Source organism: Aulonocara stuartgranti, assembly GCF_965226115.1.
Source record: "Aulonocara stuartgranti genome assembly, chromosome: 18".
NCBI lineage: Eukaryota > Metazoa > Chordata > Actinopteri > Cichliformes > Cichlidae > Aulonocara > Aulonocara stuartgranti.
This window is the reverse complement of record NC_138954.1, coordinates 32592398-33169113: the sequence shown is the minus strand read 5'-3', so window position 1 is coordinate 33169113 and position 576716 is coordinate 32592398. Positions and strand designations below refer to the sequence as shown.

Genomic DNA, 576716 nt, shown 5'->3' with positions numbered 1-576716 from the left:
GATGCAGGGAAAAAACTGTTTAATGCCAGGCATTACTTGGAATCCAAGTGGAGACTAAGTGAACTGTGTTCTCTTATAGAGCCAATAAAACCAAACCACACATCAGAGCATGCCAGCGCTCCAGCCCCATAATCCACTTACTAACGGATGAGGATGATGTTATAATGGCACCAGTGCTCCTTATGACTTACACCCCTGTCATGTAACTCCTGAATGGAGGAAAGAAGACATGGCCTTTCTCAGGCTGACGGAGCAGGCATAGTATTAGAGCTGAGCTATCAATCTGTCACTTAGTCTCTGAATGCGAGGCATTAAGAATCAGGAAGGCGGAAAGATCGGGACTATCTGACAGCTACAAGATAGCAAAAGGAAGCTTCTTGCATGGAATATAATAAACTTTATCTCCACTAAAGGGCCGCTGATTGAATTTGATATCAGATTACAATATTAATGGCTGAAACTGATAGTTTTCTAACAATGAATCCTTTCAATGCATTTGTTATTACGCTAGCTCCTAACCTGCAGTTAATGTTGTCAAAATATAACATTGGATACGTACAATGAAATGAAATGGAATGAAGAATGAAATGAAAGTTAGATTGAGAGGATTTTTAGCAATAGGCTTTATGATCCAGTGCAGATTTTGACATTGAACAAATGTGAAAGTCGCAACCCTATTTCACACGTGTCACACAAGGGCCTCTCCACTGGAAATGAATATTAATGACATAACTGGCTTCTATCATTTGATTCAATTTGGTGTATTTCATAAAAGCTAATATAGCATGAAGCCATGATAGTTTGACTCTGTGTGCTAATGGGGTATTAACGTGAATTATGTTACAGTTGTAAGTTGTAGTTGTAATGGTAAAAGTTTTAAATGCTTGAAAGATGTTTTATGCTCGAGCTTTTTATTTTTTTCCATTTCCATTCCACTGCTTTGAAATCCACAGTGGGTTTTGTATGAGATCACATAATTCATTTTATAATGGTGGAAAAATGAGTCCATAGTGTCAAAATGTTATCTTTTGATGTGTTATCTTCAGCCAGTTTATCAGAAACAAACTGGTATATTTTTATATATGTTTAGATGTAGTTTGAAACACGAATTTCTGTTAACGTGACACACAGGGATTGCCAGGCTGTCACAGTGAGTCCAGGACTTTGCTTCTCATAATATAATAACTCATAATTCATGCTTCCCACATCATTAGACTCCAGTCAGCCTATTGTTACTACAAAGTCTCTACAAGCCTGAATTAATGCCTATTAGTAATGCTTATGTTCTGTATTTTAGTGGTGTGAAAAGTTCCTGTTTGTTTGTATGTTTGTCACACTTAAATGTTTCAGATCATCAAACAAATTTAAATGTTAGACACGTTTATTATTAAGGGGGAAAAATCCAAACCTACATGGGCCTATGTGAAAAAGTGATTCACCCATCAACCTAATAACTGGTTGGGCCACCCTTAGCAGCAACAATTACAATCAAGTGTTTATGATAACAAAGCAATGAGTCCTTTACAGCAGCGGTCCCCAACCCCCGGGCCTCGGACCGGTACCGGTCCGTGAGTCGTTTGGTACCGGGCCGCGAGAGTTGAGGCTCAGGTGTGAAATGTCTGGTTTTCAGGGTTTTTATCGGTTTTCAGCGTTATTTTGTTATCGTTTTTATCGTTAACTCGGTTTTCCTGGGTCTTTTCACCTGTGTTATGAATAAATCTTCTGTTTTTCGGTACCGGTACTAGTTTTATTTTGTTGTATTTATCCGCGACACCTTAAAGGCCGGTCCGTGAAAATATTGCCGGGCATAAACCGGTCCGTGGCACAAAAAAGGTTGGAGACCACTGCTTTACAGCACTGTGGAGGAATTTTCTTTACTTGTGTTATCTTTGTTTGATGATCTGAAAGATTTAAGTGTGACAAACATAAAAAGTAGGAAATCAGGGACCACCATAGACAGAGAAGCACAAGTACAACACAGCAAACCCTCTTCATTGAATGTGAGGTGACTGACTATCAGTTACCTAGTTCTATATTTATGTGTAATTCATTGATATTACAGTGTGAGATCCATCAGATTCATCCTAGCAGTTGATTGATGGACAATGTACGCTAACCTTGCAGTAATTAAGCAACATATTTCTGTGCTGGGAAGAAAAAAAAAGATTTTGTCCACTATGACTTTTTCATGTTACTGATGCAAACACATCAAATTTGGTTTGTTAGTTGTCTCTATGTGATTATGCAAAATATTTAAATTCTAATATTTCTGTTTGAACTTCACTAAATAAACCAATCTGTGGCATCACAAATGTAGAACTGTGTAAAAGTTTTGAGTCTTTATACTTTACTTCCAAGGATCCAGATCTTCTCATTATAGTGATCTCGGGCAACATCTCTCCAGGGTATCTGAGCATCTTTCACAGTTTTTCCTTTCGTCACTGGCTGCTTCTTCATGCATTTTCAATCCAGTCCTTGTTTTTTTAATCTTTTTCAGAACAATGCTTTCTTGTTAAGCCAATATACAGTGACCTATAAATTACTATGAATTATACGAAGCGGTGGCAGGCCAAAAGGACTATGTATAACACATGAACATTATCTGAAAATCACATCATTAAGAAACAGGGAAAACCTGAGAAAACCCGAGAAATTCATCTGACCCTTCAGGTGACCCGTCTACAATTCTCTGAAGCCTCATCTGAAATGGTGTTAGTGGCTGTCAAGAAGCCATTCTTAAGGAACTGAAAAAGTCTGAAAAACACCCAGTTACACACTGAAAATCAGTGTTAATGCGTCCTATTTAGTGACTAATGTTAATCAAGTCATCAACGTGTACGGAGCAGGTCAATACAGAGCTACAACCGTGAGTATCAACAAGCAGTCTGCAAAATACAGTGATGGTTTAGGGCTGCATTTCAGCCAGTGGTGTTGGGTATCTTGTGAAATGGAAGAAATTGTGAATGCAAAAAAGTAAAGGAAGATTTTTATGCATCATTCAACTTTTGGGTTGCATGGTGCATAAAAAAGTTCTGGTCAGAGTCCTCCGCTTTCAGGCCCCTCTTCTGTCAAACCAACTTCTCATTTGGACTTGGAAGACAGACCCTCTTTACTTTTCAAGGCTAAAAAGTCTCCTTTCTGATAAAGCTTATAGTCAGACGTGGACCTGATGACCCTGAACTATTCATTAATGATTCTCTAATTATGCTGCTGATGGTGCTTCCCCACGTTTTTCTTCATTGAACTCTTTTTATTCTCGGTGTGTTTATAAACCACTACTATATTTAATCATTAGTTAAACTCTGGCTCTCACTCCTCTGCTCTCTTTCCCCTCGCCCCCAACCGGTCACTGTTGATAGTTCTGCTTGAGGTTTCTCCTTTTTAAAAGGGAGTTTTTCCTCCCCACTGTTGCAAAGTGCTTCCTCACAGAGGAACTGAACTGAATTTAATGCAATACCTTTTATAAAGTGTTTGACTGGATCAGTATGATCCCAGTCTAGAGTGATCGCAAATACACTCTAGCAAAAAGAAAATACCTGGACAGAAAAACACTCAATGAAACAATCACTATTGAGGCAGTGTTGGATCATCGCAACAAAGAATAGACCGAAAGGCAGACAACGTCCAAAGAAGAGTTTTGGAAACTTTTCCTAAATATGACTTAAAGAAAGTACAAGAAAGCTTGTCGAAAAGAATTCAGGCTTGAATTTGGTCATATCAAATACTGACTTTACAAACTCTAGTGTTTGCCTAATTTACTGCATTTCCATCTGTGTTTGCAAGAAACAGTCATTTATTCATGTAGTTTAAAAGGGCAGCCACCCACTGTCGTGCTAGATAAGGGAACATGAAGTAGTGACAGTATTTACATGCACTGAATCAGTTATTGGCTATTCTGCCATTAAGGTCTTATTAGGGTTAAACTCGTGACATGGCCCTATGACACAATGTGATTGAGCATCCTTTCTGTGGAGAATTAGCCAACTGAAGAATACACCCATTAACAGCGCTTGGCAGAAAAATACTGGGAGTAAAAAGCTTGTCCTGAGCAGCTTTGTCCTTCTCTCACAAGAAGAGACAAAAAAACAACAGGAAATGGAAAACAGAGGCCAACGGGGCCAATTATTTCACAGTACAGGAAATAAGGACCAATAACAATATTTAATAAAAACGAAAATAGCTTAATGTCAAACCAAGTGTTGCAAGACTTAAAACAGGCTTTCAGTCCTCTGTGCCATCAGAAATATTTCATATTTATTAGTAAAAAAGATCAAAATAAAGAACAATAGGACAAAAAATAAATATAATTAAAACAATGAAACCTTGTATAAACCTTCTGTGTGAAATTGCATGAAATACCTCCTAATGCTGATCTTTTACTGTCCTGCTACCAACCAGTGCGCTGCTGCTGACGCCTGGTGCAATAAACATGGAACGCTGAAGTAAACAAATCAGCTCCATCGAGCAGCCTGTTGCCAAATATACCTAATCTAACTTTTCGAGTCAGGATCAGATCGATATCAGTTTCATCTTCCCATAATCCAACCATCCCACCGTACAACCAAGAGGACACAAAGGATATGTTGCTAACCACATTTCAAAAGACACTCCCAGGTCCAGTATTCATGTCCTGATAGCTTAGACCTTTTAAAAAGGACACTTTAATTAGGGTCTAAATATAGGAAATATGATTTTCTGTATTCAGTTATAACTGATATATCAGCAAAACTACACACTGAGCCAAAACAATATGAACAATATTCATATATTTAGTTTATATAGTTTTCCCTTTTATCTTCAATGTACCAGATTTTACTTTTATTCATATGCTAAAAATTCATATTAAGCAGGTTTCTGCTCACCTGTGTGCATATCGTTTCCAAAATGTCATCTGCACAAATCCAAAACTCATTTTTACACTTGCTCATGTGTGACTAATTCATTTGGTGGCACTGAATGACAGCTACCAGTTCACTGTGTTTCTACAAATACTCGGAAAATTAGAAGTGTGCTGCAGAATGCAGGGAAAATAATAGTGCAGGTGTTCTGCATAAAACCTTGTGATATTCAGTTAATATTACTGTGGGATGCACCTGTCATGTCCCAATGAACAGAAAGTCATCCAGTGACAGTAGATAAGCACACTTACGGTATCAACTGCTTATTGTTATTATTATTATTTTTATTTGAGTGCTTAAAAAAAACATATTACTTGTGTTTTATTTGAGAACTTCCCTTTACAGCCCTTGGACATTGCTAATTATGCCATCTAAAGAGTATCAGCAAAATCAAATATGGTCAAGGTCAATGCTTTTAATCCCTAAATTGAATCTGTACATTTACAACTATACCATTGATAAATGTGTAGCGAGGTCTGGCACGAACTCTGTTTGGATTACTTTCGGGGTCAGTGCATGTCTCATTTAACCTGATTAACATTTATGGATTAAATCACAGCAGCAGTAAAAACATTTCCTTGTTCCTGTTGGCTCGTGTGGCCATGAAGCAAATATTACGGCAAATATACAGCAGCAGCTTGAAAAAGGGAAAAAAAGTGAAAAGTCATTTTGCATTTTGTGTTTTTATTTTTTTCCTGTCTTTTCTTTCGGTCTGTATAGGAAATTAAATTGAGGCCAAAAGTCCACGGTTCATTTTCTGTTCCTGTAATGTCCTCTACACTTGCAAAGGGACAATAAACCGGTGAAGCAGCATGTAATGTTTCAGCTCCTATGCAAGTCTGATTTATTAAAAGCATGCTGTCTGCTTTATAAGGTACCGGCCCTGGATGAAATCCCAACAGACAGAGGAAATTATTTGATGCTGAAGCCATATCTAGTCTGACTGATTTCTCTTATGTGCGTACTGAGACACAGCTTGATGGCACATGAGCGAAAAGAAGGAATACATATTAGAAAAATTCAATCAAACATAAACAGAGTTTGTGGTTTTCATGCACATAAAGCTCAGAGGTCATTAATGTTAACATTCAGAGTTAAATCTTTATGTTTACTCATAATAATTGGTCACTTGGGGATTTTCTACCACCTTACAAGAGCATGTGATCAGCAAGCATATTTACACATGAATAAGCTGCATCAACATGCATTTTAATTTTTGAGCCAAAGGAAACACATTTTACATAGAGGTGAAGGAAACCACAGGATAATTGCTACAAAGTAGACCTCTTTATTACTGCAGACCTATCCATACAGTTATTGGTCATGTGTTCTGCCCCTTTAAAGCTGTAGCAGACTGCTGAGAAAGCAGTCACTCCTCCACATTTTTCTGCACGTGCAGAAAAGTGCAAATGCAAATTCCTCGCTGACAGTTTAACCAAAATCATTTCCAGTGGAAACTGGCCGACATATCCTCAGCATAACCATGTATAATATCCACAAACTTAAAAACAGCTTATACACACACAGTACGGTAATATTATGTTGAAGCACAGTACGTATCACTCCGCGAGGCTCCGCCTACGATAGCCGTAATGCTCCGACAATCTATCAAGCGGTGCGGCTTCGTAGCTTAGCAAAGTCGTACTAAAACATTTTTTTTTACAGATTTTTGAGCGCCGTGTACATAAAATCGGTTCGAGGTCACCAGAATTCATACATAAGAATTATAAGGGGCACTGTCGATTTTTTCAGAAAATCAAAGGATTTTAAGAGCAACTTATTTTCCGAAAAACACGGTAATAACGACGGCCCGCTAGCATGCGCTACCAAAAATTGTGCTTTGATGTGCATCTGACAGACGAAAGCCAAACCAGTTCCACACCACTGAAGCTGCAGCATTTTTACAAACCAGTTCTGGTTCGTCTGTTTCATTCAACGATCCGCTTTCGCCCTTCTCATTCTCCGTCGCCGCCATGCTTTTTCTGCGTATGAAAACAAAGGCACTGCGCATGCACGTTTTACTCATATTCTATGGCGATATTTCATTTTCTTATCATTGCCCAACATTATACCGGTATTACCGTGAACGGTATGATATGGCCCAGCCCTAGCCAGTACCTATCCCAGCTGTCTCAGGGCGAGAGGCAGGGTACACCCTGGACAGGTCGCGAGTCTGTAGCAGGGCTAACACAGACACAGACAAACATTTGTACTCACATTCACTCACGCATTCACACATATGGGCAATTTAGAGTTTCCAATTGACCTATTCCCACTAACTGCATGTCTTTGGACTGTGGGGGGAAGCCGAGTACACGGAGAGAACCCACACAAACGCGGGGAGAACAATTTCTTCCTCATTTCCTTACTTCTTTGTTTTATTTATATCTTGCACTACTGCAGTACTGTTCATATGTTTGATTTTATATATTCCCTAGATGGTTTCTGAATCTTGAATCATCTTGTCATCCAAATCGGTGTGTAATTTTGGACTTCTATGGCCATGAGATGAGATTACATGAGAAGGAGAATTCTAAATTTGTGCTATCACTGCTGTCCTTGTTCCTCTCCAACACATGCCCAGTAGGCCACATTGTAGCAGTTGCTTTTACTTCTGTGACACTGAAAAACATACAGAAGAATTTTGATGACTATCAAACATCTTCCAAAACTAATGCTGTCTTCACTGTGCAGCTAATTATGGGTGTTAGAAATGATCATCAAATAATTATTTCATGAAAAAGCCATTTTATTCTTTTGATTGGTGGATGCTTAACGGCTGAAAGAAAATAATTATTAGAGGAATGGATGCAAAATCTGCCCCTAGAGCCACCTTAAAGGTGAGGAGTTTTTTGATCTTTTACAAACAGGTGTTTCAAAACTGTAAACACTTGTACAACTTTAAACTAGCTTAAAGGGCTCATCAGTGACCCCACAGTTATTCATCAGGGCAGCTATTAAACTGTTAAAAAACCCACAAAAACAGCAAAAATCGCTGCTCTTCACCACGTCAATGCTTCTGTCAGCTGCTAACAAAATGTAACATGATAAATAATGACTGATTTTTCTTTAACAAACTCATAAATGATTCACTTACTCACACAGGCATATTATTAACTACTGTGCTTCAGCTTTAAAAGGCAAAGCGTCGGCTTTTTTCTTTTAATTAGAACAATGATTTCCATTTGGCTGTTTTGCCTTTGTTGTAAAACCAACCCACAGCGCTCGTTGTCTGCATCAGAGATTCAGCAGCACTACAAATAGGCCAAGCATTTGGGCTGTGTGCCTTCCTGACAGCCCATAGGGAACCTATGGATTGGTTTGTCTCGCTCCGCAGGCTTTTCAAAAACACGCCATGCTGTGATGCACATAGAGCAGCTCTGGAGGCTGGGATCCAGCCGGGGATCCTGCTTTACAAGTGGTCAGGGCCACATTGATTTAAGGTTTATACGATCAATGCTATCAGCATGGGTTTTAGGAGGGTCACCACATGAATGTCAATATCCCCAAGAGCTGAGCTGTGTCACAATGGCCATCCCCTCCCATAAGCTGTTGGTGTGTGTGCACGCGTGTCTTCCCTTAACATTGAAGCTTGTACATTTTCAAAAACACTAACCACTTACTGTGGAATGAACAGTGGTACAACATAAAGGGCTGCCACTGTGATTTCTCTACAGTCATGAGAAAACACTTTATGATTTTGCAATAACATAAACAGAGATTTACCAATTACCATGTTAGCATGTCAAGAGATTCAGGTGGAACCCTGCCAATTTAGTGTGCTACAATTACACTCAAATAAATAAAACATGAGATTTTCACTGGTTTTGGGAGTTTTGGACTTGGTTTAAATAAATCTGTCTGTTTCCCAGAAAAACAAACACATCAACATTTTAACATCGTGTAAGGATTTTATCTTTTATCACGATTACTTTTTCCTTGGCAAAGTTAGACAGCATGAGGTAGGGTGATTAGATAAACACTTACAAACGATACTCTCTCATGTGGTGATTTGATGTTGTTGGTTTATTATTGGCAGTGTAAAGCTAGTGTCAGCAGTGGTGGTGTGGTAGGGAATGTTTCCCTAGTGTAGAAAGTTCCTCACTCGAGGTGAAGGCAGCCTTGACCCTGACCTCTCCTCTAGCTCCCCAACCACAGTTTGATTAGCACCATGTCACTTTGGTTGCAGATGACAGCAGTGGTCACTGATCCTGAGGCCTGCACTACAAAGCAGGATTTGGGCCTATCTGGGTAACTATAGCGATAACCCTGGGTTTCCTGTTCTTCGAAGGTGCCTTACTTCTTACCAGGGAACTAGAGACCGACAGGTAATAACTGCCCACTAACCAATCAGTTTTCCAGAACATAGCATCAGCATTCTTGGAAGATCTCTTAGGACACTACACAGACAGATGGAGGATCTAAAGGTTTTCAATAGTTTCTAATGTCTGAAGAGCATTACTATTAAATATAGATTCTTAGATGCAGCTTTATTTATTTATTTATTGGCTTATTTGGACTCCAAAATCCGCACACAGCTTAGACTAAACCTAAATTTGAATCCTTTTTTCAAATATCTTTTAAACACTGCCAGTTTTCTTTTCCGGCTTCATACAGGCTGAACTTTATTAATATAGTAGATCTTATCCACTCCTACTGCCCTTAAAGTGCACACAAATTCATGCCGCGCTTTTAATACGAAACTACTGTCGAACGCTTTTCCTCTCAAACACACTGTTGCTGTATTTGCAGAAGCTGTGTTGCTTTTACTCTGTGTTATGTTTAATATCTTCATCATTTTCTAACATTACAGTTTTGTCTTCCTTTGTAAATCAGTTGCTTCTGCTGCCAGTACACTTCTCCATAATGGTGATTGGTCAGATGCTGCCAACATCACCCCTTTCATGAGAATGCCAGGAGAAGCCTCATGTGGCTGCTTATTCTGACTGCCAATGTTAGTGTAAGTGAGTCTAGATAATGAAAAGATACCCTGGGTATGTTGGACATCCTTGGTAGTGCAGTCCCTGTTGGGGCCACTGTGTTGCACCCCTCTCGACCCTGTGTTTTGCTGCCCAGTGCTCGATGGTGATCTTGCTTAGGCCTTTTATTGCGATTCAGGTTAAGACTTTTGCATTTCTATGCATTTACCACAAATTTTCTCTATTGTATTTTCTCTAACTGAGTTGCTTGTGTGTGCGCTATTTTCATTTGTGCTCTTTCAGAAGCGTTCTAGTTGTAGCCCTTTGTTTTCATTTAGACATTTTTCTCTCCTTAGTGAGGCAGAACATCATCTTGCTGGGAGGCATATTTGGTGAGCTCCCCTCCCCACAGATATACATGTGATTAATTTCATTGTGTTTGCAGTGAGGCACCACTGGGTACTCCTCAGTGTAGCATGCCCCACAAGTGGGCTAGCTTTTACCTATTATACAATAGTAAACCTTCTTTTTCATTTGATCATATTTGTGATTGTTTCTAAGCCGTTTTCTCCATCCTAGCAGCTTCAACACTGTTCGTAATTGACTTCTGTTTTGTTGAATAAATTGTTAGAATTAGTCTGCCTCTCTGGTATGGGTCTGTGTGCCTTTATTATCCACTGATAATTAAGTTTTGTTAAAGCAATATTTCCTGTGGTGGAGTTCCTCAAGTGGCATTGTTGTTCTCTCTCCTATTTCCACATTATTACCCTCACCACAGTAGGACCTGCAGTCTTATTTCCTTGAGGGTTAATGTCCATCGCACGATGTGTTCAGGCTTGTATCAAGTGCTTATTTCAGTTTATTCTGATGGAGCTCCCACATGACAGTTCATTTTTCCTAGTTAAAGTACATCTGGTGTGCTTTCCACCTTGCTCTTTTTAGAACATCATTTTTAGTCGCAGCTAAAAATGTCTGCTAGCTGACGCATTGCAGCCATCCCACCCATAGTGGAGAACCAGTCTGCCCATAGACAGATTAAAGAGCCTCATCAGCTGGGTTTAGATTTGCTCTAATTGCTGACTCATCAAAGCATTTTCAGCGCCCTGCGCCGTACAGATGTGGGCGCCTTCACCCCAGAGGTGAACATTCCCATCAGAAAAGAAATGTCGAGTAAAGATGGCCACTTGGAACACCTTTGTACTGACTGGCTGTAACCCTTCACTCTCAAAGGGACAACTGATAAAATCCTCAAATCCTTTTTTCCATTTTTTGGTGTGCAGGTTTTTCTTTGAGTTTTTTGCAGGTTTCTTCCTCCTCCAATAGAACCTGACGTTCATGTTTGTTCATCTGCTTTTTTTCAAGTGGGGCTGGATTTTTACTGGAAAAATAACAACCTCCTCCTCAGCTGTGGATTATGTATTATTAAAGTCATCTCTCATAGTGTAGTTCTGCAATAGAAAATTTCAAGCACTGAAACCCATTTTCTTAAAGGTCTTGGAATAATATGTAATATATAACAGCTGGATTTTGGTTTTTTTTAATAGAGTCTCTCTTTGTGGGAAATTGTGAATTAATCTTCTCAGTTTCATATCTTAGCTGCATGACAAAACACAAATCTAAGCATGAAATACCCCCCCACACACACACACAAGCTTGACATCAGAAACAATCATCATTACATTTTTTTCTTTTTGAAAACAGATCTACCAATGCAATTTAGCAAAAGCGTTTAAGAATAAAAGTACTTTTCAGAGAAATAGTTGGCCATCCTAATACTGATAATGATGTAAGCATGAAAAATGTCTACTGGAGAGCCTATTTCAGTCAGACCCAAACGAAGGTTTAGCCTGAGTCGCTGCTGCCATTAACATAGAGCTCTGACACTCTGAATCTAATAAAAACCTCCTAATAACTTCAAAGGAAACGTGTTCCTTGAGGCCTTCGACACAGGTGAGGTAAACAAAATCTGTCCACACCTGCTGACCACCCAGCAGAACTAACCTCGTCAGTAACCTTCCCAACGATTTGCTTCTATCTGTGAAAGAAAACAAATTAATTCCACTTTATCTCATTACTAATTAACTTTTTGTCTTGATTTCTCCATTTTTTTTCAGGCAGCACTATGATGCTTGCTCAAATTAAAAAGTTGTGTTATGGCCTCTGAGGAAAAACAATAGAGCCAAGAGAGATTCACGGGGGGAAAAACATCAAATCTAACCTCTAAGCTTGAGAATATTAGGCATTTATACAATGTAATTGACTCAGTTTGTTCTGGATGCCTCTGTGCTGTATGTGATGATTGGATTGATCCACTGAGGCCCTGTGGCAAAATAGCAGCTTATTAGAATTTGGAAATTAAAAAGGGAGAAATGTGTATAGCAATGATACACTGGAGCTTAAGAGTCTTGACACATAAAACAAACATGCCACACTAAACACATCTTTTTTTTTAAATATATAGGGTATTTATTTGTCTTCATCTGAGTATCGCAGTTTACTTTGAAGCTGTCTGTGCCTGTAGGGTTCAAGCTGAAGTTGAGGACATGTGTTTGAACTGCCAGTGTCTCACCTGGTGTTGATACAGACATGCACAAGGTTAGTCATCTATTATGGATGACCAGCACACAGCCAGCGGAGGACACTGTGGTCACCTTGTTGGATGCGAATGCAACCTCCAACTTTAGAACACAGCGACTGAAAAATAAACCGGCTAAACTACTGAAAATTCATTCGTGTTGTTCCATATAGTCAGAAATAATCCGTAATATTATAGCTCACTTGGAGTCAGGGGGAAAAAAAAGTTCCTGTGGCTTCAGATCCCAACTTTGCTGCAGTCCATTGAACCCGATTGCCTTTTAGGATCAGACCCATAATAAGCCTGGCTTATCCTCAAGCTTTAAAATGATGGAGTCCCCCCCAACAACCACCCCATCCTCCTTCTTAGGTATAAACAGTCTCAACGGTGTGGTGTAGTGGCCAAGCAATGAACTGTGGCTAATTGGACATTCCTGGCTGAGCTGACCTGGCTAAATTGTGCAGACCTGGGACTAATTCCAACTAATTTCATGAGTCTGGTAAAAAGATAGCACTGTAAGACAAATATGAATTTTGCAACCACAGGATACACTTTCTGCGGGCCTTTGGAAAGAATGCAGATTTGAGACGCTTCCAAAGTCGATCTTGTATATACTTATTATGACATCATCAGGCTAAACTGTTGATTTTCTTTTACAACCTCGTTTGTCCACATGGAGATCAGACTTAAGACTGAGGTCTGCAGTCATTAGACTGCAAAATTAGAATTTCAAAAACCTACATCGCCTTGTTCTCAAGTTATTGCAATCACAAGATTTTCAGAAACCCTGACCTTTAGGTCGAGGTCACAGTGATTCGAACTCGAGATTTCTAGTAGATACACCCACGGTATCAAATTGAAACGTCACTTCATTCTCGAGTTTTACAAGCCCGGGTGTCCACGCCCGCCCAGCAGGAGGACGACAATACCCCGACATCTTTTACGGCTGAGGGGTAAAAAGCGAACAAGCACGTATGTATTATCTGCAGCTGGAAGGCACTATCTGAGGACGTCCCCCTACTCTCATAAATGTTTCTGTTTACACCTCTGTGAAACACATTAATCCAACAGTCTGACATGCCTCTTGTTGATGCAGGTCTGGCACAGATATACTCATCTTACCAAGCGATACGGAGTTATCAACATGAGTTTTAGGAGCTATTTGGAGTGTTCAATGTCACTCGATCCCAGCAACTGGTTTGGTAAGTCAAGCATTAAATGTGACACCAAGGTTGAGCTAAACTGTGAATCATTCTTCTTTTCATTGCTGCAGCCTCATTGCATCACCACAGAGTAGAATCGTTTCTAAACATTTGGCTGTGATCTAATGAAAGTGTCTTTTTTGCTGCTTTTATTTAGACATCATCTGCTCTGCGTACTGAGTGCTTCCAACCTGAGGTCTCCTGTGATATACAACAGGAGCAGGTCCAGTTACAGGTGTGCGGTTGAGCTAAAAAGCCTGTAAAGCAGCCTTCACGGGATCTTTTCTGTATCCATAAGGAGCTGAACGAATGACACAGCTTTGGATTTATAGGTCGAGGACTCCAGCCGGGTGGCAAGCTGCAGCGGGGCCCGGGCAGCACAGTGGCAACACCACTTCCATCTGTTTCCATGGTCTGCTCATATCTGCATGCTAATCCTTCTCTACCCACACCTTCATGAAAAACACCCCGGTGGCAGTGCTGCCGCTGCAGCTCGTTCAGGATGAGGAATGAGCGGAGCACGGAGCACAGAGACATGGACCTGAGGTTGATGGGATGTGAAATGCAGATAGAGCAGGGAGTAAAAATCTGAGATTAGTGGAAAACCAAAGGGGCGAGAAGCAGAACTGGCACCCTGGCTATCTAATTTCCACATAAAAATGCTGTCATCACTGAAGCCTGCGCACCTTGTAGATGGACTTGATGTTTGCTAATACATGTAAAACATGCAGAGGAAAGTCAAAGTCAGTTATCCGTCATTATATTAAGGTCTGAAGGTCAATGACATTCAGCGGGTGTTGAAGCACAGCTCCGTGCCTCCGTTCAGCAGATATAGCTGCTGGCAAAAGTCTTCTCAAGCTGACTAATCATTTGTGTATGCAGCTATAATATGCTTTCAATGTCTGAAAATACATATCATCCATCAAAGCACGATTGTAATGTCTTTGGGCTAGAAAAGGGCACTGGGAGTAGGTGTGGCATATCTAAGATCTAATAAATATACATTTCCTCAGGCAAGAAGAGGAAGCTGTGAGATCTAAGGATTCATTTCCTTCTCTGCCGACAGAGCAGATAAGGTTTGATACAGTGTAAGCATGCAAAAATCTATATTTTGCAAGTGAAATGTAGAATTTCACAAGTATATGTTTTGCTGCCATAGTTTATATAGCACTAAAAAGCACTAAATCTACAAGATTTGTCTGCTTTTTCAGAAAAGAAATATGCGGGTTGTGCTGTTTCATTTGGAAGCAAAAACAAAAAAATGTGCCATCTTATCAGAAAAAGACAGATCTCGGAGTCGTTTTGTTTCAGAGAAGAAGAAAAAACAGTGATGTCGTTTCATCAATTTGATCTCATGTCAGTTTTAATTAAAGAAAGAAAAAAAATCTTCCACCAACATTTTTCATTTTGCTAAATTTTGCCCAATTAAAAAGTTCTTATATGTGTCAAAAGAAAATGAACAGCAATATAACATAGCACTTTCCAGTTTTAGCTCTTTTTAGCACTGAGGGTTTACCATCACAGAGATGTGCAGGATGCGGAGCTCCTCCTTCGTAGAGACATTGGCTGGATCCTCAGTCGGTTCTGGGAGGCTCAGGCTGCCGTCTTGGTGATGGATGTGGAAGAGCAGAGTGCCATTCTCCAGCCACTGCTGCCTCCAGCGCACTAGAGGGATGTCCTCCGAGTTCCCAGAGATCTCTTTAAAAACATAAAAGACAAACACAAGGGCACTCAGAAGCTTTCTGTTATTGCACATAAAATATTACCAATATCTTGGAAGAGACCCATTTAAATTTGGACAGTTTACCAGCAAATGGCATCTTCTGATACTGGAAGGTTCAATCGTGCAGATATCAAATATGACAGAAAGTTAGCGAGTGAGCAGTCAAAGGCACGTGCAGTTTTAACTGCACAATAAAAAACACTACAAGCGTTCACTCAACTAACAAAATAAGACAGAAGGGACACATATTCAATTTAATTTAATTTATTTACAGCAGTCCTCCTCTGTCAACAGTCATGTCATGGTGCCTTATTTTGTAAGATAAAGATTCTACAACAAAGAAAACCTCAACAACCAGACAACCCACTACAATCAAGCACTTGGTGATAGCTGGAAGAAAAAACCCGATATCACAGCAAAGTGTGTGATAGACAGGCCGGTCCATCGTGCGCATTTAACACTTCGCTTCTCCAAAACGTGAAATGTACACACATGCAGTAAGATGCAGTAACAGCAGAGGAAGATGTTTTATTTCAGGCCAAAATGAAAATAATCACGGACATTTTAACACATGTACATGTAGATACATATTAGCCTCCTAGCTTAATAGTTTCTGGCGATTAAGGACTCTGGAATGCACTTTATACGTTTTTTACTCAGTACCGACTTCATGCCTTTAAATATGTTATCTCACCCTGCCGGTAATGCAATTCCTGCATGCATGTACATTTCACACTTTGGAGAGGCAAAGCATAAAACACGGTGGACCAGCGTGTCTGTTACAGGTTTTGCCGTGATACTAAGTTGGAAGAAACCATCAGAAGATACAGGCTCAGGGAGGGGCAGCCCCTGTAAGACAATAACAATTATACAACTAAACGTCTTTACGCAGAAACAGAAACATCTGACTTATTTTAACCTCTATTGACAAAACAGTGAAGGTTTGTTTTATGTCAGTTAGGAGACAACAGAGAAAACATGTGACAAGAGAGTGATTGAAATCATCAACCTCTATATTCCACATGATTAAAGTAACATATTTACACACATTCATAGTCCCCAGGGGACGAATCCTCCCACGTCACTCGTGTTTTTCACATTCCACAACAGATCATTGCATACTGGGTGCTAGATGAAGAGTCAAGGTTAATCCCTTTACACTTCCTCTAGTACCACCATCAGGTTGGACTTTCAGAGCATTTAGCTCAAAATGCCACTTTTACTAAGTATAACCCACAGAGATCATCATCTCTGTCACCTCTTGTTTGCATGGGTAACAAAGTTTATTGGCATTGTCGACCAAGACGCCTGCAATCTGATGAGCAATTTCATATTTGCAGCGCTCGGCACCCGTAACCTGAGAGATTCAAGGACAGTCGTGACAGTTGTGACATTTTCTATTACAGTAATTCATTCATTCAGTCTGCATTGTCCGGAAATGATTTATGCAAATACGTCGAAATGGATTGCACTGTTTTAGCGTTTTTCTGATCCCTGCTTATACCACTCCCACAGCTGACAGCCGTTATATCCATGGAAAAAGAAAAAAAAGAAAAAAAATAAACCCACGAGAAAGAAATGAGTAAACAGTGATTTTATGGAAGCAGTGGAGCATGAGAAACATTGTGCTTTGTGTCATACCTCAGCTCCCAAGACAATAAATTCCCCTCCTAGCTATTTGAAATATTAGTGATGTACGCCAAAACACACAGAGTGCAGAAATGGAAAACATTATGAATGCATGGCAGAGCGTTATGGGTGATTTTCTGTTATGTAAGTGTGAAGAGTAGCAAATGCATCAGGTTCATAAGTTAGCAGAAGTCCTGGAAGACATAAATCGAAACAGAGATCACTTAAATTGCAGCTTAAGTGGAATATAGCGTATGTTCCAGATGTGATTTTATGACTGACTTTCAGCAGCACTAAGGAAAGCAAGGATTTGGTGATCAGATCACGGTCTAGGATCAAACTGGTTAGGTATGTTGTACCTGAACACTATATTATATTGCATCAGGTTGGAGTTTCAGAGCATTTAGCTAAAAATGCCACTTTTACTAAGTATAACCCCACAGAGATGCTATCATCTCTGTCACCTCTTGTTTGCATGGGTAACAAATTTTATTGGCATTGACGTGCAAATCAACAGATCATTGCATAAGTGACTTGGACTGTGAGACCTACATTCCGCCTCCAGATTAACACTTTCATTCATTTATTCATGCATTCATTCAGTGAGTGACTTATAAGCCTATAGAGCATGGAATGTGCGGAAGTGCTTCAGGAAGGTGAACGCGCGCAAAGCTACTGGTCCGGACGGGATTCCCGGCCGCGTCCTCAAGTCATGCGCGGCTCAGCTGGCTGGAGTGTTCACACACATCTTCAACCTTTCCCTTTCTCTGTCTGTAGTCCCAGCCTGCTTCAAAATGGCCACCACACTGCAAAAACTCAAAATCTTACCAAGTATATTTGTCTTATTTCAAGTCAAAATATCTAATCACACTTAAAATAAGCCATAATCAGCTAAAGAGTAACGTTTCAGTGAGATATAGGAACTTGTTTTTAGACAGTGCATCTTGGATATCTTAAGTGAAAAACTCTTGAAAACATATTGTTTTGAGTCATATCTCACACGAAACAAGCTTTTTTGGCATTTCATAAACGTTTTAAGCTGCTGTGTTATTTGTAAAAGATGTATCATCTTGTTTCAAGAAATAGACCTAACTTGAATCAGGACATCAAATCTACTTTATTGAGAACTGCAGGTTAATATCATGCCCAACATTGCATTATTATGAGTCTTAGTATCTTAAGCACAGTGTATTTATTTTTCTTACATACCAGTCAAACCATATCAATGTGACATTGAAAAAGAGGCAAAACACTGAAATTGTTTCCCTCACTGAACAGATTGCACCAAAAGTAAAATAAAAAGTAAATAGAACAATTTTTTTGCCAGTCTTTAAAAACCTTATTTCAGCCCACATATTCACAAAAGACTCAAGAATAATGTTTGATGATGTCAGTTAGATCATACTTCACTGGAATGTACTTGCTGTTATTAAAGTTTACATAGTGGTATGCTGTATAATCAACAAGATTTCCAGCATCCACAAAAATATTTGCCTGAGCTAGACAGGGAACTTCTACCTCATAAGCTAAATATTGATCATTCCACCCAACTGTAGAGAGAGGCTGGCATTCAAAACAATACACAGATGCATTTACAATATAGATGTTTTTAACAAGTGCAAACTCTGGAGCATCATTTATGACATCAGAAATAACCAAAGATTTTTCACATGAATGTATATTTCCATGTAGCATAATCCACTGTACAGAAACTACATGTTCAACTTGCTCAATGAAGTCTTTAATCTTGCCTTCTACATAATGAACATTTTTCACCTCTTTGGCTGGACCCATGTCGACTTCACTTGAAAAAATGGGATGTTTCTCATGCACGTTCTGACTACATTCATAAAGTTGGTTGTGCTTCACAAGAGATTTACAAATATTCTTAAAACTACTTTTCAGAGCCCACTGCTTGAAGAAACAATGTTTTGACTCAAAACGCATACACATATGCCTCACTGTAGGACCAAGAGCCTTAATCTGAGAAGGAAGATGCAGTAAATAATGCTGTTTAGGTATAATATTTTCATCTGGAAACAGTTGAAATGTTTTAAATGCTGCTCTATTAAAAGCTTCAATCTGGAGAGAGTTGAGACAGCAATAATAGGTGAAAACAGAATTTTTATGATCTCTAACATGTTACGTAGCATTTGTGTGTAATGATTTTCTCCAATTTTGTCCATAAGAAATGGAAGGATCTTCAACAAAACCAGCATCTGCCCAGCTGACTGTTTCAATTTATTGTCATTTGATGACAGCGTACTGACAGATATGGGGCAAGGCTTATCCCTCACATCAACAGGAGAATAAGGGAAACACAAAATTGCACTATTGAATGAATCTAAGTTCATTTGCCCTGAAAACACAAGATTCTTTAAAACACATTTGATTTCATATGGGGCAACGCCTTCAAGAATAACATGCATGATGTCTTGCGGGGTTTGATTGATTATATCAACGTGAGGAGATTCTGTTAACTTGCTTCTCCTGTTTATACCATACGTTATTTTTAGTTTGTCTTTCAGAAAGTCCGTACTTGCCTTCTCAATGTCATTACATTGCCTGTTATGACTGGCCATGGTCCTTTTAACAAAAAAATCTTCATTAAATTTTTCCTGCATGTCTTCAAAGTGGCATTCGCAGTGCCTGCATTTACTGTAGGCAAAACCCACTCCTTCCTTAAATCCAGCCACTTCATGCTGAGCTAGAGTGTCTCCACACACAGATATGAGTGCCCCATGAATTGTCCTCTCACCACTTGCAGTGACAACTTGGACACCATCACACAGCTCAATTAAGTCACGGTTAATCCTCTCAAATATCTCATCTATACCACAACGGGAAAGATCTTTTGATTTTACCATGGCAAGCAGACGAATAGCAGGAAGTCTTGATCTGTACTTAGGGCTGATGTTACCTAAGGTGTAATAAATCAATAACAGCTTGTTCTTGTTTGCCCGAGATCCAAGAGGATTGCATAGTTCAATTTCATCTGTATATAAAATCAACTGTAATGCTGTAGGGACTTTAATAAACAGTGGGTGCCACTTAAAAATGTCTCCATCAATGAAATCATGAAGAAAGCCATCCTTGCATGGCTTTGGCCTCTCATCAATCATTGCAAGCATTCTTGGATGTGATAGCAGTTCCTCCAAACTTTTCACCAACGGTATGTAATGAAAACAATGGTCTTTAATGGCAAGAACTCTGGAGTCTCCACGCTTCGAATAACAGACTGTTTGTTTTGTGACAATAATCTCTGGTTCAACTGGTTTTAACAGTTCTTTGATGGTCTTGTCCTGCAAATGGGTGGAAGCAATTTGAGTGAAAGGGTCAACAAACTGGTCAAATACCCCCACTCCATCACTCTTTAGTTGATCCAGGTCCCCAGAATGTCTCTCAATCATGTCACTCATTTGTTGTTTTAGGTGCTCCAATAATACGGCCTGATATTGCTGGATTCCACTCACGATGTGGTTAACAGCTCTCTGTGGAAGAGGAAAAAACAAAGGAAAATCCTTAATTACAAAATTCATATGAGAACACAGTCAACATGCAAACTCACAGAGACACAATTTTTGAAAAATGAAACCTTCAGTTACATAAAGTTAGTGAGATGCAATGAGCAAAATAAGTTACCCCCACCACCCAATTTTTTTTGTAAAGAATAATATTGCCTTATGCAACGTTAAAACCTTGTTTTCACTTAATTATAATGCATTTTGAGGAATCGGATCATAGGTGGAAATGCAAATTGAAAATTTGTGTTGTGTGTATTATGTTGTCTCTATTCTTAGCTCATGCTAAGGAAATATAGTGATAGGCAGATTTTGGATGCAACATACATGTCTATTTCCATATATAGTGGGGGAGTGAGATCTGAGTGGTCACCCATGAATTACATGGAGACACATTCGAATGTCAGGTGTTTCACTCGCATACCTATAGCTGTCCATTTATGATCAGATCATTCAAGATGCCAGGTCTGAACAGTGCCCAAGTTATAGCTTGAGCACTGTTAAGCATAAGTTAAGCATATTGCTTTTAGGTTCTCTAACAATGAAATACAATTCAATGGAAAATTAATGGCATAAATTACCTGTGTCAGTCGATGGGTTTCCTTGGCTTGAAGAAGAAATGCAGTTGCATGGTTATAAATGTCAAGATTCAGGTGACCCTCTCCATCTTCTTGAAATCCACTCTGAAACAGAATAACAAAAACATATCTATTAAAACAGAAATAAATAATTGCATTGATAGGTAGAAATCACCAAACAATATTGCATTCATTAGTTAGCTAGATTCATGCCCATAAGGTACAAGGTAGATGTATTTTTACTGACTGATGTCTTTAATTTGAGCTTTTAAAATGACAACTAAAATGACAAACAAAGCAGTACTTGATAATAGATTAATAAGACTAGCAAAGCACATGGAGAGTTCAGTACAGTATAGTTTAAATTCCTTGATCATGCCTGATCACCCCCAAAATTGAATTACTTGTTTATTGGCCCATTTGTGACATTTCCTGAAAATTTAAAATCTGTCCATAACTTTGAGTTATTTTGCTAACAGTCAGACAAATGCCACCAAAAACATAACCTCCTGAGTTACTAAGAAAAAAAGGTAAAGAAAAGAAAAACAAAAGATAGTTTTAGAAAAAAAAGTAACAGTTAATGTTGTCAGTAGTCTTACTGTTACTTCAGAAATGCAAATAGTTATTTATAACTGATTACTCATTTAAAAAATATACAAAATAACTTACTGATTGGTTTGTATGAAAGTAATTAGTTATGTCAGTTATTTACTGTCGGACAAGTTACTGACAATTTGAAATATGTTATATTTAGTAGTTTCACCTTTAAAAAAAAAAAGACCAATACTGACAATAAAAGTAATATTGACTTTAATGCTCTTATTAATGTGAAGATGAGTATTTTTTTGTGTGTTTAAATTTTTTTTTGACAGTAACTCTGAACAAATCATGTAATTTTGGTTTGCTTTGCCTAATAGTCATTCTCTTAGGCTACGTCCACACGTACTCGGGTATTTTTGAAAACGCAGATTTTTCTATGCGTTTGCACCTTTCGTCCACACGTAAACGCCGTTTTTGGTCACTGAAAACGGAGATTTTTAAAAACTCCGGCCAGGGTGGATATTTTCTAAAACTCCGTTTTTGCATTTACATGTGGACAGAAAAATGGAGAAAACGCAGTGTCAAAGGTGTGCTCATTTTTTGACGTCACACTGTGCGCCACGTTATTATTTCGGTGAAATGAATTTCTACAATACTGTTACTTCTACTCTCTGCACTGTTTAAATGCTTACATATACACACAGTTACTGTCCCTCCACACATACCACTTGCTTCTGCTTCTATGCCCCAGCTTTGTTTACTTTTTCCCACCGAGGCTTCTAGACTTCTGATTGGCCAACATTTCTGCACGGTTAGGAATATATCGCCACCTGTTGCTTTGGCATGTTCATAGCAGTGTTTTCCTTCATTTCTGCCTTTACGTGTGGACGGGATTATTTTTTAAAACGAAAACGGAAAATCTCCGTTTTCAAAAATACCCGTGTACGTGTGCACATGGCTTAAATTGACCTTGAACACATATGTAAACATGATAGCGACCTATTCAGTTAGCTGACTGGCTTTTACCAGCTGATTTCAACACGTATTTCAACAATATATCAACTTTTTTTAAACTAATAGGACTTTCTGCAAAGTTTGGATGCATTCACCGGAGCGAACGAACGGATGACTGGGAAAAAAAAAAGTCTGACAAGACTGCAGCTTTGCGTTTCTGCCACAGCTCTCATTTACGTTTCAGGTGAGTTACTTAATTTAGCGAAACAACTAGTTCGACACTCATCACTGTTAAAATAAAAGTACAACATGAGTCTGTCAAAAACAACACATTTAATGGACGTACTTGGATCTGCCAAAGTAAATGCTAACATTATGTTACAGCTTCTGCAGCTCGTTTCTCTGGCTTTTGTTAAAATAACTTACCGTTAGTGCGGGGATGCTTGAGCCCTCGTCAGTTACTGAAGAACTGGCGTTAGTTTGGTTGATTGGGGCCGTCCTTTCACCTGCTCCAGGTAAACCGTGGCGGGTTGATCCATCCTCCTCATCCGCTTCCACTCCGAGAAGGTGACGCGCGTGTGTCCGCTTTACGTGATAGTAGAAAGAGTTATATACTCTGTACTCACTCGGACAGCCATCAATTCCACACACCACGCGAAAGTCAGGGCTGCGGCTGTGCATGGTATTAATGTGACTCAAAAGTTGTCTCAGACTCAATGCTACAAACACGTAGCATATAAAGCAACGCCAGGTCATGTTGGAAGCTAGTATGTTTCATTCGGTAGCGCGGGCTGCAGTTGTGCCGTAAAATAACTCGTTACCATGGTTAAACGCGCCTGCTAAATTGTCGTAAATGTGGGGGATAAAGTAAATTATTTTTTTTATTAACCTATAATAATTAACGTTATTTTGCAATGCACAAAGACAGTTGTTTAGTTTAAAAACCAATCAATCATCCTTTTAGGATTTTTGGGCCAAAGAAATGTCAGGCAAATTGAAGACGAACTTCGTTTCTGGCTGTCGTGAATGATCTGGTGGACATCTTAAGTTCATGTAGACACGTGCCTGCCACTACTGTCCCAGAGTTCTTTGCATTCGCGTTTCATTGGAAGTAAGTTAAAATGTATTATACAGTGCTCATTTTTTGTACATATTACACTCCTTTCGAAAGTTCTAAATGTTTTGGTGTGTTTATATTGTGTAACGTTGCAGCGGAACAGTGACTGGACGAGGCAAGCTAACGCCAAAAAAGCTAACTAGTGTGCTAAGTAGGCTAACAGCATGGAAGGACTGGATGAGGTCACAGTGTCGGTTTTAAAGGGTAATGTATGCAAATTTATTTTTAAACAGATTAAATGGACTTATGTTTTACATAGGTGTATGAACACGGAAGTGTGCAAATTACATTATTTTATAAATAATGTCGTTGATGATGTTTAAGTAATTTTTTTACCTTCCATTTCATGTGATCATTTCCTCATTTTAGGAACATTTGTAGTTATTTGTTTTACTTATGCAAGTGTATTTATTCATCCTTAGAGGTGGATAATTCTCAGTAACATTTACCAATTTACATTTAATTGATTAACTTTTGGGGAAAAAAAGTACTTAAGAGTAGTTTTACTGCACTATAGTTTACACTTTTACTTGAGTAGATTTGTAAAGAAGTAACTGTACTCCACTACATTCCAAAAAGCTCAGTTCCTTTAATAATATCTAAAGCTGGATAAAAATTCAGTGTCCAATATATAAAAAATGAGGTCAACAATGCTACTAAAGTAGTGTGACAATTTGTCTGTAAACAGAATTTTTCCACAGCAGTTAGCCCAGCAGATATATATATTTTTAATTTAATTAAGTAATTTTTTTGAGGAGAATACTTTTTTCTTCTACTTCATTTTATTTTGAAGTAACACTACTTTTACTTAAGTACAGTCTTTTTAGCATGTTGATCATTAGCTCTATACAAAAAACAGTAGCAGACAATGAGGTATCCACATTTCTATACTAAACTAGTTAGCAATAGCAACACAATTTTAATGAAGTGTCAACTTTCATAGTCTCATCTCTCATGCAGTTTCCTTTGTAGGGCATAATTTCATCTTGCTATGTTTTTCTTCCAATGTGTTCATAGCTGCAAACATCAGCGAGGGAATGATGGGCACCCTGTCTCGTGAAGACTTGCAGGATCTTTTCCCAGGCCCAGAGAACTTTTTACGGAGAAAAGCTGTCTGGCGTGCCTGTCAGGATGTACTGGAGGTCAGTTTCTCAGTCACTCACCACCACTTAAAATTGGCATCGTCGTGTTTTTGTCCGATTACAACTAGTTTAACCGCGGGCAGAGTTGAATGGCTCTTCACTATTCCCCCCTCTCCCCACACACACACACACACACACACACACACACACACACACACACACAAAAAAAAAATTGCGTTTTGCTTTTATTCATTATTATTTATTTTATAGGAATCTGGCCAAGATGACTCAAAATCTTCAACCAGGTCCTCCATTAATGAGTCACCCAAGCAACAGACATCCACTACTGTAAATGCAACTGCTTCAAAATGCACAAGTTCTGAAAAGGTTGCGAAGTTATTCTATCCAGAATATGTATTGCACACTGACACTGAGCTTGAGCAAGTCCGCCAACAATACTTTGAGTTGTCAAAGAAAGGTGAAGAGCGCAGCTGCAAAATGTCAAAGGAGCTCAGATGTCGGCTCATCCGAAACACCATGACTAGTATGATTGCAATCCTGAGGGCAAAAGGGGATGGAGAATCGCATAGATACCCATCAAAACCAGAAATTACAGCAATGGCAAAGAGAATAGTGCAGTACTACCCTATGCTACAGGACCAAGGCATCAAGAATACATGGGTAAGTGAAATGCATCCACTTCAATACCAAAGTGTTTCACGTTGGACATTTTAGTAGTGGTTGGAAAAATGTATTAAATGTCCTATACAGGTTACTGTGTACACACAGCTAAACAAAAGACTGCAAAATGTGAGATCCCCCCAAAAAGCCACTCCAGATGGGAGACATTCAAAGAGGTAAGGCTGCAACTAATTAATTATAAATTTAACTATGATAATTCTGTTATTCATTTTCCTCATTAATTGATAAGTTGTTTAGTCAGTACGATGTTTGAAAGTTGTGAAAGTTTTTCCCCAAAAGTCTTCTTTTGTCCACAACCTGACAATTTTAATTTCAACGATAGAGGACAAACAAAAAAGCTAAAATCATGTTTGGGCATTTTATTAAGGAAAGAAAGAAGTGATCCAATGTGATCAATCAAGTATTTGGTGACCTGCTTTTAGTTTCCTCACCTGTTTTAGCATGAAAGGAAGAAGCACTTTGTGTTACACTTTGTATATATGAAAATGGCTATACAATAAAGATATGAATTGATTGAGTTTATAGTTGATAACTAATTGATTAACTGACTAATCTTCGCAGCTCTGCCAAGAGGCGATGTCTTGATCAGCCAAGTGACGTAGAAGAAATGGATTCAAGTGACTCAACAATCATTCTGGATCTGTCCACAGAAGGGAGGAGCAGCCCAGAGTCGGCCAGTAAAACAAGTGAGTTAGAAGGTGAGTTTCAACTTTACATTTACAAACTGTGTGGTCATCATAAAAAAATAAAACAAATATACCTGCATGTTGAGTCAAGATGGCAGTCCTGACATGACAGAAGTAAAAGGCTTTAAAATGGGCATCAGAAAATGATAACTACATCACATTTTTCCTGTTTTATCATCAGTTTGTTAACATTTCTGTGGAAATTAATGTTAATAAAGTATTGGTATTAATAAAAGCCAGTATATTATAAATTTAAAGAGCTGGGTACTGTGGTGTGTTTATAGTATAAGTCTGTGCAACATCACTGTCTCTAACCACTCAGTATATCATGTAAAGTAATGTTTTTAAAAAACAATGTGCCTCACTAGAGGCTTTTTTTTTTCTCTTTTTAGCTGTTTTTTAATTTAGGTTCCAAACTAATTTTTAAAGTGTATTACCCTGACACAAAATATCTCTTTGCTATGTCTTTAAGGAAAAAGGAAAGCACAAAACCTACTTAAGGAGAACCCTCTACCCTGCCAAGTCCTAATAGTGAGTCCATCCAACTGCCGCTGTGTGTGTGTGTGGGCAGTTCTTTATAGGGGTGCACTTGTGTGCCTACATATAATTGTATATGATTGCATGACCATATGTAAATTGGCATTTACATGGTAAATATTTTGAAAAATGAATAAGTATTTAATAGTTAAGTTCAGAGCTGTATTTTTTTTTTTTTTTTAAGATTTAACTCCATTAAAGTATAGTCTGTGGACACTTGTAATTTTAATGACATAATTAATGACAGATTTTTTTTTTAAAGTGAGAGACATTGTTTATGTAATTTTGTGTCTTGCAGCAAACAAGCCTGCAGATATCAACAGTCCAGACACCCACTGTCCAGCAACCTTGGCCAAACACTACAAGACCCTACAAACTTTGTTTAAAAGAAAAAACCCAAACCAGCAGGATGTCTCTCAGCTCCTGGATTTGGAATTTTCAGCCAGAAGAGCATTCATTGATTCAAATACTATTCGCGAGGAGGACAGACACAAAAAGGTTCTAGAAGCATATCCTTGCTTCAAGGACATTGGACATGTAAGTCATTGTTGAATCCATGTGATTCAAGCCAAACAATGTTTATCATACCAACTTCTTGCTCCTCAGTGATGCATTGACATGTTTGTATTGGTATGCTGAATATTTTATAGGTGATGGAGGAGCTTCATCGCATTTTGGATAAAGAAAATGCCAACTTCATCAATGAACTGAAGGGAAGATGGCAAGATTTCTGCCAGAAAGTGCAGTTTTTTGGTGTATGGAAAAAGACGCTGAAGCCCCCAATGGGAATGGATAAAGGTAAGCAATGATGTTTTGGTGTTATTGGTCATCAGAGTATAGTTTGGATCTTTACGGACTACTGCTTTAACATGCTTAAAGTAATGTCACTGAGGACAGGAGGAGGAGAATTTGAAATTTTAAAGGCCTAATCCCCCACCCCCCCTCTCCTTCTTGAAGGAGCTGAAAGCCGCACCTTTACTAGTTATGCGCAGGGAAAACAGACTCAACGCTACAAAAGGTCACTGGCCAAAAATTTGTTGTTGTTGTTTTGTTTTTTTTGATCTTGAGGATTTTGTTTAAGTGTGGTAATGAGATGATGATTCTTTCTTCTGTATAGCTGAACAGGCTCTTGAGATCCTACATGTGCTGCCATCACTGTTCCCATCCACCTCTGCTCCTCCAAAGAGGGCACGTGATGCGAGTGAGGCTCTGGTGCATGTCCTTGAGGTGAGTTGTGTAAAATGTAGCAGTTGTTTTTTGTTTTTGTTCTTTTTGGGACAACAGTATTAAAAAAATGCTTCTTCTGATGAGTGCCAAAGTATTTTATATTCACATATTATATGTTCTAAGCCTTCAAAAGGCACCTAAAACACATTTTTGGAATGAGGGTTCTCACAGGTTAGATCTGTGACCAGTAAATACAAACATGGATGCATTACGTGGTAGCACATTTTTATCACCTCAATGATACCTAATTAAATGTAGCCTTGGTTTTCTGTTTTTCAGGAAGGCTAGACAGATGTGAACAGTAATTCCATCGAGAATAATTAAAAGTAGCAATTTCAGATGTGTTTTCTCAGAACCTCAACTTTTGTTGTAATTTAGCTTTAGTTATGTGTTTGAAACAAAAGTGCATCATCCTTACAAAAGTATGTCCGTGTTATGTGTTAAAGGACCAAGAAGACCCTAATACCTATCTGATGAAACGTCCTCTCTCCTGCCCAGTCCTGATTGTGAGTCCATCCAACTGCATCCTAGCGGTAGGAGATGTGCCAATAACCACGTTTCCAAAAGACTTGGTTACCGAGGGTGCTTTATACCTTATGGCCTACTATTACACCCTTCACCTTACATACCCATACTCTGCTTTCCGTCATACAGACGGAGGTTCTCTTGGACAAAATCCATGAGAGAGATCTCACATCATCTTACAAGAAGAGCATGGCTGAGTGGACTGCTTTTATTGGCCAGTAAAGCCAATATGGTCAGATGGACTATAGGAAAGCACTTCCTCTCTCCTTCCACGGCTACTACAGTCCATGTTGGTTGTGATTGATTTTCGTTTGGCCAGGTTAGTCCAGTGTTATAATTAAGGGTGCACAATAATATTGGCTAACATGCCGGCATTTTGTGTTTGGTTTGTGCAGTGCAGACAGCCTCGCTTTTAGTTAATTTTAAGATTTATTTTTTTTTATTTTATTTTTTTTAATGTTGAGTTTAGACAGAGGACTATTCAGAAAATAGGCTCTACTGTGAAAGAGTAAATTGACTAAGCTGAGACTGACTAGTTTGGTATAAAAGTAAGAATTGCTTTATTGTGTATTGGCTAGTACAACTGTAAAATATTAGATATAGCTGAAAAATCAAATACTGTGCATCCTTAATGATAATTTTATGGTATTGTTTGAAGAATGTGGTCAAATGTTCATGTTAAAAGCACTTTGTAATAATAAACGTTACAGGTTGAGGAGTTTTAGCCTAGCAGTGTTTGTCTGTACTTTGCCTGTGCAATGCACATATGTTACAGGTGTGTTTAGTGTTAGATTGGGCAGGGGAAAAAGTCACTGCAAAATGGCTTTCTTTTATGTAGTCCCCTCTGTTTATGGGGTTTTATCAATAAAGTTGTTGCTTTTGAAGTCTATAGTTCTCTTTTTTTTTTTTTGTCTTATAAGCAGTAGGTAAAAGTCTTGAATATGGGGTAAATTCACTAGAAATAGAGAATTATTACAAAAAAGATTGCCTAATACTAGTAAAAGAATGCTAACTTTAGTACATTTTGTCTCGAAATGCCAATTTCTAATCTTATTTCAAGTAAGGTGTTGGACTTAAATCTAGATGGGTGTCACGTTTTTAGAACTGAAAACAAGTTATATACACTGAAAACAATGAGGATGATGTTGGGAGGTTTATAGAAAAAATGCTTTTTTTGAGGCGAAAATACTACTTTTGAGCACCACAAACTTATTATGAGACACAAAAACTTCACAACACTAGTAAAATATAGCTAAGAATGAGTTTTTCCAGCTAATTTCAAGATCTCGTAAGGCTTGATTCACTGTCTTATTTCAAGAAATCTTGTCAAGAGAATTTTCACTTGTTCCATTGGCAGATTTTTTCACTTATTTCAAGCAAAAAATAACTTGTATTAAGTTTTTTTTTTCTTGTTTTTGGAGGGCCATTTTTTCCAGTGCATCGTCCCTGTACCCAAATCCTCCACCATCTCCTCATTGAACGACTGGCGACCTGTAGCCCTGACCCCCATCGTAAGCAAATGCTTCGAGAAGCTGGTCAGGGACTTCATCTGCTCTGCACTACCCGACTCACTGGACCCTCTACAGTTTGCATACCGCCACAACAGGTCCACTGATGATGCCATAGCCCTGACACTACACACTGCCCTGTCACACCTGGAGAAGAGAGACACGTATGTGAGAATGCTGTTTGTAGATTACAGCTCAGCATTCAATACCATCGTTCCCTCGAAGCTGGACAGGAAACTGCAGGATCTAGGACTGAGCAGCTCCCTCTGCAGCTGGATCCTTAGCTTCCTGTCTGACAGACGCCAGGTGGTCAGACTGGGCAGCATCACCTCATCCCCCATCACACTGAACACTGGTGCTCCACAGGGGTGTGTACTGAGCCCTCTCCTGTACTCACTCTACACCTACGACTGCACAGCCACTAACAGCTCCAACATCATTGTGAAGTTTGCGGACGACACTACAGTGGTGGGTCTTATCACCAACGGTGATGAGACGGCTTACAGGGAGGAGGTCAGCGCCCTGACCCACTGGTGTCAAGACAACCATCTCACCCTCAATGTCGCAAAGACAAAGGAGTTGATAGTGGACTTCCGGAGGTGCAGAGAAGTACACACCCCCATCACCATCAACGGCGCTGCTGTGGAGAGAGTGAGCAGCTTCCGGTTCCTTGGAATACATCTGGCTGAGGATCTTACGTGGTCAGTACACACAAACAAAACAGTGAAGAAGGCGCAGCAGCGCCTCTTCTTTCTCAGGAGACTGAAAAGATTCGGCATGAGCCCCCGCATCCTCAGGACCTTCTATCACTGTGCCATTGAGAGCATCCTCACTGGATGCATCACCACCTAGTATGGCAACAGCACCGCCTACAACTGCAAAGCTCTCCAGCGAGTAGTGCGGTGCTCTGAACGGATAATTGGAGGTGAGCTTCCCTCCCTCCAAGACATCTACAGGAAGCGCTGCCTGAGGAAAGCGGGGAGGATCATCAAGGACTCCAGTCACCCCAGCCATAAACTGTTCAGACTGCTTCCATCAGGAAGGAGGTTCTGCAGCATCCGGTCCCGTACCAGCAGACTGAGAGACAGCTTCTTCCATCAGGCCATCAGACTGCTGAACACGTCATAGACACCTCAGCTTCACTACTGGAACTTTAACATTATGCACTCCATACTGTATATAAATGCCACTTGTTTTGCACATATTCAACTCTGTATATTTTATTATTATTATTATTATTATTTTATTTTTTTTACTATTTAATTTGTAAAAATGTGTATACACACACACACACACACACACACACACACACACACACACACGTAGGAAAATATTTAGTATACACATCCAGAAATGCATACACTATTATATATTGTACATATATTTATTAGTTTCAGGTTGGCCATTCTTGTTTTTTGCTCGTTTGTGTTGTTGTGTTTGCACATCTCTGTTGCTTGTGGGGCTCGCACACAAGAATTTCACTCGCATGTGCTGTGCCAGTGTGCCTGCACATGTGATGTGACAATAAAAGTGATTTGATTTGATTTGGAAGACTCTTTGTCTTTATGTCTCACACAGCTTCATGTTTCTGTCGCAAAAGCATCTTTAACTACTACCAGTTATTTTGACTCTTCATATTCAAGAGTCTCATAAGTAAAGTAAGTAAAAACTCAACTGAAATCTTTTAACATGAGAGTCCTAACAGAGAAAAGAATAAGGGATTACATTTCAGCTTACTGGCTAGTCTTCATTAGCTCCATGAAATCAGTTTACAATCCACATTTACAACTGAATGACCTGACAACCATACATTAAAATCCCCGTATTCCCCATAATATCATACTGTATTCTAACAGAACACTCAGCTCTCAGCAGATCTGTTGACTTATTTGTCGTTTAAAGCGCTTCGAGTGCTGCAGGAGAGTAGAAAAGCGCTATATTAGAATCAGTCCATTTACTTATTTGTGGTACCTAAACTTACCAAAATAGAACAGGAGGCAGAGCTTGTGCTGAACTTGTGCCACATAATAAAATGGGAATGACATGTAAATTCAGTTATATAAAACAAATGAAATGTATATTTATATAACATTTACATGAAAATAAATAGAATTCAGAAATGAACAAACTCTGGATAAAACCCTTTGAATTGTAACCAAAATCCAGTGTCTGAAAACTAAAAACAAAACTCACAAAATCAAGAAAACTTGACAAGTGGAGAAATGTGAGACTTTCACTTGACAGAAACTGAGACTTGTGTACTTTGTGTCTTTGTATTACAGTTTTTATGATTGCTGGCTGGAGCCATTATTTCCATTTAAAATTCTTATTAGGAATTTGCACATCAAGTCCTCTTTACTGCCACCATTTAAAGTATGGTTCACAGTGCACATCCTCACCCTGTTTATGGATTACTTTGGAAACCAATGCCTCTGAAATAGACTATTACGCTAATTGCTAGCATGACCCAGTACAGTGCACAAATCTATTATCTAAATATATTACGCTTGCTCTACTGCTATACAAGCTATCAAATAATTTATACCATAAAGAACTTAACCGAGCAGCAAACACAATGGTAATGCATAGCAGAAATAAAAAGTGAGGATGAACTGAAAGCACCCAGTCCATTAACAAACATTCCATAATTAATCAAAGTCCACAGTGTTTGGTGCAGCGGAGGACTGATTGTTGCAGGGAGAAATCACAATATGCAAATAATAAAGAGGATTAGGCGTGATCAAAAGAATAAGCCCAGGACTCATTGATGAAAACAGTAAAGTAAAACACTCAGTAGGACAGGAACAAGGACTGGGAAAGCATGGGGAGGCTACACAGCAGTGCACTGGCAAAACACGAAAGTGCTAGAAACACCCAGCGCTATCAGCACTAAATCTACTTAAAGCCATGTGTGGAGAGCTTTATATAAACACAGGCTAACCACATTCCACACTAGAGCATTACGCTGATAAGTGGCTGAGACGTAGCTGCAAGCCAGATTTTCCTGCTGATCACAGGCTTTTGCACAGCTTGCCAAACTTCAGGGGCATGTATCACCTTACACAATTTTAGCACCTGCACATCATGGGACCTCACTGATTCAAGGCTTCAAATTCTGTATACGTATATATAAGTTCTATCTTTGCACACATTTCATGTTTCAACATAAAGAGAAAAAAGCAGAGAACCAAAGGGTAAAAGGGAAGAGTAATTTTTACACATAAGCTAGTAATTAGGAGAGTTAGCAGCCTGCAAAGAGCAGTTGCAGACTGTCCCGCGGCACTGGAGCAGCTTTGCCAAGCCAGAGAAAATTTACTTAGGTGATGTCTTCAGGGTTATACAGGTTGATTTTTACATAATTAGCATTATTGCTACGAGTTTTTACTTATTTAGGCTGTTAATCAGCCACAGAAGGTTGAACACATAAATTACTGCATTGAGGATATCAAACACAACTGGATTTGTTGAATAGGTCTTCAGCAAGTGCCAAGCTATAATAAACAGCATGCTTTAAGTATGTGAATGGATTCCATGCCATATATCAGACATCAACTACACAAATACAACAAGACAATCACATTGCTGTTCTGTTGTCGGGTCTTTGGCACCTTGAGGTGACGGATTTGGCAACAGATAAACAAAACAGGACTGAATTGAATTATTTTTTGCTAAATGGAAAAAACAGATTGTAACATTAAGTGTGGGTCTATCCATTTAACGATACACTTATATGTTCTGTTTCAGAACATATGAGTGTATATTCTGGCACATCAATCTCTGAATGTGGGGCAAACACAAATAAATGATTCGTCTCTGTTTCCTGCACAAATCCAGTTTTTTATTTTCATTTAATTTGGAGGCTGTTTACTTTTCAGTTAGATTTGTAACGCTCTGTTTTATTTGTTGCTTGAAAAAGTTTTTATTTATTTATTTATTTTATTTTTTGGAGGGTATGCCCCAGGGCAGCTGTGGCTACAACTGTAGCTGCCTCCACCAGTGTGTGAATGTGAGCGTGAATGAATAATGGAATTGTAAAGCGCTTTGGGTGCCTTGAAAAGCGCTATATCAATCCAATCCATTATTAGTAGTAGTAGTAGTAAGTAATATAAAATACAAATAAAAATGTCATATTCTTATGTGCAAGGATAATGGATAGGGTTAATCACTGATAATGATTTTAAAGGGTTAATTAGTCCCAGTAAAGAGTAAAGTTCTTCTTCTATCACTGGAAGGATTTCATATGTATGCCTGAAAGGCTCTCTCTATAAACACTTACCTGCCTTAAACTATTCATTGAATGAGCTGACGCCATTGATATTTTGTGCACACTCTGTACACGCATAAGATTACAATACAGCACTTCACCTTGTGCTCTGTGAGTGTGCGCCTTCTTCGTCGGACAGCCCATTACACTGATTGCTGGCAAAGGACGCTCTTGCAAGCTTGATAATAGCCACAACCCCTATACAGATTTTAACCTGTTTATAAACCAAAAACACTTCATGCTTTCACCATGACTCAGCTGTGTGCGTGTGCGTGTGCGCTTGCCTGCATTTGTGCGTTTGTAATTGTTTGGCCTGACAGTAACTGATGCCCTCATGTCACAGTGAAGAGGGACTTCCCTCGGCTCATAAATAAGATTTAAGAGTCCCGACTGGTTTTAACCTAAATGCAAATCATGTGCCAGAGTGTGACAGGGCACTTTTTAAAAAGGGGGCTCTCTGTCCCTGGGGACTAGTTTGCCATGAGAGCTGGATTAATGAGACCACCACAGTATTCCCTCTAACCATACACAGTGCCACCCAGCAGAGACGAGGCAGGAGAACAAAAGAAAAAGGAAAAATGGAAGAAAGAAAAAAGAGGAAACGGAGTAGGGAGGCAGGCTGAGACAGAAAATTGGAGAGGAGATGAAGGGAGTGGAGGAGAGGAAGAAAAGTAGCCACCTACCAGCATCAAAATGAATCAAAGTAATCTGATTAGGCTGCATTATTAGTTTACCTCCTCTGAATGCAGATTTGCAGTACCATTTAGTTTAAAGGAGTTTTAGTGCCTTTAGAATTTAATTTAAGTAGCCCTTATCTTAAGCATTTTGAAAGCAGTAACTTTCATGCCAGCATAAACAAATGGATAGCAGCACCACAGAGAATTACAACACGAAGCATTTTAACATTCCCTTGGTTACTGACAGAGCACAGACCACCCAATGTTATTACCGACAATTCAGAGTGTGCTTTGGGGCTGTCACAGATCTCCCTTACATGTGTATCGTTAGCACGTTGAGTGTATTGCATTAAATTCAGTAAAATCTCACTCCACCTCAGGTCGCAATGATTTCTGCTTATTCAAGCACAACTGATGGAATTAGAAAATTCTTAAGGGTTTTTGCATTATATCACCTGTTAGTTATAAAGTCCAGATCAAAAGTTTGAGACCACTTGAAAAATGGCACAAAATCTTTTTTTCTTCTTTTACAAGGTTTCAAGTAGAGTTTCAACATGAAACGAGAAGAAATGGGAGTCAGACATTTTTCAAGTGGTCTTCAACTTTTGATCTGGACTGTATAACATACAGGTGATATAATACAAACCATCTCATTGTTATAAAACATATTTTGATCTGGGGGACTGCACTTTGTTTTCCCAATAAAGTAAACACAGATGTAAAAGAGCTACTAAAAGATGTGACTCGGGCATTAATTGGAATAAACTGTTCATATGAATCTTTTATCCCTGATGCATGTCTGTTTGAATGCATTTTAAGATTCCCTTGGTTACTGAAAGAGCACAGACCACCCCAATGTTATTACCGACAATTCAGAGTGTGCTTTGGGGCTGTCACAGATCTCCCTTACATGTGTATCGTTAGCACGTCGAGTGTATTGCATCAAATTCAGTAAAATCTCACTCCACCTCAGGTCGCAATGATTTCTGCTTATTCAAGCACAACTGATGGAATTAGAAAATTCTTAAGGGTTTTTAAGAATTAAAAAATGAATTTGATATCAAGATTAATGAGACGTGACAGAAGCAAACAAATTTCAGTAAAGCAGTCTGTCTGGTGCAGTTCAAGGAACATGCGGGGAACCTTTTTTCAGCAATATAACACTGTCAGTTTTTAGCACCCAGCAGGGAGGTTTTGTTCTGTTCCAGGCAATAACGTCGCAGCGAAGTGTCAGAGGTGGAATAAAATCATTCATCTTATTGGAGGATGCTTCTGGATAAGATGAGGGGCTGAGTGTTAAACTGGAGCTGCAATAGAGTCGCAGGGGCCCTCCGGGACTTTTGAGGCTAGAGCTGCTGCTAACTGCATTACCAGTCTGTCATTGTAGCTACTGCTGTGACAATAATATATTATCTGGTCAGTTTATCACTGTTGCAAAACAATTTGATCTACTTTGTAGCATTCAACTATGCACATAGTTGATTTGTCCAGATTATAGAGTTTCTGTCTCTAATATAATAAGAGGAAGGTTCTGAAATCATCTGCAGGCAGTGTTGCATACTGCAATCTTTCAAAACAACTCCTGTTATATTTATTATTTGTAGGTGGCAATGTGGACATTTTTAAAGTGGGATCAAATATTTGTTTTCATACTAACCAAACAATGAATTTAATTAATAAAAAAACAGGAAGAGTAGAAAAGGCTTGCTCTTTGCCAGTTAAAAATGAGGATCTTATAATAACTGGTATGGAGTTAATTCATAAAACATGGTACATGCTGCTGTTTTAGGTACTGGACATACTGCACATTGACAGCATGAGGCATCATGGTGCACTCAAAGTCACATTCTGATTTAAAGATTCAGGCTTCGGGCAGCCCAGAGAAGCTTCAGTTCGTCATATCCTGAAAACTACAACCATTGTTTATTAATAGCAACACCGTGATATTTGATTCGACTTATATCTCATATTCTAAACTAGGTACAGGTAACTAAACCTTCCTGTGTGCGTAAATAATTTATACCTATCGGACATCTACAGTATGGGTAATTAATTGCTCTGTTCTAACTGTGCACCTTGGTTTGACTATAATCACCCACAACCAAATCTGACAACCACAGACATTCACTGTTGTCTCCAAAATGCACTCTTCTGATTATTTTCAAATAATAAGTTAATGTGCTTTGAACATTTTATGACCCAGTTCTCAAAGACCACATTTTCTTTTTCTTTCAAATATGAAGGACCTATATATAATATAACCTCCGCACACTGTCCTGCTTAGCATTATTTTTGTTCTGTTACAACGTTTTGGTCTGTGCGCCCTTGGTGAGGTACAGAGAAGGACCTCCAATTCATAGGGTTAAAACTGAAACATCACTAAGGGCTACGTCTCTATTGGCAAATCAAATGGATCACTGTGATAAAAGAAAAAGCAATTAAAAGCAGAGAAAAAGTAGTAATACTAGTAATAATATGTAATAATAATATGTAACAACAGTCCATTATCCTGTACATGCATGGACAATGCATACAAGCATGGAGATTAGGATTTTGGTTGCCTTTTGAAAAAAGACAAAATAATCTCAGTGAGAAACAACAACCACAGTCCATTCATGGCAGCAATTCATATATACATAATAGCCATGGGCACCGGTTTACCTCAGTGTGTGAGCAGGCAACCATAAACTCCGGTTTGAGTCCGACCCTTTGCAGAGTGTCTTTTTTTTTTTTTTTTTTTGTGTCCCGTTTGGATCTTTAGCCATCAGAATTGTTGTCTTAAGGCCAAGAAAGATGCTAAGCGGATTTATTTTACCACGTGGATCATCATGGCCTTGCCATATTGGTCCATTTGATTGACCTTTATTATAATTATGAATTTATTTTATTTTCAGTTGCTACAAACGGGACAGACATGACTGGGGGATAGGACAGGGAGAAAGCGTGTCTTCCCCTCTCTTTCTCCCTGATTTCCTGTCCATCTCTACTTACTATCCAATAAAAAAAGGCAAAACCAAAATACAGTGGCCCCTCGCTATAATGCGGTTCACCTCTCGCGGCCTCGCAATTTCGCGGATTTCGTGTTTTGAAATTTTGCATACTTTTTTTTTCTTTTTTTTTTCTTTTACAGCGAATGGTGTTCTGCGTCCTGATTGGCTGTAGACCATTGTCAGCCAATCTCCTCTGTGCTATGTCTCCTGTACAAATTTACATAAATCTTCGATTGCTAGCAGTGTGACTCTGAAATTGGTTTCATTTTATAATACCGGATTTTTCTACAACGGTTTGAACTTGAGGGTGTTTAAACAGAAGAGAAATATATGTACACACACATCTATCTATCTATCTGCCTGTCTGTCTGTCTGTCTGTCTGTCTGTGTGTGTGTGTGTGTGTGTGTGTAACACCCACATCCACAGCACTATTTAAAAAAGGGTTAAAAACAAAATCCCAAATCTCACTGAAAAATGCAGCTTGTGTCTCAGATGACTCTCCCCAAGGTCACAATGCCACAAGTGTATTCTCTCTCTCTAAACTGTGTTCCACTGAGACCATGATAACAATCATCGCAGAGTTCGGCACCAGAGGGCACGGCGATAAGCAGAAATTACTTTGGAGCTGTTGATTCTGAATTCCCCAAACTTAGCAGTAATAAACGACTGCTAAAGAGAGCACGAGCTGACAGAGAAAGGGTCTGAAGGAGAGACACAGCGTTAATTTCCCGATCATTATTCCAGTATGAACACATGGAGGTTGTCCTTCATGCCTGTCCTCTAGCTGCACCAAAGAGGGGCTGATTTCTCAGGAGGCCTTGAAGTATCCACTTTACAAAGTAAACAGAGCTTTTTAGCCTCGCCAGAATGTTAGAAGACGGCTTTCACATGATAATACATTTAAGTTTTAAAACGTTAGTGGGTTTAAAGTTATCTGAATATGTTTTATAACAATGAGATGGTTTGCATTATATCACCTCAGGGCTCGCAAAATTTCAAAGTCCCTGGTAGCCCTTCGGGCAGGGACTCTTCAGTTTTTGGTAGCCCAAAATAAATTTAAGTAGCCTGAATAAAAAAGAGAGCAATTTTTTGATTGATGTTTTGTTTCCGTTACAATATTATACATTAAAGTATAATATTGTAACGGAAACAAAACATTAATCAAAAAATTGTTGAAACACAAATTATAACATTGTATAAAAATTACAATCATCAACTCAAATACTTGGTTCTAATTGAACAGAAATTTCTATGAACTTGTAAGAACTGTGTAGAACATGAATCAGTCTGTGTCAGATCCTGAATTTGAAATTTCCACTGAAGTCAGGGGTAAGAGGCAAGTGGAACCAAGATCTAGGCCATTTGCTTTTTGAAGTTTGCAAAGACTGCTAAATTGTGCCAGTGATAGTTCACTCTTTGCAACATAGTTCTAAACAGATTTTTCAGGTTTATTTTTAGTATGTTATTTGCAATTAGTGTTTGTTCTGGGAAAGATGCACATTCTGCACCACATCTCTGTGCGTTCATCATTTGTTTGAAGCCAGCTCACCTCCTGCAACCACTTTTCCGAGAACACGTGCTTCTTTTGTGGTTCGGACTCCTGACATTTCTTTGGAGGTGGAGGAGCACCAAAGTAATTGCTTAAAAGAACAGAATTTGATCAAAAACCAAAGAATTTGCATGAAAACAACAGAATTTGAACGGAATTTGAATGAAAACAACAGAATTTGAATGAAATTAGAATGAAAACAACGGAATTTGAGAACAAACAGTAGAATTTGAATGAAAACAATGGAATTAGAATGTATAGAACAGAGTTTGAATGAAAGCAACAGAATTTGAAAACAAACCACGGAATTTGAATGAAAACAACAGAATTTGAATGAAATTAGAATGAAAACAACGGAATTTGAAAACAAACAGTAGAATTTGAATGAAAACAACAGAATTTGAATGAAATTAGAATGAAAACAACGGAATTTGAAAACAAACAGTAGAATTTGAATGAAAACAACAGAATTTGAAAACAAACAACGGAATTAGAATGAAAACAACGGAATTTGAAAACAAACAGTAGAATTTGAATGAAAACAACAGAATTTTAATGAAATTAGAATGAAAACAACGGAATTTGAAAACAAACAGTAGAATTTGAATGAAAACAACGGAATTTGAAAACAAACAACGGAATTAGAATGAAAACAACGGAATTTGAGAATAAACAGTAGAATTTGAATGAAAACAATGGAATTAGAATGTATAGAACAGAGTTTGAATGAAAGCAACAGAATTCTAGAAAAAGTAGAATTTGAATAAAAAGAGTAGAATTAGAATGAAAACAAAAGCATTTGAATGAAAACAACGGAATTTGAATGAAAACAACAGAATTTGAGAACAAACAGTAGAATTTGAATGAAAACAACGGAATTTGAATGAAAACAACAGAATTTGAGAACAAACAGTAGAATTTGAATGAAAACAACAGAATTTGAATGAAAACAACAGAATTTGAGAACAAACAGTAGAATTTGAATGAAAACAACAGAATTTGAATGAAAACAACAGAATTTGAGAACAAACAGTAGAATTTGAATGAAAACAATGGAATTAGAATGTATAGAACAGAGTTTGAATGTAAGCAACAGAATAAAAAAAACAAACAATGGCATTTGAATGAAAACAAAAGAATTTGAATTAAAGGAGCTTCTTCGACATCTTTAAGAGTTCTAAACAAATGTCTGTCCTCGTCCTGAAAATCTTATGCAAGCACGCGTTGCAACTTCTTATCTTGTGCGTGTTTTTTATTTTGACAGCGAATGCGCACCTGCGGACCACTTATGTGCAGCCCTGGTTATTTAGCTCGTCATATTGCAGCCACAGAAATTCTTTTGTCCATGAAACCATAAAGCTGCACTTTCTTTTTGCCTCATAGTCTGATTTGTCATAACTTCTCCGTTTTGTGGTAAGCTTTTCTTTGGCTGTCACTTCTTCACCCTGACCTGTCTTATTTGGCTCAGCAGAACTAAAATATACATCCTGCTGCTTTTACACACGCACTCACATAACGCTCAGTGATTCTCTGCGATCAACCTCTCACATGTTTAAGCTGCGGGAGATTTCACTTGTCATGTTTGCATAGTAAGCTAACGATTAATAAGACAATGTCAGAGGAATTGGTGCACAAATTATCATCACTCACAGATCAGTGCTGTCGCTCTCTATACACAGTTCGCGCGATTGCAAAGTGAAAGCAAAAAAACAAGCGCAAATTCAAACGCGATTTCAATATGTCACATATTGACAGTGGCTCACCGATGCCAATGACATAATTACCCAGCTACATTTCTGAAAGAATGCAAAAGCATTGACATATATTTTTCCTTCCTATGACAGCCTGACGGGCAGGGCAGAGATAGATTTTGGTAGCCCGACTGGAAAAATCGCTAGCCCCGGGACGTCAGGGTTTTGAGAGCCCTGCATCTGTTAGTTATACAGTCTCGATCAAAAGTTTGAGACCACTTGAAAAATGACACAAAATCATATTTTTTTCTTTTACAAGGTTTCGAGTAGAGTAAATGGGAGTCAGCCATTTTTCAAGTGGTCTTCAACTTTTGATCTGGACTGTACAACATACAGGTGATATAGTTCATATGAATCTTTTATCCCTGATGCATGTCTGTTTGAATGCATCGACTGAATGGAAACCATAGAAACCAAACTTAAATAGATCATAAAAACTGTCACTGCAAAAAGGCCAAAGCATAAAAAAAAATACTTAGCTCTCATATTTCAGATTGTACTTGACAATACATAGAATATGACAAAGTGGGGAATCATAGAGTATTTTTTTCTGTTACTTAAAAACCAGAGGCTGTCAAAAAGAGAAAACAAAAGTTAGTCTCCTCACGATGATTAAAGTATCCATAAAAACACTCTGAACAAATGAGACAACAAAAGATTTCATTTTGGACAACAGCGAAGCACAAAATCTTCAACAACACAGGGATGTCACCATCAAGGGAAAGTACCAAAAACGTGTGGGGGCGTGATAGCGGTCGCTTACAACTGCCAAGAAAAAAAGAAATAAAATAAAAGTTTCAGTGAGTTAAAACTCAAGATGAAAGACTTTGGAACACTCTATTAAATCTTTACGGAGTTGGAACTGTTTTATTTTGTTCTCTTATTTTTATTACACTTTCTCTGTCTACTTAAAAAAATGAAGAGGCAACCTTCAAAACAGAAAAATGAAGCCAATTAAGACATGGTGAAACCTGCAGTTCCTCTTTGTGCCACTTGATACTGGCTTCTAAAAGGGGAGATGGATTATGCTTGGCTGAGCTCAACCAGACACATGGGCCGGTCTCCTTGTGGGACGTCCACTCGCCATAGGGTTAGGTGACGTGTGGATTGTGCAGTGGTCGGAAGCCGAGGCCCCGGTGGTCCGGTGGCCGTTTGATAAATCTGGCTACAGGGACACGGCGTGTCAGAAAACAAATCCATTTATACTGAACTAATTCTATTTGCTTTGAGCTAATTAAGATTAGACTAAGTGAGAGCTGACTGAGATTAAAACAGAGATGGAAAGATTGGGGGGGTCAAAGATGATATATTTCAGTGACTGGGAAATACCTGCAGCTCCCACACACGTAACATTTCCGTCCACTGCTTTGAATGCACAGACTAGTCTGCGGTAAGAAATGTTGTTATCTTTTTCCTTCTAAGAGTTTATTAATGTTGAATTAATACTGAGAATTATATATGGCAGTTATTAGAACTTTTTTAGAACACATCAGCTTTTAATGGCTTAAATGGTTTTACGTGATTATATAATAAAGCTCAAACAGTTCCCGAATGTTCTTGCCATTTTCACTTTCAGTAAAATATATATAAGTCAGTATGCCTGTTATGTTTTCACATCTAAAATATAAAACATGATAGTAGATGTTTTTCTTCAAAAGTGAGTTCTGGAAAACCTAAAATAAATACACTCTCCCTGCTCTTGAAACATTCATTAAGGATTAATCACCATTCATTAATTTCAGACAGGCTATTTAAACATTGTACATTGATCTGTAGATCTGAGCAAAACGTGTTAGAACTGCAGTACACTGTGCTTCTCTTTCCTTTCAGACATAAAGTACAGCAATCAGGACTGTAAAACCAGCAAGCAGAGGGCATAGTTAAACTAGTTAACGATTTTAAGCCAGAATGCTTTGATTTTTGCAAAGCAAACAGCACAGTGTCTGGGATCGATTGGTGCTGACTGTCCAAAAGGCCTCCAGGAAACACTTTGATAGTTTATTATTATTACATTTTCATTAGTTTCAAAAGGTGGTTTAATAATATTAAAGGAACGTTGAACAGGAAAACTGAAATTTTATTGTTTTGCCATACCACTGACATCTGCAAATTACTAATCTCAGTGTACTTATTACAAGAAACAAACACCCAACTTTCCAGTTCCGGGGTGCCACCTAAAGGAGTGCACACACCTTAAGCGCTTCATCTAAGAGCCACTAGAGGTCCCTTTGTTTTCATGTATTGCATCCTCATTTGCTAAAGCACATAATGTTCAAAAGGAGAAGAATTGCAACCCAAGCAACCCACTCCCACTTTTGGCAAGTCTTAAAAACAAACAGTATGGAGCTAAAGTAGGAGCGCTACTCTATAGCTGGAGAGTAGCGGCCCAGGTTTGAGTCTGACCCACAGCCATTCGTTGCAAGTCTTCACACTTTCCTGTCTGTTGTCAGGCAGAAAACTAATCATAAAAAAATAAACATGCAGCACAGTGAGTCCTCTGGAAGATGCACAGAAAGATCATCTACACTCGCATGCAGATTCTTTCTCATGCTCGTACCAAGCTGCTAGCTAGCTTACAAGACTGCACACAGCCAAAGTAGTTAGGGATTTATTTGAGCATTACTTTTTTAACATCTTCCATACACAGTCAATTTGGTAGTTGTTCATTTGGAATTCTATTAGCTGCTAACCAGCTAGCCCAAGTGTATTCAGCTCAGTTGATGAGCATTTGAGATGCCATTCAATCCCATACAGCCTCTCATCAGACAGACTCCAACTCCACAGTCATGGACTACAGCTAGCAACGGTAGTCGTTGCCCTGCTCTGGTAATCTGCTCCAAGCTATATGACTAATTCAACCACAGCCTCATTCGAATCCACCTACTCTGAGGTACTGCTGGTACCTGCAGTGGGACGGGAGGAATAACTGGCTTAAGAGACAGCTGATTCTTGCTGTGAAACTATAAGATATTTAGAACTTGAATTTGTGTTTATGCCTATTTAGTTTTTTTATGACACTTGGAAAAAATCAGTTTGTTATACATTTGAAATACGATTTTCCTAAAATATATAAGTAGATAAACTCTCTCTCTGGACCAGCATCTCATGGTAGCTACTATTAAGCTGCATGTGAGCAGGCTTTGTGTAATGGATCATTAATGCTCTACTTTTCATCGTTACAGCTCTAAAGACTGTTCACAGCACAAGGATGCCAGTAGAATGCATGTAGAATTAGCTTTAAGTAAACCTGCCATCATAGAAAAAGAAGGAACGTGTCCCACAATACTTGCTAAGAGGATGCATTAATTTTTGCTTTGAGCTTTGGGTTTCAAAAGAACATAAAACGGCTTAGAGAAGCAAACGCCTGATTATGCCAAGTCCTGCTATCTAGGATACTCACGCACTCTATGGTGCTTTCTCTTCTGTTTCAATTTGTAATTTCTGATTAGTTGATAAATGCCCACCGGAATGCAATTCAAGGATATACAAGGAATCTACAAAGCATCAGGGTTAGAGCTAATGGGTGCTTTATATTTCTAAAGGAGGGAGAATGATTTTTTGTTGGCATGCAGGTGGTGTCTTATTAAAGCAGTATACAGCACATAGTGAGAGTAATCACAAAAGACGAACACTGTAAAGTCGCTTTCCATTTAAATTTTTTTTACTGTGGCCAAGCAGCTGAGAGAGTAATGTGACGATATCGACAAACGCATTATAGGGTGATCGTGGCTCAAAGAGTTGGCAGTTTGTCTTGTAACCGCAAGGTTGCCGGTTCGAGCCCCAGTTCGGACAGTCTCTGTCGTTGTGTCCTTGGGCAAGACACTTCACCTACCGCCTACTGGTGTTGGCCAGAGGGGCCGATGGTGCGATATGGCAGCCTCGCTTCTGTCAGTCTGCCCCAGGGCAGCTGTGGCTACAACTGTAGCTGCCTCCACCAGTGTGTGAATGTGAGAGTGAATGAATAGTGGAATTGTAAAGCGCTTCGAGGGCCCTGAAAAGCGCTTTATAAATGCAATCCATTATTATTATTTATTATTAAAAGCATTCAAAACTAATGAGACAGGTGAAAAGATCTCTTTAGGGGAGATCAGGAGCTGAACAGCAGTCTGAGAGGACTGCTGTTTTCTGAGGCCTGTTTCCCCAGTGGGATATGGGAGAAGGGAGGAGGAGGACCATATGGCTGCGAAGCTGTGCGCTTGTACTGGGATTTAACAGCAACAGAGTGAGGCGTGAGTGTGTGGTGGTAAGAGCTGGTGATTGCTGAAGCTATTCTGCTCACATCCTCATGCGGTGTCAGGGAAAGCTGCCCTCTCTTACTTCTTCTCACAGCGAGGGAAGGGGAGGTAGTAAAGAGGGACGGGGAGGACGGGGGAAGCATTAGAATCGAAGCTGGCATAATGGGAAGAGTAGAGCGAGAATGGTGGAGTAGAGGTTGGATGGGAAAGAAAAACGAGTAAGATAAAGAGCTCGGTTTTTGATAGGAGGTCTAATCTAAATTCAAACTTCAGGGTATGAACCTGCCACCGCTGCGCCAACCCTGCAGCCCCTCCACACACACGAGTTCCCAAACTGTGATCCAGACAGGCATGAATAAGCAGCAGTCCAAATAATTCTTGAATCCTTATCAAAGACATCCCTACCACCAACCACACAGTCACCCACAACACAATCAGCAAAGCAGGGACTGCCAATATAAAGCAATCCAAGAACATGTGAAAACAACTTCTGTGGCAGATTCGCTGCACGATGACGCTGAAAAAGTAAACAGCACGAGCAAAAGAGCAAAACCTTGATGTTAGTGGTGAAAAAAGAATCGAAAAGGTTAATAAATAACAGGCTTTAGTGGGCAAAACAACAAAAAATGTTTGAAACTAAACTAAACAGGAGCCTCTCATTATACGTGCCTAACAGTGACGCCGCCCCATCGTTCAGCTTTTGTTTCAACATCTTAGAACCTCTGAAAAGAAACGTAAAAACAAAAGGTATGAGCACTACAAAAGCTGGAAAAGTCATTCAGACATAAACTCTCCACTGTCCTCAGGGAACGCTTCTGGTCTCGTTTTAAGGTGTCGTTCTGCCTTGCCAATTTTCTACATGAATGAGAATAGGAAACCGCACAATCAATCAAAGTCGCTCTGTTTCCTAACTAGCTACCTAACACGGGACTCGTCATATTAACCAAGACAGCCGGCAAATGGTAATTTGCGGTAGCTTGAGAAGTTCCTCTTTTAAAATTTCATGTTGGATGATTATGTATGGGACACGGAGCATAGAGGACAGGGGGAATGGTCGACTTCAAGGTGAGTTGAGATCACAGGAGGTTCTGCCAGCAGCTGCTGTAAAATACATGGAGCGATCAGTTTGATGAGATTCAACAAGACTGACCCCACTTGGCTGTGATTAGAAATTCCACTCGTGGAAAGTCACACACCCTGCAGAGTTTCTGCGAATGTGATCACACAGATGAATCCCATTAAAAGTGAGGCAGAGCAGATGGATCATATTGTTGCCAAGACTGGGAGCTTCAAAACCACTTTCGACAGGTTGCTAAGCTGTTTAAATGAAAGGTGTTAAGGCGTAATGCATCTCTGTATGTGGAGGCAATCAAAACAAAGCTGGTAATGCTAACTCTGCATTTGCAGCTTTGTTCGGTTCTTTTAAGCCGAAGGGGAATAATTTACTGCGTACCACTGCAAAGATCCAGAATCCACTGATTTGTGCAGGTAGATGGCTTCGAGGAGACTTACATTAAAGACAATAAGAATTACAAGTCTCCCTAATGTTTAGGTAGAAGATGCAATATGCCTCCTTCACACGGTAAAAAACACATTAACTTTCTCTTGATTCAAGATACTTTCCAAGAAGCAATGAGAACACAGCCAGCATGAATTACCAAGAAACTGAAATGACAAAGTAAAAGTCAGCCATCATTCATTTAGTTAATTATTCCTGTGCTTTTCCTGAGGAGAAAATGCTTGTTTTTACCACATTCTTGTGATTTTCATTAACACACCATTTATCTTAAAAATGACTGCAAAAAATATATATTTATATATTTGTGTACTTCCTGCAGAGAAAATGAATCATTTTAGACTCGCAAAAAAAAGAAGGGATTTGGAATGAATAAACCTACCTATAATCTGGAACTGCCTGCTGTGCAATCAACCATGTGTTTCATGAGGTGGAAAAGGTCAACTGAAGGAGTCTCATGGATCGCAATGACCTGCTTTCTGTTTGGCACCATTTGCTTTAATACTATGGTGGCTGTTAAGGCCAGCCGAGCTGTTTGAGCACACAGATACCATGTTTTCACATCTGGAGAGTAGAGCAGCAGGATATTTCATTAAAAGTTCTGAATTAGATAACTATGGCTGCTGTAATGTGTGTTCAGCAGTTCATCTTGATGTTGACAACAAATCTATTCAAATAATATTCTATTTATATGTGCTATTATAGTTTTCTATTTTCTATTAGTTTTTTAGATTACTTTAAGTCAGGTTCCTCAGTTCTGCTGGCTTGAGTTTAGGTTTTACCATTTGAGTTTAGATTGTATTAGTTTCATTCTCAGCTTTAGCCTTTTAAACTACTGATTGGTCCTGCCAGTGACAAGATATACAAAAGTTTCAGAGCAAACATTAGAACACAGTCAATAGATTTTGGAATGATTGTGAATTAACAGCATTTAGACATCTGAGTCTCAATAAACAGATACACCAAAGCCTCATCAGGCTGACTTCAGCCTGTTTTTGTGCCACAATATTGTGATATTGTTCTATATGGGCAAAAAACTGGTCTCATCCTAATTTCTATGATGTGTAATGGCAATTTAATAGAAAGCCAATGTTTCATGGATTGATGAGTAGATTGCAGCTGGAATCAAAGAGTGTGGCTGAATGTAGTCCAGCTTAGTCCTTTCACTCTGTAAATCTTCCTTTTAGTGTCTAAAATTGCATCTGAGGGAGATCAACAAATCTCTGTAAGTCTCTCGCTCTGTATTTCTGCACCACTCTGTGCTACATCACCCATATTCACTCAGCCACGCCCACTCTGACTGGGATCTGCGTTAAATCCCTCTCACAGCTAAACCCAGTCAACATATTTGTTTTCCCACAGAAATAGAAAACATTCACAATTCAGTTTCTGTTGAACTGGACTAAACACAAATCTCTAAGGCATCACCACAACAAAGTAAAACACCTTTTTCCCAGCACCCGCAGATTTTAGAAAAAACCTTCAACTACATTATTCAACCAAAAATGAAGATTCGAATAAAAAACATGCTCTCATATCCTAAAAACAAAGAACCCCACCGTCAACCTGTAGCACAAAACCAATCGCTGCTTTCATATAGAAGGAATTTAACAAAGCAGTCATTCACACACGGACCGCCACTCTCTGTACGGCAGTCTCATTTGGATGTTGACTTAATTCAACATGCACATCAGCTCTCGCAAAGAAGGCACGCACTGTGCAATGAACCAAACAAACACCAAAGCCATTTGCTATTCTGCGACGAATAGCAATTACAATTTTTATGTCTCATTGGTTAACCCATTTGTTGTTCTGCAGAGCCATGGATATGGAAAACAACTTAATCTCCATGTGAAAGAAGTACATGTTGATGGAGGAAAAGATTTTAATCCCCATTTTAGTCACATCCTGGCACAATCAGCTTTCATATGTTGGTCATATTTCACGAGCTTCATTGTCATGCAGATGTGGTATTGTTTTTAGAGCCAGTAGCCAGTTGTTTCAAGTGCATTTCAGTAAAGTCCAAGTCTTTTATTCAAAACAGAGTGAATACAGATCTTCTTCTGAATTCTGTATTCTATACCAGTCCACTTGTTAAAGGACATTTATTTTCCAGGGGCTTACTCCACCAGTTTGTCTGTCCAGTTTTTGTCAGGTCCAACTACAAGTGCCCTGCAGTCCCACTTAAGAAGAAAAAAAGCTTAATGGCTAAAAGAAAACAGGTGAAGTGAGCCTGTTACTCAAGTCACCTTGAACACTTTAACACGGTGTTCAAAGGTACTGAATAAAGGAGTATGCATAATAAAAAGAACAAAAACACTCCAGACTTTGTTTTGTTTTTTTCAAGTTTTTTCAGCCTCCAAATCCTTTTCCAGCTGTCGCACAGCTAGAATCTGTACCAGGATACGACTGAGCACAGGACAGGGTCTTGGGCAGCTGGTTAAAAGTGACTGAACTTAAGCTGTTAGCTAGCTAATCTATATAATCCTCCTTATGTGACCATTATTGTTTTTACACAGATAAAAACAACATAAAGACAGCTAGCAGCTGCTAATAATAATATTAATGTTCACAACTGAATGTCCAAATGCTATTAGAAACATATGTATAGCTTTGATTACCGTAATTGTCGGGCTATAAGCCGCTACTTTTTGCACCAGCTTTGAACCCTGCGGCTTTTAGTCAGGTGCGGCTTTTCTATGGATTGTCCATGATTTTTGTCATATCGTAAGACGATTTGTTTTGTTTGTTCCACTGTTGTACGGCACTACGTTGCCTGGCGGAAGGGCATGTGATCAGACACACAGTATCGGGGTTCAAGAGTGGTATGTTGGTCACGTGTCCGTCCGCCAGGCAACATAGTGCCGTACAAGTAGCGCGAAAAACAAACTTCAAAGTAGCGCTACGCGTTTAGCGGGAGGCGTGGATGATGTGCGGCGATAAACTTGCGAAAACCAAGTTATGCTCAACTCCACCGGTGGATTCTGACAGCGTGGAAAAGTGTGAAAACATCCACGATCACCAACGGATTTCAAAGGGCTGGACTGCTGCATGATGGAGAGGAGGACACCGCCACGGCCCTTCTGAGGGTGTTCGACTCTGACAACGAGGATTTCTTTGGTTTTGTAAGTGACAACGAAGGAAAGGAGCTGAGAGTGGATGACGAAGCCACCCTGAGCCTGTTCGTATCCGACACTGGAGAACAGCCATCTCTTTCCTGACAATTCCCTTTGTGCATATTCGCTTACATATGATAAGTCAACATTGAAACACCTGCGGCTTTTAGTCAGGTGCGGCTAATGTATGTACAAAACAGGATTTTCCCCTGATTTTAGCTTGTGCGGCTAATATTCAGGTGCGCTTTGTAGTCTGGGAAATACGGTACAACATTTCCCGAATCACTTTAAAATAAAGTGGAAATTAAACCACTAAGAAGAGTGGGCAACCTGCTTTACCACCTAAATCTGAAAGTGCCAGGTGTTTCTTAGAACTATTTACTTTTCAAATTAGACGACTCTGCTTGAAAAAAAAAATTTGTGCTTAAATCTTCTTACAGGTTCAGTTCTTTATCTTTTAAGTTCCTGAAATATTTGTGTGAAAACAAAGTAGACCTGCACAGGTTTTCAGCATTAATTGAACTGTATTACTATCACTGTGTTGTGTCGGTGCAGAATCATAGTGTGAAAAGGCTTGCGTTGCAAAGGTGTCTGGGTCACAGGCAGAAGCAACTAAAACCTGGAGAGAAAAGCATCACAACAACTTAACCACAGGCTGGGAAGAGACTCAAAGCTTTCTTCCTTTTTTTCCAGCTGTAGAAAGGTCTGATATAGAAAGTTGCAGAACACGTTTCTTTTTACTCTCATGTCTGCTTGTTAAACTTACACTCCCATAAAACTCAACAGTTTGGAGCAAAAACAGTGTTGTAGATCATTTTTACTATACCCTTCTATGTCAAATATTGAGAATTACAGTGTGAAAGCACAGTTACAGTTGGCTGCTCGAGCAGAATGAAGCCAGCAGGTAGCTCTGCATGTTTGATTTGGCAGATTTTTATGCCAGATGCCCTTTCTGACACAACCCCAGTGGGATTTGTGTTTCTTTCCGGGATCGAATGAGGGACAGTCACTTGTTAGGCAAATGTGTAAACCACTACACTATGGAGCCACTAATCTGAGAAATGTGCATGACGTGCAAAGGTCTGCAGGTGCTTCTTTCTCTTTTCATCTCCAACATCATGCTTTCATAATGCTGCATTTCTCTTGGCATGAAAAATAAACTGTTTTGATATAAGTAATGTGAAAATGAAGGAAAAACAGAAACTGTCAAGGATGTTGTGATTGAGAGTTTGTGTAGTTACTTATAACCCGTGTGATGATTTACAATGTTGTTTATGCTGCTATTTGCTTCTGTACTAACTTTGAAGTAATTAATATGAATTTCCATAATTTTGTGATCTTGATCCAGTAAATTAGCTGCTTGGTGTGTACTTTCTTTTAACTTTTAAAGACAATTTTTGGCCATGCAGATTAATTAGACCAAAGTAAACATACAGTACAGTGTGAATGACAGCTCATTTAGAAGAACCAGACAGATTGCGATGCATCTCCACCAATAATCAATTAAGATTAAGCAACTCCCACGCTCATTAAAAGAGCACTTTAGCAAATTAACACTACATTTTCATACATTTGGCCAACCACAAGAGAGGAGAATTAAAAAAAGAAAAGAAAAAAGAATCAGAGGTTGTGTTTTCAAGCCAAAATAAAAAAAGCAATGGATCCTAAAGTTCCAAAAACAGTGTTTTGTTCATGTGTAAAGGCTGACAGTTCCTCGCCCTTTGCCACTGAAACAACAGCAGATATCCAGAAACAAAGATAACACTATAGTGTTTTGACATGCTAGCCAGTTCTGTGAATAACAAGTAACTTAGTGTATAAAATTACTTATTTTCTTTTAAATCTATTACGATCCTGAATTGTAAGAGCACCATAATAGAAAGGTAATTTTTGAATTTCAGAATTTGTGTACTCTGAATAACTTTATGCTGATGGTCAATAATCTTGGGAGCTGACAATATTTTCCCCATAAATGCATTAAATAACTGCAAAATTCATATTAACAGTGTCCTTGCCAGTGATGACACACAAAATCTGTGTTTTCAAATCATATGAAATCAGGTTCTTTCAGGGTACTCAGGCTTCCTCCCATAGTCCAAAGACATGCAGTTAGTGGGATTAGGTTCATTAATGATTCGGAATTACCCAAAGGTGTGAATGTGAGTGTGAATGGTTGTTGGCCTCTTTGTGTTAGCTCGGTGTCAGACTGGGGACCTGTCCAGGGTGTACCCTGCCTCTCCACCTAAGGTAGTTGGGATAGGCACCAGCCGCCCCTTGACCCTGATAAGGATAAGCAGAAGAAAATGGATGGATATATACGTGCTTTTCGGACCATAAGGCGCACGGGTTATAAGGCACATTAAGCGAAACAAAACAGTCAGATAAATCAAACTTTATTAAACTCATTCTTCTTGCTTCCTCCACTTCTGTACCATTGATTCATTAATGTTGAATTCTCTCACAGCCACTCTATTCCCATGTTGTTGCAGTATATTAATGACTAACTTCGTATTATGGATGGATTATCTCAGTTGTTCTCCTGACTGAGGTTTGGTCCGTTTACAGCATCCTGCCATGCGATTGCATTTGTCCCTAACCATCAGGAACCCTCATGTTAACTTTTATCGAGTGGAAAAAAGTTAACGCTCATCCTCCAGCTTCACTGTGTTTATGTTATGCTAACATAGCTGTGTCGCTAGCAATCACTTAGCACATCATTACATACCCATACATGCCATCCCTCCCAATTTTTCCGTAGAATCCCGAATTTCAGTGACCCTCCCGAAAATGTCCCGGAGCCACCATAGTCCCGAATTTCTCCTGATTTTCCACCCGGACAACAAAAATGAAAAACCATATCCCAGAATTCATAGCCCGGCCCAGCCAATTCCTGTTTCCAACAATGGTGGCAGCTACTTAGTTTTAATATTACTCTTATTACTCTTTCTGGGCCGCAAAATAAACTTTTAGCATATTTTCAGGCAAGAATGTAGCTGTGTAAACCTCAAATATCTGAGCCGGCAAGAACAGCAAACTCCCGGCACATCGTTTTCAAACCCCAGCGGTCTTTCGCTACTCAGGTTAAACATGATATATAAGTCACTTAGATGAGCTAAAAATGTTATTGTTTGACTATTTTCAGTGTAATATTTGTTTGAGAGTAAATCAGTTTGACTGAGATTAAAGTTATGAGATTAAATTAGATTAAATAAAACTTTATTAATCCCTCGGGAGGGTTCCCCTGGGGTTTTCACACAGCTGAATAAACGTCAAACAGAAAACTGATTAAACAGAAGTGTGAGATGGTCGGGAATTTACGCCAGCGTCTGGTTATATTTAGATCGCAAGGAGCAGACGGCGGAGTTTCAATCCACCGAGGGAGCTCGTGACGTAATTCTGAAGGCCAGACCGATCACAGTCTGAATGTGAACAAGGTTCTCCTGCTGGTAAAACCTGCAGCCCACTCCCTCTTCATGCTTGAAGTGGGTAATAAATTCCCCAGTGTGCGTGTCTCTGCCCGCTCCCATCAGCAGCATTAGCACTGTTCTGTTTTTGCATTTGTGCCACACAGCATGCAGTATAGAGGGTGGATGGATGGTGAAATGTTAACCGAGCGCTACATTTTTTCCACATTGTCAGTAAACATCTGGTTACTACTTTGTCAACCAAATTGTCACTTTTATTTTAAAGTAATTATGTTAAACACTTTTTGTAAAAACTGCTTTCTAATGCTCTGCAGAAACGTCACTGACAAAGTTCAGTTAACTGGGCCCATTTTTCAATCTTAAAATAACCATTCAAAAGAAACACACGGAAGCATAGAAATTCAGGTTAATGCCAATACTCATAGCAATAATGCAAAGCAGAAAGGCACTCCCCAGGAAAATGTGCTGCACCTTCTAAGGTTAGAGGACACAACATAATCTGGAAGAGAGTGTTAAACCTTTGAAACCACAGCTGTACAACATAGATACCAAAAGTGGCAAAATAATAAAAAAAAAAAAACAGTAAAACTGATGTACTGTCCAATTAAATTTATTGATTAAACATTTGTTGTCAGTTAAACGAAAACTTTAAAAGTATTGAATTATCCTCAAGTCCTCCTTTACACCTCTTGTTAGATATTCGCTCAAAAGTGCTGAGGTTTCACAAAACTCAGTATAGATGATGCATGGTGCATGTTTTATTTATTCGTATGCAGTGCAAGGTAGATATCTGACCCTGGAAAAGATAATACTATTCTCTATCCACAGAGAGAGAATAGAATCTCTAACCCTTGTACTGCTGCATTGTTCTATCCAAGTAGCTTCATTCTCTCCACCATGCGTTATCCCACTTCAGTGAAAAGCAAAGAGATACAAAAAGCATTGTGATTTGTATAATCCGTGACTCTGGAGTCAGTTGAGCCCCCTCACTGAAGTTAGGCAGGGCCATCCACTGGAAGGGTGGCTTTGGACGAAACATCAATGTTGTATAGATCGAATAACAATGTAAGCTTCTGAGTGTGTCTGAGGCTGTATGCTCAAAACTAAAGGCCCGACATTCCTAATACCAATAAAAAAGAAGTGCAGGCTTTAACACATATGGATTGGATTAATATTGCATTCCCGATGAAAGTTTGATCCTTTTTAACCGAGAACTTTTTATCACTATGCAGGTAAGGCTGAGGTTAAACTACTTCCAAGTGATAAACTGTTCCAAGTACTGAAAATCTCCTGAAAAAACAAGTTGGTCCAATTCAGTGCAGCCAAGGCTGAGGTGTCCTGACTTGCAGGCCTCAAGCAGATCTGTCAATTACATGCAAAGTGTATGTAAATGTATGTTAATGGAAGTTGAAAACATGCATGCAGAATGCACTGTGATCCAAGTGTTATCAAATGTGCTAGATTGCTTGTTGAGGTTTTCGTCTCGCATTGTGATCAGATGCTGGGGTGATAGCAGATACATTAGAAAAGGTGGTCGACCTACCCTAATCATCAGTCAGGCTGGCTGGGAATTTGCCTAATGTTTCACCCAAGTATTCACTACCATTAGTCTTATTTATGTGTTTCTCACTGAAACTTCAACATCAGTGGAAATGCATCATCAGGGGACCAATCTATTATTAATTAAGGTTATCTTTCATACATAAATGCCAACTTTGACCCAATTTTCATTCTTTGGATGTGATGATTTGTTGGATATTTTTGAGACATTTTGGGGACTTTTTAATTTCATAATGACACATTGTATTTTATACAATATACAACATATACAAGTCAATTGTTCAAAACAAATGACAGACTGAGTACTTAAAAAAAACTTAAATATACTGCTTTAAAAACACACACAGACAAACACATGAAAGATTTCACTCCATGGTGCTTTAAACGTTCAAAATCTCCTCATCCAAACATTTACAGTCTTCAACATTTGGCTTGGTAAGTGATGTCAACATGTTCATAAGACTACCCAGCAATCACATTTTGCAGCATTTTTAAAGGCTGACAAAGACTTACCATGACAACTGCAGTTGCTGGAGTACCCTGTTAAGTGCCTTGCTTAAGAGAAGGCAGCATTTCTCTCCCCTTTGGTGGTTTTCAGATCCACTCCAGGATTCTAACTGCTGCTTTTCTTCTTGTAAAAAGCTGTTGGTAGGGTGTGTAATTGGTGTATAAATACAGTGCGGATTCATTGTCTTTTGAGAATCCAAGCAGCGTGTGTTTCCAACGTGGCAAACTTGTACGCCTCTATAATCAGGCTGCTAAATTAGTACTAAACACCCTGAGAGGTGGGAATGACAGTCTGTCAGAACGCTGCGGTCTGACCAGCCGTAAACGGCTTATGATGCGGCTGCTGCAGCTGTTGTTGTGGCTGCGGCAGCGAACTCCCAACGTGCTGGGGCTTATCTAGGGCACGCAGGAGGCACAACAATGAACTTATCACCATCCAGTCACTTGGCGGGATGTAGCTGCAACCCCACCATGCTGCTCCGACCGCAAGCCGGTTCTGGTTCACTGATCATACACACCAGCAGAACCTAATCTAGGGACAGTGAGCCTTTCAAACTGCAGGCTCCAGCTTCGGACTGAGAAAGGACTGAAAAAGGAGAAGCTTTGCCAGGTAATATAAAAAGCTGCTGGTAGGAGAAAAAAAAGCCCAGAGAAACAAGTTCAATAACTTTGCGGGGACCTTCATGGCCTACATGTCAACTAGCTTCCAGGATTTTGATTGAAGCTCTGCACAAGCCCGCAGCAGGGCTTTTCTATTCCTTCTTTCTTCTTTGTTGCCGAATCGGTTACAGTGCCACAAGAATACATAGAAGTTTTAGTAAGAGTGCTACTGTAGGTCAGGGAAAAAAAATCTCTTTTTGGGACAAAACTGTAATACAAACAAAGATGATTCTCAGTCTATTTGCTGGCTGTATAGCTTTGAAGGCAGCAACAAAGGAGGTGTCAGACTGAAAATGAAGAAGCACCATCCCATACAAGCAATTTCAAAAGCATGCAATGTGATTTTATGTGCAGAATAACAAAACGGGCGGGTTACCTTAATACCCAGACAGATGCATTACGATCTGACACAGTTACTGTCAGTGATATTAGATTTATCACGCCCACTGCAGAAAGTACAGAGAAGTCATTCAAGTTGTATATGAGAAACATCAGAGCCTTTTAAACCTAATCTGGTATGAGATTTGGGCAAAATATAGTCTCTCCCTCTCTCTATGTCTGTGTTTCTACAATCGAGCCACACTGGATGCACAGCATGCGTAGGTGTGTACACACATTCCCAGTCGTGAAGCATTTTTTAAATATAGCCTGATAATCAGAAGCTTTTGTAGTTTCTTGCTCAGTAATTCTGATTCCATCAGACCTGACTTCCTACATCCCATCTAAAGGAAGGATTGGATCAAACAGACCACGGTGACTTGCTCCCTTGCAGTCTCGATGTTTCGAGTAAATTGAAGGTGATTTTCAATAACTGCACTGACGAGAGGCAAAAGGCGGATCAGAGTCATTCTCTGAGAGCCTGCAATAAAAGAGACGATGTGATGTTCTTTGTGTTTCAAGTGGATCATAGCCTGGTTTAAGCTGCCTCCTTGAAGAGTTTTTTTTTTTTACCTGCCAGAACATGACGGACATGGTGGCGCATGTGTAAAAAGGTTCCTGATTAAAAATCCTATAATACCGTTTCCCTTTTCTTTGAAAGGGAAACTGAATATGGCTCTTGCGAAACTTTAGAGTAAAGATAGAAAAAGCTTCGTGTCTTCTATGATATTTATTTTTGCTTTCTGTTGTAGAAAAAGTCCCCAATTAATTATCTGACCAAGAGATGCAGCAGTCAATGAGCAGATAACAAGAATTGGATGGAATTAAGACCAGTTACAACTGTTCCACTTGATAGCAATACGCTGTGTAAGCATGTAAATCAATATAAACATGGCATATTGATTTACAGAAATATTTGTCAAGTTTGATATGAAATCAGTGTGATAGTAAACAGTTTGCCTTACCTAGAAAATCAGTCCATCCATCTGTTTAGTTAACCACTTAGCCAACAATTAGTTGGCTAAGTTAACCACTTAGCCAACTAATTCAATCCTCTGAATTAGCCATAAATCTGTGTGTGTGCTGGGCTAGTTAATGCTGGGCAGACACTGTGCGATTTTTTCAGTCACGTTATTCAGCTCCTGCTCAAACTGTACGATTGACTCGCAGGGGTTAGAAGTTCATAGGTCACGATGCAGGGTCTCACACTATACGACCCGATGCTCTGATGCGACCTGAGTGCTCACACTGTGCGTCCATAAAATGAAGGTTATAACAGAAATTCTGTCGCTCGCTCTCCCTCTCTGTCTTTCACTCACACAGACACACACACACCACCACCATCAACTTTGCTAAATTGCTAATGAAAAACATTGATCAGGCAGCTGTGATTGAGCAGCAATGTATAGATCCAACCGTTTTCACGGTTGTTGTGGTCGTGATAATTTTGTGAGGCCACATCGAAAAGGCTCTGATGAGCTTGCCATAGTTCTACAAGTTGTGCCTCCATCGCTTGTGTCCAGATCACACGCTGCACTGCCGTGCTGCACCGTCTTTTTCGCTAACATTTGTGTTTGCGCGTGCGCAGCGTGAGAAACTGCGGTGACACCCTCACGACGGTCGCGAGGATTTCAAACAGGTTTGAAATCCTCACGACCAAGCGATTGATGATCGGGAGCTGGTCGTGAGGTGTCAATCGCTTCTCGTTACCCCACGTATACTACACGATGCACGACGCACGATTAAGGCCAAAATCGGGCCGATCGCCAAAACGGTCGAAACAAATGAAACACAACGAGCCAGAAACCAAAACACAGGGAACAAAGTCCAAAACAACAGCACTGAGGCCCAGGAACAGTCCAAAAGCAAACAAACAAAAGAGCCCATGAAAGGCGCAGAGGCCCAGGCAACAGTCTCGAAAAAGTTCAGGGGCCGGCCCGGAGGCTGACGGCACAAAAGTCCAAACCCGGGCAGTTCAGGGGGGCGGCCCGGAGGCTGACGGCCCAAGAGCCCAGAAAACAGTTCAGGAGGCCGGGCAGGCGGGAGGCACCGGCGGCGACGTAGTTCAGGGGGCCGTCCAATGACGGCGGCATAGTTCAGGGAACCGTCCATGATGGCAACGACGTCCAGTCATCGGCCTGGAAAGCGGCCGAACAGGACGTGCAGGCCGGACGGGACGTGCAGGACGAAGCTAGACAGAGCGAGGCTGGACCAGGCAACACAGAGGCTGAGGCTGGACCAGGCGAGGGTGAAGACTCGGAGGCTGGACCAGGCGAGGGTGAAGACTCGGAGGCTGGACAAGGCAAGGGTGGGAGCCGCAGGTGGTTGCTGGACGGGCCCCTCGGGCCCCCCAGCTGACGAGACAGGAGGCTGGACGGGCCCCTCGGACCCTCCAGCGGGAACAGACAGCCGAAGCGGTTCCTCGGACCCTCCAGCGGGAACAGACAGCCGAAGCGATTCCTCGGACCCTCCAGCGGGAACAGACAGCCGAAGCGGTTCCTCGGACCCCCCAGCGGAGACGGAAGATGGCTGGAGCGGTTCTCCAGAACCCCCAGCGGGAACAACAGGTGGCAGAACAGAAGATTGGAGAGAGGAGCGACGGTGGCGTCGTTTCCTTCTGAATGAGGGAACTGAAACTGGCGGAGAAACTGAGACCTCTTCATCGTCCGACCACATAGCTGCCAGGAAAAATGCAGGTGAAAGAGGTCCCGGCTGGTGTGTGGAAGGAGAGGAAGTCTGTGGTAGCGTTGAGGCCGGTGGTGAGTGTGTGTTGTCCTGGGGCGGCGGAAAAGAAGTGGAGGTGGAGGTAGAGAGAGCAAGCTCGCCAGCCCTGACTTGCTCCCTCCAGGCAGCTATGGAGCTGCCCAGTACAGTGTCCGTAGAAAGCTGAGTAAGCCGAGGGTTGCTCCAAATGATGGCATCTACAGCGCTTAGCCCAACTGCCATGGTCCTCAAATCGTTGGCCTGAGCAATGTGGTCAAAGAGCTCAATCATCCGCTCCATCTCAGCGTTGAATTCAAAAGCTGAAGAGTCTGCGGGGTCCATGTTCTGGTCGTGATCTTCTGTCAGGTTAAAGCTGTGTGCAGGCAGGAGTGGAAGTGGAAGGACCCAAAGTGCAGACACTCGGAGGCGGAAAGTAGCTCAAAACTCAGCTTTTATTGCTGGATGGCAAAAAGTGGCAAAAAGTGGCCAAACGTAACAAAAATCCAAATAAACTTACAAGACCAGGCAGCCGGCACACACAGCATAAATGAGAGTAGATCACAACACAGACACAAAGAAACACAGGGCTTAAATACATAGAGGGAGCAATCAGGGAATGGTTAACAGGAGGGAAACACAACTGGGGCAAATCAGGCCTAACGAGACAAGGGGAAGCAAAACCAGACACATTAACATCAGACATGGACTTTCAAAGTAAAACAGGAAACATAACACAGACTGGACGTGGGAATACAGCAGACAGGGGAGACAGCAACTATGGAACACAGACAGAAAACCAGAACACTAAAACTCTAACCAAACCCCACCCAGAGAACCTTAACTAAGAATAATCCTAAAACCCATAAAGCAAAGATAGAATATAATGAAATAACAAAAATCAAAGAACCAAAAACACAAAACACTGGGTCAACGACCCAGGGACCCTAACATCTGATCCCTATGTAGTCCCAGTTGGGTCTGAAGTAGCCTCTCTTTTCTGTGTTGAAGCAATAACAGTGAAAGTAAATGTGAAAGTTGCTAAAACTCAAACATAAACTACTCAACCTACTTAACTCCACCACCATTTTATCTACACCAACGTTGTAGGTGTAGATAAATGAAACACTGGTCAGCTGGTTTTTAGAAATCTAAAAAATTGTGCCAGTAACCTGAAACAATTTATTTTGAGGGTTTTTCTTGCTTTGTTTTGTTTGTATTTGTTTGTTCTCTAGTCTGTTGCACTTTTACTGAAAATATATATTAGCTGATCCGTTATTGGATATAACATATTAGAAAGATACTGAATAGCCAATATTATGTTAAATAAAAAATTTCAATTAAAAGAAAAGTTACAAAAATGCCGGTCAGTGCTTTCCATTATAGTTATATAGAAATCTATATTTAATCAAGCAGTGTCATTGAGACTGAAGGCAAGGCAAGTTTATTTATATAGCACAATTCACCAGCAAGGTGATTCAAAGTGCTTTACAGAGACATTAAAAAACAAAAAAAATAAAAAGCATAATTTAAAATGAAAAAAAAAAGGAGTACGTTTTGAAATTTAAGCTTAAAGGTAAAACAGTGCGGATTTGGTGCTTTATTCAAATGCAGCTGAGAACAGGTGAGTCTTCAACCTGGATTTAAATAAACCGAGTGTTTCAGCTGATCTGAGGCTTTCTGGGAGTTTGTTCCAGATATATGGAGCATAAAAGCTGAATGCAGCTTCTCTGTGTCTGATTCTGACTCTAGGAACTGATAAAAGACCGGATCCAGATGACCTGAGGGATCTGGAAGGTTCATACTGGGTCAGGAGGTCACTGATGTATTTTGGTCCTAAACCATTCAGAGCTTTATAGACCAGCATCAGAACTTTAAAGTCTATCCTCTGACGGACAGGCAGCCAGTGTAAAGACCTCAGAGCTGGACTGATGTGGTCCACTTTTTTGGTCTTAGTGAGGACTCGAGCAGCAGAGCTCTGAATGAGCTGTAGTTGTCTGACTGATTTTTTAGGTAGACCTGTAAAGATGCTGTTACAGTAATCAAGCCTACTAAAGATGAATACATGGACTAGTTTTTCCAGGTCCTGTTGAGACATCAGATCTTTTATCCTTGAAATATTCTTGAGGTGATAGTAACCTGATATTGTTATTGTCCTAATGTGTCATCACTACACCCAAATTTCTCGCCTGGTTTGTGGTTTTTAGGTGTATAGATTGAAGTTCTCTGGTGACCTGTAATCGTTTTTCTTTGGCTCCAAAGACTAGGGATGGGTATCCGGTATCCGGTTCTGACATAAACGGTAGTAACCAGACCGAAAAGCAGCGCACATTTCGGTGCTTTATTTCGGTGCTTTTTTTTCCTGAGCTGTAATACACTTTAGATTCTAGCCAATCGTTTTATGTTTCCGAGGATAGTAGGTGGGCCCAGGTACGTACGTTCTTTTAGAGCAGAGCTACAGATTAAAAATGCCCGAAGCAAAGCGGTCAAAAGTCTGGCTGACACTTCACAGCAAAAGATGCAAACTCAGCAGCCAGCAACAAGTACTTTAAGGTGATACTGTGCAAAGGAAGTAACACCTCAAATCCGATGAAAAACCTGGCGACGCATAGCGTTTTTTTTAAAAGCCAAGAAACGCGCCGTATTTGATAGCTTGCTGCGAGACCTCACACTGAGCACATCTACCGCGGGTGTGGTGCCTGTTATCAGACCCGACGTTAGCAACATCCCCCAAGAACCCGAAGAGGAGAGTCCTGGCCCCTAGCCCTACCAGTGTAGCAGAAATGATGAGGATGATGATGCAGCAGCAGCCGTTCTTCTCTGCGTGAGTAGCTTAATGTTGTTCGTGTGTAATTTACGCTGAGTAGGCTAACCACGTTATTACATGAATGCATGTAAGGTGAACTAGCAAACACCGTCGTAGTTACATGCAGCTGTCTTCTTGTTTGATGGCAGATACTCCCTTCACCCTGGCCAAAAAGGCTAAAATGACCAAAGAAAAAGTGGAAAACAGTTAAACATGAGAGGTTTTTGGACAAAGTTTGTGTTTTTTTCCATTGTTTAAGCACTGCTTCCAGCCAAGAGTGATACCATATATGCCCCATAGCTGCAGAAAAGGCTAACATTGTTATCTTTTTACAAAAAAACATGAACATGAGAGGTTTTTGGACCAATTTTGTGTTCTCCATTCTTTAAGCACCGGTTTGAGCACCGTTTAAGCACCGGCACCGTTTCAAAAGTACCGGTTTGGCACCGGTATCAGATAAAACCTAAACGATACCCATCCCTACCAAAGACTATTACTTCAGTTTTGTTTTTGTTTAGCTGGAGAAAATTGTGGCACAACCAGCCATTAATTTCCTCAATGCATTTACCAAGAGCCTGTACAGGGCCTCGGTCTCCTGGTGACATTGTGTATATATTTGTGTGTCATCTGCATAGCTATGATAGTTTATTTTGTTGTTCTTTATAATCTGTGCCAGTGGGAGCATGTAAATGTTAAACAGAAGAGGTCCCAAGATGGAACCTTGGGGAACTCCACATGTGATACTTGTCTGCTCAGATGTGAAGTTACCTATTGATACAAAGTATTTCCTGTTTTCTAAGTATGTTTTGAACCAGTTTAGTACAGTTGCTGAAAGACCTGTCCAGTTCTCCAGTCGTTTGAGTAATATGTTGTGGTCAACTGTATCAAATGCTGCACTGAGATCCAGTAAAACTAAGACTGACATTTTTCCACTGAATTCAACAACAACAACAACAGAAAAAGCTCCCCTGGACACTAGAATGAAAATGAGTTGAAATTAATTCTACTTGAATGGGCGTAGTATCTGAGCATGTTACAAATAAAATAGGCCAAGAAAATTTTGACTGATGCATATCTAGCCCATGTAATTCAGTGTTTGACTGTACCTTGATGGCTACAAGTCAAAACAAAGCACACATGATTCAATAATACATCTTTTTTTTCATGATTATTAATATAGTGTGTCTGTGACTGGAGTGTCTGGAGACACGTTTTAATTGGATGATGCACCATTTTTGTGCTCCTGACAGGAACAAGCATGGATGGATAGTGACTGTAGCCTCTTTCCATACAAATTGTCTCACTCCCCTATCTTTTCCTCATTTGATTTTGAATCTTGAACATTTCTGTATAACTCTTTCACAATTTAAAAAAGAATCTTGCATTTTCACTGGCCTTCAGCTAAAGACGTTTCTGCACAATGATTATTCCACAGTACGATTTGCCATGAGAGGCTGTGCTCTTCAAGGTAGTTCTCAAAGAGAAAGAGCACAAGGTTGCTACTGGAAGAACTAATTGCCTATAACAAACACACAGCAACAGTAGATCTTTGATAAATTAGTTACAACAAAACCACAATGTTGCATTCTGGGAGTTCTTCAGTTGGTTAGCTGGTAGCCTCACTGGTAATAAATAAGTAATTGATTCTAAAACAGTGGATGTGTTAATGTAAGCATAACTCCAAGAAAAAAACTAGATCCTTATATCACATATGCAGATTTTATACTAACGACATTATCTTAAAAATAAATAATAATTACATTAATTGTATCTGTGAAGGTTCTCAGTCATCCAGGTCATCGTAGTCGAAGGAGCTTGCAAAGAAAAGCGTCTGGACTTCTTTAAGTTGCTTGAAGACATTTCACCTCTCATCCGAGAAGCTTCTTCAGTTCTAAGATCAAATGGTGGGGAGTCCCAGATTTAAACCTAGTGGGAGTATCCCCCCAAAGTGGGACAAAAGGACCCCCTGATGATCCTCTAACCGCCTGAGCCAAGGTGTGAAAAGGCCAAGGTGTGGGTCCCAATCAGCCAGAGTTTTGGGTGAGCTCATTGGGAAACCTGGCCCCACCTTATCATGCGAATTCCTGATGTCAGATGGCCCAGGATGTGAGTGGGCGTTCAGGCGTCTGGGAGGGATCTCAAAACTGGATTATAGATGACAGAGAGTTGGTGTCGTAAACCCCCGCCTCTGTTCAAAGATGGTCGCTCACAGTGGACATAGATGCTTCTTTCACTCCTCTTTCAAACCATCTGTCCTCTCTGTCCAAAATGTGAACATTGGCATCCTTGAAAGAGTGACCTTTGACCTTTAGATGCAGATGGACTGCTGAGTCTTGTCCTGTGGAGGTGGCTCTTCTATGTTGTGCCATGCGCTTGTGAAGTGGCTGTTTGGTCTCTCCAATGTAGAGGTCTGGGCATTCCTCGCTGCACTGTACAGCATACACCACATTATGCGGTGTATGCTGTACAGTGTAGCGAGGAATTCATTTCAGCCCTTGTATTTGTCATCTTACTCTTTTGGTCATCACCCACATTTCATAATCACAGGTGAATGCTGGAACATAGATGAAGTGGTAAATTGAACGCTAACAATAACTGCATTATATCAAGCTCCAACTTGCTATTACTTGTGAATAAGATGCCAAGATATTTTAACATCCTTGCTTGGCAGCATCTCCCCCTTATCTAGCGTTTCACAATTTTCCAGCAGAGAACCATGGCCTCAGGAAACAATTCCAGTGGATTCTCCAATGCATGCTCTAGGTCACATTTAGATGAAGCTAACAGAACCACTTCATCTGCAAAGGAAGAAATGCTATTCTGAAGTTCCTAACACAAACCTTCCTCAACTTTTCTACACCTTGTGATCCTGTTACTGAATATCACCAACAGGATTTCACACAATGGGCAACCCTGATGGTAGGGCTGCTCAATTAATCGAATTTTAATCACAATTACAATCTGGGCTTTCAACGATCATTAAAAATGACTGAGCCGATTATTAGCCCCTCCCTCATTTATCCGCGACACCTTAAAGGCCAGTCCGTGAAAATATTGTCGGGCATAAACCGGTCCGTGGCGCAAAAAAGGGTGGAGACCGCTGATTAAGAGGACCCAAGGGAAACTCGGAAAGCTAAGCAGAAGTTATTTGGAGAGGAGAGTGACTGCCGTTGGTTGAAAAGAGAGGTAAAAAAAAAACTTCAGTGGTGTTGCACACTATTTTATATTACTTTTTAAAGTCATTATTCAATACATTGTTATTGTTAACCCTTTAAAGCCGGTCAGAGCTGCACGCTCCGTTTTGTGTAACTATTTTTAAATCCCTGTAGAACCTGAACCGCGTAAGCTAGCGAAATATTTTTTTTTTGCATATGAAACCAGAGGAGTTGTACTTGCATCTTATGCCATCAGCTTGTCCTCGGTCACGGTTTCCTTCCACATATAGCTTTGCAAAAATTGCATAAAAAGCGCTTGCAGGAACAAAAACATAATATTCCAGAAACACGCTTTGCCGATCTGATCAGCTGTTTGTAACAGACGTCAGCGCGAACTATGGCATGTCCGCCATTTCCTGCCCGAAACCGGAAGTGACGTCATTTTCGCGGAAAATGTAGTTTTTTACTTGTAGGCCTTATAAAAGCACCAGTATAGGCTTTTAAGTCATTTTTGACTTTTCTGAATAGTTTCTGTGATGCTTAGAACTCTAATTGCACTGCTGGAAATAGTTTATTTTGATGCACATGCTGTTTTCTTTGCAAATTTGCATCATAGGATTGTTTTTTGTTTTTCCTGCAGTATATAAAAATTGGTGTATCTCCAAAATAAAACTATGAAGACACTCAAAATAAATTTCCTGTTGTTGTAAACTATTTTTTGCAACTTTTTTGTATTTAAAGTTTTGAGGGATAAACCTCTTAAATTTCTCCAAGTAGAAGTATATGTAAAAAAAACAAAAACGATTTTCAATTGTTTTGTAGTTTATTGCACTTTTTTGCAATTAATGTAGTTACTATGGACTTAATGCATACATATTATTAAAATATGGGCTATAACAGTTGTATAGCAACTTGAAATGCTCCCACAAATGGCACTACAATATGTAAAAAAAAATAATATAAGCTCTGGCGGACTTGGTTCTATAGTAGGTCGTTAGGGTTAAATAAATATCGTCAAATAATCGAGATCTCAATTTCAGTGAAAATAATCGTGATTATCATTTTTGCCATAATCGAGCAGCCCTACCTGATGGAGTCCAACACCTACTGAAATGTGCTTAACTTTGTGCAGAGAACATGGACACGGTTCTCACTATGATTGCACAAGAACAGAAGGAATCAATGGACTTGGAGTCCCTGGAATCCCTAAAGGTGCCCATTTGGGACCTTCCCCAAGTCCACAAAACACATGTAGATTTCATGGTCAAGTTCCCATGAACGACTCAGAAGTTCTAATAGGGTGAAAATGTTGCAAACTGCTCCACAGCCAGTCAAGCATTGTTTCTCCTGAATCCCAGTTACGTCCTTTTCAGCATCATGGAATAGATATTTTCAGAGCAGTGTGATATGCTCATAATTTGCCACACACCCTTTTAAAAATGGGAATGACCAACCCAGTATGCCTTTCAACAGACACTGTCCCAGACATCCACATGACATTAAAAAGATATGTCAACCAAAGACAGTCCCATATTGTCTCTCAGTTTCTCGTTAATATCCACTTTTCACTTGTTCAATTTCAAAACACCAAAATGCAGACAGCAAAAATGTTGATCTTAATAACATGTTCCAGATACGTCGGACATATGTTATATGGCACATACGAATAACAAACACCAAGTATAATACAAACACTAACAAATACTGACATTTCCTGTTGATAATTTATTAATGTGTTACATACAATTATCATTACTTCCTAAAACTGAGATAAAAACTTGAGATGAGAAAAAATGTTTTATGCTGAACGGACTGGAAAACACTTTGTGGCAACTCTAGGATTTTTGACTGTATAAGTGTAATCCATTTTATCAAGGCATCTCAGCTTGGCTGAGCATACAAGTCCATGTCAATCCTATCTTTACCTCTCGAGATAAGTTATGTGTCAGTGTTTTTAAACAAGTCAGAAAGTCACCCTCAAAAAATAAATAAATAAGTAGAAATAATCACCGGAGCTGGCGGAGTGAATGAAGCCTTTGGGATAGGCTGAACTATATTTTTCTCCGGAAAATAGTGTTTCACGTTTCCCTGCAGACAGACTCACAAGGAGAAAACTGCTTTGTGGCAAGCTGAGTAGAAAAGTACCCATAAATCCACCAAAATGACACCAGGGCTAAACAATCTTCGCTCTGAAACAATCTTGCCTTGGTAAGAAATTGGAGGTGGGGGAGCACTTTGCCTACAACATCACGATCGTCTTCTTCTTCTTCTCATTCTGATCTGCTACCTCTAAATCTGTTTTGCTGCTTAGTCTAAATCAGACATATGACTAATTCACTCAGTAGTAATCAGCAGCCTTGTAATAATCTGTGCTGTGGCGCACATACACTATGGACCTACCATGTCTAAACATATTAAGCAAACAAGCTAATCACATGCAAAGCTGTATCCCACGACAAATTGCCAACAAGCTTGTATTTGGTGTTTACCTTCTGTTTTGTTCAAATGGACTTGGCCAGAAGCGTGGCAGTCACAAAAGCTGCATGGTGGGAAACTACTACAATAATACCTTACTCACAGATGCCACCCATTGTGTCAAAGTCACACACTCAACATGCGTAACCATGCTTAGAATCCAAAGAAAAAGCACCTATTTTGTCAAGAGAGCAGGAAAAAAATGGTTTATCAAATATAATGAAAGGATTAAATGAATGTACTGATTTGTGTTAGGTTGTGATCAACTTTTTAAAATTAACTACATGTGTTAAAAAAAAAAAGAAGAAGGAAAGAAAAAACAGTCTTTCTTCTTTAAAGGGTCAACCCATTGAGTTTACACATTAACCTGTTTAATTGTTATGAAATGTTCTCATTTTACAGTGTAAATTTCCTCTGAAAACTCACGCTACCTTGGTGTCCAAAGGCTATGTCATATAAGTAGTAGATATGAATAACATCGTTATTCTCTATAGGAGCCAGTTTTGCATTGTTTTTGCAATTTTAGCCAGCAGGTGGCACTTCATGTAGCAATAAGGAAAGTCTATTCTATCGACAGTATCTAATCTACTATGCTGTGCAAATTTGGCCCTTAGACATGGTTTGATAAAGTTAGTCTTATGCAAATGCTCTCCCTTTTTTCTGTCTGCAGGTAGACAGATTTACGTGTAACCAGTGATTACCGTAATTCATCCACAAAACAAGCTGCTGATGAATTATGCAAATGCTACATCTGTTTCCCTACAAATTAATCTCTGAAGGAAAATGGCTTTGTCACTGCTTGATAAAATCCATCTTTAGATGACAGCAATGGCCAGATGCCAATGGAAGAAAAAATGTGATACATTTGATAAGTTCTTCTAGCAGACTTGTGGATAGTGAAGAATGATACTGGGCCATCTGCACCACAATATTCTGCTTCTACTCTACCATATACTGTTTTTGCTTTGTAAGTCTTGAGCAAGACTTTCCAGCAAAGTGTTTTTGAAGCAAGGATACTCCAGCCTTTCTGAAAGTTTTTCTGTATGACTATGTTCAGAGGAATACTTTAGTTTATTAAGCCACTTAATACTAACCTATGAATCATTCACAGATAAAAAAAAAAGGCACCAAACTCAAGGGATGTCTATGCATAACAGACAGCTTGAAAAGAACCATTTTAAGTCCTATCTTTATCCACTTTGTTACCAGCAGCCAGAAAATCTAAAGTGCCAGAAACAACACAGTTTGACGGGTATAAAATTGTTTTCTTTTGGGATTTTTTGTGCTAACAAGGTGACTCCCAAAGAGCTTAAAAACCTATCTTGGCATGGTGAAGCTGTGTCATGACAAGATTTGAAGAAACTGGACAATTGAAAAACAAAAGAAAAAAAAAATAACGTAAGGCCAAAAAGTTATCTAGAGCAGTTGAAGAACATCTGAAAGTCATGCCTTAAAAAGCAGGGGAAAAATCCAGACATGACCTGACGTGGGATCTCAGACATGCATCTGGTCTATCAGTTGATTTATCTACAGTTCGCCAAAGCATCATAAAATAGTCGTAGTGGAAGGTTCGCTTTCAACAATTCATTCTCAAAGAGGGGAAACAGGCAGAAAAGGCGGAGGTACACCAAATTACACAAGTCTGAAAATCAGTGGTAACAGGTCTTATGTCATAAATGAATCCAAATTTGAAATTTTTGGTTCAAATCATGCTGGATCAACAGTGAGTGTCTGCATTATGGTTTGATACTAACTTTACAGCCACCTCACTGCATTTTAGCTAGTGGTGTTGGGGATCTGGTCAAAACTGATTTGAAAACTGATTTGTAAATACAAAAGAGTACTGTCAGATTTCGAGCCACCACGCAATACCATTAGCAACAGCCTCACTTTCAGCATGACAATGATCATAAACACACCATTGATGCAAGAAAAGCACACCTGGACAGAAGAACATACAATGTAACACTATCAGCCATGGATTGGCCCAAACCTCAGCATTACTGAATCTGTGTGGGATCATATTCACAGAGAATGGCAGCCAAAATTCAATGAAGAGCTTTGGAATCTTCTTCAAGAAGTCCGGATAACTATGCCTGAAGACCACTTAAAGAAATTAGAAGAAGGCTGTCTACGAGAGTTCAAGCTGTGTTGACGATTAAAAGCGGTCATACCAAATATCGACTTTCAAGCTTATTAGAATTGTACCAACTAGTTTTTTCTGCTTTATATAGTATATTTTCATTTATGTTTGCACATTTTTCTAAAAGTTGTTCCACTTGTGTCTCATTTCCTGGTTCACAATGTTTGTGCAGTACTGTATGATGATTTTCAAACACAGCACTGTCAATACTTTTACAAAAAGCACTTTTTAAAAATTATTAATTCAGTTCCTTTTGCTGCTTCTCTGGTTCTCTGGTTTGCTGCTTCTCAAGTTAATGCTGTTGGTATATTTAAAGAGACTAAGTTGCGTTCATGCACAATACAGCTCTAATTTTCATCTATTTACTCACAATGAGCCGCAGGCTTGCAGTGTCAAAGCTGTCCTACCTTTACAACCACTTCCCTGTGAGTTCAGTGAAGTATGAAAAGCTGTATGTAAGTATTTTTGGAGACTATCATAAACACCTCCTGAGATGTTTATGATAGTCTTCGAGGATATGACCTTGCTGCTAGTTCAGACTTCTCCTCTAATGAGTATGATGGCCACTGGTTTTAGAAATTCTGATGCACTACCTGCCAACTCTTGGTCATAGTGTTAATTAGTTTTGATTACTTTTAAATAAAAGTCAGACAACATAAGATTATTTTAAATCCTAACGTGCTTTTCCTGTTTTTAGCACCCTGAATAACATCCCCAAAATAAAAGCATAGGATAGAAGCTGCTTCTTATTTCCATACCACCGTCTACTTACCAACATTTTCTGTGTATCAACACTAAGCAAAGGACCTTCAAAATGGGTTCATCTAAAATTCTGTATAATGGCATAATTTGTAATCTTTTCATCATAAGTCAGTTTTCAAATCAGCTAAAGGTACCCTGATATGCATTTACCAAACTGACCCTGTGCTTTATTCATCCCCAGCATTAATATTCCTTTGAACTAAATGTCAGGTTCATCTGTAAGGGGTCCAACCCTCAGCAAGGGGCCAAGGAGAATGTTAATTATTTTGGGAGCAAATTGACTTTCAAGTTCAGAGGTTGCTTTAATTAAGCAAAAGCAACTTGATCTGCAGAAGCACAAACTGCCCTAAGACTCACCGCATGGCTCCTGGAACACCTGAGAGCACGACATTTGATTGTGACCGTTGCACAGTTTGTGTTGGTGTGTGCAGAAAAAAATGAAAGCAAAATCAAGCTCTTAGATTTTTTGTGTACATATATTTCAGACAGAGATTAAGCATCGACACCTTTCAGATATTCCTGTGTTAAAACGTTTTACTGCGAGAGTTTCAGCTTACTGGAATTATTGATGACGAAAACTCCTAAAAAACTCTTTGCAAAAAGGGAGTTTCTTTCTGGGGAAACCAGTGACTTTATGTCGATCAGATGGAATGAGCTTTGAAATAGCTAACCCTTTTGGATGGTAGTGGATGAAGTGGATGAAGTATCTTCAGCATAGCCTTTCATACGTATTTTTTCTCTGGCATTTCTAGAGGTAATTATTCTGAGCAGCAGAACGAACAGAGAAACCCAAAACTGCACTCATAACTTTTCAGCAACACAGCTGACAACTCTGCATCACTGCTAACACCGGAGAAGCTGGCGCAAGAGCAAAGAAAAATGATACTTGGCAAGCTCACATCATTCACATTTGGCTCAAAGCACCACTGTGCCTAAATGTAGCCCAACATTTAGACACAAATAAAGTGTCTACTTTATTTCACACTTTATTTGTGTCTAAATGTCTAAGCCAGGTGGCAGAGCACCTGGTGGCTGTGGCTCAGGTGGTAGAGCCGATCAGCTACCTGAAACATGACCAACCTTCCAAGTTATTGAGAAAAAATGTGTCTTGTATTCTATATCATAACTTTGAATTTTGATTTAGTCTAAATTTAAACTATTTATGTCATACTTTGACATAAACAGGGCATGATCTCTTGCCTCACCTACAGGCATTCTCAAAATGTATTTTTTATTTTCATGATTGTTTTCACCCGTGTAACGCTGATCTACCACACCAAGTAAGATGTGCAAAGACGTCCCTGAGACAATCCAACACATAACAGCAGGGTGCAGAATATATAGGACCATCTGTACTGAGTATGGTCTGGAAGTCCTGAAGTCAGATGGGGATACAACCATGGGGTGGTTGAGAATGACCAAATTAAGATTCTGTGTGACTTCCAGATAAAGACAGACAAGTTGGTAGGGAACGACATCTGAGATCTCTGCCCAGAAGAGCGTGTAGCACATGGGAATTATATATATGTGTGTGTGTGTGTGTGTGTGTGTGTGTGTGTGTGTGTGTGTGTGTGTGTGTGTGATTCACAGCAGAATGACTAGACTCCTCAGACCCAGATATCCTTCAAAGAAAACCAGTTTTTGCCCCTTGTTTCTGCAGTCCTATTGTTTTGGTCATTACAAGAACTTTCATACTCAGTTCTCTCCCCAACAACATACTGGGCCTATAAAAGCCTTCTTCAGACCTCCATCCTATGTTAACTTTGCCTCTTTATCTTACACCAGATACATCCAACAGACATGTGGAACTCTCAGTGACACATTCTGGCTTACCCCAAGGGTCAAGACTAATTTGGGAACTGCAGAAAAGATGTGTGGTGTCCCTCTGTGGGTTTAGCAGATTGTGAAAGAAGATGTGAGCAAAGAGAAGACAGAGCATAACTGCTGTTAAATGATGCTTTAATTCCCTCATTCTGCAAACAAAATATTTGCTGTGCTTTGAGTGTTTGAAGCTGAAGGTATCTCAAAGGTAATTTTAGGCTGGCACATGTTCAATTACAATACATCTGCAAATGCTAATTGCAGATTGGTTAACAGTGCTAATCAGCAAAGTCATTATGATAAACAAAACAGAAGACACGTGAAATACTAATACGGAGAGCTGTCTGATGAAAGAAAAAAATCAAAATGGGAGTCATTTCATGGTATTCCTAGATCCTATTGCAACAAGAGAATTTCAGCTTCCTCTGACTAAATTAGGTGGTATAAGCACACTGCTGGGGTTTAGCTACCTTGGTGTCCAAAGGCTATGTCATATAAGTAGTAGATATGAATTTTCTAAATTTAATCTGATTCTGCAATTTCATCATTCAACTGCAGTTTGCTGTAGGTTTATTGTCAAATAATGAGGTTTCCATATATATTTGGACACTGACACAAGTTGTTTTTTAACCCCTTTACTGAAACATATTCCAATTAAAGTTATATGAGGAAAACATCTAAAAAAACGCCAGGACAGTTTTGGATAAACATTCTTTGGACAGATGAAACTAAGATCAATCTCTACCAGAATGATGGCAAGAAAAAAGTATGGATATGATCCAAAGCACACCACATCATCTGTAAAACATGGCGGAGGTAGTGTGATGGTTTGTGTGTGCATGGCTGCCAGTGGCACCGGGATGCTAGCATTTATTGGTAATGTGACACAAGACAGAAGCTGCCAAATGAGTTGTTCAGAGACATACTGTCTGCTCAAATCTAGCTAAAGAAACTCAGGAGTTTAACAAAGCAAAGAAGTGAAACATTCTTTATGTCGTTCTGACTCCAGCTTGTCAGGTGTCCAGTGAACCAGCGGTCACCTGACTCAAACAGTCCTCATTTATGTGCTCTAAAACCCAAACATTACGGCTAACAGGTGGATCTTCACGTTTCAGTGCAGCTAATCAAACAACGGGGAGCCACCTATTGCTAAAGAGACAGACAGTGAAAGTGGATCGTATATCCTTGATTTCTTATAGGGCTGGGTATCATCACAGATTTCTAGAATCGATTCAATTCTGATTAAGTTACTGTGTTCGGGGCTCGCAAAATTTCAAAATCCCTGGTAGCCCTTCGGGCAGGGACTCTTCAGTTTTTGGTAGCTCAAAATAAATTTAAGTAGCCTGAATAAAAAAGAGAGCAATTTTTTGATTGATGTTTTGTTTCCTGTTTTGTTTCCGTTGCAATATTATACATTAAAGTATAATATTGTAATGGAAACAAAACATTAATGAAAAAATTGTTGAAACACAAATTACAACATTGTATAAAAATTACAATCATCAACTCAAATCCGCTAGAGTGGGATTTTCACGGCACATTCTGCACCACATCTCTGTGCGTTCATCATTTGTTTGAAGCCAGCTCACCTCCTGCAACCACTTTTCCAAGAATACATGCTTCTTTTGTGGTTCGGACTCCTGACATTTCTTTGGAGGTGAAGGAAGACCAAAGTAATTGCTTAAAGGAGCTTCTTCGACATCTTTAAGAGTTCTAAATAAATGTCTGTCCTCCTCCAGAAAATCTTATGTACGCAAACACGCGTTGCAACTTCTTATCTTGTGCGCGTTTTTTATTTTGACAGTGAATGCGCACCTGCGGACCACTTATGTGCAGCCCTGGTTATTTAGCTCGTCATATTGCAGCCACAGAAATTCTTTTGTCCATGAAACCATAAAGCTGCACTTTCTTTTTGCCTTATAGTCTGATTTGTCATAACTTTTCCGTTTTGTGGTAAACTTTTCTTTGGCTGTCACTTCTTCACCCTGACCTGTCTTATTTGGCTCAGCAGAACTGAAATATATATCCTGCTGCTTTTACACACACACACACACACACACACACACACACACACACACACACACACACACACACACACACACACACAACGCTCAGCGATTCTCTGCGCGATCAACCTCTCACATGTTTAAGCTTGCTGCGGGAGATTTCACTTGTCATGTTTGCGTAGTAAGCTAACGATTGATAAGACGATGTCAGAGGAATTGGTGCACAAATTATCATCACTCACAGATCAGTGCTGTCGCTCTCTATACACAGTTCGCGCGATTGCAAAGTGAAAGCAAAAAACAAGCGCAAATTCAAACGTGATGTCAATATGTCACATATTGACAGTGGCTCACCGATGCCAATGACATAATTACCCAGCTACATTTCCGAAAGAATGCAAAAGCATTGACATATATTTTTCCTTCCTACAATAGGCCGACGGGCAGGGCAGAGATAGATTTTGGTAGCCCGACTGGAAAAATCGCTAGCCCCGGGACGTCGGGCTAGCGATTTTGAGAGCCCTGGTGTTGTGTTGTGATGTGTCGTGTTGTACGTAGTGCTGACGTGGGACAGTTTTCCAATTTCATTGTACTAGTGTACTATGTATGACTCTGCAATGACAAGAAAGAGTTATCTCATCTTATGAGGTCCCGATTCGATTCAATCCGCAATTCGATTCATTTCGATTTAATTTTGACTCAGACAGTTAGAAATATTATAATTCTGGTCATTTTTCAGTACTGACACTTGTGAGACTTCATCAGAGGTGTAAACATCACAGCAGCCTTTGTGTCAAAGTAACTGAGGATAAAATACAGAAAAACATGAAGGAGATTTTTTTGGCCTGGTTTTTTATAGCAGATAACCTTAAAAATATTCTGCAGTAGAACAAAAACTGAAGAAAACCATGAATCAACATATGAACATTACCTAGTGCTGCTGAAGTGAAGCAGAGCAAAGTTACGGAGGTTTTATTAGACACACAGCTAAGCGTTTTGCAATTTGGCATAATTTTAAAAAGTTTAAATTTCTTCAGTATTGAACAGCAGAAATGAGGCTTTCTTGTCGGAAGTCATTTAAAAACAAACAAACAAAGAAAACAGCGGCTGACTCAACACAACGGTAGACTGGTGTGTAAGAAACAAGCGAATGATGCAGAAAACAGAGATTTGAGCGAGGAAGCTCTTCTTGAAGTACATTGAGAGAGAAAGACAGCTGGGCAGGAAGTGTGATTTTATCGTGGTGGAAGCAAAACTCAATTCATGACGATGTTTATGTGAAGAGAAATGTGAACTGTAGTTTTGATCTTCTTTGATTGATTGATTGATTGATTGATTGATTGGTAATTTATTTCAACATGTGAACAATATACAAGTACATTTAGAAAAGAAATGAGAGAAAAAAAATATACTATACAAATTACATACAAAAAAACATTCTGATTAATTTACATGTTGAAAGGGAGTGGGAAGAAGTATACACTTATTTAATCCCACCCCTGTCCCATAAATTATCAGTGAATATTTAGTCAGCTTCCTTACTGATATAATTTGTAATAAAAATAGTGAACAGATTTCTGATATACTATATACTATAATATCACATCATGAATTTTTTGTTTGTTTGTTTTTAAATAGAGACATTCACTTAATTTAAATATTTTCCTTTTCTTTATAGATCGAGAAGATCATATTTTTATAACTCTTTTTGAACAGTTTTATGTTTGGACATTGCTTTAATTCCATATTCAGTTTGTTCCATAGTTTCACTCCTTGAACAGAAACACAAAAGCCTTTTCTTGTAGTACGTACCTTCATTGTTTTGAAGTTACAAAAACCCCTTAAATTATAACTTCCTTCTTTCAAAAAAAACATACTCTGAATATTACCTGGCAGTTCTTTATTTTTTGCTTTGAATAGAATTTGTGCTGTTTGGAATTTCACTATATCGTCAATTTTCAATATTTCAGACTGCAAAAATAGTGAGTTTGTATGTTCCCTATAACCTGCATTGTGGATGATTCGAATTGCTTTCTTTTGAAGAGTAAAAAGTGAATGTAATGTGGTTTTATAGTTATTGCCCCAGACCTCTGCACAATAGCTTAAGTATGGTGAAACCAGTGAACAGTAGAGAATATGAAGTGATGTTCTGTCGAATACCTGTTTTGCCTTGTTTAGTACTGCAATGCTTCGTGATACTTTGGAATGAATATATCTTACGTGAGCTCTCCAGTTAAGTTTTTCATCTATTATTACCCCCAGAAATTTATTTTCACTGACTCTTTCAATATCAACACCATTTATTTGAATCTTTGCATTAGTATTTAAACTACTATTTCCAAATAACATAAGTTTAGATTTATTCAAATTTAATGATAATTTGTTTTTATCAAGCCAGAACTTCACTTTACTTATTTCATTAGTCATATCCTCCAATAAATTCTGCAGATCATCACCAGAGCAAAAAATGTTTGTATCGTCAGCAAAGAGAACCATTTTTAATACTTTGGACACTTTACAGATGTCGTTAATGTACAAGTTGAAGAATTTTGGACCCAAAACTGACCCCTGGGGTACACCACAAGCAATGTCCATACATAAGGAGCAACCACCATTTATTTTCACAAACTGCTTTCTGTCACTTAAATAACTCCGGACCCAATCTAAAACTACCCCTCTGACACCATAACGTTCCAGTTTTCTTATTAATATATCATGATCTATAGTGTCAAATGCCTTTGTCAAGTCTATGAATAACCCAGCCACATATTGCTTTTTGTCTATGGAATTTGTGATGTATTCTATTGAATCTAATAGTGCCGATGATGTTGATCTGCTTGATCTGAATCCGTACTGACTCTCAGTGAGTAGTTTATGTTTATCTATAAATTTTTCCAGTCTGTTTTTAAACAGTTTTTCAAGAACTTTTGAGAATTGAGGTAGTAAAGAGACAGGCCTGTAGTTTGTGAAATGGTGTTTGTTTCCGCTGCTGGTTCAGTCAATTTTGGTTGGAGAGTGACAAAACCTGCAGCTTCAGGATCTGTGAGCTGTCGGCTTTCAGCCCCGACGGCGTCTCTGTCAACGTGCCGTCAGGTGAGAAAGGCGACATCTCACAGATTTTGATGCGTCGGGTCCGCGCTTTGTGTTTATGTCTTTGTGTAGAATCCGTTTACCTGCTCTCATTTACTGTTTTAGCTGTTTGGTGGTTGTTGAAATAGTTTTGTGAGGTTTAACCTGAGATTCTGGCATTTCTGGCAAAAAAACATTAATATATTAAAAAATCGGTTCAGGGTTTAATGAATCCATATCAATATATTCAAGTTAAAATTGATTTTAATCGGAAAATCAATTATCAAAACCCACCCCTAATTTCTTAACATAAAACTCATTGTTGCAGACGAGGCCAGCACAGAAGTGATCCCCTTAAACTGATTTTTAGTGTCCTCATATTCCCCTGAGTTACTGTTTCTGAAACTAGTTAGCTAACATAAACTAATATAAGTCTATTAGCTGCAATCAACCAACCACATAGTGTCACATTCCATACTGACAGAAGACGGCACTAAACATGTTTTTAAAACTTTAACTTAAGCTCTTATTTAAACCCAGTTTCACAGACAGAGTTACATCCGTCAGCTTTTGAAAGCAGGGCTCCATGATGTCCATTAGCCTTCATATGTTTAGTGTTTCATGTCCTGTTTCAGTACCCCAGTTGAGATGATGGATATTTTAAGATCAAATCTGATCTTAAGTCTCTTTTATAATAGAGGCCTTGGGTTTTTTTTTTTTTGGACAACACAAGAGTCGTTTTACTTGTTAGATCTAAACCTAATACAAATGCTCATGATGACATGTGCCAGTTCTGTTTTGTCAGGCGTCCCAATAGCCTGAAGTTAAAGGCTTGAAGTCACCCTCAAGGAAACTTGATTTAGAAAAAGAAAGCCAACATTGATTAAAGTATTCCTGACATAACAGAAGACTGCATGTCACCAGTTTAGACCAATCAAGATCAGGGCACTCATTCGAAATGGTGTGAAATTTCCCATTGTGAGAGAATCACATATGTTCATGACTGTGTCCCACGATGTCAAACCCCAGAACCCTAATTTACTTTTCTGTTTTTAATAGCAGAGTAAGATGAAATAATAACCCTCAGAGTGATGAAATGTCAAGTCCAATTATGCTTATGACAAAAGAGCCATGACTCGTCTACTTTCATGAAATGAAACTTCATGAAACCATAAGCAAAGCACTGGAGACCACTTTATTTGGGATTTTTACATGTTTTCTACAATGAGGACATGTTGCTACATGGTTTTTATTAATAACCCTTAGAAATCACAAAATATCCCATGAATCAGTGGAAATACTGGTTTCATATACAACTGTGTAACAAAGAATATTAACAATACTCAATCCAGATAGTTATTTAGTTTCTAAATGACAAGATTCTGTAGTATGCTGGAGATATTAGGGTAACTGTAGCTGCCTCCACCAGTGTATGAATGTGAGAGTGAATGAATAGTGGTATTGTAAAGCGCTTTGGGTGCCTTGAAAAGCGCTATATAAATCCAATCCATTATTATTATTATTATTAAATTGTAGTTGCTTTATTATTTAAAAATTGAGCAGTTCACTTGCCCCAGGATGAAACCATTTAGATCACAAACCAGATGACATGCCAAAGCCTCTGCAAAGCCAACTGTATAACTGAGTTATATGGTACAGTGCAAAAGTCTTAAGCCCCCCTGCTCTCTCTCTCTCTCTCTCTCTCTGTCTCTTTTTGTAGAATTGTATAACTATGATTATTCAATGCAGCTTAAATTCTTAAGCTTTCTTGCAATTTCTTGTAATCTATGTAAATATGGCTTCAGGAATAGTTTTCCAGGCTTCCTAAAGGACATTCAAGATAAGATAAGATAACTCTTTATTGTCATTGCACAGTCATACATAGTACAGTAGTACAATGAAATTGGAAAAACTGTCCTACGTCGGCACTACATATAACACAACACGACACGATATGACACATCACAACGTAACAAACAACACAACACAGTATATTAACTTAGTATAAAAAAGAAGAATAAGTGTATGTGTATTGCACACTGTTATTATTGCACATTAATTATTATTGCACCTTGTTATAAATATAAATATTATTGTTATCGTTTTAAACATTGTTACCTCCCCCTAAAAAGTCCAGGGAGGTATCCAGTCAGGTCAGCTATTTACATTGATCAGGGCTATTGCCCTGTTGTAAAAGCTGTCCTTGAGTCTATTTGTTCGGGACCTCAGCAGCCTGAACCTCCTGCCAGACGGCAGCAGCTTAAACACCCGGTGTCCTGGGTGTGTGCAGTCCCGTAGGATGCTGCGTGCCCTCTTGAGACAGCGAGTGCTGTACAGGTCCTTCAGGGAGGGAAGAGGATGTCCAATGATTTTTTGGGCCATGTTGATGACCCTCTGGAGTGCCTTTCTGTGTGCTGTGGTGCAGCTGGAGAACCACACACCGATGCAATATGTCAGCACACTTTCAATGGAGCAGCGGTAGAAGACGGTCAGCAGCTCCTTCTTCAGGTCCATTTTTCTGAGGATTCTCAGAAAGTGGAGACGCTGTTGGGCCTTCTTTAAGACCGCAGAGGTGTTAGAGCTCCATTGGAGGTCTGTGTCTATGTGCACACCCAGAAACTTGAAACTGGAGACCCTTTCCACGCACTCCCCGTTGATGCTGACAGGCTGCAGCTCGGACTTCCTCCTTCTGAAGTCAACTACCAGTTCTTTTGTTTTGGTGGTATTGAGGTCCAGGTTGTTGTCTGCACACCAATCTGACAGCCTCTGAACTTCAGCTCTGTATGCAGTCTCATCTCCCCCTGAGATGAGCCCCACCACAGTGGTATCATCTGCAAACTTGATGACTGTGTTGTCTGGGTGGGAACTAACACAGTCATGTGTGTACAGAGTGTACAGTAGGGGACTCAGTACACAGCCTTGTGGAGAGCCGGTGTTGAGGCTGAGGGCTGAGGAAAGATGAGGCCCCACTCTAACTCTCTGTACACGGTCTGAGAGGAAGTCTCTGATCCAGCGGCAGGTGGTGGAAGGAAGTCCAATTTCCAGCAGTTTATCTATTAGTCTGTCCGGGAGTATCGTATTGAAAGCAGAGCTAAAGTCAACAAAGAGCAGCCTGGCGTAACGGCCCTGCACTTCCAGGTGAGAGATGGTGGTGTGGAGCGTTGTAGCAATGGCATCTTCAGTTGATCTGTTAGCTCTGTATGCAAACTGGAGCGGGTCGAGTGTGGGTGGCAGGCAGGACATGATTCAAAAGCTCTTCTTTGGATGTTGGCTGGCTTTTTCTCCATTCTCTGTCAAGGTGACCTCACACGCTTTTAATAATGTTGAGGTCAAAGATCTGGTGAGGCCAATCCAGCAACAACAGTGTTCCATTCTGTGTTTTTCAAGTATGCTTTTACTACACTGTGCACACGTTTACTACACACGTTATTATTGGGATCACTGTCATGCTGAAATATGAAGCTGCTGCCAATCAGCTCCTTTGCAGGTGGCCTTGCACGGTGGCTTCAAATTTAATGTTACTTTTCTGCATTCACAAATCTGTCAATTTTGACAAGATCCCCAGGACCACTAGCTGGAATGCAACCTCCCAACCATCCCCAAATCTCTACCATGTTTTACAAATGGCTGTATACACTCACTTATGTACCTCTCTCCTTTCCTCTTCTATACATTTTGTTGACTCAGTCATGAGATCTGTTGCTATTGAATGTCCAAAGAAAAACTTTGGAGCACCCTCACAAAATGTGGAAAAGTATTGCACAAGACCATCTAACAAAACAAAACCAAAAAAAAAAAGGATAAATAAATAAATTCTGGTTCCTTGAAAGTAAAATACAAAGAAATGAGAGGTGGCTCAAGACTTTTGCACAGTACTTTTAAAGTACAAAATCCCATTTTCATTCTGTTAGCTAAAAACTGGCATTCTAAAATGACATCCACAGCCTATTCTGCACTGAGATTCAATCTAGTTATATTTCGCCTATATTTGCACCATGGACACGCAAAGAAGACAGAAATGCCTACAGCAAAATGTTTTAACATGGCAACGTGTCCTATGAATTTGTGCTAAGGACCTCAGGATTATGTAACTCTGTCCATTTACTCATAACCATCAGGAGTGAGAGTGATGTATTACACTGTAATAAGACATGCCACATATGATGAAGTCATATTATTAAAGAGCACTGAGAGCTTCACAACATCACATTGTGTCCTTGATGTTTTGTTTTTTTCCAGAACTGCCTCCCTAGTTCACAAGTCCTTCACTCGGGACAGGAAACCAAGCTCGATTCCCTCTCAGCAACATAACTCAGTCTACCCTCATCTTGTTGAATTAAAGGAGAGCTAATCTTAATTGATGCTAATGGAAGTCAATGACAACCATGAGGAACAAGTGCTAATGTGCTTGAGCAATTAACCTAATATTTACTGGCTGTGACTCTTGGGAGGTGCTAGCTTATGTCTGTCTGCTCACTCCTTTTGCTCTCACATGATGTGCAACTGCTCAGAGTCACAGATAGGAGGGAAAAAGGTAGACTATTAGGGAATAATTAGAATTAGGGCGTTAAAGCTGAGTTAAGGAAAAGGAGTGATACAAGAAAGAGCAATTAGACTGATCAAGTCAATTTATCTATAGTTAAGATGCTAGTAGACTTATTCAGGAATAAAATATTCAGGAGTAGATATAGTGACACGTAGCACAGAGCAGGCATCAAAGACAAGTATGAAGTCAGAAACAAAATGGAAGGAGGAGGTATGGATGGAGATTGGTTGTAAAGCGGCTTGCAGATGTGGGTTAAACCAGCTAATACAAGGTCCTCTAGAAGCTAACAGGATATGTTGGTATCAGCTGATCTGGGCTAATCTGCAGAGATTGACTGAGCTTGACTTTGCGATTTACGTGAGATTATGGTATACTCAGTACGTGTACTTATGAATTCAGATCTGCACATCATGGTCAACAAAGGTCACAGATGTATACTGTGCTCGTGAGATAACTTTTACTTTGTCAAATCTTGCTGACTGCAGCCATTAGAAGGTGACACACTGCCATCAAGGGATGCACATGCCAGTATCAACCCTCAGACTGCAGCATAGAGGTGATAGTGTTCAAGACAAAATGATTCCCCACATTATCAACCTGATCAACCTATCTCTAATAATGGGCTATGTACCACAGGCCTGTAAGCTGGCAGTACTTAAACCGTTACTTAAAAAGCATCTCTAGACCCGGCGGTCTTAGCTAATTTTAAGCCAATCTTCAACTTTCCTTTCATCTCAAGAATTCTTCAAAGAGTAGTTTCAGTCAGGTTTCAGAGCTCATCACAGCACAGAAACAGCTTTAGTGAAGGTTACAAATGATCTTCTTATGGCCTCTGACGGTGGACTCATCTCTGTGCTTGTCTTGCTAGCGTTCGATACTGTTGACCATAAGCAGTATGTAGGAATGCTTTCTTTCATTTGCGCAACATCTCTAAAATTAGAAATATCCTGTCCTCAGAGTGACGCTGTAAAACTAGTTCATGTATTTATTACTTCTAGGCTGGACTATTGTAATTCATTATTATCAGGATGTCCTAAAAACTCCCTAAAAAGCCTTAAACCTTAATCTAAAATGCTGCAGCAAGAGTCCTGACAGGGACTAGAAAGAGAGAGCATATTTCTCCTGTTTTGGCTTCCCTTCATTGGCTCCCTGTTAAATCCAGAATTCAAAATCCTGCTCCTCACATACAAGGTCTTAAATAATCAGGCCCCATCTTGTCTTAATGACCTTGTAGTACCATATCACCCTATTAGAGCACTTCGCTCTCACACTGCAGGCTTACTTGTTGTTCCTAGAGTATTTAAAAGTAGAATGGGAGGCAGAGCCTTCAGTTTTCAGGCCCCTCTTCTGTGGAGTCAGTTTCCAGTTTGGATTCAGGAGACAGACACTATCTCTACTTTCAAGATTAGGCTTAAAACATTCCTTTTTGCTAAAGCATATAGTTAGGGCTGGACCAGGTGACCCTGAATCCTCCCTTAGTTATGCTGCAATAGACGTAGGCTGCCGGGGGATTCCCATGATGCATTGAGTATTTCTTCTTCAGTCGCCTTTGTCATTCACTATGTGTTCATAGACCTCTCTGCATTGAATCATACTTGTTATTTATCTCTGGCTCTCTTCCACAGCACGTCTTTTATCCTGTCTTCCTTCTCTTACCCCAACCCCCACTCATGGCAGATGGCCCCGCCCCTCCCTGAGCCTGGTTCTGCCGGAGGTTTCTTCCTGTTAAAAGGGAGTTTTTCCTTCCCACTGTCGCCATAGTGCTGCTCATAGGGGGTATTTTTTATTGTTGGATCTACCTTATAGTACAAAACACCTTGAGGCAACTGTTGTTGTGATTTGGTGCTGTATAAATAGAATTGAACTGAATTGAATTATCACACCAGCAGCAGATGCTTAGATTCAGTAAGGTAGGTTTAATCTACAGATACATGCTCATGAAGCAAAATTCTGGGCTAATCATCTTAAAGTGCCACAGGAAGAGATTACGACTGTTTACAGTGTTTGCTCCCACATCTGTCTTATTGTAGACTCTAGAATAGGTTGCTACCTGTTTTAGAGCCTGTTACTTAACTTTCTGCCATCTGGTTCAGGTTTCAGTAATATCACCTGCTTTGACCAGATTCTGTGTAGGCTGAAAGTGTACATGCAGGTTTAAATTAAACTCTACTTTCCAGTCAGAAGATCAAAGGGATCAAACTGCCTAGCAGTGAGTAAGTAAGTAAGTCAATAAGATGTTGACAGAAACACAATTTGTAAGAAATTTATTCTTGAGTTGAGCTTCCTTACTTGTATGTAAACTCTGGGCTCCTGCTTTGCTAGTTATTCTGGTACACATTTGTCTCTTTACTGCCAGTAATTATGCACTGGTTAACAAAACACACATATACACTGTGATGGCCACAACATGAAGCAATTTTATTGTTGATTTATAGTGAAGCTTTGACGTGTTTGTGTTGGAATGGATGGCTTGAGCCTCTGCTCTAAGCGTCTCTTACTGGTGCAAGCGGGTTTATATTGGACTATATTGAGAACCCAGAGTGTTTTATAAGGATGCGGAAAGGTACCTTTTGCGTCACCGTGAGACACCCTCGGGCCTGGACAAATTGTCGGTATGTTACGCGTTGGGAATGATAATGCTCTGTTAATTTTGGCTGTAGGTACTGAACCTGAACAACTAGGAAGGCATGTTGTGGATTTCTTGTTAGACTAAATCTCTCTATTATCTTTTTTCCAGGTCTGTAGATGGCCTCAGGGTCCCTGCTTGAGTTTCTCTCCTTCACCTCTGTGGAGGTTCCAAGGATAGGCCTGACTCTTTTCTCTAATCCTAAGGCAGGATCTCACTGTTCCTTTTCAGCAAAAGAGTTGTGTCCTCCTCATCAGAAAGAGACTAGACTGACAGAAATGTAACCTATAGGTGAAAGACTACAAGAACTGAGTGACCAGACTCAACACTATTCTTGATATTAAGCATGCTACTTAAATTCATCCATCCATTCGCTTCCGCTTATCCTTTTCAGGGTCGCGGGGGGCGCTGGAGCCTATCCCAGCTGTCATAGGGCGAGAGGCAGGGTACACCCTGGACAGGTCGCCAGTCTGTCACAGGGCCAACACACATGGACAGACAACCATTCGCACTCACATTCACTCGCACATTCACACCTAGTGGCAATTTGGATTATCCAATTAACCTATCCCCACAAGCTGCATGTCTTTGGAGGGTGGGAGGAAGCCGGAGTACCCGGAGGGAACCCACGCAAACACGGGGAGAACATGCAAACTCCACACAGAAAGACCCCGGCCTGATGGTGGAATTGAACTCAGGACCTTCTTGCTGTGCGGCAACAGTGCTAACCATCGTGCCACCGTGCTGCCTGCTACTTAAATTGTTTCTGCTTTACCATGCGACTCTCTTAAATGAATTCCCACATGAGAACAGTACTGGTTTCAAAAGATTTCCCCCAATATCCCACAACTAAACCAATCAAGTGACTCTCATTGTGTGTATGAGTGAATTGCTCTCTCGGTTTTTCTGCTGTCAGTGTTTTCCTGCGATGAGAAAATTACAGCCCTCCATTAAAGGTTTTAGCCAGCACCAAATAAGATCACCAGAGCGAAAATAATAAGCAGCAAGAATAAAACATAGCTATTCAAATTCCCACACATTATTAAATGTTGAATATTCAAAACATATTTGAAGGAATCTGCTAAGCAAGAATTACATAAACTTAGATATGAAGTATTTGACTTCCAGCTGTTAGCTCTTCTCTCACTAAGATGCATTGTTTCGACATGATCGGAATGATCTGTGATAAAGCTAGCATGTACAGGATCTCTGGTACTGTTTAAATTCATGCTGTGCTGGTGGCTTCAAGAGATTTAAGCAGGACTTGGAGACGCTCTCTCAGCCTGTCTTAGCCTGCTTAACTACATTCTCCCCTGGGATCTCAAACTCAGTACTAAATGTCCTTTTATTATATTAATAATAAAACAACACTGTGCTTTATCATTTAGAATTCATGCTTAATCCATTAAAGTCTTAGTCACAAATAGTTAGAAAATGAATGTGTTTCTGGAGAACTGTATTTGTGTCATATTGTGTGTGTATGTTGATATGGTCACTGTGTGGTCAGTGTATGATCACCACCCAAAGTCCCATTCTGAGCTAGAAAAACCCTGACTCTTCAAGTAGCTTGACAACTGGAATACCCAAACCAGCATTTTCTCCAGTATATGTACCCATAAGTACTGTAAATGAACTCTTATGGAGATCTTACTTCGAAGAGCATTTCTGACCTGCTACAGGTCAAAATCTTGCTCAAGAAATAATTTCTCCTTTTATAGTGATAAGGGCTAAAAACTCCCTTCAGCACTGAACAATGCTATTAGAATTCGAGTCCATGACCACAAATGCCTCAGACTTTCCCTCTTTTTGAGCTATACAGGTTTGTGTTCCTCATGAAGTCGTTGGGCCTTAGTTTCTTTATAACACTGAGGCTATTTACAGAGCGATGTTTATCTGCATCCAACACAAGCAACTCTGTCACCCCGCTTTTCTGGATCACACACGTCAAACTCTTATTTTTCAAGACTTCTTCAGAAAGGCTGTAGCATTAGAAAATGTGCAACTCTTATCTGAGGGCTTTATGCAAAATACACGGGGGATTGTTACAACTTAAAAAAGATGGAGCATTTATAGTTGATATCAAAATGATTATTAATTATTTCTTGAACATTTTTTTTTCTTGAACGTTTTAAACAGTAATAAAAACACCAAATAACTATTGGCTATGGAAAGATAAAGTGAATGAGTGGCTTCACACTTCCTTCATGTGCTGCAGTCAGTACTTCTCTGTTGCAGCCAGTTGGGTTGCCAGTGGATGTTAGCATGTTTGTTGTTAGTCCCTGCAATTGAAGCTGTTTGCCCTGTTTATTAAGAGACTATCATGTACAGATAAACTCAGGAACATTCAGCTGGAGGTGCTGCTTACTCTCCTCTTACACAATTTTTCAGTTGAAAAGACTTCTGACTTAGAAATAAGGCCAAAGTCAAAACTGGTCTGGCCTTCCAGAGTTGAAGAGCCCTGCAAGCTGCTAAAGACTTCCAAGTTTGGTCCTGTTTGCTTTAGACTTAGATTTTTTGAGGTATGGCCTGGGAACGCCTTGGTATTCCCCCGGATAAGCTGGAAGAGGTGGCTGGGGAGAGGGAGGTCTGGGCCTCTTTCCTTAGGCTGCTGCCCCCGCGACCCGGCCTCGGATAAAGCGGATGAAGATGGATGGGTGGATGGATGTTTGAAGTATCAGCATGCACCTTAAGTTCAAGTTTTGGTCAGGTTTTTATGTTGTTCTCTAACAAATATCTCTCTTTCTTTCTCTAATCTAGTCTTGTGGGTCCTGTATTACAAAAAAGCATGTTTTATAGTACAAAATGAAACCCCAAACAGTTACCTTACTCACTAATTGTGTGTGAGGTATGTGGTTGCACTTACCTTACTAAACTGTGAAATATATTACTCATTACATTGACATATCATCTTCAGATTACAAATGAGTTCTCATTGTTTGTGTGCATTGCTTCAGTTCTATTGTCAGTTTTGGCATCATTCTATTTTGATAATGCTGTCAAACTATCTGCATACACTGAGGCGACTCTCATGCAGCTCTCACCCACTGGGGAATGGGCGAGGCACTTTGGAGGTGTCCTGTGGTGGCAGCACATCCAGTCAGTCCTTAGAGTTGCAAAGTGGGGTCTTTGAGCAAATATCCAGTGGATCCTTATAGATAGATTTTTAAAAAAAAGCAACACACTGGTCTCTTTATCATATTCCTGAATCACTCCTTCATAGTTTTTGCAGTCTGGTGGGGTACAGTGTCCAGTTGAAGAGGATGCTGTCTTAAGGGAGTGTAATTGATAAGTCTGGTTTGCAACACTGTTTTAGACACACTAGGTGTAGCTCCACAGTGTGGTGGTTTGCACATTAGCTTCGGAATTGAACGGTTCCTGGTCTGATTCTATCCGGGGTCACAATTTCAGGAGGAGCATGAGGTGTAGCATGTTGTGAAATCAAAGCCCCAAGTGCCAAGAAACAAGCTTCAGCTGCTCTCTGATGTGTTAAAAAGAACATTGCTGGCATTAAACTGGAGAAACCAAATGCCCCAAGAAAGCCATTTAATTTGTTGTCTTTGCAGTATTTTCAGCTCAGTGATAGTTTAAAATGACTCGCAGATTATTACAGCAACCCAACTTTTAATAGAAACAAGGATGCACTCCAAACAGTATTTTGACCTTACTCTGCTGTTTTATGAACTTCAGTGGAAAATTTTAATACCTCTTGAAACACTGTCAATAACACTAACACAATCCTTTTTATGCTGGTCTGGGTCCAATTTACACTCTGGTTTGAATTTTCCTCAATAATTCCCTGTCACTCTCACTGGTACTGTGTGCCGCTACATTGATTCCCACTCAAACTTTGAACTACTGGTTTATGGTTTATACAGTTGAATACGCCGGCCTTGGACGTTTTACTGGACACACCAAGTAAGCTGCTCCAGCCACAGTAAGGTTCTAATAATTTCATTATTGCAAGCAAATAACAGTTGGTACAGGACCAGTTTGACAAATAGGTTGTTAGATAATCTGAATTCAGACAGGCTGCTGGCTTTTTATCCTCATTAGGAGAGAACAGCAGACGCATCAAACATTAGCTACTTTATTCTAAAGAATATGTTTCCCATTCTAAAAATCCAAACTGTGAAATATATTATTTATTACAGATATAAAAGGGGCAGATTCAGATGACAAATTTAGTGTTCCAGCCCTCCTGGGCTGTCATTGAAATCCATCCTCTTCTTTATTGTGAACAGAATCTGATAGCACACGATGTATCTGAGAATCTAAGGCAAGATGAGAGGAGTTAAGATATATTTGGTGCAGAGGGTGGTCAGGATTACCCATGACGTGCAGCCGTTTCTTCAGTGACCTCCACTCCACAACAGCTATGTCCAGTTTGCAGTTAATCACAGGGTCTGTTGGTGTCACCAGCTCTGACGCTGCTCCCTCAGCAGACCACAGCAAAGTACAGTGCACTTGCCTGAACAGACTGATAGAAAACATACTGCATACACACACTGCCTGCCCAGCCTCTTCTTATAGCCAGCCTCTTTGTCTGTGTTTCAGTTTAGAGTGTTGCCAGTGTGGGTCTCCAGGTTCTCCTCCACCACAACAACCTCATGTTAGGTGGCAAGGAACTGAGCCTGGAGAGCTAACAAAAGAATATTAGCATTAGCTAGTATTCGAAGGCCTGGCTGCCCTCCGCTTATAGCTAGTTCCTGCTATTTCACAGCAAGCACTGTTGTGATACCTGGTTCAGCTGCATCTCCATTGTGTAGGACAGCTAATGCATAAGCTCATTTATGCATGGATGTGTTTTTCCCCAGACGTTATGTTAGGTTTACACAAAAGCTGAACTTGAGTTAGATACAGTCTGTGAGCCTGTCTGCTGAGCACAACAATTCCAGCAAAACAGTGTTTAGTTGTGTTTTTAATCCCAATTCAACATGAACTACATTATAATAAGAATTTAAAGATGCCATTTCATTAAAGTATTTTTCAAATATGATTTAACTGGAATTCAAACTCACTAAACGTCAATGTGAAATCTCACATTAGGCCTCAGCTTGAATAACAGTGGTCACAATAACATACATTGCTTCAACATACATAATATTAAATACTTTTTCATACCTCAGGTAAAGGAGATGAGTTTTGTTGAAGAAAAAACTCTATTTTAATGATCAATTCAAATCTATGAGAGAAAAATCTGGCTTCTAATAGAACTGCTGTAAGTTGGGCTGAACCTATGACTGGCAAAAAGTACACGCAGCTAATCCTTGTTAAATGTTTGACATTCAGTCTCCTAATTAAGGTGTTTCATTCCTGACATGTGTGTTATAAACCATAAAAAATGGAACAATTCAGAATAACTCACTTTGTCGTACTAACAATACCTGAGCCTCAACAGTGATTACAGAGCCATACATTCACATGTGATGACTCACAATGAGTTTCTGGCAGAGCTGAGAGACAACAGTGGCACAGCGCCTTGAGCAATCAGCCTCATTTCCATTTGCTTTTGTGATTTTTCTTAACGAGCTACATGCACCAGCAGTATAGAATTTATACTAAGAAAAAACAAAGTGATCATGCATTTTGTTTGCATCGTGGTGGCCCAGCTTTACACTGCCCTGATAGCTCTTCTTTTGTATGAATGCTATCTTGAGGGCCAGAGCATGACTCGAATCCAAAACGCTGATTACCATGCTGCAAGCTTTTTCCTGTGTGAGAAAGCTTGTTTTACAGTGACAGCCCAAGCTAAACTCACGCCACATCCACACCAATTACATCTGCTAGTCATCATATTGCACATATAAATTGTAATTTGTCCGAGTCCTGGCCGGCGTTCAGGTGTAGTCGTCACTGAGCAAACGGAAAGCGCACAGCCATTTTTAACCACATCACGTCAGTCTTCGCGTTATCGCCTGATTTTGATGTGTTTTATTTTCAAAAAGGTAAAAAAAAAAAGCAGTGGTGCTGTTATTGTGTTGAAGATAACCTTTAATATGAACTTCTTGTTGCCAGGCTTTATTAGAGGAAATGAGCTTGTAGTTCTTAGATCTGAAGATAACTATGTACAGTAGATGGATTTATATTTCCCTTATCTAAAGACTTCCTTCATTAAAAAAAGAAAAAAGTTTTTCCCCCCTTTTGTCTGTTCAGCACATCTTAGTGGGCTTTAATCAAATGTCATTTTCAGAGCGCTTGGCCTTGTTGTTGCCTGACTTTCTGTTTCGCAGCTGAGTTCTAATTTTACTTCAGTCCTGCAGGATTACCTTCATCTACTTAATGGCTTCCTGATTGTGTCGAGTTCTTCTGTTAGCTTTATTAAAATTTCATTTCTGCGGTAATTAAGCAAAGCGGCACTTCTTTTCTTAAGGGGTGCTTGGGCTGTTGAATTGTAGGCACGTTAATTAGTCTTGTAAATAAAGCATCCTGTGGTATAATTGCAATGTTGGCATAGTGTCCAGGAAAAAAAAAGTTGGAAGTTTGTGGCATATTAATATAGCTAGCTACATAGAGACTCGGAGAAGTTCTTTCTTATGTTTGTTGATAATTTGATCCATAAAAAATAATTCTGTCATAGCTGCCTGGAGCAATATTCAATTCCACAATGTGTGGCGAGCTCAGCTTTCTGTGTACGTACTTCTGGAGTGAAGGCGTATCCTTTCAGTAAGGACCTTCAGCCGACAGTCAGCTTACCTACAAAAACTTGAATTGTTCTTTCCCTCCCTAAAAACAAGCCTCCTGACAGTGAGGGAGAGTAAGCCATTGTTATGGTGCAGGCAGCTGGAGCAAAAAGGCTGGTGCAGAATGCAAATGTGAGAGCTTCTCCACCAACAGAAAAGGTGGAGAGCAAAAAAATCCAAACAATTTCTCAGCTTTAGTTGTGAAGACAGGTCGTCTGTCTTCCTCCTCTGGGCCAAGACGATAACATCTGTTAGCACATATGGCACATCAGGAGAGAGCAGGTTTGTAAATCTAACAAAAACAGTGACAACAGGGTTGGTGAATGGAGGACAGAAATCATATGCTGATTAGAAGCGGATCTATACATCATTTGTACTGTCACCGTGCATGCATATGCTCTGCGTATATAGATGCATCTTTGTAAGTGTAATCACAACCTGACTGCTGCCCTGCCCAGGCCTGCTTTGAACATGTGTGTATAACACCTTCTTTAAAGGCAGGGTGTTAGATATCAGTCCTCTTGCATTAAAGATGCCTTCCTTTCTGTTTGATGAGACATTCATGCGAGAAATGGATGCACATGGATCTTTAAATCAAAGTGAGATTGGAATCAGAAGGTAGGTTCTCTAGTACTAAAACCAATCTATATGGAAACACTAACACCTTTCCTGTCTGAAAGTGGATTCAATCAGGACCGCTTGTTCAAAAGCTTTTTATGAATTCTGTGGACAGGATGTGTTATGAGGTCCTGTTAGATAAATAGTAATGGCCTCCACCTGCCACCCTGCACTGGCATTCACACAGCCTAATGGCCATATGTTTTGAGACCAGCAGATGCTCATTTAACCTTCTACCGATGAGCCACAGATTCATGGAAAAGTCCATCATAGCCAAATACCTCATGTTCAGGGACGTGCCTTCAACCCACCACGGTGTTTAGACTTATCTTAAAAGAGGGCAAAGTTAGCCCACAGGAAATATTTAGAAAAATGCATTAAACCTTCATTAATAGTAAGCCCCCTAAAACAACTGAACTAGATCAACAAAAAGAAAATGACTGTCACTAAAGAAAGCCCAAGCTCTGTACACAGACTTTGGTGATAGTTTTAGCTTGCTCCCATTGTGCCAAACACATTTCTAAACCTCAGGATGCATGTGTGCAGCTCCTGCTGTCGACTGCATTGTAATTTTACCTTAATTATAGCTATACATTGTCACAAATACTTGTGCACTGAAGTCCATAATCTGTCACTTTGAATTAAAAGGGTTGTTGATTGCCCTTTTTTTGTACTGTAAGAGAATTCACAGTGTAAATGTGCAGCCCCGGATACTACATCGCTGGAGATCCTATGGTTAGGATCACTGCCGGCTTTTTGTATTAACAGAAACTACCCCAACAGATATTTTCCACCGCAAGACCCTAGAATGTTGTGCGACTACAAATATCAGAGATCTTCACTAGATTTCAGATCATTTTGCACCCCCAGATCGCTGTCAACATGTATTCCTATTTATCATTAAACCCCAAGGTTCTGTGCAGCCTCAGAGACCACTGTGAATCCTTAGATTCCTTATCAGTCTGTATCTGTAGTCAGCACTGTGCAGTCTTATTCTATAAGTTTTTCTATTGCTGCATTAGTAAACGCTGTATGAAAGTTGAAATATCAATAGAAATGAAATGATATGAAATAATTTATGGTACTCAAACCCCCCCCACGGTCTTTTGTATTGCAGATTTCACGGGCATTTTGCTTTCTGCTGTTTAAAAAAACATAGCTTCATGTCCTATGTAAAATAGACTGAACATTTCTCTGTGTTAGCCCTGCAACAGATTGGTGTACGACACCCTCTTGCCCTATGGCAGCAGGGATAGGCTCCAGGCCCGCCCCCGCAACCCTTAACTGGATAAGCAGAAGAGTGGTAATGTAATGGATGGATGGACTGTATCCAGTGCTTGAGCCCCTATAAGTCTAAAGACCAGGGGTGTCAAACATACGGCCTGTGGGCCAGAATCAGCACACCAAAACTCTAATCCTGCCCACTGGACAATGGAAAGTGTGAAGACGGGCATTTCCTACTGATAAAAACCTCATATATACTACATCAGAGAGAGTTCAGTAGGTAGAGTGTATACCCCGTGATTGGATGGTTGGGGGTTCAAGTCCACCGAACGGCTACCCTGAGGTACCCCTGAGCAAGGTACTGTCTCTAAATACTGCTCCCCTGACGCTGGATTGGTGGCTGCACACTGCTTCGCTGAGTGAATGGGTTAAATGCAGAGGACTAATTTCCTACGGGATTAATAAAGTATACGTTATTATTATCTAAGTAATAGATGAACACTTAAATTACAGAAAACGTTTCTAATTTTTTACTGTATACAATCGAAATTTCGATTTTTAAAAATTGGTCCCCACACTGGGCAAAAACCCAAAACAAAACAAAGTAAGAAAAAAAGAAATCACAAACTTTGGGCAGCGAGCTACTTTTTCAGTAATTTTACACATTTATTACTAACAATTTAGTCCCAAAGAGTCGTACTGACAGATTTCTTTCATTTACTATCGAAGTATTTGATGAGACATGATGTTGAAATAGTACTTTTATCTTCTTTTATGAAGATACATGGAGGATTCAATGTGCAGTTAAATTTCTTTTCACTGACACAGAGGGGAAATTCACTGGTGAATTGTATGTGGCTCATGATGTAAAATGAGTTTGACATCCCTGCTCTAGACCCCGTCTGTAGACCACTTTATTCCATGGATCTCAGATGACTATATTTTTAACAGCCATTGTGAATTCTCATTCCACTTTAACAGCATCCTTTTAGATTTCTAATGTTATCCTAGTAAAATAAAGAGCAATTAAAATGATGGTATACAGTTCTGCAGTTACCTGCAGTAATTTTTTTAATGTTCACAGACAATAGAAATGAACCAGCAATGCAAATAGTGAGAGCTCATAAGTGCGACAAATACTTGGTAGGGTTTGAAACTCCGTAAGAAGAAACACTGACAGAAATAAAGCTCTAGACTTTTTCTCTAGACTTATTCTGGATTAAAGGACGTTTCATTTGTTTACCACGATTACGCCCACAATTGATAATCGATGTAAACACAAACGAGTATGAGGATTATGAGCTTGCATGGCTGAGTAAAAAAGAGATAAGAAGCTATAAAAGCGTTAAGGGAATCTGGGTGTCTTGTTATTGTCTCAACTTGCAGTGTAAGCGTTTCATTTTGGGGCCAATCAAAACACTGGTTTGTACATACTGCATTTGAGAGTTTTCAAACTCCCGTAATCTCCATGTTACCTTGTTCATTTATATGTTTATTTATTTATTTTACACACTGAGACTTGCAATGCAAATCTTAGGTGTTTTGTTTTTCTGGAGTATGGAAACAAATACAGTATCTTTTATTAAAAAGGCTGCAGTGTTTTATCAGTTTGCATAAACTGTCACAGATTGTGTAGGCTCATGATAAAAAATTGAAACAGCATGATGAAGCTACTTTACGAGCCACTCCGTTTCACTGCCATTAGAGAAACTGAGGACATCAGTTCACTGCAGTTCAGAGTCACCTCCTGTGGCGGAGGTGTGGTCCCGGGCGCGGCTGCAGGGGAGGAGTGGTGCAGTGGGCTCAACGGGGCAGTGCTGGAGATGCCGGTCAGAACAGCTGATGGCGATTTGGACTGATAATGGTTTCCTTCCCTTTTTATAGTGAGACGGAGAGGAGCGGAGGGAGAGGGAAATCAGCTGGGACCGACTGTTCATATCATAACCTGGGAAAACGATAAATAAATGTGGAAGCTGGTGATAAAGACCTGTGTGTGTGTGTACCTGTGTATAGTGCATTTCACAAGTGGTGCCGAAACCCAGTGTCCAGCCGGCGTGGGGATGTCCGACCCACAGGCTGCGCTGCCCGCCCAGCCTTTGCAGTTTCTGGCGCAGATGCTGGCGGAGATGGCGAAGATGAGCCAAGACCAAGCGGCGGCCCAGTGGGCTCACCTGGCTGCGCTGCAGGAGCGGGCGGACCGGCAGACTCTGGTTCTGAAGTGGCTGGTTGGAGCAGCCGCCCCGCCGCCGCCTCCGCCGCTGTCGCTGTCGCTGTCGCCCCGGGGCTTTGCTGGAGGCAGACTGGGTGGAGGTGAAGTGTGTTCATGGTGATGTTCACAGGTATTCCATAGTGCCGCTGTTATTAAAGTATAAGGGCAAAACGCATAGAGTAACGGCTGCGGTTAGCCCGCGCCTGTCGCATCCCCTAATTCTGGACACGAATTGGCCGGGGTTTCATCATCTGTTGGGACAGTATGCGGGGATGCAATCACGACCGTTAGTAGCATGTAGTGTCTGCGCGGCGCTCAGCGGTGACGCGGGGTCGTCCGACACTGACTCCGGGGAGGGGGAGACGGCGGGTCCTTCATGGGAAGCCCCGCCAGCTCCGGAGGTTTCCCCCACGGGTGATTTCCCACTGGAGCAGTCTCGTGATGACACCCTACGCTCAGCCTTTGACCAGGTGATTGAGATTGATGGTCACGTGGTGAAGCCCTGAAGCCATTTTATCAAAAGATAGGCTATATCGAGTGAGTCGTGACACTCGCACGGAGGAGACACACACACACACACACACACACACACACACACACACAGGTCTTTATCACCAGCTTCCACATTTATTTATCGTTTTCCCAGGTTATGATATGAACACAGTCGGTCCCAGCTGATTTCCCTCTCCCTCCGCTCCTCTCCGTCTCACTATAAAAAGGGAAGGAAACCATTATCAGTCCAAATCGCCATCAACTGTTCTCACCGGCATCTCCAGCACCGCCCCGTTGAGCCCACTGCACCACTCCTCCCCTGCAGCCGCGCCCGGGACCACACCTCCGCCACACCTCCTATAAACATTGTTTGCTTGTTACAATTGGCCAACACATGTGGGCACCTTACAATATACAGACTTCCACTGTACTGAACACAAAACATGAGAAATATAAAGCTGATAGAAATCAGTCAAATCAAATGGAAATAACACTGGAGCGTCAAAGCACCAGCTCCTGGTTGATAGAGCAGTGCGACCAGGATTCCAGACCAGACCAGCACCGCCTGGATTAACAATAAGAAACCCTACGACTTAATACCCCACATATGGGTACTGGAAGGTTTTGCACTATATAAGTCTAGTATTGTGCTAATAACATTCATTAAGACCTGAATCTGGAAGACAGCTTCCACAAGTTGTATGCCAGGAATGACTGAGATGTCAACTCAGTGATCCACCTCACCAGAATTTAAAGCAAGAATGTCAGGATGTCATTCGGACTCAATAATTGTGGCTAAATGGTTGCAAAAAGAGTTAAGTTGACCTGGATTGAAGAGTAAGAGTTGTACAAAGGCAGAAAAGCAGATATACAGGAAAGCCACAAGTACCTGGGTATTACACAGGACACCGGGGACCATGATAAAAATGCAGAGGTCACCCCCACCAAATAACTCCAGGAAAAAACAGCTTTCAATGCACACACACTACTGGTCCACTACTGATACACAACTGGAATAATAAGCTCACCAAAGGAGGAAATGGATGTCACTGATGTCAAGACACGAAAAATTCTGAACGAGGGAAAGAGGGAGGGCGACAAATAGTGACTACTAGAGCCACAATCCATGATCAAGCATGGAACATCTGCAAACACACCAGTAAGATGACCCTCTGAGATGAACTGCTCCAAGAATCCCTCAGGCAGCTGAAGACAGATGTTGATGAGGAACAGTGGATCTATCACCTACAATCAAGCCCCTGCATGGGATGTACAATCGACAGACAGAGGGACTGGCTGACATTAAGTAATCCTACCAAAAGGACCGCACAGCATAAGAACAGGCCCCACACACCAAGGGTCCTGAGCTCCTGTGGGACAGACAAGCAGCTGCAAGCCAACCAAACACACACAGTACTGGCTTACAAGAAGCAGAGGATCACAGTTGTGATAGATGTGGAATGATGAGAACAATATCAGGAAGAAGGAGCATGAGAACGGAGTGAAGTACCTGGGGCTGAAGGAACAGCCAGCGAGGAGTACTCACGCATGCCCCGGTCAAAGTTCAAACCAGTTGAACTGTGACATACCGATGAATAGAAGCAAAGCCCACAGCTGCGCTAAGTCCAACCACATGATGAAGGAAAACATTCTGTACTTTGTAATTTGGTGAACTTTTTGACGCAGGTTTACATGCATATAAAGGGACCTCCAGAGTCTTTTCAACAGCTCTGTGGACCTCAGGAGGAAAGCAGTTTTATGGCAATGACACACTCTTTACTGGTCAGGACAGTTACAAAGTTCTTCTTTAGCAACACATTTTTATTGAACATTTAAACATTATATAAGAGAAACTCTAACAGCTTAGGAAGAATGAATAATTAGTATGGAATCAAAGGAACAGTTGATGGGAAGGTTTGTGCTTTCCTAAATGTTTATGTACAGAATATGTACAATGCCATGAAAAAGCATTTGCTCCCTTCCTGATTTCTTAGCTTTTTGTCACATGTGTATTTGGCACATGTTTCAGATCATCATATCAATTTTAATAATAGACAAAGATAACCAGCGTAAATACAAAACGTGATTTTAAAATGATGATTTCAGTTTCTATCCAAACCTACTCTCTGATACGTTCAGTGTGAATGTTAGTTTGCATTCACAAAACATTTAGGTTTAGAAAAATGTTGACATGTTGTTTAAGGGGCTGTGAGTGTTCATGTAAGAACAAGTCCATTTACCATTTAAATATCTCTTTTTAAAATACAGGTTAAGCGTATTATCACAGACCATGCCAACACTAGTGTATTCCACAAAGACTTGCAGGTTAGGTTTTGTTAGTCTTCAAAACTGAGCAGGTGTCTATGTAACTTGCAAAAAAGACTAAATATATATCTACAAATATGATTGTTACATGTATATATCATATACTTGATACATATCATACAACAAGTATTTATAAACAACCAATTTTTGGTATCTGACTATAACTGATGGTATAATCAAGCTATTCAGAATAACAAGATAAATGAACATATATGTGTTATGCTCGCACTGGAACGGTTCGCAGCCGAGTGTGAAGCAGCGGGAATGAGGATCAGCACCTCCAAATCTGAGGCCATGGTTCTCAGCCGGAAAAGGGTGGAGTGCCCACTCCGGGTCGGGGATGAGTTCCTGCCCCAAGTGGAGGAGTTCAAGTATCTCGGGGTCTTGTTCGCGAGTGATGGGAGAAGGGAGCCGGAGATCGACAGACGGATTGGGGCTGCAGCTGCAGTAATGCGGACGCTGCACCGGTCCGTCGTGGTGAAGAGGGAGCTGAGTGTAAAAGCAAAGCTCTCAATTTACCGGTCGATCTACGTCCCTACCCTCACCTATGGCCACGAGCTGTGGGTAGTGACCGAAAGAACGAGATCGCGGATACAAGCGGCAGAAATGAGCTTCCTCCGAAGGGTGGCTGGCCTCTCCCTTAGAGATAGGGTGAGAAGTTCGGCCATCCGGGAGGTGCTCAGAGTAGAGCAGCTGCTGCTCCACATCGAAAGGAGTCAGCTGAGGTGGTTCGGGCATCTGACAAGGATGCCTCCTGGGCGCCTCCTGGGTGAGGTGTTCCAGGCATGTCCCACCGGGAGGAGGCCCCGGGGCAGACCCAGGACACGCTGGAGAGATTATATCTCTCGGCTGGCCTGGGAACGCCTTGGTATTCCCCCGGATAAGCTGGAGGAGATGGCTGGGGAGAGGGAGGTCTGGGCCTCTTTGCTTAGGCTGCTGCCCCCGCGACCCGGCCCTGGACAAAGCGGATGAAGATGGATGGATGGATGGATGGATGGTATGTGTCATGCATTAAAGTGCCACAGGCCTGCCATAGGGTAAGTTTTTGCTAGTTTATTTAATTTTTTAAATTTTAAATAATCTGTGAAGCACAAATTAAAGATTAATAACTCATAAGAATTGAAAGTTGGAGAAGGCCTTATGCATTATGCAACATGATCAAATTTTTATTTTTTTTCCTTCTTTCCTGTTGGTGATGAAATTCATAAATTGTATTTAAGAACTAGACTACAAATTGCTGACATGTGGTTATGGCTGGCCATTTAGTAGCATCTGTCATTCACACAATGTTTGTTCATGAGAACAAGCGGCCTTCTTCATCTGATCACACTTCCTTTTTTAGAACCAGTTCTTCTATAATCCCATATGCCCATATCATATCTAAAGTCCATATGCTGAAAATGGCACATAGGGCGTGGGGACTACAGCTGGAAAATGTTAACATGTTGCCCAACTCTAGTTTATATGAGTTTATTCATACACTCCTGTCTGTCTGCCTTTGCAGAGCCATATTGAAAAAGCCACAGGGAAATGATTAACATTATATAGTTTGCTGGTGCAAATTTCCTATCTCAAAGTGAAAGCTGTGTACCCATCGTGAGCTGGGGAACGCCTCGGGTGAACAAATCATAAGATAAAGAAACTTGGAGGGTGTGCAGAACCCAAAAGCATGTTTCACCAAGAAGGAAATTGAAACGTACACAAATCCACTGTAAGGCTCTGAAGTCTTCCATGCCTCTGACAGCTAAAGAAATATATTACACCTTTGAGTTTTTGCAAACCAAGTTCCTGCTATGCATGGCAAATAACTTCTTTTTCAGCTTTCTAAGCTCTGCAAGGCAGGGCCTTCTATTTCTGTGTGATTAAATGTGTGTAGTTTTAGGACACCATAATCCACGTTTTAATTTAAGGTCAGCACAATCCTGTGGTGCTAAATAGTGTGTGCGCTGCATTATACCTTCTTAGTTGTCTTTGGAATGCTTCAGTCAAATGGTCTATAATTCTGAAATGCAACAGTGTACAGGCCTTGATGTAAACATTTCACCACAAGACAGCTGTTTAATGCTGTAGTCTGATGTTTCTGCTCACTGACGCACAGGCAATAAACAAGAAATGTTTTCAGCATTTGGATATTGAGCATTACTTAATCTTTAAGCTAATTGCATTACCAAAGACCAAACACAGCCAAGCTTCAGCAGCAGCAGCTCCTGGGCACATACTCACTGACAATTACACCACTTACCAAATACATCAACTGGCTCATCTCTCTCTTTTCCTGGTTGTCTTTCAGTCTCCTCCCAAAGCAAATCTTTCCTTTCACTAGCTCACCATTGTACTAACCTACTAACACCTCTTTCAGTTTTTGTCCTGTCTCCTTCTCTGTCACCTTTTTTCTTTCCCTCATGTCGGCTGTCTTTCACCTTGGAGTGTTGTCTCCTGCTTCCTTCACCTGTCACCCTCAAGCGGTTTAATCATCAGCCTAATGTCACACCCTGTTTAGAGAATGCTGGAAAACACGCATGTACATTTATATTGCATCGCCTCTGGTAAGCAATCCCACATTTGCCAGCCACTTTGCCTGCTTTTTGCAAGTAGTAAGCAACTTGAAAGCCATGCTTGACAAGATGGAACCCTCCCACATGGAGCTTGCTGAGCTCTGTGGGATTGCTTGCAATGGTTATATGCCTGATATAGTATGTGATAAATAAGCAACTATATATATATACTTGAGTACACTTAAGTTCATTTAAGTGGAGATGAGTAACAGACAACTGTAACGCTAGCACTTGTATTTTAAGGCAGAAGAGTTAGGCAGCTGTGAGACAGGTTGGCTCAGGGACTGACAGACCAAAGGAGTAGAGATAATACTGCATCTCAGAGGTGGACATAAGTAAAAGGTGAAATCATCTTTTCCAGTTAGATCTGCCTTGAAGGATGAAAATCCTAACAGGGGGATCCAAAGAAACAAATGACCATGTAGCTACTGTGGCTTGCAAAAGTATTCGGCCCCCTTGAACTTTCCCACATTTTGTCACATTACAGCCAAAAACACGAATCAATTTTATTGGAATTCCCCGTGAAAGGCCAACACAAAGTGGTGCACACGTGAGAAGTGGAACCAAAATCATACATGATTCCAAACATTTTTTACAAATAAATAACTGCAAAGTGGGGTGTGCGTAATTATTCAGCCCCCTGAGTCGATACTTTGTAGAACCACCTTTTGCTGCAATTCCAGCTGCCAGTCTTTTAGGGTCTGTCTCTACCAGCTTTGCACATCTACAGACTGAAATCTTTGCTCATTCTTCTTTGCAAAACAGCTCCAGCTCAGTCAGATTAGATGGACAGCGTTTGTGAACAGCAGTTTTCAGATCTTGCCACAGATTCTGGATTGGATTTAGATCTGGACTTTGACTGGGCCGTTCTAACACACGGATATGTTTTGTTTTAAACCGTTCCATTGTTGCCCTGGCTTTATGTTTAGGGTCGTTGTCCTGCTGGAAGGTGAACCTCCGCCCCAGTCTCAAGTCTTTTGCAGACTCCAAGAGGTTTTCTTCCAAGGTTGCCCTGTATTTGGCTCCATCCATCTTCCCATCAACTCTGACCAGCTTCCCTGTCCCTGCTGAAGAGAAGCAGCCCCAGAGCATGATGCTGCCACCACCATATTTGACAGTGGGGATGGTGTGTTCAGAGTGATGTGCAGTGTTAATTTTCTGCCACACATAGCGTTTTGCATTTTGGCCAAAAAGTTCCATGTTGGTCTCATCTAACCAGAGCACCTTCCACATGTTTGCTGTGTCCCCCACATGGCTTGTGGCAAACTGCAAACGGGACTTCTTATGGTTTTCTGTTAACAATGGCTTTCTTCTTGCCACTCTTCCATAAAGGCCAACTTTGTGCAGTGCACGACTAATAGTTGTCCTATGGACAGATTCCCCCACCTGAGCTGTAGATCTCTGCAGCTCGTCCAGAGTCACCATGGGCCTCTTGGCTGCATTTCTGATCAGAGCTCTCCTTGTTCGGCCTGTGAGTTTAGGTGGACGGCCTTGTCTTGGTAGGTTACAGTTGTGCCATACTCCTTCCCTTTCTGAATGATGGCTTGAACAGTGCTCCGAGGGATGTTCAAGGCTTGGGAAACCTTTTTGTAGCCTAAGCCTGCTTTAAATGTCTCAATAACTTTATTCCTGACCTGTCTGGTGTGTTCTTTGGACTTCATGGTGTTGTTGCTCCCAATATTCTCTCAGACGACCTCTGAGGCCATCACAGAGCAGCTGTATTTGTACTGACATTAGATTACACACAGGTGCACTCTGTTTAGTCATTAGCACTCATCAGGCAATGTCTATGTGCAACTGACTGCACTCAGACCAAAGGGGGCTGAATAATTACGCACACCCCACTTTGCAGTTATTTATATGTAAAAAATGTTTGGAATCATGTATGATTTTCGTTCCACTTCTCACGTGTGCACCACTTTGTGTTGATCTTTCACGTGGAATTGATTCATGTTTGTGGCTGTAATGTGACAAAATGTGAGAAAGTTCAAGGGGTCGAATACTTTTGCAAGCCACAGTAGCTACATGGCATGCTTAAGTTATACAACACAAACAATACACATAAAATATATAAAACAGAGTATTCTCATCATTTATAAATAACCATGTATTTATATGTAAGTATAAGTAATTTTTTTGTAAGAGGAGCTAATCCAATGAAATATGACACTTCTCAGTTTGAAGTAAACATGTCACAGCTATATTCCACTTCTTGTTGCTATCTTAACAGTTTTACACCAAAAGGAAATTTACTGACTTAATGTTTACATGACTAATGTAATGACACATGACAGTCAGCACCCCCCAGACAGCAGTTATCTTTCCAAAGGAAAATGTCTTTCTTTTAGTTTCTACAATTATATTTTAAATCATCTGCTTTCACTTATCAGTTGTTTCGACCGAGAGAAAGTACCACAAGCTACCAAAAATGTCTTCTGGCAAGATTACTGTGTAGGTTGTCAGTCATCCAGTTCATGGCCATCTTACATAATTTAATTCTTGTCAGTCTCCTGGCAAGAGTTACATTTTTATTGTCTATCCTGTAAGTACTTTAGCCACACATGGTGGCTCAGCAACTTAACAAAGACACATGTAAGTTTTCCTTTATTTGGTCCCCTGTCAATCAAACTGACAGCCCTAGTAAGCTTTGCTTTTTATCAGACCAAATATGACTGTTAGTGTAAAACTAGATGCCTAAATGTAGGCAAAACGTTCAATTTCTTGTAAAATTGGAACTATGAGACCAAAACAATTAAAATTATTTGTAATTTGGGGGGAAATGAGTCACGGCTTTCCGACTATTACAACTATGAAGCAATCCTTTCAAGTAGTTGCTTTTGTTTGTGAGCCTAAAGCCATGACATGCAGTTCCAGTGTCTTCAGAATCGCTTTTTACAAACAAATTGCAGGAACTTTGATTTGCAGCAGCATTTTGTAATCTTATCGACGGAAATAGCTTTTTTGTCAAAACATTTTTAATGCTTTGCTGAGAACTTGGTCCTTTATTACCGCTAAATGTGGTAATAATAGCCATGTAGTTCCAGTGTTGAATACCTAAAAGTCAAAAAGGCATCCCTGACAAGTCTCAGTTTCAGCAGTTTCTTCTTGTCGTGAAATGAACATGCTAATGTTTTTGTTTTTCCTTGTTGATATTTCCAGTATTATCAGCCCATATTAGCCATTTGCATACGTCTTGGTATCAGCATTTATAATGGCTAATAAATGAAAAATAAAAAGGAAAAATAGGAGAAACAACCTTCATGTTATGTTATCAGACCATGGGAAATGCTGAAAGTCACATCATTTATACATGACAAGGATGGGTTATTTGCATTAGAGAAAAATTGCAGCCACACAAATCTATATGGACCAGTATCACTTGTACTGGTGTCCTCATAGGCGTTGAACATGAATTAATGTATTTGGGACAATTACTTAAAGTCATAAAAGTTGTAAATGTAGCCATAGTGAGGAAGCATTTATATTTAAACCATTTGTATAAAATATTAACACAAATTCATTGGAAAAAGTTGTTAAAAACTAGCCTACAGCAGTACATAACCTGTTCTTCAAAAAGGTCTTGTTAAACTTTTGGCACTTTTCATTCCAGCTCCCCGTGTCATTGTCTGCTTTATAATAAATAGGCTATATTTTTACCACCAGCATGGTTTATAGGTGATAAGTCCCCCAAGGGAGCAATCTCTGACAAACTGAAAATTCATGACCATGTGAATATTTCACCAACTTAGTATAGCTGGCATGCTTGCTACATTCACAGCTGTCTGGCACAGCCCTAGTACTTACCTCTGGCCAGCCTTGACATTGTCTAAAAGAATAAATTTGCCATTAATCCATTTGGTTTAAACCTCCAGATGCCATATACACCTTTGACACTGTTGACCAGGTGACTTTATGAGACATCTCACTGGATATGTAGCTGTTCTGTGCTCATTAAAAATAATAATAATAATAATAAAATAAATGAGGAAGAAATATGAGACTATCCTGCAGATTTCTTTTGTTAGTGCCTCACTGTGGTGCAAATAGAAACAGAGAGAGATGCTTACTGAGGAAGGTGATAGAGCACTGTCTGTGTGATATCTGATCCAGTTTCAAAGTGGGCAAAAAGACAGGAGAAGAGATGGAGGTAGCATTTTCTAGTACACCTCAATGATGTAATTGTAATAGGATGGAAACAGGGACAGCGCCTTGGTGCAGTGGTTGCCTCACAACAAGAGGGTTCTGGTTTTGAATCCACCTGTCTGTGTGTCTGTGTGGAGCTTGCATGTCTTCCTATGCTTATGTGGTTTGTCTCCCAGTACCCCGGCTTCCTCCCACAGTCCAGAGACATGCAGTGGGGTGAGGTCAACTGGCAACTCTAAAGTTCTAAAGTTTTACCCAGTTACATAAATTTCAATGTATTGTTAGTTTCTGCACTGCCAACATTCCAATCAAACTTTAAAAGACGGCTTTTTCATGGCTTAAGTGGGAAAATTATTACTTAAACTGCAAAACAGTTGATAAAGACAAAGTTAAAAGACACCCCTGTGGGAAAAATAGTTTTCATACACAATTTGTCAGGAGCTTACATAACAAACATATTTGACTTGCAGCAGCATTTTGTTTTGTTTTTTTTTGTTTTTTTTGTTTGTTTGTTTTTTTGTCCCGTTTGGATCTTTAGCCATCAGAATTGTTGTCTTAGGGCCAAGAAAGATGCCAAGCGGATTTATTTTACCACGTGGATCATCATGGTCTTGCCATATTGGTCCATTTGATTGACCTTTATTATAATTATGAATTTATTTTATTTTCAGTTGCTACAAACGGGACAGACATGACTGGGGGATAGGACAGGGAGAAAGAATGAAAGAAAGAGAGGGAGAGAAAGAAAACCAAAGGGGAGAAGAGACGGTGAGAAGGGGGGGAAGAAAAAAAACAAACAAAAAAACACCTGGGTCACCTGTATGGAGAAAAAAAACAGAAGAGAAAGCAAACAACAAAGAGCAACATAATAAAAAAAAACGGCACCATCACAATAAACTAGCTAGCAGTAGATATCAGTAGATACTAAATAATAAACGATATTGTGCAGCACGCAAGATAGACAGCGCACAATGTGCTTTGAGGCAGCAGCCAAGAAAGCTGTAGTCCGCGTCTGTGAATACCCATGTGTACACCTGTGTGCATACCTGTGTGGATCAGCATGCTTGCATTCCAAAGGTTTCTCCATGTAACGATCTGCTAGGGAGTGTGGGGAGCCACAGGGTATGAAGCAGGTATGGAGGAAATCAAAACTCCAGACATCCAGAGGCCCCCAGAACACAAGAGACCAAGGAAGACCAACAGAGGGGCAGCCGCGCCACTGTCCCAGAAAGAGCTGAGGAGAGTCCCAGATGAGGGCTCACTCAGCAGCCGCGGAGCAGAAGCCAGGGGGAGTTGCAGTGACGCGCCCGTGAGCTCCGCCGGCAGCCAGCTGTGCCTGAGTGACCGAGCCCCAGGCCGAGAGGCCGGGGGCACCCCACCTCCGAAGTGGCCCCAGCGAGCCCCAGGCTCCAGGCCCCGATAAGCGGCCGCCAAGGAGTGAGCCGGTGTGTACCCGGACGCCCACCCCCAGACACAAAGAACCACCAACGCACCGATGTCTGAGGGAGTCCACCACTGGCAGGGGAAGTGGTGGTGGGTGGAGACAGGCCTGCAGCAGCATTTTGTAATCTTGATATCGAGGTGCTAAAGAGAAATAGCTTTTTTGTCAAAACATTTTTAATGCTTGGCTGAGAATTTGGTCATTTATTACCGCTGAACGTGTATAATCCGCTATGATCGATGTCATTAAGTTAACAATTAGGTTGCGGTCCCAATCAATGCTGCATTAAAGGGATGATAATGTTGAGTACATTAATTCTCATGCCATTATGTAAACTTGTTTTTGGCAGGAGAACAATCCACTGAGCCCTTGCCACAAAGTTTTTTCAGGCACTGGAATGGGTCAAATATTTTATATTCGAGAGAGACATCCCTCCACAATTCTGTTCAACATTTGCTTTCATTCGCAGAACACACCCTGTTTCTCACAGTGCTACGGTACAGTGGAAAGTTTTAGTCTTTTCCTTGACCTAGGCACAGTGAACATATTTTTACTTTCAGCTGCATGTGCTGAGAGCCAAGAGGAGAAAGCTTGCGTCCTATTTTGGGTTTGACTGATTGATCTTAAGCAATCATATTTCCCTTGGTTCAGGCTGAGAGGCTGACATAACAAGGTCAGGAAATGCCAAAGGGAGATTGAGATGTGCCAGTAGGTAGCTACAAACATCAAGCAAGTAAGCTATGCACGAAAGAAAAACAGAACTACTAAAGATCAGCATGGTTTTTAAATATAGAATAGAATAGAATAGAATTCAACTTTATTGTCATTGCACATGCACAGGTACAGGGCAACGAAATGCAGTTTGCATCCATCCAGAAGTGCTTTAGTGATATAGATATATTACAATATATATTAGCAATAATATAGATATGTGAGTATATTACAGAAATGGGTCTATTATGGTATGTTATAATGTACACGGTATGAAGTATGTTGTGAATATTCTATAACTATAAGTATGTACAGGCTGTAGTGAGTACAAGCTATGTACAGGATATGAACAGGATATAAATATGAAAAACTATACAGAATATGAAATAAATAACTTTACAGAATCTGGGATATACAGCTATACAGAAATGGGAACTATGCAAGTTGTAAACAGTTGTAGGATTAAAGATTATCGAATGTACAGAATGATTATTTACACAGAATTATACAGTAGTGCAGTTAAGATAAATGAGGGTGTAGATAGTTTCTACAGAGGCTATAAAGTGCTAGTGGTTGTGAGTGATGGTTCAGTCCATGTTATTATTGTGTTTGAGGGTACAGTTGTCCATTGTGGGTGTGTGTATGTTCAGTCCATGAGTTTAACGTGGGTCAGATGTCAGGAGGCAGAGTTCAGGAGTCTGACAGCTGTGGGGAAGAAGCTGTTCCGGTACCTGGTGGTCTTAGTCCGGAGGCTCCTGTGGCGCCTCCCAGAGGGCAGGAGGGTGAAGAGTCCATGTGATGGGTGACTGGGGTCTTTGATGATTTTCCCAGCCCTTTTCAGACACCGCTTCCTGTAGATGTCTTTTATGGCAGGAAGTGGTGCTCCGGCGATGCGCTGGGCAGTTTTCACGACCCTCTGCAACGCCTTCCGGTCCGAGGCAGAGCAGTTCCCGTACCAGACTGTTATACAGTTGGTCAGGATGCTCTCGATGGTGCAGCGATAGAAGTTCACCAGGATGTCTGAGGACAGGTGGTTCTTCCTCAGAGTCCTCAAGAAGAAGAGGCGCTGGTGAGCCTTCTTGACCAGCTTGGAGCAGTTGGTCGTCCAGGTGAGATCCTCGGAGATGTGGACTCCCAGGAACTTGAAGCTGCTCACACGCTCCACAGCCGTCCCCTTAATGTGGATGGGTGGATGTGGGTCAGCATTCCTCCTGTAGTCCACGATGAGCTCCTTGGTCTTCTCGGTGTTAAGCAGCAGGTTGTTTCTGTCGCACCACTCAGCCAGACGATCCACCTCCTCCCTGTAGGCGGCCTCATCGTTGTCACTGATGAGGCCAATCACCGTGGTGTCATCTGCAAACTTAATGATGGTGTTGGAACCATCAGCAGGTCTGCAGTCGTGGGTGAAGAGGGAGTAGAGGAAAGGGCTCATCACACAGCCTTGTGGTACACCGGTGTTCATTGTGATGGTAGATGAGCAGCGGTTATCCAGCCGGACATGTTGGGGGCGGTTGGTCAGGAAGTCCAGTAACCATTTGCAGATGAGGGAACTGATACCCAGGTCTGATGAGTTGTGAGGGGTGGATTGTATTGAATGCTGAACTGAAGTCTATAAACAGCATTCTGGCGTAGGTGTTGTTGTTGTCCAGGTGTGAGAGGACAGAGTGCAGTGCGATGGAGACTGCATCCTCTGTGCTCCTGTTCCGGCGGTATGCGAATTGGTGGGGGTCCAGGGTGGGGGGGAGACAGGATTTGAAGTGTGCTAGGACCAGTCGCTCTAAGCACTTAGTGATGATGGGGGTGAGTGCTACTGGGCGGTAATCATTGAGGCAAGATGGGTTGGAGTTTTTGGGTATCGGGACGATGGAGGTGGATTTGAAGCAGGCCGGTACCACAGCGTGGGCCAAGGACAGATTGAATATGTCTGTGAGCACTCCTGCAAGCTCCCCAGAACACGCTCTGAGAACACGCCCGGGGATGCCATCAGGGCCTGCAGCCTTGTGGACATTGATCCTGCTCAGCACCGCTCCTACATCGGTGGGGGAGAGAGTCAGAGGTTGGTGGTCTGGCGTCATGTCTGCTTTGGTTGTGGTTGTGGGGTTCCCTCGCTCAAAACGAGCATAAAAGTTGTTGAGCTCGTTGAGGAAGGAGACATCAGAGGATGCGGGGGAGGGTTTGGTGGTCCTGTAGTCTGTGATGGTCTGGAGTCCTTACCACATGCGTCGGGGGTTGGAGTTGGAGGAGTGTTCTTCTACCTTCTTTTTGTAATGGTGTTTGGCTTTTTTGATGCCCTTCTTTAGATTAGCCCTGGCTGTACTGTAGGCGTGTGCATCTCCTGACCTAAAGGCAGTGTTGCGGGCCTTCAGGAGGAGACGAACATCCCGGTTCATCCAAGGCTTCTGGTTGGGGTACATGGTGATCCGTTTCTGGGTGGTGACACTGTCTGTGGTTTTGGAGATGTAATCCAGTACAGATGAGGCGTACTGGTCCAGGTCTGTATGGGTGAACATATTCCAGTCTGTGTTTTTAAATCTGTCCTGGAGCACTGCGTCTGTCCCCTCTGGCCACACTTTAATTGTCCTCACAGCAGGTTTCACACGTTGGATGAGTGGTGAATACCGAGGTGTGAGGAACAGGGAGAGATGGTCCGATTGTCCAATGTGGGGGAGGGGTGTGGCTTTGTAGGCTCCAGCCAGGTTGGAATACACGGTCTAAAGTCTTGTCTCCTCTGGTGTGGCAGGAGACATGTTGGTGGAATTTGGGGAGGACTGTCTTTAAGTTGGTGTGGTTGAAGTCGCCAGCAACAATAAAAGCAGCCTCGGGGTGTTTATTCTGGTGTTTGTTAATGGCTGCAGAAAGTTCTTTCATGGCCAACCTAGCATTAGCGTCGGGGGGTATATACACGGCAGTGAGTATGATCGAAGTGAATTCTCTGGGGAGATAATAAGGTCTGCATTTGACCATTAAAAACTCCGCATTAGGTGAGCAGTGACTCTCAGTAGTAGTGGAGTTCATGCACCAAGCATTGTTAATATAAATGCACAAACCTCCACCTCTGGTCTTGCCGGAGTCATCTGCTAGCCTGTCGGCTCGGTGTGTGTGGCGTCCTGCTAACTCGATAGCATTGTCCGGGCAGCTGTTGTTCAGCCATGTTTCGGTGAAAAACATGACATTTGAGTCCATAATCCGTCTGTTGTTAGTGATGGAGAGCCGTATCTCATCCATTTTGTTTGCCAGAGAACGGACATTGGCGAGAAAAATACTGGGTAAAGGCAGCCGGTGTGGTGTTAGCTTTAGCTTAGCCCGTAGCCCTCCGCGCCTACCTCGCCTTTGTTTACGATCTCGGCGCCGTCTGCGTGCACTTCCGCCCAGCCGGGGAGAGTGGGCAGCCTCCGGTGTTCTGGAGATCTCTGGGATGAGTCGGAGATCGGCGATAAAACTGTTGGAGTTGTGAGTCCAGATGTCCAGAAGCTCTTGTCTGCTGTAGGTCAGCAACGCACAGCAATTCTGGACGAATAATCCGGTTAAAAGTAGATAAAAAACCGCTAAATAGCAGATTCTGGAGAGACACTGAGACACTGAGCCTCGCGTTGTTCACGCGCCGCCATCTTGGATCTGCTTTTTATATTTTTTATATTCTCCACATAGAAGTGAAAAAAACAAATAGTTTGACTACTTTTTTTCTTAAAATATAAGCATATTCCCACATGGTATTTTTGCCCACCTCTGGTGGCCTAACTGGTAGTATAGACACGTAATATATGGTCATTACATGTCACAAATTCAGAGGAAAAATATGCATTTCATATATGGTGAGTACTGGAACTACATGGTAAAAATAAGGCCATCACTTTTACTAATAAAACATCTTTTACTGAATAGTCTCATACACGTTTTTGAACTCACATGCAGCAGGTCAGGGTTATTACACCTAGTTTCAATGTGACAACTCGTACAGCACAACCATTAGGCTGATACTGATACTGGATATTTGATTGATACCACAAGGATGCATACTGTGTGTCTATTAAAAGAAACAATGACATGCTGCCTTTCTGAAATATTCTGCTGAGTGAGCTGATGATATAAGTCAGCTAGAAAATGGTTATCAAAGCATTTCTAACATCAAAGCTCAGTTTAGTGAAACAAAACGAACTGTAACACCAAAAACATCCCAAAAACACCAGTAAAATCCAAAGTGGCTTTGCACGCTTCAATCCAACCCGAAACTAACCATCCCTTAGAATAAATGACTGCTAGGATGTCGTCTTGCCTTTGAGCTGATGTCCTTCTTGTGTGTAACACCTTTCCCCGAGGTTGAGAAACTGACAGATCGAGGCCAGCCTGTGATGACAGTAGCAAATTAAGATGTATTGCTTTTACCGGGTGATGAAATCAGGACATCAGAGCGGCAAACCAAGAAACTATAGTGCCGCTCTCAACACAAGAACATCGACACATGCTTCCTTTAATAGAAGCTAATCTGAAAACCTGTGAGGAGCAATTCTTTTTTACATGCGTAAATTTACAGGCACAGTGTGAACATGATAACAAGGTTCCTCAATCAATTTGCTTTCAGAACCATCGAAGGCAGCGTGCTCATGGAGGGCCATATATTACTACACCCTAATCTTTAAAATAGCATGAAAAATATTTCTAGCCAGTGTCTCATTGTTTGTCCAGCTCCAAACCCTCTCCCACTGGCCTCTGTGAGCCTGCATACAGATTACAGTTTCTTTCTCCCTTGATCTCTCCTGGCCTGACAGCCTAATAAAACACATGTGGGCAGTAGTACCATTTTTGAAAACTCTATCAGCCACCTGGCAAAAGTGGCTGTGAATCTGAGTTTGCCTTCTTCTGTTGCTGGTTGCTGATTTATTTGTTTACCTCTGTTTTCCTCTAAAAACTGTCTGTCTTACAAATTAGATTAATAATGGAATTTGTCTTTTCATTATTCATCACCACAGTAGTGCTGCGATCTAAAAGAATCTACTCGAACAGCGAGCTATCAAATATATGTGTAGTATTCTTGTGACAGACACATTATAAATAATTCTACGGGTAAATTCTCTAACACAAAACGTGGTGATTTCCCTCTCATTCTCACCCATGCTCCGCTCAGGCGTTCAAAAGTTGAACTGGGAAATGAATAAGCCAACTGTATTATTGCACACATGCATATTTCTCTTAGCTTTCTGTGTTGATGATGTGATTCAGCGTGGCACTTAATTCAAATGCCCTGGTGAAATGACTCAGAGACAACGGCCATGTCCATGCACAGTATAACAGCTTCTGGGTCTGAGAAGTGAAACTAACATGGAGGCGCCTTAAACCTGCGTTCCTGCATTCGGGGCCTGTCTTCAAAACGTGATCATGACACTTCCACAGTTTCAATGAGTTCCTAATTGTTATTAGCATACTGTTAGTCTTCTATGGTGCCAAGCACTAGTGTGGATACTAAATCACATAGGACGGAGCATGCCGGAGTGAATGACCTAAAATTTGCGTTGCGCTGGCTGCTGCGCTCTGCCTGTACATCATTTTTTTACGCCTGCTCTACATATACTAGACGCGCCTGCTCCCTGTCATTTCAAAACATGTATCTCTCATCCATAAAGAAGCAAGCTTTGGCACTATCCATTCTAGTGGAGAGCGTGTCATTTCCACAACACTGCTTCCCTCCTGAGGTCCCTTCTTTAGCCATTAGGCATGTCAGGTCCTGGTGCTGTCCAAATTTTGAATCTGGACTCTTCTTGTTGGATCTCTGCCTTTGTGATGCTGACTGCCTGTTGTTATGGGAGGTTGCTGTGGCTTTTGGCATAGGTGCTGTATGACACCTCTCTCTCCCGGAGGTTCTTCTTCTACTTTTGGTTGTTGCTTAGTCTCTACTCTGGGTGGGTCTGCCCTTGTGCTATTGTTCCCTTGCAGTTGAGGATACATACAATAAGTGTGTGTGTGTGTGTGTGTGTGTGTGTGTGTCTGTTTGCTCACCTATGTGAACCACCAGTCCCCCACTATGTAAAAATAGAAGATCAAATAAAGGCCAACTCTAATACCTACATATATGTATTAACTTGAATCAGATGCAGATGCACTCTGTTCTCTTCTGCCTCCTCACCTGTGAGGCACGGACTACCATTACAGAGAAGAACCAGAGAAGTAAGATGCTCAACCTGAGCACGTTGTACCTGAGTTGAACAATATTTGATGATTTGATGGATAAATCATCAGTGGTTTTTTATAGTTGCCATCATTCAGCTAGAGGCAGTGCGCAGAGTTCCAGGTTCCATGTCAAACGGCTCTCCTTCGTTCTTTCCTCTCTTCTCCTGCTGTGGCGATAAAAACACCACTATTCTTCAGAACTCCTGTCTAAGCACCCGATCACGTTGCCATGGAAACCGTTCACTAGTAGCGATATGCCTTACAATCTCTCTCTTTCTGCTTCACTCTCTCTTTATCCTCTGGCTGTCCTCCTGTCTGATTCCTTCTCTCGTGCTTTCCTCCATAGTTCTCAGCCGTTGCCTTGCAAAACAATCCTCGATCTTTGCTTGGTGTTAATCACACGCTTACATGTAACAAAGGAATCACAGAGCAACGAAGCGACGTGACTGTGCAGTGGTGAATTCAACCTCTACACTAAACTGTGTCACAAGCAGATTTGAACAACATAAAGGAGGCAAAGTTCAGATAGGGGAGAAAGATGAAAATGGATGTAGACATGAACAGGCTGTATTAAATAATTACTGTATGTTTCATAGGCTATTATAAGTTTAATTAGCTGGCCTGACATGTACTTCAAGTAAATCCTCAGCTTGATATATTTATATCTACCTGAATATAGGCAGTCCTTGGACCCAGACAAGGCTACACAAAAGCAGAGCAGTGTTGTGCATAGAAAACAGGAAATATAAAGTACAAGTCTACATTTCCATGCAACTACAGTGAACTTTTAATGTACTAATTCAAGTAAGCGTTTCTTCAACACTCCAGATAATCATCTAACACGAATATGGACATGAACTATTAGTTCCAGTGTGAACTCCCTATAAACTCTGCAGAAATGCACCAGAAAAGATTCAGACTGTTTGAAATCCCGCTGGTATTTCTGCATGAGAATACAAAATAGGAATTAGGGTTGTAGAGGCCCCAGGGAGACTAAGAAAGCCAGAAAGAGACTCTCTGAAAGCTGCAAAAGGTCTTGCCACTTGTTTATGTGTATTGTCTCAAATACACATAAGCAAGTGGTAAGAATGGGATTTCGAAGGAGTGATCAAAAGTAAAGGTGTGGCTGATGGAAACATTTTTATTTTAAAAACTACTTATTTTAAGAAAACCTGATACGTGACCATCTCTGGTACCTTATTGTGTTATAACTGTTCACAATAATTATAAGACAAAGAAACCCAGTAAATAAATGCAGCACAGGGTGGACTCACAGCCCCTTGCTGTTAGCCTATGTTAATCAGCCAGCACACTGGCATGGACAGTAACACAGCCTTGACACTACTTACTAGGGCTTACTAGAGCTCCTGTATGTCATGTCATGGAGGAGATACTAGCAGCTGCAACCCAAATGCAGAGTACTCACTAGTTGAATTCCATATGACAGGAAAAGAAACGGTAGATGGAGATTTGTGATGCAGTTACAGTGAAAATGCAGGGCTTTGAGCAGCTGGTTAAAAGGCTCAAGTCAAGATTCAAGATCTCAGGTAGAAAATATTTTTCAGTGTTATAACGTAGCTGACTGTGCAGTCTCCTCAAGACGTTCAAGGTTACGTTACTTTTGTTAAACTTAAAAAGGTTTAGGCAGTTATATTTCAAGTGAAAAGCACAGCTTTGGTTACTTTTCTGCTTACACTTGACTTGTGCTGTGTTACCAGTATTGCACTATAATGCTGATGCTGCTGGCACCTTGTTTTAATAAATTCTCGCTTTAAATTAGGAAATGTGTCATCAATGACAGTAGCTCATTAGAAATGAAGGCTAGAAAATGCTCTTTATTGTGTTAACATTTATAAATGCTGCTGTGTGGAACCATCAACAAAACATTCAGCATTTCTTTTCTACATAGAAATATTGTTATGGCAGATTTTCTTAAAATATAATCTTATAATGTTAAAACTACATTGTCCACCCTTATTTGCACTGGAATAGGGAAAAGATGATTGTCATGCTCTATGACAGTACAAAGACATGTACAAGTGAATTCATCATGCAACCCACAATGACACAGTCTGTGTCTATCTGATCTCAAATACACTTTGTGGGCAAAAGTACTGAGCCACCTACGCTTACACCTGCAGGGGCTTCTCGGCCATGGAAACCGTGCCATGAAGCTTCCAGTGTACAGTTTTTGTGCTGATGTTAATGTCAGTTTGTTACTGAATCAGTTATTGAATCAGCACTCAGTGACCCTGCTATGTAACGTGGTCTGCTGAGTTACTGTGGTTCTAAATGCTTTCACTTTGTAGTACTTACAGTACCACACTCAAACTCATTGAGCTCTTTACAACTCACCGTGCCATCATTCTAGAGGATAGATTGCATGGGTAATAGGGTTTACAAAAAAGATCAATACTCAGATACTAATCAATACTAAAAATTATGAGATTAGACACTTGTTTGTAATCGTATCAATACCAAAAGTGCTGTCGTCACGTTCACCTGTTGGCACGCAGTTTCTCAAAGCACCTTGCAGGCACACAGCCCACCACTGAACACATGAACAGTAGCACAAAAAACATGGCAAAGCATCTCAAAGAGTGAAACCACAGTCTTTATAAGGTCAGTAAAGCAACAACATTGAAGTTTTAAACAATTGTGAACTTAAACCTCAACAGCCCACATGTTGATGTTAGCTGATTAAAATGACCTACTTAGCCATGTTAGCCGTCTGTAGTGGTTAGTGGCTAATAATAAAATGATAGCATTAAGGGCATAAACATTATCACTCCTACCCATCTCTAATGTTAATAGACATGATTAACAAGATTAAGTTATTCTTCTTGTAAAGTCCCAGGTTTAAGATGGGAATGGTCTATCAGCAACTAGACAGAAACAGTGGGAGCCTGTTTGCTATTTGATCAGCTAATTCTGGTGCCAAGTGAGCAGAAGCACAGGAAATACACAGGACTGTAGCTTTGCATGTACCAGTATTATCCTGTGTATTGGTATCATAACAGCCTTAACGACTAGACGCTTGATTTTATACACTTGTGGCATTGGGCCTGAGTTATGGACCACTACTTTTGTCCATGCAGTGTATTCAAACAAACAAACAAACCTCATAAATGGTTTGTAAGAAAAGAAAAGAACACCACCTGGCTGCCCGTCATGTAAACACACTTATTTGTCAAACTGCAATATTTCCGTTACTGGAAACAACATTGCTGATTGAGGATTTGTTCAGACAAGGTGATGCATGTACACTGGCAAGAATCTCAGCAAAGTCTCACGTTATTGGCCTGACCACATAAGCATTAACAATGTTAAGTGAGAGAAAGGGAGAGATGGCCTTTTGAAAGAGGTGATAACAATCATGAACTTTTAAGATGTGAAGAATTTCTTTCTGAGCCACACATATGTTCATCTAGGCCAGTGATACGATTTTTCCACTAACTGCTGCATATAGCCATCCATTACAGCTTAAAGACGTCACCTGTTCACACTGGCAAGAGCGGTAAACATCAGCTTCACACAAGCATAGCCTCACTCTTACATTAGCCACAAAGAGTGGGATAAGAAGCTGAAAGCACCTGGAGCAGTAGTTTATTCATGTAACTGCTAATTAGCACTTTTTATAGCTGGGGCTAAAAGTCTCTGGCTTTGTTAACATGCTTAGTATCTACTCCTTAATGACAGCGCATAAGTGGTGTGCATGTTAAGTTTCTTCTTCTGCTGCCACATTAAAAGCTACAAAAGAAAAGAAACAGACATACTGTTCGGTTGTTTCAAAAGCAACTCTTATCTCCCTTCTGCAGATTAAGCTCTAGTCGATATAATAATACTCGAGATCAGATTAGGTTTTTGAAATAATTCAAGTGGATGCATTTTAAAGTGATCGCTGAGGAATATTACCAGTAAACACATAATCCCTTACGATCCTCTAGTTTCAACACAGTCTGCTTTTTATATTTATACAACCCTTCACAGGCATCATATCATTACAACAATCACATGCACCTCACAGGAGACCTTCATGCCCTAAAAGTTCGATGTTAAGCATTCTGTTTAAAGTATTAGTGCAACATTTTGATGGAATGCATTAAAAACAATGGCCTCCATCCATCCTCTTCCACTTAGTCTTTTCAGGGTTGAAGAGGGGCTGGAGCCTATCCCACCTGTCTTAGCACGAGAGGCAGGGTACACCCCAGACAGGTGTCGCAAGGCTAACACATAAACAACCTTTCGCACTCACATTCACACCAATGGACAATTTAGAGTTTTCAAGTAACCTAACCCCACTAACTGCATGTCATTGGGCTGTGGGAGAAAGCCCGAGTACCTGGAGAGAACCCACGCAAACACGGGGTGAACATGCAAACTCCACACAGGAAGGCCCTGGCCTGTTGGTGGAATTTAACTCAGGACCTTCTTGCTGTGAGTCAACAGTGCTAACCAACCTGCCACCATGCTGCCGAGAGAAGACAACTTCCTGTCTTTTCTTTTATAATACTTTTTTCTTTTTTGTCGGGGGAGGGGCTTTTTTCTACATTTTTAAGTAAATGGTACTTTTACCAATAAACACGATGGACGAAACTAACTAAGCAAGCTTGAAGTAATAACCCTGATAATAAGCTTCAAATCAAAAGCTTTCCTTTAGGTGCCACCCAGCTACATTTCTACAATCAGGTATAGGTCGGCCATGATTATATAACTCACCTATGCTCAGAAAAAGCACTGTGTTCAGCACGAAAATCCAATTAATAAATGAGTTGTGTGCTCACCAAGCTCATCAAAGTGCCTCTGACACCCTACATGTACAGTAATTAGATGTCTCTGTAACATGCTCATTATGACGGGAGTATATGAAGGCAGCCTAATTGCTCTGGCGGACACAGTGTTGGCCCATTGTTTCACCTCACGGTCTCCTGCTGTAGTTTCTCCTGAATAATAGAAGCTACTGATATTTAGCTGAGTTGTGGAGCTCTTCCCACCAATTATTGATGATTATGATGATTTCCCAACCATTATCTTTCTGTAAAAGAAGTACAGCAAAATATGGGTTAAATACTTCCACACTGGTGCCATGTGCAATCAGTGATGAAGGGGGGAGAGAACACGAGTTTATCCTTTCCACCACGAGTGTTCCTATACACTTTGTAACTTATCAAAATGCAAACCGCCACAGTTTTCTTCACGTTCAGTGAAGATGCTACCTGACAAGGCTATAATTAAAATGAATGTCGCATTTGCTGACTTTAATTTCTGTGACAGAGTTGCAGTTGAGAATTTCCAGAACAGGTTGAATAAAATCAGTATTTACAGGCTCATTGTTTACTTTCTAACTTCACTAGACCAAGGTTATTATTGTTAACGAAAACTAACGAAATAACGAAAACTAGAAGTGAAAAAACATTTTCGTTAACGGAAATAAAAATAAAAACAAAAGAAGGAAAACTAACTAAAACTGTAATGAGTGTTCACAAAACTAACTAAAATTAACTGAATTTATAGCAAAAATGTGTTTAGTTTCATTGATGTGTGCGTGTCCTACAATAGTCAAGGGTGAAGATGAAGTTTAGTTTCCAGATTTTTTTCTTGCTGTCTCATTATGCCAGCAGGTGGCAGTACGTTAGTTGAGTCGTCTGTGTTGCTGCTCCGTCCACGCGCAGAATCGTGTCAGGAAAAGTCGGGAGAAAGCGCCAGAGTCCAATTTGGGATTACTTTGAATATGACTGTGTTTTGGATGAAGTGTCTTGTAGTGGAAAGAGACAAATTATGAGGGACATTTCTAAAGGAAAAAATCCCACAAACCTTAAAGTGCACTTGAAAAGCTCACACAAGAAGGCTAACCTAGCTTACCTTGAGAAGGGAGCACACTCAACCCTCATCCCCAGAAACAGACTCTAACCCCAGGCAAGGCAGCGTGATGCATCCCGAGACAACAGGACGGGGACATCTACATGACTGTGTGAGTCAATTGCCTTCACAAAGTTTATCAATTCACTTGAACCAAAATTACGAACACCCGGTGCTGCAAGAGTTAATAGTCTCATTGGGGCCAAGATATACATTTTATAGTTGCCTGGTATCAATGGTTGTTCATCTGCCTTCATTTATTTATTTATTTATTTAAAGAACCCATAGGTGGGAATGTGAGTTGTCTGTCTCTGCGTGTTAGCCCTGCGACAGACAGGCGACCTGTGCAGGGTGCAGGGTATGGTAGCTGGAATAGCAACATACCCAAGGATAAGCAGAAGAGAATGACTGATATGATGAAACTGGGATTTTGTTGCACTTAATTATTGCAAACACAACTAAAACTATAACTGAAACTAATCAAAACTAAACTGTAACTAAGGATTTTCAAAAAAATTAAAACTAAACTAGCAAACAATTGGTAAAAACTAATTAAAACTGATATAAAATTGAAAATCTGAAGTCAAAACTAAATAAAAATAAAAACTAATGAAAATTGCAAAACTATTAAAACCCTGCACTAGACAATAGGTAAAATGCCAATTTTTGCTGGAATTTAAAAAAACCCTTCTCTGTTAACAGAGACACAAAACACTTATCATATTTGAAAACCCTGCCAGGTCTCTCTTTTCTAAAGAGCTGAAGGTTGTTCGCTGTAGCCTTACAGTTGTGGAGCTGTTACCAACTGAAATTGGGGATGTTTTATCAGTTGTATAAAAAATGGCGTGGAGCTTAGCAGGCCTAGGAGGTTAAGGCAACTGTGACAAATAGACCTGGTTCGGATTACAGTTACTGGGCTAGTGTTCTGTGTAAGAAAGGCTTGAAATCACTTTCTGGTTATTCAAGGTGATACACACCGCTGGATGAGGATTAAAAAAGCAATATGAAAAATGGAGGTCAACACAGCTTTTTTGAAACAACTGTAGTTTTTGTCTAGCATTCACTGCAGTCAGAGGCCACACAGGAGCTTCTTTTAAGCAGACATCAGTCATCGCTCTGAGGCGCATTCTCTCATGGATAAACGCTTTAGCTGGATAAAATATTGACGATTTGATCCTGGATTTTTCTTTTTTTTTCTTTCTTCAGCTGTTGTTTTATTGGTTGTCACAGACATGTCATCATAAGGTGAAACCAGCTCTTCTACTCCACTACTGAGATTATATGACACACTTAAACGATGTGGCGTGCCGTGTAGATGTGCATGTGGTACTCTCAGGAGGAGGCAGTTGTCATTGGCATTTCAGAGGCGTACCAGTTTAGTCCCCACTTTACAATTCAAGTGTGATGGCATTCGCTGCTTCTGCCAATAATATGAACAACAACAACATCCAGTGAGCTTCAGTTACCTGACATGTATTGTACCTGTAGCTTGTGTGGCTTCCAAGGAAGAGGTCCACCTTCTGCACTCTGCTGTTATTGTATTATTGCAGGGTCTACCTTACAATATAAAGCGCCTTGAGGTGACTGTTGTTGTTATTTGGCGCTGTTTTAACATTAATTTTATCTTTTTTTCTTCCTTTTTTCTATTTCTACACCATCCTATAGGGCTACACAATTAATTGAATTTTAATCTTGTTGCACAATACTTAAAACGCCTCCCTGACCAATTAAAACACAAAGCAAAAGCAAATCAAGCGCTCCCTAAATCTGGACCTGACCACATGCATGGATGTACCCGTCACAGCTGTTCCCTGCACTATGCAGCTTGAAGTTTCCTGAACTAGTCTGCATGAGTAAAACCTTGTTAAACGACAGATATACAACAACACAATTCAAATGTCTAGCACACCAAAAGTCCCTGAGTTGTTCCCTTATTCCCTGAGTCATCTGTTGTTGGGAACTAGGGCTGTGCCGTATCATATTGTCATATTAACTACCCGTATACACTTTTACATGACAAAAAAGGTGTGATATGGTGATATAATTGCTATAGAAATGCCATGCATGTACATTCCCTAATGCACAACGAGACAAGCCCATACATGTCTGACAGCCAGAGCCATGTGTCAGCCTCAAATGAAGATTTAGCTACATCAACATCCTCCAACAAATCACAATGCTTTACAAATATGCAAGAAAATTGTTCCTGTTACACGTAGAAAAAGCAAACTTGTTTTACCACTTAAGGCAAAAATACACTTGCAGAGTACAACCAGGTTAAGGAGACAAGCAAGGAAGAGACAGGAGTGGCTGGTGATGTGCAGCAAAACAGTAAACAAATGGCTCAACTGAGCATAACAGGAGTAATCACTAGTTAGACTAGTGACAGGAAGAACAAATGGTGAATGGAAATTACTAATACATATTGTTTGGCCAAGATATGATATATGACATGACAATATATGATGTTAATTCAAATGGTGGAAAGCAGGGCCTTTTAAGCAACTAGTTACAAAGTTCAACTCTAGTTACAACATGTTAGATAGATTTTTTTTTTTTTTAAATGTAAATTTCATTACATATACTGTGCTGGCTCCTGACGAGTTACAAGGTTAAGCAACCGCAACTCAGCACAACCAACTTACTCAAAAATAGTAAGGCGCACTGTTAATAGATTGAAGAGAGTTGAACATTATGATTTATTCATTCTGACTCCTCATGTTTGGTTATCAAAATGTGAATTAAAGCTTGTTATTTGCTTAATAAATGTCAAAATAAATGTTAGCTTTAAACAAGTTTTTGACATATTACTAATATATTTGTGTTTTCTTGTTTTATGGTTATAATTTGTACTGCGTGTGTCCAGTAAACACAGTGAATGACAAATGTTTCAAAGATATCTTATCCCAATTACTTTTCTAAAGTGGCAAAACCTACGCAAAACATGAGCGGGGAGAGCAGAGAGTGATCTCACAGCTGTCGAGTACTTTGCTGGTAGTTTTATTCACACCCATCATGCAGGTACAGTGAATGGAATCAAAGACTTTATATTATTATTTGTCTGCAGAGATTAATTCTGAAAATCAGTTACCACGAATGTAGCAGAATTTAAAAGGGAAAGCAGTGCCCTTGTTTATTTTGTTTTTTGCTAGATTTCTATCAAATCTATTTTAATGAAAATATTACTAGTTGGAAGATGTAAAAGCTTTCTGCTTTCTTATATGACAGAACACTAGAACATTTTTGAATAAATGTGACAAATAATAATGTTTTTAAAACTGAATAAAATTGTGTTTTGCGATAATTGTGCATCCCTAATGTCACTGATTCAGATTTACAGGCAGACTTAAAGTGCTGTATTAGACTATAAGCTACCCTACAGTTGTAGTATCACACCAGCTTCTTTCCCAGTTTCAATATGATTTCTATGTTGCAGTAGAAGAGCACATGAGAATGAAATCATTTCAGGAGTACGAGTATGCTTGCACATTTCATTTGTCTTTAACCTTTTGCCTCACCTCGCCTCTTGTTATTTCTATTTTTGTGATATTACCTTTAATATAAAATATCTTGGTAAATTTCTCACAGCCCTCTCAAACACGTTCTTCCTCTGCTGGGGTCAAAACGTTTTTTTCCCTCTTATTCATTATTTCTCCCGTTATCAGAGTTGCTGATGATAATCTCCAGGATCAAAATATTCCATCTAATCACCATTTCATTTTCTCAGTGGACTGAATTGAGTTTGACTAATCCAATTCTCATGTTGCTCTGAAAAACCAAAACACAGGATCCAGCAGATGCTGGATTACTCAAATGATCTCAGATCTTTAAAGCAAGGTGTATAGAATAAGTCACGTGATGAGGCTAAAGGCTGGAAAGCCTTTTTAAATAGACCTTCATCTATCTATACATTCATAAATTTGAGAGGTTAAACACTGTCGGGTTGCTGCCTATACTCTGAAACAAACTAAGCAACTATTCTGAATCCAACATCTCAGACATTAAAATGAAAGAGTCTAACAACCCTTCAAAACCTCAACTCTCAATGGGAGCTTGAAACAGCTGAATGCCACCACAGCAGAAGCTCACCTGTAAGGAAGCACTAGAAGGAAACCACTAGAGCTAACAGGTTAGCAACTGCTGAATCGACAGAATAAGGAAATGGATAATGCTGTTGTTTCAGATGAAACAATAAAAAAGAAACAGAAACATGCACTTCAGCACTCAATGTATACCACTGGCACCTGGTGCTTGTGTGGGAAACACTTGATTATGAAGAACTGTAGTTAATGTTACCTTTTGTGAGCTGGGAAATCAATGCAAATCAAACTACTTGCTGTAGTCTTCTTAGTATGGTGTTCAAGGTTGACGGGTTAATGAGAATAAGAATAAATATATTTCTGATTAAAAGGTTGCTTTATTCCTGACACAAAATGAGCCATACAACTAAAAGAATTCATTCTGAACTCTAATCTGAAAATGTATTTATAAAATACTGGTACAGCTATATTTAGATTTGTTGTATTGCACCAGCCTAACTAACCATATAATTCCTGCTCAGCACAACAATGAAAGGCACTGAGTTCTACACACTCAGTAAGACGGAGCGAAATGCAGTCTCTGCGTCCTGTCAGCTTTGTTATGGTTTGAAAATGTACATAAATATACAAACAAGAGTTTTAATAAGGGCACAGTGCATTTAGGGCCCAAAGGAGACGTATAAGCACTGGTGGACTTTAATGTCTTATCCACTAGCAGCAGTATAAAACTTTCTATGGCATGGACCAGAATCTTACTAGCTAACTTATTATCCCAGAAAGGTGATTCAAATGGGAGGCAGTTAAGGGCTGACTACCCTCCCCGATCCTTCCAGCACAAATGTGTAAATCGCTGCCAGAGCCAATACAGCAAGAGTGTCTCCCAGAGGGTAACTTTATTACCTCACCTCGGCACAATTTATGACACCACACCAAAAGGGTAAATTTCTAATAACATAGCTTCCCCGGCTTCTCTGACACTAACAAGTGGCTGCAGTCCCGCAGCTAGAATTTACTGTCAGTCACAGAATCTCCCCTTTGCAAAGTGTTTCTTAAATGGTCAACACAGAAGCAATATGGGAAACGCAAGCTATTGTAAAAGATGAAGAGGAAAAACTGTACCCAGTACCGCCCTCGCCACCACACACACACAAGTGTGTGCTTTCTTTAAACACTTTTCAAATGCTGTCACTGCAAAAAAAAGGTTGACGGGCTAATGAAAATAAAAATCCAAAAATTTCTCCAAGGCAAAATAAAAGCTCACTGTTCCCTTCAAAATGAACCATACTACTATACAATTCATTGTGAACTAGACCACTGAGTCCATTCCTTAAAATTTTTTGATCTTCTTGTCTCCAAGGTCTTCAAAGCTCAGATCATTACTGTGGATTAGCTGAGTATAAGGTGTCCCTGTGAAACATGGAAGAGAATGGGGTACTGCAGTTGTCAGCAGGACTCTCTGCTGCTGCTGAGAGGGGTACTGTGTAATATTAAACTGACTCAAGTGTTCACGGTCTTAAGTCAAAGCCCCCAGCTGTCTTGCATTTAAAGTGACAGTGTGTTTTTAACTACCAGTAAGCTTTAAAAGAAGGAGAAATTTATGTCAGCTCCATGTAAAATCTCTCCCAGCACCTTAAGGTGTACACTGCATGTTTCAGTGCTATATGATCGCGTCATGGCTGACTACCCTGCTTTAGGTCTCATTTATTCCCATTTTTTAAGATGTCATCTACAACAAGAAATAATAATATAGGTATATATCGTTTTAGAGTAGCAACAAAAACATTACATGAGTTTAGTGATATTAAGGGAAAAAATGTAAATGTAAATTAAAAATAATCTTTATTTTTTTTAAAGAATTTGCATTTTGACATCCTGTGACAGAATGGCAGCCTGTCCAGGCAAACCCTGCCCCTCACGTCAACCTATGACAGCTGGGATAGGCTCCAGCCCCCCACATGGATGGACAGATGGATGGATGGTAAATGCAGGTATTGCTGGTAGAGTATATGTACCATCGACCAGTAGCTTGGTACTCTATGAGGCCTTTCACAAAGGAAAATCATCCAGCAGGTTACATGTTGCAAACAGATCCAGTAATGTTGACATACGTCAGTTTTCCTCAAGTAGAAGAGTTTACTGCAAAAACTCATTACCCCCAAAATCTCTTCCCAGTAAGGGTTTTTCAAAGTTAGTTTAACTGTTTTACTCAAAAGAGATATTGTTGGTTTTAATTAGGGGTGAGCGGTCTAAAGGGTATACGGTAGAAACGATATAAATTTGGCCAACGGTAGAGATTTTGACTATACCGCTCTACCACGATAGCGCATGTTGATGGTGTCATCAAGCTGTGCCTGTTTTGGTCTAAAGCATTGCAGCGGCTGCAAACTAGTGATGGGATTTCTGGCTCTTTTTAGAGAACCGGCTCTTTCGGCTCCTAACCGGCTCTTCAGGTTGTTTTGTTGCTTTAATTTATTTATTATTAACAACAATATAAAATTATGCACAAAAGGAATTACTAATGTAAAAAAAAACGTGGTTTTATTTATTTATGTTTATATATAAATATATGCGGTGGCCCCCAGAGACAAAGCACGTACAAACCCCAAAACACATTTCTAGCATTAACTGAACTTCCAAAACAGAGTTACCTAGATCACTTAAATTACACAATTGAAGTTCATTTACCTGTTACTACCACACACCAAATCCAGTCGTTGGTACTTCCTGGCTTGTGTAGCCCCTAGGTAACAAAAGCTCAACACTGCCCCTAGCATCCTGGAACACTTCTGTTGTGTTTTGTACGTGCTTCGGAGTTTGTGCGTGCTATGGAGTTTTTACGTGTTTTGGAGTTTGTGCGTGTTTTCAGGGCTGGACTGGGACAAACAATTGGCCCAGGCATTTAGAGACCGGTCCACCAGGTATTCTAGGAAAAGCCATAAAGCCTTTGAATGAAAACAAATGCTGTTGTAACGGTGATGTACAGTCTTGTTGCTATATGTATGATTTCTATACATTTTACATCAGATTAAAACTTTGGTTGTAAGATTCAGATAATTATTTAATAAAAGCGAGACATTTTAAATGAGAATAAGAAAGAAAAGTATTTCTTTGTGCCCCCCTCTCCCTGTTAATGCCCTACCTGCCCCCCTGGCAAAACTTTGCTAGACCCGCCCCTGCACAGTTACCAGCTGTCAGCTACTTACAAAAGGATCCTGGTGTTATTTCTCAGAAACAGTTTATAACTTCCCTTCAACTAAAAGGTAAACCAGTTTCTCCATCACCTGTTTAGCTGTGATGATTCTCCTGGTTTCATTTTCATGTTTCCCTCTCACCAGATATACAAACTAATATCATGACCAGCAGCTTTACAGCTGTGGCTCCAGCAAACATCAGCTGATACTAGAAATTAATATTAAATACATTCTAACAACAGCTGATCAAGCTTAAACGTGCTGCTGTTGTTTAGCGTGGCATCTGCTGGTTTCCTCTTTCTGGCGCAAAGTGGGGGATAAACAAACAAGAGAGAAAAGCCGATCAGCTGATCATTGATCAGTTTCATGACTGAAGTAGCAACAGGAGAGAGAGGGGGAGAGAATGAGAGAAGAAGAGGCAGCTGTGCAGCTTAAAGACACAGAATAAATCCAGCTTTGTGTCTTTTTCCATTGTAGCTGAAGTTCGGGACAAACTGCGTCTCTTCTCAGCTCGATACGAAACAGGTAATGTTTTCTCTGAATGAGGGACCGTTCCATTTTTAAGGAGCGGTTGGCAACTCTACTAAAAAACCTTGTGAATAAAATAAAGTTCACTATCAGTAACATTATAGCACCTGCCCAGCTATATAGAAACTCCATCATCCTAGCTAGTACGCAGTACGAGTTATTGTAACTGACTAAAAAGTCAGCACAACGAAAATAAACTCTACCTAAACTTGGTTTATATCTGACCCAGATAGACTGCAGGTCATAACTTCTTACCTGAAGTTCAGTTCACCTGACACTCAGACCGGCGGCCGCCTCGGGTCTCTGCTCCTCCTGCCTCCCCTTTCTCTCATCCACCTGTTGGGCTCTGTGGAAGCTCCGCCATAGCCACCACCAAACAACTGAGTTATTTTACACATCGGCCAGCATCTGGCCAATCCACCACCTCTCATTGTCCATGCCATTACAAAAAAAAAAAAAAAAAAATCCCATAAAAACGAAGAATCACCATCGGGCATACCGGGGAGTTTGTACGTGCTTTGTCTCTAGGGGCCACCGTAAATATACTTTTATTTATTCACTCCACATAAAATGTAATAAATAAATCATATAATACAAAAACCAACTATTCACATTTCAACTTTTAACTATTTAAATTTTCAGCTTTTCCCTTTTAAACAAATTTAAAGTGAAAGAACACAAAACACTGCAAACCACAACACAATTAAATATAAATTAAAATATGAAAACAAAAAGAAGATGCACATTCTCTGTCATATGGACCTGCATGAATAAACTTTGTGAATCCTTTATCATCTGCAACTGAAAATAGTTGTGGATGTTTACTATACCTTTCTAATGTGACGTTGTTGTCCCTGGCTCTTTCTCTCTCCCTCCCGCTCTGTTCCTGTGCTACTGCGAGCGTAACTACCGCCCCTCCCCACAAGGCTCGTGTGCAGAGTGAAGCGGAAAAAAAGTGCGAGAGAGAGGGTGAGAGAAAGGAAAAAAAAACCCTACAAAAGTCACTGCTGTTTAGTTTTCTGTCTTCATTTATGTTGGAAGTGATAGCAGAGCTGTACGTTTGAATTTTTCAGAAATCTCTCAGTCAGAACATGCTATATCTGTTTAGGTAGAAGCTAGTGAGCTAACTTCCTGCTAACTTCTAACTCCGTTGAATTTGGTAAATTCTGTTTTCATGGATGCCTGGATGTTAAACGTAATTGTTACACCTGGTAAAGCAGCAACGCTGATCATTTTATTAAAGATGAAAGAATTTAGACAGTTTTTAACTCTTAGTGATGCCGCAGTGCTTGTTTGACTTTGGGACCTGAAGATGCGGAGTTTAGGACCCAGATTACTCTGCGAGGCTCCTGACTACGGTAGCCGTAATGCTCCAACAATCCATCAAGCGGTGCGGCTTCGTAGCTTACCAAAGTCGTACTAAAACATTTTTGACAAATTTCTGCGTGCCGTGTACTAGGGCTGGGCCATATTATACCGTTCACGGTAATACCGGTATAATGTTAGGCAACAATAGGAAAATGAAATATCGCGATAGAATGGGAGTAAAACGCGCATGCGCAGTGCCTTTGTTTTCATACGCACATGGCCGATTGTTGAGTGAAACAGATGAACCAGAATTGGTTTGTGAAAATGGTGCAACTTCAGTGATGTGAAACTGGTTTGGTGTTTGTCCGTCAGATACACAACAAAGCACATTTTTTTGCAGAACATGCAAGCGGCCGTCATTATTGTCGTATTTGTCGGACTAAGATGCTCTTAAAGCTGGGAGTAATCTGGGTCCTAAACTCCGTCTTTTTCAGGTCAAACAACACTGCAGCATCACTGCGAGTTAAAAACTGTCTAAATTCTTTCATCTTTAATAAAAACAATCAGCATTGCTGCTTTACCAGGTGTAACTATGAAGTTTAACTTCCAGGCATCCATGAAAACAAAATTTATTACATTTAACGGAGTTAGAAGTTAGCAGGAAGCTAGCGGAAGTTAGCTCGCTAGTTTCGCTAGTTACCTAAGCATGATATTGCATGTTCTGACTGAGAGATTTCTGAAAAAATTCAAACGTACAGCTCTGCTATCACTTCCAACATAAATGAAGACAGGAAACTAAACAGCAGTGACGTTTGTAGGGTTACTGAAGTTGGGCTAGCTGGTATATAAATATGTGCTACGTGATCGCTAGCGACACAGCTATGTTAGCATAACATAAACAGTGAAGCTGGAGGACGAACACTAACACTTTTCCACTTATAAAAGTTAACGTGAAGGTTCCTCATGGTTAGAGACAAATGCAATCGCATGGCAGGATGCTGTAAATGGACCAAACTTCAGTCAGGAGAACAACTGAGATAATCCATCCACAATATGAGGTTAGTCATTAATAGACTGCAACAACATGGGAATAGAGCAGCTGCCAGAGAATTCAACATTAATGAATCAATGTTACAGAAGTGGAGGAAGCAAGAAGAATGAGTTTAATAAAATTTGATTTATCTGACTGCTTTGTTTCGCTTAATGTGCCTTATAATCCTGTGCACCTTATGGTCCGAAAAATACGTACTGCACACTGCAGTTTAATGTTGCAAAGCACCTCTTTTTAACGTCAGTGGATATTATACATGGTTATGCTCAGGATATGTCAGCCCATTTCTACTGGAAATGCCTTTTGGTTAAACTTTCAGCAAGGAATTTGCATTTGCACTGTTACATTTTTATAAAGCTTTAATGTACATAAAAACCAGCTTCTTGTTTAAGTGAAATTAAATGGAAGGTTGTCTTTTTGTGCTAGTAATGTTGTGGAGTTGTATTTTGTCTCGCATCAATTATATCGTCAGTTATATCGTTATCGCAAATTTTCAAATATATATCGTGATAAATATTTTTGACCATATCGCCCTGCTCTACCGTGTACTACATAAAATGGTTTGAGGTCAGTAAGCCCAACTAGGGCTGGGCTATATCATTCCGTTCACGGTAATACCGGTGTAATTTTGGGCAATGAGAGGAAAATGAAATATCACGATAGAATGTGGGTAAAACGCGCATGCACAGTGCCTATTTTTACATATGCACATGGTGGCGACGCAGAATGAGAAGAGCGAAAGTGGATCGTTAAATGAAACAGATGAACCAGGATTGGTTTGTAAAATGCTGCAACTTCAGTGGTGTGGAACTGGTTTAGCTTTCGTCCGTCAGATACACAACAAAGCACTATTTTTGGTAGCGCATGCTAGCGGGCCGTCGTTATTACCGTGTTGTTTGGAAAATACGGCGCACTTGCGTTTTCTTGCATAGCCAAGAAAACAGTCCTCATGAACTGGAAAAATAAAAATAATCTTAATTCTAACCAATATAGGAATTATCTATTAGATTACATTAGTCTTGACACAGCCTCTGCCACCACATCAGATCAATTGCTCTGGGCTCCTTTGATCAGCTCCATCACCTAGTGGGGGTGGGGGGTCATAGTTTGGTCCCGCCTTCACTGTTGTGAGTGGTGTGGGGGTAGGGACAGGCTTAGGGCGTCGGGGGGTTCCCCGGAGGCATCTTCCTTGGGGGGCTCAACCCGGGGTAGCGGTCATGTCCGGTTAGGGGCTCTGTTGGCTCTCAGGTGACTGTTTCCTCGCGGCTGCGTGCAGCGGGGCTAGGGGAGGGTCTGTGCTGACGGACGTGGGTTACTGACCTGGTAGCCTGGCTGCCCCTGGGTGGGTCCGGGATGGGCGTGAGGTTCTGGGGGCGCTCCGTCTCTGGGCTGGGGCCCGGGCCGGGCCTCGGGGGCTTGGGTCCTGAATGGTGTGTTGCCGGGGTTGTGGGCGGGTGGGTGCATGGGGGCCCGGCCCTGGAGCAGGGTGCCGCCGGTGCATCGAGCCACCTGGGGGGCTCTTCAACTGGTGGGGAAGATTGTCACATCTTGCAGGAGCTTTCCTCTCCTCAGGGGATCTCTCTGCAGGAGGGGGAGATACAGGAGAGGTGGAGGAAGATCTCAGCCTGGGCGTCTATTGTCTTATGTAGTCTGGAAGATGAGTGGATGGTGGGGTGGGTGCAGTTTTCTCTGTGGTGGGGTTGGGTGGACTGTCCCGGGCTCTGTGGGGCCGGGGGGCGCTGCTGCACTGGGCCCCGGTCTGGATGGGCCTGGGCTCCCTTTCCCTGGCGGGTCGCGGAGTATGGGGGTGCCTACTGGGGTCAGCGGGGGAGCTGGCCCCAGGGAGGGGTCACCGCTCCTCCCTTCCTTCCCTCCCCATCTCCAGCTGCCCCCCTCTTCCCGCTCCACCACAACCACCCACACATGCAGGGCCTTGGAGTAGGGGTATGTCACCAGGGTGCAGAGGAGGCTACCCCCCCCCCCCCCCCCCCCGTCCCCTTCTGGCTGCCTCTGCCTCAATTTTATCCCACAACTTAGACATTCACATTACTCACACTCTCATTACACATACATATAGGATCTTGGGGGTGGGCACGATACACGGAATCCAAAGTACCATCAGGGTGTACACCCCACCCCTGGCGTCGTTGCCCACCTCTCAATGTTAAATACACGTAGACATTGAGGGCTAGCAGGAGGGACTATGCGCTTACCTGCTGCTCTCTGGCAGGTAGCTCCATGCCCTCCTGGGTTTTAAATGCACCTTAGAACACACATGCATCAACACTACAATGAGCAGGTGGAGGGAGGTTTGGAGTCTTCTCTCACCCCCATTCTCTGCGACCTGCTGGAGCGGGGGGGCTAGGAGAAGGAGTTGGCCGTCCGACTGCGGTCTGGAGTGTGGGGCCTCCCTGCTGCTGCGGAGTCGGGGCGGTCTGCCTCCCCCCACCGCAGGGAAAAGGGTAACACCACCTGGGTCTGGGTGCAGTTCCCCCCTCCAGGGGCAAGGGCACCTAGACCCGGTTTGTAGAGTACGCTTGGGGAGTGTGATCGTGTGTACAGCGTCTCTTTATGTCTGTCTCCACGTTGGTTGAGTGTGGAGTAAGTGCATATGAGAGCATGAGGGTGGGAATGGATGTTTGTATCTGTGTGTGCCTGTATTTCTGTGTCTATATGTCAGGTTGGGTGTCAGGCGCCACCTCTCTGGGGACATCTTAGGCCCTCCAAGGTTTGGAGGCCTATCTCCCCCTACCACCACTTCCCCTGCCAGTGGCGGACTCCCTCAGACATCGGTGCGTTGGTGGTTCTTTGTGTCCGCTTATCGGGGCCTGGAGCCTGGGGCTCGCTCGGGCCACTTCGGAGGTGGGGTGCCCCCGGCCTCTCGGCCTGGGGCTCACTCACTCAGGCACGGCTGGCTGCCTGCGGAGCTCACGGGCGCGTCACTGCAACTCCCCCTGGCTTCTGCTCCGCGGCTGCTGAGTGAGCCCTCATCTGGGACTCTCCTCAGCTCTTTCCGGGATAGTGTCACGGCTGCCCCTCTGTTGGTCTTCCTTGGTCTCTTGTGTTCTGGGGGCCTCTGGATGTCTGGAGTTTTGATCTCCTCCATACCTGCTTCATGCCCTGGAGGACGGGGCTGTGGCTCCCCACACCCTCTAGCAGATCATTACATGAAGGAACCTTTTTAAAAAAAAACAAGCGCGTCCATGCTCACAGGTGTACACACGGGTGATCACACCCACAAACTACACCCTTTTTGGCTCCTACCTCAAAGCACACTGTGTTCTGTTGATCTTATGTGCTGCACAATAATGTTTAATATTTAGTATTTACTTTCATATTCCCATATATCATCGTGATGTTGTTTATTCTATTACTCTTGTTCTCTTCTGCTTGTTTTCTTTTTTCTTTCTCAGCAGGTGACCCAGGTGATTGATATATGCATTTTTTTTCTCTGCCCGTTCTGTTGGTTTTTGTTTTTTGCCCTTCTCCCCCGTCCCTCTTCTCTGCTGTTTCTCTTTCCCTCTTTCTTTCTCCCCTTCTTTCCCCCAGTCAAGTCTGTCCCGTATTCAGTAAGTGAAAATAAAATGAACAATAAAAGGTGAATCAAATGGACCATTACGGCAAGGCTGGGATGGTCAATTTGGTAAAGTAAATCCATTGGGCATCTTTCTTTGCCTTTAGACACTAATTCTGATGGCAAAAGAGCCAAACGGGACAGGCAAAAAAAAAAAAAAAAAAAAAAAAAAAGGAAAATACGGCACACTTAAAATCAATCCTTTGATTTTTCTGAAAATCGACAGTGCCCCCTATAATCCCGTGTGCCTTATGTATGAACTCTGGTTGTGTTTACTGACCTCGAAACGATTTTATATGGCGCTCAAAAATCTGTCAAATGTTTTAGTACAACTTTGCTAAGCTACAAACCCGCACCACTTGATGGATTGTCGGAGCATTAGGGCTATATTAGGCAGCCGCCTCACGGAGTGATACGTACTGTGCTTCAACATAATATTACCGTATTGTGTGTGTATAACCTCTTTTTAAGTTTTGTGGATATTATACATGGTTATGCTGAGGATATGTCGGCCAGTTTCCACTGGAAATGCCTTTTGGTTGAACTGTCAACGAGGAATTTGCACTGTTAAAGTTTATATAACTTTAATGCACATAAAAAACAGCTGCTTGTTTAAGTGAAAATACATTGGTGGGGTTTTTTTCACTAATAAAGTTGTGGAGTTGTAAAGTATTTTGTCTAGTGTCAATTATATCGTCAGTTATATCGTTATCACAAATTTTCAAATGTATATCGTGATAAATATTTTTGGTCATATCGCCCTGCTCTAAGCACAACCAGAATTCATACATAAGGGGCACTGTCGATTTTTGAGAAAATTAAAGGATTTTAAGTGTACTTTATAGAGTGTAAAATACGTTATACAGAAGAAAAGAATATATCGCGATATATATCGTTACCGCACATGCTTCAAATTATACCGTGATATGGATTTTAGGCCACATCGCCCAGCCCTAGTTTTAATCTTGTTATTAATGTTATCCAAGTTTCCCACGTTGTATGCTTGCCCGCAGCCAGCCTTGCACATGCCAACATCCTGCACAATGGCTCGCACGAATTCTGTAAAAATTTGCTGAGATGAGCTGTGCACCACCTTCAAATGGAAGACTCAACAGCATAATGAAGGCTGGAGTGACATGACAAATGGAAACCAGACAGCAGCTAGTCAAAAATTTAGAGGTTCCACTGAAACAGCATTCAGCCACACATGTTGTCCAGTCACTGTTATTTTTTATCAGCACAGCCACACAATGTTGGCTCGGCTTGCTTTTGTTTCCTGAGAAGACACGGATACAATGAGCGAGTGAGTGAGAATTGTGGTTTGTAGTTTAAAGTGGACACCCATCTTTTTCTACAAAGGGATGGGGAGGTTGTCAAACAGCAAAGAAAAAAAGCAACAAACAAAAGAAACATTAAACCAAAATATATAATAGAACCAGCAGCTCCAGCTGCTCCAGTCTGTTTGAGTAGCAGTGCCCCTACTTGCATAACAAATCTGGATTTGTGTGGGTTTCCCCAGTGTGAATTTTCATTAAAAGTTTTCTGTCCCACAGCAGAAAACTATGTGAGGAAATGTCAGAGATCTGTTGTGCTGTGCATTTGTCTTAACCTTATTTAAATCATAAGTGTTGTATTAATTATTCCTTTCAATAGTCTAAATAGTTCATTTAAAGAGCCACGGCAGCCTCGTGGTGTAAATATCAATAATACTACCATTAGGGAGCTTCAAGAGCTATTCCCTATGTTCATATGTGCGTAGTAATTAAAACACCCATGGAATTTTTAGTAGTGCTTTCTGAGGCACTGATAAATACAACTGAGTCAGCCCACAGTGGTAATTCTAGTTGCATTATGCAGTTCTGATTTGCTAAAGATGCCAGATACCAGTTAAAAAGCCGCATTACCAGTCTTAAATTTACCAGTCTTAAATTTAAAAGATGTAATCCACACTGTGAGGTTCTTAGTACTCGTTTTGTTATGTGTATGACGACGTCAGGGTAAATATAGACAACTTTGTAAAAAATGTTTTTAAATAAATATATCTACAAATTTGTAGATGGGTGAGGTTACATATGATTAAAAAATAAAAGCTACATTGGTGTTGTTATCTAACCTAGAGGCACTAGTCTAGTTTTTGTGAGAGCCATAGATGCTACATAGTGGTTTTTCTTTCTTCTTTCCCTTCCTCACGCACACTTTGTTTATGGAGCTGCCAAAGAGTTGGAGTAAAAAAAAGATTAATCCAGTTGAGGACAACACCATGCCGTACAGTACAAGCTTCCTAACAAGTGGTAAACCAATTAAATGCCCTTCTAGCTTATCTTATATTAGCTTCCTTCATGCTACATTCGCTCTGCCAGTAGCTGCTGCTTTCATGTGACATAATAAACATCAATACCCAATCCAGCTTTTTTGGGGTCAGTATCAGACCAATAGCCAATCCAAGTCTCGGACTACTGAGTCCTTACTGAAGGAGAACTTGGGTGTCTTGAAAAGTTTGGGCAGTTTTTCTTTTGCTAAATCAGTCACCTCAGGAGAAGCACTCCATTATTGCAAATGATTCTATTAGGTAAATCTAATATCTGTGTCTAATAAACACAAAACAGTATGTACCGTCAGATTCTGATCCTTCCACGTGTTAATGAAGTTGTTATTATTATTTTACCACATACAGACATGTATCACCTATTGTTAGACTGAGCCAATAATCTTACAAAATTAAGACTGGAGCACGTAGCAGTAACGACTGCTGTCTTACAGAAATTTCAATATGGTATTTAATAGCTCTGAGAGAAGAGAAAAAAAAATACAAACAAAAGAAAAAACCCATAACTCAATTTGTGATGCTCCAAAGGAGTGTGTCTACTACTCAGCAAAGACATGCAGAGGCTATTGTAGTCTTTGCAGTTTTGTTTAATGGACTGATCTCTGTGTAGAAATGTGTATAAAAACCTGATACACTGCAAACCCATCATTCACTGAAAAGTAATTTGGCTGCACGTTATGCCAAATATAAGATGTGTCCTCTTGCGTCCTCCATTGGGATTCTTCCCCTCTCTCCCCTTAATTAAGTTAATTTCAGTGCATTTAAGTTAAGTGCTGGTCTGTTAGATCAAACTATCACTATGAACAGAAATCTGCAGGGCTTGGCTCTCAATAACTGGGAACTCAGTGAGGAGCGACAGGACACAGCCAAAGCTTTGGCAACGAGCCATCCACCCATTAGAGCAGGGCGATACGACCAAAAATATTTATCACGATATACATTTGAAAATTTGCGATAACGATATAACTGACGATATAACTGATACTAGACAAAATACTTTACAACTCCACAACTTTATAGCGCAATTCGCAGTAAACTTAAATCACACTGTATAACTCATTTAAATACTCTACTCTCCAAACTCTGTAGTACTACAGTAAATAGGCACATTAACTTTTGAGAAAAAAGAAAAAACTACTGCCCAAAAGTTTGCTTTTATAGAATCTCACATTCTATTGTGTTCTTTTTACTCTGTTTATGTCATTATAAAAATCTCCAAAGTTTTAAACAATTGGTAGACCTCATCCTTGGACCTCTTGGCCATTTTCCACAATTTTGTGACAGACTAAAAGATCAGTGGATTTATGAAAAAAAAGTACACAGTGAAAATAGTCACTAATTAGCAACTGTCACATTCTTAGGGCTGTTTATTTGTTCCACTTTTAAGCTAAATCAAAGGAGCTTTCTGATTTTTTGGTCAGTTTTTTAAAAAATGGTCAGAAACATGTTTCTGTTTTACCAAAATTAAGATATCAAAACAAGTCACTGTAGAGAAGCATCATATTTGAGAAAAGTAAAACTTTCAAAAGACAATTTCATAACCTCTCACACGGGTAAGAAATGCTTTTACAGCGTAACAGCTAGTGCTAGGGCTTAACAAGTGCTGCTTTATAATAATTAGTAGACTGCATATTATAAATCTTATAAATAGTGTCATATATCTAGTAATCTAAGGGTTTAAGATACTGACAAGTTGATGTATATATGAAGGATTTAATATATATATATATATATATATATATTAGGGGTGCAACGATACTCGTATTGATCTTGAACCATTCGATACAGTGCTTTCGGTTCGGTACGCATATGTATCGAACAATACAAAATTTTTAATTTATTTTATCAACTTTCCTTCTGACGATGCTGTCTGTGTTGAGCGCTCAGTGGATCTGCGCTCGACAGTGCAGCCTAGGCGGAGTAGTTGAACGCAGATTCACTGAGCGCAGGGCAAGCTAGCGAGACAGAAGTTAAGCTCTCCTTGCAACATGGCAAATTGAACCTCCCGCACCCTCATTCAGATCTGGCGTTTGGAATTATTTTGGCTTTCATGTGACGTATGACCTTGAAGGTAAGCGCGTCATGGACAAAAGTAAGACAGTATGTTGGATGTGCCACGCAATGCTCAATTACATGGGTGGGAGCTAGTGTGTTAGCGCAGTTTGCTCATTAACATGTTGGCCGTCCAGCCCCATGCACGGGCGATCCGCCGTAGCTCGTTAATGGAGATTTGCCGTGTTGTGGCGTTAACGTCATTTCAACGAGATTTACGCTGACAGCACTAGTGGGAACACAACAAATACATGATTCTCCTTATGGGGACCTGATATGTTTAATATGCTGCTGAGAATATAGCCCAGAAGAAGCGTATAGTATAGCTTTTATTTTGGAAAGAGCCATTTCTCTGTAATAAACTCTCTTTTCCAAACATGAGTGATTCCTCAATCAGATACAGGGCTCGCAAAATCGCCTGCCCGACGTCCCGGGTCTAGTGATTTTTCCAGTCGGGCTACCAAAATCTATCTCTGCCCTGCCCGTCGGCCTATCGTAGGAAGGAAAAATATATGTCAATGCTTTTGCATTCTTTCGGAAATGTAGCTGGGTAATTATGTCATTGGCATCGGTGAGCCACTGTCAATATGTGACATAGTGCTGTCGCTCTCTATACACAGTGAAAGCAAAAAACAAGCGCAAATTCAAACGCGATTTCAATGATTGGTGAGTGATGATAATTTGCGCACCAATTCCTCTGACATTGTCTTATTAATTGTTAGCTTACTATGCAAACATGACAAGTGAAATCACCCGCAGCTTAAACATGTGAGAGGTTGATCGCGCAGAGAATCGCTGAGCTTATGTGAGTGCGTGTGTAAAAGCAGCAGGATATATATTGTAGCGGATCAGGGCCCTGTGCTTCGTACGTCGCTTACTACATCCAAGATCAAATGAAACATCCAAGACCAAATCATCGCGCTAACTCTGAGCTTGCTATTCCGGTTCCCCGAACACACCTGTTGTTGACGATTAGTATAGCTGGATGAAGTAATGTGAGATCACTGGGTGGCCCAACAGGGGCTACGCATCGATAGTAGAAACATTGATCGGCAACCCTTTGATTGGTCGGCGAAAATGTCGAAGGAGCGCGCTCGGTATTTTTCGGCAGCAGAGGAAGAACTCTTGAGTGAGGGATTTCAGGAGTTTCAGAGTTTAATTAAAACACTGCAAAGGCTGCAAAAGCAAGGAGAGAGGACTGGCAGAAAGTTGCTGACAAATTAAACTCGTAAGTAATTCAATAATAACAATAATAATGGAGTGGATTGATATAGCGCTTTTCAAGGCACCCAAAGCGCTTTACAATGCCACTATTCATTCACTTTCACATTCACACACTGGTGGAGGCAGCTACAGGTGTAGCCACAGCTGCCCTGGGGCAGACTGACAGAAGCCAGGCTGCCATATTGCGCCATCGGCCCCTCTGGCCAACACCAGTAGGCGGTAGGGTAGATCTATCATATGACACTATATTGTCCAATATCATATGGCATTATATTATATTATAATATGTTATATTATATCCCCTTTCACATTAGAGCCACAACAGGACCCACTAGAACATGGGAACAAGTAAAAGTGAAATATAAGAATATTCTACAGAATGGTAATATTTATCACTTATATTGCTTGTCGTCTCTTGGAAAGAGACCCTGGAATACTCTGTTTGTTTGTTCATAACAGCAACCAAGAAAAGGGCAGAGCAAAAAAAAAGACAGGTGGTGGTCCTGCACCCCCTCGTCAACAAGTTGGTTAAGTGAATAATACCCTCACGGGAAAATCGATATCTCTATGAGCACACTGTCGCGCTGAGCTAAAGGATCCTGTCTGTCCCGCAATATACGCTGAATTCTGAGGACTCTCCTTATCAATCTTGCACCTTCCGCAATGGGTTGCTCGCGTAAATGGACAGGATATGACTGCGACAGACTTCCCAAATCCACCTTCGCTTTTATAGCCGTGGTCTCTCATCTTGATTACACGAAGTAATTTACAATTGCTACTCTGAAATATGAATTACATCTGTAATAATCACATACATGTAATAGAATGTTAATAGTACATTTCCCTTTTTTAGGAAATGACCTGTATGTATCTGTGTGAAATCAATAAAAGGATCAAGTGCTGCATTATCTTTAGTTACATTGATGTTATTTATTTATGGTGAAACAGTGGTGGAATATCGCTGTTGCTTTCGTATGAATGACGCGGACATACCTGCGTGGCCGCGATCTAATCCTGTTTACATAAAGTAAACCTGCTCCCCAGCAGGTTTACGCTTACGGCTCTGTTGCTATGACAGCAAGTCCCGGATGGGCTTCGGGGAACCGAACGATCCAGGATCACGCGAAATCGTCAACAATCTCATCCAGCTAACTCACTTAGCGCGGTACGAAGAACAGGCCCCAGGGCTGTTCGGCGCTCTGTTTGTACAGTTATGTTTTGTTTATGTTGCCATAGTGACGGGTGACGCCCTCTCGCTGCGACGGTGTGTCCTTCCGGGGTCAGAGGGCGCCCTGTGTGTTGTTGTTGTTGTTGTTGTTGCTGTGCTGTGCTGTTGCCGCGCTGAGCAGTTAGCTAGCGGCAGTGTTCTTCTGCAGATGTTAATAAACGGCTGTGCTCCCTGGCTAGCTCACGGGAAGCAAGACCAAACGATACCTCCGTCTCCTCCTTGTCTGAGCTCGCCACAATATTTTAGTTCTGCTGAGCCAAATAAGACAGGTCAGGGTGAAGAAGTGACAGCCAAAGAAAAGTTTACCACAAAACGGAAAAGTTATGACAAATCAGACTATAAGGCAAAAAGAAAGTGCAGCTTTATGGTTTCATGGACAAAAGAATTTCTGTGGCTGCAATATGACGAGCTAAATAACCAGGGCTGCACATAAGTGGTCCGCAGGTGCGCATTCGCTGTCAAAATAAAAAACGGGCACAAGATAAGAAGTTGCAACGCGTGTTTGCGTACATAAGATTTTCAGGACGAGGACAGACATTTGTTTAGAACTCTTAAAGATGTCGAAGAAGCTCCTGATGTCAGAAGGAGTCCGAACCATAAAAGAAGCGTGTATTCTCGGAAAAGTAGTTGCAGGAGGTGAGCTGGCTTCAAACAAATGATGAACGCACAGAGATGTGGTGCAGAATGTGACGTGAAAATTTAATAAATGACAAATTAAAAAGGCATGAACATTTTTTTTTGTATCGAAAAAATATCGAACCGTGACACCAAAGTATTGAACCGAACCGAACCGTGAATTTTGTGTATTGTTGCACCCCTAATATATATATATATATATATATATATATATATATATATATATATATATATATATATGAAGGGTTTAATTAAGAAACTTTAAGGTACAGTGTGTAAACTCTCACCAATAGATTTCAGCAGATAGCATTTTTCATTCGGCTGAATTCTGTTTTCTTACCCCTCCCAAATTAAATGTATAATCCCAGCTATGGTGGCCAATATAGGACAAAAAACTCTGGTTGTTGTTCATCTGTAGTGAGTATAGGTTGTCAGTCCATTGTTTACCTCAGCTGTCAGTATGAGTCGTCATCTATTTACTCTGGAAGAGGCTGTAAAACTTTGTGAAAGGAATCTGATATGAGTCGATGAGTCAGTGAGGCTCACTTCTGTCTGATGACAGCAATACCGAGGTAAGTTTTTGAGGAGATCCTGAACTTTTCTCCTGGTAAGTGCAGCTGTTTTTGCTGCTGTTAGCAGGTGCTAGCTAAACTTTTTTTTTCAAGTGGCTCTGACTTCTGAAACTCTAAAAACTCTGAATGTAATAAAACTTTTTATCAGAGGGGAAGTGTGATTCTTGAGTCTAACATTAGCTGGCCCATTGTCAGCTATCTGGAGACATAGTGAGTCAGAGATATTGAAAATATACAAGTACAAATGTTAAATGGTCACATATACTTTAAAAGAGCAACTTGTGATCTTTAATCTAAAAGTAACTTATAGCACGTACTACGTACAGTATGTGGCTGATCGATAGCCAAATGTGATTAGAAAAAACAGTCGACCACTGTGTAAAGATGGCAAGACAACATGTCAGCTTCCACAAAAGAGCAATCGCTCCTATGTATTTTAGTGGATTCATTAAAAAGATGGTTATGACAATAACTATTCTATTACATAATCTAAAAAATACTTACTTTACCTTTATATTTTTGATCAAATGTAATTTATTTGTTTTAAACCATTTCTTGTTTTTCCCCACCAATCCATTTCAAGCTTAAATGTGGTTAAATCAAGTTATAATTAATATTCATTCCTTTACCCTTTATGGTTTTCTAAGTTTATGCGTTGGTTCTTGAAGCATTACTGCGCTATTACTACTAGTATCTCAAGAAGTATTTAAATACCTGTTGTCCTATATACGTTTTGTTGCAATTTTTTCGTAGATAAAATAGAGTGAGACTGCGATTTTAAGCTCACACCTCATATCAGTGTGTCACAGGCAAGAAAAAGCTCCACTGATCCAACAGTCACAACACTAACATGTTGTCTCACTGTTTCCTGTTGCTCTCTGACTTGGGACACATCAAAACCAGTTGAGACTCCAGTAACAACACTTAAACCCTCACCAAACAGAAACAGAGCGGACCTAAAACGCTGTGCAAATGTGACGCTGCAGCTCACACGGAGCCCCTGAATATGCAGCGGGGGGGATATGCTGGCCCCCGGCAGCCGCAGCAACAGACGCTGTAAAGAAGCGCTGAGATTCAGCACCATGGACAGCGGCCAGCAAACTTCACTGCAAACTTTGCCGCTCTCTGCCTAACCCAGTGTTACTGAAACAAAGCATAATGTCCAGTTAACATGAACTTGGGTTGGCCTAAATCTCGATGAAGCTTATTTAATAAAGTTTGAAAACTCACAAGACGGGCGTAAATTCTACTGTCTGTAACACAACATAAGAAATGGGCAACAAAAAGTAACTACAAAAAAGACACCAAATTAAAAGGTACAGCACAGTGTGGTGTAAGAGGAGTTTGGCTGCGCTGTTGCTAGTGTTTTAACTAGCAAGCAGTTTCCTACACATGTAGCTAACCGAACCACGTGTGCACACTCTGGGTAAAATACCCACAAGCAATAATACAGAAAATTAAAATGATGCTCCCTAAACAACTCTAATGATGGTTTTTATTTATTACAAAAAAAACAACAACCCAAAACTCTATTTTTATGCGCATGTGCTGTGCGGCCTAATATAATACAAAAACAAGTGCTAAGTGTTGATTCACTACGCTATCAATAACAGACTAATTATCAACCACTGGCGGACTAATTATGACCCGTAAAACGGATCTAATCGTATTAGCTACATATTTGGGCTGCTATGCTGCCTATAACATTTTCCCAAACCAGTGGAGCCATGGTATGTAGCCAGGCGCTAGCTAATAAACAGCTGCTCCGGTGTAGTAATAAAGAGCGAGCGGGGTTTTATCCGCTTAATTGGCGGCTAATGACACCACACAGCAGCGTGTTGGAAAAAGAAAAACTCACCTAAGACGAAAAAGGGGAGCTCTGTGTTTTCCAGGTCGTCCACCACCACCACGTCCCCGGGAAAATCGTTTCTAACAGAGAACAGAAGCTTGGGCTCAGAGGCCGAGGGACTGTGCATGATGCTCAGGTCGTTTTCTCTTAAAAACGGCAGCGCCGACACGGTGACGCTCTTCATCTTGCACTCGGTGTCCTGGCTCTGGTCCTCATCGCCGTTAAGACATCGGACGTAAACCGCTTGGAGGGCCAGGAGAGCCCACGCCAGCTCCAGCAGCAGCAGCGGTCTCGGCCCCATGTTGATGCTCGCCATATCGCTCCGTTTCCTCTCCCCTCCTCGCTGTTTCTCTCCCAGGCAGCTTCAGTCGCTCAACCCGGCGGACGACAGAGCGCCAGAGAGAGTGAATGGGGGGCGTGCTACATCGGCGGGCTCTCACAGTGTGGGAAACAAGCGCCTCTTCTTTCTCGCATATGATCAATCACAGGATTTTGTTGTACATGTGCTACTCCCGCTGAACACTGATAATGTAGCAGTGTTTTAATGCTGTTGACCCCCTTTGTTGTAATTGATCGACAAACTGTCCAAATGGCTGTAATGGCTATGCAAAGATTACTAACAGCAAACCACCCAGGGTGCCCCGAGGGTCCCATCAGTAAAAGAAACATAATTTGTAATTTAATTGTCTGCTTGCCCTGTCATAGAAACTTGCACATAATCTCCAAGGACACCACAGAGCATCCTTAGAAGCTTGCCTGACCTCAGTGTACATGCATAATTGCCTAATTGATGGTGCAGATGACTGTTAGGAGCGAGTGTCGGTGTCTGCAGTGGCCCAGATATGAAGTACACTTTAGTGAAAAATCTCTCACCAAATTTTAGGAACCTTACAAATAAAATTACACTATATGTTGTAAATGTTGGCAACCAGTAGTGAGTAACGAAGTGCCACAGAGATAACAAGAGAGAGAAAAAAGTGTTTTGAGTGTATACAAATATACAAGTTTTTTCATTATTGCTAATTTTTAAACAGGGCATTTTGAGGAAGTGTGACATAATATATACAATTTTAAGAGTACACTGAAATAAGACTGCATTTGGCACCATTACATTATGTTCTGCTATGTCTGGTGAGGTTACATAGAACCCTGAATACTGGTGTTATAAAGGTCAGCACTGAATTTTCATGATAATTGTGCATGTTTTAAAAATAAATAAATAAAATGGAATTGTTTTCAATACTCTGTCAGGTTTAATATGCTTAACATCTATTAGTTCAAAACCTGGCAGGAACCTTTAATGTGCATGTCCACAGTTAGTGGTGTATAAATGGCTGAAATGAGAAAATACAGCTATTCAGTTTGATTTCAGTTTTTGTAAATGACACACTTTTAACTGACGCATCCCCCCCCCCCCCCCCCCCCCCCCCCCCCCGCCCGTTTTACACACGTTAAAATTCTGTGAAATTCTCATTATCCATTTCTTTTGCTTCCTGGTACATCACTGTTCTGCCACTTTTGTGAACGAGGAGGGAAAAAACTCATGTTTCTGTTCATAAAATGGTGAAATAAAACATAATCAGTCAGTACAGAATTAGGTCCTCATTGTTCTCCATATTTGGCCACTTGTAAGAACAAGTTAGAGCAAACCAGTTAGGTCTTTTGTGATGACAGTTTTAGACCACCGTCAGGGATGTAAGACATGGCAACAGCGGCTATTTTCATGATGTGATATGTATTTTCAGATTTATGTAGATGAACAGAGGCAGTGCATAAAAATAAAAATGGCTCTGAACCACATTGGACCTAATGTGGGCGACAGGGTACACTGATCTCTTCAGTACTTGCAGGTGCACCACAAAAAGAGAAGCTAGGCATCACTGCAATAAGGCCTAATGGAAACGCAGCGAATGGGCACTGTAAGAAACTTAAAATAATTCTGGTCTACAAAACAAAAGAGGTTTTGTTTGCTACTGGGAACCTCAGAGTAGCTCTTTAGCTCTAAGTTGTTGCACTGATTTCTGATACGAAATCCAATTTGAGCTACTCGTTAAGGTTTCTGAGATGCATGTCACTGACGATTTGATACGTTTGAACATCAGTGTAAATATACCAACACAATGTCTGGAACTATTTCCTACCAATATGTTTGTTATATGTTTGTTATTCTGAAAACATACCACAGCATATTGCTGTCAATTTAGCTCAAAATAAAACAAGCATGCTCTAAAATGTTTGAGGCCCTTGCTTTTGCGTTCATGCTGCACATCCGTCTCTCTTTGCAAGAGCAAAGAGTAGTCAGCCATCATGCTCGGATTACATTTTCCCTGATATCTCTTTTCCATCACTATTATATCTTGATGAAATCTTTCCTCATGCTGGTCGCTGACATCGATCAGGTTCAATGGGGATAAAAGTCGAGGTGAGAATGTAAAAAGTGCATCTTCAGTGACATTCTGGTGCCCATTAACTGATACGCTTTCAGCACATTATCTACAAGCTCAGCATAATCCTCTGTGATTGCCCAGAAAATTGTGGACATCCTGCACGAACGCTTCCCAAGCTGCTGTTTCAGTTGGCTTCCGTTTTCTTTTGAAGTCAACAACAAATACACCTTCCTTAAATTTTGGGTTCACTTTAGATGCTGAAATGCATTGCAGTTACTGTCGTTCATTCTATTTTTCCACGTAAGCCATTACTGACACATGGGGTACAGCTTGGACTGGTCAACCAGTCTATCACAGGGCTAACACAGAGAGACAGACACTGATTGCATTATCCTAATAAAGCCTATGTACAATCAAACCTATAATAGTAATGAAAACATTATTATTATAGACTTCACTTAAAGATAGCTACTTTCCAGTTAGTGATAACACCAAAGGTGCTTGTATGGGTATTAGAGTTTCAGCTATTTAGAATTTTATTTTCACAAAGAAATTAACAACAAATAATACACAGGAATACTCCAGTTGCACTCAGACTAAAATTTCCAGAGGGGCTTTCCGACTCTAAATCCCTTGACTGTTTTGTTGACCAGACAATTGCCACTGGGATTTGGATATAAAGCCCGTAGGAAAAGAAGATTGCGTTTTCTGTGTCACCACTGTCCATCCATTTAATATTTAAGCAGCTCTGTGGTCTCCAGTGAAGTGTCAGTTCTCTCTGTCTCTTCCTGTCCTCATCAGAAACAGTCTGAAAATCCAAAATAGGGCAATATTTGGGATCGAAGCTAAAAATAAAAAGCGGGGAAGTAGATTGGCCTCGGCCACCCGCAGTGAAATATTAAAAGGTTAGCAGAGATTGAGGAGAATAACTGGACTAAATCGCATAAATGTGCATTAATTATTGATCGTGGGCTCATGGTTTCTCAAGACACTGTTAAAGAAAATCCATCAGTATTCAAACAATATTGAATTTTATGTGAAGGTTTCACTTCTGGATATGTGTGCACTTGAGTGCAGAGTGAAACTTTTCTAGTACATTTCCTTAAGGGTCAAATGAAACTTTTAAAACAATCGTTTGGAAAGTATACACTGTGTCAGCATTCAAGTAATTATTTTTCCTGTTCTGTAAAATAAAAATAAATAAAATCAAGAAATCACACAAAAAGACAGATTTTAGTCATTAAAACCAGACTGTTTTACTGGATTTGTTACATGATATTTTGTCGTTTATGTTGAAGCAATCGTGGATTCACTGTCCTGCTGCTGCAAATGATCTGTAAACCACCAAATCCACAATCAATAAAGAGTCTTCAACAAATATATTTTAATATATCTTCTTAAAAATGCAAGTGTTTTAAGAATTAAATCCACAAACCAACAACAAAAAAAATCACATGCACATCCTACAAAAATGAACGATGAACAAATCTGAAAATGCACATTTACATGTATTGCTTTTTAAAACATACACCTATGTGCAATGAAGTATGAAGTAAATTTATGAAGTGCTGCACTAACGTGTACTATATGTGACATTCATGTGTGAAACTGTAGGATGGTTTGGTGGTGGATTCGATCATATGGCTAATCGATAGATTTAATTTAGACTGCTACATTAATCTGTTGTGTGTAGGTGTCCAGTCCGACGCTAATAACATGAAATGAAATATCAAGGATGATCAACCGTGTTAGCTCCAATATCAAATGTTTTACTCTGCAGATCTGTAACAAACCTGAGCTGTTGGCCAAAACGTGTCTTTCCATCAGATTCATCACCAAAGGAAAATGATTGTAATTATACATTTTACGACAGGTTACTTTGCTCCTAAACACACAAACAAACAATTTTGTTACTTGACTCACCAAAAATTGCAAGCTATGTTTTCTACCTATTAAATACACCTTTTCCCCCTCTTTTCCTTTTTTTTTTAACTTACTGAATTCAAAATATTGACAAAATCAATTAAAAGACATATAAGAACAGTTGTGTAAAATTCTGTTGGATCTCCATTAACACATGCAGGATTATTAGCCATTGGGATGGTCTTTATTTACCCTCCACCAAGTGTTTTAGTTGCAGCAACCCTTTCTCTGCCCCTCTGAAACCTTCTTATTTGGAGAGAAAACATAAATCTTTGATGACATTGGCACAAAATCCTCCTATTCTGTCTCCAATTGAAGCAAATGAGCTTGGATTGGCACAGGATGTTATGAGAAAGACTCGGGAAAAGTGGTAACACAATTTTGGGATTTCCACAGAATTCCGAGCCAGCAAGAAAATAGAAAATTGCCTCCCTTTGTTTATTTTTAACATCCTGAAAGAGCTTTGCTTTCAGAAAAAAATGCCCTTCAACCAGAGGCTAAAGCAGTGTCGCCAAACATCCACCCTTCAGCGGCGTCCTTGATTGTTAATTGTTCGTGGTGATAATCCACGAATTCTATTTAAAATTTTTAACTCTGTGGTGAACCCCCGTCCCTCTATGCCACTGCTGTCTTCCCCGGGTCTTTGTGGAAAATTCTCAAACTATTTTTTAGATAAAGTTTTATCCCTTAGATCTACTCTTCCTCTGGTGACTGATTGTATGTCTACTCCTGATTGTTCGGCCACTTTTTATCAATTTGAACCCGTTTCTCTCTCCACTCTGAAGCGTCTAATTGATAAATTGAACAATACTAACTGTGTACATGATGCTCTCCCATCCCGTATTGTTAAGGATTGTTTCAGTGTAATTGGACCTTGTTTATTGTCCATATTGAACTTCTCCTTGCTTTCTGGCTATGTACCTTCAGCTCTCAAGCATGCCATAATCCAACCTGTTCTAAAAAAAAAGGAACCTTGAGCTTAGTGATTTTGCCAATTTTAGGCCAATTTCTAAGCTTCCCTTTCTGGCTAAAATACTTGAGAAGGTGGTTCTGCTCCAACTGCAGACCTACCTTGATGAGAATAATATAAATGATAAATTTCAATCGGCCTTCAAACAACATCACAGCACAGAATCAGCATTGCTTCGTGTTTTCAATGATCTCCTACTAATGGCTGACAACGGACGCCCCTCAGTCTTAGTGCTTTTGAATCTATCATCGGCATTTGACATGGTTGACCATAATATCTTATTAGCGAGACTTGAGCACACTGTAGGCATCAAGGGCGCTGCCCTGGATTGGTTTAAATCCTATCTCTCCAATCGGCTCTCTACGGTACATCTGGCTACATCCTCTTCCTCGGCTGTACCTGTTTGCTGTGGTGTCCCCCAGGGATCTGTGCTGGGCCCTACCCTTTTCTCATTATACTTGCTTCCTTTAAGTGCCATCTTTGAGAAATACCATATTGCTTATCACTATTATGCAGATGATATCCAGCTCTATTTTGAGCTAAACGACGATCTTGCTCTGTCTCTGAATAGCCTCCGAGAATGCATGTCTGAGGCCAAGAAGTGGTTGTTGTCGAATTCTCTTATCCTTAATGAGAAGAAAACCGAGATTATGATTTTTGGTAGTAATGCCCTTCGTGCCAAACTCCGGGATGCCTTTGGTTTTCTTAGTTGTTCTCTCTCTGATACTGTCAGGAATCTGGGTGTCTTATTTGACAGCTCCTTTTCACTTGACAAACAAGTGTCTGCTGTTGTCAGATCTAGTTTTTACCAGCTTCGTCTTATCTCTAAGGCTAGGCGCTATATCCCGCATAAAGATCTCGAAAAGCTCATCCACGCCTTTGTAACGTCGAGGCTAGACTATTGTAATTCACTTTATTGTGGTCTCCACTCTTCCCTTTTACAGAGATTACAGACAGTTCAGAATGCTGCAGCTCGCATTCTAACTAAAACCAGCAAGTTTGCCCACATTACTCCTGTCCTTGCCGATCTGCACTGGTTGCCTGTCAAATATCGTATTCAATTTAAAATTTTGTTGTTTACTTTTAAAATTACTAACAACACTGCACCCAGCTACCTTAAGGACCTTTTAAACCCTTATGCTCCTGCTAGGGCTTTAAGGTCATCGTCACAGTTACTGCTGGCTCAGCCCAGATCTCGACTTAAGACTAGAGGTGATCGATCGTTTGCTCTTGTTGCACCTGTGCTGTGGAACAATCTCCCGATTGGCATCCGGGCATCTGATTCTATTCATTCTTTTAAATCACAGCTTAAAACATATCTTTTTAAACTTGCCTTCTCCACCTTTTAATTGCTGGTTTATTTGTTTGTTTGTTTGGTTGCTGTGACCTATTGACCTCTTGTATTAATTTCCCTCCTATCTTTCTATTGGTGTCTTTTATTATGGTGGTACAGCTTTTATCTTGCTATTACCCATGTGCTGTAGTCATTCTTATTGGTAGCTTTTATCTATGAACATAACTCGTTATTTTTTATTTATCCGTTATCAATGTTTGAACCTTTTATTGTTTTATGTAAAGCACTTTGGTATGCCCAAGGCTTTTAAATGTGCTCTATAAATAAAGATTGTTGTTGTTGTTGTTGTTAACCTGCACTGTTCTGCACCTTAACATGGACTTCTGATCTTTCTGTTTGAAGTGCAGAGAGTTTCCCCACAGGAATCCATAAAAGAGCATTCTGTTTCTCTCCTGTTACTTTAGAGACATTTAGCATCCATTTAGTCATGAAGCTACGCCAAGCAACTCACCAAAAAACTTCTTTAATTCAGTCCCGAAGATTGTAACGTCATCTCTCACTGTGGAATTGGAAAAACGTCTTTCTCATTTATCACAGAGTGATAAACAGAGGAAATGAGTGAGCAGCTTGAGTCTAGTCTGGATTATGTACAGTCCCAGCATTTGTGATTAAAGTGTCGAGGGAAAGAATAACAAAATAGGTTTGTACGAATGTGTGTGTGTGTCTGTGCAGATAGTGAGTGGGACACCATAGAACCTATGTATGTGCGAGTGTGCAAGTGAAAGTGATTGCAAGCCAGGCAGAGATGAAATTCCGATAGATTTGCTCGCATGAGTTCTGGGTCGCAGTCGATAATCAAAAGCAAGGAAAAAGATGGAGGGTGGAGGAAGACCGGGGGAAGAAGAAAGACAGTCAGTGAAAGTTGAGAGGGAGAAAGAGAGAGCGAGAGTGGGAAGGGAAGCAGCGAGCACATACATCAGGGGCTGAGACTAGCAGGTGCAGGGATGGCGGGGAGGACAGACCGGGGGCCTGATCAAGAGAAAGATCTCACTGTTTAATCTTGAGACTCTTCCCGTTGCCAAACTAGCAAGGCTTTGGCCCACTGTATAGCTTGTTCTGTGATCAGGAGCAAACAGATTCATCTTTTCAGCTTGCTCGCCCCTCAGCCTCTGCGTGGGCTGCAAAGTTGATTATCGCCTAGAAAAGGCCTTTGTCGTCAGGCTGCTGGATCTCTGACAAACTGGCTCAAATCATGCCGCAGCAGTTACAGTTACAGCCTCTTCAAATCCTCAGTGTATGATGTAAATGTGCCACTTCAGACAAACTGGGCTGGATCATGAAGAGCCTTTTAACCACTACTGGATAAACTGTAAAAGCTGAAAATCGTAGGTTGCCTGATGCTGTTTTTATATATGTGGGCACCTGCCCATGTTTATGTACTTGCTGTCCTCGGCAGAGGTCTGTGCACATATAACCCATCATCTCACAGTCATCTCTTGCATGAAAGTGCCAGGCATGTCAGCATGCTCGGCTCTCTGAAACAACTGTGTCAAAAACAGTAACACAACAATAGCTACTTAATAAATACAAATGGGCTTCTCCAGGAATTTACAGCATATAATTACCTTGTATCACCTAATCAGCACACCTCCAATCTGCAGCCGGAGGCAGATGGTGTGGGATTTCATTTAACGTGTCCAAAGATGACAGAAATAAATGTACTGAAACTTTCCCTGGCTAAATAAAAACAAATCCCAACTAATTCAAAGTCTATATCCATATCCTCTGTGCAGAAGGGTCTTGGCTGCCTGTCTACGAATCACGCCAGCAGCCAGAAATCTGGGTGTATTTTGGGACAATGAGCTCTTTTTTGGCAAAAGAGCCACAAGCGTTATCCAGCCACACTTCTCCAATTGAGGAGCATTTCAGAGCCCAGTTGCTCTGACGCCTGGACTGACCTCGGGAAGGTCAGTTTTTGCATTCATATAATCAAGCCTTGAGTCCATTAATTCATTTCACTGAGGGTAAAGCCATAAAACACTTTTACACCATCAGTTTGTTGTAGTGCAGCTGCTATTAAAACAAATTCAAAAAGACAGGAGCGTATTAGCCCTGTTCCATTCTTCCAGCAGAGGTTAACACCGTGTTTTAGAACTGATTAACATATGTCACGTTTAAAGCACATCACGGTTTGGCTCATGACTGGTCCTACAAGCCAGATTCTCTCTTCCAATTTAAGCCTAAACAGTACAGTTTAATTCCTCTAAGCACTTTTGGTGGCACCGACTTTATTTTGTTAACTCTCTGAATTATTCTGTGCGATGGAACTTATAACCGTGAAAGCATTAAAAAAAATCTCACAAAATTAATATTCAAACAACAGCATTTGCACCAGATAAAACATGAAATGCTGCTGTTGCTCTTCCCCTGAGCTCCGAAATAGCACACAGCTCAGATCAGCAAACTCCAAGGTCAGAAAACTCTAAAACTGTCATGTGGAAAATAGATAAGGCCTCATATGTTACACATGTATGTCTTGTGGAATTTTTTGGGGGGGAGTGGGAAAATTTAAACAGCAATAAACTGTGATATATTTTATTCTTAGTTCAGATTCACTCTTAGATTCTGTGTGACCGGCCTGGGTTCGGGTTTGAGTCTGACCTGTGACCCTTTACCACATGTCTTTCCCTCTCTCTTCTCTGTCCCTATCATAAAAGAAAAGCCATAAAATGCCCCCAAAACAAATTGTCTGAAATTGCTGTCTTTAACCTAATGACATTCAGTACTGGACTCAGAGATAGCGCCCATTTTCAGAGACCTGCAATGTCTGTGACATGCTGCAGGGAAAAGGGTTGTTGGAGATTGCTGCAGCCATATCCAGTGAACTTGTGATCTTTTTGCCTTAAAATAAGCAGTGAACCAAGTCTGTGACCACTGGCAGTCAGCTGCCACCTTCCAGATAACCTTGGTGCAGAGTTGGGTGTAATACTTTCCAGTAAGTTACACGCTACTATAGTTACATCTTCGCATTTTCAATAAGAACGTGTTACGTGTTACTCTGAATTCAGTCATTACAGTTTCAACAAGAAGCACTCAGAGAGTGCAAACCTCCAACAAGGCAGCTCATCCTCCGAGGAGTATTTACTTTCAAGAAAATAGCATTATACTTTTTATAGATTCACTTTGTTTCCTTTGTTCTTTTTAAACTTAAATTAAAAAGTTTTTAGTGCAGTGAAACTCAGATAAGAGTAGGATAAAAGATTGTTTACGCTGATGACACAAACATCGTGTCAGAGTAGCTAATGGATAAAAGGTATTGATTTATGTATAACTGGACATGAAAAACGTGAGCTCAGTATATAACATTAACTAGAGTATATTTCTAACTAACTAGGCAGCTCATTCTCTTTCTTTTGACAACACTTTCTTTAAAGATATAGCACAATCTGGGGGCAGCTTGAAGGAAAGGCAGATGTGAAATGTAAAAGTGAGATCAGAGATCATATTAGACATGATATTTGGATGCAAACTATAATGTGATATGTAAAATCCCCATATACAAGTATCGTTCCCCAAATGTTGCCAGTACAACCAAAGGCAGCAGAATATTAAGCACAGTTTTAAAGATACGACATTCTATGAAATGTTGACCATAATTTACTTGAAGAGATCCAAAGTCCAAAATAATTAGAATCCCTGTATGCAATGTTCCCTATATGCCTATATGTTGTCAATACAAACATAAGTTTCAATAGCTCTATATGGCATCATTTTCACTTTGGTCAGAGGTTAAATGTGTCAGAGTATTTTAAATCTTTATATGTCTTTATATCTCAGTATACATACCACACAGATTCATACTGCAGTTTGTGTTTTAAGGATTCTTTTGTGTCAATGTCCTGCCGATAAATTATTAAGTTGACATTGGAGACCTTGGCGAATGTAATCCATATTTTAATAGGTTGTTAAGATTTTATCAATATTCATTCAACACATTTTGAGCTATCATGTTTACAGACAGAACAAGTGACAAATGATGCAAAAATTTAACCGTCTTGGGTGAGGCAATTATCCCAAACAACATTTTTCTTCCAGAACTTTTTACATCCAGCTGATTTTAGGGTGAGGAGGAAAATAGTGAAGCGGTCTACAGCTTTTCAGGAATGGACATATGGATATTAATCTTTTCTTTATTGCAAATACAAATACAAACCACATCCATGACAGAAACAGGCGTATTACACTGCTAACACAACTTTGGCACTTTGCAAACATCTGCACAGACAGCATAATACAAAGCTAGATGATAGTATCGCAACCCCCGCAACATTGTAGCCTCCATCAGTCTGTACATGTTTCTACAACAGCTGTGCTAATTTAATGAGTGAGTAACCAAGTAACATACTGCATTACATTCAAAAAAAGTAACCACTAATGTGTAATGCAATACTTCTTTGAGTACCAAACCCCAGTGCTGAAGACAGAGTCAGTGTGCTATCCATCTGCTATCAGTTTGTGACTGAATGGGGTTAAATTGCAATCTGTTTGTGATAATATGGTCATTAACTGTGATAAATTGGTGGAAATTAGATATCTGTCTACAGCCACAGAATCTCACATTAAACAGAAATTCACATGAACTACTTACATTCACATTTCAACCAGAAACTCACAGATGGCAACCCTGCTTTTAAGGTATACAGGTATACAGGAATATAACCAGAATACAACCAGCTGAGTCAAGTCCCCTATTGCAAAGAGACATGTTGAAAATGAGTTTGCTCATTGGTGCAGACTAAATCAAACCGACTGCAATGTGTTGGCAATCTCCTGCGTTTATAGATCGGAAAACAATTATTTTGCAAAGCACTCAGACTTGTATGGCTTAGCGACCGATTGCCTCTTAACAGGCAACCTGTGCAAATACATTGCCAGGTTGAGGTTGTTGCACCAAAAGCAAAAAAAAAATTCATTCAGTCACTTTACGATTCCATCTTCACTCTAGTGGGCCACGGGAAGGTTGGAGTATTCACTGTTCACTGGTGAGGTTTACGGAAACGTTAGGAAAAGGAAAATGTTGTTAAGGTTTAAATACAAACCAGTGACCCTTTGCACTGAAAAGTTGTCTCATTAATGCCAGACAGTGTGGCATGCACGACCGCCAAAGGAGCATCATTGAGCATCACCAGTGGCTTTGTCAAAACTGCATTATTTTACTGCCTGGGAATGAGAGTGGCCAGGGTATTTTCAATGGATAGATTGACTCCTTGTCATAATTTGCATTAATAACCTGCTACATGATGTTTAGGTGAGCTGGTTCAAGTGCTGTGGCATTGCTCATTCACTCATTTGTTACGACTGCAGTGGAGCCCATTTCTGGCCAATTGATTTATACATGACTCTAACAAAAACACTTTCTTTTATTCCTTTTTTGTAAATAAGAAGAAGCCATTTCTAACACGGCGCCATCATATCAGCAGACAGACATAAAGCAAGCAACGTCTGGAACACATCACTTACTGTGCTACTCCAGGACAGCACAGGCTGACGAGGGTGAGCAACATTTTCAACCACTGCTACATCACTGCTCTTCCTTTTATGTTCATTCCTTCGTGTTAAAAGCAGAGTTAGCTATTCTGTAAATAAACCAAAATAAAAGTGCTTTCTTTGATTAAACCAAAGCTTTCTGAAATAGGCTTCAGTCAGCAGATCTTTCACAATTAGAATGAAGTGTGACACTGCAGATGCGCATGTTATTGCTGCTCTCTGCAGTTTTGCAAAGCCACAGAATCAGAAACATAGTCCTCGATCTGGTTCATACTAAGGCTGTTTGTTGTGGACTAAATGGACATTTGTGCAAAAGTACAAAAAGTACAAAAGTACTAACAGACTTAGAATGCATTTTGTTGGTAGATGTTCATTAATAAACTTACCTCCTGTTTATAATTTACCATCTGAAATATTCACCTTTCACGTCGTTGTTTATTACTTTGTATTTTGTATATATCTTTCCCCTTTTATTCATGCACTATAAGTCCTAAGCTCATCTCTTCTAACCAACAAAATACCTGCAGAGTGAGCAATTGCCATGGCAACCGTGGACTGGTTGACTGAATTACCATAAGGAATAGATACTGTGTAAACCCCTGGCTAGGGAAATATTTGGAGAGCTTTTCTTATCAATGACACTCTTGAACTGTTCATGCATAAAAGCACTTGCAACCTCTGCACCGCCGCTGCTGCTGATCTTGTTCCAGTGTTACAGCAAAGCCTCTACCATCACGATTTCTTTATTATAACAACATCACTTTGCATTGAATGAGTCTAGTGAAGTTGAGTTTGAAAGGTGAACCACTGATACTACAGGATAGTGGATGCTCAATCACTTGTAATTTTGTCTGGCTATATCAAGCCTGAACTCATGTACTGTAGAATTAAGTAAAGATTGCAGCAAATTGACCTCTCTTTAAGTGTAGGACTGCATATGCCTGCACTGCAAAAGGGCTTGCTTTATAAATCTCTTTAAAACTCTTTGATTTTAAGTGCAAGCATTGTTTTAACTGAACATAAAAACAACTGCTCTTTGGATCTAAGAGAAATATGCTACCTTTAGATGGATATAACATTGTAAACACAGGAAGTCAAAAATCCAAACCTTCACTGCACAGACTGACACTGACAGGTCACTGACAGGTTGGCAGTCAGCTTAGAAAAATCTATAAAATTTTAAAAAGGGAAAAGAACAAATCCAGCAATCAGGCACAACAAGTCAAACACAAGAAAAACTATATGAAAGCAGGATGTTTACAAAAATATATGGTGGAAAAAATGAGATCATGGAACATGGAAATGTGTGAAAGGCTGGAGAGTTTGAAGGCAATCAGACAGTTAACAATACGAAACAAATGGATGCATGGCAACCATTTAGCAAAATAAAATTGAAATTACAATTTTTAAAACAGAAGAATAAAACGTTGCTTCTAAAAAGAGATTACCAAGATATGTCATTCAACCTGAAAAACAATAGAAACTACAAAACTAAATGTGCCCAAAGTATGAAAGTAAATCTCAGCAACTGAAATAGTGGAACGCGCTCAGCCCTGACACGCATAGAACATTTCTTTCCAGTAGAAAGTAACGTAACTGGCATCGGTGGATGTTGGAGGCTATGACAACTGCAAAACAATCATTGTCGATTTGTAGCTACAGTCCATAGATTTTTTTTACCACAGTTCAATCTTTTAAATAATGGACAAATATTTGTGGAATTATGACACATTTGTGAATGTATTTTAACAATCTAAATATGCATATGTACAGACAAATACATTTAAAAAACAAGAAAATTGTTTTATTACATTTACAGTAATTTTACGTTAATTTACATTTGAAATGTAAAATCAGTCTATTCATGTGAATTTAATGATATTCTAGAAGAACAGTACAAAACTGTAAAATACACAGTAAAATACTTTTATATTACAGTTTGTGTTTTTTTACAGTGTATATTTAGTTTGGTTTAGGTTTGTTGCATGCACACATTAAGAAGCTAGCATGCCTTTAAACCATCACATCATTTAAAATCAGAAGTAAGAAAAATAAGAAATGTAAACTACTTCATTACCTTTTACTCCTCCAATCATTCTGCTCCCTCAAACAAAGGGTATACAAAGGTTACAATCATACCAATATAGTGCCAGCTAAGAAACAATGGGCTCCATTCAACAGCAACAAAAATATATCCACTGGATCCCTAAGTTCAGGTAATACCATTTGGCCTTTGCAGAAAACATTTGGGTGGGAGCAGAAAAGGTCACTTAAAAAGGTTTATTCCATACCATTCCATATGGGATACCTTAAATACATTTATCATTAGGGTGACAAAACTGTGAAGAATGCCATAAGCATGGTAAACAAAGCTGTTAGATAGATTAATGAAGCTGATGTGAGCTCATGACAAAACAGGAAAAGACCCTGAGCACTCTGCATACTAAAGTTTGGTACGAAGTTCTTCTTTGTCAGAGGTTTGTCACAAGCTATTTCACGCCACACCAAACTCAGAATCCAGAACCAGAGAAGCAATAAGAAGGACAGCAAGGCTCCAATTTATCTAAGGCATCTGCCAAGGCCCGTAAACTTGTTGTCAAGTGTTCAGGTTTCCTTTCACAGCTAAATTTAGACCCTCAGCTCCTCTGACAAGCAGTCTGGATCACCTCTAGGGGCCTCCTGTCATCCTAACTTATGCATCCTTGGTGGGGGGGCAAGTAGAGCGATGCTACCAGCTTCTATAATGGTGGTTATCCCAGAGGAACCAGTCTTTGATGAAGACATGTGCTGGGAGGAGGAGAAACAGCAATATTAATAGCATTCTATGCCTGCTGAAAAAAATAAAACCTACAGATACAAACTACCTGCTTTTTCAACAGACTGACAGGTAAACCAAATAATACTAATGGAAATGAGTTCTATCAGAGAAATGTGTGTCCAGAGATTTTACTTTATCATTCTGTTATGAATTGATCTGAATGATAGGGACTTGAAACACACAAAAAAGGAATAACTTCAAAGTCACTGATTGAAACAATGTTACTATGTGACGGATCATCGGAACAATTTTTCCACCCCTTCACAAAAACCCAGTTCACATGAGTGTCTGCAAGGGCCTACATGATTTTTCCATATCCACATTAGTGCCTGAAACTACAGTGCTTAATACATTTATTAGAGCAGCTGTCATAAAAACAAAAAATTCTCGCTTTTGAAAATCTTTTCAAAAGCTATCAAAACATGTAAATTGGCATAAAAAATAACAATGTGCTATTTTCACACACTTTTTGCAAAAAAATGTGCCAAAAGTATTCACTTGTCCAGTTGAGGGCAGGACTATGTGTAGGCCAGTCAGGTTCTTCCCCATTAAACCTGCTCATCCGTGACTTTATGGACCTTGTTTTGTGCACTGGTGCACGGTCATGTTGGAACAGGAAATGTCCTGGAATGCTGATGTATTACGTTCCTTCCACTGGAACTAAGGAGATGTGCCCAACTCCTGAAAAACCCCACCAAACTTTACACTTGGAACAGTTGTCTTAGACAAGTACCGTTCTCCTGGCAAGAACCAAAGCGAGCCTCATCCATCAGATTGCCAGGTGGAGGAGCATCATTTGCCACTCCAGAGAACAAGCCTCCCCTGATCTAGAGTTCTGTAGTGACATGCTTTACATCGCTGCAGCCAACACTTTGCCATGCATGTGGTGATCTAAGGCTTGGATGCAGCTGCTTTGCCATGGTGACCCATTCCATGAAGCTCTCCATGCACTGTCGGTGAGTTAATCTGAAGGCACATGAAGTTTGGAGTTCTGCAGTGATTGACTCTACAGAAAGTTGGCGACCTCAGCGCACTGTGTGCCTCAACATCCACTGACCATGCTCTATGATTTTACATGGCCTACCATTTTGTGATTAAGTTGCAGTTTTTCCCAATTGCTTCCACTTTGTTATAATACTACTAAAAAGTGACTGTGGAATATTTAGTAGTTACTGGACGTGTTGCACAGGTGGCATCCTGTGACGATACCACACTGGAATTCACTGGGCTCCTGAGAGCAACCCATTCTATCAGAAATGATTGTAGAAGCAGTCTGCATACCTCTATGCAGATTTTATACACCTGTGGCCATGAAAGTGATTGGAACACCTGAATTCATGGATTTGTATGAGTGGGTGAATATGCATGTATGCATGTGGTAGTATACAATACTGATCTTGGAGCTACATTGGGCTTTTCATTTTGCTACAGAAATGAGCTGTTTGTATTTAGCAGTAACTATGAGCCCGACCTTCATTTGAACTTTGAGTCCTGACAAGATGGATGTAGTCCTGGTTACAATTATTGAAAATTAGAGCTGGTGCTTACTACGAGTTTACTTCCCCTCCTACCCCAAACACTTTACCACAGAATTATGAATCCATTTGGGAAAACATCAGCTGTACAGCATCTTTGGGGACATCTTGGCATCACTTGGGAGGACTGGGAAAATATGAGTTGGAAGCTAGACATCTGGTCTGTTTTTTCCTGTCTTGCTTCCATCATGATTCAGACACAGTATAAAGACGGACAGATCCTTTTAGCTAAACTCATCACAGACTTTGTCAAGCTTAACTGGGGTTTTGTCTTGCGTATTGAAACAATAGTATTTCCTGACTCAAACATCTTCATTAATTAGAAAAGAAGAAATTAACATCTGTAAAACTGTAGTGTCATCACCTGAGTATTCTCTTGAGATTAATAGTGTGATATTCTATCAGCCAGAGAGTTTGAGCTTGTGAGCGTTTTTAGTTTAGCAGAATGGCATTTAAATTAGAATGTGAATATTTCTGCTGACTGGTAGCAAGAAAAATTCACATTTATTTTTCTTAAAATACAATGATTCACTTTTTTCACTGTGTGGCCTAGTCTACAGCCTACACTGTGAATTCATTTTGAATGTTAATGTTGAGTCCACGGGACAGCAAACCAACAAGGCTTCCACTATGTGACTCTTATTAAAGAGGATTTAGATATTAAAAGAGAGACCTTCATCAGGATAAAGAAGAAAACAGATGAAAAGGAAATCGTTCTTGGTATTGGCACAGCATGCTTTCTTTACAGCGCTAATTTGATTTTCAACCCTGAGGCCACTGTTATGCAAACATATAGTCGGTTATCCTGCTTCCTGGTAAGTAGCATTTGTTAGAAAGCTTTGATCTCACAGGCCAATTAAATGAGCTTTGTGTTTTTTTATGGTGCCAAATACAATAGGTGCATCTCTTTCCTCTTTGCACAGTCTTCAACAAGTATGTCGTTGCAACAAAAATCACTCATTGGAATCAGAGCTCTGTTGCTCAGGCAGGCAGTGTAATGAGCAAATCCACAACATGGTGTGATATGGTATTTGATAAATTTTTAAACAAATTCTGGTGATGGATAGTTTGTTAAAGGCATTAATCATTTATCAGCACATGCATAATGAGGCTTCTGCTTCCAGAATGATATTATATCACCGTGACTTTGCATAACTAGGATGTGAGCACCTGACGGCAAGGTTTCTGTATATCTGCCTAATCCCTCCAGAGCAAAAATTCTGCAAGGTTAAAGATGCACTTGAGCTCCCATAAAATCTTTTTTTTTTTTTTTTTTTTTTTTTTGTGGCCTGACTTGAAAATAAACGAAGCATGAGGATGAGAAGTGAGCCACCTGGAGACTCCTGAGATTGATGGTGATTGCTGCAGAGATGTGATTATAATTAGCCTCTTGATAAGTCTTAGGATCAAATTTAGGTTCCGAGTTTCAGGATTTAAATAACTTTTTAATACATCAGTTCAATATTATTTTACCATTCCAGATCGTACCTGTAAATTGCACTGTCACTTTAATGGTAGTGCAGGTAATTTTGCCAGCAGTCACCTTAAAAAACTCACTTGATTAGCTCAACAAATCAAATAAACCAATCAGGCTGATTTGACGATTTTGTTTGACATGTGAATGTTCAGTTCACAGCTGCCTGTTATATAGTTTGCATGCCAAGATTTCACACACACACACACACACACACACACACACACACACACACACACACACACACACACACACACACACACACACACACACACACACACACACAGTCTGTACTTTTACATCTCTGAGGAGTGGCTACTAGCACCTAAAGAACCTTGAGTCAGACACAATGATGGCTAAGAACTGTAACTACAGATTAAATGCTTTATTTAATGATTGCAGTAGCTAACGGCAAATTAGTGATAAATTGATTCAGCAGTAATCAATGCAGTATTATCTCAATGAATTAAAAGATGATTTAATCCTACATTGGATTAATTTATTGGTAAATGGACTGGTACTTATATAGTATATATAGTACCTTTCTACTCAACTGAGCACTCAAAGCGCTTTCTACTACAAGTGTCATACACCCAGTCACACACACAGACAGCTCTTTTAGCTATACCCAAGTGCATGATGCACACACATGCATCAGGCATAACTCAGGGTTCAGTCTTGGCACGTGAACTGGTTGTTAAATTAATTTGAATACGACCTTTTTCTGTAATGTTACACATTTAGTTAATTATCCTTGCATTTACTACAGCAGCATTTCTTTGTCGTGTAGAAACTTTGAGATGAAGTGTTGACATTGCACTTTTGTTTCTTATATTAGATATGCAGTTTAACATCTTTACATTGTGTGGCTCCACAATGTAAAATGAATTGACATCCCTGAGTCTTGACCTGATGCAAGTATACATGCGCCCAAACATGTAATATCTTTAAAGCACAAAAAAACCTATTGTGAATATTTAGATTTCTTTGTTCTACATCTTAAGAGAAAAAATAGCTTCTTGATTATCGCACTTCCCTGCCAGTAAAAGTGGCAGAAACACCGTGGTTTCCTTCTGGCAACTTTTACAGAATTAAAGGCACAAATTAAATAAGCTGACATTGTTGTTCAGCAGAAGCACAAATTGTGTGTTCCCACACTGATCATAAATGAGATTCAAGGATTTTTTCCCCCCACAAAATGCTTGTAAACTGGTTGTAAAATGCAGAAGCAGAGACTACTCGAATGTGCTCAGCTTCTGAAAGCTTTCCTACGGACCTCAATCAAACAACAACAGAGTGAAGCAGCTCAATCCAGCATATGTGAAAATGAGATACCGATTTAACTGAAACCATTTTTGTAACAGCAGGCAGAGATGTGCACTTTTCAAGTAAGACAGTTATTACATGTATCTCATCTCACCATTATTCAGTGACACATTAAACAGCCTATTTTGGACAGACAAATGAAACTGTACTTGCAAGCAATTAATCTTTCATGTATCAACCCGGTCTGACATATCAGTTATAATATATTTTCTAAGCAATTATTTCCTGATACATCCCGTTTGACATATCGTGCTCTTTTATTTCATTTCTTTGTCTGCCAGTTCTCAGGAATCGTTCTACTTCCTTTGTACTGTTTCGCCCTCTGCAAAAACTTGCTTACTCCCCAAAGAAACATTTTCCCATCTAATAGAGGTAGGAAGAACAAATAGCTAGGTTGAACTAATTACTGTCGGAAACCAGCCAAAACATCTCGCTCCCTGTCTGTACTCATGCTCTCTTCTCTCTGTGTGACTCACACACACAAGCTCTCCTTTCCTTGCGCTGACTTTCTCTCTCTTGAGATGCAACTGCAGGGAGCGTTTCTATAGGTCAGCTTTGCAAGACGGATGGTCGACATCTGCCACAAAGCCTCGCTGGACGTATTACCTGAGACACCAAACAATAACCTCTACACACACACACACACACGCAAACACACACTGAAAACGCACTGAAGCCGGGCCTTGCCTGGCCTTAAACGGCCTGCCAAGACCTGACCTTCTAGTTACGACCATGATCACCCCCATGGGCACGGGTGGCATCTGGCTCAGTGATATGCGTGTGTGTGTGAGTGACTGAGTGCATACTGCGAGTGTTCTACATCACGCACGCATGTATGCCTGCTTCCCTGCATGGTTGTGCTGGCTAGCCTGCTTGCACGTGTTTATCTCTGTGTCCCTTTGCCTGTGCGTGTGTGTGTGTTTGTGTATTGTTGGCATGAAGAGGAATGCCGCAAGGAGCCCAGGCAGCATCAGAAGGGCCGATGTGCCCCCAGAGTTTGACCATCTGTGCGTTATTGGTTGTCATTAAGGTTTCTAATTCGGAGGTGTCTTGGGGATTAGCCAAACGAGGGCAGAAAATGTCATTACGCTGTTCCCCCCGCTGAGCTGCCATGACCATATTTACATATTTATACACCTTAATTGTCTTTGCCTTGCTGCCGTGACATTGAGTCTGCCGGAGTTAAGCCCGAGCAGGAGGCAGGAAAAATGTGAGGAGGACAGAGTGGAAGACAGCATTACATACAGTCAAATCAAATTTAGCTCTTAAGTGGATTCGAGTTAACGAAATCGCGGGTAAGCGGACTAGAGAAGAAGATTAACAAAAGGCAAAAATGCAAAAATGGAAAGATACAAACAACCCAGAAAGAAGAGAAGCAAAGAAAATATGCATTTTTTTTACAGCTTACATATGTTGATAATTTATTATAAACAATGTACTGTTCGAACTTTATTAAATTAAATTGCAAATTTTGCATATGCGCCTCATTTAACAGAATAACATTTACCTAAGCAAAACAGAGAAATTTCAATTTTAAACGTCTTGACGTAAAAAGAGCTAAAACAGCATAAGGACATTTATCCTTGCTATCCTTATCCTTTATATGGAGAAAAGGCACACAGCACCAGCAACCAACCTGATCTGCTATGTTTGTATCCGATCTATGATTTAAGTGTTGTTCCTGCGTATAACCTAATGATCGATATGGAATGATACCAGTTTGAATTAGCAGTGAACAGATTGAAAAATGGTGTGATCGAGACACTCGTTAGAGAGGCAAACACCGCCAAAACATTTAGATCGAGACTTCGAAATCTCACCAGTTCATGGCTGCAGTTAGATAACTAAACAACTGGTTTCTTTCATTTATATTTCTCTGTGTTTAATTACACCAATTTGTACTCTACTCTGTTTTATATGAGTTACATTATGTTCTTCTTATATGCAATATATGCTATGCTTCTCTAAAGTGTACTTACACTTTTTTAAATGAGGTTTCTTGCTCACTTGCTTATAATAAAAAAGAAAGCTGGCACTGACTAATCTCAGTACTCCTGCTGGCACTGCTGTCATTTCAGCATGTATAGGAGAATTCCCACTGAGTTCTAGAGTCTAAAGGAGGACTTCTCAGCTTTTCGGCTTCCTCTCAGTAACAGGGACGTTAATGAAAAAAGTCACTTAACACAGTCCATTATGAGGTTGTGTGTTTGGGGCTATTGTAGCTGCCGCTGTTGGGTGCAGTCTCTGACCAGTCAGAAACCTTGCCGATTGTCTTGCATGATTGATTCAATTCTAAATGTTTAAAGGGCCTTAAACATTTTCACAGTGCAGCATTTGAAATAGAGCTTTTGTTAAATATATTTTTGAGCGCCTCTTTTGCTGGCCGTTTAGTTCTTTACGGACTGCTGCCTTTACAGAGGTTGGGGAATAAAGAGAGCAGGTGGACCAGCATGTTCTATTTCTGGAGTAATTAGAGAAGAAATGGCTTCAGCGCCTTTACTGACTATCCACTGTGGGAGAATCACACTTGTATTGTGTTGACACCCAGAAAGAAGCCCGCAGAGGTGGTGGTGAAAACGAGGGATTACAGCCGCTAAGCAGTTTAACACATTCATTATACTACGCAGGTGATTATGTGTTCACTCCAGTTTCATAAGGCAACAGCATCTTATCTATATAAACAAAACCTAATTTGGGAGGTGACGTGATCATACAAAATGATAAAACTGTGTAGTTACTTTTGCTGTTCATCTGGCCTGGAGCCGGTTTCAGCTGCTATTTGTGCTTGTATGCACCATCTCACTGCTAGATTATGTTAATTGTGCATGATGCAAGAGGCTGTAGTCAGTGGTGCAATTCCAAATTAATGGTAGACTACTTTGTAATTGTGCCTACCAATCAAAATGAATAAAATATTAGCCTGGGGACAGTCCAAACAATGCCTGGAAATATAGTGGGGAACTCAAGTCAGTATTGTATGATAAGAGTGTCCCCCATTTTACCCCCTGCCCCGCCTCTTCAGACTGATAGACTGTATTTAAAAGATGGACTTAGCCAGCATGCTGTCACTTTGTAGCCTCTACATTAGCAGTTTGGAGGTTGCCATGTTAATTTTTATTACATTTGGAGGACACAGTTGTAATGCTGAATCAGCAGCTAATGCTAACTTGGTTAGCAGACTGCATCCATAAACTGTACAGGTGCAATGCACCGACACACGTCTGCCAATTAGTGCTAAGCAACTCGAAGTTCACTTGACAAAAATGAATCACAAAGCACTCAGTGGATGGGCTGTGTCACACGGAAAGTCATATTTAACAAGATCCAATCAAAATTTTCCAAATGGCACCATCACCAGAAACACAATGGAGAAGTCCAAGGACTTGTCGTTTTAGCAATCTGATCACCAGCAGCTGTTGAGACAGCTGCCATTCAAAGTATGCTATCCTCTAAAACCTGTCTTTAGTTTTCAGCCACTTGTTGCCACTTGGTCCGACTGTGGCCATTTTTAAACTCTCCATTTTGAGCTCAAGTACACATTTGTGAACTTTGGTGACTTTATCTTCTACAGTTATATTGGTAGATTTTGCTACTGAAGCATCAGCAAAGGGATTCACGTTCAAGTGCAAACACAAAGTTCCCAAATCCTGACTGTAAAAATGAAAAAGCTTATCTGATTTAAATTTGTCCTTAAGAAGTGCTTTTTAGTTGTTGTTGTTTTTTGTTTTTTTTAGATCCACAGATCTCCACAGAACTGCTATTTTAACTTGAGCACTGAATGTGCCAAAGGTGAATAAATATTCTATTGTTATGGAAATAAAATCAATATTTCCTATTTAATACAGACTGAAAACATTATAGCTGCTGTGGAAATTAGACAAATTTTCAGAGTAAGAGTGTGTGAGAGAGGAAAAAACCTGTACAGTATTAAAAGTGCTGCACTGTTCCAAAAAATAGTAATGTCAAAGTATCTTACTGTATATTTTACAGCTTTGTACTGTCTTTCTAGAATATCATGAAATTTACATAAGTAGACGGTGATTTTACATGTCAAAGGTAAAATAACATAACATCACTGTAAATATAGTAAAACACAAATTACTTGTTTTTTAAATATATTTTTTGTACACATGCATATTTAGATTGTTAAAATACATTCAGAAATGTATCATCATTTCACAAATATCTGTCCGTTATTTGAAAGATTGAACTGTTGAATTCAAATGTAATACTATGGAAAAGTATATAACATGAGTCCTATAAGCTTGTGTTACATCACATAAGTATTATTATCATTGCTATTTAGGGCGATCGTGGCTCAAGAGTTGGCAGTTCGCCTTGTGATCAGAAGGTTGCCGGTTCGAGCCCCGGCTCGGACGCTCTCGGTATTGTGTCCGTGGTCAAGACTCTTCACCTGCCACCTACTGGTGATGATCAGAGGGGCCGATGGTGCGATATGGCAGCCTCGCTTCTGTCAGTCTGTCCCAGGGCGTGCAATCCATTATTATTTAAACCAACTGTTAACCGTATATTTACGTACTATGATTCATATTGCCACATTCATTGACCTTGTTTATAGGTAATTTCATTGTTTGATCACGTTAACATGTTCCTAATGTATTGTCTAAAAGCACTTGGAAAAGGCAGAATCCCATGTAAAATTAGTGCAACAAACTGTATTGTCATTACTGGAAATAACCGTATTTTCATGTGAAAGTTATTTTCTGTTATTTTACGGTCGTATTTTGGCGCCCAGCTGCTGGAATATTACTGTTTTTTTTAAGATGTTTTTTTTAACGGTGTGTATTAACGTGTCTGCTATAAACACTTTTTGGTAGTAAGGCTGGAAAAGTGCTACTATATTAATAAAGTTGAGCCTATTGGAAGCCAGGAAAACTGGCAGGAGAGCCAGTTGAGATGCCAGTCGTGTAAGTTAGCAGACTTATCAGCATCACAACTTTATCACTGAGACACAGGAGAATCTGAGAAATTACAAGTGTTATTCTGGTAGATGAGACAGTTTTGTTCTTAATCTTTCAGCACATGCCCGGTGGTGTCTAACAGTATCAGAGGAGGTAAAGCACAGAATTGAAACATATGCTTAGGCTACATGCAGAGATCTTCCAGTCTGAGTCTGTTTTCCAGAGAATCAATTGGTCAGTAGGAGGTGATGTCATGCCTGCTGATCTCTTCACATATATTACCTGGTCTGGAGTAGGTTAGGTGTGCACACAAGTTACCACTGTGATGTGTCCTGGTGAAAAATGAACATTCAACTCTTAACCCAGGAATAATCTGAATAAGCCAAGTTTCTGGTTTTTATTAGGGCCCAGCAGAAGCTGAGAACTGAACCTAAATGTTGACTTTGGGGGGCTCTCTCCCTTCTTGAGTCTTGTTCTGCTTTAGATCTGTTCCTGAATGTGAGTTCTTCTTTCTCACTGTTGCCAAATACATGAACTATTAGGGTCTTACAACATAAAGCAACACGAGATACTATATGTAACACTTTCTAATGCGGCCCACAATTAAGGGTGAAATTCCCCTGTATAAAACTGAATTTCAATGCATTTTATTTAAAATTACAATGCAATTATATTTACCTACAAATACTTTTTTTTTTTTTTGCTTGTCCCATTTGGTTCTTTAGCCGTCAGAATTGTTGTCTGAAGACCAACAAGGATATCCAATGGATTTACTTTCCCAAATGGATCATCACGGCCTTGCCGTATTGGTCCATTTGATCGACCTTTGTTGTTATTATTTATTTTATTTTCAGTTGTTACAAACGGGACAGACATGACTGAGGGATAGGAAAGGGAGAAAGAAAGATGAAGGATAAGAAAAACAGAAGGGAAGAGGGATGTTGTGCCGGGGGAGTCTGCCAGGCGACGTCTCTTTGATGACGGTGTCTTAATTTTGGCCGGGGAAGATGCACTTTGAGCCTTCTTCATTACTAAATCTTGGAAGCACCGGTCGATGTAATCTTGGAGAGCGTCTAAACTCTCCCCGTTGTCCTCCAGGGTGTTAGAGATGATTGGACAGATGTTGTTAGTTATATGACAATTGATTAGTTTATTTGGCAATACTGAAGCTTAAAGAAACTTTGTTAAATTCTACGCTACCATTCGCTTATTTTCCGCCAAATCTCCGGCGTCTGACGTCACCTACAACATGGGTCGCTTACCTTTTCCTGTCACTTCCGTCACTTACCTCTCCCTCCTACAAATACTTAAAGATAGGCACACTAGAATAAGGGGGTAAAAAGTCTGTTTTCTGTATAAAAAGATTTATACAGGAAACAGCAGAATAATTATACTGTAAGTAAAATTTAAGTAGTGTGGAAATAATTTTAAGTAATCTTGTAAAAAAAAAAAAAAATCAAAATAATTACCAAGAAGTTGATATCATGTTTAATACATAAAATCTGATAAATAATTATTCCTGTATATAGGAGCAAATTGATGGCTACAGTGAAAACCTACGCTAAAGCAGCTTGCAACCTTGAGTATCTGCATTTGTATTATTGATGTAAACTTTGACTGAACTCAGTCTTTGGCTCAACGCTCAGAGCAATCTCGCTCTATTAACGCATGCTGTCAAACACACACACAATGACAGGCAGGAACATACACACAGTCAACAAGGTAGCAGACAACAACAGGATCGCCTGTTACCTTGAGTTGAGCATTCATTACATACAAAATGACTTGGACCTTGTCTAGTGGAGACATTGTTTTCACCAAAGCGACAGGCCATTGTTCACCCACTTTGTAAACCCTGTTCTGTTACAAGGAAAGTGGGCGCAAGATTGAGAGTTTGGCTCAGTGAATAACACTATATTGTATAGAAATGTGAGAAATATAGTTTTATTATTGCATGTCTGTGTCTGTTTTACTATTTCAAAGTTTTCACTGGTGACACTTAACGGCCCGCAGGTCCAGACTGCAAAGGTGACTTCACGGGTGTTTGCAATCAAAGCCTCAGGGTGAAACAATCATTTGCCCGAGGCTCAAAGATTCACTGAACTCTTTACATTTCAAAAGAGCTGGCTTTCTGACTCTGTGCAAACAAAATTGCTTTATATTTTCTCCTTATCATTTCCTTTGATGTCAGCACTTTGTTGCATTATGTATTTATGCAAGTGTCTGATGTGAATATCATGGGATAGATGTAGTAAAACCAAAAACCCCACCTTATTGGCAAAAGTTGCCAAAAACAACACAGTGAATTTCAACTCGGATTGTGTTTCTAGGGTTGCAACTGTGGGATATTTTTCTTGTTTCGTTGAAAATCTTCCGAACAGCAAAACACATTCCAGAGAACAGAAGAAGAATCCAAAAGAAGAAGAATCTAAAATAAAGTGAAAAGCCATTGTAACTACCATCAGGCAGTGAAATAACAAGAATGACTATTTAAATATTTATATTTGACTCGAGGATCGTGTCATATTATATATTATATATACAAAAACAGAATCATAAATGAAAAACTGCAAAACAAACAGAAAACAGTAGTGTATATTTTAGAGACTGTCTTGAAGAAGAACAGTCTAGAATCTAATGATTGTACGTCCCTGTCAACTACTCAGATTGTAGATTACTGCCGTGCCTGTCCTGAGAGGATGCTGAGGTGAAGGAAACATCAGAGATGCTTTGCAAGAACCAGGAACTGATGAAACAAGTGAATGTAGTGACCTTCTCATGACGGTCTGGTGGAAAGGTGGTCAGTTCTGCCTCATAACCTGCATGCCTTGCCTGAGTGGAGCGGCAAAGACAAAGTTAGTCTTGATGTGCAGAAGGTTCCTCCCGTGAGCTCTCCTTATCTATAACTTTAGATAGTTTCTGCAGTGAACTTCTTTTTGTAGTTCTTTGAGCTCCAAGCCGATCATAGAGCAGGAACACAAAACAGGGAAGGCTGACTTAGAGTTTGCATATCTAAAAGAAAAACTGAGGTTATTATGCCGTCATATTTGTGGCAAAACAGATGGCAGTAGCAGTCTACTCAATTCTAAAATAAAATAGGAACAGGAAAACATTTGCCATTTTTATACGTTTTAGAAATCTAAACAAATTCTTCTTGTGTGACAAAGCCATTATTTGAAACTGCATGTCCCTGAAATTGTTGTAATGTACTTGCATAAAACAACACAGATGGTAGGAAGCTACTGCTGAAACACAACCATAAACTACTTCTTCTGAGGAGGGTTTGTGTGCCTGGCTTCCTTGTGTGCTTTTTGTAGATGTGAAAACCCACAAAGTCAAAGAGATCTCTGAAATAGTTTATGTCTGACCGTGTTGTCAAAGTTGAAATCTTTATATATTGATTGGTGAGTGTCAAAAATAGCTTCTCTTGGTCTTCAGCCTCTATCAGTCTTTGCAGACATTCTAAGATTTTGCCATAAAAAATGCATTTATCTACATCTCACATTTATTTGTGTTTAAATTTAGCTTGGCTTTGGTAAAAGAAGGGCATTTTTTAGATTCTTGACTGTGCGTTCAAGATGTATTAACACACACGAACATCCTTTAGCTGTGATTATTATTTAATACATGAAAAATGTCCCTTCTGTCCACTATTTAACATTACAGCCCACAGGAACAGGAACATAGCAAAAAGCTGAGCTGCTGTGCTCAAGTCTTGTACCTTTTAAGTCTTGAAGACAAAATAAATCCATCCTGTGGTTTCCAGTGAGCTGCTGTCATCTTCTTGCTTCTCTCCCATCACGGTCTTCTGTTCCAGACGACTCTGTTTTAATCCCTCACTTGTTTCGAGAGAGGGGGAGGAATGGAGGTATGACAAAAGCAGGAATGAGCGATCCCACACTAAAAAGCCTGATGAGGAGGCATAAACAAAGCGCACTTAGCTTTCACAGTGACACGAAACATAAATGCTTTCACGCCAACAAAGCTCATTCTGCCAATAAAATATTGTCATACAGCTGACAGTGACAAAGACCCTGTGTGGGCAAAAACTGAGGTGAGAGCTGCAGATTTGAAATTCTGTTCTAAGCAGAACACCACAATATTTCACTTTCACTTTCACTTGTAATCCAGAAAACCAGAGAGTAACGTTTTGTTGACCCAGTAGACTCTAGTTATTTTTGACATGTTGTAGAAATGACAAAAGTATAATTAATAACCTGTAGACCAACGGCCTTCTATTTAGTTATCCCAATGACATGAATGTATCCATGCTGGTCTGCTGAAATGGTTTTCTGGTGAACCTGACTTGGCTAAAATGAAAAAAAACAGGAAAAAAAAACAGAATAAAAACAAAACAAACAAACAAATATATATATATATAGCACTTTTCTACTCTATCGGAGCTTTACATAACTTGCACATTCACTTTTTTCTACGGTGTTCTTAAGTGCTTCCTATCTGACATTCACACTCTGATGGATTCATGGGAGAGCACCATGGGGTTAGTATTTTGTCCAAGAATACTTGGCATGCAGACTGGGATCAAACCACCAAATCTCTAGTTAGTAGGGGACCTGCTCTACCAGCTGAGCTACAGCCGGAACATTGCGTTCACATATAGAATATCTACCAGTTACCATTCATCTATTAAGATTTTGATATCCCTCTATCCTTACTGGACTTAAAAAAAAACAAATGACTTAATTGTCAAAGGAGCTTGCAAAGAAAATTAATTAATTAATTAATTAATCTTTTATAGTGGACATTTTTCAAAATCCCCATGAATGCCATTCAAAACAACAGAAAACGATGAACCTCACTCACTCATTCTGTGCAGGGGCTTAAAATGAAAACTCACTTTGTGCTAAAGCTAGCCAGCAAACACTCCAGGAGCTGTTTTAATGGGGCACAGAGTTAAATCAGAGAGTAGCAGAAAGACATGAAATCTTAATCGACCTGCGAACTGAAAGAACAGAAAGAAAAGTCCGTCATCAGAACTTTATCGGTTTTGTTACCTAAGGTCTAAGCAACTCCACAGCTCGTTACTGTATTTCCCACAATATCTGTTGCTACTGTAATGACCGCTACTGCTTGCCACTATGTCAGATCTTTCCAGTGGCAGCTTAGAAGTTTTTAAATTTTCAATAAAAAAAACGTAGTGATGGGAGAGAATGCAGGAGAGGAGGAACACCTGGCTCCAGCAGGAAGACCATCATGACTTAACCTACCCTCTGAGGTCTAACTCTAACCCCTAATCTGAACCTTGTTCTGTTAGAATGTATGATTTTTGACTTTCAAGACTTGTTCTTGTAGGTCGTTGCAATAGGTGGACAAAAAATAGACATTCCAACTGATGCATATCAAAAGTTTTTATTGTCATCAAAATGTAGGGCTGTGGCTACTGAATTTAGGTCGACTCACAAGACTGTAAAGCAATATGACCAATCTTTTAATACAGGAGCTGACGCGCCATAAGAATTTGTTCTTCTGCCTCAAAATCATTTTTATATTTCACACTTTGAAACCACACGTGACACACCCAGTCCTAAGACTCTCGAAACCTGATGAGCAAATTGAAGTAGCTGCAGTCACGTCGATACTTTGATTTGAGAAAATCTTGGAGATTTGTTGATGTGAGCCTTAAAATAGCTGTAAATAGGTACCTGCTACTCCAGTGAAGATGTTCCCCAGGTGCCTTTCTAAATAAAATGCTGCCTAGCTTGCAGTGAGCATCTCACTCCTGTATGGCAGCAAGTGATGAATGCTTCATGTGGCTCCAAGTTAACTAAGTTCATTTTGAAACACTCCCTGGAGCGTTGCCATCAATCAAAGCCTCTCCCAGGAGCTGTCAAGCAACTTTTCCTGCCTTATTCTGCTACCATGTGCGGTTGCGCCACAACAATATCCAGCCCACCCCATTTGCTTCCATTTCAGGCAGCTCAGGCACTTACTTAGTTCCCTACTTTTGCCTCTGGGCTGGATATTTAACATGCAAGACAGCCTCCAGCCTCCTTTTAACCCAAGAATGGCTTTTGGCATAGGCCAAAGAGAACAACACCTACTCCAAAGTGCCACCAACGGGAGTGGCGCCAAAGAGAAGAAAAAAGATTTCCTCATTGCTGATAATTTTACCCTTAAAAGTCTGCCATTTTCGTGCCCATAAACAGTTATAACCAGTACTCGAGCCACAGCCTACAGATGAACCTGAGAGGAGTCTACAGATAGACTGCAAGGAGACGCTCAGCAGGGGGAAGGCGATTGTTGTATAAGCTGAGTGCATCTTTTTAATCTTATCAGCTAAAAAAATGATCTGTATTGATAAAAAAAACAAAAAAACGACCAGCCCATGGGATAGGAAATCCTGAACCAAACATGTGCTGTCCACATATCCTGGCACTAGGAAGCCCTGAAAATATTTCTGCCTGTGGTGTAGTGGGAGTAGCAGACTAGCTGATATGGAACGAGGCTGATTTTAGGGGAATCTGTTATTTTTAAGCTTTTCCACGGTAGTTGCTCACAGCATTGAGCAACTACCGTGTATGCAGTGATGTTCTCAGTGTTCCCTGCCAATATTAGAACATGAGCATCACTGAAACAAACTCGTACATCGATAATGTAGACCCTGAAGTCTAGATGATGAAGTAAATCACACAAATCCAGATGTTTTATTGTCATTGGCCTCCAACTTAATAATCGTGCTGCTCATTTGTTCCAAAAAAAAAAACAAAAAAACAACCCACATCAGCCTTCATCGAACCACATGTTGAAGTGTTTCCAATTTAAACTGGTAACAAATGCCATGTTAGAGGTAGTGATAGTTGCACAAACACATAAATTTCAACCAAGTGACTGCGGTTTTCCAGCTGTTTACTTTTATTTTCACCTAAAATTTTTTTAGTCTTAAGTTACCTTTAGGTTCCATGCTTAACTCCTACATTTCAGGTTTGTTGTCTGAAGTCAGAAACAAAATGGTTTTCTTGCACATGTACACAAAGGACCGGGCTGTAGCCACCAATTCATCTTAGACTCATCAAGGAAGCTACTCAGCTTTCAGCCACCATATATATATATTTTTTAAAAAGAAGTAGACAGACAGTCAGAAGTGTGTATGCTTAGCATTGGTGGATGCTGTCATTATGTGTTCCATTCGGCTGAGAGTCAAATATGGCTAAAGCACTGCCAGTGACTTAGTGGGTAAAAGAAATGAACTAAAGAAGAAAAAGAGGAGGGACGCATTTTCACGTTCATTAGCCGGCCTGTCCCTCTGGGCTCAAACACAGAGCTCAGTGCACGAACTGCCCTCCCCGATGAACCCATCCATCCACACATAGCACACAAACTGCATTATCCTCATTTCCTGGGACACTCTCCTTCCCCTTTTACCTTTCTTGCATCCCACTTCTCCCATTTTCACCTCCGTCGTAGTTTATCTAATGCCACCTCTCTCCACCCTGTCTTCTTTCCTGTCCCTTTCTCCCCCCTTTTCTTAGAACACATCATCGCAGCCTTCCTCACCATCCCCGTCTTCGGTCTCTCCGCTTTCCAGCCAATGGCTGCTGAGAGGGGCGTGGTTAAATAGAAAGCGGATGGACGGAGCTTGTTGGGGGAAAAGGGAGAGGGAGACACAGAGGAGAGCGACGATGAACAGAGACGCTTTCCTTAGCTTCCTGGAGAAGCAACGCCAGGCTTGACACTGAGTGATGATTGTCACGCAGAGAGAGTCGGAATAATAACGCGGAATCAAATCCACAGAGAGAGGGGAGGAGGGGGCTCAGTCTGTGGATACCTGCGCGTCTCCACTCCGGCCGCAGGTGCGCTAGGGTCCCTCTAAAGGGAGTTTGATCTGTGAGAGGCAAGTGCGAGAAGAACCAGTCCTGCAGGGATTATTTTTCATTTTCTCGCCAAGTGTCAGTTTTATTTATTTATTTATTTATTTATTTAATTTATTCTTTTAGTTAAACTGAAAGCAAACTTTCTCTCCCCTTTGCGCCACCTGCAGTCATAGTTCAACTCCAGGTCTGACTCCAGCTTCATTCTGAGCTTTGTAAGTCTGTGGGCTGTTCTTTCAGACCTTTCCTGAGCTCGGATTACACTGGACAGCACCTCCAGTCTGAAAGGAGAATTCCTCAGAACTCCCAAGTTAACGAGAATCGGGAGTCCTTTCCAGTCCAGTCTTTGCTTTAAAACGAGCTGATGAAGAGAACAATGTCTGGATTATTGCAGCCGCTGTTCAACCTGCCCCGGGAAAGAGGGGAGGAGTGAGGAAAGCAGTAAAAGAAGGGAGGAGGAAGAGGTGAAGAAGGGGGGGGAAGTCGGCGGCGTTTAGCTGCCGTCCACTAGTTCTTTAACGCCTTTGCTGCCCGGGTTCTCCACTCTCTTTTTACGAGATACACGAACAAACATCAAGAGACGCGCGGGGAGGACCTGCGTTCACACCCTGGGTGAGTTTGTGTGTGTGTGTGTGTGTGTGTGTGTACACTGGGGGAATCAAATGTGGGGAATAGTAGAGGATCGCTGTTCTGCGTGTTCGTGCCAGGTGCGTTTTTACGCACAGCTCACTCCGGGTTGATACGCACAAGTCAATGTGGGTCCAGGAGGATTAGTGACGCATGATCGATAAGAGATGTGAGAAAAATGAAGAGATTGCAATTCAGGTGAATGTGACAGGACGCTTGTTTTGCCCGTTTAAGCAACTTTACGCCCAGAAAAAATGCGTAAATAAATACTGGCGCTCACACGTGGGTCTTTATTTGTCATTTTCCCCTAATACATTGCGCATGTTTCCAATAAAAATGTGCGCAATTGTGTTCCGCTTCAACCCGCAGAGTCTACATTCCCGTCACGCTTGGGAAACGCGTTTCTTTGACAGCTTATGACAGCTAAATTGTAGTGTATGTATAACAACCTCACAATCGTGTGTGTGAGTGTGCGGACAGAAAAAAAAACTCGCTGTTCTAACTAGTGAGCACCTTCCTGCCTGCCTCTCTCCTCCCAGTGTGTCTTTCTCTGCCTCCGCGTGTGTGTGTGCGCGCGAGATTGTTGCTCCATCAGTCACCCTGAATGCCTGCCACGCACCGCACAATTTCTCACAAATTCGCTCAACCATGTAAGCACATTTACCTGTCAGCTACTTTGTCGAGACTACTGTAAGTAAGAAATCCTCAGAGAAGACGAGGTGCTGCCTCGGCAGCTGTGTGCTATATATATATATATATATATATATATATATATATATATATATATATATATTCCTTTCCCTCCGTAATGGGGTCCAGTCAAACAAATAATGGGGGAGGAAGAAGAAGTGAAAAAGGGAAAAGGTGAAAACCCAACTCTGGGAGCGGGACACTTGCTCACCGAAAGAGATCAGTTTTCCATCGTTAAATAATGCACCATTCAATCAGCGTACACACCCACACGCTCACACTCGTTCACCTGGAGGGAGGACAGCTCTTCCCGTTTTCCCTGCCTGCGTTTAAACAGCAGTGACGCGCTGACGAATGCTCGCTGGAAGAGCCTGCAGATGAAAGGGTGAGTGCAGGACACAGCGGGCGCATAATGGCGTGTTTTGTAAAAAAGAGCGTGAGCGCAGAGCCGTCCTAACTTCACAAAGTGAGAAGTGATATTGAACGCTCCCGACCAGCGATGGGTGCGGGCGAAGTGGCCGTTTGAGAGAGTTGACACACGCACCAAACTGCAGCCATTCCTTATCGATATTGTTATGCTTTTGGGCCCCGATTCAAATATTCCGCTGTTGTGCAGTACAGTAGATACCAATGTATGATTGAAATCAATAACACACAACATTAAAACAATCACCATGAACTTCAGAGATTTTCCTGAGAGAGACCGAAAAGGAACCTCTGAATTCTAGTTGAGGTGAATAATTTGCCATTTTTATCCTTTCTTGTGTCCAAATCCTCCATTTCCCATAATGCAACCAATTTGCAAGCCTTCTTTGCTGTTTGAGCTCCATATTTGTCAAACTTTGAGCACTCGGTCTGGAACACAGCCTTTATCAAAACTATGTTATAGAACATCATGGTAACAAAGAAATGCAGAAAGTATTGTCACTATGATTTCACTGAAGTTGATACTGTCCAGATAACATTGAACAGTATAATCTAGAAAAACAAAACAAAACAAGAGCCTTATCTCCACAATGGAGTTCACTCCAGCTGCTAGAAATTGTAACTAGAGCACCATATACACTCCTAAATATAGCCCCCAACAATTGCAGGCACATGTCCTGGTGTTGAGTAAGGAAATGACTCTTTTAATATTAGATCTGTGTGCTGCCATATGAATGTCACGGTGTCCTGAAGCTGAAAAGATTGCACTGATATACAAATGCATTGGTGATTTAGATATTTTTATGGACACAATGAAGTCAAAGTGGTAGTACCTTTTAAATATATATATACAATTTTTAGATTTTCACCCAGAAATGACATATTAGGGGTAATTTTTAGGTTCAGCATCTTGTCTGAGCATGGTTTTGCTTGCAAACTAAAGGAGCCAGGAATTAAAACACAACCTTAAGATTGGTGGACAGCCTGCTATCCTGCCTGAGTCGTAGCTGCCATATAATATGATGAACTCTGCACAAGACAGAGTAGACAATTATGGTATACCTCGAGAGTGCAGGATAAATATTGCAATTGCAAGGTGATTGGCTGCATCGCAATACCACAACCTTTCTCTCACAAAAGCATCCATATAAAGAATTCCATCCATCAATCAATCCTTCCATTTATTTTTTCCTGTTATCCAATTCAGGGTCGCAGGGGGGCTGCAGCCTATCCCAGCTGTCCTAGGGCGAGTGGCAGGGTTCATGCTGGATAGAGGAGAGGAAGTTACATAATGAGATGTTTAGAAAAACGGTTTATCAAAAAAATATATTAAACAGAGATTATTAAGGAATCAGATGCAGAAAGTTTCCCACTAAAGTATTTAATTTTTCTCCTTTTTAGCCTTTCTGCCGTCTCAGGAGAAATGAATGTCCGAGTGCTCACATTAAGTCCGTGTGCATGTTTATCAAATCACTGCCTAAAGCCTTGCATTCGATCGCACATTTCACTGCTTCAGATGTGTAGAAGGGAGCTTGGTTTCACTTGTATTCTAATGCAGTGCTGTTGCTGTTTGTTTCTTTGGTTGAGAATCATACAGCCTCCGTAGGTGGAATGAAACCTGTGATTCATCAGATACCCTAGTGCAGGCAGGCTTAAAGGGAAAAAAAAAAACACCTTAATGCATTCTATCATTGTGGTAATATTCCAGTAGCAATATAAAATAGCAAAAACAAACAACTTTGCACTGTGTTTAGGACCTTGGAGAATCCTTTTAAAAGGCTCCTGCTGGTCCCCACTTAAGAACCAGTGCACCCATGCAGGAGTACATCGCTCTGTAAAAAAGTTTATGTGCTTACAATAATAATTTGTTGATATAAATTGGCTCCCACAACATCTTTCAGACCTTATGAGACCTTATACCAGATAAGATTAATTGAACATTTGGTATCATCCATGTCTGTGGATGTCTGCTTTTGGTGGTGCTCAGTTGTTCCACAGTCAATGACGAGATGGAACACCTCCTAGTGCACTGACCCCTTTTCCATAAGGGAAATCAGCTTGGCTGATGTTATTAGGTCCTGTTGTTTCCACGGATTTCTCCTCACATTTTCTATTTACAGTATCACTTAGCCTGATCTCAGTCCCGCTCATTAGCCTTCATCAGGACACCTAATTAATGCATTGGGCTCACTTTTGTGCCATTTCTTAAAGTGGAGCTTTAAGAAATGTTTGGAACCCAAACCAGGACCTCTCCTTAAAGCAGCAGCTGAAAACAAATTGGAACTAACTGTGAAAACAAAGCTTTCTCTGGGGAAGTGAACAATGATATCCACGTCGTTTGCGTATCTCTGAAACACCAGTGGATTATTTCGGGATACTCCATCTGTGACCTTTCTTCTGCTTCATAAGTGACGTAAACGTCCGAGCTAAATCTAATGTCGCCTTTATTGTGAGTTGCTTTTCAGAAAAACGCATCAGCTAAATGCATGTATATAAATGTAAATGTCTGCACTCAGCCTGCGTGCTTTTCTAGTGCATTTGATACAGCTGTGTCCTTCAAACTGCAAGGACATGTGGAGTTATTGAGAATTCTTTTCAATGATTGATACATAATAGCTCTCTTTCAGATTTGCACCCTGTCTCACCTGGATGCACTGTGAACTTTTTTTCCCCACACAAGCCATATATGTGTTTTTTTTAAATGCCCGAGTCAGACTGTGGAAGCATCTGAAAATAAAGTTATTCATAAATACACAAAGGTGCCTTTTTCTATAGGCTCTATTTGCTGTGCTTAGACCAGCCCAGTGCATTTTATACAGGCATGGTTGAGAAAATACCAAATTTCTCCTCCACTAATGAACCAGTGGACATGAAACACTGGATAATTCCATTTCACTGTATTTTTTAGTGTGACTGAAACAATTAGCCAGTTTATCGGGTAGTTAATTGACTGCAAACTAATGGACTTTTCGATAATTAGTTAAATCAATCAATATTTTGGAAAATACACCCATCTACTCTTGTGGCACGATGAGAAGTTCTTAGTACAGACTAGAGAGTGTTAGTGTTGCTTAGCACCCAGTCAATAGTGTATTAAGCTTTGTGCATAATTATTTACTTACTTGCTTTGGACAAAGCCAGGCTAGCTGTTTGTTTCCAGCCTTTGTGCCAAGTTAAAATAATTTACTGTAGCCTTCAGTCTTCTTATTTCAAAACAAGAAAGTAAAAATCACATTTCCTAAAATATCAAACCTTTGCTCTTCCAAGCTCAAAATGATGTTTTTTTCTTTGCAATATGGAAGTTATGATGATGACTTATTATTTAAAAGTGGCATCATGACTTTAATGTGTTATATGTAACACATTGAGTATACAATACTAAAAGCTCTATATGTGAATAAAATAATGTAGGTGTAAAAACAAGAATATTACTGAGATAAAATCTTGCAAGACAAAGTTGACTTAATAGTATGGTCTTATTTGACTGTTAATTTATATATCTAATATAATAGTATATCTCAAAATTGATCTGAGACCACTCTAACAAAGAATAATTAATTACTGATGATTTTTTCTAAACCTGAATGCTAAAAATAGACTGTTTCCATCATGTCAAATATGATCTTTTGTACGTACTCTTTCCCTGTGCACTATAATGTCATTATGTTTGTAATTGAGTTAAATTAAAGTTAAAGCTTTTATTGTGAATTTCATGGGGGAAGTTTTGAATAAGAGAACTGTGAATTTAAGAGCAAATTTACTTTTAAATCAGTGTTAGTGTTATATGGCTATTACCAAAGAATACTTTACTTTAGAAGTCATTGTTATATCTGCAAATCCCAATGCAGATGTAAGTGGTAAAGAGTTAAAGCTGCACAAGTCTAGTACTCATCTTACCAGAGCCTTCCTTTTTCATTTAACCTGTGATTTCATCTTTTAGTTGTCACTGTAGAAATTGCAGGATCACATCCAGGTATACCTAGCTTAAACCAGGAGCAGCTATTAGCCTTGCAGCAACAAAGAAAAGAAAGAAAGAAAGAAAAAGACAAGAAAAAATAATAATTCTGCCTTCATGATGGTTATGGTTCATGAAGTTCTTTCACAGAGGTCTAAAGTGAACATTTTCTCTAGTGCATGTATAACATATACTTCAAAGCCAATCTTTTGTGAACCATAGAGGAACGCAATTTGGAATTATTGATTGACCCACATGATGTTTGTCTGTGCTGTGTATGTCTGAACTGTGAAAAATCTTTTAAGCAATGATCTCAAGCTGCACAGGAGCGTGCTGCATGTGGCACATCAAGTAATTGATTATTGATTGATGGACGTACAATATCATTTTAGATCTGTGCACCAATCTGCTTGTTGCATTGTTGCCAGTGTGAGAGAACTGATGTGAATCCACATCCCTGGGAGATTCAGTATACTCTAAAGCAGCAGGCTGTATCTTCTCTTGGATGCATTGTGATTCACCCTGCTGTAGGTTCAAACACCTGCATTGACTGAGCTGGTCAAATTGAGACTTTCAATTACAGTCATGAAATGAAAGAAAATCGAATCATTTCATGAAACAAATTAACTGTCTAATAATTCCGTGAATTAATTAACCTGTCTGCTGATGAAAGGAAGCCAAGTTAACTGTTATAGAGCCATTATGTCAGCTTGATTAAGCACATCATATTACAAAGACTTTGTACGAAGCTTCAAAATAAGAAGCCAGCAAATAAAGTAACACTGAGCTGTGCTTTGTGCTCTCTAAGATGTACAGTCTTTACATTTCACTAAAAGTTGTAATGTTTAAATCATTCTGGTTGTACACAAGAGATGATTCCAGAGAGATCCCAGTTTGTTTTTGTACTTTTATGTTGCTCCATAGGATAGTTGGACTCTGCCCACAACTCTTACTAACTTGTAGACTATTTCAGATGCAGTCTGTGTGAGGAGTCGCTGTTGTACTGTCTTTCTCTTACATAACTGAAAGTTTGTGCAGTATGCGAGCACTTCCATAGCAAAGGAGATGTATCCACAGAGCAGCTATCCCAGCCTCTGATATCAGGTTTTCTACAACGTCCCTTTGCAAAGTTCAACTTGTCCTTCATTTTAAAGCCGAGCTATAAGCAACATAAACGAGTGCCTTGCCTTTGATGTGATTGGCTGGAAACTGCAATTGTGCTTGGAACTGTAAACTCTGCAGAACTCTTGGGTGAAATTACTGCAGGTAAAGTGAAACAACGGATCCACACTTCAGTTCAACAATGCATAACATCACTCCATTCAGAGTGAATGGGAGTGCCGAGAGCACCAAAGCGTCAAGTTGTATGTGAGAGTGTAGCTGTAGGAGGTGGCCACTTGTATCAGAGAACATCATTTACTAGTCCAATAGTGAGATATGGACAAAAATAAAGAAATCCCCCAACTCAACAGTAAGTAGCTGGATTAAAACTGTACATGCGCTTTTTTTTTTCTTCCATAGGAGTGACCTGTTAATTAGTGCTGCCTGCAGCCAAAATACTGAGCTCCCTGAACCTTTTATCCAAGACTCCGATTTTTCTTTATCTTGCTTGTTTTTGTGGCCGTCTTTAGAAACTGCACCTCTAGGGGGAAAAAGAAGATGAAACAAAATCCCCCAACACCAGCAGCAACCACCACCACTGCTCCAATCTGTGGCACTGACATGCCTCCAGTGGCAAAACCCGTAGATGTGTCTGGCTTTAGTGGCTTGTTTAAGGCAAGACAGTGGAGTGTTGGGGTGCAGGGAAGGGGAGACATGAAAGGCAGTTAAACTCCCTCTTTGTCGGTCCCTCTGCCCCCTTGCCTCTCTTTCTACATCAAAGTGCCCGTCTCTTTATAAGGAGAAGCCACATGCATCCCACTGCAGCTACAGTAGGAGGGGATGTGGAGAATCTGCCTGAGTGAGCATTGTAGATGCTCCATTGTTTCCCATATGTACATTAATCCTGAGCCAGGCTCTAACGTGGACCGTAACAATCCAAAGCGTTGCTGACATTTCAATCTACACAGGGGGTGGGTGAGAGTCAGGGGGCATTTGTGTGCGTGTTGTGCGTGTGGGTGGGGCATGTCTAATACTCTTTTTACCGCTCTGTAGAAAAAAAAAGAAAAAAGAAACTGAGCTTTCCTTTTTGTTTAATCCATGGAGGATTTTTTTATAAGCTGCTTCCAAATATTCTTATGGACTAAGCTGTTGAGTTGTGTAGAAAAATGTCTGTCTCATTAATGAGTTTTTCTTTGCAAAATCAGTTGAGGGATTGGACTGTCATTCCCAAAAGGCTTGAGGAAATAGTTTTTTTCAGACATGTGTTTCAGGAAGGTTAAGAACAAAATGTGTGTGAAAATGGCCACTTTCTTATCACGGCTCTGTCAGCGAACGAAATGGCTAAAGTGAGCAACTAAACAGAAAGAGGAAATGCCTAGAGGACACTTGGATTTGTTGATCGTCTCAAAGTATGCCACTCCTTACCCAAGAGATGCTTTTACATTTGAAAAATAAATGCACATGCATTTTTCCTCGTCTTTCCCACTTTCCTGTGTCCTCCTTTTAACTCGTCGTTTCAAGTGCCCCACATTTGAATGCAGTCCAGATGAATAGTTTAATACATTTTTCATGTATTAAGCCATAGCTTGAGCCACATGTTGGCATATTGAATATAGGGCTGGGTATCGTCACTGATTTCTAGAATCGATTCGATTCCGATTCACAAGGTCCCGAATCGATTCGATCCACGATTCGATTCAATTCGATTCAATTCGATTCAATTCGATTTGAATCTGGGAAATTTTGCCTCAGACAGTCAGAAATATTATAATTCAGATCAGTACATTAACATATTTTTGTATCTATAAAAAGGAAGCTGACACTCACAAGACTTTATCAAAGGTGTGAGCATCACAGCAGAGGCCTTTGTGTCAAAGTAGCTGAAGATAAAACACAGAAAAACATGAAGGTGATTTTCCTGTTCTGGGATTTTATAAAAATATTCTGCAGTACATCAAAAATGAAACAAAACCATTAATCAACTTATGAACATTACCTCTGAAGTTACAGCGGTTTTATTAGAGACACTGCGTTTTGCATTTTGCATAATTTTAAAAAGTTTAAATTTGTTCAGAAGCCTATTGAACGGCAGAAATTAGGTTTTCTTTTCGGAAGTAAGTAAAAGGGAAAAAACAGCGGCCGACAGCCTGTAAACAACGGTAGACTTGTGATAGCAAGCAAGCGAATAATGCAGAAAACAGATTTTTAGACGGGAAACTGTTGTTGAAGTACAGACAGAGAGAGAGAGAGCTGTGCATCGTGGTGGAAGCAAAACAGTAAAAGTCAGAGTGAATTCATGACGATGTTTATGTGAAGCTTAGTTTGGATCTTCTTTTGCTGCTGGTTCGTCAATATTGTTTGGAGAGACATCAAACTAACAGCTTTAGAATCAGCGCAAAAAGGACGTAAACACAAAGCGCGGACCCGCCGAAACATCAAAATCAGCGAGCTGTTGGCTTTCAGCCCCGACCATGTCCGTGCCGTCGGGTGAGAAAGGCGACGTCTCACTGATTCTGATCTGCGGGTCCGCGCTTTGTGTTTACGTCTTTGTGCAGAAGCTGTGTACCTGCTCTCATTTACTGTTTTAAATGTTTGGTGGTTGTCAAAACTGAGATTCTGGCATTTCAGGCAAAATAAATTTATATTAAAAAATCGATTCAGGATTTTAATGAATCGATATCACGTTATCCAAGCCAGAATCGATTTTAATCGATGAATCGATTATCAAAACCCACCCCTAATTGAATAGTGTATGTTTGGTTTGGAGGATGTTTCGCATCATTGTGACAGAAGTTTTACTGGACCTACAGAACTCTTACCATCCATACCTGTACGGTATAATTTGAGAATCCACACTTAAACAGGGCTTGAAGCCGTAGTATTCCTAAAACACTGCTCATTACCTCATCTAATAATGTTTGAATATGTCTTTTGTCCTTGTAATATTTGTCTTTGACTTAGCTTTGATTTGCTGAAGCAGAATGAGATCTTTGGAAAAATAAATCACAACCTTGATTGCATCTGCGCTGCTACTCTGATGTTTGTCTTTTTGTCAAGATGATGGCATTTTGCATATGAAGCCGTTGTTCAAGAGATACAAACGTAGAGGAAATAAGAAATTTTATTCTCTGAAGAAGAAAAAGCTGCACTCCTCACAGGTGAGCTAAATTGAACCACAGCATAAAACGCTTTTCTGTCTCAAATACGTCTTCAGCACTTTGTGATTGCATTTACTCTTGGCTGTTTTGATATCAGAAAGCCTTTTAATCTACCCAAACCCCATGAAGTGTAAGTTACATATCTGTCACGCACAATGATTCTTACAAACCCAGACTTTAATGCCTGGTGGACAATTCGTAGTTACTTGTGTAGAGTCTGCTTCGAGCAGACCAGCTTGCAAGGCTTGTTACCCGACCATATGTGAGGCCGAAAGTGTTTAGCTGTTCCAATTGACCGCACTTGAACACGGGGGTATGCAGCCGGCTGTCACAGAGTGTGTGAAAAGCAAAATCTCACACTTTCAGACAGTCTTTCTTCATATTTACTCTTGTTTATTCACTGAAGTCATTTTCAGTTTGATAAATTGTTGAATACCAACCCAAGTTCCAGTGTCATAAATGAGATGGTGCTTCAGATGCTGCGTCACAGCCCAGTTTGTTACCTGAAAAACTAAGAAACTACCGTTGGAACTGATATATTCCAACAACACAGATGTGGTCAGGTACGAATAATCAGATGACTGTGATCTTCACCAGTGTTGACCGAGAGTATGTGAAACCACGGTGGTGTGGCCCTTGTCAAAGTAGCTTGGGTTTTTACACAAACTCAGTGCATTAAATATGAGAACTGAATGTTGCTGAATGAATGTTAACAACAAATGAGTTCCAGATATTTATAAGTGGCCTTTTTTATGACGTAACGAGGGGTCAAAATCCATCAGCTCGTCAGCCCTTACTTCTCAAATTATTTTGTGAAAAAAAGATTTTGCTTTTGTCTTTATGATGAAACCCTTCCCTGCTCAGTTCTCCTTTTCATCGCCAAGTAAATTGCTGTTGCTGCAATGCAGAAAACTCATCACTTTCAGTGAGTCACAGGGTTTTCTTTTCTTTTGGAGAACTGACATACATTAACATGCATCCATGTTTACTAAAGCAAAACCCCCCCAAATGGATTGCATTTCTACTTTCCTCTATCTTTTAGCAATAGAAACTAGTACATTTGCATAAAAATGTAGTGCATTCTTGCCATAAATTCATTTATAAATGATGCAGAGTGTAAAACTTGTCACCCAGGTCCCTGTCAAACGCTAGAAGTAGGAACATTAAGGAACAGTAAACTCTCTCAGCACTAAAGCAGTACAATATTTATAAGCCATCCAGCAGTACAACATCTGAGGACTTGCATGAGGAGCTTTTTCTCTCACCTTTTCCTTATCTCCTTTGGCTCCTCTCTGCTTCCCAACAATGATCAGGAAAGACATTTAGCAGCGAGAAATACAATGATTATAGGTTGGGCCATTGATCCGCGTATTGAGCTATATCCTCCTGATTCATTGGTTCTGACAACCAAACTCTCTCCATTGATTTTTACTGTTGCTGTTAAAGGACTTTTAATCCTACCAGCACCTCCTGCTCTCTCACTCACTCACACACACACACACACACACACACACACACACACACACACACACACACACACACACACACACTACCTGCGGTACGCCAAACAGGTTATGCTGCTGAAATGTACCAGTTGTACTTTCCTGACCCACTTTATTGGCATTCGTGTGCTCCGTGCTTGTGTAAGCATTCACTCAAGGCTCTACAGGATGAAGTTTTGATAGTATGAGGAGCAAAACGAGCTAGAGGAAGTCAGAGTGTGGTCACACTACTTTATATTCATGGTGTTTTACATCATGCATGGAGTGCAGTGAATTTTCCAACCATGCAAAGGAAAAAAAATCAAACAGCATGACTTCACCTTGTCTCTTACATCAGTAAGTTACTCCTTTGCCCCCGGAATACATTTTACAGCCAAACATCGGCTGTATTCCCTTGCTTCAAAGTGGAATGAAGTCGTATGATCAGGCGTGCTTATTAAAAACCTATCACTGCTACATCAGCCCAAGACTCTGCCAAGAACATCTGGGAAGAGGTGATAATAGCTTCCTCATCCATTTAGGCATGTCCCTGCCCGACCCCAGTGGAAGCATGTGTCACTGTGATTACATATGTGAGGAGCTGTTGTGCAGGGATGTGGAACCTGTGGCATCATAGGAAACCAGATCCTATACTCCCTGCGGCTTCAGATATCAGCCTACACGAGGCGATCATAAGCAAACACAAGTTTGTGCAGCGTTTCTGCCTTTTGTATCTTGCTGGTTTAGTGTATTTGGGCTATTTCACATCAAACGTGACCAGCTGGTAGACCCACTTTACACAACGTAACAATCACTAAACAGCAGACGGGAGACAAGTGTGGTTACGAATTTATGAATTTGCAGGAATATTTAGCAGCTCGAGTGTCTGCTTTTCTTTCCTGGATATGATAAGGACAAAACTGGAAATAAGGTAAGAGACTAATTAATGCACTTCTGTCAGCTGACCACAAGTGCAACTTTGCATTTGGTCACTCATTTAAATCATTCGCTTGCTCAGAATTACAGAACCATTAGGACTCATATATGATAAGCTTAAAAGCTTTTTTTTAATGTAACTGTGAATTGGTTAAAAAAAATATGCAATAGTTTCTTGAGTTATTCTTTTTCGATTATTGATGAGGCTACATAAATAGATGATTGGTTGTGCTGTTACAAATATGTAGGATAGCCATAGGAATGCTTCCATAACAACACTGCTACAAAAATAGCATTTATTGTATGTAACTGAAGTTCTTTGAGGTTTATGTACAGTCCCCTAATGGGTTTACCATTGGTTGTGTGCAGTGGCCAGAGGAGTAGCCAGACTTAGCATATTGAAGCCATTTCCGCCTCTGGCCATTCCTTGGCTCAGCCTGTGGCTGCTGCTCCATTAGCTGTAACTCAGCAAATGGGCAATTGACGGTTTATTTCATCATGCCTTTTTGGAAAGTGAAACATGATATTGTGGTTTATTAAGGTACAAGAATCTGAAATTGTATGTCCTCAAGGAAATGAACTGGCAAATGGACTGCTTTTATATAGTGCTTATCCTGTCAGTTCAACCACTCAAAGCACTTTCTACAAACCGCGTTCACCCATTTATACAGTACTTATATGCAGCACTTCCTCTAACACATGCACTAACACACCGACTGCTTGATTGGCACGTTTCAGAATCAGAATACTTTATTAATCCTTGAGGAAATAGTGTGGTTACAGTAGCTCCAAGACAATAAGAACAGTAACAGACTGAACTAAATCAAACCATATATGTAATAATATATTACAAAGTTGCAAATATAAGAAATAGCTGTAACATATACAGTAGCTCAGTTATAAATATCCAGAATATTACAGAGATTAAATATTTATGATTGGCATTTTACTGTAAACTGTAAAACTTTGTAGAGGATGTGCAAAAGGGTGTAACTATCGCACTGTGTACTGTGCATTGGATGGAGGAGTTGTACCGGGAGATAGCCAAAGGCAGGAATGATTTCTTGTATCATGGTGCATTATGGGTAATCCCAGTCTCTCACTGAACACGCAGATGGGACTGGACAGCGCGTCATGAAGTGGGTGGGAATTGTCCAGCATGTATATATCTTGGGCAACATCCGCCTCTCCGACACCACCTTAAGGGAGTTCAGTTCCATTTCCATAACATTACTGGCCTTGTGGATCAGTTTATGGAGAATCTGCAACCCTCAACCTGCTGCCCCAGCATGCAACAGCATAGAGGATGGCACTGGCCACAACAGACTCAAAGAAAATCCCGACCATTGTCCTACAGATGTTATATCAGTGTGTACTCTGAGGTATTTATAGTCCTCCACAATGTCCAAATTGACCCCCTGGTTTGAACAGGGCTCACATGTTTCCTGGTCTTCCTAAAGTCCACAATCAATTCCTTGGTCTTTGTCACGTTAAGCTGCAGATGATTTTGCTTGCACCACTAAACAAAGAAGTCAATCACAGCCTGGTGCTCCATCTCATCACCCTCGCTGATGCATCCAACCAAAGCAGAGTCATCAGAAAACATCTGAAGGTGGCAGATGTCTGTGCAGTGGCTGAAGTCCATGGTGTAGAGGGTGAAGAGGAAAGGGGAGAGGACGGTCCCTTATGGTGGACCCGTGTTGCCGATCACCTTTTCAGACTCTCAATATTGAAGACGCACATATTGTGGTCTTCCTGTCAGATAATCAACAATCCAGGACACAAGAAAGGCATCCACCTGCATCGCTGTCAGCTTATCACCCAGGAGGGTTGACCTGATGGTATTGGATGCAATGGCAAAACCAAAAAACATGACCCTCACAGTGCCTGCAGGCTGATATAGGTGGGCGTAGACACGATTGAGCAGGTAGATGTTGGCGTCCTCGACTCTGAGAAGGGGCTGGTAAGCGATCTGAAGGGGATCCTGATGTGGTCTGACTATAGATCGGAGCTGATCGAGGATGAGTCTTTCCATGGTCTTCTTGATGTGAGAAGTCAGTGCCACAGATGTCTTTGGTACAGGAATAAGGCATGACATCTATCTATCTATCTATCTATCTATCTATCTATCTATCTATCTATCTATCTATCTATCTAGGAGATTAGGAACCTGGAGACCTGGTGCCAGGAGAATAACCTCCTCCTAAACATCAGCAAGACTAAGGAGCTGATCGTGGACTTCACTACAAAGCAGGCGAGGAATTACAAGCCCCTCATCATCAGTGGCACGCCAGTGGAGAGAGTGGACAGTTTCCGATACCTGGGTGTCATGGTCCTGCCACATCAACACCCTGGTTAAGAAAGCCCGTCAGCGTCTCTTCTTCCTCAGAAGACTTAGAGACTTCCATCTGCCACTGAAGGTGCTCAAGAACTTTTACTCCTGCACCATCGAGAGCGTCCTGACGGGAAACATCTGCACCTGGTTTGGGAACAGCACCAAGCAGGACAGATGAGATCTGCAAAGGGTGGTGCGCTCGGCAGAACGCATCATTCAATCAGAGCTCCCTGACCTGCTGTCCATCTACACCAAGCGGTGCAAGTCCAAAGCTAGGAAGATTATGATGGACCTCTCCCATCCCAACAATGGACTCTTCTCACTGTTGAGGTCTGGGAAGCGCTTCCGCTCCCTTAAGGCCAAAACAGAGAGAATGAGGAGGAGCTTCTTCCCCCAGGCTATTCGGGGCCTGAACCAGGTGTAGGACTGGACTCTCCTAAACACGTCACTATAAGACTGGACTCTCACACACGTCACCACACGCACCACCACACATTTCCTATAATCCTATAATTCCTATAATTTATAATCCTTATCTTTATAATCTCTTCTGCTATTTGCACATTCTTTACTGTAAATTCCTAAGTTAATTTGTAAATTTTGTAGTAAACTGTAAATTGTAAATATTGTAAAACTTTCTTCTGTCATTTAATGGTCGGGCATTGCACAGCTACAAGCATTTCACCCCCATGTCATACTGTGTATGGTTGTGTGTGTGTGACAAATAAAATTTGAATTTGAAATCTATCTATCTATCTATCTATCTATCTGTCTGTCTGTCTGTCTGTCTGTCTATCTATCTATCATGTGATCAGTCGAAAAACTACAAACAAAAGTAATATTTTGGTGGCTGTGGCTGTAGCTCAGGTGGTAGAGCAGGTCATCTACTGATCGGAAGGTTGGTGGTTCGATTCCCGGCTTCCCCTAGTCTGCATGCCAAATATCCTTGGGCAAGATACTAACCCGAAATTGCATTCATCCGATGCATTCATCGGAGTGTGAATGTCAGTTGTGCTTGTGTGAATGGGTGTGAATGGGTGAATGCACAAGTTGTGTAAAGCGCTTTGAGTGCTCAGAAGAGTGGAAAAGCGCTATATAAGAACTAGTCCATTTTACCATTTTGTCAGGGCTTTGCGTCTTTTGTGTCGCAGTGTTGTTCTGCAATGCTTCTAGTGGCCAAATGAATTGAATGTCATTCAAATGAAATGAATGACATTCAATTCATTTCATTTGAAATTAATGTAATTTGTGGAGGTCTATGCAGCCACAATTCACACAGTTATGTGCAGGATAAGTTTTGTGTGCCTTAAAATTCCTATTGAGACTATAATATAAGCGATATTTAATCATTCCTGTTTTTGTTGTTTTAGGGAAATTTGAAGCTTAACTAACTAACTTCCTTATGTAGGGAAAGGGCGTGAGCTCCAAATTGCTGTGACTCTGATAATGCTAATTTATCTGTTAAAGAGGCATTTTCCCTCGGTTATTGGCATGGCTTCACAGGAGTTAAAACTCAGAAATTGTCTAGCTGTGTTTGCGTGCCTGATTACATATTTAATTCATGAGAAAACACTCCAAAATAATAAACCTCTCCACCCCCGCCCTCGCCTCCCTTGTTTCAGCTGACTAACCTGACATGAGACTCTGAATGTACTCATGTGTGAAGTTTTGGGAAGAGCGCTCACGTGAATCTGACTTTGACAACCCCAAAGGCAAACAGACGGATTTTTATTTCACACAATATGAATATCATGAAACTTGTGAGATGTGTGTGTGTGTGTCCACATACTATCTTTAAAGGATGAAATAAGTAAGAGGGCTTTTGATTTCAGTCAATGTTCATAAATAATAAAGCAGTTAAGGGTAGAACTACAGGATGATACTTAGTAGCTCAGGGCAGCTTCTGAACAAGAGAGCAGAGCAACTGTGAGGGCAGGGTGATAAACATGTTTCCTGTCTAAGATGAAAGTACTGCATATATGTGCCAGTCTGTGCATATGAGTCATTAACATGCAGTTTATGTTAGCTTTGAATCAACATTTTCAATCGAAGTGTTGAATCAAGTGTCATAGGAAGCAGTCAATCAAGAAACTCAGTGAAAAATACAGGTTGACCAAAAAGACGTACTGTAGTACTCCCTAATTTGTTTGTGAGCTGGAGTTCTTAAAGGCTCACTAAACTCTTCACTTACAGTCATTTAACATTAAGATGCAGTGGGATGTGCATCTAGGCTTTTACTTCTTTAGCCTGAGGTTGTGCCAGGCTACATCCTGGTGGGTTTTTGGGGCTGTGTGGTGGAACAACTGCTAGTAAACTCTGGGTTAACATGAGTTACAATTAGTTATTTTTTTAGTTCGGGGAAGTGGGGCAGTGACCGAAAGAACGAGATTGCAGATACAAGCGGCAGAAATGGGCTTCCTGCGAAGGATGGCTGGCCTCTCCCTTAGAGATAGGGTGAAGTTCAGCCAGGGGTTCAGAGTAGAGCTGCTGCCCCTCCACATCAAGAGGAGCCAGTTGAGGTGGTTCGGGCACCTGACAAGGATGCCTCCTGGGCGCCTCCTGGGTGAGGTGTTCCGGGCATGTCCCACCGGCAGGAGGCCCCGGGGCAGACCCAGGACACGCTGGAGAGATTATATCTTTCTGCTGGCCTGGGAATGCCTTGGTGTTCCCCTGGGCAAGCTGGGGGAGGTGGCTGGGGAAAGGGGGGTCTGGGCTTCTCTGCTCAGGCTGCTGCCCCCCGCCCCAGCCCCGGATTTATTCTTGGACTCTACTATAGTATCTTTGCATTGTTCATGATTCAGTCCTTATTCTCCTTATACTGGAGCTCTGAAACAAGCTGTTTTATCGCCTTTCCCCTCTTTTTAAGCTGACTTTCTTCTGATTGGCTACTCCTTGCAAACACAAGATTTGAACTGCAAGATTCTGTGTTTCCAGTGAGAAATGACAACCTGAGACGATCTCTTTAGGGATTAATTGTTTCGTTATTCATCCGAGTGACTTTTTCACGCTTAGCAAACTGCAGGTTTCCCCTACTTTATAAGCAGCACATTTGCATAAAGTCATTTGGATGAGTGATGAAACGTTTTCCCCACTGAAAACGCTACGTCCAGATGAAAAAATGTGACTTTCTTTACATGGATGACTGAGCTTTAATACATTTATAAGGATTATTTAGGGATACATACACTAATCTCATTACTGAAACATGTTTAATATGAATGTTTATCTCAAAAAATGAAAGAGGATAAAATTATGAAATTATAAATCTTGTTACCGGGCAGGTTAAATGTCAGTCCAAATACATTTTGATGTTATTCTTAATGGTGAAACCTAAACTGCTTCCTTAATTGATATAAGAAGAGAAAAAACATTTTCAGCTTCTTCTGTGAGACAACACAGGTTTACTCAGATTTTAAGGAACAATATGGAGATTAAAGAGTGACTAAAACAGTAATCAGTAAGAAAAACAGCTTAAAAACATACTTTGAATATTTCACTCAAAACTTTCACAATATTATTTATCTTCATAGTGCACTTACCTAAATCATATATAGCTCTTTTATCTGTTCTTGGCAGATGTTTGGTGGTTCAAACTCTTGGCAAAGAAACGTGTGGGGAAACTTCCCTGAGAAAGTCACAGAACCCCCAAATGGATACCAATATTTATGCGAGTGGAAATGTAACTGTGCATGAAAGTGCTAAGTGAATATATAGGCAGCAGCTGCTAAATATTTAAAATGATACTCAGAGGTAAAACTGATTTAATCTAATTTAATTTTTGGATGAGGTCAAAAACACCTTTAAGCAAATACAGGTTAATCACATTGTGTTCATTGTGCTACTGTATTTAAGAGATCATGACGGACTTGTTACACTAGAAAATCTTTTTCCTTCCTGCCTGTGTCAGAACTCATTCCAAGTTTGAAGCATTACTTTCAACTTGGCATCTAGGCTGATCCTACAGTCAGCTGCGACGTGCCAGCTTCACTGAATAGCTTTAACAGGATTGGACCCTCGCCTCGACGGTGACGCACTAAGCCAGTCAAGGTCACTAACGGCAACACATAAAAGAAGACATCAGTTCTTAATGAAGTCATACATCACATTTAGCATATGGTTCAATTAGAGGCTTCATAGAGATTATTGAGATTATATTATCCCTGTGCATTCATTAGCTAAGCTCCAATAGTCCCCCATCTGATTATAAGCTGTGAGGGGATTTGCAGCTATTGACTGGGAGCAATTCAAGCATGGAGGGAGAAGGAGTCACTGGTAATGGAAGGGATGTAGCTACACGTTAGGTGGGTTTGATTTTAATTGTGTAAATATGTGAGTTTTCATGCAAATGCGCTTGTAGGTGTACACGTGTCTACATATAAAGTCGCAGCTGCAGCAGATTTAGCTCATAAATGTTTGTATGCAATTGTATATGCGCACTCAGTTGTGACCAAATAATATTCTTTCAAATATGTGCGTAATTGGTTTGTGTGTGCAAGCGTAAATTTACTGGGATCCGAGAGGTCACGGCTCCCCTGTTAGACAAGTGAGAAGAGGCAGAGAGTTGTGCTGTCTACGGTGGTGATGCAAGTTCACAGTGATGTGAATAGATGGCGCTTGTGGCTCTTTAGAGAGACACTGTGTGTTTTTCTCCCAGGGTGTCTTTATAACAGAAGACATTTTTTCAGTGTGACACTAAAGTGTGACCTTTTTCCATGTCTGCACTGTAATTTTCTCCATTTTTTCATTCTTTCTTCCTTTGATATTTTGTAGTTTATGAATAATTGTAGTCTAAACGTACCCTAATGCAGTTAGGGTATATGATAGGCAAACAAAGCACCTCTACATGTTACAGGAGAGGCTGGGATTCATATGCAAGCTCCCAGTGCTTCCAAACTTTAACACTTTTAACGTTAGAGAACAACTGTTCCTATGATTGAATTGTGCCACTGTTAAATTTCTCTGTATTCAACCAAGAAATGATCATTCTCCTCCAGGCCTGTACTGCCAGTACCAGAACACAACCATCCAAAGAATATGTATTAAATGACAAGTGTACAGTGAAATGTGGAATTCTATACTTGGAAAACTGTAATGTTTGACTTTTCAGGAGGGGCTGAGTCTAATCCACTACAGGGACAGTGGTTTATCAAGGTGCTGAATGTTGTGGGGCACTCTTGGCTGACATGCCTCTGCAGCACTGTGTGGAAGGCAGGGACAGACTCCCCTTTTCAAAAAGTGGGACTGCGTCTGCTCCAAGTTCAGGGGATCACACTCCTTACCCTACCTGGTAATATATATGGCAGGGTTCTGTCTGTTATTCAAACTGATCTGGTAGGAACAATGCAGTTTTAGCCCTGGTCTTGGAATACTGGACCAGCTCTTTATACCCTCATGGATATTTCAGAGTGCATGGGAGTTTCCCAGCCAGCCTACATGTGTATTGTGGACTGGGATAAGGCATTCTATGACATCCCTCGGGGCATCTTTTGGGGAGCTGCAGTATGAGCGCTCTGGCCTGTTTTTATTGGCCAGTAGAGCCTTGTACAAACAGAGGGAGAACTTGGCGCACATTGCCAGCACCAAGTCAGACCCATTCCTGGTGGGATTTAGACTCTCCCAGGGCTGCCCTTTGCCACACTACTGCTTTTAACGTTCATTGACAGAATTTCTATCTTTTTGGTTGTATGGAAAATTAGGCTGTTTGTAGTTAAAGTGGAGAGGTTTAACTTCTCTCTTTACATTAGGTTGTTAATCTTTCTTAGACTCAGGAAATGAAACCGCTTGATCTTGCTCCTCCTAACCCTTCAGAGGAAAAGAGGCTGAGACCTCTGGGTGGACATGCAAAGAAGAGAGAGCTCTGCCTGGGCCAGCTGCTCCAACTGTTGATGCTGTACCTTACTGGACATTTACAGCTGTGTTCCTTGACTACTGGGACTGTAAATAATTGAAATCTGGAAATCCTTGAAAATGCTGTAAAATGACAGCTAATCTTAGTGGCACAGGTGGCCTGATGTGTAAATCTGTGCCGCTCTGCGTGATTGCACTGCACTGTGTCTCGCTTGCTTTGGCGCATGCACATATACAATAAATCACATCCGACTTGGCTCACCAAGTGGTTCGGCCTGTCCTGGGGTCATCTCAAAATCACCATTTAGTGTTTAACGGCAAAGCTGGCTTTGATATCAGCGGCAGATAAAGTGGAAATTCTTGATTGCCTCAGTCAAAGAGGCTGAGCTTGCTGAGAAAATGATTTATTGGACACAGGGAAGTCGGCGGAGATCAAAGGAGACGGACGAACCTCCGACTCACACCGTGGGCCAGGAGCAGATGGGGTTTTTCCAATCACTCGAACCAGCAGGGCTCCATCACCTCCATCACGGCTATTTAATTGGCCACAGACAAAAAGTGAGAGAGAGCAGTGTGATGGGGCGGAGAGGAAAGGAAGGGCTGAAGGGGCCCACAGGTCACTAGAGAGTTCAGGCTGGAGCCCATTACTCAGAAAGGAGATAGAAAGGGTCAACTCAAATGGAGGGTCAGTGGAGCACAGATTGCAATGCTGAGAGAGTGTTTCCACTGGCATGCATGGAGATTACTCCACTGCCCTGTTTTCTGGATTGGAAAGAGGGTGACTATAGGGGAGCAAAACTGCAGAGGAAAAGAAAGGAAGCAGAATTAAAAAGTGTGAAAAAAGCTAAGTATTGATTTGTAAGAGAAGATTTGCTCCCAAGATTGAGAGCAATATAATATTAAAGCCTGTTGCTGACCAAGAATGAGAAAATAAACTTACAGTATGAGCCCCCCTCTGCTCCTTGGTTTTTTTTAATAACTTCCAGTCTGAACTGCAGCTCCGGAGAATTACAGCTTGTGAGATAATTGGAAAAACATCAAAATGTGAATGCTTGGTTAGCAGAGGAATGCGCTTTATTCACGAGTTGTTGTCTAGGTATTATTAAAAAGAGGAACGAGGCTGTAAAAATAACACCGAGAAAGAACTCCAAGCAAAAATGGCTATCATAATACAAAATGCAAAATCAATAAAACTTATAAAAAACAATAAAACTTAAAAAAGTGTCCAGATGCATTGCCAGTTTATAAACACTTATGGACTTGTTGCTAGCAGGTAAAGTGAGCTTCAAGTACAGTAGTTGTGCTAATGAAGCATAAATTGTTTTAAGTTAATTGGGCTAATAAAGAAATTTCAGTCTGTGAACCAATTTCTTTCTGTGTTGTTGAGTTAAGAGGAGTTATAGATGCTGTAATTAATGCACATATGATTTAATAATGGGCTTTACTAGCAACTTGTGAGTTTATAGTACACGGACAAAATGTTGGATTAACATGGCCAAAGTGAACTAATGTTCAGTTGTTGTTGTAATAATCGTTAATTAGGTCAAATACAACTGAAGAAGAAGAACATTCATGGACACGAGATTCACGAAACCTTAATACTAAGGCTAAGGTTATTCATGCACTTCCTGACAATGTATTGACATCTATCATGCCACCTTAAACAAGGAGTTGTGTTTGTTTGTGTTTCCTTGGTGAAGGAAGCAGAATAAATCCTGCTGTCAAAGCTGTAAAAAAGCCTCTTTATTTGTATGGTGGCATGACTTAGGATCACACCCTCCCTGACACTCACCAGGCCAGGTGGGCAATACCTGCAAAGCATTTGTTGATGAACCAAAGTAGATAAAATAATTATTGCCAATGGTGGTAGATAAAAAGTTAAAGCATCATGACAACTTATCCCAAAATAAACCATAAATTTCTGTGCAAACCTTTTACGCAAAACAAGAAAACTCCCAAGAGAATTCAAAGTCGTTATGAAGGGCTTTTTTTATATTTTAAAAAATGACAATTTAATTCACTGTTGACTGAGGTATTTGCTATGAAATCAGTAGTTAACAACACCTTTTCTTTTAGAATGTTGTGCTCACCTAGATAAAAATAAATGAACATGCTTCCAGGCTACAATTAAAAAATAAATACATTTAAAAAATGAAGGCACTGCTGCATAGGCCACAGATTAAATATATTTCTTTGGTATACAGTTAAACTGCAGTGCACACATCAAGGCGCTTCATATCCTAAGGTAAAGACCCTAAAATAATACAAATAAAACCCTGACAATCAGATGACCCCTTATGAGCAATCACTTGGCAACAGTGGGAAGGAAAAACTCCCTTCTAACAGGAAAGGCTCAGGCAGGGGCAGCCATCTGCTGTGTCTGGCTGGAGGTATTGCCTTTGACATATTGCCAAATGTTCCCATGTGTAGCAGACTGACAGTGCCAATCAAGCAAAACCTAGTTGCTTGGTAAAACAAAGATTATAAATCTGAAACATATACAATATAGACTTGAACTTACACAGAAACTGTACGTATGCTTTATAAGCTTGAGAAAGACTTTTATCAGAATCTAGAATCCTGCGCAGGTATTTATAGGACATTTCATGGAAAAGACTGTGGCTGTCCCCGATCCTAAGAGATCAACAGCTAAACCGGAAATCAAATGAGCTGTGTTGTCTAGATACACTGAAGCATTGGCACAGTTGAAGTCGCAGTTTCAGCACTGAAGTGAAAGCGTACTCATGTAAGTAGCGATGATGTAGAGAAGTGTAGCTTTTCATTTGTTCTTTTCTGAGTTTAAGAGGTATTTATTCAGTGTGTTCTGGTTTTGGTATGATGAGCCAGAGACACTAATCATGTCCAAGCTAAGCAGTAATGAAGAAATAATTTTGGTAACTTTGTGTAATAAGTACAACTAAAAAAGGTGCTGCCATGTCAGAATTTTGATTTATCTCATAGCTGTGTATGAATAATCCCTGACCTGTGCCACTTGAGTGGTTCTTTGAAATGATCAGACACATGAATAAGAACATTCATAATGAATTCATTTCCTCCTCCATTGATGCAGTTTTTCACCGTTATTAATCTGTCTTATTAGAGAGTAAAAAATAGCGAGAACCCCTTTTGAGCAGACATTTGCAGCTCTGAATGGTGCAGACTATTTACTGCCGCGAAGCAACACTACTTCTAATATAAACACTACATCATATGTGTGTGCTCAAGCTAATGCAGTGAAAGATTTTGTTTGCATATCCCATGCATGCTGGTTTTTATGCAGTGTGCAGATTGAGCTCACAGTGTGTAAAGAGGGACAGCAGAGAAATGAGGAAAAAATGGAGATTTATAGCGTTAGCTTAATTAAAATCTCCAGAAACTAATGGTGGGAAAATTGAAATGTTCCTTATAGATTAAATTTCCCACTACTGCCTGGTTTCAGAGAACAGTGAAGCAGACTGTGACCATCTCGTGATATCTTCTATGTTTAATAGTTTCCCACATATAATTGGAAAGTGGGAGCTGTCCAAAACTTTGACAACACTCTATGATGTTGTTAGACTCCAAGATCTAAAGCAGTGTTTCATTTTTTACAAAAAGCCCTAGACTCTTTGAAAATAACACTTCTTGCTTGTTAACTGTCAAAGTTAGTTATGGGAGACTTTGTTACCTTCAAACTCCACAGGTGTCACAAAGTGAAAGCACTGGAAGAAACTGAGATATTGGGAAAATTGATTAGAGTTTGATTCATTTTCCCTAAATTTAATCTAAATCGAAAAGAAATCTATAAATGGACACCCAAGTCCTAATTAAAGCCAGTGTGAAGTGACAGTAGCATTTTATGTCTAAGGAGCTGGGAAAGGAAGTGACTTCTTTAAGTTTCTTGAAGTTTTGTTAAGTAACTTAAAGAAGTGTTGTCACTTTCTTTCCCAGCTCCTTGGACTACCATAACCTGGACGTCTGAGAAGCTACACAGACATAAAGCATTTTATGGATTTTTTTTTTTGGAGGTACAATTTATACAATTTGAATTAGTTGAATATAATCCATCGTAACACATGGATATCAGGGTTGTGGCTCTAATGTAATTTATTTGCATTTTATGGCATTAAAAAAGTGAAAGAAGTAAAATGAGCCGGAAGTTGGAGTGGGCAATATAGAATCAAAATTATAATGCAATTTTTCCAAGAAATTCCTGAAAGATTTATGATACCAAAACTGATAAGGAAAATTTACAAAATTTAATTTGTACAAAAAAGTATGAAATAATTGTTTAACAGTGCCTAAATGAATTTAACCTTGCAACTCTTCAGGAGCTGCACACATCATAAAACTGAAGTTTCTCTTCTACCTGGGACGTTGTATATTGGCTCAAATTTTTTAACCAGTTGCTTAAAGATCTGCTTCACCGTGTAACCGCATCAGTAAATTCCATTTACCATTTGCTCTTCCTGTCACACAGATTTGAACTATTGAGTGTTTCAGCAATACTTGGCGAAATCATTTGTTTACATTTGGGTGACAAGTCTCAGCAGCTCCACTTTCGTAGCCTGGCTTTACTTGATAGTGTTTTTAGCTCATTTGGTAAAACAAATTAGTTTTTTCCATCTTCAGCAGGAGCAGTTTTCTTGCATATTTTGCAAAGTACTGTGCTTTGTTGGAAGTTAATGACGTACAATAGCTTTGTTTTTAGTACTAAAACATCAGAGACTGACATGTGCCTCTTGGTCTCATGCATGGGCTTGTCTTGTTGCATGCACTGGGAAGCATACATAAACACACGGTGTTGCTAAAGCAATTAGAGATGTTACAGCAATCTTTATATCACATTTTTATATCATGTAGAATTTTATAATATTGGCACAGCCCTAGCTGGAAGGTCTAACTACACAATGAGCATATTTAAATATGTCTACACACACTTGAGGCAAGCTGGACCTTTTTCTTAGTGTCCTTGACCCAGTCTGATGTACTAAACAGAAACATAACACTGGCAGTTGCACAACGGCTCATTGAGAAGAAAGTTCATTTTTCCTGTGATTCACCATTGACAGTCTCCTCACCTTAAGAAGAGATTTTTTTCTCCTCCGATGAGCAGGACACTATATGTTCAGAGCTGTAAGGATGTATTGACACCTAAGGTCCTTGTGAGTAGAATGGGACTCTGCAAGACAGTTTTAAACAGATGTGGAAGACGGAAGAACAGGAAATGTAAAGGCTGTTCAAAATAAGTTGCTTTAGAAATACCAACAAAGTGCCATTCATCTGAACAATGATTCACTTATTTGTCATTTTCCCGGAAATGGCATTTAGGTTCTATTACACCGCTATGACAATGATGTACTGATCCATAAAAAAAATACAATACGTGACACCATTATACTTGTAATCCTACACTGAGAATTTCAAGGAAACATTGAGAGCTGAGAAAAAAATAGTCTGAAAACTGAGTGCAGCTGGCCAGGCTGTCTGAGGATGTTATAAGTATTGGATCAGCATCTCATAACACACACACCACATCACAATATATCATAGGCCCTGGTGGTTTTGTGCCCCTCCCATTTGCCCCCTCGCACGTCAAGATGGATGTTTGTCATTATCTCTGTCTGGCCGGGGTCCAGTGACCTTTTCTGGGTATATCACCGTTGGGAATTTCCCATTGATCAAATGTTTTCAGCATCACAATCTTGTTGGAAATATTTAGTATTTAAAATCAGTGGTAGTGTATAAATTAAGTGTGTGTCTGGAGAGATGAATATCAATAGCAGAAGGGTGAGTGTGTTGACGTGCTTGGGTGCACGGTGAAGGTGCATGCATCTCCTTGACTGAAGTAATGAGCATATCAAATGTGAATGCGTGGGAATCACCTTGACCAGGTTGATGGGTGCATCAACTCGCAGAAGGTGTTAAAAGTTGATGAGGTGGTTTCAAGTGAGCAATATGACCAATGGAGTGAACAATGCGCCTGTGGAGACATAAAAACACACACCCCTTCCCTCTATCTCCAACCCTCTTGCAAACAGGGACGGTTTTAATGAGGACACTGAACTTTGATTGATGGGTGATGCAGGCCCCATCTTTGATTCATGTACTGCGTCAGGCTGTTACTCTTTTCTTCATATTGAGCTGTAATTTTATCTCCGGGGGTCAATCTTAGGTTGCTCTTCACAGAAGAACTCAATATGGGGAAAGATGAATGGGCCTACCATGCTGTTTGTCAAGGAATTAAGCAGTGCTGAAAGTGCACAGAAGACGGGGCTTCTACAATTGCCCCTATTTATGCACAAATCTTTCCTCCACAACCTTTTGATGAAATATTGGCCCATAACAATTCACAATGCGGGGTCATCAGTGTCATGTGGAGCACTTGTTTAGTCGATGTGCGTTCAGCACTTCAGGTGGCAGTCCAAGGTGCTTCCTACCTCCAAGTATTTCTATTGCATGATGATTATACACAATTGTGATTCAGCTTCGAGCTTGTGAAAGATTTTAACGACTGTGCTGCACAGGAGGTGATGTGTTTAATATTTGAGGCAGCAGGCTAGCTGGAATGAACAGATCCTTTGCACAAAACAGACTATAGCTAATTTGCAGACATAGGGTAAACCCCCCCAGAACAAAACAAAGCAAAAGATCTGATTGGAATTAAAGTTTTAGACGATGAGCGCTTTAGCATTAGTACACATTAAGTCAAATTTGATCCAAACAATGTAGGGGTCTTTAAGTGTTTAATCACTTGATATATAGTTCTGGTCTGTCTCATTACTGAATAGAAAATTACAGCTTTGCAGCCCCATTGCATTGGATTGTTTTAATCACTGACACTGAAGGGAGAAGATTGCAGTGAAATGTTACTGCAAACATTCTCCCTGCTGCATGTTACTGAAAATGGAGACAATATTATAACCGAGCCTTTCTTCTTCTGAACTGGAAACATTTCTGGAGAAAATTCTAGTGGCCCGCGCTCAGTGGACCTACACTGTGACGCATTTAACACTTCACTTTACGACATTACCTAAACTACTGCACAGTAAGTATATATGACTTGGTAAATGGGTTCTTATATAGCTCTTTTCTACTCTACTTGAGGAATCAATGCGCATTTATACAGCATGCCACATTCATATATTCTTTTATATTCCACATATTCTCATATTCATACTAGCACTTTAGTGGTTTCCATCAAACAAAAAAAAAGCACTACATCTACCATTCACACTCTGATGAATGCATTGGGAGCAACTCCGGGTTCAGTATCTTGCCCAAGGATACTTTGGCATGCAGACTGGGTCAGCCAGAGATTGAGCTACTAACCCTCTGATTAGTAGATGGCCTGCTCTGCTCTTAATGGCTGAGTGTTTGTGGTTGCTAAGCATTTCCATTCTCTACGAGGGAGAAAACTTTATGACCGGACATGTTGCAATGTTAACATCTGATAACAGTACCATGCTCGAATGACCCATTCTTTCCCAAATGTTTACAAAGGCAGACTGCATGGCTAGGTGCTGGATTTTATACACCTTTAGCAATGGCACTGAAAACACCTAGATTCAAAATTAAGAGGCACTGTTGTCTCTATAGTGTAGCTCCAAGTAGAATCATGAGCACAGCCTTGATACCTAGAGGTTTGTGAACAAGACTGGGCTTACTGCCACGTATGCATGTAGAGTGTTTTTAGCTATTTTTACACTATACAGTGGGGCAAAAAAGTATTTAGTCAGCCACCGATTGTGCAAGTTCCCCCACCTAAAATGATGACAGAGGTCAGTAACTTGCACCAGAGGTACACTTCAACTGTGAGAGACAGAATGTGAAAAAAAAATCCATGAATCCACATGGTAGGATTTGTAAAGAATTTATTCGTAAATCAGGGTGGAAAATAAGTATTTGGTCAATAACAAAAATACAACTCAATACTTTGTAACATAACCTTTGTTGGCAATAACAGAGGTCAAACGTTTACTATAGGTCTTTACCAGGTTTGCACACACAGTAGCTGGTATTTTGGCCCATTCCTCCATGCAGATCTTCTCGAGAGCAGTGATGTTTTGGGGCTGTCGTCGAGCAACATGGACTTTCAACTCCCGCCACAGATTTTCTATGGGGTTGAGGTCTGGAGACTGGCTAGGCCACTCCAGGACTTTCAAATGCTTCTTACGGAGCCACCCCTTTGTTGCCCGGGCGGTGTGTTTTGGATCATTGTCATGTTGGAAGACCCAGCCTCGTTTCATCTTCAAAGTTCTCACTGATGGAAGGAGGTTTTGGCTCAAAATCTCACGATACATGGCCCCATTCATTCTGTCCTTAACACGGATCAGTCGTCCTGTCCCCTTGGCAGAAAAACAGCCCCATAGCATGATGTTTCCACCCCCATGCTTCACAGTAGGTATGGTGTTCTTGGGATGCAACTCAGTATTCTTCTTCCTCCAAACACGACGAGTTGAGTTTATACCAAAAAGTTCTACTTTGGTTTCATCTGACCACATGACATTCTCCCAATCCTCTGCTGTATCATCCATGTGCTCTCTGGCAAACTTCAGACGGGCCTGGACATGCACTGGCTTCAGCAGCGGAACACGTCTGGCACTGCGGGATTTGATTCCCTGCCGTTGTAGTGTGTTACTGATGGTGACCTTTGTTACTTTGGTCCCAGCTCTCTGCAGGTCATGCACCAGGTCCCCCCGTGTGGTTCTGGGATCTTTGCTCACCGTTCTCATGATCATTTTGACCCCACGGGATGAGATCTTGCGTGGAGCCCCAGATCGAGGGAGATTATCAGTGGTCTTGTATGTCTTCCATTTACTGATGATTGCTCCCACAGTTGATTTTTTTCACACCAAGCTGCTTGCCTATTGTAGATTCACTCTTCCCAGTCTGGTGCAGGTCTACAATACTTTTCCTGGTGTCCTTCGAAAGCTCTTTGGTCTTGGCCATGGCGGAGTTTGGAGTCTGACTGTTTGAGGCTGTGGACAGGTGTCTTTTATACAGATGATGAGTTCAAACAGGTGCCATTCATACAGGTAACGAGTGGGGGACAGAAAAGCTTCTTACAGAAGACGTTACAGGTCTGTGAGAGCCAGAGATTTTCCTTGTTTGAGGTGACCAAATACTTATTTTCCACCCTAATTTACGAATAAATTCTTTACAAATCCTACCATGTGGATTCATGGATTTTTTTTTCACATTCTGTCTCTCACAGTTGACGTGTACCTCTGGTGCAAATTACTGACCTCTGTCATCATTTTAAGTGGGGGAACTTGCACAATCGGTGGCTGACTAAATACTTTTTTGCCCCACTGTATATGTATGTCTGATTTGCATAAGTGAAAACATATGCTGGCTAGGTGGATGCACACATATAAGCAGACATGTTAAAAAGCAACTGAAAAAAATCCTTAGTCTACTTATCGGTTATACGCCATGGATGTTAATTGTTTGAATTGCTGTAGCATGCTTGGGAGCATTGGCAGCATTTAAAATCCAAGCCAAAGCTGTCTATATTGTGTCATGTTGTATAATTTTGTATTTGTATTCTAAGATGTCAAACCGTTCTTTGAGTTATTGTGGTTTGGTAACGATATGAACAGATAGTCACACGTTATTTTAGCTCCGATTAAAAACACAAACTCTACTTTGCTAACTGTTATTGCTTCACACTAAAAATGGAAAAGTTGCTGCCTGCCCGGTCAGGTCACAGTTTTCAGACACATTTGTGGCAGTGAAGTCAAGATAACAAACACTGGGAATATTGGAAAGTCCAGTTTTCCTTGGTTGCATTATTGCTTGGCTGTGTTTGTGCAAACCTGGGATTTCTGGGGAACGTATGGCAGAAGAAATATTCTACCATTCTCTTATATTTAATTGTAATGAATTTGAAACTAATTAAATGATGGTGTATACTAATAAGCTTCAAACTCCAAATTTAAATGATTTCTTGTACAGAATAGGAAACCCTACAGTGTTAATAATGTAGTATTGTAGATGCTCTGCTGCCGGGTTCTGCTTGTCTCAGTCTAATCCACAGTCACAGTCTGATTGATTTTTTTTGCTTTTTTGTATTAAAACCTGGCAGCATTTGAAGACAATTTCATACATCCCACTGTTGTTCTTGCTGAAGGCTCAGCCAGATAAACTGACTTAAAATGTGATCAGATTAAAAGGTTGATTTGCTTTAAAACAATGATGTTTCAAAGCAGCTGAGCAGCTTATAGAAACTTTCCCCAAGGAATAAAATGAACTGTTTACAGCTCACACAGAAACCCACACCGTGTTGTTTGAGTGTAGCCTCGATTTTTGGATCCGCAACTTTGTTTTGGCTCAGCCAGAACAAACTTGTCTTACTGCAACCTTTAATCATTAACACTTTGTGACAACTTATGTGTCTGTCAGCTTTGTTAGACATGTCCACTGTTTGTTACCGGTGACAACACTGAGCCGTCACTTCACTCACCAACTTCAAAGAGTAGCAGCTTTTATCCGGGGGACGCTTTTCCTTTCTGATAGCTTTGATCTGATGAATGAGAAATACACAATAACTGTTATTATCCTTGCTCTAGCCGCTGACTCTTGTGCCACTTTTCAGCTTACCCACTGTAACTAAATGAATATAATACCTGCCTCCACCATATATTAAAATTATACAAGAGAAGAAATAGAAGCTCACACTTCACAGCAGTCCCTGGAAATCTTGTAATCAGTAGAAATATAAATCAGTTCTCTGATTACCAAATTGCATTGCATCTTGTAGGTTTTTGTTAACTTCTACAAAACGCCCTAAATTTCATGCTGTCAAAAAATGAAATCAATGCAAAAAGGCTTTAAAGTAAAAATTCTCCATATATTTCAACATAGTCACTCCCTTAAGCATTGTGAAATGTAGCGTACATGATGGAAGCGTTAGATTAGAGTCCTTTGCAGCAGCACCATTTATGCAAATGATAACATGTTATAGCTATGTAGCAAGATCAATAAGATAGCATACATTTATGAGCAAATATACCAGAAGCCTGTCATGTATAAGATACGGTTAATGTTGTCACTGAGCAGACACTTCATGTGTTTTATTGGGCAAAGCTGTCATTGCAAGATGAAAATTATAAATGTACTTTACAGGTTCCTCACTATGATGTCTGCATGATTAATAACCCACTGAGTGCATCCTTCAGTGTAAAGACCTTGACATGTAGATGAGATTTACGCCACATACATATTCATCCGCCATCTATTATTATCTAAATAAGCTATGAACATGACACTGCGGGGTTGGTTAAAGGCTGTGAAACCGTACTACAGTAGGTGTGCATGCTCATTTCAGTACAAATACAGCTTTGGAAGCATAAACGAGCCCTCTTTGCCCTGGAGGTCTCTGCATTTATTACTAAAACACAACCCATCGCCATTTTTTAAAGGTTGCAGTGTTGCATCTTCCTGGTGTTTTGACTGAAATAGATGCATTTTTCCTGCCTCATCTCTGTTGGAACCAGTTTGGTAGAATTATTACAAAGCATCTTTAATATAGTTTAAATATTGTCAGTGTTCGCTGCTGCTTTTACTGAAACTTTACATTTGTTGAGCAGAAACAGGGCTTTACTGTATTGTGATGGTTAAATATTAATGGATGTATTAATCAATAATATCAGCCAGTTTTGTGTGTTGGTAGTATCTTAGTTGTGTTCAGAGTCAGGGTTAATAACCAGATTATGATGTGGTCAGTTAATGGTAAAACCAATCACTATCTAACAGTATAGCTCTGTTAAGCTCCAGTTCTAGAAAGAAGGATATTTTTCCATTAATTAAACTCGGGATAATACACAAAAAAGTAAATCATGAATTGTATTAAAAATAATATGTTTATTACATTATCAGTGAAATTAATTTTAATTCATGCTGTTTCTATTAATATTGATACTGCAATAAAAAAAAAAAGACCACTCTGACTCCTGGAAATGGTGAACACTGTATGAATTACAAATGATTTCAGTAATACACATCAAAACTGCATTACAAATGTAACAAAATATCCTGTATACATATATATTCAGATAAACTATCCAGTTTACCTAAAGATATATGTTTTATGAGGAATTTCATGGTTTTTTTTCTTCTGTAGGTCTGTTATGTGCTCCTAAATGTATTTTTATGTTACTTCAGAGACTTCAGAACTGAAGTGCAACTAGAACTCTAGAACAAGATTATATTCTTACACGTAATTCCTTGATTATGGTCATGCGAATGGTTGTTGCACATACCAACTGTGACATCGCCACAGCCCTGTAACCATTTATACAATGGACTTCATGTGGTATCCTTCTGAACGATAGGTGTCACTACTCAGACAAAACCTTTGCATTTCATACCTGAGACGCTCCACCTTTTGGTTGTAGAACTGAAGAAGCCTCTTGGATGAGAGTTGAAGTTCAAGGAGTCCAAAGTGCTTGCTCATAGGGGGTCATATGATTGTTGGGTTTTTCTCTGTATCTATGAAGCGCCTTGAGGCGACCTTTGTTGTGATTTGGCGCTATATAAATAAAATTGAATTGAATTGAATTGAAGTCCAGTCACGTTCTTTTCTCAGACTGCCATGATCTGGTTGACTGAGTTCCTACCCAAACATGTAAGATTTGAAGAAGTCGAAACAGGAAGCAAAGGGAAGTTTTCTCTAGAAAGGCTCACCTTTACAAAATGTTGCACCATCTCTCAGAATCTCTAAGCTCCTACACTGATATACCATTGAAATGGCTCTAAAGGCCAACCTGCTCCAATACTCGTGTCTCAGACCTGACATCATGTTACAAAAATGAGAGGCGTACGACAAGCCCAAATGACGCTCACCTGCAGGTGTGCCATCACTTTTCGCACACACTGCCTTTCCCAAGGTTGACAACGGTGAGTGTAAAAGGGTCATAAGTGTGTATAGCACACTATAGCACAGTGTCTGGTGCAATGCAGAATATTACCTCATTATTTAGAAGGAGAACAGTACTATTACAGACACAAATAGTATAATATAGAATCTAGTATAATACACATCTTCTGGTATGGAAATCAGAATTTTTAAGATTAATTTTTTAGTTCATTCATACATATCATATAGATGCAGACATTTGTATATGGAACATATGGAAATTCCTGAGTCATTTACTGACTAATTATGTTCAACAGTGATAGGCTTTCTGTCCTTGTCGAGAAATCACTGGATAATCATAACGCTAATTTCTTTGGCAAGAAAGATAACTGGTATTTTTTATGGAATTTTTAAGTAATTGACCCTTGACCCAACATAAAATCTAATTTATTTCTCCCAAAAGAAAATGAAAGATCTTTCAGGTCTTATTACGCTGTCATCTTTTCTCATAACCGCCCAGATAAAAATATGTAGATTCTGTGAATCCTCCCTGTCTTCCTGTCACCTTTTTCAGTCACCTTTGCACTTCTGACTGCTCTTTCTCAACCTCTTTCCATCCATCCCCTCTCATGGATCGTGTCTCACAGACACCGGGTCGTTTTTGACAGCATTGCATTCCACCAGCGGGACGTCAACTCGAACGTTCCCCCCGTCCGTCACTGCCTGCCGTGGCACCTATGCATTAAATATCAAGCTTTGTAGTGGGGAAGAGTCACAGAGCGCGTTCACTCGGCAGGACAGAAGAGAAGCTTTCCGCGTCTGATGATTAAGCTCAGTTCTCAGTCTGTGTAAGCCGGAGCAGTTGGTGAAGCAGGGAGAAGCAGTTATGGAGAAGCTTTTAATATTTCCCAGATGTAAAAGCACCATGGGAGCATTTGAATATTGTATTAAAGCATGCTGACACACAGATATAGGCAACCTTCTGTACTTGCATGGACACGCACCCACAAACAAATGCTGTCGAATGCAGAAAAACACACGCCTGAGCACATTTTTACACACACACCCACAAAGTAATGAGATTAGTGCTCTGATGTTTTTGGAAAGTTGGAGGACTGAGAGAATACAAGGGGGGAAGGAACTGAGCTGGCAGGAGGCCTCTTATGAACATGTCCATAAAAAACTGTTAATTAGAAAAGAAAAAAGGTGAAAAAGGTGGAACTTCTTTTTCTGGAAATCTGGCCCCCTGGTGCATTCCCATGTTTGGGTGATGCTCACAGAGAGTCCACTAAAACTTAGCTTAGCTTGGTAAGTGATCTATGAAATTATGCTTTGATGTGTGCACATGGAGGCTCATGCAACAGGCAATTTAAATGTTGACACATGTGCAGATCCCTCCTGCTGCTGTGCTGTAACCCATAAATATCCCGCCAATTTTATCTCCTAAAAGTCTCCTTTTTCTTTGTTTTCCCAAACCTAAACAGGACTCCATGTTGAATATTTAATAGTTTGGTCTGGTCCCAGGGGTAATACCTAAGTAATACCTGGGGGAATTTTGACTGTCAAGCAGAGTGCGGGTTAAAAAAAGAAGCTTTAATTTATCACAGCAGGTGTACAGGTGTACTTTATACACCAGCAGATGTAGCATGGTATTAGATGCACTTTTACAAGTATAATAGCTGAAATGTTACTGCCACAGCTTAAAAACTAAGAAAAAATATATTCTCACAACTTTTGATAATTACGAGGTGGGTTAACAGAGAGACAACGGTGACACTTTTGCAGGGAGGATAGAAGCTGCTTTTGCTCTACTCTGGATGGATGCTGACAGCCCCACGCATTAGTGCATTAGTGTATCCCTGCTCACACTCAATCATTGTGACATACGTCATTCAGCCCTAATTAAAAAATGAGTTGTGATGTATGTGGCTACTCCATATTGTTAAAGCATCATAAATAACTGCTGAAAACTGATGGATTCATCACATGAGTAATGCTGTGGAGTGTCTAGACAAAATGCTTTTAGTATTTATTTCTTCATATAGTTTTCCCTTTGTTTTTATTGAGTTATTTTCCCCTACTTGGACAATCATGTAATATCTTTGATTGAAAAAAGTCGAGGCTTCAAATTAAAGAGCTGTAATTCCTAACTATTAATTTTTATCACATTGTAATAGCACATATACAAAAAATAGCCAAGGTACTACAACAACAGAAGTGCTGATTCAGTATCATAAATGATCATAGGACACAGAAGCCACTTTCCTCTCCGAGACACGGATGTATGGCAGGTGGGACGTGTTCAAGGAAGGAGGTTTGGCTAACAGCTTTGAGTTTGTTAACCGTCAGCCGAAGGAAACTCCTGGCAGGTTTTCTTCAACAAAACAGGAGTTTCTCTAAGACTTCTGCTCTCCTCCTGCTTTAACACTTTTAATTTCCGCATTGATAAATTTGCCATGAAAGCTCAGACTGGAGCAAATTATTGTAAAGAAGTTTACGTTTAGAAATGTGTATATTTGATATCAAATTCACATGCTATGATGATAAAAGAGTGGCCCAAAATGATTATATTGGCTTTTTTTCTTCTGATTTTTAAGATAAAAATTATGGTCATTTCCATGTGTCATGTGCACATATATTCCTCAGTCCATTTGCTTTAAATGGAGACTGCTTTTATTTAGCTTTTGACATGGATATCAACTTAAAGTGAACATTCAATTAAACATATTTATACAGCACCAAATCAAATCAAAAGTTGCTTCAAGGCGCTTTATATTGTAAGGGAGACCCTACATGCTGAGAGTTGACTGAACAGCTGATCAGCAAACTCAGAGTTGTGGATCTCAGAGTGAAGTCAAGTCAGAGTTTATTTTTAATCTCACAGTTCATGGAACATGCTTCCTGGAATAGACTCCTGGTAAAACAACAGCAGCAGCAGTCTTGGTGGATCTTCACAGACTCAGAGACCTGATTGAGAGTATTGATTTCTCACTTGGAATAGATCTGTCTTGGTGTCACAATCAGAACCCTGTAAGGAACAGATGATCCAGAAACAGACTGAATCCAGCTCTTCAATTTAATACGTTTAATAGACTTATTTTCCCAACAGGAAAAATGTGATTGATCGAAACATATACGCTGCATAATCCAAACATATATCGATAGCTGTTTGGAATTCGACGGATAAGAAGAAAATCGAACAAACAAACAAAAAAGAAAAACACAGCTTGATTTCAGTTATCTTTCTACCAGTGTGTCATGTTCACTTTTGAGACTGTCTGGTGAGATAGATCAAGCGCATGTCTGGCAGTTCAAAGAGTTCAAATTTGACACTTTAGTTTAACGTTTTATTCAGGTCGGTCACAGAAATGTTGCTCCAAAGAGATTTGCCATTCTTTGTCCTTGTCAGACACAGGTTGTGTCTGGATCTGCAATCGCAATATGGTGAAAAGAGGGTATAATGCAGTCAACTACTGAGTTATTTTCTGTGTAATTTAGCAGCTCTGCTTTGGAAAACAACCTTGCCATAATTCCTGGTTATCTAAGATTTTCTTTTAATTGGAAACTAAAATGTTCTCACCTAGTATGAAATTGTATTAAGGCCTAAGTGGATTTTATTATCACAGAAAGCTCGGCAGTGATATTAAAATGTAATAGAAAAATCAGCTTACTGCTGTGGATTTGCTTTAAGCAATTAATGTAACACGATTTTCTTCCAAATCTTATGCATTTTCATATCAAGTAGTTATGTATAATGTATATAGTGTGAGCTTGTTACTCTTTACTAATGCTGTGATGGCAGCTAAAGCAAGATACTTTGCTCTGCTTATCAAAAAAAAACAAAAACAAAGAGACATAGAAAGTCAATAAACATTCAATAGCCTTAAGTATCCTATAAAGCCAGTAGAACTGGGATTACTGGGGACAGATGTAAGCAAAGGCCTGTTTTTCAGTCAGTCATATGACTGCACGAGATGTGAAAGTTGTTGCTTGTAGTGCCAAACCAACAGAGAATTGTCACTTACTGTAGCCGTGAAGTTTTCCTCATATTTTATCAGTTCTTTCTTTAGCCTGCAACACTGACATCATTAAGCTTTCTAGCAGCAGCAAGCAGCTAGTTTTTAGCTTTGCAGCCTACGGCACACTATCTGCAGGCAATCTTAGTGAAAATCAACCAAACTATTTTTAAGCGACAGATATTTTTCAGAGGCGTTTCTGGTGATCAAAAAAGGGGAAGAGATAAAAGAGGACTGCAGAATGAACAGAATTTGAAGCCTTAGAAAAATGCTAATGTTGGTAATCTCTCTGCTGGATCTGTGAATGAGTGTTTGGCAACATAATTTATATACATAAATAAAAAGAAATCCATTGTATTATTTAGAATGCAACCATAGTAGCATAATGAATGTAGCTTCAACTCAGTCTGAAGTATAAATGCATTTGTTTTGACATGGTTCCCGTTATCAGTGTGATATCTTCCTAGTTAGTATAATTTTTTAAAGCTAATTACAAACAAATCTCTTCATCCTTTGGTTTGAAAGACATTAAAGACACTTGCAAATAGCCATGAAGTTTATTTAGCTGTATTAATGGAGCTCAAACTCCTTCATTGCACTGTTGCATTTGTGTTCAACATATCCATCATCTCGTCATTGTTTTTCATGTCTCATTATACGTTCCTCCTTCTGTCCTTTTCTCCCATTCTGCCTCTTCATATATCACTGCTCTGCTTTCTCCACCAGCCTCTTCTCTTCTTATCTCCCTGCCCGCTCTCCCGTACAGCTTTACTGTGGCCCCAGGCCCTTTATTACTTTGTCGTTGTGCAGTGGACACTCCTTTCGACCTGGCGCCACTCTTGGATTAGTGTTATCTCCATCTCTGTCACTTGCTTATCTTTTTTCTAGACTCTTGAAATAAAGCCCAGCCAGATGTGTGATGTACTTAAGATTACCGGAGGCAGCAGGCAGGTATGGAAATCCTCCACCGATTAGATGTCCTTCTACAGGCTAAGGGAGATGTGCAGAGACTGCTGCCAAGCACCTTAGAGATATACTGATACACTTTTAAATCCTAAGTCTATGGATGGTAGGAGGAGGTTTTCTTTCTTTTCTCCTGTTTCTCTTACTTCTGTGCTAGCTTTCCTACAAATCATTTCAACATTTACAAAGAAAATTAGCATAAGTACTGATTTCCATGAAATCAGAATTTTATTGCCATCACTCATGTTTAAGGCCTTCAGTAAAGCACAAGGCAAGCGTGTAAATGGGGCACGAGGTAAAGCAAAAATATTCATTCATCTTCACATTTATCTTAGAGGTAGTGACATTTGGTTATTACAGTTTAATCATCCACGGATGCTTTCTTCTGTACAGTAATTATGAAAAACTTTGTATGATGGACCTGGTGGGATCTAAGCATGTATTAGAAATCGTTTTCAAATTATTTTTTGGTCTCTTACAAGTAGGGCTGCTCAATTAATCGAATTTTAATCTCGATTACGATCTGGGCTTTCAACGATCATTAAAAATGACTGAGCCGATTATTAGCCCCTCCCTCGTGCTTTACTCTTTGCTCCATGTGGCAAATCGAGCGCACCTCTCTGCATTTCGAACACGTGTCACAACAACTAAGAGCAGCGGTCTCCAACCTTTTTTGCCCCACGGACCGGTTTATGCCCGACAATATTTTCACGGACCGGCCTTTAAGGTGTCGCGGATAAATACAACAAAATAAAACTAGTACCGGTACCGAAAAAAGAAAATTTATTCATAACACACGTGAAAAGACCCAGGAAAACCGAGTAAACGATAAAAATGCTGAAAACTATACATTTCACACCTGAGCCTCAACTCTCGCGGCCCGGTACCAAACGACTCACGGACCGGTACTGGTCCGAGGCCCGGGGGTTGGGGACCGCTGATTAAGAGGACCCGAGGGAAGCTCGGAAAGCTCAGCAGAAGTTATTTGGAGAGGAGAGTGACTGCCGTTGGTTGAAAAGACAGGTAAAAAAAAAACTTCAGTGGTGTGGAAAGATTATGGGTCAGACGTGGATCAAGTGGACACAGTGTGTAAACTTTGCTACAGTGTCGTAGCTGCACCACAGAGCAACACTGCAAAGTTCACTAAACATAGATGTTTACATTCTTCATTTATTTCTTATATTGCAAACATTTGCACTGTTGTCAGTATTTGCACACTATTTTATATTATTTTTTGACAATCTTTAAAGTCATTATTCAATACATTGTTATTGTTAAATAAATATCGTCAAATAATCGAGATCTCAATTTCAGTGAAAATAATCGTGATTATCATTTTTGCCATAATGGAGCAGCCCTACTTACAAGATTTACTTTACTCAGCAGATTTTTAGAGATGCCAGCTAAATTGAAAATGATATTTAAATTGGTTCAGGGTGAAATAAGTAAATCAATTTAGTCCTTAAAAAATAAGAATTTAAACCTTTTGATAATAAACCACATTAGTCCCTTATAGACATGGTGCTTTCACTTTAATAATGTAATTCAGTAATTTAATAAAAACGGGACTCCTAGTTTAGGCGATCTACCTTTTATAGAAAATTCCCACTAAATTGTGTTAAAATGCTTGTTTTGATTCTCACGTTGAACTTAGCCACGTGAAGCCTGTGCTATGTGTTGAGATCTGTACTGTGTTAGGTTTGGTTTGTTTAGTTCCTCTGTAAAACACTTTTGACTTATATTGACCCAACAATTGGAACTAATTTTAAAATGTAAGATTTTTTTCAAGATTGCGTAACACTGACAGTAGGAGAAGATTTTTGATGGGGATCTCTCTGATTTGGCTTATGCATATGGGCACTCATGACCAGACAAAGCCTTTGAATCAAACTGTGCTGGACCAAATGTCCTTGTCAAATAGTGCACGAGTGCAATGCAAACAAAATGAGCTTTTGTTATGGGGAGTGAATAGTTTTACTTGCCTTCTACACCATTTCTTTACTATTTTTCAGAGAAAAATGGTTATATTTCCGCGAATCTGACTTTTTGACACCAAGTGAATACTTTACAATACTTTGTATCTTTGAAACAAGGCTTTGATACTTTGTCAAATGTATGACCTCTAGTTCAGTTACACATTTTTCTGAGATTTTGAGTTAAGAAAGACATTTTATATGTTAAAGACTCAACAGTCATAGGTCAAAGTAAGAGCTGAAATCTGTACTTTCTTCAATAGTTGCTTTGACCAGCATTTCAAAGAGGTTTCTAATGGTGCAAAACCAGCCGACTCTTGTGGTGTTTCATCTAGATAATGAAAAGTCAGTGCCCTTTGGCACCAGTGTGAAATCTAAATGCTTTTTCAGAACTAACTTTTTTGAACTTATTGACATTTTTCTGAATTTGGCCTCATGACATGAAGGAAAGTCACTGTTATACAAGCTCTCAACAGAGGTTAACAGACATGTTTGCAAAGCAGCTGTCACAGTGAATCACTTCCTGCTGTGAGCCTCACAAAATATACACAGCAGCAAAAAGATATCAGTTTCCCGAGGTCATTTAATGGAAACCCCAGCAAACAAAAAAGGATTCTTGAGAAGTGTTGATCCAATTTAAAGTACTTCAGTGTTTATTTCATGTATATATTTTCATCAAAGCTTTTAGTCACATTATCAATAGTTATCTTAATTTGACATGAAAGATTGTTCTATGTGGGCTTGCCACTAAAAGAAATCCGTCCTTATTCCGTTTTCGTTGGCATTCTCTTCAGATATAGAATAATGATGAGTGCAGCTTGGATGCTGTGCCTTTCACCTGTCACAAACAACAGATGGACAGTAGAGAAGAATTGATGTGACAAAAAGAATAAAAAAAAGTACTGTATAAGCAGAAATGGCAAAAGTACAGACATTCTGTACTCCGGTAAAAGTTGAAGTATGATTCAGTAAGAAAGTAAAAAGTAGCTCTTTGGAGGATGTTTCTACCAGTGCAAAACTATATGAACCTTGTGCTATATTAATGCAATAATAAAATATTATCAGAAGGGGAACAAAAATTTTATTTTATTTTGTTCTAAATTTTAATTCTAATAAATAAATTCTGCTTGAATCACTTAAGGAGGACATGAGCAGCAAAAAAAGGGAAAATGTTAAAAAATAGCTCTATTTTCTGTTGCCTGCATTGTAGAGGGTGACTTTGCCTCTAAACAGGAAAAGGTGTACAGTCAGGTGAGATAAAGTGAGATTCAGCAGTTGGGGAAACCTAAAATCAGTTGTTGTGGCTCAGTATGGGGGAAAAGAATTACAACTCAGTGATCAGCTGCTCTTTGTGGATTTATACATCTGAATTCAACCAGATGTAAGCAGATTTTTCATCTACTGGCTGATTTATATTCTCTACGCTGACAGTACACCGTTTATATTAACTTTATACTAGATGGCCACTGTGTACAAGTCACACACTTCTTTACTCTGAATCCATCACAGCACGGCCAGCTAACCTGTTTATTTAGTATTTTTATGCCCTTTATCCTCCTAAGACCCGAACTCTTTCATGGCATGCATTTTTAATTTCTCTTTGCTATTTGGGCGGTTTGGGACCTGATTAATGTAAAAACAAAGAATTACCAGATTTTATTTTATTTTATTTTTTACCTGATTTTTGTTTCTGAGAGAAGTGAGATCCACATATGAGGATATTTGCTTTAAATTTCGATAGAACAGGCAGTATAATGTCCTCGTAAGTGGAAATCAGGCCCTTGTAGAGCAAAATTTTGTATTTTGGTCTAGCTAATAGCTAACCTCACTCAGAGATGGAGAAAGATATCCCAAAATGTGATGTCGACATATGTGGACGCCAGATCCTAGGAGGTTAAATAACACAGTCATTCTGTCTCAGTCTGTTTAGCAGCATGTTTTATAATAAAAAGACATAACATCACATTTACAAACAGTAGATATAAATCTGATTTAAAAAAATGAGCACTTACATGTAAGCTTTAAATTTCCAGTTAATCAAACACCACTAAGCAGTTCTTACCTTTAAATCTAACCTCTCTTCTTCCTCCTCTGTCCTGTCTTTCTTATCTTTCTCCATCTCTGAGTGAAGTTAGCTATTAGCAGCTGGACCTTTTAGCTAGCAACGCACTGTGAGGCAAACTGCACACAAACAGTTTGTATGTTTGCTGATGTTAGTTGAGCTGATAGAAATATTGCATTTAGAAGTACCTGGCACTTAAAAAAAGTCCCTCGCTTTCTGATAAATATTCTTTTGTAGCGCTAGCTAGATGCTAAAGTACCGCAATTCATGGACACCTGCAGACATTCCAGTGTTGTGCCACAGAAAATGGCACAATTGTGCCTGATGTCAGGAATTATAATGTTAAGGAAAGGTAGGACACAGTGTGCTGCCTACTGTTTTTGTGTATGTATCTGTGTATAAGTTGTATGCTTTTTTCTTTTTCTTTTTTTTTATTAGAAAGAAGTGCTTATCTGTGTTGACAATAGAAACAGCATTGTGTATTTTTGATGTCCTTTTGTGTGTCACCCTGTGACAAAGACCGTCTTCCATTTAGGGGGATTGATGATGCGAATTTATCTGCAGGACAAATGAGGTGGCAAGCAAAAATTAAGAATAAAAAAATTGAGTCAGAAATGAAAGACTTATCAAAGGCAGCTGATTTTTCAACTTGCTTTTTGACTTCACTCCAGGCTAACTTATGTATAAAACCAATGGCTGGCTATTATGTATTAATAAAGAGAGCTTATTGACAGTGACAGTGACACACCCACGCTGTTCTGTCTGCTTCAAATTATTTAACAGTAGACTGGCTGAGAACAGCTAAGCCAGAGTTACAGCAATCACTTTTAGTCCATGTTGCAAGCAGTCAGGGAGCCTGTTTCCTGTAGTCTGATGTCAGGAATTATCATGTTAAAGAAAGGCAGGACACAGTGTGCTGCGTGCTGTATTTACATGTGCCATTAAACGCAGTTTTTGTTTGTATTCACGTGCCCAAATGGAAAGGAATAAATGTTAGAGAGAAGCAGCCAAATGCATTTTCCTCATCATGGCAGGTAGTAGTCTGTGTTATTGTACTGTTATATTATTATCATATTATGGTAGGGTGTTTACCTTACAATATAAAGCGCCTCAAGGCCAGTGTTGTTGGGCTTTGGCGCTCTATGAAATCAGTTAAATGAACTGAACAGAATTTCTAGATTAATCATTATGTTGGTCAAAATAAAACAAACCCTTTGACAATCATAAAAGTCAACTAAGAAGCAAAGTTTCAATACATTTGCTAGTTCCAGTTTGTCAAGTATGAAAATATTTTGTTTCTTCATTATTTAAATGTTTGTCCAATGAACTGACTTTTTGGCCAGTACAAAGAAATTCTAGACCAGGGGGGTCAAACTCCTTTTACATCGTGGGCCACATACATATTTTGGTGTCATTTGGGCCAAACCAGTCAGTTAAACAACACCTTAATATAAGACAAAAAAAGCACAATTTGCATGTTTCAGATTTTCTAGATTATGAAGAAATGCTGCTGTAGTAAATGAAAAATCTTCCAGCATGACTCTTTAAGCTTAAATTGTAAGAAGTAAATGTGTGCAAAAGACATAGTTTTGAAATTCTAGAAATCTATCATTTAATTACTCTGGTGCACTGTGAATAGTCATAGGGGAGGTCTTTATCATGAAAAGTTGTAAAACTTATTAAAAGTTAAAATTTTCCAAAGTCATCCAATGGAATTTTCACTTGGCTGATTCTGGCCCCCGGGCCTTATGTTTGACAACCCTATTCTAGACTAAATACATGTAAACTTAGTCGCTGGGAAATTATAATTGGCTAGTGCGTAATTGATGTATTGTCACTGATATTTTTCTGAAATATAAGCATTCCTGGCCCTGTATGATTAGTAGTTTTAACCGTATGTACTTGTACTGCCAGTATTCATTTGACCTGATAGCTAAATTGTCATGCACCAATTGATACAGTAGATTGTATGCACTCTAAAAAACACCCAGTTTTTTAATGTGTGCGAATTGTAAGCTTCTCAGTACAGATTAAGTAACATCTGGTGTTAATGTGAAGAACTTAATAATGTAAAAACCTGGAACGAACTAAATGAACTTAAAGTCATGGGGTTTTTTTGTTGTTGTTTTTTTTTTTGCCTGTTTAGGGTTTCTTACCCAGTATATTCTGACATGTAACACTGGGCTAAATACTGAACATTTTTTACCAAAGAGGGAGGAAATGCTCTTTGACACTGTGCCAACAATGCCTCAGAATCAGTTTTGTCTAATTGAAACCAAATTTATCAACAAGGAGCAAGAGCCTATAAATTAGTCATAATAAATAAATACATTTGCAAACTAGATGCTTTTGGATCAGGATAGAATGTAAAGTTAATGTGATTATAGCAGGATTATCAGTGAAGCGGTTTGTACAAGCATAGCTCTTAAACTATATTAGCATACATGGCTGCATTAGAGTGGATAAAAGTCTTCCACTTCTGTTAATTAAAGTAAATCCCTTCTGCTATCTTAAAGCAACTGGGACAAGCATTTGTGAAAAATCTGCAGTCTGTAAGTTGAGTGTTCCTCTTCTCTAAAAAGAATCACAGCAGCACTTGCTATGTGACATTGTGCATGCACCCAGCTTTTTGTTTGGACCATCAAAACCGGAGCTTAACACATTTTCCATTGGTATACCAGACTATAGAGGGATGATTTTGGTTATATAATAACCAAATATAATATAATAAGCATTGTGTAGAGAAAATGACAGCAAAGAGGTTTTCACCTCCATAATATTCAGGTCATATTATACATGGTATATTTTAATGCACTTTGAGTGGGTGTTTATAGCATTTGGCAAATACAGTGTTATGTTTTTTGGGTGAGAATCTTTATGAATAGCATGCAGCAAAAGAAAGCCAAAGCACAGCAACGCCATGACAAATGCTGGTTGTAGATTGAATTTACCCTTTGCACTACATCAGAAATGTAAAGCTCATGTCATCACTTTATCCACAGGTGTCTGGCCACTCCTGCACTCCGTTCTATCCCTGTAGATCATGTAAATTTATGGTTACGTGCATTGCCTCTCCTAAAGGTCCTCAGCACGATTTATGCACCCTGCTTTATGTTGCTGATGATAGGAAGAGAAAGCGCAAGACAAATAAGCCTGTGAAAAAAACGATGCAGTGAAAAAAAAAGGGAAAGAGAGAGGGTGTGAATGAGGTGACAGGATAGTGTTTAAATATATTGGATATTATATCTGCCATTCACTCGTGCAAGCATTGTGTCTGTGCACATATGTCACACCAACGACCAAAAAAAGAAGTGTTTTACTTGGAATCTGACTCACTCTCTTGTCACCTGAGTTATAGTTTTTCAGTTGCAGCAGGGTGATATGTGGCTCTGTTTTTTCCCCCCGCAGTTTTCTCCTCTGGGTAACTACATGACTCATCGTCTCCCTGTCCTGCTTCACCTACAGGCACACATCTGCCTGGCTAGGATTAAGCAGAACGGAAGCACGATTAAATGGCTTTGGCAACTGTCTTCTCATACATCTTAATAGAATTCACAAGTCTCTCCCCTCTCTCCGTTTAGGGTGAAATTTAGCCCGAGTCTTGGATTTTTTTTTCTTTTTGCCTTTCATTTATCTGAAGTGAGGGGCCTCTTTGAGTCGACAACTGGCTTACTGTGCTTATGGGCAGGGCAGATTACTCAATTAAATGAAGACATGGAGGAAAAAGGGCTCAGTTTATGCTCATCCTTAAGCCTCTATTCTGTTGTTCTAAAGAAGGCGCTGAGGGAAATCAAATGACCAGATAGTGGGCAAAAGTGAAGAAGACAAATGCTACACATGGACATGCTTGAACACACTCTCAGTAATGCCACAAATTGGAAGAAAATAACTTTTTTTCCAATTTGGCTGACAGTGGTTCACAAAGACCACAACAGTACAAGAGCAGTGGAAAGGAAGTTCTGTGTTTACTCTAATTTTGTCGTATTCTGCATATAGGAAGTATGGTGCAGTAAGTATATAAAGCTCTATAAAGTTCCTGCAGAAGAGCTGGAGGAGGTGGAGGGACGTCCGGCTGTTTCAGTTTAGACTGCTGCCTCCTCAAATGGGACCTGGATAAGTTGCAAAACATGGATGGATTGATGGATGCTGTAGTTATCTGACAGGTGTTTATGTACCAATAAAGAAAAGCCGTACAAATTTTACAAAAAGAAAATAGAAAAACGTGAAGTGTAGTAGTGCCACCTAGCCAATTCTGGTGAAGACTGTAACTATATTTTTGAGAACATCATTATCATGGCCAAAAAGCAATTACAAAGAACATACTGCACCTGTTTTTTTTCTTCAGTTTATGGTTTGGGAGAAACCAGTCACGAGATGTCATAGTTTATCCTATTACATAGAAACATTGTAAGTATAGCACTGAAAGAATTCTCATTTGAAATAATATAAGCAACGATGGTGCAAGAAAGAGGACTTTCAGGGTGAAAGAGCTTTCAGGACTTTATTTTACAATGTTAATGATTGTGTATTAGTACTATGCCACTCCTATATTTAAAATATCATTCTTCAGAGGTTTAAGAACAACATGGTCTGTTTCTTTGAGCTTATTGATTAAAAATGCAACATTATAATCAGGCTGAACTTACCTTTAAAGCATTAGTGCTCAGTATAGATTATGTAGACATTTTGAATCTCAATAAGTGGAAAACAAATCATTTTAATACCAAATTTCCACATGCAGGAAATAAAGAAAAACCCAAGAAGCTTGGCAATAATAGAAGAGATAATTACAGACCTCTTTGTCTGCAGCTGGCAGAATAAAGCGGCATTGTTGCGGCAAAGATCCTTAACTACTCACATGTCTGCATCAGACTTGTGTAAAGGTCAGGCCATTGTGTGAAATTAGCAAAGACAGAAAGGTCATTGAGATTGTTCGTGGCTAATAGATAAGACCCGAGGCCTTAATGGGTTCATGTTTTCCCTTTTTATCAGGGGAGGATAATGCACAAGAGCTGGACCTTTTGTTTCCTATGGACTTCCACAGACACACACAAAGAGGAACACACATTCCCATATTCACAGGCACATGTGGGCGCACAAAAAGTGCGTAAAACCAGGGTGAGAAGGTTCCGAGTCTGAGGTTCAGAAAGTTAATGAACAAGAGATGAAATATAAATCATTTTACAACAATTTGAACCTCAGCTTTTACTGCTGTGGGTGTGTCTGTTTTTGTGTATGTCTGAATGCAATTTCAGGGTTTTATACAGAGATAGAATTGTTGTGACTTCCTTTTTAAGCAGTCTGGGTACTTGCCAGATTAATAAATCATTTCTTTACAAAGAGACACAAAGCAAAGGCAGATTCATTTTAAAATCAAGGCTGAAAATCAAAGGGATTGGTGGACTCTATCAGGATGCATAGACTTCTCATTGACCTGTAAGAGAAAACAATACCAGCTTTGAGTTAGTTTTGTCAACTTGCCTTTTGTTAAGCATTCACAGCAATTGCTGTTTTGTATTCCGCTCATATTTCTTTGGGACATTCTGTCCTCTCGTTAAGTCTGCCTGCGGTTATTTTATCTACTGAATGAAAGCTCTTCTTAAGACTGATTGGAAAAGTGGAAAAATAGGATTATTTTTCTATAATATTTCTCTTTTTGGTTGATGCCCTGCAGTAGCAAAAAGACATTTTGGCTTTTTGAAATTGAGTTAATAATCAGTGGCATTTGAGCTACTGAGCCAGAAATATGAGAGAAGTTGAAAGATGTAAAGTATAATACTTGTAAGAACAAAATCTATCAAACAGACACTCACCTTTAGTGTATATGTTTTATTTGAAGTTGAGCTTTACTTAAGTAGGTAATATATAAATTGTAAGGTCTAAATGCAATAGGGTCTTCAGTAATGAATTGCAGTGTTAAAGGTTCTAAATGAACAGTATGAAGGACAGTTGTTGATCTCCAAATACCTACAAATTCAGACCACACCTGTAGTAAGATAGGACAGAAGCTGACAAATGAGAGAATTAATGTGAACCGCTGATCTCAACAGTGAGTCCTTTGTTCTGTTTTGCTTGACTTGGACTTTAAGGACAAGATCCTTTCAAATCAATCTCAGTTGTTCTGAGTGATCACCTTTTCTTAACTTATAGTGACAAATTTTAGTTCTGACAGATTTATGTTTCAGATTCCAGAGAAACTACATGTGAAAGTTCTTTAAGAACCTTAATTTCACTTACTAATAGCAAAAGAAATAGAACAAACAGTTGCAAATATGTTTCTACCGTGACGTCATGCACATACTGGTTTTCCATTATATTGGATGCGAAACAGATACCAGCCATGAGGGAAAAAGGTGACTCCTGACTGGTTGGCAAGTGGTTGCTGCTGTTGCCGGTTGAAATCGGTCATAAAGAGGGTGTTGTGACTTCCTTATTATTGTTTTGGGTACTAGCAGATTGCCCCAGTCACCTGTACTTTGCATGGAAGACATTGTCTTGTATCCAAAGAATCTGAACTACTAACTAACAAACTCATAACTACTTAACTGGAAATTGAGAATATTTGCTCCCTAACTAGATCACCCCTTTGATGCTGGCTTCTTGTAACACACAGTATATTCAGACAGCAAGGGAAGAAACTCTTAAGTCACTTTTCTGACTAGACAAGTTGAAGAATGGAAAGATTTAACTAGTACAGGGAACTGAACACTGGCATTGAGTTCCTGCAAGGGACTGTCTCCCTTAGAACGTCACACCCCTACTTAGTCCTAAGCAGTCATAAGAAGCTGCTGCCAGACTCTGTGTATCTCTAGAGTAAAGACAAAGAGTGGTGGAGATTTGTCACTAGAACACATTTATGGCCCTGTGGGAGAGTCACTGTGTGGGTAATTGTGTTTTAGCTGAAGTAGCAGCTATACTAGAAAGGTTTATAGCTGTAGCCCTGCTGCTAACTACGGTTAAAGTTGCTAAATCTTCTAACACTGTTAATGCTACATTTTGATTGTTGTTAGTTGGGCTCAGTAATGCAATGAGCATTACTGAGCCCAACAAACAAGAATGAAAATGTAACATGTGACTAATGTTACCAAGCAGCTAAAGAATGTGTAAAAACTGGGTATTTAGTAAGCTAGTGTTGTACTATTTACAGTTAAGAAGACCACACATAGAACTTATGGAACTTATAGGAAGGTTTTCCTTACTGGCATTAATGCTAATAACATTTTCAACATCTACTCTTATAAAAAATAAATAAATAATGAATTTAAAAGAAAATGTCTACAGTTATTCATCACATTGTTGAAGAAAAATAATACATCAAAGTTGAGAATGCAGTATAATACAGAAATGGATAATTTAGCTTCAGACAGTGTTTTTGAGAAGTTGAAAGTTTTATTTATAGCCTTAACTTTGCACTAAAAGTGATTCAAACAGCCGGAGATCATTAATGCTTCTGTACCTTGTTTTACAGAGGAAATAAATTCATGATGGAAGAAAATTGGCTGTTATGTGCAGTCAGTGGTGTTGACAAAAACAAATGTGCATCTTATTTTAGGGATGTTTTGTTGGTTTAATGGTTAAATTAACATGTGCTCCATGTTTAATGTCACTTATATAATAGTTGAGATTATATAGCATAAGCAGTGCTATAAGAACAATTAGAGGTCACCACAGGAGACAAAAGCAAAGAAAGAAATCTATAATGATTTTTTTCATGTACTTCTTTAAAAGGCAGCATGAACATACTTCATACATTACCTTTCTAACTACCACAATATACATTTCCTTAGTTGTATTTGGAAATTTGAATTTTTTGGCTAAACAGCACGATTTGTTTCTCCTCTTACCTTTTGTCATTACAAAAAACATTAGAGGTTAAAGGTGCCCACTATGCCATCTGTTTTTTGTTGTTGTTATTGTTGTTGCTCTAAATCCATGATCCTGTTTAAAATATGCACACAACAAAGACATAAATACTCACTGGCAACCGAGCCGTCTTCGCCTTCTCCAGCTGACACAAACCTCTCATCTCACAAACAGCCCGTTAAACCTAAACAAGCCTGTATTGAAACTGTAAGCAGTAGAAAGTACAGATATTTGTTGGGGAGTAAAAGTAAAAAGTTCTCAGAAAAATAAATACTCAAGTAAAGTACAGATACTTGTACTTAAGCACAGTAAAGAAGCATTTGTACTTTGTTGTTCCCACCTCTGGTAAACAGACTGACACCCTTTATAAGGAATGTTATAAGGTCAGCAGTTTCTGTTTCAACAACTCTGAAGTATCAAACAACTTTAATTATCATAAATGTTTAACTGGCAAACACTCATTTTAATGTTAGCCATGTAACTATTAGCAGTTACCCACATTAGCTATAATATCTTTCTCCTCAGTCCTTGTTTGAAGCTGAGAAAAATCTTTGCAGGAACAGCAGAAATGATGAAAGCCTACATACTATTCGATGAGAAACAAAAATATGGTAACAGAAGTTGTGAAAAGCACATGCAATAAGGAGCTTAAGCTAAATGCATTTGAACAGACCATTATTGTTGTCATCTTTAATTTAAAATACATTTTTGAACAAAGAGGATATTTTTGGATCAACGAGGTAATGTACCAGTAATGTAAGACTTATGAGGGCTTTTTATTTAGTTTATATCGTTTAACATAAGAAAAAAATGTAGGCCAGTATGTGATGGTTAGTACTATGGAAATCTAAAATTCAAGTGCTTGGTATGGTTCCTTGCTCCATGTCACCACTGTTCCAGCTTTAGTGTTTTATAATGGAAGCATTAGCAGCTGAGCAGCTCCTCGGGGTGCCTTTGCCCTCTGCTTTTCACAGAAGATTCACAGCAGGATGGCTGCAGAAACTTCCTGGAAAATAAAAGCAAAGTACTTAGTCCATAGGGAATTATGTAATGGCTGGGTTAAAATACAGACAGAGAAACACAGACAGAGAGACATGCACACTTGTCAACTTTGATTTAAGTAGATCAACACGGCGTTCCATCAAGCAAAGACATAAACACAGATATTAATGTTTTATTTGGCTTTTGATTATTGAATGTTCTGCCAGGAATATTCGGAGAATATACGTATGTATGCACGTTTGTGGGGGGATTGATTTGTCCTTTTAGTCTTAGGAGAATTTTTTGTTTCTAAAGGTGGAGTCAGATGTCCAATGTGGAACTGCTTGTTTGACTTGGCAGTGATTTTACACTGGAAATAAGGAGCACACTAGCTTGCGACCCCTGAGGTTAGGTATGTGTCCTGATGGAATCAAACTGGTTGTTTTTAACATGTAAAGCAAATGTGTTAACTGCTACACTTCATCACTTAGTCTCATCTAGCATGTAAAGGCCAAATTTGGAATTACTGTCAGCACTTTTCTAGCAATAAAGCTTAAAAAACTACTACTTGCATCATGCAACACTGGGAAAATGGAGTATTTAGGATCTGAGGAATATATTTCCCCTTTGAGTAATTAGAGACTCCCCCACCTAATTAGTGAGATCCATGTTGATTAACTTTTTAATCGTCATCACCAATAACCTGTGCCAATCTGATGGTAGCCCAGTTGTTACACAATGGATCTTTAAGGCTTCTGTGCTTGACCATAACCCTAATGCTAAAACTACTGCTCCAGCAGCTCCAATTTGTGAATCACTGGTACCACCTACCTTTAATAAAGGGCCATGGTGCTCAGTCCAGGCACCTTAAATAAATATTGTGAACATATGCAAACACACACCTACCCTTCATCAAGCACCAGCAATGCATCACTTTCTGCATACACACATCAGTGCACTGGAAGGTGCTCTTCAGCTCTTTCAGCGTCCTTAATTAAACCAACCATCGCTCGTCCAATTTCCCCCATTATGGAGCTGTAAATCTAGCAAGCAACTCTGACTAATAGCAATTTACCCACAAAGTGTTGCAACTGGCCTATACTGGCTTTCCAGCCTAATCAGCCCTCATAAATAAATCAGCAGGATGGAAGCGAGTGATGTGTAAGCATGTTTGTGGTTGTGAAAATTGGGACGTGCATGATGTTTAGTTGTACAGTTTGTTTTCAGGGTTGCAAGCATTCGAGGCAACATCAAGCGTTTTCGTGGAGTCAGCTAAGGCTGAACAGATGGAGAGACAGGAAGTGTGAACAGAAAGTGTCAAACATGGAAGAACTTATTGTTTTGCTCATAGTTTCCCTGCAGTCCTTTTGTTTGGTATCTGTCAGTTGTGGCTGGGAGCAAACTTTGCCATGTGTATTTTACAAGATGGCCTGTTTACCAGAGACAGGCCAGAATGGATGAGAGTCTGCTTCAGGAAGGAAGACAATCACCCATGAGTGAACCTACTGTTCTCGAGATACACCATGCTGTTGTTTTGCTGTACTGAAAACTAATATCTCCAGTGCTCCTGATTTTCTGTTGACATTTCCCTCTTGTTTTGTGACTAATGTTTTAGTGCTTTCTCCAGCCAAAACAAGAAACACACACACACACACACACACACACACACACACACACACACACACACACACACACACACACACACACACACACACACACGAAGATACATAAATAGTTTCAAATTAAGTTTTAATTTGAATGAACTTTATAGAAAGCTAATTCGAAAAAAAAAATACGCAGTATGTTTTTGTTTTGTTTTGTTGTTTTTTTTTTACATTTTTGGGCTGAAAAGATCTGATAAATGGTCTGAGCAAAACACATACATAGTGTAGAAAATGTGCATGTTACATAATGTAAGAAAGCATATACAGTATATTGTGCATTTTCTCTCCACAAATGAAAAGTTGCAAGAAAACAGGAAACTGCTACAAATAATATAAAAACTGCAACTTTTTCTTTCCTGCCAGCTGAAGTGGCAACAGACCTAATGCAGCATAGTGTTTGTAAACCTGGCTCATATCAATTGTTGTTATACACACAATGGCATGCCTGTGAGCTATTTTTGCTGTGTAGCATTGGGACTGTAGGGCGTCATCAAGCATAAGAAAATAAAATCATTCATCATGGTGTTTTTTCTGTGTTTCTCTGGCTAAAACCAGAAAGGCGTGGCTCATGTCATTGTCACCATCTATCAGGCTTCCCATCATGCAATCTGACTGCTGCCATCAATCATATTTCCCACGGTGCACACCGAGAGTCCAAATATTCAGAGATGTCATGGTTTATGTATGCCCTGCTTGTCAGGTATAATATGTGTTTATGTGCACTGTTTTAACTTGAGATGTACTCATAAGGATGTGTGTCTGAATGTGTAGGAATAAATCTGTGTGTATATCTGACTTTACAATGAGACAGATAACACCTGGAGGCTAAATGTAAAATGTACCTTTTGAGGAGTGCATTAAAAATAAGGAAAGAGATGAAACGACTTTATAATGCACCTACGTACACCCACTCCTCTTTAGATCTGCAGCTGTGTGTACTCTGCATATCACTGCGTTATTTGTGCCAAAGACACTTTGCCTGAAACCGTGTGACCTATGATAAGGAAAGAGATTTGATATCTTCTACAAAACATTCAGTTTTTGGCTAGCGGTAGAATAAAGCCCAAAAGACACTTCTACTATATCATCTTATTTTAATACAATGCACAGCCTGGATGTCTTAAAGCTTATTTATTGCTTTTGGCAAAGGCCAAAGCAGACAAATTCTACATAAAACTGCGACAGTGCATGAGGAATATATGAATACTGACATCTCTGATTTATTGTGGCATACCTCACATTGTATTCAGTGGGGAAAACATACTTTAGTTAATGTGGACGCTGTTGATAGACAACTATATAAAACTCTAAACAAACAATTAAAAAAATCTATTTATACGGCAGAGAAATGGAATCAGCCGTAAAAGGCTGATGGGTTATTGTTGTCTCCCTGCCTGGTTGGCAGGCAGAAGGGGCACCCAAGTTTGTGACTGTGACAGGTTAAAAACAAAGCACGAATGAACAAAATGTAGGAGTTTCAAGTTGATTCCATCTATTAAAAATCTCAGTGACCCCAACCTCAAGGTCCGAGGTCAAGTTTTCTGAAAATCTTGTATATAACTCAAGAAGGAAATCACCTGGGATTTTCAAATTGATGCCATGGATGCATCGACTAAAAATCTCTCTGTGACCTTGACCTTTTCTAAAAAATCTTCTGTAGTAAAAACATTTACTACTACTACTACTTTAATACTACTACTAACCTCAGAATCAGATATTGGACATTTTCTTTTATCTGACAATGGAGGGATACTTGTATGCAGCATTTTTATTTTTAACATAACCTGGTACATCACTGATAACCAATGACAGTGGTACCCATTGAAATTGATGATGACTTGTTTACTGTGTAGGATATAAAAACTCATATATAACTCACTTATATAGTACATCTAGCGGTAAAAGACTGAATCACTTTACATGATGTATAGTACACTGAGGTTATGGATGAAATATAAATCCAATAGCAGCAGAGATATAACAGTTATAATCAACATGTCCAAGCTTACACAGGCTTTCTCTGTACAGTCCCACACAACTCTACACACTCATGTCAACACATGATTCTGAAATAGCACAAAGATAATCTATACATTAAATTGCCATCCCGAGAGTGAGTGCCCTGAAGATGTTATGCTCAAATATCTTGTATTGCATTTTCCATGGGGTATTTTTTATTGAGTTTTGTCTTGTTTGCAGGCTGGAAGCAATATAGGAAACACTACCTTCCAGTTTGATTTAATTTATCTTCAATATGGGCTTAGAAGGTTATGAAATATTGGCAAAAAGGCGAAGGCAGCTGATACAATGGGTTTAAAACAAAGCTTCTGGGATGCGTAGATAACTAGGTTAGTCATATACAAATTTAGTAAATTCTTCATTGATACTTTTTACTGTTTCCACCCACACATTGCCCAGAACCTTCTATCTTGCAATGACGTAGTTCATGCTGACACCTCATAACTCCAAACAAGTAAGCTCAGTGTCAGAATCAGAATTGCCTGAAGCAAAAGAAATCCCAAATAGCTGAGACTTGGCTGTCACCAGAGGACTTTTGGGAAGGATATGCTACAGCGGCAGCTGTTGCTGTAATGTAGGACGGATGGCAAACAAGGGACCTATCAACTCCCACAGTTTTTGAGCACCACTCTAAGTATATGTGATGGCTTGAACAAACACTCTTTATTTCACTCTGACATCCAGCTCTGCTGCACCTCCTGACTGGAAGTTGTACACTGCAAAATGGGCACGTAAAGCAAAGACAGGGTTTGGTATTACAAATAGAAATATACGCCCCGTTTGATGAAGATTTTATTTGAAAATCATTTCCACAGCTGTGCTGGAAAAACAACCATAGTGCAGTCTCTGTCGTGTCATAAATATGGTAACCGGCTATCTTAGAATAAATAAATAAATTTCCGTGACAAGGCATATCAGACAGACCTGATTGGATTAGAGCTAATGAAAATATAGCCAACACTTACCTCCTATCTTCCAATACTGTAACACACTATTAACAAGAAATGACAGGAGTGACACGCTCGGCTTAATGCTAAATGCCATGACAAATTGTCAGCGATCCCGACACAAAGTGTTACACCAATTTTAATGCAATCCTCTGAGCCACGTCAGCATTCACATGGACTGTGAACTGTCTGTACTGTATCATGTTATCCCTGTCACAGTATTTACTATTTACTGTTCATTGCAGCAGATGCTTTGCCTTTGTGTTGAGAAAATCACTCAAGTCTGTCCTGGTGTACAACAACCCCATTCTAGATAGCCGTATCTCTTTCATCTCCAATATATGAATGCAAAAAGACCCCCCCCCCCCCCCCCCCCAACCCCCCAACCAAACATTAGTACCTTGAAGCACTAATGTTACAAGATCAAAAAAGCTGCTGCGCCTGTCTGTGAATGGGAGCTACAGGTATGCTCAAGGTTCAAGGTCCATTTTTTCCTTCATGAACAAATCACGCACCTTAAAAAACCCTCTGTATGATGCTTGTGACGCTCCCCTGCAGTGCCATACATCAGTGTACTGTTTACATATCGCCTTGAGAGTTGGAAGTAACTTGGCAAAATCAAGTCAGGTGTATTTGTGAAGGCCAATTGTATAGTATCTAATCAGTCTGTACAGCTCGGCATCTCTCATGAAACCATAGAGGTAGTCACATTGTGTTATTCTAAAATGATCTCCACTCCCGTTCGGCCTAAATTGCAAGTCATGAGCTATTTCTGTCGAAAGCTTTGTCAGCAGTTTTCTGCTTAGAACGTTCCCTGATGAGCCAGGTTATACTGCTGATGCCCATCTCCACTGGAAATGACTATCCAATGTAATAATTCTCCTGCTTTGCTAAGGGCCATCTGAAATATTCAACATTCTTTTTCGAAACACAATTTCCTATCATCTTAAATAGCATGAAAATATAATGGGGCTGTATGGACGTTGAGGTACTGAATTCTGTAGGGGATAGGTGATCCGTGACAGGACTCAGGGATGGTTACATTTTTTAAAAGAAAACCGAAAAATCAAAACGAAAACAAAACATTCAGACTTATGTGCACTAATCTTTCTGTGCTTTGCAATGTATGTCAAACACGAGGGAATTCATAATGTGTGACATGTAATGTGTGGGGTGTTTGATCATTACTGGGACTTTTCTGTTGAGTTGATGGACCAAATTGATGACAGCAGCGCCCACTTAAGTATTTGCGAAGTAATGCATGAAAGCAAGCATAAAGATACGATGTTTTCAAAATGTATTTCATTTCATACTAAGCACAGTCAACAAAAAAAACAATATTTGACCACCCTTTGCTTTTAATTCTATTTGGCAGTCACAGTGTCGCAAGGAGTTTGGTGAGTTCAGCTGCAGCCAGTGCACAATTTAAAGAGGGCTTATTTTTGGCTCCTCAAGGTAACTATGTGCACTCTTCTGAGGGGTAAAAAAAGGGTCCAAGTACATTCCTTCTTTTAAGGATATATCAGACTGTTGAATTTGCCAATCCCAAATATTTTGCTATCTTGCTAACAGGTTTATTTTCATTGTCCAGGCTGATGACCTCCTTCACTTGGATTGGCACCGCTTTGGACCAGATTTTGAGAGTTTCAGTTAACAGCACTTTGAATGTGCAATTATTGCACCCTGGAAACGGTTCAAAGAAAACATCAAAAGCCCAAAATACCCATGGCATGCCCATGGTTACTAGATGTAAGCCTTTAACTACTGAATGTACAACATATATTTTACACATTGAAAAAAAAATCATTTAGCATTATTTATGAAAAAATGAACTCATACTGTGTCAGTGGCAAAAGAGGTGCTGAGGTTAGCACGCCACCTCCAAATGAGGTTTGTGTTGGGATATTTTTGGGGCCTTTGTTCTACCGATGCTCAACCTGGCCTTCATTTCATATTCCCACAGCTGGCATGCTAGGTAAATTGTTGATTAGAGGGGGGTTGTAGGTGCAGATGTGACATAGATGAAGCCACCCCAGTAACTAGCTGTTGTAATCACAACAAGAAAATAGACGGGGCTCTTTCACGCAGCATGTGGTTAATATGCGAATCTAAGCTTGGTGAATGGTGAATACTGCAGCCTTATAATACAGAGCTGTTTATTTAAAACATGTTATACAAAAGGAGTTGTCTGGGAAGAGTGAGCACCACGTTTCCACCAGCTGGTGTGAGGACTTTTCAGGAGAGTCACAGCAGTGATCCAAAAGTCGGGTGGTCCTCATCCACTCTGTGCCGTGCCTCAATCTGTTCTGTTTGTGAGGACACCTGTTAAAAAATAAGAACTATACTGGAATTATAGATCAGTTGACGCGGTTCGGCTTCCCCCCAGCACTGCTCCCGCCGAACACCTGCAGCCAGATGGCCTGGATTTTCTGCTTGTTTACTCATTATTTTGTTTATTTATAATTGTATTGATTTACAGTAGACAAACTGTTTTCCGTTGCGTCGCTGCGCAGAAAGTATTTCTGAGGAGCTGCTCTGTTCTCGTGGGCAGATTCTTTCTCACCAAGCATTTCACTACATATCGTACTGTGTATGACTGTGTACGTGACAAATAAAATTTGAATTTGAATTTGTCTGTGATAACCTAAAAGCCCAGGGTGTCAGAATGATTTTATTTGATTCACACCATTATTTAGCATAAAAATACATATAATAATGTACTAGTTGATCACATCAATGGCCGTCAGCAGGGAAACTGAAAAAGAGAAAGTTTGGGAGAATTTAATGTTAGTTGTGACTGATGCCAATGTCCTCTATAACTGTATCAAACATGCTTTTTTGCAGGTAAGCATTTCTTTAAACTCACAGGCGGAATTGTTGTGATACTAAAAAATAAAAGTGTGTGTGTGTGTGTGTGTGTGTTGTTATGGCCTGATTTTACTAGACCACACAGGCTTTTCAGTGATAAAAACAAATTTTTATACCTACTGTAACTAAGCAAACAACAAGTCACTTTTACAGTGTAATTTAAACCACTGTGTTTATATCTTAATATATTGGATACATATTTCTTCAATGCACTCTCCAGTGTCTCCAGTGCTCAGCGTAAAGACTTATTTGAACAGCTTTGTTGACTGTCATGCTGATTCATCAGCACACTGTTGAGTATATTAAATTTAGATGACTGATAGCAGGTTGTGTTGCACTACACTGATATTTTTTGTGTTAGAAATAATCAGAAAATAGCTGATCAGGTCATTGAAAATGTGAAACTTTGAAACAACCTCCTTTTATCAGTGGTGACAGCAAAAGCATAGATATAGAAGCTGTCTGTCTTGTTGAAATTATTACTACTGTCACTGAATGGTGACCAACAACAGCGATCGTGGTGAGGCAAGAGTGATAAGAGAAAAGTCAGGAGCAATATGTCCTGTCTGTCGTCGTAGATGATTATGAGAGCACTGGGCAATGAGGTGGGCCAGCTAATAAAGAATCAAGGGGACTCCCATGAAAGTGGTGTTGGTTTCACAGAGACATGGCTCCAAGTTATTTCTCAAGGCCCACTGGTGGCGTGAGAAATAACCAGAAACAACCAGAAATAAATGTGATTTGCAAGAACTGAGGTGAATCCTTTGCTGCTTTTATTAAAAACCAATGGCGCCTCCGAGATTGACAGGTGAATTGCTGGACTGTCTCCCGTGATGTGGACGCTGCATTAGTGTTTTGTGGTAAAGAGACCTGAGCGTGAAGGTGAAAGCGTTGACTGACTGGTTTATCAGCATGCCGACTCTCACCAGTGGCCAGAAGCTGTGGGTAGTGACCAAAAGAAAAAGGTTGCAGATGCAAAGGGCAGAAGCAATCATCCTCCAAAGTGTGTTTGGGCTCTGCCTCAGACATACTTGAGAAGTTCAGTTATTCAGGAGGAAGTTGGGGTAAAATCGTTGCTCCTCTGCATTGAAAGGTGGTTAGAGGTGGTTTAGAAAGACTCCTGGGCTCCTTCTAACTGCAATTCTTGGGCATGTCAAACTGGGAGGAGACCCCAGGGCTGACCCAGGAAACGTGAGAGAGATTATGTCTCTTACTCGGCCTGAAAATGCCCCCCCCAAGAATAGCTAGAGCTAGAGAGTAGTTGCCTAGACCTCTCAGAAAGGGAGGTCTAGGCAACTACGCTTAAACTGAAGCAACTGTGATACAAATAGGAGGCAAAACAAAAGAAGGATGGATGCTGCTTTTGTCACATTCCCATGAGGAATCATGTTGAACTGTTAGCCATGGGGATATGTCCATTCTACACTACCGGGGCGTTTTCACATGTCAGTCTCAGAAACAGGGTGTATCATCATGCACTCTGCTGCAGTGAAATTTCCAGACCATTGTATAATGTATAATTCAGACATTTATGATTTTTCAACTAATTTTCAGTGAATGGTCAGCCATAGCTTGAAGAAACTTAAATTAACTGTTGTTAGGAGTATGGGGGTGCACACTGCTTGTCACGTGTTTTTGGAGCTCCTAGGCACTTGTCAGTAAACCTCAACATTGATTACATAAGCGTATAAACAACTTTTATGTACTTTAACAGCTACCGCTACAACACAGGCTATAATGTGTGCTCAGAAGAGTACATCTTAGCTGCCTGATGCTGCCTAATGTGCTAGAAGAGATAGCCTTTGCCTTTTAGCTATACAAAAATGGATAACCCTTTTAACCCCTCGCAGGTTTGCACAGGACCTACGGGCTGCACTTTAATGCATAACACCCAGTTGATTTGTAACTGGCGTTTTAAACTCTGATACTTGCTATTGGCAAAGCCAAATGCACATATTCCTGTTAGAGAGGTGGGAAGGTTAAGAACAGTTTTTAGCTTGCTCGTCATTACATTAAGCTGCATAAAGACTCAAGCCGTACACTCATGTTCAGCCCATTTGAACATGTAGGCGGCATATTAAATGTCCTCAGCAGAGCTTTTCCACCTCTTCTTGCTATTTTTTCAGTTGATAGAGAGGAAAGCAGATGGAGCCAGGAGGCTCAAAAGGAGCCTGAAAATGATGTTGCTCTTCTACTGCCGCAAAAGAAGATTCCAAATATGCCCATGGATATAGATTCAGAAGGCGAGGGGAAAGCGAGTTATGTGGAAAAGAGGGAATGAGAGAGACGGTCAGAGCCAAACAGAAGAGAGAGATCTGGAGTGGGAAAAGGAATAAAAGGAGAGTAAGCGAGACCGAGACAGCTGACAGATAGCGCAAAGACGGGACGAAGTTGCTGCCTCCATTATCTTCTGATGCATTTTTTATAAACTTTTGTGAATTTAGGAAATTAATTTCAAACTTCAGCCCCACGGTGCACCCACTAAATGTCGTCTCAGCCACAGAAGAAGGAGTGAGGCTATTTCTCTGTCCTAACATCCATGTCTAACTATGTCTAAAAAGCAATCACGGTCTCTGTACTTCCGAGCATAGCTGGAGAGTAACTGCTTTCATTAAAGGGCTGCTCCATTATAGCTGTGGCCATTTATGCTACTTTAGCCAAGCTTTTTATTTGTGGGGAAAAGTCTTCCAGTTTTCAACACTGCCAGTTTTTATGTTTAATATTTATACATCATCATTTAACACTAAACTGATAAAAGTCTGAGAGGTGTGCTTTGTCAAGTTTTACTCAGTTGTGCTTAAAAAAAAGATTACTACGTGTGTGTCATTTTGATCACACGTATTTTATGGCCTCGTTTCCCCTCATTTCTCTGCAAGAGGGATTACAAATGTATATCAAGGTTGTTTTCAATTATTTTAATTCTGGTTACAGAAAGAACAAATAATGGGGTGTGGTGGGGGGTGACAGATACACAAAAGAACAGTTTGAAACACGCTCGATATAAAGGGTTACAAAAAAGCTCCACATCCGGGTCTTTTCATGCATCGAAGAGACGTTTTGATATTGTTAGTTCTGTATGTGCCATTAAATGGGTGCGATGATTCCAAGTCTACAGAATGGAGATTTCTTAGCTGTTTGATGTTGGACAGCATCTAAAACAGCTGCTGCTACGGCCGATCAGAGCATTAGTTTAGTAAAAGCTGAGTAGAACCGCAGAGTCAGGTGATAATTCACACTAGGTTTGTCACTTGAAGCAATATGCAATTACACCACTTTTCTACTGCTTTAATTTCAGCTCACTATATTGCACTGATCCAGAGATTTTGTTTCATCTAAAAGAGATGTCTTTATTACTGGAAAAGCTTAGTCTTTCATCAAACTTCTGGCGATAAAGTCAAGTAAAAAAAACAAAAAAGATTCTGTGGAATCAACTTCTTTAGAGCTCATCTTACACACAATTACCTCTCACACTGAGCACACGGGCGCCTGCTAAAATAAAGTACAGTGTCGCTAACAACTATAGCTGGCTGTCTGTGTCTGCAAACACTGCTTTTGAGAAGCAGGTATCAGCAAATGAAGCTTTTGTTGTCGCTTTATCGCACTCATATCTCTCTCTTTCTCTGTGACCCTCGCTCTCTCTGTGGGCTTTTCTCATTGAGCATCAGGAACAGAGAGGTGTTTGTTTCTAGTTGGCTGGATCCTCCCCGGGGACTCGGCTGTTTTGTAGCGATGCAGGACACATGATTGGAGTTGGCATGGCAGCGTTGCCAGGGGCACTGTGCCTCCAGCATCGCAACCTCGTTCCTACACTGAGAGAAGTGATGGTAGCCAGAAAACCTCAGTGTTTTCACCTAAAACTCCTATGAGCAATAATTTAAAAGAAAAAGACAATCACATTCCCTCAGGTCTGCCTGACATATGATTTTACCTCTTTACGTTTTTCTTTAAACACCATTTAAGGCAAGTTTGTTTTTTATCAAGTTCATATTTTTAACCTGATCTTCCCTCTTAGCCTGTGTCCTCTCTTTTTTGCCTCTTTTCTCCTCTCTCACCCTGAGGGCCAGTAGTTGGTATGACAATGCTGCTTTGCACCCACTGTGCTCTTTGGTTCAGCACCCAACCCACCTGCTCATAATTATTTAACACCACAGCATGCCTGGATTCCCAGAAACATCTAAAACGCATTTGTGCTTGTATGAATCCAAAATTAGTTATGAGTGTACTATGCTTTGTGTAACATTGATAAAAAGGAGGAACTATTTTCTTTTTTGTTTCTTTATCCTACCATGTAAAAGTCTCATGGAAAATCATGCATTTCCCAAGTTAGACCTTGTCAAGAAGGCAGCTTGAAAATGCAACACTGCAATACACATTAATGATGTAAACATACTACTAATGAGAACGTTATACAAAGTATGGCAGTGCATATCATCATTAACCCAATGATAAATCTAAAACCATTTTAGACATTGCACATGGTAGATTACACTCTAATAAAGGGCAGAAAGTTTAGAAGAAATGTAGAAAATCTGCAACTATAAGGCAGGGTGCACAAAGTCCATGTTAACAATTATTATTAGTGAGGTCTAAAAACTACATATTGTAATTTCCCCCTTATACTCTTGAAAATACATGCACAGAATGTACTGTGTAAGGCTAGTGTTTTAGTCTCTAAAAAAGACTCATTCTTAGATCTAAAGACTATAAAATGTAAAGAATATGTAACTATTATTGATTACTGTTTTTTTTCCTTCAGACCAAAAGATCTAGTTTTATGATCAAAGATTTATTTAAATGAAATAAATCTTTGATCATAAAACTAGATCTTTTGGTTTCATCATGTTGCAAATAATGTTTTTTCTTCTTTACCACGCTTGTGATGTACAAGGCAGTTTCATGAGGAGCCTCTTTGGTATATTTTAGAGGTAACAGGAAGCATGGCAACGGAGATTCACCGGCTCACAATAGTACTATATAAATAGGGATCACTGTGTTTTGCTCATTCTCCTGTCTTAATTTTATTTCTTCACTTTTAATCTTTTCTTCTTAATCTTTGTCCTTATTCTTGTCCTCTCTACTGCTTGACTGAAAAAAAGCCTTTAAATTAATGGCTTTTTAGGATTGGAAGCTATATGTACAACAGAAGTGGTCAACTGAAGCAACTCGAAGCATTTACTTGCGGCCCAATTCAAATGAAGAATATTGTTTTTTGTTGTTAGTAAGTACTTTCTAAGGCAATGGCATTGATGAATAACTCTGAAAGAATAAAAAAGGGCAATGGCTGTGCCTTCCCCTCTATTTTTGGTGTTCAAATCCTTGGTTCCACTATTTATTTTGACCCCAACCCTTATGAGGTCAAGTACTGTTTGTGCTGAGCAAGATTCATTTCCCTTGAGTGTACGAAGAAACCAATCTCGAAACTAATTTCAGAAATGCACATTCGTATTGCTCCAAAAGTGATGTTTTTGTACTGTTAAATCTATTCCTCTCTTCCTGCACACTCTTGGTAAAACTATTTATTTGGGACTAGCCCCCGTGGTAAATGTAAAATCTGCTAACCTTCTATCTCAGCCATCTCTTTTTGGGCAAACTTTCAGCAAAGCGCTCTCTGTTGCTTATTATATGTCTACCTTCAAATGTTTCACAGGCCTCTCTAGTGACTTCCCCACAAGATGGGAGTGACGTGAAAGTCAAGGCAGAATCTAATGTACTTTGTCTTACTGTGTATGTATGTGGTATGTCACATGCTGCTCCAGAGTGTGTTGTTAGGAATGGTGTCGTGGATTATGGGATGACCGAAGACATATTTTTGGAGTTGTGGCTGTAAGTGAGTAACTGTCGTTCTCCAAAACTTAACTCTGTTTGCATTCTGATCCAAAGAAATACACAAAGTTTCAAGGCTGTTTTTAGTGGTTTTGTAAAGAATTTGTTCTTTTCCTTTGTTTCTAAAAAGCTCCTTGAAGTACAACAGAAATTATTTTTAAAAGGTGAGACACAAAAGTAGTTTGTACATTTACAAATGGAGGAGAAGTCAGAGTCTCTGACAAAGTTTCTTTGTGAGTACTAAAACACACATCACGATAAATAATTTAGTACACATTCAGCACTATGCACTTTACTTTTTACTTTTATTTCTCCTGTGCTGTTCCCTGGCTGACTTTAAGTTAATCAGGAACCACAAAGAAAGTGGTCAGTATGATTTCTTAAGTAGTGCCCATGAACCGACTGTTACATAATGACACACACAGCCAGTTCTCTACTAACGCAATTAATTGGAAAAGTATTCATTGACTGTTCATAAGTTATCAAGTAGTTCCTGATTTTTTTAAGTCATTAAAAAAGTATTTAAGTTATCATTAAGTATTAAATAAGATTTGATTACTCATTATCTGTTGAATGTTCATTCATTCATTCATTCATTCAGTAGTAGTCATTCACTATGGTGCTGAGAGTTTTTGTTTCTTATATTATAATTAGGGGCAGCACGGCGGCACGGTGGTTAGCACTGTTGTCGCACAGCAAGAAGGTCCTGAGTTCAATTCCACCATCAGGCCGGGGTCTTTCTGTGCAGAGTTTGCATGTTCTCCCCGTGTTTGCGTGGGTTCCCTCCGGGTACTCCGGCTTCCTCCCACCGTCCAAAGACATGCAGCTTGTGGGGATAGGTTAATTGGATAATACAAATTGCCACTAGGTGTGAATGTGAGAGTGAATGTGAGTATGAATGGTTGTCTGTCCTTGTGTGTTGGCCCTGCGACAGACTGGCGACCTGTCCAGGGTGTACCCTGCCTCTCGCCCTATGACAGCTGGGATAGGCTCCAGCGCCCCCCGCGACCCTGAAAAGGATAAGTGGAAGCGAATGGATGGATGGATGGATATTATAATTAGTAACTGCTTTTAATGCAAAGGAATGAGAGCAAACACAAGTAAAAGCTAGCTGATGGGCCTTAGGTGTGAATATGAGCATGAACGACTGTCAGTGGTTTTGTGGTTCTTTTTGTACCCTGCCTGTCTCCAAATATCAGCAGGGATGGGCTCTTGTGCAAACACTTTATTCTAGATGTTGGATTAGGAATTGATTGTGGGCGATAGCCTAAAAAGTCATAAAATTCAGCATCATTTTTTTTCTACTCCACTGCTGCTTTCTGTTTTGCATCAGCACGGCTGCGGTCTTTGTGGTGTGGTAGCCTTTTTGTGAATAAAGCTGTCCAGAACATGGAGCTGATCAGTTAGCTCTGTTACACTTTTCATTAGTACGATCTTTGTGACTGTACTAATGAACCTCGTCAGTATGCAGCTATTGAAATTAATTCAAGCAACTGCTCGGAGACGTTCTGGTATTTGAAAACGATTTGATGAATGCAGTTCTTGCATATGATCAAGCACTAAAATACTTTTAAGATAACATGCTTTTACATCCCAAAACTGGACTTTTGGTCACATATCAAAGATGGAGCGTATTTCAAGAACATCTGACCAATATGATTTCACTTAGTTGTGCCTCCCTCTTCAACATCACATGCATTTTATCTGTGAAGCCATCACCATGCTCAGTATGTCCCAATCTGTTTTTCTCATCTCATCTCTGCTGAGTTCAGCTCCGCTCAGTGTTATTATAGTAGAATGATGGTGCATGCACACAACCACTTTGGAGCAATATCACTTGGGAGAAAATGATTTGTCAAATCGCTGTGGCAATTCAAAAGAGCCTGGGGAGGTTCCAGTGTTGGCATAGTGGTAAATAAGTAGTTATATAAACCCCCCTTTTACCTCCCCACGAAGCTGCTTAAAACTGAGAATAGTTTGGGTGATCAATTTCTCCTATCCACTTGTCTACAATGCCAAAAAACTGATGTCGGATAAGGCCCCATGAGCAGGAATGCAATAGTATTTCCTTCACCATTGTGCTGATAGGAAAAGGAATTTTTCAAAACTTTCTGCTGCACCAAGAGAGCACAAAGCGAAGAGCGTACACTCCACACATACAAATCCTGACAGGCAGTATTGAGCAACATTTACAGACCACAAAAATAAATGACTTCCCTAAAGAAACATTTCCAGCCTGTAATCTCTACTGTAGGAATTAGGTGAGTCATGCATACTAGGCTGTGTGTAATTAATTCAAAGCACCATGCAGAACTATTGTTGCATCGATCCACAAAGTGCAACCCCAGTAGAGAAGCCAATACATGTGTTATTGATCCAAAAATAGTGGTGGGGCCCTGTAAGCCTCATACATCCCCAAAGCTAAAGAGACAGGCAGATTAGAAGATTACACCATTAGTGACTAGTGCATTCCTTCCTAATTTTAGATGCAGCATAGAACACCTTGGACCATTTCTGAGCCATTAAACTTGCTGTTTGCTAGGTTTATACACCAAACCTGATTTGGTAAGTTTAGTAAAAGATTGTTGTTTGATTTCATGGTTTGACAGGATTAAACAAATATTTGAAAGATTTTCATTCTAGATTACCGATGCAAGAGCTCCGCTTGAGGTCACCTAATTTTGAAATGTAACTATAGGGTGAATAACCTGCTTGCACAAATGACCAAAGAGGGCGTTTTTCTGTGGGAGGTCTATTAATCACTGCACCAATGCAATCACTTCTCTTTCTAATCTATATTTTTTTGCTTCTCTCTGAAAAACACCTTCCAATTTCCAATGTTGCTTGTTTCCTAAATTAATGAGATTTCTTTTAGCAAATAAAAGACGTTTTCCTTCAGATACTTGCTTTGAAATAATATCACTTAATAATAATAATAATAATAACTTTATTTATAAAGCGCTTTCAAACAAAGTGCTGTACAACTATTTGAAACTAAAAAGATAAAAAAGAAATAAAACAAAGTCCGCTGCATAACAATTAGATTCTCTGAACTGAATTTTTGCATTCTATATAATGGATGTCATTATGTCGTGGACACTTTGTGAGTAGTATGTCATGCAGTAACATTCAGGTTAATGTAACACATAACACGGTGAGTGGGGGAGTTAACCGTTTTCTGTGATTGTGGTGCTTGCAAAATATTAAGCCATGAAAGCAGCAGGGCTCTTGGGATGACATTGCTACTATTTCCATTGCCTTGTCCTCTACATAATTTGAGAACATCACAAATGTTGATGTGAGTGCATATTTAAAGTAACATTCAAAGTGAGCAAAGAAATGCAATCCACAGAAACAGACTGATGGATTTAATGTTATGTCTAATATGATCCTTCCTACTCACAGAGAAAACCCAAGATATAAATGGACTGAGGCTAAATTAGAGCAATTTGCATCTAATACGGATTAAATTCAAAAACACAACAATAATGGGTAATTAGTAATGGGCTTCATTACTCAAGGGGATGACATGAACATATGACATAAATCTTGGAAGCAGGATGCTCAGGAAAAACTACAGGGTGTATCCATATAAATGAACCACCCTGTACTTTACTAATGATATTATTTTGCTGTAAAAAGATGCTGAAATTAAGAAAATACTACTACTACCACTACTACTAATAATAATCTTAATGTAATTGCAGCATATGTCTGCATAGATGTCTTCAAGTACCAGGCATCTGAATCTGAATGAAACTTTGTACAAACATTGTTAACATCTATGTTTTTTAAATAACTTTAAAGATTTATTGTCAATCCCAATTCTTTGAGTTTGTTTATATAGTATGTGATTTTCATCAACCCCCTGCAAAAGAAATGTTGCCTGTTTGACTTTAATTGTCGCTGAACATGACATAATGCCCCTCATGTAACCAAAGTTTGTATCTACGACAGACTTTTGTTCACCACTAAAGATCGAATGAAACATTTGAAAAAAGTGCTACAGGCCTGGCAGTAACTGATATAATGAAAGTAATTATAATAAGAACCAGATTTATTATCACATGATTAAAATGAAGGACACTAGATTAAGTGAATCAAAGCAATTTTGCTATTTTATTTACTCAATAAAAACCTGAATACTAATAATGCAAAGCATGACTTTTCATTTAATATTGATTGTAGAGGCCATTATAATTATAAAGGGAATTATAAATGTTACATAAACAACATTGTTTGGATTTTAACTATAAGCATAAAAGTCAAATTCTCTATAAATTAGCTAGCTTCTCTTAATGTTATCAAAATTGTTTTTTAGCCTGTTGGGCCTGACAGATTTTATCTAATTTAATTCAATTTAATTTAATTAAACTTTTCTTTTGGACGAACGCAGGTCAGCTTTTTCCTTACAAGCAGTGGGCTCTAGCCTTAAATATGACCTGCAGCGATGAATGTAGCATCAACCTTATATCATACTCAAAGAAGTGAAGTAAGTCCATCTCCTCAAAATGTCAAACAATTCCTTTGAATGTTTCATCAGTAGAAAGCTGGACTCAAGCAGGCTTTAACAGGCTTTAATGTGATTTTCTTTCTTTAAAAAAAAATTATTATGAAAGCAGGAGAGCATTTTGAACAGCTGTTCATGAAGCTACATGATTTTTAATACCCTTTAAAACAGGGGTGTGGGAAAGGACTCATTAAATTCCAGACATCATCGGTTTATTTATGTGAAATGACTTTGACTTTAGATGGAAAAAGCGGGATGGGGGATGAAAGGAGCGGCACAGAAGTAGAGAGACTTGGAGTGAGAGAGAGAGGGCTATAACAGCAGCCAGGCAGATGATAACTTGGCCTTAACATTTCTGAAACATTTACAGTCCAGATTCAATCTTAACCACAACAATCAATTCGCGAACCGCTCTACGAATATCAAACATGTTTGATATTTGCAGCCATCTATGGGGTCCTGAACTGTCATGTGGTGTGTGAAGCATTACAGAGACTGCCGATAGTTCAGGACTTACACAGAAAAGAGAGGCTGGCTCACATCATCCATTGCTGTTCTGATTACATATCACAGGAGTTCCTGCAAGATTAGAAGCCCTGATGTTAGCAGGATACAGCAAATCAGCTGGTGAATGTAGAAGTGTGCGCACACACACGCTCACACACTATTAGGCTTATAAGAAAGGGCTGTAAAAGTCAACTAATTTAAGAGCCTCTCTAGTCTTTAAGGTCATGTCATGGCAGTTTTTTTCTTTAGTTCAGACCTTCCTGTTTCTGTAAAGAAAAACGATTACCTGTGTGTGGCAACAGTGGGGAGAAAAACTCGCCTTTGACTGAAAGAGCCAGACATTCATCCACTGACATTCAGGCCTTCACCCACTGAAAAAGAATGACTAAAGAGTGGAAAGAGTGGTGATTATGCTGACTATCTATCATGATCAGATTATAATGTCTCACCTTGAACCATCACACAGTCATAAATTATTTTTCATGTTATTTGTGTTGAGAGAGCTGGTCTTGAGATGGCTGCTAAGAAGTTTCCTAGCACCGATTCCACTCTTCCACCTGAAAGTAGTGAGAACTTTTCCTATTTCACCGATTTGTGTCCTAAATATTACTCACAGGTCTTGTTAAAGTTGTCAGACGAGGACTAAGAGGACAAAAAAAGGAACCATCGTTAATCAAGATTAATGCTCTCGATATTTTTATATTTGATTTGTTCCTGACACGCAGTGTCTGTTGCTTTTGTCCATATCATACAGTCTTGACTCCAACATTACAAGATCTTCAGTGCATTTTCTCCTACTACCAAGGACCACATATGTCGCATAATGAACCTGGACTGAAAAGTTACAAAGTGACCATAATGAGGGCCAGAGGCGTTAGCAAAGCTGACAGAAAAGGAGCTCCAGGATCCAAATGAACATAGCCTGTCCCAGAAAAGGGTTCAAAATATCCACAATAGCAAAAAACTAGGTAGACTCAAAATAATTTACTAGGGTATATCATCGGAATCAATCTTTAGGTATGTGATACTCAGCATCTCCAAAATCGGTTTGGTTTTACTTCTTTAAATCTTCTTTGCTTAATACCTAAAGTGCTCCTGAGATAGGCAAATAGAAAGAGACAGATGTGAAAAGAACAGACCTCAGAAACATCATCATGTGCTGCAGCAGCAGCAGCAGGACTGAGTGACTGCACATCGTGACCTGAGGGCTGAGAGCAATAAGACCGTAACAATAACTTGCGCACACACCTCATGTGAACCCGCACTTAAGACGTGTAAGGCAAAGAACCACACTTGCCATGGTGAATGAATAAAGGGAATCTTGCTTGCATGTCAGTTTCTAAAGTGCTTGTAGAAATAAGAGCATAACAATTTGAATGGCAAGATTAAAGAAAATGTAAAAGTCTCTCTTTTTGCCCAGTAGCTTTAAGGTTGAGATGGACTATAAGCAAACTAGCAAACACTGCAAGTGTTGCTGACATGAATACTGCAGTGCAGACCTGCAGTAAGCAGTCATTTCTAGAGTCAGTGGAAAGAAAGGTTAGATAAGGTGCATTTTCACAGATGTCATCTCTTGACAGTGTATCAGGTTGCTTTGGGCTAATCTCTCTTAGCTCAGACAGTACAGAGCACTCAGTTAAAGAAACATTTGCCATGCATAGTTCTTTGATGTGTAGCTCGGCCTCTGCAGTAATTAGAAAAGAAAAAGAAAAACATGCTTAAAGGGTCATTTTTAACTACAGACAAAGTAAACATGATGGATTTTTTGGGATTTGTTGTAGACCTTTTTATCTAACATTGATTAGTAACTTTCCTGACTATTTTCTCCTTTAAGACAGGTTTGCAAATGTGAAACCTTTTTCCTGTATCATTATTTTGCTCTTGCTATTTCTCAACACTCAAAAAAATAGCTGTGCAAAAAACTCCAAAAACCAAACTACAAATGCTTCAAGTGGTCATCCATGAATGTTTTTAAAACTATAAAATAGATTCAGTAAGTATACTACTATGTATAAATGCATATTAGACAACTTTGAAAGCTGAAATGCCATCAGTTACCATTGTTACCAAGAGTAGATGTCTGAAAAACAGTGTAATGTTTGTAAAAGACATACATGGCACATTATTTAATAATAACTTTTGTTTTGAATGGTCATGTCTCATAACTTCCAAAGGTCACAACCTCCCAGTAATAACACCTCACCACGGTACCTATAAAGGCAGATTTTGCTTTACACTAAGTTGGATGTGTTTAATCTAACGTGTGTGGTAGAGTTTCCACGGCTGTATAAATGGCTGTGCTGACACTTCATGTCTGTCGAATGTCAATGTATTGACTTTGCTAACCCAGATACTGGTGCAATGCTCCATTAAACTAATTGTTTGAGAAGTGGTGGGGAACTCTCAAAGGACACGCTGCAGCAATTAAAAATGCACAAACACACATGCACAGACACACACACACACATATACACTCACCTACATAAAGTAGAAAGTCAATGAGTGTTGGCCTTTGAATGTGTTGTGAGTGATTTTTAAAACAGTGGTTGGATATGTTTGGAGATATGTCAGCAGATGTGTTGCTATTGATCCCTTCTGTTAACCTTTACTTCTTACCACCCATCCTCCCACTTTGTTCCATCTAAATTTCATACATGAGAGAGGTAAAAAGTGGCTTAAATAGTGCACTCACACATGTAAAAAAAAAAAAGGTTGAGCATCATTGAGAACTAATTTTAAAGTCTAGGCTCGCTCTATAGTTGTGGCCTTACTCTCCAAAAACGATGGCACCATTTGGTGCAGTTTTCATGCATCTAACCTTGTGGCTGTCATACTTATAATCACAGGAAAGAACACCTTGGGTATCATTATGTCTCATGGGTGCCATCACATTAAAAGTTCCCAGAGACTATCTGAGGCCATGTGAGTGTGGTGCCCATGAATTCTGATATCGTAGGGAAGAAATCATACATAGAGACAAGGTTGTTTAGCATGAGCTGGTTGGGAATAAACAATTTAACCTTGATACTGCACTTCTTGTAAGGCTGGGCACATTTTCACACTTTCTTGGTTAATACGTGATTTTACTTTTGACCTATGGTATTTCGCTCAGTCTGCTTAGCGTAAATAAAAAAATCAGTTGAACTCTGGTGTTCAGTTGACATGCTCAAGAAAAGATGGGTTTCTTCCACTTCCATTTGGATAGGATAATGAGATATTGATAATAATATTGACAATTTTGAAAACTGCTGCTGATGTCAACCTCTGTCTACTGGGAGAGCTTTTCTAAGTAAACTGTATAAACAATGGATTTATCTGGATATAGCAGCATATCAAGACATGTGCGCTGTCTATTTTTGTGCTGCCATACAGTCGTTATCCAATGATAATAAAAACAAAGAAAATGAAAAATGCAGTCAGTCAGAGCTTAATAAGCAGGATCAACAGATAGATACATAGCTGCAAAAAATACAGAGCCAAAGACTGAATGTGCTGTGCAAATTCCAAAGTTCGTGAACAGAAATGTAAACTCCCACTCCACCTTACTGAAATCCATATGAAAGAAAATATTTATTTGTTTAGTGCTTTTCGAAAATATGCTCCACAGAAAAAAGTCAAGGGTTACAAAAACCAATATGTAGCATACAAAACTAGAATTTCAAAGCAACAACTGAAACTGAAAGGAAGGGCACAGAAATGAAAAAGAAAACCAAAGTAAAAGAAGAACAAGTACAGAAGAAATTGGACACAAATAAGATATAGAAATACAGAAATCAGACATAATAGGGCTGTGCGATAAAATCTCATATCCCGATATAAAACATTTCTTATCCCAATAACGACATATGTGAGAAAATAGTGCACTTTCTGTAAATTCTTGCGTAGGTGGTAGAAGAGAAAAAAATATTGCCATAAACAGTGTATTTTGCAACACCATGAAACAAACGATAATATGAAACGATAAATGTTTTCATATCATCATCTGATATATTTCGTCATATCACACAGCCCTAAGACATAATATAATATTTTGCATGATAAAAAGCAACAAATCAGTCAAGCAGCTGCCACAGGTTGAAACTGGTCTGTATACCAAATATTGCAAGTTTTGTGTTGATTAATGTTGACATGAAACTGCTGTATCACAATCTGGTTAACAAGAATATTCCATGAACATCTTCAAACCAAGCAAGATAATTACAAAGCTAATATAATGCTGATAATGGGGTTGCCACAGCTTGCCCAAGATTCACCTGCCTATGAATTCATGTTTTTCATGTCTGGTTCATTACATATTACATATTAAGATTCGGAGCTAACAGAAAATGTACCAGACTCACTTTTTTCTCCTAGTTTCAGACCAACTGATCTTAGGCATAAAAACAAACCTTGAATACAAAAAAACTTTCCTTAGAAATCTTTCACATCCTCTTAAGCAGACCTTCCCAAAGTGTGCCCGGGGGGGGGGGGGGGGGGGGGGGGGGCACGGGATGAAAAGGGGGGGAAAAAAACAAAACACTTGGACACTGCCAGCACGGGGTGCCTACAGAAACGCAAAGCAGGAGATGAAGCATCGCTGAATATGTTTCCAAACCAACTTCATTCTAAGCCAAAGACTAGAAAATATGGTGAAGCTTATCTTGTCTTTGGTTTCACCTGCACAAGTGCCGAGGTAGGTCTCCCTGCAGGATTGGTTTTCCCTTCGTCGGGAGCAGCGCTGGGCTGTTTAAATCACGGACAAACAGGATCCCACATTCGTGATTTTTAGTTCACAAACACTTCTTGTAATGACTAACTACTCCTGACATTTTGGAGATGTTTGTTCTTTATACAGTAAAGTTACAGCGGGATACAAATAATATCAGGCTGATCCTGCCACGATTTGTTCCTCCTGTCTAAATCACGGACTAACAGGATCCTACAGCTGTTTAGGTTTTTAAACCCATTTTGCACAGAGAGGCATTTTCTGAAAAATGTATTGACAGCAATGTTGAATATTATTACACAGGAAAAAAAACAACGACACGTAAAATTATCACACCGTGACACCTCTGCCTTTGTAAATGGAGGGACAGTAACTGTGTGTGTGTATGTAAGCATGTAAAACCTGCAGATAGTCAGATTAACAGTATTTCGTTTCTATCTGCCATTCTGCTATTCATCTCATGTAAACAATAACGTGGCGCACAGCGTGACGTGAAAAAAGGCACATACCTTTGACGTTGCGTGACGAACTCTGTATTCCTCGTCCACACGTAAACGCAAAAAAGGAGTTTTAGAAAATCTCAGTTTTCAGTGATTCGAAACGCCGTTTTCATGTGGACGAAACAGCTGCGTTTTCAAAACTACCCGTATAGGTGCGGACGTAGCGTAAAAGAGTTAGTAGTTTATTTTCTTACTACCTGTAATTTATTGCAGATTTCTTGTATTTGCTTAATTGTTCACTAAATGTTTGAGGTGTGAAATAAACCGCAATGGAGCAAAATATGGGCGTGTGCGGTTGAAGGATGTGTGCGTGTGTGTGCGCGGAGGCGTGAACATTTTTCTTGTAAAACAAACGGGGGCCCAGCAAAAAACGTTTGGGAACCACTGCTCTAAAGGAACAAGTTCAATAAATATGTTGATTCTAAGCAGATACAGGAATTAACTTGAAACTTTCCGTTCAGCTCGACTCACTTGAGAGAGGCGTGTTACCTCATGAACACTTAGCCTCATTGTGATAATTATAGTTTGGCAGGAGCATACAGGTCGACGTCTGCTTAAAAGGTACTTGGTATCCTAAGTAGAGCGCTTAAAGTGCATTCTAACGCAATCAAGTGGGTTACCAGTGTGGTCATTTAAATTATCCAACAATCAGTTTCAACCAAGCTACCTGTTAATATGTTAAATCTTAGCAAAAGTTACATGTAGGCTTTATTCAGGCCTATTCTGTGATACACTCACAAAAGACAAAGTGTTGGTTACACAGTTGCATGAACACCTTTGATGATATACTGCTCCCATCATTATAATGGTACATCTGCTTTATACAACCAATCACAGTAAAGAGTAAATAACAGACGTTCCCCTTGGGTATCACCTCTTTAGCAATGCACATATTGTACAAAGAAATACACCACTTATAAAGAAGCTCATCAGAATTTCTAATAAGAGTCATATATCTTGTAGCATGTCAATGTTCATGATTATTTTATGAGGTAAGAATAGTGGATAGATGCTTAGAATTCTTGTTTAGCATTATGTGCTTGCAATTTGAACTCTCAGGAGGCTTTGTCCTACTGGAGAGGATCAGTGTAATGGACCAGGCCTTCAAACAGAATTCATTTATTCACCACTGAAGAGGAACATTTATCCATAGCACTGAGACATCCTCAAGAGTCCGACGTATTCGCTGCAATGTTTTATTAAAAATATGTATCATTTTAAGTGAAAAATATGGCTGTGTTGTCTGGCATCAGCGTGAGAGCTGGCTGATCATTTACCAATTGTCAACAAACAAAAAAAAAACAACAACAAAATTTATGTCTTCTTATCAGTGCACGCTTCAGGCGATGTTCAAGTTTCATTTGTTGAAGTGACAGTGTGCAGAGTCCTGTAATTGTAGTGAGTGTGTAGTGGTGTGTATGGAATGTCAGTTCAAAAGTCTGATGGCTTGTGGGTAAAAACTGTCCCTGTGTCTGGTAGTGCAGGTCTGGATGCTCCTGAACCGCCTGCCGGACTGCAGGAGTGTGAAAAGTCTTTGGCTGGGGTGGCTGGGATCAGAGAGGATCCGCTGTGTCTTCCTCATGCAGCGCTGTCTGTAGAGATCCGGCGTGGCTGGCAGTTCAGTCCCTGTGATGCGCTGTGCTGATCTCACCACCCTTTGCAGAGCTTTGCGGTCCAGAGCTGCCGTACCAAGTGGTGATGCAGCCAGTCAGAATACTTTCAATGGTGCATCGATAGACATTTGTAAGTATTCTGGGGTTCATGCCGAATCTTCTCAGGCGCCCCAGGAAGAAGAGCCGCTGTCTTGCTGCTTTTGTGATCACACCAACATGGTGTGACCAGCTCAGATCCTCGCTGATGTTGATGCCCAGGAATCTGAAGCAGCTGACTCTCTCCACCTCTGCTCCTTCGATGTGGATGGGGGTGTGGCCTCCTCTCTGTAGTCTCCTGTAATCCGCGATGAGCTCCTTGGTTTTGCTGACGTTAAGCAGCAGGTTGTTGTCGCGGCATGTTAGGCCATTGTTACAAATCGTGACTGAACAGACTGCAATCCAACTGATAAAAGTAACTCTGTAGGCTTTAGATGCCAGACTGAAAAAGCTAACATGCCAATATCATGTTCCTGCCAAGCCTGCTCTGGTTTGAATCGTGCATTTACTGTCTATGTATATATCTTATGAGGTTTCATTCTTAGTATGATTTCATGACCAAAAAGATCCACATATGAATCTAACCATGTTGGACAAAACCATGTCCATAAATGGTGTGGGCTGGATTTCACTGAAGTCAAAGATCACAGAAATACAAAATGATTTTTGGTGTAATAATAAATTATGTTACAAATAAAGCTTTGCAAGACTTGTTAGAGAGAGAAGAACTGGACTATGGCTTGGATTTTCATGTTTCTGTCATCGTTAACAAAGAACTAATGCCTGTAGTTATAATTTCTACAGTAGTTGCTGATGACTGAGGAAACACTTGACTGACATTCTCGTGTTTTCATTGACCCCATTAGACTTATGAGGATTTAAGACTGGAGAGGTTAAAAGAAGCACAGTGGTTTCAGTGGAGGTTAAATACAGCACAGATGCGTGATGGGCCATTTTTATGCAGCAGTTTCTGCTTAGCAAAATCAAACGTTGCTGCTGAGGCCTGCTGAAGCAATTACAAGACCTCTTCAGGCTTTATTGAGGAGCGGCACTGCTAACTAAATGGTTTTCTATAGAATCCCAGGGGAAAAGATCATTAAGAAATAGTGCCCAATCTATCCATGATGCAGTGGGAGATATACTCTGTGTGTGTGTGTGCGTGTGTGTTTGTGGATGAGACCAAGGAGAGTGAAGCACATCTGTTACAGCTGAAGGGGCTACTTAAACACATTTCAATGAACTGTTATAAGCTTCTAATATGCTCTGGTAGTAGAGATAGGTTGCTACTGACAGTGCTTGGAAGGGTAAATAAGCCTTCAGTCATTCTTTTCCTTTCACAGTAGGTGACCAATATCTCTGTCCTTTGGAAATGAAAGATAAAAGATAGAAGGGGGCTTCGTTTGCCCCCAAAGGCAGCTATGATGCACTTTATACAGATTAAAAGGCCTTGAGATATTTATTTTATTGATTTAAGTTTTTTTTTCCTTCACAAATTCAAACAGTTGACTAATTTTAATTTGCACGATTTTAATGAGCCAAATGGAAACATGTTCCCATGTGAAATTCCTGCTCATCACTGTTAGTTCAAGGGTGTTATTTTCTTTTAAGTTTTTTTCTAATATTATCTCTGCACAACATGCAAACACTAGCTGACTGTATTATGTCTGATATGCTTGGGATTAAGTCCAAAGGACACATGCGTTAAGACACATTGCCTGCTGGAGAGATGTGACGATTTGCTTGCAATTGGCCGTGGTTAAGCAACACCACTAGAATAGTAGTTGCTAGTGAAGATCATTTTTCTGGGTCATGCATTATTGCCCTTTCATACTCGACAGAGAGAATGGTTGCCCCTGGTGACTGGCACTGGCCACACAGATTTAAAACAAATAGAACATGTCACATATACATATATTGTTTTTTTTTAAAATATATACTGGAAACTGTAATATTTCCTGGTCTTACCTCTGCTATGGTTCCTGTGTGACAATAGTGGCATTGAATAATGAGGCTCCATGGGACTCAGGGGATACTGTTACATTTTTCATTTTGGTCTGGAGCAGAAAAAGTTTTAGAACCTCTGAATTATGCAGCAGATGTTACAATGTTTATTAGAAGCTCTTATATATGGAGGTTATTTGAGAGAACGAAGAGATGTATTGAGATTCCACATCAAACTTTTTTTTTACCTAATGATAAAATAACTAGGAAGAACAGAAAGAAAGCTATCTGGCTCACAGGAGCACGATGAAAAGAGCAGTTATTTGTCTGGCTACATGAAGTTAGAACAAAGCAAATAAGAAATGTCTTCACAAAATACCAGTGTAATGAAAGCAGAATGCTATGTTTACCAATGCTGACTGGCCTGGCCCCACAAGCTTAGTAAGAGTACATCAGACACTCGGTGGGCCCAAAAACTATTTGATATAGAAAAAACTGATTAAAGTGAAAGCTGGGATTTATCCCTATGTTATGACTTCAAGGCGAGGCTGGATAAAGATGGTAAGCAATATGCAATCTGTGGTTTCATGCAGCTTCGCCAGTGATATGACTGATGAACTGGAAATTTCTGAAGACGTTTGAGCATTTGTAAAACCCTCCACTGAACCATCTCCTAAACAGACGTAAGACTAATTCTGTCTGCATATAGCAAATTTTCTTTGAGGTAGTGATACATTTACTAAATTCACAAGTCAGTCACATGGAAAAATCTCACAGGTGCTGTTATTCTGCTCTTGACATGGGATGCTTTTTTGTACCCTTGTGGTTTGTATATAAAGGTCAGACTTGATCATCTGATACAATTTTGTACCCACCTTTTAAAAAAAATCTAAATTTGATACCCTCTAATTTTTGTTATTTTTTCATTTGAACTATTGTTCCTTAACACTTTCAAATATACCTTACAAATGTGAGTCTTTTTCCGAGGAGCCTCATCTCACATCTGTGCAGACATGGATGTTCTAACCTAACATGCATGACTTTGCGTTAAGACTAAAATCTTATCTTTGTCAGATTAATAAGAATTTTTGGTAGATTCCTTCCTGAAAGAAAAGATCAAATTCATGTTTTTGTAAACTACATACATAACTAAGTTTGAAGTCCAGTAATTTGTGTGTGTAGATTTTACCTGTAGGGAAATAAACTGATATTTACAATTGCCCATTTTCTGAACGTTTGACTGTACATTCCTCTCTCAGCTTTACAAACCTTTGTATGTAACTTAATACCAATGAAATGTTGATGCTGCTGGATGAGATGGCACAGAGGCTCTTAAGAAAAGTGCAGTAGTAGTCAGTTTAGTGATTGGAAGTCACACCGGCATTAATTTGTGCTTTCCACCACTTTGATGTTAATGTCATCTCTGGGACACCTCGTTTTGTCTATGCAGTCCATAATCCTCTTGTATTTTTGCACTCTACAGAAAATCCTACCCAGCATTTAGTGGGGCGGGCATTGTTAATACAGTCTTATCAGTTAGCAGGCAGTCACGTACTGTCACTGCCAATATTCTACCGTGCACATGTCTGAATGCAACGTCTGCCTATTTACACCTTGTTTTTTCTCCTCTGGTCTTTTCTTTCTTTCGTTTTCTTGTTTTTTTGCCTGGGTAACTGAGACATTGAAAGCAACTTTCATGGGTGAATGGTAAAATAATCATTATTAGTTTGTTTACTTAGCATGACAACAAAACTAAAACTGCACTATTGTAGACTGTTCCAGAAACCTTGATAATAGTGTATGTAAAACACACTTGTGGCACCACAGTTCTTCATTTTTTTTACTTGTGGTGCGATTTCGTGTGAACTGACATGCAATTTTACACAACGGCAGCAGCCTGATTAACACATGATTAACAGAATGAAATGAAGTATGTGCTTTTAATTACTTGATAAGATCATGTGAAAAAAGTTCTGAATTGATTCCAGCATTCTCTCTTACTGCTCTTGTAATATTTAATAATATAGCACAGTCTGTTGTTATTATATGTTATTAGACTTCTTCTGACTAACTGTGATTTCATAGGTTAAGTAAAGAAACTTCTGTATGATTAAACTCTGGCCAAGTAGCTGTGTGGGAGAGCAGCGATTGAACATAAACATGACAGTTTTAGAACGAACACTCGTGGCTCTATAGTTTCCAGACAGCCTGTGGTTCTCCACCTGCCTGCTCACCACTTACTGGAGATGAATGAGCCTTGGGCGGCCATTACTTACCTTGTGAAATGGGCTTAAGAGGGATAGCATAGCCCCTGTCAGCGTGAATGTGACCAAACACCATAAAGTCAGGCTCATTTAAAAAGCGATCCATTACACGTACAAAAATGTGAACCCGTAATGTACTTTTGATCCCACAGTAAATTAAAAACAAGAAAAAGAAAAAAATCATGTATACAATGGAGCATAACATAGAGCTGCAAAGTGCAAATGAATTTTAAAGAGCGCTGATGTATGCGTTTGTCCATGATTTTCAAACGTTGATTCATCTGACCCAAGGACAGTTTTCTACTTTGCCTCAGTCCATTTTAAATGAGTTTTGACCCAGAAAGAATTGTGCATTTTTGGATGATGTTGATATGTGGCTTCTCCTGCATGATGGAGCTTTAAACCTATATTTGTGGATGGCACAGTAAACTGTGTTCATATCTAGTGATTTTTACAAGTGTCCCTGAGGCCATGCAGTGATTTCCTATATGCTTTCAATGCACTACCACCATCTTTACCTCTGAAAAACACAATCTCGCTCTAAGATGTTTTTATGTGGCAATGATCTGTTGGCAGGTAATGTAATTAGTTGTGAAATTTTCCTCCTTTTGCTTGTTTTTAGTACTTTTCTAGCCTTTCGTTGACCTCCTCCTAAATTATTTAGACATGTTGCTGTAATCAAATTCAAATCAAATGAGCTAATTTTCTTCAGGAAATTGTAAAATTCTATTTAGTATGCTTTCTGTGTTATGTTGTGAACATGGGATTTATGAGATCTTTTGGAATTGAAGTTTTATATCCTCAGTAGTCAAAAAAGAATTTAGATCATTTGCTAGATGAAATTGCAAACTCAAAAATATTGTAGTTGGAGTACATACGCATCTTTTTTAAATGTTTTTAAACGATCAGAAAATGTGAAAATGATTAATGATTTATTTGAACTGTTGTTTTTCTTGGCTAGAAAGATTGTACTGCAAACACCTTTAACAACGTAAAAAAAACAAATAGTTTTAACTTATGGCTAGTTTTAACTTATTTTTGACTTTCTCTAATCCACAGAGGGTCAAAAATATACATACAATATTAAATATTTACACCAGGAACAACCCAATCACCAAGACTCAATCCTGCAATCAACTGGAAACTGATGGAACATCAGTATCACTGTCCACAGTGAAGCTAGTTTTACATTGCCATCGACTTAGAGGTGCAGACCAAGAAGCCCCTGCTTCAGAATCTGCAGTTTTGAGCTTGATTGAAATTTAAAAATAAATTGGTAAAATAAAAGTTTATTTTACCAATGTAATAAATCATGTTCTGAATATGATGTTATGTACGAAATTCCATGATAATCCAACCCATAGTCATTACCAAAGCATCACATCCTGCAATTTTCCCAAACGAGTTGGCATCTCTAAATTATTCACAAGGTGTCCTTTGGCATCAGTGCCATGACATCACAGCTTTAGGCAATAATGAGACAGGTGTCTCAGAATTCATTACAGTTGGAAAACAAAAAGCCCCTTAACACAAAACACGGTGTCCTGAGTGATAATCACTTACTCCACTGCCATCCCTCAAGTTTCCTAATGTGGAGCTCTTTAAAGAAGAATCGCTAACTAAAGGTGTACAGTGCCTAGGTGTCAGTACACCTTTTGCATAATTTGGAGATCCCAGCAACATCTGACTGAATAGTAGTATTTGATGCTCTGCAAAGAGAAGAAGAAATGTAACGGTGAAATGAGAAGTAAGGGAATAATCATGTTCTTCCATTATTTTCTAAAAAGACTATACAGTAAAGCAGTTCTTGTTGGATGACTTTTCCTGAATTCCATCCTTTTGACTAAAATCAGAATTCCATTATAGCTCAACATACCGAGAGAAAGTCATGCTTCCTGGAACTATGCAGATCCTCCATAATTAGTCTCTCATTTTTATTCTAATCAGGTGTTGGGTGCATGTGTCCAGAGTCTGGTTACAGCATCACAAAGTGACTGACTTCCATAAAAATGTAGCTGAGGTTACAGAGCACTCAGTATGTGTTTGGAATTATAATTAGTCCACTTCTGTTTCTAAGTTAATTTTTGCGTTTGTGGATCTGGGCTATTTAGCAAGGTGGAACACCTCTATCGCTCGACTCATTCTAACACCATGGTCTGCCCATTAGTACACATATGGTCTGCCTGGCAATGCCTGATAGGCTGTAAGTGCTTAAGCCAGCCAATTACCAGCCAACTGTTCTTTTAGAGCATTCCTTTGACATCAACCAAGATACCCACAGTCAGTAGTGAAAGCTATTCTAATAGTCCCATCAATTGTAACATTTGTACTGATTGTGCTAATAGCTTAATGATTTGATGATGAATAGTGCTTTGGGGTCCTTTTGTTGTGGCTGGCCTGAAAAAACATTACAACAAAAAGCACAGCAATTGCACACAAGTATCATCATTTATTGGCTACCAGAGGAGCTTTATTCTACTGTTATGGACCGGAATAAGTGCAAATGTGTAACAGTGCGTGAGATGTGGATTTGTTTAACTGTCCAGCCCATTTGCATGGCTTTGGTTTGTCCTTAATGTCTGCTACATTATCAGAAGTGACCTATTCAGCAGTTAAATGACCAGCAGTTTGTTTATCTATGGATTTCCTTTTAAATGTAGTACCCATGGCTGTGGCTAATTCTACTCATTACTGGTTGTTATTGTCAACTTAGTGGTACTGGCAAATAACAAAAGTGACTACACTGCTGATTAGTAAATGCTGCTGGTCAATGCTGAGGCTGCTGCTCGTCACAAATTAACGACATCCGAGTTCACATATTATTAGTGACTCCATTACTAAGGCTTTTAAACAATGTGAAGAGATTTACTTCATTAGGAATATAAGGCAGCACCAGAATGTATCAGCCCCAATAACAATCCTTCAAACTGACAGAAATTATGCCATTATCTGATAGCATTCCAACAACAAAAGCAAATAATTGCCTAAATTCATCTGTGGATGAAACGCTAACCTCCTGACTCTGCAGTGATTTCATGCTGAAACAGACCAATCTGCATCCACAAAAGCTGCCATAAGCTCATAGATGGATGTGCTTGGTTTACAATGTGGCCTCTGTTTGTTCAACTACGTATGTTAGGAATCAGCTTTGCCTTTCCTAATGTATGTCAGTCCAGCTATTAACACAACGACATTGTGGCTAGTTAGTGTTTACAGTCAAAGCCTTTTCATCAGTGTAATAGTTGGAATAATCATTATACCTACATTTAAACCAGTGATAATTGTATGGCTGCCACAGTAGTCTACGTGGCCAGACTGATAAGCTTTCGATGGCCCACATGGGGCCCAGCGCTTGCTCAATTACATGCCAACTGTTTGTATATGTAAAGATTTTACTCAGCTGTGGACAATTCTGCCAAGAGCTTGTTAATGCTGTTTGTGAGCTCACTGTCTCAGGCAGCACCAATTATACTTAGTGTTAGCTTGGGGTGATTCAGTAATTAACTTCTATGATAGTGCCATGTATGTCATGACATTTGAATTCTGCTGGATTATTTCTCCTCTGTAAGCTGCTGTACGTGGACAGAGATTCACCCTTCAGTTACCAAGGCAGTTAGCATTCTGAAGGTACCTCAGTGAGCCAACTATGCAGCAGCTGCAACATGCCAGCCTACAGCTGGTACGGTACAGAGCTTTAATAAGGCATAAAAACAACATTTCTGCTAGGTTTCTTATGGATTTTGTATAGAGCTGAACAAAGGGTCAGACACACACACACACACACACACACACACACACACACACACACACACACACACACATATGTATATATATATATATATATATATATATATATATATATATGTGTGTATATATAAAAAAAGAGCAGTTTGTGTTTTGGTGTTGGTGTAATGCTAACCACGTATATACTGTAATAGTATTTTGTCTAGCACAGGAGTCATAGCAAAGCATGTTTCTAGTCATCTAATTTGCTTTCTCCTCTATTAGCTGTGATTTGCCTTTCATCTCTTTACCAGCTAACTGCACCATCATCTTCATTTTCTAGAAACATACTTTGTCTGTCTACGGCCTATTGGTGCTGATCAGATTAGCACAGCTGCCTGCTGAATATTACCTATTAAATCCACATTGTTTTGATTGTAGAAACAATTTTGTCCAAAAGTACCTTCTAAGGTTAACTGCAAGATGAATATCAATTGTCAGTACAATAAAGAAGACACTTAGAAAAACAACAGATTAGTGCAGCATATAAAATAAACTTTAACATCTGTTAGGAATAGAGTCAGGTTTATACTGCATTGTAACAAGTGTGGCTTAAAAAGCTAAAGCATGTTTTTTTGTTACCTATGGCTTCTGTTGTAAATTTGGGTATGGTAAATAAACAATGACATCATATGAAGAGTAAATATGATTATAACCCTAACCTTTTTTCTCATCCTGACCGTGAAAAGGCCATTGGCTATCAGCAGTGTTGGGAAGGTTACTTTTAAAATGTATTCCGTTACAGAATACAGAATACATGCCCCAAAATGTATTCTGTAACGTATTCCGTTACGTTACTCAATGAGAGTAACGTATTCTGAATACTTTGGATTACTTAATATATTATCATGCTTTTTACAACAACGTGAATGTACTATTGCTGTGTGATTTATTACTATTACTGAAGGTCCGCGACTCCGAACTGTAGTAAAGGGACCTCTGACTAATACGGCGGGGTCCCTGTCGGCTCATAGCCGAAAACTAGCTTTACTTTGTTGTGTGGGTCAATTTTTCTTGCGAGAGACAGAGAGAGGCGTTGAAAGGCTGCTCCAACGGAACTTATTGTTTTTGGAGGAAAACACGAACACGGTGTACAGTCGAGTCTTAATACCTTACTTACAACTGGGCTCGTCAGGCACTCTTCTTGGCTGCAGTGGTTATTATTATATTTACATGCTTCCAGCTCCCGTTTTTCCTCGACGACAACTCGTACCTTTCCACTCTCCTTTTTCTCCCTCCTCGCGCTCACAGACACATAACGTGTATGGCAGTGCATTCTCCCTGCAGCACGGACTACACTGAACATGATGCTACATTCTTTAGAGCTATGCTTGTAGCATTCTGCCTGTTAGCTTAGCACAACAACAACAACGAAAAGGCGCTCTCTCACCCAGGAAACACACAGTCGCAGAAAGAGAGAGAGAGCGTCGCCCTGTAACCATGGCAACCGTAACGCTGCCGCCTGGAACAACAGAACGTAGCTGTCAAACAAAACCCAAACAGGCCTGACCCGCGACAAAATGAAACAGGAAAGTACCGCAGTGTAATCCATTTATTTCAACAAAGTAACTGTATTCTGAATACCACCTTTTTAAACGGTAACTGTAACGGAATACAGTTACTCATATTTTGTATTCTAAATACGTAACGGCGGTACATGTATTCCGTTACTCCCCAACACTGGCTATCAGTGGCGTGTTAAAGGGTTAATGCATTATTTTCTACCAATCAGAATCTCTCAGGTATATCATTTATGCACAGGGCTATACTGGCATAAATTACTCTTTTGTATATTTAAAAAACAACCCAAAGTACACCTATATTGCTGTAAGGTGGTCTAATTTGAGTTCCCCATCCCCCTGGTCCTTTTTAGTTACTAGAATTTGCTTTCTGCTGCTGCTGGCAAATTATCAACTGAAGCCCAACTTACTCTGTGCGGACCTATTTGGAAAGGATTAAACTAGCTTGCAACTAATAAAGGAGATGTTGCAGTATGCATATAGGGACTTTATGAGGCAGCTTGACTCAGTGGTGAGCAGCTTGTGTAATTATCAGATTCCAAAATGAAGCAGGAAAGGGAGATTTTGCATCGGGGGTGGGGGATGGGGGGCTAATGAGGATGGGATGAGAGATGGGATGGGGTGGGAGAAGGAGGATGGGTGGTAAACCTACAAAAAAGAGGGCGTGGTAGTTTCACATATAATAGAAAATAATCATACAACAGCACTAAGTGAGTACTAGGAATTCATTGATTAATGCATCCAGAAACACATCCATTGACTGTGACGAAATAAGTATCTGTAACTGTCATCTGCAGTTACACAACAAGTTGTGTAACTGCAGTGTGTGTACTGTTAAAACACACTGTGGTGTAATAAAACATACAATTAAAAACCAAGCAAAATATTCCTATAGATCATAAATGGGTATTAAAATTTGTCCTAAGAAACTGATTATCAAGCAAATTTTATGCATTAGGATGTGTTAACAGCTTTACATAATCCATTTGGTGGCATCATCAACACATTACACATTTTACAGTCCGTCAAACTGGACGTAACTGATAGAAATGAGATTGTTTCCCTTATTCTTAATACCAGTTTTGGGCAGGTAATCAGTAACTTGCAACTAATTGCGTTTTTAAGCTCCTCGTTTTTTCATTATTTGTTGAACCTTTACTTTAGTACCTGCCAACAAAGTTGCCGAAGATAAATGAAAGAGGGTTTAATGCTCCAGACTCAGAGCAACTGAAAATTGATATAAGTCTAATCCTTGCTTGGGGATCTTTGAGTTCCAGCTCAGCAACAAAAGTGTAAAGTGTATGTATGTTTAATAACTTGAAAAAAATGTGTTCTGTGATTCATCCATTTCTTAAACTTGTTATCTAACTTGGGAACTCTAGGCGTCTGGAAACTATCCCAGCTGGCATTGGGAGAGAGATTCATTCTGGACAGATCGCCAAGTCATGCACAAATCCATACCAACACTGCACCAGTTAGCCCAGTGGTTCCCAAACTTTTTTTGCTAGGCCCCCCTTTGTTTTACAAGAAAAATATTCACGCCCCTCCCCCATTGTGGTGTATTTCACACCTCAAACATTTAGTAAACAATTAAGCAAATGCAATAAATTACAGGTAGTAAGAAAATAAACTACTAACTCTTTTATGCTACGTCCGCACCTACACGGGTATTTTTGAAAACGCAGCTGTTTCTATGTGTTTGGGCCTTTCGTCCACACGTAAACGACGTATTGCATCACCAAAAACTGAGATTTTTTAAAACTCCTTTTTTGCGTTTACGTGTGGACGAGGAATACAGAGTTCGTCACGCAACGTCAAAGGTATGTGCCTTTTTCCACGTCACGCTGTGCGCCACGTTATTGTTTACATGAGATGAATAGCAGAATGGCAGATAGTGGTTTGGGAAAATAAATTAGAAGTATTTAGCTGAAGTATATTTTATTTATGTTCTTTTTAACTTGTAGTTCTAAACTGGAAGATTATTGTGATATTGAAATATAAAAATATAATTATATTCTATTATTTTTTCATTGCTCAAAATAAGCGTCACACTCGCGGAAGCTGGTATATCCGCAGAAACGGCATTTATCGAGACTTTCAACCCCAGGTAGGCCAATTATGGATCTTCGGATCCACATTATGTCAGCAGCAGTTCTCCACCATGAACTACGTTAAAAACAAACAGCGCTCACGCCTCACAGATGACAGCTTACAGTCCTGCGTAAAGATGAAAGTGACTTCGTACAGCCCCGATCTGCAGACGCTGTGCGCAGAGGTTCAGGAGCAGAAGTCCCGTTGTAAACATATCACGGCAGACCCGACGATGTTTCCATCAAAATGCTTTTCAGCATCTCTTCATTGACAACTTTTCACACACGGCTGCTGTACGCATACAGCCGGCTGTAGCTTTTCAGCTCACAGCCCGACACATACCAACAACAACACAACATCAGAGAGAGCACAGACGTTAAGGCGGCGAGGTGTGATTGTGGCGCCGCTCAGGTGTGTCTGACTCCCCTGCAGCGGCACTGCAGACCACGCCCCGCCACACACATTAACCAGGTAAAATACATATTTAGGCAGAATTTTGCAAATATCTATTCCTATTTTTATTTTCTATTTCTATTCCTATTTTAAAAGCACTCTTTTTAATTTTTAGTGCTTTTTTCCAATTATTTTTTAAAAGTCAGGTCAAGGCTCCAAAAGCACAAAGGTTGTATAAGGGTGGCGGCTCACAACAGTTTTTGTTTGCTACATGGATCATTTTAGTTCAGCTGGGTGTCTTTCCTTTTGTTATATTTCTTTAAGAGTTCAAAATGTGTTAATTACATAAATAAAATGTAATTTTCTCTGTAGCACTTCAGGGATTTCACACCTTAGTTGTTCACACAAAGCATGAAGGTAAAAAACAATATATGCAGTGTTATCTTCATTTTAGATGTCAAAAAGTATTTGCGGCTCCCAGTGTTTTCGTTTGTGTGGAAACCGGGTCCAAATGGCTCTTTGAGTGTGAAAGGTTGCTGACCCCTGGCTTGGAAGGAAGTTGGTTTGGAAACGTATTCAGCGATGCTTCATCTCCTGCTTTGCGTTTGTGCGGGAGCCCCGTCAAAAACCTGTCTATTATGCTAGCAGTATCCAAGCGTTCTTTTTTTCTTCTTCTTCTTTTCATACCGCGCCCCCCCCCCCCTGCAATGGCTCTGCGCCCCACACTTTGGGAAGCTCTGAGTTAGCCTAACATGCATGCTCTGGACCTTGCAGTTAAAACACAAACGCATTCCTTTTGTATTATTTCACTAAAGTATCATTTGTTTTTCATCTGAAGCACCACAGTTGAAAGTATATGCTAATCTATGTTTAAAATAAGCATGACCTCCACTTGTAAGTATTAGTCATAGCCTACTTCTAAACACATTTTCATTGCCACAAAGAGATTTGCCAACTGCTGAGCATTCTGTTTTATTGTTCTCATAATTACTTAAATACAGGCAATGTGCAATGCTAATTCCTGCATCTAAGAAGGTGATTGCTGCTCAACTGAAATCAGCACAAGAGAAATAAAGTGAAAAGAAGCAGAGTTTTCTTCATCCGTGTCAATCCTTTTAACATTTATTTATATTAATAGTCTTGTATGAAAATTACCATCACCCTACTGTGCCATTAATGTAATGGCATTTGGTACAGGACTTTTATGTAGTGGCATTTTTTTTTTAAATCTTGCACTGCTTGTTAAATGATCTGAATATGTTTTCCCACCAAGTTGATTTATTACTATCCCAAACTGTCCTTTTACAATAATCACTGTATGCATTATTGGTTACTGTAACCACAATGTCAATGATTAGATAATTTAATAAGTTGTGTTTAATGAATTTACTTTACCTCTGTGTCAAGTAATTAGTACACAGTCACCCTCATGCATGGTTGTGTCATTGCAAAGAAATTTAATTAGAGAAGAACTCAAAAGCTACCTGCAGTGGCCAGTAGCCATTAATTTCAAGTATTTTCCTTAAATACTCAGACAAAGTGGAAAAAGGAGAGCTTATTTACCTGACTCCAAAGTCGTAAAACATTTGGAACCAGCAAATATTCAGATTAGAGAAGTCATGTTTTCCCATGAAAAACATGACTTAAATTATTGTTGGCAAATACATTGCCATTTCATTTTCAGGCTAACTGATTAATCAGCTAATCGTTTCAGGTAGACCTGGGAGGAATAATTAAGGTGCATAGTGGGGTTCAAAAGGAGACCAACCGCAATATTTGGCCACGAGGGTCGCCTGGGAGGATGAAGCCGGCCACGGTGTGTCATACTGAGCAAGTTGTTAACAAAAGCAGCATTTTCTAACATTTCTAACACAGAAGAGTGGGCGAGGTATGTAACTAGGGGCAAAATGACTTTCAGCAGAGCGTGCTGCTGACAGGCTGTTGTTTTCTTAATTATCAGCTGGTATAGATGTTAACAGAGGTATTGATGGGCCTTAATTGACCATATGGCTGTTTGTTTGTTTAGCTGGAAACTGGCCAGAGACTGCACTGATAAGACAATCATACACACACACTAACACACATGGATGTAAAATGTACTGCGCAGAAACATGAACTCTCTCACACACACACACACACACACAGGAAGCCAACACAGCATATAATTTGTAGGGGTTCCAGTTTCTAACCACAGGCCATCAGAGTGTGTCTCCCGACATTATCGGCATTATGCTGTGCACTGACATTATTGCTGGCTCTGCTGCTTCATAATCCAGTTGTGTGGTTGTTAGTTTGTGTGTGTGTGGTGTGTGTGTTGTGCATAGGGGAGTTCCCACCACCTGCTTATTCAAAACCCGACTCAGCCTGTAGGCACTGGGAGTCTGAGAAAAAGCCAATTACATTATTACGCTTTCTCTATTTTTAATCAGATGCCCTTTAACATCCCCTTTCTCTTTGTTCTCATTTGATTAATCCAACATACTTTTTAACTGCAGGTCACGTTTGTTCTTTTAATCCATAATCATTCTTATGTCCTTAGACTGTTAACAAGTTTTTGTTAGTCAAGAAAGGGAGTGGGACGGATTTGAGAATGCCTCCTACAGCTACTTGTAGGCGTTAGGCCGTGCATGATGAATAGCATTTGTCTTTCTTAAAATCATGTAGTTTTTCTCTTTTTTGTGGGGGGGGGGGGGTGGATTGTTAGGAAGCTCCTTTAAAAACTACAGCATGCACACACACACACACACACACACACACACACACACACACACACGCAAACAGACAAACCTACTGAATGAAAAGTAGAGGTCAATTGAAGACACATATTTGATGTGGACAGATTGCAGAGGTCTGTAAAATAGATGCTGAGGATATGGAGCCCAGTGAGTGCCTGGCTTTGGTGAGTGGGAAGACTTTGATGGATTTTCATGTTCCATGATTTCAGAATATTTATGTCCTAAATATCTTCTCATGTTGACAAATAATATTTTGCTTATTTTTTTAATTATGAAATGTGTTTGAGCAACAGTATTAGAGCATAAATCTCATTTTATTAAAGCTGACTTTTTCCTTATACCTTCCCATACTTTCCATACAGGCAATCAGATGGAAGTTTGCTTAAAGGGGGAATAACTTTTCAGCATATTATGCCTTACATAGAAAATCATGTAAACAGCTCCCGTATTGTAAGTAACTCTACACGTTAATAAGATTTGGGTAGGCATCACACCATATTAATTTCATTGAACGCTGCCAGGTTATTCTGCTGAGGTTCAGCTTGACTTTCAATTGCTCCTAAAATAATTAAATAAAGAAGCAACCCTACCCTAGCCATACTGCCATAATATCTTCCCACTGCTGCAGGACAGGCTTAATGTGTAGGTGAGAAGCAGGTAGGTGCAGTCTGAAGTAGGCCGACGTTGGTGAGTGAGATCTCAGCACAGGTAACATGGAGGCGATAGAGCTATAGGCACACTTTATACTGACAGACAGTCTGGTGAATGTACACGCAGGACTCCAGCCGGTGTTTACTATTCAGCTCCCACATCAAAGTGTAGAAGTATGCTGCTCTGTGTCTCTGGCTTTCTCCTCCTCTCTTTTATGTCTCTTCCATCGTATTCATCTGTCTGTCCTTCTGCGTCTCTCTCTCTCTTAACCTCCCTGTTTATATCTCTCTGACTGTCATCCTGTTCTGTTAGGATCAGTTCTCCGCCGCTAGCTTTCTTGCTGCCACAACCCCCCAAATCCCCAACTCCCTCCCCCTCCTCCAGGTCTCAGAGCCCGAATAACAAGGCAGGGTAGGAGCAGGTGTGCAGCTGGTCAGCTATTGCTGCTGACTCGCATAAATGCTGAAAGGTGAGTAGTGAGCTGCTGGGGTTGAGGAATACAGCTGGCCTCTAATGCTGATGGACCTCCACCTGCTTTAATGTTTGCCAAGAGCCTGGCCAGGTGCTTGGCAGCATATCCACACACAAACACACAAACACAGACTGAAACCAGCTCAGATTCTACACACACACACACACACACACACACAGAGCTACAAACGGACCATGAAACACATATGTGTGTCAGATCCAATAAGGAATCCCAGCTGTGGTAATTGCAGTGCACAGATAGCGAGCTGATGAATTCTGCTGCACATTAAGGTTCAGTGCTGCAGAGAAAAATGATAGTTGTATTTTGTCTGACTCAGAAATAAAAAGGAAAAAAGCTGGGACACTGGCTCCCTCCCATAATTCTCTGCCCTCCCAACTGGAGCACAAATTACTTAGATGAGTCAGGAGGTCAAACCGTTTTCACCTCAGCCTTTACCTCGGTCACTCTGCAGCTAGGTGGCAAGTTTAAGGAGAACGTTCTGCTGCTTTCTCTCAAAGAGCGCCTTTTTTCCCAGATAAATGTTCTCCTGTGAGAACGCCTGTCCCTTTTCCAGTCTCTCTTGTCTTTCCCAGGTTTCCCCATGTTTCTCATTTTCCCCCTTTTTTCTCCAGTTTAGTGCAAACACAGTAGAGCAGCACACTCTTTGCCCGCTAAGCCCAGTAGATGGGATGAAAAAAAAAAAAAATCCAATAAACATAAGCCTCCTTCCCCCTTGACTCTGCTGTCATCTCTGAGATGTTATTTAAGCGCGACGTGGTCGATTTTTCCATTCCACCTAGATGCCCTCACACCCCTCCTTATCCTCCGCGGCTCCCTCCTTTCCTTCCAATATGGATTCGAAATGTCCATGCCTTCTTCACTTACCTTCCGCTCCTCTAGGTTGGGTTACAGAGAAGGGTAAATACGCAAAGGGTATGTGAATAATGCAAGGCGTACATTAAATGTCAGGGCTGAAAATTCACAATTTCCCTCTATTGTCTCGCTGGCATTTGCGGCATGTTTTATGCATTTTATAATTAGTAAGTGAGTCTCGGAGGAGAAGGAGGCCTGGCAGTAACGACGAACACTTATTTCTGCGAGAGGTGGTGTTTTAAGAAGTTACAGAACTTCATTTGAAAGGCAAATCTCACAGCTCCTTGGAGTGGAAGACTATTGCATTTCTTTTTCTCTGAATCAATATCACTGCCAGCATGTATGTATGAGCTGTCTTTATATTCATAAAAATTCACCAAAGGACGATCTTACCAACCAAGTGTCTAAAAGTCCATTTTCCATTTTTAGTTAATTAAGTTGTCATGTGTTGTGATTATATATTATATTTACATGACAGAATATCTCCTCAGTATACAAACAAAACCTTTTCTCCTGTTTTCCCACAAACACAGTACCAGTCAAACATTTGATCAGCTGATCGTGGTGCAGAGACAACTCTTACTCTATTCATGTTTTCATATGCAAAATGTAATTAATAATTATACTAATATTACTGTAAACCGTAAGATTATTTAGATCTTAACAGACTTTCAGGATATTAGACATACTTGTAATAAAACTGTACCTTACTGGGTACTTAAGAATTCCCAATATGAAACTCATTTGGTCCTGCACATCATTTGCGCTGACGTTTCTATTACAGTTGTTTACATATTCAGACTTAAGTGTTGTAAAATGTTGTTGTACAGCCAAGTCGCAACGTGTCCGATGGTATTCTTTTTACTATTGTATAGCTTTTTGGTTTTCTGAACAATATTTGTTCTTCTAGTGCAATGTTGTCTCACAGTGACTAAGCTGTGCAGACTGAAGGAAACAGTAAATAGTGCCCTTTTGGCCTTTTGATGCCAAGAACTTCTGAAACAAAACCTATCCTCTAAAGTCAAAGTCCCTGAGCATTATCCCTGTCATCTGCCTTGTGATTTGTGGGTAGTAGGTATTTGTTAAAATAACCAGTGTAGTGAATATTCCTGTCAAACATTCTACAGAGAGTGTGTAGCTTGTAAGTATTACCCCAGTTTCATATACAGTGTGGCTGTTACATTGAACTAAGTGATATTTGCTTCTGCATTTCCCCATTTTCACAGTAAAAACAACAATACCAACTATTGAATAGTACATTGCACTTGTACACTGTGCATTGCACAGACACATTCACAGACATGTTCAATGGTTGATCTGATTTTCTTGTACCAGTAAACAACTGCACAAGCTGAGAAGATTCTCCATTCTGCAGCTTGACTATGAAAATATCGCCATGGTTTTGCTAACCCAAAATTATTTTTTTTTAAACTTTCCAGTACTGCTGATTTAACAGGCAACAGGTACCAACCAGTAACTGGAGAAGTAACTATAGCCTTCCTTCTTTCACATTACTCCAATATATTCAGCTGAGGTAAGATTTTATTCAGATATGCAGTTTAGAAAACCACAAAACACTCGTTATACACAGTAAACACAGTAATCACAGTAAAAGAGCTGCTGTATATTTTTACAGTGGTAGCTGGATGACAGTAAGCTACTGTAAAAAAAAGTTTACGTTAATGTTGCAGTATTGTAATTTGCAGCATTATGTTCTTGTTAACAGTATTATTGCTATATTGTCATTTGTAGCATTATTACTGTGTTCTCATATACAGTATTGTTACTTTATTTTTTGTAAGGTATGGTTCATTTTTAAATAGTACGATACTTTAATACTATGTTTATTTTTCAAAGCTTTTTTAAAAGCCCTGATAGCTTATTAATGGTTTTTTAAACAAAAACAAAAAAGGGATATTACAATAGTAGACGGCCCTGAGAGGTCGAATGCGGTGCAACCAAAGAAAACACCACATAATAGCAAAACACACTGCAAAAGCATACAAAACACAATGTAAGGAGAAAGAAGAAGAAAGAAGAGAAAGAAATAAAACCTCACAAATTAATAAAAGGACACAACAGCTGTGGATTGTACTGAGACAAGCTGAAAAGGACGCTTACTGTGTTCTTCTCCCCCACAACACCGATGAATCCTCTTCTTTTTTTCAGTGTGTGTCAGTGCAGCATGTTTTTTGTTTTGTGTGCTTTTGAAGTGCTTTTTCTGTTTGCTAGTGTTCTAAGGTTGCTCTGCATGGGCCACCGTATAGAAGCAAAACTACAGTTCTAAAAAGGACACTTTATAATCCACAGAAAAGTTGGCACAGAGATGGAATTACACACAAAAACGGGTTTGTTCAGGTGTCCGTGCAGTTGTGGCATTGTGACTGTGCTACCTTCAACAACAGTAAGTTTTATTAGGAGTGGAAAGATATTTAATCTTAGGCAGATCAAGCTCGCCTCGGTGCAGGCTCTCACATTCAATTAGCAACTCTTATATAGGGAGCTTCTCTAACCTAGCCACAGCTACACAATCCAACTCTAAACCAGCTGCTTCCTTTATGCTATATCTGACTTAATCAGTGTCATATTTGTTTGCACTGATGGTCTGTTGATCTGTTCTTGCTGCTGCTGTGCAAAATCTCTGTGGTCCATCAACAGAAACCAATGTACAGTAGTTTGTAACAAAAATCTGAATTTCACTGCAGTGGTTGTGACTGAACTGTAAGTATTTTCCCCACCGCTCTTTATGCTTACCTGTAAAATCTGTACTATTGGACTGTTCTTTAGTCGGCAGTGGAATTAGTTACGTTTGTAACTCTAACTATATAGAAGAATTTTCCTTTTCTTTTCTTTCTTTCTTTTTTTTCAAACAGGCACTCAGGCTCAGAATGCTTGACTGACTCGTTTCAAAACAGACAACTGGACCTCTCTCAGGACATAAGAAAACAAGAAATCTGGCACACCGGCTTTACCTCTGGGCCAAACGGTACAAGAAACAGCATAAGCAGACTATCCTATTCATCAAGTTTTCATCCTGCTTTTAGTTGTATAAATACGTTCGTTTGACAGATGACTTTGCTAATTGCCTTTTCAAACTGCAGTAATCTCCTGGTGCAGTGGGTGAAAATTAAAAATGCAGTACCCTGAGTATTGTTTTTTCATGTCTAAGCCTGCATTTATCTACGTGAAATTAATTCTCTAATTTGTTTGTGAGATAAACAGGGAATACTTGAGATCCCAATCCACTTAAAGCACCTCCTCCGCTGCTTTACATATCCGTTCTGAAATGCTGATTTGTCCCTAAAGACTCCACCCGGCGGTCCTGCTAGTCATTACCGCCGAAATGAAGAGCAAACCTCGACTCTTTTGAAGGGCACTGTGAAGTCTTTTCAAAGTGTCACCTTAAAGACAGTGTCAAAGCACTCTGCCTTCTCCTGGGCTGAATAAATGAAAGCCACATTAGAAAGAGCTGTTTGGTGTTAGATGCTGGGAAATCACACTTGAACTGCCGTGTGGCCTACACTGCTAATGCCTACGATTCTGTATGGAGGCAGGTGATGACACGCTTGTCCAAACACACAAATCATAAAGAAACTGAAAGCAGTCAGGCATGCCACTGTCGTGGGACTATCCCCATCAGATGCATTACTAGCTTTCAGTCCTTCAAAAAGTTACTATAAAATACGGTCACAGAGTCACAAAGCAGAGATCCATTTCATTTTAGAAGCCCATGTTTCCATTTTCAAGGCTATTTCAAAATAGCTTTTATTTGTACATTAGCTGTGTTATGAAACCAATCTGTGGTTTTAAATTTCAAATATCAAGTGCTTGGATGACAGCAATGATGCTTTTTTCAAAATGTTTCATTCAGAAATTATTCAAAGCTTGTGAGCGGTGTCTTTTGGCTTGTAATAAATACTTCCATTTTACTGAACTGTCTACAGAAAGGAAGATTTCAGCTAAAATCACATTAGCACCATTACAAAAGCTGCTTTTGCAGAGCGCCTAGCTCTCCTGGGTCAGATTCATTGTGTGGCTCTGTATAATTCATAAAGTATATAAATGAATGGCTAAATGCACAGGCAATAGCACACAAGTGAGAGGCTTTATCCTTCACTAGCTTTTAGACCAATGTTCAACAAGTCAAAAGAAAAAAAAATCTATCCCTTGAAGAAACTGTGCAAATACAAAACTGTATTATTTCTTCCTTGCTGCTTACATCTTGTGATCAGTGCAACAGTTTGTTTTACTATGGGATTAAACACATCTTTACCTGATTTCGACTTGTAGCTGATATCATTCACATTTAATATCTTACATACAGCATCCATGATATTGCACTTGTATAATATGCTAAGGACCCTAAATTTCATATCAAGCTCGGGAAACATGTTTTTTCTGCTGAATCCAAATGCACTTAACGACCAGGCTTTCTCCACACCTTTTCTTTCCACCTCACTGCATAAATGTCACACTCCTTTTTGCATTAACACTGAATCATGGCAGTAAATCGAAATAATATGCAGTCCAATAAGGACTTCCTGGGGATAATCCTTATTCCTGTGGATGCAGAGTTTTTGTGCCCTTGGTGTCATACCAGTAATTTAGTTTTGTACCAAAGGCATGCTCAACCCTTTCCAGATCAGAAGGTTTTAAAAAGGATTTTAGTGTCAAGATTGTTCTGAGCTCAAAGAAGCTGCTCTTGACAACAATTGTTTTTAAAGTGGTAACATTTCAAATTGTTGATGCGTCTTCTTTTGCTTTTCATAAAAAGAGTTTAAAAGCGCAGGGTATTGTTTAATCTCTCAACTAACAGTGGGAAGTCAAAAAAATGAAAATGCACTTATTGACCCTTCATATGGAAAAGTGATTTCCAGGTAAATACAGTTTTAAATCATCTGCATAGAAATGAAAAGATATGGTATAATAATTTGACTTAAACTAAGCATGCACAAAGAAAAAGGCTAATTTCTAATGACACTTGGAACTTTCCTCCAGCTGTGTTCACCTCTCCTCTCTTTCCTGACAACCCTAACAGATTCATTAAGCCAGGGATAAGATTTAAATCTCACTCTGAGTGGTGGAGCCTAATCGAAAGCACAAGTACAGAACGCATGAAAAGAAACACTGAGTTCTTGAACACCCAGATTGTGAGCAGCAGAGGAAAGAGCTGTAGTGTTGTAGTGTATCTGTGGAAGAGCTGAACCTCCTACAGTTGTAGGGACCAAAGGTTGAAAACATACAAGTGAGTTAAAACATTATCCACAATTACAGGATGATCTATGTTATAAAACCACATGACAAAACAAGATCAAGGTTAACAGACTTGAATGAGATTAAAAGATTCCCACAGTTGGTTTAGGTGAGTGTTAGTGCTGCAAACACGTGTCCCCCAAAGTGAATCTGCAGTCATACATTCCCTCATAGCAGACAGGTCTGGGCCGGATCTGGTGTCAACCCGGCACTGCTGGCTGACTTCTGGCATGGTAAGAGGTGTGTCATCCAGATATGGGCCAGGCCTGGCTTAGATGGCACTGTTTATGTGACGGCATGCCATATCTGGCCCGATTGTGGATTGGTTTATGTGGCCTAGGCTCATAGAAAACAGGTCTACCCTGGATCTGGCATCAAGCTGGCACTTCTGACTGACTGGTGTCATGGAAGGGTGTCTGTCAACCAGATGTGGGCCAGGTCTGGCAATGGAGGCACTATTTATGTTCCTATTTTTCTATTTTAGTTAGAAGACCCAAATGCCATGTTGCAATACTATACGGCTGTGGTAGCCAATGTTTCAAATGCAAGTTTGACAGGTTTGTGAGTGTACACTTTATCCAAAACCTAGTGAGGATTTACTCATGTTTTCCACTGGGTGGCTGTAGCTGAGGCGGTAGAGCAGATCACCTACTGATCTGAATAGTAGTAGTTCGATCCCTGGCTTCCCCAGTCTGCATGTCAAGAGTATAAATGTAGTTAGGAAGCACTCAGTTTAGAGAAGGTGTGTGAATGTGGCATGTTGTATAGAGCACTTTGATTAAAATGGGAGAGTAGATAAAGGGGTGTATAAGATTCAGTCCATTCATTGTCTGAACAGAGCTTTGTCTTGTTCCTTATGCGCTATTATGTTCTTGCACATGTTGTTATTACATGGCTTGATTCAGGTACACATTAGGCTGACATCTGAAACTGTTCTGGGCCAGCACTGTGTCTGCAACTGGCCTTGTGCTGGCAAATGTGTGGGCCACCACTAGGAAACCAGATCTGGTCCACCAAAGGGCCGTTATTGTTTGCGGGTCACGTGTAAGCACATTGCGTGGGCCAGATCCGGGCCGTACCAGTTTTGCTATGTGGGTTACTATTACTGAGGACAGAAGGTCTGAAAATTAATGTCATGAAGTTTGACCATGTGCACTAATGACTGTTAATGAATGTTAATGATGAAAAGTTTAAACATTGATTTCAAGGAGATGAATGGCTGTCCCTCCCTGAGCCCGGTTCTGCTGGAGGTTTCTTCCTGTTATAAGGGAGTTTATCCTTCTCACTGTTGCCAAAGTGCTTCCTAATTGTTGGAGTTTTTTCTTTGTTTTCTCTGTCTTTCTTGTTCTTTAACTTACAATATAAAGCACCTTGAGGCAACTGCTTTGGTGATTTGGTGTTATACAAATAAAATTGAATTGAATTGAAATGAATCCAGTCCTGAAGTTTTATTCTCACACGAAATTCCACATGCCCTTTTCCACATCTATTTACCAGAAAAAGAAACCGTATGTTTCTGTACCTTTAAGAAGTCGCTAGACTGTTCCTGAAGCCCATTATGGTGTCAAACAAAACAGCACTTGTTACTGTGTGCCAATTGTTCCATTAGGCACTTTTTTCAGCACCCACCAAAGATAGTAAAATCCCAAGAAATCCCAAGGATTAAACCAAAAACCAAAAACAAACAAATAAAAATGGAAATATTTTGATATGGAAAAAAACAAACAAACTGTGCAAATTCTTACACTATGCAAGTGGTGAAATAGTAAAGCTATTATAAAAATAAGTTGATAATTTCCACACCAAAGCAAATTTGTTTAGGTTTAGTGATGTATATATCAAAACTAATTGTGAGATTAATGTGTAGGCATTTAAGCACACTCAAACACTTGTGCATCTTTTGTGGGTTGGATAGCTCTCATAGCAAAAAAAGCTAATGGTATTGCCGAGGCCTAAAAGAGGGATTGAAATCAGGGATGCATTCTAGCCAGATGTTGAAAAGGTGCAATTTCTCTGTATTAACTCATTTAAACTCAATTGAAGTAGTATGTCAGAAAGTCCTCTGTTGTCTGTGACCTTTGAAAAATTTGCAACAGGAACTTCTCACACCCATAGTAATGGTGGAAGGCATAACATGCACGTGTTTAAGCATGAGCCCTGATCTGTGTGGATGACAGGAAGACAATAAGGCTTTGCAGTTGCTATGGACATTATTAGTCACACATGCTGCTTTTAAAACCGAACTCCAAGAATGAAAGGTTTTTGGCAATTACTCACCAACCTCTGATCTATTATCACCACCATGTGGACTAAAGGAGTGATGCTGATTTGCTCTAAGGCCGTGAAAACAGATGTTATGCCTTTGTGGTCAACGCAGCTATAAGAGACAGATATAAGATATGTTTATGTGGCCAAGTATATACAGAAGCAAAGGAAGCACAATCTGGATTTTGTCCACATTTAAGATGAAGGACAGTTTCAATTAGCACTGCAGTAAATGCAGTTTCATGATAATTGAACTTCCCTGTATGAGCAACAGCAAACCTCCATTTAGTATTTGATCATGGTTATTCATAATAATTATGTGTGTCTTTAGACGTGCACAGAATATCTTTCATGTCAACATTCAAAGTAGACATGAAAACGCTCTCACTGATTTGATTGATATTAACTTTGTAAACACCACTTAGAGGGGCATTATGCTGCCTTCATAATCACAATATATGGACAACAATGTCTGTCAAGGACAACAAGCTATGAATTAACAGAAATTCCTTCCTACTACAAAACATGTTTCAGCATGCTATCATTTCTCCGTTTCATTCAGGCCAGCGGGAGGTGACTGTCAGAAGAAATGCCGGTCCCAGGTGCCCTAGTACATCACCACTGGGACCATGGCGACTCCTTGGCCAATGAGAAGAGAGAGGTGCTCCCATGGCTCCGCCTGCCTTGCTAGATGGTTGGCGTCATCCTTGATGCTCCTATGGTTGCCGTGGATGTTATTATGGCTGCCGTGGCCTACCCAAGCTGAACAGGTGGGCAGCGGGGGACATGGCGGAAAGGTGCCGCATGGATCCCTTTCGTCCCCCTCATCTTCGTCATCTTCCTCCTCCTCCACATCCCCTTCTGGCTCCTCACCATGGGGTTTTAGCACAAGGCAGAGCGGAGGGCAGCTGGACTGGCTGCTGTCAGAGAAGGGCCCTTTCCACAGGTGTCCTGAGTACACCGAGTTCAGAGAGAGGTTCCAGCAGGGATTTTCTACCAGATACAAGATTTACAGGTGAGAGGGATCTGCACTGGCTAGTGCATGGGGTTTTTTAGTGAGACCATTTTTCTCTGTCATATCATATAATATGTACAGACTCTCTTTGTCTTTTGTGCAGACAAATAGGTGTGACTTTGTCTTCTTCCTTCCTGCATCTTCATTTTTTAAAAATAATTCCTTTTTTTTTATCTGCAAAGATTTTTGTATCTACCAGCTGTTCTTCTTTTACAGCTCTGTTAAATTACTTCAGCTTGCTGTTCAAATGTTCAAACTTCTTTAAAATGCTGTTCTAAAATGTTGCAACATCGCATGCTCTTGGCTGATGTACTGTGCAGGCAATCACTAGCTCTGTTTCTTCCTTGAAGTGCTCTTTAAGTGGACTATTTCAAAAGTGGACTTTATGTTTTTGTCATTTTATATTGACACAGAATCTTCTCTGCCCCTTTTTTCTATCCTTAGCACTTATCCATATGGTTAAAAAAGTGTTTCAGGGATGCTAGTGACAGAGGTCACCAGTCCATCACAGGGCTAACACGTTCACATTTTCATTCACATCATTTTGAACCAACAGTTAACCCAACACGCCTGTTTTTGAACTTTGCACATGCTCATATCTCTCTTCCTGTGAAAGAAGTGTAAAGTTATTTCACTTCTGCCAAAATTCTCAAAGAAGAAAGTGAAGAAGAAACGTTTGGTTTTTTTTGGATGTACATTTTTTCTTCAGCTGCCTAAGGGTTAGGTGATTGTGAATTTAAAATCCATTTTACTGTTTGTTAGTGCACATTTATGTGTTCTGATTCTCTTGAGATGACCAGTTGACCAGGGTCTTTGAAGGAAAATGTTTCTGGACAATTTTACCCCAGATGATCATGGAGAGATTTTGTTTTTATGTCAACACTCAGCACAAAGTTCATACTAAACAAAAGATTAAATAGCCAAATGCTGACTGAAAAAATGAAAGGGCATTAACCAATAAAACATATAATCACAATTCATGAACCACTTCAAAATGTCAAGTAAATGGGTGAAAATCAAACTATATTACTAGACTTTCCAGCATCTCTTTATTTTTCATAAAAGAACAGGATTGTGGCCAATAGAAAGTAAACAGAAAGAAAGAAACTTATACTTTTGAACACAGCTAATTATAGCAGATTCGAGTTCTTGCCTCCAGTTTAGACATTTAATTAGCTAATTAATGTCAAGTGAATGGTTTTGACACATTTTATGTCTTTATCTTGAGGGAAAGTTATTTTAAAGTAAGCCTAGAATGTTGCTGTGATATATTCAGTCTTTGCAAATTTATCGAAACAAAACATGCTCTTAGCTGAATCTGTTAAACAGTGACTAAACATGGATCAGAGGGAATGGATAATGCATTTTATCTGCCAGAATAAAGCAAGCGTTTTTTTAAAATACCGTCAATATAATATCTGAAGATATAAACGAGTAACAGTTCATTTTGACAGGTGGACACATTAAATGAAGCTATAAAAAATTCCCCTCTCACCCCTGTGGGCGGTATACCCTTCAAGCTCAGGTCCTCTACCAGAGGCCTGGGAGCTTGAGGGTCCTGTGCACTGCCTTTGCTGTTCCTAGGACTGCTCTCTTCTGCACAGAGATCTCGGATGTTGTTCCTGGGATCTGATAGAGCCACTCACCTAGCTTTGGGACTTTGCCTGTCTCTCTCATCATGGTCACTAAATGCACAGTAATGGCAGGTTTGTAATAAGACAGATCGCGCTAACATAATATGCACTGTTAGTTGATTATTTACCTGCTGCATTAACGGGAGAGGACGTGCAAACGTTACCGCTGCTGCTGGGTTGAGATTCACGAGTCCGGAGCGGAATTAAAAACACGACATTCATCTAAGGTCATCGTGTGTTTTGTGAGCTTTTGCATATTCGTAGTGTTTCCTCCCTTAAATGAAATATCTACTTTGCAAGTATTGCAAGTTGCCCTGTTGTCATCCGTTCTCGTAAAGTATAACCAAACTTTTGAGCGTTTTAGCCGCTTAGGCGCCGCGTTTCCTGTCAGGTAAATGACGCTCCGCAATGTGGCAACGTCATTCAGGGCGACTGGAATCGATAAGGGAATCGTTTGCCAAACAATTCCAAGGAATTGAAACAGTGGGAACCGGTTCTCAACAAGAACCGGGTTTCGATATCCATCCCTAATCCTGTCTTTCAGGTTAGCTGCTCTCACACTCAATATGCCTTTGTGTGTGTATATACTATATTTGGTGAAATAAGTAATTGATCCCTTACAAACCAGTTAGAATTCTGACTGTGTGGTACACAGATTGCAATTAATCAATCAATTACTGTGTGTGTGTGTGTGTGTGTGTGTGTGTGTGTTTGTGTGTTTTAAGGTTTTAAAATACCGTCAATATAATATCTGTTTTAAGGACTCATCGGTTGTATCTGTAGGATTCAGTCCTTACCCTTCTTAGGGTATATGTGTTTGTATTCAGGGTGGTTGTAGGTCAAAAGATAGAGCAAGTAATCTACTAATAGGAAGGTTTGAGGTTTGTTCCTTGCCTTCTCCAGTCTGCATTTCCAAAGTGTAAATTGATGTGTGAATGTTAGATCCATCCAGTCCATTTACCAGATGTCCCCTGTGTTTTTTTAATCTGAACTATTACATAAGTATGGTACAGTAATTGTATTGCATATATACATTTTTAGCTCTAGCCAAACATTACACTGCTCGGATCTCCTGCCAGCTTATTTGGTAACAATAGTAGTAAAAACAGAAGCTTAGCAACCACATATTTACTAGTCCCTTTTGCATAATTTGGGCTTTAAAATTCAGCCTGGTGGGCCACGTTTTTTTTGTTTGTTTTTTTTAACTCTCATCAGTAACCACTTGGTCTGAAGAGGTGAAGCCTAGAAGCTCTTCTCTGTAACACAAAGTAGCCTCAAAGCCTTTCTCTGGCAGTGTTTCTTTACATCCCTTTATGTTGTGTTCAGTAATGCGTGCAGCTGCATGAAGGTCATAAAGCTGAGCTGCGGGCAAAAGATTACAAAACGACCTTATCAGAATTTAGGGTTTAATATTTGTCTGAAGTATAAAAATGCCCACATTGGACAGACAGCCTCAGAACTGGATTGATATGATTAGGCCCAGAAGCATTTAAACAATTACACAGTTTTTGTAACTTTGCCTCTGTACAACGCCACAGTGAATTTTAAATCAAAGCGTGACTGAAGTGTAGACTTTCAGCTTTAATTCAAGGGTTTAACAAAAGTACTGCATGAACTGTTTACAGCCATTTTTAATTGGACGTTGGGTGACAAGCAGTTTCACGGCTAGGCGAGGCCTGTTTTCTCATTATCCTGTTTCAAATAAAGGAGATAAAAGATCAGTTCCAAACCTTGAACTTGCATTTGTTAGCTGTTTACTGGAGCTCTCAATTTCACTTTTCGTATTCTTCTTCCCCATCTTATTTGTCTCCTTCTTACTGCTCAGGGGTTGCCAAAGTGGATCATCTTTCTCCATGTCTCTCTATACCGAGGATATTCTTCTGTCACACCAGCCCTTTGCGTGTCTTCTTTAGGTTCTTTGTAAACAACTAGCCAAAATGATTCGACATTGTCTACAATGCACATACTTTGTACTGTTAACAGTCATTTCCTTAAAAAAAATAGACTAATGAAAAATTACAAATATAAACCCGAGCAGTAGAGTTAATGCTAAATAACCTAGCAATTACTAACTCAGCTTTTATTAGTCACTTGTTTTGCCACAATAATATGATGAAACACATAGTGGGGCAGCTGAAAGTAACATCCTTGTTACTTGTACCTGCTGTAAAGTGCATGCATGTGTCATTCTGCACAGTGAAGGTGAAACATTAGCAAAGGAAGACTTTCTATCTTATTTGTCAGTGCTTCATTTGACAGCACTTTAGTTAAAAATGGCAGCACGGTGGCACGGTGGTTAGCACTGTTGCCGCACAGCAAGAAGGTCCCGAGTTCAATTCCACCATCAGGCCGGGGTCTTTCTGTGTGGAGTTTGCATGTTCTCCCCGTGTTTGCGTGGGTTCTCTCCGGGTACTCCGGCTTCCTCCCACCGTCCAAAGACATGCAGCTTGTGGGGATAGGTTAATTGGATAATCCAAATTGCCACTAGGTGTGAATGTGCGAGTGAATGTGAGTGTGAATGGTTGTCTGTCCCTATGTGTTAGCCCTGCGACAGACTGGCGACCTGTCCAGGGTGTACCCTGCCTCTCGCCCTATGACAGCTGGGATAGGCTCCAGTGCCCCCCGCGACCCTGAAAAGGATAAGTGGAAGCGAATGGATGGATGGATGGATAGTTAAAAATGTTTTTGATGTTATTGATATCACATAATTGTACAGAAGAGGAAAATTCAGTCTTGTGTATAGGCTTCCTATTAAATTTCCTCTGACAATGAACGCGCATTTTGGGCCTGACAGTTTCCTTGCTGAGAGGAAATTGTATGCTAAGCCAGCAGGTTCTCACTATGTGCTCTATAAATGATGCAGTGCAGTCCTGTGCCAGGTCCAGAGTTCATATTGGCCCCTGTCACCATTATCATTATTCCAAATTTAATACCAAAATTGATAGATGCACACTGTGTCTGCTGAGGCTGCAATTTGAATTTCGATTTCCTCAACTTGGATTACATCTATATTTATATTCCGATTTTTTACTTTGCCTTGTCGTTTCCTTCCCCTCCGTTCCAGCTCTTTAAAAATAGATTCTCCAGCCATGAAAGCTGTCACCACCATTTGTTCTGTCGCTAATGTAGACGTGCCTGAAGATGATCCATTCCAATCACTCGTGGCGTTTTTTTGTTGTTTGTTCTTATGCTGTTATAAGAGTTGATGGTGACTGTGTTATACAGACATGCAACTGCTCTTTTCTGTCTTCTCTCTTTGTGGCAGTGTATGATGATTTGTCACCAGCTGGTCTGCAGTTCTTTACACTCAGCTCGTCTCTTTCCCTCCCTCTCCCCGGGTCACTTGGACAGCGGGAGATTTGAAATGCATTTAAGCAACATTTCTTTTAGTTGACCAGTTCCATTTCTCTTTTTCCTCTCTCTGCTGTCTTTTCCTCCTTTCCATATCCCTCTGCATCAACTTGAATCAAATGGAAATGACAGCATCACTTACAGATGAAGGGGAAGTGTAGTGTGAAATGACAGGTGGAAGTTTTATGACATAAGTGGGACAGGTTGTCATATGATGCCATCTTTGGGAGAATCTGCCCCTTTTTCTGAGTTGCAGAGTTTTTGGCTTGTGCTTCTTTTTTCTTTCTTTTTCTTGGCATAGATGCTATGCAAACAAACTAGCATTAACGTGGACCATTTGCATTTGTCGCACCAAGTTGTTAAGAGTTGTAATGCTTCACTATCCAAAAGACACAATCGAGCCATTCAGTTCAGGAGGTTATGCTGCCTTTGTGGGTCTTTTGTTTGCTGCTTTAGTATTAAATGAGCATAAGAATGAAATCAAACTCACACACAACCAGTGCAATGTATGAACATTAACAGGAGACAGCAGTACAACTAATATTTTGCACATCTTACATTTTTTCTTATGCTTATCTTGTGCTGGTAACTTTTGCGGTTTAACATGTTATGTTACACAGCGGTAGATGAGGATTAGAGATAAGCGCAGTATAAAGTATATAATGAACTTCGACCGTATCCATTATGAAGAAGGTTGTAATTCTGCTCACAGTTTGAGATTGCATGTTGAAGTATGAAGGAAAAAATACAGTATAAGGAGAAAAGAAGATTATTCTGAACTGAATTTAGGTTCTGCAGTTTGGGAAAGTGTGTGAACCTTTACAGAATTGTGCATAAATAAAGAACCCTCTGATTTTCACACACATGGTGAAAAGACTGATATGAGGAAATACAAATAATACACACAAATGGAATGAAACATGGAGGTTAAATTTTGAGTCATGGTTTTTTGACAGTGAGAGGACAACTGGGTATTCTATAGGCATGGTCATCCAACTGGATGACCAACAATGAGTATGTCTTGCAATATTCTAAGGTTCCACAGAAGAACCCGGGGCAACATCTAAGCACCTCAAGGGCTTTTTCTCCCCATGCAGAGACAACTGATCATTTTAAGAACATTTACAGAGTTCATAAGCATTTTTTTTATGACAAGCACCCTTTTGTTGCCAGAGTAATAGCTGCTTAACTTACTCTTCATGGTTGTGATATTAGTCTCCCAAGCTCTGTAGCCTAATAGGTCAGAATGTTCATTGTAGAGGTGGTGTAATTTGGGTACCGGCCTCCCTCTCAGACATGTGGGACACAGTCAGGGCTGCCACCGGGTATTTTGAAAAAAAAAAAAAATCACCTTGCCCCCCCCCTACCATTGCAAACCATGCCAACCCTAAAAATATAACACTGAACAGACATGGATCACAGTTCTGCTCAGATAAATCGATTTTTTCATTTCATGCAAGAGAGATATGTGCAAGCCATATTTTAGATTTCAATACTTTAAATTATAATGTTATCATTTTTTTTGTTACATTGATTGGCGCTGTACCTTACACCATCATATGTAAATGTGTTCATGGATTTTCTGTGTGTTCTTTTCCTGTGGATGCAGTGTGGTTAGTGAAAGCTAAAAATATTTGAAACGTAAAGATTTGATTAATTAGACTGTATCTTTGAACCTTTGCTAGACACCACCAGCACTGGTTTTCCTCAGCTCTGCTGCTAAATCTACAAACGCAATTTCCTTCCAAACGTGGCACCATTAACTGTAAAAGGGGAAATAAACAGGCTTTCCAGTGGCATAACATTTATTAACAAGAAGCACTGTACCAAATAATAACCCACCAAACATGAATTTCCTTACTTTCTGTGCTAAGTTTAGATAAATCATTTACTATTTGTACTATTACAAGTACAAATACAAATAAAATCCATGTTAACTTTTTGGATGGAAGCAAATTTAAATTCTCATCTATCAAGTGGTGTAAAAGTATTTTGTACTGCTTGAACATTTTTATTTGTAATATTAAATATAGACAAATATAACTTAAATAATCTTTGAACAAAGTGTAGCCAACTAAAATAGGTCTCTGTCTTCAGATCTAGTAGAACTCAAAGGTTTTAATCTTTAACATTACTTTATGATGACAGATTAATAACGTCTTTAAAAGAACCCCAGAAAAGTCTAGCTGACTGTTCTACTGTTCTTTAGGACCCCTTAGAGTCGTCATCACTTTTCTTTCTCTTCCGCTTCCCTGGTATACACTCATAAGTGTCTGACTTTGACCTTCAGAAACACTCTTTCTACTCTATAGTGTTATTAAACAGTTATTAACTGATCAATACAAGAAACAGTTTTTTTGAGCTGTCTTCAAAGTGACTGTTTTGTATAAAAATGATGGTAAAACTCCAATAAGATAGAATCATTGAAGTCATAATGTCAAATACATGCAATCTGTTTGTGATAATGCAGCTATTAACTGTGATTTAAAAAAATCTGCAAATCTGCTGCCATCAGTTACAAACCTGTTGCTATCTGTTGCCTTCTACACACAAAGAAATTCACAATTAAACAAAAACTATCTATAGTCCAGCCAGAAAGCCATACATTTCAAACAGAAATTCAGAAAATGCACAAATGGTGATGTACTGACCGAATTAAAATTAGTTCGAAAATGACGACAATTCACACATGTTGAAATTGCCGTCTTTAAAACTACAAAAACAGTGCACTGGTGTTGTAGGAGCATGCACTTTCTTTATACGTTTATATTTCTAGATACTCATATCATGATTCAATCACAGGACAACAAAGTGCTTGTACATTTCAGCCAACGTATCCTACTCAATATTTGTGCAAAAACAATGAGAGTGGCAGTGAAAAATGCCAGAAGAGGCCTTGCAAAAAGTACTGCTTCAAGAAATCAGACGCAGGCAAGAACAAAAGTCTTCTTTTAGTCTGAATCCATTTTCTTGTAATCAACATTAAGTCCCATTTTTCTTTTGTTTTCTCTTTAATTAAAGCTTCATTGTTGTAACATTTTAAAAAACCAACCTTGCATGTGACTTATGATGTAAAATAAGAAACTTTTGCGGTGCAATAATAGAAATGCTAATCAGTGTAATGAGGAACATAATTTCATGAACATTCTCCAGAATCTGATTAGTGATGGTGAAGATAATATGCATATAATAGTACAATGGATAGAGGAATAAAGAGAGTGATGGTCCAGATCAAACACATAATGGTGCAATTAGACTTTAATTATTTCTATATGTCCTGTTAATTTTGTGTGTCATTGAGAAAGGAAGCCTGCGAAAAGTCGCACAGTAAACACAGCAACTCTGCATCATGTAAAAAGCACTTCTGTCTGGCTTCTAATTGTACTCCCGTGACCTTACTAATGCTAATATCTGATTATCATTAAGGAAAATAAGCACTGGCAGGCTTTTCTCTGCATTAACTTTCCACAGAGCAAGAGTAAAATTGGCTGCTCTCATTAGCTTTTAATCAGGGGTAATGGAGATGGGAATACATGTTAGCCACATTTTCCTGGGCTACCCATAATCTGTTAAATCCTTTAATCTCATCATTGCACAAGTTACATCAGCTGCTACGGCCTTAAACAAGCGTGAAAACTATCAGTGGTTGAGGTCATGACATCTGCACTTTCCAGTGTGTTTAACGTTGTTTTGTATCTGATATCATCGTGTTAGTGTGATCCTTATACCATCATATTACTGATGTAATTGGTATCGTTGAGAATAACCAGTAACAGAATTGCAATGTGATAGCTTCACAAACCAGGAAAAATACTAAAATAGTATGCGTCATCCTGTGGTGGAAAAAGTATGGAGTGACAAAGATGAGGTTGGGCTTTCACCTGCACGAGTGGGATTTGTGTAGATATTGTTTTTAGAGCTGTTACTTCGTATATTTAAGAAACCTTTTGGAGTTTTGTTGATGATTGGTTAGTTTTTAGGAAGTTGGAACTGACCAGTCACTTAATTATGATCGCCCAATTATTTGCAAATCTGTCATATTTGCATTAATTTTTTAATTAATATTAATATATGCATTCATTATAATAATAATAATAATAATAATAATAATAATAATAATAATAATAATAATAATAATAATTATATATTCATTATGTTGCTGCACTGCAGAGCTCCTTCGGTGACAGACTGCTGCATCCTCGATGCATGAAGGAGCGTTTCCGCAGGTCCTTCCTCCCTGCAGCTGTCAGACTGCACAATCAGAACTGCTCCCAACAATCATAGATGTTCACATCTGCGCTGTAACTGCAATAATTTGATCAACCGATTCGCACTACAACCTGGTTTGCCTCTTATCTGTAGTTGTTTATATTTAATTTATTAACTGTACAGTCCTCTGTTTATAGTAGCCATTATCCATATGTAAATATGTAAGAAAAATTGTGTATGTTTCTGTTCTGTGTCCTGTGTACTGTTTGTTTGTAATGTGTCTTTCTGGCTGCTGTTACAACCAAATTTCCCCTTGTGGGACAATTAAAGGACTATTCTATTCTATTCATTATAATTACATATATCTATATATTACAGATATTTTCAATAAATGAATTGGTGGACACAGCCCTATCTGTCCTTGACAACAATAGTACATAGTATTTTTCTAACATATGGCTGTCAATTTGAAAAGTAAAGGGGTTAAATAATACCACACTGAATACATTTCTATTGTGCTGCTTGATGTTTTACGCCAAAATCAATCTAAAGTACAAACTGAGCGAACAAATCACTACAGCATTAACCATGCTTGTTGTTGTTTATTCATTCAAACTTTACATCACCTCAAACTCCAGCAAAGAAAAGTCTCATCTGGCTGAATCAGACTGCAAAGCAACAAAACCGCATGGAATAATCACACTCTTTTCAATTTTCATCTGTCTGAAATGACAAAAGAAGAGCTGTCAAGCAGTTCTTGTAGAGAGACAGACAGCGATTCTGCTTAATTTTCACTTCTACTTGTGTTGGACTTGAGTTAGATTAGCTGCTGATGAGGCTCTGGGTGGGGCTGGAGGGTGTGTGTATGATCGTGTGGAATGTGAGGGGGCTATGGGCTTTTTCTCTATGGTCCACATTATCAGAGAGGCAGACGGCTTAGCATGGACAGAGCAGCAGTGCAGAAACAGGCCTGTGGTTCTGTGATGGAAACAGTCAGGAGGCAACAGCCTGCACAGCAGGGAACACTTTCCTGGTACATGGTGTGTATTCTGAGTTAGTGTGTTCTGTGCTGTCTGACCACCATAACTCCTACAGATCGCCGTCAAACAAATGTGGGTCACACCCTGCCTGACACACATAAAGGCACACAAAGGTTCAGAGGCTTTGCTGGCTGTTTGATATGTTAACCTCTTAGTTTCACAAAGGGATAAAGCAAAAGAAACACCAACTGCTGTGTGCATTATCGCTGGTTTTAAACACCAACTGGGTTCAAATGTACACAGAAGGCAAGAGAAAAACACACAGGACAATACAGAGAGCTAGACTTTAAAAAAAGAAAAAAGAGGCTGTTTTTATATATGCTGCTGTCAGAGTGACATTGGAGCCTGCAAACAATACCATCATATGTAAATGTATTCATGGATTTTCTGTGTGTTCTTTTCCTGTGGATGCAGTGTGGTTAGTGAAAGCTAAAAATATTTGAAACGTAAAGATTTGATTTGTGTAATTAGACTGTATCTTTGAACCTTTGCTAAACACCACCAGCACTGGTTTTCCTCAACTCTGCTGCTAAATCTACAAACGCAATTTCCTTCCAAACGTGGCACCATTAACTGTAAAAGGGGAAATAAACAGGCTTTCCAGTGGCATAACATTTATTAACGAGAAGCACTGTACCAAATAATAACCCACCAAACATGAATTTCCTTACTTTCTGTGCTAAGTTTAGATAAATCATTTACTTTGCTTTAGAGAAAATTAACATTTAGATGGCGATGTTTTGTGCATGATAGTACGATATTAACAATGGCTTTTAGAAAATTAGTATTTTGCATTGTTGTTTAAATATCAATCGATATTCTGGGTACATCTCAGGCCCTCTAAAGTACGGAGGCCTATCTCCCCTCACCACACTCCCTGCCGGTGGTTGATGCCCTCAGACGTTGGTGTGTTGGTGGTCCTTGTCGTCTGGGGCTGGGCGCTCATGTATGTACCGGCTCACTCCTGGTGGCCGATTGGCGGGGCCGGGCGCCTGTGGCCCGGCTGGGCTCCTTCCGGGGAGTGGGATGCCCTCAGGCCTCTGGCCTCTGGGTCTGAAGCTCGGTCCTCTCTGGCACAGCTTCCCCCCCTTCTCACCGTCTCTTCTCCCCTTTGGTTTTCTTTCTCTCCCTCTCTTTCTTTCATTCTTTCTCCCTGTCCTATCCCCCAGTCATGTCTGTCCCGTTTGTAGCAACTGAAAATAAAATAAATTCATAATTATAATAAAGGTCAATCAAATGGACCAATATGGCAAGACCATGATGATCCACGTGGTAAAATAAATCCGCTTGGCATCTTTCTTGGCCTTAAGACAACAATTCTGATGGCTAAAGATCCAAACGGGACACAAAAAAAAAATAAAATGTATATATCAATCGATAGTTCTTCGACATTTATACTCCATTTCATTTCTGCACTACTACATCTTTTACATTTATTTGCTATATTTTATCACTTTGCAGTGCAAGGTTTTACATATCGCTCTATTTTCCTATATGTACAACATAAAAAATGTTAAACCATATCTAAAAGTCAAAATTCATATTTTATACAGTTGATTTTTTATGTTTTTCTAATCTGAGTACATTTGTCTGGTCGCCTTGACAACGTCTGGTATGATCTATGGCTACAAGTCTGGAATTTACCAGCAGATAAATATTGTAATTGTGTGTGAAGGAATGTCTTTTTATTTTTCATGTTAAATATTTACTGTATATTAGACGTTTATGATTTCTGTGCAGGTTTTGGCAGTGAATAAGTCTTTGTGGAAAAGACATATACATGAAAACATTCAAACAAATCATCAAACACTGACTCTTATCAGCAAAAGCAATTTAGTTCCGTTAGCTTTTCAGTGCACTACAGAATTCATCCGCAAATTAGGGCTACACCCGGGACTGGTATAATGAATTAGCCTCTGGTATTCAGGGGAAAAGTCATAATGAGTGATGCATTACCTTTATAAAAAGGAAGCCGGCAGCAATTGCGTGAAATAAAACGTCGGTAAAGTGGCAGGTGAAAAGAAAGAGACCTTGTCCTTAAAAAATTGAATCACTTCAAATGAGATTTCACATTAACCTTCAGTATAAGCTATAGTATTTGGCCTTAAAGTGAGGTTTGACTGCTGAAAATATGAAGCAAACAAAATATTTTTGAAAGACAGACTGAGAAACACAAAAAGAGAGATATATGAATGTGTGGGTGAGAATCAGTGTGCCTTTCCATTTGGCCTCTATCCGGTTTAAAACCGTAAAATAACAAACAACAAGCGAAAAGAAGTCTTTGCCCAAGAAATGCCCAAGTTCTTCAGCTCTAAAAGTTCACATAGAACTGCAAAATTTAAAGAGCTATGACACTTGAGGTCTTCTGAATTTGGAAAAAAAAATCACCACCAGCAAGTTTAAAACGTGGCTCTGAGAAGCTGCAACGTCCGTTTTCTTTTCAGGTGCTGCAATCACAATGGATTCCAGTGGTGACCTATAAGTCACGACTAAAACATGCATCAATACTTTTCAAAAAACTTTGAGAATGTGGATGAATAGAAGAAAAATAACTGTACACTAAAATGTACCTATTACCAAGGACTGCAAGAATCTACAGTATGCTTGTCAAAGCGATTTCCATTATGCTCATCTCTGCATACACACCAAAGGGAAGGACACATAATCAGGCATACAGACTGTACACACCTGCAAACAAAGGCTAATAAGGTACAAGAGAAAACGGACAGACAACAACAAGGAGGCAAACTGTAAAGGAGACATTTATATCTGTACAACATTTGTAAGAGTAGCTATTGCTGAAACCATCTTATTAAAGCACTTGTACTAAAAGAACAAAATGATTACGCTGAAAATAACAAAGTCATTAGTGTGGACATGACCTGAGTCAGGTCAAGAGATGTGGAAACTGTATTTCCTATTTGTATTATATATAGATACAGTTTTCAGTGTGAAAATGAGTTTGCTGAGACTGAGAACAATCACACAGCAGTAGACCTGTGTGTGTGTCACAGTAACGGAGAGAAGTGGAGAGAAAAAGAATTTGAAGCTTCGCAGAGACAATAAAACATCAAAAAGAATCGTTCCATCAAAGAAGATTACTTTAGATACAACACTCATGGAATGGAAATCCGGGCAATATTTTCCTCTTATTTCATCATCAAAAGATTAGGTTTTCTGAATAAAACACTCTCCACCCCCCACTCAGGAAAACGTACTCAGAAAACCACAGCAGCACATGCTACGCTTCTCTCCAAGTGTCACTCCAATAAAGGAGTTTCATGAGCAACTCGCTCACAGCCATGTTGGCTTTCTGTGGTTACGAGCATAATTTAATTTAACCTCTAAACACACGAAAACTTTAAGGATTTTAAATTACAGTGCATGTTTTGTCCCTCGCTCTTTCTTCTTCTTCTTTTTTTTTAACCAATTTTAATGAAAAGTATCCCGATTTTCCATTCTGAACACAGGTTTTCATTTATACCTTCTGTTGGCACAAATTGGATTCCTGCTGCAAGAATACATTTGTTCTCTTAAAGCTCATTTCAAGCTGCTATCTTCTTGTGATATGCACAGCTCAGAGGATGGTTCCAGAATTTTTATATATTTTTCTACTCAAATTAAACACAGCTGTCACTGTGTTTAATTTATTATATCACGATATTATAATCCTTTTTTAAGCTGATGGAAAATAAGCGAATGGCCTACCACTAAGTGACGCTTAGTGGGATATGTCAGAAAAAGAAAACAAGAGGAACGTATTAATGAAAGTAATGTAGAGGGAAGCTGTTATTTATTGGCTACACTGGCCATGTTATCACATTGTGTTGCAATAAATGACCTAACCTATTTAGGGTGCCTGTGTGGCTGAGTCGTTTTCACGGTACTAACATAGCATACAGTAACAGTAGCAACAGAAGCTACAAATATTCATCTTTTGCAGATATATATATATATATATATATATATATATATATATATATATATAACCGGAAGGTCGCCGGTTCGATCCCTGGGCTCTCTGTCCTGGTCGTTGTGTCCTTGGGCAAGACACTTTACCCTACTTGCCTACTGGTGTTGGCCAGAGGGGCCGATGGCGCGATATGGCAGCCTCGCTTCTGTCAGTCTGCCCCAGGGCAGCTGTGGCTACAACTGTAGTTTGCCTCCACCAGTGTGTGAATGTGAGAGTGAATGAATAGTGGTATTGTAAAGCGCTTTGGGTGCCTTGAAAAGCGCTATATAAATCCAATCCATTATTATTATTAAAAAAATTAACTAATTAATCTCACAATTTTCTGTAATTAATCACGATTAATCACAATTACTTGATCGATAGCCTGGCTGCAATTACACTTTTTCAACTTTATATTTTAGCTTGTAACAGACATTTATGCAATATAATGAAATAAATGGAGAATAAACAAAGAATGTATGCTTAAATTCAAAGAGAATTTGAATAGTTTTCTTCGATCTTTTAGCACAGGTTCTCTCCTGTGAAATGCAACTTTGAAAAAAAACCTATATACTAATAGGTAAGTATGCACTAATATATAATATATATTAGTTCTGTCAAACAATTAAAACATTTAATCAGATTCATCACAGGGTTACTGTGGATTAATTTTGATTAATCACGATTAAATATCATTCATTTTTAATCTATATTAATCGCATTTCATTTTGCAGACCGACAAAAAGCTCTGTAAACATTTATCCACTCTCTCTCTGTCACTCTTGCGGAGGCACTTCAAGTCCTTGAAATGAGGAACCAAAGCTATGTAAAGTGCGTGTTCTCAACAATATTAACAGGTCTGCAGTTTGTTGCAATCCACTTGGCAATTGTGTCTGTCAATATATCCGAGGTAGACTTACTGAGTCCGTGAGTGGTTTGTCACAAGCTGGGTGACGCGTTAGCCAAAGTGCTAGCAGCATCCCTGGCTAACGTATACGTTGCGTCAATGTGATATTTTAAGCTGGAAGTGCTTTGGTGAAAAGAAAATTCCTTCTTGCACAATGTGCATAATAATCTATGTCGGTCGACTGTTCTGTCTTGTTATTTTTTTTTTATACTCAAACTTCCCATCGAGAAGGCCCATATGCGTTTATCGTCTTCCAAATTGAGTTGATTGGTTCAGCTGCTCATTTGCGCATGTGCAAAGGTAACTCTACTTGGACAAACAGCCCGAAATGCATTGACAGGAACAGTTCAGGGATTTTGAGTCATTCTGCACTCCAGATGCATTAATAAAATGTTTTGTATCGTGTTGGGTGATGATTAAGCCAACAGTGATGATGGCTTAATCTGCGTTCATTTTGACAGCACTAATGTGTATATATATATATATATACACACACATACATATGGATACATATGGATACATACATATGGATGAATATGTATGTGTATGCATGTATGTGTATGCATTTTCTGCAAAGGGCAGAAAATGCATATTCATCCATTTTCCACTTTATAATAATAATAATAATAATGCATTTTATTTGAGGGCGCCTTTCAGAAACCCAAGGTCACCTTACAAAAAACAAAATTAATAAAAGGAACAGTAGTCATAAAATACATAAAATAAGTTAAAATTACAAAACAGAGCTTGACAACAGATAAAATCAGCATTAAAGCGAATAAGCCAGTTTAAATACCAGTGACTTAAATACCGAGAGGGAGTCAATATTTCTTAGCGCAGGAGGAAGAGAGTTCCAGAGCCGGGGAGCAGAGCGACTGAAGGCTCTGTTCCCCATAGTACTAAGGTGTGAGGACAGAACAGTAAGATGAATAGCAGATGATGATCTGAGAGGGCGGGAAACAGTGGTGATATGGAGCAGGTCACACAAATATGAAGGAGCAGATTTATGGATACACTTGTATATAAGAAGTAAGATTTTAAAATTTATCCTGGCTTCTACAGGCAACCAGTGAAGCTGCTGAAGAACTGAGGTAATATGAGCTCTCGACGGAAGTTATGACCCAAGCTGCAGAATTTTGAAGAAGTTGGAGTTTATGAAGGGACCTTTTAGGGAGACCAAATAGGAGGGAATTACAGTAATCAATACTGTCATTTTTCCCATTTATGAATCGTGCTGGATTTCGAGTGCATTACAGAGTCAGCCCTTACTCTCTGGTCAAACACGTTCAAGAACACTTTGAAAAGCAGGTGGTGGTGGAATGTTGGCAGCGATGAAGCAGCAGGCACCACAGAATAGGTACCACTAACTGGGCCAATAAATACCCTGCTGTTAATGACTGGCACCATGCAATCAGCATAAGGATTTGGGAAGGTAGTGTGAACCTAACGGGAGTTCCCCTGTGGATTTAAACACAGTGAAGTGAAAATATATCCACAGTAGATGGGCTAAAGCTAAGAGGCACCATGAAGGAGGAGTACTAAGTCTTCTTGCTGCTGTGATTGCTATTATAAATGTCAAACTCTTGCAAGTAGATGGAAAGAATTTTGGAATCTGGCAGAAATGCTTAATTCGCTCCGTAACTTACAGTACACTATTAATATGCTGCCTAGCCATGCAACAACATCACTCACATGCAGTGTGCTATTATAAGTACTACCCTGCGATGCAAATCTTCAGGCTGCGCTTACTCTGTGTGTGAATATATTCCTGAGCTGCTCTGCAGAAATTTTGCTGGAGAGGATGAACGACAACAATACAGCCAGATGAAGACCAAAGGTCACAGAATCCTTCACACAACATGCTTGCTAAATCATCTGAAGTCATCATCTGACAGCTCATTTGAGGAATTTCAGCAAGTTCTGAAAAGAGAAAAAATAATTTATACCCAGTTTACACAAAAATGTGTAGGATGATCCAGAAGTGTTATGCACTTTTCTTTGTGCTGACAAATTGCAGAGACACTGTGATACAACTAGGTGGGAGTTTTTATGGTAAACTTTTTGTGTTATATTTTGCTGACTATTCATAAATCTTTGTCTGTACCCATGACTGGTTGATGTCACATGATAAACCATTGTTGTGGTTTCTGTTGTTTATGTAAAAAAAGAGAGACATGGATTGAATGTTGAAAATGTGACATCATTATCAGCATTCTTGCTGTAAAAACGGTTAACTCTGAATACTAAGAAGGATGAAAAAAACTCTAAGGTTCATATCACTTCCTTTTAGTCCACCAACCACCCCAACCTGTGAAAATTCTCTTGTGATTTCTTATAACATAGCTGCACATGTGGAAAATAAGAAAAATCCCTTCAACAGCAGGGATATGTACATTGCATTACCTATGTACATATCTCATGGTATGATTTACATCTAAATCATGGTGGCACGTTTTCATTTTCCCAATGATGATGTGCACTTTAAGTCTTACATTCCCCTTTGAAAGACATGTGCTTGGTATAATGGCAGTCGGCAAGTACTGCCAATATCTAAAATGACACACAAAGTTATTATAACCAGTGCTTAGCACAAGTTAATGAAAATTCTGATAAAATCCTAGTAATGAGCACCCTGGTCATACAGCCACCCTGGTCATGCAGCCAAATACTATTGAATCCTTAGTCACCTAATCAAGCAGTTAAAAAACAGCTTAACAACTTACGCTAGTGTTTTAAGCACATAAAAAGTGATGATATAGTGATGTCTGACTTTTTAGAGCTGTGAGAAAGTGGTCTGTGATTTGGAATGATTCTGTGTTCTGTGCTGTTTCTTATTTTGAGGTGGAGGATCAGTACATGCAGAGTCTAAAAACATCATTACCAGTGAAGTTATCTTTTTAGATGGCCAGTTGCCAATTTCGATTTGGCTGCCTCTCATCATTTTTCTGACTTTAAGCCAGAAACATTTTTTCATTTTCTTCACTAGCACACATTTGAGGAAATTCACTGTACACGTTTCATTGTAGAGTCCGACATCACCTTAATAATAATTAGTTTAACTGTGCTGTCTTGTTTAGTAATATGGCTTTGTTATCGGTGTAACCATTGGCAACTGACTCCAGACAATCCCCAGTTGTTGTTTTTTTCACATCTATGTTATGTTTGTTCCCATCTGTTGTAATTTAAGCAGAGTTATACAACTGGTTGACAGTGTTTTTCCTCTAAGCTGGACGACTCCTGATTTGGTAAACAGTTAAATATATCAAGACATGATTTTAGTGGCCTCCGTTTTAACTGCCTGTCTTAAATATTTCCAGCTTCGGCAAATTCTCCAGCAAAAACAACCGTTACAAAAACAATTTCATCTCATTTAGTCAGGATCGTCACAACTTTATGTCACAAACTGGTGCAGAAAAATATCATTATCATTTCAACATTTTCTTAAGAATTCCTGACACCAACTACAGGAATTTCATTTCCTCTGCAGAAAGATGAACTTTCCCTCCCATTTCCCTTTCATGTAAGATATTGCTGAAATCATGACTTTGCAGCATTCTATTTGCTTTGTTCAGTCTTATGCTCCCCTCCTATGATCCGTGGACAAATCTTTGGGTGGAATAAATTTTCCAGTGGCGATAGCAGAAGCCAAATGGCTTACTTAGCAAAGGATTGTGAAAACATCAGAGGAAAGAATTTCCCTATAGTGAACATTGAGGCATCAGAAGGGCTCAGGGTTTGTAGAAATGTTACCTGGGCGATGAGAGAGATGGGAGCAAGCGTAAGAAGCAAGATGGAGACGAGGGAGACAATAGAAGGGAATTAAAAGAAAAAGAGACCAGTGAGAACATGAAGAAAGGAAATGAGAAGAGGAGCTGGTATGAGGGCAGTGGTGTTTTGGGAAAGAGACAGAGCGTGTATGATGCGTGTGCTCATTTGTTTTCACTTCACTGTGAGGGCAGAAGACAAATTGCCCATATGGATAAGAGCAGACGGTGGCCAGGTTGCGTTAGGAACCAGTTAGTTCTAGCACATTCTGTTGTTGGGCAGTAAGCCTAATGTTTAGCACACTGGGAACTGGCAAAGTAATGGACACATGCAAACTGCCACAGTGTAGGCTTTTTAAGGATTCCAGGACACTGCAAGGTACATTGTCTAACACAGCAGCTGCTGAAAATATGATCATGTATATTTCCTTGATGCCATAGCAATGCCAAAAGTAGTCCAGTGGAATCAGTAACCCAATATTATATAATATATATATAATATTTTTATTAAGTAGTATGATGAGTATTTCATCTGGACTGTGCTGGCTGCCCAATGAAAGGAAGATTAAAAGTGAAGAGGGTATTGTACTGTAACCATAGAAAGAAATAATAATCAATAATAATGAATCAATACTCTTTATTGGCACCTAATAAAATTATACCATATAAAGTACACCAATTGCATTTTAGCTTACGACCTACAGAGAGTTCATGTAACTCGAGTTCCTCTGAGATTTACTCTGTTTTTGTGATCCATGACTTAATCAGTCGATCCAGTCTCATCAACTTTGTTTTCATCAGTCGTGAGAAAAATGGATTCCAGTGAAAAAGTTGTGTCTCTGTCGTAGTTGGTGGAGACTAAAACAGAACTTAAATAAGAGTGGATCTTACACACAGGCATTAGGCTGTGAGAGAAAATGTCATGTTAGCATATCTTACCCACTTTGTCTGCTAGCAATGCATAGACTACTTCTTTAACAAGATGGCAGATGTCTTTTAGGTCACCTGATGAATGTAATTTTCAAATACCGTCTATACAAGATGTATGTACTGTGGTGTCCTGTTAACAGGATGTTGGTTAGTAAGATCCCATTGTGAAGCTTTGAGCTGAGGGTGTTCTTGTCATCACCATCATGGCGTTTTCAAACCAGATGTGACCAGGGACTGACTGGGAAACTTTTGCTGACTGTTTGCTCACAGGGTAGCGACTTACTTTGTCATTTGTGTTAATAATGACTAGAATTTACAAAATGAAAATAAAACTGTATTTAGAATGACATCAATTTATCAATTATTAATTATCAATGAATTTTGGCAGCAAATTTTGATGGTTTTAGTCAATGTGACTATGAACTATGTGTTCCTAGTCACATTTTAGACTAAAATGTCATTTAGTTTAAGTCATAATTTATGCATCTAAATTACTTTAGTCTACATATCATATGATTATAGACGAATAAATCTGAAGTTGACAAAAATATAGAGTGTAAAGGTTTGTTATGTTTTTAGCAGTGACAGTTGCTCCACACACTTTATTCATTTTCCTTGACATCAAATGCAATATGTGCCCATATATCTAGTCTTCTCTTCCTCCCAAGTGCTGACATTTTGTTGTGTTTTCATGAGAAACGTGGAGCATGGTTGCTGGTTGTTTGATTTCCCAGGGTAGATCAAATGTTTGCATCTAACCGTACTGCACAAGGAGATTAGTTCTGATTGGCTCACTTCCAAACATTTGTCCGTTTTTATTTAGTTATCTTGACATTTTCCTCAGAAAAAAAGGTCGTTTAGGAAACTATGGCTATGAGATTATTGGTTAATCCAATTGCAGTTGAGACCAAAAAGTAATTAGGAAAGTGTTAACTGAAATGTTAACTGACAAAAGGTAATTTTCTTCTCCACACAGTTTAATGCAAGCACATTATCTATTCTCTTTTAAGCTTTGTTTTGGACTCTATGTACTTTTTCTGTTTGGCATTGTGCATGAGTGGATAAAAAACTGTATAGGTCCTGGATTGGGTGATAATGTATTTAGTTTATATATGTACTGCATTTTTATCAAATGTTGTTTTGCCTTCACTCTAAAAAGCAAACGGTCTGCTAAGTTCACTCGAAACCTGTTTGTTTGCTTTAAACAGTCTATTGTGGAAAGAACCGTGTCCAGCTGGGAGTAACCTAAGGGTTTCCTATTAGATGGCCATTGTTTTTGTCAGTGTTTTCTGTGTATTATATTGTTTTGGTATTGTTTGGTGGCTGCAGGAAGCAGCAGCCCTCACCAATGCACCAGAACTGAACAGTAATTGGTCCTTCTGTCCACATGTGTGCACATGTCTATGTGCAGTATGCGAACGATAACGAGCACCGCCAATATTTGAATATAAGCACGTACCGATTCAATTATTTCAGCCCAGCTAGACAGGAAAAGCCACAAACATACTCATTTCTCTACATTCTGCCAATTTTCTGTTGGGAATGCCTCCTGGGCAAGAAAATTTTGTAAGAAAAATGAATAACCTGCATTTGTATGCTCGCTACTTATGCGCTCTCCCTTTCAATTTAACAAGAGTCAATTTGAATTATAATTCAAAGGTGCGGCCTCTATTCACTAAGTACAGGGTGGGAGTTGGTGCTGGTGGAGGTTGGCAAGGGGGGCAGAAAGCTTCACTGCTGTCTCTAACAATACTTGATCTAATTTAGGTGAAATTGTCCCTATTACAAAATAAGAAAAAAAATGGCATCTCTCTGTTTTGCTTTTGTCTGCTGGCTGAATTATTTCATTTTGTGATAAGGCAAACTTGGGTCTTCTGACAGGGTATGTTAAGAGCCACAGTGTCACAAAACAGAAAAAGAAGTAGGGATACATAAAGCCTGTGCTGAGGGTGAAGCAAAGAAAACATGACACATTAGGATGACAAATATAGACATAATGACAGGGATGACTGCTCATATCTAGTCAAGTGGCATTAAATTATTTTTCTCTCAAAACATAGCTCCAACATATTATATACAGTATACCTAAAAGTGCCAGTGTGTGGGTGGGTATACAGTTCCGGTTTTAAAAGTTACAGATTAATTGCATTTATATTGGAAGTGATTTGTTTGTCACACATTGTCTTGGTGACCATCATATATCAATTAGTCACTCTGACTGGTGGTCACTTCAATTGAGAACTGTTTGACACGGGAGCTGCTTACTTCACATGACCAATCGTTCATTTAAAGTCACTAAGTCTCACTGACTTTCTGTGGTCTGGTCACAGCGTGGCTGCCAGTGTCTTCTTACGAGTTCTTCAGTATCAAACTGATCCTTTTCTCCACAATTAAAAGAAAACAGAAAAGGCAGCATTGCTCCCGTAATGTCGATCTATTAAGGGACAGTAGATTATTTTCTGTGGAATTATACTCAACATGCATACTGAGTGACAAGTGAGGTGCTGTCCTCTTTGCTGGAAGCAGCACCTCAGAGACCTCTTAAATGTCCTGAAATGCTTTTAAATTAGAGAATTCATTGTATACGAAATAAAGCTTTTTGTGCTGTATTATTAACCTGTAAATTATATTTTATTTGAATTGTTAGTTTAGAGATGGTTAGAATTATCTTTACATTTATCATAGATGGTTGAAGTCATTAAGTTGCATCCTGTTTGAGGACCTTTCAGCTGGTTCACTAACTCATCACAGTCAGCATCTGACAAATGGAGACAGGAAAGCATCCATACAAAGAAAGAAAGAAAAGAATGGTGGTATATTCTGATAACTAGATGAAGCTATGTTGCATTTAGGTTCTATTCCCCCCTCTAATAAAAGCACAAAGTATACCAATTTGAATAAAACAACCATCTAAATTATGTTATGAAGGTCAGGGGCTAATGGGAAATGGGTTTCATTTCAATAAAAGAAAATCCTGGGTTAATTAAAAGAGAGTAATGTTACACAAGCAGCAATATTAGACAATGTTTCATTTACTAACGTCATCTTTGAGCCACATGTCATACTGTAAAAAAACCCCCCAAAAACTCTTTTCCCCGGTGGTTTAGCATTCTTGCAAATGTCACAAGGATTTTGAATTAGATGTTTTCAGGTATGTCTGAGCTTCCCAAAAGACTCAAGGCAGAGCAGCTGAAAAGGTTACGATGAAAGATGAGTTGATTGAAAGAAACAAATCAAAAAGATGCAACAGAAACTTGAAGGTATTTCTTCCAGAGGTTACATCTGCAAGGATTAAAACTGCACAGATCTAAAGAAAAGCAATTAGTTTGTGTCCTTTGCTCTGACCAAAGACGTTTGTAAGAATCGTAGGTACACTCTGGACAGGCTGCCAGTCTATTGTTGGTCCTGAGTTTTCTTAAAAACAAATAAACAAGAAAACACATTTTCACTTTGTGTTAGTAAATTGGATGATTTATATCTGCAACACAGCAAATGGTGTAAAACAATGAATACTCTGATTCCTCTGTAAAGACACTGTAAACTCTTATTATGAACTTTGATGTTATTTGCATATTTACCAGGCTACTAAATTTCACATCCTGCAAAATATACACCATGTAATATACAGTACATTCAGTTCAGTCATCATATGTGTGATAACAACGGATATCAAGTTAGCTTCAGTGGTGATAAACACGGTTGTTTATCAGATCGCTTGTTTCACATACTTTAAGGTGTGAAAGGGATGTATTGGAATGGGATGTTTTCCTGAGTATTTAACCATTTTATTGTCAATACTATATTTGGACATAAAACACAGCTGGGAAAGGGAACTGACACTAATTACCCTGTGACTGCAATCGGTGAGCGCACATTAATTCTATCACCATACCGAAAACCTTAAAAAAAACAACTTTCTTACCATGTGATCCAAGGATACCTATCTACATCGATAAGAAATTTCCCTCATGCAGTAGGACTTATGAATAATTCAAGCGCCCATATAGCTGCGCCTTTTCAAAAATGTATTACTGGAAAGTGTCTGGAATACCACACAGAGACGGGCAGAGCATATCTCCTCAAATTAACACTGGCAGGCCACTTTTTAATGTCAAAGACACCCAAGATATTTAATCTCAGTGTCATTCAGAGGAATTATTCAGCCTGAGAAACATTCATATTGAAGTCTTCTCATTGGAAATGAATTCATGTTAATGCAGAAAGAGTAATCTCATGCTGAAGGGATAGACCTGTTTCCTCGTTCGGTGCGATACAAATGTTAATAAACCCCAAACTTTTTTTTTTTTTTTAGTTTTGAAGAGAAATAGGACACATCAGGCTTCTGTTTTGCTCTCTCTCTCTCTCTCTCTCTCTCTCACACACACACACACACAGACTAGCTACAGACTCTCAAAATAGCTGAGAGAAATTTAACATGGAAAGTGAGGCGCTCAGCTCCTTGATTTCTCCAGGATGATATTAATATAGAAAGGCAGGGAAGTTGGCAAGCAGATTCAGCACACATCACGACTCCTCGGGGTTAACTTGTTTTTTTTAAAGTCCTCCCCTGCAAAATGTGTTCAGAAAGACCTCTTAAAGTAACACTGAAATATGTTCGATGCCACTGAATCACCATGTCATGCCTGTATCGTTTCAGGCTGATTGAAGCAGGGTTAGGCGACCTAAATGTTGGCAGATTGTCATGCTTTTGTACTCTTTCTTTACAATCCTGGAGAAAAAAAAAGCAAGCAAACAAATAAAGAAAAAACATTTTCTTTCAGTGTACAATACTTGTGCATTCAGCTACTGGGTGAAATCTTTATTCACATACACGTAAAAGAGATCCTAGTTCTGTACCCGTGCTTCATATTTTAGTACACAGCACTCGTTACATGAACGTGCATGTTATACACTTTTGTAAGATAACATCCATGCATCCTGATAAACATCTCCTCAAAGACAAATTCATATGTTTTCCAGTTCTTTAGCTTTAAATATGTGCAAATTATTCATTATTTTATTTACATTATTAATGCATTAAGACGGTTTTTATAGTAACTTGAGTTCCCATTTCATTTGAGTATTTTGTATCGCAACCATTACATTCAGAATGCATCATATTAGGAGTAACTAAACTTACTTTGAAAGACATTGTAAAACAGGACTAATAGCTACAGAGGTAATAAAAGTGTCATTGACCAACATAAATCTAGTGTAAAGTTACTAAACTGTCCAAGATGGTGATTTTTGTTTGATTGATTGATTAAAAATGATTTCATATATTTATTATTAAATGAAATGAAATTACATTACAATTGCAAGTCTTTGGCGCTAAATAAAGATGTACGAGGCCCAAAGTGGTTATTTTAATTTACTAATTTGGATTACATTTGAACCTTCACATGAAGCAAAGTAGTGAACAGACTTACAATGAAAACGGAAAAACAGTACAAGCATAACAATTCTATCATTGTAGGCATATTTCTATGATAGCTATGTTTTGCAAAACAGTGATATCAAATTGACACAACAGCTTTTAGACAACATGGAAACTCAGATGGTCAGATTCAGAGAGAATAAAGGTCTTGCACTGATTCTTTTTTCCCCACACACACAAAGGATGATCAAGCATAAGTAAAGAAATTGATAAAGAACTGAGAATGGCATTGGTATTGATGAAATCTAAGCAATATTCATTGATAAACGTAATAAGGAATTTTAGCACAACAGTACCGGGGTGCTGTGTATTCTATTTCAGCTGTGTGTTTATTGTTAGAGAATCTGTCTGTAGCTGCTGAATTGTTATATTTTGTTCACCAGCCGCTGTGGTGAACATAATAACACATGTTGTTTTTGCATAGCAAGAGCTGGACATTAGGTTTGTTATTTGCCAACAAAAGCTTTTGGTTGGTGGATGCTGGCAGTTCAAATTATCTGAAGAATCATTAAATACTAATACATAGTTGTTAAGTGCCACATGTTTTCCTGAACACCACCAGGTATTGGTTAAGATGATGAGTTGAATTGCCTGACTGTAAAATCCATTGCTCCATTGTTTTATTGTCTAAAAGTCTAGGATGTGTAAGTTTTGACATTAAGTGAAATTTATTTATTGCTATCACATTATTGGCATTTATTTATTTAGAACGTGTGTGGGGAATTTATAGTCAAGTATGAAAGGTAAAAGGATTTTAAATGTAGGCATATGGTCAATTTATAGCATTCATGTTATAGCAAGACCATTAAGAGCATCACGGTATTGGTAGCTGGTCAACATGGAGCTATTGCTAGCTTTTTTTAATTTCTTTGTGATGCACTATGTTATAGATTAAATTATATTTACTTTTCACAAGAGGACCATATCTCATTCTTAGAGTTCTTACAATTGAGGTTACAGTAATATAAACTGGGCTCTGTCCTTAAAGGTAAAACTGGCTCCTCTAATTTCGACTGCCAAATTTCAGCAGTGTCATTGACATATATCCTATATATCCCTGTGTCCTAAGCCGAGAAGATTCAGCTGAAGCGTGACAAATTTTAAAAATAGCTGACAGTGATACTCAACCTAGATATGCCAACCTCATAAGTAGGCAGGTGATGCGTAGTACAGATTTAGGACACAGTGTGCAAATTTAACATTACCACACATTAAATTGGTTTGACTTCCCCTCTATACCATAAACTCTAAATCTGGATTGATACATACTTGAAAATTACTGAAGCAAACAACCCAACTCCCCCCCGCCCCCCAAAAAATGCATACAACATGTGCTCACCTTATGATAGTGCAAATCTGTCATAATTATTTTGCAGTGAAATCAGTTTTTGCCCACAAATAATCTTTATTGGTTCCTTTGTGTCAAAGCTGCTATAAGCTGCCATAATGTAACTGCAGTTTGGGTTCCCTTGCAGTCGACTTCCAGCTTAATTCCTTTCAGGACATGTATAATGACTCTGGTGGGAACAACTCAGACATCATTAAAAAATCATGCCCTGGCAAAGACCCTCCAGGCTGGGTGGAGGGTCTATTTCCTAGTGGGTTCCCAAAAGGCAGGAGGGAGTTTTAATGAACTCCCATCCGAGGACAAGAAAAGAGACTTTGTGATTCAGCTCCCAGACTTGGAAGGTAACACAGCCCTCAGTCCAGAGCAGTAGAGCTTCATTTATTATACCATTTGGGAGTAATAACCTTTGGTCAAGTGTTTGACAAGACAGTTTGACAAATGTTATGTGGCAACTTAAAGGTTCACAGGCCATATGAACAGGCTAACTCTTAACTGATTGATATATAAGAAAGTAATGGGGATGTCAGTCATCATTTTAGAATACCAAACAATTTCTTTTTAAAGCAATCCAAGATCTTTGAATTTAGCTCAGACTGCAGTGCTACATTTGTGAGAACCAGAAGTTTCAAGATCTTTGAGAGTGAAACAGAGCTGACACTGGGCACACTTACTGAGGTAAACCTTTCTCAAACAGCACATGCAAGTAGTGTGACAGCTAAAACACATCTAAATCAAATCCCCAAAGACCCAATTTCATCTACATCCAGATGTATTTATCAGTTCAAATGAGAAATAAACAAATGTTTGTATATATTAAATGTTTTTGAAAATGTAATGAACAGGCAGAACAATGTAATTTTAAAATATGGCTTTAATCTGATGTAATAAAGTGTGTCTCCCTACCAACGTTGTTCTATTGAAAGACACCCAGGGTCATATTATTACCTACACACTGTACACTTGTAAACTGTACACGTTACATACTGTTTATATTATTCTGAAGATGCAGAACGGATGTCCAAATAAAAGAGAACAGCTAAGACACGAGTGTCTCATCAGGTGCCTCCACGATGACCAGCTGATAAGTTTTGTTAAGAGTTTACTATGTCCTCTGTCAATACCAATGGTATTTCTAGATGGCTAAAAGGACATGCATATATATATTTTTTTGCATCACAGTTTGTGGCAGACGTTTGTGCTGCTTCACCTCGGTGCTTACAGACGGCAAAAGTGACATTTAGATTTCTGAAACATGCGGGAATTTGGGTTTCACGATACTTTGTCATATGTCTTTAAGGAATCAGTCAGTACAGTTTTATTAATTAGTTACCAATCAATCTTTAAGTATTTTAGGCTGTTGTAATTACTTCCAAAGTGTCCTTGTCATTTCCTGCTTCATGAATTTAAAAAAAAATCTTCTCTTCTACTGCAGTTCCAAAGTTGAGCATGATAAAAACACTTTCAATGCGATGTCTGGAAAATATCACCCCACTTCTTATGGATCAGGGCTCATTTCCATTGAACATTGGTTGTGAGCAGTGAGGCACAATTTTCACGGAGGAACTTGAAGATTGTGCACTCCGCCAACCACCCACTCCAGAAATAGCCAGAAATCATATGTGGGTCACTTCTTATTAATAGGTGAGACTGCACCTGATTCAGGTGAAACTGTTCATTATAAAGTTTCAGCTCTGTTCCCTTGCAACACCACAAACCTCTCATCATGAGTCAAAGCTCGGAACAAATAGGCTTGTGGTGAACGCTGGGGTAGAGTGCAAAAGTGCATACAGTGAAGTGAACTTGCAATTTTCTCCTTTTATGGTTTCTCTCTTCTTTTTCTCCCATCTTTACCTCTCAAATTTCAAATAAAAATCATTTTCTTTTTTTCTTTTACTAAATTCTAAAGTTGTGTAGATGACTAATGAAGCAGAGGGACCTATGAAATGCCTGTTGGTGCTCCAAAAATGTTTGTACTTCTGAATGTACACCTGTATTTAATATGCAGGAGCAAAAATAGAAGCATTGTGATTTAAAATTAACTAAACAACACATCTGCCATCTGTTAAGCTCAGTACTAAGGACTCTTCAACAGCTGCTGGAGAATCTCTCTCTGTTGTAATGTCACGTCTCTGGTGGAATGGGAGTATGTGGGAGGTGTATAGCTGGATGGGATTGCCCAAAATTGGATGTGGATTAGTGAGCACAATATGATGTAGTGGAGCAGTGATTGTCAAACATCCCTTTATAGATAACTCCATATATCATGTGTCTCCTCTGACATTTCCCAGCTGTCAAAGGGCGACAGGCAGTTATACTATGGCCAAGTCTCCACTGTACTGCAGCTCATTTGACATATATATTACATGAAATAATACAGTTGAGCCTGGGCAACATACAAGGTCCTAAAACTGCTTATTAATCCAACGATCACTTCCTAGACCTGACTTACTCGATTTACCACCTAATCCTAACTGAGCAAAAATATATTTAACCACGAGTGAAAAGAAAACATAAATTAAGAGCAAAACTGAAGCTGCCAAATAGGACAGAAAGAGCAGTCTGTGTTTGGCAGTATCGTCGTCTACAGTTCTTCTTGATTGCTTTGTTTTGCATTTTTCATTTAACATTTTTGCCGTTCTCAGCTCCAAAACCTTTAATTCACATTTCAAAACAAAACCTTTCTTTGACACTTTGTAAACGGAAGTGCTCAAAGTGTTTATAGACACGAGAGTACATGTTTCTCACCTTCTAATTTCCATAGCTGTCTCACCCTGCATGTTTTTTCAATGGCCTTCCTGTTATTTTTCTGAGGATGGGGGACTGATACTGTGTATCAAAGTGAATACTTTTCAGATGCTGATTTCAGGAGCACATGGTTTTACATCCTCCCTCGTAAAGAAAAAGCTTGTTCATTTGCATGTGCTCAATGGAAAAAAAAAATGTTTTCCTCCAATGTTCCCAAAATGCAGTAAACTAAAGGTATAGTGACCAAAATACAAAAACAGAAAAAGTACACAGAGTCCAAGGTGGGAGAGGAGTGGAGTGGGAGGTGGGCCTAAACTTGAACCTGCTTATGCACAGTTCTATAGTCCAGTACCAAAGCCCATACTGTGTGCTGGACATCATGATGCTGACCAACAGAATGTGATGACGGGATAACTAGCACGTGTGCCACATCTATGCTTTTCATTCTTCTGCATCTTTTTTTATTCCGTTATCTTCCCTGCAGTGCTGCAGATCCTTAGTGCTCATCCATGGGCAGGCTGTTTCCTCGGTAATATATTTATCCGGGCAGTCTCCTCCATGATAACAAATCACAGTAACTCCCTTTTGTTCAAGCTCTTATAAAACTGTGTTTTATAATCCTCATTTGAGAGATTTTCACCTTTCAGTTTGGCAGATTTGAAAATCTGACTGCTCTGCATGCTATGGCTTACACGGTCACAATGCTGACATATTATGGAAAGATGGAAATACTATCTAGTTTGCACTAGATACTGTGATACTGCACTGAGTCATTTGCATTTGTTTGTTGCGAATGTTTTTGGGAAATGAGAAGGGCCAGCTCAAATACGCCCGAGTCACAAAGTGCCTTTAAGGATTTCACGTATTGTTTTGAAAACTTCAAGTGTCATTCGAGAATTGAGCCAAAGCAACCGAGAAAGCCGTGAGCCAACATCAGCCGACAGATGTTTTTAGCTGAGCTGACCTACAAGCGCGCTCGTTTGGCTGGTGCCCTTGACACAGGAAAAATGCATTCACAAAGATCTAACACAAAAACAAATTGGACGCTACTTAAAATAAATGCTGACATGCCCATTGGGTACATAAAACACTTTTTATTTTATAATTATTTTGCACAACACAAATAATTTATGTGTAACGTGTTTAAGTAGCCTGTCTTCTCTGGGTAATTGGAAGGGGGTGGCACACTAGTGCTGCACATTAATCAACAGCCAGTGTTACTGTGGTTTCTGAAGCGAATAAGAATGTGTTCATATACCTGTACTGTAAACCAGCGTGGTGACCTGCTTGTGTTTACTTCTGTGTGTTTTGGAAATGCAAATGCTGAGGAATCTGATGGCTGTTCTACATAAATCATATCTAAGCTGTTAAACGTTATACAAACAAAGCGTGATCTCATTTTAAATGTAAACAACATGATAAACAACATATATTCTGAGCCCTCGGCGCCGCACCGCTGAAAAGCGTTTGGTAACTATATTAATGGTTCACCAAGATACCCTGAAAGGTGTCCTTCACTCGCTCTGTAAAATATCAAAGAGCAAATAGCATTTTGGTGTGGCTTTCTGATATTCTGCCAGGAGGATCATCCAGAAGAATTTTCTGCATAGGCTGAGATGTTTCCTCCTTTTTTTGTAGAGTAAAAACAACACAATTCCCTGTGCTTCAGTGGAACTGAGTGCTGGAGCTGCAGGTGCAATCAGCGCTGTGCTAAAACCTTTTAATTAACACCATCTATCATCATTAGCTGAATGGTCAGCCAGCAGTCTTGCCGTTAACTCTTAGAGAGTGAAGCGAGGAGAAAAGTAAATGATGCACTGCGCTTCTTTGCGTTTCGGCCCCGTCGCCATCAGCTCTCCTTCGTTGTGCTCAGTCACTGTTGAGCATCTCTAAAAACACATCAGTCTACATCAGCCTCAGTTAATCAGGATGGCTGCCGTCTTGTTCCTCGCTGGACTAAATAGTAAGCTAAAACTAATGCTTGCTGATGCATGTGATGGCCGCAGACTAATTGTCATACTTTGCCTTATTCAACTGAGACTGGCCTCTGGTTTGGGATATTTGTCATGTGACTGCTGGAGGAATTTGAATGGCTATATTTGTTTGAAGTGCTGCTGAAATAACTTTGACCCCCCCCCCCTTTTTTTTTTTTTTTACTTCATATTGTACACCTTAAAAATGCAAATTCAATTTTTTCTCCATTTTTTTGTATTTTTGTGCTCCAGGTGATGATTTTTTTTTTTCTTACAGGTGCAGCAATCTACAACACAGAGTGCATTTCTACATGTTCTATACTTTTATTATATATTTTTATTTTTTCCTCCTGCCTGTAATCTTAGACATTGTCATACTATACTGTACCATATTAAATAATGTCATAACTGACATAATATTTATATAGATGATTAAATAAGTAGTATAAATAAGCAGATAAAACAAACACATGAACACGAGCCATAGAGAATTCATAGAGCACATCTTGGAGCCTGTAGCAAAATCACTCTATTGTAGTTCTATAGGACTGCCTGAACACTACACTGAATTTAATGGGACAGAAAACAAAAACCAAACAAAAAAAACTTTGTGTTCTTAATGTTTTGGCTTTTCCCCCCATTAAATTCAATGTAGTATTCAGATGGTCCTATAACTACAATGGGGTGATTTTGCTGTTTTTTTCGAGCTTTATGGAACAGAAATCCAAATCAGAATTCTTCTTTTGCTTTGTTGAACTTTAAAACTATACTGGGGTGGTGGCAGCTCAGGAAGTGGAGCAGGTCATCTACTAATTGGAAGGTTGGTGGTTTGATCCCTGGCTGTTCCAGTCTGCATATTTAGACAAGATACTTACTCCAAGTTGCATCCACAGGAGTGTCTTTGAATGTTAAATAGAAAGCACTTAAGGATAGAGAATGTGTTGTTGTGAATTGTTGAGTGAGGCGTGTTGTACAATGCTCAGGCACAGTTGAAAAGTGATATATAAGAACCAGTCCATTTGCAGTAAATGACTAAAGGTGACAAAAAGGCAATTTGTTTTGCCCCTCAATACACTTCAGTTGTCCTGCTAATTTGCTTTGTTGTTCAGTGCAGTATTGCGGGCTCCATGCATTGTATGTTTTTCATACTCGTGTGAGCACATAAGAGGCAGGTATGCTACAAAAAGCACTGCTTACCAAGGACTGAAAAGTGTTGGAGCTCTGAAATCCATCCCAGTATTTAGTCATATGGCAGGAGTGGGAAGAAGGTTTTCAGAGGAGAGTAATGTCAGTGTCTGACAGGAGTGAGTCATTAAAACACCACAAGATGAAAGAAGAGAGCGCTTGTCTGATAAATTGCATATAAAATAGCATCAGTTCTTCGATATGCAAATGTTTCTTCATTTCAGTGTCATTTATTCATTTGATTTAAGAGCAGTTCAGTTAATTTACTTTTAGACTCGCTGCTTTTCTACATTACATTCGATAAACATAATAAGAGGCACTGGATGGATTTACCAGGTGTATCTGAAATATGCAGCAATTTTGTATGTTGTGATGTGCAGTGCGCGCACATCAACTATAACTTGATTGTCAAAAGACAGAATGATAGTCTTTCTACTGAAAGCTGGACTTTCCTCTTCACTTAGTGTCCCTGCATTTTCTGTTTTAAGTTGATCGTTGTGCAGAAAGGCTTGCTGCTGGAAATGAGCAGGAGAAAATAAGATTTATTGTATTCTTTCAGGTATCAGTAAGAATATGATATATCCTCCAAGGATTTCATCTTATCAGACCCTTTAAATATGACACGGGGTTTATAATCCTGTACTACACAGCTTTACACACGGGAGAGTTATCAAAATCACTCATTTTATTGTCTGTCACACAGATTGCCAGAGTTACAGCAGAATAAAGCTGTTAACCAGGGACATGGCTCTTCTTGTTGTTTGTTTTTTGTACATTTTAATTGTATCATCATCTGACAATGTTCCTTTGAGCTTCTTGTGATGTCAGAAATGTTTGGCTTCCTTCTGTCCTCAGGTTTTCTAATAAAAGCTCAGGGCGGTTGAGGTCAGGCAGTCGTGGAGGAAAATCTGTGATTGGCAGCATGCACGGTCTTCATTGATTCTCAAATAGTTTTTAAAGCTTTGAGATGTTTTAGGGTTTGTTTTTCTTTGTTTCGTTTTTTCTGCTGGAGGTTGGATCATAGACCATGAGAGGAATCAAAGCCTTCTCACAACACTGTTACTCTTTGAATTCCACTGCAAAGTGCTGGCATGTCTTTGCCCACCTTTGGACGAAGATCTCTGCTGCGCAGCCTCCTTTGGACAGGATGTTTGTTTACTTGGATTTTAATTTATCCAGTTTTCTAAAAGCCTTTTAGAGTGACATTGCCCCATTTAGTGTCAGGAGACTCCCCTTTTTTGTCCATGACCATCGCCAGTAGGATAAATTTGCCTCAGTTTAACTCGCTCACCTATAAAGTATACACAGTCAAACTCAAGTAAGTTTGCATCAGGGATACTAATGCAAGACACATCTAATAATAAGGAAATTTAACAAAAAGAAGAAAAAATTCTTGTCTGCTCGATAGGATCAGTATCAATAATGGCATTTAGTCAGCTCCTGATAGATAACTAATTGAGTAGACTGACACAAGTAGGACAGTTGGGCTTATCATCTGCCCTGTTGCCTTGTTACATAAATCCTACTGTTATTTCATCACCAACTACCGTAGATTTTTTTTGTCTGATCATTTCCTGTGAACAGCTGGTGCATCTTTGTCCCAAGCACTGTTTCTCTTCTCCAGAAGAATGGTTTAGAGAGGCTGCTCTTCCTCTGAGACCCCTGCATAGCTTCCCTTCCCCCTTTTAATTAGCAAATCTTATATTTGTGCTTTTCCACTCATTTAACAACATTTTGATGGTGTGTCCACTTTGGATCAGTTGAACCCAACTGATCCAAAGTGCTTGCTTAATCCCAAGACACGACTTCACTCTGATAACATTTTTGGCTGAATGCACTATTTTCAGTTGGTGAATGTTTTGGTGACATGTTTATTTACTAGAATGTTGTTACAATACATGACAACTTGTGTTTTTAAATGTTTAAAAATCCCCAGAACGTCTGAGAACATCACATGCTAATCAGTGTTGCTTATGCAGATTACAGGATATCAGTTAATGCAGACACAACTTGCAGTATAAGAAAAACTAACTAGAACAAAAGTCAGTTTAAATGCTTAGCAAAGCCCTGTTAGGTACAGTATGCAAAAAGATGATTTTAAACCTTAAGTTTGAAGAACCCTAATTTAATGTAGGGCTGGGGTTTGATGATTCTAGCTTGGATAACGTGATATCGATTCATTAAAATCCTGAATCGATTTTTAAATATAATTTATTTTGCCCTCAGGTTGAAACCTCACAAAATTTCAACGACCACCAAACAGCTAAAAGGAGAGCAGGAACACGGATTCTGCACAAAGACGTAAACACAAAGCGCGGACCCGCTGACGCATCAGAATCAGTGAGACGTCGCCTTTCTCACCCGACGGCGCGGACAGCTCACCGATTCTGATCCGTCGGCGGGTCCGCGCTTTGTGTTTACGTCCTTTTTGCACTGATTCAAAAGCTGCAGGTTTAATCTCTCTCCAAACAATGTTGACTAAACCAGCAGCAAAAGAAGATCCAAACTATGCTTCACATTTTGCTTCACGTAAACATCATCATGAATTCCCTCTGACTTTTCCTGTTTTGCTTCCACCAGGATAAAATCACACTTCATGCACAGCTCTCTCTCTCTCTGTACTTCAAGAACAGTTTCCCGTCTAAAAATCTGTTTTCTGCATTATTCGCTTGCTTGTTACGCACAAGTCTACCGTTGTTTACAGCGCTGTGGGCCGCTGTGTTTTCCTTTTACTTACTTCCAAAAAGAAAGTCTCATTTCTGCCGCTCAATAGGCTTCTGAACAAATTTTAAAATTACTTTTTAAAATTATGCAAAATTGCAAAACGCTCAGCTGTGTCTCTAAAACCTCTGTAACTTTGCTCTGCTTCACGTCAGCAGCATCAGGTAATGTTCATATGTTGATTAATGGTTTTCTTTCGTTTTTGATCTACTGCAGAATATTCTTAAGATCAGCTGCTATAAAATCCCAGGCCAGGAAAATCTCCTTCATGTTTTTCTGTGTTTTATCCTCAGTTACTTTGACACAAAGGCATCTGCTGTGATGCTCACACCTTGGATAAAGTCTCACAAGTGTCAGCTGTCTTTTTATAGACAAAAAATATGGAAATGTACTGATGCGTGATCAGAATTATAATATTTCTGACTGAGTCAAAATTTCCCCGATTCGAATCAAATCGAATCGAATGAAATCGTGGATCGAATCGATTCGGGACCTTGTGAATCGGAATTGAATCGATTCTAGAGATCAGTGACGATACCCAGCCCTAATTTAATGAATCTGAGCGTTTTTTTATTGTATAATTTGAATCCTTAAGTTAAAGAGTGCAGAGAAGAAAACACACAAGAGTGAGAAAACAAAGCTTTATCTTGCGCTTCTTGATCTTTTTTATAACACTTTTTTTTGCAGCATTAAACCTTCCAACTTGCTTTCCCTGAGTTGCCCTCCTTTCATGGGAGAACATTGTGAGTTAATGATAGCGTGAACAAATTGTGCTGTGACTGTGGCCAGACTACAGACATTAATTGGTGCATTATGTGAGAATGAACCTCCTAATGAAGCACTAGTTTGACCGTACGCTCCTGAGGCCATTCCTTCTGAGGAAGGCTTTGTCATGCCATGTGCTAAATGGCTACAAATCCCAGCTCTCCTTTGAAGACTAATATGCAATGCAGGAACTAAAAACTAATTACAGTGCATTGCTGTCTTTACTGTAGTACTATCTGAATGACCTATGCATATTTACTTTGTATTATTACAGGAAGTAGCGTATTGTAGTTTAGTCACAACGCTGTCAACAGCATAATTACAATTTTGTGTTGGTAATAGTAAACTTTTGACCATAAAAATGCAATGTGAGAGCAGCTAGTGCAAGTGAGGCAATGATATTGCATATGTGTCTCCCTCTGTGAATGCTCCACTGTGAGGATGTGCAAGAGAGAAAGAGTGCACTCATGGGAAAGCGGTGTATCACTGCTGGCATTTTGTTTGGTGCATAATGTGCTACGATTCAACTTCCCTTGTTTTGCCAGCAAATTTATGCAGATGAGGTGGATCTGAACTTTTCTTCTGAGATTTGCATAATCTTCCTCACATACCTCAGGGTTCCACTGTTGAAGTAGTAAAGTGATGAAATGACCATCAGTCACTTAAAATGCTTTTCCAGACTCATCCCTCTCTCTGACCACTTTTAAGGTCATTGTCACTGCCACTGGTATTTGTCTGGACAGCTAAAGAACTGGATTCACCAGAGGTTTAGTTATTTAAACTTTGCTAAGGCTGCAAACTTATATGTGACATCCTGGATTTGTTTATAGGGAGAAAGTTCTTTCAAATCAAGTATATGCACTGCCAACTTTTCATGTCATTTTAGGCCATGATTGGGATTACTGTACTTTAGACATGATGCAAGGTTTCAAGTTCTCAACAGGATGTGATGAAAGAGCTATTGCTGCATGAGTTTTGGAAAAAATAAACTCCCAATAGTGGTTAACGTTCATTTAAGCTTAACTTTATTTATTTGTTTGATTGAAACGAAGACAGCTGGGCACTTGGGCATGTCATACCAGGCTCTAATCACAACACTGACAATTTCTTCATGCAAGGCTGCACAGTCAACAAGCAGAAATGTTATATATTCATATTCTTAACTTTAATATTGACAGGTGTTTCTAGCCATTGTTAGATTATAATATTATTTTATGCCATGTTATACCCCTAATTAAAGATTGTGAATTATTATGTAGTTTTAGTTTGCATTATTCTCCTGAATTAGAAGAAGCTGATAACTATTGCATTAGTTAAACTGATTTGCATTACATTAAACTGCTGACTTGTTGTGAATGAATGATATTGTTTTATGATGCATTATACTGCTGAGTTATAAGAAATCTAATTTGTCTGAGTAGAAGAGAACAGAGTGTGCTGGAGTTTTCTGCCCCATTTCAGCAGGAGCAGATAAACAGGGAGCCAAGGTCGTAGCTTAGGCGCTGTGTGAGAGAAAGCATGTGAATGTTTAGGCTTTGTATGATAAGGTGGAGGCACCAGAGGCTATAAAAGTTTAAGCAATGCTCCACCATTTTGAGATTTTGAGGCTGTCTGCATCAGTGTCCATCTCCCACGTGTGTGATCATTAAATCATCGTTTGACTCAACCCGACCGGACCAGTGTTGTTATTGTGGTTTTTCTCTTGTCTCCATCCCCAATATTTTGAACCTTAACACCACCCACCAAGTGTGAGTCCAGAAACTATTTTCTCTGCACCAGCTCCCAGGCAAATGTTATGCTTATCATAACAGCTGCCAGACTGAATCAAATCTGTACAGTTAGAGACCATGAAATCAAAACAATAAGCTGCCACGTTAAAGTAACTGAAAGGTTTATTCATAGTTGTTTATGCACTTAATATACTTATAATGGGTTTAATACACCAATATATGTAAACCATGCAGATTACATGTTAGTCTGGACTTCTTTAAGTTGCTTGAAGACGTTTCACCTCTCATCCGAGAAGCTTGGAACGTCTTCAAGCAACTTAAAGAAGTCCAGACGCTTTTCTTTGCAAGCTCCTTTGACTACGATGACCTGGATGACTGAGAACCTTCACAGACATTACATGTTAGTGTTTTTTCTGCCATCATTTTAAAGTCATAACAATAAGAGATCAAAAGGTCTGAGGCTCTTATGAGGCATTTGACACTGACTGAATACAGAAGGGTGATGTCTCTTGAATTTATCAGTGATATTCAACAGCAATCTGAAAATAGTGTTGCTGGTTACAGAAAGCCCAGCGTGGTCCAACCTAATTTGCTTAATTAAGGACATGTCCCAAATGTAAAGTTCTAGCACCATTTAATAATTACCACATTCATCTTTCAGATTTCACTGAATTAAATGTGAACAAACACGACCGCAACTGAGAATACTGATAGCGTCTCCTGACATCCATGTTGCATTTAATGAGTCACTAGATTGTATTTGGTGGAAAACACGGACTTTCTTTACAGTCCCAAACCTTCTATTCCTTACATTTTCAAAACAGGCTTGTTTCTTTAAGCCAAACACATTTGACACCCCGGCTTTATTTTACATCACTGTAAATCTTAAAAAATCAACCAGATTTGGATTTAAATGGAGGGAACAAGAACACGTAAAAGACACTCCTATATCCTCCATCACCAGTGCTTTTTATTTAGTGCAGGATAAGCAGCTCACCACACTGTTGTGAATTTACAGTAAAGCACTGTGTTGGACTGGCCAACGGTGGCTGTGGTGCTCATGGTCATTTAAGTTATATCATGTCACGGATTGCCGGGGCAAGCCGTGTGGAATTGTAGAAAGGGACCAAAAGGCGGCAGCTCTGGTGCAGGTGAGTGTTTATTCACAGAGGTGGGTAAGTACAAACAACAGTGGCGACAAAACATGAAACTGGAAACCTAAACTGGGTAAACTAATAAGACAAACCAGAAACGAGGATGCAGGGAGGTCCGGAGAAATACATACGGGAAGACGCAGGGAGACCGAGGGGAAACAACACAGACGAACCAGCAATTACTATGACAGAAGACACAACTTAAATACACTCAGAGAACACAGGGCCAAAGGCCAAAAGACAAAAAGAAAAACAAAACACGAGACCCAACCCAAGAAAACCAATGAAACGAAACACACCACAGCCCAAGAAAAACGGAGTCCAAAACAGAAAAGTTCAGGGGGCCGACAGCACAGGAGTCCAAAACAGTTCAGGGGGCCGGCCAGGGGGCCGACAGCACAGGAGTCCAAACAGTTCAGGGGGCCGACCGTGCGGACGGCAACGGCGGCGACGTGGACACAGTTCGGGGGGCCGGCCGTGCGGAAGGCAACGGCGGCCACTCAGGCGATGGCGGTCCGGGGGCCGGCCGTGCGGAAGGCAACGGCGGCCACTCAGGCGAAGAGGGTCCGGGGGCCGGCCGTGCGGAAGGCAACGACGGCGACAAGGGAGACGACGGAGCAGTTCAGGGGGCCGACCGCGCGGAAGGCAACGGCGGCGACTCAGGCGATAGCGATCCGGACCAGGCGAAGCACAGGCCGGGGCCGGACCAGGCGAGGACGAAGACTCGGATGAAGCCGGACCAGACGAGGACGAAGGCTCGGATGAAGCCGGACCAGACGAGGACGAAGGCTCGGATGAAGCCGGACCAGATGAGGACGAAGGCTCTGAGGCTGGACCAGACGAGGCTGAAGGCTCTGAGGCTGGACCAGACGAGGCTGATGATGATGATGATGCTGCAGCAGGCGAGGATGATGATGATGTTGCAGCCGGTGAGGATGATGATGACGCTGCAGCAGGTGGCTGAACGGGCCACTCGGACCCTCCAGCCGACGAGGAAGGCTGCTGGACGGGCTCCTCGGGCCCTCCAGCGGACGAGGCATGAGGCTGGACGGGCTCCTCGGGCCCTCCAGCGGAGGCAGGGGGCTGAACGGGCTCCTCGGGCCCTCCAGCGGAGGCAGGGGGCTGAACGGGCCCCTCGGACCCTCCAGCGGAGGCAGGAGGCTGAACGGGCCCCTCGGACCCTCCAGCGGAGGCAGGAGACGAAGGCCGGAGCGGTCCCTCGGACCCTCCAGCGGAGACTAGAGACGAAGGCCGGAGCGGTCCCTCGGACCCTCCAGCGGAGACTAGAGATGAAGACCGGAGCGGTCCTACGGACCCTCCAGCAGAAGTCATCACTAAGCCAGCAGTCATGGAGGCCACTAGCTGACACAAAGGCGACTGGCAATGCACTGAGCACTGGCTCTGCCCAGGCAACGCTGACATGGTGCAGTTCTCAGGTGGCTGCTTAAACTTCAGGGGTCCAGAATTAGCTGGGGACTGAGACCTAGCCTCTGGGGAAGCCCCGGAGCGGCAAACTGTGCCAATGGCGGTTAAACTATGAAAAGCACCTTGAGTTGAAATTAGACTTTCTCCCTGCATGGAGTGAATGAGTGAAACTGGTAATACTGGAGCTACTGGGGCCTGCGCTACAGGCGGCACTGGAGCTACTGGGGCCTGCGCTACAGGCGGCACTGGAGCTACTGGGGCCTGCGCTACAGGCGGCACTGGAGCTACTGGGGCCTGCGCTACAGGCGGCACTGGAGCTACTGGGGCCTGCGCTACGGGGGACACCGGAGACTGAACTGAGGGGGGCACCGGAGACTGAACTGAGGGGGGCACCGGAGACTGAGAAATACATACGGGAAGACGCAGGGAGACCGAGGGGAAACAACACAGACGAACCAGCAATTACTATGACAGAAGACACAACTTAAATACACTCAGAGAACACAGGGAGATTACATACAGGTGGGAACACAGCTGGGAGTGATCACGTGACGAGAGTAGGGAGACAAACTGAAACACTCACATAAGACGCAGACCTTCACAATAAAACAGGAAACACATACACGCAATGACATAACACACCAACTTAACACAGACTGGGGGACACAGAACATAGGAACATGAACCATGAAACAGAAGAGTATAAACACCCAAGGTAACCAAAACCACAGAATACTAATAAACTAAACAAACACGGAGTCGCAGACTCCGGATCATGACATATCAACTGATGAATTTGAATTTCAGCTGATGGTTCTAAAACTTATTAAACCTTTATACCAACTCTATATTGTCTGGTGTAAAAACAGTATAAAGTGAACTGTCAGGGGACTGAATAGAAATCTGCTAAGATAGCTGTGAAACATCTGCTTACAGCTTGTTGTAAACCTCAGAGCCACAGCAGCACATGTGAGCTGACGCCAGCCTGGACACAAAGAAAAATGACTCGAGTTTACGATAGAAGTTATCTTGAGCTTTAATTCTTTTCCAAACGCCGGCCCACTGCAGCTGATTTTACGGTTCCCCACCATCCCACTTTAACCCTGACTATCCCGTGAATATTTGCTTTTTTGCATGACACCTACATCTGTACTCACGTTGGGGCTTTTGAATATTTCTCAGTGTAGCTCATCCCCAAAAAGAACCGGCCCAATGAGCTGAATGACTTCCGACCGGTGGCACTGACGTCACATCTTATGAAGACTCTAGAGCGGCTCTTCCTCAACCTCCTCCGACCACAGGTACAACATGCCCAGGACAGGAAAAGGCACGGTCAGGATCCTGTTTCTTGACTTTTCCAGTGCCTTTAATACCATCCGGCCCTGTATGCTTCAGGAAAAACTGAACAGGATGGAGGTGGACCCCTGCCTGGTCGCTTGGATCTCCGACTACCTCACCGACAGACCACAGTACGTCAGGCTGAAGGACATCACGTCTGACACAGTGGTCAGCAGCACAGGAGCACCACAGGGAACTGTGCTGTCCCCTCTTCACCCTGTACACCTCTGACTTCTGCTACAACTCTGAATTATGCCACATTCAGAAGTTTGCAGATGACACAGCCATCATGGGGTGTATCTGGGATGATCAGGAAGAGGAGTACAGAAGTCTGGTGAGGAACTTTGTCGCATGGAGTCACACAAACCACCTGCAACTCAACACCTCAAAGACTAAGGAACTGGTTGTGGATTTCGGGGGGTCCAGAGAAGGTCCACTGCCGGTTCAGATAGAGGGGGAGGAGGTGGAGGTGGTCAACAAGTACAAGTACCTCGGGCTGTGGGTGGACAATAAACTGGACTGGTCATGCAACACAGAGCACCTGTATAAAAAAGCCCAAAGCCGACTGTACTTCCTCAGGAGGCTGAGGTCTTTTAACATCTGCAGGAAGCTCCTGAGGATGTTTTACCAGTCGGTGGTTGCTGGAGTACTTTTCTATGCTGTGGTGTGCTGGGGGAGCAGCACAGCAAAGAAGGACTCATCCAGCCTGGAGAAACTGATCAGGAGGGCTAGCTCTGTGGTCGGCATGAAGCTGGACACTGGTGACAGTGGCAGAGAAAAGGACATTAAAGAAACTGATGGACATTATGGACAATGCCAGGCATCCTCTGCACACGGCCATAAACAACCAGAAGAGTCTGTTCAGTGACAGGTTGCTTCTCCCAAAGACAAGAACTAACAGACTTAAAAACTCCTTTGTCCCACACGCCATCAAACTGTTTAACTCCTCTCTGGAGGGGAGAGGGAGGGGAAACAGGAGGACAAAGGAGGGGGGAACAACTAAGCTGTAGTGCCTCTTCACCTCACTGTGCAATACTTTTGTAAATAGTCAACAGTGCAATAGACTCAATACTTGAAATGTGCAATTCACTTGTATTTTTATTTTTTATTCCTATTTATTCTATTTATCCCCTTTGTATATTTTATTTATATTGTCTCTGTATTTATATGTGTGTGTGTGTGTGTGTGTATATAATATTCTGTAACTCTGTAACTTCTGTCGGTGCTGTGCTTTTTTGGAAATCGAATTTCCCAGAGGAACCCACCCGAGGGATTAATAAAGTTCTATCTAATCTAATCTAATCATATATAAATATATCTTTATTTTGTCACAGATTTGCACATTATCTATAACAAATTCCTAAACTTTTGACCATTCAGAGTACTTTACTTTATTCCTACATTCACACATTCATACACCAGACTGTTTCTTATACATACAGTGTTAACACGCCACAACAAGTGTTACTTTGTCTGTGATCTTTATGACGTTGGCCAATAGGATCACATTATAGATAATAGATCAGACGTTTCTTTTTTTGTGACCTGCGGAGACCTTTTTTTAACATATAATGGTCAAGACAATCTCACAATGAAAGACAGCAAGTCATGATTTTCCAGGGACCATTGTGCAATAAGTAGACTCTCTCTCTGTAGTCACTTCAGAAATGTATGACTGTAACCTTAAATGTTCCTGTCATTATATTTAGCAGTATATTCTAGTCAGTTGCCTGTAATTCCACATCATGCTAAAATGCTCGAGCATGTAATCACTTTTTCATGTATTTATAATTTCAGGGAGTTCAGCCACTGGAAGGTGAACAGCCTGGCTACGGAGAAGAGAGATTTCCTCAAATCTCCATTGCCCTTAGCACCAGAGTTCCTACGCAACCTGCGGTTACTGGGCCGACGACCAACCCTGCAGCAAATCAATGAAAACCTCATCAAGAAGTACGGGACCCACTTCTTGGTTACTGCCACCCTGGGAGGTAAGGGAGGACTGCAGGTGACACACTCTCCTTTATTCTCGGGTTAGGAAGTGTCGGGACACGCCAGAAATAGAGAAACCGTTCGTTTTAGGTCTCGGAGGATGTTGCCTGTGTTAGTGTAGCTCCAGGAGTCTAGCTGTCCTTTTATACCAAGAAAGAGTCTCACGTTTTAAGTAGAAATAGCAACAATGCTTACATCTTGCACTTGCAGCACTCAACAATGCTTGTCTCCCTCAGAGGTAATTTTCCACTCATCGTTCCCTCTGATGAACATTAGAGCCTCGCAGAGCAGAAGAGGGATTAAAATGACCTGTTTCATACCCCCGTGTTTCTTCATTGGATTTCTTTTTTGCCTCAATCCCCAAGGAGAGAAGTAACTCACAAAACAGATCGGCAGCAGCATCGATCGTGTGAGGGTCGGTCACAAAAACAAGAGTGAGACCTGTGTAGTGTTCAAGATGACAACCTAGTGATATTGATAAACACCTAATCTCAGTCATCAACTAGTATAGTGCAGATATACAAGTACATTTGCAAGGAGTGATAGTGAGTCTAGGCATATGTAAGGACCCGGTCAGGATTTACAATCCTAGGTTACTCAGATCATTCAGCCACATAAAATATGCTATGAATATATGAAATTGGAGATTTTACGATGATATAATTAGTCTAAAACGTCTAGTGCATCATATTTGAAAAACCAACATAAATTGCACAATACATTTTTCAGCAATAAATTGAAAAAAACAAACAAAAAACTTCAAATGTGCAAATTAATAATTAATTTAATTACTTTTGAAAAAAATTGTCAGAAGGTTCAGTTTCAATTATTTCACGGTTCAGGCTTGAAATGTTTAATACCAAAATTACCCAAACACAGTTCACATAGCAGACAAATCCGGTTCTCTCACAGGAACAGTCTCCTAACAGCCGCTCTGATATTCACGTCTGCAGACGCCTAACTTTAATGCCACTTATCACTGAATGTATGCACTGGAGCAGTTTCAGAGATGGAGCCGGGGTGAATGCAGTGTCACACTGATAGTGTCTATGTGTAATTAACAGCCTCGACTAAATGGGCAGATCCATTCTGCATACTGATTACTGTAGCAGAGTTAAAACGCATGAAATATCTGGTTTTTGTTCTCTTTTCTTCTGCTGTGGTTACATCTAAGTGTATTTTGTTAAACAGTTGAGTGAAAGTGAAAGAGTGAAAAACTGATTCATTCCCCCCCCCCCCCCCAAAAAAAAGCCACTCAGCCTCAGAAAGGTACCTTTTACATTAATAAAATGAATTGCCTTACACTTTGTGAACAAAAGTACTTTTTGGCTGTAGTTGTGACCTTGCACTTTGCAATAGAAACTCAAATGAAAAGGTGGCGGTAAATATAAACACCCTGCGCTTCCCAAATAACTGAACACCCATGAATTTCAGATCAGAGTTAGTCTCTCTGTGTTTCTCTGAATGGCTTTAAAGCCTCTTGGCACTCATCCATAAATAATGGTGTGTTTTGTTGAAGACCAAGAAAATGTGGCTTTTCTAAGCAAATCTTATGCTTAGCAAGACACTTTTGGAGTGGCGGCTTTGCTAAAGATCACACTTAAGCTCCCATTCAGATTCAATTTAGGGAGGTTGGGAATAAAGTGTTCCCTGTAGTGTCCAGTAATTGAACTTATCACTCTGAAAGTTTTAGAGAAATTACAGTAAGAGCTGTCTGCAATTTATTTGGACATTACACGGGCAAATAAAGGTGTTTGGTGCATTTACAGTAAGAGAATCCTGCCTCATGTGATTTGTTAAAAAGTTTCCCACATCAGTAGCTGCTGGCATTGCTGAGAAATACTTGCTCACGCTTTATATTGCTTACATGTTTTAGCTTGCACGAGATAAATGCCACGTTCGCCTTTCATAATTTCAAACGATTGGTGTCTGGGGAAGGAATACAACCTCCTCTCTTGCCTGTGTCCAATTTTAGTGGCAATGGTTCTGTTGCTGCCAATCCAAATGATACAGTACCTGCACCTCAGCAGACAAACCACAAAACCTGAAGGCCTTTCCAAAGAAATGTCAAACTCAAAGATTGTCACTCCAGTTTTTCCAAATATAACGTACGCGCTCTTCTTCATTTGGCTTTTTATCCACGTTAAAGAGGATTCAGAAAGAAACAAATGATTTTCTCAATGAAAACTGTTCATCACAGAGTGCTCTGTAAAATAATTATCATCGATCCACAGGAGAAGAGTCTCTGACCATTTTCCTGGACAAGCAGAAGCTGAATAAGAAGTCCGAAGGCAACAGCAACAGCTCAGTAGTGTCTTTGGAGCTGCTCCATCAGCTGGCCGCTTCCTACTTCACAGATCGAGAGAGCACCCTGAGGCGACTGCACCACCTCCAGATTGCCACCTCTGCTATTAAGGTACTGTTCACATTCACACAGCAAATGCACCTGGAGCACATGCTCAGATGTATAGTCTTTGATTTACTAAGAAATTAGTTTTCAGTATAAACCATGTATATGCAAATGTGTGTTTCTGAGTGTTTGCAATTCTCTAGATTCAAAAAGAGTTACGGAAAAAAAAGACACACAAATTAACACTCCTATAAAACTGTCCCTTTAAAATGCATTGCTCCATGCTCCACCTAAAATAAATGGCTCTAACAAGCAATCTTTTTTTTAAAGCATATTTTCAAGGTGCGTCGTTGCTCAAAAGCTGGCAAGAGATGAAAGTGCACAACATTTTTCAAATGTAGCAAGCTGGTTTAAAAGGACAGTGCATGTGCTATAACCCACAGAGGCACCAGAGCATGGCAAATGGCAAGTTTCTCCAAAGTCCCGATGTGAAAAGCAGCACAGTCTCAGTGTGGGTGCATGCATCTGGATCACACAAGGGTTAAAAACACAATTATCATTTCTTTTCAAATAAAGCTGTTTGATTTTAGCAACGAAGTGGCTGCGACTGTCAAACTTGAAGCGATTTTAACACACTCTTACAGCCAAGTTCATTTTATTTACCTGCACACTCAACACTTGATGTGATGAGTCGTCACTTAGCCAAAATCCACCTCTGGGCTTGTGCAAGCTCTTTAATTGCGACGAGGCTCAGTTTTGTTGAAAACACTCAAAAACACAGTCAAATAAATCCTATTATCTCCTCTCTGCCTGGTTTTACCTTCCCAAATCCCCTCCCTTCCAGACTGGAAGCAAAGCTTAACCGAGCAATGCATTTTTCACATCAGAACAAATCTGTTGGCTTTCACTTGATGACAGCAGGTGTGTGGGTGGGTGGACCATGCCTTCATGCTTTAACTTAAATATGAAATCTGATTGAAATGAGTAATTGCAAAGTGTCAGCCTTGTGCGTACCTTGTGTGAGGTGGCTCCTTTCCAAGCACAGTCGCCGAAAACACGGCATGCAGAGGTGAGATTGGCTCTCAGACCTTTTTTGGCTGCCAACAGTCTCTTTAAAACAGACCCTGAAGTACTTGATTGCTCTCCCAAAAAGCCTTGAATGGTTGTGCACAAGAACCGGGCAACACAAAGGACTCCTGGACTTATTGCAAATAGCTTTTATTGGGAGAGAGAAAAGTTTGATTAGTATGAGGGCATGAAATGGAATTTTAATGAATGAGAAAAGTTTGTTTAGCTAAAGGCAATCTCAATGAAAGCAGCATCAAAACAAACTTCCCTACAATGCAGGCTTGGTCAAAAAAGAAAAAAAAAAAGATAACCTCTGCGTGCCTACAGCTTTTATGCTTATTGACACGGTTTATCCCAGCAAACCGTCGCTTTAGAACGTGAGCAAAATCAAAACAAAGGAATTTTCTTGCTTACTTAAGTATGCAAAGTATGAGCGCTGCATCTCACCACTGCAGAAAAGGCTGCTAAGCTTGAATTAATTATGAACTGAAATCTTTGCTCAGCGTGATCCGTTTGTGCTGGGGGAGGCTAATGAGTGACTGGCGCACTGAAACAATCCGTCAGCTTCTGCAAAGTAGTCCACAATGGCAGATAAATAAATTAGTAGCGACCATTTAGATCTGTTTTCCACATCAGTGAGTCTGCCTTCAGTCCATCCAGTGATATTCTGTGAAGAACGCGTCCAGAACCCAACTGCTTCTCATGCATATTGAACTGCATTCCTACAGTCACGTATCAGTCATGTATACAGCCAGCTTAGTGTATTTGGTCTGATTCAACAAAATCATTAATGCAATATTTGGAGTTTCAGAAGAATCGATATGTAGTCAAATATTTGCCGAGCGGTATTATTAAAGTAAAAACAAAGTTTGAGCTCTATCTCTGAAATCAGGTCCTTAGTTACCATGTTGTCTCTTGATGCTTGCTCAATCATCCAGGTAAGTAAATCTCCAGAAGTTGATTCTGTTCATCTGGACGTAGCGTAGCATAATTAAATTTAAGGAACTGACCTCCCAGCCCATTGTTTCTTCACTGGGCTGGTTTCAGTCATTATGCAAATGTACTGTTTATAAGATCTGGGGAAACCTGCAGTCAGCTGAGACTGAAGAAGTCACTTGGATGAGTGACGAAATGTTTCTCCCACAAAACGCTACGTCCAGATGAACAGAATCAACTTTTGGAGATGTTGCCTCTTGGCTCTGCTTTTGTAAAGGAGAGTGTGAATGCTCTAATCCAAGTGTTAACGACCAAGTGGACATCAGCTAAAAATATAGTGGTTTAATTTGAGTGATGTAAGTAGGTCATAGCGGTGGCATCTCTGTGGCTGGAAAATAAGTCAACATGGGAGTGCCAAAACTGCAGTTTTGCTAATGGCAACTTGAAGCTGACTTTAGAGATGACTCCCATCAGCATCAACTCTTTGGATGGGCTTCAGGGGTCCAGGCCCACCCAGTAAAGTCTCACTAAAGTAAGTTACACTAATTCACGCAATTTGCCCATATCGATTCAATTAAATATATATTTATTGAATTCATTATTATTTGATCAACAGTAGTTCTGCAGCAGTCGTAATGACGAGCATGACAGAGGATGACACTGAGTGGATGGGCCTGTGCAGGTCAAACTCTGGGAAGTACCTGTCATACCTCTTTGAAACTAAAAAGAGGTTGTTTGAAAGTATGACCCTACTTGTAATTGCAAAACACAAAAACTGCCTCAGCCGCCTGAGATTTTGGAGTATTTTGAAATAAATAGCAAAGTGACTAAGGTGAATGTCCCCTTGTCAAAGCTGGTTGCCCGTCGAGCTCATATGGTTTGTTGTCAATCATGACTCCCATGAAGAACTGTTGAAGTCTTGTAAAAACAAAACAAAAAAACAAAAACAAAAACTTGAACTTATTTCTTAACTTTTTTGTCAAGGTTCAAAGTTAATATTGTGACTGTTATTATTGAAAGATGTACTAAAACAGGCAATTATGTGATAAATAACATGGTTTCCTAATATGGTCACTTCTGGCTCAAGTAGAACAATGGGGCAGTCGGTAAAATGCTAATGTTGAGGGTTTCAAATGTGAAACCAGAGACCAGTATGTGATGTAATGGTGTCTGTTGGGAGTGTGTAAGCACTCAGTTTGAAACTACAGCCCACTATACCCAGTTTGGTGTATGCAGCAAGGCTGGACTGGGACAAAAAATCGGCCCGGGCATTTTGACTAGAGACCGGCCCACCAGGATAAAGATTGAAATGTGACGTCATTCAGGGATAAAACCGCAAAGGATTCTGGGAACTTGTGGCAAGAGGTACTAGCGCACGCAGGCTTTCAATTGAACTCAGTTACACAGCGATAAAAAGAAACCCAAAAAATGGCAAGAAGCTGTTGTATTATTAACTGCAATAGCCGGTCGCATGACAGCCACGGGAAGCCGATGGGTAAAGAGATCGTTTTTTTTTATCGGATTACGTCGTTGAAGTGAAAATTTTTAAGCCATGTTTCCGAAGTAAGAGCCGACGGATGGTCTGGATATACCAAATATAACATCTCAGAACACTCCAGCTCACATGTTAGTCTGATCCAAGCATTCCCACAAAGGTCAGAGTTTTGTAGTGGTTAATGCGTCATTTTTCTTAACATAATTGGTGATATAGATTACAAGCAAGTCTGGCGCTGAACAGAAATTGTCGCGCTATGCTCCTTTGTTTATTGTGCATAAATAGTGAATTGTCCTGACACAATATTGCGTTTCGCTTCTGTTATAACCATGGTACACTGACAAAACCATATACTTTTATTCACAAGATAAAACAGTTGTTTTGTATCACTAATTGTCCATTGCGATTACAACATACAATATTATTGTCACTGCTACATTTCTGTAATGCTACTGTAACCGGTTTCTGCTTCATCCCGCTGCAACAGTTCGGCCCAAACAGACTCCTCGACTCTGCGTTGTGTAGTGTTTTTAAAAAGACAAGGAGTCTCTGATCGATCGTTGCCACTTTATTTCCTGAATGGAAACAACGGTGTATTATCAGTGCACAGGCTCGCCATACACCACTCCGCACAGCACACTCTCGTATGGCTACGGCAGACTGGCAGCGATTACTGCAGCAATATTACAATTTCTAATATACAATAAAATAACAGCAACAACAAATGATGTACCTGAATGGAAACAACGGTGTATTATCAGTGCACAGGCTCGCCACACACCACTCCACACAGCACACTACGGCAGAACATCTCATTAGCATTCCGCTTTAGCATACAGTTTCACACATTAATAAACAAATGAAAAGTACATAAAACTGGTGTTGGACATGTGTCCACTAAGCACTTATTACACTCGGTGCTCTTCAGCTAATCAAACATGTTTTATGTGTCTGTACTACTTAGCTATGTTGTGTGCGGAACAATACAACTCACCTCTCGTATGGCTACGGCAGACTGGCAGCGATTACTGCAGCCAGCCACACCGAGAGGGGGGGCGCTGTTTCCCCATTACACTGATATTTGTGGCAAGTGGAATAATACCACATAAACACTGTTACACTACCAGAAATTATTTCCACTACTAATTAATTACCGTTGAGCTCAAAGGTCCTATTAATAAACTGTTAATGAATGTGTATTTATGAAGACGATTTGTGAGACTGGTAAACTTATGATATGTACAATAGTCTTTCGTTCTACACGGTGCGTTTCAAGGTCCTGTACCCATCCGTCGGTAAACTGTACCTGGGCTTGTTGCAGTGACCTGAAGTTACTAAACTTCATGAGTGTATGCACTCACTCCAAGAAGCGTATAATTATAAATCTGAGCGTGGTGAAAGTTGGGCAGCACGCTGACGTCTTTTGTCCACTCTTTCACTCCTTTGATTTTTTCCTCGTATCTTTTCTTTGTCTTTTCGTCGAGTCTGTCTTTGTACGGACCGGCATTGTTCTCCTTTTGTTTTGTACATTCCTTTTTTGTGCGGCAAAGAAAAAAAAGAAGGTATTGGAACCGGAGAATGAACGTTTTGCGGTGCTGCAAATGTTTGCATTTGATGCGGTACTTGGATTGTTTTGCCACGAGTTCCCGGCATGCAATGCGCGAAAATCACGTGATTGCTAAACAAGGGGGAGGGTGCATCCAGCCTCCTCGGCTGTAATTGGTCCAGCCCAGAGTCGATCATGACCAATTGGCCAATCCAACACCTTTCATTATATATACCCTTCCTAAAAAAAAAAAAAAAAAAAAAAAAAAAAAAATCCATCGGCCCATAAAAACAAAAAATCGCCAGCGGCCCACCGGGCAAATGCCCGGTATGCCCGATGGCCAGTCCAGCTATGGTATGCAGTATGAGTAATATTCTGTGAGCTGAGTTAAGTTTAGTTGTACATAATTCCACAAAGGGAAAGCTTCAAAAAATGTTATTCTTAACAACTTTTGATCATAACTCATTAACCAGCTATTAGATTAGTGTTCCTGGGTGTGTGAGGTAATAGACACAGAAAGTCAAGAAGTGTTAGCTTGAGTAACACCCACTGTCAGCTGCAGTGGGCACACCACTGACTCTTCAGACTCTTTCAAAAAGTACAAAGCCCCCCCCACGGCCAACCTCAGAGAGTTCAGCTTTTTTTGTGAGAGGGAAAGCACTGGGATGGGGTAACATTAAAATTGGAAGAGCTAGATGCAACAGCTCAACATAAGAGGAGACCAGTGTGGCCCTGAAGGTATACCAGTGAAGAGACAAACCAAGCTCAAAAGACTCCAGCTGACAGGAAAACTCGAATAAAACTACATTTGAAATGCTGCTGATCTCATGTGGAAAAAGATGGAAATGTAAATTTTACTATCCGACAAGCCCATATAAAAACTGTATGTAACTGTTTTTAATTAACAGGCTAAAATGTTCAACTTGAATGCCTTTCTCTAAACGTCCACGATGTAATTACTTTCTTGAAGTTACACATAAAAATAAGCCTCATTTAGCATTAACTTTGCTGTAGTTCTGCACCTGAAAATGTCTCCATATATCCCTGGAATATCTTTATGACTTCTGAATGAAGGAATTCTTAAAATGAAGCCTCGCTTTCATTGTAGGTCAACTTGGAAATGCCCAACCTGGTCCCTTTCACTCAAAGATTTTCACCCTGGGGTGAAGTTGAATTGTTAATTGCTCGACAAATCTGTCATCTCATTAATCTGTTCATTTTCTGCTGCGTATTTGGAATCTGCGCAAACCAGCAGCTTCCCAGTCCCATTTCCAGTCCTCATGACCCCAGGGTCCTCCCAGCTTAACATGTTTAGGAAATCTGAATAGAGCAGTGTGCAGGTAACATTATCATAAAGCCTCAAATGCCACAACGTTCTTTCAATCCATCCATGTCATCTGCCATCCACAGTCAAAAATATGAATCCTTGCACTTCCATTTAGAATCACTAGGATCACTTCTGCAGTGGGATACCACTACATCAGAAATTTCCAGAAATATATTACCTGCTGAGCCAGAATTACTTTGGAACAGAAATGTCTGACACAGTCGTTTCTGTGTCAAGAGGCTAATGAGGCTAAATTACACCACAGTCAGCTAAGAACCACCAAGACAACCTATGAAACTGCAGTTAGCAAGCAGTCATGAGCATCTCTAAGCTCTTTTTATCGGCTAACCTACTCTCCAGGTTTCAGCCAAATAAAATAAACCCGGCTTATTGGGCAGTAAAAGTGTGTTAAACCTCTTAAAGTTTAGCCGTTACAGCTGCTTCTTTCTTTTCCTTTAGACTGATACTAGCGGGAAACGCAGCAAGAAAATAGATTTTTTTTTCTATTGCAGAGTACCAGTGTAACAAAACCCAAAATAGAGACTGAAGTGCCAACTTGAATATATAGCAAGGATGTTGTTGCTGCGTGGATTTGTGCTCTGCATGAAACAAGAATCAAGATTATTGCATCCTAACACGACCTGACAGTAAGCTGAGTCATTGTCCAGGTATTAGCCAGTTTGTCAAAAGTTTATTGCTTGAATTACTGTATTAAACATCATTTGATGTGATTAACTCAAAAGAGATCAGAATAGTAAGGAATAAGCAAGATAGCACATTTTGACACACTGAAAATTTTAAATTGGGATTTAATTACTGGCTAGCCGTACCCCGATAGATGCACAACAACACCCCTGTAAGCAGTTCTGAAAAGGCAAGCTCATGTGGAATGAGTAATAACTGATGGCAGCCTGTCATTTATTTAAGAAATATCACTGTATTAGTGTTATGTAACCGTTTACCTTCACTCGGTCAAACTCCAGGCATGGAAACATGAATTTAGCGAACAAGAGAGGGAGTCAGCTTCTGAATGATAACCCACCCAGCAGTAGGAAGACCAGGTAGCCATGGTAATGCCAGATCTAAAGCTAAAGCTTCAAACAGTTTGGAAATGATAGCCACAGTCACAGAGAAGAGTTAATCTGTTTTGCTTGCTTCATGTAAACTGTGTGGGAACACAGAAATAGCGCCTTTTCCGCTGGAGTCAGAAAACACAGAAGATTCACCGATCAAAAGCACACATAACAAGTGAGGCTGAAAGTTTGCTAAAGAAAAACAGGTTACAGTGCCTTTAGAGTCTGTTGGCTAAAACTTAGCTCACATTTTCATCAAAAGACTGAAAACTAAACAAGCTGTCAAAACAAAAACGGATATAGAGTGTTGTGCATATAGATAAAAAAAAAAATCTGCAGTGGGTGTTCATCTTCATGAAAATTCAGAATTTAACTTTGCATTCAAGTGAAAATCATCTAAAAAAGTATAAACACACATACCAACTAGTTTACCTGCTGATAAGGGACTAGAGCAGCTTTTCTTCTAGACTGAAAGGCAACTTCAAACAGCCAGTGTTTTTGCACACCTGCCTGCACATACACGCATGTGCAAACACAACAAACACAGACTCCCACTTTGAGAAGAACATCCTTTACGTATGTGCTAAATGAGGCTCTCTGAATGGCATTCGGGCCACCTGCCGAGCCATGTTCTGCCACATCCACTCATCACCCAAAAGGGAACAACACTGAGTGGGATGTACTTGACCTGTGCGCATACAGGCCCTTGGGTTCTTTGTCTCTGCAGCTGAGAGTAGGCGGCAGGAGCCACATGCATTGCCTCTATCTGTAGCAGTAAAGGAGAAGAAACTCACATGTTCAGTTTAAGCTACACTTCAAATAAACAAACAAATAAATAAATAAATCCTCTGTAGCGTATGTGTGAAATCTGCTGTTTGGAAAGGTAGAGGAACTGTCTCTGTTGACGCAAGTGAAGGCATGGTATTTTTACCACACTGTCAGCAAGAGCCAAGATCGGCAGGGGAAGTGCACAGTGAAACCCCAGTCCTAAATAAAAGCTCATCACAACGCATTACGCAAGAAGGAACACGCCAACGCTTTTAATACACTGACAGAGATCTGAAAACGATGTAAAGCACAAACACCACACCTCTACAATGACGTTAAACTCCAATAATTCTTGGAGGTGTACAAAGTAGATTTGCTGATGCCATATAAAAGGAAAAATGACTTCCAAAGTAGTGAGTCCTCTAGCTCATATGCGATGGAACAAGCCAGTTTCACAATGATAAAAACATGTCCCAAATGAGGTGAAAAATGAACAAGGCACTGTTGTATATTTAGGAATTATTCTAGATACTTTTAATAACTAATAATGACTAATCAGGTCTGTTAAAACATCCAGAGATCAAGCAGTACTAATGTTCTTCTATCCAAGTGTTCTCAGGTTTTCATTGCATTCATTACTTTGAGGTAACTTCAAATAAGATTAAGATGCAGGGCACGAATGGTATCAATGCAAAACCTGCATAAATATATATTTCACTCCGAACAAATGTGCACTTAATAAGAAAGCTGAAAAGTATTTGATGTAAAATAAAACCTGTTTTATCAATAAAGAGGTTAAAGGTACACAAGAGTATAAACAGCAGTTTGTTAGATCATCAGCCATAATAAGCTGAGTGAAACAAACAGCAATGCATTACTTGATCTCACACAATCCATACAAAACTTTCTAGGATCATAGGAAAACACACACTACTCTGCTATGTTTGAACAATGCATGTTATTGAGTAAACACAAAAGACAAAGTGGTCTAGTTTGAATGATCCACTCACTGAAGGGCTCTTGGGAGTTTGAAACAAAAGCAGAGGCAGGGTGGCAGCTCTCAGGTGGGTTATTATTGAAGTTCCTCACAGGAGTTACAAAACAGCCTGGTGTGTATTCACTGCAACACAGCTGAGAGTTCTGATGCATTTATCATTTCAACAGACAGAGAACACAATTTATGTAGACCTTTAGGAAATAAATCATGATAATAAAAATCGCTGTAGATAATTTGAAAAAAGATGTATGAAATTGTTACATTATAGTGATAATTGTGCAGTTGGTTTTAAGTATTAAACCGTCACTCTCCATGGGCTTGAAAAGTGGCTAAAACCTTTAGTTTTCTTCATGAAGAATAATGATCAAACTTAATGCTTCTTACACAATCTGTAGTACATGTTTGAATTTGTTTGTTGCTACAACAAAACCTACCGAGCTGTATTGATCTCACAGTTCATTCTGCATTCAAACATGGCATGAAAAATGAAAAATCTTCAAAGTTCTTGCACTAAATAGAAACAGATGGTTTCAGTTTCACAAAATATAAAAGACTAACAAACTGTTAAACTAGGTCCACAGTGGAACAATTTGGCAGTATTTTCTTGCCTAAGAATGTGACCTCTTGACTGTGCTACAGCTGGAAATTCCAAATTATGAACTAAATTATTTAGACCTGCTCTAACTTCTCCTCTTAAGCTAAACTGGTCCATCTTTAGTCTCGTTTTTTATATTTATTATATGAATTTTTCCTCAGTGTGGTAGTTGTGGTTCTGTGAGTCATGCTGTGTTTGCTGTCTCCACTTCCTTTGTTGAGATTGAGGGTCACAAAGAACCCCACTAAGCAGCGTGTATTCCTTTATATTCCTGCTGGGTGTAGTAAAGTGTTTTAGTGGGATAACACAAGTGATGGATTTTTTTTTAGTGTACATAAGAGAGAAAATTATAGTAGGTGAAGTACAAGAGAAAGACCCGTTAATAATTAGCAAGGTCCAAAAATAAAGGACGGTCCAAAAAGAAAAACCCCAGGGATCCACTTTGAAACTAGAACGAGTTAACAAAGAACTCACCCAGCAGGTGGAAGTGTCACGGTCCGGGGCAGCGGCCGTGTGAAGAGTGGAAAGGAGGACTCAGATGCAGCACTTACTCAGATGTGAAGGTGATTTATTGACAATACTGAACATAAAGTGGAGATGGCAAAACAGAACTAAGGACGAACTAAACTGGGAGAAACTACACAAAGGGAGTGGCAAACCTGAACATGAAGGGAGAACAGCAGGGAGAGCACGCAGGGGATTCACCGGGTATGAACACAGACGACGCGACGAGGAGCAGAGGAAATCACACACTATAAGTACACAAAGAGACACTGGGAAATCACACACAGGTGGGGGAAACAGCTGGACCTGATTAACCTGACGAGACAGGGGAACACTAACACCAGGGACCAACAGAGGGAGCACAAACCCAGAACCCAGTGTCTAAAATCCCAAACACAAACCATCCCAAAACAGCCATGAATAATAATGAAAGTAATAACAATAAAGAACATGAACATAAAGTCACTGAGTCATGGTCGCAGGACCATGACAGTACCCCCCCCTCAAGGGCTGGCCCCCGACAGCCACAGAAACACACCACCAGATCCGGGCGGGCGGCAGGGGGCCCAGGACGGAGGGACCGGGCCAAGACCAAAGACGGAGGCCCCAGAGTCCCAAACAAATGTTCACAAAAAAAAACCTCACAGGGGAGCAGAGTCCAAAACACAGTTCAGGTGGCCGGCCAGGGGCCCGATAACACAGGAGGCCAGGATGGGACAGTTCAGGAGGCCGGCCACGAAGAAGGCCGTGGAGGCGCACAAAAGGTTCAGGAGGCCGGCCGTGCGGAAGGCAACGGCGGCCACTCAGGTGAAGAGGGTCCGGGGGCCGGCCGTGCGGAAGGCAACGGCGGCCGCTCAGGCAATGGCGGTCCGGGGGCCGGCCGTGCGGAAGGCAACGGCGGCCAGTCAGGCAACGGCGCCCGGCCAGTAGTCCAGAAAACGGCCGTTTAGCTCCAGACCCAAACGAGGCTGGGCCAGGCGAGGCTGAGGGCACGGAAGCCGGGACCGCAGCAGGCGGAGACGATGATGCAGACACGAAGGCCGGACCAGACGATGATGCAGACACGAAGGCCGGACCAGACGATGATGTAGACACGAAGGCCGGACCAGACGATGATGCAGACATGAAGGCTGGACCAGACGAGGATGCAGACACGAAGGCTGGACCAGGCGAGGCTGATGAGGATGCTGAAGCTGGACCAGGCGATGCTGATGAGGATGCTGAAGCGGAGGCTGGACCAGGCGATGCTGATGAGGATGCTGAAGCGGAGGCTGGACCAGGCGCAGTGGGTGAAGATGAGGATGCTGTGGCCGAGGATGCGGGGACGAAGGCTGGACCAGACGAGGATCAATCAATCAATCAATCAATCAATCAATCAATCAATCTTTATTTATAAAGCACTTTTCATACAGAGAAAATGTAGCACAAAGTGCTTTACATAGTTAAAAGCAGCCCACCCCACCCTCCAACTCACTCCCCACACTCTCAATACACATATATCCCCCCACCCACACACACATACACACACGCGCACACTTAAAGAGTAAAAATTGGGCTGGGCTCGCATGAGCCAAGTGAGGAAACACTATAACAGGGAGCCGTCTGCACCGGGAGCCGGTCACAGACCGCAGCCTCCAGGCTGGGCACACAGCAGGAGGGAGGCAAAGGAGCCCCCCAGCCAGGCTGAGAGGACCCCAGAGACCCAGCAGCCACGGTCAATAACAGCCCCGGTGCAGAGAGCGCCCTCCGAGGAAACACTGGAGATATGACGCAATACAATATATATAGGGTAAAATGATAAAATAAATAAGAACAGGATACAATATAAATATAAATAGAATAAGAAGATTAAAAAATGAATAAGAATAAAATCAAACAAATATTAGGTAAATCCTAAATTAATAATAGAATAACAGGATAGAATAAATAAGCATAAAATAAATAAACGCTAAGTAAAAGCTAAATTAAAAAGGTGGGTCTTGAGCCTGTTCTTGAAAACATGTACGTTCTCTGCGGCCCTGAGCTCCTCCGGCAGGCTGTTCCACAGACGAGGACCATACCACTGAAACGCTGCCTCTCCGTGAGTATGTGTCCTGACTTTAGGGACAATCAAAAGGCCAGTACCAGAGGACCTCAGGGTCCGCGAGGGTTCGTATGGTAAAAGCAGATCTGAGAGATAGGAAGGCCCAAGACCATTAAGACATTTAAAAACCAATAAAAGAACTTTAAAATCGATCCTGAAACACACGGGGAGCCAGTGCAGCGATTCTAAAACCGGTGTAATGTGGGCCCGCCCTCTGGTCTTCGTCAGCACACGAGCTGCCGAGTTTTGCAAGAGTTGTAAAGTTGAAATATTCTTCTTAGGAAGACCAGAGAGCAGGGCATTACAGTAATCAATGCGACTGGTAATAAAAGCATGCATCAGCATCTCCGTGTTGGCCCGAGAGAGAATAGGGCGGACTCTGGCTATATTTTTTAGATGATAAAATCCAATTTTAGTTACATGTTTAATATGTGGGATAAAACCAAGCTCAGAGTCAAAAATAACACCCAGGTTTTTCACTTGTAGCGAAGGACATAGTGAAAATGCCTGTAATTTAGACAAGAGTTTCTCTCTCTGAGCCTCAGGACCGACAATTAAAACTTCAGTTTTGTCCTGGTTAAGTTGTAAAAAGTTTTCTGCCATCCAAGATCTTATATCCAAGATACAGTTAAAGAGGGCATCCATTTGTCTGGTGTCATCAGGAGACACGGAGATGTACAGCTGCGTGTCATCAGCGTAACTGTGGAAGTTCACTCCATGCCTCCTGATGACACCGCCGAGAGGGAGCATATACAAATTAAAAAGTACAGGGCCTAGAACCGACCCTTGAGGCACACCACATGTCATTTTATGGATCTTAGAGGAGCATGTATCCATACTCACCATAAAAGTTCTGTCAGAGAGATAGGAAGTGAACCAGCTGTGTACAGCACCAGAGAGGCCCACCATGTGTTTCAGTCTGTTTAAAAGAATAGCGTGGTCTACTGTATCAAAGGCTGCGCTTAGATCCAGTAGCACCAGGACTGAGAGCTTTTGGGCGTCCCAGTTACATCTAAGATCATTTAAAACCTTTAGGAGAGCCGTCTCTGTGCTGTGGTTCACCCTAAATCCAGACTGGAATATCTCCAGGATCTGTCTATCATTGAGAAAATCAGTAATCTGAGTAAAAACAAGTTTTTCTAAGACTTTACTTAAAAATGGTAAGTTGGATACAGGTCTGTAGTTATTAAAATCATTACAATCCAAATTGCTCTTCTTCAGAAGGGGCCTCACCACCGCCGTTTTAAAGGCAGCAGGGAAGACACCCAACTGAAGAGAGCAATTCATCATGCATAAAAGCTCAGCCTCAAAAAATCCATAAAGTGTTTTAAAGAGTGAAGAAGGAATTGGATCTAAAAGACATGTGGTGGGTCTCACTGTGGAGAAAACCTTCTGAAAGTTCTCAGCATTAACCAGGACAAAGCTGTCCAGTGTCTCCTCAGGTACAATCGAGCCCTCAGATGTATTTAAAATCATATCACGATTAGATAAAATATCAGATCTGATGGCGCTGATCTTTCCCCTGAAGTGGTCTGCAAACTGCTCACAGAGCGAGTCTGTGGGGGTTCTTTGGGAGCTGTTAAAATCAGGGTTAAATAAGTGATCTATGGTGGAAAAGAGGACCTTGGGATTATTTTTGTTAATACTGATTATTTTGGCGAAGTATGAATTTCTTGACTTCCTTAATGTATTATTGTACACTTTAAGTTGCTCGCAAAATATTTGATGGTTGATATTATTTTTAGTTTTCCTCCATCTCCTTTCTGCTGCCCTGCAATTTCTTTTGAGTTTTTTGACTTCTTCGTTTCTCCAAGGTGATGCATGTTTTACGTTAATCTTTTTGGTGGTGAGTGGAGCAACGGAGTCAAGGCTTTTCTTCAGTTTGCTGTTGAAATAACTAAAAATCAAATCGCAGGATGCAGGTAAAATCACAGGGGGGCATTCATCTAAAACCCTGGTAAAATTTGCAGCCACTTCAGAGGTTAGATAGCGCCTCCTCACAGTTCGCACCGAGGTCTCCCGCTGAATAAAACCGGTGATGTTAAAAAACACACAGTAGTGGTCAGAGACAGCCAAGTCAACAACAGAGGACACGCTGGTGGACAGCCCATGGGTGATGACCAGGTCCAGAGTGTGTCCTCTGTTGTGAGTCGGCTGCGTGACGTGCTGGGTAAAATCCAAACAGTGAAGAATGTTTAAGAATTCTTTTGTTGCAGGGTCAGAAGGATTATCTATGTGCAGGTTAAAATCACCGGTTAAAATTATCATGTTATATTTTGAATGTATGTTTGTTAAAAATTCTGAGAATTCCTTGATAAAAGCAGCGCTGTCTTTAGGTGGTCTATAAACTGTGACAGATAAAACTGGAGGGCTGCTGAAAACAATAGCATGGAATTCAAAAGTGGTAAAATGATCAAATAAAATTTGTTTGGAGGTGATTGTGTTGTTGGCTAAAGATGCAGTCCCACCACCTCTCTTACCACTTCTAATAGAAAAAGAGAAATTAAAATTTGGTGGGGAGGCCTCAGTGAGAACAACTGGTGCATCCGAACCCAGCCATGTTTCAGTTAAAAATAAACAGTCAAGTTTATTATCTAAAATTAAATCATTAATAATAAAAGACTTGTTCGACAGAGAGCGTACATTTAAAAGTGCCATACTGATTGAGACTGGTGGATTTTTGACAATAGAGTTGGATGGATGTTGATATTTTTGAAGAGGCCGGAGGTTATTAATATTTTTGGAGTTACTGGATTTATGATAATTCTGTTGCTCTCTGTTTGTGATTATGACGGGTATTGTGTTGACTGTGGGAGAGAAAGGTCCTAGTCCAGAGTTTTGTGTATTACTGTTAAAAGTGGAACAAATATAGGAGCTGGGACCAGGGGAACATCAGTCAGTGGCAGACGGATCAGCAGGTAATGTCAGTTTGGGGTAGTGACAGGGCGATGTGCGGGAGTGCTGTACGCCAAATGCCAAATTGGCGGACAGCAAACGGCGTCCCCAGGCGTTGAGGTGGAGCCCGTCTGCCCCAAAAAGATGCCTCCTCTCCCAGAAGGCATCAAAGTTGTTAATAAAACCCACGCCGTGGGAGACACAGGCGGAGGAAAGCCAGGTGTTAAGGCTGAGCAGCCGGCTGAAACGGCCTATCCCTCTGCCACAGGTGGGGGTGGGCCCAGAGATAAAAGCACTCACCTGCAGCTGACCAAGGAGGCTGAAGAGTTCGAGGAAGTCCAACTTCAGCAGCTCAGATTGCTGTTTGGGGATGTCATTGGTGCCGATGTGGATGATGAGCCGGTTAACCTGTGGGTGGGATGCCAGAATGTTGGGAATTCTGTCCACTATGTCAACAACAGTGGCTCCCGGGAACGACAGCGTGAGCGCCCCCCTCATCCGCACGTTCCTGACGATGGAATCCCCGAGGACCAGCGTGGAGAGAGGAGGTGCCACTGGGGGCTGTTGGCCATCTGAGATGCCCGCGCCGCGACGCCGGGGGTGTTCAGATGGAGATGCGCCAGCCGGACTGCGTGAGTGACTCCCAGGTAGCCGCGCCGTGGGTCCTCTTCTCCGAGGAGCCGGGGTAAAGCACAGCTCTCCGCGGTGAGTTTGCACCACAGCGTCGGGTTGCCCGCCGCGGCTCCGGGGGCGTAGTGGTGGAGATGGCGCAGACCTCTGCGACACAGCGGGATGGCGAGGGCTAGCAGTCAGAGGAGGAAAGTCCACAGGATCCAGGACATTGAATTTATTCTCCAATACTACCTCACCAGAGGGGTGAGGGTGCGAGAGACGGATCCTCCTGCCCTCTCTGCAGCCACCACGCGTCTCAACCATGGTCCATGGCGCTGGTTGGAGTGGAGTGGAGCTGACCAGAGCCTTGGGTCTGGCCCCTAGCTGAAACCAGGAGTTCTCGTCCTTGGCAGAAGCAGCAGCGACGCAAGTTGAGAGCCTGTGTTGACTGTTGGCGGGATCTTGGGACACAGCAGCTGGATGGTGCACTGTGTCGGCTAGCTCAGCGCTAGTAGCGGTGGTTTGAGCTTTGCCAAGGAGGATCGTGTCAAGTTCGCATTCAGCCCCCTGGATTTGGTATAGCGTGGATATCCTTTGTTCCAGCTCGATCACTTTTTGGCTCAGGTTGATGCAGCTTTCACAGCTGGATGTTGAGGTAAGTGGTGCCATTCCGGAATCTCGTACCGGCGACAGCGTCAAAAACAAAAACAGACACTGCCACTTTAGCTTACGTTAGCTAAACTCCTTTGCTAGCTTGTTCCCAGTACTGAGGTTTGTGATGGTCTTCCAATTCTCCGTAAAATCTCCAGTTAAAACACAGCCTTAACGAATTTTAGTGGCAGCAGGCTTGGCGGAGAAGCCGACAGGAATGATCACCTGAAGCAGGTTGAACCGGTCTGAACTGGTGAGCTGGCGATGCTGAAGCAGAAGCCGAAGCCGGACCAGGCGTGGATGAAGCTGGAGATGAAACCGGGCCAGGCGTGGATGAAGCCGGGCCAGGCGTGGATGAAACCGGGCCAGGCGAAGCTGACGCTGTAGCTGAAGCTGGGCCAGGTGAGGATGAAGCTGGACCAGAATCAGGCGAGGATGAAGCCGAGAATGAAGCCGGACCAGGCGTGGATGAAACCGGGCCAGGCGAGGATGAAGCCGGACCAGGCGATGAAGAAGCTGTAGCTGAAGCCGGGCCGGGCGAGAACGAAGCTGTAGCTGAAGCTGACGCTGTAGCTGAAGCTGGGCCAGGCGAGGATGAAACTGGACCAGAATCAGGCGAGGATGAAACCGGGCCAGGCGTGGATGAAACCGGGCCAGGCGTGGATGAAACCGGGCCAGGCGAGGATGAAACCGGGCCAGGCGAGGATGAAGCTGTAGCCGAAACTGGGCCAGGCGAAGCTGACGCTGTAGCTGAAGCTGGGCCAGGCGAAGCTGACGCTGAAGCTGAAGCTGGGCCAGGTGAGGATGAAGCTGGACCAGACGAGGCTGAAGCTGAAGCTGGGCCAGGTGAGGATGAAGCTGGACCAGAACCAGGCGAGGCTGAAGCTTCAGGCTGAGGCGTGGCAGTAGCAGGTGGTAGCGCTGGAGGTGATGATACTGCAGGAGGCGGCGTTGCAGCCACAGGTGGAGAAGCAGCCACAGGTGGAGAAGCAGCCACAGGTGGCCGGACGGGATCCTCGGGCCCCCCAGCCGACGTGGCAGTCAGTGTGGCATGAGGCTGGACGGGCTCCTCGGGCCCCCCAGCAGGCGAAGCAGGAGGCTGGACGGGCTCCTCGGGCCCCCCAGCAGGCGAAACAGGAGTCTGGACGGGCTCCTCGGGCCCCCCAGCAGGCGAAACAGGAGGCTGGACAGGCTCCTCAGGCCCCCCAGCGAAAACAGCCGCAGAACCAGTGGGCACCGGGGCCCCCGGCACACATGAAACAAAACCAGTAGGCACGTGGGCCTCTGGCACATATGAAACAAAACCAGTAGGCACGTGGGCCTCCGGCACACATAAGGAGGGCTGCAGCTGTGCAGAGCACTGACCCTGCTCAGGCAGTGACAGCCCGGTGCAGTTCACAGCTGGCATCTTGGCCTCCAGGGATCCAGAGTAAGCTGAGGGCAGAAACCCAGCCTCTGGGGAAGCCCCGGAGTGAGCAATAGTCTCTAATGTAGCCAGCTTTTGAGGAACAGATCCGTAGTGAAACAGTTTGTCTCCCTGCTCAGAAACAGCGGTGGAAAAACAGTGTGAAAATTGTGGCTTAAGGGAGGCTAATGGTTGAGCTACAGACTGGGAAGCTTGTGGCTGGACACAGAACTGAGCCGGAGAATGGCAATAAAGTCCTGGCTCAGAAGGAGCGGCAGAGACACAGTCTGTCAGTTTTGCAGCGGGTTTGTACACGCCCACTTGGGAAGGATCCGTTACCACGAAGGTAGGTAAGCGATCCATACAGTCTCCCATCCCGCTCTGAATAGCCCCAGAAAACAAAGTCCTGGAAACTGGGGAAAGCAATGCATCCCGCTGATTCACCGCATCGGGCTGCTCGAAAGTGAATGCAGACGGGGGGTGAAGTCCAAGGTCCAAAAGGAGAAACTCCCGCTCCCACGAACAGAGCGAGTCCAGCAGCCATGGGAGACCGGTCACCAGACGCTGTAGCCGCCTCTCTATAGCGCGCTGGGACGTGCCACCCGGGCTTTCCAGCCACAGGTCGATCAGCTCCTGTGTGGCATCGATGAGCGTCTCCCGTAGCTCCCTGGACGGATTAAGCGCTGCTGGGTCCATCTTGTGGTCGCGTCGTACTGTCACGGTCCGGGGCAGCGGCCGTGTGAAGAGTGGAAAGGAGGACTCAGATGCAGCACTTACTCAGATGTGAAGGTGATTTATTGACAATACTGAACATAAAGTGGAGATGGCAAAACAGAACTAAGGACGAACTAAACTGGGAGAAACTACACAAAGGGAGTGGCAAACCTGAACATGAAGGGAGAACAGCAGGGAGAGCACGCAGGGGATTCACCGGGTATGAACACAGACGACGCGACGAGGAGCAGAGGAAATCACACACTATAAGTACACAAAGAGACACTGGGAAATCACACACAGGTGGGGGAAACAGCTGGACCTGATTAACCTGACGAGACAGGGGAACACTAACACCAGGGACCAACAGAGGGAGCACAAACCCAGAACCCAGTGTCTAAAATCCCAAACACAAACCATCCCAAAACAGCCATGAATAATAATGAAAGTAATAACAATAAAGAACATAAACATAAAGTCACTGAGTCATGGTCGCAGGACCATGACAGGAAGTACACAGACTGGCAGCTTGATAAAGGCGATGCAAGACTACAGTATGTATATACAGAGAATGGAACTTAACAATGGTGAGTCAGCATGGGACAAAAAAATCACACAGGAAGAAGAATGATGTCATCAGAAAGAAAGAGGAAGTGAAAACAAAGAGACTAACACAAAAAAGGGAAATGCCATCCATCTGTCCATCCATCCGTCCATGCATCCGTCCATCCATCCATCCGTCCATCCATCTATCCATCAATCCATCCACTTTCTTATCCACTTATCCAAATCCAATTCAGAATCATTTGTTGGCTAAAAGATTCAGAGGATAACCTCGAAAATACAACAAATAAAAGGAAAAACATGCACTGTTTGGTTAGTAGTATATTTCTCTTACTCCAGCCAAATATCTGCAAAATAGTTATCCTACCCTGATCATTTTTGTACCTTTTCATAACCACTGTGCACATTCTGCAGGCTTTTAATTTTAACTGCATGCAATTTATTAAAAAAATACAAACTGCTTTGGTTTTGTGGAATCATAAAATTTATCCGACTTCACAGACTTTGAGCGCACCCTATGAGGTAGAGTTTAATGTGAACAAAGAAAAACCCAAGGGATTATGTTACACAGCCAATTCCAAAACATGAATGAGATGCAACAGGTTTCTTTTGGTTTCTTTTTAAGGCAGGGATTATCAGTGGTACGTGTGGCTGAAACAACATCCCCAAACAGCCCCGTCCTCCTTCACTAATCTTTCCTTGTTGCTAGCCTTTATCTGTAGCTTATCTTTGACTTCATCTCAGCAGTGTCTGGTTTTTTAGTTGGTTATTTGAGTGATGTTTGAGATGTGTATCTCCTGTAGCACCTTCAAGGGTAACTTCTATTTCTTTTGATATTAGATCCAATCTTAATGCAAGGCAGAGTGTGGAGATGTAAGGCGCAGGGCTGTGTTAAGGACAGCAAATTTGCACAGGCTACCTTATTTGCCAAATGGCCTGATTTAGCTGCAGAATGGTTTTGCCAGAGGACATGTCCATATTGTTACGTTCTATTTTGAACAACTGCTTGGGAAAATGAACTGTGTGCGATATCTGCAAAATAATGTTTGCTTAATTTTTTACAGTATTTTCTTTTCTTTCTTGTGTCTTATCCCTTTTGTTCCATCTGTCACGCTTATGTGACTTTTTTCTGTTTACACTCATTGCTCTGTGTGCACCTTTTCTCTTCACCCTCTGTTCATGTCACAACAACAATATTGTCAACATATCATAATTTCCATTACATCTCTTGCAAAACCACTAATATTCAGCTTCAATTTATATATTTTTAAAAACTAAATTGTACTATTACAATTTACGTTTTTTGCATCTTGTACGGAAGAAATTTTCAGTTCAGTTCTGTGACTGTTGCACTGGTACTCCAGCGCAGCTAGCCAGCTTTGTATTGTATGATCACTTGTCATCATCACTTGCAATCAACAAGTCCCTATAATATTTTTGTTCAGTGATGATGTTGTATATTCATACATTCATAGGTCTTTACCAGGTTTGCACACACAGTAGCTGGTATTTTGGCCCATTCCTCCATGCAGATCTTCTCGAGAGCAGTGATGTTTTGGGGCTGTCGCCGAGCAACACGGACTTTCATCTCCCGCCACAGATTTTCTATGGGGTTGAGGTCTGGAGACTGGCTAGGCCACTCCAGGACTTTCAAATGCTTCTTACGGAGCCACTCCTTTGTTGCCCGGGCGGTGTGTTTTGGATCATTGTCATGTTGGAAGACCCAGCCTTGTTTCATCTTCAAAGTTCTCACTGATGGAAGGAGGTTTTGGCTCCAAATCTCACGATACATGGCCCCATTCATTCTGTCCTTAACACGGATCAGTCGTCCTGTCCCCTTGGCAGAAAAACAGTCCCATAGCATGATGTTTCCACCCCATGCTTCACAGTAGGTATGGTGTTCTTGGGATGCAACTCAGTATTCTTCTTCCTCCAAACACGACGAGTTGAGTTTATACCAAAAAGTTCTACTTTGGTTTCATCTGGCCACATGACATTCTCCCAATCCTCTGCTGTATCATCCATGTGCTCTCTGGCAAACTTCAGACGGGCCTGGACATGCACTGGCTTCAGCAGCGGAACACGTCTGGCACTGCGGGATTTGATTCCCTGCCGTTGTAGTGTGTTACTGATGGTGACCTTTGTTACTTTGGTCCCAGCTCTCTGCAGGTCATTCACCAGGTCCCCCCGTGTGGTTCTAGCCAGCTTTGTATTGTATGATCACTTGTCATCATCACTTGCAATCAACAAGTCCCTATAATATTTTTGTTCAGTGATGATGTTGTATATTCATACCAAAAGAAGGGGATTTTTTTTTTTTTACAGTGTGCTGGAATTGTCGACAATAGCCAGGAAATAGCCACTAGCTTATCTTTGATTGACCACTACATGAGTGTAATTAGTTTACAACAAAGGCTTACGTGAAGGAGATTAATCCATAGTTTTTAAGTTGTAACTATACTTTTACTGCTAAGGAGATGCTGGATCTAGAAAGGACCAGTTAGAACTTCTATCTAAGCATCTGACTTCGATGCACAATACCTGTACTTTGATGCTGCTAGCATTTTAAAGAAACCTTTGAATCAAATACAATACACACTGGAGAGTATTTCTTTATCTACATGTTATATAAGCGATTTTAAAAAAATGATGTTTGCATCAGTAATAGTTGTCTTTATTTTCTCGACAGAGTGTAAGGTTGTGTGAAGTGGTGCATAAAGATAATATAAAAAAAGAAGAGCATGATTCTTGATTCTTAATTTCTTGTAGTGTAGCAAAAGTATCTTATGTTGGAAGATGATGTCAGCATTTGGTTTATGAATGGCCATTTTACAGCCTCAGAATAAGACGGGTGGAGAGGGTGGAGCACTACCAGTGCCTTGTATTTAAACCGCTCCAAGGTTTACTTAAAATTACAGTTCTTGTATGTTATCTCTTGAGTGTTTTGCTGCTGTAACAGATGCAGCATTATCATTGGTCACACTTAAACATTACAGCTGTCTAAAGCCTGCTGCCTTGAATCTTAAGGGAAATGTGTTTCACAGTTATTCTAAAGCCAAGATAAATTATATGTATTTATTTATTTTAACTTGTGAATAGAAATATGTTTTTAAACCCTAATAATAAGAGAGACTACATGGTAAATATTCTTAAATACATACCACAAAGTATCTAAAATTAATAATGAAGTAGAATTACAGACATATTGTTAAATTTGTGGGGTTTGGGCAAAGCAATCCTGTCTGTGACGCTGTGATAAAAATATAGGCTCAAACAAATCAGCAGATTATATGAACATTTTAAGTAAGATGCATTTGTAATAATTCAATGGAACAACAAATATCATGATTTCTGCTAATAGGAATAATTATAGTCATAAAAGTAATAAACATCTTAGTGTAATATTTAAGAAATTTGCAGATTTTGATGATTTAAGAACACTAACATGTAAAAGTGGTCATTACCATGCTTATTGCCTCTACTAAAAACAGCTGCTTAACAGCCTACCTTTCAATATTTGATTTTGTGAGTCCTTCACAAGTATCTGCATCTGTTAACTTTTTACTTTTCTTCACATATTTTCCACCATTCTTTGAAGAAAGCCCTCACGTTGCACACAGCTGTGTCTGCAGGTGTACGAGTGAAGCCAAAGATGGTGACAGTTTCTCTGCTGTCAGAGGGCTCTGCCACATCCAGTATTCTGCCTGCCTTCACACACTTCACCTGCTACAGCTGTGTACATGACTGCCAGAAAGAGAAACAAACAGCTACCTCATCCACTATTTAGTGGATGAGGTAGCTGTTGAAGTAAACAGAGCTATCCCTCCTGTATTTCCTAGGTAACCGAAACAAGGACAGGCCCTCTCGGCTGCAGTAACTACGACAGCTTGGATTCAGTTAGCTCGGTGTTGGTGCACAGCCCGGAAAATAAGATCCACCTAAAGGGTAAGGCTCACAACACACACACACACACACACACACACACACACACACACACACACACACACACACACACACATTTCCCCATATACTGTGTTTTAAATTCATGGAAACACACAGCCTCTGCCCTGGAGGATCCACTTATGGGATAAGTTTTTTCTTCTTTTTGTACGCACACACTTGAACTCACACATTTCTGCCACCTCCATCCACCACCATGCCAAGCCTTTCGCCTCCAGTGTTGTAGTAGTTGGCCAGGATGACCCTTTACTTTACGCTGCAGTAGTTTATATGTCTGTTTCTGCCTCAGTGGCGTTCAGGCTCACAGAGAATCTGTTATCTTACCAAGGCTGTAGATGGAGCATGTCTGGCCACACTGACCTCAGCCTAACCTTTCCTTACCTGGAGCACTCAGTTCACAAGTAAAGCTGAAGTGTTAATGTGTAAAGTAAAACACTGTTTGCTTATATTTATCACCAAATTATTAGTGAATATCATGACACTCTTCCCTCTGTACTGGGAGTGTTTCCTTGTTGATCCTCATGCTAAAAATTAAGGGGGGTCATCAGCTGATGCAGCTCATCTGAGGGTTCTTAGGCTCTAAGATGATGAGGATATAATGTTGCACTCTTTTTGGCTCCATCCCGCATCATGAACTTTCTCTGTTCGTGTTTTGTAAGTTTATGTTTATTAAAATATCTTTTATTTAAGCTAAGGTCTTGTCTGAACATATGAAATGTGTAGATACAGTAAATTACTATAGTTTCCATTGGTGATTAATAAAAAGTCACATTTATGCTGGTATTTCTCTTCCAGTAAACTGTCCTATTTAGAGCTTTACGTGATTAAAATAACCTGTCATGGATGTGTTGTTTAAGCTTTAATGCCTTAAGGTTTCCCCCCTTCATTTTATTCGTTTTTTGTTCCTACCTTGCTTGTTGTCATCATCTTGCTGACTTATACTTACTGTTTTGAGTACTCTTACTTTTTAGGTTTTGAATGAACTGTTCTACACACCAGTTTGACTAAGTAATTCTTAACCTATCATCCACTTAAATCAGTTCGGGGGCTGAACTAAGTATTTAGTCAGCCACCGATTGTGCAAGTTCCCCCACCTAAAATGATGACAGAGGTCAGTAATTTGCACCAGAGGTACACTTCAACTGTGAGAGACAGAATGTGAAAAAAAAAATCCATGAATCCACATGGTAGGATTTGTAAAGAATTTATTGGTAAATCAGGGTGGAAAATAAGTATTTGGTCAATAACAAAAATACAACTCAATACTTTGTAACATAACCTTTGTTGGCAATAACAGAGGTCAAACGTTTACTATAGGTCTTTACCAGGTTTGCACACACAGTAGCTGGTATTTTGGCCCATTCCTCCATGCAGATCTTCTCGAGAGCAGTGATGTTTTGGGGCTGTCGCCGAGCAACACGGACTTTCATCTCCCGCCACAGATTTTCTATGGGGTTGAGGTCTGGAGACTGGCTAGGCCACTCCAGGACTTTCAAATGCTTCTTACGGAGCCACTCCTTTGTTGCCCGGGCGGTGTGTTTTGGATCATTGTCATGTTGGAAGACCCAGCCTTGTTTCATCTTCAAAGTTCTCACTGATGGAAGGAGGTTTTGGCTCCAAATCTCACGATACATGGCCCCATTCATTCTGTCCTTAACACGGATCAGTCGTCCTGTCCCCTTGGCAGAAAAACAGTCCCATAGCATGATGTTTCCACCCCATGCTTCACAGTAGGTATGGTGTTCTTGGGATGCAACTCAGTATTCTTCTTCCTCCAAACACGACGAGTTGAGTTTATACCAAAAAGTTCTACTTTGGTTTCATCTGGCCACATGACATTCTCCCAATCCTCTGCTGTATCATCCATGTGCTCTCTGGCAAACTTCAGACGGGCCTGGACATGCACTGGCTTCAGCAGCGGAACACGTCTGGCACTGCGGGATTTGATTCCCTGCCGTTGTAGTGTGTTACTGATGGTGACCTTTGTTACTTTGGTCCCAGCTCTCTGCAGGTCATTCACCAGGTCCCCCCGTGTGGTTCTGGGATCTTTGCTCACCGTTCTCATGATCATTTTGACCCCACGGGATGAGATCTTGCGTGGAGCCCCAGATCGAGGGAGATTATCAGTGGTCTTGTATGTCTTCCATTTTCTGATGATTGCTCCCACAGTTGATTTTTTCACACCAAGCTGCTTGCCTATCGTAGATTCACTCTTCCCAGTCTGGTGCAGGTCTACAATACTTTTCCTGGTGTCCTTCGAAAGCTCTTTGGTCTTGGCCATGGCGGAGTTTGGAGTCTGACTGTTTGAGGCTGTGGACAGGTGTCTTTTATACAGATGATGAGTTCAAACAGGTGCCATTCATACAGGTAACGAGTGGGGCACAGAAAAGCTTCTTACAGAAGACGTTACAGGTCTGTGAGAGCCAGAGATTTTCCTTGTTTCAGGTGACCAAATACTTATTTTCCACCCTAATTTACGAATAAATTCTTTACAAATCCTATCATGTGGATTCATGGATTTTTTTTTCACATTCTGTCTCTCACAGTTGAAGTGTACTTCTGGTGCAAATTACTGACCTCTGTCATCATTTTAAGTGGGGGAACTTGCACAATCGGTGGCTGACTAAATACTTTTTTGCTCCACTGTACATCAACTGTTGGGTGTAAATACAGTTTTAAGGTCAGTACATCAGGGTATTTACACTGCTTCTCTTAGTATTTAGTGTTTTATCCAGATGCTAAAATGCTAAAGGCATCTATTGGACACCACTACCACTTTTCATGTACAATTTTAAACAGTTTTGGTATTTTTATAACTGTAGGCATCCTGTGAAGGGTTTTAAATGTGTAATGATTGTGATCACACTTTAGTTAATGTCTGATAACCATGGCTTTTAGTTTGTGGTCAAACATCACTGTGACTAAGTACCACCTACACATTACAGCTACAGAAGCTGCTCAGCTGTGGAGAGCAACTGTTTTTGTGTTGATATTAACGCCAGAGGAGGTTTAAAATCTGCAGGTTGTGAGTCAGCAGAGCATTTTATGCACTGTGTGCCTCTGCAGTGACCCTGCTCTGTAACTTTACATGGTCTGTGCTGTGGTTCCTAAACACTTCTACTTTGCAGTAATAGCATTTACAGTTGAACATGGACTATGAAATTACATGAACTGACTTGTTGCAGTGATTGTATTTTATTACAGCGTCACGCTCAAATTCAGTGAGCTCTTTCACAGACTGCATGGCTAGGCACGCGACTTTATACACCTGTATAATGTGACTGAAAACACCAGAGTTCAAAGCATGAGGGGTGTTGGCCAATACTTTTGGCCTCTTCTTTTCAGTCTTCTTTTTGTCTATATAGTGTATGTTTCACTTGGACTTGAGGAAAAAGGAGAATTAGATCACTCAACTCCAAAAACTATTTTTTTCTTGTGTGAATTCTTGTGCTATTATTTCAATGCCTAAAAGGTAATGAAATTTCATATCCAAAAGGTCAAAGTTCATCTTATGGGTGTCATAATAATGTTCAACAAAAACACTTTCCTAGACATTATTCAACACCAAACATTTGGAACAGTGAAGGGCACTGTAGTCACATTTCACATCTAGTCTTCACTCTAGGGCTGGGCGATATGGCCTAAAATCCATATCGCGATATAATTTGAAGCACGTGCGGTAACAATATGTATCACGATATATTCTTTTCTTCTGTATAACGTATTTTCCACACTGTAAGGCACACTTAAAATCCTTTAATTTTCTCAAAAATCAAGAGTGTGCCTTATGTATGAATTCTGGTTGTGCTTACTGACCTCGAACCAAATTTGGCTGCAGAAATCTGTTAAAAATGTTTTAGTACAACTTTGGTAAGTCGCACTGCTTGATGGATTGTCAGAGCATTACGGCTGCCGTAGTGAGGAGCTTCGCGGAGTAATCTGGGTCCAAAACTCCGTCCGTTTCAGGTCCCAAAGTCAAACGAACACTGAGAGTTAAAAACGGTCTAAATTCTTTCATCTTTAATTCAATCATCAGCGTTGCTGCTTTAATAGGTGTAACAATTAAGTTTAACATCCATGCATCCATGAAAACAGAATTTATTAAATTTAACGGAGTTACAAGTTAACAGGAATTCATTAGTTATTAATATACTGCAACAACATGGGAATAGAGCAGCTGTGAGAGAATTCAACATTAATGAATCAATGTTACGGAAGTGGAGGAAGCGCAGTTTTTGGCTTTCCCCATATTTCAAAAGTGCTTCATCTCTTTGCTGTGACTGACGCCCGGCATAATTTGCAGATGATAATGGTTGTAGCTGCTGCGATGCTTTCGACCAAAACAGGCGCAGCTTGATGACATCATCAACATGTGCTATCGCGATAGAGCGGTATAGTTTAAATCTCTGTCGTTGGCCAAATTTATATCGTTTCTATCGTATATCGTTTCTATCGCCCACCCCTACTTCACTACATATATTTTTTGTGTCTAAACACACGGGGCTGTTGATTTCAACTTGAGTGATTGTTGAAAAAATACAACAGTAAGGTAGTAAGCAACTCCAGTTTTCTAGTTTTCTGCCAAAGATAACAGGATCAATATCTCATTCCTTTAATTAGGAAAAAGAAGTTAAGACAGCTGTTTACCATGAGAAAACAGTCTATTCAGCAAGTCAGACATGTTCACTTGCAGTGTGATAACCTGGCCTTTGTAAATGTTTTGGTGCATGTGCTGGAGGCTGACAGATTTGGATATAATGATGTAGGATTCGTTTGCATGATTGTGTCTGATTTTTTAATAATCCAACTTCAGATGACTCTTTAAGTGCAATTTTTGACTATGTTAAAACACTGATGAAAAATGTTGCTGTTCAAATAAACGATGCGGGGCTTTGTACATGTGTCATCTTAGGTAGTGACCCCTTACTGTGTGTGGACTTCTTCATGGCATCTGCAAGGTTCATTAGTCCCATGACACATAACTTCCATTACATCCAAGCTTAGGTTTAGAAAAAAAAACTAAAACACTATTACACTTTCTGCATTTTAAATTGCACAATACGACAAATTATACATGAAGAATAATATGGGCAGAGACTCGGTGCATGTGCCTTCATACGTTGGAGGTTGCATCAACAATCACGTGACCTTTAGATTCCGATCGCCTTACTGCAGTGCAGTTTACTGAAATAACTTTAGTCAGCACGCACAGGTCTGGAACAAATGTGAGGTTCGAAAAGATAGTCAAAAATGCAGCGTTACAACATTTAGTGAACATGAATACATGACAAAAAGATTCTGCACTCTGATACTGCCATTTACATAGGCTGTCTATAGAGCTCGGCGATAGAACGATAACGATATGTATCGCGATATAACTTTTACTCGATAGAGAAATTAAGCTATCGCGATAGACCTCGCCGCTCTTGTCCTCTTAAAATAAAAAATTAAATTAAATTAAATTAAAAAAAGGTCAGCCAATCCAAACTAAGTAGCGCAGAGCCGAACCAATCACAGCCGCAGCGTCACGTCGCGTGACTTGTTACGTAAAAAACATATCGCCCAGCTCTAGCTGTCTATATGACATAGGTTCTAGATACAGTACAGTACACATGACAATATATGACAATAAGTGAATTCCTTTCTTGCCTCCACTGCTACAAGGCTCAATTGGCAACACTTATTTTGTGTGTGGAATGCAAATTGGTGCAGCATCAGTTTGCAGAGCAGAGTTTGTACAATTCAAACTAGCTTGAAAGTTAGAATTGTACTGCCTTTATTCCTTTATTCTTCAACACAGCTTCAATTTTCTTAGGCAAGCTTTCTTTTAATTTCTTTAAGTAGCTCTACAGGCTTCTTGACAGCCATTTCAAAATTCATCCTTGGATGCTGGCTTCATTTGATCTGTTTTCTGTAAATGATCATGATCCCACAGTGCTTCAAGATTGTTAAGGTCATAATGAAAAATAAAGCCAGATGAAATTGCATGGTGGATCACAATCTGGTGGTAGTTTTCTGCTAATTTCACTGATCCCCGACACCATGGGCTGAAATGCAGCTCCAATCCATGACAGAGCCTCCATCGTGTTTCACAGTAGACTGCAGACACTCTGTCACGGAGGAGCAGGGAGGACTCGGCGCAGACTGAAGTCTCAGAAAAACAGGTTTATTTACACACTCCAGGTGCACTATATACAGGTGAGGGAGAAGGGGGCCAGGGTTCCCAGGGGTGCAGAGCGGGGTCGGGAAAAGCGTCCAGAGTCTCCAAACCAAAACACGAGAAATCTGCATACAGAGAACAAGGGTTAGCACGGAACTTTTACGGACAGAGCTCAAAACTGGCTGAGGCTAAAGTAGCACTGACGAGCGTTATTCAATAGTCCAGCGGCGAGGTGCTCTCAGTCACTGCCTTAAGTAGCGGGAGCAAACAGGGTGAGGAGCCACAGGTGATTGCCTACAGGTGGTGGAGGCCGGGAGCTCACAATGAGCTCCGCCCAGGCAGCGAGCAGAGAGAGAGGAGAGAGAGAAAAGACAAAACATAACATGTAGCCACACAGGGCCAGCCGAGCAGGCACGGGGACCGTGACACACTCACTATTGGTCCTTTCACCTAAAACACTCCCTACATATTGATGGACAACAATTTAAACTAAAACTATCAAATTTGGATTCAATATTTCATAAACCCTGTTGCCACTAATTTTGAGTCTGTGCCTTACAAAAGATTAACAAATGAAAGTGAAAGGTCAGCTGAACCTTGAGACTCAAACACGTCTCAAGCTGTCTTCAAAACAGAAAAAAGGAAACAAATAAAAGACAATGTGATGCACAAAATATTAATATTTATTCCAAGATTTGCATTATATGCAAATAATTACAGATATGTAAGAAAGACTAGGTTCTGCGTTTTTAAGAGGGTTGAAGAGATAAAGAGACACGAAGAGATATTACAGATAGAGATATTAATATTACAGGTACCGAGGCTTCTTCGTTTAATGGAAAACATGAATAACGTTCTCACAAAACTGTAGTGAATATTTCATAAACTAGTGTAAATACCAAGTGTGCATCATATTAATCTGCCAACACAGGAAAACGTCTTTACTGGGATTTGGAATTCCTCGGTAAGCTTTCCCTTGCTAAGTTAGCTAGCTTTAGCTTTTAAAACATGCAAGTGCCCAGTCAGATTCAGTTACCAAGTGTCTGTGAAGTGAATGAAGAAGTCAAGCTCTCTGGCTTTGTGCGTTCACGCAGTTGAACTGAAATGAACAAAGTACTGGATTGTCTTCTTTTCCAGCACAATGAACACTTAAACCAGCACCTCAGGGTAAGGAGGTAACCAGGTTCATGGGAGGGTTGTTATGGCCATTGTCACGGAGAATCCCAAAGCATGTGGCATTTCCACAGAATCTCAAAACTCCAGCCTTTATAAAACACGGCTGTTTTTGCATGAAATCAGGAAATACCAGTATGCAACTACCATAATTAGGATAAAACAAATGCTTAATATGCTACTTTAAAACATTAGTTAATCCTTACATTTATGCTACATTATGTTACTGCAGCAATACTCAGGGTAGTCTAACTTTTTATCACAATAAGTATTTTAACAGATATATTGCGTATGTGTTTAGCTTAATAGACAGCCGCTGCAGCTGTTCGCACTGCAACTTTTACACAGGACAACCGTAACCTAGCATCAAAAGCAAAGAAAGCTTAATTTAGAAAATTCCTGTTCAGTTTATTATTATTGAAATATGCTATATTAACCACAGGTTTAAAACAGCCCATTATAGCAGTAAATATGTAAAGTAAAGTTAAGTTCACCTGTTAAAATGGGGGAAAACAGAGACTGTGATCCAAACACATCAACAGAGACTATGGAGAATAGAGAACATATAGAGCTGCGCTAGCTAAACTCAGCTGAACCCAAGATAAATCCAGCGCAGTTACTCCTGGAATAGTGTGCAAAAGTGTTGTTTTACACTTTTGTTAAAGAGAACATTGAATAATGTGTAACTATCAGGTATAAAGTATAAAAAGACATACAATTTGAAAACATAGTAACTATATACTTGACTGTATATAAATTGTATATCCATGTTTTTAAATGACCAACTAAGGAGGAGTAGTGATTTATAAATGATGAACAAAATATTAAATAGCACTAATTTAATTCAATTCAATGCATTTTTATTTATATAGTGTCAAATAAAAAAAAAACAGCTGCCTCAAGGTGCTTTATATTGTATATTGAAAACTTTAATGCTTAATAGTGTGTAGTGTTTAGAAAGAAAAGAATACTACTTTAAAATAGTCACTGAAAAATGTTAAGCGCTAATATTTCGAGATATGTAAACATACAAATGCACATTAGAACACATAAAATGATATATCCATTAATAAAGCAGAATCTTTTGATGAGCATCTAAAGAGTTCAGTCGGGTCAGGTAATTAAAAGGCATAGATGAGCATTTTATATAAATTTGACGCCCATTCTCCATGGCAATTCTGTTTTTGTTTCATACACATCTACCTGGATCAAAGGTGAGCAGACAAAGGATTCTTTCAATATGCATGTAGCTTATACTTGCAGGAATATTGAAGGGGCTTTCTTTGATAGTGTTTTCGTTAATCATACTACTCTTAGTTTATGCACTCCACTCCTGCTGTTTCTCCTGACAGGGAAAGATAATTATCAAGGGAAAAGTGCCTGTTTAGGCTAATTGGCATTTTGTTTGCACACAGAAATGAAATTGGTTAAATCACCCACCTATAAAGGCTAAATTTGATGGTTAAGCAGACACGTTTACTTATCTTTATGATGTCAGAACAAGTATTTCTTTGCAGTTTGTTAAACTGCAAACACTAGCATGATACTGCCTGGCAGGGTGGCCATGCAGTAGTGGTCAACATTTGTGTGTGCTATTGGGGAAACATTGTATGTAATGTGTCCCACTGTTGTGTACAACATATAGAATCTGAAAGTGTAATCAAGGGATGCTCACTGGCTTTGTCACTTGAAGGAGAAGTTGTAAACTAATGAGTACCTGGATTTGTTCTCATTTTTGATTCCAATGAACTCTAATTTACAAAATAAGCATTATGTGGTATTATCTGCGACCAATAAACTACTAGCTAGCAGTACAACCTGCTACTAGAGGTTGAGCTTATTATAAAGTCGTTAGGAAAGTGTCATAGAGAAATGAGTGTAGATGTTAGATATTTTTTAGGGCTGATCTCTGAAAGCTTCAAATCACTTAACTTCTGCATTGGAACATTTGTTTATCCATATAAGAACATGCATCTGGTATGCTTTTCCTTGTGACACTGCAAGAAAATTGGTTGTTAATTATACAGATGATCTGAGAACATCAGCCTTATCATAACGTTTCGTAATTATCTTACTCTGCCTCTCTTCTTGCTTTAATGGCACAGCAGTACTCAACATACATGGAATCCACCAATTTGTCTGAACCTGATAACTCATGACGTGGTTCTCCATCTTCAAGTGCCCCATAAATGTTCAGTGTGGTTTAGATCAAGTGATGATGGAGGAAACTCACTGAGAGTCAGAACTCTTTTGTCTTCTTTGGTATTTAAGTAGTTCTGTAGTAGTTTGGAAGTGTGTTTGGGCTTTTTATCGTAGTGTGGTCTGACTCTTTCTGTCCTTCTCCACAAAGATGCAAAGCAGATGGTTGAACATTGTTTTTGTACAGTGAACAAAGCATGACATTTAGATCTTGTGATGGTGTGGTCACTTTTGGTCTGTATGATTATGCACTGCATTCAACAAATCCAACCATCCCCCATTTGAGTCTTTCTCTCTAGTCAAGGCTGACAAAGCGCCACTTCTCTTGGAGTACCACTTTAACTTTTAACATTTCATCGTAGTTCTGATGCCATGCCAAAGGCAACTGTGTTGCTGGGATTCAGTCAGTGTACATTCTGCTTTTCAAGTGTTATCACCACTGGATAGGGCTCCGATGGTGCATTTAAAAAGTTTTTAAAAGGTTTGGAGTCAGAGCAGAAACTCTGTCTAACATCTCATATTAGACAGTACAATATTGAGAGGTGTTCCATAAATGTATAAATGAACTGTGGACAGTTGATACATGCAGGTAGAAATGAACAGTGAAAATATTGTAAGCCAGTTGTAAACAAACTAGTTCTTAATGGCATAGTTTATTTTTAGTTTATTTTTGAATGATAAGGAAAAAGGTCTCAGTTGGTCATTAAGCTGCTTTGCCAATCATTTTTGAGCCTCTGAAAATGTGGGGGGCTACATGTAAAAACCAGTTAATGCAATAGAGTGCTATATCACTTGAATTAAAGTTGAACGTCTGCACTACAATTACCTCTTGAATGTTTGATTCGAAATGTTGTACAAAGGCAAAATTTTAAGACAAATTGTGTCATTGCTAAAACCTTGCTAAAAACAAACTCTTACTTATACATGAACTGCTAAATCTGTTGACTGTCACTAGGCGGGATAAGCGTAATTTAAACAAATGTAGAACAGAAATACAGGCAAGCAGTTTTTCTTAAATTGTAATGCTCATGTTGATACAAATGAATAGTTTGATTGGTGCACAGAATAGTCAGTACATAATTCTCCTCTAAGAGAGGGCAAACTCCCTTAAATTGTGGTAAGGACATGATGTGGTCGGATAAGTCATGATCAGTCCCTGGGAAGTCTTCTTCATGGCCACATTAAAACATTGGTTTTATATTGATTGTATCTCAGCTATTGAATTTCTCAAATGCAGCCTATCAATTCCATATAGTGATGTCACTGCTAAAAGTCGTCATTCTATTTACTAATGGCGTAATGCATGATGTGCTTGCTCTGGAAATTGAGAACCACAGCAATGAGCAAGAGTAACTTTTATCAAAATTCCAGTCGGTTAGATTGATGGCATTCATTTCTTGCACTTCAAAACCTCTTGTCCCAAGAGGCCAGTTGATAAACATTATGGCATTCTGTTGAATGTGTTGCTGGCTTTTCTAGCACTAAGTAAAGTCAAGATTTAGGTATATAGTCTTTAATTACAGAAGAAACAGAATGAATGAATGTTGTCTCTCTATGCAGGATGTATATCCCACAACATCCACTCCATTATAATAGGATGAACCACTCTAACTACACAGTCTCTTTGAGTTTGAGGCCCTGCTGGACACATAAATCACTAAAGAACAAATAGGACAGAAGCATTATGCTATGGTGATAAGGTAGCAGCTCAAAAGCTCTGTGCTGTATAATCTTCAGGCCAGAAGAAACCCTCTTTTTCTATTATTCTATTCCCCAACTGTTTCAGCATTTCACTCCCTGATCTCTGACTCCGATTGCATGCCTGTTTGCTTATATTTTGTATCTTTCGGCTGTGTTCCTGTGTGTGTGTGTGTGTGTGTGTGTGTGTGTGTGTGTGTGTGTGTGTGTCTGTGTGTGTGTGTTTGTGGGTGGTGGTGGTGGGGTTTCTATGCAATAAATTCAGCCTTCATTGATGCCAGCAGTGGTTACCCTTTTCTCATCAGTAACTGTTGATGAAAACAGCCTGACTTTTGTCTCAAATCAGAGTGTTGCTTTGAAGTGGAGCTGCAAAATCATCATTATTTTTATTGAATGTTTTTGCCAGGTTTTCTGACTGCAAAATTAAACCTGCTAGGTTATTATCTGCACAGGTCCATTGTATATATGAAGATGCATATTTGTGAGCAAGTGTGGGTGGTGTGCTTGAGTGTGAGTGGATCAACAGTACATCAAGAGTCAAAAAAAGTAAGTCTGATAACAATACATTGGACTGTGTGGGGAGATAGGGGGACTCAAAATACAGAAACAAGTGCATAAGTCGGCTTTGGCAAGCTTTAGTTTATATAATCTTTTCTCACAAAACTAAGTAAAGCAACCCCGCTCTCGACACAATGCCCAGTGTGAGTATATACATGAACTCACTGGGAAGAATTCTGTAGAGCTCAGACTTCACCCTGAGGCAAGTGTAGGTCGGGTGCTCGTCGAAAAAGGAACTCTGAGACTACAGATCCATGCCATTTATGTCATACCTTGCTGAAGTAGGGCAGCCTGGCTACTTCTTACGAAATATTTATTAGGACCTGCAGTGATGCTGCTCTCTGGCAACAAAATAAGCAGCTTCCCAAATCCACAGGACTGACCTTCAAAAGACTTCAGCCAGCCACATATTGAAACCACTGAACAGTTTTATCATCGAAAAAACAAACAAACAAACTCAAAACACGTGATACAGAAAGACTGAGTTTAAAACAAACACTTGGGCGTTACTTAGTCTTTACTGTTGCCTTCTGCAAATGCAGAGTTTGATACTACAAGAAATACAAGCAGTGAGGATGGATTTATTGGCTAATCAAATTAGAAAGAGAACACAAAATAAAAAAAATAAAAAAAGTTTACGCTTTTCCTTACTCATGGTGCATGCATACATTTTTAGCAGTTTTAGCTAGTGCCAAACATGCTTAATCATCGTTTTTTTGAATGGCAGATTAGTTGGATGAAGGACTGCCACAGACAGATGTGTTTAAGAAAACAGAGTCCTTAAGGATGTTGGTAGAATTAAAGGATATATGGTGTCTATTGAGTTATACTGAATGTTTCAGAGATTTCACAGTGTTGGTTTTTGTATCATCATCCTTTGAGGTTTCTTAAATATGAAGGATACACAAAAGAGCATTGTAATCTTGGCTTGTGTCTGCTTGGACTTTCTGTTTTGCCAGGTTTGCCAATACAGAATTCCCCTTTATTTTTCTAAAGGATTCTATAAGTGCCATTGTTTATGGCATCTGTTGGGATGCCATAAACAAGGTGTCACTGCAGCTGAGCAGCCTAATTTTCTGTGTGTGTATCAGCAAGTTCTCAATCATCACTCATTAAAAAAGCAGAATAAAATTAAATTAACACATTTTTCCCTCAGTCATCCCCAGCAATCACTGTGGAAGTCAGGCAGAGGATGAGGTCATTTCCTTTGGGGCGATCTCAAAATCTGCAAAACAGACCAATCCTCATCACTTCACGGTATCTAAAAAAGGGATAACACATAGCATCAAAGAAACACTGTGTTGAGACTAGATTACATTCAACCGAGCCAGTATGTCTATATGGGCAAGACATGTACAGGAGCAAACTAAGCAAGCAGCCATGTCCTGACGTTATGAGGAAACAGAAAATATGTTTGTAGCTTTTGCCCTCACTGAGTTTTCTCTTTAGGTTATCTTTAAATTACCTCAAATACTTCTACTTGAAGTATTTGAGGTTGTCAGTTCTTTTCTTGAAAATAAAAGGTCCATAGTTGGTCGGTCATGGCTCAGACTAGAAGCTACACTTCAAACTACCAGGGGATAGAGTTGACAAAATAGCATTTCAGGCAATCGTTCTTCAAAGAGGAAATAACAGTGGAGAACATTGATCTAATCCAACTCAGTTCAGTTTTATTTCTATAGAACCATTTTGCAACAACAGAAATCTCAAGGTGTTTTATACGTAAGGTAAGACGCCCCGCAAAATTAGTGAAAACCTCAAATCTAATGAAACTTTATTAGCAAAGTCTTGGGTACAGAACCAAACTCAGATGTTGGAGTAGGAGGGAAAAGAAAGGAATAAAGATAATAAACACAGAGAGATGACAAACAGCAAGATGAAAAACTAGAGGGCAGACAAAAGGAAAGGCATTCAATAGTGGCATACAATTGCATAGTAAGCAATGAGAGGAAAGTAGCGAAGTAGTACTCTGTGGGTCATGAGAGGTCCACCAACAGCCTGAGCCCATAGTAACATGGGTCATGGTTCATGGTTCAGGGTCACATGATCGAACTATAAGCTTTACTATTCTGCTTTCAAAAACTCTAGGAACCACAAATAAGCCAGTACTCAGAGGAGAATGCTCAACCAGAATTATATGGCACAGTGACATCCTGACGATATGTTATGTCATGACCATTTAAGACATTGACTGTTCAACCATACCCAAATGTACTCAGTAAGATTCTTAACTGAGTGAAATGACCCAGAAGTATGCAGGCGGCACTCATAATCAGAGCTTGCTGAATTCAATAAATACTAAGGTAAGGTGGTTCACTGTATCTTTTATTACTTCCTTTAGCAAAGGATGAACTGGACCATCTTCTATGAGAGAAAAAGAGGAAGATTTGCGAAACTGATCATAAGTAACTGACAAAGTGGCACAGATCATATAAATGTTAATTCATTTTTTCTTTTTCATGCCATAATTAAAATATTCTGAATTTTCAACAACAGTTTACTTCGGGTCAGCTATGATAAGCTCCAGGTACTTGGATAGGTGATGAATGGAGTGAAATATACAAATACAAATAGTTGCAAGCAAGAAATAATAAAATAAGCCTCCATATTTTATTTATTTATTTTTTAAAGAATGTGATATTATATATATATATATATATAATAATGAGGCTGTACGCTAAGCGGAAGGAAGGGGGCCGGGGACTGGTGAGTGTCAGCACCACAGTCCAGGATGAGACAACGAACATCCAAGAATACATTAGGAAGATGGCCCCAACTGACCGAGTGCTCAGTGAATACCTCAGGCAGCAGAAACCCAAGAAAGAGGAGGGAGACGAGGAACCATCATGGAAGGACAGGCCCCTGCACGGTATGTACCACCGGCAGATAGAGGAGGTGGCTGATATCCAGAAATCCTACCAGTGGCTGGACAAAGCTGGACTGAAAGACAGCACAGAGGCACTAATCATGGCAGCACAAGAACAAGCTCTGAGCACAAGATCCATAGAGGCTGGGGTCTATCACACCAGGCAAGACCCCAGGTGCAGGCTGTGTAAAGATGCCCCAGAGACAATCCAGCACATAACAGCAGGGTGCAAGATGCTAGCAGGCAAGGCATACATGGAACGCCATAACCAAGTGGCCGGCATAGTGTACAGGAACATCTGTGCCGAGTATAACCTGGAAGTCCCGAGGTCAAAATGGGAGATGCCCCCAAGGGTGGTGGAGAATGACCGAGCTAAGATCCTGTGGGACTTCCAGATACAGACGGACAAAATGGTGGTGGCTAACCAACCGGACATAGTGGTGGTAGACAAACAGAAGAAGATGGCCGTAGTGATCGATGTAGCGGTTCCGAATGACAGCAATATCAGGAAGAAGGAACACGAGAAGCTGGAGAAATACCAAGGGCTCAGAGAAGAGCTCGAGAGGATGTGGAGGGTGACGGTAACGGTGGTCCCCGTGGTAATCGGAGCACTAGGTGCGGTGACTCCCAAGCTAGGCGAGTGGCTCCAGCAGATCCCAGGAACAACATCGGAGATCTCTGTCCAGAAGAGCGCAGTCCTGGGAACAGCTAAGATACTGCGCAGGACCCTCAAGCTCCCAGGCCTCTGGTAGAGGACCCGAGCTTGAAGGATAAACCGCCCGCAGGGGCGTGCTGGGTGTTATATATATATATATATATATATATATATATATATATATATATATATTTTTTTTTTTTTTTATTTATTTATTTATTTTTTGCCTGTCCCATTTGGTTCTTTAGCCATCAGAATTGTTGTCTGAAGACCAACAAGTATACCCAATGGATTTACTTTGCCAAATGGATCATCACGGCCTTGCCATATTGGTCCATTTGATCGACCTTTGTTGTTATTTATTATTTTATTTTATTTTCAGTTGTTACAGACGGGACAGACATGAGTGAGGGATAGGAAAGGGAGAAAGAAAGATGAAGGAAAAGAAAAACAGAAGGGAAGAGGGAGAGTGAGAAAGGGCACTTAAAAAGAGAAAGAAGAAAAAAAAATCTCCATCACGTTAATCTAGCTAAGTGTAAACAGCAGTAAATACTAAATATTGAATGTTGTTGTGTAGCAAGGAGGACCGACAGTGCACAATGTGCTTGGAAATAGCAGCCAATAAAGGTGTAGTTTATGTCTATGAACAGTGAACACCCGAGTGCACACCTGTGTGGATCAGCGCGCTTGTATTCAAATGGTTTCCACATGTAATGGTCTGCTAGAGGATGTAGAGAGCCATAGCCCCGTCCCCCAGGGCATGAAGCAGGCATGGAGGAGATCCAGGCTCCAGACATCCAGGGGCCCCAGAGTGCGAGAGCCCAAGGAGGACCACCGGAGGGGCATCCGTGCCACCCTCCTGGGAAGAGCTGAGGAGAGCCCCAGATGAGCGGTCACCCATTAGCCACGGAGCAGAAGCTAGTGGGGGCTGCAGTGGCGTGCCCAGTCGGCTCTGCCGGCAGCCAGCTGTGCCAGAGTGAACCGAGCCGAAGGCCCGAGGGCCCCCTTTGCCCCGGAAGAGGCCTGACCGAGCAACAGGCACCAGGCCCCGCCAAGTAGTCACCGGGAGTGAGCTGGTACATACCTGAGCGCCCAGCCCCGGACACCAAGAACCACCAACGCACCGACCCCTGAGGGCATCAGTTACCGGCAGGGAGTGTGGTGAGGGGAGATAGGCCTTTGGAGGGCCTGGGAGTTCCCAGAGAGGTGGATTGTAAGACCCGACCTGACATATAGACACAGACAAACAGGCACACACAGACACAAACATGCATTCCCACCCTCATGCACACATATACAAATACTCAGCACTCACCCAACGCAGGGATAGACATACATGGACACTGTACACACAATCACACTCCCCAAACAAACTCTATACCCCGGGTCTAGGTATCCTCGCCCCTGGAGCGGGAAACGGTACCTAGACCCAGGAAATGTTACCCTTTCCAGGAGGCATGCAGACCGCCCCAGGCTCCGCAGCAGCAGGGAGGCCCCACATCCCAGATCCCAATCGGACGGCCAAAACCTGCTTCCAGCCCCCCTGCCCCGATGGCCAGCAGAGAACAGGGGTGTGTGAATACCCCAAACCTCCCTCCTCTCGCTCATGTGTAGTGTTGCTGCGTGTTGTTCTAAGGTGCATTTAAAACAAGGGAGAGCATGGTGCTGCTGCCAGAGAGCAGCAGGTGTTAGCACGGCCCCTCCCGAGAACCCTCAATGTCTACATGGATTTAAAATTGAGAGGTGGGCACCGGCGCCAGAGGTGGGGTTGAATACACAGACCGTCCACTGGACGCCGTTAACATGCCCACCCTGAAGGCCCTATATGTATGTGTTATGAGAGTGTGAGTAATGTGGATGTCTAAGTTGTGGAACACCCAGGTCAAGTTTATTCTCCACTTCTCCTATGACTCTCCCCCACCTGCAGAGTGGACTCCTGCAAGGATGGAACAAACTCCCTGTTAGTTGAAGAGCCCCCTAGTTAGGCCGATGCGCCAGTGGCTACCTGCGCCAGGGATAAGCCCCCGTGTACCCACCCGCCCATAACCTCGGCAACACACCAACAAGGACCGAAGCCCCCAAGGCCCAGCCAGAGCCCTAGCATGGAGGAGAAGCACCCCCGAACCCCAAGCCCCCACGCCTGCCCCGGATCCACTCAGGGGCAGCGAGGCTACCAGGCCAGTAACCTACGTCCACCAGCACAGACCCTCCCCCAGGCCTGCTGCACGCAGCCACAAGGCGAACACCCTCTAAGAGCAATCAGAGCCACTAACCAGGTTATGACCACAACCCCTGGGTTAAGCCCTCCAGGGATAACGTCTCTAGGGATTCTCCAGACACCCTAAGCCCGTCCCAACCTCCACATCAACCACAATGGCGAAGGCGGGACCAAACCACGACCCCCCACCCCCGCTAGGTGATGAAGCCGATCAAAGGAGCCCAGAGGGATTGCTCTAATGTGGTGGCAGAGGCTGTCTCGAGACTATTGTGATCTATTAGATGGTTTCTATATTGGCTAGAATTAAGATTATTTTTATTTTTCCAGTTCATGAGGACCGTTTTCTTGGCAATGCATAGAGCAGTAAAAACCATGTGGACTGTATTAGTTTCTGTAGTGACATCATCCAATTTGCCCAACAAGCATACTAAAGGGTAGGTTGGAATTTTACATTTCAGACACTTTGATAAGTCTTCACATATCTCGTGCCAAAACTTCTGCACTGGTGGACAGAACCAAAGAGCGTGGATGTAATTGTCTGGTGTATTGCCTTGACAGTGTGAGCAGTTGTTGGAAGATGTAAAGCCCATCTTGAACATCCGATGACCTGAATAGTGCACTCTATGTAGTATTTTGTATTGTATTAATTGCAGACTGGGATTTCTAATCAATTTAAAGGTTTTTAAGCAAATCTGAGACCAGAAGTTTTGGTCTAAGCTGACTGACAAATCTGCTTCCCACTGCAATAGGAAGGGATATTGATTCATCTATTTTAGAAAGTGTTCTGTATATTTTAGACAATAATTTAGGGGATTTAAGAGTAAGAAAATGTACCGCGCTTGGTGGTATTTCTAATTCAACTTGACTGAGGTTAAACTTCTTTTTTACTATGGATTTCATTTGTTGATATTCTAAAAATCTTTTCTTGTTGATCCCATATTGTATAACTAGTCTGTCAAATGGAATAAATTCTGTTCCTTCTAATATATGTTCTAAGTATTTAATTCCTTTACAACTCCATTCTGGAAAATTAATCATATTATTGTTTTGTAATATGTCAGGGTTATTCCAGATAGGTGTACGTTTGCATGGGATTAATGAAGACTCTGTTATTTTTAGAAACTCCCACCATGCTGTCAGAGAAGAGCTGATGTTGATGCTTTTAAAGCATTAATGTCTTTTGATGCTTGAGCTGATAAATGGTAGGTCTGAAATCTCTAGATTATTGCATAGTGCTTGTTCAACATCTAGCCAGGGCTCATCTAAGAAGTTTTAACCATCCTGAGATGAACTGAAGCCTGTTGGCTAAGAAATATTGTTGAAAATTAGGCAGATCTAATCCTCCTTTATCCTTGGTTCTTTGAAGCGTTTTTAAGCTGGTACGCGGGGGTTTATCTTTCCAAAGGAATTTAGAAATATACGACTCCAGAGATCTGAACCAATCTTGTGATGGTTTGTTCAGGATCATTAAAAATAAGTAATTTATATTTGGCAAGATCATCATTTTTATAGTGGCGACCCTTCCCATGAGTGATATGGGTAGAGATTTCCATCTAGTCAGATCGCCTTCTACTTTCTTTAGAAGTGGGATGTGGTTTAAGTTAGTTAAGTCTGAAAGCTTAGGAGAGACATTAACACCTAAATATTTAATATTTCCAGATTGTAGTGGGGCAGAAGAAGAATTATGGAAGGAGCAGTAAATTGGAAGAACTGTAGATTAATTGAATAATCTGAAACTCTTGAAAACCAGTTTATTAGAGTAATTACCTCAGAAAGGTTGGTTTGTGAGTTTTGCAGAAAAAGCAACATATCATCCGCATAGAGACTGATTTTATGTTCTACGTTCTTACATTTTATGCCCTTAATTGTTGTAGCCTGTCTAAATGCTGCTGCTAGAGGTTCGATAAAAATTGCAAACAGTGAAGGGGAGAGTGGGCATCCCTGCCTGGTGGCCCTCAGGAGACAGAAGCTGGAGGATGTCTGGTCATTTGTTCTGACACAAGCTGTTAGGGAATTATATACTATTCTTAGCCAGTTTATGAAAGAGTTTCCAAAACCAAATTTGTGTAAAGTTGCAAATAGAAATTTCCAGTTAACTCTGTTAAATGCTTTTTTCTGCATCTAGAGATAATATTGTGGTTTCAATGTTTTTAATTTATGAGTAGTCTATTAAATTAAGTAATCTACGTGTATTTGTTGATGAGTGCCTACCTTTTATGAAAAAGGGGGTTATCTTCTCTAATCTTTTTGAGAGGGCTTTGCAGATTATTTTGAGGTCTGCATTTATAAGGGATATTGGACAATAGCTTGAGGGAAATAAAGGGTCGTTGCCTGGTTTTAGCAGGAGACTAATGTTGGCAGAATTCATATTTGGTGGTAGTCTGCCATTTTCCTTGATTTCCGTGGAATACTGGTGCCAAAATTGTCCAGAATTCTTTGTAGAATTCTGCAGGGTAGCCGTCTGGACCTGGAGCCTTATTATTGGGCATACTTATCAGGGCTTCCTGGAGTTCACCTGGTGTTACGTTGTCAAGAAACTGATGAATTTCATTTTTAGACGGGTTTATTTGTGGTGAATATAGAGTTTCTTAGAAATCCCTAAAAATGTTGTTTATTCTTCCAGGGTCATATATTGTGTTTCCAGATAAATCTTTAGCAGCACATATAGTTGTTTTTTCTTTATTTATTTTTAACTGGTTAGCTAGAAATCGACTTGATTTGTTACTGTGTTCAAAATTCTGCAAGTGAAGTCTTTGTACTAGGAATTGTGTTTTTTTATTAATAATTTCATTTAATCCTAGTTTTGTTTTGCATATTTTGTTCATTATTTCTTTATCTTGGTTGCACGCGTAGGCTTCTTCTAAGGATTTGATGTTTTTTTTCTAGTTCCTGAATATTTTTGTTTTCTTCTTTCTTTTTGTGTGATGAGAAAGAAATTATTTTACCTCTCATCACAGCTTTCCCTGCTTCCCAAAGAACAGAAGCTGATGTTCCGGGAGTGTCATTATAGTCTAAATATGAAGTCCACTCTTTTTTAAAATATTTAATAAAGTCTTCATCTTTGAGCAGCGATGTATTGAATCTCCAGTTTTTACTTGGTGTAGCGTTCTTCTTATGTATTAGTGTTAAAGATACAGGAGCATGATCGCTGACAGCTATAGGGTGAATCTCAGTGTCTGAAATGTCACTGAGCAGTGAGCTGCTGACTAGGAAATAATCCAGACAAGAGTAGCAGTAATGGACATGTGAAAAGAAAGAATATTCCTTACTGTTGGGGTGAAGGGAGTGCCATGCATCGCAAAGACCAAAGTCGCTCATATACTGTTTGATTATATTTGTGGATTGCCAATTGCGCTGAGTTCCTGTTGTGTTGAGCCTATCCATGTCTTCATTTAGTCCAAGGTTGAGGTCACCGCCAAGAATGAGTGTGCAATCAAGGTGTTCAGAGAGTGCACTAAAAAATTCGTGGAAGAATGAGGGTTCATCAACATTTGGACCATATATACTTACAATACATAGTTTTTTGTTAAATACTGATAATTTAATAATAAGGAATCTACCCTCTGGATCTATAACTGTATCGAGTACTGTAAAATTAACATTTTTATGTGTTAAAATTGCTACTCCCCTTTTTCTAGAATTATAACAGGCTGCAAACACGTTAGGAAACTCAGGTGTTTTAAGTTCGTTTAAACCTGTGACAGGTCTGTGAGTCTCTTGTAATAAAACAACATCTGCCTGTAGTTTTTTAAGCTGGTTAAATATCTTTTTTCTCTGGTGCCAGCTCCATTTACATTCCATGTGACAAACCTTATTGTGCCCATAATTGTGTGTGTATGTCTAATGATGTACGCTGGGTGTTTCGTTAAGATGGGAGAAGAGAATGTGGAAACATCACTTGTTTGTAAATAGAAAGAGAAAAAAAATGTGTGGTGAGAGGCTCCATAAGTCTGACTATGTGTGTGTATATTCACTAATATGAACAAGCGTGGCGTGCGTGTGTGTCCTATAAGTCTGTGTGCACTGTTAGGCTGTTGGAAATGTGGTGCCGTTGAGCGCGTGTGTTTGCGTGATCGTGGTGTGTGAATATGCAGAAATAGAGGGTGTTGTTTGTAGGTGAGTGGGGAAGTAGTTGATCACAGCAGTAAAAGAAAAGAGAAAGAAAGAAACGGTGAGCGACAACAAAAAAGAAAAGAAACGGAAACATTCCAATTAAAGCAATGACGGAGGGTGACGGTGTTATATCGGCTATGACATCATACTGATATTACTAGGTTAAACCCATGTTAAAGGAGAAAGTGTGAATGAATCAGAAAAGAGTGTAGCGGGTTCTTATCTGGAGTGCAGTCAATATAACCACGGAGTGGTGCCGGGGTCACGGTAGAGCTGTCCGTCCACGTAGAGCCGGTCCACGGCGATGACAGCGCGGGAGCCTCTCTGGATGAAGCTACGTCAAACTAGGAACAGGGCCTTGTGTCGTTCCAGGATCTCTTTGGGGAACTGGTCGTTCACACTGAAGTCCGTTCCTTTCAGCTCCCTGCCGCAACTCTTCACCTGTTCCTTCTGTTTGAATTGGCCGAATTGCTTTTGAACAATTAGACGTGGTCTCCCAGTCGGCGACCTCACAGCCCCCAAGCGATGTACTCTTTCGAAGTCGATGTTCTTTACGGTGTCCAACGGCAGCTTCAGGTGGGTTTTAATGAAGCTTTTCATCGTTGCTTCCGTGTCCTCTCCGGCAGATTCTGGAATACCAGAAAACACAAGGTTGTCTCGCATGCTACGGGCTTGTAGATCAATAGCAGATTCTTTTATTTTTTTATTTTCTATGTTTAACTGGGTCACGTTATCGGTGAGAGATTTGACCGACTCCTGTAGCGTGGCAGTTTCAGCAGCGAGCGTTTCCATCTGCTGCTGGTTGAAGGTTAAAATCTCCACCAGGGACAGCCTCGCATCGAAACTGGCCAATCGCTTGTCAATTGACTCCAGGATGTCTGCTTTATCTTTGCCGGCAGGCGATGTTGTGCCGGGGGAGTCTGCCGGGCGACATCTCTTTGATGACGGTGTCTCAATTTTGGCCGGGGAGGATGCACTCTGAGCCTTCTTCATTACTAAATCTTGGAAGCACCGGTCGATGTAATCTTGGAGAGCGTCTAAACTCTCCCTGTTGTCCTCCAGGGTGTTAGAGATGATTGGACAGATGTTGTTAGTTATATGACAATTGATTAGTTTATTTGGCAATACTGAAGCTTAAAGAAACTTTGTTAAATTCTACGCTACCATTCGCTTTTTTTCTGCCAAATCTCCAGCGTCTGACGTCACCTACAACATGGGTCACTTACCTCCCGTCTCACCCTCCTCTTCATATTTTTCACCGGTGGTTCTCCTTTATATGACCTGAATAAAACAACATGACATGGCAGTTATAAGCACATTTTGTAGTGCACTACCTGGAAAATGTAGTTTCAACACCTCAGCTCATCTATTAAGGAATCTAGTGGAAGTGCAGTTTGCTTCTCTGAGCATTGAGCTTCTCTTTTCTCCGGTCCTTATGAGTTTTCACACATCTGTTCTTGACCTTGTGACATTTTCCACCGAGGTCAAGGAAAAATAACCAGGAAAATTACATTTTTCAGCCACACATCTTTTCACTCCCATATTGAATGTATATTTCATTATCCAGAATATTTAAGAGTTTTTGTTTTATTACAGAATAAATATGGTTTACATTTCAGCAAATAAAACACTTAATTTTGGTTAGAATTGAATCCAGTGGCAACTGCAACCATGAGGGGTCGTGACCAGGGGCCACTGTGATGTTTAGATTGAATTTTAGTCTTTAAAATGTTTGGTTCAGGTTGTTCAGGTTAGGGAGAGATTTGGATTGTGGCCACTAAAAAAAGGAAACCTTGTGAACATTTTTTTTATTGGACATAGACACTGTCACTTAATGTGATTGTTAAGAAGTTGGGAGCCTGGCAAGGGGGGCACATTTATCTGCATGGCTTCATGGGATGAATAAAGTATTCTGATTCATATAGCATGTACAAGTTTCTATAGTAGCACTGAATGTTAAAATCGTCTGTAAATAGCAAGGCTCATTGTCCACATGGGCAAAATTTCTAATGGCACTGAGCTGATTAAAAGACTACCCAAAGGCATTAAGCTGTAACAACAAGCTTTGTTACATTTTTGGCTAGAAAGAACAAAGCCTACTTTGTAAATTTACCAGACCTCGGCCTCTGTTCTGCACTGGCATGTACACAATTGCCACTTTAGTCATCCTTTGAGACCTCCTGCAGGTCTTTTAGGGGCTCAACACACAGAAGTGATGCCAGAGAGTAAAAACAGCCAGTTCATTTGCAACCAGGATTTTAGACTCAAAGGACTTTTGCATCAACCACTACCATTTTATGGCTTTGCTGTAACCTTGCCCCTATTTTCTGTTCTATTTCCACATTCCCCTGCAGATTGTATTTGTCTTATCTATTAACCACCAGCTATATAGAGAAGAATCTGTGGTTCTGTCCATAGGCTCTAAAGCATTCTAGCTTTTATCATTTCCAGGCTGTGGTCATGGTGGTAACCTTACCTAACCCCATACTGTGGAGGAAGGCATAAGAAAAGATTTTTTTGGGGAAAAAAAGCTAGATTTTTTTTTATCTGTTATTACTTTTATATTACTTGTTTTGTCTTGTTGTCAAGATTTGGTAGAAAATTTTAATAATAATTACACATTTAAATAATACCCTTAGGGTTCAGGTTGAGGTCATCACTGATGATGAGTCAGACCTCAGAGGGCTAGAGGTCCCTTGGTCACAGCATGACATTCTCCTTCTCCTATGTCATTATGATAGATTATCATCATGATCTCCTAAATATAAGTTCATTTTAACATGGACTCAGTTCCTGACCCAATAATACCTGAATCAAACCTTACATAGTCCAGTCCTAACCTAAAAAATTATCTCTACTACTATTTTTGTTTGTTTGGAGTTTTTTTCCCGTCTGATTAGGATCTTCATCATGAAAGTAGTTATATAACACAAATATACCTGGAACATGATATCAGCTTGTCCCTAGTGTATCACACTCTAAGTAGGTCCTTACTGTATTGGTAAGAAAAATGTTATAATAACAGCACAAAGATGAAGCTGCAGGCCTCATTCTTTGGTCAGAAATGACACCATTGCCTGCTGACAGCTGCTGGGTAGCCTTCTGAGACAAACTCCAAGAAAACCTCTAACCGATCCCCTTCACAGCACCCCAAACAGGCCTTTAGAACTCTGTTGGAATTGCATCAATAGTGGGAGCAGGGCCTGGGGACAGATGCAGTATTACTCTTGTGAGCTCCTGCAGGGTGAGAGGTCTGTCAAGTGCCTCCCTCTGCTCAGGCCTAAGTCTGGGCAGTCACTGAAACAAATTCTCAGCACACCAGCTGTCACTATATATAATATATTTAAATATAATATAATATAATATAATATAATATAATATAATATAATATATTTAAATGTTCATTTGCTATTTATCTAGGGATTGAGAGTAACGCAATTTCTATTCTCTGTATGTCCTGTACATGTGGCAGAATCGACAAATAAAGTTGACTTTGACTTTGACTTTATATAACATAGCATGCTAGTCATTTGCCAAATCTCTCATCAGCGGCTGACATTAAAGCTCTAAATGGCAGTCTCAAATGTAAAAGTTGTTTAAACAGAGAGCACAAGGTAAAAGGAAAGAGCCAAATGACACTTCATGCTTTGAAAAAGTACTTGCAACTCTGGAGACATTTTTTCCTTTTAAGTGAAACATCTATTAGATCTAACTCACTTGACAACAAGCCCTCATCTATTCCCAGCCTTACTGCCCTGCCTTTTACATACATCCACATTGTTGAGCTTTACTTTTTTTAAATTTGCAACTTTTAAGTGTTCAAAACAAACATGGCAAAAAAGAAAGCCTTTTTCTTTTTTTTAAATTTACAGCTACAAGACTAGGGTGGGAAATTTAAACTGGTATTATTGCCAATGTCTTCTAATTCAGTGCGATTCTCCTTTTACCATGCATGCCCTGCTCTTTTGAGAGTTCTATCCATAGATTTTCTGTGATATTCAGATTATAATGCTATGGGAGCTGTAAGAAAACCTTCAGCTTGATCCTTTTAAGGTGGGCTAAAGTCAATTTTAAGATGCACAGTAAAATAAAGGAGCACCACATCAGAGTCAAGTAAAATTTCTTAAGGATCTTTTGCATTTCTGCTTTTATATTGCAAGGTGCAAGCCATTCTTTTGAAAACATCTTCTTGGACATCCAAATTAAGTCAGGACAATGGATTTTTTGTCATTTCAACTATAAAGGCAATGAACTATATTGTAGAACTAGACAATTGGCCTACAGGGCTATGGTGTTACATACTATACAGCAGCATCTATACCAGCCCATTAAAGCCTTAGTAGACTGATGTGATGTACATTTGCATGAATGTACGTCACACTGCGCTGTGCTTTACTAGATGCTGTACAGGTGCAAGCCTTGGAAAACAATGGGTTTTGGAGCACAGTGCATGTGGCTTCCTGCATGAAAGGGCCTTTACTCTACTGTGCATTAAAGCAGGACTGCCTGAATCCTGAGGTCATGAGAGCAGGAGCACAATCCAAGGGTACAACACCATCTCCTCTTCAGCCACGAGTGCATTCCAGTGTAGTGGACCAAGCTCTCACCAAAGCAAAGGCTTAGAAAGAACACACACACACACACACACACACACACACACACACACACACACACACACACACACACACACACACACACACACACACTGATAAAAGAGGGGTAGTGATAATGGTGGAGGCTTAAGAGCTTCAAATTGCCCAAAATGGAAAGTGTGCTCTCTGCAGGAGATTGAGAGATAGAGAGGGAACCATGGGTCTGCTATTTTTGGTCTACTAGGGGGATCTAAATCTGCGGCTGGATGGAAGTAAAGCCTCCTGGGTAATGACCCTAAAAGCCCACATCAAAAAGAGACACCCACAGTTTTTTTCTGATATTCATGGTGGTGACTGGAACCAGGTGTGATAAAATAGCTGAAAGCTGAAAACAAAAAGCAACGAATGACAGTCTTATATTATCACAGTTTTTAGCCAAAACTGCAAATCATAAAGGTTAAGTCAATACAGATAAGGCTTTTCATCCATAATCTGTCAGAATAACAAAATGATCAAAAGGCAAGTTACAACCAGCTCTCCATTCAAAGCTTAAAACTTGGTGTAATATCTGTATGCAAATTAACTTTGTAACACTCACTTCGACGGACTGATGATTATTTAAATCATTAAGTGATGAAATGAATGTCTTAATACGCCCTTCTCAGAGCAACATTTAATTAATAAAATGACAACAGTGTTAAATTAATTAGACTTCAATGTAAAACAGACTATAAATCAATGTGGAATACAAAAGAAACAACCAACCTGGTGACATAGTAGCAAGGAACTGTTTTCTGTTCTTCATCATCACATCAGCATTTTCTGTTATTTTCTGAATTTTTTACCACATTACCATTAATAACTGTCAAAAAAGTTACCCACTGCAGTACTACTGGAAACTCATGCAAGGTACCAACTCTGATATTTATTAAAATGCAGTATCAGAGTGGGCACTTCATATCACATTTACACCCGTAATATTTACCAAAGCTGTCTTCTAAGATGCTTTCCTCTCTGTCCTGCTTATTACTCTCACAGAAATTAAAATACCTAAATATAATTTAAGGGGTAAAAACAGCTTCCCACTGGAGCTGTACCCTCTAAGGTACTCTTGACAGAGGATACTTATTTGGATCCTTGTAGTTTGTAGTTAAGGCGAATAATTTTGTACCTTCACGTAGACTTCCAAAATGTACCTACAGCTAACTTCGAACCATCAATTAACCTAACATGCACCCACAGAAAATCCACTCAGCACAGGTAGAACAAAGGCCCTAGCTATGAGGTAACAGTGCTAACCTCTGCACTGCTGTGCTGTTGATATAGAAGAATGTAGAATGGAGCTTGTTCCCTCATAATAAGTCACAATACCAAATGTTGCGCTACGGCGCTATTTTGAATGTATCTGACATTCTAACCCTTAATTATTATTTTAGAGTGAAAAGAATAGAGCGAAAACACTTTGGTTGTGTTTGGACGAAAACATCTGCTATCACACAGAATCATATCCTGTTTTATCAAAGACATCAAAACACACCAGCTGTTAAAAAAGTATTTTATTGGAGATGAAACTGGCAAGAACTTGATTATATGACTGTGCATAACTATTAAACCCTAACCATCAACACTATCCTCACTGTGATATCATAAATAAATCTCTACCACGACCAGTTATAATTATGGATGATAATTCAACACTAATTAACACTTAGAGCACAAAACTTGCTTATTGCAAGTTGTCTGTGCATTCAAAGCAATGCCGGGAAACTTTCTTTGTCTTTTATCCTGTCTTCCTTCTCTCACCCCAACCGGTCGCGGCAGATGGCCCCGCCCCTCCCTGAGCCTGGTTCTGCCGGAGGTTTCTTCCTGTTAAAAGAGAGTTTTTCCTTCTCACTGTCACCAAAGTGCTTGCTCATAGGGGCCATATGATTGCTGGGTTTTCTCTGTATGTATTATAGTAGGATCTACCTTACAATACAAAGCAACTTGAGGCGTTGTTGTTGTGATAAAATTGAAATTAGCATGTGTTTCCCATATGCAGGGGCATGGGCTTTCAGGTGTCTTCATAAACTTACTGAAGCGAGATTACCTGAAGGAAAGCCATACAGGCAACTATACATAAAAAAGGCCCCACAGGGATTACCTTCTCGCTGTAAGGCAACAGTGCAAGCCCCTGCAACACTGTGGTGTGCAGCAGCTATGAATCTCATATCTGTATCCGGGCACCATCTCTCAAGGCACCTTCTGACCTCTTTATGACCTCTGTTCTTTTTGTGTACCATCTATGATCACTCCTGTGCTGTTTTACTATTTCACCGTTTCTCCTCCATGACCCTTCAAAGAACACCGGGTGCCTGTCTCTATGGGAACCTGGACAAAGGTAGTTGGAACACACATAAAAGAGTTTCAGGGTTTCCTTTGAACTCTGTCACAACTGCTCCACATAAAAACCATACACAAATATGACATATGCAGTTTGACAGGTTTAAGATTCCCCAAATAACTTGTCACAGTGTGACCTGATTTTTCCTACAGTCGTCTGCAGTCATCATCTGTGAAAATGGCTCAGATTTTATTAACATGTACAAAATGTAACCAGGAAACTCAAAAAATGGATTATAACCTCTCTCCCTTTCTCTCTTTTTTATTCAGTTGATTTTTAAAGTCTTGGAAATCAGATAACAAAACAAAATAATCTATATAACAGTTACACATTGAAAAAGATTTTTTTTTCAAGATGGGTTAGTGTAGGGTTTAGGGTTACAACCTACGATGGCTGAGAAACAAACACATCCTGACTGAGTAGGGTTAGAGACAGAGATATAGTTGGGATGATGGCTCAGGCCTCGGAGGGTTAATGGGAAAACAAGTCTGTTTTCCAAGTTCTTTAAAAGTTGAGAGCCAGGAGATGCACTTTCATTTGATTGACTAGATGGTGAAAAGGCTTTCATTTCAGCTTCCATTCAAATGTCAGAGGATGTGACTCCTTTTCAGCTAATCCTCCTTTCTGAGTTTATTTGACAATTCAGAAAAAGTCACATTGATGGCCCCTTTTAACCAAAATAAGTCTGCCATGTCATCCCACCTCAGTGACATTCATACAGGTTTAATTACATCGCTGGGGCTTTAAATGATATGAAATGCCAAATGGGGACTAATATTCGGCCTAGACACTCTATGTGACAAATTAAAGTGTTCGTGTTTTTATTCGCATTGGATCAGCAGATGTGAGCTGCATGATGATCAAGGCAACCTCTTTCACTGAAGTTGCTGGAAGCTAATGTGCCCCTTCAATAACAACATGCATTTCAAATGTGAAAAGCATCAAGGTGAGAGGAGGAGCAGTCACTGCCTAACAGCCGTGCTGAATTAGTTGTCTTCATTTTCACTCAACAGTTTTATTATGTTGCATATAAAAAGTACTAATATGTGATGGCTGCACAAAAGCGGTAGACTGGTACAAAATCTCTGGGCAGCCTATTGCTGCTGAAATGCCCAGCGACACTTTGGAAGTGTGTCACTTCAAGTTTTTTATTGCGTATTACTTAACACACCTCTTTCTGCATGACCATCCTACAAATTGGTTGCAGCAGGTGGTAAAGATTCTCATTTTCCCATAGTCAGCATGTAGCTACTAGCCAGCTGTGGCTATATCTGTATGTCTCTGTGTGTTATACTTAGATCACAGTACTCCTTATTTTCCAGTCCTGTATTTCTGCATGGCCATTTCCAGTGTTTGGTTGTTTTTTGTTGTTGTTTTTTTTTTTTTTTGGAAAAGAAGGAAGTCAAGAAATTAAAAGTAAGGAAATTCAGATTTCTGGAAATGAATGTAAAATGTCGATACACTGTGTAATATTTGACAATGAAGAAGAATAAAGAACATGGACATCAGTTTATGTCAGTAGTCTTCTTTGTTCCTACTGATAAGTTTACAATAATCTTACAAATCTGAAAATTAAAGTTTAGAATTTGAAATTCTTCTAAACATGACCTATCATGTCCTCTGTTCATGTTACTTAGGTGCAGTGACAGTATACTAAGGCACTGCCTTTGCTTAAGTCTTATAATAATAGAGAAAGAAATGGTATCTTCCATGACCTGCCTCTCACTTGTTCACTTTCTCCCATTGCCCTGTCTCTTAAATTTGATACTGTTGCTGGCTGTAGAACATACAAAGCATAATCAGTTTACATTGCAAAAAGGGGAAAAGTAATGAAAGACAATATTTGGGCCAAGTTACTCTGGCTTCCAACTAGCTAGCAGCTAAATCAATAAACTGAGCTTTTTTTCCCAGCTGCAGCTTCGAGCTTCAATAATGAAAACTTTCAGTTTTTTTTTTCTTTTAAGCTTTTTGAGTAACAGTGGTCAGGGCAATTAATGACACAGTTGTTTGCATTCTTCAGAAGGGAAACAGGTTAATCTGGTGTAAAAATGCACTTTTCTCCGCAAAATATTTTCTTATTAATTTGTTTTAAATATTCATCTTGTTGCAAAACACAAAGCTCATGTTAAGAAGGAATGTTTAGATGGGGCTATAATGCGTTTTGCATAATGACATGTTTACATTTCATTTTGGGTAATGTCAATGCATTACTGAGTAAAATTGAAAAGAACCAGTAAACAGAAAAGTACTTGGCTATATATTTATAATACTTGAAACTTCATAATCTGCTGGGAGGTTTTCTGATACAGAGCAGGAATACATGGGAGAGACTCCCTGTGGTTTAAAGAGGATATTGTTGCACTGTGTATCTGTGTTGTCAGCATTGTTCTAATATGACAAAAAGAGCTTCTCTTTTTTTTTTCTTTTTTTTTTTTACAGTATTTCTAATTAAATGAAACGTTTAAAAGGTGATCTGATTCTTTAATTCCAATATTTACTTGGATAATAATTCTTAAACAACAACTTTCCCAGTGTTATTCTGTTACTCCAGCTAAAGAATGAAGCACAAAAAACAAGAAGAAGCAAAGTGGAAAAACAGAGCAACAAAGAGTGAGGTGGAATAGAGACAAAGTGTTTTAGTGGCTGGTGATGGAACGTGTGTTATTTGTGTTATTTAGCTGTCACCTAAACTGAAGAAGCCCCGTCCAGATTTGGAACAAGCACAAACACACACACAAACACAGACACACACACACCCCCACACACACAAAGACCTCAAAACACCTGCCAAATCATGGAAGAGGAAAAATGTGACTAATTACATCTCTTTCCAAGCCATTGAAAGAGTAAATACCAAAGAAGAGACATGCATATTCATAGCAGGGCACAGCGGGATTGACTTGGCTGTTGAAAATCCTCCAGAATGAGCTTCTGAAGCGAGGAGAGAGGAAGCTTTTGACACAACAAATTGATGATTATTAGAGCGACAGACAGGGAGGCAGATTCAGAGAAGCAGCATGAGCGCCACAAAGAAAGCTGCCTGCTAGTTTCTACGGGATGATGCTGCTCTTTAAATATCACACGTGAGCTTTTTGATTTTTAATAGGCTGTGCACCCATGAAACAGCACCATAATTAGCATACCCCTAGAATTTAAAATAATTTCAACAATAAAAGCAGCAAAATTGAAACAAGCGTGTACCCTGCTGTTAAAGGACATGAAGGCGGACAGTATTTCCCACAGCCTGAGCATTTGAATCTTCAGTTAGTGTAACATCAATCTGAAATTATTAACTATCTTAAATCCTGCAAAATTTCATTCTTAGCATAAAAACACTTGTTTTGTAAGAGGTGTTCGTGTAGGTGTAATGGCTTATAGGTAGTTGATTATGTAACATTGGTTGTGCAATTTTCTCATTTGCCAGTTGGGCTTTCAACATCATGCCAGACTAGAAGACCAGTCGGTGGAAAAGCATGGCATTGCAAAGTAATAATAATGTAATGTGATTATGTTAACGATGGCTTACATTCACTCAGGATTCCACTGTTAGTGTGACAACAGCTAAGAACCCAAACAGATTTCAATGAAATTAAAAACTCTGCCACAAAACTGCAAAACAAAACACAATTACAGTCTACTTTGATCAGGCTTTTTCAGGCTTTTTTGATATTGTATCAGCAACTTTTTAATTCTTCCTTTTATAAAAGGAATGAAACAAATGGTGGAAGAAACCATATTGCAGAAGGCATCTGACAGCATCCCTTAGGATATCCTTTAGAAGGCGGCTTGGGAGTAAGGGGTATTTGGCCCATTGCTTTGAGTCGTTGTAAACCGTTGTGAAAGGCTGGTCCACACTTTCATATGGAAAAGAAGCAACCAAAAAAAAAAAAACATTTAGGAAGAAAGCAGCTTTTAATAAAATACCAAATGTTTTCTTTCTGCAGACTAATTATTTTGAAAGGTGAGCGAAAAACAAAACAAGACATGCAGAATACATTTGGATTGCTCACATAAATAAGGCTCCATATCCATCACGTCCATAACTATTGAATTAAGTATTCTTTTTAATATCAGGCTGAGAAATAGTGAAAGCTGCAGGCAACAAACAAGCTGCATGTGGCTGAGGCTGTAGGGCTTTTTTTGGTGATTATAGACTAGGTGACAGTTGCTACTGATGATTAGTTCTGAAATACGTCCCAGTCAAGACTTGTCATTAGGGATGGGTATCGTTTAGGTTTTATCCGATACCGGTGCCAAATCGGTACTTTTGAAACGGTGCCGGTGCTCAAACGGTGCTCAAACCGGTGCTTAAAGAATAGAGAACACAAAATTGGTCCAAAAACCTCTCATGTTCAGCTGTGTTTTGTAAAAAGATAACAATGTTAGCCTTTTCTGCAGCTATGGGGCATATATGGTATCACTCTTGGCTGGAAGCAGTGCTTAAACAATGGAAAAAACACAAACTTTGTCCAAAAACCTCTCATGTTTAACTGTTTTCCACTTTTTCTTTGGTCATTTTAGCCTTTTTAGCCAGGGTGAAGGGAGTATCTGCCATCAAACAAGAAGACAGCCGCATGTAGCTATGATGATGTTTGCTAGTTCACCTTACATGCATTAATGTAATAACGTGGTTAGCCTACTCAACGTAAATTAGCCACTCACGCAGAGAAGAACGGCTGCTGCTGCCACCATCATCCGTCATCATTTCTGCTACACTGGCAGGGCTAGGGGCCAGGACTCTCCTCTTCGTGTTTTTGGGGGATGTTGCATAACAGGCAACCCACCCGCAGTAGATGTGCTCGGTGTGAGGTCTCGCAGCAAGCTATCAAATACGGCGCATTTCTGGGCTTTTAAAAAAAACGCTATGCGTCGCCAGGTGTTTCATCGGATTTGAGGTGTTACCTCCTTTGACAATATCACAGTATCAGCTTAAAGCACTTGTTGCAGGCTGCTGAGTTTGCATATTTTGCTATGAGGTACAGCCAGACTTTTGACCGCTTCGCCTTGGACATTTTTAATCTGTAGCTCTGCTCTAACAGAACGTACGTACCTGGCCCCGCCTACTATCCTCGGAAACGTAAAATGATTGGCTAGAATCTAAAGTGTATCACAGCTCAGGAAAAAAAAGCACCGAAATAAAGCACCGAAATGTGCGCTGCTTTTCGGTCTGGTTACTACCGTTTATGTCAGAACCGGTGCCATCATGGCACCGGACACCGGTACCCATCCCTACTTGTCATCATAACTAGGAATTGCAACTGAAAATAAAACAAGTACATAACCATCTTTATCTCACTGGGTTAATACAATTGCTCATATTGTACTGTGTATATACATATGTGTACATGAACACATTTACTAGGCCACCTACATGACGCTTTCAGGAGCTGCTTGGGCATGGAAACCCAAGTCATGAAAATCCTGGGGCACAGTTTTTGTGATTATCTTAATGCCCGAGGAGGATTCTCTGCATTTATTTAGTCAGCAGAGTGTTAGTAACTTAGAGTTGATAAAGAAAATAACACAGACTGACTTGTTGCAATGCTAGCAGGCTATTAGAGCACCATGTTCAAATTCAGTGAGCTCTTTGTAATGCCCAGTTCTTTTCACAAATGTTTGTAACCGCATGATTAGGTGCTTGATTTTATACACCTGTAGCAAAGGGACTGAAAACATCTAAATTTAGAGACTGAGAGGAGTGACTTTTGTCAACATAGTGTATGTTAGTTAATGTTCTAACTATATATAAGCATGTGCCACTACATTACAATCCACGTGCAACTTAATTCTGAAAAATTTGGGACTCTGATCAAGAGTCTTTTTTTCTTCTGTTGCATTTTTTTTCACGATGCACCAAATCTTTCCAGTTAGTGAGAGGTCTGGACTGTAGGCAGGAAAGTTTAGCACCTGGACTCTTTATACACAAATGAGCTTTGGCCCAGAGAAGACAGCAACATTTCTGGATTATGTTCACATATAGTTTCTACTTTGCATGAGTGAGCTTTAATCTGTATTTGTAGATAACATGGCAACATGTGTTTAGAATAGTGTTTCCCAACCTTTTGGAGCCACGGCACATATTTCACCTTAGAAAAATCACACGGCACACCGCCAAACAAAAATGTCACAAAAAGCATTTTGATCATTTTTCCCGGCGCACCAGGCATAGCAGAATTAGCTCAGTTTTTCCCCAGTATACCTTTTTTGCCTTCTACTGGGTCGCAAGTTTCTCCAGGACCCAGGTCAGACTGACTACTTTTTCTTTTCAAATATTTATCTATTGTTATTCTTCTTCTTCGTTTTCTTCTGTTTTACTTGCAGTTGGCAACCCATTTAATTAGAGCAGGTAGTCTAGTGGAAGAGAATGTAATTGTTCTGCTTGTTACTCACGCTGATCGCTTAGAGTATCTTTACTCTAAGTGAAAAAGATTAAAATATCAATACTACAGTCTAAATATCAGGAGAGCAAATCAATATGCTTTCAGATGTGTGGCCTAAAGATCACAAGAATCTACATACTGATTTACTGATTTTCAGCCTTCAGCTTTGTCTCTTGCACACAGAGATTATTCCAGATTCTCTTATGCACTTTGTACTGTAGATGCGAACACAAACTGAAATTGTTCCACAATTATTTGCCTTTTTTTGCAGATTGGTAAACCTTTGCACATCTTTACTTCTAAGAAACACTGCTTCTATAAGATAGTCCTTTTACACCCAATAATGTTACTGATCTTCTGCAAAGCAGACAAAATATTCTTCATACTGTTTCTTCTTTTTCAGCCTTTTCTGTCTTTTCTTTTTGTTTGTTTGTGCAATCAAATTAAAAAATAATTTTTCATGAAAAGATTTTTCATAAAATAGCAAAATTTCTGTTTAAACATTTGATGTTTTCTGTGTTCTGTTGTTATAAATACAAGTTTCTAAGTTCTACCAATCACTACATTGTGTTTTGATTTACTTTTTACACAAACCCAATCTTTTTGGAATTGGGTTTATATACAAAACAGCTCTGCCTCAAAAATGGTACACATTTCTGTGAGTGTATCTGTGATGTCAGGCATCTTGGCAGTGGGTTTGGGTCTTTATGAATTGTGCTTGTTATGTCATATCCGACATATTAGTTTGGAATCTGTCTGTTGTTTGTAGCCTAGGTCAACAAGTGTCCTTGATATGCAACGACTTTGAAATGCTACATTTCAAAGTAACAGCCACATGAAATCCAAGGCCCAAAGTTTACCAGCAGAACTTTATATTCAGCAGAATATTATTCAATTATCTGACAGTGGTTCCAACGACTTCCCATCCTAAGTAGTAATACAGTGCTAGTTAGTCCCAGCAATATCAACCGTTAAGAAGTGAACCGATCTTAGAGACCTACATTAGTAGGTTCAGGGACTAGTGGTGGTATAAGTTGCAGGTATGTCAGCCAAGATACCATGATTTGGAAACCTGTGTGGGATCATTCTGTCTTTCTTTCCTCTCTTACAGATTTGTGTTGTTTTTTTTACACACTTTTTACTTTCTTGTTAAGTTTAGGCCCCTAAGACTGATTAGATTTAACTAGTGAAATATCCTGGGTAAGGTATGAGGTTTAAAAACTGCTTCGTTAGATCCATAAAACAATCTTATTTTGGGGTAAAATATACCTATTCTCAAGAGTAATCACAATCACTGACAAGTTAGGAATTGGAAGTACCTGGCCTGTCTCACTAAAGCCATAAAACGGTGTATCATGGCAGAGAAAATGGAAGGAAATGGGCCACACCAGTATTTTTTGACAAAATGGTATTACCTCAATGAGAATGGGCTGGTGGTTCTAATATTGTGGCTGATTCAAAAATATTGGCACTTCACTTCAAGGCATCGCTCCAGTGTTATAGCTTGTGAATCGATGTTATAGCTGAAACTACTTTGTAGTTTGTGAAAACCGTGATCATATCCTCCTAAGGCTATGTCTACTATATACACTCAACAAAAATATAAACACAACACTTTTGTTTTGCTCATTTTTCATGAGCTGAACTTAAAGGTCTGAAACATTTTCTACATACACAAAGGACCCATTACTATCAAATATTGTTCACAAATCTGTCTAAATCTGTTTTAGTGAGAACTTCTCGTTTGCCGAGATAATCATCCCACCTCACAGGTGTGGCATGTCAAGGTGCTGATTAGAAAGCATGAATATTGCACAGGTGTGCCTTAGACTGCCCACAATAAAAGGCCACTCTGAAATATGCAGTTTGATCACACAATACAATGCTACAGATGTCGCAGCTTTTGAGGGAGCGTGCAGTTGCCATGCTGACTGCAGGATTGTCTACCAGAGCTGTTGCCTGTGAAATGAATGTTAATTTCTCTGCCATAAGCTGTCTTCAAAGGCGTTTCAGAGAATTTGGCAGTACATCCAACCGGCCTCACAATTGCAGACCACATGTAACCACACCAGCCCAGGACCTCCACATCGAGCATGTTCACCTCCAGAATGGTCGACCAGGTGGAGACCAGCCACCCGGACAGCTGCAGCAACAATCAGTTTGCATAACCAAAGAATTTCTGCAAAAACTGTCAGAAACCGTCTCAGGGAAGCTCATCTGCATGCTCGTTGTCCTCATCGGGGTCTGGACCTGACTGCAGTTTGTCATTGTGACCAACTTGAGTGGGCAAATGCTCACATTTGATGGCGTCTGGGACGTTGGAGAGGTGTTCTGTTGACAGATGTTTTTACTGTTCAGGGCAGATGGCAGACAGCTTGTGTTGCATCGTGTGGGTGAGCGGTTTGCTGACGTCAACATTGTGGATTTACTGGCCCATGGTGGCAGTGGGGTTATGGACAGTGAACACGAGTGCATTTTATTGTTGATATTTTGAATGCACAGAGATACCATGTTGAGATCCTGATGACCATTGTTGTGCCATTTATCCATGGCCATAACCTCATTTTACAGCATGATAATGCACGGCCCCATATTGCAAGGTTCTGTACACAATTCCTTGGAAGCTGAAAACATCCCAGTTCTTGCATGGCCCGCATACTCACCAGACATGTCACCCATTGAGCATGTTTGGGATGCTCGGCTCGGTGTATATGACAGCGTGTTCCAGTTCCTGCCAATATTCAGCAACTTTGCACAAGTATTGAAGAGCAGTGGACCAACATTCCACAGCCCTCAATCAACAACCTGATCAACTCTATGCCCATTGCACACCATTTGCCTCACACAGTGCAACACATCTAATGGAGATGTGTTGCACTGTGTGAGGCAAATGGTGGCCACACCAGATACTGACTGGTTTTAGACATCTGTAGCATTGTGCTGTGTGATCAGACTGCATATTTCAGAGTGGCCTTTTATTGTGGAAAGTCTAAGCCACACCTGTGCAATAGACATGCTGTCTAATCAGCACCTTGACATGGTGGTGGGATGGATTATCTCGGCAAATGAGAGGTTCTCATTAACACAGATTTAACCAGATTTGTGAACAATATTTGATAGTAATGGGTCCTTTGTGTATGTAGAAAATGTTTCAGATCTTTAAGTTCATCTCATGAAAAATGGGAGCAAAAACAAAAGTGTTGTGTTTATATTTTTGTTCAGTATATTATATACACTGAACAAAAATATAAACGCAACACCTTTGTTACTGCTCCCATTCCCCATGGGATGGACGTAGAGACCTAAAATTCATTCCAGATACACAATATAACCATCCCTCCCAAACAGTGGTCACAAATCAGTCTAAATGTGTGGTAGTGGGCACATCTGCTATATTGAGATAATCCATCCCACCTCACAGGTGTGCCACATCAGGATGCTGATCTGACATCATGAGTAGTGCACAGGTGTACCTCAGACTGCCCACAACAAAAGGCCACCCTGGAATGTGCAGTTTTGTCTCACAGCAAAATGCCACAGATGCCACAAGCAATGAGGGAGCGTGCATTTGGCATGCTGACAGCAGGAATGTCAACCAGATCTGTCGCCCGTGCATTGAATGTTCATTTCTCAACCATAAGCCGTCTCCACAAGTGTTTCAGAGAATATGGCAGCACATCCAACCGGCCTCACAACCGCAGACCTCGTGTAACCACACCAGCCCAGGACCTCCACATCCAGCAGGTTCACCTCCAAGATCGTCTGAGACCAGCCACCCAGACAGCTGCTGGAACAATTGGTTTGCACAACCAAACAATTTCTGCACAAACTGTCAGAAACCGTCTCAGGGACGCTCAACTGCATGCCACAGGCCACAATTGACAATCTGATAGACTCCATGCGACGATGTGTTGCACTGCATGAGGCAAATGGTGGTTGTGGCGGAGGCGTTGCCCCGGGCGCAGCTGCCGGGGAGGAGTGGAGCAGAAGGCTCAACAGGGCGGCGCTGCGAGGCCGGTAAGAACAGCTGATGGTGTTTATGTACTGATGATGGTCTCCCTCCGCTGTGTTTATAGTGAGACGGGGAGGAGCGGCGAGGAGATCAGCTGGGCTCGTGAGCTGTCAGGCTGTGCGACTGAGTCAGCTGTCGAAACAAACAATTCAATAAATGTGGAAATTGGCAGTACATACCTGCGTGTGCGTGTATTTGTGCCTGGTGTATTCCACAAGTGGTGCCGAAACCCAGGAAAGTGCCGGTGGGGAAATGTCCGACCCACAGGCCGCGCCACCCGCCCAGCCCCTGCAATACTTGGCGCAGATGCTGGCGGAGATGGCGGCGATGAGCCGGGATCAGGCGGCCGACCAGCGTGCCCACCTGGCCGCGCTGCGGGAGCAAACGGACCGACAGACACAAGTTCTGGAGCGGCTGGTCGGGGCCGCTGCCACGCCGAAGCCCTCGCCACTGTCGGTGACGGTGCCCCGGATGGGGGACGGGGACGACCCACAGATTTTTTTGGAGACCTTCCGTGCCACGGCGGAGGCTTGCCAATGGCCGCGGGAGGAGTGGGCCCCTCGGCTGCTCCCCCTGCTGTCTGGGGAGGCACAAACAGCGGCCCTGAGTCTGCCTCCGGCGTCAAGGAGCAGCTTCCCGGATGTGAGCCGGGCGGTGGTGGACAGGCTGGGGCTCACCGCCGAAGACCATCGCCGGCGGTTCCGGGCCTGTCGGCTGGCTACAACGGACCGACCATTCGCCTGGGCCCGACAGCTGCGCGACGCGGCGGTGCGCTGGCTGCAGCCGGGAACATCGGAGGGCGAGACGAAGCTGGTGGACAAGGTGGTGCTGGAGCAGTTCACGGAAGGATTGCCAGCGGAGACGGCGAGATGGGTCCGGTGCCACCGGCCCGCAAGCTTGGAGGTGGCGGTGACGCTGGTGGAGGACCACCTTGCCGCTGGAGCAGGGGAGTCCGGGGACGCCGGACGGAGGCCGACCAAACAGGCCCCAGTGCCGGCCCCGAGGCGCCGTGTGCCGGCACCAGGGCAGGCAGAGCGGCTGCCGGCGCTGAGCCCCACTAACCCGTTCGCGGCGATGGTGCCGTCCAGGGGAACTGAGCCGAGTGGAGCCGCCCCCGAGCCACGGAGGGCAGCACAAACACCGGGGCCGGAGTGTTGGAAGTGCGGGCAGCCGGGACACCTGAGGAGGGATTGTCCGCTTATGGAAGTGGGGCAGGTGTTCCGCGTTGCTGGCGCCCCAGCACCCTCCCCCGGTCCAGGAGGGACATACAGTATTCCGGTAAGGACTCGAGGGGGTATACGCCAAGCGTTGGTGGACACGGGCTGCACACAGACCCTCGTGCACCAAGGCTTGGTTTGCCCCGGGGCATTATTGGAGGCAGAATGGGTGGAGGTGAGGTGTGTTCATGGTGATGTGCACCGGTACCCCATAGTGCCGCTGCTGCTAAAATACAAGGGCCATACACATAGGGTAACGGCGGCGGTTAGCCCGCGCCTGTCGCACCCCCTGATTCTGGGTACCAATTGGCCGGGGTTTCATCAGCTACTGGGGTAGTACGCGGGAGTGCGATCACGACCGGAAGCGGGGTGTAGCGTGTGCACGGCATTCAGCGGTGACGCGGGGTCGTCCGACACCGACTCCGGGGGGGAGGGGCCGGCGGGACGTCCCGTGAGGGACCCGCCGGAAGTGTCCCCCATGGGTGATTTCCCACTGGAGCAGTCTCGTGACGGCACCCTACGCTCAGCCTTTGACCAAGTGATGGCTATTGATGGTCATGTGGTGCGCCCTGAGGCCGCGCAGACCTACCCGCGTTTCGTCTTATTAAATGACCGATTATATCGAGTGAGTCGTGACACTCAGACTGAGGAAACACACACCCAGTTGTTGGTGCCGCAGGGCCGCCGGGAAACGCTTTTCCAGGCGGCCCACTATAACCCCATGGCAGGGCATATGGGCTACGAGAAAACTCTGGAGCGAATAACGGCCCGATTTTATTGGCCTGGCATCCGAGCGGATGTGCGCCGCTGGTGCGCGTCCTGCCCGGACTGCCAACTTGTTAACCAGCCGGCCATACCGAGAGCGCCTCTGCGCCCTCTCCCCCTCATTGAGGTCCCGTTTGAGCGCATCGGCATGGACCTCATCGGGCCGTTTCACCGGAGTGCACGCGGTTACCGCTTTGTGTTAGTCCTGGTGGATTACGCAACGCGGTACCCGGAAGCAGTTCCGCTGCGCACCATCTCGGCTAAGAGTGTGGCGCAGGCACTGTTTCAGGTCATCTCCCGAGTCGGAATCCCGAAAGAGATACTGACTGACCAGGGCACGGCGTTTATGTCTCGTACACTGCGGGAACTGTACGAATTACTGGGCATTAAATCTATTCGGACCAGCGTCTACCACCCTCAGACTGACGGGCTGGTGGAGCGGCTGAATAAGACCTTAAAGTCCATGATTCGGAAGTTCATTAACGAGGATGAACGCAATTGGGATCACTGGCTAGACCCTCTGTTATTCACGGTGCGGGAGGTGCCCCAGGCCTCCACGGGATTTTCTCCCTTTGAACTGCTGTTCGGCAGGAGGCCACGTGGGGTGCTCGATCTGATTAAAGAAAGCTGGGAGGACGGTCCGAGCCCCGCCAAAAATGAGATTCAGTACGTGTTGGAACTGAGAGCAAAACTCCACACTTTGGGGAGGTTGTCACGGGAGAATTTGCTCCAGGCTCAGCAGCGTCAGCAACACCTGTATAACAGAGGGGCTAGACTCAGGCAATTTTCACCGGGGGATAAAGTGCTTGTGTTACTCCCTTCTTCCAGCTCGAAGTTGCTCGCCAAGTGGCAAGGTCCCTTTGTGGTCACACGGCGTGTCGGGGACGTGGACTATGAGGTCGCTCGGTCGGACAGGGGAGGAGCCGCGCAGATTTATCACCTCAATCTCCTCAAACTGTGGCGAGAGGTCGAAACCGCTTCTCTGGTGAGCCTGGTGAAGGAGAGAGATGAGTTGGGGCCTGAGGTGCCAAATTTTATCATTCCCACCTCCCTCCCTTGTGATGACCATCTCACACAGGCCCAGAGAGCGGACGTTGTCGCGTTGCAACAGCGCTTTGCGGACGTGTTCTCCCCCCTGCCCGGCCGGACGTCCCTCATCGAGCACCATTTCGTGACGCAGCCCGGTGTGACGGTGCGTTCACGGCCCTACAGGCTCCCGGAGCATAAGCGAAAAATCGTGCAGAGGGAATTGGCGGAAATGCTGAGGATGGGAGTAATAGAAGAGTCGCACAGCGCCTGGTGTAGCCCCATCGTTCTGGTGGCGAAGAAGGATGGGTCTATACGGTTCTGTGTCGACTATCGCAGGGTGAACGAAGTGTCACGCTTTGATGCCTACCCCATGCCTCGGGTCGACGAGCTCCTGGACCGGTTAGGCACAGCCCGCTTTTTCACGACGCTGGACTTAACCAAGGGCTATTGGCAGATTCTCTTGTCTGCCGAGGCCAGGGAGAAAACGGCCTTCTCCACTCCGTACGGTTTGTACCAGTTCGTGACACTCCCGTTCGGCCTGTTCGGGGCCCCGGCCACTTTCCAGCGTCTCATGGACCGGGTACTGCGTCCGCACGCGGCGTATGCTGCCGCCTACCTGGATGACGTGATCATCCACAGCGACACCTGGGCGGAGCATGTGCTGCGGGTGGCCGCGGTCCTGGAGTCCCTGAGGGGGGCGGGGCTCACGGCCAATCCGACGAAGTGCGCGGTTGGACGGAGGGAGGTGCAGTATCTGGGGTACCACCTGGGGGGCGGGCAGGTGCGGCCACAGGTGGAGAAGACGGCGGCTATCGCATCCTGCCCGCGCCCCAGGACGAAAAAGGAGGTGAGACGGTTCTTGGGGTTGGCGGGTTACTATCGTCGCTTTGTGCCGGGGTTTGCGCAGCTAACCAGCCCCCTGACCGATCTCACTCGAAAGGGTGCCCCGGATCTGGTCCACTGGACGGGGCCGTGCCAGGCGGCGTTTGTGCGAGTGAAAAACGCTCTCTGTGGGGAGCCGCTGCTTCACACTCCTAACTTTTCCCTCCCGTTTGTTCTGCAGACTGACGCCTCGGACAGAGGGCTGGGAGCCGTTTTGTCTCAGCAGGTGAGGGGAGCTGACCGCCCTGTCCTGTACATCAGCCGGAAGCTAGAGGAGCGCGAGCGCCGGTACAGCACCGTGGAGAAGGAGTGCCTGGCCATCCGGTGGGCGGTCGGCTCCCTGCGCTATTACCTCCTGGGACGCTCATTCACCCTCTGTTCGGACCACGCCCCGCTGCAGTGGCTCCACCGCATGAAAGATGCCAACGCCCGGATCACCCGGTGGTATCTGGCATTGCAGCCCTTTAAGTTCAAGGTGATCCATAGGCCGGGGGCACAGATGGCGGTGGCCGATTTCCTCTCTCGCTCGCGAGGGGGGGAGTTGGCTCGGCCGGACGGCTCCCCGGCCTCGAACGGGCGGTGGGGGTGTGTGGCGGAGGCGTGGCCCCGGGCGCAGCTGCCGGGGAGGAGTGGAGCAGAAGGCTCAACAGGGCGGCGCTGCGAGGCCGGTAAGAACAGCTGATGGTGTTTATGTACTGATGATGGTCTCCCTCCGCTGTGTTTATAGTGAGACGGGGAGGAGCGGCGAGGAGATCAGCTGGGCTCGTGAGCTGTCAGGCTGTGCGACTGAGTCAGCTGTCGAAACAAACAATTCAATAAATGTGGAAATTGGCAGTACATACCTGCGTGTGCGTGTATTTGTGCCTGGTGTATTCCACAGTGGTCACACCAGATACTGACCGGTTCTGGGTCCCCAGACCCCCAATAGCGCAAAAAACTGCACATTCCAGGGTGGCCTTTTGTTGTGGGCAGTCTGAGGTACACCTGTGCACTACTCATGATGTCAGATCAGCATCCTGATGTGGCACACCTGTGAGGTGGGATGGATTATCTCAATATAGCAGATGTGCCCACTACCACACATTTGGACTGATTTGTGACCACTGTTTGGGAGGGATGGTTATATTGTGTATCTGGAATGAATTTTAGGTCTCTACGTCCATCCCATGGGGAATGGGAGCAGTAACAAAGGTGTTGCGTTTATATTTTTGTTGAGTGTATGATAAAGGAAATTAACAATTGTTTAAAATCCTACAAGAAATCAGCTGGGTTAGAAATGCCAAATGTCAAGAATTTTACTTCACAGTCTTCTCAATTAAATCGCAAGTGCTAAAAATGTATTTTTACTTGAAGCCTTAAAAATAGCCTAAAATAAAATATGACTCTTTTAGAGTCTGCTTGTTCAAAAATAAGAGCATTCTAAAAAAAAAAATCCCAAATGCTTTACCATGTGCTTCCTTTTCTTTCCAGGATTACAAGATGTCCTGCCAGAGTTTCTGCGTGGGCGTTTTGTGGAGGCAGCCCTCAGCTACGTGGCATGCAACTCGGAGGGCGAGTTGCTCTGTCGCAACAATGACTGCTGGTGCCGGTGCTCTCCTCGCTTCCCAGAATGCAACTGTCCTTTTGCTGACATCAAGGTCATGGAGGAGAACCTGGAAAAGAGCAAAGAGGCGTGGAACAACTTCAACCAAGAGTTCATGGAATCAGGTATGGGTTCATGTTTCTAAGCAAGCTGTTGAGCTGCAGTTGAGCTATAAAGAGGTTGCGCTGAAGAATGCTTTGGTTTCGTTTCTGAACTGCTTTGGAAGAAAAATGCTTCACTTAACATCTGAATGCGTATAAAAGGTTTGTATGGCGATTCAAAAGCCTGCTGATAACTAATGCAAGATGTATTTTGGCGGTAAGTCTGCGGTGTGGTGTTTTGAGTTTGATTCTCAGATGCTATATGTCTTGTCACTGTTGTCGTTGTGATGAAACCTGTAACACTTATGGGAACAACTTTAACATCCATCGAAAAATATGTTCCACTTGACTTGGATCTTTGAGGTTCAGGTTTTTTTTTCTTCCAGCAGATATGTATGTAACACATTCAACACACAGCTAGTGTGAGCCACTTACAGTCCAGAAGACAATTATCCTTCTATGCATTTAGTAAATCTAAAATAATATTTGAATATTTATAGACCACACCAGTCTGCTTTAGCACACAGTGTTGGAACCACAATCGTACACTGTCCAAAAAAACTAAAACATATTTTTTGTTCATATTTCAGCATAATTAGCATTACACTTGAGAATCAAAAAGACTCACAGTATGTCTATTTAATGCTTGCTTGGAGCTGCAATGAAATAGTTGGATAACCAGCAAGAGTGCAGTGCACTCAGCACTAGCAGCAATTTAATTTCAGAAAGAAGCTTGAAGAAATGTTGTTCAACAAATGAGTTGATACTGAATTGTTCTGCTCTTTAAACCTCTTAGATACAAAACAAATATTCAATGAATTACAAATCCTTAGAGTATTTGTGGTTTTTATGCAGATTCGTTTTCTTTAGTTTTGACATTACTTAGCAACATTTTCCACACAGCTATAATAACACTGAAAATCTTATTTGCTGGCCTTGCATTGAGGTAGGCTGTACAGAAAGGATGAGCTGTGGACAGCTGGACAGGGAGCGTGTTGCACAAGTTTGTTCGGTTCCAGTACCAGATGTAGATGCAGCAGGTGGGGTGGTGATGATTTATTCCTCCAAGCTGGAAGCAGTTTATGCTCAGTAACACTCTGGTTATACAGTGTGTACCTGTGAAGTGTTGCTATGATTATGTTCATAATTAGTCAGTTTGCAAGTTTCTGACAGACCAAAACAATAAGTTGGTACTCGGTTCACAGCTCAGTTAATGCAAACTTCATTAACAGCCTGATATACTCACTAAACACTTAAGTATGTACTTCTTGTTAGTAAGAGTTTGGATCCCCTGTATTTTCTGAATTGCCTTAATTCTTTGTTGTATAGATTCAACAAGGGGGATTTTGGTCAGTTTGGTTCATTGGTCTGAGATCTGGTGACTGTGTGGTCATTTGAGTGGAGCGAACTGACTGAAGTGGCACCATCTGCTCCAAGGTTTAACATGTTGTATGCTCAGAGATGCTCTTCTGATAAGCAGAGATGTTGTTTTCTGGCAACCACTTGATTGTAGAAAGCGGTCATTTGAATGTTTGCCTTTATTTCAGATCAAAGCAGTCTGGCCACTCTACTCTGACCTCTGACATTATCTATCTAAACCTTAAAGTGACTTTGTAGTTTTACTTTTCAGTGACCAAGAATTAGTACCTAACATCATTAGACGAGTGATTTTAATACTGTGGCTGGTCAGGATATAGTAGGAAAGAATGAAAAGTATGTATACAAGTAATGATACTTTTATTGCAAATACAGCAAAGTATAATTAAAAGTAGGCTGTTCTGTGTAACATCTAGAAAACCGCTGTTCTTTGTAAATAATTAAAAAAGTTAGAAAACATTGCTACATTTTTTAATTATTTCAATTTAGATAGTATTGTGTTAGTAATATTTTTAGCAAGCTAAAGTTAACTAGATTTACATTTATTTGCAGCATTAATTGATCCAAGTAGATCAGCAGAATGCAGGCAGAGACATCATTAAAGTTTGAATGCGCTAGCTTACATTATCCACTCAAATCAGTATTTTGCTAGCAGCAATGCAAGCTAAGGCAAGCAGCATTAGCTTACACTAATGCTAATGCTGTAATGTGGATCCTCAAAGACAGAGCAATGTTCCCGAGCCTTAAATCTAAAGCCAGTGCAGAAGTACCTTAAATTTCAAATTGGTGGCAATGACCAGCGGCGGCGGGGACACTCCTCTGTATACTTAAAGAAGGTGTATTTAAGTTTTTGAGCAATTTTTGATTTATGGCCTCAGTAATCACTTTCCTAATGGGTTTATGGTTGCAGTTTGCTCATACCGTATTTTAACTTTTGATTGCATGAGGATACTTTGGAACCACAGACTATAAGCACTGTCATTACTGAGGTTTACACGATTTATATAGAAAATATGCATCTGGGCACAGGTGAGGAAAGTATGTAGTTAACAATCTCACTCTTGTTGTTTTCCAGCAAGCCGACCTATTCGTCATAGAAAGCAAGACACAGGTGTGTCATATAATGATGGCAATGATGCAGAATAACTCGGACATCATTTCCTAAACTGGATAAAGCATTGTTTTTTTTTCTCCTTTGCTACATCTCAACACATCACCAGCTCACTTCTTAATGACTTGGAATATGTAGGCAGAATTTAATTGGAGACGGGTTTCTGGCAGTTTTTTTGTGAGCATCTTGAGTTTCCTCACAGAGATTAGCAGATTGTGTGTGTGTGTGCTGACATATAGGTTGAAATTGCTCTTTAAGTGACATTATGTTGCTAAACAGCATTTTTGTGCATTCACTTAGGCTCATTTTGACAGCACCTGACTTTGCAAGGTTTCTTTTACTTCCTTTTGCTGCGTGTTAAGTCTTTATAAAGAGGCGCTGACAAGGAGCACAGAAAGGAGGAGGATGTGTAATTGCATGGCTTTTCTTGTTCTGCTGACTTTATGGGTTTTGTCAGGAGCTTAACTTTGTGTTGTTTGTCATAGAATATGAGGCCTTTAGTACATCTGCAGCCCTGTGTGTTTGAGTAATGAGCTAAGAAAATATCCGGAAAGGCTCCCCAGTTTGTAACACACCAACAAAGGGCAGACCAAAGCACAGGCAGGCATAGATTGCTCAGCCACAGGCATGACTGCATTCAGGGGATCATCAAAGTTTTATCTAATTTTAGGGAACACTCACAATCCAATTTCACGTTCACACACTACCAGTCACCTAGCATGAGGCGAGTTGGGATGAAAAATGAATGCAGAAAAAAGAGAGGAGGCTAATCTACATGACAAATATTGTTTGACTTTCAGAGCTTTAAGAGCAGGTGTTAGTATTCATTGTCTCTCCCTCTTTCTCTCTTGCTAGTTTTTCAGCAACTTTTCACTCGAACACGAACACACACACACACACACACACACACACACACACACACACACACACACACACACACACACACACACACAAAGTGGATTCTAGCTTCTGGGGTTGTCTAGGAAGTTGGGCTGAATCTCGTCTGCTGGGACAGGCTGATAAATTTATTGTGGCGAGAGGAAAACAACTGGGAGGTTGGTGTGTGTGACAGATTGCTCATGTGTGTGTCAGAGAGACAGAAGGAGGACATAGAAGAGACTACATCACTGTGTGTGCCAAACAAAAGAGGAGAATAATACCCTCGAACCTCAGCCAATTGCAATTTGAAAACCAAAGTCCCAAAGCTAGGTTGATAGCTAGCTACAATCACACACATACACACACGCACGCGCGCGCACACACACACACACACACACACACATACATCACAAGAGCTCTCTGTTCTAAGGCTCTTCTCTCTCTCTGATAGATCTTATGCAAGGTTTTGGGAGGCAAGATGTCCCAGGAAGGTGTGAATAAGTTGGAACATCACACCTTTGGTTTCGTGAAATTGGAAAACACTACCAGCTTTAAGGCTTAGCACCAGATCCTCTAATACCTTGACTTCATGGTGTGTTTATGAAATTGAAGTGACATATTTGTAATACAGTGCTGTAATTTATGTGTCCTCTGTCACAGGCTTAAAAGTTGGTACAGAGTAGTTTTGCCTTGATACAATACTGCTTAGTTCTATTTTCTCAGTGTCTGATTGGCCATCTTTTGTGACAGTACATACACTACTAAACAAACATATATAATCATATTTCCACAAACAGTGACCAGAGGCTTTATTTTCCCCAGCCACATAAGATAAAGGCCTTATAAGCCTCTACTTAAAGCTAAAATGTAATTAGTGGTAGGATTTTAATTTCTCCCTGTTTAATCAGTGTAACTGATCATATGTTGGTCCAGGGTTTTTCTTTGATCTACTCTAATTTGCCCTCTTAAACTCGGGACATTATAGTTTCAAATGTAAAGCCCTCCAGTAGTTTAGTGAGGCATCTCCAGACTGGTACACTCAGATGGGAGTAATGATGACAAAGAAAAATAAATCAGAATGAAGGAACGAGATGCCACCACTGTGCCAGTGTGAACACAGCACAGCACGATTACGTTGCTGAAATGATTTAATTAGAAGCTGTTTAAGGCATCTTAGCTGGTAACCCTGACCCTAATGAAAACGTTTTGGGTGTGTTTAAGTTAAAATGATTGCTTTCATTGGTCCCTGGTTGCCAAGATTTCTGACAACAACTTAATAAAAACAATAATTCTACATTCTGATTGCCTTGGGTTGGTGCTTCATTTGCATATTGCAGGGTTAGATTTGGGGTTGTCAGCAGTGATGACAGTAATGAGAGGGTAAAGGAAAGAAAGTTGAATTCTTAAAATTATGCTTCAGATTCTTAACATAGTCAGTGATCTCCAAAATTGTTCAGTCAATAACACCGTAGTTAACAGAAGATCGATATTTTATTATGATATTTGGTGGCCTGTCTCTCTTTTGGGACATTCTGCCCTTCCACAGAATATTGAAGAATATTGCAGCAGCAGGATGGCAACACAAAACAAAGCAAGCACTGATGACAACAGACATGACACTGATACAAAGTCAGATACAAAATTTGATGCCATCAGCCGATCTAATGTGGTGGCATTTCAGTTTGACTCATGGCCTTGTGATTTGATCAGAAAAGGGAAAGAAACTGTATGTTTGTTGTTTTTTATAAATCCCCCAAACCCAAAAGTCAACACTAAGTTTGTGTCATTGTGCCCAACGTTCAGAGCTCTTCTGCTGAGGGAAACCAAAGAGTCACAGATAAAAAGTAGCAACTGATTCCCTGTTTTATATTTCTGGGCAATTTATGTGGGAATGATTCCAAGTAAACTACAATGTATACGTAATATAAGTACAGGGCTGGTCACATTAAGTTAAAATGAAACAAAATGAATCATTCATGTATCCAAGCAGTTTTGAATAGCCTGATACTCCTCCCAGCATTGTTATAAGCAATCAGAAACCCCCCAGTGATCCATGACTTTAGAAGATAATTAACTGAACTGAGCCAACACAGGTGACACAACACTACAGTGACACATGGACTGAAGTGCCAGCCTTAAGAGCCAATTTTATAATGAAATTCTGATAGGGTTTAGAATTAGCATATCATAAGAATGTTCCACTCAACAAACAACCCATTAAGCTGGATCTTTACGGTATTAGCGCAGCTGATGTGAGGAATGTGAGTTCTTGGCCCACCATATATGTTGCAGGGAGTTAGGAAACGAATGAGGTCACTCATACATGAAACGTAAGATGGAGCTTCTTGGTAATTAAGATTCAATTCCCTGCTCCAGGGGTGGATAGTAGGTAGTGTAAACTCCCTACTGAGAGAAAGTCAGAGTTTTAAAAAAAAGGAAAAAGTTCAAGTAAGTGTTTCATTTTCTGCTGTGTTCAGTTCAGGTGAGATACTGACACATGACATGCGAATTATTAACCAGAATAATGTTCAGGTGAATGGCCCCATACTTTAAATACTTTACAATCATTCTATTTTAAAAAAGGAAACCATTAAATTCAAAGTCCAGTTCTTTTGATTCTGCTAAGCATACACCAACTACAACATTTCGGCAACACAAGAATTTCCAACTGCATATGGAGGTGAAGGCAACTCTTTCATGCACATTGTGCTCGCACTCTAAACATTGACTTTTTCACCTGTTAGTCTGACATTGCACTCCAAATGACTTCCTCACAAGAGACAAACACTGAGAGCAATTTAGAGGTAAAAGCAGTCTTCAAAGCCTAATAAAATGTGCAGAATATCTGTTCTCATGTGCTGAGTGGCTCAGGAGGTAGAGCAGGTCATTAATCAGAAGGTTGGTGGTTTGATTCCTGGCGACTTCAGTCTATGTGCTAAGGATACATTAGCGCTGAGTATCTTTCTCTTTCCTTGAGAAAGAACGCATCATTAATTCTGAATGTGTTCATGTGAGTGTGAATGCTAACGAGAAAGCACTTAGAATGTGGTCCGCATAGCTTTGTGGGAATGAGACAGTTTGTATAAAGCGATTTGAGAGCTTAAGTAGAAACGCATCATATAAGAACCACTCCAAGAACCACTCCATTTACTAATTAAAATGAGGCATATAGTATATGGACAAAATGGATATCTACACATTGAAGAGACTGTATGCCGTGAATCTCCTGCACATAGCTTTGAAGCTGAAGTTAATGTTAGAGTAGCTGGCAACTTTCATGCACAATGCAGCTCAACACACGGTGACTTGTGTGGGCACTTTGCTCCCGAGTTGATGTGGTTCCTAAACACTTCCACTTAATACCACTTACAGTTTATCATGGAACATCTAGGAGAGAAGTAATTTCCTAAAGTGACCTGACCTGCAGTGGTGGCATCCTGTTACAATACCACAACTGAATTGCATGAGTTCTTTACAATGTGTACAACATGATCTGGCTGACGACAACAACAAAAGTGACAAAGCACCTAAAAGCTCTTATATAAAAAACAACTAAATACCAGGTTTGGGAGCATTAGCTACATCTCAGTATGACATCATTTGAAATGTTAAGCAGACATAAGAGACAGCAAAGAGCGTTACCGCTGTGCTGGTACAGAAATTTCTTTTGTAGGGGCGGCATTGGCAATGTGTTTAATAATGGTTAAAGTTTTAGGATGAGGGTTACATTTTTCATCAGAAACAAAGAGAATACAAACTGATGGTCATTGTGGTGCAGTAGTATGGATGAACAGTGGACACAAACAAACACCAACATGAAAGAAAGACAAGAAACCAAAACAAAGCTTCAGCATGAGAGTCACTGACAAGACTCCATTTACAGCACAAGATGAGTAATTTATATGTTTCTTAGTGGCTGGTAAACCATTTGCTACACTTGATTCAGCATTGAAACAATATGCAGAGACAAGTTTCAATATATGGCTGGAAGAAGACAACAAAACAGACTAAACTGCAACCAAGAGTGTTTCAGACAACATTCAGCAGAGTTCAGTAGGGAGGGGTCATTGTTAGGAACTGAACACCGCACAGCAGAATGGAATCCCAGCGGTGATAGGAATTAGGCCAGGATCCTGTGGAGTCTAGGAGAGGTGGAGATTGGAGGAGCTTGACAGCATGGGAAAGTGGAAGGGATATAAAAGTTAGATTAGCCACCTAACATCTGGGAAGCAGACAGATGTATGACTACTGATCTTTCTTATTGAACTTTGGCATAAGCTTCATTTTAGTCATTAACACGCTACACTGTTTGAATGAATTTCCTACCAAAAATCAAGATTCTAAACTTAAACATACGCACTGAAATCGTACTTGGTTTAATAGTGACACATTTTGACTCATTATTGAAAATTGGAGTCAGGAACACTGTAAGCCCAGAATATGTAGCAAAGATGTAAAAGCTTAGCTTAAAGGCATCCACATAAAATGGTGTACAAGAGAATGACAAGGACCGTGTCTCTTCCGATAAGAGGAAATACAGCACTGCAGCCCATTGAAAAGACAAGAGCCTCAGCAAACACAGGAGAGGCTTCAGCAGCTAACAGAGACTCTATACGTCATCACTTAACCAGCATTATGAGTCTTATCAAGTAGTAGCACATTGCTTTTTATTTTATTTACTCATTTTAATTTTAATTGTACTGTTTGATGTTGCCATGGACAATTCATGAAACAAAGGTGCTGTACTGATGTTGGTGTGTACTTGTCTGCAGGTTGTCTATATTATATTTCTTGTGGAATATGATGAAGGCTTATCAGATTAAACTGTGATGGCAGATGTTACATAAAAGCTGCTACCATTATAGTTTATATCTTATTTATATTTACTCCTCAGTAACAGGCTCATTACCGAACTTCAAACCTCTTTCCATATTGCAGTATGCTTTTCTTTCTCCAAGCAGTACAACCTCTGAGAGCTGTTGGCATGGCTGCAGACTCTTATCCTGTCTTTGTTTAGCATAAGTGGTGCGTATAAGCTGCATGTAGCATGTTTCTTTTCATTAGTTGACTAATAATGAAGCACTCCATATCGAGAATAGGAAGAAGAAAGACAGAAAACCTTTTATACACAGGTTACCATTGTGAGGACATACTGTACCTGCTGCATCACAACACCAGTCACAATGTTAATTGGATATGCTGAGTGAAGTTGGTAGTAACCATTAAGTAGGCTAGAAATACTGAGGGGAAAAGTATGACACTGACTAGATAGTTCTTTACCAAAGAAAAGGTTTGTTTCTTTTTAGTATGTTTGAGTCATACACACACATCAAACACAGTCTGGCTGTCCACGTGGCAGGATGCAGGTACACTGCAGAGTGAGGCTTCGCTAAAAGGAAACCTTCTCTGCTTAAGCATACATAAGCAGAGAAACAGTGTGTGTGATTCAAAGCTCATCAACAAGGGACACCTTTAACTTCTGGCAGAAGCACAACAGCATCTACTTGGAGTCATTAACTCGTTTAAATGCTCTGCATGGTAACACAGAGCAGCAGCAAAGGAATATGAAGTCATTTTCAGAGAACAGATGCTTCCTGTGGTGCAAACACTATTTCTCTTCAAGGCCAGATTCCAAATGGAGTCTAGCTTTAAATGTGGTCAAATAGAACAACAGCGCACTCACAAATACCAGTTTACTGCAGTTCTTTCATTCACTGGCAGATGGAGTTCACAAAAAAGCGAAGCTAGAGAAGGGTTGATGGGTGGGTCAGCAAAATGTGTAATTTTGAAAATTTTACTTGAAAATGGGTATAATGGATGAAAACTAAACCACAGTTTTCAACATTTTACTCAGTGGTTATCAGAATTTAGAAGCAATTGCAGATCTAAATATCCCTTTATTTTATGAGCTTGTAGTGAGAACTGCAGTGGTTTTGGCATTTTCTCAGTAATTTGCCATCAAACCTTGCAGGAAATTGAAAGCAGCACGGAAAACTGTCAGGCAACACAGAGAACTGATGTGGACTTTAAAAAACATATATTTGGTAGTTCACCCACTAGCACCTTGCACATTGGAGGTTTTCATATGTGAATAAAAGCGCTGTGAGCTCTACACATACAAAATAGGATAGGAGGATGTTAGTGAAGTTCATGTAAAAGTTCATGTAAAAGATTCTAGTGTCAAGTGACTTTTTTTGGATTTTACACAAAGGATCTTAAAGTTATTCCATTTCTGGGTCATTATGAGATCAGCAACAGTGGCAAAAGTTTCAGGCATTCTTCTTTTTTACCCAAGTAAAAAGTGAAAAACTACAGGCTTACTCAAAGTCAGAAAGAATATTTTTACCAGCTATTACTGTGCAACACTAGCTGATCTTTATGCCATATTAACAAAATATTAGTACATGGGAATAGAGACTTTATTTTGACTTTGCTTCCTAACCAAAACAGAAAAAATCAACAGTTAAAGTGAGATTTGGCAGGTGGGGCACCCCAAGATTGGTTATAGTGGGTCAGTGTGGTTAAAAAATCACAACTCACAATCATTTCTCTGTGATAGGCTGACCTGTGCTGCTGCTGCCTTGAGCTGTACTGCTCTTTATGGATTTACACAACTGAATTCAACAAGATGTAACCCAATATCTCACAACCCATCTTGGCTAATTTTCCCTACACTCGAGTGTACTGTTTATATTGTCTTTACAACACAGTATGCCACCCATCAACCTTGAAGTAACATGAAGTTAGTAGAAGTCAGTTTGTTTTGAATGATGTTTCACAATATGAAAAAAACACGACTTCACTAACACAATACACAATGTTGGATATGAAAATGAGACCATTATACATCAGCTTTAAATTTACAGTTGGTCAAATGTCAGTCTGCACCTTTAAATATAGCCTCTCCTCTTCCTCTGCTCCCTCATTTTAGGCTCAAATCAGTTTGATATTTGTCTGAAGGCGCAAGTTAAAATGTGTTAAACCTAAAGTAACGTGCCTGTTTTGAAAATTTAAGGATTAGAAAGTTGTCAGAAAAAATAAATACCCATTTAATATAGAGATACCTGAAAATACTACTTAAGTAAACTAAAGAAGTGTTTGTGCTTTGTTGCTTCTCACCTCTGGAAATCAGTAAAATGTACTTTAACTGGCCTGAAAATGTATCTAAAAACCACTAAACTTAGCGTCTTTCCCCTTTGCTGTAGTGCAAGTAAGCAAGCCCTATTTAATCATCATCGTCTTGTTACAACAGGCAGACATTTATTACTGATTAATCTATAAATCCTGATTATGAAAGTGTATCTCTTTTTTTCTGTCTGTACACTTGTAATCCTCCTTTCAACTTCTTCGTTCTGCTTCATATCGCTCCTCTTGTAATTTTGTAGCGCAGGACAGATTGCCTAATTGTCTCTCTTCCTCCATCATGTTAATGAAAAAGAATCCCTGCAAGCTAACAGGAATCTGTCTGATCATTTGTACCACCTACAAATAATCCTGGCATGGATTCCACTCAGTGCTATCAGGACCCCACTGCTTTGAATCTCTGCCCATTTCCACCTTTATTGCTGTCATAAAGCATGCTGTGTCAAGGTGTAGATGTAGGTGATTTGTTAAAGCAAAAAAAACAAGTAGGGTTCTTTTTTTCTTTTGTAGATGGATAGAAGGATGTAATCTGAAGATTTGGCAGCATTTACCCTCCTAATTTAATCTTCCTCATTTATTTCACAGGAGGAAATGTTTGGCAGAGGTAGTCTTTGCCTGTGCTACTAGTACTTTTTTCTTTTGTTTGTTTCTCTATTTCCCTCTACCTGTGCATCTCTGCATCTTCCTTGTGTACTGCAGGAATATCTATCTATCTATACACTACTGGTCAAAAGCTTTAGAATACCTCAATTGCTCCAGTTTTTTGTTTTATTGAAAATTATGCAGTTTAATGTCTCATTGCACTCTGAAATGATAATAGAAATAAAATATTTTTCAGAAAGTTCCTTCCATTTCTGTTGCAGAAGTTCCCATAAATGTGTGGCACTTGTAGCTTGCTTCTCTTTCACTCTTCTGTCCAGTTCATCCAGCTGGATGGGGTTTAAGTCTGGAAACCATCTTGGGTTTTTTTCCTGAGGTAGTTCTGGCATAGCTTGGACTTATGTTCTGAGTCATTATCTTGCTGTAGGATGAACCCCTGACCAACTAGGCACATACCAGAGGTTATTCCATGGTGCTGCAGAATGCTGTGGTAGCTGTTTTGGATCAAGGTGCCTCACTCTGTACAAGTCACCGACACCTGGACCATCACACTTCCTCTTCCATGTTTCACACTTGATGCCAGACACTATGGAACCATCCTTTCGCCTACTCGAGATCCTGCGTGATGAACTGAAGATTTCAAATTTTGATTCATCAGTCCATAATACCTTCTCCTAGTTTTCAGTAGTCCAATAGCAGTGTTTCATGGCCCAGGCAAGCCTCTTTGTCTTTTTGTGATGCCTTAGCAAGGGTTTTCTTGCTGCGACTCGAGCTCGAAGTCTTCTCTTGACTGTTAAAAACTAAGACTTGCTACACGTTGGGTGAGTGCCGAATGTTTGCTTATGTGTATATGGGGGTGGGAATGCACGTTTGTGTCTGCATTCGCATGTTCGTCTGTGTCTATATGTCAGGTTGGGTCTCAGACTCCACCTCTCTGGGAACACCTCAGGCTCTCCAAGGTATGAAGGCCTATCTCCCCTCACCACACTCCCTGCTGGTGGCTGATGCCCTCAGAATTTGGTGCGCTGGTGGTTCTTGGTGTCAGGGGCTGGGAGCTCATGTATGTACCGGCTCACTCCTGGTGGCCGCTTGGCGGGGCCTGGTGCCTGTGGCCCAGCTGGGCCCCTTCTCGGGGGTGGGGCGCCCTCAGGCCCCTGGGCCTGGGGCTCGGTCCTCTCTGGCACAGCTGGCTGCTGGCAGAGCCCGCGGGCACGTCACTGCAACCCCCTCCGGCCTCTGCTCCATGGCTGCTGGGTGACTGCTCACCTGAGGCTCTCCTCAGCTCTTCCCAGGAGGGTGGCATGGTCCCCCCCCCTTTGGTGGTCCTCCTTGGGTCCTTGTACTCTGGGGCCTCTGGATGTCTGGGGCCTGGATCTCCTCCATACCTGCTTCATGCCCTGGGGGACGGGGCTATGGCTCCCCACACTCCCTAGCACAGTGGTTCCCAAACTTTTTTTGCTGGGCCCCCCTTTGTTTTACAAGAAAAATGTTCGCGCGTGCGTGTGCACACCCATATTTTGCTCCATTGCGATTTATTTCACACCTCAAACATTTAGCAAACAATTAAGCAAATACAAGTAATCTGCAATAAATTACAGGTAGTAAGAAAATAAACTACTAACTTTTTTACGCTACATCCGCACCTACACGGGTATTTTTGAAAACGCAGCTGTTTCGTCCACACATAAACGGCGTTTCGAATCACTGAAAACTGAGATTTTCTAAAACTCCTTTTTTGCGTTTACGTGTGGACGAGGAATACAGAGTTCATCACGCAACGTCAAAGGTATGTGCCTTTTTTCACGTCAGGCTGTGCGCCACGTTATTGTTTACATGAGATGAATAGCAGAATGGCAGATTGAGACAAAATACTGTTAATCTGACTGTCTGCAGGTTTTACATGCTTACATACACACACACAGTTACTGTCCCTCTATTTACAAAGGCAGAGGCGTCACGGTGTGATAATTTTACGTGTCGTTGTTTTTTTTCCTGTGTAATAATATTCAACATTGCTGTCAATACATTTTTCAGAAAATGCCTCTCTGTGCAAAATGGGTTTAAAAACATAAACAACTGTGGGATCCTGTTTGTCCGGGATTTGAACCGGGGGACAAATCGTGGCAGGATCAGCCTGATGTTATTTGTATCCCACTGTTACTTTACTGTATAAAGAGCAAACATCTCCAAAATGTCAGGAGTAGTTAGTCATTACAAGAAGTGTTTGTGAACTAAAAATCACGAATGTGGGATACTATTTGTCTGTGATTTAAACAGCCCAGCACTGCTCCCGACGAAGGGAAAACCAATTCTACAAGGAGACCTACCTCGGCACTTGTGCAGGTGAAACCAAAGGGAAGATATGCTTCACCATGTTTTCTAGTCTTTGGCTTAGAATGAAGCTGGTTTGGAAACATATTCAGCGATGCTTCATCTCCTGCTTTGCGTTTCTGTAGGCGCCCCGTGCTGGCAGTGTCCAAGCGTTTTGTTTTTTTTCCCCCCTTTTCATCCCATGCCCCCCCCTGCCATGGCTCTGAGCCCCACACTTTGGGAAGGTCTGCCCTAGCAGATTGTTACATGGAGAAACCTTTTGAATACAAGTGCGCTGTTCCACACAGGTGTGCACAGACACAAACTACCTTTCTTGGCTGCTACCTCAAAGCACATTGTGCGCTGTCGTCTTGCGTGCTGCACAGTAACATTTAATATTTAGTATCTACTGTTAGCTAGTTTATTGTGATGTTTTGTATTTGTTATGTTTGTTATGTTGCTCTTTTTTGTTGTCTCGACAAGTGATCCAGGTGTTTTTTTTTGTTTTTTTTTGTTTGTTTGCTTTTTTTTTCTCTTCCCCCCTTTCTCACCATCTCTTCTCCCCTCTATTTTATCTTTCTCTCCCTCTCTTTCTTTCATTCTTTCTTTCTCCCTGTCCTATCCCCCAGTCATGTCTGTCCCGTCTGTAACGACTGAAAAAAACAAACAAACAAAAACACAACAACTAAGACTTGCTTGCTACGAAAACTGTGCTTTCAGCTGCTGTCCTGTGAGCCGCCTAAAACGCAAGCTGTTAACTCTCAGAAACTTGTCCTCTGATTCAGTTGTGGCTTCGGGTCGCTTCCTGTCAGAGTTTTCCCATTTTCAGAGTGTCTTTCGATGGTGAAGGAAACTGTACTCACTGACACCTTGACTTTCTTTGCAAATTCTCTGTAGGAAAGACCTAAGTCTTTAAGCGTTATGATGATCTGTCTCTCTTCCATTGTTAATTTACTTTTTCTCGCCATTTTTGTAGCAACTCACTACTTTCTGCAGTATAATACCGTTCATCTGATGCTCACGAGGGCATAGTAGCACAGTGTGTTCCTGCTATTATGCAGACAGAGGGGGTTTTAAGAAATCCAGAAAGGTGGAACACCTGTAGGAATTAGTAGCACCAGCTTTCAAGGCTTGATCAACCTCCACTGCTACAGAACAGCCCATTGTATGGTCCCTGAAAAGGGCCTTTTTGCATAATTCTGAAACGTACATTATTTTTCTTTCTTTTTTTTAACCTCTGGCAGTTCACCACTTACCTTTGTACCATTTCAAGCTATTCAATGAAGTTGAAGGACTGGAACTGCAATAAATAACTGGAAAAATTGGGGTGTTCTAAAACTTTTGATCAGTAGTGTATATATTTTTTCATTGTGCGCTACAGTATATGTTTTGTGAAAGCAAGGAAAAGCAAGCACGGCATTGTTACCATGTTCACATACAACACAAAGCATGAGACCCTTTGCATTAGTGCGTTGTTCAGAAAGGCACCAATATAAAATATGTAGTTTCATAGTTCAGAAATATCCCATTTGAAAAAACTATTAAAAAAATGCACCAATGATCATGTACATATTTATAGACATTCTGTATCCATTGCTTTCTGTTATTACCCAATTGTCTTGGGAAAAACATGGAAAAACATGGAGATGAGAAAAAATAGTTTAACTTTTAGGACCACATGCTTTCATGACTAACTTCTCCTGTCTGTATTAACTTTCCTTTAAAAATGAAACACCTAGTGAGAGTGAGAAAATGCTTGCTTTTTAGTGCCTCAAATTCTCAGAAAGGCTTGCTCCAAAAGGTTCAATATAACCAACAGTCAGGGAAATGCGAGAATTTTCTATTAAAACAGCACAAACTGTTTACCATCAAGAGTCTGATCTGCACTGGACTAGAAGATGAACCTGGAAGTAGCATATATTTTTAAAGCACACAATGTTTACATTTGGGTTTACTATCTGCTCTGAATAAAACTTGTAGTAAATGCAAATCTGGTCATTATAAGCACTGCAAAAGAATAGTTATTGTAATACTTTCGGTGAACCTAAACATGCCACCTAATGGCATTAAAATTGGGGCATCTACACTATATCTTCAGCCAGAAATGAAAAATAGGAAAAAAATAGGACTGTACTGTTGGCCCGAAGTCATTTTAACATTAGAAAATGGTGACAGTGAGAATCAACACACATGTTGTGTTTTCTCCTCACTGAAACGAGCATCTTCATGTGCATTATGAATGAAGCACAATTTCTTGGTTATGAAATAAACATAATTACTAGTGTAGTGCAAGTATTATTTAACAATAATGGACAGAAGAGCACAATGTCAAAGTGTTTCCTTGTTATATACTCCTGATACTACAGGAACGCTGGTCAGTCTGTTCCTGGCCGTTTTTGTATACAGAGACATGACCTGAGTCAGTCGTTTTGACCACTGAATGAACGATCACTGGAAAGATTAAATATAGATTGCATACTATGAGTTGTCCAGAGCTAACAGTAAAAGGTCCAAGTTATCCCAAGGCTTTAAATTCTTGACATGTTCGTCCCTTCAGGTTTAACATCAGCAGTAGAGGTCTTAAAAGAGAACGGGCACCTGGAGTACATGTGCATAATTGCTATTTTCAAAGAAAATCCATATGCAATCATTCTCAGACAAATGGTCAACGACAGCCATAGCTGGACTGGCCATCGCTCGGTGGGCAGATGGTGATTTTTCGTTTTTATGGGCCGATGTTTTTTTCTGTAATGGTATCAACAATGAAAGGTGGTGGATTGGCCAGATGCTGGCCGATGTGTAAAAATAACTCAGTTGCTTTGTAGTGGCTATGGCGGAGCTTCCACAGAGGCCAGCAGGTGGATGAGGGAAAGTGGAGGCAGGAGGAGCAGAGACCCGAGGTGGCCGCCGGTCCGAGTGTCAGGTGAACTGAACTTCAGGTAAGAAGTTATGACCTGCAGTCTCTCTGGGTCAGATATAAACCAAGTTTAGGTGGAGTTTATTTTCGTTGTGCTGACTTTTCACAGTCAGTTACAATAACTACTGCGTGCTAGCTAACATGACGGAGTTTCTATACAGCTGGGTGGGTGCTATGATGTTACTGATAGTGAACTTGATTTTATTTATAAGGTTAGTTAGTAGAGTTGCCAACCGTCCCGTAAAAAATGGAATCGTCTTCTATTCAGAGAAAATATTACGCGTTTTGTATTGAGCTGAAAAGAAACACAGTTTGTCCCGTACTTCAGCTAGAATGGAAAAAGACACAAAGCTGGAGTTATTCTGTGTGTTTATGCTGCACAGCTGCCTCTTCTTCTCTCATTCTCTCCCCTCCCTCTCCTGTTGCTACTTCAATGAAACTGATCAATGATCAGCTGATTGGCTTTTCTGTTGCAAATCCCATCGTTTGTTTATCGTCCACTTTGCGCCAGAAAGACGAAACCAGCGGAACAACAGCAGCCCGTTTAAGATTGATCAGTTGTTGTTAGAATTTTTTAAATATTTGCTGGAGCAAAAATATATTTGCTATGTTTGCTGGAGCCACAGCTGTAAAAGCTGCTGGTCATGATCTGTTGAGAGGGAAACATGAGGATAAAACCAGGAGATGTCCTTACTGAATCATCACAGCTAAACAGGTGATGGAGAAACAGGTTTACCTTTTAGGTGACATGAATGAGTTGAAGGGAAGTTATAAACTGTTTCTGAGAAATAACACCAGGATCCTTTTCTAAGTAACTGACAGCTGGTAACTGTGCAGAGGCGGGTCTAGCAAAGTTTTGCCAGGGGGGCAGGTCGGGCATTAACAGGGAGAGGGGGGCACAAAGAAATACTTTTCTTTCTTATTCTCATTTAAAATGTCTCGCTTTTAATAAATAATTATCTGAATCTTACAACCAAAGTTTTTATCTGATGTAAAATGTATAGAAATCATACATATAGCAACAAGACTGTACATCACTGTAACAACAGCATCTGTTTTCATTCAAAGGCTTTATGGCTTTTCCTAGAATACCTGGTGGACCGGTCTCTAAATGCCTGGGCCAATTTTTTGTCCCAGTCCAGCCCTGGTGACAGCAAAATGCTTGCTGAAAGCTGAAAAGATGTTATTCTGACCTTAGGCTAAATAGCTGTCTGGTCTGAGCAGAAACTTGTATATGCAAGTTAGATTCTGATTTGGCAGCTTTTCATTTGGTCCTTGAATACCTAAATGCCAGACAGTAAACATGGACTTTTTGTAACCTAAGTTCATATTTCTAACCAAAGCCTGTAACCTACTCAAAAAGCCTGAGGATAACATAAAATAAGCTCTATTCATCCTCACTTCCAAGCAAGGACCAGGATCGCAGCAGAATTGTTCTTTTTACCTGGCTAAATCACTGGGGTAATGTATGCTAAACACATAACCTGTTTACATAATATGTTCTGAGTTTTTGTTTTCTAAATGAAAGCTCAGGTGGCCAAGTGCATGATGTTAAATGCTTTTGGCTATGACCAAATGGGTCAGAGTGGGGCATATTGGAAAATTTTGTTCAGTTCAGTTTTATTTATGTAGCATGAAATCACAACAACAGACACCTCAAGGCGCTTTATGGTATGGTAAAAAACCTACAACAGAAGAGGAAAAGAGGGAAAAAGATGATTTGGCGACAGAGGAGAGGAAAAACTCCCTTTTAACAGGAAGAAGCTTCCGGTAAAACCAGGCTCAGAGTTGGGCGGCCATCTGCCCTTACCTGTTGTTAAGAGAGGAGGAAAACAGGACAAAGACAGCAAAGAAGTAGCATTTGCATAACTCTGGCTGTGTGGGTTGTTCCTTACCTGAAACGTGTCAGACATGTTGTTTGCATTCCTTTTTCTGTCTCTAGTACTTAAAGGGTTTATACTTCATTAAAAAAACAAACATATTTCTAGTTGGAAAGCTCTCTCACAATGATAATGTCAACCTTGTAAATGAGATTTTAAATCTCAATGGGTTGTTTTTCCTGGTTAAATAAAGTTATTAGTTTTAAGTTCCAACAATTGCTTTGATAGAAACACAGACACACACATGATCAACTCACTCTAATGGATTGGTCACCCTCACCCCACCATGAGGTAATTCAGCTGCTGAGTGGGAAAAGATTAGGTGCCTGCTATTGCCAGGCTAAGTGAGCAGAGACTCATATGAGGGATCACAAAGGACGTGCTATTACCATGTGAAACAAATTCACAAAATCTAAGCTTTTTTCTATGTAAGCCAGAGTGTGTACTGAATGGCAACACGATTTAACATCCCAGGTTTTTTTGTTATTATTGTAAAAGGTCTCATTAACACCGGAAGGTCGCCGGTTCGATCCCCGGGCTCTTTGTCCTGGTTGTTGTGTCCCTGGGCAAGACACTTTACCCTACCGCCCACTGGTGTTGGCCAGAGGGGCCGATGGCGCAATATGGCAGCCTGGCTTCTGTCAGTCTGCCCCAGGGCAGCTGTGGCTACAACTGTAGCTGCCTCCACCAGTGTGTGAATGTGAGAGTGAATGAATAGTGGCATTGTAAAGCGCTTTGGGTGCCTTGAAAAGCGCTATATAAATCCAATCCATTATTATTATTATCATTAACAAATGAAGTCATTTGTTTCCTTCAAATACAGAAGAGCGTGGTCCAACAGAGAGTGAGTTTGTATAATGAACTACTTTTTTGTCTGGTTGGATTGACCATCAGCAATTCTTTACTGAGTTGCACCTGAATGTTAGACTCAAATAACGAAAATGCTGTGCTTAATTAGTTTCACACAATGGCTGCTATGTGCAAGTCATCATGGTATTTTCACATGTTAGACTGAAAGAGTAGAGTGCTGCTCTCATGCTTTACACCTGCACAAAAAGCCAAAAGAGATTTTGTTTTTGTTTGAAAGCAGTTGCCAATAGTAACAAAAAGCTGACTTTTTACCTGACCTGCTGCGCTCTCCTGCCTCTGTATTAAATACTCTGGCACACAGCCTACACAGTGCTATTGACAGCTTTTGCCCACCATAGAAACCAAAATGCTGAATTTTTCCAGAGTGATGGCGATTAGCATGATGGGAGGAGCTTATGCTACCCATCACAGTCACAGATGTTTTTGCGGCAAATGTCTCAGTTATGACTGCGTGGGATTCTCGTGGCATTTACCTTGGTGGCTCAGCTTCCCGACACTTTACCTCAGCATATCTGACTCCCGACAGATGTTTTGAGTATGGATTATATATTAAAATAAAGGTTTATGCAGTTAGTACAGTAAGCAGAGAGCAGTTTGCCCTTGAGGCAGTTAATGCAATGTCTGGAACCAGACCTGTGGAGCAGAGAGGCACTGCTGAGCAGAGCTATTACTACATTATATTTTAAGTGCAAAATGAAATAAAACTGTGCGCGGCTGAACCCTTTTCACAGTTCTTCCACTTTTTTGGTAAGGATCTTTATGCCACAAAGAATTAAGGCAATTCTTCAAATCAAATCAAATCACTTTTATTGTCACATCACATGTGCAGGTACATTGGTACAGTACATATGAGTGAAATTCTTGTGTGCGAGCTTCACAAGCAACAGAGTTGTGCAAAATACAATAACGTAAACAAGCAAAATACAAGAATGGCTACATCTGAAACTAATAAATATATGTACAATATATAATAGTATATGCATTTCTGGATGTGTATACTAAATGTTTTCCACGTGTGTGTGTGTGTATACACATATTTTACAATTTAAATAGAGTAAACAATAAAATAAAATCTATAAAAATATACAGAGTTGAGACATGTGCAAAACAGTGGCGTTACTGTACAGTATGGAGTGCATAATGTTGAAGTTCCAGTAGTGGAGGTGAGGTGTCTATGACGTGTTCAGCAGTCTGATGGCCTGATGGAAGAAGCTGTCTCTCAGTCTGCTGGTACGGGACCGGATGCTGCAGAACCTCCTTCCTGATGGAAGCAGTCTGAACAGTTTATGGCTGGGGTGACTGGAGTCCTTGATGATCCTCCCCGCTTTCCTCAGGCACCGCTTCCTGTAGATGTCTTGGAGGGAGGGAAGCTCACCTCCAATTATCCGTTCAGAGCACCGCACTACTCGCTGGAGAGCTTTGCAGTTGTAGGCGGTGCTGTTGCCATACCAGGTGGTGATGCATCGAGTGAGGATGCTCTCAATGGCACAGTGATAGAAGGTCCTGAGGATGCGGGGGTTCATGCCAAATCTTTTCAGTCTCCTGAGAAAGAAGAGGCGCTGCTGCGCCTTCTTCACTGTTTTGTTTGTGTGTACTGACCACGTAAGATCCTCAGCCAGATGTACACCAAGGAACCGGAAGCTGCTCACTCTCTCCACAGCAGCGCCGTTGATGGTGATGGGGGTGTGTACTTCTCTGCACCTCCGGAAGTCCACTATCAACTCCTTTGTCTTTGCGACGTTGAGTGTGAGATGGTTGTCTTGACACCAGTGGGTCAGGGCGCTGACCTCCTCCCTGTAGGCCGTCTCATCACCATTGGTGATAAGACCCACCACTGTAGTGTCGTCCGCAAACTTCACAATGATGTTGGAGTTGTTAGTGGCCGTGCAGTCGTAGGTGTAGAGTGAGTATAGGAGAGGGCTCAGTACACACCCCTGTGGAGCACCAGTGTTCAGTGTGACGGGGGATGAGGTGATGCTGCCCAGTCTGACCACCTGGCGTCTGTCAGACAGGAAGCTAAGGATCCAGCTGCAGAGGGAGCTGCTCAGTCCTAGATCCTTCAGTTTCCTGTCCAGCTTCGAGGGAACGATGGTATTGAATGCTGAGCTGTAATCTACAAACAGCATTCTCACATACGTGTCTCTCTTCTCCAGGTGTGACAGGGCAGTATGTAGTGTCAGGGCTATGGCATCATCAGTGGACCTGTTGTGGCGGTATGCGAACTGTAGAGTTCAAGTTCAAGTTCAACTTTATTGTCACTTCAACCATATACAGTTTAAAAATACACAGTGAGGCGAAACAACGTTCCTCCAGGAACCAAGGTGCTACAAGACAAGTTAGTGCAAAAAAAATAATAATGTATAATATATCTAGTAATAATATTGTGCAAAAGAGCATTTACAGGTTGGTGTGTGCGATGGTTTGGTGGTGTAGGTCAGTGTGTTTGCGCTTTGTGTTGGTTAGTCAGTCCAGTCTCAATGTTTTGAGGTATTTGAGTTAAGCTGAGTGATAATGTTAGTGTATGTGTGTGTGTGCGTGTTTATCAGTCAGTCCCTTTTTGCTGAGGAGACGGATGGCTTGTGGAAAAAAGCTGTTGCACAGTCTGGATGTGCGTGCCCGAATGCTTCGGTACCTTTTTCCAGATGGCAGGAGTGTAAAGAGTGTGTGAGAGGGGTGTGTCCGATCAGCCACAATGCTGGTGGCTTTGCGGATGCAGCGTGTGGTGTAGATGTCCTCAATAGAGGGTAGAGAGACCCCGATGATCTTCTCTGCTGTTCCCACTATCCGCTGTAGGGTCTTGCGGTCTGATATGGCACAGCTCCCAAACCAGACAGTGATGCAGCCGCTCAGGATGCTCTCAATAGTTCCTCTATAGAAGGTGGTCAGGATCGGTGGTGGAAGCCGGGCCTTTCTCAGTCTTCTCAGAAAGAAGAGACGCTGTTGGGCTTTCTTGTGCAGGGAGCTGGTGTTGAGGGACCAGCCGAGGTCCTTCTCCAGGTGTACACCCAGGAGGGTCCAGTGAGTCGGGTAGTGCAGAGCAGATGAAGTCCCTGACCAGCTTCTCGAAGCATTTGCTTACGATGGGGGTCAGGGCTACAGGTCGCCAGTCGTTCAATGAGGAGATGGTGGAGGATTTGGGTACAGGGACGACGGTGGCCATTTTGAAGCAGGCTGGGACTGATTGACTGAAGACAAATTGAGGTCCAACCTGGTACGAGAAAAGTGTATCTAAATTCTGATATTTGGAGAATGTGAAATCACAGTTTAGCGATTTGGTCCATGTTGACACATTTAAATCATGCAATTGCTACTTTGCAGATTTCTTTACTACATGGTGCAGTATCCCGTTTGATGAAGGCATCAGAAAATTGGCATAGACATGGTCAGCCAAATGATTCAGGTCATATCGATATTGAGCGCAGCGCAAGCTAGCAAGACAGAAGCTAAGCTCGTTGCAACATGGCAAATTGAACCTCCCCGACCCTCATTCAGATCTGGCCTTTGGAACTATTTTGGTCTTCATGTGAAGTATGACCCTGAAGGTAAGCGCGTCATGGACTAAAGTAAAACATTATGTCGGATGTGCCATGCAATGCTCAATTACATGGGTGGGAACTACTGCGTTAGCGCAGTTAGCTCGTTAACGTGTTGACGCCGTCCAGCCCCACACACGGGGCGATCCGCGGTAGCTCGTTAACTGAGATTTGCCGCGTTGTGGCGTTAATGTCATTTTAACAAGATTAACGCTGACAGCACTAGTGGGAACACAACGAATATGACTGCACATTTACGCCGACATCATCCTAGTGCAAAGACAAGTGGAAGCAGACAAAAACAACAAGCACGCATGCTACAAACTTTACCCGAGTCATTTAGACAGCCGTTAGCACCTGATTCTCCTTATGGGGACCTGATATGTTTAATATGCTGCTGAGAATATAGCCCAGAAGATAGTATAGCTTTTATTTTAGAAAGAGCCATTTCTCTGTAATAAACTCTCTTTTCCAAAGATGAGTGATTTCTCGATCAGATAGATTTATTATTTTATTACTTTGTTGTTTCAGCAACATTAAATTTAAAAACTTTACGTTTGAGTTAAAATATATATTTATAATTTTAATAAATGACAAATTAAAAAAGCATGAACATTTTTTTGTATCGAAAAAATATCGAACCGTGACACCAAAGTACCGAACCGAACTGAACTGTGAATTTTGTGTATCGTTGCACCCCTAATGCTTTCATCTCATGTATACCAAATTCAGTAGATCAGCATAGGTGTTCATCAATTTTCACCTCTGATTTCAGTCTCTACCAACTTCTGAGGGAAACATCTGGTTATTCAGCTGCTTAGTTATCCACTTTCTCTATTTCAAAATCGAGTTGTTTGCTGTTTGACATAGAGAAAGTTACAGTACAGTGAGTTTAAAGTTTAAAGTTCTCTATAGCACAGATTCACAGCATTCAGATATATAGTGTTTCAACCGATAATCTGTCAGCTGTTTCTATAACTTGCTTTGAGTGGTAAATTCAGTTGATTTGACATGACATGATTTGGAAAGGCTCACACTGAGTGCCAAGGGTCATATCTGGAGAAAACCAGGCAACCTGGTGCTTTATTAGTTCTGTAAAAAAGATTGTGAGAAGATGCCCACAAAATACAAATATAAAGGTACCTCAGCAAAAGCTGTGAAAAGTACATTTTACCTGTTTTTTTTGTTTGTTTGTTTTTTTTTAATTAAAAAACTCATTTTTCAATTTGTCATTATGGGGTACTGTGTGTTGAATTTTGAGGTGAAAATAAATTTGGAATAAGACATGTCAATATGTCAAAATGAGGGACAATTAAAATGCTGTGAATATGTTCCGGATCCACTGTAGACTTTGGCGCTAAAAACAATTAAAACCCTGGTCTCTGGAGAATTATGGCAGCTTTTCTGATGCACATTTATTTTCCCTAGTGGACAAAAATCTTTCCATTTTCTTGTCTGAATGTCAGCCATGCAGACTCCGTGTACAGTTGTTTTACCATCTCTTAAGGCATATAAAAGCCAGATGCTCTTGTTGTTTATCTGCCACAGCTAATTACGCTTACACACATAAAACCAGCACATGTGAGGAGAGCGTGGATGCAGACTGTATTTTGTAATGTTGTGTAACACACACACTCCCAGAGATCTTACACTTAAATAAGGATGTGTTCATGTCTTCTTGCTCTGTATGTGTGTTTGTGTGTGCGTTTTGTTTCCCTGATGGTGATTTCCACTTTGATTCTAGTAGAACTGAAGTGTATTTGAGATGAGTGTGTCTCAGTCCAACTACTAGTTTCCTGTGGGTCTCGCTCTCTCTCTCTCTGGCCATCTCTGGCACACTTGCTTGGACCCCTCTTGTTTGGTTGTTAAAAACTGTGGAAACAGAAAGCAACTGGTGATCACCAGTTATAACTGGAAGCAGTGGGCGGGTAAAAGCATTGAGTAAGTGCGCATTAGGTAGTGATATCTGGTAACTGTAGGCTACCAAAAAAATGAACACGCTATTTTAGAAGCCTCAAGCTGACAATTTTAGCTTGAGGCTTAGCTTGAGACGTGACGCGTGCAGGAGCAGCAGGGTCATTTTCTATGCAGAGTTCTATGCGGTCAAAATGTGAAACACCCCTGCTCGCCCTTCCAAAAACAAAAAACGATAAAAACAGGGCTGCTGAGATTGTCTTACATTTTATCTAGTATCACATAACTATTGTATCACCTGGGCAGTGTGTTGTGAATGTGTTGTGTCCTGTGATTAAGACCCCTAACTACTCAGCCCACTTTCACAACAGCTTGTGAAGTAATCATCAAAATAAATCCTTTATGTATTCTTGGACATCAGTTGTTACATTTTTCATGTCAGTGAACACAAATTTGTCTAGTAAACAGTGCATTCGCATAAGAAATGGTGTCATCTGAAATGTATATTAGAAGAGGGCCACATCCTGAAGTGCTACTGCAGTTGGATCCAGTATTCACTCCTGTTTAGTGTACTGTAGAGTATGAAGCTTATTGTTGGGAAAAAAAATAGCTAAAGGTTTATATTTTTTCTGCTATCTGAGTGACTGATCAGAGTTTAAAGCTTTTGTGAGTGAACATGTGTTCTATAGTTGGTTCATGTCACTTCATCTCGTCTCCCATTGGGATACTTAAATTTTGTCAAATATCAAAAATAAATTTCCCAATTGGTTACAGAAAGGAATCAGGGCACTTATAATCATGAACTGAGTCGGTTTGGATTTCACGTCAAATTCAACTCACAAACATCATAGATATTCACACATCATTTGTGGGATTTTAAAAAAACAACATAACAAAACACATTGTTAATGACAAACATGTTGCTTGGTTTGGTTTAGGCACTAAAAACTACTTGGCTAATGTAAGGCAGTACTTTGGTAGGTTGCAAAAAATATTGTAGATATTGTGTTCTAAAACACAACAGTTGGTACGTCTTTCCAAACTTTGTTTTTCTGGTTGCCAAAATCAGTTCTTCTGACACTAAATATATTAACGCTTATTTCAGATTAAAAAAAACAAAAAACAAAAGCTACTCACACCTAATGGATTTTGAATAACAAGGCATTTATTGTATATATTTAATGTACTCGTACTAGCAGGTCAGCCACTAATCAGAAGGTTGGTGGTTCGATCCCAGGCTGCCTCCTGGCTGCATGCCAAATATCCTTGGGTAAGATACTAACCCCACGTTTGCCTACTGGTGGTGGTCAGAGGGCCCGGTGGCGCCAGTGTCCGGCAGCCTCGCCTCTGTCAGTGCGCCCCAGGGTGGCTGTGGCTACAATGTAGCTGCCATCACCAGTGTGTGAATGTGTGTGTGAATGGGTGAATGACTGAATGTAGTGTGAAGTGCTTTGGGGTCCTTAGGGACTAGATAAGCGTTATACAAATGCAGGCCATTTACCATTTACTTACATATTTCCCTCAGAGCTCAAACTATCATTCACGCCTTTACTCATCATTGTTTTTGTGTAATCTGTTTAAATAGTTTTCTCTTTACATTTTTCACACTAACTTCAGTAGTCAGTGGATGTTCCAGGCATGTATGTCAGCTTTTATTGACCCCAAGCATCATAGCAGCACTTATGGAGCACAGGTAGAAGAATGCTGAGAGGAGCAGTTTGTGAAACCAGAACGATAAAGTGGGTAGTGTGTGTGTCATGGTGAAAAAGGATAATCTCCCAAAAGACTTGAGTGCTGGCACTGGCTAACCAGCACAGATGTCTGTGAAGGAGGTTTTGGCAGGAGGTGATGGAGACAGTGGCAGATCACAGGATTATAGTGAAAGACAGAGGCGGAGAGATGTTCTGGAGTGACAAGTCGTCAGAGATGAGTTCAGTTTGATTTTTGACAGAAACACGGGAGCCTGGGGCACAGACGAGGACAAGAAAGAAGTAAAAGCCCCGAAAAAGAAATAAGCAGCACTCAATAGGCTCTTTTTCTCCCTTACTTATTCCACGTCTAGGCCCATAAATAGCCCAAGGGCATGAGCCCCTAAGCTGACAAATAGGTAGGTGGTGGCAGTTCATCTCAGGACATTGCTCTAGGTGAGAGGAGGTGACGCCGGGGCTCTGCGAGGCATAACCTGGTAGCTATTAATCCTTCAACATGTGTAGAGAATAAAAGTGATGAGATGGAAAAGAGGAGGAAGGTAAATCAAAGGAGAGGAGGAAAGGGAGGGAGGAAATGAAAGCAGAAGAGAGGAGACTAGACACAGAGAAGGGAGAGCAGATGAGGAGGGAGGACAGCGGATGATATGAAGGGGAGAGGAGGACTTCCAGTAAAAAGAAAAAGTATTAATCACCTGAAGGAACGTGAGAAGTATGAAAAGTGAGGAGAGTCAGAGCAATCGAGGAAAAAATGAGAAATGCAGGAAGATGGTCAAACTGGAAATGCAGAGAGGAGTCACTGCACACCATGTCAGATTTTTCTAATTTAAGATTTGTAACAGAGCCATAGTTTTAGATTTGTTTTAAGAGAGGGATTTTTAGAGCAGGCGATAAGAGGAGATGCTCTGTTGTCAGCTACATACTCACAAACATAGGAACACACACACACACGACACAGACCTTTTTACTCTAATCTCTACTCCTCCCCAAGTGTTGAGAAAAAAAATCACCCCTTTCCTGAAAATAAAGATAAGAGGAGAGAAAGGAGGTGCTATCCTTCCCTCTAGGTGGGTGGGGACAATCGGTGGGTGTAATGAACACTCGCTTATCACTGCTCCTTACTTCCTAGAGACGACCTCTGTGCAGCGTAACTAAGACGGTGGTATAGAGCTGCTACGGGGGATGCGTTATTTAGCGGGTAACCTCTGCGACTGGAGACTTCAGATGGCGACAGTTGAAATCTCTCACGGCCAAACGGAAGAGTGAATGGCTTCACCGAGCAGTCAGAGTCAGATCTGCACCCATAGTCTATCTTGAGGCTAATAATTGGTAAACATGCACTTTGCAAGGGAATTTGTTTCATGTTTTCCAGTGGCTGTGGTAGATTTAGCAAAATGCAAGTGAATTTGGGCAATCGACAAGAGAGATGTTTTGTACTTTATAATTTCTTTTTCTATAATAGCCTAAAGATACAAATATGGAAATGTCTTATTATGTCAGTCTGCTTTGGAGTCAACAATGCATCAAATACTGCGAGTATGCCGAGGCCGCCGAGGTCAAACAAATATACACGAGGTGTTGTTTAGCATGAGTAGTGTCATGCACTCTGTTTATGACAACAGTCGGACAAGTCTCTCACTCGCAGTTCGTCATACTGACGATAATGATGTAAACTACCCTTGTGGCTTCACATTTAAATGCACTGGGAATGCCATTTTTCAACATGCAGCGGTAGTAAAGTACTTTCACACAAGTGAAGAGGAACCACATCCACGAGTGAAACACAAAGGCAAACAATCCATTAAACCATTAATGGGACACAAAGTGCAGTCTTATACTGAAGGTGCCTCCACATTCAAACAGCAACGGTTTCATGTAGACTGGCTCTTTAGAGAACATCAGTTATAGCTACACACTTAATACCGCAGTGTCAGGTGCATCAGGACGGCAACACCAAGGGACACTTTGAGTATGTTGGTGTGGGGAGAGCGCGCATTGAATATTTATAATATGACAATCATATAAACAGTGGGTAAAATAGCTAAAGTGAATTTTTAATTGCTAAACGTCAAGTACACGTTGAAAACCTCACTGATAACAATGCAAGCAGTTAGCTAACTAACCAGCTAAATTGCAAGAGTATTTGGAGACACTTCTGAGCAATTACAGGAATTATTCATCAAGCTTTCAGGAGACAATGGTGTCACTCCAAACTTGTAAAAGCTAGTCACATAACGAAGCTCATTGACTTGCCATCATGCTTTTCAGCAGTGTGTATCTTTTAGCATCATTTGTCAGTGTGCAGGGTTCATGCTGTGAGCCAGTGCATTTTACTCAAAACCATGTTTTCTGTAAAATAAACAGATACTTTGTGTGTCTAACCCTAACTAAGTGACACAGTGATTTACAGAGAGATCAACAGGTTTGATGATAATTTTAACCCTATATTGCAGTGTTTCCCAACCTTTTGGAGCCACAGCACTTATTTCACATTTGAAAAAAATCACACAGCACACCACCAAACAAAAATGTCACAAAAAGCATATTTGGTCATGCTAGGGCCTTTGTCTGGCTCAGAATTTTCTCCAGGACCCAGGTCAGACTGACTACTTTTTCTTCTGCTTCTTCTGTTGTACTGGTAGTTGGCAACCCATTAAATTAGAGTAGGTAATTGCACTGGCCTCTAGTGGAAGAGAATGCACTTGTTCTGCCTGCTACACCCGTTGCGATCGCTTAGAGTACTTATCAGGTGGAACCAGATAATCTTCCACGGCACACCTGATCATTTCTCACGGCGCACCTATGTGCCACGGCACAGTGGATGGGAAACACTGCTATATTGCCAAGTGTATCATATCTGATGCACAAGTTTTTGAGACCTCCACTTCATCAGTGGGATTTTTCTTTTCCTGAAAAGCCTAAATCAATTGCACAACACATTTTACGAGAATACATTTCCCAAAATGTCAAATGTAGCCAGAATAATACAAATTGAAACTCATATATACAAATTTATATTTAATCTACAAATGTTTACTTTGTCAGAGGGTTGAATAAACATTTTAGTTTTTGGCAGTTATTTCATGGTTCAGGCTCTACGTGGTTAAACACCCTGGGAGTAACAATGGGTTGCTCAGACGTGTTTCTCCAAATAAATGCTAAAGAGATTCTAATATCATTGTGGTATAATTAGTGGATAACCAGCTTCAAAAACGGTTTCCAAGAAAAACAATTTTTTCTGGCATATTTAAAAGCTTATTGGGAAAACATGAAATCTCTACTGTGTAGCAGCTACTTCTGTTTAAATGTGTTGAACCACTCACCATACTTTATTTGTCAGAAGCCAAACAAAGTAAGGATATGCAGAGCATTCTCATTTCCAACATACCAATGATTTGTCACAGCCCGAGGCATGTCATAGTAACACAAAAGGTACCCCTCCACACCCTTATGAAATGCTCCAGATTCTTAACTGAAGCTGCTTCGGCTTTCTACGCTGCTTTGCAGCTTTCTTATTTGCTTCCCTTTTTTATTTGCTCTGAGCTTTTTATTGCAGCCTTAACCATAACCTTAATCATAACCTTACATTTATAGATTAATTCCAACCCACTCTCATGCCTCGGAACACTTAACATACAGACAGGTTGGGCGCCCAAAAGCATAACATAGCGACGATTTGTCACATAGCAACGGTATGATAAGAACATGTTGGGATATGATAATAATATTCCTGTTAAAATTGTGGATTTATGAAATAACACAAGATGAATCATAGGTTTAAACAATCAAAAATTACAGTATTTTAAAAACTGTCATCGAAGCAAAGGAAATGAAAGATGCTGAAGATGAAGTGGACAGAATAAACAGCTGGATAAATTTGGTTGATAGACCCCTATCAAGTTAAGTTAAGCCTTTAAAACACTTGCTGACTCAGAGAATCCTTTTAAAAAGCTCACATTCTGTGAAGACTGTCATACTGTTCTTTGTTGCTGTCATGTGTTTTCAAGCTGCTGGCCTAACTTGCTGAACCAATACTCTCCTGGTGCCAAGTGCCAGTGTGGCTCTCTAGAGATTCAATTAGAAACACAGCCTATCAAATGTCATCACAGGATACGTGTGTGTGCGTGCATGCATGCCCACATCCTTGTGTATTTTTCATTTAAACCCATGTGTTGGTGTGAGTCACAGCTGCATATGACCATGCACAAGGCCTTCCAGTTAATGAGCAGCTCATTAACGAGCCTCTACAGCAAAAGACAGTTTCTTCTCTCCCTTTTTAGGGCCTTGTAAAGTTCATCCTCTCTGGATTTAACTTTTTAAAAAGAGAACAATGAATCAGACCAAATGACACACCAACTGTCAGACCCTAAAGCAATGTAATTTATTTCACAGTTACAAGTTAGAAGTTGTATGTGTTGAACAGTAAAGTAGTGGACCTGTAGCTTATACTAAGTACAGTAAATGGGAACATTGGTAGAGGCTGTGTTGTTAAGCAACTTTTTCTTAACTCTCATTAGAAAAAGCTACAAACTACAGGGACATTTTTGGAGTATTTTCCCCCTTAACCCTCTCAGGCTCAAATTAAACTTTTTGTTGCTAATGCACAACCAAGTCCTGCAGTGGTACTTCTGAGTAAAAAAAACTCATAAAATATGTATGTGGGGCAATCAGGTTGTTAGTTTTTAACTGTTGCAAATCGGCAACGCCTGCCTTGAGAGGGTTAATAATAAACACTCCTTCATTCCCCTTGTGGGGAACACACCCCACCACACTCTTTACTTGCATGCGTACAACTGAGGCAATGGAAACTGCAGAAAACAACTATAACAAGACAGTTCTTTGGAAAACAGAACTAGCTTCACCCGTGATCCGATTTGCACACTGTTAAACCTCTGCCTTACCACCACATATTTTAATATTTTAAATATTTTAATATATTTTACCAGGCCTCTGGAGAACAAGGGTTTCTATAGACAAAAACATGGATGTGCCATGGGCTCCCCAGTGTCACCTCCTGTAGTCAACCTTTACGTGGAGGAAGTGGAAACAAAGGCTCTTGGCTTTTTTAAAGGGACAGCACCAAGCCATTGGTACAATTAAGTTGATGACACTTGGGTCAAAACCAAAACCCAAGAAGTAGAATCCTTCACTAGTCACATCAACACAGTGGATATAAACAAAAAATCAGGAATCACTTTTTCACACCACTGTGTATCTGTTTACATCAGTAAGGAACTCAGTCAAGTTACTCAGCAAACAGAAGTCATCTTGATGGGATGATCACCTTTCATCATTCCACACCAGATGACGTGGGATATTTATAGCCCTTCGTTACTCACCTTAGCAGCGACAGCGTATGGTAGGAGATAATTGGGACCAAATTTGCTGTTCATGAATTTGCAATGGGCTCTTCATTAGGATTTGTAATTATTTCTCTCTGTGTGAAAGGTTAAGTGTGGGAGGAAAAGTCTGCTTCAGTTCTTCAGCACAAGTTGAGTGGTGCCAGCGCTTGCCAAATCCCTTACAGCAATCTGTATCTCTCCCGTTCTCTCAGCCAATCTCTTTTAATCTGTCTCTCCTCCTACCGACCCTTGAGCCCCTGCGGGAAACAAAGTAATTCCCATTGCTTCAGTGCAGAGAGCTCAGTGCAGTCTAAGCCTCTTGCAAACAGCACCTACCTTTACTTTGCCCCGGGCCCATAACATCTCTAACATCTTGCAGGAGAAGCTGAAACACTTCATAGCCGAGCGACGTTCTCACGTGTTATTGCCAGCACGGTGACCTCAAGGGGGTGCTGCAGAAAATAAACATACTTAGATCAATAAACAAAGGCTAAATTTGGCATCTCAGCAGGGTACAGATTGCATATCATGTCCACATGCAAACATCAACATTGCCATCATCGCATCATTGTTCATCAAGGGTTTATGCCACATTTGAGCCTACTCCAGAAGTATTTTACAGAGACAGCATTGTGTACATTTGTTTCTTTTTTGGCTTCTACGTGTTTGAGCGTAGGTGGTTTGGCAAATTTCTGTGATCCAGAAATACTTAATACTTTATTCAGTACTTAATACTTGCAAAGTTAGAGACAGAGAGATTTTACCTCACAAGGCAAATTTTCCCAAGGATGTCTTTCTTTAGGCTCAGTAAGGGGAAAATCCTCTCCTCCAGCTTCTATTTCAATGCAATTCAAGAGAAAGATGCTTCAAAAAGTGCTTGAAACACAAATGAGAGAAAGAAGGATAAATGCTATCTGCTGACAGACGTCAATGTGAACAGCAAAACAGCAACAATTGAAATAATTGTTTATTTTTTTCCCATTAATCATCTTACTCACTTTCAAAGGCTTTGAGAAGTTTAGAATATTTCCCAAATGGTGGCATAATAAAAAATATATCTGGCATCTTAAATTGACGCAAAGCCAGTGCTGAATGTCTGTTAAAGATTGTCCTTTGAATTAATGAGGAAATAAGTCTTACAGTCACAGTGGTGCTACATTTTGTTTTACAAAAATCCTTTAACAGGGAAAAAAAGAAGGATGACCCGAGACCTGAACTATGAAACAGGTAACTTCAGTTTTAACCATTAGCTCTAACATCTTCTACATCACCATAGTAACATGAGCTGCACATCTAACCCACTTCCTAGCACTTAATGTTCTATAAAATCACCATCTCTAAAAATCCTCTTGGAAAATAGCACCATTTCCAGGGCTCTAGAGTGCGACCAATCTGCGACCAAATTTTTCAGTGGTGCGACTAAAAAAAACATTTGGTCGCACCTGTGCGACCAACTGTTCGGGTAACAAAAAAAAAATCTCTGCAACTCTCCGTGTGGTCAACAACAGACACACATTATGCCCCTATCATGGACTAAACCAATCAGAGATAGTCAGGGGCGGGACCTCTCTGATTGGCCGTGGTCCAGTTGAAAGAGAGGTGAGTAGCTTGAATAAGGCGATATCAATTCATTAACGGATTCCACACAAAGATGTAAACACAGAGCGGACCCGACGCATCAGAATCAGCTTTGTCTTTCTCGGCTTTCTCACCCGACAGCCCGTACACGGATACGCTGTCGGAGCTCAGCGATTCTGATGCGCCGGGTGCGCTCTGTTTACGTCTTTTTTGCGCTGATTTTGAGCTGCAGGTTTTGTCTCTCTCCAACCAAAATTTGCAGAGCCAGCAGTAAAAGAAGCAGCAAACTACGCTTTACATTTGATCAATGTCGTCATGAATTCCCTCTGACTTTTGCGGTTTTGCTTCCACCACAATAAAAATTACACTTCATGCACAGCTCTCTCTCTCTCTCTCTCTGTACTTCAGGAACAGTTTCCCATCTCAAATCTGTTTTCTGCATTATTCATTCGCTTATTACCCACCAGTCTAGCGTTGTTTACAGCGCTTTTTCTTTTTTCACTTAAATGACCTCGGACAAGAAAGCCTAATTTCTGCTGTTCAGTACTGAAGAAATTTAAATTTCTTAAAATTATGCAATATTGCAGGATATTTTTAAGGTTATCTGCTATAAAAAGCCAGACCAGGAAAATCTCCTTCATGTTTTTCTGTGTTTTATTCTCAGTTACTTTCACACAAAGGCATGTGCTGTGATGTTCACAATTCTGATGAAGTCTCACATGTATCAGTACTGATAAATGATCAGAATTAGAATATTTCTGACTGTCTGAGGCTAAATTGAATCGAATCAGGACTTTGAGAACCGGAATCGAATGGATTATAGAAATCAGTGATGATACCCAGCCCTAGTGAGCAGCCTACGCCCGACAGAAGTGGATGTAGCTGTGGGTAATAAGAAAAGATGAAAAGAACGATTGATAACTGTTTTGTTAAGTTAAGGCCTGATCCTTCTGAAATTCATAGCCAGTGCTCTGACACGGTGCCATCAATCTTTGAATGCTGAAAAAGCACAGTGTATCCAGGAAACACATTATATGCTGCAATAAATGCACTGCCCAAGTGTCCCCTCTCCCCACGGCCTTTCAGCTGCAGACAGCAGCAAACAGGTCGTCAGAGGAGGCCGAGATGATGATTAAGTTTAACATTTTCTACAATATTGACAAAGCACTTTAAGCACAAGTTTGTTAGTTAATAATTTAGAAATGAATATTGTCTGTATGGACTTCCCCCCCCCAAAGAAAGTGCACATGTAAAACTGCAGTGTTAAGTGATGCGGTTGAAAAATTTGAGTGCGCCTAACTTTTGTGCCGGTACGCCGAAATTTTTCAAGTTAGGCGTACCGGTGCGCCCATGTCAAAAAGTTAGTCTAGAGCCCTGATTTCTATAAGATCTCTCATGTATGGATAGAAAGAAGGTTGCTAGTTTTTAGAGACCCTAAGTTTCCCAGACAAGCACCATTGAGAGTCAACAGATTCTCAGTGGGGGGTTTCCATTGTTCTAGGCCTTTATATGGTGACCGTTTAACACTGTCAGAACTGCAGCTGAAAGAAAACGCTCTTTTATACAACCTAAAAAAAACATGAATGTAATAGTTTTGACTATATCCAGATCGACCCCAGCCTTAATGACCATGTGATTATATTGATAATATTAACTGTCTGAAGATTTCATAAAGTTGTGTCAGCTCTCCTACCTTTTCCTACCTAAATGTTAGCCTAGATGAGGTGTTTAACCTCTTTGCATTTTTCTGATATTATTAGTCTGCTCTGTTTCTGATATATGGCACAAATGGGCTTGGTAGGTCTCTAAAGGTCGCTACTGTATCTCTTGGCTGCCAGTGTGGCAACAACTGAAACATCCAGGACTACTGCCAAATGACGCCTTGTGTCTAACATGCAGACAGCATCTGGCATAATGGCGTTATATAGTTTAGTCAAAATGTTTTTGGACAATGATGCCATTTTTGTAATTTGGCCCTGTACACCACCACAGTCGTTTAATTCAAACAGTCAAGATGTGCTTGAAGTGCAGACGTTTATCTTTAATTCAAGGGGGTTGACAAAAATATTTCATGAACTGTTCATGAATTACAGCCATTTTATACACAGTCCCCCACTTTCAGAGACTCAGAAGTGTATAAGAACATAATTTTATATGAAAAGATTATTACATATTAAAACACAATTTAACAGATTAACCCCTTGACTTAGTACTGAGGACCTCTGTACTAAGTCTTGCCTTCATGACTTCATGATATGTGTCATTTAATTGATATTTATATATCATATCATATATCATATTTATATATCATATTCTTATCAACCAAAGTACTGCATAAATTGAAATTATAATGTTGACTGTAGGAGAAAAGTTTGGCTGCTGTCATTTCAAATTACACTAAGTACGTTGTGAACAAGTAACCTTTCAGACTAAAGTTGGAATTTGACTGCCAAATCAAACATGTAGATTAGTTGAATAGAAATGATCTCAAAATGTACGCCTTTATTCTTCATGCATAGCCAACTTTCACATTTTGATTCATAATATTCACACATAAAAGAACTCCGGTAATGCCAAAGGTTAAAAAACATAAACATAGTGCCTCCATAACTAGATCATTTGCAGCTTGAGCGGATGCCCGTTAAAACCCATCTGTCTACAAACAAATGAAGCTCAGAACCATCTGGGTTCCTTTTCCTATTTGAGACCTTGGGAGTATTCAAGGTTAATGCCCTCTTATTAGGCAGAGCCATCACACCGCACAATGGCTTGCCTTTAATCTATGAGGTCTGCATGTTAAGTACCGCCTTACACTGGTTAAGCAAAGGTTTGGCATCATCCATCTACACTGCATTTATTCATTTTATTAATAAAACTGGCATTCTCCTCTGCTCACAAGTTGAATAAAATAGATTTACATGTGTGTGTGTGTGTGTGTGTGTGTGTGTGTACATGTTTAGATGTCTTTGCGAGGACAGAAAATTGGTATGGTACTATACTTGTGGGGCAAAACAGTAACTTACATGAGTTTGATGGCACTTTTGAGGCTCAAAATGTGGTTTTAATGTCAGAGTTATGCTGCAGGTTAGGATTAGGCATTCATTTTTGATGATTATGGTTAGGGTAAGTGGCTAGGGAGAGCATCATGTCAATGAGACGTCCTCACTAATATATGAAAAAGTGTGTGTGTGTGTGTGTGTGTGTGTGTGTGTGTGTGTGTGTGTGTGTGTGTGTGTGTGTGTGTGTGTTTCTCCAATATACAGTACCTGCTTGCAACTGGTCACAATCGCTTGGGGAAACAAATCAAAAACAGAACTGATATTCTGCCATGAAGGATGCTTGCTATAAACATGATAACTGATTATCATAGTCGTATGCCTGATTGATTATGTATCATTAGCTGGTGAGAGCAGACTGAAAAAGCAATCATGTCATAAAGAACATTAAACAGCAAACAAAAACAAGGAAATGGGATCAGGAAGCACACATGGTTTGTATTTGTCAGAAGTAATAATTTAATCCAAAACTGTTACCAGTATACAGAAAGTGTTCTCTGATAAAGAGGTGGGCTTTAATAAAGTGGGGAACATTTAATATGAAACTCTGTAAAGCACAAACAAGAATAGTGTAAATCTTTTATGTTTTTGTCGCTAGAGTCAAATTATGGAATAGTCTTTCAGCACAACTGCACCGATGCTGGACTCTGCAGTTATTTAGAAATGCCTCTAAAACACCTTCCCAGCTTGTTTAAAAGCACAAATGCAAATTCTGCTTCTGAGGTTTACATTGGACTTGGACTTCTTCATTTTTTTGAGTATTGACCAGTCCAATCAGCACTGGCAAAGAGAAACTACCAGTTTGATCGCTAACAAGAAGTTAATTAGATAGTATATCCTCTATCCCTCCTCTGCACACGCCCAAACTATCGTAGCTTTGCCTCTCTAACTTTGTAAATGATAAATGGACTGGTTCTTATATAGCACACAAGTAGTGCTGGGCCATATTATACCGTTCACGGTAATACCGGTACAATGTTACGCAACGATAAGAAAATAAAATATCGCGATAGAATATGGGTAAAACTCGCATGCGCAGTGCCTTTGTTTGCATATGCACATGGCCGAAAAAGTATGGCAACAACGGGGAATGAGAAGGGGGAAGGTGGATCGTTGAGTGAAATGGATGAACCAGAATTGGTTTGTAAACGTGGTGCAGCTTCACTGATGTGGAACTGGTTTGGTGTTTGTCCATCAGATACCCACCAAAGCACATTTTTTGTACAACATGCAAGCGGGCAGTTGTTATTACCGTATTTGTTGGACTAAATTGCTCGTAAATCTGGGAGTAATCTGGGTCCAAAACTCCCCCTGCCTCATGTCCCAAAGTTAAACGAACACTGCGGCATCACTGAGAGTTAAAAACTGTCTAAATTATTTCATCTTTGATAAAATGATCAGCATTGCTGCTTTACCAGGTGTAACAATTAAGTTTAACATCCGGGCATCCATGAAAACAGAATTTATTACATTTACATTACATTTAAGTTAGAAGTTAGCATGAAGTTAGTGGAAGTTAGCTTGCTAGTTTCGCTAGTTACCTAAGCATGATATAGCATGTTCTGACTGAGAGATTTCTGAACAAATGCAAACGTACAGCTCTGCTATCACTTCCAACATAAATTAAGACAGAAAACTAAACAGCAGTGACGTTTGTAGGGTTACTGAATTTTGCTAGCTGGTAGATAATGATGTGCTACGTGATCGCTAGCGACACAGCTATGTTAGCATAACATAAACAGTGAAGTTGGAGGATGAACGCTAAGTTTTTTCCACTCGATAAAAGTTAACGTGAGGGTTCCTGATGGTTAGAGACAAATGCAATCTCATGGCAGGATGCTGTAAACAGACCAAGCTTTAGTCAGGAGAACAACTGAGAAAATCAATCTACAATACGAAGTTATTGATATACTGCAACAACATGGGAATAGAGCAGCTGTGATAGAATACAGCATTATTGAATCAATATTCAATAATATTGAAGTGGAGCTAGGAAGCAAGAAGAATGAGTTTAATAAAGTTTAATTTATTTGACTGCTTTATTTCTTGTGCCTTATAATCCCGTGCACCTTATGGTCCGAAAAATACGTATTTGACTTTTTTATTTGACACACTGCAGTTTCATGTTGCAAAGCATCTCTTTTTAACTTTAGTGGATATTATACATGGTTATGCTCAGGATATGGCAGCCCATTTCTACTGGAAATGCCCTTTGGTTAAACTTTCAGCAAGGAATTTGCATTTGCACTGTTAAATGTTTATATAGCTTTAATGCACATAAAAAATAGCTGCTTGTTTAAGTGAAAATAAATGGATGGGTTTTTTGCGCTAGTAAAGTTGTGGAGTTGTATTTTGTCTTGCATCAATTATATCGTCAGTTATATCGTTATCACAAATATATATCGTGATAAATATTTTTGGCCATATCGCCCTGCTCTACACACAAGCATTTGTTTTGCTGTGCTTTTTCTACATAAGTGCTTTCTATCTAACTTCCACATACATTCAACCCAGATGCATCAGAGAGCAACTTGGGGTTAGTACCTTGCCCAAGGATATTTGGTATGCAGACTGGAGCAACCAGGGATTGCACCCCACCAACCTTCCCATTAGCAGATAACCTAGGCTACCTCCTGAACTACTGTCTCCAAACTGCTAAACCTAAGGTGTCCTGCTGAAATACTCATTTCTAATCTTGTCCATTCTGGTCACTCCTAAAGAAAAACCTTGACATCTTTAACTCTGCTACTTACAGCCCAGTTCCTGTCTTTTTGTTAGTGCCACTGTCTCCAAACCAAACATCATAGCAGGTCTCACTACCACCTTGTAAACCTCCCCTTTCACTCTTGCTGCTATCTTTCTGTCACAAATCACCCCTGACACTTCACCTTCACCCATTCCACCCTGCTTGAAGTCTTTTCTTCATCTCTCTGTTGTTTTGGATGGTTAACCCCAGTTATTTAAACTCTATCTTCACTACTTCTGCTCTTTGATGCTTCACTGGTACACTTGTCTCCCTCTCATTCACACGCGTGTTCTGTCTTCCTTCTACTGATTTACGTCCCCCTTCTCTTTATACCTCCACCTGTCCAGGATCTCATCCACATGCTCCTTACTCTAAAGATCACAATATCGTCACAAACAGAAGACACCTGCCTGACCTTATCTCTCAGCCTGTCCATCACCATCACAAACAAGAAGATGTGCAGAGTCAATGCTTGTTGTAATCCCACCCGCACCTCTCTTTCACTCCCACTGCACACCTCACCAATGTCTCACTGCCCTTATTAGTGCACCGCCCTCACATACTTCTCTGCCACCCCTGACTTCTTCATGCATATTGGAGTTCCTCTCTTGGGACACGATCATATGCGTTCCACAAAGAGCTACAAAGACATGACAACTCCTTCTGACCCGTTTTGTACTTTTCCATCAAAACTCTCCTACTCCTGTTCAAGCATAATTTAAGTTGTTTATATAAAATCAGTCAAATAATATATTGTGAACAATATATTGCACTTTGTTCCTTTTAAAGTTCAAAATAAAACAATTTATCTATATTTCTACATTTGGACTCTGCTAGATTACTTTGCATGATTTACGTGCATGAAACAGAGTCTTGGTGCAGCCCCCTGTTCATCCTCTGTCTGAAACAAGCTGTTTCAGATTCCTTTAAGTCAGCTTTTTTTCAGTTGGCTCAAGAGAGCATTCATAGTTTTCAATTATTCATATAAAAAGTCACAGACACAGAGAGCTTTAGACCTTTCAATTCTTTTCATAGCTGGCCAGTCACAGCAGTTTGATTGACAGGTTCAGAAAGTAAAAAACTGTCAGACTTGGCCCCCACACAAGACCAGTTATGATGTTGCATAGATGTCCCTGAATGGGTTTATGTAGCAGCTAGACTCTCTGAAATGCAGAATCTTAATTGCCAGTTGATATTACTAAATAAAGTTTGTGAAATTACTTTGTGAGCTGGATGAGAGAATAAACTCTGGAGTATCAGCTTGAACCCATTCAAATTTAACAAAAGTTAGTAAATCTTTGCTGGTGTAAAATAGTCACTCTATTGGTGGCTTAATCTGTGTGCACTGACTGTCTCAGCAAACACCTGCTGTGGTTCTCCTGGCTTTAGTGTACTATTTTCCTGACCCTTTAAAGACCTCTTTGTACGGCTGGATCCTTTGTATTTCAGTCACATATGACTGAAATATGAATCGACATAATAGTAATTAAGGCTTTTTAAGTCACAGTGTACATAAAAAAATAAAATAAAACAAGTGCAGCTTTATTACACCATGCCAGTCATTGTGTAAAGTAGGAGTGATCAGATTTCAGTTGTTAGAAAGTCATCTGACAAAACTTTGAGGCATACTGAGTTGACTAAGTTGAGCAATTGGAAAAGTAATGACTTTTTAATAAGTTAGAAATTATGCATGAGTGTGTTTATTCATCCTATTTTATTCTTGTAAAAAAAGAAAATCATTCTTTTGACAAAGTTACTCTTCTTCTAGTGACTTTGTGGTTTCTTATAAAGACTGCATTAATGATGTCAACCTTGTATACATAAAAGGTGTCTCAAATACCATGGGGTCTTTTGAGGAATAGTAGTGACATATAAATAAGAATGGAGAAAATAAAGATGGAAAAATGTATTTTTTCCGCCTCCAGTAACATACACTGATGCACACTGACACGCATACAAGTACTGCCTCACAATGATTCTCTATATCCTTCGTCCAAATACCCTTCAATTTATTCCCGACAGCGACATCTTACATTCTGCAGGAAATAATACCCTGCAATGTCACATCTTCAGACAATATCTCAATCATGGTGGATGGCAGCGGAAGTACACCAATAATGTTCGCCCTTTCTTTAGAGTGTTAAAATGCCCTTGAGCAACCTCCAGCTGCTTCAGTGGAGCGTTTCAGTAGAAAAATGCGGTGTTTCTGGACTGCTCTTGATGGCCACCTGTGTGAGGAAACGGTTTTCTGGACAGCTCAAAAATGTGCATAACCATGTGAACATTGTTAAAAAGAGCATATATGTTCTGTCAGACATCCATATATCAATGTGGAAAAAGAGAAGAAATAAAACGATTGAGAGGTATTCCACTCAGATGGAAAAATAGCTTGCTGGATATAAACGACTGACATCTCATGTTCCCCTAAATCAGTGGTTCCCAAACTTTTTTTGCTGGGCCCCCCTTTGTTTTACAGAAAAATGTTCGCGCCCCCCCTCGCGCGTGCACGCACTAACACATCCTCCAACCACACACACCCTTATTTTGCTCAATTGCGGTTTATTTCACACCTCAAACATTTAGTAAACAATTAAGCAAATACAAGTAATCTGCAGGTAGTAAGAAAATAAACTACTAACTCTTTTATGCTACAATACACGGGTATACAATACACGGGTATTTTTGAAAACGCAGCTGTTTCGTCCACACGTAAACGGCGTTTCGAATCACCGAAAACTGAGGTTTTTTAAAACTCATTTTTTGCGTTTACGTGTGGACGAGGAATACAGAGTTTGTCATGCAATGTCAAAGGTATGTGCCTTTTTCCACGTCATGCTGTGCGCCACGTTATTGTTTACATGAGAGGAATTGCAGAATGGCAGGTAAACAGTATTTTGTCTCTATCTTCAGGTTTTACACACTTACATATAAACACGCAGTTACTGTCCCTCTATTTAGAAAAGCAGAGGCATCACGGTGTAATTATTTTTCCTGTGTAATAATATTCAACATTGCTATCAATACATTTTTCAAAAAAAATGCCTCTCTGTGCAAAATGGGTTTAAAAACATAAACAACTGTGAGATACTGTTTGTCCATGATTTGAACCAGGGAACAAATCGTGGCAGGATCAGCCTGATGTTATTTGTATCCCACTGTAACTTGACTGTATAAAGAGATAACATCTCCAAAATGTCAGGAGTAGTTAGTTATTATAACAAGTCTTTGAACTAAAAATCAAGAATGTGGGATACTGTTTGTCCGTGAATTGAAGAGCCCAGCGCTGCTCCTGACGAAGGGAAAACCAATTCTGCAGGGGAGACCTACCTTGGCACTTGTGCAGGTGAAACCAAAGGGAAGATATGCTTCACCATGTTTTCTAGTCTTTGGCTTAGAATGAAGCTGGTTTGGAAACATATTCAGCGATGCTTCATCTCCTGCTTTGCATTTGTGTAGGCGCCCCGTGCTAGCAGTGTCCAAGCGTTGTTGTTGTTTTTTTTTTTTCCCTTTTCATCCCCCCCCTGTAATGGCTCTGCGGGCCCCACACTTTGGGCCATTATCAATTTCTGATCTCTTAGCAGTGTCACGGCGAGTGAGAAGAGCCGTGTGAAAAAGGAAAAAGAGGATCCAAGCGCAGGCAGTCGTGAAGGTGATTTATTGAACAAAAATATAGAGAGGCAAATGGCAAAACGGATAACTACACTATACTGGGACCACTAAACTACAGAGCATGAAAAAGAACACGAACCTGAACATAAAGGAAGGAAGACGATGGTACATGATGATGACGACAGGGACCACACGGATGAAACATGGTGGATACGCAGACGGACCAGCAACTACAATGACAGAGGACACGACTTAAATACACACAGACAAACACAGGGGAATTACACACAGGTGGTGGACACAGCTGGGAATAATCAACAAGACGAGACAGAGGTCAAACTGAACACACTCACATGAGACGCAGACCTTCACAATAAAACAGGAACAAGAAAGCATCACACTAAGACGCAGACTCGACATAGAGAGACAGACAGAAAATGACACATGGAACTAGACAAATACTAAGCAGACGCAACCGAAGAACAAATCCTAAACACAAACAGAAACATGAAACTCTAATAATAAACATCATAATCATCATCATCAACACAACAAGAGAACAAGAAAACAATCCCTGATGCAAACTTAAACCAAAACATAATAAACTCAAAATACTGGGTAGAAACTGACCCAGAACCGTGACAGGCAAGAGTCAGGGAGGTAGTTCATCTTCAAAGCGCCATGTTAAAGGCTCCATGGCCTCCCCGTGTGCTTGTTTCAGCTAGGGGCAACTGAAAAACTGCAATGTGGCGCCGGCAGAGGTTTGCCCTGGTGCAGGTGTACCGCAGCAGTCAGTGGAAGGATACGCCGCCCTTAAAGAGCTGCTTCTTCGGTGCTATGCCCTCTCCGACGCTGAATGAGCCGAAAAGCTCCTCAACCTGTCAGGCTTGGGTGGCGGTACCGCACTCGAGGTCATGGAGAACATGCTATCGTTGCTCCGGCTGGATGACAGGGGATTCCTCTTCCTCCGCCAACTACCGGCCGCCGTGAGAGCTGTGCTCGCAAACTCCCAGCTTCTGCCTGCGAAGGCTTATCGCTCCCTGGCTGAAGAAGCGGATCGCATTCTTCTGGCTAGCCGCACTTTCGACGTTCACTGGCTACGGACTTGCCGGCGGCACCTTCCACGCCTCCACCTGCCTCCCCCGGAGCATCCGCCCCCTTGCTGACGGCAAGAAAGAGCAGCACCGCAGAAAGAGCATCTGTTTCTACCATCAGCGTTTTGGCAACAGAGCGCGTCGCTGCCTGCCGCCTTGTGCTTTCACGGCCCAGGGAAACGGACCCGTCAGCGTGCCGTAGCAGCCGCGACCGCTGGCAATACAGAACGGCTGCTCTTATGCTGCCTTAAAGGTAAAACAGCCTAAGATCCTGTTGACTGGCTGCCAGAACGCATCCATGCGTTTTCCGCAGCCAAGTCTGCGCTGGCTGACGCCGCCTTGCTGGCCCACCCGCTTCCGTCGGCGGAGATTGCGTTGACCACCGACGCGTCCAACGTGGCAGTGGGTGGGGTGTTGGAACATTGAGTTTCAGGTCTCAGGTCGTACGGTCCGGGATCCTGAATGCAATGTCGGCGTCGACTACGCTGCCATGGCCGCCGAGCAACGTGCTGACCTGGACGTCCTTGCCCTTCAGTCAACGAAAAAGGGCCTCGTGCTGGAGGACACCCCGGTGTGGGACGGCGATTCGCACCTTCTTTGCAACGTTTCCACCGGCCGCCCCCGCCCGGTGGTTCCCCTTTCGTGGCGTCGTCGTGTTTTTGACTCGGTGCATGCCCTCTCTCATCCCGGCATCTGGGCCTCGGTCAAGCTGGTCAGCGCCAGGTTTGGTTGGCCGGGCCTTCGCAAAACGGTGAAAGAATGGGCGGCAGTTTGTATCCCATGCCAACGCTCGAAAATCCACGCAGGCACCCCTCGAACCTTTCCGTGTCCCCGGTAGGCGTTTTGATCACGTTTATGTGGACCTGGTTGGTCCCTTGCCGCAGTCACAGGGTTTCACGCACCTTTTGACTGTGGTGGACCGCACGACCCCAGTTTATTTCTGAGCTTTGGTCTGCTATGGCTGATGGCCTGGGGGTCAAGGTCCACCGCACCACAGCATACCACCCGCAAGCTAACGGGATGTGCGAACGGTTTCACCGGTCACTTTCCGGGCTTCCTTAACAGGTGTCGACTGGGTCGACTGTCTTCCGTGGGTTTTGCTGGGATTGCGTAGCACGGTTAAAGAAGACCTCGGGGTTTCCCCGGCTGAACTGGTCCTCGGCCAGCCCCTCCGGGTCCCCGGGGGAATTCTTACCTGAGAGCCCTCCCCCATGTTTCGATACCTCTTTGTTGCCTTTTCGCCCCCCAAAAGACTCATTTCCCATTCCTGGTCCTGTGCACCACTGCCTGCCTGACACTTTTGTTCCGAGTTCGTTGGACTCTGCTCGTTTCGTTTTCGTCAGGCACGATGCCCATAGGACTCCGCTGCATCCACCATATGACGGGCCATACAGGGTTCCAATTATCTGTGGGTTTCCCAGGTTTGCTGACCAGCAGTCATTTAGAGATGGAACCCTGTTAACCCCCCGCAAGATGACAATTGCAATAAATGCCATTAGTTCAGGGAGGTCCATGAACCAATGAACATGCTCCATGCACCACTCAGCAGGCCATTTGTAAATATGTGTACAAATGGTTGGTTTTTTGTACTGTTTTTATCAATAAATCTCAGCAACAAAGGACATACACCCATGTGTGTTGATTTCTCCCTAAGATGGCAAACTGAAACACTCCAAGTTGGTGACTTTTGGAGATTTATTTCCCTGGATGATTGAGAATGCATCAAGATGAAACATAAAAGGAAGTGCACAGCTTTTAGCAGCTCCCCCACCCCCTCAATCACACACCCCCACTCCCCTCCCTCCAGAATTCCCAGGTAACAACCTAATATACATATGAATGACTAGCCAATTTAGCTTCCACTTGGCTGAAGCTAAAGCTTAGCTAAAAGCTTACCAGCCATTTGGCTGCTCTCCGGGTTTTATAGGTAGAAAGGTAGAAGCCTGGGGATGCTACTGTTAAACCAGGCAACAAACATTTCATTTTGGACTTTGGCGGTCGGCAAGGGTTGTCTCTGTTGACAGACTTAAGCCTGCACATGCTATGCAAGTGGATCAGGTGGTCCCGGCCCAGGCCCCTCGCCACGGCCGCCCACCTGCCACCAGCTTTTTCTGATCGCCAGTGCCAGCCTCGCTCCCGGGCTGGGTTGCCATTTCTGGCCGTTTGCTTCCTGGGTCCTGGACTAGTTCTGCTGGGTGTTCGGGGGGGGGGGGGGGGGGGGGGGGATGTGTGGTGGACCACTAGAGGGCTCCACTCACACCCAGTGTTAAGGAAGTGTGTTCCTGTGTTTTGTGGCGAGATATGTGCAGTTGATGTTGGAGAGGAATAAAGAGGGAGTGAGAACTGAGAGCTCTGGTTCGTTGATGCTTACCTCCACAACTGAATAAGCACCAAGTACCAGTTAGCACACATATAGTGTGTTGCATTTGGCTGTTTAGTGCAGGTAGATGATATATTTATTCAGTAGTCAGTTCAGAACAACCCCAGCATGCAGATTTTCACATACTGCAGTTAAGGGTCTGACAGCTAGACAGATGCACACCCCGAATATAATCTATTTGATAGATAGCTGTAATTGATTTAAGATTGTAAAATAAGCTTCACGGTCTGGATAGATTGATGCTATTTATAAACAGTACACTGTCTATAGTTTTCTCCTATCAAGCTTCAATGACTCAGCATTATTATATGCCTAGTGACATTTCTGAAGGACTCAAACAACAATACCACATATTTCTTGTATATGTGAATTGGACTTTTGGTCACTACTTTACATGAGAAACATGAGAAAGTCACATTTGTACCCATACCTAGATAGTAATCAGTCATTCCTCCAGGCATAATCAGCTTGGAAGTGTATTTGCCATGACTGGTGTCATTCTCGCTGGCGTTCACTCCTTCTGTCTATGATGTGTGAGTGTCATAGATCAGGACAGAAGTGATTTGGATGCTTCCTCACCAACCTTGAACATGAAGGAAAATGGTTCTTCTAGCTGTGATAGATCTTCTTTATGACTTAGAGGCTCAAGGTGCGATGCTCAAGCTTTTTTTTTTCCACATTTTGATCACCCACAAGAGTCCAATAAGCACACATGCTGATGGCTTTACTTCCCAGATGTGTTGTGCCTGTGCACATATTGGTTTCCCAAACAGAAATGATTCCCATTTCTCATTCAGACGATAGAAATGAGAAGGACCATGAGGTGATGTGTTTGAGATGTTAAGTGTAAAACTGTCAGATATGTTTGGATTTGTGTGTGTGTTATAGCATGGCTGCCTCTACTGGGACAAGCTTCAGTTTCATTCGGCTGACATTGTGCAAGTGGAAAAGTGTGTTTTGTGGCTTTTTGGGGAACAAAGCTTCGGTTTCTCATGTGGGAAAGCCTGACTGTCTATCAATCTATCTGCTTTAGGGTGTGTTAATGTTAGCATTGTTTTGGAGTTGACCTAAAAAACAAAATTAATTAAAAAAGAAACATCATGTTGCAATAGTCTAATTGACTGTTGTATTCATTCATGAATTGAATAACTTCACTACAGCTGACTTTAAAAAAAACAGGAAGAAAAAACCCTCCAATGATTCGTGTCTTTACTTGACTGGAAAGAACTTGACATCCTCCCCAAGCTTAGTTTAAAAAGCATACACCAAATTTACTGAAATTAAAAAAATCTATTTTTAATTAAAACATTGAAAATGGTTACAAGGATCAATGCATTTCTGCATATTAACTGGATGCTGCGCTGTGAAAGGTTGACTTTCCCTCTATCTCTGTGTTATAGTACTGACCATGTTTTCCATTTGGAGCACGGTGCTCTAAAAATGTGATGCAGAAATTCAGGTCGGTGCTTGATCTATGGTGAAAAAAATCTTGGTCAGGTCAGTAACGCTGATGAAGAAGAAAAGTTTCCTCACTGAAAATATAAATTAACTTCAAGCAAAAGAGAAAGGAGGTTTATCTCTAAACGGTTAGTCACAACTTTGCTCTAACTGAAAATGTTCTCAAAGCAAAACCTCTGTGTTTCTGTTTGTATTTACTGTGATAAAACACAGCTCTACTAAGTTTTGCAAGACTTGCAAATCCTTCCCTTTTATTTGAGATAAATGCAACTTTAATGATTGTGTCAATATTAATAGTTCCATGTATAGTTGGTTATGAATTTATGACTTCAGCTTAAGTAAAGTACAGAGAGTGCTCTTATCCTCTTGAAGGATTTTCAACTAATTATGGAAGATGTGTCTGGAAAAATTGCAAGCCTTTGGGGGATTACGAGCTAATCTGAAAACAAAAGGCCTACTTTATTAAGAAGCAAATGTAATTAGAGTGTATCATAATGAATCACTCTCTAAGACCAATTTTCTGCTCTGTTTCTCTCTACCTGATCCCTTTTGACAGCATTTATAGATACAAATGTGCAAGAGTAAATTCTTTTTATTGCTATGTATTGGAAAGGTATAAGATTATGAGAAGTTAAATGAGGTATTATCTTTTTAGAAGTGGCAACCTCAAGGGCCAAAAATCAAGCCAACATGGAAATTGCAAAAAAATCCAGTTCCTCTACAGGGGCGGATCTAGAGAAATTTTCTTAGGGTGGCAAGAGGGTGGCAAAGAAATCAAATGGGGTGGCAAAATCAAAACACATATGCAGATGGTTACATGTGGTTAAAATGATTTAAATGCAGTAAGTATACACATTTTTCATATAAATGGCCTGTATTTATATAGCGCTTTACTAGTCCCTAAGGACCCCAAAGCACTTTACATATTCAGTCATCCACCCATTCACACACTGGTGATGGCAAGCTACATTGTAGCCACAGCCACCCTGGGGTGCACTGACAGAGGCGAGGCTGCCGAACACTGGCGCCACCGGGCCCTCTGACCACCACCAATAGGCAACGGGTGAAGTGTCTTGCCCAAGGACACAACGACCGAGACTGTCCAAGCCGGGGCTCGAACCGGCAACCTTCCGATTACAAGGCGAACTGCCAACTCTTGAGCCACGATCGCCCCATTATATAGTTGTAGACTATATAAATATAGTCTACAACTTGAATATTGTCTGCAGCCCACATAATTAAACACTTTAGTTACATAAAACGTTAGTTTTGATTTTATGTACTGAATAGTCTGTATAATAAATAAATATGTAGCCCAATAAGTATAAAATCCAGAAAGCTACACAACATGGGGCGGTTCATTTACAAACACAAGTCTAACTTAAGTTTCACACTGTTTTTTGTTAGAAAATAATCAGATTGTTACATACTTAAATTACACAAAATGTCAGAAATCTGCACTGTCATGAACAAAAATTGAAACCTAATTTTTCATGATTTGTTGGATTAACCCTCTGAGGTCCAAAATATAACTGGTCATTTTTGACTCCTTTTGAGTTTACGTTTGTATTTCACCTTCAAATTGTTTCATTTTATTTTTTTCCTGCCTTGCTTGGTATCATTCTTTTCAGCTCAACCTCACGTGTCTGAATTTAGTAGTTTTTTCATTGACATACTGTATTAATATTACTGATCTGAAATCACACAAAAAACTTAAAATACTAGTAGTATTTCTTTTTTTTACTGTAAAAAAAAAAACCCAGACATGTTGAGTAAATTATTTTTGTAGCTTGAAATGCAAATATAAATTGTACATTTTGAAAACTTATGCACACATTTTGTAAACATATACAACTATTTATCTAAAAATGTAGCCAATACACCTGCCGTTTTTTATTTTATTTTGTACAACCATTTAAAAATAAAACTAAAATGAGAAAACAATCCAGTCTCGCAATAAGATGCCCCACAAATGATGTGTGCCGGTGAAAAACGTTGCTCCACCAAAACATGGAGGAGAACAGCACAGGGTTAAACCTGCAGGCCAACAGGAGGTGTCAGACCACATGAAAGTGGTCTTGGTCTTGTCTTGGTATCGACGGACTTTGGTCTTGTCTTGGTCTTGGATCCCTCGGTCTTGTCTTGGTCTCGCTGTCTCGGTCTTGCTGTCTCAGATTGACATAGTGGTCGGGAGATTTGGAGTCAATAGTATCCATGACACACAACGTAACATTCGATAATGTGTCATGCGCAAAAGCATCAGCTCTAAGAGCCGTGCTTAGAGAGTGCTTTGTAGTAAATCAGAAGAGTCGACTCCCATTGAGCGAGAGCCGGCTCCTCACTTAATTTCCTTTTGCTGCTCAGCTCTCACACAGTGGCTCAGCTATGCTCCAATCCCTCCATATTGTGGCCAATCACATGCGAGGATAATATCATTCTGTGCAAAACAGAGAGTGAGAGACGCGACAGTCAAGTGGAGCGTGCGTTTGCGAGTGCATCGCAAAAACACATAAATATGCCTGACACAAAGCAGCGTCTGGCTGCAGTTTAAAGACTTTTTTGTCTCGGTCACGTCTCGACTTTGTCTTGGTCTTGACTCGGTCTGTCTTGGTCTTGGTCTCGATACCCTCTGGTCTTGGTATTGTCTTGGTCTTGGTTTAGGCGGTCTTGACTACAAGTCTAACCACTACCCAAAACTTTCCCCTCTTCCTAAACAACCAAATCCCACGTGTTGACTTTTTTAAAAATTGGTTGACATGGTACATTTTTCCACTGATAGGAAAGAGGTGGCTTTTTTTCTTTCTTCACTGTTTTCGCGCTGTCCTTAGAAAATGCTTAAAAAAAAAGTTGAGGAGCCTACAATGGTAGACAGAGAACTCCATTAATCAGACAAAGCTTCTGAGCGATACCTTGGCTTGGGAAGGAAGAACTATGGCAGAACGAGGCCCAGAGAGTGTTAGCCATCTGTCATGACCAGTTGGGAGTGAGGGGAAAGCAGAGACACTTAATCCTCTTTTCCAGATATGGTAATTTCTGGACCTAATAAAACGACGTAGTTACACTGAGGCTACAAAATGAATCTAAAAACAATAGGCCATATCACAATGGCTTGATGTGATACTAAAAATCTGATTTATCCACCCTGAAAACTTTCTTTTGGGGGTGTTCTAGAAGTTAAAGCTAAATGTTAGGAGCAAAAGAATTTTGTTGCTATTTTTTCCGTTACTGTAGAGTGTATTTATGATCAGAACTCACATTCACTTTGAGAATATATGTTCTGGTTAAGTAAAAGTGTTGAGGCATTGTTCCAAGAGATCAATCAATCTACTGAGCAGTGACCGAACTTGTTTCAAAAACTATTCCATCTAGTTTTTAATATAGAGGTTCTATAGAGACTGAAGAACATAAAATACTTGCTGCTAACTATTATGTGAGCAGCAGTGTCAGCAATGTATGATGGATGGCGCCTTTAATGTGTTACAGACACTTTGAAGTGATGGAGATAGCAGCTTTCTTGACAGCTCTGGACCTTCTGTTTTCCACTCCGTCTCTCCCAGCCTGCATCGCTGCAGAGTGAAAGACAGCGAGAGAGAGAAGGCACTGCCACATCCGCCTGAAGACATCCCAACTCCAACCTTATTGTCTGTCATGTTTGCAATTGAATTAAAAGCACAGAGGAAGACGGATGATTATTGAAGTTGTTGTTGCAAGAAATCGGGTGGGATTTAATGAGCGCCTTTTCACTAAGATGTGACTGACAGGGGCATGGCACAGGAAAAAAGACAAACCAGTGTTCGTTCCTATATGTGACTGGCAGTTGTAAACCCATCAATTCAAATTCCAGCTATGACAGATAAAATTCAACAATGAGTTTGTGCAAGGATTACTAAATGAGATGTATTAATTATACAGAGCATCGCCGAATCAACCAGTATGAACTTGCAAAGATGACATCGGTCTTTATGTATAGTTATCTAAACCTTTTTATCCATATTAAAAGGATGCTTGTATATTTTGAATATTTATTTTTAGAATTAAATAAGTGTTGAATGATGCTTGTCCTATTAGCTTAAGGAAATGTTCCAAAATGAAGTCCACCAGCTGAATGTCCTTCCTGAATATTGCATGGGGTAAAACAATAAGACAAAGAGCACAACCAATTACATTATTGGACTAGATCAAAGCCCAGTGCGGCACTCCAGGTCAAATTCACACTGACAGTATTTTATGTTAGAATACATAGTCATGCTAGCTGTTTAGTGAGCTGAAGACTAACCCATTCAAAGCAACAATGCTGACACACTGATGTTTACCTAGGAATGCTTTTAGCCACTATTGTGATGTCTTGTTTATTTGCTGAAATGCCAGCAAACACGCAAGAATTGAAAAAAAAGAATCAGATCAAGTTATATAAATCATTGTCCATGAATAAAAATATAAAGTGCAAGAACCAGTGAACACTTTGTTTGGTTGAATTCTAGACTGCTTTGTTAAGAACTGTTGAGGCTCTCTCTTTTCAACACATCCTGTGCTTGTAGTGAGGTGGATGAACAGTCCTCAGCCAGCAAGTCACTTAGCTGTCGGCTCTGCTCAATGGTGGCATGAATCACTAACTCAGCCCAGAGATTGAGATTTTTGGGGCAGCACGGTCACCCATTATGGAAAATAACCCCCCTCCCGCCGGCCCCTTTATCTGATAGATTTTGAGTGAGCCAAATTATCCATAAATTTGGTACATGGAGTCATAAATGTCAAGAAAAGGGAGGAAAACAGACTGACAAATTCCTTCAGCATGATGGCAGCGCTAATGATTACCACGGAGAGGCCGTGGAGAGAGAGAGACCAGGATAGTGTTGAAAGCAAATTGAGAGGAAGACAAAGGGTTTGAAAATAGAAAAAAAAAATAAAGAAATAAGGGAGAGGTGGTTGGGTGGGTGAATAATAAAGATGAATGTATATGCGGCACTGCGTGTGACTTAAGAACTGACTGAAGACAAAAAGAAGGAGAGGGAAAAAATGCAGGACAGAGGGAACAAAGTGGGCTGAGGTATAGGAAATCATTGATTCAAACTTGAAAGGAAAAAGAACTTTGAAACAGAATTCACATGGGCACTCTAATGAGGGCAAGCCATCATTAATGTGCCATTTTGGCAGCCATATTTGAATCTATCGCACAGCAGTAACTCAGGCTAACAGTCGTATATATTTTCATACATATTTCAGGATGTCAGTGGGGCAGTTTCAGCTCTTGTTGGCAAAGCTGGGACCACATCTGAGGATGGAGAAACAATTTCAGAGATCCGACTGACCCGCATCTAGCAGCATCTAGCTGTTTGTCTGAGAAAAACATTGTATTATTTTACTATTTCTATATAATTGTATATTGAGTACTACTGGGTGTTTTATAGCTACATTGCATTTGCTACCAACCTCAGTGGTCTCATTGGTCAGATCTGTTTTTGTCGGCTATGAAAAAAAATCGAGGTTGGTGTGAAAAATTAAATCCCACAAATTCGTCCTGTGAAATGAACGCCTGCATTAACAAGAATCCAGAATATAAAAAAATATACCTGCAAATTAGACCAAAGTTTCTTGACTCCGTCTTCCTTACTGGTCAGCAGTCTTTCACCCAGTCACTCAAGGGCCGATCAGAGTGATTAGATGAATCTGTATGAATTGAAAGACACTATAAATAAAGACCAGCTGAAGAAAGCAGCCACAAGCCAGAGCAACAAGAACGTTTTTGACTAGTTCATCTTCATGTCAGCATAGAAAGAGAAAGATACATAAAAAGGACGAGGAACCTGGGAGTAAGAGAAGATTAAAAAATCAGACAGAAAACTCAAACGCAAGAATAAGACAGTCTTGACTCACTAGTCCAGAAGAGGAAGATCACACCAAGAGAATGAGGCAGACACACACAAGGAGAGAGACAGACCATCATGTCATCTGGGATCACTGAACACTGTAATAGGCTTGAGTCTCGTCAGTTGGGCTCAGCTCAGGTCAGCTTGGCTGGAGATTTCTGTGCTGTCTTGTTGCCAACAGCCGCACATGGGAATATGATTCTCCAGCAGACCCAGAACAATCCAAGAAGGTCTCACTTAGCTGGCTTTGCGGGGGGGAAAAAAGAAATAATAGGTTCAAGTTTCCCAGAGGCTTCATACTGGCATAATATTTGCCCACTGGTTCATAATGGAACTAAAGTGAGCTCAGCACTGGAACGTGCTTGGCAAACCCTGCAGAGGGTACGAACTGTGTCTTCTGCACCGATGTTATTCTCACTGTAATTTTCTCCAAGTGTTCCCATTTTTTCAGTGTTTGAGATTCACACAGATACACACACACGCGCACACAGAGACACCCATACATACAGTACACACAGGATTTCTCATCACATATTGGCTTGGGTAGCAGCTGCATCTAGTACAACAAAGTAGGTGCTGTTTGAGTAAGGTCCCCATCTGTTTCTAAAATTTTATTCACAATAGCATAAGGGACAGTTGAGCCAAGCACATTTTCCTAAATTATAGCTCAGGAATGTTACTTAAGATGCAGACTTCTCATTTGCATTACAGCTCAAGCTTAGAAACAATCCATGTAAATGTATTTTGAAATTTTGACCATTCAAAGTTTTGTTAAACTTGTCATTTTTTCCAGTTTACCATCATCTACAAGTTTCTACAGATACAAGCCAGCAAACCACAGAAACATAATCGAGAATGATGACTTTAAATCTCCAATATGTAGTTTCTGAAATAAAATCAACATTATATTTTATTTTATAGAGGACATGCTTACTCGTGGGCAATAAAGAAATATAGAAATAAATCTTGCCATTGTCTGGTATGACTGGAAAGCTATGTGATGTTATTGAATGTTTATGATCAGTCACCTTGCTTAAATGAACTTGCAAATCCTACTTTTGAACAGAAATGAATCTTTCAGTGTTTGTATCTATACAGTGGCTTGCAAAAATATTATATGCTTGATATAGTATGTGAGAAATAAGCGTATATATATATATATATATATATATATATATATATATATATATATATATATATATATATATATATTTATTTATTTATTTATTTATTTATTTATTTATTTGAGTACACAGCCACTCGGGCTGCCAGGTTCATTTAAGTGGAGATGAGTAACAGACAACTGTAAAGCTAGCACTTGTATTTTAAGGCAGAAGAGTTAGGCAGCTGTGAGACAGGTTGGCTCAGGGACTGACAGACCAAAGGAGTAGAGATAATACTGCATCTCAGAGGTGGACATAAGTAAAAGGTGAAATCATCTTTTCCAGTTAGATCTGCCTTGAAGGATGAAAATACTAACAGGGGGATCCAAAGAAACAAATGACCAATTAGCTACATACACTGGCTTGCAAAAGTATTCGGCCCCCTTGAACTTTCCCACATTTTGTCACATTACAGCCAAAAACACGAATCAATTTTATTGGAATTCCACGTGAAAGGCCAACACAAAGTGGTGTACACGTGACAAGTGGAACGAAAATCATACATGATTCCAAACATTTTTTACAAATAAATAACTGCAAAGTGGGGTGTGCGTAATTATTCAGCCCCTGAGTCAATACTTTGTAGAACCACCTTTTGCTGCAATTCCAGCTGCCAGTCTTTTAGGGTCTGTCTCTACCAGCTTTGCACATCTAGAGACTGAAATCTTTGCTCATTCTTCTTTGCTAAACAGCTCCAGCTCAGTCAGATTAGATGGACAGCGTTTGTGAACAGCAGTTTCAGATCTTGCCACAGATTCTGGATTGGATTTAGATCTGGACTTTGACTGGGCCATTCTAACACATGGATATGTTTTGTTTTAAACCGTTCCATTGTTGCCCTGGCTTTGTGTTTAGGGTCGTTGTCCTGCTGGAAGGTGACCCTCCGCCCCGGTCTCAAGTCTTTTGCAGACTCCAAGAGGTTTTCTTCCAAGGTTGCCCTGTATTTGGCTCCATCCATCTTCCCATCAACTCTGACCAGCTTCCCTGTCCCTGCTGAAGAGAAGCAGCCCCAGAGCATGATGCTGCCACCACCATATTTGACAGTGGGGATGGTGTGTTCAGAGTGATGTGAAGTGTTAGTTTTCTGCCACACATAGCGTTTTGCATTTTGGCCAAAAAGTTCCATTTTGGTCTCATCTGACCAGAGCAGCTTCTTCCAAATGTTTGCTGTGTCCCCCACATGGCTTGTGGCAAACTGCAAACGGGACTTCTTATGGTTTTCTGTTAACAATGGCTTTCTTCTTGCCACTCTTCCATAAAGGCCAACTTTGTGCAGTGCACGACTAATAGTTGTCCTGTGGACAGATTCCCCCACCTGAGCTGTAGATCTCTGCAGCTCGTCGAGAGTCACCATGGGCCTCTTGGCTGCATTTCTGATCAGCGCTCTCCTTGTTCGGCCTGTGAGTTTAGGTGGTTGTCTTGGTAGGTTTACAGTTGTGCCATACTCCTTCCATTTCTGAATGATGGCTTGAACAGTGCTCCGTGGGATGTTCAAGGCTTGGGAAATCTTTTTGTAGCCTAAGCCTGCTTTAAATGTCTCAATAACTTTATCCCTGACCTGTCTGGTGTGTTCTTTGGACTTCATGGTGTTGTTGCTCCCAATATTCTCTCAGACAACCTCTGAGGCCGTCACAGAGCAGCTGTATTTGTACACAGCAAAATCTCCAGTGTTAAATTAACACTAGAGAGTGTCTATATGGGTCCACACCTCTGAGTGTTAAATACAACACTGTTGAGTGTTAAATTAACACTTTTGACAGTGTTATATGTTTAAAAGAAACCTAGTCAGTTTTGAAGATTAACAAAGACTAACACTGAGCAGTGCTGATTTTCTAACACTGGAAAATAACTCAAAATGTTAGAAATATTCCAACACTCAGAGGTGTGGACCCATATAGACACTCTCCAGTGTTAATTTAACACTGGAGATTTTGCTGTGTAATGTCCAGTGTTGTGCAATCCACATTATTTAGTGTCTTCTGCAGTGCAAATATGCTTAAAGTGATTTAAGTGATGAAGTGAAAACAATGTCCAGAATGTCCAGTGTGTGTGTAAGAACTGTATGTGTATGCGCTACTGCACTGGGCCCCGGTCTGATGGGCCTGGGCCCCCCTTCCCTGGCGGGTCGCGAAGGGTGGGAGTGCCTACTGGGGTCAGCGGGGGAGCTGGCCCCAGGGAGGGGTTACCTGCCCCTCCCTTCCTTCCCTCCCCATCTCCAGCTGCCTCCCTCTTCCCGCTCCTCCACAACCACCCACACATGCAGGGCCTTGGAGTGGGGGTATGTCACCAGGGTGCAGAGGAGGCTACCCCCCCCCCCCCCCTCCCCTGTCCCCTTCTGGCTGCCTCTGCCTCAATTTTATCCCACAACTTAGACATTCACATTATTCACACTCTCATTACACATACATATAGGATCTTGGGGGTGGGCACAATCACGGAGTCCAAATTACCATCAGGGTGTATACCTCACCCCTGGCGTCGTTGCCCACCTCTCAATTTTAAATACACTTAGTCATTGAGGGCTAGCAGGAGGGACTATGCGCTTACCTGCTGCTCCTTGGCAGGTAGCTCCATGCCCTCCTGGGTTTTAATTGCACCTTAGAACACATATGCATCAACACTACAATGAGCGGGTGGAGGGAGGTTTGGAGTCTTCTCCCACCCCCATTCTCTGCGGCCTGCTGGAGCGGGAGGGCTAGTAGGAGGAGTTGGCCGTCTGACTGCGGTCTGGGGTGTGGGGCCTCCCTGCTGCTGCGGAGTCGGGGTGGTCTGCCTCTCCCCACCGCAGGGAAAAGGGTAACACCACCTGGGTCTGGGTGCAATTCCCCCCTCCAGGGGCAAGGGTACCTAGACCCGGTTTGTAGAGTACGCTTGGGGAGTGTGATCGTGTGTACAGCGTCTCTTTATGTCTGTCTCCACGTTGGTTGAGTGTGGAGTGAGTGCATATGAGAGCATGAGGGTGGGAATGGATGTTTGTGTCTGTGTGTGCCTGTATGTCTGTGTCTATATGTCAGGTTGGGTATCAGACGCCACCTCTCTGGGGACACCTCAGGCCCTCCAAGGTTTGGAGGCCTATCTCCACCCACCACCACTTCCCCTGCCGGTGGCGGACTCCCTCAGGTGTCGGTGTGTTGGTGGTTCTTTGTGTCTGGGGGTGGGCGTCCAGGTACACACCGGCTCACTCCTTGGCGGCCGCTTGTCGGGGCCTGGGGCCTGGGGCTCGCTCGGGCCCCTTTGGAGGTGGGGTGCCCCCGGCCTCTCGGCCTGGGGCTCGGTCACTCAGGCACAGCTGGCTGCCGGCGGAGCTCACGGGCGCGTCACTGCAACTCCCCCTGACTTCTGCTCCGCGGCTGCTGGGCGAGCCCTCATCTGGGACTCTCCTCAGCTCTTACTGGAACAGTGGCGCGGCTGCCCCTCTGTTGGTCTTCCATGGTCTCTTGTGTTCTGGGGGCCTCTGGATGTCTGGAGTTTTGATCTCCTCCATACCCGCTTCACACCCTGGAGGACGGGGCTGTGGCCCCCCCACACTCCCTAGCAGATCATTACATGAAGAAACCTTTGGAATGCAAACATGCTGATCCACACAGGTATGCACACATGGGTATTCACAGACGCGGACTAAAGCTTTCTTGGCTGCTGCCTCAAAGCACACTGTGCGCTGTCTATCTTGCGTGCTGCACAATATCGTTTATTATTTAGTAAATATTGATATCTATGACTAGCTAGTTTATTGTGATGGTGCTTTGTTTTCTCTATTATTATGTTGCTCTTTGTTGTTTGCTGTCTCCTCTGTTTGTTTTTTTTGTTTGTTTTTTTTTTTTCTCCATACAGGTGACCCAGGAGTTCTTTTTTTTTTTCTCTCTCTTTCCCCCCCTTCTCACCGTCTCTTCTCCCCTTTGGTTTTCTTTCTTTCTCTCCCCCTCTTTCTCTCATTCATTCCCCCTGTCCTATTTATTAAAAAAAAAAAAAATGACAAAGGATGAACTGAAGCTCTGCCATCACGTAATGTCGCATACTGCTGTTTCTGATGTCATTTAGAAAAAAAAAAAAAAAAAAAAAAAGAACTGTATGTGTGGGTCAGTACTGTGTGGTGGTGTGATTGAGAGACCGTATCGCCTGCGGGAAGAAGCTCCTCCTCAGTCTCTCTGTGTTGGTCTTCAGGGAGCGGAATCGCTTTCCTGACCTCAACAGAGAGAACAGTCTGTTGTTGGGATGGCTGAGGTCCTTCACCATCTTCCTGGCCTTGGTCCAGCACCGCCTGCTGTAGATTGAGTGCAGGTCAGGGAGCTCGGAGCGGATGGTGCGCTCAGCTGATCGCACAACCCTCTGTAGAGCTCGTCTGTCCTGCATGGTGCTGTTTCCGAACCAGGTTAAGATGTTTCCCGCCAGGATGCTCTCTATGGTGCACGAGTAAAAGTTCCTGAGCACCTTGGAGGGCAGTTGGAAGTCTCTCAAGCGTCTGAGGTGGTAGAGACGCTGACGGGCCTTTTTCACCACGGTGTTGATGTGACAGGACCATGACAGGTCCTGCGTGATGTGAACTCCGAGGTATTTGAAGCTGTCCACTCTCTCCACTGGGCACTCGTTGATGACAGGGGTCTGGTAGTTCCTCTCCTGCTTAGTGCTGAAGTCCACTATCAGCTCCTTTGTCTTACTGACGTTTAGAAGGAGGTTGTTCCTCTGGCACCAGTTCTCCAGTTTCCTAATCTCCTTCAGGTAGGCCGTCTCGTTGTTATCAGAGATCAGGCCCACCACGACGGTGTCGTCAGCAAACTTGATGATGGTGGTGGAGCTGGTAGTGGCCACACAGTCATATGTGTACAAAGAGTACAGCAGGGGGCTCAGAACACACCCCTGGGGGGCTCCAGTGCTGAGCCACTGTATATGTTAAAATGTAGTGTAGTGACAGTATGCTGCACTGTGCAGAATGTTGCTTAAATGTGTAAATCAAGCTTGGGTAACACTCCTATTTCATTAAGTGAGTTTGCGTGAGTGGGTTTGGTTTGTCACGCATGAAAAATTTGAAATGCATAGTTCACAAGTGTGCCTGAAGCAACTCGCTCTTGATGTTTGAGAGTTGAAGTTTTTGTGTCACAGATTATTCATATTTATCAATAATGTTATGATGTATGGGAAATACAGTGAGGACCCCAGAATGCAGGACTTGGCAAAATGGAGATGAACTCAAAATCACATCTTTAATGCAGGTAAAAATGGGGACAAAAAAAAAACAAAGGGCAAAATACAAAACCAAACAGTAACAGGACAACTGGCTGCCTGACATCATGAGGCACCGGGGACTAAAAGCAAAGATAAACTCACAATCATAGAAGGCTCTAAACGATAGCAATGATGAAATTAGTGAGGAGGTTAAAGGATCACATACTTGGTGAACAAGGTGGGACGAGTAGCCACAGAAAAAAGAAAATCATTGTGTGTGTCATTTGTCACAGAACTCCCTTCTCAAAGATACTTAGCCTATTGTTAAAGAGTTTTAAATCAGATACCGCAAGACCAACGAGGCAATATGGTAGTGGTGCTTATTGCAAAGAAACTAAAAAAGAGCAGATGATCAAAAGCACTTTCTCCTGAAAATACAGTTAAAGAACAACTTCTCATATGTCAGATGACACAGATTGGAATATGGCAGGGGCTTAAAATTTTGTCTCGAGCTTTTGTGTTCCATGGGCACAAAAATACTAGTTTGAACAAAGTGGCATAGATGTAGCACACGTCTCCATACTTCATGCAAGTATATTAATATATAAATATAAAAGTAACACAACAAACAATGACAGAAGACAACCTTTTCCTCATTACCACATGCTTTTAGTAGTGGTGTTCAGCTCGTGATAATTGATGCTCTCTTAACTTGTTTAGGCTTTTAAAGATGGCCATCTGTATGTGACGCCATACGGTAAATCGTCACATAAATAGTGTTGCTTAATGACAATGATGCTACAGTGAATAAGATGGGATTCTAATGGAGAAGTGAATGAGTATAACTGCCGTTTAAAGCGCAGGTATTTGCTTTGTAATTGTGATTCATTATAACATAACAGCTTTTTTTAAATTCTAATGACACGTGAAACTCCCCAGCTTCTCTGTCATTTTCCTGCATGCTAGCAGGGGTAAAATGGAATGTGATGAATAGGCTTTCACTGCTCAAAAACTGTATTGTGATAAATTACCTGAGACTAACTTTGTTGTTTTCTCCTTCTCTCTGTCTCTGCTGAATTCCCTGCAGATGAATTCAAAGCCTTCCTGAAGCGATTGCCCACTGATCGCTTCCTGAATGTGTCCATGATAGCCAAGCTCTGGTCAGCCGACTTAACCCTCCAAAAACGTTATGCCCAGCTGGAGGCCAGCACCGTCCTTGTCCTCAGCAAAGCCCAGAAGATCATCAGGAAACTGTTCACGCTGAGTAAACGCTGCCCCAAACAGCCCCGCATCAGTCTCCCCCAACAAAGGTAGCTCACCGGGACACACTGACAGAGAACAAACCATTACTGGTATTTTATCTGGCTGCTGTGTTTGCAGCTATGGACTCTTTAACAGCCCACCTCAAAGGGGTGCACACATACCCCTTTATAAAACATTTGTTGATTGCACTGGAATTACATGGGTTTCGGCCTTGGGTTGTCTCTGTTGTAGGTTATGCATTACAATTTCTCTCACGTTTAAACCTCTTGGGCTATTTGACTGGCCACTTTATAACATTTACCTTGCTAGTACCAGGTTGGAACCCTGTTTGCCTTCCAATTGTCTTAATTCTCAATGGCATAGATTTAGCAAAAACATTCCTCAGTGAGTTTAGTCCATTTTGAGATAACAGCATCACACAGTTGCTACAGATTTGTCAGCTACACATACATAATGCAAATTGCCAATGGAGAAAAGGTGCTCTGTTGAATTGAGATGCTCTGACCGTTGGCCATTTGAGCACAGTGAACTCACTGTCACGTTCAAGGAACCAGTTTCAGGTGATTTGAGCGCTGTGACATGGCGTGTGATTCTGTTGGAAGCAGCCATCATAAAATGGGCATACTGTGGTCATAAAGGGATGGACACAGTCAGCAACAATACTGAGGTATGATGCTGCATTTTAATGATGCTCAGCTGGTACTAAAGGGCCCAGAATCTGCAAAGAAAATACTCCACACCAATACATCGCTACCAAGATACAAGACAGGATGGATGTGACACGTCTTATTTTGTGTTTATATATGTGTGTGTGTTCCTGTCTAGCTATCTTTGTGAGGACCGAAATCTGCCTTCTACTATACTTGTGAGAACCAACAGTCACTTGTGAGGACACACACACCGGTCCTCACAAATTTCAAGGCCTTTTTGAGGCTCAAAATGTGGTTTTAGTGTCAGGGTTACAATTAGGTTATGGTTAGGTTTGGGGTAAGGCTTAGGGTCAGGCATTTATTTTTAATGGTTAGAGTTAGGGTAAGGGGCCAGGGAAACCATTATGTCAATGAAGGCCCTCACTAAGATAGCTTAATGGGCTTGTGTGTGTGTGTGTGTCTGTGTGTGTGTGTCAAGATTAGAGAAATTACATGGCCAAGATTTTATTATATTCTCTCCCTCCCTCGCTCACAGACACATAACGGGTATGGCAGTCCATTCTCCCTGCAGCACGGACTACACTGCCCATGAGGCTACATTCTTTAGTGTTACAGGCGATGCCTGTAACACTCTGCCTGTTACCTTCATATTAAATCATTTTTGTGAATAATTTTTAAAAATATTTCTTCACGTCATTATGCGGACCGCAAGGAGGGGTGACATGGGCCGCAAGATTGAGACACAGACGTTACAGCCTCTTAATGTGTGTTTTGTCAAAAGTAGAGAGGGCATAGCCGAACCTACGAAACAGGAAAATACCTCAGTGTAATCCCTTTATTTCAGCAAAGTAACTGTATTCTGAATACCACCTTTTTAAACGGTAACTGTAACGGAATACAGTTACTCATATTTTGTATTTTAAATACGTAACGGCGGTACATGTATTCCGTTACTCCCCAACACTGCACATAGATCTGTAATCTTGTACTGAAGGCTGCGACTGAGTTCCAGAATGACCTTATGTTCATGTAATTCCCAGGGACGCGGGAACTTGTGTTTGTAACATGGAACAGGCACAACTTCTGATAAGAAGTCATTGCAGCTGAACAGACAGACAAAAAAGAGCGCTGCCTTTGTTGAAATCACCTCTTCAAATCATGTAACGAGTTAACTGACTCCCACAGTCTGAGTGAATTCTGCACGTGACCTCACTCAGTTTCAGTTTTTTGATTGATTGTTTTGTTTTTGCTGTTGTTTTTTTAAGGGAAAAATGAAGAAAGACCTTCAATTCAAACAATGCCAAAATGCCTCAAGGCGCTTTATATTGTAATGTAGACCCTACAATAATACATAGCAAAAACCCAACAATCATGTGACCTCCTATGAACAAGCACTTTGGCGACAGTGGGAAGGAAAAACTCCCTTTTAACAGGAAAAAACCTCCAACAGAACCAGGCTCAGGGAGGGGCGGGGCCATCTGCTGTGATCGTTTGGGGTGAGAGAAGGAAGACATGATAAAGACATGCTGTGGAAGAGATACAGAGATTAATAACAAGTATGATTCAATGCAGAGAGGTCTGTTAACACATATTGAGTGAGAAAAGTGACTGAAGAAGAAATACTCAATGCAACATGGGAATCCCCCAGCAGCCTACACCTATTGCAGCATAACTAAGATAAGATTCAGGGTCCAGCCCTAACTATATGCTTTAGGAAAAAGGAAAGTTTGAAGCCTAATCTTAAAAGTAGAGATAGTGTCTGTTTCCCAAACCAAAACTGGAAGCTGGTTCCACAGAAGAGGGACCCGAATACTGGTATACTGCTCTCCCTCCCATTCTAATAAAAACCTACAACCTATGAAAAGTATGTGGGCCTTGAGAGGTCAAATGGACTGCAGCTTAAGAAAACACCAGAACATGAAAGTGTCCTTCTATCAGGATTTCTCAGCCGAGGTGGCACGAAAGAGAAAGGAGTCGGTGAATGCGCGTTACTTGTAACGCGTTACTGTAATCTGATTACTTTTTTCAAGTAACGAGTAAATTAAGGGATTACTATTGCAAAAATGGTAATTAGATTACCGTTACTTTCCCGTAGGAACGCTGTGTTACTGCGTTACTAAAACCGTGATTTTTTTGCGAGAATGTCTCATGACAGTGACGTAAGCAAGTGCAACGTTGGTGACAACAGCTGTGTACAGATCAACAACGGATCACATATCGAGTGCGGAGAGAGTATGAGCGTGCAAGCGTTTAAAGTGTGGAAGTACTGACCTTACTTTGAGTTTGATTCCATAAAAAGTGACAAAAACATTAGCGTCCGTTGTGCGTGGGAAGAAAACTTCTTTTTACAGCGACAAAAACCCCTAAACTTCCAAGCAAGCACCAAGTGCGCTATGACATAATGGGAAATTCACAGAGAAACTCGCGGATTCTTCCACTGACCGCTGCGGCACACCTGCACCAGGGTAAACCTCCGCCTACTCTACTCCTGCTTTACAGGTGAAAATAGAGCAAAAGGACCACTAGACCAAAGGACTTTATTTATTTTCTGCTGTGTTTTACTTGAATCTATTTGAAAGAGTGAGTGTAAACACACACACAAAAAAAATGTATGTGCTGGAATGTGCATAAAATAGGTTTAAATGCTAAACTAATTTCTTCCAGTCAGAGAATGTTGCATATAATTAAATTTTTTGCTTGATACATAAAGTTAAAAGATTAAAACCAATAAAACAAGTTTTAAAAGGAGACTTTTCCATTTGATTACATTTTGTATGATGGATTATGCAGAAAAAGTAGAATTGGGCTGAAAGATCTATCGCTTTATCACCTCTTCAGGTTGTAAATCGCGTTTTTAAAAAGTAACTAAGTTACTAAGTAATTAATTACTTTTGAAAATAAGTAATCAGTAAAGTAACGGGATTACTTTTTTGGGGAAGTAATCAGTAATTAGTTACTGATTACTTTTTTTCAAGTAACTTGACCAACACTGCTCGCGACCATCCAGGACGTCAAGGACTATGTGAGCAAATTGCCAAGACCTAAATAAACTGTTGGTGCACGACAGTGCCATTCATATGTAAGTTACAAACTCGAGGCTTACAGCATTACAGTACTGTTAACGAGCTAAGGTATAGAGTATACTTTGATTTTTGACATACACTCCAGTGCGGGGATGGTACGCGTCTGTATCCCCCTACAGCTGTACTTTAGAGCAGGGTACATCTAGATGTGTAATTTATTTTACTTTGTGTTATTTGTGTTGGGGAGGGTTGAGGTTTCCAGGCTTTGTGTTCAGGTTTTGCTGGGAACCAGTGTTCTTGTTTTATGTTCAACTATTTTGGTTAATAGGTTAAGACTGGTCAAATGTAGATTTGGTTAAATATGTAAACAGCATATGCTTTTCCTGTATGTCAGTTAAGATAAGTACTTGGAATGTTAAAGGGTCCAACAATGTGATGAAAAGAAAGTCAATTTTAAATTCTCTGAAGAAAGGTTTTATTCACATTGCTTTTTTGCAAGAAATCCATCTGACAGATGATGAACATAGAAAATACTGTAAAGAATGGGTTGGTCATATTTTTTTCTCATCCTACTCCACAAATAAAAGGGGGGTTATTACCCTTATACACAAAAATCTTCCCTTCACTGTTACAGCCACTCACAAGGACAATGATGGAAGGTATATATTGGTTAAAGGCATGTTGCATGGGGAAACTGTTTTCCTAGGTAATATATATGCGCCGAATGCACAGGATGATGAGTTTTACACAGTATTATTTAGTCAATTAGTGGACATGGACTGTGCTAATATAATACTAGTGGGTGACTTTAACTGTGTTCTATGCCCCAAAATGGATAAATCTCCCCCACAATCTACTTTGTCAAAAAATCCCAAAACCCTTTGGCAAATTATAAATGAGCTTGACCTTATAGATGTCTGGCGACACTATAACCCATTATCTAAAGAATACACTTTCTACTCTAACCCTCACTTGTCAGCATCTCGTATAGATTATATTTTTATGTCCAAGTGTATCAGTCAGTTAGTTCAAGCAGGTAAATATTGGTCATATAGGTCTCTCTGACCATGCTCCTGTAGTCCCAACCCATGAGACATATTGAGCGCTCTAGGTCTTGGAAGATGAGCACACTGTCTCTTTTGGATGAGAAATTTATACACTTCATAACAGAGCAAACAACATTATTTTTTAGAAATAAATGATAAAGGGGAGATAGACACGAGAACTTTATGGGATAGCTATAAGGCTTACATGAGAGGGATGATTATTTCATACACAAGTCATAAAAGAAAGCAACGATTAACAAGGCAGTTAGAGATCGAGAATAATATAAAAAAGCTGGAGAAACAATATTATGTAACAAAATCAGCTGAAACATTAAGTGAGCTTAATATTGCCAGGACATCTTTGCGTAATTTGATAATGCGAAAGGCTGAAAGAGACGTCCTTCTTGCCAGACGACGGCTTTTTTAATCAGCTAATAAGCCTAACCGCTTTTTGGCTCGTCTTGTAAGGAATACTCCATCAAGTTCTTTTATCACAGCTATTGTGGATGTGAATGGTGAAAGGCAAGTAGGAAACCGTCAGATTAATGAGTGCTTTAGAGAATTCTATACAAACATATCAGTCTGAGATGGATATAACAAGGCTTAACTCAGGCTTTTTTCTAAACGACTTAGTATTCCCTCAGCTCTCTGAAGATCAGGTTAGCCTGCTGGAGTCACCCATTAGATTGATGGAGGTGGATAAAGCTATATCTGCACTCCAGTCAGGGAATATATAAGAATTTTTTAAGATAGTGAAAGTGAAGTTAAATAGTTTATTATTAAGGGTTTTTAATAAAGCATTTGAAGAATCGAAACTCCCTGAATCTATGTACCAGGCTAATATAACATTGATAGCTAAAAAAGATAAAAACCCGGAGTTATGCTCATCTTTCAGGCCTATTAGCCTTCTTGGTGTTGATAATAAGAAATAAGAAATGCTCTATTGTGCATGCTGACCAGACAGGCTTTATTAAGGGGAGGAATTCTTACAATAATACTCGACGTCTATTTAATATTATTCATTTTTTAAATTTTTATCAGATCTCTGGGGTTGTTGTTTCTATGGATGCCGAAAAGGCATTTGATAGAATTGAATGGGAATATCTGATTGAAATAATGAGAAGATTTGGGTTTGGAAAAAACTGTCTGGGGTGGATCAAAATTATATACAAATCACCAACAGCATCAGTGTTAACTAACGGCTTGTTATCTTCCCCAATGACATTGAGCAGAGGTACAGCACAAGGTAGCCCATTGTCACCACTATTATTTGCTTTGGCCATTGAGCCCTTGGCCATGGCCATTAGACAAAATCCAAGTGTTGCTGGAGTTAAAATTGGGAATAGACAACATAAAATCCTGCTCTATGCTGACGATATTCTTCTGACACTGACTGACCCTGCTAACTCTCTACCTGTTCTTACTAGGTGTATCAAGGACTTTGGTCTTATATCTGGATACAAGGTAAATTTTGATAAATCTGTTATAATGACTCTGTGTAGTGGAAAGGACACTGAACCTTTATATGTTAAACCTTTTCATTAGGCACCATCAGGTTTTGTATATTTGGGACTTAAAGTTACACCAAATGTTGGTCACTTATATAGAGAAAATATTAATGGAATGGTTCAAGATCTTCAAGAGATGCTGACAAGATGGAGGTGACTTCCAATATCATTTTTGGGAAGAATAAATCTAATTAAGATGGTAATCCTACCGAAAATACTATATTATAGTAGAGGTGGGAATCACCATACATCCCACGATACGATATTATCACAATACTTAACGCACGATACGATATTATTGCAATTTTTTAAAATATTTTGCGATATTCAGATTCTGTACATAAAGGTAAACTTTATCAATATTCATTTTATCTAATATCAAAGTCTCGCACTCAGTCCTTCTCTCATTTCAGTCAGTTTTATTGTTGACAAACTGAACGGTTTGTATTACAGTCTAGTCCAACTTAACTGAATGCAACCATCTGGTACAATTATAGCTATTCTAAACTATGCAATTTATGAAAACTATGCAGCCCCTTCAGCAACTGAAGAATTTGAAAGTAAATTAAAACAAAATATAATTTTACATTAAATAAAAAAGTTTTAAACTTAATTAAAATAAAACATGTCTTAAATTAAAATAAGTAAACTGTCATGTTTATTGCTGTCAAAAAAAGAAGTTAAACACATTTGGACAGTGAAGGAATGTCAGGATTCTTGCTCAGAAAAAGGATCAACATGCTCTGAAGTCAGAGCATGTTCCAGTCCACAAAAACGTTTTTTGTAACAAAATATCGATTTCTGCTGTCCCTGTATCGATACATTATTAGCAAACAAAATATCACGATACTACAAAGTATCGATTTTTTCCCCCACCCCTATATTATACAGGCATGTTGTTTGTAATTTTGAAATCAGAAGATATTAAAGCAATTAACAAGGCTATGGTGGATTTCATTTGGGCAGGAAGAAAACCCAAAATTAAATTGGAGACACTACAGCTACCGAAAGATCTGGGCGGATGGGGAGTGCCAAACATAGAAAATTATGTTCTCTCAATGCAAGCGAGGTTTCTTTCTGCCTGGATACATGAATATTCTGATCTGCCATGGCTAAATATTGAGGAAGTATCATGTAAACCATCCTCACCTGTTAACTTTTTAGGGAAACGTCTAAATGATTTACCTCACGTAATAAAGTATAACCCACTAATATATAATGCTATGTGGACTGAGAAAACTTTTTAACAGTAGTCTTCTGTTTAATATTTTGTCAACGTTTATAAATAATCCAGATCTTCTCCCGCAAAACATAAAGTAGGTGTAAAGAGGTTTTATGACCTCTTTAAACATGGTGAGTTTAAATCATTTGAATCCTTGAAGTCCCAGTATTCTATGTCAAAGACTGAGTTTTATAAGTATTTGCAATTGAGAAATTATGTGTGAAAAAATGCTAAATCATTACAAATCGCAACAGCCTCTTTTCGGTTGGAGAAATTATTTCTAGATAATAGGGAGCATAAACATTTTGTATCGAAGTTTCATTCAGAGATTTATGCCCTAATTGTGGATAAACTGGCATGGTTGAGAAAATCTTGGGGGACGTTGCTTAAATGTGAAATAGATATACAGGCATGGGACAAAATCCTGCTCCTTCCATCTAAAATCTCTGTTTGTAACCGATTTAAAGAACTGCAGTACAAAATCCTGCACAACGTATATATTTCTCCGTATATTTATAGTAAGTATAATATGGGAACATCTCCAAATTGTCTCAAGTGTAAGGTCAGAGTGGGCACTAGATTCCACTGCTTGTGGGAAAGTGCTATTATTCAATCATTTTGGAAAGAGGTCTGCGCCAATATTAATACAGCCATTGGTCAGCAGGTGACAGAACACCCATTAGCTTATTGGGATATATCCCTGTTTCACTGGTACAACATGAGCATGTAATTCAGTCACTGTTAATGTTGGCCAGGAAAAGCATTATGTTGAGATGGCTGGCAGCTGAGCCTCCCTCCATTTCTCTACGGAAGTCGCTCATCATTGATGTTATGACTCTGATCAGTTTGGGACATTACATTGATGGGAGCTCCCGAGGTTTTGTGGACAAATGGAAGAAACCACTGGAAGCACTGGGAGTAACTTGTAAACTGGACCCTAATGGACAATTATTATGGACATAATGTTGTAATATTCTAGTGCTGTGCAGAATTGTTATTTTGGACGTGAACCAGTCTTGTATTTGTTGGGGGGAAAAGTTAAATAAAAGTAAAAAAAAAAAGAAAACACCAGAACAATGCTGAAAAAGCACACAAAACACAGTGGAGATGGGAAAAAAACACAACAGAAGTTAAATAAAACACACTACAAGTAGAAAAAAATCTCACAAAATATGACAGAAGCGTTTTTGGGGCGATATTAATGTCACGGACCAGCTGTGGAAGTGACAGATACCAAAACATGCGAAGGGCTGCACTGAAATATGCTTAAAAGAACCGTAGGATTCATCAGTGTTGTGAGTAAAAAAAGATGTAGGTAATGTGGGTTTTAATGGCATCATCCATATAATACTGCGGACCCATTTTTGCTATTAGCCCTTCACTGTTAGCATATCACTTCCATTGTAGGAGGGAGAAGAGATAAGTGCTGACTGGATCAAGAGAAGAGAGGAGAAGAGAAGAGGGGTCTAGTTACAGGTTGTGGGGGCCTTTGTAGGCTGAGGTACATGGTTCTGTGGCATGCTGTAATCAAGTCCTCTCACAGACTGACAGCTTGGCACTTGTTTACAGAGGACTTTAATTTCCCTGACAGTCCTTTCCCTCCACCAATCACTCCATCTTCCCTTTGCCCATTCTGTGTAGAGTCTTGTCTTTATTTTTCTCCCTCAGTTACCTTTGTCTCACTCTCGCGCTCCTTGCTCTCTCTATCATACCCTGTCACTCAGTCGTAACCCCATTTGCGCCGGCAACAAGTTAATGGTTGCTGCTACAGCTGAAAAAGCTTCCTGTTTTCTTCTGCACAAATCCATTTGTTTTATCATCATTTATTTTTGTCTATTTACACAGGCCTGAGGGGGAGGAATTGCTGAAGCATTTGGGCAATTTTTTGTGTTATTTCCCAAGCTTAGCCTGGGGATAGAATCTCAGCAGAGCTAATTTTCAGTCTAAACTTGTTGCTACTGTTACTGCACCAAAGTGGATGGTAATTTATGTATGCTTTCATTTCCATCTGTACTGTAGGCACACCGAACACCCACCCTTCTACAAAAAGGTGTCAAGTCATTATAGTATAATCTTATGTATTAAGAAGATGGAGCAAACTATGGATTCATTTTTCACTTGTTGAAATCCAAAAAGTGTGAGCAAAGGGCATGACTATTTAGAGCTACAACAAAACAAAGATATTGCCACTGATGTACTATTAACCAACACTGTCCATTGGTTTTTTACTTCTCTTGACATCGAGTCAATAGATTTAGTTCTACAGTAGATTTCACCTGTATTTGCTTGATTTTATTATTATTATTATTATTATTATTATTATTATTATTATTATTATTATTATTATTATTATTACTATACATTGGGACACTGTTCTATTCTTGCTAATTTGCCAGAATTGTCCAGGGTTAAATCAATACTTTGCTTTTTTCACTTTACCTCTTTAACTTGGAGAACACCCTGATACTCAATGACAGTTACATTTGGATGACTGATGCTAGGTGCTTCTATCTGTTTGATTGTGGTTTCCAGCTTCTGTTCCAGGTGTACACATCTTTTCTCAGTTTTCTCCAGTTTACGGACTTTATCTTGTAGGTCTGTCTCTTACCCGCTCGCCTTCAATTCTTTCGTGTTTTTTTTTCCATTTATTTTATTTTTTAACTACTGTTATAAAGTAACAGTAAATAAGAAGACCACATACAAGGACATTACAGAAGGCTTTGAGAATTTGAATGTTTGAAGATACATTACACACTATTTAGCTTCTAAGAAAAAAATCTCTGTATATGTCTGTTACCCATGGTAGAATTTAACAACAACAGTATTGTAAAGTAAAACTTGCAGGGCAAGATGTTTTTAAACTTTATTTTGGTTCAAGGTAAGAAAAACTTTTGAGCATGTTTTAAAAATTAGATTTATTATTGATCCTGAGCACTGAAAGCTAAACTCATTGTAGATAATGTTTCCAAATAACTGTTACAATATAGCTCTGTTTTTTGTTTAAAAATAGCTTCTGAGTAGCAAAGCTCGGTAAACTGTAATAAAGTGCCTTCTAATGGCCTATTAGAAGAGTTTTAAAATAGACTCGAGGAGAAAATAGTCTGTAAAGGTTAGTGACCAAAATAAACAGCTGTGTTTATTGAACAAATAAACAGCTGAAGCACTGAACTAAAATGTAACTAACTAAAATGTTAGCACTCACATTATTAACTAAAATTCTCTAATACTCACTACATGGAAAAAATACACACATTAATAGATGACAATGAACACAAACAACACACTAAATTCAAGATGGGGAAAACATCACCTGAATTAGCCAGTAATTTCAGTGTTAAATGTGGAAACCTCTAGTAAACTGCCCTAAATGCTTAGGACTCAGGTTGGCTTTCTAGAGTGGGTCAGGTCGACACTAGAGGAAACTGTGGATCTGAACTATAGTGCAACTAAACTTATTGTCATGGTCCTGGGTCGTTGACCCAGCGTTTTGTGTTTTGTGACTATTTCCCTCTGTTCTAGTTATTCTGTGTCCTCCCCCCTTGTGTCCGGTTCGGGTTCTAGATTTCCTGTTTTACTTTGTAGGTCTGTCTCGTTATGCCCATTAAGTTCCAGCTGTGTCCCCTCCTGTGTGCCATTTCCTCATTACCTGATGTGTGTATTTATAGTTGGTGTCTGCCTGTGCTCCTCGTCGGGTCGTCTGCACTCATCCGTGTATTTCTGCGTATCTCTGCATTCATCTGCGTTCTATGGTGTTCCTGTCTCTGCGTCTCTCTGCCCCGCACCCCTTTTGTATGGTCTCAGGTTTGTCATTTAGTTCTCCCAGTTTAGGTTTCTTCAGTTGTTTTGTCATGCCTCACTGCCTGTTTCTGCCATTGTCACTTTGTAAATAAACATCACTCGTATCATCAGTCACTGCTGCATTTTGGGTCCCCCCTTTCCTCCACACCACACGGCTCACTCCGCCAGCCGTGACAGTTATTGTGACTTGCAGTCTCTCTGCAAATTTATAATTTAATATAACAAATACTGATTTTTTGCAAGGGCAAGTTGCTGAGCTCACACAGCGCTGTTGCTAATCCTTTACAAGACCCTAACCCAAAACTCCAACCCCAATTTTTTTTATTAGTGTGTGGTCAAATTTGGGACTTTGCACGGTGGCTTTATGATTATTATTTTTGTTGTGTTTTAATATTCTTATCCAATATATCCAATACACTGGGGACAGATTGTAATTCATTTTTATGTAAGAAAGGCCGGAGAAAGTGTCAGGCTTTTATCTTTAATCATTTTTGAGATGCATGCATCTCCATGTTTGGACTTTGCCTTGGATTTGAAAGTGCAAAAAATACATGCTTGGAATTGGTCGACATATCATTTTACAAAAAAATATAGCTTGAAAATTGTTTTGCATGTGAAATGAAAATTTTAAAAGGAATCATTATATGTATAGCCCAAAAAATTATAAAATTGTTCAGCAAATCAGAGGTAGTCAAGCAGAAGAGCCACAATGGTTTAGGAAGGAATGACCTTTAAGTGAGTCAACACTGAAAGGTTGAGTCCCAAAAATTTACATGATTGTCTTATGTATTTTAAGTCTTTCTGGGAGGGAGGGGGGGGGGGGGGTAACTGTTTTTAACTGTTGTTGTTGGTTTCATTCCACAGATCTACCCCAGTCTGTGTGAAAGGTGTTATTATAGGACACAATGACCACAACATTACTTCAGTATTTACCAAAGATGTTGCTGTGATGTATAGATAACTGCATTAGTGTATCTTCTCTTTGCCCACTGCAGGCCTGTTGGGTTTTGGCTGACCAGGGCTCAGTCTCTGCTCTACTGCAATGAGCATGGAATGCTGGGCTCCTTCTCTGAGGAGGTGATGAGCTGTAGCTGCCCCGTGGAGCAGCCAAACTGCCAAGGAGTCATCCCCTGTGTTGTAGGGACTTCCACCACCTCCTGCACCCTCTGCGCCTCTGACAACGCCACCCGTTGTGGAGCCTGTCATCACGGCAACATCCTCCATCTTGGTTCCTGTCGACCTAGCATTGCTGCATCGCTAGATCATTACCTGAACTTTGACTTGGACATGCCTGATGCCGAGGTTCTCAAAGCTCCTTAATTATGTATTCCACTGGTTCTCAAAGCTCTTTGGGACAAATTAAACAAACAGTGCCTCAAAGGGCTCACATGCCATCAATTGTTAAATTGTTTTTGTGTTGAATCTTTATACTGAACATACAAGATTTACATAACAGTACAAATATTAGTCATGTACAGTTTTTTTGTTCAAAAAGGAATACAGTATTAAACAGGGATTGAGAGGGGGTTTCAAAATAGAAAGCTGACTCTGAAGTACCTACAGTGCAAAGAGTCCCTTCATTCAGCAAGCCCAGGAGCAAAAACTCATACTATGCTTTTTTAATAAATCACCACAGCAGTTATTTTCTAGCCCTCAAGAGGTCTAAGTTGTCACTGTTGAACCTCTGCCTTAACTCTAATCCTAGTTCACAAGCCTTCAAATTGTGGCTCTTTAGACCTACTTGAGTGTCTTCCTTTGGCTTTGACAAAAAACTTGATAAATATGAAAATGATCCTCTTAATTTGCTGAACCTCAATAGCAATGGCTAGCAAAGATGTGGAAGCAAATAGGTGATCTCTAGTAAATGGTATGCCTTTACATTTTTTCTTTACAATAGTTCCCTTTTATTGCTTTTGACTATAATAAAAATAACTTATATTAAGCAAATTTATTTATTATGTATTTATTATAGTTAAATAATCACATTTTATAATGCCAATGCCTAATCAGAATGTCTAATTTTTGCTTTTTATTAAAATGTCTTTAAAAATCATTAAAAGTTTTACAAGGGGTCTAAGGAGCTTGGAAAGAAAAGCGTCTGGACTTCTTTAAGTTTCATTTGAGAAGCTTCTTCAGTTCTAAAAGCAATTGGTGGAGAGTCCCAAATTTTAAGCCCTATGGGAGTGTCCCCAAGAGGGTCATGGACCCCCTATTGATCCTCTGCCTAATCACACAAGCCATGGTGTGAAAAGGATGTGAGTGGGCGTTAAGGCGTCTAGGAAGGGATCTCAAAACTGGATTATAGATGGCAGACTTTCTCGGATGAGAGGTGAAACGTCTTCAAGAAAACTTAAAGAAGTCCAGACGCTTTTCTTTCCAAGCTCCTTAGACTACGATGACCTGGATGACTGAGAACCTTCACAGACATTTTACAACGGTTTTCAGCATTTGTAAACTAAAGTTGTAAAACATCCATTGTGGCTCTTGATGAGATTTATAAATTCTGGCAAAGGTGGTAGTTGAAATTTAAAATTTGGTAATAGCTCAGTTTGAGAACCAGTGCATTAATTATCTATCTGCTTATTGCATTGACTGCAGCCTCACGGTTTGTTAATCCCTCTTCAGGTAAAGTACCTGCTTCAGCGACTGGACAGCAGGATAGAGGTCCATGCCATCTATATCAGCAATGATGTCCGCCTGGGAAGTTGGTTCAATCCTGCCTGGAGGAAGAGGATGCTACTAACACTCAAGAGTAACAAAAACAAGTCCAACCTCATCCACATGCTAATGGGCATTTCTTTTCAGATATGCTCAACTAAAAATTCAACACTGGAACCCGTGCCTGCTGTCTATGTGAATCCTTTTGGGGGAAGTCACTCAGAGAGCTGGTTCATGCCAGTGAACCAGCCTGAATTCTCTAACTGGGAGAGAACTCGACTGGACAGCGTCACCACTGCACAGTGTTACAACTGGACTCTGTCTCTGGGCAGCAAGTGGAAATCCTTTTTTGAAACAGTGCACATCTACCTGAGAAGCCGCATAGTCACGGATGATCCAACAGTGAATGAAACTCTCTTCTATGAGCCATTGGACTTGGATGATCAGACCTCCAACCTGGGCTACATGAAGATCAACACGCTGAAGGTGTTCGGATACAGCATGCACTTTGACCCTGAGGGCATCAAGGATCTGATTCTCCAGTTGGACTACCCCTACACACAGGGTACGCAGGATGCCGCCTTTCTGATGTTACTGGAGATGAGAGACCGGATTAATCGGCTATCTCCACCAGCACCACAGCCATTAGATCTGTTTTCTTGTCTCCTGCGCCACCGCCTCAAGCTGTCAGCCGGAGAGGTGGCACGAATCAAGGACTCTCTGCAGATCTTCAATTCCAAGCTTCCCAATGCTTCACCTGAACCTGAGCTGGCCCAGCTCTGTAGCTAGCTAGTTTAGCACAATCGCCAGGTTCAGGAATGATGCTGTTCGTAGAAAGAGGAATTGCTACTTCAGGGACGACTCTGCTGAGATGGCCTTTGGACCCGAATCATCTGGATTAACGTACTCTGAAGAAGGTTGAATGCTTGGCCTTTTTATGGTCACTCTCAGTTGGTTTTCTGGTGTTTTACCTTTGACAAACAGCATCATGTCCTTGACTTTTCGGAGAACGAGGGATACTTTGACTCTGTTTAGGAGGCTGTACTGAACCCACCCGGAGGTTCACTTTTGCTATTACTGCCCTGCAAACTGCGTAACTGGACAAGGCTAAAAAGGTTTCTTTCACTGACAAGTTTTTGTGATTTGGAACAATAAAAAGAAGATCATACATAAGACACCTGCCTTGCAAAGACAAACGCGGTTTTCTTATAAGAGGAACTCTTCAGAGGTCTTCAAAAATTAGCGGAAGAGGATTTCCCTTTTCCAACCCTATTTTCTTTGGCTATAGAACAATCTTGAGGGAAGGGAAAATGGGATAATTATATATATGTGGTGAATGAGTTGTTATGTTATGCTTAACAGTTTAAAATTTGATAATATTGAACCCTGTCACTGTCTTTGAATATTTCTTTTTAAACCCTACCTTCCATTTTATCTGGCATTTGAAAACTTGTATCTATGCTTAACATCTGAGTGAGAAGCCTGTTAGTGATGTTCTGTCCTTGGTGGCTTGTCTGTACCAAAAGAAGGTAACACATTGGCAATTTGAATGGCAAAATATCGTAAATGTTGAGTTATTATTCTTTCACTTTTGAGCTGAAATAATTCATAATGGAACCTTCAGATGTGGTAACAAAAAGGTCTGCGGATATAGCGCTGTAAATAACGCTCCATCTAACCCAGGTTGTGGACAAGTGCACATTGCTTTTTAGATAACTGAGTTCAAAGACCAAAAAAATGTTTATAACAAAACAAACTCATGCCTTATATGGAGAGTCAATGTTAAGGTAAGAAGCACATTTAGTTTCTGTGTTTGGTTTCCCTGCGAAGGTTGTATTGCTTTTTATATTTCAATATTTCTACCAAGACAGAACAACAGACGCATTCTCCAGAGTACGTGGTAATGTAGCTTTTCCATGTAAATGCCAGTCACTCGTTCTGCAGGTACTTGTTTTGATTTGGTGTTGTGAAACTTTTGAATCACCATTCACAGTGCACACCAGTACATGCATAATGTAATTGTTCTGCAAAATCCTCCAATGAGATAAACTTTCAGTAAATAATAGAACATGTTCGAATTTATGGTTTTAAAAGGTTTTCAGTGGTTCGGTTAGTCTCAGGTCTATGAAACTTTTTTCTTTTTTTTTTTTTTGACATATGGGTCCAATGTGAGCTGCAGTTACCACGGCAACTGGAGTTACAAGGTTTCTGCGGGGCGGTGATGGTACACTTGAAAGCTGCAAACTTAACCGGGATGATACTTGATATGATTTTACTTTTGCTTCACTAATTTCTCACTGAAAGTTAGAAAACCTTGTATGTCATTATCAACAGTTCTTCTGTGCTCAGCTTGCTTAAGTAAAAACAAAGTGATTTATCTATCTGAGAGCCTTTTCCTTGTTTACAAAACTTTAACCCTCACTGTTACGTCTGTTATATAGCATTATTGCCATATTACCTCTTTGCCTGCATGTTACAACATTGTCTTTGGTCAATTCAAAGACATATTGATAAGATTAGCTGTGAAGATGGTGTCATGGAAAAGTGCAATGATGATGGCGGATGTGGTCAGAGCTACAGTAATAGTGGTAGTAAGGGGAGGGGGTGACACAAGACCGTCTCATCTTACCACCACTAGCTGTTCATTGTTCTAGTGTAAGCACAGTTTTTCACATTTGCATTTATTTATTTCACAGACAACACAGATCTGTTGTTAAGTAATTTCTTGTTAAGTACATGTGTCACACTATCACTATTGCAAACACTGTTTCTGTTTCCGGTCCACCTAATGGGTGCCAGGCAGAATTATCAACGTGGAAAAATGGGAAACTAATCAAAAAAACCAAAACAAATTCAGTCATTTATTTTGTTTTCATGTCCTTACTGAAACCATTTGACTAATTTGCAGCTGTTTTTATGCCAGATATGCTGGTTAGAAACCAGCCTTGCATAAACATTTAGACCTTTTCAACATAGTCATGTTCGATAATATTTGCAGCTTTTGACGGTGGACTTATAAATTAGGTCACCATGCTGCAGTTTCCAACTAAGTTAAAGGCAGGTAATGCATTTTCTGTGGATCAATTTTTCAAATGAAGAGGAGCATTCTTGTGCATCTACAGGGAGGCAAAAGAAAAAGTGGTAACAGGTCAAATATTTCAGTATTTTATCTCAGTCTCAAAGCCAAGTAAATTATCAGCAACTAAGTGATGTTGTTAGACTTTAAAATTATTGTTGCTAGTTTGTGCACTAATCTTATACTAAAGTCTTATACCCTTTTTAAATATTTAGTCAGCTGTTGCCTGCATGTAACAACCAATTACAGCAACTGGAAAGAAGCCAGTCAAAGCCAAACAGAACAGGTTAATCTGATCTAACAGGTTAACCTTAAGAACAGGATTAACTGCATTAAACTCCCTGCCTCAGAGGCTCATTTATGGGAAGTTAGAAACAAGAGTGAAAGACAAAAATGTGCATTTTACAGTAACATTCTGTTAGTATGGTTCAATTAATTTAATTTAGAACATTACTATATTTTTACAGGGTGACGCTATAAAACTAGTGATGAAGGAATTTCTACTGTATTTTCTCCAAAATTGTTGCTATTTCAAAAGTAAATATCTATTGAGTCTGCAGGTAGTGTAATTTCACTTGGTGATGGTGTTCTTTCAGTCACTGTCCACAGTTCATGCAAACAAATATGCTACTATAACTACAGTTAAATGGAAGCACTCAATATTTTAAAACATACTACTAACACAGACCCTTATTCACTAATATGTGAATATAAATGTTCTCACTGTGTCCACAAAATAAAAGCACAGAGGAAATTATCATTGGATTCATGAAACAGGTTGAATGGAGAGGGTGAGAAAAACAGCTGGAAGACAATGGCAACCACATCTGTCAGCTAAAGATTAGGAAACTCATTGCAAATATAAGAAAACACGAGTAAGTGGAATATTGCAGAGAAATTAGACTGTCAATGAATTTTCAACCATTATGTTGAAGATTTGTTGGTGTGTTTGGATCATTGTCCAGTTGCATGACCCAATGTCAGCAAAGCTATGGATAGATGGCTGTACATTTGATTCTATAATAATAATAATAATAATAATAATAATAATAATAATAATAATAATAATGGATTGCATTTATATAGCGCTTTTCAGGGCCCTCAAAGCGCTGTACAATGCCACTATTCATTCACTCTCACATTCACACACTGGTGGAGGCAGCTACAGTTGTAGCCACAGCTGCCCTGGGGCAGACTGACAGAAGCGAGGCTGCCATATCGCACCATCGGCCCTTCTGGCCAACACCAGTAGGCGGTAGGTGAAGTGTCTTGCCCAAGGACACAACGACCAAGACAGACAGAGCTGGGGATCGAACGGGCAACCTTCCGGTTACAAGATGATTTGAAAATGTCCTTTTTACCCATTCCAGATTGATTAAATTCATTTCAGTTTTATTCATATACTGGTAAATCACAACAATAGTCATCTTAAAGCACTTTGTATTATAAGGTAAAGACCTTAGAATAATACAGACAAAACCCCAACAATCAGATAATCCCCTATGAGGAAGCACTTGGTGACAGTGGGAAGAAAAAACATACTTTCTAACAGGAAGAAACCTCCAGCATAACCAGGCTTAGATAATTTGGGAGAAATATGGTTTATTTCTAGTCCCTGTCATCACTGCAACATGCTGGATCAAGTGAAGGCTTTTTAGGAAGTTGGTCAAAAATGACTCCAAGATTTCTCACAGCGTTACTGGTGGTCAAGGTAATGCCATCCAGAGTAAGTATGTGGTTTGTCGCCAAGTTTTTAAAAGATTTTTAAGGCTGAGGACAATAACTTCAGTTTATGTGACTTTAGAAGTAAGGAATTAAAGGTCCTCCAGGCTTTAAGACGGGGGTCTCAAACTCACGGCCAGGGGGCCACCTGCGACTCACATCGCCCCTACGTGCGGCCCATATATTGACGTGAAGAAATATAATGCAGTTTGGCACTTGAGGATTTGTTTGTTGTTGTTGCAAAAGTAGAAATTGAGTCTAATAGACATATTGCTTGCTTAAGTAATAACAAAGTGGTTTATTGCTTTGAGGACCTTTTTGTGTTGATTAAGAAGTAACATATTAGCAATAAAGTATTATACAGATAAGACTGTCTTCAGCTTTTCCAACACATATTGGTGAGATTCACTATGAAAATGTTGAAGTGAAGTATGAAGTGGAAAATGCAATGCTGGTAGTGGGGTTAAGGTTAAGGGGATGAGGTCTGACTGAACTAGACATCTAATACAAAATACAATCTAATACAAGGAGGGTAAAACATTTTTAAAACTTTATAGTCCTACATTCTTAAATTCATAATTGGTATTTTCATGTTTCCTGTTCAACAACCAGGATAATCAGTCAGAAAAAATGGGCTACTATCCATTGATGACAGAACATAGATGGCCTGAAAAGCTTCAGGTTTGCTTTACTCTAGGTGTTTATAAGAAATTTGATTGATTGTTTTGATTCACTTGTATCTCTGAAATAGAGAGTCCATTGAGCCTCCAAATCTTGTTCTTAAAGGTGAATTATCATTATTATTATTAAAGTTGAATATTTCAGTTTCTCATTGAAATATTCACTATTAATTTTTTTAGTATAGTGTTAAATTGAACTGAAACGATTTTGTAAACTTGGAAAACTAACTAAAATTAAATAATAATAGAGGAAATATCCCTAGCTTTAATATGCATTACTTTGGTAAAAATTGCATTACACGTTCCTGTTGAGACATTGATGGATGTGCTTATTGGGACTTTAGATGTCTACAAAAGGGTGAGTCAACTGCTTTTGAAAACGCCTGTGTTTTTATTGTAATACCTGTACTAATTTTTGTAAATCTTGCCTCTAACGTATGCCCTCCATATTATAGTAATTAAAAAAAGACTAAACGCTGAAAAAACTGAACTGAAAAACTATACAATTAAAAAGTAAATACTCTGGGAAATAAGCCTGAAAGCCTAAGAGTGATGTGCTCTATCAGGATAACGCGGTACTGTCGGTCTTAAGAGATGATAGGCTCTGATCAGTTAGGACTTGAGTGTACGAGAGAAGGATTTCACATTAAATTCTGGATTTAACAGGAAGCCAATGAAGTGTGACCAGAGGGAGTCCCATTCCTACTGCGGTACTTTGTACCAGGAAACTAGGACAACCTGATAATACAGAATTGTAACAGTCCAGCCTAGAGGTAAGAAATGTATGAACTAATGTGTAGCGTCGTTCTGAGAGAAAAGGTTTCTCATTTTTGATAATATTACACGAAAAAGAGAACATAGTCCTAGAGATTAAACATTTTTAAAGTTTCGAATAATACAGCTAGAAGGAAAAGAAAATTAGAAATTCAGAAAAATAATACACCACAGTTTTATGCTGGGCAGAGATGGCAAATTTGAACAGTGTTCAATTAAAGAAACAAAAAAAAGCAGATGAATACAGATATGTAGAAATGAAGGGAAAAGACAGACAGACAGAGGTTCTACAAAAGACTACACGAACAAAGAAATGTGACAGAAATGTCATACTTTCATCATAATTTCCACCATTTGCGATTTGACTGGCATTTATATAATTATACCGTCACATTGTGCCCTTTTCTTCTGTAATGTCACGTGAGACTAGAGAGATGGCTTCAACACTATCTCATCGCACCAAGTTTCTAAGATAAGTCTAACAGTAGTTTGGAATATGTATTAAAAATGTAAAAAGTTAAATGGAAACTTTGCTGTTGGGTTTGAGGTAAATAAAGGCTGGTTCATATTCTCTTCTTCACAGCAACTTTCTGTGTTGTATTCATTATGCTTGCACAATCAAACTGACCTCAGTGCATCCATGAGGCAACTTGCAAAGCATCGCAGGCCTTAGGTTCAGACCCTCTGAGGTCTACATCTTACCTAATTCTGTTATTAGAGCATTTGTTCTTTTAAAAAAATTGCTCTCTCAGGTCTTTGCACTCAAAAAACCAAAAACAAAGAACAAACAAACAAACAGTGGATGGATGGCATTCTACCTCGAATGCATCAAACTGCTCACATGTTTTTCCTTTTTGCTTGTCTCCAACACATAGTGTTAGGGTATGAGTTATCACTGATGATGATCTAGAGGGTGAACATTTGATATAGTTTTCATCCATTATGAACATTCAAATGGAAAAGCTTTGAAAATAAATAAGAAGCATATTTAGCATGTCTAATGTCAAAAGATATACAATTTTATTTAGCATGTCACAAAAACAAAACATATCCCATGACAGTATCCACTACGTTACTGGTGACCTAAGTGATCTTCTAGAAATTATTTTCTTCAAATTCCCTCAATTGGGTCTACAATAAGAGGACAATTCACACTGCATGTAAATTGCCTAAATGACATTGAAGCTGTGACTTTAGCCTGGTGAAATTTTTACATGCAACATCAAAATGTTCACCACAAAATGTTTAATATAATGGATGCACAAACTTCCAATTACCATCAGCTCTTCATAATAAGATGAATGTCTTCTAATATATGGGAGGCAGTATTTTTTGTAAGATGAAAAGCCAATTTCCTGAGTTGTCAGGGCGCAAACAGGAACCAAACGTACACTGTCACATTACATCAGGCTGCTGGTTTATCTGCAAGAGGAAGCAAGAGAGGAATGGGGAGAGAGAGAAGAGAGAGTGACAGAGATGAGGTGAGGGAGTGCTACACTGGCCAGCTCAAGCTGTCTGTATTTCTCCCCCTCTACCCCATAATGATGTGGGGAAGGACTCACTCTGCATTGGGTTAATAAACAGTTATTCATCTTCAGCAAGGCACCCAGGAAACAGAAGTGGGTTTGCCCTTGGGCTAATCTTCAGGCCCGTGGAAGACAGCCAATCCATCAGAGCACTATTTAGACTGCAGACTGCAAACTTTCTGGACCTCCCAAAGAAGTGAGGGGAAGCAAGAGAAAATGAGAGAGTGACTGAGGAAGGAGTAGATGACATAGAGCGAGAGATGGAGAGAAGATAAGGTTAAAAGAAAGTGGGAGGGAATGAAAAGGTGAGGAGAGTTGGGCTCCTAGTTCTGCTGTGATTTATGATGTTTAGAAAGTCAGACTGCTTGAATTAATGAGGTAGATTTGGTGAAATCGACCAGTGTGTGTGTGTGTGTGTGTGTGTGTGTGTGGACTTTATGCCTGTGTACCTGTAGGTCATTTGACACAGTCATCAATAATGGTGTAGATTTGAGTTTTGAAATGACTTTCAAATTACATTATTACAAATGTATCCAGAGAAATGAGTCATGTTTGCTAACAGGGTAAGGCATTTAAATGCAAAGTTGGAGCTTGTTTGACCTTGACTGAGAGAGAGGCAGGCAGGGAGACAGTTGTTCTTATCATAAAGTGGTTTATTGTAAGTGTATCAACAGCAACATCATGGCTGACAAATCTGAAATTCAAGTTTCATAGAGCTCATCAGTTTCACATGACAGCCTGTAAAAACATCCCAAAAAATAATTTATTCTCTATATTGCTTCCCAAGACTCACTAGGCAAACACATTTATTACCTCCGACCAAGAACAGACAAGGTCACATTACAAATTCACTGGTGCTGCAGAAAGAGTTTTTTTTCTTCTTTGTCAGCATTTTGAAGAAAAACTGCGATGAAAAATTGCTTGTTAGCTCTGACAAAATTACATGTCTGAACACATCTCTTTCTATTTAAGAAACACGGTAAACAATAAAAAACAGTTTTTTTCTTTACTTGTAATGCAAAATTTTTAGCAGTAGTATTTTGGTTTTCATCTACATGTACATAGCATGCAATTTTCAACTAGTGACAAGTCCTAACAATGTCAATGTGGCGACCCACTAGAGGGCTCCACTCACACCCAAGCTGGGAGGAAGGGTTCTGCTGTGTTTGAGCGCAATATGCTCAGTTCATGTTTGGAGGTGAATAAAGTTGGAGTGTAAAACTAGAGCTCCTGTGTCGTGTGTCACATGCCTCCATATCAATGTACACTCAACAAAAATATAAACGCAACACCTTTGTTACTGCTCCCATTCCCCATGGGATGGACGTAGAGACCTAAAATTCATTCCAGATACACAATATAACCATCCCTCCCAAACAGTGGTCACAAATCAGTCCAAATGTGTGGTAGTGGGCACATCTGCTATATTGAGATAATCCATCCCACCTCACAGGTGTGCCACATCAAGATGCTGATCTGACATCATGAGTAGTGCACAGGTGTACCTCAGACTGCCCACAACAAAAGGCCACCCTGGAATGTGTATATAAGATAACTATAAAAATTTAACTATCTTTAACAGTGCAAAACTACTGCAAACAATAAAAATACAGACAAATAAGTGAGGATAAAATGACAAAATTTTCTTGCATAAATATCAGCTAATATATTTGAAAAACCCAATAATTAATAAATATGCATCATGACTTTGGACAGTTTCACTGTGACCTTTCGTCTTAGCTATAACATCCATCCACCCAGGTTGTTGGCAGGTAACTGAACTACACTGTAGACTTGAGTAGTATCTATTATTTTTTGTATTAAAGCATACTATCATACAGAGTGACTAAATTCCATTTAATTTTATTTATATAGAGCCAAATTACAACAACTGTCACCTCAAGGCACTTTATATTGTCAGGGAAAGACACTACAACAACATAGAGAACAACAAACCCCTATGAGCAAGCACTTACAGTGGTGGAAAGTACAGCAAAAAGTGGTGACGGAAAAAAGTGTATTCTCTGGAAAGAGGAACAAAGATAAGGAGACCTGGTAGTGGAATAAGGAAGTGCATTCAAAGTAAGAGCAGGAAAAAACAAAAAAGAAAAAAAAATGCATATATCGATCACCTGGATCACCTGTTGAGAAAGAAAAAAGAAAACAAGCAGAAGAGAACAAGAGTAGGCTACTAGAATAAACAACATCACAATGATATATGGGAATATGACAGTAAATACTGAATATTAAACATTATTGTGCAGCTCATAAGATCAACAGAACACAGTGTGCTTTGAGGTAGGAGCCAAAAAGGGTGTAGTTTGTGGGTGTGATCACCCGTGTGTACACCTGTGAGCATGGACGCGCTTGCTTTTTTTTTAAAAGGTTCCTTCATGTAATGATCTGCTAGAGGGTGTGTGTGTGTGGGGGGGGGCACAGCCCCGTCCTCCAGGGCATGAAGCAGGTATGGAGGAGATCAAAACTCCAGACATCCAGAGGCCCCCAGAACACAAGAGACCAAGGAAGACCAACAGAGGGGCAGCCACGCCACTGTCCCAGAAAGAGCTGAGGAGAGTCCCAGATGAGGGCTCACTCAGCAGCCGCGGAGCAGAAGCCAGGGGGGGTTGCAGTGACGCGCCCGTGAGCTCCGCCGGCAGCCAGCTGTGCCTGAGTGACCGAGCCCCAGGCCGAGAGGCCGGGGGCACCCCACCTCCGAAGTGGCCCGAGCGAGCCCCAGGCTCCAGGCCCCGATAAGCGGCCGCCAAGGAGTGAGCCGGTGTGTACCCGGACGCCCACCCCCAGACACAAAGAACCACCAACGCACCGATGTCTGAGGGGGGCAGCTGGAGATGGGGAGGGAAGGAAGGGAGGGGCAAGTGACCCCTCCCTGGGGCCAGCTCCCCCGCTGACCCCAGTAGGCAAGAGAAACTTTACTTGTCACAATGAGACTTCTTCCCCATCTCTGTCAGTCCCTGCATCCCTAAAGGCCTCCAGTTGTCCCGAGTTCTCTCTGACTGCCTCCTTGGTGCATTTAAACCCCTGTTCCTCCCTGTCCTCATCGTCTGTTGTCTTCGTCTCCGTTATCAGTCATCATAATTTTACCATCTCTGTGCAAGTCTGCAAATTTCTTTATTAAATCACAAGTTTCTTAAATTCATCAAGTCTCTCTGTGCCTGGGTCCTCGTCACAAAACATGACATCACTGTTTTGTACATTTTAACACAATTTAATCCCACATTTGTGAAAGAAAAGCAAAACAGTTTTTTTGAAAACCATCAAATCTGATAAAGGTTATTTAAATGCTGCAAAAGAAGAATGGATTGGAATAAAAAAAACAAAACATTTCCTAACCTTAATTACTGGGGAAAATGATGAATGATGCTCACAGTGAGTAAAAAGTAAACTGAGTGCATTTTTTGGACAGAGATTCACTTTTAATGTGTATGTATAATACAATACAGATGCATAAAAAAACACTCCCAAAACAGAATAAATTATTACAAATAAATTATTACAAAATATTAAAAACAATATATAAAAATGGAGGCAACTTTGCCTGTGGTAGAATGTATACCATGCATGAAAAAATCTTTACTGCAGATACTAATTTTACTAATTTAATAATACTAATTTTGTGTTGTAAGATTTATGAGTTTCATGCTTTCATAGTGGTGCTTGGGAGAGCTTGACATTTTTATCAGGTGGTCCACACTGTAAAAAGTTTGAGAAACACTGATAAGTGTATGTGTGCTTTTGGAAAACATTTAAAGCTGCAGTACAGAATCTTTGAAACAAGCTTAAAACATTTTTAGAATAGAAACAGAGCATCTGCTGCTCTTTACAGCTCCTCACTCCACCAGGGCTGTTTGGCTCTTTCTGATAGTGTGCAAATTTGGTGCACGTACTGCAGCAGTCATACAGACAACTGGACGGTCCAAAAGTTGGCCTACCTATTACTGGCTGAGGTTTTAGTAGAGTTGTGGCTGAACCACATAAAAATATATAATTAATTTTAATACATTTTAATATTTTAATATTAAATACTTAAATACTTTTTGTTAGTGATCTTAATAGTATACTATTAAGATCACTAACAAAAAGACTCCTACCTAACTATATAAAGAGTAACTGAAGGTTAAATGCAGCTAATATGTCCTGTTTTAAGGCAGGCACGTACACCTCCGCTCCGCTGCGTCTCAGCCACCATCGCTCTGGCAGAAAGGGCGCTAGAGAGTAGGGGAGAGGCGAGCTGGAACAAACTATTATGGGGGAGGGGGGTATCTATACTTTTGTTGTTAAAATTTTACGTCCCAACCAAGTACTGTATGCTTTTTATACTTTTAGTAGTGTGTCACACAAACAGCAAATATTGTCAAAAAAGTAAGAAATCTTTGGGGGTGCTTTGATTCATTTTTGGGGGTGCTGAAGCACCTCCAAAAATGGGCTAAAATCGCCCCTGGTTGAAGACAAATCAGAAAATCTATTTTGTCAGTTATAGTCAAGATACAAGTCTTCCATCAATTTTCATCATTCCTGTTCCTAATTTCATCTGTGAGAATTCCAGTAACACATGCTTTCATAATCTTTGTCAAATTTCCTTTCCACTCACACTCATTTAAGAAAAAACATTTGCTGCTCAATCAACTGCTTTCTGTTTTTCATCTTTTCAGATTTAGCCAACGTTGTGTGAGAGGTGAATGTAAATGTGCTTTCTGCGCTTTGTCTCTGGCTCTTCACTTTCTGAAGAGCAGACTCCCACTCTGCTTCTGTGTAGTAATGTTCACTTAGTTTTCACTTGTTAAAGTCTGGCCATCATGAACTAGACAACTGTTAGCCATGATGATATTTCCAACCTCGATTTTATTTGAAACTGTTTTACAGAGAGAAGCGGACAGGCTGTTGCTCCCTGCATCACAGGACATTTGCATAAAGGGAAGTTTTGAACCCAGCGACTGTCAGATAGAAGCAGCATTTGTGTGATTTCTTTCCATCGAAATAGATCTTTCTTTATGTAACTATAAAGGATATCAAAAAGTGTATTTGACTGCAGGAAGCGAGGACTCTAAAATTGGTAAATGTGGGACATAAACACTTTGCTGGCAAGCAGCACAGAGCAAATTCACAGTGGAAGCCTGTACGCTGTAATGCCCCTCGACAGAATCAAACTTTGTCTTCACTTCACATTTCACACTTCACATTTTAGGCATCAGTCGCAGAAGCCTAGAGACTGGTCACACCAGTCAATGAGAACATTCCAGTTCAAAGTAAAAGTTGTGCCGTGCTGTGAACCCCCCCCTCCAAAACAAAACAAAACAAAAAAAGGGAATGTACATTTCACCAGGGGGTCACTGACCAGTCTCAATACAATTAGGTACACATGTTAAGTCTCACATGATAAGACTCAAGCTGAAAAGATTAACAGGTTATGGTGATCATGCTAAGGTGGAACTCCACAAAGGTCTTTAGTCAGTGACCCAATTTTATTGTAAAATGCTGTTTTCTTGTTCTTGGCAAAATAAGCAAGTTCCCAGGACCAACACTAGGGTCACTACAACACTTTTGGGTCACTCCATGTGATTCATTTGGGCTACTGAACCATTTTGTCTAATAATATTAGAAGACTTGCATCATTATTTTTATTTATGTTTGACAGGCGCCAGCTGGAACTCATCCAGGTCAGCCAGAGGCAGCCTCGTGTATATAATTCCAACCTGCTCAGCAGCAGAACTCTAAGCTCTGTGAGCCCATAAACCACGGAGTCTCAATGGAGACTCAACATCAGCATTTCAGCTTGGGGACAAGAAAAATTGCAACAGGGTGGTGAATTGATTAAATTGATAAAAGCAAAATCCATCAAGTGTACTGAAAACACAGTGATGATCTACATTAAAAGAAGCAATCACATCACCAAAGACACAAACATTATATTTGATTACTTTCACCTATTCTTTTTTTTTTTGTTGCTTCTGGTGTGTTGTTTTCCCCAGATTAGTCCTCAGTATAATAAAAACTTCAATTTGTATGTGTTCATTGTTCATCCTGTTTGTTTCCTGTATGTCTGTATGTGAGTTGGCCACCATTTGGATTTATAGATATTGTTTTGTTGCCACCTTTTGGACTTTTTGGACATAAACCTCTTTTACAGAGTTAACTTGGGATGGAATAGCCGCCCTGAATGGGCACATGGTCAGCTGGCCAGGTTATTCAGAACACATCAAGGGAGAACTAACTGACTCCAGATGATGGTGCACAGTACCTTGGTCAGTTGCTCAGGAGGCTCTGAGAGTTCAATGATTTGTGCTGACAGAGTCTTCACTGACAACCAATATTCGAAGGAAGGGCCCCAAGGAGTTGACTTGCCCCTAGAGGAAAACGATTACACTCCATTACAAGCAAGAAACTTATTCCCAGAACGAGAGCCCTTCGTCTCATTCAGATCCTGTGGAGATAAGAGGGACCCACAAACGGCCCTGCAGAGTCATGGTGCTCGGAAAAGGAATCGTTATCAGGGATCAAGCAACTGAGGATAACTTATTGCAAATGATCTTGGTCACTTCAGGGAAGAGATGGCTGGGGTAACTGTGAATGGCTGCATCTACTGCTCCAAAGGGACTTTCTATAATTTCAGACACCCTCACTGAGTTTACTGACTTAGAACCGAAGCTCTATAATAAAAAGTTTAGGAATAGTTTAAACAAAAGAAGAGATTCAGAGAAGGAGAAAACTACAGGAATGAGGTTTAAAGGTCAACTCAAATGCTGTAGAAGAACGTGACCCCAGTGTTTGGCTAAACAGTTAGCCAGAGTTCAGAGAGAGATCTTTGATGAAAGAAGAGTAAGCACACACAAGGTTGAACCTGAGGCTTGGCATAAAATGAAGATCATGCGAGTAGGAAAAGGTTGCCTGGATGGATTTAAACAAGAATGAGGTTGGCTGAGAAAAGAGCCTTTAAAGCCTCAGGCGAGAAATAGGAAGATGAGCCTACTTCCTATTTCTTCCAGAACAGGACTGACACAACAAAATAAAGAAAAAAAAAGTGGTGAACGGGCACCAATCAAGTCTAAAACTGGCAAGAAATCTTCAGTTTAGACCCATAATGACCAAAGATGGCAGGAAGGCCATCAAAGAGATGCAGATCAAAGAGATTATCCCACACCAAGTGTGTGGAAGGATAGATAACAAAAAACTGTTTTCTGCACTAGGTTCACCTTTTGAGACCCAGCAGCCATACCCATCTTTTATATACAGTCTGTGGTTGTTCCTAATCTTTTTAAATATATGAACCATTAACTGACACTGCCTGCTTAGCGAACAGCCCTGATGCTGCGACTTCTCTGCACACTGTTCAGTTAACAGGCCAAAATGCTGAACTCACGCTGGAAGTCCCAAACTGGCTTTCATTCGGTGAAAATCACTATAATTTCAAACAATTTGGCCATATCATCAGTGCTGATAAATGATACAAAGACAACATTACTGTTTGCAATTTTTAACCCTTTAACACCTACCAAAGAACCAAGTCCGCCAGAGCTTATATTATATTTTTACATGCTGTAGTGCCACTTTTGGGAGCATTTCAAGTTGCTATACATCAATACAACCATTACAGCCTAAATTTTAATAATATGCATGCATTAAGTGCATAGTAATTACATAAATTGCAAAAAAGAGCAATAAACTACAAAAATATTTTAAATCGTTTTTGTTTTTTAACATATATTTCTAGTTAGAGAAATTTAAGAGGCTTATCCCTCAAATCTGTAAATACAAAAAAGTTGCACAAACTAGTTTCCCACCACAGGAAATTTATTTTGAGTGTCTTCATAGTTTTATTTTTGAAATACACCAATTTCTATACACTGCAGGAAAAATGAAAATAAATATTATAGTGCAAATTTGCAAAAAAGCAGCATATGCATCAAAATAAACTATTTCCAGCAGTGCAATTTGACTTCTAAGCATCCCAGAAACGACACAGAAAGTCATAAAGTCAAACATAACTTTTAAAAACACCAGTATAGGCTCAGGACGCCTTGATGGTAAAAAACTATATGTCCGCGGAAATGACGTCACTTCCGGTTTCGGGCAGGTCATGGCGGACATGTGATAGTTCATGCTGATGGACATAGGAAGTGTTATGAACAGCTGATCGGATCGGCAAAGCTGTTTGTGGAATATTATGTTTTTTGTCTGCAAGCGCTTTTATGCAATGTTTGCAAAGCTATATGTGGAAGGAAACCGTGACCTAGGCTGATGGCATAAGATGTAAGTACAACTCCTCCGGTTTCATATGCAAAAAAAATTATTGCGCTAGCTTACGCGGTTGCAGTGCTACCGGGATTTAAAAATAGTTACACAAAACGGAGCATGCCCGTGCTGACCGGTTTTAAAGGGTTAAAGCTTCTATTAATTATGAATATGATTTCTTTCACACTTGGGCAAAATTCTGAAATTAACTGAGGAACAACGTGGAGAAAAACATTGCTATAATATTTGATATGTACCTAGGGTTGCCAACCGTCCCTTAAAAAACGGAATCGTCCCATATTTAGAAACAAAAGTTCACGTCCCGTATTGAGCTAATAAGGGACGCACTTTGTCCCGTGTTGAAATCTCCCAATTCTTTGAATCTTTGGGCTGAAGGAAGGACAATACTCAGTGTATTTATGCTCAATCAACAATACTTTATTTCCATACAATTCAACACTTAAGAGCATAAGGACCATCATGATGGGGAGACATGCCTGAAGAGGGTCACCGCAAGTCTCGAAATGGTGATGTGTTACTCAGCTTCTTATAGCCGCTAGTGGCCCCCACCTACTCGTAAAAGCCCAAACATTCACATTCTTTCTATGTTACGGCGCCTAAGTTATGCCCTCGGCTCCCTGTCTTTCTCTGCTCTCTGTAAAGGTGGGGGTATGGAATGTGGTCTATCTCCCCTGTCTTAGGCACAGAGTCTCCTGAACAATCTTTCTTTTTATGATTCAACAGTAAAGCATGTCAAGAAAACAGTGTAACACATTCACAGCAGATCAAGGATACAGAGTGATGCACACTTATCTAATGAACTACAAAAATGATTATGTTCTTTTAACCCAAAAGTATAATGAGGACTAAACTACATACACCGCACACCATCTAAACTAAAGGATAATATATGTCCTACAGCTGTTATCATAATTCAACTACTTTGATTACATATATAAGGTAACATATGATAACAGAATAATATCACACCCGTAATACAGTGAGAATCAAAAGTAGTCTATAAATGTTAATGGAATTAACACTTTGTTTGAAAACATAATTCCCAGCCCCTCTCCTGCTTTGTGACCAATGAGCTGACAGCACACTTATGACAATCCGAGTATGACAATTCAGATTACCGCTCATCTCATTGGTCGAGGAAAGGTCGCTTACAGAGAAAATACCGGAAGACAACAGATGACCACAACAAGAAGCATGGCCAACAGGGAAACAAACGCCGACACTGCGGTGCAAGTCTCGGACGACAGTACACCTAAAGCTGGGCAGACACTGTGGGATTTTTTCAGTCACGTTATTCAGCTCCTGCTCAAACTGTACGATTGACTCGCAGGGGTTAGAAGTTGGTAGGTCACGATGCAGGGTCTCACACTATACCGCCCGATGCTCTGATGCGACCTGAGTGCTCACACTGTGCCTCCATAAAATGAAGGTTATAACAGAAATTCTGTCGCTCTCTCTCTCGGTCTTTCACTCACACAGACACACCACCACCATCAACTTTGCTAAATTGCTAATGAAAAACATTGATCAGGCAGCTGTGATTGAGCAGCAGTGTAAATCCAACTATTTTCACGGTTGTTGTGGTCGTGATAATTTTGTGATGCCACATGGAAAAGGCTCGGATGAGCTTTCCAAAGTTCTACAAGTTGTGCCTCCATCGCTTGTGTCCAGATCACAGGCTGCACAGCCCTGCTGCTCCGTCTTTTACACCGACGTTTACATGTTTGCGCGTGAGCAGTGTGAGCGGCTGCGGTGACACCCTCACGAGCGATTGATGATCGGGAGCTGCTCGAGGTGTTAATCGCTTCTCGTTACCCCACGTACAGTGGGGCAAAAAAGTATTTAGTCAGCCACCGATTGTGCAAGTTCCCCCACCTAAAATGATGACAGAGGTCAGTAATTTGCACCAGAGGTACACTTCAACTGTGAGAGACAGAATGTGAAAAAAAAAAAAATCCATGAATCCACATGGTAGGATTTGTAAAGAATTTGGTCATATCACAAAGAATATGCATCTGCTTAAATCAAATTCAAGTCAAATGGTTAAAAAATAATTTCACACACAAAAAAAGAGCTACAAAATTCACCACACTGTGAAGGGTGAACTGGGTTGCCCGGCCCTGGCCACGAGGTGTCCCTTATTTATTTTTCAGGGAGTTGGCAACCCTATATGTACCTATGTATTATCCATCTATCCAGCCTTTTTCTTCTGCTTTAGCAATATAAACTTTGAAGTTGAATCAATGTCAGGCCATATTTTTGTTTTATAGTACTTCGTACCACAACATAGTCCAGTGAGTCATTAAAGTTAATTTAACAAGCCAACTCATCAAATCTGTCATACGTGTGCTTTATGGCAACATACAAAAAGCAAAGCCTATTTAGACCATGAGGGTAGGGTTCAAAAGAAATATCATAAGTTAAAATAAAAGCAGTCCACAAAATCATACCAGTATCTGCTGTTTCCCTGGTGAGGAAACTCTGAGGAACATTTTGCAGAAGTTAATGAGAAAAAGTAACTTTAGGTTTTAATTGAATCCAAATTATGCACGCCTTTTGCTCTAGAAAGCAAGAGCTCCAGTTAGCATGTGGAGGGATAACAGTACCCCATCGTACATAGTACAGTTCTTCAACTGAAGAGAGAGAATCAGTACTGAGCCTTTTGGCAAATGCAGCTTTCTGCAGCTTTCTGTAATAAACATGTTTGGTTTGGTGTCTATACAATAAGAGCTGTAATTAGCCCAGTGGAGTGGACTGAGCTTTATTATATTCACAAAACAGAAATACAGCAATTTAAACAGTGACAGGAACATAAAGCATATCCAACTGTATTTCTGTGAGAATATCTCTGTTTGTTTCTTGCAGCTCTTTCACATTTTTCATCCAGCATCCACTGAATGAATGAGTGACATAAAGACTGTGCTGGGTAGAATAAAAGAAGGAACTAAAAAAAACTAGAAAATCAGACAATGAGAGGATGACAAATTGAGACAGGAAAAGGCAGACAGGCTGGCTGACATGCAAATATTCCCCAGTGGAAGTAGCTGTCCCTTGTGATAGTGATCCTGTCATTTGAGCAAGCGCCTGAACAAAAAGAGGATGGCATACAACAGAGGAGGACACTTTATCCTGTTGGGCAGAGCGAGGGGACTACTGCCATAGCCAGATACAGGGGATGGACAATATACATTAGTACCTGTTAACTGCTATCACACAAATGTAATTTCACGCCTTTTGGGAAAAATTTCACAGTCTTTCATGGAAAGAATATATGAATATTGCCAAATTGTTTGTTAGCAAACTGTACAAAACATCATCCAGCACAGCAGCAAATCACAAGATCAAATATTAGTATGTATAAATACTGTTTTTTGGGCTTTTGGAAAATTGGGGGGAAAATGAAAATTTTCAATCATACCAAGTTCCTGGGAAAGTTTGATATGTTTAGTGATGAAAACACACTATAATACTCGTAGGTCTTAGCTGTCATTAAGGAGAATAGCCATAACCTCACAAATTAAGCCAATGTAGAAATGCCAAAAGCTGCAGGGGCTGTCTTCAAAAGTGAGTCAACTACACAGAGTCACATGTTAAAATGCTTGATTTTACAGCACAAATGCAAATGTTTATAGTTTCATGCAAAAGATTTCTCACATCCGTTCCAATAATGGTAAAGCTCAGTGTAATAGAGAGAGTTAGAGGCCTAGCAAATCACCATCTACAAGGCCTCCCCTCCACTTTTTACTGAATAAGAGCTCACAATCATGTTTGTGTTGTTGATACCTGCTGTAGCATTTCATTAGACCTACCTACAGTGTGGTACAGGCCCTGTGCTTTATTTGTGGTGAGTAAAAATGTAGAATTTTAGTAGTCCATTTCATAGCATTAATTAGCAACATTGTGTCCATGCAGGTTATAAATGCATCTTGCTAATCAACATTGCTGGATGTCTGATGTCACAGTGGGTATCCATCTTTTGTATACAGTCTATGAGAATAATTCTTCCACAGAGATGGATATTGTTAATTATTTCCCCTCTATAGTGAATTGTCATTAACAACAAAATACAGTTTTATGTACTTTTAAAAACATTTATTTGTTAAAATACATTTTTGCAGTGCAGCTTCTAATCATTTGTTGTAAAGAAATACTTCATACATAAAGTAAAAAAATCGGGGCATTATGTTGTAATTATCCCAGCTATTTTATAATGAGAAAATCAGGTAATGATTCTTTTGAAATAATAATACTATCACATATAGTAAGGCATACAAACATGCTTTAGAAGCCAAAGAATAATCAAGTTTTAAAAATGTCTGACCAAAAGTTAATTGCGACAGACTGTCCAACTATCTATGAAAACAATTTCATATAGTAAACAACATACAAATGTAAATGCTAAGTGTAACTATTACTGCATTTTCCATTTCATGCCATAACCTGCTGATATATTTTGAGTTTTTAACAACCTGTTACAGTGGCTTGCAAAAGTATTCGGCCCCTTTGAACTTTCCCACATTTTGTCACATTACAGCCACAAACATGAATCAATTTTATTGGAATTCCACGTGAAAGACCAACACAAAGTGGTGTACACGTGAGAAGTGGAACGAAAATCATACATGATTCCAAACATTTTTTACAAATAAATAACTGCAAAGGGGGGTGTGGGTAAGACTTGGATCAAATAAATTGGAGACAATCTTAAACAATGACGTCGAACCCTCAAGGCCAGAGATCACAAGGCCTAGAAGTGCATCGATGACCAAAATGACACAGTGATGTATTGGCTTCGTGGAAGACCCCCTGCCGACTGCCAGCTAGGGACAAAAGAAGAAGAAAAGTAAAGATATCGCTGCCTTTAGGGTTATCATAAATTAATTTTTACTTTAGGTCAGCTGGGATAAATAATGGAGGGAATTTTTCTGCAATGTGTAAATGTGTGTATTAATTTTTCTCCCATTTATTTTAAAATACCACACTGAAGCATTCAGGCCTTAATCTAACACACTAGCATTAATAGCTGCGTTTTCACAGACATTTCACTTTTATTTGGTACAGATTCAGCAGTGAGAAGTCACACACTGTTTGCACACTGCTGAGAAAGACATCTCAGTTCAGTTCATTTCTGGGAAAAGCGTTTTGCATTTCCATGACTCATTTAAATATTCTCTTCCCATAAAATGGAAACTCTTACTCCTGTCCACAACTTTAAGTCACAAAACTGATGCAGTGCCCCTTTAGCAGTGTTGGGGAGTAACGGAATACATGTACCACTGTTACGTATTTAAAATACAAAATATGAGTAACTGTATTCCGTTACAGTTACCATTTAAAAAGGTGGTATTCAGAATATAGTTACTTTGCTGAAATAAAGGGATTACACGGCGGTATTTTCCTGTTTCATATGTTCGGCTATTGGTTACCACGCCCCAAACAAAACACGCGTTAAGAGGCTCTAATGTCTGTGTCTCAATCTCGCGGCCCATGTCACCCCTCCTTGTGGACCGCATAATGACGTGAAGAAATATTTAAAAAAATTATTCACAAAAATGATTTAATATGAAGGCAACAGGCAGAGTGTTACAGGCATCGCCCTAAAGAATGTAGCTTCACGGGCAGTGTAGTATGGCTGCAGGGAGAATGGACTGCCATACCTGTTATGTGTTTGTGAGCGCGAGGGAGAAAAAGGAGAGTCAAAAAGTACGAATTGTAGAAGAAACAGGAGATGGAAGCATATAATAACCACTGCAGCCAAGAAGAGTGCCTTACGAGCCCAGTTGTAAGTAAGCTATTAAGACTCGACTGTACACTTTTTTCGTGTTTTTCTCCAAGTTCAGTTGGAGCAGTCTTTCAACGCCTCTCTCTGTCTCTTGTAAGCAAAGTTGACCCAGACAATAAAGTAAAGCTAGTTTTCGGCTACAAGCCCGACATGAACTCGAGGTCCCTTTACTATGGTTCGGAGCCAGGGACCTGTTTTATATACGCGTGAAACAGTTTTCTATACGAGATCGCTGCAAAAAGTGCAGCCTTACCTAATGTCCACCCTACTGTTACTCATTTTATATTAAGATTTAAAAATCTAGCCAGTATTGGTATGGCGAGTAGCCTTCAGTGAAAGTAATAATTCACACAGCAATAGTAAATTCATGTAGTTGTAAAAAGCATGATAATATAATAGGTAATCCAAAGTATTCAGAATACCTTACTCTCATTGAGTAACGTAATGGAATACGTTACAAAATACATTTTGGGGCATGTATTCTGTCATCTGTAGTGGAATACATTTTAAAAGTAACCTTCACAACACTGCCCTTTAGTACATCCAATAACTTTTTAACATTAAAAAAGGCTTTGGACTGCTGTAGACATTATTAAAGCTGACCCTAAATGCTCCTTTTGCTGTAAAAAATTCACATGCTATTCTTGTTTAAATGACCTGCATAAAACAACACGGTTAAAATATGTTGGTGTAAATTAGGGTGCACATTTTGTAGTCTATCTTCTGCACATTCCACTGCACGTTCAGCGTGTATCATTGCATAGGAGACTGTGATGACCCACTGCACCCTGCCTTCCTTTTGGCTCATGTGTGTCTTGTTTGCAGGCATTGGAGAGGTGGAGTTCCCGTTTACAATCAGTGACACTGGCAACACCTGGGCCAGTGTGCCAGCACTCTTTATAAAAAGCCTTTAGGGCATAGTTTTGTTTGGCTCTAAGACGCCAGGTTGGACTTTGGCTGTGTTAGGTTTGGTTTTTGCTTTTGACACGATTACATGCATCATCTCCACTCATCCATTCCTTCACACACTACTGATGGTAATGATTACACACACCACTGTTTGTTTTTGACAATAGGGTTTCTTTTCTGTCTTAGTTTTTTTTAAAAGAATAAAGCAGCTTGGAATACATTCCTAACCATGTCTGGGGTTTTTTTTTTGTCATGACCATATGGCCCGGTTCGTGACAGACTGGTTCTATAATAAACTAGCTCTTCCTTTTTCCTGATAAATTGTCCTGTCCACTATAAGGTTACAAGACAGGATTGACTTTTGGAACACACCCTGATATTAAGTTTATAAGTTTATTAAGTTGACTAAAGATGGAAGACAGGTGAGACTTTACAGTGTTTCTTCAGACTACGCCCACCACTTCAAGAGATTGGCTAATTTTCAGTCACACCCATTCCCCACCAACTGCAGAGAGGGATAGAGAGAACAAGAGGATGAGACAGAAAAAGAGGTGTGGCACCTGAAGGACAGTGGAGACCATAACAGATATCTTTGCTACCAAAGTAAAGCAGTGAGATCCATCAGTGTACAGTGAGTATACACAAATACTATCTTTTAGCAAAGCATTTTCCAACATACTTGGTTGACAAAAAAACTTTGTTAATATTCAAGCATGTAATTACTATTTAATCAAACAGAATTAGTGCGTGTGTCCAAACTGTAATGATTGATAGCAACCTTAATAAGATCGACAGGGCAACAGAAAAATGTCAAAGAGCTACTCTGGACCTATTAATTGTGTTTTTATCATTTGCTTTTAATGCTTAAACAGAGCAAAAGAAGACACATGACCAAAATAGGTCATCCTAGAAGGCTCATGTCAGCATTTAAATGTTTATTTTCCACCCAATTTAAGTGTGAAAACTGCCTCCTTGTCTGCAATTTGATGATACTTAACTTTCAAATTCAAATTTTTATTTGTCACGTACACAGTCATACACAGTACGATATGTAGTGAAATGCTTGGACAACTGCTCGTGACCTAAAGAAAACAAAAAAGGAAAAGGCTATGAGTAAGAAAGGAAATAAATATGAAAAATTAAAAAGGGTAAATTTAACTAGGAAGGAATAAAATATAAATTAAGGTTAAAAATGAAATAACTGTACAACACAAATTAGAATGAAGGGTAAATTTAACTGGGAAGAATAAGATAAAGATAAATATATAAATTAAAGTTGAAAATAAAATAACTGTACAACAAAATACACAATACACAATATAGAACTATATAAGAATGTATGAAGGAATCTAAATATAAATAAATATATACACAATAACAGCAGCTGTACAAGTATTAACCGGAAATGAAGAATATAGTGACCAGTGTTGTGCAAAAAAACAATGTGTGCAAAAACAATGTCCAGAAAGTCCAGTGTGTGTGTAAGAACCATATGTGTGGGTCAGTACTGTGTGGTGGTGTGATTGAGAGACCGTATCGCCTGCGGGAAGAAGCTCCTCCTCAGTCTCTCTGTGTTGGTCTTCAGGGAGCGGAATCGCTTTCCTGACCTCAACAGAGAGAACAGTCTGTTGTTGGGATGGCTGAGGTCCTTCACGATCTTCCTGGCCTTGGTCCAGCACCGCCTGCTGTAGATTGAGTGCAGGTCAGGGAGCTCGGAGCGGATGGTGCGCTCAGCTGACCGCACAACCCTCTGTAGAGCTCGTCTGTCCTGCATGGTGCTGTTCCCGAACCAGGTTAAGATGTTTCCCGCCAGGATGCTCTCTATGGTGCAGGAGTAAAAGTTCCTGAGCACCTTGGAGGGCAGTTGGAAGTCTCTCAAGCGTCTGAGGTGGTAGAGACGCTGTCGGGCCTTTTTCACCACGGTGTTGATGTGACAGGACCATGACAGGTCCTGCGTGATGTGAACTCCGAGGTATTTGAAGCTGTCCACTCTCTCCACTGGGCACTCGTTGATGACGGGGGTCTGGTAGTTCCTCTCCTGCTTAGTGCTGAAGTCCACTATCAGCTCCTTTGTCTTACTGACGTTTAGAAGGAGGTTGTTCCTCTGGCACCAGTTCTCCAGATTCCTAATCTCCTTCAGGTAGGCCGTCTCGTTGTTATCAGAGATCAGGCCCACCACGACGGTGTCGTCAGCAAACTTGATGATGGTGGTGGAGCTGGTAGTGGCCACACAGTCATATGTGTACAGAGAGTACAGCAGGGGGCTCAGAACACACCCCTGGGGGGCTCCAGTGCTGAGAGTGGTGGAAGCTGAGACATGTCCGCCCATCCTTACTGCCTGTGGTCTGCCAGTTAGGAAGTTGGAGATCCACTGACACATAGATGAGCTGAGTCCCAGATGCTCCAGCTTGGTGGTGAGTTTGGAGGGAATTATGGTGTTAAATGCAGAGCTGTAGTCTATGAAGAGCATTTTAACATAATTCCCCCTTCTAGTGTCCAAGTGAGTGAGTGATGTGTGGAGGAGATGAGAGATGGCATCGTCTGTGGAACGATTTGGACGGTAGGCGAACTGTAGTGGGTCCAGTGTGTCTGGTAGTGAAGAAATGATGAAGTCTCTGACCAGGCGTTCAAAGCACTTCATCACTACTGAGGTGAGGGCTACAGGGCGATAGTCATTGAGAGAAGCAGGGTGGGGTTTCTTCGGGACAGGAACAATGATGGACTCTTTGAAGCATGTGGGGATCACCGACTGAGATAAAGAGATGTTGAATATCTCAGTGAACACAGGAGCTAGCTGGTATGCGCAGTCTCTTAGGATACGACCTGGGATGCCGTCTGGTCCTGCTGCTTTCCTGGTGTTCACTCTCTTGAAGGCTCTCCTTACTTCATGCTCGGAGATGACGAGCACGTTTCCGGTGCTGGCAGTATCTTCCTGTCTGCAGCCGTTAGCGCCGCTAACACTAGCATTGTTGGAGACCTTAGCTGCAGCCTCGAAGCGAGCATAGAAAGTGTTCAGCTCGTCTGCCAGAGTCACGGCCGCGTTCGTCATACCGGTTGTTGGTGCTTTATAGTCCGTTATTGTCCTTAGTCCCCGCCACAGGCTCCTAGAGTCACTCTGTTGGAGTTGTGACTCTAGTTTCCTCCCATAGCGCTGCTTCGCCTCTTTCACCGCCCTCCGCACGTTATATGACGCGGCTTTGTACGGGTCCATGTCCCCCGTCATGAGTCCCGTGTTGTAGGCAGCGGTGCGGGATCTCAGAGCGTCGCGGATGGTTTTATCCACCCACGGCTTCTGGTTGGGAAACGTTGTGATAGTCTTTGTCTCCACGGTATCATCCGCTAGTTTCCCGATGAATCCCACAACCGCTTCCGTTGTGCCAGCTGTTTATCTCAATAACTACAACTATAAGCATTTGAATTTTTCATTGCACATTAATTGTCTTTTGCTGATTTTCTAAAAATTTTCATCAGATTGACTAAAAATGCTTTTTCTTAATATGCCAATAGTGTCATGTTTTGAAATGAAGACCGAAGAACCCAACCCAGAGCCAAACCATGTAGGATGCTAGTATGCTAGCAGACCAATGAAGTTTCCTTCAGTTATCCAGGACAGCTGCTGAAGTTTGGTTGCAAATCAATGTAGTTTATGTTATACACAAGAAATAGCAATTTGCCCTTCCTCTTCCTGGGAGGGAAACAAAGAAGGTAAGCACGTAGTCTATGGAGACCTTGAAAGGTGGTACTATTCCTCCAGGAGTAGATGAAGTGTTTTGTGGGCATATTTAATCTAAGAGAGGTCAGTACTCCAACTGGATGGATTGGCAGAGGCAATGCAGCATAAGTGTATTTTGGGGGATGGTCTCTACTAACAGTAGGCCCTAAAGCCTTACAGAAAGCTTCCTAATCCCAAGATGTGAACTGAAGGCTACTGCCTGACACAGTGTACAGGGGAATGCTGTGCAGGCAGAACACATGTTGCACTAAGAGCTTTGGTATTTCAAACGCTGTAGGTAGCTTAACAAGGGTTATGAAGAAACCCTTGTTCAGGGAGGGTAAAAGTAAAAAAGAGTGAAAGTCTCAAGATCTAGAGCTACAGTATATGCGACCAGACCGTACTAGGTCCAGGCATCAGATAAAAAACCCCAAAACAAAACAGTGGGTGATTTGAAACTAGACTTATTACTTGAGCAGGCAAACACATAAGATCTAACATAATTTTCGACTGTAGGCCACCAGAACATGCATTTAAGCAAAATAATAGTTCTGCTGACCCCTGAATGGCATGCAAACCCATCAGTGTGAGCCCACCTTTAATCCACACTAATACAATGAATGAGTCTTATCAGTGCACTTAAGCTTCATGTGACACCTGACAAGTATTTGCAGTATCTCTGGTCAGAGAAAAGCACATTTCAGGAGTTGCATGTATGTATGTCTAACCCAAATAAAATGCACAGCAAATAGAATACAATTATTTATACATATAATTTAAATTTAAAGTGAAAATTTGACAACTACAAAATTTGTTGTATTTATTATGTTTGTTTGTTTGTTGGGAAAAGTCATTTTGAATTTGATAACAACAAAAAGATAAAAACAACAACAAATAAAAAAAACAAGATTCAGAATACTGGAAAAAATGTGTAGAAATTCCAGTTTGATCAACCATCAGCAGGATGTGCCAGATCATCCTGACGCACTGGACTACGCTGTGCATGCCCATACAACCTAAAGGATTCTCCATTAATGTATCTGTCACGGTTCTGGGTCCGTTGGACCCAGTATTTTGAGTTTATTATGTTTTGGTTTAATTTTGCATCATGGATTGTTTTCTTGTTCTCTTGCTGTGGTTGTGATGATTATTATTTGAGTTTCATGTATCTGTTATCCATGTTTTAGGAATTGTGGTTTCATGTATAGTTCAGTTCCATGTGTCATTTTCTGTCTCTGTGTTGAGTCCGTGTCTCTGAGTTGTGATTCATGTTTCCTGTTTTATTGTGAAAGTCTTTGTCTTATGTTAGTGTGTGCAGCTTTGTTCCCCATGTCTTGTTAGCCCTGATCTCTCCCAGCTGTGTTTCCCTCCTGTTGCCGATTCCCCCGTATACCCTGTGTATATAAGCCCTGTGTTTTCCCATGCTCGGTGTCGCGTTGTACCCTCAGATCCTGCCTGTTCCTGCTTGGTTTCATGGTTTCATGGTTTGGTTTCAGTTTCATGCCAGCAATAAAAGCTGTGGTTTTCAGTTACATTTCGTCTCGGAGTTCTGCATTTGGATCCACATTTCCACCTGCCCGCACACAGAGCCCTGATAGTATCAGTGTCAGAAATGACATGTCCCTCCCAAAGCTTTTGAGCCCTGTTCTTGTATCTGATAATGGTGGGATCAATAACCACCCCGAGGCGCCGGTTTAGCTCAGTTAAATGAGCATGTATCGTATTTTTGTATGGCCGAGAGTGGCCAGCCCTGGTTAGAGTATGACACGTTCCCTTTTTAAAAAAGAAAATTATTATTATTATTTTTACTCAATTTCCATCTGGGATTAATATAGTTTCTCTGATTCTGATTGCTGGAAAAACAAAAACAAAACACGCAATAAGAGACTCTAATGTAAGCGTTCTGTTAGCAGTGCACGGGCAGGACTGCATCTCTTTCTTGGAAATGGGATGGGCAAAACTTCAGTATCTTCGATGTACTATTGCTGTGTTATCTTTATTACTATTAATTAAGGCTACTCGCCACCGAGCTAACATTGTTGGCTGGTGTTAGCTGACTGCAGACTGTTAGGCCGTTTCTCAATACTCAAGTACGTCCGTCCGTACTCGCATTTTCGCTAGTCCGGACTAAGTTAACACGGGAGTCCAGTGTCGAGAATGCAGTGCGTGATGACATCACAGCTCCAGAGTTTTTACTGCCATCCCCTCTTAACCCTCCTGCCTTCTTGGGACCTTTTTGTGCCACTGCTATGTGTTAAATGGCTGCCATTTCCACTGTGTTCAGTGGAATATAACCAAACTTGCCACAGGATAGTTTTTACCTGTCAATGTTAATATTCCAGTGTGAATTCCTTAAATCAGCCTAAAATGGCTGAGCAGCAGAAATCCCCACACCCATCACCCTGGGGACCATTTTCTGCCCATTGACTTCCATTATAAACGCTATTTTTCAACCCCAAATTATCATCATATGATTTTATTTTTTCTTCTTTTCTTGGATGTCAATGAAGACTCAGGGCCTTGAAGTTTTAATTTTTAAATTGCAAAAAAAATGCAAAAAAAATAATGGCAGGTCAAAATGTATGTTGGTGCCAATCTTTGGTCCATCTAAAGGCCTACTTATAATGACAATCACATATTACTTCAACTGGTTTTTTGTGGAAATATTTAGTTTCGTTTTTTGGTTTTTGGGGCTTATAACACAGGGCGCTCATGTAATAACACTGGGATTTGAAGGGTTAAAACAACGAAAATATAATTAAAACTTTACATGAATATTTCAGGGAGAAGTAGTTTTACAAGGTTGGCTAATTTAAAGTGGAATAAAATATGGATATATGGTCTTTTTATGGCGTGGCTGAGAATGGTCCCTAGGGTGATGGGTGTGAGTTTTTTAAAGGATGGCAGGAGGGTTAATTTAACTGTGATTAATATTTGCAATGGAAATGATGCATGACATAAAAAATTATACATGATGTAGCAGTTTTCTTTAAGAAAACCCCCCTGAAAATTTACATTGATTTGAACTGAACAAATATTTAAAATAGTATCTGATCATTTTTGGAGCAGCCTTCAGGATCTCCAGGTATTTTACCCTACTGTTTTTAGACTTGATAGCATTATCAACAACATGCTAGCTGCAAATAATTATGTGCAGTTTCCAATGATTATTTACAGGCAAAAAGAAAACATTTTACTGATACAGAAACAGTTTTCTATATAAGATCACTGCAAAAAAGTGCAGCCTTGCCTACTGTTACTCATTTTATATTAACTACCCTAACCCTAACATTAACTGGAATAATGACCTCAAACACTTTCATGCTTTTTCAGTTAAACTAAACCTCTAATAGCTGATAACAGAACATAGAAAAAGCCACTTTGGTCATACTACCAGTTAAAGGGGCAGACCAAAATTAATGAAAATGTCAAGTGAAATAAGTTTGCGTTCACATTTTGCAATGTTTCCTAAGTTAGGAAGGGGTGTTTTTTCCCTCAGTGTGTGCTTTTAAAAAACATGTGGTAACATCTTCTTTATTTTATTACTCAGAGCTTTCAAATGACTCACTGATAACCCTTTCAGATCTGTTGTTAGTAAATATTGCTTTTTCCTTGCTTGTTGTCAGGGTTACTGCAAATAAATAGCTTTTCTGACTAATATAGCTCACTCCATGTGAACAACTAACAGACATAATCTTTTAAAGCAGCAGCTGTATAAGTATATTCGCACTAATGAAAACTATGGTGTGACTGTATGTAAAAGAGAGATGAAGGCACCATGAAGGATGGCTGCACCTGCTTTATAATGGCATCACCCTTTTGTTTTTGGACTTTTTTCAAGCATTTTAACGTCTATCAAATTTTTTTTGAAGACAGAAGTAAACACGTTTGGATGGAGTGCTAAGTTATCAGGCAAATCCAGTGAGCTAGTTTGGCAAACAGCATTCATAAAATATATGGGGGCAACACAAGGACACAGATGACTGCTAATTAGTGCTAGCTAACAGAGTAAAAGAATTTCATCAAAACTGGAGTAAAAACTTCTTGGACTGCAAATATATTTGGCAGAGCCTGTCAATGTTTTGAGGGGAAGAAAAAGCTATAGAGATTAAAACCAAGTAAACTTGTGATTATTGGTGCTGAGGTTGGCCACTCTGAGATTGCACCCAAGCCCAGTGGCTAATTGATTTGCATTTTCTGGATTCAGACAACCACAGTGGGAGATGTGAATGGAAAATCCTATTAAAACAATCTAACCTAAGGACATTTTTGTTGTTTTTGTGTTTATATTTTTTTCTAGAAATATCTCTATGAAACCTCAAATTGTGTCAACTGTATGCTAACCTATAGTCTAAGAGAAAGTAAGGTTAATATTTATTTGGAAAGTCAGATCCTCTCCCAAAGTCAATTGAAAACATAGAGGCAAAGTTAGAACCATAATGAGTAGAAATAAAATGGCCTTTCAGACTGAATATCAGTCCCTGAGCTGCAGGATGATCACTTCTGAGTTTCTGCAACACCACACTCCCTGCTTTATCAGTCTTACTAAACACCACTGGCACACCGCTTTTTTATCTCGTCTAAAAGAGCAATATTTCTTGTCACAGCAAAACAAAGTTTAGAATGGATTATTTACCTTTCCTGCCAAACCTACTGAAGTTAAAGAGCAAGCTAGAGTGAGTATGAACTGGGGAGAATGCGAGTATAAGGAAAAAAGGTAAAAATTGGACAGGAATTGGCATGCAAGCATTTGTCCATGGGCAAAGATCAGTGAATCAATAGGCTGATGGAGTGCTGACAGAATGACAGCTCCATGCTGATCACTGAAGGACATCTAGGAGAGAGAAAGAGAGAGAAAGTGAAGAACAGACTAGAGAGAGAGAGAGAAGGGCTGAGAGCTAGCAGTAATGAATGATAATTGTTCCTCAAGTAAACATTCTCAATATGTGGAGGCGAACATTCACCAAGTCACTTCTTATACCTTCTACAGATCAGAGCCATACTTGGTAAGCACGCTTACCTTTGTAAGCCTACAAATGCACACCCATTGGCCTGACTGAAAAAGATGCAGTAGCCTCGGGCACTCTGTATTTCTGTTTGTATAATTAATGAATGCTAGAAGCAATTATCATATGCTGTCTAGCTTAAAAAATAAACTAGTTTAAAAATGACATTAGTTTTGACCTGGGCCACCAATTATGTGTCTCTAAGAAATGTTGAACAACAGATGTATTTATAATGTATAAATAGCCCATCAGACACTGAAAAGAAAGATTATTTTATTGCATAAAATAGCGCTAATCCCATCAGCTGATCAGAGTTCTGATCTAGAGTCAGAAATTCTGAATCAGAGTTTCTGACTCAAACAGGCTTTCCTCCACACAGTCCTCAAGTGCTTTACAAACCAAACAATGTGGCTACGGCAGATTTTTCCATTTGAGTGCAGCTAGCCAAACAACATTCTGCCACTTAGAGACAGACAGTGAAAGTGGACAGTATATCCTCAGTGTGGCAGTCAGGGGCAGCACAAAAGTGACCCCCGTAAACTGATATTTAGATTTAGTGTCATTATTTTCATCTAAGTTATCAATTCTGTCACTAGTTAGCTAACATAAACTAATGTAAGTCTATCAGCCGCAACCAACCACATGACGTCATGTTCCTTACTGACAGAAGATGGTGCAACACACAATCTCAAGTTATTTCTTAAATTCAGCTTCACAGACATCTTTGTCAGTTTTTGAGTGTACGGCTCCATGATGTGAATTAGCCTTTATATGTCTAGTGTTTCATGTCCTCTTTAAAGAAATTTAATTTAGGGTCTTTACTTCTGTCATATGTCTGGACACTTGATCTAAACAGAATGCAAGAGTTAAATATTGATTTTAAAAATAAATGCTTTAATTTTCCCTTGTTTGTACTCAAACTTACGGAGCCCCGCAGGGGACATGGGAGAAAAAAAAATTAAGACAGACTTTTGCGAGATCCCGCAAAACTTTTGCGAGATCTCGCAAAAGATCCCGCTCCTTTTTTGATAGCGTTTCAGTTGAAGGGTGCGGTGCTATGGTATGGGGCTCCGTACGGTGCGGACATGGAGGAGGATTTAGAACATTTCTTGCGGTCAAGAGAGGTCCCACACGACGACATCATGCACATGCAACAAGACAAAGTACGTATAAACAACAAAGCATTAAACACCGCGGTTCAAAAGGCGAGTAACTTGTTGAAAAACCGAGGTCGTATATGCAGGCCTTTAATGTTAATTCTTGTAAATATGTTCAGGTTCATTAAACATAACTCATTAAGTGCACATATGTTTTGAAATTTCAAATCGTGTCCAAATTCATGGGCTGCATCCTCCCGAGAACTCGGGCTTCGTGGTCTACGTGGGCCGGGTCCTCAGAAGGTCGGGTAGGCCGGAAGTAAACGGCTGGGGAAATTGGATGGTCTAGCCTTCTGATTTGCGTCACCGCTATCTCGGTGGAGTTTAATAAACTCGGCTGCCCGCTCCTTGCTATCTAAAATATAAGACGACACTGGAGTAAATTCTCGACCATCTCACACTTCTGTTTAATCAGTTTTCTGTTTGACGTTGATTAAGTGGTGTAAAACCAAGGAGGAACCCACCCAGGGGATTAATAAAGTTTTATTTTATCGAATTTAATGTCTCCTCCTTGAATCGCTACCTTATCGTGGTGGAGGGGTTTGTGTGTCCCAGGGATCCCAGGGGCTATGTTGTCTGGGGGCTTTCGCCCCCTGGTAGGGTCTCCCATGGCAAATTGGTCCTGGGTGAGGGACCAGACAAAGAGCGATTCAGAAGACCCTTATGAAAAGAACACCGAGGGAACAGTTTACCCTACCCGGGATAGGGTTACCGGGGCCCCGCCCTGGAGCCAGGCCCGGGGAGGGTGCCCGAGGGCGAGCGTCTGGTGGCCGGGCCTTAGTCCATGGGGCCCGGCCGGGCACGGCCCGAAGAGGAGACATGGGCCCATCCTCCCGCAGGCCCACCACCCGCAGGAGGTGCCATAGGGGTCGGGTGCATTGTGTGTTGGGTGGCGGCCAGGAGCGGAGGCCCTGGTGGACTGACCCCCGGCTGCCAAGACTGGCAATAGGGACATGGAATGTCACCTCTCTGGTGGGGAAGGAGCCTGAGTTACTGCGTGAGGTTGAGAGGTACCGGCTAGATATAGTCGGGCTCACCTCTACGCATGGCTTGGGCTCTGGAACCAGTCTCCTGGAGAGGGGCTGGACTCTGTCTCAGTCTGGAGTTGACCCTGGTGAGAGGCAGCGGGCTGGGGTGGGTATTCTAATATCCCCTTGGCTTGCTGCCGGTACGTTGGGGTTTTTCCCGGTGGATGAGAGGGTTTGTTCCCTGCACCTTAGGGTCGGGGAACGGGTCCTGACTGTCATCTGTGCTTATGCGCCGAGTGGCAGTTCGGAGTACCCAGCCTTCTTAGAGTCCCTGGGGGGCGGGTGCTGGAGGGTGCTCCACCTGGAGACTCTGTTGTTCTGCTGGGAGACTTCAATGCTCACGTGGGTAACGACAGGGAGACCTGGAGGGGCGTGATTGGGAGGAACGGCCTCCCTGATCTGAACCCGAGCGGTGCTTTGTTATTGGACTTCTGTGCTAATCACAGTTTGGCCATAACGAAGAGTGTCCATAAGTGCACGTGGCACCAGGACGCTCTAGGCTGTAGGTCGATGATCGATTTTGTAATCGTATCACCAGACCTGCGACCATATGTTCTGGACACTCGGGTAAAGAGAGGGGCTGAGCTGTCAACTGATCACCAACTGGTGGTGAGTTGGATCAGGTGGCGGGGGAGGACGCTGGACAGACCTGGTGCACCTAAACGCGTAGTGAGGGTGTGCTGGGAATGTCTAGCAGAGGCCCCAGTCCGCGAGATCTTCAACGCAAACCTCCGGCAGAGCTTCAACAGCATTCCGAGGGAGACTGGGGACATTGAGTCCGAATGGACCATGTTCAGCGACTCCATTGCCGAAGCTGCTGCATTGACCTGCGGCCGCAAGATGGCTGGTGCCTGCCGTGGTGGTAATCCCCGAACCAAATGGTGGGCACCAGAGGTGAAGGGAGCCACCAGGCTGAAGAAGGAGTCCTATCGGGCTTGGTTAGCCTGTGAGGCAGCCGACAGGTATTGACAGGCCAAGCGGAATGCGGCTCGGGCAGTGGCTGAAGCAAAAACTCGGGTGTGGGAGGAGTTCGGAGAGGCCATGGAAAAAGACTTTCGGACTGCCTCGAAGAGATTCTGGCAAACCGTCAGGCAACTCAGGAGGAGAAAGCGGTGCTCTACCTGCACTGTGTATAGTGCTGGCGGAGCGCTGCTGACGTCGACTGAGAAAATTGTCAGGCGGTGGAAGGAATACTTCGAGGACCTCCTTAATCCCACTGACGCGTCTTCCGAGGAGGAAGCAGAGTCTGGGGATGAGGGGAATGACCCGCCAATTTCCGGGGGCGAGGTCACTGAGGCAGTTAAACAACTCCTTGGTGGCAGAGCCCCTGGTGTTGATGAGGTCCGCCCCGAGTTCCTGAAGGCTCTGGACGTTGTAGGGCTGTCCTGGTTGACACGCCTCTGCAATGTTGCGTGGAGATCAGGGGCAGTACCTGTGGACTGGCAGACCAGGGTGGAGGTCCCCATCTTTAAGAAGGGGGACCGGAGGGTGTGTTCCAACTACAGGGGATCACACTCCTCAGCCTCCCTGGGAAAGTCTATGCCAGGGTGCTGGAAAGGAGAGTTTGTCCGCTAGTCGAACCTCGGATACAGGAGGAACAATGCGGTTTTCGTCCTGGTCGCGGAACACTGGACCAGCTCTTTATCCTCTCGAAGATACTTGAGGGTGCATGGGAGTTTGCCCAACCAGTCTACATGTGTTTTGTGGACTTGGAGAAGGCATTCGACCGTGTCCCTCGGGGTGTCCTGTGGGAGGTGTTGCGGGAGTATGGGGTGTCTGGCCCATTGCTACGGGCCATTCGATCCCTATACAACCGTTGCAAGAGCTTGGTTCGCATTGCCGGCAATAAGTCGGACTCGTTCCCGGTGGGTGATGGGCTCCGCCAGGGCTGCCCTTTGTCTCCGGTTCTGTTCATAATTTTTATGGACAGGATTTCTAGGCGCAGCCAAGTGGCGGAGGGCTTTCGCTTTGGTGGCCTCAGAATCTCATCTCTGATTTTTGCGGATGATGTGGTTCTGTTGGCCTCATCGGGTGAGGGCCTCCAGCTCGCACTGGAACGGTTCGCAGCCGAGTGCGAAGCTGCGGGAATGAGGATCAGCACCTCCAAATCTGAGGCCATGGTTCTCAGCCAGAAAAGGGTGGAGTGCCCACTCCGGGTCGGGGATGAGTTCCTGCCCCAAGTGGAGGAGTTCAAGTATCTCGGGGTCTTGTTCGCGAGTGATGGGAGAAGGGAGCCGGAGATCGACAGACGGATTGGGGCTGCAGCTGCAGTAATGCAGACGCTGCACCGGTCCATCGTGGTGAAGAGGGAGCTGAGTGTAAAAGCGAAGCTCTCAATTTACCGGTCGATCTACGACCCTACCCTCACCTATGGCCACGAGCTGTGGGTAGTGACCGAAAGAACGAGCTCGTGGATACAAGCGGCAGAAATGAGCTTCCTCCGAAGGGTGGCTGGCCTCTCCCTTAGAGATAGGGTGAGAAGTTCGGCCATCCGGGAGGGGCTCAGAGTAGAGTAGTGATGTTCGATTTGTGAACGAATTGTTCAATACTCGAGAATCACTTTACTGACTCGTGAATCATGATTCACAAGCCCAACTGACTCACTGACTCATCCCTGTTGCTGTTAGCAAACTAATTCCATTAGTAGAAATATATCTAGCTTATAATTAAAATTGTGGGGGGAAAAACAACAGCCAGTTTCGTAACAAAAGCATTCTGCTCTGAACTGGAACAAAAAACCCTGAGTAGAAGCTCACATCAACAAAATAGCTCCACGGTTCACAGTAGCATCGTGCTGCTAACATGCTAACAACACATTTGAGCTACTCACCCCGTCCCTTCCTGTGCTGAATCGTAAGCATAAGCGAATCACTCAGGAATCGCTCACCCCCTCCCTCCTGTGCTGAATCAAAGAGCGAACGAATCACTCAGGACTCACTAACCCCCTCCCTCCTGTGCTGAATCAAAGAGCGAACGAATCACTCAGGACTCGCTCACCCCCTCCCTCCTGTGCTGAATCATACAGCGAGCGAACGAGTCACTCACTCACTCACTAACCCCCTCCCTCCTGTGCTGAATCATAGAGCGAGCGAGCGAGCGCGCGAATCACTCACTCACTCACCCCCTCCCTCCTGGCTCACAGCTTCTTCTTCTTCTTGGTTGGCAACCAATGTTAAGGCGCATTACCGCCCCCTGGCTCATAGCGCAGTGGACATTTAGATGAGAAAATATATATTTGACACACTTAAGGAAAATACTAATAAAATAAAAATAAACAAAATAAATGTTTATTAAGCAATTTGGATAGGAAATTGCTTAATTTTAGAAATGTCTTTGCTCTTTTTTTTCTCTATAAAATAGTTGTTTTGGGGTTTTTTTTAATCATTCATCTTAGCAGTGGGATTTACGTGAAAAGGGAAACAAATTAAGTTTGAGTGAAAATGTATAATTTTTGCACTCTCTGATCAACTGACTCAGTGAATCAAATGACTCAAAACACCCGATTCACTTTGGTGAGTGACTCATTAACACTCGATTCAGTAAAAAGAATCAAATTTACCATCACTAGAGTAGAGCCGCTGCTGGTCCACATCGAAAGGAGCCAGTTGAGGTGGTTCGGGCATCTGACAAGGATGCCCCCTGGGCGCCTCCTGGGTGAGGTGTTCCAGGCATGTCCCACCGGGAGGAGGCCCCGGGGCAGGCCCAGGACACGCTGGAGAGATTATATCTCTCGGCTGGCCTGGGAACGCCTTGGAGTTCCCCTGGATAAGCTGGAGGAGGTGGCTGGGGAGAGGGAGGTCTGGGCCTCTTTGCTTAGGCTGCTGCCCCCGCGACCCGGCCTCGGATAAAGCGGATGAAGATGGATGGATGGATGGAATTTAATGTAATAACTTTAATCTCAGCCAAACCGTTTTACTCACGAACAAATGAAACACTGAAAAAAGCCAAACATTAACATTTTTAGGATGTCTAAGTGTTTTATATATTACGTTTAGCCTGAGTAGCAAAAGTCCGTGGTGATCTGAAAATAATGTGCCGGGAGTTGTGCCGTTCTCCGCGGCTTTAGTGACCCTTGAGCTCTCGGCTACCTATTGAGCTGGTGGGTAACAGACCTCAAGGAAAACGTCGAAGCACTTTTGCAAATATGCGATATCTTGATAAACCGAGCAGATATTTCAAGTTTATACACCCACGTTCTCCCCTGAAATATGTTAAAAGTTTATTTTGTGACCCAGAAAGATTAATAACGGTCAATTTAAAAAACTTATTAGCGGCTGCCATTACCGGAAACTGGAGTTTGGCTGGGCCGCACTTTGAATTCTGGGATATGGTGGGCCACAAAACACACACCCAACCCATCCTTCAAATTCGGTGAAAAGTGAATGTTTGTAATTCTTTGTATTACACCCCCTGGCATATGTTAATTTTGTTCTGGTTGTATACATGTTCTGTATACTGTTTCTTAATAAAGTTCAATAATTAAAAAAAAAAAATCGGTGAAAAGGAGGACGCATTTGTCCGCTGCATTCGGAGGAGTTTACGAATTTAAAATAGAATCTTTGTAGAGATTGCCATAATTGTTGTACATTTCTGTGCAAATAAAAAAAAAAGGAGTCTACGAATTTGGATAGCCTTCGGCGCATCGCTGTGACATAATCGGTCTACAAAAGGGTCCTCAGGAGGATGCAGCCCATGAATTTGGACAATGTGATAAATAAAGTAAAAAAAAAAAAAAGAGGTTGCAGCCCATGAATTTGGATGTTGTTATCTGGCTGTGCCATTACCATGGTAACATCGACACCATGGCACAAAATACTTGGTGGTGGAACTTACCTTACTTATACCTTACTAGCAAAATATTTTTTAGTAACGTAGTATATAAATTAGAGATGGACCGATCCGATATTACGTATCGGTATCGGTCCGATACTGACCTAAATTACTGGATCGGATATCGGAGAAAAATAAAAAATGTAATCCGATCCATTAAATATCACGAAAGCACCTCACAAAACTTGCAACACGCTGTAACTCACCTCAGAACGTTAGCACGTCGGAGCAGTATGCATCACGTGATAGAGCGGCTGTGGCATGCGGGACCTGTGGTCTGGATAGCATTTGGAGCTTCGCTAGCAACCCGGCATTTCATGTCCGACAAAATTATCCCCGAGAGAAGTAAAGCAAGTGTGTAAGTCCATCTCTGAATGTTTGTAAAGCATTCCTCCGTTAAGCTTAACAAACGATATATGGAGCGACTGCCTCTTCTTGCTGCTACTTCAATCATGAAACTGATTAACGATCAGCTGATCGGCTTTTCTGTCGCGAGTCTGTCTCTCTTGTTTGTTTTTGGCCCACTTTGCACCAGAAAGAGGAAACCAGTGGATAAACAACGCAGCACATTTAAGCTTGATAAGCTGTTGTTAGAATTTATTTAATATTAATTTCTACACCAGGATCTTTTTCTACGTAGCTGACGCTGGTAACTGTGCAGGGGCGGATCTAGCAAAGTTTAGCCAGGGGGGCCGATAGGGCATTAACAGGGAAAAGGGGGCGCAAAGACATACTTTTCTTTCTTATTCTCATTTAAAATGTCTAGCTTTTAATAAATAATTATCTGACACCCAAAGTTTTAATTTGATGTAAAATGAATAGAAGTCAATTACTGTATATAGTGACTATTAAGTCACTATATACAGTAATTGACTGTATATAGTGCAGCAAATGCAGCAAGATATTTAAAAAAACAGTTTTGTCGATTAAAAAACACTATATCGGATTCATATCGGTATCGACAGATATCCAAATTTATGATATCGGTATCAGTATAGTAATAGTAGTAGATATTTATATTAGAGATGGTACGATACCACTTTTTTATGTCCGATACCAATACTAACACAACAACAGTAAAGTAATAAGATAGAAGTTGACAGAGTAACTTTTGATAATGATCATGAACAGTGATTAAGAACTCTATTCTAATACAGTTAGTATTCCATGTGTGCTAGTGTGGCTTCCTAGAATAAAAGTATATTAATAGCATTTCTCTAATGTTTTATGTCTGCAGGTGGATAAGGCAGTGCTGTCCGTCATGACTGATGGACAAATGGCAAAATACATAAGGACATATGGTGACAGAGTAGCTGTCCAGTCCTTCTGTCAACAAACTAAGTACAGCACAGATAAAGAGACTCTTCTGCAGAACCTAAGAGATAAAATTGCGGCACGGAAAGTAAGATCAAAAACCAAAGGAGTGCTGTGTGGTTCATCAGGTGTGTTCCACAAGCAAAGTGAAGGGATGGCAAGACATTTAAATACTGCAGGAGAGAAGACCTGCAGAAAAATAGAAATCGGATGGCTTCATTTAAGCAGTAATGAGTACCGTCAAGTGAGAACCAGAAATTGTGGAGGAACAAGACTTGCAACTGTGGAAAAAACTACAACTGTAGCTAAGATTTTGGAAATGGGAAAGGACCTGTTTTTTCCAGATGGGTACTCACCAAAAGGGAGAGTTGAAGACTTTGTCATTGATGTCTGTGATTTTAAAAGAAATCCGATTGCTTTAGATGACCCTGTTGGCAAACTTTATGAACAAACCAAATTGAAGCTCCTGAGATTTTACATTTGCACGAAAGATGAAACACCGTTAACAGTTCAGTCATCATCTGAAGAGGATTTTTCTGTCAGCATAACTGAAGAAGATTCACCGGTGACATTACTTGGATTTGACAGTGAGACAGATGATTTTGTCCCAGATCTACTTGAACATGGGGATTCATCTGACAGTGACACTGGCAAACAGGTTTGTTAAAATAAGAAAGTTATTATTACAAATAGAGATGGCACGATACCACTTTTTTATGTCCGATACCGATACCAATATCATAAATTTGGATATCTGCCGATACCGATATGAATCCGATGTAGTGTTTTTTAATCGACAAAACTGTTTTTTAAATATCTTGCTGCATTTTGTATAAGTTCATACTCAAGTTTAAAACAACAACTACCCTAAAGCTATTCTGTTATACCTGTATGCAAAAAAAAAATTTAATAGTTCAGCAATACTGATCAATCTAATAAACTTAAACCTACACCATCCTCCCTATTCTGGTATTTTAAAGAGTACTTAGCGTAAATATTAAGCAACCTAACTAATAGGGTTCCAACTCCCAGCAACAACAAAAATAAATAAATAAAAAATAGGGAACCACCCCTCACACTCCCCCTCATGATGCTTAATCGACGTAATCAACCTTAATTTGATGCAGTGTGAAAAAAAATGCACAGAAATCAATTATTTTTCAAGAAATATTAAATAGATTCAACATCTTTCTTCAACAAAATTGCAGACTGCACAGATGGTACCTTTCCAAAGGAAAAAGTACTATAGCTTACTAGGGTATTTATATTAGACTTAATAGTCACTATATACAGTAATTGACTTCTATTCATTTTACATCAAATTAAAACTTTGGGTGTCAGATAATTATTTATTAAAAGCTAGACATTTTAAATGAGAATAAGAAAGAAAGGTATGTCTTTGTGCCCCCTTTTCCCTGTTAATGCCCTATCGGCCCCCCTGGCTAAACTTTGCTAGATCCGCCCCTGCACAGTTACCAGCGTCAGCTACGTAGAAAAAGATCCTGGTGTAGAAAGTAATATTAAATAAATTCTAACAACAGCTTATCAAGCTTAAATGTGCTGCTGTTGTTTATCCGCTGGTTTCCTCTTTCTGGTGCAAAGTGGGCCAAAAACAAACAAGAGAGACACGGACTCGCGACAGAAAAGCCGATCAGCTGATCATTAATCAGTTTCATGATTGAAGTAGCAGCAAGAAGAGGCAGTCGCTCCATATATCGTTTAAGCTTAACGCAGGAATGCTTTTCAAACATTCAGAGATGGACTTACACACTTGCTTTACTTCTCTCGGGGATAATTTTGTCGGAGATGAAATGCCGGGTTGCTAGCGAAGCTCCAAATGCTATCCAGACCACAGGTCCCGCATGCCACAGCCGCTCTATCACGTGATGCAAACTGCTCCGACGTGCTAACGTTCTGAGGTGAGTTACGGCGTGTTGCAAGTTTTGTGAGGTGCTTTCGTGATATTTAATGGATTGGATTACATTTTTTATTTTTCTCCGATATCCGATCCAGTAATTTAGGTCAGTATCGGACCGATACCGATACGTAATATCGGATCGGTCCATCTCTAATTACAAATAATGATCACTTTAAAGTTACTGTATTTTGTTGTGTTTAGTAGTGCTCGGTGGTAACATGCGACATTTTCTAATTTTGTTGTACTATTGTACTAGGTATGACTGTGTAACTGCAATAAAGAGTTATTCAAGTGCTTTATGTACATCTACGAATATTTGCACTTCTGTAGGATGAAATTATTCCAGGAATTTGTTGTTGACTTGTATGGTAAGGTACATTTAATACATCTGTGAAAGACTTACAGCTTTGTATTCATTAACATGTACAAAATGACTGGCTGCTGAAAAAATAATTGAATTATTTTCGTTTGTGTCTTGTGTTTGTTTTCTGGTTCACAGATTCACAATTTCCAGATGGAACACAATCCAAAAAAACTGAAATCACTCTGTGAGGCAGTGACAACACAAAGTCCAGGAAAATCCCATCATATGCATTCAACCCCAACAGACATTAAAAACACTGTCGTGGGAAGCGGCAGCAGACTGACTCAAGTGATCATGATTTCCCTGACCACTGCTCTGAAATTATTGATCTGACCAGTATAGTTCCTAACAAATCCTTCAAACTAGAGTCCTGGGACAAACTTCCAGAAGATTTTGAATTTCGTTTTCCACACATAGACGAAGCGGATACGGTTGTATGGAATCCTGAAGAGGATCTTGTCAGAGCAGATGGTGATGACACAGTCGTGATAACCCTGAATTATGTCAACAGTGAGGATCTCAGACAGGTAAGACCATGGACAGTTGTGGTTGATATGGTTTAAGTGTGACAAAATATGGAAATTTATTAATAATCAAATTCAGTAACTTGCATAGTTCTGATTTTAAAAAAGCTGATCATGCATTCCTGCTTGGACAAAATTTAAACATGTGTGTTATTTTCTGTAATATTCTTTTGGATCTTACAGTTTTTTACAGTCGCTAACAAGCGTTTGTCCAAACAGTTGTCACATTTGCAAAACTCTAAACACAATTAGCACAGGATCGGTCTGTTGTGGCCATACCATTCACACATTTCATGTCGTGTTCACCCAATATGCAGTCAGTGAACACATTTCCACAATGCTTACATTTTCTTAACAGACAAGTTATACCTCCCAACAAAACTATGGACTGTTCTTGTAGTATCTACGAATGTTAACACACAACATCCCACAATAGCAAAAACAATATTCCAAACCGTAGATACAGTATAAAAACCTCTGCCCCTGCAATGATATCAGTACAAAAACAATATCAATATCAAAAATATATCTCAGCTGTAAACAAACAAACAATTGAATAATTGACACACAGCTGATTTATGTTGGGTAAATTGGGCCAACCACACCTTCTTCCATTCTGGCTTAGACTCAGTGGGGTTCATAAGGCAAGACCTTGAGGAGTGATGTTTTTGGAAACAAAAAAAAGACAAACACTGTAATGTCTGGTCGAGGAGGAGTAAGAGCAAGGGGCCCAGAGAGAAGAGCAGGCCCAAGGAGAGGGCAAGGTATAGGTGTAAGAATGCGTGGTGGTGGCATTCCAAGGGCTGCAAGAACAGTAGTCAGTGATGAAATCCGTGCCACTATCATTGACCATGTAATCAACCATGGTCTTTCACTAAGAGAGGCTGGTGAAAGAGTGCAGCCCAATTTGAGGCGGTCAACGGTTGCCTCCATTATACGCACCTTTCAACAAACCAACAGGTAAGTATTGCATTTTACATGGATTGTTCCTATTCTCACTTGACATGTCAATATGGTCATACAGTAATGCATATGTTGAATTGTCTGTCTTTCTAAAGAATGCAACGTCTTCCACCCTCTGGGGGAAGAGGAAAGCTCCTCAGTAATGATCAGGAGCTTGCCATTGTGGAAATGGTTACTGCAAATAATGCAATAAAACTGCGTGAAATACAAACCAGAATTGTGGCGGACCATGAGATATTCGACAATATCGATAGAATCAGCCTCACAACCATTTCGCGGACATTGTCCAAACATAGAGTGCGGATGAAGCAGCTCTACACTGTTCCCTTTGAGAGGAACAGTGAGAGGGTCAAGGAGCTACGACGACAATATGTCCAGGTACAGTGTATATTCAATCCAATGTCCAGTTCTATAAGCTTTGCACTTTGCACTTTGCAAGTAGGTAACCTACACAATACTAGGTTACAGTACAGTATGGTATACAGTACTAACATGACTTACATAAACTTTGTTTCATATACATCGATGAGGCAGGATTCAATCTGGCCAAAAGGCGTCGACGTGGACGGAATGTAATTGGAAAAAGGGCCACAGTTGATGTGCCAGGACAGAGAGGGGCAAACATTACCATGTGTGCAGCAATTGCAAATGCAGGATTACTCCTTCACAAATGTCAGGTTGGACCCTATAATACAGAGCGCTTGCTTGCCTTTCTCAATGATCTCCACCAGCGCCTGGTTCCAGAGCAGGGTCAGGAGGGTGAAAACATGAGGACCTTTGTAATTACCTGGGACAATGTGGCTTTCCATCACTCGCAAGCAATAACAACATGGTTTGAAGTCCACCCAAGACTGGTGAGTCTCTTCCTTCCACCCTATTCACCTTTCCTCAACCCCATAGAGGAGTTCTTTTCTGCATGGCGGTGGAAGGTTTATGACCATCAGCCACATGACCAGATGTCCCTCCTTGAAGCCATGGATGCTGGCTCCAGGGACATCACAGTTGACGATTGCCAAGGGTGGATCCGACATACCAGGCGGTTTTATCCCAGGTGCATCGACTTGGCTGACATCAGATGTGATGTTGATGAAAACATGTGTCCTAACCCTGAAGATCGCAGAGATTAGATGCAACTTTTTTGCCTTTTTTTAGCCCCCCTCCCCCCCTTTTTATCTTGGCTTTTTGCTGTTGTTTTTTTGTTCAGAATGCTCTTGTGTGTTTCATGGATATTTTGTTCACTGTAAGCAATACTGTAAAACTTTCTCTGTCCTATCATACCGTGTTTCTACTGTACCTCCTGTGGTAAACAGTAAAGAAACAAAAACTTGTTTGCTTTTTACTGGAATGCTTTTGAATGTGAACATTACTGTACATGTGGACATACAGTTACCAACCAAGACATTTCTGGTGTCAATATGGTGGATTGCATGTTTCGCATGCAAATACCTGTGAAACTGAAACATAAAAGTCTATGCAGTTTTTGTAATGTCAATAATAGCCAGTATTTTGAAACCTGGTGTACTTTGACTGCATGTACCTTGTGAAGTGAAAACAAGTGTTATTCTTTGACAGACTAATTTCATTTTGAGTCAGATTTATAGTGTTTTTGTACAGTTAGTGTGTGCAGAGAAAGATGTGTTCTAATTTTGAAATGAGGAGTTAGTATATATTTAACAAAGTGTATTTTTGGGAAGGATATTATCCATTTGGCCAATTGTGTTTTGTAGGTGTGGGTCTGTGTTAAGAGTTTAGAAAAAGTATCTGAAGTATGGGTAGGCGCTTGTTAGCGACTGTAAAAAACTGTAAAAGAAATAACCTACAGTACTGTGAAACACTTGCTCGATTTCTATTAATCAGAATTCATCTCTTGTTTGTTTAAAACTTGATTTTTTTGCAGCAATAATACAACATTTTAAGTAGTAAGAAGTACATGAAGATATGATAAAAACATGTGGAATTCCACTGTAATATGTTTTTTTACTCTTGTAAGTGAGACATGTAGGCTGAAAATAAAGAGGTGTATTTTTGTTCTATTTCTTAAGACCTATTGACATATTTTGCAGACTTTTTAAGAACATTCATGATTTGGAATAGGCCAAGGTAGAAGATTGAAGAAGAGTCTTCTAATCTTGAAGGGTTAAGGTGTCTGTTGTCAATTAATGCCATACTTCCTTCTCAGAATGCCGACACAAATGGATTACCTATGGATGGTTTCCTGCTACCATTGTCTTCAGCTAATGGCTTGCCCACACCCCATATGCAGTCAATACAGGAGGAAGCACCCCAGATTGCACAGGTAACATGGATCAATTCAGGCAACCATAAACACCTACCTTTACATACTGTAGAGATGCCAAAATTTCATGCTATTTTCGGAGGATATGGCAGTGTGTGGGTCCATTTGAATTAAAAGGATATTGTCAGTTGACAGAGAAAATTCCAGTGTTTTACATTAAGATAAGATTAAACAGGAAATTTAGTCTTGAAATAAAATTATTTACATAACACAGCAGTGAGACATTGTTTTGGTGTCACTATTGTGTTCTCTACCTATTTTGCACAGGAGTCTTCTCATACATGTAAAGAACACTTGTATAATTTTCTGTGAGGCATACAAGGACATCCATCAGGCCACAATATTAATGTTATAGATAAATTGTCAGTGCAACCATGGTTTGGGAATATACAGCCCACTAAAATTAGACAAATAAATTTCAAACTTTTTCAGAACATTGATATTGTGTAATCTGTACAATTCATTTGCATTTCTTATGGAATGTGCATGTTTTGTCTTTTACTCAGGACCATGGACTGAATTTCATCGCACAAGGTTTGCCTTTAGATTCAAGCAACCAACTTTCCCCATCAAATTCAGGAGACCCACAGAGCCCCCTACATGTATCAATTCGCAGGATAAAAGTTGTTGATGATCTTTTGGCTGTATTTATGGACAGTCGCATTCTGAATGAGACTTTAAAGATGAACTTTGTAAATGAAAATGCTGTTGATGATGCTGGGGTGTCAAGGGAGGTTTACACTGCATTTTGGGAGCAATTTTTGGAACAGTGTGAAGGTGAAAATGAACGAGTTCCAAGGCTTGAGGCCAGACTTTAGTGAGGCTGAATGGCAAGCAGTTGGGCAGATATGGGTGAAAGGCTTACTAGACCACGGTGTCTTTCCAGTGAGGCTGTCAAGGGCTTTCATTTTAGCTTGCATCCACGGAATGGACTCAGTTGATGTAGACATTCTGATTGCATCGTTTCTCAACTATCTCCCTCCTGTTGAGAGATCAGCTGTTGAGAAGGCTCTCCAAGGCACAATGGATGAAAATGATGAAGAGGACCTGCTTGACCTTTTACAAGGATGGGTTCCCACTTCCTACCACCTAAGAACAACATGCAGCCTGCCATTGAAACAATGGCTCATAAGGCCATTCTCCAAGAGCCAAAGTTTAACCATCTTCAGCGTTATGTTAAAAACGCTGATGAAACCAAAGCTGAAAAAATCCTGCGCTTCTGCACAGGATCTTCTGTGATATGTGTTGACAAAATTTTGGTGTGCTTTAATGCTGAAACTGGGCTCAACAGAAGGCCTGTTGCTCACACCTGTGGAGCTACCCTTAAAGTGCCATGCACTTACAGTTCTTATCCTGAATTTCGCACAGAGTTCGACAATGTCCTTTCCAGCAATTACTTTGAAATGGACATCATTTGAACTTGATGAGTGTACTAATGGTTACAGCTGTAATTGTTATTTGTATGATTATCCTTGAGTTCATAAATTCTGTCTTGTTTCATTTTGTCATTGAAGCATTTGATATATTCAGCCGTATAACAAGCAGTCACAAATTTAATTTTCTGATGGTTTAGTTGTATGTTAGCTCAGATTTCACAAGGACTCTTTATTGTTTAAAATTCTTTGAAAATGACCGCATCTTTAACTTCTGTTGAAAACAAGGTTTGTGTTTAGCGTTAGAGGGACAGATCACATCAAAATTTGCTGTACACATTGTCATTGTTTTCTTTTACTCCTGCCATCAGCCAGAATAAAGGCTCGCTTTTGTTTTAAGTTCAGTGTCCTCTCTCTCTCCTTGTCTGCTTTTGGGTACGTTCTCTCAACACACCTGCATACCCTGCAGTGACACACATTGGCTTGCTGTTTATCCATCTAGAATGTTTTGTCGTGAGTTGCCTAGTTTTGGGAAATATTAGCTGTAGCGATCTCTTCCTTGTTGAAAAACTACATGAAGCTACATAAGGTCTACATAAAGACATTGCTACTAAGCATTAAGTACCACGTGAAACAAGAGAAGGGTAGGCTTGTACAGTCAATATCTCTAAAATTGGTCAACTCACACTAAAACAATGTGGATTAAGGAATACTACAGCTACCGAACAGAAAAATGTGTAAATTTGATTTTAGGGTGAAAAGTCCATTAATATTAGTAAAGAATGTCACTATGGTTGCGAAAAAAGTTATTGAAAGTTAATGATAATGACAAATTCTTAAAGCTGATGTGGCCTATAAACATAATCTTGTAACAATAAGTCCTATTTTCCCTTGATTAGCTTCCAAAATGTTTACTAGTTGTTTTGTTAAAAAGCATTTTGCCATCACAAGTTATTTTTTTTGAAAGGACTTTGCCATAATGTGACATACAGATGATTTACAATTCTTTATACTGTCTTATATAATTACAAATTAACAAGCAATGATAATCAGATTTAACAGTTTCTTGGATAAACAAGATTGTAGGCCAGGATTTCTAATTAGATTAAATAGTATATATGGTTAATTATAAAATATTGCTACATTTTTGACAGATTATGCACTTCTGTCTACCCTTCTCTGAAATTAAAGTGCCTGGGAACACAGGCAGTCAATACACAGATGTTGTCGATATGCTTTTGTCATTTGCAATTTTTTAGTTGTCTGTACTACATAGTCCAAAAAAAAAAATTAGAAATTGATTAGATTTCAGTTTATTTGTCCGGTAGTTCAACAACACATATCATCCTTTCAGAAGTGGTGAGTTTTGCAAAAATAGCATTCGAATGAAATTGCTGTTCATCAACAGAACAGGTGGGTGCAAAGAATTTGTTATTCAACTGATAAAATAAGCTTCAGATAAATTCAGTGACCAAAAAAAGAATGTTTATATCTATTAGAAATTCTAAGAGTTCAAAAGGTCTCAATTTAGTTCTTTATTTTTTCAGTTTTGTTTAACCAACATTAGAAAACTAAAGCTCTTCTGGAATCAGAATAAATAGTTAAAGAAAAAGAAGCAAAAATGACATGAAATAATTATATTTTTAGCCAGAGAAACTTGAGTTCAGAAAAATGCCAAGGTGCCCCCTCTCAGATTATGATGCCCCTTAGTACCATTTCATGTAGCCTGCCAGTGTGACAGTTGGCGTTATAATATATATAAAGCAACAAGGCATAATAGAATATCTCTTCGATTTTAAACTGTATTCTAGCCAACATCAACAACTAAACATTCCCATCATTAACAAATAGAGATGGTGTAAATAAAAAACAACTCACCATTTAAAAATGATTACAAAATACTCAACATAAACCACCATTATCTGAGTAAACACTGTACATTAAAACTCCTAACACATTAAATTAAGATGTGTCTTATGTTTTGATCCATGTATCAAGCCAAATACACAGTTAAAGTAATTCGAAGTAATACACAGACATAGAACTTGATAACATTTGACAGAACATTACAATGTTTTTGTGCTAAAGAACACTCAGAATATCATTAACAGGCAGAGACTAGTTCACTGACCCTCCTGGAACACAACAATAAATATTTCTATATAAGATATTCTCATAAATAACTGTGTACTAGAAAGCTTACAGTTTACAGTCTGTTTAACATCCAGAAGTTAGCTTTCTCACATATAGCACAGGTTAATTTTGAGAAATGTTCTCTGCTGCAGTGTATCCAATTTACACTAATGCCATGATGTTCTCTCTTAAATGCATGTACAAGTTCACAGCCTGATATGGGTCTGTTGGTGGAGTCAGATGGGACTCAGTCATGATGATATTGCACAGTTCATATACATCGGGGTCACATGGTTTGGTCAGTCAAAAAACACACTCAGTTTTACACATTTCAACATGTTCTTCTTCAGTGGGGCAAAGGAAGTCTTTTGTCCTGTAGAGCTCAGGTAATGTATACATTACATTAGGTCGACCACTGGGGATATTGATGTTTGTTGATGGCCTGATGGAGTGTGTATTCCAAACCTGTGCAGTGTCATCCAGCTCATCCTCATCCAAAGAATACAGAAATTTAAGAAATGCGATCGCATGTACTTATATACATATACGCAAATCACGATGAGACAACTCACTCACTGAGAGGAAGGTTTCTTATATTTATGCAATTTATTATTTTTAAACAATCATGTGCATTTTTGTAATCATGTACTTTACCTAATGTCATCTGTACAAGTGTTTCACACCAGAGGTGTGGACTCGAGTCACATGACTTGGACTCGAGTCAGACTCGAGTCATTAATTTTATGACTTTAGACTTGACTTGAAAAAATGTTGTAAGACTTGTGACTTCACTTGGACTTTTACACCAATGACTTGGGACTTGAATTGGACTTGAACCGGTTTACTTGAAAAGACTTGATATTTTACCCCAAATACAAAATTTAACATGCATATTATATAGAGATTGAAAATGTGACGTCATTCACGGGTAGAACCGCAAAGGATTCTGGGAACTCGTGGCAAGCGGTACTAGCGCACGCAGGCTTTCAATTAAAATCAGTTATACAGCGATAAAAAGAAACACAAGAAGCCGTTGTATTATTAACTGCAATAGCCGGTCGCATGACAGCCACGGGAAGCCGACGGGTAAAGAGATCGGTTGTTATCGGATTACGTCGTTGAAGAGAAATTGTTCGAGCCATGTTTCCGAAGTAACAAAGAGGCGACGGGTGGCCTGGATTGCAGCCATTCAAAGGTCAAATATAACGTCCCAGAACACTCCAGCTCACAGGTTAGTCTGCTCCAAGCATTTACACAAAGGTCAGTGTTTTTTAGTAGTTAATACGTCACTTTCATAACATAACTGGTGATATAGGTTACAAGCAAGTCTGGCGCTGAACAGAAATTGTCGCGCTATGCTCCTTTATTTATTGTGTTTATTGTGCATAAATAGTGAATTGTCCTGACACAATATTGCGTTTCGCCTCTGTTATTATGGTACATTGACAAAAACATATACTTTTATTCACAGGATAAAACAGCTTTTTTGTATCACTAATTGCCCAGTATGATTACAGCATACAATATTATTGTCACTGCTACATTTCTGTGATGCTACCAGAAATTATTTCCACTACTAATTAATTACCGTTGAGCTCAAAGGTCCTATTAATAAACTGTTAACGAATGTGTATTTATGAAGACGATTTGTGAGACCGGTAAACTTATGATACGTACGATGGTCTTTCGTTCTACACGGTGCATTTCAAGGTCCTGCACCCATCCGGCGGTAAACTGTACCTGGGCTTGTTGCAGTGACCTGAAGTTACTAAACTTCATGAGTGTGTGCACTCACTCCAAGAACCGTATGATTATAAATATGCATATAAATATGCTACGATGAGATAGCTGACTTCATCTAACTAGCAAATGTTGTCCAGGCTACGTTGGTGATACAGTTTTTTTAATATGTATGATATTTTTGTCATGCGATTTTAAAGCCGGTCCTACAACCGCATCCAAGAATAACATGCAGCTTATCTCAGAAATGTCGGTGAAAATTATTCTTGGAGCTAGGTTTAATTGAGCTGCATTTTAAAGAGGTGCAATTTCACAATTTGTGTATATTTTCTAAGTTCACTATTTTGTCATGTGTTGAGAAAAACACAGATTTTAAAATTACATGGTCTAATATTTACATTTAGCATAACTGCAACATTATTTTTTCGTTGTTTTTTTTTTTTTAAAGACTCGAAAGGACTTGAAATTCAAAATTTCAGACTTGTGACTTGACTCGGACTTTTACACCAGTGACTTGAGACTCGACTCTGACTTGCCTGACATTACTTGAGACTTGACTTGAGACTTGAGGATAAAGACTTGAGACTTACTTGAGACTTGCAAAACAATGACTTGGTCCCACCTCTGTTTCACACACTAACTACGGTTACTGTTATGCTGTGTTATCTTACATTAGTACTATTAGTCTTATTACTACCTGCTTGGCTCATCTACTCCCCTCATAATAATCAATTTGTTTTATGTCACTGATCAGCGTATTTTGTATTTGTAAGTTATTTTGATATCACAATCGAAATAATTCCAAATTGTAAATAGTTAATATTATAGATAAGAAATTTTCATATGCCATGTCAACATCTTCAACATAGATGTTACTGTAGTCTTGGTTGTTGAGCTCTTCCTTAAGGCGGCCGATTGCTTGAACCTAAATTATAGTATTTACACAATTTTTCATTTCATTTACTCTCTGCTCCTCTCAACCGCTTCTCCCTGTCTTGTCTCTTTCTTCCTGCAAGTCTCTCCATTCCCTAAACCTGGCACAGGTCTCATCTCTCACAATACTTAGTGTATTACCTCTCTATCACTTCCTCAGTTTTCTTTATCTCTCACTCACACACGCATGCATCCATACACTCAACAAAACATATTTTATTAACTCACCTGGGTGAGTCCCATGCAACAAAACTGAAGGAGGTTTTTGTACAGAAACCCACCATCAAAGTACCCGTTGTCTCTGATGTCTGCAAATAAGGATAACCAGAACTCCAGACACTGGCTGCGAAGAAAACGCCACCAGTATTCAATCCTTTGATTGGCGGTACTTGCTCCCTCCAAGTAACTCTCAAGGGTGTCGTTAGGAGCCACGGGCACAAGGAAACGCTGAAAGTCTCTAACATGGCCATTTTCAGTTCCAAGATCGCCCCTCACAACTCTAGGGCAGCCCTTTAAACGCTGCACCGCTTCTATGTAATACCCCCCGATCACTTTCGGATTACTATTTGTTGTGTACGCATTGTGCCAGATGAAATTCGGCCCTTTTGAAAAATAGTTCCTTCGCCTGAAACGTCTTGCCTGCCTCAGTGCGACGCCTCGGGGATCCAGCTCCTTCAAAACCAAGCGCACATCCTCTTTCCTCACGCGTAGTCCATGTGCCCTGCATTTAGCGTACATCCATCGGTATCCGTGAAGCTGCCCAGAGTACTGCAATTGGTTGTCTATAAATTCAACCAAGACGGCCAGGTCAGAGTACGCTTTGTGGCGAGTGTGTCCCCTTGCGCTAAGAACTCTCTTCAGATGTCTTTCGCTTATATGGAAACTGTGTCTACTGCAAAGCACAGTTTTAATGTCTTTATAGTTTAGTCCAAGCTCAAAGTAAAAATCGATGAATCGCTCAAATGGGTGTGTGTCCTCCATCTCTGTGGTTGTTTCTAAGGTTTCAGTGCTGATTTGGAGGTGTATGGTACAGACTTTTGCGAGATCTCACAAAACAAACTCGGGATCTCGCAAAACTTTTGCGAGATCTCGCAAAAGTCCGTCTGAATTTTTTTTTCTCCCATGTCCCCTGCGGGGCTCCGTACAAACTCTCCCACACGAAATGCCACGCTACATCTCAATGTTACATGTGGGTTACAGGGAAAAAGTATGTAAAGAAAAAATAAGTAGACACATTTTAGAGTTTTTGTTTGAAATCTTAGTGTTGTGAAAATCCTGTACAACTAGTAGCATGGCTTCAGGTAAACCAGTGTTCATCTAAAATCTTATCAAATGCCATGAAATTACTGCAGACAGGAGGTCTTATGAGCATGTCAGCATGCTAATGCTATTTGCTTTGTTTAATCAGTTTCACTTGTGTCAGTATGATGGCCAGTGAACACATTTAGGTCTATTTTTTTAATATAAGAAAAAAATCATACACAATAAGTAATTCCGCTGACCGCATCTATTGCCCCAGCTGCTGAGGAGATGAAAATGAAAAGCAAGAAGAGAAAACTTAACAGAGAGCAACAATAAAAATGAAATGAAAAGAGAAGAAAGTAGAAGTGAGTGTGATAGTAGAAAGACAAGGTTCCAGCAACCTAAAGGGACAAGAGAAAGATGATAAAAAGAGGAGAGAGTGAAAGAGCTGCGAAATGAACTCAATTCATTCAAAAAGGGAGACCAGAGATAACTAAGGCTGTGAAAAGCAACACAATGAGCTTCTAATGTCAGAAATAAGGGAGCAGGCATAAAATGGGAGGGCACAAGAAATGACTCATCATCTTTAAGTCCCGAGGGCAGGGAGTAGAGAGAGCTGCTTACACTACTGCCTTAAAAATAATAAAATAAGAAATAGAAGAGCACAAGTTGACCTGACACAGGTGCTCTAGCTATTGTATGTAATTTAACAAGGACAGGCAATGGGACTTCTGTTATTGGACATCTCTCATTTCGAGGCTCAAAAAAAAGGTCTGAGAAATCTTTGAGGTGTCTCTGAGGTGTTGTAAGGATCTGAAAGTGTAGACTCCGATAGGATGTTTCCTGAGCATTTGATGGCTGGGGAAGGAAGGTTTCAATCAAAGGCTGGCAACATGATGTAAAGTTACAGCACAGAGGACACAGACAGACACAGAAAACGACAACTATCACATGTACATGGATAGAAAAAGGATAAGACTATTTATTTTATCATCTACGTGTAATGCACAACATTTCAAAGAACTCTTAAAAGTAGAGCTCCTGAAAATTATATTGTTAATTATTTGAGTATTCCAGTAGAAATCATCTCCAGTAACATGGTTTCAATTTTTATTTTTTTTTAAATTATAGGTTTATAGCAAAAATATAATGATTACATGTCATGCAACATTTCATAAAACATATGGATACTGATTCTTTTTTAAAATTGTCTTAAAATGCTCTAACCTACGAAAGTGAAATGCATTCACTTGGCTACAAGAAATGTGTCGTGTTTTTATTAATTACTGAGATAATCATCTGGGAAATTTGTAGAAATTTTTAATTAGAAATAATTCAATTAGAAGTTAAAACTTTACTTTGTTTTTCCAAAATATTGAGATAATTGTCAGAAATTTTGAGAAAGCTTTCAAAAACATAAAATCCAAAAGACCTTCCACTAACATGAACGCTTAAATGTTATGAACATTTTCAGTTTTTCACCTCTTTTCAGCACAAATTCCAAATTCGTCAGCTGTTTTCACCACAAACTTCAGCTTCTTCAGCTCTTTTCAGCAGATTGTTCTCCTTCTTCTGCTGTTTTCAGATTCCACTGCAAGGCATTCACACTGCATTTTCGCAGGAAATGCAACTTTTTCTAGTATATATAATGTTCTCCCCCTTTTTTTTGCACAAGTCGAGGAGCGTGTCAGGTTATATTTCACTGTGTGTTATACTTGTACAACTATGCATGTGACCTGTAAAGAAGCTTGAACCTTGAAATAATTTAACACAATTGAGTGGGCGACATGCTGAACTTAGAGGATAGAAAGAAATCGACCCTGTCACCATAGTATAGATCCAATACCAATACCATCATTGGTATTGTTACTATCGATCCGCCCACCTCTACTAAGCAGGTTCCCCTTATTAACAGGTAACATGCCATAAGAACAATAACAAAGTCTCAAGTGTCAACTGTATGCAACCTCAAAACTAAAAACATACAGTACTCAGGAAGCAAGAATAACAAAATCAAACAAAACAGCGTTCTTACCAATTTAAAGGTGGCCCCGACTCTTGTATAACAGCCTCAGCATTTTGTTATCTCAGTAGAAGTCCATTCAGTCCTTTGTTTGTAATCATTACTTCAGTATGAGTTTGGTAGATGTCACTAAATTCAAATCAAATTCAAATTTTATTTGTCACACACACAACCATACACAGTATGACATGAGGTGAAATGCTTGTAGCTCTGCAATGCAATGCTAATACTAATGAAAATATCGAAGGTTCAAGCTGGACATCAGGATGATGATATTTTGTAAGCTTTCTAAAGAATTTTCATTTGTTCATTCATTAAAGGAGACGTGAAATCCAACACTGTCACTGTCATGATCTTATTTTATGTCTCTAGTTTAGTTATGGCTCCTTTTGTCTTTGCTTTGTCTTTTGTATTTGTCTGTTTGTTTCCTTGAAGTCTCTCATGCCACCATGTTTGTTTACCTTTTTGTCGTGTTCAAGTTTGTATGTGTTAATTTCTCAGTGTTTATATTTCCTGTTTTATCTAAATAGTCCCTTGCCTCATGCTTGTTGTGTTTAGTTTTGCTTCCCCACATTTTGTTAGCCTGTCTTTTCCCCCCTGGCTGTTCCTCTAGCCTTAATTACCTGCTCATATCTAAAAGAAATAGAAAAAACTTATAAAAGACTTGCATAAGATATGGCCTACTTCATATAGTGAATCATATAAGGCTTATATGATTTACTCATGAAAGTGGCCACTTTCTCATTACTTTCATATATTGTTTTAGTAAGTATCCAAAACATACACGTTTCATTATATAATTTTTCAAGGAATCTTATATCTGTTTTCACTCTTATATGCTTTTCATACAAGTTTCACACAAGACAGATACAAACTTTATAAGATTTATATACATGTGGGTGATATGTGTATTTGCAAGTCTTCAGTTTTCTTTCTGCTCTTTGTCATGTCATCTCTTGCAGTTTTTCCTCTTTGACGATTTGGTTTCTTGTTTTTCACTTATTTTGCATTATTTTGCAATATGTTTAAGTTCAACAATAAAAACTGCTTTTCAGTTTAACCTTTGTTTACAAATCCTGCATTCAGGTCCAACTCCTACCCGTCATACACAGCCAGACTTGACAAACACTGCTAAAAGGGATAATTAGACACCAGAAATGTTGTCCATACAGTTAAAGGTATCCTGTGATGTTAATTTATTATTTTTGTCTTGTCTTCAGATGAATTTGACTTAAATAAGCAAGATTATGGCTGCTTGGTGTTCAAACTATTTATAATTACTGTAAATTTACAAAAAAAAAATAAAAAAAATAACCAGGCACTACTGTACGTTTATTACAGTTTTATATTTAAAGGCTTCATCACTGATAAAGCTTAGAGGCTGTAAAAAAAATACAACATAGTGAACATCTCATCAGCTGCAAGCTGAAGGTCACCAGCAGGGAGTTGGCTGACATATGGTTGGTCAACTTCAGACGCTTCTCATCAGCAATCAGCAGTGTGGCCTGCTGCTGATGAAAATCCTCCTCATGCATGCACAGCAAGTTTGAATAGATTTATCAGCCTTTGTATACAGTACATTTCTTTTTATCTGAATTTCCCTGACATTGGAGGTCCTGAATAAGCAGAGAAATTTAGAATAAACTAAGAAAACACCAGAAGTCTAAAAATGTCCTAAAAAGCATGAATGCATTGAATGTAAGCTGCTATTTTATTGTACTTTCTATTAAAAATGCATTTATTTGCGAAATAACAGCAATTTGGGCCAAACAAGGCCCAAACGCATAGAAAAAGCAGCATTTTCAAAAATACCTGTGTACATGTAGACGTAGCCTGTGGCCTGACATCCAATGTCAGACATTTATTTTAGCTGTCTTTATTTTAATGATAGTTACCTTTACATGTGTTGTTTTTATATATTTTCAATTGTCTTCAGTGTATTTATTCATTTTTGTTACCAGTTTGTGTGCTGTTGCTGTTTAAAACTGCTTTAAAAATAAAGTTCTTGCAGTATGGGTGTTTTTTAACTACTTTTTATGACAGTGGTACCGTGGGGTTTGGTACAGTAATTTGGCTTCACACACTTTTTCATCTTCTCGAGCTTTAAGGTCATTAGATCACAGACTGCTGGTGGTACCGCGCAGTCGTTTTAAAACTCGTGGTGATGGGCCTTTCAGGGAGTGGCATTCTCTTCCACTGTCTCTAAGCTGCACGGACTCCATTGATTCTTTTAAAAAACAGCTGAAGAAATTTTAATTTTGAAAAGCATTTTATTAATTTCCTCTTATGTTGTTTTTATTGTTTTACATTGCTATTTTCTTTACTGTTACATTGTTTTATATTTCCATTTCTTGTGTTATAAAGCACTTTGTGATTTTTATCTGTGAAAAGCGCTATATAAATAATAAATAATAAATGAATGGAATGAATTGTTTATCCACACCTTCTAAAATATAGTACAAATACAAAAGAACCATTTGCTGTCCTGTCAGTCAAATACATTTAAGGTCAGAAGTGTCTGCATATAGACACAAGAGAAAGGTCATGGTTTGAATTGAAAAGATTGCTTCATTATAGCTGAAAATCTAAAGTTCCTAATGATGGTTAAGGCACTAATCAATTAAGGCTCGGAAATGTTTATGGTCATGTTTTCAAATTCTTAAAATTAAACATTTAAATTAGTGCTGTCAGTGTTAATCTCGTTAAAATGACGTTAACGCCAAAACCGCATTAACGCAGCAAATATCCATGTTAGTGCGGTTAGCTTGTTAATGCGTTAGCTCACCCCACGCATAGGGTGATCCGTGCTAACTCGCTAACGGAGATTTTTGTCGTTATGGCATTAACGTCATTTTAACGAGATTAACACTGACGGCACTAATTAAACATTAAATAACACATGAGATATAATATATAAAAGTATTCTACTTCCATTAAACACTGTTGTTGGTTCAGTAACATCACAGACGTCCTCTTTGTCTGTGCCATTATTGTCAAGAATTAACACATAAGGAGAGCTTTCTTTGTATATACTGTGAGATAACTTTATTTTTCAGGCCTCAAAACTTATGCCAGAAGTGCCTCAAACCTGCATTCTCTCTAATGGCCAGTAGGGGAGCAGCTCCTGCATTTATAGAGAGAAATCCACTTCTTTGTTAAGTAATAACATACCAACCTTCTTTCTGGGTTCTTATTTATAGCATGTTGTATTCTTTTGTGTCGTATTTTATAACCATCTATGGCATACTCCTGCTAAATGATGAAACTTGTCTTTGGACACGCAACATGAACTTTTACTGAAAACAATTTAGCCTTCATCATGCATCTTCCAGCTCTGTAACCAACCACCTGCTATGACAATGTTATATGTCAACTAACCCAACTCAACCAACCCTCCAAAATAGCACTACTGTTTAGTTTTTATAGTTATTATTGTAGTGTCTTTAACTTTCATTATCAAATACCTTGAGGTATTGTGACTTGGCGCTACATAATTACAATTGAACCTAATATTTCAATGATAAATTTATCCATAGGTTCAAAGGTATAACAGAGCTGCAACTTTTAGTCTTTTAGAAATACTTCAGTTTGTCCTAGATATGACTGATGAAGTCAGACTTAAGGAGCAGATAGAAGTCTATGTCAAAAAATTAATTCCTCACACCGTGATGAATTTATGGTCTCTGTTGATAGTTTTAAATGTTACTGAATACACTGTAATAATAATTTTGTAAATTATTTCCTGTTACAGTCACAAAGTACAATACAGCAGTATATATTTCAGGGTGGAACTGTCTTACAATTGACAAGTTGCTACAGTATGAATAAGCAGTGTCCTTAGTTACTCAGTCTACTCCTTCTGTTGTTACACACAACCTTAAACACCTACTTGCAATCGAGCTCTGAAAGCAAAAGTATTAATAAAATTTTAAAAAAATCAATACAAGGAGGATGAGTTCCTGCCACAAGTGGAGGAGTTCAAGTATCTCGGGGTCTTGTTCGCGAGTGATGGGAGAAGGGAGCCGGAGATCGACAGACGGATTGGGGCTGCAGCTGCAGTAATGCGGACGCTGCACCGGTCCGTCGTGGTGAAGAGGGAGCTGAGTGTAAAAGCGAAGCTCTCAATTTACCGGTCGATCTACGTCCCTACCCTCACCTATGGCCACGAGCTGTGGGTAGTGACCGAAAGAACGAGATCGCGGATACAAGCGGCAGAAATGAGCTTCCTCCGAAGGGTGGCTGGCCTCTCCCTTAGAGATAGGGTGAGAAGTTCGGCCATCCAGGAGGGGCTCAGAGTAGAGCAGCTGCTGCTCCACATCGAAAGGAGCCAGCTGAGGTGGTTCGGGCATCTGACAAGGATGCCCCCTGGGCGCCTCCTGGGTGAGGTGTTCCAGGCATGTCCCACCGGGAGGAGGCCCCGGGGCAGACCCAGGACACGCTGGAGAGATTATATCTCTCGGCTGGCCTGGGAACGCCTTGGTATTCCCCCGGATAAGCTGGAGGAGGTGGCTGGGGAGAGGGAGGTCTGGGCCTCTTTGCTTAGGCTGCTGCCCCCGCGACCCGGCCCCGGACAAAGCGGATGAAGATGGATGGATGGATGGAATACAAGGAGGTTGTTTTGACTCGTGCGACTGCGCCATTAGGTAGCACTCAAAATACATGTGTAAGCTAATATTAGCAAAGTGTAAAAAAAGCGTTTGATCTGAAAATCAATCAAATTGTTGATTGTCTGCCTCATGTTTACTAACTTTTCTAGCTCTGAATAGAAGGAAATAGGAATCCCTGCATTACATCACATCGCTTGATTTGAAGTAGTTCATATGTGAAAGCAATGGGATATTTTTATGTATTTGCATTTTGGTGTTTCATGGAGCACATTAATCACGCTAGTTTGGGCCCACAACTAAGTTCAGTCACGTTTTCGAAAACAATCAAATTTCCATAATGTAACATGAACTGAATTAGCCTATTCCATACATATATTTCCATACAGTATAATGTGTTGTTTTAGTTGTGCTTCATCCCTCAGCTACGAAAGCTATTTAATATTGAGTTAATCACCTCTCTCTTGGCAAACAGTCCTTTATCAAATGTGCTTTAACTAATAAAACAATTTCATCAGAAGAGACAAGAAAGTGATTGAAATGGGCAAGCATTCCAATAAATATACCTACATATATTTAAATACAAGTAAATCAAGTGGTTAAAAACAGACAAAACCAAAAATTCAAATGTTACTTTTTTGGAAGCATATTTTAAGCTCATTTCTACTATTTTTTTTTGAGTGACCTGCTTTTTTGGATTTATTTAAAATACATATTTTTGATCTGAGCTGACTTTCTTCAAAAACAATCTATGTTTCTAGCAATAAAGAAAACAGAGGGTGAGATTGGTGGAAAATAACAGACAGAGTGGAGAAAAGGAGGCAGAAAGAAGTGTGACAGCGAGTATACTGGCGAGAAATCAGTGGTGTGTGAAAGAATATTCAACAATCAAGGCTGTGCTTTGTGATTCAAAGAGTAAGGAAAGCAGTGCAGGCAAAAAGAAAAGAGCAGTTTGGGAGTGATTTTCTTTGAGCAAAGAAAGCATCTCAGAGTTCCTCCAAGGTCACGTATGTAACCCCTGAGCTAGCGCAGAAGTCACCACCTGATGTTTCATATGGCTCTTTGTTCTGCCACTTGCCTTCTGACAAGCATGGGCGTGCTGTGGGTGACAACTTTGTGTGAGGTGGCCCCTAAGGACAAAACACACAAAGGACAAAGCCCAAGCCTCACAGAAATGAAACACCATGGGTTTTTTTTTTTAACACAGACAATGTGAAAGTACAATTGAATTGTTTTATTTTTTATTGTTTTATGTAAAACACTTTGGTATGCCCAAGGCTTTTAAATGTGCTCTATAAATAAAGATTGTTGTTGTTGTTGTAACCTACAAAATAAATGAGTGAAAATGCTGAAACACATTCAACAAATGGGTTAAAGTTATAAAACAAAGTAACATGGGTGTGCCACTGCAACTATTTTAAAAAGGCTAAAAAGATCATTGGAAACAATGGGCAACATGTGGCACAGCAACAACAAATCAAGCTAAATATCCACCATCCGTTCAAACTATTCAAATTCAAAGAATTCTTTTTTTTTTTATTGAAGTGTTTATTGAAGGTATGCATAAAATAAAATGTACAGTATTTGATGGCTTCCTTTGTTCTAAGACTTATATGTACGGATGACCGCCATCACTTCAAGTCTTTTCCTTCATGCAGGTATGAAAAACAAATTTGAAGAATTCAAAACACAGCCACGGGATTGTGGTTGACAGCAGCCTACAAACCTGAGTGTGATGAGGTCACTAGGCATTGGCAACACCCTTCCACAATTGGCTGCTTGTTTGGAGCCTGATCCAAACAAAGGTTTATTCAACGCTACTTAAAGACAAAATGGTAAGAAATAAATTTAATGTGTTATGAAATTTATTTAATTATTACTAGTCTCAAATACTGTTGTCAAATACTGTGTTTGAATGTAATAACATTTCTTTGTATAGTAACACCCACTGATAAAACTGGCATCTGACAGTGTTTCTGTCAGTTCATTGCTGGTAAGACACCCACAAGCATGCAGCAGAATGCCCATCCTGACATGATGACCACCATTCTGTACTGCAAAGTGGTCTACACGTTTTCATCTGGTTGGTTGAAGTAATGAAAGCTAAGATCTCAAAATCAGAGCTGCCCAAAATGTAAGGGCCAAAACCCCAAAGTGATGATATGTAAGAGGTGTCCTTCTGTTGATCCGAAACAAGGATGTTCTCTATCAGTCCTCTGGAATCCTAACTGCATGCTGCTTGATATAAATGATGCCGTGCATTGGTCGAAAGCTGATTGGTTGACAAGTGAGATAGAACAGGGAAGAACATGACAACATAGTAGATGAAGAATGCAAAAAGAAAACAATGTTAAATGGAAAGCTCAGGCATTGGCTGCACTGGACACTTTCTATTGTTTTAAGCACTTGGTTCTACTTCAGTTCTCTATATGACTTTGCCAGCTGCCAATGTACTGTCAGCATGCTGGCATCACTGAACCAATAATTTCTCCCTCATTCACAGTCCAGGAGGATCAGGTGCACCTCCACTCCAGCTCATCCTTTCATAATCAGTATCGTATCTGTTTGTCAATGATGTCTGCTCTCCTTAGGATTCTTGTTGATTCTCTCCTTCCCTCTGGATTTCCATGTAAACACTCAAAGTCTAAAGAGCATCAAATGGTGGAAAATAAATTATGAGTTTCCTGGCAGATTTTCTAGGCCAATAGCAGGTAAATATTAGGCTTATGCGGAAGAATAGTGACAGGACACGTTTTACCCTGTATGAGTATACAACACTGAGGAATTAAAATCTGCAAATTTCACAGAACTTCGAGTAATAACCAGAGCATTATAAAAGGAAACTATGCTAAACAAATGAACAGTAATATTTTGTTCTTGGAGTTTGTTTTTTCAGTTTTACTATTTTAATAGCTAAGCCTGATAAATGTTGCTATAATACTGTAAATATGTGCAGTTTCTTACCAAAATATAAGGTGTCTTATTAGAATACAGCAAGTAAAACGTTTGTCATAAACGATTTCTTTTCTTCAAATGGATTGGATCTCGTTTTTTGTGACTGAGACATGGATGAAAATTGGTGAGTCTAGCTTCATTTCTGAAATATTGCCCTCTGACTGCTCATTGTTAAATGCTCCAAGGATATCAGGAAGAGGAGGAGGAATATTGAAAGTTTTTAAAAATAACTTTAATTGCAAGCAACTCCATGTACTGATTCCTCCCTCCAGTTTTGAACTTTTGATGTTTGAACTGGGACGTTTTCAACCGGTTGTGTGTAAAAATTGTTTTTACCCAACTGAATACGTTTTTAGATGCTAATGGCATCATGGAACCTTTTCAGTCTGGTTTTAAACATCTACACTCCACTGAAACAGCACTTTTACGTGTTTTTAACTATATCTTTTTAGCTACTGATTGTGGAAGTTCCGTGATCCTTGTGGTTTTAGATCTTACTGATTGGCATTAAAGGTGCAGCACTGGATTGGCTTCGCTCATATTTGAGTGGCAGAACATTTAGTGTTAAAGTTGAAAATTAAATAAACTTTTATTTTTTCACTCCACATAAAATGTAATAAATAAATCATATAATACAAAAACCAACTATTCAAATTTCAACTTTTAACTATTTAAATTTTCAGCTTTTTCTTTTTACAAATTTAAAGTGAAACAACAAAAAACACTGCAAACCACAACACAATTAAATATAAATTAAAATATGAAAACAAAAAGAAGATGCATATTCTCTGTCAACTGAATATAGTTGTGGGTGTTTACTATACCTTTCTAATGTGACGTTGTTGTCCCTGGCTTTCTTTCTCTGTCTCTCCCTCCCGCTCTGTTCCTGTGCTACTGAGAGTGTAACTACCGCCCCTCCCCCCTCTGCCCAGCAAAGCACAGGGCTCGCGTGCGGAGTGAAGTGGAAAAAAAGTGGGAGAGAGTGTGAGAGGAGGAGAGAAAGAGAAGGGAAAAAAAACAACCCACGGCTTGCGATAAGGAGCCGGCTCGCGTCGTTCACGTCAAAGACCCGGCTCTAAGAGCCATTTCGTTCGCGACCGACACATCACTAGTGTCAGAACAATAAGGCGACTACTGCATGTCACAGGAGTGATACATCTCCTGTTGTCAGGCCTGCAGGTATCAGGCTGTTGTTCTCCTTTATCTCATAGTGGACAGAAATTATTTTTTGGAGTGGCACAAATAATTTGTGTGGCATCAAATTTGATGCAGAATAGTGATGGTAAATTTGATTCTTTTAATGAATCAAGTTTTAATGAGTCACTCACCAAAGTGAATCGGGTTTTTTGAGTCATTTGATTCACTGAGTCAGTTGACCAGAGAGTGCAAAAAATGTACATTTTCACTCAAACTTCCTACTGCTAAGATGAATGATTCTAAAAGAAAACAACTATTTTATAGAGCAAAAAAGAGCAAAAACATTTCTAAAATTAGGCAATTTCCTATCAAAATTGCTTAATAAACATTTATTTTGTTTATTTTTATTTTATTAGTATTTTCCTTAAATGTGTTAAATATATATTTTCTCATCTAAATGTCCACTGAAATGTGAGCCAGGAGGCGGTAATGCACCTTAACATTGGTTGCCAACTAAGAAGAAGAAGAAGCTGTGCGGCAGGAGGGAGGGGCTGAGTGAGTGAGTGATTCGTTCGCTCTATGATTCAGCACAGGAGGGAGGGGTGTCACTACCCGATCCGTACCGGAAACCCGATCCGTACCCCGTATGCGCGAAAGGTGTCTACTTCCGGTCGTAGCGTTTTACGATAGTTATGGGTCAGAGTATCTGTTAAGATGTTAAGAATAATAAGTATATCTTAAAATGTTTGCAATAATGAAGCATTTCAGTACAATGTAGAAAAAAACGAAAAATAAAAAGATAGTTACGGATCAGGACTCCCTGATCCTTACTGCGCATGTGTAAAGTCGGACCGTACAAATCGGGTCTACCCGATCCGTACCGCGCATGTGCAGATGTTTTCTTCTTCTGTTCGTTTAATGGCAGTTTACTCCCCAGTGTACGAGGATACTGCCACCTGCTGACCGAGCAAATGAACCCTATTGTAAACTGAATTGGCGTCATTACAAACGTGTGTTAAATTTGATTTAGTGATAGTCGAGTGTGTTTATGCTTGTCTGTGTGGAGAGGATTGATTGGAATAGTGATGATGATGTCCGCTATCACTGTCAGTTGTCAGTATAAATACTTCATCTGGCTGATGAATCTTCACGTGGCATATTGCAAAGTCTGTATTATTAACTCTGTAATTAGGCGCCATTCTTCTTATTTTACGGCGCTGTTGTTCAATCGGGGAACGCTCTCTGTTGAGGAGAAAAGCAAAAATTTGTTGCGGGTACGGATTATCCATTGTTTAAATGTCCCGGTAGTCGAAAAGGAGGCAGAGCTGCTGAGAAATGCTAGGAGCTAACTGATCGCTAACCATATCATTCAAATATATTGAATGTCGCAATGTTGGCAAAGAGAGGAAGTGACGTAAGATTTGCGCATGCGGGGTACCGATCGGGTTTCCGGTACGGATCGGGTAGCGACAGGGGGGTTAGTGAGTCCTGAGTGATTCGCTTACGCTTACGATTCAGAACAGGAAGGGAGGGGGTGAGTAGCTCAAATGTGCTGTTAGCATGTTAGCAGAGTGATGCTACTGTGAACTGAGGAGCTATTTTCAAGTCAAATCAAATCACTTTTATTGTCACATCACATGTGCAGGTACATTGGTACAGCACATGTGAGTGAAATTCTTGTGTGCGAGCTTCACAAGCAACAGAGTTGTGCAAAATACAATAATGTAAACAAGCAAAATACAAGAATGGCTACATCTGAAACTAATAAATATATGTACAATATATAATAGTATATGCATTTCTGGATGTGTATACTAAATATTTTTCTACGTGTGTGTGTGTGTGTGTGTGTGTGTGTGTGTGTATATACACATATTTTACAAATTAAATAGAGTAAACAATAAATAAAATATATAAAAATATACAGAGTTGAGACATGTGCAAAACAGTGGCATTACTGTACAGTATGGAGTGCATAATGTTAAAGTTCCAGTAGTGAAGGTGAGGTGTCTACTTGATGTGAGCTTCTACTCAGGGTTTTTTCTTCCAGTTCAGAGCAGAAATTTTTTTGTTAAGATACTGGATGTTGTGTTTTTCCCCACAATTTTAATTATAAGCTAGATACATTGCTGCTAACAGCAACAGGGATGAGTCAGTGAGTCAGTTGGGTTTGTGAATCATAATTCATGAGTCAGTAAAGTGATTCTCGAGTATTGTACGATTCGTTCATGATTCGCGTATCACTAATGCAGAACACCTGATTGTTCTGTAAATAATTTTAAATGTCTGTTTTGTTTTGTTTTTTAAAACCCATGGCTGCATTTTTAGGTAAACAGCTGCAAAAAACTTTGTTTTCAAAGCTCAGTTACTTTTTTGAAGAAGTACCTATATAATTATTTTGCCCAACATTTGTCATGATATACTGTATTTTGCAGACAGAGAGTTACAGGACTCTCTCCCAGACCACAGACTCATACTCATAATATAAGTCAGAAAAAAAAAAAAATTAGAGGGAACATTGGTTGGGTCATGTGTTAGGAGCTATGGGATGCCACATTGTTTGATGGAAATCAGAATTATGAAGCTACAGAGGGCTGAATTGAAAAGCACCCCAAAAATGAAAGAATAATGTAGCAGACTAGTTCATTTTGCCAAAATTTCACTGCAGCAAATCAAAATGGAAATTAGCAGTATTCATAATAATAATAATAATAATGGATTGGATTTATATAGCGCTTTTCAAGGCACCCAAAGCGCTTTACAATACCACTATTCATTCACTCTCACATTCATACACTGGTGGAGGCAAGCTACAGTTGTAGCCACAGCTGCCCTGGGGCAGACTGACAGAAGCGAGGCTGCCATATCGCGCCATCGGCCCCTCTGGCCATCACCAGTAGGCAAGTAGGGTAAAGTGTCTTGCCCAAGGACACAACGGCCAGGACAGAGAGCCCAGGGATCGAACCGGCGACCTTCCGGTTGCAGATGCGATTCCCAACCCCCTGAGCCATGGTCGCCCCAATTCATGCATGACGATGTTTTGCACATGTCGAGGAGCGTGTCAGGCTACATTTCACTGTGTGTTATACTTGTATAACTATGCATGTGACAAATAAAGAACCTTGAACCTTGAACCTTGAACCAGATCTCAGTACTGACTTGAAAGTGCATGGACTGCATGGCAAAAATCCTTCTTCAATTTTTTTTCTCCAATGTCCCTTACTGGGATCCATACTTTCACATGTTCTTTAAAGGAAACTGGATTTAAATACAATAACAACAACAACTCGGCCATACTCCTAACGGTGTGTTGAGGGATCTCTTCCCAAACATGTACCAGGAGAGTCTGAGCACCTGGAGAGTCTGAGGTGCGGATGATCTGATATCGTCGTGTTGGTGTTGTTCCCAGATCATCATGAAAATGTTGTTCCAGGTTCAACATTGCAAGTGACCAATCACATTGTTGTGACGTTATTCTTTTGTGCGTCAAGCCATTCGTGCATTTATGAAATTCCAATGTTGCAAGGACAATATCAATTCTGCTCACCATTTATTAAAGGGTTACGGTTAGGGTCAGGGTCCGTTGATCGACGGACAAAGGACAAAGGCAGTTTCTCGCAGCTTAACCCTGGAGAACCCATGGGGTCAAATTTGACTCCACCTGCCAGCACAAAAAAGGAGGTTGCTACAATAACAACAGGTACTTGTGTAGCTCATCAGAGTAGATTGGGGTATAGATTCAGGAGTGTAGGGATTATCATCCACCACCTGTACACAGATGACATCAAGCTGTACGCCAAAAGTGAGGAGGCATTGACTTATGGATCCACCAGGATCTAGAGCGTGTAAATTCTAAACGTAAATTCAGTAAGATCATAATTCAGATCGGCAGTAATGACACCCGGTTACGCCAATCGGAGGTCACTAAAATCAATATTGAATCGGTGTGCAACTTTGCCAAAACAATGTCGGACTCTGTAGTTTTTCTGGTCCCCTCCCCAATCAGACCAGGAGTGACATGTTTAGCCGCATGTTCTCCTTAAATTGCTGGCTGTCTGAGTGGTGTCCCAGAAACGATGTGGGCTTCATAGATAATTGGCAAACCTTCTGGAGGAAACCTGGTCTTGTTAGGAGAGACGGCATCCATCCCACTTTGGATGGAGCAGCTCTCATTTCTAGAAATATGGACAAATTTATTAAACCCCCCAAAATATGACTATCCAGAGTTGGGACCAGGAAGCAGAGTTGCAGTCTTACACGCCTCTCTGCAGCTTCTCTCCTCCTGCTACCCCCCCAAAAACCCATCTCCATAGAGACTGTGTCAGCTTCCAAAAAGACAAAAAACAAACTAAAAACCAGCAACAAACAACTTAAAAATAAACAATTACAAAGAAAGAACAATACAGTATCCACATCTGAACCAAAGAGTAAAACAGTGAAATGTGGATTATTAAATATTAGGCCTCTCTCCTCCAAGTCTCTGTTAGTACATGACTTAATAATTGATCAACAAATTGATTTACTCTGCCTTACAGAAACCTGGTTGCAGCAGGATGATTGTGTTACTTTAAATGAATCAACACCCCCGAGTCATTCTAACTACCAGAAACCTCGAAGCACAGGCCGAGGGGGCGGTGTGGCAGCAATTTTTCACACCAGCCTATTAATTAATGAAAGACCAAGACAGACTTTTAATTCATTCGAAAGCCTGATGCTTAACATTGTCCACCTCAGCTGTGAAACTCAGAAACCAGTCTTACTTGTTATCATCTATCAATCAATCAATCAACCAATCAATCTTTATTTATAAAGCACTTTTCATACAGAAAAAATGTAGCACAAAGTGCTTTACATAGTTAAAAGCAGCCCACCCCACCCTCCAACTCACTCCTCACACTCTCAATACACATAAATCCCCCCACCCCCACACACACATACACACAATCGTCCACCTGGGCCTTACACAGAGTTTCTGTCTGATTTCTCAGACTTTATATCTAATTTAGTTCTGAGCTCAGATAAAATAATTATTGTGGGTGATTTTAACATCCATGTAGATGCTAAAAATGACAGCCTCAACATGGCATTTAATCTGTTATTAGACTCAATTGGTTTCTCTCAAAAAGTAAAAGAACCCACCCACCACTTTAATCACACTCTAGATCTTGTTTTAACATATGGCATAGAAACTGAACATTTAACAGTGTTTCCTGAAAACCCTCTCCTGTCTGATCATTTCCTGATAACATTTACATTTACAATAATTGATTACACAGCGGTGGAGAGTAGACTTTATCAAAGTAGACGTCTTTCTGAAAGCGCTGTAACTAAGTTTAAGAATATAATCCACCCACTGTTATCATCTTCAATGCCCTGTACCAACATAGAGCAGAGCAGCTATCTGAACGCTACCCCAACAGAGGTCGATTATCTTGTTAATAATTTCACCTCCTCACTACGTACGACTCTGGATACTGTAGCTCCTGTGAAAACTAAGGTCTCTAATCAGAAGTACCTGACTCCGTGGTATAATTCTCAAACACGTACCCTAAAGCAGATGACTCGTAATCTGGAGAGGAAATGGTGTGTCACAAATTTAGAAGATCATCATTTAGCCTGGAGAAATAGTTTGCTGCCCTCCGCAAAGCCCTCCGCAAAGCCAGAACATCTTACTATTCATCACTGATTGAAGAAAATAAGAACAACCCCAGGTTTCTCTTCAGCACTGTAGCCAGGCTGACAAAAAGTTAGAGCTCTTTTGAGCCAACCATCCCTTTAATGTTAACTAGTAATGACTTCACGAACTTCTTCACAAAAAATTTTTTTATCATTAGAGAATAAATTACCAACAATCATCACACAGATGTAATATTATCTACAGCTACTCTTAGTACCATTGATGTTAAGTTAGACTCTTTTTCTCCAATTGATCTTTCTGAGTTAACTTCAATAATTACTTCCTCCAAACCATCAACGTGTCTTTTAGACCCCATTCCTACAAAACTGCTCAAAGAAGTCCTGCCATTAATTAATTCTTCGATCTTAAATATGATCAACCTATCTCTAATGATCGGCTATGTACCACAGGCCTTCAAGCTAGCAGTAGTTAAACCTTTACTCAAAAAGCCATCTCTAGACCCAGCAGTCTTAGCTAATTATAGGCCAATCTCCAACCTTCCTTTCATATCAAAAATCCTTGAAAGAGTAGTTGTCAAACAGCTAACAGATCATCTGCAGAGGAATGGTTTATTTGAAGAGTTTCAGTCAGGTTTCAGAGCTCATCACAACACAGAAACAGCTTTAGTGAAGGTTACAAATGATCTTCTTATGGCCTCTGACAGTGGACTCATCTCTGTGCTTGTCCTGCTAGACCTTAGTGCAGCATTCGATACTTGTTGACCATAATATCCTATTAGAGCGATTAGAACATGCTGTAGGTATTACAGGTACTGCACTGCAGTGGTTTGTATCATATCTATCTAATAGACTCCAATTTGTGCATGTAAATGGAGAGTCCTCTTCACACACTGAGGTTAATTATGGAGTTCCACAGGGTTCAGTGCTAGGACCAATTCTGTTTACATTATACATGCTTCCCTTAGGCAGCATCATTAGAAGACATAGCATAGATTTTCACTGCTATGCCGATGACACCCAGCTCTATCTGTCCATGAAGCCAGATAACACACACCAATTAGTTAAACTGCAGGAATGTCTTAAAGACATAAAGACCTGGATGGCCGCTAACTTTCTGCTTCTTAATTCAGATAAAACTGAGGTTATTGTACTCGGCCCTGAAAATCTTAGAAATATGGTATCTAACCAGATTCTTACTCTGGATGGCATTACCTTGGCCTCCAGTAACACTGTGAGGAACCTTGGAGTCATTTTTGACCAGGACATGTCCTTCAAAGCACATATTAAACAAATATGTAAGACTGCTTTCTTCCATTTGCGCAACATCTCTAAAATGAGAAATATCCTGTCTCAGAGTGACGCTGAAAAACTAGTTCATGCATTTATTACTTCCAGGCTGGACTACTGTAATTCATTATTATCAGGATGTCCAAAAAACTCACTGAAAAGCCTTCAGCTAATCCAAAATGCTGCAGCAAGAGTACTGACAGGGACTAGAAAGAGAGAGCATATTTCTCCTGTTTTGGCTTCCCTTCATTGGCTTCCTGTTAAATCCAGAATTCAATTCAAAATCCTGCTCCTCACATACAAGGTCTTAAATAATCAGGCCCCATCTTATCTTAATGACCTTGTAGTACCATATCACCCTATTAGAGCACTTCGCTCTCGCTCTGCAGGCCTACTTGTTGTTCCTAGAGTATTTAAAAGTAGAATGGGAGGCAGAGCCTTCAGTTTTCAGGCCCCTCTTCTGTGGAACCAGCTTCCAGTTTGGATTCGGGAGACAGACACTATCTCTACTTTCAAGATTAGGCTTAAAACTTTCCTTTTTGCTAAAGCATATAGTTAGGGCTGGACCAGGTGATCCTGAATCCTCCCTTAGTTATGCTGCAATAGACGTAGGCTGCCGGGGGATTCCCATGATGCATTGAGTTTTTCCTTTCCAGTCACCTTTCTCACTCACTATGTATTAACAGACCTCTCTGCATTGAATCATATCTGTTTTTAACCTATGCCTCTCTTCCACAGCATGTCTTTTATCCTGTCTTCCTTCTCTCACCCCAACCGGTCGCAGCAGATGGCCGCCCCTCCCTGAGCCTGGTTCTGCCGGAGGTTTCTTCCTGTTAAAAGGGAGTTTTTCCTTCCCACTGTCGCCAAAGTGCTTGCTCATAGGGGGTCATATGATTGTTGGGTTTTTCTCTGTATCTATGAAGCGCCTTGAGGCGACTTATGTTGTGATTTGGCGCTATATAAATAAAATTGAATTGAATTGAATTGAATTGTACTCGGCCCTGAAAAGCCTAGAAATATGGTATCTAACCAGATTCTTACTCTGGATGGCATTACCTTGGCCTCCAGTAATGCTGTGAGGAACCTTGGAGTCATTTTTGACCAGGATATGTCCTTCAATGCACATATTAAACAAATATGTAAGACTGCGTTCTTCCATTTGCGCAACATCTCTAAAATGAGAAATATCCTGTCTCAGAGTGACGCTGAAAAACTAGTTCATGCATTTATTACTTCCAGGCTGGACTACTGTAATTCATTATTATCAGGATGTCCAAAAAACTCACTGAAAAGCCTTCAGCTAATCCAAAATGCTGCAGCAAGAGTACTGACAGGGATTCGAAAGAGAGAGCATATTTCTCCTGTTTTGGCTTCCTGTTAAATCCAGAATTCAATTCAAAATCCTGCTCCTCACATACAAGGTCTTAAATAATCAGGCCCCATCTTATCTTAATGACCTTGTAGTACCATATCACCCTATTAGAGCACTTCGCTCTCGCTCTGCAGGCCTACTTGTTGTTCCTAGAGTATTTAAAAGTAGAATGGGAGGGAGAGCCTTCAGTTTTCAGGCCCCTCTTCTGTGGAACCAGCTTCCAGTTTGGATTCGGGAGACAGACACTATCTCTACTTTTAAGATTAGGCTTAAAACTTTCCTTTTTGCTAAAGCATATAGTTAGGGCTGGACCAGGTGACCCTGAATCCTCCCTTAGTTATGCTGCAATAGTCATAGGCTGCCGGGGGATTCCCATGATGCATTGAGTTTTTCCTTTCCAGTCACCTTTCTCACTCACTATGTATTAACAGACCTCTCTGCATTGAATCATATCTGTTTTTAACCTATGCCTCTCTTCCACAGCATGTCTTTTATCCTGTCTTCCTTCTCTCACCCCAACCGGTCGCAGCAGATGGCCGCCCCTCCCTGAGCCTGGTTCTGCCGGAGGTTTCTTCCTGTTAAAAGGGAGTTTTTCCTTCCCACTGTCGCCAAAGTGCTTGCTCATAGGGGGTCATATGATTGTTGAGTTTTTCTCTGTATCTATGAAGCGCCTTGAGGCGACTTATGTTGTGATTTGGCGCTATATAAATAAAATTGAATTGAATTGAATAGAGCGAGGACATCGCCATTCAGACTGGATAAATGAGGCTAAATGGTTGCAAAGAGAGGAAAGGTCATCCAGGCTGCAGGGGTGGGCTTCCAAAAAACAAAATATGAAATATATAGAACAGCTACAAATACATGGGTATCCCACAGGGCAGTATGATAAAGATGCATGAGGGTCAACCACAGCCAAATACCTCCATCATAGATAAGACAATGATGATGCCAATGATGTTAAAACTAGAATACTCTTCAAAGTGTACTGAGGTCTCCATCTTCCACAACTGGAACATATTTGCAAGCTAAAGTTCAAGTGATCCCAGTGATAATAGGAAGATTAGAAGCGGTAACCCCAAGGAACACATTAAAATAAAAGGCATTTAGGGAGGTTAAATGAGCTGATCACCAACTGTCCCAGCTGTTAGTAATCCATCAATAAAAATGAGAAAGATTAGAGCAAGTTGTGTAGCAGTCTTTCATAGATGGACTCCTTTAAAAGGGTGACCGTGGCTCAGGGGGTTGGGAATCGCATCTGCAACCGGAAGGTCGCCGGTTCGATCCCTGGGCTCTCTGTCCTGGTCGTTGTGTCCTTGGGCAAGACACTTTACCCTACTTGCCTACTGGTGTTGGCCAGAGGGGCCGATGGCGCGATATGGCAGCCTCGCTTCTGTCAGTCTGCCCCAGGGCAGCTGTGGCTACAACTGTAGCTGCCTCCACCAGTGTATGAATGTGAGAGTGAATGAATAGTGGTATTGTAAAGCGCTTTGGGTGCCTTGAAAAGCGCTATATAAAATCCAATCCATTATTAAAATGTTTGCTTGTGTTGCAGCCATCCCATCTAATTACTGTGATCAGATCTTAATGGATCAGGTCTCAGTTTGGGTTTATTTTCAGTTCATATTTAGGGTGTGAAAGTAGGCTCTCTGACGCTTCATTTGAACTCAGAGTTGTCAGCATATTCAAGACACTAAGTTGGGAAAAAAATCCTTGATGTGACCCTCTAGAGCCTATTTCACTATCTCAGCACTTAGTGTGCAGTTCACTGCTTTTTTACAGACTTCGAGGTATCCTATCATGTTCTTACTTTCTAGTTTGCCTTCACTTATCCATCCATTCTACTTATCAGGGTCACGGGGGCCTGGGCGAGAGGTAGCATACACCCTGAACAGCTCACCAGTCTATCACCAGGGCTAACACAGAGACAGATAACCATTCACACCTATGGGTAATTTAGAATCGTTAGTTAACCTAACCCCACTAACTGTACCCGGAGAGAACCCATGCGAATATGGGGAAAACAAGCAAACTTCACCCAGGAGATGGATTCGAACTCAGGACCTTCTCGGTGTGAGACAGCAATGCTAACCACCTTCACTGTGCTACTCCCCTCAGAGGACTCAGTTATGCCACATAAATTGTTTAGCACATAAATTAAATTGCCCAGTGAATGTTTCCTCTTTTTTCCTTTTTTAAAATTTCATGTTTTAAGCTCTCTTGGGCTTTGTGATTTATGCCTTTTAAGTAGAGGCTACTGGAGAATATAAATGACTTGTTTAGAATTCATAGCCAGCATAAAGCACGGGTTGAGGATTACACAGATGCACAGTTACAGCAACTGCAGATGAGATGTTGACTGTTTTATAAGACATAAGAAAATCAAAGGCATCACAACTAATGCAGCAGAAAATGAAATATCACATATATTTCAGATTCTGCTGCCAAATATTTTATCACAGTGAGGTCATAAACGCAACAGCAGCATATAGCAAACAAGTCTTGTAGGAAACATGTCAAACAAAAAACAGGCACCCAAAGAACAAACAGCTCACATGGCACATTAAAATATGACCACAGGTTTCTACTTAGTCACTTTGTGATAGACTGGAAGTGAGACTGTTGCTAATTCAGGTCACATCTTTCATTTCACTCTCTAGACAAGTGCTCCTGAATTCTCTGGGAGCTGATGAATGACTTCACTTGTGTGTAAAATTTACAGAAAAAGTCAAACCCTAGAAAGTAGATCACCATTTGTAATTCACCATACCAGACAATGGAAGTCAGATAATCTCTTTTCCCAGCTGCCAGCTACTCTAGGTTGGCAGCTGTCCTGCAAAACCACTCTTGAAGAATCCCAACAAGGTGGAATCCTTACTTCCCATTTTACACATTTCTAATTACAGTTTCAACTGTCACAACAACTTCCAAGATTTCTATTAAATGATTCATTCCTTCTCTTGCTGGCCTTTATGGAAATAAATGAAATGCCTTTCATGTAACTGTGACTACTTCTGTGCACATTTATGCTGCACTAAAAAACATGCTGGCAGAGACTGCTGTCGGTATTTTGAAGAAGCTAAAAAGACTGACATAAAAACAATCTTTGAATGTCCTCAGAAAAAAAAGGCTTAGTCACAAACTGATGGCTGTTTTTTAAAAAATCCCAAACTTCATCGTTTGAAGTCTGCTTCAAACTGTGCTGCTTCTGAAGCTTGTTTACGCACATACCTACAGCACATGTTCATATATCAGCATTTTCCAAAATGCTGATAAAGAGTAGCGACAGGACGATGAAAAAATCCTCTGTCATGGAAATGAAAGGTCAAAAGAAAGGAAATAGAGATGTAAAACTATAGAGTAAGTCTGTCAGTGCAGTTTTTTCTACAATGTATGATACAGTGTGGTTTCTTTCAACAATGCCACACACAAGATCCCTGCTTTTCTGATCTACAGACTGGTCAACAGTAAACAGTGGTTATTTTTATTATTATTTTGTTACATTTTTCCCCATTCAAGATGAACTGCCAAAAACTGATTTCTGGCAAAACCTGATGGGGTGGCTGTAGCTCTGGAGGTAGAGCAGGTCAACTGCAACAATTTCTCCTTTTGGATCTCGGACTTCATCCCCCGTCTGCATTCACTTTCGAACAGCCAGATGCGGTGAGTGAGCGGGATACTTTGGCTTCCCCAGATTCCGGGACTTTGTTTTCTGGGGCTATTCAGAGTGGGAACTCTGCCATTGCCGGTCCCAAGCCCGGATGAGAAATGAGGAGGGTTGGGCGTGGGGCTAGCAACCCCACCCTGTAAAAACTCCAATTGCTACGGAAACAGCAAGTGAATCTCAGTATCGACTGAATCAGGGCGAAGATGATGATCGGCAACCCTTAATGACGACAGTGGAGAAAAGCCCTCGGGTCGTCCACTGCCCGATGCGTCGACCAATTTTCGACCCAAAAGAAACTACTCGTTATGGAATATGGAATGTACGGACTCTGTACCAAACAGGTAAATTGGCCCAGCTTCTATATGAATTTGACTCGTACCGTATGGACATCTTGGGCATCTCAGAAATGCGATGGGCAGGAAGTGGGAAGATGGTTAGTGATGGAAAGATGGTGCTCTACTCTGGCCATGCCCAAGACCATGCACGTGGCGTGGGCTTCATCCTCTCGCGATGTGCAACAACATCATTGCTGGCCTGGAAGCCCATTTCAGACCGCCTAACCTTAGCTCGTTTCCAAGCTAGGCATGTGAAAGTCACAATTCTTCAAGTATATGCTCCAACAGAAGAGGCTGACGATACTGACAAGGATGGGTTCTATGCGATGCTCCAGGATGCCATTGACAACTCCCCGCGTCATGATTTGCTGATCGTGGGCGGAGATTTCAACGCGCAAATAAGCAGTAACCGGGATGGCCTGGAATCGACTATCGGCCCGTTTGGAATCGCAGCAATGACAAATGAAAACGGTGGGCGGCTGATCTCGTTCTGTGCGGCAAACCTGCTGACCATCAAGAACACCTTCTTCGGCCACAAGTGGATACACAAGGCAACGTGGAAGGCCCCCGGTGGCAGATATACAAGCGAGATCGACTACATCTGCATATCATCCCGCTGGGCATCCACCATTAGCGATGTTAGAGTGTGGCGTGGAGCCGACATTGACTCGGATCACTACCTGCTAATTGCCAAATGTAAACTTCACCTGAAGCGCCTCCAACCACGACTGCAGCGGCCAAGTCCTAATAACATTCAACGCCTAAAAGATGCAAATACGGCAGCGGAATTTCAACTCGAATTGAGAAACCGCTTCCAGCTCCTTGCTGCGGAAGGAAATAACAACAAAAATCCAGATACACTCTGGGATGAGCTAAAAGAGGCTGTGGTCGGTGCAGCAGAATCGAAGATTGGTCGCCGACGGGGCGGCTTTAAGGAGCGCTGGATCTCCGACCGTTCATGGGAACTTATAGATCAACGTCGCTTGGCAAAGTCAGTTCGGGACCAGGTGGCCTTTGACCCACATGCTTCTGCAGACCAGCGTGAGAGGGCCATGGCCACCTACCAAGACCTTGCCCGACAGGTCAAACGCAGCTGCCGGTGTGACAAGCGTGAATGGATCGAAGCTAAAGGCATCGAAGCCCAAGAAGCAGCCGATCGGAACGATACCCGAACCTTATATCGCATTGTACGAGATCTAACTGGGGCTCGTGGTGGCCGCGGTGTTCCAATCCGAGATAAAAATGGACGTGTCCTCCTTACTGCAGCTGAACAAGAACAACGATGGGTCGAACACTTCCGCGATACTCTGAACCAACCTGAGCCACCCCAACGGTTCGAGGCCGAAGACCTGGCACCTTCCATGGATCTTCTTCCTGTCGATATCGGACAAATCAGCATCACTGAAGTCAAGACAGCGATCCGACTCCTCAAGAGTGGAAAGGCCGCAGGCCTGGACGAAATCCTCGCCGAAATGCTGAAGCATGGTGGACCCCATCTTGAAGCCGCCCTTACAAGACTCCTAAACGCCTGCTGGTCAACATCACATGTACCTGATGATTGGACAAAAGGCACCATTATCAAACTTCCAAAAAAAGGTGATTTGGGTGACTATCCAGAGTTGGGACCAGGAAGCAGAGTTGCAGTCTTACACGCTTCTCTGCAGCTTCTCTCCTCCTGCTACCCCCCCAAAAACCCATCTCCATAGAGACTGTGTCAGCTTCCAAAAAGACAAAAAACAAACTAAAAACCAGCAACAAACAACTTAAACATAAACAATCACAAAGAAAGAACAATACAGTATCCACATCTGAACCAAAGAGTAAAACAGTGAAATGTGGATTATTAAATATTAGGTCTCTCTCCTCCAAGTCTCTGTTAGTACATGACTTAATAATTGATCAACAAATTGATTTACTCTGCCTTACAGAAACCTGGTTGCAGCAGGATGATTATGTTAGTTTAAATGAATCAACACCCCCGAGCCATTCTAACTACCAGAAATCTCGAAGCACAGGCCGAGGGGGCGGTGTGGCAGCAATTTTTCACACCAGCCTATTAATTAATGAAAGACCAAGACAGACTTTTAATTCATTTGAAAGCCTGATGCTTAACATTGTCCACCCCAGCTGTGAAACTCAGAAACCAGTCTTACTTGTTATCATCTATCGTCCACCTGGGCCTTACACAGAGTTTCTGTCTGATTTCTCAGACTTTATATCTAATTTAGTTCTGAGCTCAGATAAAATAATTATTGTGGGTGATTTTAACATCCATGTAGATGCTAAAAATGACAGCCTCAACATGGCATTTAATCTGTTATTAGACTCAATTGGTTTCTCTCAAAATGTAAAAGAACCCACCCACCACTTTAATCACACCCTAGATCTTGTTTTAACATATGGCATCGAACCTGAACATTTAACAGTGTTTCCTGAAAACCCTCTCCTGTCTGATCATTTCCTGATAACATTTACTTTTACAATAATTGATTACACAGCGGTGAAGAGTAGACTTTATCAAAGTAGATGTCTTTCTGAAAGCACTGTAACTAAGTTTAAGAATATAATCCACCCACTGTTATCATCTCCAATGCCCTGTACCAACACAGAGCAAAGCAGCTATCTGAACGCTACCCCAACAGAGGTCGATTATCTTGTTAATAATTTCACCTCCTCACTACGTACGACTCTGGATACTGTAGCTCCTGTGAAAACTAAGGCCTCAAATCAGAAGTACCTGACTCCGTGGTATAATTCTGAAACACGTACCCTAAAGCAGATGACTCGTAATCTGGAGAGGAAATGGCGTGTCACAAATCTAGAGGATCATCATTTAGCCTGGAGAAATAGTTTGCTGCTTTATAAGAAAGCCCTCCGCAAAGCCAGAACATCTTACTATTCATCACTGATTGAAGAAAATAAGAACAACCCTAGGTTTCTCTTCAGCACTGTAGCCAGGCTGACAAAAAGTCAGAGCTCTTTTGAGCCAACCATCCCTTTAACGTTAACTAGTAATGACTTCATGAACTTCTTCACAAATAAAATTTTTATCATTAGAGAAAAAATTACCAATAATCATCCCACAGATGTAATATTATCTACAGCTACTCTTAGTACCATTGATATTAAGTTAGACTCTTTTTCTCCAATTGATCTTTCTGAGTTAACTTCAATAATTACTTCCTCCAAACCATCAACGTGTCTTTTAGACCCCATTCCTACAAAACTGCTCAAAGAAGTCCTGCCATTAATTAATTCTTCGATCTTAAATATGATCAACCTATCTCTAATAATCGGCTATGTACCACAGGCCTTCAAGCTGGCTGTAGTTAAACCTTTACTCAAAAAGCCATCTCTAGACCCAGCAGTCTTAGCTAATTATAGGCCAATCTCCAACCTTCCTTTCATATCAAAAATCCTTGAAAGAGTAGTTGTCAAACAGCTAACAGATCATCTGCAGAGGAATGGTTTATTTGAAGAGTTTCAGTCAGGTTTCAGAGCTCAGCACAGCACAGAAACAGCTTTAGTGAAGGTTACAAATGATCTTCTTATGGCCTCTGACAGTGGACTCATCTCTGTGCTTGTCCTGCTAGACCTCAGTGCAGCGTTCGATACTGTTGATCATAATATCCTATTAGAGCGATTAGAACATGCTGTAGGTATTACAAGTACTGCGCTGCAGTGGTTTGTATCATATCTATCTAATAGACTCCAATTCGTGCATGTAAATGGAGAGTCCTCTTCACACACTGAGGTTAATTATGGAGTTCCACAGGGTTCAGTGCTAGGACCAATTCTGTTTACATTATACATGCTTCCCTTAGGCAGTATCATTAGAAGACATAGCATACATTTTCACTGCTATGCAGATGACACCCAGCTCTATCTGTCCATGAAGCCAGATAACACACACCAATTAGTTAAACTGCAGGAATGTCTTAAAGACATAAAGACCTGGATGGCCGCTAACTTTCTGCTTCTTAATTCAGATAAAACTGAGGTTATTGTACTCGGCCCTGAAAATCTTAGAAATATGGTATCTAATCAGATTCTTACTCTGGATGGCATTACCTTGGCCTCCAGTAACGCGGTGAGGAACCTTGGAGTCATTTTTGACCAGGACATGTCCTTCAACGCACATATTAAACAAATATGTAAGACTGCTTTCTTCCATTTGCGCAACATCTCTAAAATTAGAAATATCCTGTCTCAGAGTGACGCTGAAAAACTAGTTCATGCATTTATTACTTCCAGGCTGGACTACTGTAATTCATTATTATCAGGATGTCCAAAAAACTCACTGAAAAGCCTTCAGCTAATCCAAAATGCTGCAGCAAGAGTCCTGACAGGGACTAGAAAGAGAGAGCATATTTCTCCTGTTTTGGCTTCCCTTCATTGGCTTCCTGTTAAATCCAGAATTGAATTCAAAATCCTGCTCCTCACATACAAGGTCTTAAATAATCAGGCCCCATCTTATCTTAATGACCTTGTAGTACCATATCACCCTATTAGAGCGCTCCGCTCTCGCTCTGCAGGCCTACTTGTTGTTCCTAGAGTATTTAAAAGTAGAATGGGAGGGAGAGCCTTCAGTTTTCAGGCCCCTCTTCTGTGGAACCAGCTTCCAGTTTGGATTCGGGAGACAGACACTATCTCTACTTTTAAGATTAGGCTTAAAACTTTCCTTTTTTCTAAAGCATATAGTTAGGGCTGGACCAGGTGACCCTGAATCCTCCCTTTGTTATGCTGCAATAGATGTAGGCTGCCGGGGGATTCCCATGATGCATTGAGTTTTTCCTTTCCAGTCACCTTTCTCACTCACTATGTATTAATAGACCTCTCTGCATTGAATCATATCTGTTATTAACCTCTGTCTCTCTTCCACAGCATGTCTTTATCCTGTCTTCCTTCTCTCACCCCAACCGGTCGCAGCAGATGGCCGCCCCTCCCTGAGCCTGGTTCTGCCGGAGGTTTCTTCCTGTTAAAAGGGAGTTTTTCCTTCCCACTGTCGCCAAAGTGCTTGCTCATAGGGGGTCATATGATTGTTGGGTTTTTCTCTGTATCTATGAAGCGCCTTGAGGCGACTTTTGTTGTGATTTGGCGCTATATAAATAAAATTGAATTGAATTGAATTGAATTGTAACAACTGGCGGGGCATCACGTTGCTGTCGGTACCCGGGAAAGTGTTTTGCCTCGCTCTTTTGAATCGGCTACGACACGCTGTGAACGAACGATTGCGAGAAGAGCAGGCTGGGTTTCGGAGTGGCCGGTCATGCGTCGAGCAAATCTTCACCCTCCGCATGATCATTGAACAAACATTGGAATACCAAAAGAAGATTTCTATTAATTTCATTGACTTCGAGAAGGCTTTTGACAGCGTCCACCGGCCGACTCTATGGGCTATCCTACGCCACTATGGAGTCCCTCAGCAGTTTGTAGATGCCTTTCGTTGTCTCTACTCCAACTCCCGTTGCTGCGTCCGGATGGATGACGGCTGCACAGCCTTCTTCAAGATCAATACTGGCGTCCGACAAGGATGCGTGCTATCCCCTTTCCTCTTCCTGTTGGCAATTGACTTCATCATGCGACGATCAGTTGACCAAGCTGGCATCGGTGTGCCCTGGCACGAAGCGCGTAATCTCACTGACTTGGACTTCGCAGATGACATCGCCCTGCTGGGCTCGACTCAGGAAGACCTCCAAAAGTTGACCGCGGCCCTGCAGAGGGAGGCAACGAAAGAATCAGCGCCAAAAAAACCAAGGTACTCCGAGTTGGCTATGCACGTGCCCGCATTCCTGTCATGATCAACCAACAACGTGCTGAAGAGGTGGAGAATTTTACATATCTTGGCAGCATCATCTCGAATGACGGGGTCTCTGATCGGGATGTCGACGCCAGAGTAGGGAAGGCAGTTGGTGTCCTGCGACGTCTCCAACCTATTTGGAACTCGACCTCCCTGAATGTAAGGGTCAAGATCAGACTACTGAACTCTGTAGTCTTCCCTACTGCACTTTACGCTAGTGAAACCTGGCGCTCAACAAGTGCAATTATTCAACACCTGAACGTGCTTCAACAACGTGGCTTGCGGCGAATCCTGAGAATTTCCTACCGGGACCGAATAACAAATGAGGAGGTCCTACGAAGAGCAGGCACCCGCCCATTAGCCGATGTTGTTGCAGAAAGGCGCTTTCGCTTTGCGGGACATATTTTACGCCTACCCCCTCATCGCCCAGCTAAGATTGCCATGACATGGCGTCCACGCACTGGCAAGCGAAAGCAAGGCCGACCAAAGACCACATGGCGTCGAACATTTATGGACGATCTGAGAACTGTCGACATTGCCTGGGACGAAGCTGAAGCAGTCGCTGCTGACCGACATCGATGGAGATCACTAGCTGCCCGATGCGCCGCTCGGCGTAGGAGGAACTAAGTGCTAAGTAATTCAGAGTGGGATGAGAGACAATATGTATAGCTTACCTACCTTCGTGGTAACGGACCCTCCCAAGTGGGTATCTATAAACTCTTTGCAAAACCGAAAGACTGTGTCTCTATCGCTCCTTCTGAGCCTGGCCTTTAACACCATTCACCGGCTCAGTTTTGTGTCCAGCCATTAGCTTCCCAGTCAGTAGCTCAACCCTAGGAGCACAATTACCTGTTCTGCCACCACTTCTGCCAGCCACTCAGCTACCATCACCACTAGCATTACTGCAACCCACATTTCAGTCCATGGCTCAGTCGCGATCTTCACTCGCCCCTCTACAGGAAGCTATGCCCATACACCCCTTAAAGGACTGTTTTTCCACCGCTGTTTCTGAGCAGGGAGACAAACTGTTTCACAATGGACCTGTTCCTCAAAAGCTGGCAACGTTAGAGATTGCTACTCACTCCAGGGCTTCTCCAGAGGCTGGGCTACAACCCTCAGCTTACTCTGGACCCCTGGAGGCCAAGATGCCAGCTAGGGACTGCACCCGGCTGTCACTGCCTGAGCAGGGTCAGTGCTCTGCGCAGCTGCAGCCTTCCTCATGTGTGCTAGAGGCCCACAAGCCTGCTGGGTTTTTTTTGTGTGTGCCAGGGGCGCCCATGCCTACTGTTTTTGAGCCTGTTTTTGCTGGGGGGACAGAGGAGCCTGTCCAGCCTTCGCCATCATCAGCAGCTTCCGCTGAGGGGTCTCAGGAACCGCTTCAGCCTGCTGCTTTCACTGGGGGGACCGAGGAGCCCATCCAGCTATCACCATCGCCTGCAGCACCACCACCTGCGGCTCCCACGCCGTCGCCTGCAGTGCCACCGCCTGCAGTGCCACCGCCTGCAGTGCCACCGCCTGCAGTGCCACCACCTGCAGCGCCTTCGTCTCCGGCTTCCACGCCGCCACCTGCAGCGCCTTCGTCTCCGGCTTCCACGCCACCGCCTCCAGCGACATTCTCGTTTGGTCCAGCTTCAGCCTCAGCTTCACCTTCGCCCGGTCCAGTTTCAGCACCAGTTTCATCCACGCCTGGTCCAGCGTCGGCATCAGCTTTATCTTCGTCTGGTCCAGCCTCCGTGTCTTCGCCCTCGCCTGGTCCAGCCTCCGTGTCTTCGCCCCCGCCTGCAGCATCAGCTTCATCATCCTCGCCTGCAGCAGCAGCTTCATCATCCATTCATCATTTTGAAGTGCCCACAGATGTCAGTGTAAATCTGTCTGTGTTATAGATAGGTGACCTATTGAGGGTGTACCCTCTCACTGTATGGCAGCTGAAATAGGCTCAAGAAAATGTATAAATATAATTAGTGATGTAGCTTTACTGCTATCTTCTTCTTTCAATCATTCCCTTTACGGATCACCACAGTGGATCATCTGCCTCCATCTGTCACACCGACCCTCTGCATGTAACTTCTGAATATCCATGAATATATTCTGAGGTTTTAATCTTTTCTTCCTTCCTTCATGCCTCCATATTCCGCATCCTTTGTCCAATATAACCACTATTCCTCCTCAGCTTTGCCTCTCATATACTCATTTCTAATCTTGTCCATTCTGTTCACTCTCAATGAAAGCAACTCTACCACCTCCTGTCTTTTTGTCAGCACCGCCATCTCAAAACCATACATCATAGCAGGTCTCACTACCATCTTGTAAACCTTCACTGTCTCTGCTATCGTTCAATCAAAAATGATCCTTGACGCTGATCTGTCTGGGGTGGACTTGCTGTCCTCATAGATGATCTGCAGCACCCTCACATAAATGCTATTTTACACCATTTCATATGCTTTCTCTAGATCCTCAAAATGCAGTGCAACTCCTGATAATCATCTCTGTACTTCTCCATCAACACTGTCACAGCAAATTTCACACCTGTAGTGCTTTTTCTCTGCATGAAGTGAGAAAAAGAGATGCTTTGGCTTATGAAATGATTTATCAATTCTAACATGTAAATACATCATATGTTAAAATAGTCTACCGATCTCTCTCCTAGACATCTCCATAACTGACCTAACTTCCTCTTTACTAATCCTCTGCACTTCCTGATTCACTAATAGCCCTGTCTGTCTTCCTCTCTCTCTCTCTGTATTCCTTTCATTCCATGTTCTTTGCACAATCTATTCCATTTCTATCATTAACCACCCTAACCTGCTACACATCCTTTCTAGGTGGATCTGTCTGCCTAACCTATAGTTATGTTGTGGTCTTTCCATAGTGTCCAGTCTCACTATAAGTCTCTTCCTTTGTTTTTGTCTCTAGCCTCTCAGTCCCTTGGTCTACTTTCTTCATTTCTCTGCTAATCCCACATTTTCTTTGCTAGCCTTTTCTTTTGAAAAGGTTTTACGTACTCCTTTATTCCACCACCAAGTCTTCCTGGCTTCTTTCCTTTGTCCCGAGGACACCCCAAACAACTTCTTGGCAGTTTCCCTCCTTTAATCCTTACCTCTACCTTGTATTGGCTTCCTGACCCAGCCTACAGACAACCATCTAATGCAGCCTAGCCACACTCTCTCCTAACATCACCTTACAGTTTCCTATCTCTTTGTAATATTGCACCGTCTGCATACAATGTAGTCTCGCTGTGTGGACCTTCCTCCACTCTTGTACCCTCAACCCCAACCGGCTGCAGAAGATGGCTGCCTCTCCCTGAGCCTGTTTGTGCCTGAGGTTTCTTCCTGTTAAAAGAAAGTTTTTCCTTCCTAACGTTACCAAAGTGCTTGTTCATAGGAGGTCAATATGATTTTTGAGGTTTTCTGTTTTCTCTTTATTGTTGTACAGCCTTTGCCTTACAATATAAAGCACCTTGAGGCAACTGTTTGTGATTAGGCACTATATAAATAAAACTGAAATTAAATTGAATTGAGAGTTTGTTTTGCAGATAAAAATACTGAGTTGATTTTGGATGCTTAACCCCATCTGGGGCTTAAGGGTTTTAATATCAGATGTACCCATATCTTCAGGGTTGGCTGTGACTCAGTGGGTACAGCAGATCATCTACTAATAAGAATGTAGGTTTGATTTGCTCCAATCTGCATGCCAAAGTATCATAAGACATGATGCTGAAATCACAGTCGGCCCTGATATCAGGGGCCCGTTCTTCGTACCTCGCTAAGTAGGTTAGCTGGATTAGATTGTTGACGATTTCGCGTGATCTTGGATCGTTCGGTTCCCCGAAGCTCATCCGGGACTTGCTGCCATAGCAACAGAGCCGTAAGCGTAAACCTGCTCGGGAGCAGGTTTACTTTATGTAAACAGGATTAGATCGCGGCCACGCAGGTATGTCCGCTTCATTTATACGAAAGCAACAGCGATATTCCACCACTGTTTCACCATAAATAAATAACATCAATGTAGCTGAAGATAATGCAGCACTTGATCCTTTTATTGATTTCACACAGATACATACAGGTCATTCCCTAAAAAAGGGAAATGCACTATTAACATTCTATTACATGTATGTGATTATTACAGATGTAATTCATATTTCAGAGTAGTAATTGGAAATTACTTCGTGTAATCAAGATGGGAGACCACGGCTATAAAAACGAAGGTGGATTTGGGAAGTCTGTCGCAGTCATATCCTGTCCGTATACGCGAGCAGCCCATTGCAGAAGGTGCAAGATTGATAAGGAGAGTCCTCAGAATTCAGCGTATATTGCGGGATAGACAGGATCCTTTAGCTCAGCGCGACAGTGTGCTCATTGAGAGATATGGATATTCCCGTGAGGGTATTATTCACTTAACCAACTTGTTGACGAGGGGGTGCAGGACCACCACCTGTCTTTTTTTTTGCTCTGCCCTTTTCTTGGTTGCTGTTATAAACAAACAAACAGATTATTCCAGGGTCTCTTTCCAAGAGACGAAAAGCAATATAAGTGATAAATATTACCATTCTGTAGAATATTCTTATATTTCACTTTTACTTGTTCCCATGTTCTAGTGGGTCCTGTTGTGGCTCTAATGTGAAAGGGGATATAATATAACACAATATAATATAATGTAATATAATATTGGATAATATAGTGTAATATAATAAATCTATCCTACCGCCTACTGGTGTTGGCCAGAGGGGCTGATGGCGTGATATGGCAGCCTCGCTTCTGTCAGTCTGCGCCAGGGCAGCTGTGGCTACAACTGTAGCTGCCTCCACCAGTGTGTGAATGTGAGAGTGACTGAATAGTGGCATTGTCATGCGCTTTGGGTGCCTTGAAAAACGCTATATCAATCCACTCCATTATTATTGTTATTATTAAATTACTTACGAGTTTAATTTGTCAGCAACTTTCTGCCAGCCCTCTCTCCTTGCTTTTGCAGCCTTTGCAGTGTTCCCTTGCGTTCTGATTAAACTCTGAAACTCCTGAAATCCCTCACTCAAGAGTTCTTGCTCTGCTGCCGAAAAATACCGAGCGCGCTCCTTCGACATTTTCGCCGACCAATCAGAGGGTTGCCGATCAATGTTTCTACTATCAATGCGTAGCCCCTTTTACGACACCCAGTGATCTCACATTACTTCATCCAGCTGTACTGATCGTCAACAGCAGGTGTGTTCGGGGAACCGGATTAGCGAGCTCACGGTTAGCGCGATGGTTTGGTCTTGGATGTGTCATTTGATCTTGGATGTAGTAAGCGACGTACGAAGAACGGGCCCCAGAGTGTGAATGCAAGCAGGTACATAGGTACAGTGGGGCAAAAAAGTATTTAGTCAGCCACCGATTGTGCAAGTTCCCCCACTTAAAATGATGACAGAGGTCAGTAATTTGCACCAGAGGTACACTTCAACTGTGAGAGACAGAATGTGAAAAAACAATCCATGAATCCACATGGTAGGATTTGTAAAGAATTTATTCGTAAATTAGGGTGGAAAATAAGTATTTGGTCACCTCAAACAAGGAAAATCTCTGGCTCTCACAGACCTGTAACGTCTTCTGTAAGAAGCTTTTCTGTCCCCCACTCGTTACCTGTATGAATGGCACCTGTTTGAACTCATCATCTGTATAAAAGACACCTGTCCACAGCCTCAAACAGTCAGACTCCAAACTCCGCCATGGCCAAGACCAAAGAGCTTTTGAAGGACACCAGGAAAAGTATTGTAGACCTGCACCAGACTGGGAAGAGTGAATCTACAATAGGCAAGCAGCTTTGTGTGAAAAAATCAACTGTGGGAGCAATCATCAGAAAATGGAAGACATACAAGACCACTGATAATCTCCCTCGATCTGGGGCTCCACGCAAGATCTCATCCCGTGGGGTCAAAATGATCATGAGAACGGTGAGCAAAGATCCCAGAACCACACGGGGGGACCTGGTGAATGACCTGCAGAGAGCTGGGACCAAAGTAACAAAGGTCACCATCAGTAACACACTACAACGGCAGGGAATCAAATCCCGCAGTGCCAGACGTGTTCCGCTGCTGAAGCCAGTGCATGTCCAGGCCCGTCTGAAGTTTGCCAGAGAGCACATGGATGATACAGCAGAGGATTGGGAGAATGTCATGTGGTCAGATGAAACCAAAGTAGAACTTTTTGGTATAAACTCAACTCGTCGTGTTTGGACGAAGAAGAATACTGAGTTGCATCCCAAGAACACCATACCTACTGTGAAGCATGGGGGTGGAAACATCATGCTATGGGGCTGTTTTTCTGCCAAGGGGACAGGACGACTGATCCGTGTTAAGGACAGAATGAATGGGGCCATGTATCGTGAGATTTTGAGCCAAAACCTCCTTCCATCAGTGAGAACTTTGAAGATGAAACGAGGCTGGGTCTTCCAACATGACAATGATCCAAAACACACCGCCCGGGCAACAAAGGAGTGGCTCCGTAAGAAGCATTTGAAAGTCCTGGAGTGGCCTAGCCAGTCTCCAGACCTCAACCCCATAGAAAATCTGTGGCGGGAGTTGAAAGTCCGTGTTGCTCGGCAACAGCCCCAAAACATCACTGCTCTCGAGAAGATCTGCATGGAGGAATGGGCCAAAATACCAGCTACTGTGTGTGCAAACCTGGTAAAGACCTATAGTAAACGTTTGACCTCTGTTATTGCCAACAAAGGTTATGTTACAAAGTATTGAGTTGTATTTTTGTTATTGACCAAATACTTATTTTCCACCCTGATTTACCAATAAATTCTTTACAAATCCTACCATGTGGATTCATGGATTTTTTTTTCACATTCTGTCTCTCGCAGTTGAAGTGTACCTCTGGTGCAAATTACTGACCTCTGTCATCATTTTAGGTGGGGGAACTTGCACAATTGGTGGCTGACTAAATACTTTTTTGCCCCACTGTATAGAAAAAAGTGCTTGTGTGAACAGGTGAGTTAGTCTTGTAGAAACAAACACTCTAAGTGCCCAAGAAGAGTAGGGAAAAAAAAGGTTTACCATTATTTACAATCTTTTCACCTCTGTTCACGTCACCTCCATTGAAGTCTGCTTCAATCACCCCTCACTCCCTTATAATCCTTTTACCGCTCATTGTTATTTCCTTTCCTCTTTTGTTTAACAAGAAGCCAGTTGTTCCCCTAAAACACTTGCATTCTGCTGATGCATGCTGTCAATTATAAAATTTCCTTGACCCACACAGCTGTTCTCCATCATACAAATGATAAGAGACAAATGTTGGTCTCAAGGTAACAACCAAATTAAGACATGCTCATTGAGGAACCATCCGTGATCAAAACTGGGCCTTCTTTGTGAACCTAAGCCATCTACATGAGTGGATACATTTCAGTTACCTTGCATTAAGATAATGATTAATGGCTCTTACACTGAAAATAGCCATTTAGCATCTGGGTCTAATTTTCATATAATGTATGTACTACTATATTCATATGACACTATTCTTGAATATTCTTGAATCAATATGTTCAGTTGTCTTCAGACAAAACAAACATTCTGCTGCAGAGAAACCTGTCTTGTGGCAGTCACTTTGAAGTAAAAGGAAAAATAAAAAAATCATTATCTATGTTGGCAGCTATGGCACTACAAATTTGAACACCAAAACAGGCTAACAAACTAAAAAACGGCCTCATTTGTGCCAGATCCTGCAGGACCAAAACTAGCACCTGTTCCAGCTGGGGATTAAGCAGAGTACATTTTCAGCCCATTTATGCCAAAGACCAAACCAGTTCAGTTCTTACAGTGCGGTACTTATTATTGACATCTTTCTTATCTCCTCAGTAACGCTAACATCTGTTTGTTGCCTGGGGATCTTCTGTTGGGCTGCTGTATACTCACTGTTCACTATCTCTGTCCCTTCTCTATGTTTCAAAATCACTCTGATCTCTAATGAATGAAAGCAAAGTTTGTGCAGATATTGATTAAACAACTGCTATCCATTTAAAAATGTCATTTTAAAATTCTGGACACTAAGTTTATGTGTGGGAAGGGATTTGTGCAGCATTAATAAAAGTGACTGACTTATTTTCATTAATCTGTTTTTCTTTAAAGCTACAATGTGCCATATTTTTAGGATGAATGAATGTCACTGTAATATCCGGCTTTTAATCAGCACATTGACACATTTGGTAGCCATCAACAAACATTAGGCATAATTTTAAAAGCCCAGAATTACCATGACCTTCAAGCATATGGTGAGTCTATGTAAACTTTCAACCACAACTGTGTGCCAGATTGGCTGGTTACCCTCTTGTATGTGTATATGTATCTCCTGTGCCTAGCGTAATCTCAGCATAAGATTTATTTTCATTATTGGGTGGTTGAAAACAGAAAACTTTTTTATTAAGGGTGGTATTTTATTTTGCTCGCTGATTGCTCTTCCAAATTCCGTGAAAGACAGTTTTTCGTTCTTCAAATGCCATTTCAGATAATTTTCTTTTTAGTGAAATGTAAAATGGCATTTTTCTGAGCTCTTTTCATTAAGTTATCACCAGTTATTGTTGTGTTTGTTTATCATCTTAAAAAAAAGTATCCATGGTCAAATCAAAGATGGTCATAAAGATGGACACAGCCACCATTAGGGAATTTCCCTTTTTAAAGCCTCAAAATGAGCATATTTTGCCGCTGGTATGTAAGCAGCAACACGTGGATCTGACTGTGAAGGTGCAAACTCTTTGACTAATGACTTGTCAATCTCAAGCTGTCGGTCAGTGAGCATATTGTGGCTTGTCTGGACCTCATCTGTGAGTTTGGTGCAAGAGTTTGTCAGACTGACTGAGTCTGCTATCACTATGTAATTGAATCGGGTCAAGATAACAAATGCATGCAACCTGTTTCTGATGGTTGTGCTTAATTGATACAAGTCAAATTTCTTGCTGCCTATTGCAAATCTATTGCCATCCACGTACAGACATTTTCACATTAAACAGAAATTCACAACTAATTACAATCAGAGTTCAGCCAGAACTTGACAGATTTGAAGCAAGAATTGCATGCACCTACTGCTGGGTAACCAGCAGTAGGTGCATGTTCAGTGTTATTGCTACTAGCTGCAGTCAGCCTCTGACTGCTACAAAGTCAAAGGAATCCTCAAGCAATCACTGATTTTTCCTGATTCCTATAGGAGGTTGTCACCCTTTTTTACTCTAGAGTGACTGAGTCCTTAGAATAACCAAAAAATTTCCAAAATGGGCTTGATGTTTTATTCAGTATGATGTAGTCATGGCGAGTGGGATGAGCCATGTGAAGAAAGTGCAGGCACATGTGGAGGTACAAAGGAGGTTTATTGTAAAAAAAACAAACAAAAAAAAAACACAAGTAGTAAACAGCAAATGGAACTAAAGCTAAACTATACTGGGAAGAACTAAACCACTAAACTTGAACACAAACATGACGGAGGATGAATAGAGGCATAGGAAGGTGGATGGTAGGGAAAACACACGGAGAATTCACAGCAGATTCACATGGGATTTACAGGAGGTTAACAGACAGACCAGCGATTAGAACATGAGAAGACACGACTTAAATACACACAGAAGAACACCGAGAGATTACACACAGGTGGGGAACACAACTGGAAGTAATTGACGAGACGAGACAAGGGAAGCAAAACTGAGGCTGTGTCCCAATTCAGGGTCTGCACGCTTGAAGTACGCGCACTACGCGTACTACGTACGGTGCATACTACAAGTACGAGAAGTGCGGAAGTGAGAGGCTTGTGAAATGGGACGGTCTAGCCTCCGTCGCGCTGTTCACGTTGCCTAGCAACCATGATACTAACCGCAAGAAACGCTATATTCAGCTTTATTTGACAGAAATGGAGAAAAAATGTTTTGTTGGTCATTCATTTTTGTCATGACATCACTTTGATTAGTTGAGTATCTGAGACTGAGACCACAGGACTGTAAAACATGATTGTTAGGCTTAATTTCTGTACTGAACAGTCATTTCAAGATTAGTTAGTAAATAACAATTAGTTAATGTTGTTCATGAGACTAAAATCATCTCACTGTGTTAATGTAAATACAATTTGGCCAATATTATATGTATTGTCAGATTATGATATATATATATATATATATATATATATATATATAAAAAAAACACCCAGCACGCCCCTGCGGGCGGTTTATCCTTCAAGCTCGGGTCCTCTACCAGAGGCCTGGGAGCTTGAGGGTCCTGCGCAGTATCTTAGCTGTTCCCAGGACTGCGCTCTTCTGGACAGAGATCTCCGATGTTTTTCCCGGGATCTGCTGGAGCCACTCGCCTAGCTTGGGAGTCACCGCACCTAGTGCTCCGATTACCACGGGGACCACCGTTACCTTCACCCTCCACATCCTCTCGAGCTCTTCTCTGAGCCCTTGGTATTTCTCCAGCTTCTCGTGTTCCTTCTTCCTGATATTGCTGTCAGTCGGAACCGCTACATCGATCACTACGGCCGTCTTCTTCTGTTTGTCTACCACCACTATGTCCGGTTGGTTAGCCACCACCATTTTGTCCGTCTGTATCTGGAAGTCCCACAGGATCTTAGCTCGGTCATTCTCCACCACCCTTGGGGGCGTCTCCCATTTTGACCTCGGGACTTCTAGGTTATACTCGGCACAGATGTTCCTGTACACTATGCCGGCCACTTGGTTATGGCGTTCCATGTATGCCTTGCCTGCTAGCATCTTGCACCCTGCTGTTATGTGCTGGATTGTCTCTGGGGCATCTTTACACAGCCTGCACCTGGGGTCTTGCCTGGTATGATAGACCCCAGCCTCTATGGATCTTGTACTCAGAGCTTGTTCTTGTGCTGCCATGATTAGTGCCTCTGTGCTGTCTTTCAGTCCAGCTTTGTCCAGCCACTGGTAGGATTTCTGGATATCAGCCACCTCCTCTATCTGCCGGTGGTACATACCGTGCAGGGGCCTGTCCTTCCATGATGGTTCCTCGTCTCCCTCCTCTTTCTTGGGTTTCTGCTGCCTGAGGTATTCACTGAGCACTCGGTCAGTTGGGGCCATCTTCCCAATGTATTCTTGGATGTTCCTTGTCTCATCCTGGACTGTGGTGCTGACACTCACCAGTCCCCGGCCCCCTTCCTTCCGCTTAGCGTACAGCCTCAGGGTGCTGGACTTGGGGTGAAACCCTCCATGCATGGTCAGGAGCTTTCTTGTCTTTATGTCAGTGGCTTCTATCTCCTCCTTTGGCCAGCCTATTACCCCAGCAGGGTACCTGATCACGGGCAGGGCGTATGTGTTGATGGCCCGGATCTTGTTCTTACCATTCAGCTGACTCCTCAGGACTTGCCTGACCCTCTGCAGGTACTTGGTGGTTGCAGCCTTTCTAGCGGCCTCTTCATGGTTCCCATTTGCCTGCGGGATCCCCAGGTACTTGTAACTGTCCTCTATGTCTGCAATGTTGCCTTCTGGTAGTTCAATCCCCTCAGTTCTGACTACCTTCCCTCTCTTTGTTACCATCCGACTACACTTCTCCAGTCCGAACGACATTCCAATGTCATTGCTGTATAGCCTGGTAGTGTGGATCAGTGAATCGATGTCTCGTTCACTCTTGGCATACAGCTTGATGTCATCCATGTACAGGAGGTGGCTGACAACTGCTCCGTTCCGTAGTCGGTATCCGTAGCCAGTCTTGTTAATGATCTCACTGAGGGGGTTCAGGCCTATGCAGAACAGCAGTGGGGACAGAGCATCTCCTTGGTAGATCCCGCACTTGATGGTAACTTGTGCTATGGGCTTGGAGTTGGCCTCTAGTGTTGTACGCCACATCCCCATTGAGTTCCTGATGAAGGCTCTTAGGGTCCCATTGATCTTGTACAATTCTAGGCATTCCAGTATCCAGCTGTGGGGCATTGAGTCATAGGCCTTCTTGTAATCAATCCAGGCAGTGCACAGGTTGGTCAGTCTGGTCTTGCAGTCTCGGCTGATTGTTCTGTCTACCAGTAGCTGGTGTTTTGCACCTCTGGTATTCTTGCCAATTCCTTTCTGTGTCCCGCTCATGTATTGACCCATGTGCCTGTTCATCTTAGCCGATATGATGCCCGACAGGAGCTTCCATGTAGTACTGAGGCAGGTTATTGGTCGGTAGTTGGAGGGGACCAGTCCCTTCTTGGGGTCCTTGGGGATCAGGACCGTCCGGCCTTCAGTTAGCCATTCCGGGTGTCTCTCGTTAACTAGCAGTTGGTTCATTTGTGCTGCCAGACGCTCGTGGAGTGCAGCCAGCTTCTTCAGCCAGTAGGCGTGAACCATGTCGGGCCCTGGTGCTGTCCAACTCTTCATACTGGAGACCCTTTCTTGGATATCTGCCACTGTGATGGTTACTGGACCCTGTTCAGGGAGGTCGCTGTGGTCTGCCCTCAGATCCTCTAGCCACTGAGCATTGCCGTTATGGGTTGCATCCTTCTCCCATATGCTCTTCCAGTATTGCTCCGTCTCCAGCCTTGGTGGTGCTGTTCTCTTATTGTTCCCTTGCCACTGAGAGTACACCTTTGCTGGTTCTGTGGAGAACAGCTGGTTTATTCTCCTGCCTTCTATCTCTCTGGTGTACCTCCTCAAGCGGCTGGCCAAGGCTGTGAGTCTTTGCTTGGCAGTTTCCAAGGCCTCAGGTATGGACAGCTTGCTGTATTTCTTAGGCACCTTATTTGTCGCACCTTTCTGCAACTCCGTTAGTTGGCTAACCTCCCTCCGTGCTACTTTGATCTTGCCCTCTAGCCTCCTTCTCCATGGAGGGTACTGCCCCTTGTGGCTGTTCAACTTGTAGCCAAGCATCTCACTGATCACTGCTGCCGTATTGTACATCAGCTTGTTAGTGTCGGTAATCGTGGTTGTAGGTATTGCCCGTAGTGCTGCATTAACATCATCTAGCAGACCTTCTGAGGGTACTTCACGTAATCTTGGTAACCGGCTACGGGGGATCCAGGTTTATATATATATATATATATATATATATATATATATATATATATATATATATATACACACACATTAGCGGTGCAACAATACTTGTATCGGTATTGAACCGTTCGATACAGTGCTTTCGGTTCAGTACGCATATGTATCGAACAATAAAAAATGTTTTATTTATTTTATCAACTTTTCTTCTTTTTTTTTTTCTTTTTTTTTTTTTTTGTGTCCCGTTTGGATCTTTAGCCATCAGAATTGTTGTCTTAAGGCCAAGAAAGATGCCAAGTGGATTTATTTTACCAAGTGGATCATCATGGCCTTGCCATATTGGTCCATTTGATTGACCTTTATTATAATTATGAATTTATTTTATTTTCAGTTGCTACAAACGGGACAGACATGACTGGGGGATAGGACAGGGAGAAAGAATGAAAGAAAGAGAGGGAGAGAAAGAAAACCAAAGGGGAGAAGAGACGGTGAGAAGGGGGGGAAGAAAGAAAAAAACAAAACAAACAAAACAAACAAAACACCTGGGTCACCTGTATGGAGAAAAAAAACAGAAGAGAAAGCAAACAACAAAGAGCAACATAATAAAAAAAACAGCACCATCACAATAAACTAGCTAGCAGTAGATATCAGTAGATACTAAATAATAAACGATATTGTGCAGCACGCAAGATAGACAGCGCACAATGTGCTTTGAGGCAGCAGCTAAGAAAGCTGTAGTCCGCGTCTGTGAATACCCGTGTGTACACCTGTGTGCATACCTGTGTGGATCAGCATGCTTGCATTCCAAAGGTTTCTCCATGTAACGATCTGCTAGGGAGTGTGGGGGGGCCACAGCCCCGTCCTCCAGGGTATGAAGCAGGTATGGAGGAGATCAAAACTCCAGACATCCAGAGGCCCCCAGAACACAAGAGACCAAGGAAGACCAACAGAGGGGCAGCCACGCCACTGTCCCAGTAAGAGCTGAGGAGAGTCCCAGATGAGGGCTCACTCAGCAGCCACCGAGCAGAAGCCAGGGGGAGTTGCAGTGACGCGCCCGTGAGCTCCGCCGGCAGCCAGCTGTGCCTGAGTGACCGAGCCCCAGGCTCCAGGCCCCGATAAGCCGCCGCCAAGGAGTGAGCCGGTGTGTACCCGGACGCCCATCCCCGGACACAAAGAACCACCAACGCACCGATGTCTGAGGGAGTCCACCACTGGCAGGGGAAGTGGTGGTGGGTGGAGATAGGCCTCCAAACCTTGGAGGGCCTGAGATGTCCCCAGAGAGGTGGCGTCTGATACCCAACCTGACATATAGATACAGACATACAGGCACACACAGACACAAACATCCATTCCCACCCTCATGCTCTCATATGCACTTACTCCACACTCAACCAACGTGGAGACAGACATAAAGAGATATATCAACTTTTCTTCTGACGATGCGGTCTGTGTTGAGAACTCAGTGAATCTGCGTTTGACTACTCTGCCTAGGCTGCACTGTCCACTGAGCGCAGCGCAAGAAGCTAAGCTTGTTGCAACATGGCAACTGCCTCAACGCTAGCTGAAATTGAACCTCCCCCACCCTCATTCAGATGTGGCATTTGGAACTATTTTGGTTTTCATGTGAAGCATGACCCTGAAGGTAAGCGAGTCATGGACTAAAGTAAAACAGTATGTCGGATGTGCCACGCAATGCTCAATTACATGTGTGGGAACTAGTGCGTTAGCACAGTTAGCTCGTTAACGTGTTGACGCCGTCCAGCCCCACGCACGGGGCGATCCGCGGTAACTCATTAACGGAGATTTGCCGCGTTATGGCGTTAATATCATTTTAACGAGATTAACGCTGACAGCACTATTTCAGTATATATTACAGCAGTGAGCTTGAACTCTGGGTCAAAGATTCAAGTTGCAGTTATTTATATTTCCTATCACCTTAAATCTTCAGTCAAAGACAAGTATCTTTGACAGTGTGTATACAGATGTATTATATATAAGAGAAATATTGTTCGTTTAATATGTTGACATCATTACATTTGGCTCAATGCTTACACATATGTGTAAAAAGAAAATGTACGAGCTGTGAAAACTGTTTCTGCTAGAATGAAGAGTAGACTGATATATGAAATATTCCTTTATTGGGTGAGAAAATCAGACCATGTCATAACTGCTGTAAGTCACACAGAATAGATATCAGAGCCTTAAACAGGCTGACTTCTGCTAAATGGGTCAAACTGGGCAGAAAGTATACAAACACATAACATCCTTATAGAATATGATGTAACACTATAGATCAACTTAGCTCAGAATATATAAAGCATATAAACAATTACAGCAATATGATGCAACACACACAGCAGTGCTACTGATCCAAAATACTCAAAGCTTCATAGAACTGAAACAAACATTTATTTTTAGCTCCATTCTGCTGCTGATACACACTTTAGGTCAGCGGTCCCCAACCCCCGGGCCTCGGACCCGGGGGTTGGTACCGGGCCGCGAGAGTTGAGGCTCAGGTGTGAAATGTATGGTTTTCAGGGTTTTTATCGGTTTTCAGCGTTATTTTGTTATCGTTTTGATCGTTAACTCGGTTTTCCTGGGTCTTTTCATGTGTGTTATGAATAAATCTTCTTTTTTTCGGTACCGGTACTAGTTTTATTTTGTTGTATTTATCCGCGACACATTAAAGGCCGGTCCGTGAAAAATATTGTCGGGCATAAACCGGTCCGTGGTGCAAAAAAGGTTGGAGACCGCTGCTTTAGGTCTCTGGACATTGAAGTTGTTGCTGCCTTGAAGGCCCTGAGTACTTTCTCCCACACTGAAAACACTGGGATGATAAAATTATTTGAAGATTACCTAATAAGACTGATTCAGGACAGACAGTTATGTTAAACTTTCCTAGCAGTCCTTCACAAACAGGGAACAGTCTGTCTATTCTCTCCATCTGTCAGCTGCTGCTGGCTCTTCCTCCTCCTCTTCCTCACACACTGCTGAGTTTGTCCTGGTGGATCATCAGGGGTGCAAAGCCTCACAGATGATGTGCAGCAGTGGGTCCCTCAGTCTGTCCTCACTCTGGTCACACGTGGAAATCAAATGTGGGATAAGCTGCAGGATTCAAACACAAGTGTAACTTATAAATACACGTTCATACTTTTATTCCACAATCCGAAAGAAAAAGAGAGAGAGTGCAGGACAGACAGGTGACATTCTCAGGTGTAGACACTGCTACACAACAGCACCAGAGAAGGAGTGTTTGTGTTATTATGAGTGCTAAACTGTGTGACTGCTGTGATTAAAGCATCTTTCTTTCAGCTTAACGAGTGAACCGTCAGCTCGTTCAAACACAAGTCCGTTTGGCTCGACACCACCGAACAGAGGCAGCAATATAACATATAGCTAACATTAACAGTGCAGTGAATCCTGCTTGTGCCGTGATATTCAGGACTGCAAACCGAGCAGCATCACTGACTTTCAGCCTGTTGTGTTTGTGGATATATGACTGACTTTAATTATCCATAAAATCATCAGGTTCTCTGTAAGATTAAGGTCAACTATCGAACGACGTATAAAGTAAAGGCTTTAAAACAAAGTAAACGCTCTAAGTACAAACATCGCTAATGTCACATAACTTTGTCTCCCCAGAAACATTTCCGTTGTGTTGTGTGTGCTTTTGCAGCGTTTTTCTTTTTGCAGCGTTTTTCTTTTTGCAGCATTTTTCTTTTTGCAAGTATTTTCTGAAGTTGCAGTCCGTTTGGCCTCTCAGGGCCACCGTACTTCTGCCGTATTTTGCGGCAAAATTATCCACACCCACCGCCGTGCTATGAATTGTGGGATATATGGGACCACGAAGCGTGCACCGGACCACGCTTGATATTTGGGGAAATCGACAGCGCATTTGGAGTATGCATTTGAAGTACACTTCAGATTGGGACAGCCGTCGTCACGTGGCGGTGTCGTAATCGCACTTGAAATGCGTACTTCAAGCATGCAGACCCTGAATTGGGACACAGCCTGAGTACACTCACATAAGACACGGACCTTCACAATAAAACAGGAAACAAGAAATAACTGCACAAAGACGCAGACTAGACACTGAACTAAACCTACAGGAAAAACGAGGGCACCAAAACAAGACCTAAGAACTAACCCCTTAACCAGAATAAACTGAAACATGGAATATAATATTCAAAACAGGATAACTAAAGAATCAGAACATAGGCCAATATATAGATAAATACCAAAAATACAAGACCGAAAATGCTGGGTCAAAATGACCCAGAACTGTGACAGATGTTAAACTAGTGATTGAGCCCATAAAGTCATCAAGAATGTGTTTAGTAAGGTTCAAAGCAAAGGAACCAGAAGCCTGTTTTCAATGGACTTCTATACTATTTTTGCCCACGCAGGCTATTGGAGAGAAAGCATAACTAAAGCACGCCTACATCAATTCACTTTCAGAAAGCATCCAGACTTTCAGAGTCCTGTTGTAGAAAGGTCAGAGCAAAATTAAATAAGATCTCTACTGAGCTCTTGCATTTGTTTGTATTAATTCTTTTTTTTTTGTCACAGACAGCGAGATGTGAATCACTCTGTTCTTGCAGCAACACTGGAAGCATATGTAAGTGCTGAAACATAGGTGACTGATAGAATGAATTGCTCAATTCACTGTTCTCAGCCTGCTTGTTTTTCATTTCTATAAATCAAACTTTTAGTCCTAAATTCACCAACCGATCCACCGACACCACCAAACTCTTTTGTAGTTAAGAGAATGGAAACATCATCCTAGATTTTCACTCATCTTTACAGCAGCTCATATTATTAGTCAATGCTCCAAAAGACCCCAATTAGTAGAATTAAAGCCTAGCAGACAGCTGTTGACTAGAGCTAACTTAAAATAAATGAATACATTTTAACAGCGGACCCTATAGGAACTCCCTTTTGCAAACAACCTTATGTCTCACAGAAAAAGTAAACTTAGGTTGTCATAGTATGCCACAGCTCTCCCTCTCACATCACAGCACTATTACTAAAAAGTGAAAACTGAAGAACAAATGATTAGAAATGGTTTCTATTGTAACGAAAAACTAAATTTGGGTTTCGCTGAATACTGTGAACAGAGGTTCCAATAATGACTTTTTTTTCTCACGTATCTGGAAATGCTGTGTGTTATCAGGATAATGAAGAAGCACAGAGGCATAACAAATTACGATAAACTTAGTTATTGTGCAAAAAAATGGTATAAGAAATCACAGGGAAAGGAAACCTCTGCAGTGAAACATTTTAACCTGGTGTTGTTTCTAGTGATGGTTAGGAGATATTTGCTAAATTAATTTGAAAATAATCACATCCTACGGTCCACTAGACAGTTTGGTGCTGTTTAATGCAGGATAAACTGGTTAGTTTGCAGCATTGTGGTGAAGTTTACACTAATGCATTATTTTGAACTGCTGTAGCTGAGGCAGACATCAATATATATTTAGGGTGACGACACTGATTAGATTCTTTAATACTAGCTTTATATTGTAAAGGGGTTGGAAATCAGTCCTATAGGTTGTGAAACATCTCTTTATACCTTGTTTAACTCAGATAAACAAATCCAAGATAATTTAATATGGGAGTAGGAACACATGTCAGCAGGTCACAGTATAGTATTTAGACTGTACACAGAGAAAAAGCAACTGGAACACATGGAATGAGTTACTATGGGACTTATTTTTAATTCTTTTCACGTCGCAGAACCATTACATCCAGTCCCAGTCCTTACCTGCCAAATCCCACTTTAATCCTGTATATATCACCTAAATGCTGTTGATTTTGGGTGTGTGCCTCATTATCATGTTTTTACGTATGTTAAATTCTGTTATCTATTTTCATAGAAATATTTAATGTAAATCAAATATAGATTGAGCATTTGTTTTAACTGAAATTTCCAAGAAATACATTTAGGAGTTCACTTCAGGCTGCAAAAAACCCTGCATCAGTTGTATTAAACAGGTTCATAGGAGACAAAACAATGTTGCAAATATACTCGCAGAGGTTTTGTATGCACTAAAAACATTTATACCCCCTACACTGTTTTATCAATCCTTAACAATAAAGCAAATTTTACTTAAAGGAATGTCATGCAATAGCATTAGCTAAATCATATTTTGCATTCACCATAAATTCACTTCATATTTTTCACCTGGTTATCTGCACCCCACCTGCAATAAATGCGTGCTGCGTAGTCTCAAACCCTTCTCTTTGATTTGCAACATATGCTATTACCTGTGTATTCCTGTCTTAATTACATTAAAATTTGGTTTTAGACGGCGCATGGGATGTCGCACTCCATGGATTCTGATTACCTGACACAGGTTGCTGCAGTAGTGGAAGGATTTCTGCAGCTTGTAAGTAAAAGGAATGCATGGCCATCGGTTTGAATGTATCTCTGTGTGTACTGTCTTTGATCCGACTCTAACTGCTTGAAGGGAGAAAGTGGGGAAAAAAATTGACTTTCTAATGTCCACGTTTAAAATGGACAGTGAACAAAATCACAGCAGGTATCAAGTTGTAGTGTATTCTCCTGGGGACTCTCCTCAATTTGATATTCTAAAATTCTTCTCTGCAATCAATTTCCTGGTGAGAGCGCAGCGTGAGACAAAGGTTTATACCTTTTACATACTTTAACTTGAAGACAGCCAAGTAGAGAAAGCTGTTCTCACACATTATTCAGTTTCTGCAGTCATTATCTGGGCAATTTAGAGCACTCAAAGAAGCAAACAGAAAGGCACCTGCACACATCTTACAGTAGCTTGGAAACAAGCCACAATCCTGCAGACTGGTTACAATGCATGCTGCATAATCAGTCTTGTTTGATCTGTACAGCTTGATCAGTTTTGGTGGATGCGTTCATTGTTCTAATACAGACCTAAAAAAAAAAAGGTTGCATTTTATCTGCAAAGTCTGTCCCTCAATGACTGCCAGGGAAGCAGCTCAAGGGTTTGTTTACTGCTGCTGTTACCAAGAGATTTTTGATTCCCTCTTCTTTGGGAGAGACATGTTTGTGCACACAGATATTGATTAAACTGTCCACGATCAGGAGAACCATATGGGCCAACGTTTTTTTTTTCTTTTTAGTTTTGTTAGGATGTATAATCCTACAGATCCAAGTGTGGTGAGAAAAGAAAGAAGATCAATCTGATTCACAATCAAGGTCCCTAGTGCAGCCTTGACGTCTGATTCAGTGTGAAACTGAAACATCATGTCAGAGATGCGATGAGTGCTTCTCCAACTGAAAAAGATGACCACTTACAGTTGAAGTAACAGAAGTTCATGTCAAGGTTCAGGAAATCGTGTGTTAAATTGTGAGTAACTGGCAGCAGAAGAAGTGGGGACGCATAAAGGTCTGAGTGATTTTTCCTACATATACCTCTGTTTTTATTGTATAATAAGTGTGTGGTGAGGAGGCAGCAGTTTTCTATACTCAGGTTTTGAACAATCTGGTATTAAATTTCCTGAGTGAAGACTAAAATCACATCATGAATGGTGAGAGGTCATGCTAGTTTTAGAACCAAACACTCAACAGTCAAATGAAGAAGGAAGTTCAAAGTCAGAGAGGTGACAGAACTGGGGTTGGGACAGTGAGGAGGGGCAACGCATCCTTCTAAACAGCAAGGTGAGAAGTCAGTTTGCAGGTACGTTTTTTTTAGAGGGTGACTGGAACTTCTTTTTAAAAGGAATTTTACACACACACACACACCTACACACACATGCGGGGAAAGAAAAAGTAGGTAAAGAACAGAGAGCAGAGGGAGATGGCCTACACTTGAGCTACAAAACTCTTTTAAAAAAAAGTTATGAATTACATCAACATTGTTTAATCTACACATTTTACATTTTACTTTAATACATAAGAAAAGCAATGTTTAGGTCTAACTGGATTTTGCCTTACAAAAAAGAAATGACTCCAATTTTTCTGTTACTGTGAGAAATGAACAGCTGGTATTGGATTGGTACTCCACACTCAAAATTTCTCTTCCAGTACAGAAACTATAAAAAGCTACATTGGTGCATCCTTAGTTACCAATGTGTTTTGTTTATTTTCTATAGCAGAATACCCATTAAGCAATAAAATGTCATGAATATTGTATGAACTTTGTTCATGGTTTTCTGCATTCAACTGTGATGTTTACAGTATGTTTTTCAATAAGTATTACAAAGGACTCTTCTGTAACAACTGATTTGATACACACTGCATGGATTCATTTCATTCATGGTCTAAATACACATCATGTAACAATAATTAAAGCGAAGACTCAAAGTTTTTCTCTTGCTGGGAGTAATATAAATGAACTGTTTATGCATACAAAACTATTAGAGAATGTATGTTATTGAATGATAAATGCCAAAGTTGCCAATTCCAGTTAATTTAATAAGTTTTATTACTGACTGCACATTAACCCAGATAACTAAGATTGTGTAACAGAGACAAATAACTTTGACTGAGTCTGGCCAGCTGGTCTCAGAATGGGGTCTCCTGAGGAGAGAGAGCGCTTTCAGCTGGAGTACGTTGCCCAGAGAAAGATTTTGTGTGATGATCCATATTTCTGGTTACTGCCTGCTGACTGCATATTGCTTCAGGGAACATTGGTGGCTGTTTGGATGAAACATGTGTGGAATCCATCTTCAAGCTTGTGTTGCTTTTGCTCTGCGAAATCACTGGCAGCAAAAATAAGACAAAATGAAGTTGACTGTTGCTCCTTCGTAATGAAATGCGTTATACTTACTTTCTGAAATCCCTGCCAAGCATCAGTTTATTTTAAAATGTCTCTAAAATCTGAGGAGCAGTTGAATGCAATAGATCTTGCAGTGATAATCTGATAAAAACTAACGTGGAATAAAATGGGAAGAACACAGTACAGATGGATTTTTGAAAACTTGAAGAAAAACAACAACAAAAAAACAAAGCTAGGAATTTTAAACATGGGAATCAGACAAATAACGTAGTGCTACCAAGAATAAGTGTATCTCATCACAGATTTCTAGTGTTTCCTGTCCTTCCTAAGGTATACATGGAGAAAGCCTTACTTTTATGACCACCAGCAATCTTTTGCGTGCCATGATTGATTTTCACGAAACAAAAATTGTCATGATGAAACTGACTGAAAGAAAGTTCTCTTTGCTGTGGAGGATAATTTCATTACAGCCACCAGGAAAGGAATCAACAACTCCCAGCACTCCAGATTAAAGCCAGCATCAATGTTTCCCATAGTTCCAGTAGCAGGCTGTAGAGATGCCAGCCCAGTCTCATAGGAAAACGTGAAATGATCACAAAAAAGAATGGAGTAGTTTGTCTTTATGTAAATTAATTTTGACATTTTTACGTGATAGACAGCATGAATTTTCAAGTTATATATTTCGATAGGGAGTATTGTTAAAGCCGTAGCCAGTGGACAACTAATGGACCACAAAATACACAAGGTTCAAACAGAGTGGCAAGCTTCAGAGTCTTTATTAAAGAACAGGATAATGTTTGAAGATGATGTACAACAGAGTCAGTGCTGAGATCAGGAAGGGAGTTGCCACTGGAAGAGAGCAGAGCTGCGTTATTACTCTAGGAGAGAGCTGAGAGCACAAGTGCAAATAGGATGTTGCAAAAAAGCTTTCAGGCTTACTTGAAATTGTGATAATTTTGCTGTAAGGAGGGGGCTACTGGTTTGCTAGGTGGGGACAGAGGTTCAGGAGGGCAGGCAGGTGGGAGCCAGAGCAGGAAAGGAGCCATGGGAAGGCAGGCAGAGTGCCTAGAATAGTGAGAGTGAGATGTCCCATCCAGACTGTGATGCTGATTTTGATTGTAAGCAGACGGCGGAGGGGACTCCTTCTCACAATACGAAGGAGGCACACTCTGAGTGAGCTAACTATCTGTTGAAGACTGAGCAATCCTTAAATACAGCTGGGTTGATCACAAGATGGCGATAAGGTGTTATATCTGAATCTCCGACTCCGCCTCAGAGGGAGAAGGAATCTCCACACAGTTTCTTCCAGACTCTCCTCCTCTCTTGGTGAAAACAAACAGCAGAAAAGCAGCAAGCCAACACAGATCATAAGAAGTGTGTTTCATTTCTGCAGCACGTATGTTGTATTTTGAGTCTTCGTGGGAAATTCATTTGTTTTCTGGTAGGAAAGCAAGCCTAACCATCCAAATGGCCTGTATTTATGAAGCGCTTTACTCGTCCCTAAGGACCCCAAAGCGCTTTACATATCCAGTCATCCACCCATTCACACACACATTCACACACTGGTGATGGCAGCTACATTGTAGCCACAGCCACCCTGGGGCGCACTGACAGAGGCGAGGCTGCCGGACACTGGCGCCACCAGGCCCTCTGACCACCACCAGTAGGCAACGGGTGAAGTGTCTTGCCCAAGGACACAACGACCAAGACTGTCCAAGCCGGGGCTCGAACCGGCAACCTTCTGATTACAAGGCGAACTCCCAACTCTTGAGCCACGATCGCCCCCCCCAAATAGCCAACCCTATACATTATGTTGTAGCTGAGTAATTCTCATAGGGAAAAAAATACTGCCATTTATATAATGTGCAACAGGTTCTCAGGCCATAGAGCAGTACTGTGACACTTTCTGTTTTAGTTTATAGAAACACTTGTTCAATCTTGAAATGTAAATATAGTGCCAATTTGAAACAACAGTCATGCCAGGGCTTTTTATACAGTAGAAGAAAGGACCCCACAGTATTCGATAGTGGGCATCAATGATCTGATCATATCCTGTAAGCAAGTGTCTGGAGACAGTGGAGGCCTCTTTACTTGGAAGAGGCCACCAGGAGAACCAGACTCAAAGTGGGGAAGTCGTTTTCCTCAGCCTTGATTCACATTTCAAGTCACTGGTTCAGTTTCAGTTTCATACATATATATGTGCGTGTGTGACACTTTCCAGAAAGTATAACAATACTGCTCTCGCTCTCTCACAGTCATAGGGAGCAACAATTAGGGTGCGCATTAAGGCGAACCTTACTTTCTTGGGAGAGTGTCACTGGAGGGAAATTACTGCTTCTATTTTCATTCATAAAACCCTAATGTGCTGTGCATATTCACTGCAGCCCAGGTTTGTAGCTAGGTTGTGATAGGTGCAGGTTAGATAAAGCAGAATGGATGGTCTGGAGACTGGGTTGGATGGATGACTCACAAAGCACTGGACCCTTAAGGAAACAAACGGCCATCCTTGAAAAGATAAAGGTACGGCTTTCAGTGCTAAGCAACCTATTTAAATAACCCAACCTACTGTATTTAAATGAGCTGTTGCCACAATGGCAACAACCATGAGAATGACAATAACCACAGAGTGGAGAGATAATGAGCAGATTAGCCCATCACTATAGCTGAAACTATTGTAACCCTGTGCAGCTATTGCAGGAACATCATTCAGTAACTGTTTTGATCAATTCTTTGGTGATTGGGGATGAAGTATGATCTTTGCCGTTATCAAAATCTTCCATAGACTCCTATACTGTATTACCATGTAATACAGTACCATGTATTTCTCTTATAATCTCTCAGTTGACTCAATACCATATGGCTGATTATGGCATGACTCAACATTAAGTCGCGGCTGAAATGCAGAGGAGACCGTGCCTTTTCAATTGCGGCTCCGATGATCTGGAATAACCTTCCCCTCCAAATTAGACAAGCGTCATCAGTGCAGGTCTTTAAGTCCAGATTGAAAACCTATTTTTATTCCCTGGCTTTTAACTCTGTAGGAAACTGACACCTTCTTATTTATTTTTTTGTATGTAATGATTTTATGGTATTTTTAATTTGGTAGTTGTTTTGATCTGTGTTGTTCAGCACTTTGGTCTGCCTGGTGTGTTCTTAAAGTGCTATACAAATAAACGATGATGATGATGATGATGATGATGATGATGATTTAAGTGAGAAAAGTGAGAAGGACAGGCTTCCTTTGAATCATTGTCCCTTTCTGAGATGAAACATACAGAAAGGCTATTGATGTCTACGTAAAGATGGATGTATAAAGCAACAGAAGGAAAAAAGTGCATATTTCACTTAGTCCCTTAGGGAGAAGACAGACTCTTTCATGTGCAGTGATTGCTATTATACACTGGCACTGCTAACAGCTGCTGGGATTTCAAGGAAAAAAATTGTTAAATCAATCCAGATGATTTTAATTGTTTAGAGTTGTCTCACCTGCCAATCTGCATTACAGTTCAAAGGTATTTAAAATTAGAAATGTGTAAATTCAACACACAACCACAGGCAACAGTCTCTGGCAAGTCTAGAGGATCTATATATTCATTTACCTTACGTGTATAGTCAACTGCTTTACATTTTACAAATGTTTTTAGCTGACTACCTAGAAATGCATAGGTGCCACATTTAACTCCAGTTACACAGAAACCTTCTTCTCTTCAGTCGCCACTTTAACTGGCTTTTCCCCCCAAATGATGTTACCTTCTGACGATGTTTCTATAACAGACAGACATTTTAGATGCTTGTGAAAACTGTTTAAGTGCTGCTTTGCTGTTGTGTTTTCAATTTGCAGGACTATGGAAAAGCTATGGAAAGATCATCTGGATTTCTCTTATCCTACCTAATTACTACTGTCCACTTCTAAAGTTTAATGAGAAGTGTAAAACTTCTAAAAACATGCTGCCGGGTTGACAGGTCTCCAGTGTATCAGGAGGTTGATGTACAAAGGCAAACATACTTTCACACATGCTACCATTTTATTTACATTTACCTAACCTCCATGTCCTTGGACTGTCTGGGGCTGAAACAGATAGAAGAAATATTTTCTTTTACTTCTCACCTTTATATGTATAAATAAGACACACACAGTGATACACCTCACCCATCATCTTCAAGTAATCTCACTTCTGAGACAAGGTGGAGAATCCATCTTTTCAGCCCCTACCAATGTTTAGAAGTCGTACTACCCTTGTGATGTCTTTTTACAATGGAGATAAATTTTTCACTGTCATGGTAATATATCAGAAAGATGTGGAATTTTCCACATATTTTACAATCTGCTATGTAATTCTATGTGTTACTGCTTTACAGTTTTTGCTCGTTGCTTGAACACTATAAACCCATGCTTAGACTAAAGTAACACAACTTGAAGCTTTTGTTACCATACCCCAAACACATGTACCCATACCTTAAACAAAAGTGCTGCTTTGCACTCTGGTTGCAATTATGCAACACACTTACTCCTTTATGCAACACACATGGTCCTGCATACTACACTCTATTTCATACATAAGACACTTCATTCAAAAATGAAATTTCAGGGTGCCATTTGGAAAACACATGTATCCAAAATACAAAACACATCGGGTAATTGCAACCACTCAAATATACACCTGAAGGCACTTACTTGCAAAACTGAACACCAATTAGCCAACCGCAAAAAGCCCTCAGTTTAGCCATTTCAAGAACTTTGCAAGCATGGATGGAGGGAGAGCAAGAGGAAGAGGAGGAGGAGGTCAAAGAGGCCATGCACGGACCTATATTTCTGATGATATAAGAGCAACTTTGGTGGACCATGTCATCAACCACGGCCTGACTATGAGGGAAGCTGGGCAGAGAGTCCACCCACATCTAAGCCGCTTCACAGTGGCATCTGTAATAAGAAAATTCCGACTAGAAAACAGGTCTGTCTTCATCTCACTGCCTTCTACTCTACTCAGATGGTTTTTATAGTACTGTTCTACAGTTACCATATCAAGTGTGCAGGGTACTGCAGGGTGCTAATGCTCCTTTTGCAGCCAAAGTGGTAGTTTCTGTGAAACATACCATGATTACTTATATTGAAGTACAGTGTTGTACAGTGGATGATACAGTATATACAGTAAAGTACTGTAAGAAAAATAAGCAAACCGATGACAATATGTGGTTGTATTTCTCTAGAATGACTCGAAGACCTTCTGGGGGAGGACGGCAACGCCTGTTCACACAACAGCAGGAACTTCCCATTGTGGACCTAGTGAGGGCAGACAATGCTATGCGTCTCCACCAGCTACGAAAGCAAATACTTGCAGACAGGCAAGTGTTCAACAACATAAACCATGTGAGCATCACCACCATCAGACGCATCTTGGGAAAACACAGCATCACCATGAAGCAGCTCTACAGAGTCCCATTTGAGAGGAACAGTGACAGGGTCAAAGGACTTCGAGCTGAATATGTACCATATCAGTACCACATGAATACATTCTGAGAGCTACACAGGTACCTGTGTGATGGGTGAGGGTTCTGTATGTGTAGCACTGTAGTGCAGTAATATGTTCTCTTTTTTCTTTTTTTTTTTACAGAGAATCTTGGCCATGGATGGAGCTGCACAGCCTCATGAATTCATTTTCATTGATGAAGCTGGATTCGACCTGTGCAAAACAAGACGACGGGGTCGTAATGTAATTGGCCAAAGGGCAATTGTGCACGTTCCAGGGCAGCGCGGGGGAAATATCACATTGTGTGCCGCCATAAGCCTTCGAGGGCTTCTGCATCATCATGCAAAACTAGGTCCATACAATAGGCAACATATACTCACATTTCTAGATGCTCTCCATGATATAGTTGTACAGAACAGACCAGATCAGCCCAGGTTTGTGGTGATATGGGATAATGTCAGTTTCCATCGGGCTGCTCTGGTCCAGGCCTGGTTCTCCAACCACAGTCAACTTGAAGTGGTATGCTTGCCCCCTTACTCACCATTTTTAAACCCTATAGAGGAATTTTTTTAGGCTTGGAGATGGCGTGTATATGACCGCCAACTACATGCCTGCATGCCTCTTCTGCAGGCAATGGAACAGGCCTGCGGCGACATTCAGGTGACAGCAATCCATGGATGGTTTTGACATGGAAGAGGATATTTTCCCCAGTGCCTAGCGGGAGAAGACATTGCTTGCGATGTTGATGAGGTCCTGTGGCCAGACCCCAACAGACGGCGGGATCCATGAGCCCACGTATGCACAATTGTCATGATTTTTTGTTTATAGTATAGTGTTTTTTCTATTACTGTATTATGGGTTTTTTGTTTTTGTTTTGTTTTTTTGCTTTATCTGAATTCATGGTACTGCAATGTACAGTGCTGCAATGTACAATATTGAGTAGGCCTATTTGCTTTTTTGGTTGTTTGCAAATGTGTCTCCTGAAAATATGCCTTCTGAATGAACAATGGAAATCAAAGACTGCAGTGCTTTATATAAAGTAGACTAGTGTGTTCCCCGTGCTCTGTAAGTGTTTGCATATGATGCAAGTATGTGTCATTTTGTCAACAGAGTTACATTTTGACAAAGGAATGTCAGGTTTTGATAGCAGAGTTTAGGTTTTGAGAGTAGAGTTTCAATTTGGTGCAGATGTGAATGGTATATTTCCCAGTGTTGTGTCATGTGTACTTGTGTTTAGGGTTTTGGCACAATGAGCAAAGTTTTGCAAAATGTGTTCAGGCAACGGGCAAAAACTGTAAGGTGATCTAAATGATTGGGCTCAGTATCAACATGAAAGTAACAGCCAACTTAGGCTCACCAGCCAGTTTGAACTTGTTTGATTTGGAAAAGGTTTTATATTGGATGACCTTCCTGATGCAGCTCTTCCCATTTATCCAGGCTTGGGACTTGCACTAGGGACACACTGTCATTTGGCCCCCTTGTGGCTGGGTTTAATATGGGAAGTCAAAGAATTCAAAACGTGATGGAAACAAGATTCATCCAGTTAGTCATACTGCATGACCCACTCAGCAGTGCAGAGCTTTCCAGTTGGTCATATCATGCAATCCAACTTGGCAGTGCAGAGTTATTGAAACCAGAAATGCTTTTACTTTGAAGGATTTTCCACTTGTACTAGACAGCTACTCTTTTAGTGAAAGACAGTAAGACAGCTCAGCTCTTTTATTTACAGTGGAACAGTAGTGTACAGCAAAATTAATTATTCTGAAGTAAAATACTCAAAACGTTCTTAATGGTTTGTAGCATAATTTAAAATCCCATAAATTGAAGGCTAATTTTTTTTTTGTTTTGTTGTAAATTTAGTTGCAACATTGTGAAACACTGCACCCGTGTTGGTCAAGTTACTTGAAAAAAGTAATCAGTAATTAATTACTGATTACTTCCCCAAAAAAGTAATTCGGCTACTTTACTAATTACTTATTTTCAAAAGTAATTAGTTACTTACTTTTCCTGAATTTTTTCAATGCAGCTATCTAAGGACCAATCCCACCTCTGTTGTTTGTGGTCTTCAGGCTCCCTCTCAAGCAGCTTATTTGACCATTTTCAGAAATACAGAAAAGCACATATAAAAGCACAGCTTGACAGATAAGTGGTGGTTGTGTAAAGTAGAGATGGACCGATCCGATATTACGTATCAGTATCGGTCCGATACTGACGTAAATTACTGGATCGGATATCGGAGAGAAATAAAAAAATGTAATCCGATCCATTAAATATCAAAAAAGCACCTCACAAAACTTGCGACACGGCGACTCGGCTCATAACCGTAGCACGTCGGAGCAGTGTGCTCACGTGATAGAGCGGCTGTGTGTATTTGTAGCCTCGCTACCAAACCAGCATTTCATTTCCGAGGAAGTTATCTGAGAGAGGAGTAAAGCAAGTGTGTAAGTTCATCTCTGAATGTTTGTAAAGCATTCCCGCGTTAAGCTTAACAACCGCTATATGGAGCGATTGCCTCTTCTCTCTCCCTCCCTCTCCTGTTG

General features: G+C 40.6%; 4 protein-coding genes and 2 long non-coding RNA genes across 19 annotated transcripts in view; 3 read left to right on the top strand and 3 right to left on the bottom strand.

Annotated features, from left to right (window-relative positions):
• The window catches only part of astn1 (astrotactin 1), a 488070-nt gene extending 344220 nt beyond the window's left edge, over positions 1 to 143850 (bottom strand). For all 7 annotated transcript variants that reach the window (XM_082514225.1, XM_082514227.1, XM_082514228.1 and 4 more), the window contains exons 1-2: positions 142669 to 143850; positions 15111 to 15292 (exon numbers count right to left, since the gene is read on the bottom strand). In XM_082514225.1, coding sequence (XP_082370351.1) covers positions 15111 to 15292; positions 142669 to 142975 — 489 coding nt within the window. In that variant the 5' untranslated portion in view covers positions 142976 to 143850. The remainder of the gene's footprint in view (positions 1 to 15110; positions 15293 to 142668) is intronic.
• Positions 19376 to 23045, bottom strand: LOC309694291. Its single transcript, XR_014272842.1, has 3 exons — positions 22966 to 23045; positions 21049 to 21150; positions 19376 to 20437 (listed from the first exon to the last, which is right to left on the bottom strand). It is a non-coding gene; the product is annotated as an uncharacterized lncRNA (long non-coding RNA).
• Positions 23354 to 30041, top strand: LOC309694285 (uncharacterized protein). Of its 5 annotated transcripts, XM_082514239.1 has the most exons (12): positions 23357 to 23650; positions 23752 to 23860; positions 24674 to 24798; positions 25009 to 25419; positions 25510 to 25595; positions 26002 to 26138; positions 26599 to 26657; positions 26962 to 27200; positions 27314 to 27461; positions 27621 to 27681; positions 27781 to 27890; positions 28337 to 30037. In XM_082514239.1, exons 2-8 carry the CDS (start codon positions 23821 to 23823, stop codon positions 27166 to 27168), a joined length of 1065 nt encoding a protein of 354 aa, XP_082370365.1. In that variant the 5' UTR covers positions 23357 to 23650; positions 23752 to 23820; the 3' UTR covers positions 27169 to 27200; positions 27314 to 27461; positions 27621 to 27681; positions 27781 to 27890; positions 28337 to 30037. The 5 variants fall into 5 exon arrangements, with proteins under 5 accessions (XP_082370367.1, XP_082370365.1, XP_082370368.1 ...); XM_082514241.1 differs by having other exon boundaries at positions 23354 to 23650; positions 26002 to 26126; positions 27621 to 27890; positions 28337 to 30041; XM_082514242.1 differs by having other exon boundaries at positions 26091 to 26138; positions 27621 to 27890; positions 28337 to 30040.
• Positions 143851 to 174453: 30603 nt separating the features above from the next.
• On the top strand, positions 174454 to 467352 carry brinp2 (bone morphogenetic protein/retinoic acid inducible neural-specific 2). 4 transcript variants are annotated; one of them, XM_082514234.1, is made up of 11 exons: positions 174454 to 175296; positions 269294 to 269388; positions 270728 to 270840; positions 275935 to 276387; positions 319793 to 319983; positions 322219 to 322400; positions 345407 to 345512; positions 389898 to 390134; positions 450891 to 451113; positions 463309 to 463615; positions 464939 to 467352. In XM_082514234.1, exons 4-11 carry the CDS (start codon positions 276002 to 276004, stop codon positions 465758 to 465760), a joined length of 2454 nt encoding a protein of 817 aa, XP_082370360.1. In that variant the 5' UTR covers positions 174454 to 175296; positions 269294 to 269388; positions 270728 to 270840; positions 275935 to 276001; the 3' UTR covers positions 465761 to 467352. The 4 variants fall into 4 exon arrangements, with proteins under 4 accessions (XP_082370360.1, XP_082370359.1, XP_082370358.1 ...); XM_082514233.1 differs by lacking the exon at positions 269294 to 269388; XM_082514235.1 differs by lacking the exons at positions 174454 to 175296; positions 269294 to 269388 and adding an exon at positions 262444 to 262459.
• LOC309694290 lies at positions 351678 to 410521 on the bottom strand. Its single transcript, XR_014272841.1, has 3 exons — positions 410498 to 410521; positions 351892 to 352117; positions 351678 to 351812 (listed from the first exon to the last, which is right to left on the bottom strand). It is a non-coding gene; the product is annotated as an uncharacterized lncRNA (long non-coding RNA).
• A 30160-nt stretch (positions 467353 to 497512) lies between the features above and the next one.
• Positions 497513 to 512719, top strand: LOC309694287 (uncharacterized protein). Its single transcript, XM_082514245.1, has 7 exons — positions 497513 to 497589; positions 504679 to 505413; positions 507173 to 507564; positions 508187 to 508521; positions 508620 to 508902; positions 509059 to 510820; positions 511327 to 512719. Exons 1-3 carry the CDS (start codon positions 497569 to 497571, stop codon positions 507368 to 507370), a joined length of 954 nt encoding a protein of 317 aa, XP_082370371.1. The 5' UTR covers positions 497513 to 497568; the 3' UTR covers positions 507371 to 507564; positions 508187 to 508521; positions 508620 to 508902; positions 509059 to 510820; positions 511327 to 512719.
• The last annotated feature ends 63997 nt before the right edge of the window (positions 512720 to 576716 follow it).

Excerpts from the sequence above, each read along its gene's own strand:
- LOC309694285 (XM_082514238.1), top strand. The coding sequence starts at position 23,821 with ATGGAAGGACTGGATGAGGTCACAGTGTCGGTTTTAAAGG. Across the intron at positions 24,799-25,008 it reads CCTGTCAGGATGTACTGGAG|GAATCTGGCCAAGATGACTC; the intron begins GTCAGTTTCTCA and ends TTTATTTTATAG. Across the intron at positions 26,139-26,598 it reads TAAAACAAGTGAGTTAGAAG|GAAAAAGGAAAGCACAAAAC; the intron begins GTGAGTTTCAAC and ends TATGTCTTTAAG.
- LOC309694287 (XM_082514245.1), top strand. The coding sequence starts at position 497,569 with ATGCACATGCAACAAGACAAA. Across the intron at positions 497,590-504,678 it reads TGCACATGCAACAAGACAAA|GTGGATAAGGCAGTGCTGTC; the intron begins GTACGTATAAAC and ends TTATGTCTGCAG. Across the intron at positions 505,414-507,172 it reads ACAGTGACACTGGCAAACAG|ATTCACAATTTCCAGATGGA; the intron begins GTTTGTTAAAAT and ends TCTGGTTCACAG.
- brinp2 (XM_082514232.1), top strand. The coding sequence starts at position 276,002 with ATGGCGACTCCTTGGCCAATGAGAAGAGAGAGGTGCTCCCATGGCTCC. Across the intron at positions 390,135-450,890 it reads CCAAGAGTTCATGGAATCAG|ATGAATTCAAAGCCTTCCTG; the intron begins GTATGGGTTCAT and ends AATTCCCTGCAG. Across the intron at positions 463,616-464,938 it reads TGGACATGCCTGATGCCGAG|GTAAAGTACCTGCTTCAGCG; the intron begins GTTCTCAAAGCT and ends ATCCCTCTTCAG.